The sequence below is a fragment of the Giraffa tippelskirchi genome, chromosome 2 (genome assembly GCF_054371585.1).
Source record: "Giraffa tippelskirchi isolate mGirTip1 chromosome 2, T2T-mGirTip1v1.2.pri, whole genome shotgun sequence".
NCBI lineage: Eukaryota > Metazoa > Chordata > Mammalia > Artiodactyla > Giraffidae > Giraffa > Giraffa tippelskirchi.
Window position 1 is genome coordinate 31411734 of NC_137276.1, and position 449533 is coordinate 31861266.

Below are 449533 nucleotides of genomic sequence, written 5' to 3' on the forward strand. Positions count from 1 at the left end.
GGCTGGATTTGTTCCAATACGTCCTGGGCAGGGAGGGGGCCCTGGGCCATTGTCTGGAGGCTCAGACAATGGGTCTCATCGACCTTTGGTTCTAATCTGGATCCATTCCTTCCCAGCCATGGCCCTCACCTAAGTAGCTTATCTTCGCAAAGCCTGATGTCCCCAGTAGGGCTAGCAGTACTGAACTGTCTCACAAGGGGGTGCCGAAAAGATCAATTCGTGTTAGCAAAGTGCTTTGGAAATATAACATGCTAAATATTAATGGGTATCTCTGAGTGTCGGGAAATGTGCAATCTGAACTCTGCTCAGGGCAACTGAAGGTGGGGAGAGCAATTCTGGGCAGCCCGATTGCCACATCCTCGGTCTAATCGGGAGGTGGTGCTGATGAAGGAGTGAGTGCAGCGAGCATCTGGGGGCTGGGCACGGCGCGGAGTGACCGCTCTGGGAGGAAGGATGTTCTGAGGAAGCACCTAATCCACAAATAGACAGAAACCCAGGGTAGGTTTGGGGCAAACCCAGAAATGTCCTCAGGCTCTCTTTACAAAGAGCAGACACAGGCTCACTGCTTGCTGTTCTGACTCTCCTGACTCAGTTCTGGAAAGGACAGCACTGTGAGGGGGTCAGCCATCTGAGTTCTTGCCCCGCTTTCAACCTCCCAAACCCCACGAGCAGAGCGATAAGCAGCACTTTTGTTCATCTTAGCCAGACCTCTCAGTGCAAAATCTTTAGTGTGACCAGACAGCAAGGACTTGCCCCAGACACTGCTGAATAGCTCTGGAGTAAGGCTTCTTTAGGGCACTGCTCAACTGTCACCTCTTCCAGGAAGGCTTCTTATATCTCACCAGATTGAGCTGGAAGCTCCTCCTTGGGGCATCTGTGGGATTCTGTGCTGGTTCCTATACATGCCTGCAGCAGACACTGTCAGTGCTCTGCCCACATAGACTTGGCACCATCATTTCTACACACACACGGCTTTCTGCCTATAGCCATGCGTGTACCTAATCAGAGGTCAGGGCAGACGAGAGGGTGGGAGTCAATGGGCCGATACCTCAGATCCTCACCCTCAGAGGGGACAACACTGAGACAGTTTCTGCACTAGCTCTGAGACATCCCGACTGGGCCTGAGCCCCTGTTACCCACAGCAGAAACCCGTTCATTAACATACCTGATATTGGTTTCCTTTTCTTCCCTGTTTCAGCTTCAACTCCTCTACAGGTATGTCCTGGGATTGCTGCCTGGGATGGCTTGGGTGGCACCTGACCTAACACACTGCACTCACCCTGCGGTAGGGGTATTATCTATTCGTGCTTCTCTTTCTCACTAGACAAACAACCCGAAGGAAGAGACTGTGTCTACTTCATTTTTTACCCTCAATGCTTTGCATCGTGCCTGGTACATAAGTACTCGGTAAATATTTGGTGAATGAGTGAATGAGTCGAGCGCTGGGCCAAAGGATGATGTTAATAATAATATCTGGCCCCTATGAGTTTCCTTTGTTATTCTCAGGACCAGCCCAGGACCAAGGAATCCTGTCTCAGGGCTTGGAAGGGAAGAAATACCTATAATAACTGAGGACGAGATGGTGGGATGGCATCACTGACTCAAGGGACATGAGTTTGAGCAAACTCCAGGAATTAGTGAAGGACAGGGAAGCCTGACACACTGCAGTCCATGGGATCACAAAGAGTCTAAAGCGACTCAGCGACTGAACAACAGTAATAACTGAACTTTCCAGATGTGGTCAAAACTTGCTTACATGCCTGGTAGGAGTGCCCCCAAGAGCTTTGCATGATCCTGCGGCTCTGGCCTCAAGGGATTCATCACATGCCAAACAGCACCTTCTGTGTATGCAGCAGCAAATGGTTCTTTCTCCTCATGCCAGCTCCTCAGGCTACTCTCTTTTCTGTTCTTCACATTAAAAACAAAAACAAAAATGGAAAACCAAAAAAAAAAAAAGACAGGCTGGCTATCTTTAATGAATTTTCTGCAGTGGTGCCTTTCTTTCTAATTTTTTTACTTTCTCAATGCTAAAAGAAAGGGAGGCACATGAATCTGTGAGAATAATGTCCAAAAGCTGAAGCTAGAGAAGGATCTCAGCGCTCTAGGAAAAGCTAAAAGCAGCCAAAGGGACTCGATAGCCATGCTGGCAAGAGAACATTAAGAGAATTAAGGCTACTATTGGCAGAAAGTGTGGGAATATTCAGGTGACAGAGACAAGGAGGTCAAACTAGTCCACGTTTGTTTTTTCTCACCTTCTCCGGTCTTTACAAAGGTGTTCAAACTAGAATGGTATGATGATCAATCTAAGAAAATAGAATTCCAGCAGAAGGAAAGTGCCTAAGCAATTTACAGCAAGGTCACATCATAGAAATTCAATTATTGGCATTTGGGGAAAGAGAGAAAGAGAGACAAAGAAAGTGAGAGAGAACTAGCAAGAGTACAATTTAAATAGTCTAGCACATTCTGCTTGCCTTTCCACCCACTGAGCATATGCCCCGGTATGAACATGAGATGGGAGATAATAAAATAATCACTAACATTAATTGTAATACTATGTGCCAGGTGCTCGTGTAAAGACCTCATATGCATTAACGTGTCTGGTCGTCAATGTAACCCTATGAGGCAGGTATGCCCTGTTATTACCCTCACTTTACAGATGAAGAAACTGGTGCATAGACAGGTTGAGTAACTTGTCTGTGGTCACATAGCAAGTGGTGGGGCCAGGATTCAAAATTAGACAGTCTGGCTCCAACACTCACTAGACTCAGTTACCAAATACCTCTTATAGGCAAAGCATCCAAGGGGCTGAGAGAGATTCAGGTAGTCAGAGATCCATATTTTTCATACTACTGGGCCCTTAATGCAAACAAACCAATTCCTTGGGTGCACAGCTACAGAATCAGTGATTTGTTGCAGTGCTAAGGATATTCAAGGAAAATTCCAATATGTCACTTTTCACTCTCTATGCTGACTTGAGAATGTAACCTTCATGCTAGATGTGCATTCTTTGGGCATGCAATTTGTCTAGGTCCCTAAGCCTGGGAGGAAAACCTCCCAGACAGCTGAAAGAATTTGCAAATCTTAGAACCACCATCGAAATCTTTGAGAAATCTTAAAAATTAGGAAATGCCACAGAATTTCAAGTGAGAAACCGTTTGGGCCCCTTTCAAAAATATGGGACTTGTTTTGAGAAACTATAGGCAAGAACATTGGATGTTACTAAGAATGACTGCTAAAATAGGTTTTCAAGATTAACTCATTTGCTCACTTCACAAATATTTATTTGGTACCTGTTGTGTGCCAGGCCCTATTCTTGGCACTGAGAATATAATAGGAACAAAACAGATAAAATCCATTCCTTTGTAGAGTTTATGTTCTACTGGGAGACTGTCGGTAATCAATATAAAGATAATTTCAGGTAGTTATAAATGTTATTAAGTAAAGAAGGCAAGATAGAAGGATGGAAAGTTCTTATTGCACAAGTGACAATGGGGCTGAGACTGTGTAAATGAGGGATCAAGCCATGGGGAGACCCATGAGAGGGAACACCCAGTGTTGAAGCCCTAAGATAGCAACTAGCAGGTTCAAGTACAGCAAGATGGTCTGTGTGACCAAAGTGGAAAAGTACGCGTTTATGCGGGCGAAGAGAGGTGGCCAGTGCCAGGCCACACACAATCCTATAGGCCCCTGTGAGGACCTTAGGTCCATTTCTAAGTGTGTTGGGAAAAGTGGAGGATTTTGAGCAGGTTTTGACCACATTACCTAATGTGATCTGATTTTGTTCTAAAGAGAGAAATGGCTGCCATATAGACACAAGAATAATCTCTATTCTCCTCATTCCTCTGTATTTGCATACCATTTAGCCCATGTCCCAATGATAGTATTTGTTTTACTCTTTGGTGTGTTTCCCCACCAGACTATAATTTCCCAGGAGACAAAAATCTGAGGTTATTTGTCCTTGTCCTTCCACCTCAATTACCCCTGTGGAGTGCTCATGTTCCCCAGCACACATGTGGCCATGCACACACAATGCCTAGGACTGTGCTGGGCAAATGAAATGCTCAATAACCCTGAAAAATTACTAGCATTACAATCAGGAAGGTTTCAACTGAAAAGGAGGAAATTTTGAACAGGGAAATCATAAAACTGAAAGTTCTGCCTTCAAAAATAAAATTCCCCATTAGAGAAGATGCTCAAGACCTCCTGTCTTTTGCAGGGAATGTGGTAGCCTGGTGATTTCATCAACAGATGGGTGATTGGACTTTTAAGGATTTGTGGAGCTCTGAGATTTTGTAATTCTAACAATAATGGTTAAGTAATGAAAAATGAAGGATTTGGTCCATACAAGAGTTTGCATGATCTACCCCAAATAAGTCATGGTCACACTTTCACAGGGGTTCTTGCCTTGATGGGACCCCTTTTCACCCATCCATATTGGCTTGTGCTCTGATTTAGTTAGGTAACAAATGAAGTACTATGTGTATTCTGGACACCATAATTTAAAAGGAATATAGGCAAATTGGAGCATGACCATGGGAGGCTAACCAGAGAGTGAGGGATCTGAAAAACCAAATACTATTAGAAATGACTAGAAGCACTTAGAAGATTTCCTCTAGTAAAAAGAAAGACTAAGGTGGATGGGGGTGGTAGGATGGAAGTCAGGACAGCCTCTTCAAATAGTGAAAGGAATGTCATAGGATGTGGGGAAAGCCTTACTGGGGTTGTCCAGAAGGCAGGTATAGGACCAAAGGGATGAAATTAAAGTGAGGCAGACTTCTGTCCTTCTTAACACTCTCCCAGTACCCAGCCCCAGGCCTTTCCTATAGTAGCAACACAATGTGTTTTAATTGGGTTGGAGTTCAACAACTAAACAGGCTGAAAGGCCTCTAGAGCAGCCATGGAAAGGAGTCCTACTGGAATGATGTTAGATTGGATTAGATCGGAAAAGGCAAAAAACATTCACATCAAGTCCCAGCCATGAACTGTTGGCAGTAGCTGCCTGAAACACTGGTGAGAACATTTTGAGGTTGCATCTCTGCCTGGCAAACAAGTGTGTGGATGCCAATGGCAATGTCTGTTGTGGGTAGAAGAGTAGGGAACAGAGCAAGAATGCCAGCCCCAGTGTTGAAGGATGCTTTCAACCCATCAATTGTGTGTTCCTCTGTTGCTGTCACTTTATATATTGGGCTTTCGGTGACCTGGGATACAATCACAGGTATGAAATTCAATATAGTGTCGTTCAGTCTCCCAAACGGGTAGACGCTGTCATAGTCTGCAAGATCAGCATGGAGCCTCCATCCGTGGGCCCTGTGGCTTTCAGATCTGCTCAGAGGCCTGGGGCAGCCAGCATTGATCCTGTTTGTTTCCTTAGAAGGAACAGTATTGATCTATTGCCCTGTGAAACCAGCACCTAGTTCCAACAAGCCATTCCCTTGTCTTCAGTGGCCATTTCAAAGTCCCCTGGACACTCTACTTTTATTTGGTTCAATCTCCAGCTAACAGTCCACTGATGTCGGGCATCACTGAGCAGACTCCATTTAATCAGTGTGACTACTTTTTCACCTTCGAACAAAGCCATATTGAACACCTACTTCTTAGGTACCAGGAACAGAACTGGGCACTCGGTACAAAGCTGGCTTCAAATCTCAGTCTGGTATAGACAGCTGAAACATGGACTAATTACCATGTTTGATATAGGCAATCCTGGCAAAGAAAAGTGAAGTTGGGGCTAGGTGATGGCAGAGGAGGGGAGCTGAACTTTTCTAGGGGGCTGCTGATAGCTGCTGGGGGTGTCTTGAGAGAAGGCTCAGTGAAGGAGAGAAGTGAGTCTTGAAGAATGAATAAAGACCACTCCTAAAGCAATTTGTACAATGTTGTAGTTTGTAAGTCACCTCCAGTGACCTAATAAGAGTTCCAAAAATTGATCAACAAAGTGTACAATCAGGGCCTGGGCTGGACAAAGTATGAGGAAGATAAAGTCTGGCATTTCTCTTCCTTCTGGACCCTCTCTTTCAAACATGGACACATCACCTCAGGCCCAAGAGACTGTCCCTTCCTCTCACCCCAGCCCACCCTAGAAGAGGGCACTCTAAATGCTCACACTGCCCCTTCAAACACAGTGCTCATCCATGTAGGGTTCTTGGGCCCTACCTTTGCTAAGCTCCAGAACACTTGGGCTCCTGCCATCAAAACTGATCTTCCCCACCATTTCTGTAGCTGCATTATTTACAAAAGGTGGAAGCACCACCGTGTTCATCGATGGATGAAGGGATGAACAAAATGTGGTGTAGACGTACAACCTAGCATTACTCAGCCGTAAAAAGCGATAAAAATCGGACACGTGATACAGCATGGGTGAACCTTGAAGACATAGTGTTAAGTGAAATAAGCCAGTCACAAAAGGACAAAAGCTGTATGATTCCATTTTATGAGGTACTTAGAGTGGTTAGGGTTTCCCTGATAGCTCAGTTGGTAAAGAATCTGCCTGCAATGCAGGAGACCCCGGTTCAATTCCTGGGCTGGGAAGATCTGCTGGAGAAGGGATAGGCTGCCCACTCCAGTATTGCTGGGCTTCCCTTGTGGCTCAGCTGGTAAAGAATCCGCCTGCAATGTGGGAGGCCTGGGTTCTATCCCTGGGTTGGGAAGATCTCCTGGAGAAGGGAACAGCTACCCACTCCAGTATTCTGGCCTGGAGACCAGTACTCTTGCCTGGAAAATTCCATGGACAGAGGAGCCTGGTAGGCTACAGTCCATGGGGTCGCAAAGAGTCGAACACGACTGAGTCACTTCACTTTTCACTCACTTAGAGTGGTTAAATTCACAAAGACAAAGTAGAATGGTAGCTGCCTAGGGCTGGGGGAGCGGACAATGCTGAGTTGTTGTTTAATGAGTACAGGGTTTCAGTTTTGCAAGAAAAAAGTTCTGGATATTGGTTTCACAAGAATATGTGTGCTTATAGATGAAAGTGAAAGTGTAAGTCTCTCAGTTGTGTCTGATTCTTTGCGACCCCATGGACTATAGTCCATGGAATTCTCCAGGCCAGAATACTGGAGTGGGTAGCCTTTCCCTTCTCTAGGAGATCTTCCCAACCCAGGGATCAAACCTAGGTCTCCTGGACTGCGGGTAGATTCTTTATTAGCTGAGCCACAAGGGAAGCCCAAGAATACTGGAGTGGGTAACCTATCCCTTCTAGCTGAAATTTATACTTAAAAATAGTTATGATGATAAAGTTTATGCTTATATATTTTGTATGGGCAAGCATGCTCGCTCAAGTCCGACTCTGCGACCCTATGGACTGTAGCCCACCAGGTTCCTCTGTCCAAGGGATTTCCCAGGCAAGAATACTGGAGTGGGTTGCCATTTCCTCCTCCAGGGGATCTTCCTGACTCAGGGATCAAACCCGTGTCTCTCATAGCTCTTGCACTGGCAGGCAGATTCTTTACCACTGAGCCACTGGGGAAGCTTATATATTTTACCATAATTAAAACACTTTTTATTACAAAAACAGGGCCTTCCCTGGTGGTCCAGTGGTTAAGAATCTGTGCTCCCAATGCAGGTTTAATCCTTGGTCAGAGAAGTAAGATTCCACATGCCTCACAGTGCAGCTAAAAAAATAAATAAAAACAAAAACAAACTGTATAGTACAAAAACAAACAGAAAGAAAACAAACAAAAAAGCCTGCTCTTCAGAACTGAGTACACGTTCTTTCATCCTTCCTAGAGCCTCTCATTCCATGACCTCTGCCAAGAGACGCCAGTCCAGCCAGCAAACTGACTGTGCTAAGAGGGTGATAATGGGATAAAGCGATTCCCCTCCCAGTTAAACCACTGTAACCCGATTCTTCTGAAAATCAGAACTGGAACCCAAGGGTCACTGTTAGCAGAGAGCCTTGAGGAACTGTGACAGTCTGCTCAGGGAGAGGTTCAAAGCGCCATCCAAAGAAACCCACGTTTGTCTTCATCCCTGCTTTACCTCTACCCTTGGCACTGAGCCTGGGGATTAGGACGCTCTCAAAATGATTATATTTTCCCCAATAACAGTGAATGAATAAATTAATGAGTAAATGAAGCCGTGTCCTTTAAATGACACAAAGTAGGCGGTCTTGAGCATAGGGCATCTTATGGGAAAATGGTGTCTTTTCTACTTGTGTGGTGAACGAGTTGGGCTTGTCTGCTGACAGCCCCTCTTTTGGAGGCATTACCTCTCCCTCATTCCTGTGGTCCGAGGGACTGTCAATCACTGTGTCCTTCCCCATGGACCACAAGGGTTGGCATGTGACCCAGGCTGAGCCAACAATTATCCTGAAGCTTTGAACTCACTGACTGGTCCAGATGTGGAAATAGGACCTAACCAGAGTGAGTGAGAATCCTTCCATGAGATTTGTAAGCTACACGCAGATAAAAAGGGCCTCTCTCCCTTTCAGCTTTGCAAGCCAGTGTCATCCTTCCCACCAACTGCAGAGATCCTGCCTGAGAATGAAGCCATCGAAGCAGGGTCCAAAGCTGGAGAAAAAGACAGAATCCCGACTTCAGTATTTTAAACCCCTGGGTGCAGCTATGCTTAAAGTTAGATGCCCTTCGGAACTTCCTAATTATGGGAGTCAATAAAAAAAATTTTTTTTCCTTAAGATTGTTTGAGTTGGGCTTACAGACCTCGCAACAAAAAATCTTGACAATACAGTCTGCTCATTTCTAGTTTGAGTGCTTTCCATATGTATTTCACCTTATGACATTGGCTATTTTTAAGAGTCCACAAAATTTATTCTGCACATCTTTGTATGTAGCACACCAAGACACAGAATACAAACCCAGAGAGAAAGAATTAGAAAAGCCAATGTTTGTACTAAGAGACATTCTAATAGACGTAAAGGGTTGGGGGAAGGGAAGAAATTCATTTAACTAGCATTTTAAAATTATCTGCTATGTGTCATGATTGTGGCACATACTTATTTCACAAGTAATTGCAGTTCATCATCACCAACCCTGAATATAAGGTATTATTCTACTTTACAGATAAAATCAGGGTTCAGGAGGTTAAACAATTGCCTAAGACTACCCAACTATTAAACAATAGAACGAGGTTTCAGCCTCAAGCTTCTTACTCCAAGGTCAATGACCTTGTCACTGTGCAAACCTGCCTCTTGGACAGGAGATAAGACAAGCTCAAGAAAAGGGTAAGGAAAGTAGAGGCATTTGTTCATTTGTCCATTCAGTAAATATCCATTCAAGGTCTGCCATTGGTTAGTGTCTGTGCAAATACTTATTAAACTAATGTACACTACATAAATGTAAAGTATCATCAACATGTGCAAGGCACCAGGCTGGGCGTAGTAGAAGGGGCAGCGTGTGTAAAAAAGCCTTTTCCCTCAGGGACATACAATAGAGTACACCTAGAAATATTGCATGGCAAAACATGATTAATGGCTTAAGATTGGTTCAAAGTGCTGTGAAGTTCTGAGCAGGAAGTGCTCATACCTGATTGACGGAGCCGGAAAGACTTCATCACAAAAAGGATATTGGTTAAGTGCAAATAAATGTACTGCTAATGATGTGTTTACCCAGGTGCTGATGGGATTTTGGAAGAAATGGAAAAGAAAAGGAAAGAAGAGGGAAGAAAGGGAGGGAAGATAGAGGAGCAAGAAGAGAGGAGGAAAGAGAAGAAAGAAAAGAATGAAAAAGAAGACAAGAAAAGGAGAGAGGGAGGGAGGGATAAGAAAGGAGGCAGGTGGGCAGACGGGCATCAGCTGCAGTGTATTCCTGGGGCTGTGGCCTGGCTGGCATGTCACAGAATAGGGGTTTTCTAAGCTTTCTTTCACAGACACTGTGAGGGCAAGATGCCTTCTTGATTATTCACTCGGCCATTCTACTGATCTCTGAAAAATAACTCAGATTATTACTTAATTCAGTAACCCCCACATTCTATTTTCTATTTTTTTTAACTTTTTTTTTTTTTATGTGGATCATTTTTAAAGCTTTTATTGAGTTTGGTACAATATTGCTTTTGTTTTATGTTTTGGTTTTTTGACCACAAGGCATGCAGGATCTTAGTTCCTAGACTGGGGATCGAACCCATACCCCCTGCATTGGAAGATGAAGTCTTAACCACTGGACAACCAGGGAAGTCCCATTCCCACATTTTAGAACAGGAGGAACCTTGTAATTCCAAAATTCTGGAGATGCTTAACTTGAGTTGAATGAGAATCACCTGGGAGCTTGCTCCAATGCAGACCCCTAGGCCCTGACCCCAAAGACTTAGTTTCAACACACTGGTTTGAGTCCAGGGATTTGCATTTTTAAAAACCACTCACTTGGGTGAACCTGATGAAAGTGTTCTGAGGGCCACACTTTGAGAAACTTTGCAGCTTAACCCTATTGTTTCACAGGTAAAGAAGTCTTAAAGTCCCAGAGAGGTTTAGAAGACTGGTGCAAGATCACACAGCTAATTAGCGAAAGATCCAGCCCCAGATCAGGTCTGTGGACTCTTGGTCCATTGTTTTTTCCCCATTAGCCTTAATAGCTCTCCAGCTCAGAATTTGCCCTAACTATTGATATTGTAGGAGGATTTATCAGCCCTCAGTTGCCAGCAATATCCTTATGGACTATACTCTGAGAAACACAGCTGAGTCATCCCAGGGTACAAGATTTCAAAGCTAGCTTCTCTCAGATTCCAGGGTTAACTTGAGCATAGTTAGCACTAAATGAGTATTTGTTGACTTGATAAATCCCTAGCTGGAATATAAAAAAGGAAAAAGAGGTTCTAGTGCAGGTAAAGACTCCTTCTTAATCACCCTATTGTGGCTTCTTGTTCTCATAGGGATGCCCTTGATTCAAGTTAATTTAACGAGTATTTATTGAGCACCTACTATTTTTAAGGCCTCATGCCTAGGGGGAAAAAAATAAAAGTCAGTTTTTCTATTCTGATGTGTGGCGCAAAAGAGACGGGGTAGAGGGGTTCAAAAAAGGAGATACTTACCTATTCAGGAAAATCAGAGTATACTTTGTCGAGATTTCTTTCAAGAGGAATCTTAAAGGATGAGTAGGATTTCGATAGATGAAATATGAAGGGAAGATGGTCCTGGTGGGATTCATCTCACTGGCAGCAAGATATGGAGAAAATCGAAAACAGCCGATTTTAGCTGTAGCTTGGGCACCAGTGAGACAGTAAAGAGATTATACGACTGAAAAGATAATGGAAAGATCCTGAAGCGGGTGAATTAGATTTTGGTCAAAAAAATCTGGACTAAACCTGAAACATATTGGGAAATCATTGAAAATATTTGATTGCTTTGAAGTTTAAGATGTTTTTTATAAAGGTATGTAGGGTGATCAGAAGCTGGGGTATGCAGCAAGTAAGGAAACCAACTGGGAAGAGAGTCAATTTGAGAGTGAAGTAATGAATATCAGGAAGCAGCCAGAGCCAAAAGTGCAAAGTCATGGCAGCTGACTGGCTATTATGGGGTATCAAGGAGAGAACTATATGGATGACACTAAAGCTTTAAGCTTATCCAATTGAATAATCAGATATAGGGAAGTGAGTTTGGGTGATGATTTTGGTGTTAACATGTTAAGATTAAAGCTTCATAGACCACATACAGCCACCTAGCAAAAAGCTGGTGCTGGAGTCAGAGGTGAGGAGACAAGTGTTAGGTAGGGGTGTAGAGGAATCATCCACATAGATGTGATCATAGAAGGTACTGGAATGGATGAGAAAAATGAGATATAAAGTATAAAGGGAGAATAGTGAAAACAGATATAATGGCTGTATCTTTCAATTAACAGAAAGCCCTGCACTTTATGATATAAATAATACAAGGCATTTACTGACTTATGTAACTGAAAAATCCAGTGGAGTGGGATTCAGACATGGTTCAATCAGGGATCTGGATCTGTTATACTTTAGTTTTCTACACCCTGCTCTATTCTGTGTTTTGGCTTCACCTTTATACTAGATTTTCTCAAGGTTGTAAGCTGGTGGCCAACAGCAATTAGGCTTAATGCTTTTATCATTTATACCCAAGAGGAGAGAAAGAACTGGCTCTTCTCAACTGTGAAACTAAAGTCTTGGGCTTTGTTCTAGTTGAATCCACCATAGGTCACATGTAAATGTCACATGTTGGTTGCTCTGGTTTTCTTTCCCCTGAACTGTCACTGTGGAAAGAGGAACAGGGGCTTCCCTGGTGGCTCAGTGGTAAAGAATCTACCTGCCAATGCAGGAGACACAGGTTCTATCCCTGATTCAGGAAGACCCCACAAGCTGCAAAGCAACTAAGCCTGTGGGCCGCGACTACTGGGCCTCTGCTCTAGAGCCCATGCTCCACAACAAGAGAAACCACTGCAGTGAGAAGCCCGTGCGAGGCAACTAGATAGTCACTCCCACTCACTGCAACTACAGCAAAGCTCATGCAGCAATGAAGACATAGCACAGCCATAAATAAATAAATAAAATTATTTTTAAAAGTTTAAAAGTTAACAAACAAAAAACCTTAAAAAAATAAAGAGGAATGGGTTTATACTAAAAGTCTTAGATCAGTCATAGCTCACCACAAGAGCTGGGAATGAAAGCAATTCTACCCAATTCTCCTGGCAATGATACAATGGGAGGTAGGAATAAAATAATTTAAAGTTCACTAAAAGGTCCCAGAACAGATCCTTCTAGAGTTATAACATTGGTAGGATCCAAGGAGCACTAAGGAAATTGCTCTGCCATGCAACCCCAGACAGGAGAAAGTCTCAGTGAGGAGGCAATAGCCAACAAGGTAGTGGGGATGACTGATAAAAGGTCATCTGTTCGGGTGATTAAGAAAATGACTGATGGCCTTGAGATGGCTGCTTTGGTTGAGGGTTGGGCATCAGTTCAAAAGAACAAGAGGCTGAGAAGTAACTGGAAGATGAGAAGGTGACACGCAGACTATTCTTTCAGCCAGATGGATGGGGATGGGAGAAGAGAGTAGCTCAGGGGGAGAAGGGAAATGCTTATTGCTTTTAGGAAAAGGGAGACTTGAGAACACATACAGGTTGTGGGGAAGGAGCATGAGAAGGAGGAGAGATGGATGACGTGAGAAGAGCAGAGGAATGAATGAGACATGGTTTTTAAGAGACAAGAGGTGATGGCGGTGGTTTAGTTGCTAAGTCGTGTCCAACTCTTGCCACCCCACGGACTAGAAAGGAGGGAATGAGGTCAAATATGTAGGCAGGGAGGTTTATTTGGAAAGGAAATTGGACACCTCTTTCTCAGAGATCAGCCCAGGCGAGGAAGCCAGTGTAAAAATAGAAATGTTGCTATGCAGGGAAGTTGAGGAAACTTGGAGACACATGCCTGTAACTTTCTCAGTACTAACCACCTCTGGAGGGTGAGGGTAGCTGAATGCCCCAGGCAAGCCCTGAAGATTTGAAACAACTCTTGGACGAATATAGTAGGAGGCTACAAAATAAGAATAAAAAGACTGGAGAATTGCAAATTAGTAGAGTCTTTCTGGAGAATAGTCTGACCCCTTGGAGCAAAAGTCATTTAAGTATTCCCAGCCTTTGACCCCATAATCCCTCTTCTGGGAATATACACCAGGAAAACAACTGAAAAGGAAATGGACGCTATTTGCAAAAAGATGTTTATTGCTGCCCTTTTCATCATTGGAAAACACCCAAATGCTCCACAACTGGGGAATGGTTAAGCAAACTATGAAACATTAATATGATGGAATATTATATAACCATTTCAAATGATAAATATGAGTTCTCTGTCAATACGTGAGAAAGCATATACAGAAAAACGTTAGGTGAATAAGGCAGAGTACGAAACAGGATGGATAAGTTGATTTCCACCCTGGAAAATGATGCTTATACAATGATGGTTCATAAAAGGTCACTGAATTATGTAAACAGTTGGTGTGTGGAGGCGAAGAGTTTTTTTCTCCCCTTTAGAAAATCGTTTAAATTCACATTTTTTAAAGAGTTGCCAAGCAGCTGAAGCTAGTCAGCATGCCTTTGCAGTGATGCTGATCTGCAGGGCTCGCCGGCAATCTCCCTTCAAAGGGAAAGAAAGTTAGCATGGGGGACATTGAGAGCGTTTGGAGGGGAGGTCCTCAGGGCTGAGTGCCTGCCCTGGAGCAGCCAGAGACCTGCTGCCCTAGGAGGTGGGCACAGTAGAGAGGGGGTCAGATCTGGAGAGGAGAGGAGACACCATCTGTTCTAGAACCAGAAGGAGAGACGAGAAGATTGATGCAGGGATAGGCTATTTTACGATGAAGATTATATTCATGGGATGTTCTTGGTGTTTTCTGTGGAGTCATTCACTCACTGTTTGCTGGGCTTCACCTGGTTGCACAGCCTTGGACTATGGATGGTGGCACCTGCAGAGATGAAAACAACTTAGCTGCTATTCTCAGAAAGCTTGTGTGTGTGTGTGTGTGTGCGTGTGTGCGTGCGCGCTTAGTGGTGTCCAACTCTCTGCAGCCCCGTGGATTGTGACCTACCGGGCTTGTCTGTCCATGGGATTTCCAAGGCAACAATACTGGAGTGGGTTGCCATTTCCTCCTTCAAGAGATCTTCCCAACCCAGTGATCGAACTCGAGTCTCCTGCATTGGCAGGTGGATTCTTTACCACTAACGCCACTTGGGAAGCTCAGAGAGCTTTGTTGTCATTCAGCAGCTCAGTCGTGTCCGACTCTTTGCAACCCCATGGACTGTAGCACGCCAGGCTTCCCTGTCCTTCACCCTCTCCCAGAGTTTGTTCAAACTCATGTCCACTGAGTCACTGATGCCATCCAACCATCTCATCCTCTGTTGCCCCCTTCTCCTCCTGCCCTCAGTCTTTCAAGCATCAGGGTCTTTTCCAATGAGTCGGCTTTGCATCAGGTAGCCAAAGTACTGGAGCTTCAACTTCAGCCTCAGTCCTTCCAATGAATATTCAGGGTTGATTTCCTTTAGGATTGACTGGTTTGATCTCCTTGCTGTCCAAGGGACTCTCAATGAGCTTACAAATTGTAAAATCAGAGTTTGTCATGAAAACTGAGGCCAAAGAAGAGAGGCACTCCTCCTGAATCCCCCAGTGAAGGAATAAGCTATGAGATGGCTGAGCTCTATCCCCTCCACAAGTACCTGAAATCTGGGGCAGAAACAAGAACACCAGCCTGGGCAGGTTTTCCAGGGCTTAGCCTGAGGTCAGAGGAGCACTGGGGACTGGGATACAGGAAAGAGAAGCTGAAATACTGACTGAGGAGCTGGGGATGGGGAGAGTGAGAGTGGTGGGGTGATGGGGGCTTCTTCTGGGGAGATGACAGAATTTTCTCTAGAGCCTTACCCTGTCCAGGGGAAAATGGATAGAAGACTTCAGAGCAAGTGGTAGGATGCCCTGGAGGCAGAGAAAGCCTGAGCTCACAGAGATAAGGAAGTGGATGGATGGGTGGGCTCTGGCTTGGGACCTGGACACACCACAGGTCCCTCTATCAGTTTACCTAAGGGGCTGCTGGTACCAGAGGTGGCGAGTGGGAAGGAGGGGTCATTCAGTCAGTCAACAAACATTTGTTTAGCTCAGGCAGTCCTGGTTTCTAATCCCTGTTCTGCCACAAGCTAGTCATGTGTCCTTGGACAGGTCTCTTTACATCTCTAAGCCTCAGTTTCCTCATCTGTGAAATGGGTTTAATAATCCATGAAGGACCTTCAGAGTGCTGAATAAGCCATTAGTACATGCCAGCTAATGCATGTTTTTGTTAAGAATTACAGCTTGTTCCGCGGGAGGGACAAAGAGAGGCAAGATACAGTCAGTCCTCTTCCCCTTGCTTGGAGAACTCTCTGTAAGGAGAGGTAGATACAAACAAGGGATTACAACCAATTAGAATACAGTGGGATCATTGTTAAAACAATAGCCTGCCTGCTGTGGGAATCTGGAGGAGGAAATCATTAGTTCTGACTGGAGAGGTCAGGGAGGACTTCCCAGAGGAGGAGACATTTGAGCTGGGTGATTAAATGGATCACCTAGTAGAGAAGAAGGAGAAAGGCATTACAGGCAAAGCAACTGCCTTGAGCAAAAGCTGGGAAGCAGCAAAAGCAGCGTGGGATGGGGGAAGAGCCTGCGGTCCAGCAGCGGAGATGGGTAGAGGGCTGGAGGGTCATTTGAGGCCAGTCTGGAAAGAGCCTTCTGGAGCTCAGGATCTGGGCTACAGGGCGTGGATGAGTTCCTGCCGCAGTGGGCTACTGCTGAGCATTTGTCAACAAGGCAGTGACTGCTCAGGAGAGATGCCCCCAGGGGAATGGAGGACTAGAGGAGGGAGGTGAGAGCAGGGGCAGGGACTCTAGCCAGGAGGCTTCGGCTCAGATCCCGCCCTGCCCCCCAGGCCAGGCAGCAGAGTGCCTCCCAAACCATTTCCTGTTTAGGGATCCAGGGCCCCTCTGTCATCATCCTTGGCGCCATAGCCTCCAGGTGCTGCAGCCACTGCCACCCACCCATTCCCTGCAGCAGGGGAGCCGTCCCTCTCGTGAACACAGAGGTCCCGAGTCCCTCTCCTGCCATACTGGGAATGCACTGTGAGCCCTCACACCAGTTCTGAGGCTGCCAGGAGGCAGCCTTGGACTCTTTTGCAGGAGGAGTGAAAGGACAGTCCCCACCTGTTAAGTTGATTTTCCTTTACAAAAAGAGAGCGTGTTGCTGATGAAGAGCGATAAGTGTCTTTCACTGGGGAGGAAAGGATTTTAATAATGGCGGCTGATGACTCCTGCCCTGCTCTGCTGAGATAGAGAGGCTCATTCTTCTTCCCTTTAATAACCCAGCACGACTGCACCGGGGAGGGAGCCAGAGCTGGCCGCTTCTTGCGGTGGAGGGTGCCTGCCTTCCGCCCCCAACCCAGGTATCTCCTTCAGTCTCCCCTCTTCCCTGCTCCCTTCTTCTCCCTTGCCTCTCACTTTTCTCAGGGGGTCATGAAGCAGGGAAGGGCATTATGAACAAGACCCTCACTCCAGTGAGATGGATGGGCTGGCCGGTGGGGAAGTGGCCCCGTCCCCTTGGTGTCGGTCACAGAGGCCAGAGATCTTGCCAAGGAGATTCACCATAGTAGATAATATGTGGTTCTCAGACTTCAGTTATGTTATTAAAAACATAGCTCCTGCCCTGTCCCGGAGCTTCAGCTTTCCAGATCTGCAAAGGGCCAGGGAATTGCTCTTTCCCTTAACCTCTTGGGAGACCCAGGCAGGAGGTGGTCAGTCACTCTTGAAGAAACTCGGGGGTGAGCTTCGACAGCTTGCCGCCTCGGATTCTCCTGCTAACCCCAGCCAATAATTTTTTTTTCCCAATTCCACTTTTTTCTCATAATCTCCATATTTAAGCCCTGAGCCATTTTGTGGTTTGGGAATTGAACCGTATGACATGTCAAAGTTGGTGGCTCACATATATTGAGCAAGTGCGGAAGGGATCAGGCAAGCACTTGGTAAGCCTGTCATGCATCCCCAGCCTAATGTCTGCCGTGAAAGTGTTAATCGATCAGTTGTGTCCGACTCTTTGCAACCCCACGAACCAACCAGGTTCCTCTGTTCATGGAATTCTCCAGGCAAGAATACTGGAGTGGGTAGCTATTCCCTTCTCCAGGGGATCTTCCAGACCCAAGGATCAAACCTGGGTCTCCTGCATCGCAGGTGGATTCTTTACCATCTGAGCCACCAGGGAAGCCCACCTACTCTTTGAGGTGGATCTTATGCCTTCACTGCTGTTATGTAACTGGTCCAGGGCTCCAGGCCAGTCAAAGCAGAGCAGGGGCCAGGCCTAAACTGACAGTCTCCCTATCTCAGGCCCCAAACTCAGCTCCACAAGTTCCACTTGGGAAATTTCTTTTATGGAAGCTTCTTTTCCCATAAGCAGTTCAAAGGCCCATTTTCCCAATTGTTTCCCTTCCCCTAGGTCTTCCTGCATTTGGCCCAATAGCCCTCATCCCAAATAACTCTCTCCTTTCTCCACCCTACACCCCTGAACTCAATTCCCAAACTACCTAGCTTGCCACCATCCTCCAGGCCTGTACACAAATTCCAGTTGATGCCCTCCTTCCTTCTGCTCTCACACCAAACCCTGGTGTCCCCTTCACCCAGCCTCTCTGGCCTTCACCCCTTAATTATTATCTGGCCTCCACACCAGCCCCCGTTCCCACCACCACTCCATGTCTGGAAGATTGCCTTTGTTTCTTCCTCTCTAGAATTCAGTCCTCCAGACTTCCAATATTCCTGGATGGCTGGCATCATATCTTCCTAAACCCGTTGCTGTCATCTTGCATTATACCTTGCTTAACCATCTACCTTGGCTCCACATTGCTTTCCACACTGAGACTAAAATCCCCTGCCACTCCAGTTCACATCTCTCGACTTCAACAGTATGACTCCTGTTTCCTATAGGTCCAACATATTACACCACGTTCTTTCCACCCACCAGGCCTTTGCCTCCATGGTTTCTGCCATCAATTGAGACCTCCCTCTTGTTTTCTCTAATCCCAAACATTCCTTCCTTTAACAACCCAGTTCCAAGCTCCTCACCTCTACAAAGCCTTCTCTTTTACTTTTAATTCCCTGATGCTTGGTGTGCACAGTCAGCATCGCGCACTCTCACATTTATTTGTCGTTTTAGAACTGGTCTAAGGTTGTTTCGGGTCTGCGTGTTTTTCTCTCCCCAGGCAGATGTGATTGCTGTTGAAGAACAATATCCAGATCCCTTGCTCTGAGCATCTCCTCCCCCAGAATGCAGTGAGGGGCTTTAGGAACTTTGCCTTGAATGGAAACAATTCCTAAATGACCATCCCTTTAATTACAATGAATGACTCTGAAGTCCAAAGCCAGTGGAGTGTGTGCTTTATGGACAGAAATGATCAGATGATATAATGGGGACAAAGAACACAGAACTAAAGAGTGGGACACCTGCTTTGTAATTGCACATTTTCTGTTGAGCAGCTGTGTGAATCAGGGTAAGTCACTTGCTTTCTCTGTCCTGAGGGGTCGGTCCAGATGTTCTGTGGGACCCTTTTCAGCTGTCACATCCTAGGATCTGTGCTGATCCACCCACTTCCTGCCCAGCAGATGATCAAGGGCACGTGTGTCTCTCTGGACCTTACTTTACTTACATATGGAATGGAAACTACAGCGATAGTAGCTAATTTATAGAGTTGTTGTAAGGATTAAATGCAACAATTCAGAAAGCTCTTAGCCTAGAGCTTTGGCCCATAGAAAGTGATCAATAAATGGTAGCTATTATTAAGTCACTTGGCCAGGGCGAAGAGAGTGGGGTATGCCCATTGGAGAGAAGAAGGTCGTCTGATCCAAGTGGGAAGTCCCAGAGTCCAGGAAGCCATCTGAGCCCTGAAGAGGTCAGGCCGGGGCCCTGGTTCTGGGCCTTGCCCAGCAGCCTTGCAGTGGCTGGAGCACCAACTATCCCATTAATGACAGCACTGCTGGCAGTTGGGGTGACCCTGTTGTATAGTCCCATCGATTTTCCCATTACCCTTTAATGCTGTGTATTAAAGGCTTTGCAGATCCACTCTGTTACCTTCTTTCTTTATTATCTCCAGGGCCTGCCCAGCTGCTTTGGAGGATTAAATTGCCTGAATGCAGTAAACCTCTCCTCCAGTTAAGACACCTCTTCCTGGGCAGAGCGTGGAAGCCATGAGCCTTGGAGTCCCTCCTGGCCCTCCCCTCATGTCACACACACACTGACAAGGACCGCGCAGAGAACACTGGCTGTGCCCCTGGAGCCAACACACAACCCACTGTCAGCTGGAGGAAGAGATGCCAGCAGAGCCAGATCCTCAGTCCTCTGCTGGGTGTCTCCCTTGCTCTTACCTGGCCTCAGCCTGCTTCTGATGAGTCACTGCCATTGCTTGATCTTCCCCTCCCATATCCATCATCCTGCTTTTTGTTGGCCCCACCTGTCCCTGCTCAGATCCCAAGATTCATCTTCTGGCCCTGCCTCATGGAGATTCCATTTAGTGTTCTGAATACTAATACATACATGGTTTCACCTCATTCTGAACTAAAGTTTGCCTTCCTTTTCTTATGTGTGAATGGGACTATAAGTCCTCTCATCAGGACCAGGGCGAGATGGAGACCATATGGTTCTCTGACGAGGGAGGTCAGGGAAACAAGCACTGTTCTTATTTTGAGGTTTGACCAAAGATAATGAGGTTGATATTTCCGACAGCAATCCATGTATACAAATTAATTTTCTTTCATTCACCTTGAAAAGCAAGACACCAATTCAAAGATGTACTTTCAACTCATTTTCAGCTGGCATCCTAGTCAACAAGTCTCCATCATCTGAGGGTAGATTTGAGTTTTTGGATACCATCAATCAGAATTAAGTTTGGTGAACAAGCTAAGTGATCAAACAGACAACTCTTCTCCTCTCTCACAATGATATAAAGTTAGATGACATTATTGTCATATTGATACAAGGATTGTCTCAATGAGAAGTTCTAAAAGCTACTTTGGAATAAGTGTTGCTTCTCAAGGTGACAGCTTTGAAAGGAAATTCACTTAACATAATTAAGCTTTGATCTGCTTGTATATTAAGCAGGACTTTCTGGTGGCAAGTGAAAGACATCCTTGAGGGGGAAGAAATAATTTATTGTCTCAGTGATTGAAAGATCTACGGTTAGGTCTTGTTTCAGGCATAGCTGGATCCAGGGGCTGAAATAATATCTTCAGAATCTGATCTTTCTTGATCTCTCAGGCCTTTTCCTGTGCTATCTCTTCACTCTCAAGAAGGTCTTCCAAATGCAGTGGCCCCCAGCCACTCAGTCTTCAAATCCAGTGGAAAAGGAAGCTTTACTTTCCCATCAGTTTCAACAAAAGGCCCAAGATGGACTGTCACTGGCCTATTTGTGTGATACCCTTCCCTAAACCATCACCATGGTCAAAGGGCTGGAACTCCTGAGTGACCAGTTCTGGGTGATATGTGCATTCTTGAACTCAGATTTATCCTACAAAAACCATGAATGGGAAAGAAATGGTTCCACCAAGGAAAAAATGAGGTTCTGGTACCAGAAGAGGAGTAAATGCTTTCCTGTCAGACAAAAACAACAGATACTCACTGTTTTCTTAAATGAATTTCATAGCTGCTGTATTAAAGTGATAGCATCATAAAGGCTTTTCTTTTAAAATTTGATGCTTATATCACAGCTCATAAAATAAATAGGTATGTAGATATCCCTTGAAAGCAATTTATTCTTGAGAAAAATAAAAATTAAACTGCTTTATTCATTTCTGGGGCCATCTTTTGGTGTCCTTGCACTGAGGTGTAGTACATTTGTCTGGACAGGTTTTCGGGAAGGTCTAACCAATTAGCATGGCTATGTTCCCATTTGTTCTCCCATTTATACAACTTCTGGCTGGCACGATGGGCAGTGCTCTGGGTTATAGAAGAAGATAGTTGTTTTCAAATCTTTTTTAGAAGCAGAACATAGTTTGCAAATGATATCCCCCAACTTACCAAACTGTTGAGGGCAGAGCTGCTCTGATTGACTTGGGGTAGAAAACCCCAACCCCATCTGCTAAGCTTCCTCCCTCCCCTGTTCTCCTCCTCCTTTCCCTCAGCTTCTGATTCATGACCGCAGAGTTCTGAGCATCCAAGAAATGCAATTTGAAAACCACTAGAATATAGCAAAGTACCCCGCTCTCTGTAACAGTCTGAACAGGCTTCTGAGCAGGCTTCGGAACCACAGCTGAGAGGAGCACAAAATGGACCTTAATTAGGCACTTACTGTTCAGGTTCTACACCTTCTCTACCTCAGTTAATGACTATGACAACTCTGTGAGGAAGCAACTATTATCCCCTTTGACAGATGGAAAAACTGGGGCTCAGAATGTCACAAAGCTGGCAAGGTATGGAGCTGGTTTCCAAGCCAAGTCTTTCTGATTCTAACCGTCTCATCTCCTTGGATATTCATGGAGTCCCTGATATCTCAGTTGGTAAAGAATCTGCCTGCAATGCAGGAGACCCCAGTTTGATTCCTGCATCAGGAAGATCTGCTAGAGAAGGGATAGGCTACCCACTCTAGTTTTCTTGGGCTTCCCTTGTGGCTCAGCTGATAAAGAATCTGCCTGCAGTGCAGGAGACCTGGGTTCGATCCCTGGGTTGGGAAGAGCCCCTGGAGAAGGGGAAGGTTATCCACTCCAGTATTCTGGCCTGGAGAATTCTAGGTCACAAAGAGTTGGACAAGTCTGAGCAATTTCCACTTTCACTTTTCATAAGATGCCAGGTATCGTCCTAGGCACTTAGATATGGACTGTTTCATTTGATTCTTACAAGATGCTTTCCACAAGGGAAAGAATCTAGACACCAAAGAGCACATGTTGTATGATTTTATGCAAATTTTAAAAATACATCTACCTAACCTATGATGGAACTCCCGTGGTGGCTCAGCAGTAAAGAATCCACCTGCAGTGCTGGAGATTCATGAGATGCGGGTTCGATCCCTAGGTTGGGAAGATCTCCTGGATGAGGGTGTGGCAACCCACTCCAGTATTCTTGCCTGAAGAATCCCATGGACAGAGGAGCCTGGCAGGCTACAGCCCATAGGGTCCCAAAGAGTTGGACACGACTAAAGTGACTTAAGCAAGCAAGCAAGCAACCTATGATGACAGAAATCAGAAATAGTGGTTCCCCTTGGTGGAGCAGAGGTGCCTGGGTGAGTGGCAACAACTGGGAAGGAGCTGGAGGGAGCCCTGTGGAGTGCTGGCAATGTTCCGTGTCTTAATCTAGGTGATAGTTACATGAGTGTATGCATATATAAAAACTCGTCAATTGTACACTTAAGATTTGTGTGATTTATTATATGTGAGTTACACCTCAGTTGCTTTTTTTTTTTAATCAAAACCCTACTATTTAAAAAATTATAATTGGACACATGAGGAAACTATGGTTCAGGAAGACAACTTGTCTAGAATCATGTCGTAGAACTTCTCAAGAAGTCATAGAACTTCTCAACAGAAACTTCTCAATAGAACTCAAGGCCTTTGTGGTTCATCCCTTCTGGTCCATGGGCCTATCTACGGCATTTTCAGTGAACTTTGGTGGAAGCAGTGATGTCCTTGGATTGTCATCCAGAAAGAGCTGTGTGTTGCTTAAGACAGTGGTCAGTCAAACTTCAGATACCCAGGGCCGTGTCTTCATCCCACCCTCCTCTGCCCACCCCATCCTCTCGTCCCCTGCTTGGCTTGCATTTGGTGGCTCCATAGCTCTGCCTGATGTCCCTGTGTTGGTTTGATGGCTGTGCGAGCCCTCCCTGGGGATGAGAACAGAGCCCTGGGCAAGGCCTGGGCTCAGAGCCAGGAGAGGCGAAGGGAGGGGGTTATGAGCAGGTGAGGGAAAGGAAGCCAGGCCTGCCCACATGCCGCCAGGGACACTGCATCTCCTGCCAGAAGGCCTGGCCTCTGCTCCCTCTTCCACTCAGCGCCTCCGGGGCCACATCCCCATGCTCCCCAGAGAGCCCTGGAGGTGTCACGTCTATCTATTCTTGTTCTCTCTGGGTCCTTTGCCTCTTCCCTTATGCTATAGAAGCAGCTTCTATTTTTAGGTTCCATTGTAAAGGAGACCCTGGGATTCAAGCCAGGGATCCAGGGAGCTGGGAAACCACAGTTCCAGGGGCTGGATCAGCAGTATAACTGAGTGGATAGAATGGTAGCAGCCTTGGCGTCAACTGAGTATAAATCTAAGTCTGGTAATGAATCACAGTAAGGCCCTAAGCAGGCCCCTGGCTCCCTGGATCTGAGGTGCTGGGCTAGGGTCAGGATCAGAGTGAAAGGCTTGCCTCCCTTCGGTCCCCTCTGCCTAGATCCATGCCCTGTGAAGCTTTTGGAACAATCAACCCCAAACCCAGATCTGCCCACATCGCTCTTCCACTTAAACTCTTCGATTCCTCCCCTCCCATCCAGTAGCAAAGGGAAGGTTTTAAGCAAAGAAACAAGTGCCAAACTAGTGTTGGCATCTGAGCCAAGTCATGAAGGATGAGTGTATTTCAGGAAGTGAACAGAGAGCCCACTGAGAGGACTCATGAGATGGGAAGCTGGAATGACCGAGGAGGACAGGTTGCTGCCATCAGGGCCAGGCTGGGATATTTGGACGTCACACACAGGCGCTGGCGATGAGTGAGAATTCCTGAACAGAAAAATCTGGCCATGATGCTCACATACAAAAAATTATTCTATTTAGGATGATCCAGAGAGGAAATAGGCTAGAGGCAGGAATATCATTTATTCATTCAACAAGCTTTTACTGAAGTGCCGCCTATGTGCCATGAACTAGACTACATCCTGAGGAAATGGTGGCAAACAGAGAAAATATGAATCTTGGTCTCATGAACTTGATCACCAACCGAAAAGAAACATATTGAACAAGTTTCCAATGTCACAGGTGACATGAAGGAGATGTGCCAGGGATGTAGGTAGGGGTGCTCATCGGGGACCTCTTATCCAGGCTGAGGCAGGGGTGATATTTCAGCAGGGACCTAAAGGATGGGAGAGGAGGTGCAGGGGTGGGGAGGAAAGAGCATTCCAGCCAGAGGGCACCCTTGGAAAAGGTCTGAGGTTACAAAGAAGAACACGCCACCCTTGGACATTTTTTACAAGATGAATCTAGTGTGAGCTCAGAGAGGAAAGAGTCCTGGTAGACGAGGTTGGAGAGGCTGGGGGTGGAGGGGGATGTGTTGAAGCCAAGGGCCTGTGGGAAGCCCACCCATCGTGTTAAAGATGGCTCTAGCTACAGGAGAATGGATGGAGGCAGGGGGCAAGGGAATGGAGGGCAGCCATTGAGGAGGTCACTGTGATGCCAGGAGAAAGATGGCAGAGCCCTGACTGAGGCTGTAATGGGGGAAGGAGGGGAGCAGATGGGTTCCAGGGCCCACTGGGGAGGAAGAGGGAGCCAGATACTTGTGGAGGACTCCAGGGTTCCTGGCTTGGAGATGATCGCCACAGAACTCTTTCCCCTGAATTCAGTCCCTCCTGAACACCAAATTATGTTCTGTGCTTTGCGCTTTAACCCGATTATAACCTCCTTGAAGCCAAATACCAGGTCTTGCTTCGCCCTGGACAACACCTGCCCAGGACCGTTCGGGTAACAAATATTCAGTACATTGCTGGTAAATGAATAATAGCCATTGCGGAAATGCTTGACTTGATCCCATCCGTGGCCAGTCATGGCCAGACCTGGCCTTCCCTCCCCTCCTGGCCCTCTCCCCTGCCTCCTCCACTCCCTACTAGTGACAGGTAGAACCCAGGGGCAAGGGGCAGAAGTGGCTTGTGGGCCTGGTGCCACCTGGAATACTTAAAACATGAATTGCGAGTCAAGTGGCCCCTCTCAAAGTTAATCGATGGCAGCATATCCTGATCGCTTTCATTATTATTATTTTCTTATGCATGTGTGATCGGGAGATTTATTGTTGAGGCTACAGAAGCAAAATCAATTATTCATGTTATAAATTAGAAAATGATTTATGTCTACAGGAGACGGGGCCTCAGCGAGCCGAGCCCATTACAGATAAGCTTTGCTGAAAGGACCAAGATTTATCTGTAAACTTCACAAATTGCAGCTCACCAATTCAGCCCTGTTCCCAGCCCCTCCCCAGGGCACCCATCCCTCTTCCTGAGTCATTCTGTCTCTCTCTGTTGTCCACCACCTCCTTGACTCCAGTTTCCTCTTCCTGCTTCCCACTGACTTCTCCTTGTTCTTCTCTCCTTTTTTCACCTTTGACAAATGCCCCATTGCTTGCTCCTATCTCTTTTAGGGGCAGACACTCTTAAGATTCTAAATAAACTTTCTGGTCTCTGGGTACAGCCTGCCCTGTACAGGAAGAGATAGGTAACAGCTAGGCAAAGATCCTCCTCATTCGGTTCATCTGCAAATCTGTCGAGAGGGTGAAGGACCAAATCACATCTCTCAGAGCAGCTGACTCCTGCCTCTGGTAAAAGACCACTGGCACCCAACATCTGCACCCCATCTTTTTTGGAGATGCAAAGTGAGGATGTGGAAAGCCCATGGGCTTTGGAGTCCAACGGACAGGGAACTGAATCCTAGCTGTGCTATGGATGGTGTGACTTTGGACAAGTGGCTTACTGTCTCTGATCCTCAATTTTCTCCTTTGCAAAATGGTTTTCCAGCATTTCCCCTACCTCGTGGGATTGTTGAAGGAGGAACAAAATGGCAGACAGGAAGAAATACAAGGATGGCAGCAGCAGCATTGAGCCTGGCACACAGGGAACACCCCCAAGATGTTAGTTTCATTTGGGTGGACAAAAAAAATGCAAATAGAATATCCCTCTCCTGTCTCTCTTCTGTCAAACAACAGCTGCTCTGGATTCAAAGAGGAATTGAGCTGGGATCCCAAGGACAGGGAGAGTATGTCCCGATAACGACTACCTCCAACGAAAGCATCATGGGCTCTGTCCCAGGAGTCAGAAGACCAAGGTTCCAGCCATGCTTTCTGATATGAACCTGTGACCAGGGCAAGTCACATCACTATCTGAGTCTCATTTTTCCCTCCTGTCAAATGGGGATGAAATACTTGCCCTTCCAACCTCATAGGTCTTTGCATCAAATAAAAGAAAGGCTCTAGAGTTTCTTAGAAAACTCTGAACTTCTCAATAATTTTGATAATAATCACAGGAGCATCTTAAAGCATTCTTATTGGATGATGTTATAGGAAAAAATTGGCAAAAAAGAGATTTTGGTTGATTGGAGAGCAACTGTGGCAGAAATGTGTTTAAAAAGAATTAGTCTCTTAAGTGATTGAGTAACTGCACCTAGAATGCTCTGAACTGGCCCCAGAGCCCTTCTGAGGGATCTTCACACTTCATTAGGGGCTGTGGCAGCCTGGCTGACCCACTGATGCCTGAGCCCCTGGCCCCATCAGACTCCCAGGTCCAAGGCTAGTAAATATGATGACACAGTGCAGCCTTGTAGCTGACTTAGTGCAATGGCAGGAAGGGCTGACCCCAGAGAGCATCACACTTCTGAGTGCCCATATGTGCCAGGCACAGAGGATAGTAGTGAGCACACCAGGCACAGCGGTTGCCCTCAGGAAGCCTGTAGTCCAGCAGAGGAGAGAGGCATGATATAAAACCACACACACATCACTTATATAAGCCTATAAATTGCAGACTGTGAGAAGGCGCTGTAATACGGACGTACAAAGTGCTATGAGATCTAGGCAGGGAGCCTAGCGCCAGTCTGGGGAGTCAAGCAATTCCCCATGAAAAAGCAGGTCTAAGCCAAGATCCAAAGCATCACAATCAAGTAGGAGTAATGAGAGGAAAGGGACAGGTTGAGGAGACTGTGTGAATCCCCCTGAAGGAAGGGGAACAGGAAGGAAAGCAGTGGGTGTGGCCAGAGGGAGTGAGTCAGGAGGCAGTGATTGTAGGTGGGGTGGGGAGAGGTATGGGGCAACTTTTAGAGAGAATCCAAAATTGCCTCCAGCTCCCCAGCCAGGAAGGTGCCTGCATTTGGGTGACTGTCTAACTGAAGCCCAGGAGCCTAAGCCCGGGCATGACATCCTGGCCTGAGAGACTAAGCCACATCCTCTTCCAAGGGGCTAGAACCCTGGGATCTGTTGAGAATTCTCCTACAAAGGATCTCATGGTGAACAGAGCTCCTCCTCTTGTTCTTCGGAAGATCACGGGAGACCAGGCCCTAGGCTGCCAGAGGAGGTTCCATAGAGTCCATTCAGCACTGCCCCAGAGCCTCAGACCATCCCCAAATCCATGGGTGCCTGCCCCATGGGACCTGATGCCTGAAAGTAATTTCTCTCACCCCTATGACTCTTTCTTGAAGTCCTGACACCTGGTCTTTCAGCTGATGGGAACCCAGCGAACCCATCCTCTTGCTTACCCCGTGAGACAGCCCCTAAGCTTCCTGCCCCCAGCCCAGGGAACAACCACATCCCCATTGACCAAGAAGCCTCAGACTGATCCTAGCTGCAATGATATTCTCATGGACAAAAGCACTAGATTCAACTGTAATTCTTTCATCTGATTCTCCAGGGACTGGTGCCAACTGTGTGTCCTTGGAGTGTCCGATATTTCCCCCAGAAATTCCATCTACCTGAAAGCCCAGATCAGATGATTCTACTCCCCACTTTCAAATTCCAGTGGCTCCCCATTGGCCATATCTGTAATGAGGCTCAAAGTCATTAACATGGTAGGAAAGACCCTCGCAGTGAGCCTCCCCATATCCCTAGCCCTGTCTGTCTTCCATGTGTGCTTGCCATGCACTGTCCCACCTTCATGCCTTTCACACACACAACTTCACCATCAAAATCCTTTTTGTGGCCCAGTTCAAATGTTACCCGTTAGTACCGTTAGTACAGAGCGCCCCAGGCTTGACTCTTGGCTTCTCTAATAGCTGTGTACCCTCACTCAAGACACAATCTCTTTAGGCCTAAGTTTCTCTGTATCTTAAACACAGGTCATACCATTTCCCTCCCACGTAATAGGATCTATGTATTTTGGGGCAGGAGCTACGGTGTGGGATTCAAACCTGGCTAAGGAGATAGAGGAAGACTTGAATCCTGGCAAAGAGATGGGGAACGGCATTTCAGAATGTAGCCTAGGACTTTCAGGCTCCCCTGTTAGCTCAGCTGGTAAAGAATCCAACTGCAATGCAGGAGACCCCTGTTTGGTTCATGGGTCAGGAAGATCCCCTGGAGAAGGGATAGGCTACCTATTCCAGTATTCTTGGAATATCTTGGTGTCTCAGATGGTAAAAAATCTGCCTGCAATGCGGGAGACCTGGGTTCGATCCCTGGGTTGGGAAGATCCTCTGGAGGAGGGCATGGCAACCCATTCCAGTACTCTTGCCTGGAGAATCCCCACGGACAGAGGAGCCTGGTGGGCTGCAGTCCATGGAGTCACAAAGAGTTGGACAGGACTGAGTGACTAAGCACACAAGCACAAGGCCTTTCAGGGGTCACAACGCACTCCTGGAATAGAGCCTTGTTACCAAGGTGGAGATGAGCTGATGCCTGTGAAAATGCATCCAGAGTGTTAGATGGCTGTACATATTGTAGTTATAATCATCTCCAATTATTAAAGAAGGAAATCGAGAGCTTTAGAGGGAGAGGAGGCCACAGCCTCAAGATAGGAGGCAGCAGCTGCCTCTGGGATGCCAACCAGCTTAGATCAGGATGGAAGCTTCAGCTCCTGCAGGAGAGGAAAGTGCAGGAGCTTGATGAACTAGCTTTGGCAACGCTTGGTTACCTTGTCCTGCCAATAAAGTCACCAGGATTGAAAAATGGAACTAACTCCCTCCCTTGCCCTTGTCCTCGGGTGTTCTATGTGTCTGAGCTCTGTCCTTTTGCTGCCAAATTACCTTTGTTCTCCTCGCTCTGAAAAACTAGTGGTGAAATGACCACTCCCCCCGCCCCCATTTAGATAATACAGATACACTGGATGCACTAGGGTGTGGACGGTGCTGGAACTAAAGATGCCTGACTCACAGGGCAGGGGAGCTGGGTCTTAAGGAAAGGGGCCAGGGATGCTCTCTCGTCCCAGGTGAGACACAAAGCCTATGAGGCTTTGTTTAAAGATTAAAGGGGTAGGCCTAAAGTGGGATTTCTTAGCATAGGTTCAGAATCAGGTAAACCTGAAATGGAATATGAACTCTATCACTGAGTAGCTGTGTGACCTTGGACAAGTTAACTTAACCTCTCTGAGCCTTGGTGTGCTCATCTGAAAAACGGGAGGAATAATATCTACCTTACCAACTTGCTGTAAAGATTAAATATAATTACTTGTTTAACTCAATGCCTGACTTTATTATAACTGTTATTATTATTAATAAGCCTCCCGGGTGAGCCCTCCAGCTTTCTCTGATAACTATGTGAGAAGGCCAGGAAGTAAAGAGCCTGGGAGAAAAAAGGTAAGATTGGCATTAGGGAGATAATTATGGCTGAGAAGATAATAAGTTTGTTTGGGGAGAAGACTTTCCCCAAGAACTTGAGAGCCCTACCTCAAATCCCCTCTGGCATGTTATCAACTGAGGGAGTGGGCAGAAGAATAGAGCAGCCAACAAGGTTTGCCCTGTCCAGCTACGCAGGGTGCAGGCAGGGTCTTGCAGAGACTCTGGGCTGGGAGCCAGGCTAGTGTAAGTATAACTGGGTCTGGGGGGTTCCTCTTTAAAAGGATCTCTAAGCCTCTATGCAGAAAAAAGCTTAGTGCAAATGTAATAAATGCTTAATAAATTTTTGTTGAAAGGAAGGGAGGTGATGGGGAGGATGAGAGGGAGGAAGAAGGGAAGAAGGGAGGAGAGAGAAGACAGGCTGTAAGGGAGGAAGCCAGGGGGAACCATATGGAGGCTGGGTTTACACCTGTTCCTTGTCTGCAATACCTGCCAGGTAAGCAGTCTGCATCTGGTCTGCCGCACTGCCTCAGAAGCTCAGCTGTGTGTCTACAGTCTGATCACTCCCCACGCTGCTTAGAGGCCTAGAGCTGGGCCACAGCCCCTCTATGCGGGTCCTGGCAAGCCTGCACCCCCTCACCTCCAGCCCCAGGCTCAGGCAGGGCAGAGTCAGTAAAAACTAAGATCCAGGCTGATGGCTGCCTCCCTCCTTTTCTGACCCCATGGATCTTTTCAGCTGCCATCCCAGCTTCTTTCCTTGCTTCACTGACCAAGCAGCTCATCAGCTCACTGTCCCTCTGGCTCTAGAGCCTTCCACGCCTTTGCGGCACTGGCCTGCTTCACCCTTCTGAAAGACAGTGTTGTCTAAAACCTCCCACATCCTCCTGCTGGCTTGTAACTGCCTCTTCCCTCACCTCCCCCATCACTGACTCTCCCCACCCCTCCCCACAGTAGCTTCTCCCATCCTCTGCCTGGAAACCCCACTTAGTTTTGAATTAAATCAATGTATCTGATTATGTTCCGTACAGGTTCATATACATCCTGAGTCCTCCTCCATCCCCCCTCACCCCTGAGCCACCTCCAAATTTACTACATCCTTGGTCTAGAACATTCTCCACTCCCCAATCCACCCTCAACCTTTCTCCTGCCAAAGGCTGCAGATGATGCCTCCATAAACCCCAACATTTAGCTCACTTCATCCAATGCAGGTTGTAAGTCAGGCCCAGCTCAAATACCACCTCCTCCATGAGGCCTTCCCAGAGCTGAGCCATCAGAATTCATCACCAGCACTTTGCTAACAACGGCGTTTTAAGCGCAAGTCACAGGCTGCCTGCAATAGGTTCAGTCATGTGTCTGCCTCCCTACTCACCTCTAATTTTTTAAACAGGAAGCTTCACTTATTCATTTCTGCATCCTTGGCACCTAGCTTGTTGCCTGGAACATGGAAGGTACTACAATAAGGCTTATTGAGTTGACTGAACAGTAGGCACTATGATTTGGCTGGTTTACCAAGCACTCAGCTCGCTCAGTAGATGAAAAAAAAAAAAGTGTGTTGTTTAGAAGGATGTAGCTTCAGTCTCACAATTCCCCAGGGATGGAGCAGTGGCCTGGTAATTTTCCTCTCCAGGCCTGTGGCCTACGGTGCACATAGAGAAAGACCCTTTTATGTTCAATTCCCATCTGTCACTGAGCCACCATATTGTGATTGCTTCCTTCAGCAGTACTGATTTCTGGTTTGGAGTCTGCTTATTTTCTACTAGGACCTCTGGATCTTTTTCATCCGTATGAATAAAGAGTCACTGGGTACTTCCCCCCCCCTCCCCCACACACCTTTTCATTCATATAGTTTATTCTTCCCTCCTTGGAGAAAAAAACAAAGTTTTGATTCATTTGCCTGTATAAATGAAAATACAGAAAATAGTCTAATTTGGGCCAGCAATCATCTTCATTCCTTTCCCAATTTCCATTTTCCTTGTGGATAACACCTTCAGGTTAAAAACCTCAGACATTTTTGCCCCTTCAGTTTTACTCCTTCCCCATAGCCAAAGAACCAATTCATTCTTAGGAATGTTTCTGGGTTCATCCGTCCCTTCCCATTTTTAGAGATTTCAGTCCTCAACATCTCAAACCCAAGGAACAGCCCTTAAGGGATGTTTAAGCAGGAAAGAACATGAGGAATCACAGCCTAGACTTCTTGTTTAGAGATGGGGAAATTGAGGCTCCAGTGTGAACAAACCATCCAGTGTCAACATGAAAAAGAGTAGAGACCCCCAGGAGGACAAGGTCTGGGTCTGCCACGTTCAAGTCAGTATTCCCAGCACCTGGCAGAGTGGCACACAGCCTCATACTCAATAAGCACAAGGCTTGACCAACAGAAGCAGATTCAGAACTGAGTCATCTGACTCTCAGTCCAGGGCTCTGTCCAACCTGCCATTGTTGTGGTGACCTGGGTCTCTCCCAGCTGCCAGCCTATCCCTTGCCATCTAAACTGTGCCTCAATGGATAAGGAAGTTGTGGTACACATACACAGTGGAATATTACTCAGCTATAAAAAGTAACACATTTGAGTCAGTTCTAATGAGGTAAGTGGACCTAGAGCCTGTTATACAGAGTGAAGTAAGTCAGAAAGATAAAAACAAATACTATATATTAACGCATATATATGGAATTTAGAAAGATGGTACCAACTATCCTGCATGCAGGGCAGCAAAGGAGACACAGACATAAAGAACAGACGTTTGGACTGAGTGGAAGAATGAGAGGGTGGGATGATTTGAGAGAATAGCATTGAAACATATACATTACCATATGTAAAACAGATGACCAGTGCAAGTTTGATACATGAAGAAGGGCACCCAAAGCTGGTGCTTTGGGACAACCTAGAGGGATGGGGGCGGGGATGGGAAGAGGGTTCAGGATGGGGGGCACACGAGTGTACCTATGGCCGATTCATGTTGATGTATGGCAAAAACCATCACAATATTGTAGAGTAACTATCCTTCAATTAAAATTAATTAATTAATTAAAAAAATAAAGCATGTCTCAACATCCAATCAAAGCTCCCTTTGACAGGCTATTCTCCTGCCTCAGAATATAACATGAGTCCTTATTCCCTTGTTAAACTTAACACGAGCCCTTATTTCCCTCCTTCCTCAAATTATAGGAGCAATAATATTTTTCTTTCTGAAAAAAAAGATGGAAATATATATTATTGAGGGTGATGCCTGCCTGCTGCCTGCTAAGTTACTTCAGTCATGTCCAACTCTTTGCAACCCTATGGACCACAGCCCACCAGGCTCCATTGTCCACAGGATTCTTCAGGCAAGAAAACTGGAGTGGGTTGCCATTTCCCTCTCCAGTTGAGGGTGGTAGAAAAAAGAGAATGTGCTTTGACATTCTAAATTTGTGAAACCCAGACCTAATCTCCCAGCAATAGGATCCCATGAAGAGCTGCTTGGACTGGTCTGATGTGGATGAGGAAAGGAGGGACAGAAGTGGGTGCAGGGCCAGGTAGGAGAAGGCAGAGGGATCAGAACCTCTGAGGTCAGCTGTTGTAAAGCCATAGGCTCTGATCAGGGGCTCATCGAGTCAGGTGGTCAGGACATGCAGCATCTTCAAAAAGAAAACCAGGAGGTAGTCTCACAAAGAATGGTATCTCCACTGAATGCTTCCCTGTCTTGGGTCCTGGAGCTACCACAGCACAGGGAGCACTGTCTCCCAGCATCCTGGTGTGTGTGCTCAGTCTCTCAGTAGTGTCTGATTCTTTACGACCCCATGGACTGTAGCCTGCCAGGCTCAGGAGTCCAGGGAATTTCCCAGGCAAGAATACTGAAGTGGATTGCATTTCCTACTCCTGGGGATCTTTCCTGACCCAGGGATCAAACCCTAATCTTGTGTCTCCTGCATTGGCAGGCAGGTTCTTTACCACTATTGCCACCTGGGAAGCCCCAAGCATCCTGGTATCTTTAGTCAAACATCCAAGACTGAATTTTTGTCTCCATATTAGTTTATTTGGACTGCCATGACAAACTGGATGGCTTAAACAATGGAAATCTGTATATTTTCTCAGTCTTGGAGCCAAAAGTCTAAGAACAAGGTGTTGGCAAGGTTGTTTTTTTCTGAGGCCTCTCTCTTTGGCCTGTAGATGGCTTTCTTCTCCCTATGCCCTCTTATGGTCTTTCCTCCATCTGGTATGTCTGTGTCTTAATCCCTTTTTACAAGGACCCAAGTCATTTTAGAGTAATGACCTCATTTTAACTTAGCCACTTGTTTAAAGGCTCCATCTCCAAATACAATCATATTGTGAGGTACTGGGGGTTAGGACTTCAACACGTGGATTTGAGAGCATCAGAATTCAGCCCATAACCTCCTCTCAGGGGACAGAGTCCAGGATGGGATGGGCACAGTGTTAAGGCTGCAGAGGACCTACCTGGCTTCTCCTTGACATGCATGGGTAAAGGAGCTTTGGAGGTAATAGCAGCTGATGAATATCCATCAACTGGGTTGAGGGGTTTAGGGGTTTCAAGTGAAAGAGTTTTTAGAGGATATTACTTCTGAGACTGGCAGCAGTAGGCAGATTCTGGCAGTGTCTCCATCACTATCCTAGGAAAGGCAAACAGCCTATATGGGAGACATCCCAAAGCCTACCTGGGCAGCAGAGAAGTCTCAGCCACGAGAATTGAGAGCCAGAGAAGCAGCTCACTTAGCAGGACCAAAATGGTGAGAAGTAAAATAAGGCAACAGAGCAAAGGCCCGAGAACGGAGGCTTGGTGGTAGGTTGATTGTGCTAACAGCTCCAGTTAATGGCCATGCTGAATTATACCCTCTACCCCTTAATTTTGCTGTCGTGCCCACTCTGACTCTGGACTTGGCCATGTAATTTGCATTGCCCAACAAAATGTTAGCAAATGTTTGCAAGCAGAAACTTGAAAATTGGCTGTGTGTTTCCATTCCTTGGGTGATCAGGCTTGTGGACGTGTCACGCTGCCATGCCATGAGACTGTGTCTGGACTTGGCACATTCTGTGTGGACACTTGACAGAGAGCTGAGTCACCTCATTCATCACAGTCATCCAAGCCATCCAGTTACAGCCATCCTAGATAAGCCAAAATAACAAGCCAACCACCCCACGAATGTGGAAGAATTCAAAATAAGAAAACCTTCCAGGGGCTTCCCTGGTGGTTCAGTGGTCAAGAATCTGCCCACCAATGCAGGAGACAAGGGTTTGATCCCTGGTCCGGGAAGATCCCACATGCCATGGAGCAACTAAGCCTGTGAGCCACAACTATTGTGCCTGTGTTCTAGAGTCTGGGAGCTGCAACAACTGAGCCCATGTGCCACAACTACTGAAGCCCATACACCCTAAAGCCCATGCTCTGCAACAAGAAAAGCCCTCACTCGCCACAACTAGAGAAAGGCCCATGTAGCAACAAGGATCTAGCACAGCCAAAAACAAATAAATTTAAAAATTTAAAATTATTAAGAAAACCTTCCAGCTGAGCCCAGTCTCAGTCATTAATCCATAAAGAACTAAATAAATGCTTACTGTTTTAAGCATCTGAATATTTGAGTAGTTTGTTAGCATTATTGTAGCCATAGAAAACTGATGCAAGAGACAAAGCAAAATAGTGAGCATCTAAGCACCAAACAGTCAGTGAGCCAGGGACCCTCCAGAAGACCGGGGGCCAGAGCAACAGCCAGACTTGAACTCTGATGTCAAGGCAGCTTCCTCCTTACCTTGTATCTCTGACTCCCCACCACCCCTCTGAGTCCTGTCTTTCACCTTCCTTCAATCAAGGTTACTTGTGCACTTGTCGAATTTTCATACTTGATTCTAAGTCTTGGTTTGTCTATCACTGTCCCTCCCCTGCTCTCCATATCCCAAGGGTGCTAGAAAATTCCAGTGAACCAAGAGCCAGAGTCTGGCTCTTCTAATACCAACTGGGTAACCTTGGGCAGACCACTCCCCAATCACTGATTTTCAGTTTTATTGTTTGTAAAGTGAGGAGTGGGACCAAATTTGAGCTTTGATGGTCTAAGTTGCTTGTCACTATGATCCCAGATCTTTGGATACACGTAGGCTCTTTCCCTTCAGTTTTTACTCCCCAATTGTTTTTTCTTAGCCTTCTAGTCTGTATGCAGTCTGTTGCAGCTACCCGAGGAATAAAGCATTAAAAACCTATGCATTTCTGGTGTCATCTATTATCAGCTTTCGCTCATCATCTATTAGGAAGAAACATTCTCCCTTATCTTCCTCTTGTTCCTAGAGTGTTTTAAAGAATGTTTTTCTATTTCCTTTTATGTGTTCTGCAGGTTCCATCTCATTCCTTTCTTTGATTTTTCTCTTCTCACACCTATAAATTCTGGCTATTTCTTTGTTCTTTTCTTGGGTGATCGGACTAAGCTTCCTGTCTTTGCCTTTCCAACCGGCAGATCTGTTCCCTCTGCTGCTTTTTTGCCTGGCCAATGAGATTTCTCCTCATCCCTTACCAATCTTGTTCATGGAGGTTTTTGGTTTTTTTTTTCCCAAAGGACTCTAATTAATTCTGTATGCTGGGGAGCTGGTTGACAGTCACAGCTCTGCAACTTAACTGAGTGACCTTGGACAGATTCACTTAGCATCTCAGAGTCTCAGTTTCCTTGCCTGTAAAATAGAGAAATAACACGTGTCCTTACTGCCTACCAGGGTTGCTATGAGGCTCTGAGGAGACTGTAAGACAGACTTGGGGTAAACTGCAGAGAATTGGATAAAGATTGCAGTTATTGTTTTTATGGATAGGCTTTATCTTCTGCCTTACAAAGGTGAGCTCTGCAAGGAAAAACAGGAACCAGAGTTGCTTTTTGTCCCAAAGAGCTCATTGAGTAGGGCTGCTCACCTTTCCTGAGCCTACTTTCCACAGCCTCCCCACATCCCACTCAGGAGATAAGATCCCCTGACCTAACTGCCTGGGGCCATGGGTTTCTACTTGACATTTTTATTGTCCAGTCTGATTCCCCATCATCCTTCTTCTGGTTCTTTAGGAAAGTCCTCCCTCACTTCAGATGACATCTTTTGAGCCATCGTTCTCTTGCCCTGTTTGCCCTCCTACTCCCAACATGTGAAGCCATGAGACTCAGGCTATCAACAACATTATGTGCACATGACCTAAGCAGAGCCGACCAGAATCTGCCCTGTGATTGACGCATGCAAACTGGGAGAGAGAAGGTACTTTACCGCTGGTGCTGCAAATCAAAGAGGGTGTGATTTTGGGCCTCCTGGCAGCCATCTTGTCATCAAATGAGAGCCTGTCTTCAAAATTAAGCAAAGTGGAGAAAGAGGGCTGGAGGAAGGGGCAGAGTCATGATGACATCATGCAATAAACATCCCTTCCTCTTCCTCTCCCCACCCGCTTACCACGGAGTCAGTGTATCTGAAGTTGGATCTATACCTATACCTAGACTTCTTCATCTTGTGAGTTAACTACCTACCTTTTTGATTAGGCTTATTTGAGTTGAGAAACTGTTATCCTATTGAAAGATTTCCATCCAATACACCTCACACATCTCAAATAATTCTGGGAACTCTCTGCTCCCTCTCACCACCAACTGGTGCTGTTCCAAGGTCAAGATGGCAAGGAGACCCTTAGAGGAGGAAGAGGAGCAGAGGAGCTGGCCTTTCCCTCATAAGCTCGAGTAAGCTGTGTGCATGAAGATTGGAATGTTCCTTCCTCCACAGTGGCCTAACAGAGGGAGTCATGAGAATTTAGAAAGACCTCACACTTTAGAGGAAAACAGGTATGGGTCTTGATCCTGCTCCTATTTAGAAGCCATGTGACTTGGGACCCATACCCTGTTTGGGCTCCTGTCTTACCAAAGTATTTCAAAAGAAAGTATGTATGGTTTATAGTAGGCACTCAATAAATGGTCTCTATTATGGAAAGTCTCCTAATCTTCTTGAATTCAACTTTCTAAACTGAAATTTTCTCTCTTTTGTGTTTTCTTTCCTCTTTTTCTTGGAAACCTATGTTGTAATAGTTCTCGTTGTTTCCCCCAAGGTTATCTTCAACTTTAAAATATTCAAAGATTTCTTCTTCCCTACTGTACCTAGATGCTGCCTGAACAAAATAGGCCTTCAGTGAATGTTTGTGGGGTGAATGAGTCAGTGAACCCTGAATTAGAAAGTGCATTCACCTCTTTATAGCCCTACCTTCAGCACCATGGAGCTGTCTGCAGTACCCTAGAAGTGGGGAGTAGAGTCAGACTAGAAGTTGAATGGATTGCCTAGCAGACTTTAACTATTTCAGGTGTATTACCTGGCCCCTCCAACCTAGTAGCAGGTTCCTTAGTAAGGGGGAATTTTTCATATGTTTTATTTTTTTCCTCATTCATTCATCCTTCATTCATCCAATAAAACTTTATGCAAGTTCCTAGAAAGATACCTGTTGTTCCCAAAGAGCCTATAGACCCCCCCACAAAGTAAACTTTAAAAAAAAAACACGTTTCCTCTACACATTTCTAGGCACATCGGCTCCATGGAGATAAAGCAGAATCACATGTTGTTAAAGGTGGAAAAACCATTAGAAATCATTAAATTCCACCTTCAGCACCCCAACCCATCTTTCCCATCACAGCTTATTTATTTATAAATGTAGAGACTGATGCCCCATGACTTTCCCAAGGCTACACTTACAGTTTGCTACTTGTTTTTCAACAAATTCCATGCACCTCTGTTAAAGTATGGAAAGGTTTCCATCTTTGGATTTCTAGAGAGCAGCCCAAAGTTCTTCATAATTTCCCTCCTGATTAGCAACTCTTTGGCACTCCTTGTCATGGGTCTACCTTGCTCCTTCCCCCTCCATTTTCTCCATGAGATTGCCTGTGCTTTGTGTTCAAGGCCACATCACTGCTCTTTCCCTTTTTCGTGTATTCCTTGCTCTCATACTAGTCTGGCTGCAGAACTGGCCCAAAATTTCAATCATCCACATCACATCATGTTCACCAACACCAGGAACCCCTCTGGGGGGGATGTGTTTTGCAGATTGCCTCTGGTAAGCCAGCATCTCTGTCTGAATATTCTGTCCTCCTCCCCGTCACCTTTGGGTGTAGAATGTATTCGCCTTCCTCCCCTCCCTGGCATAGAGCAGGAAAACTCCTCCATCCTCCTATAGTTCATGTCATTCAGTGAGGGATGTTATTCAGACATGAGACATTTATCTGACCCTCAAAAGTGGAGATAGGAAGTGCTTGATAGGGTCAGAAAAAATGGGAACCCAGGTAAGATTTTTAAGACCCTTCTAAACTGCCTCTTATACGTAGCAATCATTCATTATGCTCCCACTCTACCAGCACCAGGCTGGTACACTTAGAGTCCTTTTATGCAGATATATCACCCCCACTCTTCTCTACCCACTTCTGGAAAGAGGCTTCCAGGGGGAGGGCTGTGCATGGAGGAGAGAAGGGCAGAGGAGAAAAGAAGTATCTATGTGTTTGTTAGTTGCTGGTTGTCAGCCCCACCAGACTATAAGCTCCACAAGAACAAAAACCAAGTCAGTTTTGTTCACATTGTTTACCTAGGACTTGACACATAACAAGTATTCAATAAATACTTGTTGGATGAAGAAATAAACAAAAAACAAAGAAGAGAAACCAAAGAGGCAAGCAGAAGAAAGGCACTTCCCTGTGCACATGTCTCTGTCTTACAGCTAATGGAATGGGATGGATGAGAGGGCATCCCGTCCTCAGAGGCTTGTCTGAAGGGGCTTCTTTCTCCCTCCCCTCACCCAAAGGCCAGGGTTGCTTCCTGTGATTTCTGATCCAGGGCTGACATTTGTTCTCAGGGGAAGACACAATGGGCGGCTGACTCTCTCTCCTTATCCTTGTCCAATCATCTGTAACTGTGACAGATGGCAGCCTGGGAGGGCTGCATGTGAAAAGGGGCAGAGGCAGTGAAAAGACCAGGGCAGAGAGAAAGGAGCTGCCTCAGGGTTTCAGATTCAGGTCACTTCTGAGTTCTGAATAAGCAAAACAGACAAGCCTTTCTTTGGACTTCTAACACAGGCCGGGCTCTCTCTCCAGCCCACAGTGTAGGCTCTGGGGACATGGGTGTTCTGGCTAGTCTATGGCAGTCTATGTGCAAGGCTTGGCAGACAAGGTTCTTAGGGAAAGGACCAGGATGCCAAAAGTTAGCTCAGGGTCTTTAGAAATGCCCAGAAATGCTGTGGGCCCTGTATGTCTTGGCTTGACAATCTAAGCCTCCATTATTTGACCTTCAAACTACCTTACCAACCTCATGGCCCATTACACTCCCTCTATGCCTCTTGGCATTCCCTTCATGCCCCCTATGATTCCTCAGGAAATTTGTTTAGCAAGTTCTAAACAAGAATCCATACAGAGAAGTCATGGTGCAAGAATAGCCATAACTGTTTTGAAGAAGAAAAAAGACAGGGGTTTGTCCTACCAGATGTCAAGACATAACTAGTGTGCTACTGATTCAGGTATAGAGAAAAAGGACAATGAAATGGAACAGAATCCAGAATGAGCCCAAGAATTTAAGGGAATTTGTTATAAGAATAAGAGGTTATTTTGAATTATTGGAGAAAGAATTGGTGATTAATTAAATTGCCTTGGGGCAATTAACAAGTTATGTGGAGAAAAATCAAAGTCAGATCCGTACCTCACACCACACAAAGTATATTCTGTGTAGGTTACAACTTTTAAACAACCTTAATTCTACTTCTTACATTTCTTTAAACATGGATTTTTTTCAAAAACTGCATCCAACATCTCTCTGCCTTTGTTGTTCCCTTTGTCAAGAATACACAGAAGAACTGTACAAAAAAGATCTTCACGACACAGATAATCACGATGGTGTGATCACTCACCTAGAGCCAGACATCTTGGAATGTGAAGTCAAGTGGGCCTTAGAAAGCATCACTACGAACAAAGCTAGTGGAGGTGATGGAATTCCAGTTGAGCTATTTCAAATCCTCAAAGATGATGCTGTGAAAGTGCTGCACTCGATATGCCAGCAAATTTGGAAAACTCAGCAGTGGCCACAGGACTGGAAGAGGTCAGTCTTTGTTCCAATCCCAAAGAAAGGCAATGCCAAAGAATGCTCAAACTACCGCACAATTGTACTCATCTCACATGCTAGTAAAGTAATGCTCAAAATTCTTCAAGCCAGGCTTCAGCAATACGTGAACCGGGAACTTCCAGATGTTCAAGCTGGTTTTAGAAAAGGCAGAGGAACCAGAGATCAAATTGCCAATATCCGCTGGATCATCGAAAAAGCAAGAGAGTTCCAGAAAAACATCTATTTCTGCTTTATTGACTATGCCAAAGCCTTTGACTGTGTGGATCACAATAAACTGTGGAAAATTCTGAAAGAGATGGGAATACCAGACCATCTGACCTGTCTCTTGAGAAACCTGTATGCAGGTCAGGAAGCAACAGTCAGAACTGGACATGGAACAACAGACTGGTTCCAAATAGCAAAAGGAGTACGTCAAGGCTGTATATTGTCACCCTGCTTATTTAACTTATATGCAGAGTACATCATGAGAAACGCTGGGCTGGAAGAAACACAAGCTGGAATCAAGATTGCCGGGAGAAATATCAATAACCTCAGATATGTGGATGACACCACCCTTATGGCAGAAAGTGAAGAAGAACTAAAGAGCCTCTTGATGAAGGTGAAGGAGGAGAGTGAAAAAGTTGGCTTAAAGCTCAACGTTCAGAAAACTAAGATCATGGCATCTGGTCCCATCACTTCATGGGAAATAGATGGGAAAACAGTGGAAACAGTGTCAGACTTTACTTTTTTGGGCTCCAGAATCACTGTTGATGGTGACTGCAGCCATGAAATTAAAAGACGCTTACTACTTGGAAGGAAGGTTATGGCCAACCTAGATAGCATATTTAAAAGCAGAGACACTACTTTGCCAACAAAAGTCCATCTAGTCAAGACTATGGTTTTTCCAGTGGTCATGTATGGATGTGAGAGTTGGACGGTGAAGAAAGCTGAGCGCCGCAGAATTGATGCTTTTGAACTGTGGTGTTGGAGAAGACTCTTGAGAGTTTCTTGGACTGCAAGGAGATCCAATCAATCCATCCTAAAAGAGATCAATCCTGGGTGTTCATTGGAAGGTCTGATGTTGAAGCTGAAACTCCAATACTTTGGCCACCTCATGCGAAGGGTTGACTCATTGGAAAAGACCCTAATGCTGGGTAGGATTGGGGGCGGGAGGAGAAGGGGACGACAGAGGATGAGATGGTTGGATGGCATCACCGACTCGATGAACATGGGTTTGGGTAGACTCCGGGAGTTGGTGATGGACAGAGAGGCCTGGCGTGCTGCAATTCATGGGGTCGCAGAGAGTCGGACACGACTGAGCAACTGAACTGAACTGAACTGAACTTGTCTAGACTATTCCAAGTCCAAACTCTTCTCCTTCTTTCCTCTAAACTCTCTCCTGAAGGCCCAGGCTACATATACCTTCACACTGACGTTTTCCCTGATTTCCCCATTGGATTAGAAGCTCCTCAAGGATAGGACCTATATTATGCCTCTGTATATCTATCCCCAGAATATAGAAAAGTTTCTTGTAAGAATAATGAGCTCTGTTAATATACACTAGTGATAATGTTTATGGTGATATTAATGGCAGTGATGATGATAAAGATGAAACTTAGCTGAATGCCCTGGGAAATAGGACTGATGACTCATGGTTTGTAAACAAAATAATCTTCATCAAGCTCCCTAATTACATCAAGAGTCAGATATCTCTGTAGCTGATTTATGTTGATGTATGGCAAAAACCATCTCAATATTGTGAAGTAATTATCCTCCGATTAAAATAAATAAATTAATATTTTTGAAAAGTACTGAAAAAAAAGTCAGGTATCCAAATTCAGTTCATTCTCTGACATCTATCTATTAATTCTTGATTTGGAATCCAAAACTTGCAATGATACTTGGCTTTTACAATCAAAGCCATCCAAGATCTTCCTTCGATAGAGGTTAAAATGCCACTACTTGGAAAGAAGTAGTAAAATATAGCAAAGAAAAAAAATTTTTTAAACCCTCACCACCAATCAGTTAGTTATAAAGCATTTATTTAGCTTTCTCTATGTGCCAGCATCTACAGAAGATACAAAGAGCTAAACTCAAAGTAGCCAGTTATAAAGAATATAAACAGTATATGCCAAATTCTACTTCTGTGATTAAGCATGTGGATTTGAAATCAGAAACACGTGAATTTAAATCCTCACTCTGCCACTTGCTATCTGTGTGGGCTTATCTGTATAAGTGAATTATTTTACCTCTCTAAGTCTATGTTTCCTCATCTATAAAATTGAGACTATAAGTAACTATTTTATAAGGTTGTCATGAGAATGAAATGGAATATACGTAAAGCACTTAGCACTTAGCATAGTGACAGACATGTATGAACCACTCAGTATATGCTGTCAATCTTTTGTTATTGTTGTTCTAGAATAGCCATTTCCAATCTGCAGGCAATAGATCTTAGTAGGGCCCCGGAATTATTTTAAGGGGACCCCAAGTCCTGCATGACAACCAAGAAAAAGCCATAGAATGAATAAATACTATGCCTCTCACGTATGTCTATTTTTCAAATGCTGCTGTAGTGGAAATAAAAAACTGATCAAAGATAAGAAAGGAATACCATTGTTCACTTTATCTCTTGATATTTTCCCAACTTCTAAGCTACCCTACCCCCAAAATTAATCCAGACAGTAAGAAAGTTTTGCTTCCTTTTGTGTGTGTGGGGGGGAGGAAACTCAAAGGCATGTGGATGAGTGGTAAGCAAAGGATTCTAAAAGTCCACTCTCTGCATAAGAAATTTGAGAGAAAATCCCAAAGTTTGGGATATGAGCTAGAGGTTTTGCATTCCTCTCACTATCTTTCCTCCCATCTGTAATTGCTCACAGATGGGAACCAAATAACCAGGTTCCTTCCTGATAACCACGCTTAGTGCAGGGTGGTAGTACCATCACTTAATCCTCCGGTTTTCCCATAATTGTCATTACAGAGAAGAAGACAAGCCCCAAGCAGCAGTGGGTTGGGTTGACTTGGGGAGGGAGCTGGTGAAGAGAGATTCAAGGGGAGGTTAAAGGGCCACTTCTTAATAGAGCATAAGGGATTTGGAATTGTGAAAGGCAACATTAAGATTGATTTCCCAGCAAAGTGCCTTTTTCGTAAATGCTATCTTTGGGTGTTTAAGTGGATAATCTTTATTTTCAGGAACTTTTCTGAGGGAATTGGACTTGAATCTTTTAAATACTTAAGTTTCATTTATTGAAACCCCTATTGGTCTCTGGTGGCCCAATATTTTGATCTCTTCTAATGCTATTGCCAACTTTGGATTTCCCAACTAAAAACTCCAGGCGTCTACAGGAAGGTGTGGCTAAGAGGGTGCATATACAGAGCAGGGGTTAGAGCGGGGGTCAGCCCAAAGAGATGGAAGCAGCCCACAAGGCAAGACCCAGACACGGAGGCCAAGTGCTTAGCTTTCTTAGCTGAGAGAGAGAGATTGGCTTTATCAGTTTCCAGAATCATGGAATCAACAAGCCACTGAAGCTTAGAGAAAGAAGACTCTTTACCGAGGCCAAGGATTGAAGGTCTGAAAATGCTGTAATTAGAACCCAGGTCTCCGGGCTCATCAATGACACCCTCTGAATCTGTCACATAGCCTTTCCCTATGGTGGCACTATAGAGAGGGGGACCAAGGTGCCAGGAATCCCAAGAGTTGCAAGTAGGAAAGGAAGACTTTGCTGACATACCATGTGCTACACAGCTTCTGACTGGTGCCAGAGTAAGGATTTGGGGGAGTCATAGGACAGAGAAGGAAAGAGACTGAAAAGCCTTTCCTATGGAATATAGTTAAGACTTCTAAAGGGGACAGTCATGGACTGCTGCTCTCTGTTCTAGCAACACTAAAGGCTCAGACTTGCTCAGTGTCCAGCTTACCTCAACCACGGAGACACCTTCCCAGCCCCTGTTCTGGAGCACTGCATCCAGAGACGGAGATCTGAGAACAGGTTCAAGGAGTCTGACAATGAAAGAGTAAGCTGGCTCCTGGCTCAGCAGTGTTTGGGTATCCGGTGTCTGGCACTCCTTTGCAAGGTGACTCGGTCTCTTCTGGTTGGTGGATAAAAAAGGACAACTAGTTGGACTTACTTTGGAAGAGAGGGCGCCTGGACAGGGGCTGCTGTCTGGGGCTTTGTGTAATTATGAGATAACCCAAGATATGCCGGAGTGCTTCTAAAGCGCATACTAGCCTCTCCCTCCCTAATTAATTCATCTCTGTAAAAGGCAGAGTTGGAAGAGAGGCACCTACAATTTCTGTCACCAAATTGAAATATTTCTGAAGAAATGGGGAATGTTGTCTCTGTTACCTGCTCTGGGTCCAGCCTTCTAGGAAGGCACGTGGTGTTCTTGTAATAGGGGCAAGGCAAGCGCGGAACCGCTAGCGTCTGGGGTTAGAGGCCCAGCTCTGCCAACAGTTAGCCTAGCAGAGGTCTGGGAGCAGAGACTGTGGTGAGAGGAGATCACGGCCTTCTCCTCGGGGCTCTCCAGGCCCTCTGGCCTCAGCTGGTGGGTGAGCTGGGGGGCCGGGGACAGCCTGATGGCTATGTCCCACAGAGCTCCAGAGCCCTCACCATGGCCGCCCCCTGGTCGGGCCTAGGCCTTGAAGCAGCAAACCTCTCCCCCACCCCCATCTCAAGACCTAACGGTGGCAGAGGTCTCCATGAATGGTGGTCCAAGGGACCAGGCCCCTGTGTGGGCAGCCTGAGGAACCTGAGGGCCAGCTGGGTCCTGGGCGCCTGGCTCCCTCAGTGATGATGACTGGGCAGGGTGTGGGGACCTGGCCCTGAGGGGACCTGCTGCCAGCTGAGATCTGCCTCTTCAGCTGGGCCTGGGCACTGGTGAGAGGACCCAGACGGGGTGCTGGACAAATGCTCCCAAGCCTTTAGACCTGGCCCTTTCTTGTCAGAACAGAGAATTACATTTCTTTCAGTGGAGGTTTACAGAAACATGGTGATTGACTGTGACCTCACCTCAAGAAAAAAGGACGTGGTGTGACACCAGAAGAAGTTTGCAACAATTAACCATGCCCTTCCCTCACTTTTCCCAGAAAAGGGCTTTGTTGAAAGCTTTTGGAGAATTTGGGGGTTTTAAGGCATGAGCCTTGCCGGGCCCTGCAATAAGGCTTTCTCTGCTCCAAACTCCCACGTTCTGGTATTATTTGACTTCATTGTGCGTTAGGCAAATGGACTTGAGCTTGAAAGCAGCTTCATCCCTACCCGTTCCCCTTCGCCTGCTTTGAATGAAGCTGACCTCTATGTGTGCGTGTTTGTTGCTCAGTCATGTCCGACTCTGTGACCCCATGGACTGTAGCTCACCAGGGTCCTCTGTCCATGGAATTCTCCAGGCAAGAATATTGGAGTGGGTAGCCATTCTCTTCTCCAGGGGATCTTCTTGACTCATGGTTCAAACCCATATCTCCTGCATTGCAGGCAGATTCTTTACCATCTGAGTCATCAGGGAGGCCCCGCTACCTTCTCTATCAAAAGACAAACCATGGATATCGACTCTTGTCTCCAAAATTCATCTAGTCACCACCCCCTTATTTGCCAGCTTTGACTTCTGTGTGTGAATTTTTGCTTTTTCTGGCTTTCCAACCCCTTTTCAATTCCTCATTTCATCTCTGGATGGTAACGTTAGCACCCACCCACTCCTTGTTGACAATCATTGTGGATCTTTCTTGGATTAACTTCCATTCTCTTCTTCATATGTCATTTGTATGTTTTCCTCCAATCCCCTTGCACAACGACACATATCTTTGCAGAGAAGAGACACATGTCTTCAGCCGGTCTCACAGAATAGACCATCTTCTTGTTCAGGACCAGGTTGCTCAAAGTACACTATCTTGGCACCTTCTTCCTTTGTCTGCTACAGTTCAGTACTGAAGTTCTACTCTGCTAGACACTGAAGGTACAAAGATGAGTAAGACAACAATCCCTGCTTTGGGGGGAACTTACAGTCTGGTGGAAGAGAAAGAACAGCAAACAAGCAAAATATATCAGTAAAGATTCAGTTTGGGGTGACCAACTTAGGCAAAAAAGTAGGGGAGTTAGAGGCAATGAGTTTTTCAGTTTGTTGTATCGTATAACTTAAAAAGTTGAAGAGTAAACTGGCTTCAGGCATGATGTCATCCAGGACCTCAAATGGAGTCCTGAGGAACCTATCATTCTCTTCTCTCCATTCTACTTTCCTCTGTCTTTATTCTCAGACAGCCTCTCTCTATATTATGTCCTCCACTCCCATCCAGATGCTGCAATCCTATTACACCATTGAGGGTAGCTTATAACCCCCAAGAATATAATTCTGTCCCAATAGCTCTAGTACAAGTCTAGCATAGGCCTCCTATTGGCTTATTTCAAGTTACATGCCTATTTTTGAACCAATTACAGTGGTCAAGAGAGTGCAGTGCTCTGACTGGTTAAGCCTAGGTCACCCGCCCACTGAAATTCCATGGATAAAGATTAAAGGTGGGACCGTTTCCCAAATATTAATAAAAATCCAGATCTAGGAAAAAGACATTGGGCAGGCACAACCAAATTTACCTTCTTCTCACCTGTATTCTCCCAGCTTTTTCAGGTTATCAACTGGCTGGCTTGACATCTAAAATGACTGATGTGTTATTGTGCACCAGTGTGTTAATAAGTCATCGCTCTCTCATAACTTATTTATACACTTTGTCTTTATTGGGAGGCCCAGTGCCACACCCTCTATAAGTGACCAACGATGAAAAATCACAGCCGTCAAAGTAGGACAAGGTAGGGGAACTCTGAGAAAGAACAGCCTTTGAGGTACTTCTCAAACACCATATCCCATCATAGCAGTTTTTCCCCTGATTCTCAGAGCTGACCCTCACTATGGAACACTTTATGTACATGTAACACTGTTTTAATTGCCTCATTTACAAGCAAACACAGCTGTTTGTACAATAAAGTTTTTCATCAGAGTGTTTGTGTATTTGTGTGCATGCCTGAGTCTTATTTCAAGCACAAAACTGCCCAGCTTGAATTGTTAAAAAACTTTATCATTTGCAAATACGCAAACATACCCTCCTCTGTCTTCCAACTACCTCCTCCCACCCTTGAGATTTGGAAAGCACTCTGCCAGATTAAAGAACCGCCACCACTCTTTCTAGACTGCCTAGAAGAGGGTTAAACTCTGCGCTATGTTGAAAGAAAACCTATAGGTTAGCTAACCCAACCATTTGGCCCACATCAACTGTCCCAACTGCCACAACATTGGCAATGTCCTGCCAAGGAATGACTCAACATTGTCAAGAATTCAAAAGAAGCTAAAAAAATCTGAAGAGAGGTCTACCTGCCAGGCAAGGATGATTCATTCAACCTGGAAAATAATGTGTTGGCAATGAAACTCAATGGGTTACAGCACAATGTGCATGAGGCCACGTTGTCCCCCAGTACTGACACTTCTTATAAACAGGAATTCCCCGAGACTTCCTATAAACAGGGGGCTGGAGGAGTCCTGAGGCCATCATGAGTCTGTGCCTGCAACCTGGGCTCTTCCCCTGGGGATTATGTAAAAGAACCATCTTCTTCAGGCAGCACCGTAGAACTGAAAACTCTCAGGTTTGGAGATAACACATGCCTAGGTTTAAGTCTTGGCTCTACCACTTACTTGCTCTGTGACCATGGGCAAGCCTCAGTCTCCACATTTGTATAGTAGGGATGATAATAGTAACCATCCAGTTGGTGTGATCATTTACCAAATATTTACTGAGTACCTACTCAGTGCCAGACCTGGAGGGCACAGCAGGGAACAGATATGTGGTCCCTGTCATCAAACAGTTCTAATTAATTAAGTCATGTTATAGTGTATGCAAAGTAATTGCCTCATAGGAAAGAGTAGTTATTAGTATGATGAAGACCCAGGAATTCCCAAACTTTACCTCTATTTGGGGAGAGGGAGGTGACAGAGGGTGAGAGCATGGGAAACAGCCTCAAAGGGCTTGGGGAAGTGGGCTGACTTAAGTCCTTCCTCAAATGAAGAAATAGTTTGTTGACAAACCACTGGTGAGTGCTGACTTTTAAAAAGAAAAATCTTTTTCAAGCCCTGCTTGGATGTAATCAGAACCTTCTCAGCCTTAAAAACCATCCTAACAGTGGTAGGTCATGGTCCTCATTTCACCCAAGAAGCAGCTGCAGCTCAGAGAGGTTAAGTGCCTTGCTCAAGGTCACACAGCTAGTAGATGGTGGTGCTGGGACCAGTACCTGCGTTTGTCCAGTGCTCACCCCCATGCTCATCCCTGAAGCATAGTGCCTATCTTTCCAGCCTGGAAAGCGATGTGAAGACCCCAGGCTCTAAAGAGGACAGCCCTTTTCCTGTGTCCACCCAGCTGCTAGAGACACTGAGCCCAAAGTTTACTCTGAAGAGTAGCCATTCGTGTATTCATTCATTCATTCAAATATTTATTAAGTGCCAGGCACTGTTTTGATCTTAGGGCTACAACACTGAAAAAGATAGGCAAAAATCTCTGCCCCCATGAAACATTCTTGTAAGGGTGAGAGACAATAAACACAACAAAAGAGAAGAATGTATGGTAGGCTAGACATAGATAAAAGCTTGAGGGGAAAACGAAGCAGGGAAAGAGGCAAAGGGGTGTTGGATGGAAAGTTGCAGTTCCAGCTGGAATAGCCAGGGAGGGCCTTATGGAGAAGCCCTGTAGAGGAAGGAAGCCATGTGGATACCAGAGGAAGCCTAGAGAAAGAGTAAGAGTCCATTGAAGTGTAGAATCAGGCTGTGACTTGGCTCTAGGCAGGCCAAACTATACAGGGTCATGGGGCTGTGAGTATGTGCCCAACAGACCTCTAGCTGCAAAGGCAGGATTGACCAAGTCTCCCAGAGTCAGGCTCTGAAACCCATTGCCCAGTTCACACCAAGGCCTTGCTTTCCACAGCTGCTCCCAGTTGATGACAGAACATGGCACGGATGCCTTGGCAGGCTTCTCCTAGAGACATCGAACTCCTCCAACGGCCAACCCAAACTCGAGGATGTCCCCATAGCCTTGCTGAACCTTCCCTAGGTGGCAGAGCAGTCGAGCTTGCTTCTGCCCAGTCTTCCCCTCTGCACTCCAGGTCAGACTTGCATTGCTTCTTCCAACTTTTTTTTCATCTCCCTCCCCATGTTCTCTCCCACAGGTAATGCTCCCAATAGAACTGATGCCCCCCTTTAATCCCATCTTGACATCTGCTTCATGGAAGACCTGGACTAACACAGGGTGGAGATAAAAAAAAAAAAGAAGAAGAAGAAAGGACGGTAAGAAGGGGAAAAAGGAAGGGAGGGAAGGAGGAAGAAAAGAAAGAGAAGAGAAGACATAGTAAGGGAAGGGAAAAGAGGAGAGGACAAGAGAAAAGAGGAGAGAAAAGGAAAAGAAAAGAGGCCTGCATTTTCAACCCTGTGCTCACTGGGCTGCTCTAGAGTCACCTTGAGTTGAAAAGTCCCCGCTCTGCAGACTCATGCATTTTTACTTTCTTTCCCTTTGTACTTTCTTTTCCTGGTTTGTTTTGGTAATTTACTAGGAGTTCCTTTTAAGTAACCGGCAAGGATAACAATAAAAGCTCCAGCACTGTCTCAGCTGACCTAGGGTGGGAGGGTACTCACCCACATTTCGACCTACACACAGCAGAAGCCTTGATGACAGTGGCAAGAGGGGATCAGAGGTCAGCTGTGGTGTGGTAGCAGCCAGCCCAGCGGGACGCTGAGGAAGATGTTAACGCTGGAAGCCATTCAAGGATAAGAGTGGCGAGGACTGAGCAGGGGCGGTGGGGGGGTTCCAGTCCTTCATCTCTCATGCCAAGGTTTCCCATGATGTTCTGGTGCATTGATTGATGTGTGGGTATTTCTGGGAGGGAGGGGAGAAGGGCAGGGTTCAGTCAGGTCTGTCCCAGGCTCACTGACTTCAGTTTCCCTATTGGTTTTGAAGGCAAGTAAGTCATTTCCGGCTGTTCTGCAAACATCAGCTCCGATCGATAGCATCAGAACCGTTTCTTTGCCCCATTTGTTTTCAACAGCCCGCCACTGGCGGTCCCCCACGCTGACTTTCTCCAGCGGCAGCTGTGCTCTCTGCGCTCTCCCGGCTCCCTGTGGGTGAATGGCAGAGGTCCCCAGCCGAGTAGCAATCACAAGTTCAGGCCTTTAATCTCCTGCTCAGAGGGATAAGACCCCAGTTCTCCTCCCTGAGCAGATTATATAGGCACTTACTGTGCAAGCAACAGACAGTCTTCCTTTCCCTTGTTCTGTCTTTGCTCTTGAGAAGAGCATCTCAGGATAGGCAGGACCTACCCTTACCCACAGACACTCCCCAGGACTTTGTAAAACTCAACAGCTGCAGGGAAGGCTAACAGCTAGGTTTCCTAGGAGGAGAGACTCCACAAGAGGAAAAGGGCTCATGTTGCATCCGCCCGCATGAAGGATTAGGTCTGTTCTAGACCTGCTCACCAGACATCCTGCACCAAAGCAGATGCCTAGAGTACCTGGTCCCATCCTCACCCATTTGCCCATCTACCCACATTTTTCAGCAAAGCTTCCTGAGCCTTTAATGTATGTGCCCAGTACTGGGCTACCCTGGAGTGCATGAAGCCTGCTCCCACCAATTCTGCAGAACAAAGGAAGAGAGGGCTGTGTGGACAGCTCATTTAGCTGAACTGAAATGGTCTTCCAGATGTGGAAGACAGCATGGTAGGACTTGCGGAGGAGGTTACTTGCTTTGTTTCTTAGTCTGTTTCCCTTTTATTGTTGTTTCATAATCAAGTCTGACTCTACCAGGTAATGGATGGCAGTTGTGGTGGGCACTGTTCTTTATGGAAGATCACAGAGTCACAAGAAAAAATATCAGTCAAGGAAGAAAAGTGGTAAAAATAGAAACAAAATACACTGAGTGATTAGTGTGGGTGGAGGTGGACAATCACCCCTCTAGAAATAAGTTCTATATGAGCAGGGAATTTAAACTATTTTTTTCTCTGCTGTACCCCCAGCTCCTGGTACTGTGACTAGCACATAACGAAAGTGAAAAAAAATGTGAAAGTCGCTCAACTCTATCCAATTCTTTGCAACCCCACGGTCTATACCGTCCATGGAATTCTCCAGGCCAGAATACTGGAGTGGGTAGCTTTTCCCTTCTCCAAGGGATCGTCCCAACCCAGGGACTAAACTCAGGTCTCCCACATTGCAGGTGGATTCTTTATCAACTGAGTTATCAGGGACACCCAAAAGGAAAGATGTTTCCGCCCGGTTTTGAACCAGGGGCCTTTTGCATACGAGGTGAACGTGATAACCACTACACTATATGCTCAATAAATACTTACTGGATGAGCACTGAATTAAATTGACAAGGAGAGAGCTGTGACTCTAAAATCAAGAATAATTGATTCTTCATTTTAAGAAACAAAATCATTTAAAACAAAATAATGATGAATGTACTTCTTTTGATGGCTAAGTGCATACTAACTCGTTTCAGTCATGTCCAACTCTTTGAGACCCTATGGGATGTAACACACCAGGCTCCTCTGTCCAGGGGATTTTTCCCAGGCAATTATATTGAAATGAGCTGCATTTCCTACTCCAGGGGATCTTCCCGACCCAGGGATTGAACTCATATCTTCTACATCTCCTGCATTGGCAGGTGAGTTCTTTACCACTAGCGCCACCTGGGCAGCCCAATGGTTAAGTTAAGAGTCATCATCGAAGGAGATGCAAGAAAGAATATCATCAAAGTGGTGGCCAGAGAGAAGCAGCAAAAGGCAGGGGAGGAGGATAGCAGAACCAGTGAATGGGAAGGTCCACATTTCCCTGTTACATTTCTGACCCATCTGTATTCCTTGTTGCATCTGTTACCCAGATACTCACCAAAATTCAAAATGATCCAGATTATGAATACTTTAAGCCTCTGGACCCCTCAGATGTCAAGTTTGCCCAGCCTGGAAGTGTGTGCAGCAGAAAAGACAAGGATGGAACACCAGCTGGATGATCTCATTTAGGTCTCAAAACAGCCCTGCAAGGTTGACACTATCATCCCCACTTTACTGATGGGGAAAATTGAGGCTTGGAGGGTTAAGTAAGGTGTTCAAGGTCATACAATTAATAAGCATCAGAATTGGGAGTTACTTCCAGGTCAAACTTGAACCCCAGTTGCAGTTTTAGCTCTGCAATTATGCATGAGACCTTGGTCAAATCACTTCACCTATTTGGGTCTCAGTCTCCCCAGTTGTATAACAAGGAGCTCATGGACACCTGCATGGTACAGTCCCATTCCCAGAGCTGTCTTTGCATCAAGGCAGCCCCTCCCACCCCCACCAGTCCTCCTTGCACTGCCTGGATACCCCACATCTCTGCAGTTGGACCCATCCAGCAAACAGTGAGCCTAGCAATTCCACCCCTCACCTTCCGCCATCAGAAGCCTTCCCCCAGCCTGACTCCTAGAGCTACAGCCCCAACATCAGTTTCCTTTCTTCTGCACCCACACCTTCCCTGAAACTATTCCCTCTCTCCATCCTTTAAACCTCAACCAACCAGGAACCACTTCCCCCTCAAGAATTCTTCCAGCTCAGAATGAGTGAAAGGGAATATGGTAGGCCCTCTTCTTTCATGTTGCCATTAGAACTGTTGGCCAAACAGACAGATGCTCGATTGAAACTGTTGCTGTAAATAGTGGGAACTGGGCAGGAAGAGACCATAGAAACATGACATAGACCACCCCTCCTCCGTCCTTCTTTCTTTTTCACTCCTTTTCCCTGTACCCCATGTCCTGGGACCTGGAGTTTGGTCTTCTCAGAAGTGGAACGTGACACCTACTTATGACCCACATGGGTATTATGAGATAGGGTGCAAATGAGAACAAAGAGATTATAGCTGCAGCAAGTGGCTAGTGGAGGTTGGCAATGGTTCATTGCCAGCAGCATTGGTAGCTGGCCAGGGCACCTGGGAGAAAGCGTTGGCAAAACAGATCAGTGCCTTGACATGTGTTCTCCTCCTGGGATTTGGGTTGAGTTCTGAGCTAGAGGACAAAATGCCTCCTCTAATTTCCTCTGAGGGAAAACAGGATTATAGCGAGGGAGGAGACTGGGTCTTAGAGGATCAGGTGGAGAGGTCCAGCCACCAGCTCCAGCAGAGTCACAGGCTGCACGTCACTCCAGGCAGCTGGGACACTCAGAGCCACTCAACCAATAATGCTGATGGCGGTGTCTTTTATTGGGTAATGCTCAGTGTTTACAAAGCCTTTGCATGTACAAAGGCCAGGATCATATGATGCATAAAATAATTCTGTAAGAGAGTAGGGCATAAACAGGCCTCACTTCACAAGTGAGGAAACTGAGGCCAGATACAACATTCACATCAGGAATTCATAAATTCTGCCTAGGCCCAGGCACTCCTCCCTCACATGGATAGATGCACAAATGAGGCAGGGCCAGAGATGCTTTCCTCTTAGAGGGAGAATATGGTGCAGTGTTTAAGGGAATGGATTATGGAACCAGACTTACTAGAATTGAATCCTGGCACCACCACTTTGGCTTCCTTGATGGCTTAAGCGGTAAAGAATCTGCCTGCAAGTCAGGAGACCCAGGTTTGATCTCAAGGCCAGGAAGATCCTTTAGAGGAGGAAATGGCAACCCGCTCCAGTATTCTTGCCTGGAAAATCACATGGACAGAGGAGCCTGGTGGACTACATACAGTCCATGAGGTTGCAAAGAGTCAGACACAACTGAATGCATGATGGATCACCCACTTTACTAGCTATGTGACCTCAGACAGGTCTTTCACTTCCCCTCCTCATGCCTCAATTTCCTTGTCTCTTAGAAAAGGAGGAGGTGGCCAGGACCAGCTACATCATCCGACAAAGGGCTTAACCCCCACTGTGCTCTGTCTCTTCACCACTCTGTGCTCTGTAGTAGCCGAACAGAGACCTTGAATTAACTGTTCCATCAGTCACATAGAGGCAGAACTTGGTGTATAATTCATATCCTCTGACTCTTGTCCTGACTGCTCACAGTGCTGATTTCACTCTGCTCTGTTGGCCACTGTCCCGAGCATCCCTGAACCTTTTTCACCACTGACAACATGAGAGTCATGATTCTAAATGACCTCCTTGGCTTGTTTGGAATTACTCTGGGATCGGCATGAGAGACCTTTGCAAATAGGCAGGACTATTTAGACGGAATGAATAGCTAGCTCAGGCTCGTGGGGCAGTGCTTCTAGAAACAAGCAGGGTCGGACAGGTTAGGACCTTGGGTTCCTTGGGTGCTAGAGAGAGATACAAGGAAAGGGACCCACATCTGAAATTGTTCCAGATGTCCACCGTGCAGACTCAATTCTCTCTCCACACTCTAAGGATCTCTACACATCTAGAGTACACAACAATATTGAGAAACTATAGTTCTCCCAAAGTTTCATGATCCCAGGGCAGTATTTCTTAACCGTTTGGAGACTATGGACCCCTTTGAAAATACAATTAAAGCCAAGGGCTCTCTCCCCAGCAGGACACATTGTCTGAGGATGCTCACGTTTTGAAAACAGTTTTGAAGGTATCACAGTCCTCTCTGAAGACTGTCCCTGGATCCTTGACTCATGACACATCCTGGGTTTGTTGGGTATAAGCAAAAAGTCTTTCCTAAGCTATCTAAGCATCCTGTAAGTAATAAGAATTTTTACATTTATCAAATATATCACACATTTAAAAATAGTTTCCATTCCACATCCTCACAGTTCTTACAACTTTTATGTTCATGATGAAAATGAGGCTCAGAGGACTTAAGAGCATTTCTTTCACCCAGTGTCATAGTATTGATAACTGAAGTTTACTACAGGTTATCTGCCAGGCATTTTAGATATGCTAAATTTAACTTCCTAACAGTACCATACGATAGACATTATTATTATTCCCAGTTTGCAGGGTTGGAAACTGAGGCTTAGAGAAACCAAGTGGCTGAAGATCACACAGCTACAGGTGGCAGAGCTAGGATGTGAACCCAGGACTGCCTGAGTGTTTAAAAGGGAGCACTTGAGCAATGTATATATACTAGTGTTTCTCCAGTACAGAGCAGGAAAAAATGTGTATGTTGATACATTTAACTGTCATAGCAGCCTGCCCAGATCTGGATCTTTCAACCAGGCCAAAACATCCCAGACCCCATGCATCTGGCTCCAATCACAGTGAGCTCTGGGCTTACCAGGCCCATTTGCCATAAAAGCCCTGGACCCTCTCAGAGCATGCCCACTTTTTCTCTTTGCTTTTTCTAGCACTTACTTGGCATCTGCCCTCTTGGCTTGTCTCTCAAGCCAAGCTTCATCCTGCCCCTAAAACCTGATGACCAACTGAGCTTTACTTCTCCTGGAGCCCTGACCTCTCTCACAGATGCTGTTTGAGCTCTTCACCAGCCTTTGCCCTTGCACTCTCTGGGGTTCTCTGTCCCACTCCCACCTGCTAACACAAACACTTAATAAGCCTATTTGGTCAACATCCTCCAGCCATGCATGGACCGCTTCCCTCCAGGTGGGATCAGACAGTAGTTCACAGAGTAAAATAATATGCTGCATTCTGGTTTAACAATCAGCCTCTTGTCAAGTTACTTTGGTTGATATGAATCAGACATGCACTGATTAGTCTGTCACTCTGTCAGTCTGAATACCAGGAAGATATGAGATAGCTATTCAGGCAGGTATGCATCCATCCACACATTTATTGAGTACTCACTGAGTGTAAGGCCCTGAGCTATGTGCTGTGGACACACAAAAGGAACTCATATGTTTTGAGTGCCTACACTGGGTGGAGCTCTGGGCTGGGTGCTTTTCATACATTCTTGTTCAATGATGAAAACACGGACCCTGACTTAAGGCATGTACTTTTGAAAACATTTGGTAACAAGAGATATAAAAATGGCTTGAGCAAAAGGAAAAAAATTCAGAGGTTCATGGGGGAGATAAAAATACATGCAATTATTACCCTATATGATAGACTGTTATAACAAAGCAGCGTGAACATTTATAAGAGCAAGATGATACTTGCTAGTGGGAGAGGTGAATGTACTAACCCTTCAACTTTAAAAGGGCTTCCCCATATTTTCCACAGTGAATCCTCATATTCTCAGTCATTCATACACTTATTTTTCTTTTCCACCCCCCAGATCTTGTCCATCACATGTCAGCAGTAATTCCGCTTGTTCACAGAGCAGATCAAGGCGATGATATGAACCCAATGCATCTTGATTTCAGCGTGGCATTTGACAAATGCTTTACCTGGTGCCCTTGAGGATGTGATGGGGAAATGAGAATTGGGTCAGAGGACAGGAAGTGGAGTCATAGCTGGATGAGCAACCACAGTCAAGAATGTTGATTAGTTTTTCTGTGTCAACCCCACGGTGGTCTCTAGTGGCCTGCCATAGAGCTCTGTCCTTGGTGTTGACCTCACTGGCATTGTTACCTGTGACTCAGAAGACAATGTACAAGGTGTTCTAATCAAGTATGCAGCAGGCGCAAAGCTAGAAAGCATAGTTACCACTTAAGATGACAGAAGGGAAATAAGAAATGAACTCAACTAGTTACCACTACAGATGTCAAAATGGAAATAAGAAATGACCTCAACAGGAAGGAACACAGGGCTAAAACCAACATGATGGAATGAGAAGAGAGAAATGCAAAGTCCTGCATTTAGGTTAAAAATTAATTGCATGAGTACCGGAAGGGGTAGACCTGGTTTGGCAGCGGTCCATGAGAAAATGACCCATTTGTTTGTTATTCTGTAAATTGGCCACTAGCTCAGCCTGGTCCAACTGTATTATGCAGTTGATACATGAGCCACAAAGTATACACAATCTTGGCTACATCAAGGAAAGTACAGTGTCTCTGGTGTAAATCATAACATGACCTCGATGTGCTCAGAATTGGTCAGTCCTGTCTGGAGCACAATACTCAGCCCTGGGCGTTATAGGGTAAGAAGGACACTGAGAAACTGGAGCACTTCCTGAGAGTGGCAGCCAGATGGTGCAGGAGCTGAAAATCATGTCCATCAAGAAGGCTTGAGGGAGCTGAAAAGCCTGGGTCCAGGAGAAGGAGCAAACCAAGGGGCATGAGAGTGGTGTTTTCGACAAGTGACAGGTTGTCACGTGGAAGCTATGGACTTCCTCGGTGGACACCTCCGGACCCGCCATTCCCAACACTATTTGTCTGCTGGGACCTACGGGACAGATAAAGTTCACATGCCCAACACATTCCCCTGGCAGATCCTCATTTTCAGCTCCCCCAATTCTTGCAGGAAAGTAGAGAACTTAACAATACCCTGTCATTGTCACAACAAAGTCTGTTAGTTGTGGTGACTTGTCAACCTCCAGCTGGAGTCCAGTGGTCAAGAAAATGTCTCAGCTTCTCTTCCTGCTTCCTCATCCCCAAGAAAAGAATGTGTTTAACAGACCATCAGGTCGGAAGGTGCTGACTGGAGCATCCTGCTAGGGGTGAAGCCTGAGTAGGGCAGGGAATAAATAAATCTACCGTGTTCAAAGATGCTCTTGGTCTCTTGGACTCTCATCTACTTCTCACTGGCAAGTATGGCCTTTCCTTGAGTTGAAATGTTAAAAGCCAAGAATTGGGTAACAGTTTGGCATGCAAGTTGTCAGAGTGGGCCTTGCAGCTGGCTTTGGTTCCAGGCTATCCTCAGTGAGGGAAAAGCATTCTCGACAGGGTCCAGCATGGCTCAGTGACACCTCACAATGAGGGTTGGGGTCAGAGTCCCAGGTCCCAAGAGGAATAACCTATTCCTTCACTTTGCCTTGTTCCCTGTGTTCTACAATTCTGGGGATCACTCATGGAGAAGTGGCAGGATTCACTAACTTCGGTTCCTGGACAAGGATTATAGAGTCTCCTCGGCCCTCATGGGACAGTAGTCATGGGACAGTTAGAGGCTATGGAGATAGACAGACCTACCTACCTACCTGTTCAAGATCTTGTTCTGGTTTGTTCGTTTGTCAGCTGGGTGACCTCAAGCAAGTGACCTAACCTCTCTTCTCAGTTTCCTCATTGGTAAAATAAAGCCATTAATGGTTCTTAACTGTTCTAGGATTCATGTGAATGTTCATAACACCACATTCCTCTCCTCTAACCAAGAAAGTGTTCAGAAAGCCAGGATTAAAGGCGACACTATTATAGGAGTAATCTTGAATCTGCACAATTCAATTTAAGAAGTCAATAATTTGCAAAATTTCCCCCACTATATTTTTAGGAAAAATTACTGGCAGCATATGTCACAACAGGTAACACCCTTGGACACTGTGATAGCAAGGTGAGAGCCCCTGCTTGTGAGTCTGGTTCGTGCAGCACAGTGTGTGTATGGGTTTGTGTGTATAAGAGAAAGAAAGAGAGATAGAGAAGGGGAAGGGAGAGGAAGAGGAAGATGGACTAGAAATAGAGAGAGAGAGAAAAGGTGGAAAGGGAGAAAGTGACAGACAGACAGAGATGCAAATTCCTGAGTCCTACCCCTTGAAGATTTTGATTCAATGGGCCTTAGGGGGCACTGAGCTAGATGCCATATTTTCTGGAATACTGAGAAGTACAATTCCAGAACACAGAACCAGGAGCTATTTATGGAATTGAAACATCATGTAAAGGGAGGATCAATAAAAAGAAGAGTTTTCTGAAAAATAAAAGCTTCCACTGGTGGGCAGACAGGGGCCCTGGGTTCCCTGTCACTGGAGCCACACACATAAGGACTGGCCAGAAAACCCACAGGCATTAGGTCAGAGATGAGCCCAAGGAGAAGGGCACCAGCCGAGCCTGCCTTCTTCCGTCTCCCACCACTGGGGTCTCTAAGCAGCTGGTTGGGATGTTGTGGAACTAGGTGTGAGTCCCCACCCCACACCAGGAGAACTGAGAAGCAAAACTGGCCTTGGATAAGCTCTTTTCTTTCACTGCTCCCTCCAGTTTGGGCAGTAGGGAGGTGAGTAAAGACTCAAAATCAAAGATTCGGTCTGCTAGACTGCTCCTGGACTGGAGGGTGTCAGGGTGGGGGGGTGGGGGTGGTGGAGGACCCCTTCTCTCAGAGGTGCCCACACCTTAATAAAGGGACTCCTGATATTGACAAAATTCTATGAACCCGCACTGAGGAGCAGGTGGTGACTATTCTATTAGTCAGAATCTAGCACTTCAGTATTTCACATACTCACTGTTGGAGACATATGTTGAATATGAGTGGGGGTCTTAGGCCACACAGCCCCAGAGAAATACAATGTGAGCCACTATGGCATTTAAAATTGTCTAGTAATTATACTGAAAATAGGAAAAAGAATCCAGTAAAGTTAATTTTAATGACATATTTTATTTAACTCAATGTATATCTAAAATTCTACCATTTTAACATACAATCAATATAAAAATTATTAATGGACTATTTTACATTGTCTTTCTCTTGTCTTATTGTCTTTGAAATTGGGGTTATAATTTATAGTTAAAGTACATCTCAGTTCAGACTAGCCACATAGCAAGACCTCAAATAACCATATCTGGCAAATGGCAACATTATTTTTGGACAACACAGTTCTAGACCCTAAACACCTAAAAACTTCCAAGCTTTTTTACTTACTAGCACATGACCTCAGGTAAGTTACTTAGCTTTTCTTTACCTGACTTACCTCCTTCATAACTAAGAATAATAATAGTGTCTGGGTCATGGAGCTGTTGTGAGGAGTAAATGAATTAATATGTATAAAGCATTTATAGAATGGTGACTGGCACAGAGCAAATGCTCAGAAATTCAATCCTCCCTGTCCTGTCACATAAGCAGGGCAGGAATTTTCATCTCTTTTATACATAAGACATGAACATTTATTAAGCCCCTCGGTATGTCAGGCTCACAGCTAGAGGTCATGATCTCATTAAATTCACCAATAACTCAGTGAGGGGGAGACGATTGCCATGTTTTAACAATGAGGCTCAGAGAGGTCATGTAACTTGTCCAAGGCCGCACAGCAAGCACAAGGCAGAGCAGGGATACAAACCCAAGTCTGCTGACTCCAAAACTCTATTCTTTTCACTGACCTTTCTGTCCTGAGATGAAAAGAGGTGACTCAAGCCCTCAGAGCTGGTAGTGACAACTCTGAGTCCCCCAGTGCTCCTCACTTCACGCAGCGGCCTGCCCAAAAGTACAAGTGTGGCCCCATAACAGGATGGTGGAGATATTTCTGGTAGAGTGATCCTTCCAGGGATTCCTTCAGATTACATCTCTTTAGGTGACTCCCTCAGTGTGTCAAGAAACCAGGCCTTAGCACCTGAGCTGAAGTATAGAGAGAGTGGAGAGAATGAGAGTTTCTTAGCTTCACTAAACACACATCACAACATCAGAACCCAGCTCCTGCCCGGGCTCTCCCCAGTTTCTGTGTCCTTGAATCCTCAATGCTTTGAGAGAAGGAAGTGGGTGCTCTGACCAGAATGATACAGCAAAAGGATGTGTCCAGGTGCCTTTTCTGGGGGTGCCCCTGCCCCCAGGCACCCCAATCCTGCAGCCTGCAGGTGAAAGGCTCTTAGGAAAACGATTTTAAAATGACAGGAGACCCAGGAACCAGGATCCAGTTACAGAGAGAAACGGGAGGAAAGAGAGCTAGAGAGAGTGATGGAGAACAGCAATGCAGCAAAAGGAGCTTTTAGTGATAATTAATAATTAACATTTCTAATGATGTCCCGGCGACAGGAAGAGGCCAGCACAGGGCTCAGGGCACAACTCGGGGTGATGGCAACCTCCAGGAGAACCAGCAGCCTGACCCTCATTAACCTTCATGAGCCCCCCTCCCATTCAGCCCTTCATGCAGCTGGTGGGCTACCTACTGCTCAGATGGTTAGTGTCATGACAATCTCGAGAACCGGGAGGCTGGGAGGGTGTGTAAAGGGGGATAGGCTGCTGCTGTGAGATGATTCTAGGAAGTTCCTCGTCTGGGCTCACAGATCCAGCTCCTGTGAAAGCCAGATTTCCCTTGGCCAAGGCAAGCAGCCAAGGAAAAACATGTTCAAAGACACAGAGCGTTTTTCAGGAGCAGCAAAGGAAGGGGGTAACGGCAGGAGTGAGGAGCTGGTAACACCTGGAGTGAGGAGCTGTCCCAAGAGGGGGCAGGCATGGCCAAAGCCAAGAGTGGAAGGAACTGGCCTACGGAGTTATGGCTGTGAGGGTAATGGTCAGAATGGATGGTGGATGGTCTCCGCCAAAATGCCTGTGTTGAAGCACTAAACTCACTGTGACTGCATTTGGAGACAGAGCCTTTACAGAAGTAGTTAAGGTTACATGAGGTCATAAGAGTGGGACTCCAGCCTGACGGGTTTGGTGTCCTTATAAAAGGACATTCCAGAGAGCTCCCCTCCTTACCATACACTTACAGGAGAAAGGCCAGGTAAGAACACAGCTACAAGGTGGCCCTTGGCAAACCAGGAAAAGAGCTCTCACCAGAAACCAAGTCAGCCAGAACCTTGATCTTGGACTTCCTAGCCTCCAGAACTATTAGAAATAAATTTCTGTTGTTTAAGCCTCTCCGTCTGTGGAATTTCCTTAGTGCAGCCTGAGACAAACACGATGATGGTTAAAGGGACTGTGGCAATCAGGAAACTAGTAACAGACTCTCAGGTGAACAACCACCTTGGTTCGCCCAGAACTAAGGGGCTTCCTGGGATAGAGGGCTTTCAGTGCTTAAACTGGGACAGTCTCACCAGGGTGGATGGTCATACTAGCTAGCAGTCATCCTAGTAGCAGCAATAACAGCAGCAGTAAAAGTAGTAATAGTAGTAGCATCTCAGGTGGTCTAATAATTAGCCAACGCTTTATATTACATTTCTATCATATTTAGTTTTATTCACTTTTCAGCTGCCTCATTCCTAAAGGAGGTGGATGCTTTGAGCCCTCATACATATACAGAGATTTATGGATACAAGAATTTTTGCACATACATCGGCCCTGCCAACTTGAGCCAACTTTTTGCTTCCCAGATTCAAACACAGCTCGTTTTACCCGAAAGGCCACTGTGGCCTCAGCCAGCTGGGGGACGCTCTCCTGCCAAGGTCCTATGACCCTGAGGAGCCCTGGCCCCTTCACTAGGTGCCAGGCAGATGCAAAAAGCTACCCCTTGGAGTTCTGACCCCCTTCCAGCTGTGTAGAGCCTGGGATTGGGCAGGCTTAGTGAACCTCCTGGGGCTTCTGAGAAAGAGCAGTGCTCCCAGGACCCCCCAGTAGCTCTGATTACTGCTGTGTATGTTGAGTTTATTTGTTGTCACTTTTTAATTTGATATAATATCAAATTTATAGAACAATTTCAAGAACTACATAAAAAAACTGTCATATCTCCTTGACTCAGATTCACTAATTATTCATATTTTATCTACTTCTGTAATAATTTCTCCTATTTTTGAAATCTAAAAATAACACAGAAACTAAGCTTTTCTAGTGTGCATGATACAGATTAACAATAGGACATATATAATATATAAGTAAATACACTTGTACATTGGGAAACAAATATATTTTGGCAGCTCGGTACCCACTCACTGATAGAAATGTGCCATCATATTCTTTGGTGGTAAAGCTCACAGTGATCTGGGGCTGGGGGAGGGGGCTGACTAGGATGAGGGACAAGGAAGCCTTGGGGCTGATGGAGACACTGTATCCTGATCATGGTGGTAGACGCACAAGTATAGAAATTCATCTAAATGTACACTTATAACAGGTGTATTTATTATAGACAATTTATACTTCAATAAAGTTGATTTTTTAAATGTAACTTTTTTAAGTTTAGTGCCCTCTGTTTTGAAGGACCCAGCAGAGGAAAACTGATGCCCAAAGAAGTATAGATTTTGTGCCCTTAATGATCATACATTTACATGGTCCTTATTATAGGTCAGGCTCTGTTCTGAGCACTCTACAAAAACTAACTCATTTGAGTGTCACAACAAGCCTGTGGTATTAGGGCAATTGTGGTCTGCATTTTACAGATCAGAAATAGAAGTTAGCTAGTGGACAAGACAGCACAGATAAAGTAGCCAGACATGACTCTGCACCCAGGCAGGCTGGCACCAGAGCCCCTCTCTTCAACATTATGCGAAGCAGCTACTCTACATGATAGTGAGAAACCGGTTCCCATCAAAATGTGGATGGTCCACTCCACAGAGGTGCCCCCGAGTGCCTGGGATCAGCTGGTGGGTCAAGGGAAGCTGACTGTCCCTGGGGCTTCCGCTACCCACAGCACCAGACTTTCCTTCACACTCCTCCATCCTAGACACTCCCTGGGGCTGTCAGTCCCCTCTCTAAGGATTTCCAATTGCCAAATTTTAGGAAGCACCTACTGATGCATTTTAGTCTAGTGCTGGAGACAGAGTTGGCTATTTAAGCCACTCTGTCTGTTCCCAAGAGATATGAACAGAAAATAAATATGTGCATGTGTGTGATTTCCTGAGGGTCTGTGTTTTAGAGGCCGGAATTGGTTTCCTCACTCCCTGTGTGCTTCCTGTAAGTCAGGGCTCTATGGCAGAGGAAAGCTGGACAAGGTTTCAGGATACCTGGTTCAAGTACAGACTTTGCTACTGAATTTCTGGGTCACGTGGGGCAAGTTACTTCCCTTCTTTGGGTCTCAGTTTTCTCACCGAAAATGGCAGGAGATTAGATCAGATCGGAGGTCCTTGGTCTATGGATCCCTAGGAAGTCCATGGATGGGCTTCAAATGTTCTAGGAATTCTGCAAATTTTACATGCAGAGTGTTTTACACATGAGGTTAAAGGGGCCCATAGATTCTTCTGATTTTCAAAGGAGTCCACTATCACTTGAAAACTTCAGCATCACTCACTTGCCAAAATCCTTTCTAGTTCTAAAATTCTAAGGTTCTATGTGTTAATCTAAGACTCTGAATTGCACACCAGCCCGAAACCGTCATTTACACAGAGTGACAGTGAAGACCCAGAACATTCCTGGCAAAGTGCAGACGAGCACATGGGTCTCCTGATTGAATCCAGCCGTAGTCAATCATTCAACACACATCCATTATAATAATCATGTGTTACCCAAATGATAACTTTTGACATAAGCCCAGAGTCTCTACAATATCCCAGGGCCTAACACAGACCTAGCACATAGCAAATATTTGGTGAACGAAACAGTGAACAGGAAGTCTGACTAGGTGCCAGGAATGGAATATGGAAAGAAAAGGAGGAATCCCTAAACAGAAGACCTCTGAGTTTTAGCCTCAAATTGGCTCCACACAAAGCCTCTTCCACTCTGGGCTCTCTTTCTTCCATCTGTAAAAGGAGGGAACTAAACAGCTAAGCTCTGAGGTCCCTTCTGGATTTAAGATTCCAGGATGTCACAACTATCTCTGGCTACCCAGATGGGGTTCGGGGAAAGATCAATGCCTAAGAGCCCCCCTCCCAGGAAAGTCTCTATCTATTGTTGAGTACCAAATTAGCCTAAACTTCTGTAACAAATATTTATTATCTCACACAATTTTGAAGGGTCAGAAATCTGGGCAGTTGGCTCAGGCTCTCTCATAAGGCACAGTCAAGATGTAGGCCATACTCAGCCATAAAAAGGAATGCATTTGAGTACGTTCTAACGAGGTGGATGAACCTAGAACTTATTATACAGAATGAAGTAAGTCAGAAAGAAAACAGCAAATATTATATATTAACATATATATATATGGAATCTAGAAAGATGGTACTGATGAGACTTTCATGGGGCAGCAATGGAGATGAGGACATAGAGAACAGACTTATGGACCTGGGAAGGAGAGAAGAAGGAGAGGGTAAGATGAATGGAGAGAGTAGCAAGGAAGCATATACACTACCATATGTAAAATAGATAGCCAATGGGAATCTGCTGTATGAATCAGGGAACTCAAACCAGGGCTCTATAACCACCTAGATGGGTGAGAAAATGTAGGAGGTAGGAGGGATGTTCAAGAGGGAAGGGACATGTATCCTATGGCTAAGTCATGTTGTTGTATGGCAAAAACCAAAGCAATATTGCAAAGCAATTATCCTTCAATTAAAAAAAAAAAAGTTGTTGGCCAGGGCGGCAGTCCTCTCAAGGCTTGACTGCAGTTAAAGTCTCTGCTCCCAGGCTCACTCACATGGCTGTTGGCTGGAGGTCTCAGTTCATGGACCTCTCCCTAGTGATGCTCATGCCGTGGCATCTGGCTTTCTCCAGAGCAAGCAATTTGAGAAAGAGGGTCATCAAGATGAAAACTGCAATGCTTTTTTGTAACCCAACCAGGAAGTGACATGTTATCAATTATGCTATATTTTAGTGGTTATGCAGATCAATCCTGGTGTTATGTAGGAGGATGCTTCACAGGGCATGAATATCGAGAGGTGGGGATCATTGAGAGCCATTTGGGAGGCTGGTGACCAACCCAGGCTGGAGCCAAATCCCACAGGACTCCCATTTAGACAAGGCCACTACTCATACTTTTCCAGGAGTTACCAGTGGGGAGAGTTTGGGCATGAGCCAGGCAGTATTATCAATGGAATGTCCTGCTGCTCCTTTCCAAAGCAAGGATGGGAAGTCTGCGTGACTCCTCTCAGAAATCCTGCTGCCTGGCACAGCCCTGCAAGGGTGAGGACAGAATTGTGTAGGGGGATCAGCAGGAATCACCTTAAATAACATAGCAAAACCTCTATTATCCAGAGCAAAGTAAGCCAGGACACTTACCCAATCAGATTTTTTCTGATAAAGAAATCTAAATACTATGTTTAATGATATAGAGACAAATGACAGGCAAATATATTGCTAGTAAATATTTTTTAAAAATCCTCCAAGGATCTATATCTATAAGCCTGTATGCTGTCTACATCTAAAGCATTGTGAGATCCTGCAAGACCCAGGATTATCAGCGAATGATTTGCTGACTTTACTTGCTAAAACAGAAAAGTGAAACAAAAACTTTAGGAAATTTTCAAAAAGCAACATTTCTAATAATACAGCCTTTCTATTGAACTTCCATCTAATTAGGAAATGAAATTAGCCAGGCCATTTCACTTCCTCAGTAAATGAGACTGAATTTCTTGTTACTGAGACCCAGACTCCATTTTCCATCCCCCAATGTGGCCGGCACTTCCCAACCCGGCTTTCATTCCTCTCTCAGCCTGGAATGCTTGGCGAGCTTGGAGTTGGAATGACGATATGGGTTCCAGTCTCTGTTCCACCTCTTATATCTGGGGCATCTGGCCTCTCTGGGCTCCTTTTTCCTCTCATAAAATGAGAGGATTATAGTCCATAATTCTTTGGGTATCTTTCACGCCTAACTTCTAGGACTCCATACGTTGACCTTCTCTCCCTCTCACTTTCTGAAATCCCAGTGCTTTTCTGGGATGCAAGCAAAATGCTAACACCACCATGAAGCCTCCTTTGTATCTGTGGACAGAGTAATTTCTCCTTTCTCTATGACCCTGCAATTAACAGATGCTAACACGTTGTTTTCTTTATTAGGTATATATGCACATTTTGTCTCTCTGCACAGACTCTAAGCTCTTTGAGAACAAGGGCCTGGTCCTTCTCAGTTTTAAAAAAATATTTATTTATTTTGGCAGTGCTGGGTCTTCATTGCTGCACGTGGGCTTTCTCTAGTTGTGGCTAGCAGGGTCTATTCTCTAGTTGCCATGTGCAGGCTTCTCACTGTGGTGGCTTCTCTTGTTGCGAAGCATGGCTCTAGGGTGTGGGGGCTTCAGTAGTTGCAGCATGTGGGCTCAGAAGTTTCAGCTCAAGGGCTCTGGAATACAGCCTCAGTAGTTGTGGCGCACGGGCTTAGCTGCCCCATGGCATGTGGGACCTTCCCGGTCCAGGGATCAAACTGGTGTCCCTTGCGTTGCAAGGCGGATTCTTAATCAATCCTTGGACCACCAGGGAAGCCAGGGTGCTTCTCATCTTAATATCCCTCAGCGCTGCATGTAGCACACAGTAAATGTTCATATTATAGTTTGAAGGAAGTCCAAAAAATGTTGTGATTTTGCAGCATACTCGTGTACTGGCTGCCCTCAACCAGCAGGGGGAGAAAGCTTGCTCCTTAAAGGAAGCTGCCAATTCTGAAAACATTTCCTCTGGAGAACTGTCGGATGGATTTACCTCTGAGGATGAGAGACGCCCACGGGACTAGGATGAAGGCAGAAATGAGGGAGAGCCTGTTATTTCTGACTACGAAACCACCATTTATTTTGCGACTTGGTAAACAAAATAACATCTCAAGAACAGAGAGCAACCTTCATGATAAATTCAGAGCACTTCATATCTCTAAGGCCTGCACGGAGTTACAGTGGGGATACATTCTTGATTAAACACTGTGTAACGTGGGGCATTAAGTCTGTGATAAATTGAGAGATAGGGACCTGCAACCTCATTTCTTTTAAGGATATTTAATTATAAAATTCTGTAACGAAATTACATCCTTATTAAAATGGTTTCTCACTGTAGAAAGGGTCTCAAAAGGTGAGGCATGCCTATAATACAGGTGCTGTGCCTTTAGGGTTTTCCAAGCGCTCTCCCTGTGCCGATGCACGCTGTCTGAAATCAGAAAGAGGGGATAAAGCACCTATCTCCTCTCAGGAAATATCCCCTAGGGAGGGCGATCTCTCTCTCTACTAGCCTGCCCCTGGAGAACCTGTAGTGCCACACAGCTAGAATCTTGTCAGGAAGAGCCATCTGGTGAATAACCAGCTTCTCTTTAAAAGATGTTCACCAGCCAGTAATGGGCAGATTGGTAGTCACTCACAACTTAGTATAAATTACACCAATCTTCTTATTCCAGTTCCCTTCCTCCAATGATGGGGAAATGTTTAGGCTGAAAATGTTGGCTGTATGTTCGAAGCAGTCATAATTTTGGAGCATAAGGTATGTGGGGCAAGGAGGCCATAGTGATGAACCTGTGAGGGAGGCTTTGGGGCTGGAGAATGGTGCGGGGGACATGGAACAGAGGGGCCACTGAAAGGTAGGTGATTGTGCTGATACCAACTGCCCCTGGAGTTTTCAAAGAGCCTGCTCCATCACTAATCAGTACGTCAGAGCACGTGCCCCCCTGTTTCATTCAGAAAATACATATTCATGGCCTTCCCGGTGACTTAACACCTTCCACACCATCTAGAAACAGAAAGATAACAATTCTGATGGTCCAGGGTTGTGGTACTTGTTTTATTTCTCAGACATTGAGAACCGATCTCCTCAACCAGTAAAAAAGAGGAGACATCTTGGGACTTCCCTGGTGATCTAATGGTTAAGAACCTGTGCTTCCACTGCAAGGGCACAGGTTCCATCCTGCATGTCATGTAGTGTAGCCGAAAAGAAAAAAAATAAGAGTTCACTTACTCCTCTCATAGCAAATGTGCTGCTGAGTACATTACCTGCCTGTGCATCATGAGCCCTCCGCTGCTGCTGCTGCTGTTGTCGCTGTGGCTGTTGTTATTGTTGGTGGTGCTGTTTTTATTGTTGTTGCTGTGACCGTTGTTTTCAGACCCAACACACAAGAGACCCTTGGTAAATACTGGCTGGCATAATTACAGAATCACTCTGTCCTGCATCTGGGGTCGGCCTGTGACACCAGGTCTCCTGCTCATTACTTACCTCCACGTTAGCTTTTCACCCCTGAGCTGCCTAATTAAGAGCCAGAGAACAGTATTGAAATAAACCCAGAAAGCCAGCAATACCAGCTGCGCACTGCCTTTCCCCGGTCACCATGCAGACCAGAGCAGAGCTCCTTGGGAGGCAAGTGCTACTTCTAGGAATTAGATGTCCCAGAGGATTGGGTGGAGAAAGGTTGTAAGTGCCAGATGCCTTGTGGCAACGCCCCATCACCTTCCAGCTACATGACTTGGGGCATTTCACTCAACCTCTTCTTTTTTTCCTTTTCATCCACAAGATAGTTACCATCTTCATGGGGTTGCCAGTGTCACCATGCCCAGTTTGGTGCCCGATGTACAACAGGAGTTCAATCAACATCGGCTTCCTTTCCTCCAGTCCTTTCTTCTGCCCCACCCCCACCCCAGTAAGGACCTAGAACATCAGAGCTGCAGGATCTGAAAGCCAGGCCAGCTCTGTTTTATTTTTCCAGATGAAGGAAGGATGTACAGAGAGACATAGGCAGGCCCAGAAGAGGGTCAGGTTGCCCTCTCCTAGTCCATGCCCACCCCAAGTATCGCCCTGTCCCCAGTCACCATCGCAGGGCTGTCAACTCAAAGCTCAATCCTCCCGGTTTCATTTAATTGGAATTGTGGCTCTCCTCATTCTCTGAAATTATGTCAGTGAAGCTCTGATGTAATGTGAAGCTCTGATCCACCACAGTTTTTCCTTTCTGAGGTCCCTCATGCCTTTGGCCATAAGCTCATCTGTGTAAGCTCTTGTACTCCACTCATGTTTTCGATGGACCCTAAGAACTGGGCCTGCATCTGGGCCTCTCCTTACAGGTGCAGGACTCTAAATTCAAGTTCGCAAACTGGAGTCTGTTTTCTGGAGCACATCCAAGTGTGGGTGAGTGAGAGCCGGCAGTTTATAATCCCGAGATGCTAATCTACCTTCCCAAGTTGTGAATGTGGTGGAGGAAGTAATAAAGTTGGAAAACAGAATAGGTTCCAGGCCTGAATGACCAATTAAGCCTCTTTTTAAATGACCAAGAGCAATATCTATAAGGTGCAAGCTAATTAACAAGAATTAACAACAACTACTACCAAAAAAAAAAATACAGACACTTTAACTATATCAAATGCTGAGGACTAGAAATGCAAGCCATCTTACTTTTACAAATGGCAGCCTACTCCAGTATTCTTGCCTGGAGAATCCCAGGGACGGCAGAGCCTGGTGGGCTGCCATCTATGGGGTCACACAGAGTCGGACACGACTGAAGCGAATTAGCAGCAGCAGCAGCAGCAATATTTACCACCTATCTGTCGAATTAAACCAAGTCCTAGCTCCAGCCTCAGTTCACTTCTGGTTCTGGTTGCACAGGGCAGGGATTCAAAAAGAGAAGGGGCAAGGATGACAGAAAACCATAGGAGAGATAAGAAAACCTCTGTGTGAAATGCATAAAAGACCAGTCAAAAGGCCTTCTCTCCCCTGCTCCCTTCCAATCATCATCCAGTGAATATTTATGGAGCAATTACTTCCCAAGCACCACACTAGGCACTGGGGATGCAGTGGTTCCTGCCGCTGCAGAGCTGGCATTCTTCGTGGCAGATATAGATACAAACGGGCACTTGAACCGAAAAATAAGATAATCTCAGAGTGTGCGAAGCCCTAAGAAGGCAACACAGTAAGTTAATGAAACGTTGAAGAACTGGGCTTGAGTAGGGGCACCTCGGCTGAATGGCTGGAATAGCATCTTCGAAGAGGTGACTTCCATAAGCCCAGACCTGTATGATGAGTAGCCTACGATGGGTAACACTGAGACAGCATTTCAGGCAAACAGGCACAGCAAGTGCAAACGCCCTGTGTGAGGATGAGCTCAAAAAACAGACTAGGTCAGAGTAGCTGCAGCCCAAGGAGCCAGGGCTGTGGGTTGAGATAGGAGAGGTGGCAGTGGCCTGAGGGCATAGGCATGGGGAGGCAGGATAAGGAGTGGGTAAGTAGGCATGGCTCCTGGGGGCAGACAAACTGGATCTTGAATCTCAGCTTTACGATTTACCAGCAGTGTGACCTTAAGCAGATGACTTAACTAACCTCTGAGCCTCAGCTTCCTCATCTTTGAAATGGGGATGATAATAGGCCAACCTCACATGGTTAATGTGAGGAATAAACGAGAGGTGCCACTGAAAGTGCCTAGCAGAGCACCTGGTATCCATAGTGGTCAGTAAGTTTCAACTTCTTATCATGGATATCCAAGGTCATGGCTCAGAGGCCGTGGTCCCAGTTTCAGCCGCCACCACTGAGAAAGCCACCAGGTGGCAGTCTTTCAAGCCTTTCTAGCTGCACCAGTGTCTGGTCGAGACTTTCCTCCTTGTTTGCACCCAATACAAAAGAGCAAGACACAATCCTCCAAACACTTGTGGGGTACACAGTTACTGGAAATGCACAAGCAATATTTTCTGATTTCAGCAATAAAATGAAATGAAAAGAAAACCTGGTTAGGAGTTAGACTTCGATTCTAGTCTCTGCCTACAGACCAACCAAGATTGGCAATGCATTGATCCTTCCGGGCCTCAAATTTCCCCATCTACCTACAGCGTAGTATCATTGTGAGGCCTGAGGGAGGTACTGGGTGTGGAGTGACTAGAGGCTGTCTAAAGTGTGCTTGAGTGACAGTCCCAGTAAACTTGCTGTTTACTTATCCTCAGCTTTTCATCTATAAAATGGGTCTAGTAATAGAATCGCAGGCTTCTTGGGATGATTAAAACAGTCAGAACACATGAACAGTGCCCAGCACGTGTTAGCACATCCTCAGTGTGAACTGTTATCATTTGTAAAGCACTGTTTAGGCAGACCAGCTTATGAACGCACAGGCCGAAGTGGCTTTGGTTGTGGTAACTGCTGGGGACTGCAGAGAAAGAAGAGTATCTGTCAGAGAAAGATGAGTTCCCAGAGGACCGTGAGGAAGCAGAGAGAGGGGCGAACTCTACCTGGAAATGGGGAAGGAAAGTGCTCAGTGACCAAGCCAGGGAACTCTCTCCTGCCCACAGTTCCCAGGCAAAAGGCGGACCTTGGGATGCAGGAGGAGGGGCATGTCTCCCGGCGCGGTTCCTGTTTCCTGTCTCCTTCTGCACCAGTTGGGCAGCAGTCCCCTGTGTACTATAAGCTCCTTGAAGGCAGAGAAGGTCTTGTTCATCTTTGTTCCTCCCCTGGCCTAACCCAGAGCCCACACCTAACAAGCTCTGGATAAATGCTTGCTGGTGGCCCATCCATCCTGGGCCACGAGGGGAACTGATCACATCCCGGACCCCCCTGGGCTATGCACTGAGCCTGAACTCCTCCAACCCACCCTGGAAACTGTATGCTCTGCCTGTGACCTGGGGACACTGGTGACTCTGTGCTAATGTCCTCATCTGTAAATGTGTGCGCAATGTGTCAGACCCTTGCCTGCCTGGAAGGCTCTTAGGAGGGGGCACATGGTGGTGAGTGCTGTGCAACTGTTTAATGGCAGGGAATGGGTGTGAGGAGGAATGACAGAGTCCCAGGGAAGGCTCAGGCACACAGGACGGGCACGGCCGCCCCAAAGGAGCACCCACATTCCCAGCCCTGCTTTACTGAAGAATTGTTGGGAGGTAGGGAGGGATCATTCCATCTTTCCTGTTTCCTCAAGTCCACTACAAAGAAAATATAAACACCCACTTCTTTGTCATAAAGGGCATAATGCTTGGCCCCCAGAAAGAGCTTAAATGCTTGTTGAATATCCCAATGAGATAGTGTCTGAGACTCTGTAAATACTAGAGCAGCCCCGGTCAAACTCTTCTACTGAAGAACTGTAAAAGCAGAGGCCAGGGTTATCACACACCCTATCCCAGGGCTCAGGGATCTCACCCTACCAAAAGCCTGAAAGGTCTTTTGTATAAAATGTGCACATAGTTTTGAATTGGACTCCATGATATATCCAAATGTATCAAAAGGAAAAGTGTATTTTCAATTTCTTACCGGTGAAATTATCTACATTTCTTCCTCTTGCCCCTGCCTCTTAGTACATCTTCTAGCAAAAATGGATAGTCCAGGAAGATGAGGTGCTTTTATCTGGGGTAATTTGTGGTTCTGAAATACTCCCCAAACAGCCCTGTTTAAGAAGTACAGTAAAAGAGCACAGTTTTATTTGTATTTAATATTTCGGTGGGCCAGCTTCTGCACTCTGCTTTACTTAGATAGAACCCATGACCTTTGCCCCTGTGGGGGCCAGTGGGTCCCTCAGGGTCCAGGGCGAACCAGTTCCCTGCAGGCTGCCCTGCTCATCAGCCCCAGCCAACAGGCAGTAATTGGGCAGATCAGACAACAAACAGCCTGTGGGTTCTCCCTCAGATCTCTACCTCCTGTCACCGCAGTTCCTGCTGCCTGACCTTCTGACCTGGCCTCCACGGAGCCTGCCCTCCCCTCCCTGGCCCAGTGCTGGTCGTGCCTTTGAGCTCTTGCCTGCCTCCCAAGAGAGACGTCCTAAACCCTCCTCCGGCAGCCTGGGGCCTAGCCCTACCCTCGCAGCTGTCATATCCACCTCTCACTGGAAAGCAAATTGTGTTCCAGCTCTTAAAGACCTCCAGGGGAGCAGTTTCTACAACCTCTGCAGGAATCTCGTTCTAACATCTCACAACTCTCGCGGAGAAGAAGGCTTCTTTTCATGAAATCTCAATTCCTTCCTCTTGCAATGAGCCTGGAGTTGCTTTTATTCTCCACTGATCTGAGCTACACTTAAACAACCCTAATTCCTCCTGATTTTCTCATTGCTCGCCAGAGCGTGGAATGTGGGCTTTGCTCTGGTCAGCCCCCATCTGCCGTGCGGTCAGCCCTGGGTCAGGCCTGGGGCCCTGACTCTGAGATGGGAGCAGAGCGGCACCGAAGCAGTGTGCGCCCTGCTACCGATGAGGCAGGGCTGAGCCGAGGGTGGCCATGTACTGCTGTGGGGCCTTGGAGGAAAGAAATCAGCTGATTCTGGTTGAAAGCCTCTTGTGGGCCAGAACCTAGAGATGTTTATGGGAAATATAAAACCAGGTCTTTATTCTCAAGAATAACACCATGAAAGAAGCAATTACTTACTTGACTCTGTGGACAGTGGGTCATGCTCAAGAGATTTAAATTCACATCTGCCTTTCATTAGCTGTGCCACATCATTGGGCAACCACTTCACCTCTCCGAGCCTTTGCTTACGTGTCTACCTCAGAGGTAGATGTTGTGCATGTGCTCCGTCATGTCTGACTCTTTGCAACCCCATGGACTGTAGCCCACCAGGCTCCTCTGTCCATGGGGATTTTCCAAGCATGAATACTGGAGTGAGTTGCCATGCCCTCTTCCAGGGGATCTTCCTGACCCAGGGATCAAATCTGCATCTTTTGCATCTCCTGCATTAGCGGGAGGGTTCTTTTCCACTAGCACCACCTTTTTTGATTCTGTGACATGCTACACAAATGAAAGGCTTACTATAGCTTGGGTGAGAAGAAAATGAAGGTTAGGAAGACCTACAGATCTGCCATTATAGGAATACAAATGCAAGATGCTAAAGGTCTGGGAGTGAAGTGAGAGAGATGAAAGTGAGTGGCATTTCAAAGGAAGAACAGGCAGGTGGAAGTGACAGGTTGGGCACAGAGATTGGAGGAAAGAGAAAAGGATGACAGGAGCATCGTTTATGGAGCGCTAACTACGCACAGGCCCTCTGCTGAGTGCTGTGCATACATTATCTCCTGTGTTCCTTATAAAAGCCTATAATGAGTTTTATTATCCTTATTTTACCTTTGCATCTGGCAGGTCATAATAACAGCTCTGGACTCTGAAGCTGAACCTGTGAGAAGTCCATTCTATCTTTAATGGAATTTGGTGTCAAGATGAGGGTGGCGTTTTAGGACAAATTGGGGAAGAACCAAGAGGTGCAGAGATAGGGGGTGATGGAGGGGAGTTCTCAAGAAACCCTGGTTAATGAAATCAGGGTGGAGTAATCAGAAGTAATGGACCCTGGAGTTTCCAAACAGGGATTCTGTCTCCTAATGAGAAGAGTTACTAGCCTTGGTTTCCCTGTGACCCTCACGTATCCACTTGGCTGTCTTCTCACTCTCCAGAGGGCGAGGAAAGGCCAGGGAACCTCAGCTCTTAAAGATGCTCCTGTTCCAACAGATCTTATCTAAAGCCCTTGAAGCCATAGGTGCTTTAGAATTCAGAAAGTTACCAAATATGCTGAACATGGCCCGTGAGGTTGTGGGCAGCATCTTATAATTGGCCTCTTTGCTATTTCTGCAGTAAAATATATGAATGATCATACTAAGTGGGTGTGAAGATAAAATGGCTTCTCATCAGTTTGCCTGGTTTTGTTGCCAGATGAAATTCAGTATCAAACCTGTGGAAAACCAAAAACAAACCCCAAATCCACGCTTTGATTTTCAGAGATTTGGAAATTTGGAATTGCAGGTAGGGGATTATGGAATGGTATTTTAGGCTCAATTGCCCCCAAAGAAATGAATGTGTTGGGAGGGGGTGGGAAAGCAGCACCAGTAGCAGAAGAGAAACCATAAACTGGGAAAGAAGTGAGAAATTTAAGGGAGTGTGAGGAAATGACCCCTTCTCAAACCAAGCCATACTGGGTTGTGGTCCATTTTCTCTAAGGACTTCATGTTTATTGGTGGCTGGTGAGTTTCAGACAGACTTGTGCTAACAGAGACATATAAATGGCAGAAGTACAGAAGCAACATTTGAAGGGAAGCAAGTAGGGGTGAAGATGACAGAAGCTCTTGAAGAGAAATCACAAACCATGATGGACTTCCAGATGGCCAGAGAACTAGTTCAGAGCAGCTTAAAATGGCAGCACATGCTACAGGCAAACTTCTCCAGGTAGAGACAGCAGACCTGGGAAAGAGAGACTAGGTAACAGAGGGCATCATGAAATCCTAGAAAAGTTTAGTGGGAAAAGTCAGAGCCCCTTAGGATCATGGGGAGCCTGGGAGCGATGATGGAGACAGATGACCATTCATAATGTTAATCTGTACCCAGGCAGCCTGGGCACTTTGAGGCTTTGCCACACTGTAATGGAGTGGCTTTGTAGTCTGAGGGGCTGGCTTAGAGTATGATGCAGAGAGGAGGACAGTAAAGGGGAAGGCTGTGGTAGACCCCTGACTGCACAGCTCTCTAATTTATAACTTGTGTGACCCTCTGATCCTGAACCAGAGGAGAAAGTTGGTTCCTGACAGGCCCTGATCCAATGGTCTCTCAAGACAACTGAGAAGACACACCCCAGATGTCTTGAGCCTTCAGAAAACAAAGTGCTATGAAACTTTTCTAGCATTTTTTTTGAAATGCTATTGTTGTTCAGGCGCTCAGTCTTGTCTGACTCTTTGCCACCCAATGGACTGCAGCACGCCAGGCTTCCTTGTCCTTCACCGTCTCCTGGAGCTTGCTCAAACTCATGTCCATCAAGTTGGTGATGCCATCAAACCATCTCATCCTCTGCCGTCCCCTTCTCCTCCTGCCTTCAATCTTTCCCAGCATCAGGGTCTTTCCAATGAGTCAGTTCTTCACATCAGATTACTCAAGAATTGGAGCTTCAGCTTCAGCATCAGTCCTTCCAGTGAATATTCAGGACTGATTTCCTTAAGGATTGACTGTTTTGATCTCCTTGCATTCCAAAGGATTCTCAAGAATCTTCTCCAACACCACAGTTCAAAAGCATCAATTCTTCAGTGCTCAGACTTCTGTATGGTCCAACTCTCACATCCCTACATGACTACTGGAAAAACAGTAGCTTTGACTAGACGGACCTTTGTTGGCAAAGTAATGTCTCTGCTTTTTAATATGCTGTCTGTCTAGGTTTTTGAAATGTAAACATGTTTCATTAGAATAAATTAATAAACAAACCCTGTGTTCACTCTATGCCCAGTTTCACACTGGGTTCTATGTGGTAGCCAAGTACAAGGTACAAACTCTGGACTTAAAGAGGTTTCCATTCTGAGAGGAAGGCTAAGCTTTCCAGGTAAGAAGCAATTAGAGAGAACACAGGGCAATGTGTATAATAGAGTGCTAAGAGGTTGAAGACCTGCAGGAGGGCTGAAAAGACAAAGCTCTAGCATAGGCCAGAGCAGTTTTGGAAGGTGGTGTGGGAGGTGAGACTTAATTTGTGTGCCGAAAGATGAGAAAACATTTTAGGCACGTGTACCAGGTAAGAAAGGGAAAAATCTAAAGGGACAGTACAGAGAGAGTCAATGTGTTGGGAGGAGACTGAAAAAGCCGGATGGGAGTAAGGAGCATGTTGAAAACGTGTGTGTGTGTGTGTGTTAGTCTGCTCGGGCTGCCATAACAACATACCACAGATCAGGTGGCTTAAACAACTGAATTTCATTTTCTTACAGTAAGAGGCTGGAAGTCCCAGATTGAGGCACCAGCAGGTTTGGTTTCTTCGCAGGCCTCCCTCCTTAGCTTGCAAATAGCCACCTTGGTCTGTGTCCTAAAATGACCTTTCTTCTGTGCATGTCCCGAGGGGGAAGGGAGAGCTCCAGTGTCTTTCTTTTCTTTTAAGGCCACCAATCCTAAGGATTTGGGTCCCACCCTTTCGACCTCATTTAACCTTAACTATCTCTTTAGACGCCCTATCTCCAAACACAGTCACAGTGGAAGTTAAGTCTTCAACAGATGAATTTGGAGGGGACACAATTCAGTCCATAAACGTGCATGTGCCCTGAGAAAGCAAGATGTGTCTGGGAAATCTGTGAGGGCAAGATGTCTACAGCGAGTCAGGCAGGGCAGGGTTGAAGCTTCGAGTGGACAGAGACATGAAATGACTGAATAGACACGGAGGACATTAGCGGAATTAGAAATGAAAGGAGCAGAACAGCCCACTGGTTGAACCTTCACAGGTTTAAGTGCAGAAACCAAATGCATTGCCTAGAGAACTTCCTGGAGAGACTGTCTCTGTCATTTCCTGCATTTCTCTGTCCCTCCCCAGCACTTCTGGTCCACTGGACCCTTACTCGGCTAGCTGTAGGAAAGTGTGAGGTCATTGTAGAGCTGTTTTGTGCACAAAGCCTATTCACATCTGGATGGCTAATATCTGATAATTACTGCGCTGGTTACAAAATTTGGTGGGTTTGGGTGAGGGGAGGCTCCACAACTGGGGCTGCTGCTCACAGCTTCACCAGCAAAGAGAGAGGTAAGAACAAAACCCAGGAAACGTGTGCTCAGAAGTGTGGGGTTGAGTGAAACTGGTTAATTACCAGTCACTTGCTGTCTCCCAGAGTTGGAGTTTCTGGCTAAGGAAGGCTCACAGATCAGACAGAACATGACAACCTGCAACTTATTTCTACACTGAGAGGGTGGTGGGGACTGAGATGCAGAGACAAGTGTGGAGCTGGGGCCATCACCACGTGATTCAGACGCCCTCAAAACAGGGTGGTGGCATGAGGCAGCAGGGTACAGACTTCCCCAGACTCCTTGCAGAGAGGGCTGGGGATCACGGGTACCCACGGGGCAAAGTCTATTTGCTCTTTGGTGAAGGTTCCGAATCTGCTTTAAGGATCCATGAACGCCCTAACACTGCATGTCAACATGTATGGTATGTGATCGAGCATTTTTCTGAGACACAGACTCATTCCATTAATCAGATTCTTGAAAGACTCAAAAGAGTTCTGTGATTCCCCAAGAGGAAGGTGATTATAAACCACTATCCTAGACCCCAAGAGAAACAGGATGTTGACACTGGGCCCCAAGAGAGTCCCTAATGATCCTGAAATTATACTTAAGGTGTGTGTGTGTGTGTGTGTGTGTGTGTGTGTGTATGTGTGTGTGTGAATGTGTATGCTTTTCTAGAGAAAGGATTCAATGGTTTTCATCAGATTCTCAAAAGCATCCACCACCCTCAACAAGTTAAGAAATTGAGCTAGATCCAGGACCCCCAGAGCTAGAAAGATTGCCTATCCTTTCCCATTTCTTTCCACAGGAGGGTCACAGCCTCCTGAAAGCAGGGCCCAAAGTAGTCTCTGAAGGTTCTGCTCAAAATCTGGGGACACCTGGGTCTGGGGCTGAAGGGGCCTTCCAGGAAAGAAGACATTTGGAGTCAAGGGCCCAGAAGGAGGGTGATGGTCATAAAGACATCAATAGATGAGAAAACAGTCCTAACTCCCTCCTCCTCAGATGGCTTATTTCCAGGTCTTTCTCTTCCCAAGTCTGGCCCCCTAGCACTCAGAAACACAAAGTCTTAATTTGGTTCAAGGTTCATTCAGTAAATCCTTACTAGGTAAATCCTTCCTGGCACCTATTAGGTGTCAGGCTCTATTCTAGGTGCCTGACTTCAGATCTCTTTCCAGTCCTGCACGCAAGTACTTTGGGCACTGCCGATCAAGGGCATTCTTCCCAAGCTTAGCCCCCACTACATCCGGTCCTGAGAGGCTGAGACTATCCTGCCCACAGCAGTGGGCTGGGGTTTGAGGAGTGGGGAAGCAGTACCTGTGAGCAAAGCGGTGAGGGAAGCTGGAAGAACGCACTTGATCAGAGCAGGTGGGCCAGGCGCAGCCCTGGCCCGGGCGAGGCGGGGGCTAGGCGCGATGGGATGGGGACACCGCCAGCGGGGCCAGCGGGAAGGCGGAGGACTGGGGAGGAGGGGGGAAGATGCTCCCCACGGCCGCCTCCGCCGCGCCTGATCTCCGGGATGTGCTCTCCCGCTCCCCGCCCTCTGAGGCCGTCGCGAAGCTCTGCTCTCCATACTGAGCAGTCCCTGGGAGGCGCTGGGACACGTCCCCAGGCTGGATAAAGATCGGCTCCGCAGCGCGAAATCTCGCCATCAGCGCTGCTCGCGCGGCCGCTCCGGCCCGGCCCAGCGACGCCAGATCGCTATCTGGGGAATCGGGAGGGCACGCCACTGCCCCTGCCGCCACCCTCGACCCTGCGCACAGGGGTGGCCGCGGGGCCGTGGGGCTCGCTGCCCTCCCCTCCCCCCTGCCTTGCTTCCCGGCGCTTCCTCCCGGGGGACCCCTGCTTCCCGCCGGCCCTGGGCCCCCAGCGCCCCGCCAGACGCTCTCGCCCCCCTCGCCAGGCCCGGCTGCTTCCTGAAGGTTACGCGACGCAGCGGCGAGGCGCGGGGGGCACCCGCCCTGGCCGCCGCCTGCGCCGCCGCCCACCCCAGAGCCCGCCGCGCCGCGCCCGGCCAGCCCCGATGCCGGCGGCTGCCACCGCAATCCCCGCTCCTAAATCAGCGCGGAGAGGCGCCCCCTCCCCCTACCCGGCTCCCGGGGCTCTCCGGACCGCGATTGGCCGCGCCACCCCCGGCCCCCAGCTCCAGCTTCAGCGCCATTGGCTGCGGGTCTCCGCCAGCCTTTACATAAGCCCCGGCGCGCTCGAGTGGAGTTGTATAAAGCGAACGAGCGGCGTCTGGGCGGGAGGCTCGAGGCCAGCCCAGGACCGGGGCTCGGAGCTGGAAGGCGGCGGCGGCGTCGGCGGCAGAGGCTGCAGCGAGCTCCGGCTCTCCGAAGCCCCCAGGCGGCGGGGCTGAGAGAGCCCGAGGATGGCTGAGAGCGCGGACCCTGGGGTGAGTACCCGCTCCAGTGATCCCAACCCCTCAGGGAGAGAAAGTTTCTCCCGCCCTTTGCGCCCTCCCGATCCTCCCGCAGGGTTGGCGGGGATGCTGGCGGGGAAGACCGAGACCGCTAAGGCGGCGGCGGCGGCTTGGTTTCCAACTTGCCAAGAGGCGCAGGACTCGACTGGCGCGCAAAGCCTCCCGCGGGCTGGAGGGAGAGGCGGGCGCCGGGCCGGAGGTGGAGGAGAGGTGGGAGCGGAGGTGTGGGGGCGACAGCTCTCACAGCTGGCAGAGAAAGTGTTGGGGGCGCCCTGGAGGTCAGCTGTTTGGGGAGGGGGCGGAGCAGGTGAGGAGGGGTGTGCCGTGGGGTATTGGGGAGTCACCCAGCGAACCAGGCTCAGCTCCAGGCTGGGGAAGCCACTGGCCTCGGCCGGCTGCCTACGCTTCCAGGGTGGGGAAAAGCCCTGGGGGAGGCTAGCGCTTTTCCCCCAGGGAAACCGAGCTCCTGGGCACAGAGCTGGGTGGCAGAGAGCTCCGGGAGCCAGCTCCGCGCGGCTTAGATGTCAGCTGCCTTTGCTGGACCGAGGTGCGGTCTGCTTGCTTTCATCCAATCTTAGACAAACGAGCTTCAGGCATTCCGGGGGCACTGAGGGTCCTACTCGGCCCAGTGAGAGGGCGGGGGGAGGCCCATGGAGGCTTTGATGGGGCAGGAGGCCGAGCTTGGGGGCATGCCCAGCAATGCAGCGCGCTTTTTCGCAGCATAGTAATTGAGAGTCCTGGTTAGTCCCGTTTCTGCAGAAACCAACTCAAGAATCCAAAGTCATCCCAGCCCTGGATAGGAGCCTACCAGAGTGGCGGTGAAATGTGCCTGGGGTTGGGGTGGGGGGGAGTCTCTTTCCTCGGGGAATGACTAATGAATATTGCTGCTGGTGGTGCTATGGGGTACACCTCGTGTAGCTACTCTGTGTCCCAGGAGGTGCTTCAGCTCTCCAGGCAAGACATTTTCTTCAGTCACACTTGGAGTGTCTTCTGGGATGGGTGCATTACTTCCCAAGTGAAGCCAGGTGAAAAAGGAAAGGAAGCAGATTCCAGGGATAGGGGACAAGTCTGTAGTGCTATCTTGAACCAGGGGAGAACTCTCATGGGAAGAGAAACACTACAGGAGGGAGATTTTTTGACCCTGATGACTTGGGCTGCAGCTACCCAAGACTGAATTGGAGCAAATTCAGGGTCACCCTGTACCTCTCTCTCAGCCACAAGGAAGGGGAGATGGAGAATGGAAAAGTGGGAATATGGCGGTTGTTCCAATATGGCCCTTGAGGAAGCATTTGCTCTCCATCTGACTTAAGAACATGTTATTGGCAGCAGGTCCTAAAGTCCATTTAAGAGGCAACGAAGGGAGTTTAAGGTCTAGATGCTGGCACAGTGGACCACAAGTAGAATATTCCGGTTTACATTTGGTACTAATAGTCTCTGGAGAAGGTCAAAAGTAGGCTGCTCAGTTGGGGCTGTCTCCTGTACCTCATCCCCAAATGTGGATGAGGGTTTTGAACTCCTGGGGCAGCTGCGTCAGCCTGGAGATCTTTTAGCAGGGCTCTGGATTCATACTCCCAAACCTAGCTCCGTCCTCTGCCTACAGTCAACATTTTTCTGCTGCATTTCCCAAGACCTTCTCGCCACTGGGGATTTGTACAGCGAAATACCTGCTTGTTGCTCTTTCTTCTCTTTTCTCCATCTGGGCTGCACCTGCTATTCCAAACCTTAATGTTTATTACTCTGCACCGTGATGTTTGGTTAAGATGTCCTATTGCAGCACAGTAGTGCCCTGTGAATGTGTAGGCCAATGGTCTATGTAATTCTAGGAAGTGAAATATATTCTTAGGAGAGCAAGACCGCAGACCAGGAAGGCAGGCCTATTAAACAGCTTGTGACAGACAGTCCTGTTCTCAATCTTGTTGCCTGCTTAGGCAACAGAAGCTTCCCGGCAAGCTCCTTGGTGCCCAGTAGGGGGCGCCAAAGGCACCCAGCTCAGGACCACTGACTTTCTCCCTTCTTGCCCTTCACTGGCCATAGTAACTTAATGCTTTAAGCAAGCTCAGGCCTTTAACCCGTCACCTTCTTGATTGGAACCCTTCTACCACGTACTTCCTGGACTTCAGGTGGTCCTGTGATCTCAGGTGCAAAGAGATAGATACAAGTACAGCATTCCAAGGAAATAGAGCCAGTATCCAGCCCCACCTGCTTGCTGAAATTATCCTTTGTGCTTGGTGCTGGTGTGTTCTTTGAACTTGTTCAGTACTCATAGAGCCCCAGAATATTAGAGCTAGAAGAAAGGGACCTTGAAGAACACCTACTCCAATGCCATCCCACATGCACACAACTTACAGATGGGAAAACTGAAGCCCAGTCAAGGCAAGCATCTTGCCCAAGGTTACATGGCTGTTTGGTGGAAGAGATAGGACTAGGTCCTAGGATTTCCACTCTGCTACTGAGAACTCTCTCCACTCCCATGACCTGCTTCCTCTTTACTATGGAGATTGATGTGTGTTCTGCACAGTTGTTGATGTGTAGTCGCTAAGTTGTCTCCAGCTCTTTTTCAGCCTCGCAGACTGTATATAGCCTGCCAGCCTCTTCTGTCCATGGGATTTCCCAGGCAAAAATACTTGTTCATAATTGCTGACTGATCAGACATTGGTAAATTAATACATCTAGTAGCTTGGGGAAAATTTCCTCTGAATCTGTTATTCAGACTGAGGCAAGGAATAGATAAAGCTCTTGTAATGTACATGTACAGGTAATAGAAATTTCTAGTTATTCTTTCCCCTTCCTCCATTATCTTGTCTTGTTATTCCAAGTGGCCATGTAGGGAAAAACAATGCAACTCCAGGTTTCTCTCCATGCACATAGGAATCAGAAGTGCCCAGCCCCTCGAGATGATCTTGGAATCCAAGCCTAGGGCTCTTCCTTCCGCTCAGGCATGCTGGAGTAGGGTTTCTTTGTCCTGTAGTCACACCACTGCCTATGGGATCTCCAGTAGTTGGATCCTGGGTGAAGTGGAGCGTTTCCAACCAGTATTTGCCCATTTCCCCATCCTTGCTGCTCCCAGCTCAAGGTCAGAGTGCTGGGATGTTCTATTTTTGCAAAATCCTCATGTGAGGGTTTCTTGGATGACCTGGAAGATGCTACCATTTCCACTGCCCTTTTTCTGTTCTGTGAATCTGGCTGTCGACATCTGAGCTGGGCCCTGGGAAGGAGGTTTGCTGAGTGGCCTATGGGCTGCCCCCCTCCTCCGGTGTCCTCTCCCTACCCTGGTCCTTTGCACTGTGCATGGAGTTTCCCCCAGAGTGTCTGCAGACTTGGCGGTGACCCTCAGGAGGAACCAATGCTGCCGAGCCAGAATTCCGAGAGACGGATCCGCTTCTGTCCCTAAGGCTCACCCAAGGGATGCTTGTTGCCAGGGAAGGTGCTTGAGTTTTCTCATCTCCTCCAGGCTGTCAGACAAGTTGTGTCTTTGTCTTCAGGAGGGGGAGGCGGGTGGTAGGATAATGTGGACCACAGAGCCACAGTCCCTTCCTTGAAAGCAGGGTTCTGAGAGCCTGGACTAGGGATCGGTGCCTGCTCCCAGCTCTGTCTGAAGAGTTGTGCCTACATTCCCAAGGCTTGGATTTTTCCTGGATAAGGCCATAGGAATATAATTACATAAAACACAGTGATAGCACGAGATCTCTAGATTTTTGTTTGAATGTGGAAGCGGCATTAGACATTGAGGAAACAAGAAGTCGCCTCTTACATGAATCCCACTAGATGACTGACCCTTATAACCTGCTCTCGCTGGAAAAGCAGCTCAGTAGTGGGAAGGATGCAGTCTTAGAATGTGACTCCCTCCTTCCTGCTTAGGAACCTTGGACAAACTGCTTAACCTCTGCATGCCTCAGTTTCCTCCTCTGCAAAATGGTGAGGCTGGCAGCCTGTGATGAGGGTAAGATAGTGAGCATCAAGGAAGATAGTCTTTAACATGGCTCTGCCCTTGGTGAGACGTAAGGAAGAATAGATGAGAGAAGATAATATTATGGGGTCATTGGGGACTGCGCTGGGTCTTCCTTTTCCTTGTGAAAGAGAACAAATGTCCAAGTCTGCACATCAGCCTCTGCTCACAGCAACATCTGGGCTGTGGACAAGACCTCCTTGACAGAGCTGCTGTCTTACTTCCCCTACATTGGGGCTTTCATTTGGGTGTTCTGCCATGCTTGGGGAAAAGAAATTTTACAGGTCCCAGGATAATTCTGAATGTGATGGAAGGCCCTGAGCTATTGATTCCTAAGGAAGGATCTTTGTGCTAGGAGAAGGCTTCCTCGGCGCTCAGTGATTTAAGAGTGCTGACAAACCCGTGCTCACCGGGCCTCCTGAAGGCCAGAGTGCTGGGATGTGTTTCTAAAACACTTAGAAAATTCTAAAGAGGTTATTATTAATATTGCTATTATTAAGAATTGGGGAGTTTGCAGATATAGGCTTCTGGGCCAGCCAGGGTTCTGCGAGGGATTTCTAGGGAGCCTGACTGGTTGCTTAGGGGACGTAAACCTGTGAACTCTCCTTAGGAAAAAGCATGAAATCAATTGGTTCATTATCACACTAGACACCCCATGGACCATGGAGGGCATTTAAGAAATGAGAAGCTAGCAAAGGATGAGGAGGTTGTGTTTGAAAAGTCTATGGAAAGGTGTGAAGGGGTTGGAGGAAAAGACCTTTCTCCACTGAACCACATGATCTTGACCTTATTGAAGTCCTTGGGCAGTGAGCAGAGGGATTATTGTGCCCATGTGGCAATGTCTGTAGACATTTTTGATTGTGACAGCTGGATCAGGGGGTGCTGTTGGCATCTAGGGGGTAGAGGCCAGGGAGGATGTTAACCATCTTACAGTGCACAGGACAGCCCCCCGACAAAGAACTAGTCACTAGTTCAAAAAAAGTCACTAGTGCCAAGATGGAGAATCCCTGGACCAGAGCATCACAGCACGGACTCACAGCATGTTAGAGGTGGAGGGATTTTAGCAATATTCTCACCCAACCCTCCCACTTCACCGCTGAGGACCCTGAGGTCAAGAGATGAAGAGACCAACCAGAATCATGCAGCAAGTGAGTGGCAAAGCTCATCTGCACCTTAGATCTGCTGTCTCCTAAGAGTGTCTTACCCAGACTCCCCCTAGAGTTGTTGTGAAGATTCAGTGTGAGCTGTGAAAACACTTAGAAAATTCTAAAGAGGTTATTATTAATATTGCTATTATTAAGAATTGGGGAGTTTGGAAAGCTCTATTTCTGGCTATGCCACTGACTCATGGTACAAGTTTGGCGCATCATTCCCCTGCCCCCTAGGCCTCTTGTGTGAGGGCCTGCGGGGTTGGGGGGGCGGTGGTCTCAGCAGATGACAATTTTATCATCATCATTATCTTCAAAGAAAAGTCCAAAGATCTGCCCTTCAAAAAGCCTAGACACTTTAAAAGAAGATAAAGATTTTCCTTGAAAGAAATCATGTTGACTTCGTAAGAAGCAAAACGTTTTCTTCTTGGAAAAATTCCAGTCCCCGGGCCCTGTGATTTGGTTCCAGCCCAGGAAATCTGATCAACATCCGGAGGAGAAGCTGAGAGCTCCCCAACTGACAAGCGGGCTGGATTCGTCCCCACTCCCTCTGAGACTTCGCCACCCTTTCCTGCTCAGCCCTCTTGGCACAGGGAAGCTCTGCAAGGAACCTGAAGGAGGGGTGGGCAGGCATGTCATTAATTAGTAAAACCTCGTTTACTTAACAGACATATTCTTAAAGATCTCTTCCAAGGGACGTTTTGACATATTACTTTAATTAGCCATAGAAGAATCGAGAGTGCCCAGAGTGTAAAATGACCCTTCCTGTGATTTCCAGTTACTCTTATCTTTGTTTGCACCCAACAAGTACAGTGACAAGGTCATGGGAGTCATTGCAGAGCTAAGGGGTCCTGTTGACTGAGGAAGGGACCGCGGGGACTTCTTCCCTCCTTTACTGCCGCTCCATCTACCTGGAGAGCCTACCCCCTTTGTGGGGCTTGCATTGGCATCCCTGCTCTCCTTGGGGATAGGTAACATGCCCAGGAACCCAATTCCCTGCCTGGATGGACAGAGGAGCCTTGCAGGGTTCCTGGGAGCAGCCTCAGCTGGTGTTTCTCACAGAAGGCCTGGCCCTGCCCTTGCCTTCCTTGGACTCAGGATTGGAGGTAGGAAGTCCCTAGAGGCTCTCCTTAGAGTGCTGCTGCTGCTGCTGCTAAGTCTCTTCAGTCGCGTCCGACTCTGTGCGACCCCATAGACGGCAGCCCACCAGGCTCCCCTGTCCCTGGGATTCTCCAGGCAAGAACACTGGAGTGGGTTGCCATTTCCTTCTCCAATACATGAAAGTGAAAAGTGAAAGTGAAGTCGCTCAGTCGTGTCCGACTCTTCGCAACCCCATGGACCGCAGCCCACCAGGCTCCTCCGTCCATGGGATTTTCCAGGCAAGAGCACTGGAGTGGGTTGCCATTGCCTTCTCCGCTCCTTAGAGTAGGATTCTCCAAACACGGAGTCTGCGGCCTGTTAGGAACTGGGTTGCACAGCTGGAGATGAGTGGCAGGCATTCTAGTGAAGCTTCATCTGCTGCTCCCCATTGCTCCCATTACTGCTTGAACCTTCTCTCCCTCCACCACTTATCCATGGAAGAATTGTCTTCCACAAAACCTGCCCCTGGTGCCAAAAAGGTTGGGAACCTCTGCCTTAGAGGACCAAAGCTACACTGTTCCCTGCCCGAATTGGGAGGGTGGACACATACACAGACCTCACCCAGTTCCTGTCGTGAATGTGGTGAGCGTCCTGCAGGTCCAGGACAGGCCAGCCTCTGGAGGTCAGTCTGTGTAATGAGACTTGATGAGCACAAGGGCCCTTTCTCTCGCTTTGCCCCAGCGATGTCATGTTCCCTTGTGCCCTGGTCTCTAAGAACAGACTTTCTTGGAATGGCAATCATGCACCAATCATCTGAGAAGCTATGTATATCCAAAGAGCCTTTTGCAGGCAGGGAAAGAAGAGTCCCAGAGAAGGAGAAATGCTGCCTTGCAAGCAGCGGGGGCTGAGACACCATGTCTTTTGTTCTCAACTGCAAATCCAGTGCCTAGCATAGCATTTGGCAGGCGGAGGGGCTCCACAGGTGCTCGGTGGGTGAACAAATGAATGTGTGGGTGTAGGCGGCCAGTCTGGAGTAGAGTTGGCCCTTGGTATTAAAGTGGATCTCCAGTCTGGCTTTCTTTCTGGCTCTTTCTTCCCAGAGCTGGCACTTGGCCCCAGGGCTCTGTAAACCCCCAAGGGTCCCACTGATCAAACAGGGTCTGAAAGTGAAAGTTAAAGTCGCAACCCTATGGACTATAGCCTGCCAGGCTCCTCTAACCATGGAATTCTCCAGGCAAAAATGCTGGAGTGGGTTGCCATTTCCTCCTCCAGGGGATCTTCCCAACCCAGGGATGGAACCCAGGTGTTCTGCATTGCAGGCAGATTCTTCAATCTCTAAGCCACCAGGGAAGCCCCCTCAGGAGCCCACATAGGACCCACACATGACATGGTACCAACTCTGAGCCTGGACGGGCTGTTTCTCTTCTTCTTCATCTCCTCCAGGTGCTCACCTCTGCCCCCCATCCCCGCTCCCCACCCCAGCAACCAGGCTGCTCCAGGGAAGCCCAGTGTGGATCTATCTTGGTAGCTGTAAGCTGATAGAATAGATGATCATTTGGATTTCCACCAAAGACAGACTAGGGAGTGAATCATTGCTTCACGGCAACATTCCTAGGAGGAAGCTTTTAAATAGCAAGGTCCACTAATGCATTTTAAATGATTTAGAGAAAAAATCTGACCCATAGACACTTAGGCCCAGGAAAGGTCATCCAGGATGTCCAGTCCCCTCTGTGATACTCTCACTCACTGTTTGGAAACACGGCCAGCCTAGCGGTCCTGCACACTGCTACCCCAAATCTAAAATGCCGTTTCTAAACCTGTCTGATCATGACTTCAAACCTCCCGCTCCTCACTCTGAGACAGGTGGGCTCTACAGGCTCCAACTGCTGCCTCCACGTGAGCAAAGAATTATCTGGCCCAGCACATCAGTAATGCTGAGACTGAGAACCCTGGGACCAGTGCATCATTCCTGTCCTCCCTCCTTTCCCCACTCTCCCCTCCTAAGGGCTGGAGCAAGGACTCCTCAGATGGGTCAGTTTGGGAGAACTGGGCATGGAGAGCCCTTTCTGGACTTACCTCCCTGCACATGCTACTCTCTGCCATGTGCTGTGCTTAGCCAGGCAGGCTCAGGCCCGCCCCTACCCACAGGGAGGGCTGCAGGAGGGGGTACAAGTACATCAGCAAGCATCTTAGGACCCCACTCCAAAGCCTGGCCTTCCAAACAGCTGTATCTGTAATGATGGTGGCTTTTTAATCTCTATCTGTCTGAGCTCCACCTGTCTCCTCCCCATCCCCACCTTTCTTCCCCTCCACTAATCCTGAATATGAACAGGGAGGGAAGTGGGATGCTGTTCACTGGACCCTTTCAAACCCCAACACTCAATCTGGAAATCTGGCGTCATATTTGGTTCTTGCTTCCTCCTCATTTTTCACAGCTTCTGGATCACTGAGTCAATCTGCTTCACGAATCTCTCTCAAAGCTGCCCAATATTTCCATCCACACTGCTGAGGTTCTGTGCCCCTTATCCTTCAGCTGACCAGTGGTAATACTTATTAACTGCTCCCCGCTTCCTCTCATCTTGCCCTGCTTGTAAATCTTGGAGATGATCATCACTCTTCAGCCTAATTCATGGGACCCTGTACACAAGCAAACAGAGATTTTTTTTAATTGCAATTTCTTATAACAAGTACTATATGATGAATGAGTAGTATTAATAGTAACACTTACCTACCATTGACTAGGTACCAGGCACTACTCCAACCCCTTATGTGGATAATTTCCATTAATCCTCATAGTAACCTTAGAAGGTAGGTACCACTATTGTCACTCTTTTACAGATGAGGAAACAAAGGCACAGAGAAGTTAAGTAACTTGCCCAAGGTCACACAGCCAGAATGTGTCAGAGCCAGGATTTATGTCCAAGCCAACTGGCTCCAGAATTTATGTCCTTGGACACTACACTAAATAATCTCTTTCACGAACCGGTCTCTCTCGCTTGGTCTTAAACCAAGTGAGATGGGAACACAGCGGAAGGAGCAAGCATCTTCCTGGGGCTGCCAAGGAAGCCCTAAGAGAGAGGCGCTGATAGACTGGCCAGAGGGACAAGGTGAAGAAAGCATTCCAGGCTGAGGAGCCGGTGTGTGCATGGCAGCCGAGCAGGGTCATGCAGCCCTAGGAGGCTCAGCATGGCTGGTGTGGGACAGATACTGAGAAAGGGTACAGCTAGTAGGTTGGAAGAGGTTGTGGATGCCTTATATACAACAAAAGGGTTAGGGATGACCTTGCTGGAGAGACATGTTGGAAAGATGGCCTCAGTGGAGGGAAAGGCAGGGGCTGCCATTCAGCCACTCACTCAGTTATTCACTCCCTGGTCTTGTGCACCTCTGCCAGGCACTGTCTGGGCATTGAGAAAACAGCTGAGAACAAAGTAAAGTTCTTGCCCCAGTGGAGCATACATTCTAATGCCTTAGTCATTGGCATTTTTCCACGCTGTCCCCTGTCCCCTCTTCTGCCTTGCCAGCCTGGAAGACAAATGCCAGACCTTCTGCACCTCTATGTCCTATGCATCTTCCCCAGCACCATGAAAATATAAGGCTTCCTCTTCCTTCCCTCTACCTGGAGAGAGCTCCTGATGCTGCCTGTGGCTACACTTACAGGAAACAGACTTGGTCCTGCTCCAGAATGCTTCTCTGGCTCCAGAATGAGGCAGATGAAAACTCAGGGAACCCAGGCTGGGAGGCGCCAGAGAGACCAGCAGGCTAATGAAATGGTGTTTCTGTAAGTGAGAGGACGAATGGAGTCTCCCAGCCTCACATGCAAGGCGGCACAGGTCCTTAATGAGTATTATTAACTGCTCGGACTTCTGGGTCTCTAAAATGGGAAATGAAATGAGATAATGCATGCACAGTGCCTGGCAAACAGTCAGTACTTGGAAGGTAATGGTGACAGCAAAGATGCTATTGCTGCTGCATAAGTCTTTTTCGAATGAACAAATGCCTCTCAGGAGATGAAGTCCAGGCCCACCAGGTGCTCCCGTCCTGTGGTGGCTGCCAAATGTTCAATGAAACTCACAGGGCTGTCAGACTTTGAGGCATGGACTGGCTACTGTTTCTGATTTGTCTAGGGACCCTGATAGAGTTCTTTGACTTTTTAAACACTGCTTTCCAAATGCAAAACCTCTCAGTTTATAGTCATATACACATCCAATCTTCAAGCATTTTGTAGATGTTAAGGGCCAGGTTAGAAATTATGCCTGAGGCATGGCTTCTGACCTCAAGGAGCTTACGGTCCACTAGGGATGAGACATGATACAGGGGTAGGCATTCAGAGTAGCAACAGGTAGAAAAAGCAGAGAGCCCATAGGAGGGAGGGTATTGAGGTGGTGGGGAGTGAGAAGGGCAGGTAGGAAAGGCCCCCTGGAGAAGAGGCATGATGCACTGGTCCAGGGGTTTTCAATCTCAGCATTACTGACATGCTGGGCCAGATAATTCTTTGCTGTAGAGGGCTGTCCTATCCACTGCCAGCCGCATCCCTGGCCTCTACCCACTAGGTGCCAATAGCACCCTCATTCTCTGGTTGGGACAACCAAAAATGTGTCCAGGCATTGCCAGATACTGAGGGCAAGGGAGGCAAATCACCCCTGGTTGAGAACCGGTGCACTCGGCCAATGGAAGTTCCTCTGGATGGGAACTCGAGGAGGAAAAAAATGAGTGCTCCCTCTAACTCATGACCCAGAGTGTGGAACCTCTAAATAGGCAGTGCTGGAGGGCAGGTTGGGGTGACATCTGGTTCTCCAGACTTTGAGGAGTCTGATGTCTTCTTTCTTCACTCTTCCTGCCTCTCCTGATTCAGCTAACTTAGCATCGTTTACAGCTCAGCTACACCACCCTACCTGCATGGAAATGTTCTTCTCCTCCACCTGGCTAATCTAGATATCTTTGTTCCCCTTCCTCCACAGCACCCCTCACCCTGTACTGCAAATATTGACCAGTTTTCTCCCTGGAACCTAGGCACCGAGCACAGTCCCAAGCTCACAGAGTGGGGCAGCAGGGGTGGGGGTGGGGGGTGCACAGGAAGTGTCATTGTGAGTCAGTGAGCTCCCCAAGCTCTCCTCTGAGGATGCCTCGGTCCCAGGCACTCCCTAGTGAGTCTCTGTGGGTCCCTTGTGGCCCAGCCCGTGAAGGGTGGAGTGCTGCATGGCTGCTTCTCTTCCTCAAGCCTCTCCTCTCCTGCAGCTTCTGGAAACGGCCTGTGCTCCCTGCTGGTTCCCACATCTGAAGCATTCGGGGCTCTTGCTTTTGTGAGAGCTCAGGGCGGTGTCCTTGGTGCTTGCGATCATTGCTAAAGAACTGCTTGCCCTAAAAATTGCCCTGGAAGCCTCTCCCCACAGCTGCCTGACCCCACATCAGAGATCTAGGTTGCTTGGTTACCAGTTTTCAGACTCAATTCAGGAAAAGTCCCGAGGCCGCAGAAAACTGAGTTTGGCTGCATGTGACCTGCAGCCAATGTCTAAAGACTGCCTAACCTTAAAGCTATCTGTGTGAAAGGCAAGAAAAGAAGCAGTGAGCCTGGCCTCCGGGAGGCATTCCCTAGCTCACTTAACCCTTAAACCCACGGCCTGTCGTAGGATTCCCATGTTACAGACGAGGACACTTGAGATCAGAAAGATTAAGGAACATGCTCAAGGTCACCTGCCAGTTTCTGGTGGAGTTGAGGTCCAAATCCAGGTCCCTGACTCTGGTCTTCATTTATTTATTTACTTTTCTCTATCTCATTGAGGATTGTTCAAGACGTTTGCTTTTAGAACATTTTTAAGAGATTATTACAAAGCAATTCTTCCCACTGCCTGAAACACAAGTCCTACTGCCTCTCACCCTTGTTAAGACCCCTCTTTGCTCCCTTCTCCCGCCACCCCTGCAGGAACAGCCTGGGTGCTCTTGCCCTGTGCCCTCTGCCCAAACTCCACCCTTGGTACTTATCCTTGCCTTCCCTGGGCTATGTTGCCCCTGGATCCTCCCATTGCACTTACATCAGTTACTACTTAACACCACTCCTGCCTGTAAATACATAGTAGGTGCTTGATATACAGCATTTAAGAAAGCAAAAAACATTCAATTCAACCTACTTCTAAAAATTCTATTTTTAGCTTTTCTCCACATTCTTCTAGAAGATTGAGATGTTCACGGTGGTGTGACAGGAGGTTTCTGAGCCAGCCATGTAAAATGTAAGGTCACTCCGGCACCTGCTGGCCTTCTGCTCCAGGCAGTACCATCCTGCTCTGCTTTCTTCCCCAAACTCGATATCTGGCCTCCTCCTATGATACTCTCTGGCTAAACAGATTTTCTTGATAGACTTCACCAAGCTGGTGATGAATTCTGGTAGCAGAAACATTTTTCACTTCAAATCCAATTGCAGCTTACCTCCCATCTGGGGACCACGAGTCTGGGGCAGTGGTTCTCAGCCCAAGCTGAGAATCTGGGTGCAGAACCATTAACATCATCAGGGGAGCTTCTAAAAATACAGTATATGGCACTCAAGTCCTGCTCCAGACCAGTTATATCAGAAACTGGGGTGAAGGATCTGGACAGCAACCTATCTCTAAAAACTCCCCCACGTGATTTGACTGGGCAGCTGGGGTTTCAAATCATCAGTCTAGAGCCTTGCTTCTGAAAGTGGAGTCTTCAGACCAGCAGCCTCGGCATCACCTGAAGGCCTATTAGAACGCAGAATCTCAGGCCCCACCCCAGACCCACCAAATCAGAATCTGCATTTTATCATGATCCTCAGGTGATTTGTAAGCATGTTACAGTTTAAGAAGCACTGCTTTGGGGAAAGAACAGTTTCAAAATAACTGTATAACAAGTTGCAAGCAGTTTCTGCTGATCCACATTATCATTTGGACAGAGTCCTTCCTTCATCCGTTTAAAAAATGTTAAGTGCCTCCGAGTGCTAGACACCATGATGGTTTGGGTTTGGGGGAACACACTGGCATGCTTATTTATCTTGGCTTGCAAATTCCTGCCCATACCCAATTTTCTCTAGGCTCTGGCCATTAATAATAGCTGTCTATTGCCTGCTAGACCTGACGACATCCGCTGCCTCCGCCACCACTCCATTTCCAACCTTTTCCTTCTTCTCAATTCTTTGTCAAAATTAAAGTCAGAATCCCTCTTTGTCACTCCCTGTCAATTGTGGTAATTTGACTTTGAGCTGAAGACACCTAGTACTTCCAGTATCTAATGATCAATGAGCTTGCATCCCTGAGGATTGCACAGCCCTAGGATTGGTTTCAGCATCTTAGATCTAGAAGGAGAAAAGTTTCTTAAACTAATCACTGTAGTATATATGTATGACTTATGAACCATAAATGTGTAGCTTATGGACCAGAACTGTCAGAATCACGCGGGAGCTTATTCAAAATATAGACTCTTGGGCCCTCCTGCAGATCAATTGACTCAGAATCTGCATTTCAGCAAGACTTCCAGGTGATTCATATAATACATATTAAAAAGTTTGAGACCTCTTTCAAAAGGACTTGTGCCCACTGTATACTGTTGTATTCAGTGCCCTTGACCCCACAGCAGGCCACTGTTGACCCACACCTCCACCAGAGCCTCCTGGACACTGACAGGCAAGTCTGGCTCAGTCTCTTGTGGGGACACTGCTCCTTTCTCCTGGTCCTGGTGCACACAAGATTTTGTTTGTGTGCTCCAAGAGTCTGTTTCCCCAGTCCTGTGGAAGTCCTGTAATCAAATACCTCTGGCCTCCAAAGTCAAATTCCCTGAGGGTTCTCAGTCCCTTCACCAGATCCCCAGTTTGGGAAACCTGTTGTGGGTCCTAGAACTTTCTTAACAGTGCGAGAATTTCTTTGGTGTAATTGTTCTGCAGTTTGTGGGCCATCTGCTCGGCAGCTCTATGGTGGGGCTAATGGCGACTTCCTCCAAGAGTTTCCTCAGTGATCAATGCAAAGAAATAGAGGAAAACAATAGAATGGGAAAGACTAGAGATCTCTTCAAGAATATTACAGGGAACATTTCCTGCAAAGATGGGCACAATAAGGGACAGAAATGGTATGGACCTAACAGAAGCAGAAGATATTAAGAAGAGGTGGCAAGAATACACAGAAGAACTATACTAAAAAAGATCTTAATGACCCAGATAACCATGATGGTGTGATCACTCATCTAGAGCCAGACATCCTAGAATGTGAAGTCAAGTGGGCCTTAGGAAGCATCACTGTGAACAAAGCTAGTGGAGGTTATGGAATTCCAGCTGAGCTGTTTCAAATCCTAAAAGATGATGCTGTGAAAGTGCTGCACTCAATATACCAAAAAATTTGGAAAACTCAGCAGTGGCACAGGACTGGAAAAGGTCAGTTTTCGTTCCAATCCCAAAGAAAGGCAATGCCAAAAAATGTTCAAACTACTGCACAATTGCACTCATCTCACACACTAGCAAAATAATGCTCAAAATTCTCCAAGCAAGGCTTCAACAGTTCATGAACTGAGAACTTCCAGATCTTCAAGCTGGATTTAGAAAAGGCTGAGGAACCAGAGATCAAGTTGCCAACATCTGTTGAATCATCAAAAAAGCAAGAGAGTTCCAGAAAAACATCTACTTCTGCTTTATTGACTACACCAAAACCTTTGACTGTGTGGGTCACAACAATCTGTGGAAAATTCTTAAAGAGATGGGAATACCAGACCACCTTACCTGCCTCTTGAGAAATCTGGATGCAGGTCAAGAAGCAGCAGTTAGAACTGGACGTGGAACAACAGACTGGTTCCAAATAGGAAAAGGAGTATGTCAAGGCTGTATATTGTCACCCTGCTTATTTAAATTATATCTGGAGTACATGATGTGAAACACGGGCTGGATGAAGCACAAGCTGGAATCAAGATTGCCAGGAGAAATACCAATAACCTCAGATATGCAGATGACACCACTCTTATGGCAGAAAGCAAAGAGAAACTAAAGAGCCTCTTGATGAGAGTGAAAAAGCTGGCTTAAAACTCAACGTTCAAAAAACTAAGACCATGGCATCTGGTCCCATCATTTCATGGCAAATAGATGGGGAAACAATGGAAACAGTAAGAGACTTTATTTTCTGGGGCTCCAAAATCACTGCAGATGGTGACTGCGGCCATGAAATTAAAAGGTGTTTGCTCCTTGGAAGAAAAGCTATGACAAACCTAGACAGCATATTAAAAAGCAGAGACATTACTTTGCCAACAAAGGTCCGTCTAGTCAAAGCTATGTTTTTTCCAGTAGTCATGTACGGATGTGAGAGTTGAAGCATAAAGAAAGCCAAGTGCTGAAGAATGGATGCTTTTTTGAACTGTGGTGTTGGAAAAGACTCTTGAGAGTCCCTTGGATTGCAAGGAGATCAAGCCGGTCAATCCTAAAGGAAATCAGTCCTGAATATTTTGGCCACCTTATGCAAAGAACTGACTCCTTAGAAAAGACCCTGATGCTGGGAAAGATTGAAGGAAGGAGGAGAAGGGGATGACCAAGGACCAGATGGTTGGATGTCATCACTGACTCGATGGACATGAGTTTGAGCAAGCTCTGGGAGTTGGTGAAGGACAGGGAAGCCTGGCGTGCTGCAGTCCATGGGGTCACAAAGAGTCAGACACGACTGAGCGACTGAAATGAAAGTTTGAGAAGTACTAAAGCCCTGGTATAGGACTGTGTTTCTCAAATTTTGCATATTAGAATCATGTAGGGAGTGTCTAAAGTTCTGATGCCCCCGCTGCATCTTGTGCCAAGTAAGTGAGAATACCTTGGGATGAAGCCCAGGCATGAGTATTTTTTTATTATGGTAAAATATACATAACATAAAATTTACTGTTTTTGCCATTTGTAAGTATATGGTTCAGCAATATTAAATACATTCTCGTTGTCATGCAAACATCACTACCATCCATCTCCAGAACTTTTCATCTTCCTAAACTGAAACTCCATAACCATTAAACACTAACTTCCCATTCCCCTCTCCTCCCAGACCCTGGTAACCACCATCTACTTTCTGCCTCTATGAATTTGACTATTCCAGGTACTTCGTACAAGTGGAATCATACAGTGTTTGTCTTTTGTGACTGGCTGCTTTCACTCAGCATGATGTCTTCTAGGTTCATTCATGTTGTAGCATGTCAGAATTTCCTTCCTTTTTAAGGCATATCATATTCCATTGTAGGTATTTGCCACACTTTGGACATGTAGATTGATGGACACTTGGGCTCTTGTAACTTGGTTGTGGCTATGGTGAATAATAGTTACAAACTTGGGTATACAATTATCTGTTCGAGTCCCTTCTTTCAATTCGTTTGGGTATATACCCAGACATGGAATTGCTAGATCACATGGTAATTGTTTTTTGGACTTTTTTGAAGAACAGCTGCTGTACAGCAGTTTTCCACAGCAGCTGCACCATTTTACAGTCCCATCAGCAGTGCATACGGGTCCCGATTTCTCCACATCCTCACCAACAATTGTTATTTTCTGGTTTTTTGATTATAGCCATTCTAATGGGTGCAAAGTGTTATCTTATTGTGGGTTTGGGTTGTATTTCCCTAATGATCAGTGACATTGAGCATCTTCTTATATACTTATTGATCAGTTGTGTGTTTTCTTTGAAGAAATGTTTATTCAAGTCTTTTGAATTGGGTTCTTTTGTTGTTGTTGTTGTTGAGTTATAGGAGTTCTTTATATATTCTGGATATTAATCCTTTATCAGGTATATGATTTGCAAATATTTTCTCCCATTCCTTTTCACTCTATTGATAGGGTTGCCTCTTCACTCTATTGATAGCACCCTGTGATGCACAAAAGTTTTAAATTTAATGTAGTCCATTTAATCTATGTTTTCTTCTGTTTCCTGTGCTTTTGGTGTCATAGCCAAGAAATTATTTTCAGACATGGGTATTTTTTTAATGCTACTCAAGTGATTTCATTATACAGCTAAGGTTGAGCAGTGTGTCTCAAACTTTAATATGCATTTAGACCACCTGAAATCTTGTTAAAATGCACATTTTGATTTATTAAGTCTGGGGTAGGGCCCATAATTCAGCATATCTAAGAAACTCCTAGCTGATGCTTATGCTACTGGTCTGGGGACCACTGAGCTGCCGGGGTATAAAGAAGCATTTCAGTGATTTCCTTCATCTGAGGCCTGAGATAGAGGGTGGACATTTGCCAGGCCTTTTCCTAAGTTTCCCACCATACCTGCTCCCCAGCAGGCCCTCAGCTGACCCTCTAACTTTCAGCTGGTGATGTGCATCCCTGGTGGGTACACTGAGAGCCTCTGGCATAGCAGAAAAATGAAAAAGAAAGGACCTGTTCTCCCCACTCCACTCTCAGCCCAACCCTCAAGGGGAGACCATCCACTGGTCTGCCCCTGCCCAGTGCATTTACTTCCATGCTAATGATGGCCAGTTCCTGTCTGGCCTTGGCCCCTGTAAGGAAACTGCTGTAGAGCTCTGCTGAAAGCTGTTTGGCTCAAAATATATTTGTTAATAATATGCTCAGAAAGGAAAACCACACAGGTTGGTCTGAAGTTTATGGAAAAAGCTGGGGAGAAAAACTGCCGAAGGTCTGCTTCTAAAAAAAATTCATTAATCAATCATAGAATTTTAGAGCCAGAAAAGACCTTTAGAGATCTACTCCCAAACCCTCATTTTGGAGAAGAAAGCTGCCACCCAGTGAGGCTGTGACTTGCTCAAGGTCACCAAGCAAAATAGAGGTCAGCCCATAGGTGTGTTATTTCTTTTCAATCTAGCTTTATGTTGCGTGTGTGCTAAGGCACTTCAGTTGTGTCTGACTCTTTGCAATCCCATGGCCTGTAGCCCTCCAGGCTCCTCTGTCCATGGGGATTCTCCAGGCAAGAATACTGGAGTGGGTTGGCATTCCCTTCTGCAAGGCATCTTCCCGACCCAGGGATCGAACCTGGTTCTCTTATGTCTCCTGCATTGGCAGTTGGGTTCTTTACCCACTGAACCACCTGGGAAGCCCAGGTTTAGGTTATTTATATGGAAATGGATAACACAGAGTAGCTACTTCTTTCAGATGGCTCCTTTAATTCAAGCTTTTACTTTTCAAACAAAGATAAATCAAGAGGCTGGATTTTTGCCCTTCATGGCCTTCATTAGAAAAATCTCTACCTGATGTTTATATGACCCTAATAGGACCCTTATATGACCCACCACTCCCTGGTGGCAGTATCCCAAATTTCAGGTATAGTGCTGGGAGGAACTTAAGATCTTCTAGAAGGCATGCTCAGTACTGCTTTTCCTTCCATGTCCGTTGCAAATGTTGTAAGCTGTTCACAGTACTCTTTCAACCCACTGCCAATCAGTTTGGTTGTCAAGCTGAAACTCATTTGCCACCCCTACACTAGAGTTCATACCTTGAAAAGTCCTGTGACCTTCAGATCCACCCTACATTTCAACATGTTTATACTGGTTATTAAATACTCTTTAGCTTCTCATTCCCCCACCCCACCCCAGCTGCTCATTAATCCAATTATGAGTTCCCTTTATCCAACCAAACTTCTTGCCAAGATGCAGAACTCTCGGAGTGATGTGTTTGCCTTTGGTGATTAGACAGCCCAGTAGATGATGCTGTCATGTTCAGACATCTCTGTAATTGGGACTGACCTCACTCTGATAGTGCAACACCCAGCATGTGCCCTCTGAACACGGTGCAAGAACTTCCTTCCCAGGAAGGCTCGCCGAGGTTAGTTTCTACGCTGCAGTTGGAGCCCTGCCCCTGTGTCTCTCTCCAGCCTCTCTAGTGAGGCATTAGAGGGGCTTCTGAATCATGTTTAGCTCTGAAGACAGGGCCTGAGCCTTTCATTTTGATCTCTGGGCTCTGAACTAGAGAAAGCTCCTATGCTGGCAGGAGTGTCTGCTCCATCTGGGGAGTCAGTCTTCAGATCCTCTCTTCATTAAGACGTCAGCCTCACTCAGCCTTGCTCTTGGCTGCCAGACACACTGACAAGCCAGCAGGAACAGCTCCATCAGGAAGAGGTGTGCCACCCTCTGAAGGCACTGCTTTGCCTGTGGGACTGGACCTGTGCAGATTTCATAGGACTTGTCCCAGGGGAGCCTTTGGAACTCTGTGAGCTCTGATTCTAAGCCTGCAGGCAGCATCTCGGGGTGGTGCCATCTGTAGTGTTCTAAGTGTCTCCATTGCTCAGGCAAGGAGAGGGTGGAGTCCTTCCACTTCCTTGGCCATTCTCATTTGTCTCCTGGGTGGCTGCCACCAGCTCCAGCAGCCCCAGGCTGTTTGGCAACACCCTGAGTTATGTTAGAGATATAATAATGAATTATACAATGGATTATACATAATTAATTTATAATAAAACACACACAATGGTTTAATTTCTCTGAGTGAATGATGTGCCGCCCGCCAGTTCCTGCTGGGATACATTCCATAACTGACTGCGTCCTGGTCTGGAGGCGACGGCCAGTGGCCCTAGGGAGGGACCTTGGCAGGGGAACCTTCCCAGTCACAGATTCTGTCTGGGCTACCTCTGGGGTTGGTCCCACACAAGGATAACCCTTTACTTTCTCTGCTATTGTTCTAGATGTGGACCCTCATGGGGGTTTCACCTGCCCCTGGACCATCTGAGATCTGTTATTTTCTTCTTTCTCCCAGAGCATGAAAGATGCATGTGTATTTCTCCCTCCCTCCCTTCCTTCCCTCCCAAATATATGTTGAGTGTCTCTTACGTGCCAGACACTGTCCTTGGCTTGATGTGCATCCGTGAACAAAACAGACAATGATCCTTGCCCTGGTGGAGCTTATGTTCTAGCTGAGGGAGACAGACACTAAATAATAAAACATGATGAATGAGGAAATCATCTGGCATGTTATACAGTGATAGATGCTGTAGAAAACGAAAAGGCAGAGGAGCATAAGGGTGACCTCAGTGATGGGGGCAGGTCACAGTTTGAAAGCGCATGGCCAGGACGGATCTTGTGGAAAAGTGGCAGCCTAGGTGTTGCCAAGCCCTCCAGGAAGTGGGAAGAAAGGCACTTTCACGCCAACCTGGGATTCGATTTTCCTGGGCTGCTTTCGGTCAGTAACATTTGTAACTTCTGGTTTCAGATGTTCCAGGTGTTTCTATTCCTGCTGCTGCTGTGGTTTCTGCCCCTGACTGAAGGGTCCCAGCGGGCTGAACCCATGTTCACGGCAGTCACCAACTCAGTCCTGCCCCCTGACTATGACAGCAACCCCACCCAGCTCAACTATGGAGTGGCAGTGACTGATGTGGACCGTGACGGGGACTTTGAGATCGTTGTGGCTGGGTAAGTGCCTCCCACCCTGAGTTTGACAGATATATCAGTCAGCTTTTGCTGCAATAGGGCAGGATAACAAATAACTCCAAGAACCCAGTAGCTGGCAACAACACACATTCTCACTCACATGGGTCTTGGCTGGGCTCAGCTGCATCCTTGCCCTTTTGCTGTAGCAGTGAAATGGGATGGAGGGTAGACTGGAAGAAAGGGGTTTGATCCACAGGCTTTCCAGAGAGAAGATTTGAATGCTGTGTTTCAAGGTATTCTGTTCATATTTCAGCCGCCTTAGTTATGCCAGTGTTACTTCCTTACCAGTGAGACTCTAGAATCTCTATATAGGAGGGGCTTGAGGGTAACAGTTATGATAGAGAGGGATGCTCAAAGCTGCCTTTGCACTGCATTTTACACAAGACTAAGAAATCATTAATTGCCTGTTTCAGAGAAGGGGAGAATATGGGGAAGAAGAGGAATGGCTAAACTCCCCCTAAACCATGCCTTGGTACCCCTGCACCCTTCTCTCCTGAGAAGCAACACTGTGTAGCAATAAAAGATTTGGAGTCCACGTAGCTTGAGTTCATGCCCTAGATCTACAGCTTTCTAGTTGCATGACCTGAGTGAACCCCTTGTGCCCTGAGATTCAGATGTATCATCTGCAAAAATGGGGATAGCAATACACCTCCTTGTCCTGTTAAAAGCTTTAACAGGCTATTGCACCTGACAGTTCATTGTAAATTCTGCCAGTTGCCATTAATAATCATTATTTATGGAGCACAGATATGTGCCAGACACTGTGCTAAGCCTTTCACATGTACTGTCTTATCCTCCTGACAACACTATGAAGTAAATATACAAGAAGAGGAAATTACGGTTCAGAGATGGTGAGTGACTTGCCCTCCATCAAGTAAATAGTAAGAGGATGAGTCAGGATTTGAACCCCAAGGCTCCCTAACTATAGAGCTGCTAAAGTACATTGTACAAAGTTTAGTTATCACTTCAAAAATCAGCCAATCAATAAAAACACAATGGGGGCCTGTCATCCTCATTCTGGAAGGCTGGAGTTTTTATGGCTGCACTGAACAAAGTAAATGACAAGTAACATTATTTGTAGCCGTTGCATGTAACAGTAGAAAACGTTGACTTTGGAACCAGAAAACCTGGTTTTAATCCTGTCCCATCCAATAGTTGTGTTCCATGTGCAAAGTGCTTAAAGTGGGGAAAGCTCCACTTTCCTCATCTGTAAAATGGGTATGTTGAAATCTACCCCCGCCTGCCACACATGGTGAGGATCAGTGGTAATGATGTATAAACAAGATATTTTGTAAGTGCATTTCTTCCTTTTTTTATTCTACCCCCAAAAGAGTAGAAATTCCTAGATTCTAGGTTCTCCTGGAAGTCTAGATTAGTGGCTGACAAACAGAACTTTCTATGATAATGTAGAAGTTCTATGTTGGTTCTGTTCAATATAGTGTCCATGGGCATGAGACTGTTGAGCACTTGAAATGTGGCTACTGTGACCAAGGAACTGAACTTTATTTCATTGTAACAGCACAGCTCTGGAACATCAGAAGGAAAAACTAAAGAGCAGAAAGTGATAGAAAAAAGAAAAACAGAAATGGTTGTAATGATCCCCTTATTACCAGATCCCCTTATTACCTGTGCAGAGTTGGGGCCAGGTAGCTTGTCTGTGTTCAGGTCTGTGGCTGTCCAGTGACTGTCTGAATCTGAAAGAAGCCTTCTTGGCCAAATCCTGCCAACTGGAGCCTGTGCCAATGCACCAGGGTCTCCGAGTAAGGGGCTGTGATGCACTCCTGAGATGTTCTGGTTGATCCTACCTCCTGCCAGGTGACACCAGCCTCCCTCTGGTAGGCACTGGGAGCTGATGGAGGACAAAGAACAGTGAGGCAACTTCCCTGCTTCCCATCCTTCCCTCCTCTGGGGCCCCCACAAGTTACTGTGTTGAGCAGGCTCTCCTTTCATCTTGGACGATGGGCCACCAGCTCAGATTTCCATCCCATCCATCCTTTGAGGTGCAGGGGATGGTTACTGCATCTCCTGAGCATCCTGCTTTTTGCTTTCCCAGTGCTGGGAATTCACTTCATCTTCTTTTTCTTTTCTTTTTTTTTTTTAATAATTAAAAAAAAATTATGCGTTTGTTTTTTATTTTGCTGGGACTCCATAGCTGCGAGGGCTTCTCTGTAGTTGTGATGAGCAGGGCCTACTCTCTAGTTGCAGTGCATGGACTTCTCATTGCTGTGGCTTCTCTTTTGAAGACCATGGACTTTAGGGTGTGCAAGCTTCAGTAGTTGCAGAATGTGAGCTCAGTGGTTGCAGCTCCCAGACCCTAGAACAGAGGCTCAATAGTTGTGGCACACAGGTTTAGCTGCTTCGCAGTATGTGGTATCTTCCTGGACCAAGGATTGAACCCATGTCTCCTGCACTGGCAGGCGGTTTCTTTACCACTGAGCCACCAGGGAAGCCCTTCCCTTTCCCTTATATTTATTTGTCTGGTCTTAGTTGTGGCATGCGGGATCTTAATTGCGGCTCTTGGGCTTCTCTCCAGTTGTGACACGTGGGCTTTGTTGCCCTGCGGAATATGGGAATCTTAGTTCCCTGACCAGGGATTGAACCCACATCCCCTGCACTGGAAGAAGGATTCTTAACCACTGGACCACCAGGGAAGTACCTCATCTTCCTTTCCAATGAATCTTTTTTCACTTTCTGTTCCAAGGAACTCAATAAATTTACTTTTGTGTCTTCTATGGTAGAGAAGCTAGATCATCTTTCATAGGCAGTTTAGAGTAGATGTCTAAACCTTGTCCAGCTTGCTGCTTCCTGTGGGGCCTGCAGCACTTTGGAGTCATCCTCCAGAAAAGAGACCCAGACCATCCTGAATCAACCATAATTCAGGGAAAGACTGAGCCAGGCGGCCCCTGACTGAGAAAGTTTGGGCTTCTGGGTGTTCTAAAAGATGATGTTGCTCACCCCTAGCAAAGGGCTTCCCAGGTGGCATTAGTGGTAAAGAACCCCCCTGCCAATGAGAATCCACATAAGAAATGCAGATTCAATCCCTGGGTCTGGAAGATCCCTTAGAGTAGGTCATGGCAACCCACTCCAGTATTCTTACCTGGAGAATCCCATGAACAGAGGAGCCTGGAGGGCTACAATCCACAGGGTATCAAAGAGTCAGACAAGACTGAAGCAACTTAGCACACATGCATGCACCCCCTGCAAAGAAGAAGAGTTGCATGGAGAACAGGATGGCAAAATTGGGCAGTCTCCTAGCTCTAGGTCAGGCCTTCTCTGTGGCTGTTATGAAGCATTGATAATTCTCAGAATGTCAGAAAGACACGTTCTAATTTAAGTACCAAAATACATTCCAAAGGCAAATATAACTTTTTATTATCTTCAGCTCAAAATGATTTGTCACTGTCTTTCTTCTTTGGGCTGGATAACCAGGAGTTGACTATACAGACATTATTAAATCAGGACCTTGGGAGGTCATTCGGTGCATCCCTTGCCTTCCAGTGAGGTCACACCCATGGTTTTTGGAGGCTCCATTTATTTAAAGCCTTTCAAGGGAATGTGTGCAACCTTTTCATAATCCAGCTCAATTACTTATGTTAAAAAATCTTTCTGAGTAATCTAAATCCTTCATATTTGAGCTTAGTAAGCCATTTCTTTTAACTTTTGCTTTGCTATTATTACCTTTGAAGATATAAACCAAGTAAGTGGTCACTACCCTTTCAAATAATGACAGCTAGGATCATTGCTTTGCCTTTCACGCCATGTGGACTCCTTGGCAGTGTTTCTGATTTTGACTTTTATTCAGTTTCATCCACCTTACACCCATATTTGGGGGTTTCCCTGGTGGCTCAGGCAGTAAAGAATCTACCTGTAATGTGGGAAACCTGGGTTCATCTCTGGGTTGTTTGGGAAGATACCCTGGAGAATGGAATGGCTACCAACTCCAGTATTCTTGCCTGGAGAATTTCATGGACAGAGAAGCTTGGTGGGCTATAGTCCATAGGGTCACAAAGAGTCGGACATGACTGAGCGACTAACACACACCCATATTGAACTCTGTTTCCTTCTCTGTTTGATGGTAGAGGCTGTTTGGGAATCACATAGCAGGAATTGAAATTTTTAAAAATGGAATGTGAATGCCTTTACATGGGCACCTGGGGTCCAGCTCCTGAGAGGTCCACTTTCTATTATCTTATAGACCTTTCCATTAGCCGGCCCCTGAAGGCATCTGCGTTTCAACCCCAGGGATAATGGCCAGGTCTTCAGTTTATAAGATGCCCTGTACTTGAACTTGTCTTGGATTTGTTGACCTTGTAGCGTGTCTGATTCTAGCCCTGTCGCTTTGAGTATTTACTCTTTGAATAGGTTTGTTTTGTTTTGCTTTTTTGGTATCCTCATTCTGGGTATTGATGGCATTGATTTTGAACATGTTGCGGGTGAGTTTGTGTTGTGTTTCAGAGTCTTAAGTTAATTGTGATGGAAGGCGTGTGCGTGCATCCCACCCTGGGAGGAGCAGACAGTGACCGCCCTTTGTTCTGCGGGGATGGGGGAGGGAGAGGGACGGCTCTGCTCCTCCGCCACAGCTGGGCGAGTGCCTCCGCATGTGGAGGGCTTATCTGTTAAACGGCAGGTGCATGATTGCGGGTCTGCCAACAGTCTCTTCCCTGCGGGTTGAGGGGAGGATTTGATCACCCCCGGAGAGATTGGCACACGCACAGACTGTTGAAGATCTTCGAGATGAGTTCCCTGGGTAAATAAAAAACCTAGTGGCTCCTCCTTTTCTCAGTGGAACTAAACACCCAATCTACAGTCTCATGCAGTCTGGAACAGAATCCCTGTTGGTGTCAACCTTGCACGATTCCTTCAGAGGAGCTTTTGCTTCCTGGGATATCCCCAGAGGTCTGAGATAACTCCTCTACCCTGTCAGTTTCCAAGAAGTTTTCCCCAAATGGAAAGATTGCAGTGGTTGTAAAGTTTAAATTACGATTTAGATCAGTTTTTCTACACAAAGAGCATCCACTTGATAAAACCTTAGTGCATTCCTCACACTTGGAAGGGTTTCATTTAAAGGGATGCTACATATTGTAAACTAGCATTTCATTTTTTTTTAATTTTGTAACTATGTCAGAAGACTTTTAAAATTTACTAAAATTAATTGAATTACTTAAAAGGCAAACTGTATTCAATTACCAGATTAGTCATAATCATATGAGAGATATTTTTGCCATTATAAGTAATAAGAACAATGATAAAGAATGATATATTTATCTATCATTTAACCAAAGCAGCATTTATGGATTTTATTACAACCACCTATAGATATATGTGTTATTTATAGGTGGCATCATCGACTCAGTGGACATGAGTTTGGGCAAACTCGAGGAGTAAAGGACAGGGAAGCCTGCTGTTCTGCAGTCCATGGGATCACAAAGAGTTGGATACAACTTAGTGACTGAACAACAACAGCAACAGCAGATGTATATAGTATGTGTAGATAGATATAGTAGATAGATGTAGTATTCATATACATATATTAGATGTATGTAATAAGTATACATATATATTGTACATATATATACACATACTTTTAACAAAATAGGAAAAATACTTTTGAAATTTTAGCCTTAACTTTTATAAAATATAATGTTGTAATAGATTTGATCATCAGTTTTGACAACCTGAAGTGTTAGATTATTTCAGTTTCTTTTTAAGTTTAAGATACATTTTACATTTTGATAGCACGAATATGTTTTCTTGCAAAAAAATCCACGCAATATAGATGAAGAAAAATTCCATCTTTATCAACCTCCCATCCCTACTCCAAGCTCATCCCAGTTCTCTTCCAGAACAGCAATTGTTTCCAGTTTGGTGCTTATACTTACGGAAATTTCTATGTTACATATATATATTTTAAAAATATATAATTTTGAGGGGTATTAAACTTTTGTTCCAAAACTTGCTCTTCTTCAGTGTGTAACATATTCTTTGTTCGAACATGCAGATCTAACTTAATTTTTTTAACTTACTTTGTGTGGATGTACCGCATTTGTTTTGCCACTGCTCAAGTGATATTTAAGCTGTCTGTAATCTGTGACCATTGCAGACAATGCTGTACTGCACATCCTTACACACATATGCAGCTATTTCTCTGGGATAGATACCAAGAAGTGGAAACGCTGGGAATAATATGTACATTTTAAACCTTAATGAATATTGTTTCCAATCTCAGTCTTTTCCTGTGTATTCATAGCCTAGAAATAAAAGGTGATTTGGGGGATTGTGATATCCATAGCTATTCAAACACTTACTATGTGTACTGCCACATAGATTCCAGGGTCTGAATTTTATCAATTTAGATGTAATAAAGAAGGGGGGAAGTCCTATTCTACATCTTTAAAAAAAGCCACTGCTGTTAAAAATTGGATTGAGGAACTTCAATACTCTGATTCAAACTGCTAAAAAAGACTCCTCTAAAGCTTTCTCTGCAAAAATATATTTCTTAAATGGGTCACCCTTAACCCTAAGATTCATTGTCATCGGTATCATGGAAGAATGATTGCAGGGTGCCAGCTCTTCTGCTATGATTAAGCATGGACTGCCCTTGATTTTGAATACTAACAAGGCATGAGCTGGAGCAGGAGCCAGGGCTTTAAAACCCATTCTTAAAACTTCTATAAAAAGGTTACTCAACAGTGCATGGCAGGTTTTCCAGAGATGTCTCTGCTATAACTCAACTTCCTTCTCCTCAGTCCTGGGTGGCCAGAAGCAATGGGCAAAAATTCCACTCTCCACTCCAAGTCACAGACTCTCCTGACAGCTTAGAGGACTGAGGCCCTTACTGTGTTACACTGGCCACACACACACACACACACACACACAGAGTAAGGTGTCAGAAGGTGTAGTAGACAGAATAATGGCCTTCCAAAGATACCCATGTCTTAAACCCCAGAACCAATGAATATGTGACCTTGCACGGCAAAAGGGACTCTGCAGAGGTGATCAAGTTAAGGACCTTGAGAGAGGGACATTATTCTGGATTATCTGAGTGGGCCCAATGTAGTCACAGTCCTTAACATGAAAAAAGGAAGGCAGAAGAGGAGGTCCTAGTGATCTGTGAGAGAGACTCAACCCACCATTTCTGGCTTTGAGAGAGGGGCCTGGAGTCAAGGAATGTGAGTGGCCTCTAGAAGCTGGGAAAAGAAAGAGATTTACCCCTAGAGCTTCTTGAGGGGAATGCAGTTCTGCCAACACTCTCATTTCAGAACAGACCAGTGTTGGAACATACTCAAGTGTCAGATAATCAGTTTGTAGTGTTTTATGCCACTACATTTGTGGTGATTTGTTACAGCAACAATGGGAAACTAACTTTAATACATTTGGTAAAGGTCAGGTGCGTGTGTGTGCTCAGTCACATCTGACTCTTTGCAACCCCATGGACTGTAGCCTGCCAGGCTCCTCTGTCCATAGGATTCTCCAGGCAAGACTACTGGAGTGGATTGCAATTTCCGGCTCTGGGGGATCTTCCCAACTCAGGGATTGAACTTGAGTCTCTTGTGTCTCCTGCATTGGAAAGTGGATTCTTTACCACTGCTCCACCTGGGAAGTCAATGATCAGGTGCTTGGTGGTATTTCTCAGAGAGGTAACGGCCATTACCTATGAACATTTTAATAGTATTGTTTTACTAATTTCACAGCAATAAGAGAAGTATACCACCCACAAATATATTATTTAGAATAAGAGAACATATTTGAAAGAGATATATCACCAACAAAAGTATTATTTCTATTCAGTGACACTTCCCTAAGAACAGGTCCCTAAAATCACACTTGGTTCCTGGATAACCCTGCACCCACCACATTAACTCAACCTGCAGCTCACTCACCATTCGACTCCCAGTCCCATGGGTGGTTGGAAGTTGAGAGAGGGATTCAGAGTTTTTAAAGATCTCACCGTCCTTGGAGAGAGACACACTCACTTCAGTGAGTCATAGGTGACTTGTGCCCCCAGGGATATGCAAACGTTCCAGGAGGTTGGAGCAGGTGGAGAGTGCTTCCCAATGAGAATCACAGAGGTGGCATTTGGATGGTCTCAAGAAGGATAGGTTAGGTCTGTTTAACGAGGGGGCAAAGGCCTCTCTGGGTCTAAGAGAACCTCAGGCTTATTTGGGTTTTGTTATTTATTTGTTTTCAACTTAACTTTTTTTTTTTAAAAAAAAAAAGCATTCTGACAAAAAACTGATTTTCACAGAGTATTGAAGAGTATTTATAAAAAGCTGCTCCAAAATAGTAATATAATTAAGACACTAAAATTGCCTCTGCTGAAAACGGCAAAGCTACTTTTAGTCTGAATTTTTCATCCATTCAGAAAGTGGATATATGCCCTGTCTCCAGTCACTTTCCGTTAATTTCTCTTCCATTTTTTTTTTTAAGTGGTGGGCCGGTTGGAAGGTCTTCTTTGCCCCCCGGGTCCCACCCAAGACTCCCCAAGGTGCAGGCCCATAGCAGGCTAGAGCCCAGACCAACCCTCCTCCCCACACTTTCAGCCCTTAGGCCTTTTTCCCCGTCTCCCTATCCTCCTCCAGCCCCCTGCTCCCCAAAACTCAACTCACACCCGTCTCTGGAACAAGTGCCCTTTGCACTCCCAGAATCACTTCTGCTCATGGGGTCTGATCTGACCCCTGCCTCCCTCTCTTGTGTTTTTCCTCACACACCCCTTCTCATCAGTCCTACTGACCTGGTGAGTCACTTTCTCTCAAGAATGCTGTGGTTATGACTTCATTTTCCTTGTGAGGAATCAGTTGCTTTTCAAAACATGCAAGGATGTAAAGAAGCTAAAAGCAGACATTCCCTGCTTCCGATTTTTACATGCTCTTCCCCTGTTTGCAGACTAAAGTTGTGAAGGGGTGGAGGGCAGAAGCAACTTATGTCTTGTATTTTACTTACATCATCTCGTTTTAAACCATCACAGCAGTCCCTATGATATGTAGCATTTAATTGAGTCTAACTCACATATTTTTCTACATTTTTTATTGACGTATAGTTGATATACAATGTTATGTTAGTTTTGGGTCTACAACACAGTGATTCAAAATTTTTATAGATTATACTGTTTATAGTTATTGTAAAGAACTGGCTTCATTCCCTGTGCTATACAACATATCCTTGTAGCTTATTTATTTTACATATAATAGTCTTTGCCTCTTAATCCCCTACCCCTAGTGATTTTTACATCTCTAAAATTGGGATTTGACCTTCAGTTGGCACCTTGCATTTAATGGGCAGGTTTTTTTTTTTCCTAGAGATACATAAAAAAATAATGTCTGATCGTTGATATTTTAGATTTCATGAAAGCACTGTAGATAGTGTCATCCCCACTTTGCAGATGAGGAAACTGAGACCCAGAGGTCTGCTGAGAGTCACAGAGACAGTGAAAGGTGGAACTGTTATTCTATTGGCTTGGCCAAAAATTTCATTCAGGTTTTTCCATACAAATGAACTTTTTGGCCAACCCAATATATGTGCCCGTTAAATTGTTTGTTAATTGTGTTATTCAGATCATAATGGTAGTTTATTTCTTTCTGTAATTCTTTGTTGGTGTGTATATGTTAAGGCTACTTTACTAGATGCAGTTTTTTTTTTAATTGAGATATAATTGACATATATCATTATATTAGTTTCAGGTTTACAAATCAGATATAATGATTTGATATTCATATATATTGCAATGTCTTAAGAATTCTTATATTTTCCTGATGATAGAAGCCATTATCATTATGAAGACCTCACCCATCACTTCCCTGGTGGCTCAGTCGGTAAAGAATCTGCCTGCAATGGGAAAGACTTGGGTTTGATCCCTGGGTTGGGAAGATCCCCTGGAGGAGGGCATGAAAACCCACTCCAGTATTCTTGCCTGGAGAATCCCCAAGGACAGAGGAGCCTGGCCGGCTGCAGCCCATGGGGTTGCAAAGAGTCAGCCACAACCGAGCGACTGAGCACAGCACCCAGCAGCACCCATCACGAATTGTGCTTTTTGGCCTGATGTTATTGTAGCCTGATATTATATCTTTATATTGCTAGTATTTGCCAGGGATATCTTTTTTCATAGTTTTACTTTGAACTCTCCAAAGTGCTTATGTTTTATAGATTTCTTATATGCAACATAAGCGTAAGTTACGTTTTTTCCAACCATTTAACCATGTGTGACCTGTTGCTGATGAGATTAGTCCATTCCATTTAATGGCAACATTAATGTGTTTAAACTTGTTTTTATTTTTTTTTTAACTTCCAAGTTCTGAAGGCTTCTTTCTTTTCTTTTCCTTTGTTGCTTTTTAAAGATTGATTGATTCAGGGGCTTCTTTTTTTTTTTTTGGTTGTGAGGTAGAGATTCTCGTTGAAATCTGATTTTCTGCCTCTACTGATTTGAGGTTTATACCCTCTACTTCTGTCCTTCTAGTGGTTCCCTTTGAGATTTTATGGTACATTTTTAACTTAATGAACTCTAAAATTATCATTGCCTTTCTATAACAATACATGGATTTTAGTACACTTTAACTCTGAACTCCCTTTCCTAGTATACATATAGTACTTTAGTCTTGCCCTTTGCAAACACTATAAGTTATAATTATTGTTATTTTTTTATCTAAAGGCAATTTTTTTTATTCTTATCCAATTTTACTATTTTGCTTGCTTGTTTTTTTCTTGTATCTCTTTTTTGTCTTTAAGATTTTGAAGGTTCACTACTATGTGTATTGATACGGGTTTGTTTTTTTTTAATCTAGCATGTGCTTCCTGAATCTGAGAATTCATATCTCTCATCAGCTCTTAATGGTTCTCAGGCATCATCTTTTAAAAAGTCTATCCCTTCTCTCTACTCCCTCCTTGTAGGACTCCACTCAGACATGCCATGTTTTCTCATTTTAGCCTCTAAATCTTTTCACCTTTTTTGTATTATTCATCTCCTGTGTCTCTGTGATGCTGGTGGGTAACTTTTTGGATATAACTTCCAGTTCACTAATTCTTCCTTCAGTTGCATGTAAATTGTTGAGTTTTCATTTTTAAAACTGTTTTTCATACCTAGGGGTTTCATATCCTTTTTCAAATCTCCCTAGTCATTTCTGATAGTGCCTTGTTGCTTACTTATTTATTTCATCGCTTGTTCCATTAAACATTTCTTACACAGATGTATTCTGTTTTGACAATTCTGATATCTACTCCTTGGGAGTTTAATATGTTCTTATTTGTTTTTTTCATCTGATTATTTGGAGTGGCTTTCCTTCTCAGTATATTTGCTGTTAAGTCGCTTCAGTCGTGTCCGACTCTGTGCAACCCCATAGACGGCAGCCCACCAGGCTCCCCCGTCCCTGGGATTCTCCAGGCAAGAATACTGGAGTGGGTTGCCATTTCCTTCTCCAGTGCATGAAAGGGAAAAGTGAAAGTGAAGTCAGTATATTTACTTGATCTTAAAATGTGAGAGCTCTGTGGACCTAAAATGGAATTTTTGTTTTTTTACCAGAGAGGGTTTATAGTTACCTCTGCTGGGGGTTTGAGAGTCCAGTTGACCTAGGAACACTCTAGGTCTCTCCAACAGTTAATTCAGGATTTAGTGTAGGATTCTAGGGTTCAGCATCTTCACCATGCTGTCAGCTCAACCCATTTGTTTACCACTCACTGCTGACAGATCTAGTTTTTGGCTCACTTTTCTGTGGGATGGGGTAATTTTTGGAGATTTCTCATTAGTTTGTGCCCAGTAATACATTAAAAATATGTTTTATCTAGAACCTACATGTTCTGTAGTGATAAGGTCCTTCAGCAATCTATCATATGGATGGAAACAGAAGTCTGGAGTTGTCGATAGGTTTAGAATCTCCAGAGCTTATTTTTCTATTACCAAGAAGCTTTGGGAGGGTTTGTACTGTGGAAAGAAGTAGTATTTAAGAGGTTCTCTTCCTTAGCTCTTCAGAGATGCTTTAATTTACTTCTTGCAAAGTAGAAACTTCTCTGTAACATGGGATACTTTCGTATGAAATGGAGAAGTATAGGGATGTGTGCCTGTGGGCAGAGAAGCAAGTACAATAAGCCATATGCTCTCAAGTAGCCAGGCCAAACCCTTGGACTGTGCCTCAAAGGAGGAGCATGGGAGAGTTAAGATCAGAGTCCATTGCCAGTGTAAGTGATACCACGAAAGGTCACTGGTGTTTGGTTATGTCAACCAAGGAAATGTGTGACTGTACACATCAAAAAGGACCCATTCTCCCCCAGCAGCCATCTTTCCATGTTGTTTATAGAATTACAGCCATAAGAAGTCATGGGCAGGGCTTCCCTGGTGGTCCAGTGCTTAAGACCCAGCACAGCCAAACATAAATAAATTTTTTAAAAAAAGAAGTCATGGGCAACTACCCTGTGTCCTTTGACATGCCCTAGTGTTGTGGTCACTTTATATACTGGCCGCGAGTGGGCAGTGGAAAGGTGAGCAGGCTAATGAGGAGTCTACCTGGTGGGAGCTACCCTGAAGAGCAGCACTGGATTGGCAAGGTCATCAGAATAGAGTAGCAGAATCTTTTCTTTGAACCTCCACACTGTCTTTACTGCTTCTCTTGGGAAGAACATTCCTTCTCCTTTTGGAGAACTGTTCTAATCACAGGATCCTTTTGGGCTGCCAAGTACCTTTTCTATCACTAGGGATTAGTCTGGGTTCTCTGTAACCTAAGACGGTCCAATTAGCTTCTTTTTTAAAAATAATTGTATTTGTTTATGACTGTGCTAGGTTACTGTGCGAGCTTTTTTCAGGTCGCAGCACACAGGCTTCTCATTGTGGTGACTTCTCTTGTTGGGGAGCATGGGCTTTAGGGGGCATGGGCACAGTAGTTGCAGCTCCTGGGCTCTAGAGCACAGGCTTAATAGTTGTGGCACTTGGGCTGAGTTGCTCCACAGCCTGTGGGATCTTCCCAGATCAGGAATCTAACCTGTGTCTCCTACATTGGTAGGCAAATTCTTTACCGCTGAGCCACCAGGGAAGCACCAATCAGCTTCTTGATCTGAGATTTTCCATCCAGAGTCTAAGAAGGAAAGCTCTACCTTTGCTCTTGGATCATGACTTGTGAGACTGTATCCCAGAATTACCACGGATATATCCCCATCCCCCATACCATGGGAGAAACTAAGAAATAAAAGTTACAGCAAGAAAGAAGAAGAGAGAATTCCAGGGACATCAAGGTCATGAATCCTGTCCCTGAGGTCCCCAACCTATGGACCTCTTACACCTCCCCTGTTCTGGGAACACCTTGCATACCTTCAATAAATCCTCCTCCCCCCATTTTTTCTAGACCCACTTTTCTCATATAATACCAAAGCGTGATTTGTAAATTTAGACCAAGGCAGCCTCGTTGCCTGCTAGAGCAAGCATCCTCTCTGGTTCTGTGTTGCAGACCAGAGCATAACCATCCTAGCCCCAAAGGAGATCCTATGGTTGCCTAGTCAGAGGGAGGAGTCTCAAGAATATATAAGAACAGTTGATGATCTGTGATTAGTGTTAAGCTGTGTTTCTGAAGGATTTTTGCTGGCTTGATCATATTGAAGAGGAAACTCAAACCAAAGAAATATCATAATGGTATTTAATTAAACAGTAGACATTTTATATATACACTTTGATCAAGAATTCTTTTTAATATTTGCCCTCTCACATTAGATTGCAGACCCCTAAAGGCAAGAACTTTCTCTTTTTTATCGGTGCACCTATAGTACCTAATGGAGAAGGCAATGGCACCCCACTCCAGTACTCTTGCCTGGAAAATCCCATGGACAGAGGAGCCTGGCAGGCTGCAGCCCATGGGGTCGCTAAGAGTTGGACACGACTGAGTGACTTCACTTCCACTTTTCCCTTTCATGCACTGGAGAAGGAAATGGCAACCCACTCCAGTATCGTTGCCTGGAGAATCCCAGGGATGGCGGAGCCTGGTGGGCTGCCATCTATGGGGTCGCACAGAGTCGGACATGACTAAAGCAACTTAGCCTAGCCTAGCCTATAGTACCTAAATCATACTCAGTGTTCAGTTAATGAATGAAGTGGAATAGGCAGGGGTCTCAGGGATAGATGGAGGGTCTTAGGTAAGAGGGTTCAGTTCAGTTCAGTTCAGTTACTCAGTCTTGTCTGACTCTTTGTGACCCCATGGACTGCAGCCCGCCAGGCCTCCCTGTCCATCACCAACTCCTAGAGTTTACTCAAATTCATGTCCATTGAGTTGGTGATGCCATTCAACCATATCATCCTCTGTTGTCCCCTTCTCCTCCTGCATCCAATCTTTCCCAGCATCAGAGTTTTTCCAACGAGTCAGTTCTTTGCATCAGGTGGCCAAAGTATTGGAGTTTCAGCTTCAGTGTCAGTCCTTCCAGTGGATATTCAGGACTAATTTCCTTTAGGATGGACTGGTTGGATCTCCTTGCAGTCCAAGGGACTCTCAGGAGTCTTCTCCAACACCACAGTTCAAAAGTGTCAATTCTTTGGTGCTCAGCTTTCTTTATAGTCAAACTCTCACATCCATACATGACTACTGGAAAAACCATAGCTTTGACTAAGCTTGTTGGCAAAGTAATGTCTCTGCTTTTTAATATGCTGTCTAGGTTGGTCATAGCTTTTCTTCCAAGGAGCAAGCATCTTTTAATTTCATGGCTGCAGTCACCATCTGCAGTGATTTTGGAGCCCTAGAAAATAGTCTCTCACTGTTTCCATTTTTTCTCCATCTGTCTGCCATGAAGTGATGGGACCAGATGCCATGATCTTAGTTTTTTGAATCCTGAGTTTTAAGCCAGCTTTTTCACTCTCCTCTTTCACTTTCATCAAGAGCCTCTTTAGTTCCTCTTCGCTTTCTGCCATAAGGGTGGTATCATCTGCATATGACAGTTTATTGATGTTTCTCCTGGCAATCTTGATTCCAGCTTGTGCTTCATTTAGACCCACATTTCACATGATATATTCTGCATATAAGTTAAATAAGCAGGGTGGCAATATACAGCCTTGATGTACTCCTTTTTCAATTTGGAATCAGTCTATTGTTCCATGTCCAGTTCTAACTGTTGCTTCTTGACCTGCATACAGACTTCTCAGGAGGCAGATAAGGTGGTCTGGTATTCCCATCCCTTTCATTAAACCACAATAATTGTTTGTTGACTGAGAAGTCCCATGGAACTGACAAAATCGTTGAGCCTCCAGTCCTGGTTCTTCCTGGTTCCTATCTAACACCTCAAAGAAGCAGTGAAATGCACCACTAACTACAAGTGCTGGCAGCCTTATTTTGTTTTTGTTTTAACATGCACTTTTCCATCAATAATCTGTTGTCCATATTCTTCCCTCAAGCCAAAGCAAAGTATGGAAGGAGGCAGAAGGAAGCCAGCCATTTTCCTCCACTCCCTCCAAAAGAGAGAGACCTTAATTCTAGTTCTCCCAGTATCTTTTCCAGTTGTCTCCCTTTTCTGGGAAGCTGTGGGTACACCAGGCTGTGTGGTCAAGGCTGCATTCCTCTATCCCCCCATCATTCATTGTTCCACCTAGCTGGCCTTGGTTAAGCCATTTCAGCACCTGCTTCCTGGACAGCACCAGAGCCTTGGAACAGATCAGAAGCTGAATGCTGTCCTTCCCTCACTGCAATTCCCACCCACACACAAAGCATTTTGCCTCCACAAATTAGGAAAACTTTGAAACATACAGCAAATCTCATTGTAAAAGTTTCCTTTCCATATGATTCATTAATGTCAAAAGGGAAAAACTAGTGAAATAACATATCTCAAAGTATCTAGAAATCTAAGTCAATCTTTGGAATATATCATGGGGAAATAAATTTTTAATTTAAAACTAGGAAATAAAAAAAGGACAACTTCATTCTTGGCTCAGAGAGCTAGAAAGCTAAAGAAATTTTCAAGAGACACTGTTAACTTTCTGATGGCTTTCAGACAATAATACTTCCTAGGTTGTGAAGACAAATGAGATAAGACATAAAAATTGCTTATAACACCACCTGGCACATTCTAAATACTCAATTTTTAGTGTGTTGAGGGTGATTATGTTTATTTAATGCCTAATATAACAGAACCAACCTTCATCTTAGAAACCTCAGTGTTTCTCTCGATCCTTTCTTCCATCAATGAAAAAGGATAGTACTGTGGAACATTTTCTGTTTTTAAATTAGAACTATATATCTACTGTTGTTAATTTTTAAAACAGTCATTTAGACATTTTTATACTGTGCTGTCTGCAGACATGCTGTCTTAAAATAAGTTATCTTGTATTTTACTTAGTTTCCTATAAATCATTCCCCACCTATAAAAAAGTTTATTTACCTCTACTATATTCTCAGCTTTTATTCATTCATTTTACAATTTTTTTTTATTAAGCTACCACGTGCCAGACACCTTGCTGAGCCCTGGAAACTAGTAGTGAGCTAGAGCAACTCTTGCATTCACAGAGCTCAGAGAGAGTCAATATGCCTGATGAATTAAAGAAATTTGTACTTTGGGAAAGAATTTCAAATTCTTTCAGTGAAATCTTGCATCAGAATTCATAGTTTGAAACCAGAGACATTTCTCACTCCTACTGTCCATTCTTGCTAAAAGATGCTAATAAGAAATAGAATGATAAAACAAATGGTTATAGAAAAAAAGGCATGATTTGGGCAATCCATGAATTAATCAGTCCCGAATAATGAAGAGGTGATATATGAAATGTAAGTATCATAGTTCATGCCTTCTTAAATAATTAAACCTATTAAAGAAGGGACCAAAAGACCACATTTCAGAAGAAATTAGTAGCCTGAAGGCAGAGAGTGAGCAAAAAGGATCTCTATAGTAGCATGTATAAGCCTCTACTATATTATAATAAACCAAGCAGGTAGCCATAAGAGGGATGGTTACATGGATTCTTCCATATATTTTAAAGTAGTAGGTGCCAACCTGAAGGTCACAGAGTTATTACAAGGTATCTGAGAATCCATCTATGCATGGGAATTTTATCAATAGATGCTAAAGCACAGCAACTATTATACAGAGTTTTTTTTAACATTAAAAAGGTATCTTCATACTTGAAAAAGAGTTGAAAGCCACAGTCTTAAAATATGTGCTCACGTACTGTCAAAAGAATGGGATTAAAAGGAGCCAGAGAAGGGTCACTGATGGGAAGAAAAAAGAGTGAAAGACATCAGACAAGAGACGGAGAGAGGATGAGAGAAAGGAGCAGTGGGAGAGGGAGAAAAGAAGGTGAGAGAGGAAAAGTGCATAAGATATGGAAGGGAAACGCAGAGTTATGCAAACCTGCATTAATAGTCCAGCTCTTAATGAACATGTGGCTACCAAGGGGGAAGAGAGGCGGGAAGGGACGGAGTGAGAGTTTGGGGTTAGCAGAGGCAAACTTTTATATATAGAATGGATAAACAGCAAGACCCTGCTGTATAGCACAGGGAACTATATTCAATATCCAGTGATAAACCATAATGGAAATGAGTATTTAAAAAATAATATATATATGTATAACTTAATCACTTTGCTGTACAGCAGAAATTAACACAACATTGTAAGTCAGCTATATTTCCTTTTTTTAAGCTTTTTTTTGTTTTTGACTATGTAAGATCTTTGTTGTTGCACCTGGGCTTTCTCTAGTTGTGGCGGGCAGGGGCTATTCTCTAGTTGCGGTGCATGGGCTTCTCATTGCAGTGGCTTCTCTTGGGCAGGTAGGCTCAGTAGTTGTGGTACCTGGGCCCAGTTGCCCCATGGCATGTGTAATCTCCCTGGACCAGGGATTGAACCCATGTCCCCTGCATTGGCAGGTGGATACTCAACCCCTGGACCACCAGGGAAATTCTTAACTATATTTCAGTTTCTAAAAGTCTGGCTCTTTCTCTTTTAAGCTGTGGGAATTTAGAACAAGTTGACTAACCTTTCAGAAAATTGGGCCCCCTCATCTATAAAGCAGAGATGGGAATACCTAATAACCTACTTCATAGCACTTATAGTGACAGTGGACACAAAATTGTGGACACAAAATGTTGGGTCTCGTGTCTGACACAGGGAAAGCAGTATCACCACCACCGTCATCATCCTTTCTTACTGTCCCACCTTTTCTCTGCCCATGAGGTCTTTCAGAGTCTGACCTGTCAGCAAACACCTGAGTGTGCCTCCTGGTCAGTTCTTACCTTTAACAAACTGGATTAGTCAGAACTCTTTTGATTGCAATAACAAGTAACCCCGGCTAACTTATTCTTCCCCACTCCAAACAAAAGAGGATATATAGTGGAGGCACATGGAAAGGAAATCTGGCCATCTGAGCCTCAAGAAAGCGGACACAGGGGCAGGGGGGGATGTCAGGATTGACAGGAGCCAAAGTCCAAAGATGGCTAGGATCACTCTCCCTGGCTTTCTGCCTCTCATCCCTGCCTCTGCATCTTGGCCTGTCAGCCTAATTACTTCAGAGCAGCTTTCTTCCTGAGTCTGGAACCAAAACCACCAGCAGCTCCTGGCTAGATGTCTTCGTCTTCCCAGCTTGACCACCAGAGAGAAAGTTCCAGTTATAAGAAGGGGGTTCTGAGTAGCTGTGTGCTGGTCCCTGTGGCTCAGGAAAACCATCTGCTTCAAGTAGAAGGGGTTCTGTTCCCAGATTCCAGAGGGCAGAGTGCTGAGCACACAGACAACCATAATGGTCATTTACCGAGCAAACGTTCTTTAAACACCGACTGTGTGCCAGTGCCTGTGTTCAATACTATAGACACAGAGGGGGCTGAGACATTCATGGCCCTGTACTCAGAGAGCTGACATGCTCAATGCAGAGGCAGCAATAAACAAAGAGAGAGGAAATCTGAATTTCTATAGAGAAAGAAGGTGCACACATGTGTGCATGTGCATACACACGCACGCGCGCACACACACCTCTCGGGAGGATCCTACACAGCCGCATGCTGACACCCCTTCATCACTGCCCCTGGAGGCCTCGGGCACAGACCCCTTCCCCTTTCCAGGCTACCCTAGAATCCCTCAGTTAAATCATCCACTTCAGCACCCATTTATCTTCCCTTCTAACCCTCAATTTTAGTCCTTTTGAAACCTATTGAGATCCAGTGATGCAAAAAAGACACCAGCTAGATTTCCAAGAAAATTTGCATGCTCAGAATTATGAACTAAAGGTAGGGAGGTCTGGAGAAATGTTCCACGTGAACTCCAGTCAGGGAGAAAGAATAAAAGAACAGAGAGTAAAATGGGTGTCTGCTCGGAGTGTGTCATCCATGAGAACCATGGCTTAGGAAGGAATTAAGCAGGGCCTGTCACAGGGGCCCAGGGGCTGCAGCACCCCCACCTCATTCTCACACATGGTAGATGCATGGATTTGTATTGGGTGTGTTGGATATGTATCTGTGTGTGGATGTGTTCCAAATATTTTTTCTAATACAAGTATTTTTTAAGCTATGTGAATGATTTTGGCAACCCTGTCTTAGGGTACCTTCATTTTTAAAATATATTAAGACTTTCAAACACTGGAAGTGACCCAGTCTTCTTAAATTTGAAGAGGGTCCAGTATTAGCATGGTTTTAAAATATTTATTTGTTTGTTTATTTGGCTGCATTAGTGTCATAGTTGTGGCACTCAGGATCTTCATTGCATCATCTGAGGTCTTTCGTTGTGGCCCACAGACTCTCTAGTTGTGGCGCATAAGCTTAGTTTCTCTGTGGCATGTGGGATCTTAGTTCCCTGACAAGGGATTGAACCCATGTCCCCTGCATTGCAAGGTGGATTCTTACCATTGGACTACCAGGGAAGTCCCTGGTTATAAGCATTTAATAAGCACCTATTATGTACCATGTACCAAGGGGGCTTCCCAGATGGTGCTAGTGGTAAAGAACCCATCTGCCAATGCCAGAGACATAAGAGATGCAGGTTTGATCCCTGGGTCCAGAAGATCCCCCAGAGGAGGACATGGCAACCCACTCCAGTATTCTTGCCTGGAGAATCCCATGGACTGAGGAGCCTGGTGGGCTGAAATTCATGGGGTCAGAAGGAGTCAGATGCGACTGAGCATGCATATACACACTATGTATCAAACTCTCTGTTTTGCCCTTCACACGCATTCTCATTTAAGGAGGTGGTACTGTTTCCTGTTTGTAAAGGAGGAGAGTAAGACTCAGAGGCCGAGTCTCTTGCTAAAGGTCATGCAGTCGTGAAGCCGAGACCCATTTGGCTCCAGTGTTCAGGCTCTTTCCTCCCTACCACTGGTTCCAGAGCCAGGCAGGTCTGGAAGGAAGTTGTTTTCACTTGGTACCAAAAGTAACTAAATAAGGATGATGCAATTTTTTCATAAAGCCAAAAATATTTCATCTAAAGGACTGATGTTTTCAATTCAAAGATTCCATGCTTTCTGCTTTTTTTGGTATTAAAAATATTTTTATGGTTATGACATCATAGATGGTAGTTGTTTTTTCATTGTCCTTAGCTAGCAAAATAAAACATTGGCAATCCCACGTGAGTGCTGCAAAGTCTGTGTTTTGAAGTTTTACTGTGCCATGAAATCTCCAAGTCTGGAAAGGACTGCTCTATATAACATTGGCATCTCAGAAAGACAGAGCTGCTCTTCACTGAGTGCCTGCCGTGTGCAGGCACCAGGCTGGATGGTTTTCATACATTATCTCAGGTCAAAATATGAAAGGGAGGCCTTGCCTAGGGTTTATAGATTAGGAAACTGAGGCTTAGAGAGGTGAGGGTCCTCGCTAAAGCTTTCAGGCTCCAGCTGCACACACTCACTCTCCCAGGTAAGGATGCAGGCTGCTCATGAGCCCAGCATCTCCCTGCCCCCTGTGCATCTCACCCTACACACCCCGCCCCCACTCCTGGGGAGACACTAGTGCTCCCAGCTAACGTTACTGCCTCATCTTTCCGTCACACTTCCTCTCACGGAGCCCGCCTCTTCCCCCACACATTGATTGAAGCTTTGACAGTTTTCAGAACCTCCATAAACAGCATTCTGGAGGGCCGAGGCCAGCGTCTGCAATTCTGTTCTGGTGCTCTGTTCGGAAGAACCACTCAGAGAGACTCAGCAGTGAGGTGGTGAGCTGTGTGCTTCTGTCCCTCGTTGGCCAGGGCCACGGAGGTCCAGTGAGTTCCACAGAGTTCTTGGCAGTTTGCAAGGAGATCTCTTATTTCAGTCAGTGCAGGCCAGGCGGGGGTGGGCAGGCCAGTGGCTGCCGAGAGGGCCTCGGGACCTGCCTTGCTTGTTCATAATGGTCTGGGTGCGTGCACCCGGCCTTCCCTCTGTGAGCAGGGTGTGCACAGGCTGCGGCTGGTCATCTCGGCATCACGCACATTTGGTCTGCACAGGGGGACCAAGTGCACCTTTGAGCTGGGTCTCACTCATGCCCCAGCTGATCCACAGCCCCAGCCTCCTGGTGTGTCCTCACGTGAGTGCCAGCTGCAGTGGTGACAGCCATTCATGCAGACAGGAAGAGTGCCTGCTGTCTTCATCAGGAGAGCAGAAAATTGAGCTTGTTCCCTGGACTTGTGAATCTCTCGGGGAGAGAGGGTCTGGCTCTGCCTGGAGAAGATGAACCAGACTGGAGACCTAGGTATTTTTCAGGTGATGATAGATAAAGAGAAAAATTCTGTCAACTTATGGAGCTGGAGATGACCAATGAGGCAGATGTATTTAATTTACAAAGTGAGAAAAATGTTGGTGAGTATTATACATAACATTATGCAGGAGGAGTAATAATAATAGCAAAACTGAGCTGTGGTTCATTTTTTGTCATTTTTTTGGTGCCTCGTCTTTAGTCCTTCTTCCGAAACACACTCTCCCTTCCTTCCTCGTGGAAAACTGCTTCTCCTCTTTGGTGGGCAGTTTTGGGGAATGGTAACCAAGAAATACTGCCTGCACTCTGCAGAAGCCACAAACTCCCTGAAGATTCTTACATCAGATGCCAAGAGGAAGAGCCAAGAGGTGTGCACAAGCTCTAAGCACATCCAACTGGACTCTCCCCTGACACTGTCATGTGGGGGCAGAGCAATGTAAGGAGGGAATAAACATTTGAAATTGAGTTGTTTTCACTACAGCATCTGAGCTAGCCTGTCAGAGGGTTCTGGCTCTTCTGGAGTTGTCTGTTCTAAACCTGGTCCATCTGCCTTCCCCTTGAACCAACCAGCTCCTCCATAGCCTGCCAACCAATTTCCTTTCCACAGAAGTTAGATGGAGTCAGTTTCAGTCATTTTTAATCAAAGAATCCCCACCAAGCCTCACCCACCCAAATTAGTGAAGTCCTCTTCTCGGTGGCCCGCTGGAAGGTCCTACACCTGGTTCAGTGGTGATGCCATTGCTGAGACAGTGCTGCGCCCCCTCCTCTGAACTGGCCTTAGGGGGCTGTTTCCGTGCAGCACAAGAACACGTGACCTTATAACTATGCTTCAGTTTGGACCCCAAACAACATTACCACCTCAATCAGCTGGTTATTCACCAGACTTGGCTACAAATGCCAAAAACCCTTTTGGCTGTTTCCAAAAATAAAATTCAGCCTCACGGGATGAGGCTCTGCCACCATTGTGTTTATTCCAAATAATGTGGCATTGATCTTGAAGAAAATCCTCCAGGGAATCCCCAGAGTATCTGGAACAATGGCAGCAGCCTTGGGATAAATATCTGGAGTCTCTGGATGATGGCTCAGCAGGGGGAGGGAATACCAGTTTGGATGGATATATTCTGATATTTTTATTAAATAACTCATCTCATTATCTCATGAGCTCAAAGTCATACTGCATGGTGGAGGCATGTTTCTAAGCCTAAAAATTAGATTTTGTTTTAAAGATCCTTTGGAAAATCCCCCGCATACAACCTGAGAACACCAACAACCGCCGCCCCCACACCCCTCACCGCCGCCATGCCCCTAGCCAAACTCATTCTCCAGGCCTGGCCAGGTAAGGATTTTCCCCTTCACAGTGGAAGCATGCACGCATGCTAAGTTTCTTCAGTTATGTCCGACTCTTTGCAACCCTATTAACTGTAGCTCCCCAGGTTCCTCTGTCCATGGGATTCTCCAGGCAAGAATACTGGGATGGGTTGCCATGCACTCTTCCAGAGGGTCTTCCCGACCAAGACCTCGAATCTGCATCTCTTATGTCTCCTGCATGGCAAGCAGTTTCTTTACCACTAGCACCACCTGGGAAGCCCAAGTGGAACCAGTGGTTATTATCTGTTGTTCTTAAGAAGGATAAGGGTCCTCTGCTTAAGGATGGGCTGCAAATCTAAGACAAGAAAACATGTGACATCCATGAACTCCCTTAGATCCTCTTATGTAGGCATTATGCTTTCTAGCCTTTGAAGTTTCTCTTAGTTTGGGGAGACTTGCCCCTAAGTTTCTCAAAGTAAGAATGTGTGTGTTTGAGTTGTATGTGCATAATGTTTAGATGATGCTGTGGGCACCAAGTTGAAACAGTAGAGTGGACAGTACCCACCCTCCCTACGGTCACTCCCGCTTTGATGTGATCAACCTGGCTGTGTCCAGTCAAACAAGGAGAACAATACCTCCACCCTTATCCACTCCCATGTCACTGCCAGGTTCAGAGTTCTGGACCACCCGACAACTGAAGAATCCCACTTTCAGGCAACAGGCAGGAGAAATGCAGTCATTCTTGATGTTTCTTTTGATAGGGAAAAAAAAGGAAGAGTGAAGCTTTCAGAATTGACTTTTGGTGTCATGCAGTTTCCATCTCTTTGTGAACAAAAGATCACAGCCCAACAAGGGGAGGGAAAGAAGAATCTCTACTCTTGGCAGGCTCTAAGACAGTCTTGGATTATTTATTTGTTCTGTAACTCATTTCTGTCAAACATTCTTCTTCTATCACTTGTCATAAAAAATTGAAATGCTAGTTTCTCAGTGAATGTCTTGGCTTTAACTATCTGTCTGACCTTGGACAAATTATTTAACCTCTCCAAACCTGTTTTCTTGAGCATAAGCACAGTGCCGGACACAATGTAGATGTTCAATAAGTATGTGTGTGAGTAAATGAGATGATTTCTTAGGTCCTTTCAGCTCTAACACTCGGTGACTTTCCTGGTCATTGAGGGGAATCTTAACAGTGGGTTCCCTCCCAGTGGTGGGCACCTCCATTGTCCCTGGGCATGTTTCATATTCATCTGAGGGTGTTTATTCTCAAAAGCATTGTTCTGCTATTCTCCTGAGCATGCTCAGTACCATACTAGGCATATAAGTTTCGTCTTGGGAGTTGAGAATTCAAGGTCCACATCGTTTTTAACCAGAATTGACATTGACCACCATTGCTCAATGGGCCTGGCTTTTGCTTGTCAAAAGTTGTTTGCTCATTTACTCTGTGTTTTGAAAAAACTTTTTGTAGACAACACCTTCCCCACATCCTTCAAGTCTTATTAGTTGCCTTTGTCATGTCACCCATAACAGGCAAAGCCTGTTCAAATGTTGAGTCACTCTTTGCATTCTCCAGTTGACCAGTGCCTGGATTTGCACAGTTGAGGTGCTTGTAGGGTTAATGTTGCTCTTTTGTGGAGTTGGTTTACAAAAGGTGTCCCCTGGAGGCTCACCCCTAATCTGGATTGTCAACTGGGGACCTGCCAGAGATTGATGACAGGGATTATAATTGTCTTCGTGTTGTGCTTTCATCCAATTTTCTGATGTGTTTTGGTAATGATGTTGACAGTTGTGTGAAGATCTGTTACTGAAATTAAAGCAGCAGCAGCAGCATTTTTAAGCTTGATGATTAGATTTGATTAGACCAGAGTGGGTTTTACTTCTCCCTCAGAGTCAACGGAGATTTACTGTCCACCGACTGATTTAACTTTGTGCCAGAAGATGGTTAGTGACATAACTTACCATCAGAAAAAGAAATGTCAAGGAACACTGAAATGAACACCTAACCTTGTTTGACCTTTGTGATGACCTTGAAGGGGCTGGAAATGTACACATTATCAAAGATTTCTGCCCATAGAGCATCATGGAGAAAACAAATGTTGACACAATTTGGTGGACATTTGTACTGATGAGCTCCTTCGAATAGTAGTTATCATTTGAGTGAGTCAGAGGCTTTCATGAAATCAGATGAGGTAAAAAAAAAAGATAGGATTATAGTTTCTGATTTTTCTTGCCACTGGCAGGTGGTGAAAGTAACCATTTATGAGTCCGAGTCCACATGACTTACAGCCACAGTGAGAAGCTAGGACAAAGCTCATGAGTGGTCAAATGTGGGACTTTCCTATAAGGTAATTGTGGAATTTCACTCTGTATGTGAATTCTTAAAATAATCATAACCAATAATTCACAAAAGAAGAGATGCAAATGGATAATAGACAGGAAAATAATATATAACTTCACTAACAATTTTCAAGATGCAGTATAAAATCTGACAATAGTTTTCAGTAATAAAACTGGCAAAAATGTGGGCAGATTATACTACTCTGTGTTGGCAAAGATGTAGTGAGGTGGGTATTTTCATGAACTCCTAGTGGGAGTTCAGTACTCTGGAGAGAAATTTGTCAAAAGATACTGAGAGCCTTAAAAATATGCAGACCCGTTGACTCTGTAATTCTACCTTTATAACTCTGTCCTAGGGAAGTAATCAGAAATATATGGTCAAAAATTTATGTGCAAAGCTACTTATTGCACCTTTTTTATAACAGCAAAAAAACAGAAGCAACTTTATTATCCATTAGTACCAAAATGGTTAAGAAAATTATGGAACACCAACATGATGAAATATTATGTGATCATTAAAAATTCTTTTTAAAGAATATTTAAAGGTATGAGGGAAATATTCATGATATTATAACTAAGGGAAAGAGCAGAATGTTAAACTTGACACAGTATGGTCTTCACTTTGTAAAACATTTAAATATGAACAGAAAAAGACTAGAAGGAAATATACCATTATATTAATAGTTATTCTAGGTAGCTGATTTAAAGATTATTTAAATTTCCTTCTTTGTGACTTCATATCTTTTCCAATTTTTGTAAAATTGTCACAAAATATATTTTTGTAATCAGGAAAAACTTTTTAATCTGAACTTCTATTATTATTATTTTTATTTATTGGAGTATAGTTGCTTTGCAATGTTGTGTTAATTTCTGCTGTACAACAAAGTGAGTCAGCTATATATATACACATATATCCCCTCTTTCTTGGATCTTCCTGCTCCCCTGTCCCGCTCATCTAGGTCACCACAGAGCAAAAAAAAAACTTTTAGTGATCATAATCACAGCATCCATAGGGTCACCCAAGAATTTTTTTCAGCATTTCAGATCCCCACGAGAACAGGAAGAGCAATTTTGTGTTTCTTTCACCTAATTTGGAAAGTTTTAGCAGAAATTCCTTGGGCTCCAGATGTCTTGTTCTTACAGCCACTTGACGATTTTCTGCACCTTGTCAAGAATCAGAGGGATTCTGCAAGTTCTTTTGTCTGATATCACAGGATAGAGCTAAAAATGTGTTCCTCAATAATTGTCTTAACTGGGAAGGTCTCCGAAATGCTCTTTCCAGAGTTCACGTTCAGCTTCATTCTTATTTAACAACTCTCCATCCAGGAATAACAAGTAGGCTAGAGACTACTATTTGTGTGTGTGTGTGTGTGTGTGTGCGCGCGTGCGTGTGTGCATGTGGGCACACACATATGCATATGCACGCATAACACTTAAATACACACATGTTATAAAATGTTGGAGGAATGCTAGATACTTTCATGAGGGTTACTTTTCCATGTCTTCTTTGTGTCAAATTTCTTTGAGCCTCTGCCCTGGTTTATAGTTGCCTTGGTTTCTCTCCCTCTGAGTGGGCGTCAGTAGCTGGAAATGAAAAACCTCTACTTCCCAGCCATGGTGTGAGGAGGCTGGACTTCATGATCTCAGGTGTGGTTTAGAGTTGGTCACTCACTCTATCCCCTCACTCTTCTGAAGAACCCAATTGTGATGTTTTGTGGGAATGGATCCCAGAACTTCCACAGACATTACTAATGGTGAATTAAAACGCACCCTTCAGTCAGCAAGAATGGAAATCTTGGAGTATAGATATAGTATTGGAGGTTCAAGAGGCTTAGAAGCAAATGATAGACATGATCTCTGATTTAAAAGGGAGGCAAGACCCAGATATTTGCCCATAACTGAAACGGATTGCATTGAAATTAAGTGTATTGCTAGCTAGAGCTTCCCCAAACCCACCTTATTGGGGGGGTGGGGGTGGGGGGACAAGTAACATTCACTGGGCACCTACAGTGTGCCTGGCATTGTGCTGAGTACTTTGCATGAATCTTCTCCTGTACTCCTCAGCCATCCTCTGAAATAGATACTATTGTCCCCACCCCACCCCCATGATAAACACGAACACGAGGAAACACCGGAGGTTTAGGAAACCTTCCTGAGGTTAAGTTGCAAAGCTAGAAATCAGCCCTAGAGCTCACATAGGCCGAGTGACCAATGTGTTCCAAGCTTACTCAGAAGGATCACCCAGACAGTCTGTTAAAAAGACAGCACCCAGGCCCTCAGAGCTTCTCTAACAGGGTGGTCTGGGGAGGGACTTGGAAATTGGTAGTTTTAACAAGTGCCTCTGGTTCGATCCCTGGGTGGGGAAGCTCTCCTGGAGAAGGGAATGGCTACCCACTCCAGTATTCTTGCCTGGAGAATTCCATGGACAGAGGAGCCTGGCAAGCTACAGTCTGTAGGGTCACAAAGAGTTGGACATGACTGAGCGATAACACTTTCACTTTTTTCTGGTGATTTTTAGCATCAGGAAATCTTAGGAGCGCCCATGTTAACTATACTCTGTGATGGTTTTCAGGCCTGGCTGCGAGTTAGAGTCATCTGGGGAGCTTTCTTAAAAAATGCCAGTGCCCAGCTCCACCCCGAGACGTTGTGATTTAATCGGACTCAGGTGGGGCCCAGGCATTGGTATCTTAAGACACTCCAGGTGATTCTAAAGTGCAGTCAGAGCTGAGACTCCACCACGCTGCTGCCTCAGCTGATTAAAATTAAATCAGCCTGACTCACTCTAAAAAAACACTGATAAAAGAAGAATCACTCCGTGCCGACCAACTGTCTCCCACTTTCAGCCCTGCAGTCAAAGGAAGTCACGTAAAGGCTGAAGGAAGAAAAGCAAAATTCCCAGCAGGGTGTGACATGGTTTTTGTCCATTGGCTCCCCAGCTCCTAACTGAACACCAGGTCAGTCTGAAACCCCAGAGATGCTTCCTAGCCAGAGCTTTCACTTCTTTACTGCAGTGTTCCTCAAACTACAGCATGCAGCAGAATTCAGGGGAGAGGCGGGGCTCATTGAAACAGATGCAGAACCCTGTGTCCACAGTTTCTGATGCAGTTGATCAGGGGTGGGCCTGAGGCTTCTGGTCAGGAGACTACACTTTTCGGACCACTGCTCTAGCGTCTTGGCTGTCACGGAACTCACGTGCCATATGAACACAAGGATGGCCCAGCCCTGCTTCCTGACCGTTGAAAAACTGTGTTTTGGAAGAATTTCTCTGAGGGAGCTTTCAGTTGGGTCTTAGACCCTTTGCCTGTGACTTCTGCAGGAGTCACCACTGAGGCATCCGAATGGATGTCATGGACCAGTCCCATTCCCCCAGCACCCCATCCCTGCCCTCAGTCACAGGTGATCGATCACACACATACCTCCAGAAACAAATGTCCATTTGCCCAGTCATTCAATAAAATGTATGCAATGCCTCCTCGGTGCCAACCAGTGTTCTAATAAAAAGGTAGATGAGTCAGACCTGAGTCTTTCCTCATGGAGCTCTTATAGGAAACTAGCAAACGTATTTTTTTTTAAAAAAATGAGTGAGTGGTAAGTGATATGAAACAAGCAAATCTGAAGGGAGGACGATTGAGCTGCGACTTGAATGACAAAAGGAGCTAGTCTTTCCACGACCGGATTGAAGAGCCCCTGTATCAAGAATGTCACAAGTGGGTTTTTAAGAATGACGAGGGCACAGAGGAAGTGACCAGCTCCAAGTGTCACAGGCTGAAGGGACCGTTTGTACAAAGATTCCTGAGGCGGGAAGAACTTGGTGCCTGTGAAGAACAGAGAGCAGGAAAGCGAGCCAAGGTTGATGGGGTGTGTGACCACCATATGAGTTTCCTACATGTAGGAAGGTTCTTCACATCTGTTCTTACTGGGGGCCTCATGACAGCCCTGTGATGTAGAGGAAAGAGAGTGTATGTCCCCATTTTTTTGTACGAAAACACTGAGGTGGAGGGAGTTAAAAAGGGTCACTCCCAAGGTGTCAGGGTAGTAAGAAATGGAGCTGAAAGCAGAGCTTCTCAAACTTTCGTGGGTGGGACTTCCGTGGTCCGGTGGTTAAGAACCAACCTGCCAGTGCAGGGGACACGGGTTTGATCCCTGGTCTGGGAACTTAGATCCCACATGCCACAGGGTAGCTAAGCCCGTGAGCCACAACTACTGAGCATGTGCTGCAACTCCTGAAGCCCGCGCACTCTAGAGCCTGTGCTCCACAATGAAAGAAGCCACCACGATGAGACGCCGGCGCACGGTAACCAGAGAGTAGCCCCCACTCAGTGCAACTAGAGAAAGCCCACGCACCGCAATGAAGACCCAGCGCAATCATAAATAAATAAATAAAACTTTCATAGACAACAAGTCACTGGGAACCTTGTTAAAATGCAGATCCTCACTTTGTAGGTCTGGGGTGGGGCCTCAGAGTCTGCATTTCTGACAAGCTCCCAGATGAGGTCAACCTGAGGTCATTATTTCATCTTCTGGTTCTTTGATCAAGTGGACTACATCCTTGGAATTGACCTCCTCCCCACCTACCCAGGGGCCCAGTATCTGAGGTTGCAGTCTTCCCAGACGCTGATGTAACACACAGGAAGAGGCTGTGGGGACCACCCCATCGCCTCAGGGGCACCAGAAAGGCCGGTGGAGTCCCGGCTGGTGTGAGATCCTTCCTTTGTCTGGGGCGCAGCCTCAGGGTCAGGCCATCCATACTGATGACCCAGCATATCGGCTCCCTGCCACTCTGATTTACGCTCCTGAAGTGCTCATAAATTCCAATAGGCAACCTCTTGAGTTATTTTAGGTTTTCAGTTTTGATAGCAAAAACCAGCTCCACGAAGCCAACATATCTCTTCTTGGTTTTGTTTCCAGGGATGGCATAGCTGCCTCCCAGCTCTCTGGTTGCCTTGCTAACCACACCTTGCTTTTCTCAGGGCCTCAGAGCTAACATCCCTCCCCAAGCCTCTCCAGTCTCAAATTTGGATGGGGACCCTGGAGAGTCGCCATTAAGACTGTCCCAGGGGAAAATGAGCATGGACTGTAAGTAGCTGGCTTTCTTTTTAACAGCAGGACCATCATTGCACTCACCACCGTTACAGAGAGGGAAAAACTGGCAGCATGTAATTTGGGGGACCGTTCACTGTGCCTTGATCCCAGAAACCATGGCAGGGAAATCACAGCTCCCGCCTTGCTCAGGTGCCAGACAGTGTTCCTGGAACTCAGCTCTCTTCCCCAACCCTGGTATTTCAGACTTCACAATTCAGCCCCTGGCACAGTGAGCAGCCTGCCAAAGGACTTCTAGAACCTGCCACAGAAGATGCCGGTGCAGAGGCCCCTTTATCCATTATGTGGGCCCTCTTAGCTGTCAGGGGCACCCCTAGCCCAGCTGTTCAGAATGTAACCATAAATTCTAGGCAGACCCAATACTAATTTGGTGGTCAACTGCCAGCAACTACCAGCCGCATAGAAATGCTCAGTGAGTACTTTGCCTGTGACATCCTGAAAGTCCAGCAAAGATTCTTGACTTGCTCAGGGAATTATCTACTTCACACCTTTTGCCAAAATGATCCATGGACGTAAAATAACAAAAATGGCTGAGCTGACCTGTATTTGTCTACATTTTATTCAATTCAACAAATGCTTCTTTAGGTATGTGAAGGAAGCTTGCTAATGACTTGAGAAGAAACAGATGTAAAAGGTGCAGTCTCTTTTGTCAAGAAGATTGTCATCTGTTAGCACTGGGCCCATAGATACATCCACAAATATCTGGTACACAAAGTAGAATGTGACAAAGTCAGGATTCAAAGCAGGAACAGAGCATGGCCAGCAGCTGGTGGCAGAGGGATTTATGATAACTGAACAAGTCTGGAAAGATTTTGTGAAAGGGGTGGCAATGAATCTGGTTTGCCCATGGGATAGAATTTCAACTTGGGGATGAGTACTTTTAGTGAGATGAACAATATTTACCATGTATTAAGCTCTCACCATGTACCAGAGGCTGTTCAAAGTGCTTTACATGTTAGCCCATTTGATCAACTCATTAGCTGCATGAGATGGGTGCCTATGTTATCATGCCCATATTACAGGTGAGACAGGAAGCCCAGCCAGGTCAGGTAACTGCCCCAAGCCAAGTACTGGTCCAGGCAGAGCTGAGATTTGAATCTAGGTAGCCTGGAGTCAGTGGCCAGGCTGGTGACTACAAAACTCTATTGCCCCTATGTATAAGACATTTGGTTTTCTTTTTTCTTACCTTCATTTTCAAAATCACTAATCAACTCTGTTGAGGAGGCATGGTAGGCACTGAGGACCTCCTGAAAATGTTTGTTTACTCCCTCACAACAGGCTGGTGAGCCTCCTAATCAGCCAGGCCCCCGAGGAGAGCAGGCTGCTGCAGCCTGCCTGTCTGAGCTCTAGAAGCTGTGAGTGGGCTCTCCTGGCCGGCCGCTCCCCTACCCGGGAGAGTCTTTCCAGTCCTCAGAGGCCAGCTCAGCCTGTCTCTCTGCCTTTGGGGCTCTGAGCTTAGCGTCCATGGTCCCTTTAGGGCCCTGAGATGTAAGATGTGGTTGTGGGATGGGGAACACACCCCTAGGGAGGAGAAGATGCCTCTGTCTTCCATGGCTTCATGGCTTGGGGCTGCTCATGGCACCCAGGAGGCAGAGCCCAGGAACAAGCTCTGCCTGGTGGTCCTTCCCTCTCGTGGGAGAGGCTCCTGGTACAGAGGAGAAGGTGGCATTTAGGCAGGGCCTCTACAGGCGAGCTGAGGGCTTGGAAATCCCCCCAGCCCTCCCCTCAATGGGAGGCTGTGCTGGCCTGCAGGAAACGGCACCTTTGTGTCATCTTTGGCTCACTAGCACCCTGTGAAGGAGATGTGGCTGACGGGCCAAACAGAAATGGTGCCACCTGACAACAACCCTGTGTCCATAAGGAAGAAGGCTGGGTCCTGACCTGGGCCAAAGTACCGACAGGGTTAATCCTCTTTCTTATCTTTGATGCCAAGTGATGTTGAATCTTTCAGCTACTTCTCCTCTGAAGAAAAGGAAGAAAAGAGAGGTCTGCAGGACCCCACCCCACCCCCATCCTCTCCCCCTCTCCCAGTGACATCTCTACTCCGGAGCTGGGAGGTCTGAAGTCTTTTAAACCTTCCTGCCAGGAGGCAGGTGAGGAATAGGAGCTGCCTGCTTTCGCACCCAGGGATCTCTGAGAGGTGAGCGAGGGCCAGCCAAATCAGCCAGCCAGGCCCCAGATCCCTCTCTGCCCTGGGATTGGTCCAGGAGCGTTTTGTGTTAAATGCCGACATATAAATTTGTAGACGTTGCTTGTGAGCAAATTGGATTCCTTCACGGGGCTCTTAAGTACTGCCATTTAGCCAGATTTAACGGAGGCTCAGGCCACCGCCACTCCCCACCGCCCCCACTCCCCGTGCTGATCCCTCCAGAGTCACGCGGGAATCGATCCCCAGCCAGTCCAGAAACAGCCAGGGGCCTGAGCACACTCCAGCCCGTCTCTGCACGGCCCTGCATCCTCTTGGCTTCCTCCCACCTCTCCCGGTTCTCCCTCCATCCCCTCCCCAGGCTCCCGCTCCCTTCCTCTGAACAGCTCCCCCCGCCCGCCTTCCCCCCTTCCCTCCAGTCTCTCCCTCCTCCTGTCTGCGCCGTGGCAGCTGCTTCCAATGCAGTGAGATGCACCAATTCATTCAGCCTCACAGACTCTTTAAGGTCGTTACTAAATATATCAAGCAGAAGAAAGGGTCTTTTTTCCCATCTCTGAGCAGGGAGCATAAATGCTGGCCTTAGGATCCAAGCTGGTCTTCCCTGATCCTGAGCGGCAGGCAGTCCAGAGCCAGCCAGCCGGGTCACTGGAGTCCACCCTTCCCGGGCCCAGGCAGCAGCGGGGTGACCCCCGAGGGGAGGGGCCAAGGTGAAGCAGAGAGGGGTGCAGGGGATTCCAGGGAAACAGCGGGCATAAGAGATGCAATTCATTTTATATTTTCAAGAGTTAAACAGCCCTGGAGACCGTTTCTGCCAAAGCTACTTCTCCCCACTCTAGATTAAATTTTTTTTCTTTATTTTTAAAGAAATTGTGAAGCATTGAAGGAGGCTGACTCACCAGTCCTGGAGAAAGACTTCTATCTGAATGCCCTAAGCAGTGTTGTCTCTGGTATTTTTCTAAGTTAGAAGCTGATGACCTTGCTGCTCAAGCAGTAATGGGTAGTGAAGCTCCAGACTTCAGTGTTGTGATTAGATGAAATGTACAACAAAGTTAGTCTGCATGTTACACACCAGGGCAGGTGCCTGGCCGGCTCTCGCCTCTGGGATCATAGTTGCCCAGCAGCTCCTCACTGCATCCAATCTTCCCTGCTACACACAGACACAAGCCCTCCCTAGGAGTCTCTGAGTCTCCATCCCCTCCTCCGTGTGTGTGTGTGTGTGTGTGTGTGTATGTTTGTGTGTAGGCAGAGCAGGCTGAGTTGTGATTTCAGAGAAACGCCTCCTCCCCATGCAAAAATATCTCCTGCACACAGCACGCAGCACCCATCGTTCAGAAGTTCTTGGAGGGGAGGTAAAAATATAAGTGGTATTTTATCTTCAAATCAAAAGTAGATGAGGTCACTGGAGAATGTGTCGGGCAATCATTTGTAACCTTCTTTTCTTTTATGAGACAAAGAATACTGTGGCTGTGTCCCCAAGTGAGATAAGTATGCTGTCACATCACAGAATTCTGTACAACGGTGTAGGAGATGCCTGAGGCTCTAGGGCCTGTCCGCAGACTTGCTGGACCTCCAGGGAGGAGCCATGGGTGTAGAGGAGGGAGGCTGGGGACACTGGCATTTCAATGACAATCCAGTGGTCAGGGAGGAGAAGTTCAGTGGAGGAGAACATTCTAGAAAACTGAGATGTCACTGAAGCCCCTGGTGGTAATGGGTTCAGGTTGGAGGAAATGGTGCCCACCAGGTGCCTCAGCGGGCTCAGAGACCTGGGAGAGGAGTTCCAGTGGGGAAAGGGGGCTGAGTCAGCTTTTCCGAGTGTGGCCCCTGGGCAGGAGGGGAGGGGGGACAGTTAGTGTAGAGCCTTCTTCAAAATCTTGGCCCAGAGCAGGAAGAGGCAGCAAGTGCTTAGGAAACGTAGAGGAGGGAACTGATTTTTTTTCTGGGTGGGAAGTTAACAGGAGGACTTTGGAGGAGAGGAGTTTTGAGATGGGTCATTGAAAAATAAATAAGAATTCACCAAGCAGAAGAGGGGGGCCACGGAGGGTGTTTCGGGCGGGAAGAAGAGCACTTTCATGGAGGCAGAGGCATGAAAGACCACGCCGTGTTTAGAGATCCAGGAATAATGTGTCAGCGTGTGGAGTCTGTGAGGAGGAGTGGGAGGGAGGTATCACTGAAAGGCAGGCAGAAGCCGGAGGGCACAGGGGCTGAGGAGCTTGTGCTGTATCCTGTCAGGCAACCAGCAGTCATGGAAGAGATATTTTTAACATACTTTTCCCCCCTATGATTCTAAAAGCAATATGAGCTCATTATAAGATTTTTTAATGTGGAAAAGTTACAAAGAAACGTACACATAATTACTGTTAACATTTTGGCATGTTACTTTTAGTCTTCTCATCACTGGGAAGTACATCATTACTTTCTGTGCAGTTACACTTTCACAATGCTTCTTTGCAGGAGTGAGATGCATCCTTTTTCAGACGAGTTAAAATATTGGGGGGGGAAATCTGTGCCTTGACGTCGATGAAATAGGGGTTTTTTTCCCCAACTTAAGTTCTCGTTGTATTTCAAATTTGGTATCCTGTTTCTTGACTCAGAATTACAGCACAAGAATTTTTTCAGGTTATAAAAGTATTTATAAAAATCATTTTTAACAACTGCATAATATTCCACAACACAGATATTTCACCGTGTATATAGCTGTTTTCCTATCAGTAGGTATTTTGTTGATTTCTACAACTGTACCTAGTTTTTAAATTTTGTTTTATGTTTTTAGTATTTTTCTTAGAGATAAATGTATATACTCTAAGCTAAACATTGATACTGTATAATAAGACTTATCTTTAAAAACATGTTACACTTTCTATCTCTCTGAGGGATATAAATAAACTGTTAGTGAACTTAGCAATTTTTAGAAACTTAACTCAGTCCTCTTTTTTTAATTCAGTAATTAGAAAAATTCAGATTTTTTTCTAATCGCAGTAAAATGCATATAACACAAAGCTTACATCTTAATCATTTTTAAGTGTAAAATTCAGTGACATTAGGACATTCACACTGTTGAACCACCATCACCCCCAACCAACCATAGAACTTTTTTCTTCTTATCAAACTAAAACTCTACATCTGTTAGACAATAACTTCCCATTCCCATCTCCCCACCTCCTAGAAACCACTCATTCTGCTTTCTATTTTTTTTTTTTTTAATGTAACTGCTCTGGGTACTTCTTATAAGGGAAGCCATGCAATATTTATCCTTTCATGACTGGCTTCTTTCACTCAGCATGTCTTCAAGGTTCATCCATGTTATAGCATATGTCGGAATTTCCTTCCTTTTTAAGACAGAATAATATTCCTTAAAATACATGTTTTTAAGGTGTGTGTCTACACCCCATTTTGTTTACCCATTCATCCATCTGTGTGCATAAGCTTTTATCTGAATTTCGGACTCTCTCTACAATAGACTCTGTTATCAATCAAGAGATACTTTTTAAAAATTAATTTGATACATATGCAAAATTGCTTTCCAAAGCCTTTATATAAGTCTACATTCTATCAGTGTGTAAGTATGAATATCAGCATCGGATATTATTTTTTGGTTTATTTTTATTACTTTGATACTAGAAAAATAACATGTCATTTTTTAAATATGCATTTCTTTGATCATTCCTAATGAAGATGAACTTTTTCTTATATCTTCATTAGCCAGATGTATTCCCTCTTTGTAAATTATTTTTGTGTCCTCTGATCATTTTTCTGTTAAAGATATAGTGTTTTACTTATTACTTTACATGCTATGCCTACAGATTAAAGGTTTCCTCATACAATCACCCGCATCCTTGGAGTGCCTCCTATCACGAGTCAGGCCCTGTCTGGACACTGGAGATATTTCTGTGAACCATCAGACAAAATCCCTGCCCTCATGGAATTTACATCTTGTGAGAGAGATGTTAAATAAGATAATAAGCAAACCATGTAATATGTTAGATGGTGTAAGTGCTAAGGAGGAAGGATTAATTGGGAAAGAAAGGTAAAGTTTGGGGGCTGGGTGTCAAGGGAGCCTCACGCAGACTGAGACCAACCCCGTAGGAGGTAAGTGAAGGAACTCCATGGTCATCAGGCAACTGGTCCAGCCTGTGCAATGGCCTTGAGGCAGGAACACAGGGGTCATGGGATCTGGCACAGAGTTAGGAAGGGGAGAGGGGTGAGAAATTAGGTCTAGATGTGGCCAGAGCAGCAGACCATATTGGCCCTGAGGACTGCTTGCTCAGCCTTTGGCTTCTTTCTCTGAGTGAGACGACTATAAGGAGATGGATTTTGAACAGAGGGGTGACGTGCTGTGACCTGCTCTTTAAAGGACAGCTCTATTTCCACATTGAGAATAGACTGAAGGAAGGAAAGGAGGAAAGCTGAGACAAGTGTTGGGGAGTTCTTAGAGTAATTCATCTGAAAGGTGGTGGGGCTTGGGGTGGGCTTGGGGTCAGCAGAAGAAGTGTGAGAAATAACCCAGACACTGTATATATTGAAGGTGGAGGCAGCAGGATTTGCTAATGTCTTGGGTGTAGGGTGGTGAAAGAGGAGTCAAGTAAGACTGAGCTGTGAGCCAAGCACCTGGAAGTCAGCAGTAGAGAAACGAAAGACAGCAGGAATCTAAGGGGGCCGATCAGGAACTCCATTTTTGACAAGTTACATTTGAAATGTCTATTAAACATTCAAGAGCAATGTCGAGTAGGCAGTTGGATATATATGAGTCTGGAGTTCAGGGAAGAGGTCCAGGGTGGAGAGATAAATTTGGGAGTTGTCAGCGTAGAGATGGTATTTAAAGCCCTGATACTGTGTGAGGTCACCAAGGAGTAGGAAACGGATCGCGGAGAGGGGGAAAACCCCAGGACTGAGCCTGCTGCCTCCCACATCAGGAGAGATTTGCACCCTGCAGCTTGGTTTTGGCACCCTGAGGGTTAGCAGGCTGAGCGTGGGCAGGGGTGGGGGTGGAGACGTGATCGGATCTGTGTTTCAGATCAGTGGCTCTGCAGAGTCACCCGTGGTTTATCCCATCTTTCCTGATCGTGGAGGGAATTTGAGAGCTTCCCATTAGAAGTCCCCAGTAGGCAATGGTGAATGTCTCAGACTTCCATGGTTACTTTTGACCAAAGATGAGCTAACTCTTTAATCTCAAGAGCCATCATCAACAGGACAAAACACACTGACAGCCCTTTGATATTGATACTGGGAAATGCAGGCTTAGGAGAAAGGAGGAGGAAGAGAGGAGGAGCACAGGGTCCAAAGGGAGACTTAGGGCAAGAAAAGCAGCCCTGTCTTCATATCCTCCGGCTCCTTCCTTAAAGTGGTGATTCTTAAGGGGCTGGGGAAAGGGAGGAGCATCAAAACACTAGGGAGCTTTCTTAATCTATTTTCCCCTGGCCCCCATACTCTTGACAGCCACAACATGAATCTCTCCTCATCCCCAGTAGAGAGCCCTCACTCTCAAGGGCAAATACACTCTCACATCAGAGCTGGGGTGAAATAGCTTGGCCAAAAGGATGCCTTGCAAATTCACGAGTCTTTCCTGTGTGGCTCAGAAACGTATCAGTATTAAGAAGCATGAGCATATAATTTGTCACCCAAACCAGGGCACTTTTGATATAATGCTCAGATACCTAATATTAAAAATTTTCCAGAACAAGAAACAAACTGGGACTATCCTGGTGTTAAGACCACTAGCGTAGCTCCAAATATGGTTCAGAAATTCCAATATCAGCATCACCTAAAAGAGATTACTTTAAAAATAAATCTCTGAATCCATTTCCAGATGTACTGCTCAAAATATTTGGGAATGGGACTCACCCTTGGTAGAAGAAGTCTCTCTTTATCCTTTCATCTCTTTTCTTTCCTCCAGAGATGTTTTACAGTCTTTGGGGACAGGACATTAGCAGGAAGGAAGAACTTTTTCCTGCAGTGGAGTATCAGTTCTGTACCTGCTGCTGCTGCAGCTAAGTCGCTTCAGTCGTGTCCGACTCTGTGTGACCCCATAGACGGCAGCCCACCAGGCTCTCCTGTCCCTGGGATTCTCCAGGCAAGAACACTGGAGTGGGTTGCCATTTCCTTCTCCAATGCATGAAAGTGAAAAGTGAAAGTGAAGTTGCTCAGGCATGTCCGACTCTTTGCGACCCCATGGACTGCAGCCTACCAGGCTCCTCCATCCATGGGATTTTCCAGGCAGGAGTACTGGAATGGGTTGCCATTGCCTTCTCCAGTTCTGTACCTAACTTATGCTAAAACTGTGGCAGCAGCACCTTCCTGGGAAACCTATGTGTTCAGGATGGTCAGTTCCTCATCTCCTCTTGAACTCTGCTGCTGCATGTTCCCTGACCAGCCCCTGGTCTTCGGTACTAGAACAAAGAATTGACCCTCTGACTATGCACACTCAGGACTCTTAAAAGGGCAACAGAATTGACTCCTTGGATGTCAATCCCTTGGCATGTGTCCCACCCGCAGGCCAGCATCACTTCCATTTCATAATCATTCTGGCTCTGTCATCTGTGAATTTAAAACCTTTTGCGTTTCATTTATATTTTAAGCCTGTTTTCTCTTCTTTGACTTACAAATGCCATAAATTTCTTACCTGTTGCAGAGTGTTCCTTTATTTGTTCTAAATATTGGCTCTTTCTCCTTTCCCAGCTCCTGAAAGGTAGAAGACAATAAATGTTTAGAGGAAGCCATATAGACCCTTTCCTTATAAGGCACAACTGTTTCAACAATCATAGGGCTGGAAGGGACCTCAAACATAGTCAGGTTGAACTGACTTTTCCAATTCCACCCAACAGATCTCCCCTTTCCTTATAGTTGCCCTGTCTGCTGGAATATATTCAATGACAGAGTACTCACTACCTCCATTAGCAATCAGCTCCAACTTTGCAGAATGTCTTTTTAATGGTATTCCCTCCCTAGTTTATTGAGATATAATTGACATATAACATTGAATAACTTTGGTATACAATTAGGTGATTTTTTACACACATATATTGAAATGATTGCCATAATAGGGTTAGTTAACACATCCATCACCTCACAAAATGTTTTTGTTGTTGTTGCTGCTTAAAAATCAGCCTCCTCAGGGTTTTCTGCTGTCTCAGGGGTAAAGAATCCACCTGCCAATGCAGGAGACACGGGTTCAATCCCTAATCTGGGAAGATTCCACATGCTGCAGAGCAGCTAAGCCTGTGCACCACAACTATTGAGATGGTGCTCTAGAGTCCGGGAGCCACAATTACTGAGCCCCCATGCAGCAACTAGTGAAGCCCACACACCTAGAGTCTGTGTTCTGCAACAAGAGAAGCCACCATAATGAGAAGCCCAAGCACTGCAACTAGATAGTGGCCCCTACTCGCTGCAACTAGAAAAAAGCCCATGTAGCAACAAAGACCCAGCACAGCCAAAAAAAAAATTAATTTTTTAAAAAATCAGCCTCCCCTAGGATAGACTGATTCATGTGGCAATGAATTAGAGTTGAAAAAATCACTGTGACCTCATGTTTAGCTTAATATAGATACAGATGGTCATATATAGAAATATTTATAGATATGTACACGTAGACGCTTACTCCTTGGAAGGAAAGTTATGACCAACCTAGATAGCATATTTAAAAGCAGAGTATTTTGCCAACAAAGGTCTGTCTAGTCAAGGCTATGGTTTTTCCAGTAGTTGTGTATGGATGTGAGAGTTGGACTGAGCGCCGAAGAATTGATGCTTTTGAACTGTGGTGTTGGAGAAGACTCTTGAGAGTCCCTTGGACTGCAAGGAGATCCAACCAGTCCATCCTAAAGGAGATCAGTCCTGGGTGTTCATTGGAAGGACTGGTGTTGAAGCTGAAACTCCAATACTTTGGCCACCTCATGCGAAGAGTTGACTCATTAGAAAAGACCCTGATGCTGGGAAGGATTGAGGGCAGGAGGAGAAGGGGATGACAGAGGATGAGATGGCTGAATGGCATCACCAACTCGATGGACATGAGTTTGGGTAAACTCTGGGAGCTGGTGATGGACAGGGAGGCCTGGCATGCTGCAATTCATGAGGTCGCAAAGAGTCGGACACGACTGAGCGACTGAATTGAACTTAACTGAACACATACATGGATTAGTATCCTTCCTTGCTCTGTCATCTGACAGCCTAGATGCAATGGACTATGAAGTAGCAATGAGTGCACCGAGTCCCCAGATCTTTGTTTCTAAAAACATTCTTCAATAAAAGGAACCAGGGCTTCCTGGAGAAATGGCTGATCCTAGGACTAGGGCAGGAAATATACAAGATGAACCTGGAGCATCTGGTAGTGCTAGAATATAAGGAAATGGTAAAAAATCAGCACTGATGGGTATGTTAAAAGAGGCCAGGAACCAGTAGAAGGAGCTCCCAGTGACCAAATATATAAGTGAGAGAGAATAGACAAATCTCCCATGTAGAAGAATTCCAAATAAGTTACATAGATACTCCATCATCAGGGAGGTGAAGCATAGTTCCCTACTCCTTAAGTGTGGATCCTTCTTCCAAAGGGTGCAATATGTAAAGGAAGAGGAAGAGGGACAAACACAGGTAACCAAGGTCAGCGTCAACAGGAATAATCCTGTTGATAGGGTGTACCCTTGATATGAGGTGATGAAAATGGTTCTTTACCTGTGTGGTCTTTCTTTGAAAAATTCTTAACCCTGGTCTAACAGTGAGAAAAACATAAGGAAAATCCCAATTAATGTCCATTCAACAAAATACCTAACCAGTACCCCTGAAGCTGTCCAGGTCATCAAAACTAAGGAAAGGAAAAGGTCCCTTTTCTAGCCCAGATCCCATCCATACCACATGGCATTTAGTTGTCATGTCTCCTTAGGCTCCTCTTGGGTGAGACACCTTCTCACTTTTCTTAGTTTTGATGACCTGGACAGCTTCAGAGCCAAGGTGAGCAAGGAGGAATTATGGACTTTAATGCATCAATACTGATGCATTATCAACCTAGACAGCATATTAAAAAGCAGAGACATTACTTTGCTGACAAAGGTCCATATAGTCAAGGCTATGGTTTTTCCGGTAGTCATGTATGGATGTGAGAGTTAGACTATAAAGAAAGCTGAGCGCTGAAGAATTGATGTTTTTGAACTGTGGTGTAGTAGAAGACCTTGGACTGCAAGGAGATCCAACCAGTCCATCCTAAAGGAGATCAGTCCTGAGTGTTCATTGGAAGGACTGATGTTGAAGCTGAAACTTCAATACTTTGGCCACCTGATGCGAAGAACTGACTCATTGGAAAAGACCTGATGCTGGGAAAGATTGAGGGCAGGAGGAGAAGGGCACGACAGGATGAGATGGTTAGATGCCATCACCATCTCAATGGACATGAGTTTGAGTAAACTCCGGGAGTTGGTGATGGACAGGGAGGCCTGGCGTGCTGCAGTGCATGGGGTTGCAAAAGTCGAACACGAGTGAACAACTGAACTGAACTGAACTGAACTGATCAACTAAAGTCCATACAATGATAGAGGAAACTGGGTATGGTATATATGGGCACTCTGTACTATACATTCAGTTTTTCTATGAATCTGAAACTATCCCAAACTTAAACATCAATTTTAAACGGATTTTTAAACAATCAGTCTTCCTGCCTCCTTGCTCACTTTGGCCCTGTCCTTGGCCTGAATTCACTCTAGCACCGACATCAGACTCCCCTCTCCCCTCCCCCCATCTGCTTTCTCATCTCCAAACCACTGGTCTCTATCTCCATCATCACATCCTCTGAGTCCTGCTTTCAGTTTCTCTCACTGACCAGATCACCATCCTCCAGACTGCTCAGTTTAGCAACTGCCTCCCAAGTTCATTGACTTGCCCATAACTGAATATAGCCCTCTGAGTGTGGCTGCCCAGCCCAGGGAAGAGAGGACTCTGTCACCCCCTTCAATCTGTACACTCTGTCTCTGTTAGTACAACCCACAGTGACTTCAGCAACTTGTATTTGGCGGGCTGCCACCTCATATTCATATCTCAACTACCCACATTTTTTTCTGCAAATAGATTCACTACAATGAACATAAAGAATAACTTACTGCAAAGTTGAAGTTTACCCCAAAAATGCCTCTGGAGGAAGTGAATGCTCCATCAATGGGAGTGTTCAAATACACTTGACAACCTCAAAAAAAGGGGAGATTTGGTGGGTGAAACTGAAGAAGGAAGTCCAATATTGTTTGAAGTCCCCCGGACAAGTTACTTAACTGCTCCTGCCTCAGTTTCCACATTTTTAAACTGAGAATAACAGTAGAACGTACCTTGTAAGTGCATGAATATGTAAAAAGGCACTTAGAACAGTTTCTAGCACACAGTACTACATAAGCATTTGCTATTATTTTGTTTCTATTTAATATTTGTCTCAAAGATGGAGACAGTGCAAGACCTCCCTATAAATCACTCCCGACTCCCAGATCCTTGTTGAATCCTGGCTCCCCCGCCCCCAGCTTTATGTCATCTGTCCATTTGATCAACAGGCTATTAGTGTCCCCTTCCAGTCCATCTGTGTACATGTCAAATAGAAGGAGACAGAAGGCAGAGCCCAGTGGTGAGTGTGATGGGGTGATAAGGCCGGGTCCCCTACCAACCGGGCTGGGGTGACACCAGGAAGAATGAAATACCCTTCATCTCTGGGCGCCAGATTGGTCTTCCCACAAATCATGGCAAATGCTTTACACGTGCTAATGACTAGCTTCCTTTGGCTTTAAAGACCAGTCATTTCAGGAGCATCAGGGTGAATGATGGGCTCAGTAGCCACCGAGAAAGAAGTTAGAGGTGCTGGCATCCAAACTTGATTAGACTCCTGTGTTCTTAATAAGGCCTGATAAGGTCAGGCAAATACATTCAGCGTTAATAACATTATCAGCACCACGTGGTCGGCAAGCCCTGCCAGAGTCGATATGTCAAGTTTTTGTGGCTTGAAACATGTGTCTTCTATTCACACTCGGGCTTGTTTCTTCTGTGCCACAGCTGGTGCCACATCTGGATAGCTTGTCTCTGCTGAGGCTTCTTTTCTCCTGTGAGTGTTTTATGGGACAACCCACCCCATCTCAATCCTTGTAAGAGAAAAGAGCTCATTTGTTCATTCATTCACTGATGGCCTATCAAGGGGTACCCCCTGGGGCATTTGAGGGGTACCCCCCGGGGCATTTGTTACAGACTCGCCTGGACAAGACGAACTCAGGCCCCAGAGCAGTGGGCCTCGGACATCAGTGTGCAGAATAACCCCAGGGGAGGAGGTGCTCAGGAAAGAGGCATTTCCAGACCCCTCTCCAAGCCTACTGGATTAGAATTGTGGGGCAGGGAGAGGGGTGGGTCACAGCCTGGGGCTCTGCATTTCTCTTCTACTCCCCAGGTGACTCTGATGTAGGTGATCTGACGACCACACTTTAGGAAATGCTCACGGAAAGGTTTGGAGAAGGAAATGGCAACCCACTCCAGTGTTCCTGCCAGGAGAATCCCAGGGACTGTGGAGCCTGGTGGGCTACCGTCTGTGGGGTTGCACAGAGTTGGACACGACTGAAACGACTTAGCAGCAGCAGCAGCACAGAAGGGTTGTCAGTCACGGATAAGCCACCCACCAAAACATAAGTGTCATTAGCAGGTGGTTCATCCTCTGTTGAAAGAGGATCAAGTGAGGCTTCACAGAGGCTTATAGCACAAGCCAAAGCTTGAGAGCTCATGTCCGTGGAAAGAGAATAGAACGGTCATTGAGGTCTGATTTTGAAAGGAAATACATTTAAGGTGTGAGCCCTGGAAACAAACCTGGAATGAACTCCAGCTCTTCTCTTGGTTTCTGTAGATTCTTAGGCAAGTTATATCACCTCTTGGAGCCTCAACTTCTTCAGCTGTAAAGGACGCCTCTGCCCCTAAATGTTGACAGATTAAAAAGGGAAAAAAGGAACAAATAACATCATACAGGATATTTACCAAATTGTCAGTAGATTGCTCCACAAATAACTACCGATTAAAATAGTACTAATAAGAAATAACAGTCAGATATGATTCTACCTTGCTAAGAATTTCTAGGTTGTTTTGTACAGGCCATGAGTAGCCATATAGGGTTTAAAAGCAGAGGCTGTATTTCATTGTCAGCCAATAAAGATTTATTGTGCACCTACTATGTGCCAGGCTGTGATGAGCACTGGAGCTGATTGCTGCTGCTGCTGCTGCTAAGTCTCTTCAGTCGTGTCCGACTCTGTGTGACCCCATAGATGGCAGCCCACCAGGCTCCCCCGTCCCTGGGATTCTTCAGGCAAGAACACTGGAGTGGACTGCCATTTCCTTCTCCAATGCACAAAAGTGAAAAGTGAAAGTGAAGTCGCTCAGTTGTGTCCAACTTGTAGCGACCCCATGGACTGCATCCTACCAGGCTCCTCCATCCATGGGATTTTCTAGGCAAGAGTACTGGAGTGGAGTGCCATTGCCTGCTCTGTGGAGCTGATTAGTGTATGTTTAAGAAGGCAGCTCTGCTGGCCAGATTGAAGGATGGCTTGGAGGCAGGAGATCATTATAGACCATTGTGACGGTCCAAGCCAGTGATTCTCAAACTTGAATGGGCATCAGAATCACCCAGAGGCCTATTTAAAAACACATTTTCCTGAGTTTCATCCTCAGAGTTTCTGATGTAGAAAGTCTGGGTTTGGGAGGGGGCTGAGAAATTTGCATTTTTAACTACCTCCCAGGTGATCCTGAAGCTGCCAGTCAGGAGACCACTCTTGGAGAACCATTGGTCCAGGCAAAAGATAAGCACAGGAAAACATAAAGAAGATACAGGCACTAACCAGGGTGGGGGTTGGTTCTAAACAAGGTTTTAAGGGTGGAATGGACAGGAAATGGTGACGACGGGGCTCGAGGGACACTGGAGCTGGGCAGCCTCTGAGTTTGGCTTCTGGGTTTGCTTGTCCATGGATTCTGCATACCCTTGGGGTCCTGCAGGCCCACCAGCTTCAGGGGTGAGGAGGAGGTGCCAGCCAGCGTGGATTGGCCATACCTGTTGGAACCTTCAGTCCGGTTGTCCTGGCAGGGTTTCCCAATGTGGTCTCTCTCTTTATCTCTGTGTGTGTTCAAAAGAGAGCCTATTTTGTTTAATGCCTTTCTATTCCTCCCGGGATGCTGGCCGCTGAGATGCGCGGGTACTGTTCCACAAGAGTGCCCGAGGTGTGTATTGAATTTCGGTCCCGGATCATTTAATGTGCGGTGACAGAGGGAGCGGCTGTTGTTTGGATTCATGGGGAACTCTCCACCTTTTCTGTTTTCTGTACGGAAAGACCGCAGGGGCTTGCTCAGTATCCGGCCCCTGAGTTCCCCGCCTGTAAGATCCTTGTGGCATCAGGAGCCGCCGTCCCCACGGCATTGCCAAAGCTCTTGTGAAAGCCAGTGGAAAATTGGAACATTCGTGCAGGTCTTCAGAACATTCGTTTCATTTAAAGCTCTCCACAACTGGAGCTGTTACTGAATTAAACATTGAAACAAACATCAATAGCCTGATAATATTATGTTCTGAAATGTGTTTTTTAATAATGACCGTGAAGCTCTTTGAGGCTGGAATGAGTCTGTGTGCGCACGAAATGGTGATCTGCATTAATTCCTTTCCAGCTGCTAGTTTTGAAAAATGGTCCTGAGTGTTTCTTACTGATGCAGGGTGTCCTGTTTTCTGTGGATCAGAAACTTCTCCTGGCTGTGACCTGGCCCTCCTGATCTTGTTTGGGAAGGCTGCTTCTGATCCTCTCAGCCTCTCCTTTCTTTCACCAGGGTGGTCGACTAAGAAACTGGACAGGGAGACCCAGCCCTGTGACCTGAGGCCCAATTACAGATGGGCACTGCATGAAGGGGAGGAATAGGCACAGAGGCTGCACATCCAAGAATAGGGATCTGCTTGTTTTCTGAGCACAGTGAGGCTCCAGGGTTTTCTAAAGAGAGTTAAAGACTTGAAAACTGTCTTCTGGGATCTCGTGTTCTAAAATAGATATCACCGAAAAGGGTAGACACCAGCAATAAGTACATATGGAAATTAATCAGTTACCATTCAAATTAGATGCAAGCCTGGAGTAGGTGCTTATTGTAGGAAAAGGCATGAGACCAATGCATGTGAGCATCGGGGTGTTCATGCTTAAGTGGATTCAGAATTTTCTTCCTTAGCCACCACCACCCTAAGGGGTGGAAGTACGAGAAGAAAGTATATTTGGGCTTTTGGTTTAGGATTGGAAGGCTCTAGAGAAGTGAATAATTTCCCCCAAGACCCTATATCGACATATTCTACTCCATGAACACATTCCCTCCTCTCCTTTCCCTCTGACTCAAGATCCAGACTGATAATTTATGTTTCCTAATATCATTGAAATGATTTTCAGGGGTTTTTGAAAAAATTATACTGAAGAATTTAAAACATATACAAATATAGACAGAATAGTATAATGAATCTCCTATAATTGGGGTGGGTTTTTTTTTTTCATTAAAAAATTTTTTTTTAATCTTTTGGCCACACCCCACAGCATGTGGGATCTTAGTTTCCCTACCCGGGATCAAACTAGAGTCTCCTGAGTTGGAAGCACAGAGTCTTAACAACTTGACTGCCAGGGAAATCCCAGGATGGGTTTTTAATGACTGTTTTTCCCAATCATTGATGTCCTGGAGTGAAGTATTGGTATTTCTTGTTTGAAATAACAAAGATGAGAAAAAGAACAAGTTGTTGAGATATGGATGTGAGGAATACAGTGTTGCATGTGATAGAAAGAAAGTAGAAGTTGCAACTTCTGTTGACTTCCATCTTCTCCGTGAGTTGTCTTCAAACTTGGACTGGTGGAACCAATAATCTACTAAATGAATGAAGCCTAAGGCAGATGAGTTGTACAACTGAAATTAGATCACAAGACAAGGCACATCCCAGGGGCTGGGGAACCAGCTGTGCTCTTAAGGATGCATGCTAAGTCGCTTCAGTTGTGTCTAATTCTGTGCGACCCCACGGACTGTAGCCCGCCAGGCTCCTCTGTCCATTGGATTTTTCAGACAAGAATACTGGAGTGGGTTGCCATTTCCTTCTCCCGGGGATCTTCCCAACCCAGGGATCGAACCCTTGTCTCTTACATCTCCTGCTTTGGCAGGCGGGTTCTTTACCATTAGCATGGTGATGCATGATGATGCTGGAAAAATGGTGCAGTATGAGAAGAGGCAAATTGTTTCAAATGGCGGGGGGTGGGTAGAAAATATCTGTAAACTAACTGGGCTTCCATAGTGGCTCAGACAGTAAAGAATCCGCCTACCAATGCAGGAGACCCAGGTTCAATCCATGGGTCAGGAAGTATCCCCTGGAGAAGGGAATGGCTACCCACTGCAGTGTTCTTGCCTGGAAAATTCCATTGACAGAGGAGCCTGGCGGGCTATAGTGCGTGGGGTCGCAAAGAGTTGGACACGACTGAGCATGCACACATAAGCTAACTAACAGGAAGCTGGAACAAATAGCATATACATTTTCAGGACACAGGGTGTGATCACCAGGAGCTAGCACTGGCTGCTTAAGCATAATCCATACATAGCTAACCTCGTTTCCTTACAAGGAGGCATTTGGCTGGTGGATTAGCAGGATGCTATAGACATAGCTTAGTTTTATTTTGGTGAAATGGTTAACAGCCTCCCCACATATTATTATAACTAGTATGTTGACCCATGAGCCAGATAGATGATCATTCTCTTAGCAGAATCATGTCCTGAAAATTGATTCCAAAACCTGAAGGAAGGCTTTAAGTAGACTGCCTGGGGCTCTGTCCCGGGTCCTGCCTTGATGAACTCTTTTTTTTTTTTTTTTTTTAATCAAGGACTCAGCTGAAGAAATGAAAAGCATACTAATCAGAACTGTAAATGGCAACTAAGACCAGAGATGAAAGGATCATGATTCGACATTTGAAGAGGAAAAGGTTTTATATAAGCAGTTATTTTATCTTAGATACACACTTGCATGTGTAAATATGTGTGCACTTGTGTGCTCATGTGTTCTTTGTTTTCCAAGTGAGTACCTGATTTGACTTGAGGACACTTGTGATGGTACGGTGAGCTCTCCTTCCTGTAGAGAAAGGTACATAAACATGACATTGCTGGTACTAATAGCTGCAGTGTATTGAACATCCACTGTGTGCCAAACTTCAAAGCAGGCTGTGTGGAAAAGAGTTAACATAAGCCTGTTATCCTTAGAAAATGCTGCTTGCAAGGTTGGCCTTTGGTTAGCATATGGGAACTTGAATTTGGGAAGGGTTCCCACTTCCCCCCTGGAATAACAGTGCCTAGGCTGTGGTTTGTATTGTATACCTGCTTTCCTTCTGGGAGTTCGGATTTTTGGTATGTGCCAAGCAGAGGGTGCCTATGTGACTAGCTCCCAATACGAACCCCAAGTCTCTAATGAGCTTCCCTAGCAGACAACACTTCACACATATTGTCACAGCCTGTTGCTGGGGGAATTCGGCACGTTCTGTGTGAATCTGCTGGAAGAGGACTTTTGGATGCTTGTTCCTCCAGACATCACTCGGGCATCTCTTCCCTCTGCTTGTTTCGCTTTTTACCCCTTCACTCTAATTAATCTTAGCCATGAATACTGTACGCTCAGTTCTAAGAATCTTCCTGCAGAATCATTGAACTTGGTGTGGACTCGGGGACCCCTGAGCCACAGGCTTAATACTCATTACATCATAGAATTTTTATAGCAGTTCTACACTTATAGCTGATAACTCACAGATCCAGGACTTGAATTAACTCCAAAGATTCGCTTGTTCTTTGGAATCACAGAGTAGCATGATGCTCTGATAACAGGCCCAGAGACATTCACGGAGCGTCCTGCTGTTCTTGAATTTCCAGACAGTCTCCCAGGCTCATCGCACTGTCTTCTGGGGTGAGAATGAATCACTGAATGGCCCACCTTGAAGCATCAGGGATGAGGGGTGGTTCCTGTTTTTTTTCCAAGCCCATTGAATTTATTCCCATTAGTTTCATCTCTGTGGACTCTCTCCACCTCTCTTTCTTGTTATCTGCCCTCCAGGAAATGAGCTGATTGTATTTTCTGGCCAAGAAGGTATGGTATGTGGGTAACCAAGGGTTAGGGGCTGACATCAGATGAAGTGCCCCACCACGTGACCATGAGCCTGTCATACCTTCCTGTTCCTATCATATTAAAAAAAAGGGACATGCTCCAAACCCATAGAATGTACAACCAAGATGTAAGTTGTGGATTCTGGGTGATAACGACGTGTCTGTGTTGGTTCATCACTTGTAACAAGTGCACCTCTGCAGGGAAGGATGTTGATTATGGGGAATGTTACAGGCATGTGGGGTCAGGTGCACATGGGAGCTCTCTATGCCTTTCACTTAATTTTGCTGTGAATCTAAAACTGCTCTAAAAGATAAAACTTATTAACTAAAACACAAAAAAGAACATACTCTTGCTTTAGGGTATAGATTAGGGCAGCAAGTGAATGCTGCTTTCTTAAAAGCATGACTAACTTCTAACAATGAGCACTGGTGGCTCAGATGGTAAAGAGTCTGCCTGCAAAATGGGAAACTCAGGTTCGATCCTTGGGTTGGGAAGATCCCCTGGAGAAGGTAATGGCAACCTTCTCCAGTATTCCTGCCTGGAGAATCCCATGGACAGAGGCACCTGTACAGTCCATGGGGTCACAAAGAGCCGGACACAACTGAACGACTAGTACACAATGTCTAACACCCCTTGCTACTATCTCCATTAAATGCATTGAAATATCTTTGAAAGAGAAGAAACTGTCTCTTTTCTTTTGTCAACTGGGATGTGATGTGTCCATCCTCTCTCGCAGCAGAGAAGGCACAGAATGCCCAGTTCTCTGACTTTAAACTACATCCCTTCCCTGAGGTGCCCGGGACTGAGTGAGCCAGAGGTTTAGCATGGAATGACCCTTTTTCTTGAGTGTCCCATTTCCAGAAGGCAACCCCTCCTTGTCTGCTGCGGCTGCATTGGGACCCTCACAGGAGTTAAAGAAGGCAAAGAAGGAAGGGACTTCCCGTATGCGGCCCTGAAAATGATACAGGGATAGGAGGGAAGAGGGATCGTAGAACCTGCCCCAGTCCCCCCAAATTCAAACCCTACTTCTCTTGATTGACACAGGAAGTGATGAGAGATTACAATATGTGTTAACAAATGTCATAGCCACTTCTGGTTTCTAAGCCCCTCCCCAGCCCTCCCCATCACCACACTAATATGTCTTTGAATCCTTTAAACCGAACTTCAAAGGTGTGAACAGTCCATCACACTCTAGTACAATAGATACAACCAATGCAGGGAGACAACCCCCACTGTGTCATAAATGCACCATCTTCTAAGAGCGGGGGACCAGTCACATGAAAGACAAGAAGGTTATGTAAGAACACAAGTTCTGGGATCCCACGAGCCTGGGTTTGAATTGGCTTCTGCCACTTTCCAGCTGTGCAATTTCAGGCAAGTTGCTTAGCCTTGCTGAGCCTTAGTTGCCTCATCCGTAAAATATGGGTAATAATCATTCCTTCACTGTAGAGTTGTTGTGAAGGTTAAATGAGATCATTCGATAAAAGTGCACATCACTCACTGTAAGCATTCAACGAATATCAGCAGCTGCTTCTGCTGTTGACAGATACTGCTGATGCTGTTAGGAACAAGCCCACCTTCCGAGGGCCACAGTGAAAACGTACTCTTTTTGTTATCACTCACTCCCCATCTCCCCACCCCTCCATTCTGTTACCTCTCTCCTCATTCTCAAAATCCTACCATTGGCCCCTGTAAGGAGCCCGTCAATGCCAGACAAACCTTTGTGCCAATGCCTTTTTGGAGCGTCTCCTACTCTGCCCCAGAGCAATGCCTCTTCTCTTAAAATAAGTGTTCTGCTTCTCAGAGTGCACTTTCCAGAAAGTTCTCCCTGCCCTAGCACCTCCATCTGAGAGTATGTCTGTCACCCTGGCACACCAGCATGCTTTAAGAGAAACAGTCTAGATCTGTGTTCATGTTCATTCCTTTTGTGAACCAATAGTTGTAGATTTCTGGGATTTAGAGGAGAATCTGACCCAAAAGCAAAATTTTTGTTTGTTAGTGTGGGTTTTGTCGCTGGTAGCAGTTTGTTTTGTTTTGCTTAATTATCACTATTACTAAATGTGACATTTGACAATCAGGGTAAGATCCTGTCCAAAGTGAAGATGGGAAAGAGCAGGCAGTGTGAATTCTTTCTCTGGAGCGCTCTAGTTCTAGATCGCAGTCCTGGGTGGGATTGAAAGCACAGCCTCCAGAGGCTCCCATTGACCCAATCTGCACCGTGCACCCCCACTTCACAGCTAAGTGACCTTTGGGGAGCCACTTGACCTCCTGGGCCTCATCTATAAAAAGGGATAATTGGCTCATTGGGGGAACATGAGAACATGCAGATACACACATCTTTAGTCCAGAGCCTGGCAGGCAGTAAGCAGTCAATAAACGCTAAGTTCTCACTATGATACATTCTAAAATTCAATCAGTACCTGTGCTTAAAGCAGCTGTTTTTTGATACATTGAAGAGGTTGGTGTCAGTCAGCCTGCTACCTAGAACTCACATGTTTCATTCAAATGGAAGCAAATGCAACCATAAGCCCTTCACAGAGGCAGGTAAGCTGCCTGTTACCACTTACGTCTCACCTTCCAGGGAGTTGTGCTTGGCCATTGAGGCAACAGTTGCTTACTGCAAGGTCACCTGGAACCCCACAGACATCAGCAAATAAATCTTTTCGATTATCAAAGGTGTGGAGAAAGTCCCACCCCTCCCTCCAAGGCCCAGCATGCTTCGCCATCACAGCCTCTTCTGGGACTCCTGTCTGAGAAAATGGCTGTGCCTTGAATTCACCACCAAGACCGGAACTCAGACCCTTTGGACATATGTGTGGATGACAGGGTCCTCGTGCATGAGCCAAGAGGAATGACACTCCATGTCATTGTCCTGGCCTGAGGCCACCTCTCTTCTCTAGAAGCTCTAGTGAGGGAAAACAGCTGGACCCGCCAGTTCTAGAGAGTCATTTTCACTTTCAAGAGGTCCTAGATTGAATATCTAGGAAACTGATCAGTAGAGAAATGCACAAGTCAATGACAATAACAATGAAAACAACAGCTCTTCTTTACTGAGCACTTCTGAAGCATTATAGGTGCACTGTAAGCTCATCCAGTTCTCAGGCCAACTCTTTGAGGTAGACACTGTTATTATTTCCACTGCACAGATGAGAAACGTGGTGTTCAGACAGGTTAGGTAACTTGTCCAAAGACACAGAGCTCAGATGTGTCTGCCTCCAAAGGCGGGACTCCTGAACCTGGACCAATGCGCAAACAATACCAAGTCAGTGTAATGCAGAACTGTGTTCACAAACTTTATTTTCTCAGCCTAGACAGCATATTAAGAAGCAGAGACATTACTTTGCTGACAAAGGTCCATCTAGTCAAGGCTATGGTTTTTCCAGTAGTCATGTATGGATGTGAGAGTTGGACGGTGAAGAAAACTGAGCACCGAAGAACTGATGCTTTTGGACTGTGGTGTTGGAGAAGACTCTTGAGAGTCCCTTGGACTGGAAGGAGATCAAACCAGTCCATCCTAAAGGAAATCAGCCCTAAATATTCATTGGAAGGACTGATGCTGAAGCTGAAACTCCAATACTTTGTCCACCTGATGCAAATAACTCATTTGCTGTCACTCATTTGAAAAGACCCTAATGCTGGGAAAGACTGAAGGCAGGAGGAGAAGGGAACAACAGAGAATAAGATGGTTGGATGGCATCACCGACTTGATGGACATGAGTTTGAGCAAGCTCCGGGAGTTGGTGATGGACAGGGAAGCCTGGCATGCTGCAGTCCATGGGGTCGCAAAGAGCAGGACATGACTGAGCGACTGAACTGAACTGAGCCCTTTTGGAGCAAAGGAAATCTTCTGCAGCCTCCTAACATCTACATCAGATGCCGGGGGTGGGGGGGTGGGTGCTGCTGTGGTGGAAGAGGTTTCAGAGCCAGAGACCTTCTTGCCCCCTTTTCTTTTCCCCAGGATCCTTGAGGACTTTCTGGCCCCACCGGCCACAAACCACAATTACCTGGGGAAGCTAAAGGAGTATGGATGTTAGAGCATCTGTTCTTCCCCTGCATTGGGTAATACAAGTATCCACCTTCCAGAGTTGCTGAGAAGAATAACTGAGCTAACACATACGAAGCACCTAGTAAGCCCCCCTGACTACTATTAGTGTTATCCTAACTGGTATGTCTTATAGGAAGATAGTGTCAGTCACTCAGCCGTGTCTGACTTTGTGACCCCATGGACAGCAGACCACCAGGCTCCTCCATCCATGGGATTCTCCAGGCAAGAATGCTGGAGTGGGTAGCCATTCCCTTCTCCAAGGGTTCTTCCCAACCCAGGGATCAAACCTGGGTCTCTTTCATTGCAGGCAGATTCTTTACAGTCTGTGCCACCAGGGAAGCCTTGAAGATAAGAGTTAATTCACAAGACACTATAATGGGTCAAATGGTGATCACAAAAGAGACATCCATAGCCTAATGCCTGGATCTTGTGAGCATTGCCTTATAGGGCAAAATATGTGATTAAGTTAAAGATTTTGAGAAGAGCATGTCCTGATTATCCAGGTGGGACCTCAATGCAATCACACATTTCCTTCTAAGAAAGAGGCAAAGGGGGCTGTGAAAGAGGAGGCAGTAACATATCGCAAAGGCAGAGGTAGAAGGTGGCCACAAGCCAAACTTTGCCTGCACCACAGGAAGCTGGAAGATGCAAGGGACAGATTCTCTCCTGGAACTGGAAGGAGTGTTGCCCTGCTATACCTTGATTTTGGAATATCTGGTCTCCAGAACTGTGAGAGAATCCACTTCTGTTTTTTTGGGTTTTGGGGGGGATTTTTTTGCCTGGTTTGTTTTTTTGAGGGAGGTGCTATGCTGGGTCTTCACTGTACCGAGCAGGCTCTCTCTAGATGCTGCATGCACAGAGACTTAATTGCTGTGCAGCATGTGGGGTCTTAGTTCCCTGACCAGGGATCGAACCCTTGCTTCCTGCATTGGAAGGCAGGCTGTTCATCACTGGACCACCAGGGACGCCCATCCATTTCTGTTTTAAGCCACCCATGTGTTTGTTACAGCAGCCACAAGAAGTTAACATAGGGCTCATTGCCTCTACTGGGCCCCAGCGCACGCTCTATGGACGGGTGCAAAGGGCACGTGCTGGAATCCTTGGACTAAGGCATCACATTTGACTCCTGGACACAGGCAAGCAGGCTTCATCAGGAATTCCCTCAGCTCCAACAAGACCTTTCCGAGGGTGGATTCTCCTGGTCACTGCAGATTCCTGCTCAGGTATCCACTCTCCTCCTGAACCGCAGGCTCAACAATCACAGCATCGAGTCAAGTATTTGTAATACCCAGGTTGTCATTTCTGACACCAGGTCTGCATTTATCTGTTGAGGCCAGTGATTGTGGGGCAGGAGCCTTGCTTGTGCTGTCACGTACAAGCCTCATCTCCATCCACATCTGGGCCCAGAGAGGGCTCTCAGGACAAGTAACCCCTCTGGATGCCGCTCTCACTACAGCGTCTTCCCTCTCGTTTCACTCGATCGTCAGCCTTGAACATTGAACGTGGAGCCAAGCCAGGTCACATCAGTGCTGCCACGAGGGGTTTGTGTGGTCCAGGGTCCGGCTAGTTCATGCCACATTCCTCAGCTGCAGAGACATTCCTCCCCCAGTGGATCCTCGGCAACCAGGCCGTGGAAATTTCTCCACAAGAGCCATCTGGCATTGATTTTTCACCTCCACCTTTGAGAATTTGCCAGAGTCACAAAGGAAAGAAGCAAGAATTCTTCTTTGCCCTCCACACCCGCTGAGGGGCTGTCACGTGCTACATCTGCACTCACTGGTGTAACTTGGAGAGAGCTTTGCCAAAAGGAATCCCTGGTCTAGTTAAAATAATATGTTGGTTCAGGAACAGAAGAAAAATAAGGCCTTACAGTTGGGTACAAAGAAAGTCGAATTTGGAATCCGGGGAAGCAAATTCAAGACCCAGCCCGCCCACTTTCCAGCTGTGTAATGGGTCCATGATTAATCCCTGACCTTAGTTTCATATTTGAAGGGGGAGAGGAAATAACTAATGACCCCCACTGGATAGCTGAGAGGATTAGGTCATACGGGTGGGTAAACCAGAAAGCACTAGACAACCAGACACACACCCTGCAAGGCCATGAAAAGTGAAAGTGAAAGTTGCTCAGTCGTGTCAGACTCCTTGTGACACCATGGACTATAGCCTGCCAGGCTCCTCTGTTCATGGAATTCTCCAGGCAAGAATACTGGAGTGGGTAGCCATTCCCTTCCCAACCCAGTGATTGAACCCAGGTTTCCCGCATTGCAGGTGGATTCTTTACCGTCTGAGCCAAAGTTTGATTCCCAGGATCTGGGCCAGACACTGTTCCACTAAAGGATCGCTGTTGAGTGCCAGCCTTTTTGCCCACATTTATTGATGCTCAGAGTCAAGAAAGACCCCCACCTGGGCTCCCATCACACACTGCCCCTTTTCCACTTGTTGTACAATGAATTTCAAAAGAGGCTGGCTGGTTTTCTCTTATCTGTAAAAGAGAGTGTTATGGTTTGTGTCTTTCTCTTTCTGAAGGAACTGAAATGCAGACATCAAAAGGGAAAGAAGAAAGCTCATGCCATCCCCAAGGGCTGAGTGCTGGCAGATGCCTAGCCTTGATCTGACCCTCTCCTGACCTGTGTGAGGGAAGCCACGTAGGCAGAGCTGCAGAGTGCTGGGCCCTACTGACCCAGAGAAGGGGTGGTGGACGCAAGAAGGAGAGGGGAGGATTTATAGGAAAAAGGTAATGAAATGAATTGCCAGTTTCCTACCTCGGCTCAAGTAGCTGAGCCCTGGGCTGGTCTCTGCTTCGTAGCCCCAAAGAATGAATGGTCCCTGAGAGGAGGAGTCTATTCCGCTCCAGGAGAAGAGCTAGGAAGGATGAGGACCACGGGTCTGTTATCCTTCACCCTCAGGGAGGACATGTATCCACCAGTGTGGATGAGAGACTCAAATGCATTGTAAACTAGTCAGTAACAGAATCCTTCTAGGTATTTATGCCATAGCTTGCTCTCCACCTGCTCGGCTGTTAGAAGCCCTACATGGCAGAGATCACGTCCATCCAAATCCTTTCATACTGGACTCAGAGCACCTCCTGTCAACTGGTCCTTCCTGGATCATGAAAAGATCAGAAGGACTAGGGGTGGTCTCACAGTTTGCTGAACAGGAAAGTCATCAGGGAGTTTGTTTCAAATGCTGATCCCTAGGCTTAGGAATTTGCATTTTTAACAACCTCTCCAGGTGTCTCTGATGTATTTACATCTGGTCTACAGGCTACTCTTTGAGAAATACGAATTCAGACCAGCTCTTCTCAGACTTTAATGTGCACGTGAATCACCTTGGCATCTTATTAAAAGGCAGATTCTGACTCAGAGATCTGAGGCCTGAGATTTCATATTTTTAACACTCTCATGTTGCCAGTGCCACCTATCCCCACCCCCACTTAGAGTAGCAGGGACCTCTCTACCTGCAAGCTCCCTTCCTCCCCCCCTCCCCGCCCCCCTCAATCAGAAGGTATCAGCTCCAGCACGGTCTTTAATCTAGATGGATGGTGCGAACATAAAAAGCCTATGTTACCTAATATCTCAGGTAGTAGTCATGTACGTTTCGTTAGTAATTAATATAACTATTTATTTTGAGTTGCCAGTCAGGTAGGTCGTTTTTATACTGCAAACACTTTAAAGAATAAATATCTAGGTACATTTGAATACTTTCTCACCAATACTTAACACACAACATTTTCTATCCCTAAAACTTTAAAGCACATTTGCTCCAGCAGCCAGATTCTGATTAGTGTTAATGCATGGCTCAGGGGATTCAAGTCAGCTTGGCAACAAAGACCCCTCTGAATGAACGCCTTTCATAGTTGGCAGCTTTATATTTTTTTTAAAGCAAGCATCTCTTCTAGGACTATTTCCTTCAAATCAAAACGAAGAGTTTAATTCATCAGTTAACACTCCATAGCAACTGACAGGCTTTTGCTGCTTCCTCCAACCATTATTTCTCAAGGTACAACCAGGCATGCCCCCATTAGCTGCAGAGAGAGGGGAAACTGGCAGGAACTTGATTTTCCTGCTGGGCAGGGATAGCCAGGTGTGTAGGGAATGGAGGCCAGCAAGCGGAAGGACACATCCACGGGGTCCAGTGAGAGCAAGGGGAGGTCCCGAGGGCAGAGGGGTCCCAGAGGGCAAAGGGGGAACAATATATACGTCCCCTATATCCTAACCAGCACAGGTGGGGGCTCCACAGTGACTTGTACTCACAATTCCAAGCAGACAGTCGTCATGGGGGGAAGCTCACCACCGTGAAGAGGGGCCTGCACACAGCTAGAGTCTGGACTGAGATTCTGGTTGGACAGAGCCCTGGGCTAGAAGGACAGGCCTTTTCTAAGCTGAAGGTAGCCATTTTTGTTCCCCCTTGAGCTCCAACCACCAGGAGCCCACTGGTCCTTGTCTTCACATGACAGCCCTGCCTTTCACCAGCCAGGACCTACCTGTCCTCTGCCCTCACCAGGGTCTGTGACCTGTGTCTCCTTGCTTGTCCAACCCGGGCATCAGGCCAGGCTGACTGAGAGCAGCCGCCTGCCTAGCTCACGTCCAGTCCAGTGCCCAGCTCCGGACTTCCTCCCTGCTGGAGAAAACCGTAGCTGTCTCTGACCAGGCCCTCAGAAAATTCCTCCTGTCTCCATTTCACCAGGCATTCCTGCAGCTCAATGGGCATATCATTCAGCTCTTGTCGAAGAGAGTAAAAGAGTGAGGGCTCCCAGGGGGCTCAGGAAGCTGCCTCTGCTGCAGGCAACAGTCATATATCATGTGCATGTGTGGGTGTGTGCATGTGTGTGTGTGTATGTCCACATGCAAAACCTACAGCTGTATCATGGCTTACATGTGTCCTCTCCTCTGACCTCGAGGTAGAGCAAATATTAATAGCCCCACTTTATAGATGAGGAAACTGAATTCTCAGGAATACACGTAGGCAGGTTGCTTTATCAAACACGGTGATGGCGGCTAGAAGGATAAAATACAGTCTGGAACTCCTTGGAGCTCCCAGTCATCTGTGCTCAAGGCTACACAGGTTATAATCATAATAATTCATTCTTTCAGAAATATTTATTGAGTTCCCATTATGTGTGAGGCACTGAGTGTAGATGGAGAAGACAGACTTTCTAACTAGTGTTTATTGAGCATTTGCTCTGCGCTCAGCACTGCACTGACAGCTTTACAAGCTTTATCTTCATCCTCGGCACCACCCATGGCAGAGGAGCCCATATCAGGAAGCTGAGGCCTGGACTGGCTGGGTGACTGGCTCAAGGTCGCCCACACAACTGGAGAGTTGCAAATAGGGACCTGCCCTTGGGCAGTCTGGCTTGTGGTCCACACTCCTCACCACGGAGCAGTGCTGCCTCTCAGCCTTTCTGTTCTCACTTCAAGTCCTCTGTGCTTTCTGCTGCCTCCTGTAGCCCCCATAGAACCCTCCTCACTCCCAAGAGAAGATATTCCCAGCCACTTCAAAGGGTCAGAGGCAGGCAGCTCCTATTCTGGATCCAAAACCTGAAACACGTGTTCTCACCTGTCCCCACCCTGAGCCAGCCCCACCTGCACTCCACCTCTGCCTGTGCCTCTCCCTAGACTGGCTCTCAGCCCCCTGTCCCAGCGTCACTGCTGTGCTTGCTCTACTGCTGGTGTTGTGTCTGTGTCTTCTTCGCAACCTCAGAGACAGATCCTGTCCTGCCCCTGCCCTCTGCCTCTCACCACCCCTCAAGTTGTCCAACTTCACCCTCTGAGGCGTTGCACCCTGCCTGCCCCATTTACTGTGGAAAATGGCAGTGTACTGGCTCCTCAGCTAAGGACCTCATCTTTTATTTATCCATGAGCAGATCGAGTCTCTGGGCATCAGCTCTTTAGTCTTCCACCCATCCTATCTTCTTACCCTTCCACATTCCCTCTGTCTTCTCTGAATTCCAATACCTACTGGTGCTTAGACTCTTCCTCTCAACCTACTATGCTTCTTGCTCATGTCCCTTCTTCTTGCCCACAAACATGCACAGGTCTCAGAGCTTGGTGATCCCATCCCATCACTCATCTCTCTGTGTTCTGACCAGTATCCCAGGCCTCCCTGAGCCTTTCCATCCTCAGTGAGTTATCTACATGGCTACTCCTCCTCTCTTCTATGCCCTGGATCTAGCTTCTCTCTCTTCTGTAATGAAACAGCTTCCTTGACAGTTACAAGGAGCTTCCAAACTGTCAAATCCACTCTCCACTTCCAACCTTTGGTCTTTTGGACCTCATGGGAGCACTTAGTACTATTGGCCATGCCTCTCTTTTTAACCCTTACTTTCCCCATTTCTGTGCCTTCTTGACCATGCTCTGTCTTAGGAGTCATTTGTGGGCAAGGAACAGGAAGAAGTTTTTGGAATAATCCAGGGGAATTTCCATCTTCTGCAGTATTGTTACAGTTCTCTCCTCTGACCCATCCTTCACTCACACAGCCACCAGACAACACTGTAAATCGGCACTTTGATGTAATGGTACCCCTTGTTCAGAATTCTTCAGCGGTTCCCCATTTCCTGCCAGATAAAACCTAAACTCTTGATTTACATGTCCCAGTCCCATCTTCCACTGTCTTTGCTGCCAGGTACTCTCCAGCTTGCTTCTACTCTTTTCCATGATTGTCCAATACACACCTTTGTGTTATTCAGTTAGTCTACCTTCTATTCCCTAACCATATTTTTTTCTTCTCTGATCTGCTTCATAATTCACACTATTTCTTTTGTAAATGCCTAAATTGTATGCGGCTCCCCTGGTAGCTCACAGGTAAAGAATCTGCCTGCCAATGCAAGAGACACAGGAAATGCAGGTTCAATCCCTGGGTCAGGAAGATCCCCTGGAGGAGGGCATGGCAACTCACTCCAGCATTCTTGCCTGAGGAACCTCATAGATAGAGGAGCCTGGTGGGCTATAGTCCATAGGGTCGCAAAGAGTGGACACGACTGAGGTGACTGAGCACACAAATCCTATATCGTCTGTTAAAATTCTATATATCCTTCCAGTTCTAGATCAAATGAACCTTCTTTATGAAGACTATCCCAGTGGAAGTGACCTGTCCTCCTCTGAAAGCTTGGGCTTGGGATGACTCCTTATTTGGCATATTAAGTTGGAGGCTGTCTGAGCAGAGAATTCCTCATGTGCCATGCAATATGGCCAGTCTGAAAATAGGATCCCAGAAGGGGGAATGAACTCATTGAGAATGATTGGTTTATCTTTTTTTTACTCTTAGAAAAGAGTGAAGCATCTGTAAGCAACTTGCCTCACCATTCTGCCACTAAATTGACCCATCTTAATCAAACAAGAGACAAAGACCAATAGCTTTTTAGCTAAATCTTCTAGGTAGTTATAGCAGGAAGGAGAGAAAGTTTGAGCAGACATTTAAAATATTTCGTAACCCAGCAGTTAAACATGCTCTGTCCTAGTCCACGAGTTAATCAGAAAGTTGGGCCAGGGCTTCCCTGTGTCCCTCCACGCCCCACACTGGGCTGTCACTGCCAACTCTCAGTGCCCTCCCGCCTCCCACCGCCAGCATGCTGCCTGGAACAGAGGCCTGAGGAGGAAGCCAAGAACTGGACCTGTTTCTAGAACCTAGTGAGTCAATTGTTCCACTTTCTCTGTTTACCTCTTTCTGGGGCTCCTGAAGGGGAGTGGGGGGACCTTGAAATGTATCTGAAGGACACAGGGACTCAGTGGTGCCAGGGAACTGCTGCCTTCCATCAGTGGGCCTGGCAAGTCTGTCTCCAGTAGTACAGGCCCAGATGAGCCACCGTCTCTATAGAGACACACGGCTCATCCTCCCCGGCCCTTCCCTTCCTATAGAGACGTGGCTCCTGAGCTGCTGCTTTCATGAGCACTGATCCCAGCTGAAGGCTGTCAACCGTAGACTCCAGATCCTGGCTCAGAATGGACGTGTGACACAGTCTGGGCTGATCAGGATGCTTCCCTGGGATCTTTCACATCAGAGCTGAGGAAAGCAAGCCTCTACTCTATGCTGAAGGTGTGAATCTGAGCGTGTACACAGGTCAGGCCTTGCAAGGAAGGATGGTGTGAGGGGATGAAGCTGACAGCAAACAGGGGAGAGACCAGGGTAGAAGAAGTCCTGGCACCCTCCTGGCCAGAACCCTGGTTCTAAGCACCCCAAGGCCTCGCTGTGCCATTGCTCTTGGCAGGTTGGACGCCTGAGCCAGTCCTTTTTCAGTTAGTCCAGGTGGAATGTTTGCTACTTGCAAAAGAATCCTGATTAACCTAGCCTCCATCTGTACCTCGAATACCTCCTTTGATAGTTTATAGAATTCCTGCCTCCCCATCTTCCTCTTTTCTTGAGAAATAAACCTGCCTTGAGGGATGGAGTCATAATCTTCACCATCACCAACATCATCATCATCACAGCAGCAACATCACCATCAGCATCAACACCATGACCTGTCTCTTCCTGGCACCATCATAGGTATGGAGGGCATGGAGCTTCAGACAGTAGTCTCTGCTTTCTGGGTGCCTCCATGCTCATCAAAATATAAGAAATTCCAAGGGCACAGAACACATGCTGAACACAGATCTTTTTTAGAACAAGGCATAAATCAATCAGTCTGTGTGGAGCTTTCACAGAACACAGACACTCATCAGTGCAGATTATTCTGACCTTTCAGTGCCAAACATCCCTTTCTGGAAAAACCATCCACCCCTTAGGACAAAAGGTTTTTATCCTCATCTTAAAGTTACCCTCTTATTCTTTGCCCTGTATTTGTGGGGTCTTCTCCACCCTGGTTAGCTCCTAGTTCAGGATCAAATTTGTTTGTTTGTTTCTGGGATGCCCTTTCCAGGCTCACTCAATTTACCCCTGTGTAAAATCCCCAGCTCCAGATTTCTCATCACGGTTCGAAACCTCCCGTTAACAAAGTCTCCATTCCTTTAAACTGATACCTGGCCTCTGGATATGTCCTTTTCTGGGATACAATCTGTGAATCTCCTGTTGGAATGCCTTCCCAGATGTTTTCTGGTCCTATTTAACTTCAATGGCTTTCAAAGACTTCAGCTTGTAAAAAGGAAAAAAAGTGCACTATACCCAATTCCAAAGAAATGATCCATGTTCAGGGTTGTGCTTTCCAAATGGGAAACAGATGTAGCTAGAAATGAAAGAAGAATTCAGAGGAGGAAGAAAAAAATTGGGGTTTCTGGACTCCTTGTATTTCTCTTAATGCCTCCACCCTCAGGCTCTGCACAGACCCTCAGATATTCTGAGATCTAAGTATCAACTCAACAGATCCAGGCCTCCCTTAGGGAGACCTGCCTACTGTGAATTCAAATGGCTATCTTAGAGAATTCTACTGATTAATGAGTAATGTTTATTCCTACTTTCCAGGGGAAATGCCTCTTCCCCTTGGGTCCAAAATGATTGGCCATTATTATCTACTTTCTTGTCTGAAAATGTAGTTAGTTAAAAACAAGTTATCCTTTCTCACAAAGCTGTGGGTGGGGAATTAGGGCAAGTTCAGCTGGGATGGGGATGGGCGGGGGGTTGGGGGGCGGCCCTTCTGCTCCATGTGACATCAGCTGGTATCACCTGCTCAGCTGCACTCAACTGTCGGTGGTGCCAGCCTGGGCTGGAAGGCCCACAGAGTCTTTGCTCGTTTAGCTGGTGCCTCATGCTCTTCCATGTGGCCTCTCGCTGGGGCTAGATTGCCCTTCCCCAGAACACGGAGGTCTCGAGGAAATCAGACGTCTCAACTGGTGACTGGCTTCTCCCAGAGACAACATGGAAGCTGGTGGGCCTCTTTAAGGCTAGACCCAGAACTGGCCCACATTCTGCCAATGGAGTCAGGTCACAAAGCCTGAGTCAGGGGAGGCAAAACAGATTCCACCTCCTGATGGGTGGATTAACATGTGCATACAAAGAGGAAGGAAATGATGACAGCCGTCTCTGGAGATCAGCGGCCACATCTCTTTAACCACTTCACTCACTCAGAGGTCGCATGCTTATTTCTCAACCTTAGATAAACCCCACGTACAGAATACTCTTCTCTCTTTTCCCCTACAGATTGTTTTGCCTCACAATCTCCATTCTAAAACCTAGTATCTTCCTTCCATTCAACGAACGCTCTCCCTGAATACTTGTTTCAGAAAACTGTATTCCCAAGCACACAGCTCAAATTAATTTTTATTAAAGCTTATTTTAATTTTATGTTCTGTTATGATAATGATCGCTAGAACTTGTAATATACTCATAATATAAGTTGACAACTCTTTAAAATCTCTTCTGCAAAGTGCCAGATGGCAAATATTCTCTACTTTTGGGCCATATAGTCTGTTACAACTACTCAGCTCTGTCACATAGGAAAATCAGCCATGGAAAACATGTACATGAATGAGCAGGTTTGTGTTCCAGTAAAACCTTATTTACAAATACAGGCAGCAGGCCAGACTCGACACAAAGGCTTGGTTTTGTTGATACCTGCTTTAGACTAAGGGATCCATTTGTCTGTCAGTATATTTTGTCCAATGACTAGCTGTTTGACTTTCAGAAAGTCTGAAATTCACTTTCTTCCTCTGTGAAATAAAGATATTGAAGTAACTTTCAAGAAGCAACAGTTAAAATCAGATGTAAAACAACTGACTGTTTCAAAATTGGGAAAGGAGTATGACAAGGCTATACATTGTCACTCTGCTTATTTAACTTCTATGCAGAGTACATCATGCAAAATGCTGGGCTGGATGAATCCCAAGCTGGAATCAAGATTGCCAGGAGAAATATCAACAACCTCAGATATGCAGATGATACCACTCTAATGGCAGTAAGTTAAGAGGAGCTAAAGAGCCTCTTGATGAGGGTGAAAGAGGAGAATGAAAAAGCTGGCTTAAAGCTCAACATTCAAAACTAAGATCATGGCATCCAGACCCATCAGTTTATAGCAAATTGAAGGGGAAAAAGTGGAAGCAGTGACAGATTTTCTTTTCTTGGGCTTCAAAATCACTGCAGATGGTGACTGCAGTCATGAAATTAAAGGACACTTGCTCCTTGGAAGGAGAGCTATGACAAACCTAGACAGAGTATTACAAAGCAGAGACATCATTTTGCTGACATAGGTCGGTATAGTCAAAACTATGGTTTTTCCAGTGGTCATGTACAGATGTGAGAGTTGGACCACAAAGAAGGCTGAGCACCAAAGAATTGATGCTTTCAAATTGTGGTGTTGGAGAAGACTCTTGAGAGTCCCTTGGACTGCAAGGAGATCAAACCAGTCAATCCTAAAGGAAATCAATCCTGAAAATTCATTGAAAGAACTGATGCTGAAGCTGAAGCTCCAATACTTTGGCCACCTGATGCGAAGAGCCAACTCACTGGAAAAGACTCTGATGCTGGAAAAGATAGAAGGCAAGAGGAGAAGGGGATGGCAGAGATTGAGATGGTTAGATAGCATCACTGACTCAATGGACATGAATTTGAGCAAACTCCAGGAGATAGTGGAAGACAGAGGAGCCTGGTGTGCTGCAGTCCACAGGGTACCAAAGAGTCAGACATGATTTAGTGACTGAACAACAACATTGAAGTAATCAACGTTACTCTGAAATGTTGTTCTGAAAACACCACACATCATTAAAAAACCTTTGAAGGAAATTCCCAGAAAGGCCACAAGATGAGTTGTTTCCCTATGACAATGTCTCAGAGCCCTGCTGATATTTCCACAACTTTGCATCTTTCCAGGGATCTCTCTGTCTCCATAGGTCTGCGTACCCTCCCTTCTGTGGGTCTCTCTTTAACAGTGAGTCTCTTTAGCTGTGTTTACAGTGTTTTTCTCTCTGTTCTCAAGGTTTTCAGTTCAGTTCAGTTTAGTCGCTCAGTAGTGTCCACTCTTTGCGACCCCATGAACTGCAGCATGCCAGGCCTCCCTGTCCATCACCAGCTCCTGGAGTTTACCCAAACCCATGTCCATTGTGTCGGTGATGCCATCTAACCATCTCATCCTCCATCATCACCTTCTCCTCTTGCCCTCAATCTTTCCCAGCATCAGGGTCTTTTCAAATGAGTCAGTTCTTCGCATCAGGTGGCCAAAGTATTGGAGTTTCAGCTTCAACATCAGCCCTTCCAATGAACACCCAGGACTGATCTCCTTTAGGATGGACTGGTTAGATCTCCTTGCAGTCCAAGGGACTCTCAAGAGTCTTCTCCAATACCACAGTTCAAAAGCATCAATTCTTCAGCGCTCAGCTTTCTTTATAGTCCAACTCTCACATCCATACATGACCACTGGAAAAACCATAGCCTTGACTAGACGGACCTTTGTTGACAAAGTAATGTCTCTGCTTTTTAACATGCTGTCTAGGTTGGTCATAACTTTCCTTCCAAGGAATAAGCATCTTTTAATTTCATGCCTGCGATCTCAGGGTTTTACTGCCCCTCGATTTCAACTTTGTATATTCTTGTGTGTCTCTCTTGCTTTCAGATTTTTCTGTACATCTATCTCATTTCTCTGTATCTCTTCTTGATTATGATGTTGGATAGCTCTATATTTTTTCATTATTTCCTTTTTAATGAAAAAAGTTCCCTATTCTTAATTTTCAAAATAGTATAATTTTCAAATTTTAGAAAATTTTCTATTTATGTACAATGAGATACGGGTAAACTATTTAGCATGGTATCCAGCATATAGCAGGTACCCAATAAGCGTTACATCCTTTTATCTGGCTTCCCCTTTATGTAGCTGCCTAAGTTTTTTTTTTTTTTTTTCACATGGGTCAACAATTTTCAACAGGAAAAAGGGTTGGTCCTCTGTCTTTATCTAGAAGACCTTGCTACTCTCTCACCCTTACCCAGGACACCCACTCTCGACCTATTCCATGTCATTACCATGCTTGTACATATTCTGGGAACTAATGAAGGTAGCAGGTCGAAGTCCAGGCAACAGACTGGAGGCTCAGTTGGCTTTGCTCAGCCACCCAGTGATGATCTGGTACTTCCCGCAGGCTCCTTCTCTTTCATTCTCTTTGTAAGTATTTTCTGAGCACTCATTATGCCCTAGGTGATGGGGAGACTGAAGTGAACACAACTCACAGTTCCTTCCCTCCTGAAGCTCATGGTTCACAGGGAGAACTGGACGATAAGTAAGTAACCAAACCAGAGTAGGACAGAGGATGCAGCGACTGGAATATAGACGAGGGGAGGGTCTCTCGGAGATGCCTTTTAAGGTGAGACCTAAAGAATGAGAAGAAGCCAGCCCAGGAGGGAGATGGAGGGAGAATATTCTGGTCAGAGGGATAAGACCGTGTCTGCTGGACCGTTAGGAACTGAAAGGAAGCTGGTGTGTCTGAAGGAGGTCAGCGAGGCAGGTGGCAGACCGAGTTGGCTCCCAGGCCAGGCATGATAAAGGGTCTGGTTTTCATTCCAACATAATGGGAAACCACCACAGGGTTTTAGGCTGGAGAATGGCTGATCTGATTTATGTGTTAAAATGATGAGTCTGGCTAGGGTGTGGGGGAATTCGATTGGTGGGGGAAGTGGGGAAGCAGAGAAAGGAGGCTCTCCAGAGATGGTGGCCATGGAGGAGGAAAGAAGAGAAAGGATTTGAAATATTTTAAGAGGCAGAAATTACGGGATTGACTAATGAATCCAATGTGGAGACAAGAGGGTGGGAGAACCAAGGCTGACACCAGGCTTCTGGCTTTGGTACGTGGAGGCCCATTGCAGGGAGGAGGGAGAAGGCGCGATCAATAGTTCCATTTTGGACGCATTCCATCGGAGATGACTGTGATGCGTGCAGGGGAAGATGTCACATAGGCAGTCGGATATATGAGTCTGAGCTTGGACTGGGGATTTGGGTTGGAGATATAAATTTGGGAGTTGTCAGTCATGGGAATGGATATTAAGCCCTGGTAAAGGCGACAGAGAGAGGAGAAAGGAGCCCTGGACTAGACCTGGGGACTCCGACATTAAGAGGCAGAGAAAGGAAGAAGCACCTATAAAGAGGAAAAGGGGGAGAAACCAGAGAGAAAGAAGGAAAGCTGGAGGAAGGTGGCATCCTCAGAGCCAAGAGAGCAGAGTGTTTTTAAAAGGCAAGTGGCCGAGAGCGCAGGCCACTGTGCTAGGTACTGCTGAGAGTCCCCAGGAGAAGGGAGTGAAAAGGCATCCTGTTTGTGGCCTCGTGAAAGCCACCAACGGTCATAACAAGTTGAGATATAAATTTGACTGGAGTTGGATGAGTCGTATAAACATGACTGGAGTTGAGGGGGGAATGTGGACAGCGCATGTGCTAAGTTGCTTCAGTTGTGTCCGACTCTGTGTGGCCCTATGGACTGTAGCCTGCCAGGGTCCTCTGTCGATGGGATTTTCTAGGCAAGAATACTGGAGTTGGTTGCCATGCCCTCCTCCAGGGGATCTTCCCAACACAGGGATCGAACTCCTCTCTCAGGCATCTCCTGCATTGGCAGGTGGGTTCTTTACCACCAGCACCACCTGGGAAGGCTGGATGTAGATTGGGGTGAGGTAAATGGGCGGCGAGAAAGTGGAGACCGCTTGTGAAGACAACTATTTGAGTTTAGTGACAAAGGAGAATAAAGAAATGTCTCGGCATGTGAAAGATCACAGGTGGGATGTTTGGGGATGAGAAACATTATTGTGTGTTTGGAAACTCAAAGTGATCACTCTGGAGGGTGAGAAATGGTGCCTTGGCTTTTTTTTTTTTTAATAATGATGAGAACTTACAACTGTGTAACTCTTCACAGTTTACCGAGTGTTACCACACACACTGTCTTATCTTCACAGACTTGTAGATGAGGAAGCTGAAGCTTAGAGGAACTGAGTGACAAGCTCAAGATCAGAGCCAGGAAGTGGCAGGCCCAGGATCCCACGCCCAGGCTGCTCTTCTTGGCCTGACCCCCAGGCCCCGCCCTGTCCACAGTAGTGGACTGGCACGAAACTTGGCCAGCACACACACAAGAATGGGTTGTGCCCCGCTGGTGCCTCGCAAAGCAGATTTTTAAATTTCCACCAAGCCAATCGCTTGTGCTTACTGGCCTAGCCTTTGATATTATAAAGTCACAGCTGCTTTTCAAGAACAGGAGACCCTGTCCCACTTCCTAAGCCTGTTCAATTGAGCTTCAAAGCCTCCTGAATTTCTAGAAGTGTCCAACAAGCTCAGGCAAATGTTAGAGGAAACGTGAAACCCCATGTGCCTCACATCCATCTCCTCAACCCTGTTGTGGGAACTGACACCCCAGAGGGACCGTGACTAACCTCTCACACCCCAGTCTCCAGATCTGTAAAATCCTAGGACTGTCATGAGGATGATATGCTGCTAAGTTGCTTCAGTCGTGTCCGACTCTGTGCGACCCCATAGACGGCAGCCCACCAGGCTCCGCCGTCCCTGGGATTCTCCAGGCAAGAATACTGGAGTGGGTTGCCATTTCCTTCTCCAGTGAGGATGATATGAGGTAGGGGTTATAGAGTACTTGGAAGGATGCTTGGCACACGGAGACTGCCCTATGAGTGCCAGTCTTGATGCTTTTCCTGTATTCGCTCACTCCCTCATTCAGATACTTGCTGGGCACCTTCTCTCTCTGCCAAGCATGGCTCTAGGCACAGCAAACGCAGAGATGCATACGCATTCTTCCTGGGCTCAAGAAACATATGTTTTAATGAGGGGAAGCGATGTTGGAACACAAACAATTCTGCCTCGAGGGAATAAGCGAGGTGCAAAATGCTGTGGGTGTCCAAACGAGAAGATCACATCTAGGCCAGGCAGCTGGGGCAGGCTTCCTGGGAGGAGGGGAAGGCGGGGAGAACAACCCCCACCTGAAAGGCTGGTAAGGAACCAACTAGAGCGTCAGCTCCATGGAGCAGAGCGGGAGGGGATAAGGCTGGCTGTCCTGGGAGGAGACTATATGAGGCTCTGGTGTCAGGGCGCCAGAGCCAGCCAAGGGAAGCCCTGGTGGAAGGAAGGAGTGGCAACTCCGTGCCCCGCCCTCAGCCTTCTCCCCGGTTGCTGGGACCCCCTGTAGGAGCCATTGGTTTGGCTTTGTATCTGTAGCCCCTAGGGGTGGTGGTGGACACAGGGGCCAGAGTGTCAGGTTTCATCCCAGGCTGCCTTGTGGGTTTTGGGAAGACTCTGTGGCACCCTGAGCCAGCCTGGCACCTCCACCCCTCTACCCTTTAGAGAGTACTGGGACTAGCACCCCCAAGGGGTTCAAAGAAGAGATGATCCAGGGTCATCTGCTACCCCAGGGCCAACACCATGGGAGCTTGTGTGACCACCCACCACCCCACATTCAGGATGAAAGGACTGACCTCCAACAGCTGTGGAGGCTGTGACCTCTCCCCCACTGGGAAGTGGCTCCTGGGGGTGCTAGAGACCTTCCAGGAGACCAAAGGGACAGGGGATGCAAAGGAGGGGTGTCAGGGCTGGACTTTCTATGGTAGCTCCTCAACCATAGCCTGGAGGGTGGGGCCCAGCCCATTCTGTCTATCCCCTGAGGTGAGTTAGACTCAAGGCCCAATTTTAAGAGCAACAGAGCAAGAAGGACTCTCACACAGCTTTTAGTCCAGTGCCTTTTAAATGCTGGCTCTGGAATCCCTTGTTTAAACAGCATTTTATGGAATGTGATGCATAAAATAAAATGCATGCATGTGTGTTTAGTGACTCAGTCATGTTCAACTCTTTGTGACTCCATGGACTGGGATGTTTTCCGAGCAAGAATACTGAAGTGGGTTGCCATTTCCTCCTCCAGGGGATCTTCCTGACCCAGGGATTGAGCTAGTGTCTCCTGCATCTCCTGCTGCATGGCAGGCAGATTCTTTACTGCTGAGCTATTGGGGAAGCCCCCAAAACAAAATGCATCTGCATAGATATGGCTCTGGATGAAACTGAGCAAAGAGGGCCCGAGGCCCACCCCCATGTGTGTCCACACATTTTGTGACCCAGTGAGTTAGTCCAACTCTCGTTTTGCAGAAGAGAAACTCTCAACCTAGAGAGGGGAACTGACCAGCCTAAGGGGAACTGACCAGCCTAAGGTCCCAAAACAAACCTCTGAAAGAGTCAGGACCTGCAGAGAAGCAAATGAAATCAAGGATGAGAAAGTGTTTTATAAACTGTAAAGTGTAGGTTTATTATCTCCACTTTATGGCAAGTTCTTGGGCATTTTCCCATGTCGCTACTTTGGGAGAGGTCACCAGAAAAAAAAAGGACAAAGAGTGTTGACATCACAGGCAGTGTGGAAAAAGCACAGGATTGGACCTGAAGACAGTTATTTTAGAAGCCTTATGCTGCCATGTACAAGCTGTGCAGCCTTGGACAGTTTACTTTGCCTCTCTGACCCTCCATTTCCTTTCTAGAAAAATGCCTTCTTTACTATCTTTCTGGGATTACCGGGGTTCAGGTGAAGCAATGCCTGGGAAAGTGCTTGTAGCCAGGCCTAGGGCCCCAGAACTATACCGTCTCATGAGGAGCAGTAATGGTGGTAAACAGAAGACCTGAAGGCTTTGAGGACTAGCATTTAGCACCCAGAAGGCCCTTGCTGTCCCTGAGGGCTCGAGCCAGCTGCTGACAGGGAGGGAACCCAAGTGTTCCGTCTCTGCTGCCTAGACACGTCCCATAGGTCATACAACACCCCAACATGCAGCCCTCAGACACTTTTTGTCAAGGCGTCTAAGGCACAACCTTCCATCACCGGGTGCTGACTCAGCCCCCAATGAGCTCAGCTCCCCTTTTGCACACTGTGGATGCCAGGAGGTGCCTGGCCAGTCACTCAGCACCCCCTAAACCTCACTGGCTCTGTGTCTTGGTGACGAAGGAGAGGCCCAAATTGGATGTGTTTCAGAAAAGCAAGAAGTGATTTCTCTAAAGACCTTGGAGAGTTCTTTCCTCCCTCCCTGTGGTGTGCTCCGCAGGAGACGTCCAGCGGCTGGCAGCTGAACTCTGCTCAGGATGCACACGCTTGGGCTAAAACAAAGGCAGGAGCCGGGTACTGATGGATGGAGGTTGGAGAGCCTGGCAGGTGTTCCAGGAGGAGGAGGAGTCCTCAGACATTCCTGGCAGTGCTGCCTGGGGGTGACCTTGGGCACACCGCTTTCTCCAGGTGGAAAGGCGATGGGAAGAAATCAACCACGGGATACCTAAGCCTTTCTGACTCGGCTATTGGGCTCTGAGGATCCACTCAGTCAACAAGGATTTATTGAGAACCTACTGTGTACCAGGCACAGTGCTAGGCCTTGCAGAACAAAGGAGACAAAAAGTTCTGCCCTCGTGGAGCTGACATTCTAGCGGGAACAGAGAAAGAAGAGATAAGGAGGAAAATAGAAAATGATCAGCTAGTGGTAAAAGCCATGGGGAGGAGAAGGGGCGTGAGGGGTAGGGGATCCTGGGTGATGGTGATTGCAAGTTTCAGGAATGTGGGAAGGAAGGCCTCATCAAGAAGAGACAACTGAGTGAAAGTCTGAAGGATATGAAGGAGGGAGACAGCCATGTGGATCTCAAGGAAAAGCATCCTGGGCAGAGGGAACAGCAAGTGCAAAGTCCTTGAGGCAGGAGCATACAGCAGGGAGGCCAACGTGGCTACAGGAGAGTCATACAAGAGAGAGACGAGGACTGAGGAGCAATTTAATCTTTTGCTTTGTTCCTCAGAAAAAAAAAGGTCCACCTGATGGCTTTAGATGCATTCATAATGCTACTATTTAAGAGATTCATTCCAAACCTCAAGGACAAAGCCTTCTGCATTTCTAGGGCTCATTTACCCTAGGGCCCTTGGGACAGCAGACAGAGCCTGGGTTCAAGTCCCAGTACCTGACACTAGCTATGTTACCTTGGGAAGGGCCTTCAACCTCTCTGAACCTCAGTTAACTGTTAAAGTTCATCAGTTGCCACATCTGCAAAATAGGTTAATAATGCAGCCACCCATGCCTACCTCACTTGATTATTGTTAAACTTAAAGTGAAAGAAAAGGTCTCTCAGTTGTGTCTGACTCTTTGTGACCCCCATGGACTATACAGTCCATGGAATTCTCCAATCCAGAATGCTGGAGTGGGTAGCCTTTCCTTCTCCAAGGGATCTTTCCAACCCAGGGATCAAACCCAGGTCTCCAGCACTGCAGCCAGATTCTTTACCAGCTGAGCCACAAGGGAAGCCCAAGAATACTGGAGTGGATAGCCTATCCCTTCTCCAGGGGATCTTCCCAATCCAGGAATCAAACCAGGATCTCCTGTATTGCAGGCGGATTATTTACCAACTGAGCTATGAGGAAAGCCCATTTGTTGTTAAACTTAATGAGATCATAAATATGAAAGTGACTTTTATGTTGAAATGGGTAAGATAAATGTCGCATTGCTTTTTGTTTTCTTCAACAAAGCCTATGATAAGGGCTTATCACTGGCTACCCACTCCCCTCCACCACCCTGCTCCCTATATTGCATCCCACATGGGCCCTCTTGACTCTCACTTTGCTTAAGTCCACCTCTGATTCAGGGACACTCGTCAGATGCCTGGAGACCCCAAAACAAGGCTGCCAAAAGTTCCCCAGGAATGTTCTGGGACTGATATGTCCCCACACTGGCCTGTCCAGGAGGGCTTTGAGCCCACTGCTCTGATTGGGTGGAACCAGGTGAGCCCAGCCGCTCCTCCCCAACATTTCCCTCCGCCTTCCTCCAGATACAACGGCCCCAATCTGGTTCTGAAGTACGACCGGGCCCAGAAGCGGCTGGTGAACATCGCGGTGGACGAGCGCAGCTCCCCGTACTACGCGCTGCGTGACCGGCAGGGCAACGCCATCGGGGTCACAGCCTGTGACATTGACGGGGACGGCCGCGAGGAGATCTACTTCCTCAACACCAATAACGCCTTCTCAGGTAAGGGCTGTGGGCTGCGGACCTTCCCTACTCCCACCTTCCTCCTCCCATCACCAGCTTACAGTCACCGGCTTCCCCAGGCCCAGGCCCTGCCACCTCCAGGACCTCGGTTTGTCCCGGCAATGACCCAACAGTGACACTCCCAGGAGGCCCTTTCTTCTTGTATGCATGAAGCTTTCTCTCACCTCCCAGCCCCTGGGCCTGGCGACATAGACGCCTTGAGCAGGAGACCAGTCCCACTCCCTCAGACCTTATGTCCTCTTCGCCCTCCAGTCGCAGCAGCCCCCCATCCTCCTAAGTAACCCGTCCTCCCTTCTCCCCCAGCTCCTGTGCAGCTCAGTCATTCAGGACTTCTCACACCCATCACCCGCAGATGACCCCCATCCCCTGGCGTAGCCCTCCATGGTACTTTCAGGGGGCCTTTCTAAAATGCTCTGAAATCCTACAGGAGCCCCCACAGTGTTCAGTTGAGCTCATTCTTTCACCCCACATTCCTGCCGAGCACCTGCTCCCTGCCAGACAGGAGGCCCTCGGGGCTGGGGACACAACTTGGAGGAAGACAGACCTGGGACCCATCCGAGCCCAGAACACCATCCTGTGTCACTTGGGCTCTTGTGTAAATGCAGATTCTGCCTCAGCAGGGCTGGCTGGGGCCTGAGAGCCTGCTTTGCTATCAAACTCTCAGGCGATACTGCTGCTGCTGGTCCAGGGACCACACTTTGAGTAGTGAGGTCCTACATCCCAAGGAATGACTGAGGGAAATTGATGCCCAGAAGGCTACATAATAGTAACAATGATGATAATAACTAATATTTTAGTAGCACCTACTCGATGCCAGGGTGGGGGTCTAAGTGCTTTGTCTTATTCTTGTTCAGTTGCTCAGTCATGTCTGACTCTTTGAAACCCCATGGACTGCAGCATGCCAGGCTTCCATGTCCTTCACTATCTCCGAGTCATCTCATTTAAGTCTTACAACAGCTCAAGTATGTAGGTCCTGGTATAGCCCACTTTATAGTTGAGGAAACTAAGGCACAAAGAGGTCACATGACTTGCCCAAGGCACACAACTTGTGCACCCCAGGATTCAAACCCAAGTGTTTGACTCCAGATCCATCCTTTTATTCAGCACACTCTATGGCCTTACTCAATCTGAGGCCCTCAGGACCTAGTAGAGAGCCACGCTCACAGTTGGCGCTCAGTATTCCATGAGTTGGGAGGCTGTATTCTTGGGGCTGCAGACAGAAGTCTGCTCCCATGGGGCCATAACATCTGCAGGGAAGTTCCAGGCCACAGCTTCCTCCTGAAGTATGCAGGGTCTCATGTCCCTGTGGGGCCATGTTGGGCGTGCCTTGGACTCTTCCAGATAGTGGCAGCCTCTTGGGTTGGTCTGGACCATACTGTGCAGTACAGACTTGTGCATTCACTGTCCTGCACCCTCCCAACCTCCTGGAGTCAGGTGATCATCTGGCTTTGGGGACCACCTTCCCTGTCTACACACACACACACACACACACAGTGGCTTTACCCTGGCCTATACTGTTGCCCCTACTGGTGTCTGAGCCCAAGCCAGGATCCAGCCCCAGACTGCCCTTGCTGTTGAGCCCTGGCAGTTGCCTGAATGGGAAGGGATGGGGTTGGGGCTGGTGCCAGGGGGAGGGGCAGGGGCAGGCAGAGCTGACTGGCTAACAGCCAGCCTTGTGCAGCCAAGAAACAATGAGCCACAGCCCTGAGTGGTGTTTTATGGGTTTTCATCTCATCTTGCCACCAAGTGAGGCCTGAGAGATAGTAATTATCCCTACACAAATATCAAGGCATGATTACCCAGCTGGATTTACTGCCCTCTCTCCAACCAAGCCAAGATTGGATTAGGACACAATTAATTGATGGGCTGATCATCTCTTTAATATGGGGCAAGGTCAGGAGGGGAGCAGCGGCAAGGGACTCTGTGGAAGGGGTGAGTCCCCGGCTGGAGGGAAGCCGAAGTGGGGAGGACTGTGGAAGAGGGTGTTTAACACTGGCTGGGCGGGCGTGATGCCAGAGGAAGGGGACAGACTCTTCCCAGTCACTGAACACAGAGCACCTGGGCTGGGACCTGTCAGGTGTCTCTGAAGCGACAGCCCTCCCACGCTCTTAGAGTGTTTTGTAGTGAATCCAAGAGCCACGGTGCTCAGCCCAGGCTGCACGTGAGACTTTCCTGAGGAGCTTTAACGCTCCCAGTTCCCAGGGAGCATCCTGGTCAGTCCAATCGGAAGATCAGAAAGCTCTCCGGGCGATTCCCTTGTGCAGTCAAGGTTGACAGCAATACCCTAGAGTCATGTTGGTTCCATGCTCAGCCTAATCATCACCTCATTCACTCACTCACATATTCATTCACTGTATACATATTTATTGAGCACCTACCATATGCCAAGCACTGTTCTAGGCACTGACGATGCCCCAGTGAATGAACTGACAAAAATCCTTCCCTCTCTCCCCAGTGCAACCTTTTATTTCTCTAGGAACCTGACCCCCCTCTCCTGGCCCTGTGGACTCTTAAGTTCCTCGGGGGCAAAGTCCCTGTGTTGGCCATTTTGTGCCCCGTTCTGGCCCATCCAGAACTTGAACATCCTAAGAGTACAATTAAAACTTGATAAATAAATCCAGGAAGCACAGACAAGGCACATGCCATTAGGCCTGTGAGAAGGTTCGCCAACAGAGGAAATATGAGGAGAGGCAGACATATGGAGCCCCCAGAAGGTTCGCCTGGGAGAGGTTGGAGCTTGTCCCCCAGAGCTGGGGTGAGGGTGACAGTGCCCTGCAGCCTTAGTCCCAGGCATGTACCTCCCAGTGGCCTTCTGTGGGTTTGAGTTAATTTTTCAGTTGAGTGATTCAGTTGATTCATTGACAGTGGGCGGGTTGTGGAGCCAGAACCTTTGTGCCAGGTCAGCACTTCCCTGGGTCCAGCTGGCATAAGGCTCAGCCACTGCCACCCTGTCCACCATGCGGAATCTGAGATCCTCTCCAGGAGCCCCAGCCAACCCACACCTGCTCATGGCTCATGACTGGGGCTCTCTCAGCCTGTGCCCAAGCATTGGAGGGACCTGGGGAACGGGGACCCCTCCCTCTCCCTCAGCCAGCCTTTGGGAGTCAGCACTGGAGTCCCTGGAAGACGGCTGGGACTCTGCCTCCTGGCAGTGTCCTGTAGGAGTCAGCCTGTACAAACCTGGGATCTACCCCTCACTTCCTGGGTCACCTTGAGCACCCAGGGTGCTCGACACCTCTCTGTCTCAACCCCTTCACCTGTAGAACAGGTAAAATTGTATCAACTTCATGAGTTTAACTCCTTCTCCATAGACTGTATCCAAAGTCTTACCATCACCTACCACACCCCTCCAGATGTGAGCCAGCTTGCCTTTCTGACTCCTTTTCCTCCCCTCTTCCTCTTGCTCACCTCATTCCCACCTGAGGCCTTTGCACTTGCTGTTCCCTCCACCTGAAATGCTTTTCCCACCATTGTTCTAAGGACTCAGTCCTTCCTTTCATTCAGGCCCCTTCTCAGATGTGTCTTCCCTGTCACTCCCTATGCTCTTAACTTGCTTTATTTCTCTTTGGAGCACTTACTACTGTCTGAGAGTATGCTGTATATTTGTTGTTCATCTCTTCTACTCTTCTGCTAAATGCCATGGGGACAGAGACTTTGTCTTGTTTTCTGCTGTATCTCCATCTCTTTGTATGACCAAAGAAATACTTATACCACTTAGTAAACATTAATACATATATCTGACTGAACAGCTGAACTAATGAATGAAAATCAGTTATTATGGTGTCTAGGACTTAATCCCGGAGAGAGCAATGGCACCCCACTCCAGTACTCTTGCCTGGAAAATCCCATGGACAGAGGAGCCTGGCAGGCTGCAGCCCATGGGGTCGCTAAGAGTTGGACATGACTGAGTGACTTCACTTTCACTTTTCACTTTCATGCGTTGGAGAAGGAAATGGCAACCCACTCCATTATTCTTGCCTGGAGAATCCCAGGGACGGGGGAGCCTGGTGGGCTGCCGTCTATGGGGCCGCACAGAGTCAGACACGACTGAAGCAACTTAGCAGCAGCAGCAGCAGGACTTAATCCATGCTCTCTAAGCAACTGCTGTTATAATTCTGTGGCCTGAAGAAAGGCAGAGACTAAAAATGTCCTGGACAAAGGAGCCATGGGCCTCCCTCCCAGCTGCTTGAAGGAAGAAACTCTAGGAGCAGAAAGAAAAAAGGATCATCATGTAAATAAGACACCACACGAAAGAGGGTGTCAAGTGCACACAGCTCGAGGGTTAATAATTGGAAAGTAGGTAAGAAGGAGGGAGCAGAGGAGGACTGACCACAATCCCAAGAGGCCTGAGCAAGGAAAGCAGCCGATAGCTTAACTGACCTGGAAAAGTACTACAGTTTCAAGTAACACTGAAGCCAGTGTTTCAAGCAACACCACTCTGGAAAAATCAGGTAGGAGCCAGTGCAGGACAAAGGGGGATAAGAGCCCACTCCAGCACCCCATCCACAACCCAGGAACCCAGGACCCCCTGCAGCTCCTGTTCGGAGCCCATCCCCCCAGGGTCCTGCACTGACTAGCCAAGCTGTTGTTCAGTTTGGCCCTGAGCTCTCCTGCCCATGTGAGCTGCCTTGGGTAACAGGAGTGTGGTAGTAGATGGGCCAATGCGGACTGTGAGCCCCACAATTTATTTCATTCATTCAATTCAGCAGAATGGTCACTGACCATCTGCCATCTTCAGTCTACATACACCTCCCTCCTCTTCTACACAAATAGTACTACTCACAGTACTGCCCCTTACTTTTTTATTTAACAACTGATTTTGGACATTATGTCACAGCCACACACAGACAGCTTTCTCATTCTTTTTATGGCTGTATAGTACTCTATTATATAGATTTGCCATTCCCTGAATTGGCCCTCTATTGAGGAATATTTAAATTGCTTGCAAACCACCGAATGAATAAGCTTGTACTGCATGCCATTCTCCACAGCTGCAGGTGTGTCTGTAAGGTTAAGTTCATAGAAATGCAATTGCTGCATCGAAGGAGTATACAGGGGCAGTTTTGATAGGCACAGCCAAATTGTCCTTCAAGGGGACAGTCCTAATTACACTCCCATCAGCCTGCATGCCAGTGAGCATCTCCCATACCAATACTCTCACCAACTCATGTCATCATTTTAAAAAATATTTGCTAATCTGATAGGGGGAAAAATTGGCATCTAAATGTAGTTTTAATTTTCATTTTTCTTAAAATGAGTGAGGCTGAACATATTTTTATATATTTGGGTCTCTTGTCTGCTCAGAGCCTTTGCCCATTTTTTTCTATTGATTATTGGCCTTCTCCATATTGATTTGTAACACCTCCTTATAAATTAGGGAAACCAAGCCTCTGTCTGTAATACAAGTTGCATATAGTTTCTTCTTGTTTGTCATTTTTCTTTTGTTTTTGTTCATGGTGGGTTTTGCAATGCGGAACGTTTTTATTTTTATAAGCTTGGATTTATCACTCTTTTCTCTGATGGCTTCTGAGCTCCGTATTATATTTAGGCCTTCAGTGGGGCTTTTGTAACCTCAGAGAGGAGGCATCAGTCACTGTGCCAGAGAGAAGAAAGGGAGTCAGGGGCGCCTTGCACTTTCAGCCTCTTTTGCCTCCACAGCAGATGAGCTGTCTGCATGGGGAGCACACCCATTGTCCACAGCTCTTCACCCAGGCCCTGTTCCCACAGTATCTGAGGATGCTCTGCACCTTGCTTCTCAAAGTATGTTTTGCAACTGAGCAGCACTGGCAACAGCTGGAAGCTCATGAATTTGCAGGATCTCAGGGTCCATCCCAGACCTACTAGACCAGAATCTGCATTTTACCAGGATGGCCAGGACTTCTTATGCCTGGGAAAGCCTGAGATACACTGCCCTGAGGCTCCACTCTCTTTTCCTAGGATCCTCTGAAAAAGTGAAAGCATTAATTGCTCAGTCATGTCTGACTCTTTGCAACCCTATGGACTGTAACCTGCCAGGCTCCTCTGTCCATGGAATTCTGTAGACAAGAATACTGAGTGGGTTGCCATTCCCTTCTCCAGGGGATCTTTCTGACCTAGGGATTGAACCCAGGTCTCCTGTATTGCAGGCAGATTCTTTCCGGCTGAACCATCAGTTACTCCCAGGGAACTCTACTCAATGCTCTATGGTGACCTAAATGAGATGAAAATTCAAAAAGGGTGAATATATGTATATGTACAACTGATGCACTTTACTGTACAACAGAAACTAAAAATAAATAATAGTTTATAGGTCCTAAAATGGATCCTAGGGTCTCCTGATTCCCAGCCGAATTTCCCTTGGACATAAGCTCCAGATTTTCAGCTCACCCAGCATGACCCCATTTGGGGAAATGAGCTCATGAACTGCTCAGGCTCCCTGCCCTCCACCACCATATGCCTCATTCCTACGTGGCCCCAGAAGAAGCAAGGATGGAATAAGGCTGTCAAAGCAGCACCATAATGACTATGAGCCCTAGGACTTTTCTGGTAGTCCAGTGGCCAAGACTCCACACCCCCAATGCAGGGGGCCCTGGTTTGATCCCTGGTCAGGGAACTAGGTCCCACATGACACAACAAAAAAATCCATAAAGCTGAACCTAAGACCTCCCGCAGCCAGATAAATAAATATATAAATAATTTTTTTAAAAAAGTAGTGTATAGAGCCCTGAAGTCTATTTCCTCAGTCCTAACACAAAAAGAGTTTCCTCAGGGACTAGGACGGCCCTGCACTGGCTCCTACCCAGCTGTTTATTTACTTTTAGTTTCTGCTGTACAGCAAAGTGCATCAGTTACATATATATCCACTCCTTTTAAATTTCCTTCCCATTTAGGCCACTACAGAGCATTGAGTAGAGTCCCCTGGGCTATACAACAGGTTCTCATTAGTCATCTATTTTATATATAGTAGTGTATATATGTCAATCTCAATCTCCCAATTCATCCCAACAATCTCCCATTCCACCCCTTCTTCCCCTCTTGGCAACAGTAAGTTTTTTTTCTATATCTGTGACTCTGTTCTCCTTTGCAAATAAGTTCATCTGTACCATTTTTATAGATTCCACGTATAGTTGATACTACATGACATTTGTCTTTCTCTTTCTGACTTACTTCACTCTGACAATCTCTAGGTTCATTCAAAGCCACTGCAAATGGCTTTATTTCATTTCTCTTTATGACTGAGTAATATTCCACTGTATATATGTACTATATCTTCTTTACCCATTCCTCTGTCGATGGACATTCAGATTGCTTCCAAGTTCTGTCTACTGCAAATAGTGCTGCAATGAACATCAGAGTGCAGGCATCCTTTCAAATTATGATTTTCTATGGATATATGCCCAGGAGTAGGATTGATGTAGGTTGCTCTATTTTTAGTTTTTTAAGGAATCTCCATACTTTTTTACATAGTCCGCCCAGCTCTTTAATATGTGGGGTGGGGAGGGTGCTTTGCAGTCAGACTACAATTTGAGGCTCAATGTTGCCACTTAACAATCTTAGGTAAATGGCTTAAGCCTCTGAGCCCCAATTTCTCTCTCAAAGAGTCTATCTTCCTTACATGACTATGGAAAGGACCAACTGAGCTAACGTGAGTGAAGCACTTGGCAGAAGTTAGGTGATGGCACCCCACTCTAGTACTCTTGCCTGGAAAATCCCATGAACGGAGGAGCCTGGTAGGCTGCAGCCCATGGGGTCGCTAAGAGTCGGACACGACTGAGCGACTTCACTTTCACTTTTCACTTTCATGCATTGGAGAAGGAGATGGCAACCCACTCCAGTGTTCTTGCCTAGAGAATCCCAGCCACGGCGGAGCCTGGTGGGGTCGCACAGAGTCGGACACGACTGAAGCGACTTAGCAGCAGTAGCAGCTTCTCCCTGGAAAGGAGGAAGGAAGACTGAGGTCTGAAATTATATTGGGGGAGGGGCATGTGGGTGGGACACAGGGAAGCCTGGGTTCTTTTTTAAAATGTCCTTTGCCAAAGCCAGTTCTTTTTTCCCCCTAGGGCCATCACTTCTTTGCTGGTTTTCCACTAAGTCTTATAAAGCATTTTATACTTAATGTCACAGTTGTCTTCTGGGGTGTGGCTTATTAAGGATTTTCAGTGGTCATGCTCTGTAATTACCTGGATGATGATGGTGGTAAGGAAGAGGAAGAAGATAGTGGTGGTGATGGTGGTGATGGTGATGGCAGGGTTTTTATTGTTTATTGAATTTATTATGAGCCAGGTATTGTTCTAAGTACTTTATTTACATTATCTAGTTTAATCCTCACAACAACCTGATAAATAGGCAGTCGTTCTCATTATCCCATTTTATACACAAGAAAAAGACAAATTCATGATTGCCCAAGTTCAACCCAGGCCCGAGATGTTGCTGGCTAGCTCCTGACCCTGCGGCTTGGCAGTAATCTCTTTGCCTTAAGAATGTAGCTGGAGGCTGAGCCCCCAGCCCTACCATATGCACTGGCCCACCCTTCTCTTTGCCGCTATTACCAGACTCAAGTCAACTCATCTCCCAGGGGTGGGGGCAGCTCCTGAGGGAGGAGGCACTCAAGCTAACAATCCTTAGGAAGAGCCCTCTATAGCCCAAACTCACCCTCCCAGTGGTTCTAAGATGACTTCTGGGGTAGAATTGGGTGTGCAGATGACAGGATGGTGAATTAAAGACCATTTGCTTGATTGACACCAGTTCCCTCGATGCAGAACCCCTCTGTTTTTTATTTGTCTGGTGATTCCTCCACTTCTGCCCCTTTTTCTCCCTCCCACACCCAAATGTGCCCCCTTCCTGGGACTGAGTCTGTGGCCCTGGGCTTTCCCTTTAACTCCAGCTCCAGCCTCCCTTCTCTGCAAACTGCCATCCGTCACGTCCAGCAAGCTCTTGGGCATGCCTTCTTGGCCACCTTATGATCCCCGAAAATGCCAAGCTCCTGCTCCCACCCCAGCTGGCCCAATGCTCCACTTCTCTCACTCCCCCACACCACGGACTTGCTCTGACCCGCTGCACCTCCCGCCCTGGCCTCTGGAACCCAGCACTTCTCCCTACTTCCCCTGTTACCTCTCATGCCTGAGCTACTACAGAAGCAGCCTCCCCACTTCACCATCTCCCCTGTGAGCCCACACCTCACTCCACTGCCAGCTGAATCTTCCAGAAACATTGTCTTCCCCAGATCAGAAACCACCCGTGCCGCCTTCAGCCTCAGTGCTGGATTAGCGGCTCTCTCCTGGCCTGCCTTGCTTCTCCTCCTGCCCCTGCACAAACCCTCCCCTCTTGGCATATTCAGTGTCCCCTCTATATCTTTGTCTATGTTTCCCTTCCTGCTCTTAGCACCCTCCTTCCTCTTCTCTACCTGACGAGCCGTGGGTGCAGTGCTCAGAAGTGAAGGCTTCGGAGTCAGAAAGACCTGGGTTTGAATCTGTCTGCACCACACACTAGAGAAGGCAATGGCACCCCACTCCAGTACTCTTGCCTGGAAAATCCCATGGACGGAGGAGCCTGGCAGGCTACAGTCCATGGGGTCGCTGGGAGTCAGACACGACTAAGTGAGTTCACTTTCACTTTTCACTTTCATGCGTTGGAGAAGGAAATGGCAACCCACTCCAGTATTTTTGCCTGGAGAATCCCAGGGATGGGGGAGCCTGGTGGGCTGCCGTCTATGGGGTCGCACAGAGTCGGACACGACTGAGAGACTTAGCAGCAGCAGCAGCACCACCACCACACACTAGCTCTTGGGGAATTAACCTCTCTGCCCCTCAATTTTTCCATCTGTAAAATGGGGCTACACCACCTCTCAAGGCAGTGTGAGATTCAGGCAAGATGATGATTGTAAAAAAAAAAAAATAAGTGCTTCATGCAGAGCCTGGCTCTACTTGGTGCTCTGCACACTGGAGTTGTGCTATTTTTCCTCGGATGCTTCACGTCCCGGTTCAGGTGCCTCCTCTGTCATGAAGCCCTCCCCGATCACTGTGACTGACTTTACAGCATCTCTGGGATGTACTATCCTATCATCTCTGTGGGGCTCTGCTAGTTGTGGGATCATAGGCAAGTCCCCTTGCCTTTGGTGCCTCAGGGCCTTCATTGTAAATTGTAAATTGGTCTTGAAAATAGTACTTGCCTTGTAGGCTTGTGGCAAGTGTTAGTGAGTAACTGTATGTGAAGCTCATGGCATATAGAAATTACCATAGAAATGTTAAGTAGTTTTATTTTTACTACAGTCCCATGGCATCTCCTTTTTGTAACCTTCCTGTCCGCTAATGAACTATAAGCGCCCCGAGTCAGGGACAGAGACTCCTACTTCCCTGGGGCCTCCCCAGCACGGGCAGGGAGTGGTGGGCCCCTGAGCCTCCTCCCCTGGGCCTTCCCAGTATCTTGCCACCTGGAAGCAACTACCCTGTCCATTGGGCTGGCTTCCCAGGTGATGCTAGTGTTAAGGAAGCCGCCTTCCAGTGTAAGAGACATGAGACCGGGTTCAATACCTGGGTTGGGAAGACCCCCAGTCCACTCCAGTATTCTTGCCTGGAGAATCCCCATGGACGGAGGAGCCTGGCAGGCTACAGTCCATGGGGTCCCAAAGAATCAGACACAACTGAAGTGACTTAGCATGCACACACTGAGACCTTCAAAGCTTCCTTAGTGCCAACATGCCAGATTCTGGATAGGATTGTACCTCACAGGGGATGTGACCTCCAGAGCCCCCTACCCTGCCCTTGAACGCCCTCTGTTTCTCCCAGGACTCTGCTTTCTAAGAATCTCCCCCCAGGACCCAGGAGAGGCCCTCTGCCCTCTCCTTCCCAAGCTGCTGTCCCTGACTCAGTGAGGGACCCTAGGGCAGAGTGCAGCTACAAGGAGCCGGAAGGTGGGATTACGGGCTGACATGGGCCAGGGGCTAGTGCTGGGTGTTTATTGCCAGTGCCATCGACCCGCACAGCTCGCTGTTTATCTGTCTTCCTGACACACCTAATTACCCAGGTTGCAGCTGCCAGAGCGTTTGCTCTTCCTAAATCACAGGCTCCCATCCCTCCTGTCGCCCAGGCCTCCAGGCCTCTGCCTGCAGAAGGCCTGCCATTGATTTTGCCGTTCCCATTTATGATCTACAAGGCTCTGCATCACTATTGCACATTTTACCTTAATTAGTTTATTCTTCGGGGCATCCCTGGTCAGCTCAGAAGCCAGGAGACTGGAAGGAGGGAAGAGGCTAACAGTACGTGTCACCCTAATGCCTCTGGCCACAAAGCCCAGCATCTGGCCCGATGTCAACACCCCAGGGCAGCAATTTGCACAGAACGGTGCTAGTTCTACAGGATGCTAAGAGGTGAGCTGCAAAAAGGGGTGCCATGGCTGAGTATGTTTGGGAAAGGCTGGCTTACGTGAAATTAAGCCTGTAATATACTGCTGCTGCTGCTAAGTCGCTTCAGTCGTGTCCAACTCTGTGCGACCCCATAGCCGGCAGCCCACCAGGCTCCCCCATCCCTGGTATTCTCCAGGCAAGAACACTGGAGTGGGTTGCCATTTCCTTCTCCGATGCATGAAAGTGAAAAGTGAAAGTGAAGCCGCTCAGTCATGTCCGACTCTGTGCGACCCCATAGACGGCAGCCCACCAGGCTCCCCCATCCCTGGGATTCTCCAGGCAAGAACACTGGAGTGGGTTGCCATTTCCTTCTCCAATGCATGAAAGTGAAAAGTGAAAGTGAAGCCGCTCAGTCGTGTCCGACTCTTCGCAACCCCATGGACTGCAGCTTACCAGGCTCCTCCGTCCATGGGATTTTCCAGGCAAGAGTACTGGAGTGGGTTGCCATTGCCTTCTCTGGTAATATATTGCAAGACTTTTCAAAGTTTTGATAGACTGATGTCCACTGAGAATCTCCAAGTTGGGGATGGAAGGTGCAGTCTTTCCTGAGCTCAGATAATCATGAAATCTTTTCTCCAGGCAGCTCACAGAGACCAGGTTCCACTAAGCACACTTTGGGAAATGTGGGCAGGAAGAATCAGGGGTAATTAGGCCAATAGAGGGGGATCGAGTCACCCTGGGCTCGTTTTTTTCCTCTTGCCTAGCTAAGGCAAGGACTCAGAGGTTTGAGAAAATTTTCCCACTGTATGCAGAGGTGCCCATCAGAGGTCTGCAGAGCCCCCACTGCTGAAGCTGCTTTCTCACCCATCCCAAGCTTTGGTTGAGTTTAATCTTGGTCAAATTTCAGGGGGAACTAGACAAGCTGAGGTGTAGTCTAAAGAGGCCCTGGTTTGACAGAGAAGGGCAAGGGTTGCTCGCTATTGTGAAGGCTGGGCATCCAGAAGCTGCAGAACCATCCTTGGAGGCCCCCCAGGCATTAGAAGGCGATGACAAGGCTGCCACTTGCCTGGGGAACAGCCGTGAGGATGGCAGTCCACAGTTCCTCTCCCACAGTCCTGAAACCCAGAATGCTCTGAAAGCCTCAAGTGCTTTTTTTAAGTTTGTGGGAAAGTGAATTGATAGCAAAACCTGTCCTGAGCTGATGTGAGCTATTTATGAGCTTTATTTATCCCACTTGGTGTGATATTCATATATTTCACTGCAGAAATATTAATGTGTTTAATTACAGGGTGCTGCCCTGGTTCCTGCTGGGGGTGTTATATAATAAACAGGGTGTGCATTGTGTTACCTTTCTGAAATGTGAAAGGGAAAATAATCTAAGTTTCTAAACATATCTGTTCCCCAGGGATTGCGACAAGGGCCTAGAGACCCAGGTGGTGCAGAGCAGCCAGGGGCCGCAGAGTTTTCCCCTGCAGTTCCTGCAGCCATGCTGGGAGTGTGGAGGCCAGCTGTTACCCCCAACTCTCAGATGAGGAAACCAAGGCCCTAAGAGAATAAAGAACTGGCTAGGACAAATGGGAATCAGAGCTGGACGTGGGCTTGGGCAGAGTCCACACCTGCGCTTCTGTCCTGATCGGGCTCCTCAGGAGCCCCAGTGAGCACCCACCCCCAGCCACGGCAGCTCTGGCAGACCCCCAGGAACCCCATTGGGCCTCCAGCAGCCACAGCAGCTCTGGCAAACCCTGGCTTCAGCTCCTCAGCCCAGGTCTCCCCCACCACCCACAGACACCTACAGGACTCCTGGACCTGCCTCCCGTTCCACTCGGGAAGGGCCTTCCCCTTCATGGGGACCAGTTTCTGCACGCCCGGGAGGGTCAGGCCAGGTGGCATGGCTCTGTCCCTGGGCCAGCTCCCCAGAGTCTGGCAAGTGTCCCTGAGGTCAAGTCCAGGCCCTACAGAGAATGCACCTTCCCCTGTGGGTCCTCATGGTCTTAGGAGGGCCCCATGTGAGGCCACTCAGAGGGCAGCCTCTGTCCCCGCCAGTCAGAGCCCCCTAAGGACCCTTCCATAAACAGCCCTCACTGGAACACGCTCACACTCATGCACTCACCCCCTTGCTGTCATGCTCATTCTCACACTCAATCTAACACTTACACTCACTCATTTATACTCACACTCTTATTCTCATACACCCACTTACTCCTGCTTATTCCTACACACTTTCACACACTCTCACACATTCTCACACTCTCAGCGCACCCCTGCAGTGCTGGGCTGAAGTCCCTGAAGCACCTCAGAGGGTCTCCCGTCTATGAAACCAGAATAGTCATTTCTATCGAGGACCACCCCCAACTCTGGGGGTGTGCTGTGCTCAGCCTCTAACCGGAGTTATCTCATTTATCCCTCTAATTAAAGTGGAATGTAGTTATTATTGTTAACCCATTTCCAAATAAGGAAACTGAAGCTCAAATTGCCCACAGTCAACAACTAAAACCTGGAAGAGTCTCTGTAAAACCAAGCCTGAGACTCAGGCCAGTTTACTCAAAACCCCAAGTTTTAGCTGCTGCATCACCTGCTCCCCTCAGTCTGAGCCCGTTGCCTCTCCACTAACCCTCGCCCCATGAGTGCTGACCCCACTGCCATCCAGGTTTCTCGGGCTGTTGGTGATACCCCTGTCAGAGCTCAACTTCCAGCCCTGCCCTCCATCTGGACTTCGAGACCCACCCACTGACCAGGACCATTTCTTCTGAGACCCACATCAGGCCCTATGATTCAGCAGAGCATGCAGGGAGCAGCTCCTGGAGAAAGACATTCTTGGTTGAGTCTGGATGTGAAATACTGGCGATCCGAGGATGTCCCTCCTGGTGCCGCAGAAGTGCGGTGCAGACCATGAGACACTACTATTGAGGCTCAGCTCTGACACACAGTAGCGGTCACACTTCTTCCAAAGTTCCTGAGGCCTGGGCTGGCCATCTTCATAAGCTTCAGCATCTTCTCTCAGTTGAGATTAACTGGGTGTCCCCAGGAGAGGGGTCACCACTGCCTGAGGGCTGTGAGGAGCATTCACCGTGCAGCAGGTGACCCATCCACCTGGGGCAGGCACCCCACCAACCACCAGCCCTCTCTTCCCTCCTCTCTCCAGGGGTGGCCACATACACAGACAAGTTGTTCAAGTTCCGCAATAACCGCTGGGAAGACATCCTGAGTGACGAGGTCAATGTGGCCCGCGGTGTGGCCAGCCTCTTTGCCGGGCGCTCTGTGGCCTGCGTGGACAGAAAGGTGAGTCCAGGGGTACATGGGGGCCTGGGGAGAAGGGAGGACACAGCAGCGTGATGGCCGGGAGGGGACCCCCAGCAGACATCCCCAGACAGAGCACAGCTCCCAAGGGCAGAGCTCAAGGCCCCTCCCATGGGGCCTTGCACATAGTAGGTGCTAACATACTTTCACATCCTTTCTCCCCTGAGGCCCTCACGGCAACCAGGGGCTGTCATCATTGTGTCTACTGCACAGAGCAGGGCACTGAGCCCCAGCGTGGACCTGCCTGAGGACCCAAAATGGGTCGGTGGTGTGGCTCAGACACGAATCAGAATCTGTCAGCTCTTAACCTTGTGTTCGTTCATTCAACTCAACTCATTTATGAAGTGCCAACTATGTGCCAGGCGTTGAGCCATCAGGCCCCCTCCCCCATAAATATTTATGGAACAAATGACGGCACAGCAGAGGGGCTCATGAGTGGGTGAGTGGAGGGTTGCCTGAATGTACAAGTACCTTAGTTAATCCAAAGCACCATCGAAACTTTCCTGCCCTGCTGGTCCACCCGGCACACAGGTGCTCAACTCAAAGTGTAGAGGAGAAAGGCCGAGCGAGGAGGGAAGAAGCAGCTGCAACCATCCATCCTGTGAGGGGGCCCCGCCCAGGAATCCCAGCCAACCCAGCCAGAGCCAGAGCGTGGCGTGGCGGTGATTTATCCCTCCTGTCACCTGCTCCCCTGCCGCCCCTCCTTGGCTTTTACAAAACATCATCACTAAATCAGGGACCCAGCTGCTGCCCAGCTTCCAGGGGAGCGTCTCTGGCCCCCATTCTGGGAGCAGGGGCGAGGGGGCCAACTCGTTCAGGATTTGAGATGGCACCAAGGGGATGGGGATTCAGAGTGAATCTTCACAGCAGGGGCCTCCAGGCCTTGGGAAAAGGCAGGTGCCAGGTATAAATATTTATTTCTTAACAAGCTGGTGCTGGGAAGAGCAGCCAAGCTGGGCTGTGAAGCCACATTTAGCCCTGACCTGAATCTGTGCCACCTGGACTCCCGCCTGAAGGGAGGAAACGGGGAGGAGGCTCCATGAGAGCCCCAGGGAGTGGGGAGGATCTGGAGGACGGGGGGCGCCAGGCCTGGCCTCTGAGAGGCCTGTTCCATCTCCTCCTGGCTTCCAGTCTCCTTAGCCCCTTCAGGACCAGGGCGCCCCACACCCAGCTAAGGTGGGAACCTTCTTAGCACCGGTAGGAGGGTCTGAAGGTTAATCACAGAGAGACGCCCTCTGTCCTAACAAGGTCACCTACACATCCACGCACTTAACCACAGGACAGAGGCGCCATGTGAAGTGCAAAAAGAAAAAAGGGGAAAAAAAAGACACTTTGGCATGAAGCACAGTAGGCAGGCACTTAGCGGTTCGCTCACTCCCTACTCAGACCCAGCCTCAGGGAACTAGAAAGTGCCCCCACGGTCTGTCTGCCATCAGAAGAGGGGCTACTGTCTGTGTTCAGCCACCACCTTGGCAACCCCCGAGGCCAGAGAACTGTGGAGAGGTCAAGGCCAGTGTGGAAGCTGAGAGACAGCGATGCAGTGTGGTGCGGGAAAACACAAGAGCAATCGTAAAAATAGGAATATAATATAAACATAACAAAACACTAATAATAATAGCTATTATGCTTATTAAACTAGCCCGTGCCAAGCTCTGTGCTAAGTGATTTCCATTCACCATCTTACAGAATTTTCAAATAAGCCAATGAGGTAAATGCTGTCATTATCCCCACTTTATAGATAAGGAAACTAAGGCTTCTAGCACTTAAGCAACTTGACCTTGTCACCATATATCAAGTGACAGGCAAAGCTAGAAATTGAGTCCTGCCTAGCTGAAAATAATCAGACACCTTTTTACCTCCCTGCTACCCTGCCTTTGAGTAAACCTGTACCAAATACACATTTCTAACCTCAGGTTCTATTACAGCCTTTGACCTACTCCTCCCTCAGCCCCACAGCCCCTAGCTGGGGCCTGTTAGTGTACCTGATTGGTGGTCTCTGGACCAGCAGCATTATTAGCGTTGTTAGAAATGCAGATTCTTAGGCCCCACCCTCCAGACCTACCCATCAGAACCACTGGGGGTGGGGCCCAGCAGCCTGGGTTTCAACTAGGCCCAAAGGTGACTCTGATGTATGTATGCTAAGCTTGGGAGCTTTGCACCAGGTAAAAGCCTCAACCTCTACAGTGTGCTGTCCTCGCCCTCTCCCCTCGCAGCCCTCATCCGCTCTCTGCCCCTAACCTGGAACACCACTGCCCTTCGTCTTCAGCTGCCTCATCACTCATCCACCTTTCTGGATCCAGCCCAAAGCCGATCTCTTACAAGAAGCGTTCCCTGATCGATAATGATTATGCCTCATGTTTATATAGCATTTTTATCTTTTCAAAGTCCTTTCACATGCGTTGTCTCATTTCATCTTCTCAACGACCCTGCCAGCAAGCAGGGGGGCTATGATTCCCATGTAAGAGAGGTGCAGCCAAAGTGGGTGAGGAACCTGCCCAAGGACGTAGAGCCAGTTAGGAGCAGAGCTTGAACTAGGATCCAGACTGACAGCCCTAGACCAGTGGTTCCTGAAACAGCTGCACCAGCTTTACCTGGGAACTTGTTAGAAATGCAGATTTGAGGGCGCCCTCCAGACCCCCTGAACCAGAAATTCTGGGGATAGGACCCAGCATCCAGGTTGTTTTCACAACCACTCCCCCCACCACCGCCCCCCGCCTGCTGCCAGTTGATTCTGAGGTAGACTAAAGGATGGGTCCCACTGCCCTGGACCCAAAGCTGCAGAAACATCTTCCTTCCCCTGGAATCGGCTCCCCCACCCACAATTACTGTGGTCAACTTCACATGTGAATTTCTGCAGTCTTCTATAACTGTAACACATCTACAATTTTTCTGTTTTGTCAACACAATACACTGATGTAAGGAACTAGGTATAACCGCATTTTATAAATATCCTGATTTCTAGCAGAGTGCATTTCAGTTCATTTGGGCTTAATTGCCCATTTGTCGATGAGATTGCTAACAGCTGGTAGGGTCAGGCAGTGTCACGGTAAAGGTGCACTTTCCCCTTTGGCCCCATCCATTCACTCTTCATCCAGTCATTCCACACACATACACCAAGCTCCTGGGGTGGGCAAGAATCTTCCAAAGTTCTCCCTAACCACAAATGATGTTGTAAAGCAGTGCAACTCAGACTTCAGTTTTGCATAGGGATCATGTGGGGATCTTGAGAAAATGCAGATTCTGATTCGGCAGGTCTGGGCTGGAGCCTGAGAGTCCGTATTTCTAACATGCTTCCAGGTGACACTGATGCTGTTGGCCCAGGGACCGTTTTGAGTAACAAGACTTGTAAGGCACAGATTCCCAGGTAGCAGGCTAGAGACCCAGAGAACCAGAAATGAAGAGGCATAAGAGTCTTTCTGGAACAGCTTTGCCACCTCCTCCAGTTTCCTCCCCCGACATACCACACCTTGCATTTTATATTCTGGGAACATTGAACAGACTGTTTGTGGCTTCCCAACATACGATATACATCACTCTTTGTCTCATCTCTGCCTGGAAGGTTCTTTCCCCTCCACTTCACCTGGCCGAGACTCCTCTTAGAAAACCTTTTCTGAACTTTCTATGGCCAGGTGCCCTTCCTCTGTGTACCCGGGAAACCCTGTACCCACTCTTAATCAGACCTGCAATTGCTGACACGTCTGATTCCCCCAGGAGAACCTGAGCACCTTCCTTGCTTCACCCACCTGTTAGCCCCAGGTGGCTCTTAATCAACTTCCCCGAATAAAATGGTTCCAAAGGGATAAAGTGACCAGTTAGGTGAGAGAGGGCTCTCATGGGACCACTGGGGAAGGAATAAAATAAGCAAAGAAGGCTGAAAAGAGGGCAGTGACAGAGCACGCTGTGCTGTCTTAAATTCAGCTGTTTCTCCCAGGTTGTTTTGTGCTCATGGCTTCCTTTGTTGTTGTTGTTTTTAATTTTATTTTTTATTTAAGTATAGTTGATTTACAATGTTTTGTTAGTTTCAGGATACAGCAAAGTGATTCATCTATACATACATATATATATATTCGATTCTTTTCTCTTACAGGTTGTTACAAAATATTGAGTATAGTCCCCAGTGCTATACAGTAGCTTGTCAGCTTCCTTAAAGCCAGACTATAAGCAACCTAAGGACAAAGACTTTGTCTGAAGTACATTTATAACCCAGGACCTTGCACATCGTTGGAGCTCAAGAAATATGTACTGTCTGATTAATTGGAGGGAAATGCTGCAAGGGATAAGAGGAAAGCTAGAAAACTGATTGAGAAATTGTGTGGCTCTCTTGGGGGAAAGAAAGCATCCATTGAAGAAATAACACCATTATAATAACAGGCAGGAAAGAATCTTTCATCAGCCATGTTTTGGACTAGAGAGGAGAATGACTACAGTAACAAGGAACTGATGCCCAGGGCTTCTCCTGGATGCAAAGGGGAAATATATGTATATATTTGAGACACTGTTATAAAGGCAGAAGCAATATACAATTTCTTTCTGGTACAGGAAAAGCAAGGGGGTAGAAGTGGGAAGGAGGAGCCTGGCGTGGCTGAACCTCTTGTACCATCCAAATTAAGGAGTGAAGAAGTATGGGGTGGGGATGGGGGAGGGAGATGGCTCAGGAATTTGCTTGTCATCTTGGCTGGAGCAAGCTTGAATGGGAGAGAGAGAGACTGAGAATAATGGGAATTGGTAGATCAATCAATCAGCAAATATTTATTGAGCAGCTACCCTGGCTGGCAGCTGGAGAGAGCTCAGCTGGAGGGAGGCACATTAGAAAATTGTCTATAAAAAGGTGGTTGTGGGGGAGAGGGAGGGATGTTCTTCTGGAACGGGAGAGAAGGGGGAGCGCTGTACTGTAGGACTCTGGGGGCATCCCACACTTCGTAACCTCTGTGAAAAAGCACCTCTGGAGCTGTGTCGTGCAAAGTCACGCATGCCAGACCCCAGGAGCAGAGCCCGAACCCCAAGAAAGAGCTATGGTCCTGTGAGTGGAGGGGGGATCTGCTTCCAGGCCCCCAGATGGTCCTGCTCACTGACCCTCCTTCCCTTCCTGCTCAGGGCTCCGGACGCTACTCCATCTACATCGCCAACTATGCCTACGGTAATGTGGGCCCTGATGCCCTCATCGAAATGGACCCCGAGGCCAGTGACCTCTCCCGGGGCATTCTGGCTCTCAGAGACGTGGCAGCTGAGGCTGGAGTCAGCAAATACACAGGTAGGCAGAGTGGAACGGTGAGGGGGGGGGCGGGCTGTGAGCTGGAGGGGCTGGGGGCTGGGGCTAGGCTTCAGGCCCTGCAAGGCTGAGTCTAATTCATCAGAGACCACAGGACAGGGTGGGTCCATGTCCCTGGGGAGGGAGGGTGAAGGTTTTATCCTATCCCACCACCCAGAGACAGCTTCCTCCAAGGCCGCCTCTCCAGATGATGGGACATCTGGTGGGGTGGGCTTTGGCGGGCACAGTGGGTGACGTCGGACATAACCCAGAAGATCACCGCATCTTTCTCTCCTTGGAACCCCTTATCCTATTCCCTACTGTAACCCAAGCAATGGGTGAACAGGTTCTGTAGGAGAAAACTGACAAATCACAGAGGCCAAGATTTAAAGCATTTTTTATTGCCAAACAGCAGACGAAATTATTTACTTACACATAAGCAGCCAGGAATTGAGTGCTAAATCCCTAAGCTTCAGCTGGGTCCCGTCTCAGCTAACTGAGCTCAAAGAATTGTGTTCTTATTCCCAAACCTCTCCAGCACTTTTTTTGTTTTTTAAGGCACGCTCCCCCCACATCTTTCAGGATGAGGGACCTATTGTCAGAGTCTCTGACAGGGAGATCTTTCTAGGGAAGGCTGTTTTTCTAATTCCAGCACGGCTGCTGACTAAACTCTGATAATCTGCCAATAGACTGCTGATGGCAAAGCAATCTAGTTCCTGTTTAGGATGCCAAAAATCAGGAAGCCAGGGCTGTACACAACTTCTCACGTGTACTCTGGCCTCATTGACACCCTACCTGCACCTTGAATGTAGAAATTCTCTGAGCGGTTGACCTTCCTGATACGTCCGTCCCAAGTGGCACTACAGAATTCCAAGTGGCAGCCTACCTGGTTCCAAATGTGGGGGGCTGGAAGGATCCTTGAAGGGTCATTTGGGCCACTACCCTGCCTTCAGCCACCTGGGTGGTGGCAAAATCTCAAAGTCCTCCCCAGAAAGGGTTGTCACAACCTCCCCTGAGTTTACGATGCCTTTCTCTAGCCAGCCCTCCACCTCAGTCAAAGGGGGAGATTGATGTTAACCTGTCTGACAAAGTTTGTGGGAACAAATGACTAGACAATAAAATAGTTTACACAGCTCAAGCCCCATGAAAGTGTGCGAGAGCTCTGCATGGGAGCGAGCAGCAAAGAGGCTGTGTCAGTAATAAACCATGTTTTCCTGGGAAAAGGAATAAACATGCAGGAGCTTCAGCCTCAACTTGTACAGTCAATTTTTCTGAATAGTCCCCAGTTCTGTGCACTGGGCTGGCTTGGCAATTAAGCGCCTTGATCTGCAGGAGAAGGAGGGTGGGCTGGGGAGATGAAGCACTTGAAAATGATGAGCTGGAAAGGAGGCAAGGTCTGGGAGTGAGGGCTGTACACAGAATCAAAGAATTCAGAAGGTTGCAGCAGGGTATGAGCATGAGGGGACATTGTTCACGCTGGGGGGCTGGCAGGGGGGTTGGCAGAACCAGGGGTGGGGAAGGAGGGCTGGCAGAACCAGGGATGTCTCCAAGATGAGACAGCTAAGGAGCACGGGTGGGGATGGGGGCACCGAGCAGCTGTGCCAGGCTGTGCTGGAAGGACCGGACAGCTCAAGGAAGGGACAGCAGTTTCTGTGGAGCGTGCAGGCAGGCCGGGGCAGCTGGCATGCCCAGAGGACACGTTAGAGCAGCTCTGCAGATTTCCAAGAGCCATTTGGCTGACAAGAACCTATTTGGCCCACCAAGTTACTATTCTGTCTGCCCGCCTTCCCCAGCCCACCCTTTCCCGGCTCGCCAAGCCCCCCAACACTACCCTGCAGCCCCCATAGTCACTCAGTTCACGACACATGGACATCTCGCTGGAAAACTAGCCCAGATGCCCCCTCAGGAATGGACCCCAAAGGTAAGGGCCACCACCAGAGCCCGGCCTGATTGCCAAGGCTCTGGCATATGGCCAAGGCTCAGCTCCAGGAGGGTGCCCTGGGGCCTGGGAGAGATGTAGACAGTGAGGAGCAGGCCCTGAACAGGCTGGGAGGGAAGCAAGCCTCGGCCAGCTAAGCAGTCAGAGAGCTGCAAGTCCCTGGAGCCAAGGCACACAACACCCATCTGCCGGAAGGACCACAGAGAACCGCCCTTTTGCAAAAGAACAAATCGAGGTCCAGAGAGGAGAAAGGACTTGCCCAAGGTCACACAGGAGGTTTGCAGAAACACTAGCGCTTAGAGCCCCAGCCGCTGATGCCTAAAGTACCAGAATCAGCTGACCTTTCAAACGACCTCCTGCTTGAGAATCCTGCTCCAGCCTGCAAGTGGAGGGGCTGGTGAAGAAGGAAGAGGCTCACCCACCAAAAACGCAGCCCTGGGGATTGGCCCTGCGGACTTTAATTGCGGTTCCCGGTTTTTCTGACTGAAACAGCTGCCTGGCCTGGGCTGCTTAGGGAAGCAGGGAGGTTGGCCCGGGCATCCCGGGATGCAGGGCGGGCAATGGCGAAGCCCACACCGGGCTGTCGGGCTCCGCGGGAGGGGGAGGGGAGACGTCCTCTCCAGACTCCGGATTCCGCCGCCGGCCGCCGCTCTGCTGGGTCACAGTGCCATCTAGCGGCCAGCGCGCCCACTCTCGGGGGACTCGAGGGTCCCTAGAGGGTGGTGCAGCCTGAGCTTCCCGTGCAGAGTTGAGCAGTGGGAAGACCACTCCCTGGTGGTTCCTGGTTCTCCTAGCCCCGGCTTCCCCAGCTGCCCGCAGCCTCTTGTAGCCTGAACTGCCCTGCATGGGAATCCTAAGAACTAGTTCTCCCCATGGCCGAGGGCCTGTCAGGAACTCGAGGGGAGCAAGAGTTTTGCAACCACGTCTATGGCCCCCACAATGATCTCAGACACGTCCCCAGGCCTCTCTGGGCACCTTAAATTAGCCCTCTAGCAGAGCTGCTAAGTAACCAGGGTCTGGAGCCAGAGTGCTGGGTGCAGATCTTGTTTCCACCATGTCCTCCTGCCCAGGCAATAGAGAGCAACTTATTAACCTCTCTGGGAGTCAGTTTTCTTGCCTGCAAAATGGGAATATTAAAAGAGGTAAACATAGGGCATGCCTGGCACAGGGCCTGGCACACAGACAGTACCTGCGAGTGTGGCGGACATCTACACCCTCCTCTGAGGTTCTGACAGAGGGATGCTGGTCATTTCCTGGGTGTAGGGAGCACAGCCATGTGCTTATTTGCTTAGCTGTGTCCAACTCTTTGGGACCCCATGGGCTGTAACCTGCCAGGCTCCTCTGTCCAGGGGATTCTCCAGGCAAGAATACTGGAGTGGGTTGCCATGCCCTCCTCCAGGGATCTTCCCAACCCATGGATCGAACCCAGGTCTCCCGCATTGCAGGTGAATTCTTTACTATCTGAACACAGGGGGAAGAACGAAGCAAGCAGGACCAGCCTCTGCCCTGGAGATACTCTCCACGTGTCCCCCGGCGTGTCCTCCAAGGCACAGGGGTGGACATCTTTAGCCCTATTCCCACTGGAATCCATTTATTTCCCTTTTTCTCTCTGGACCCTGCCTCTCCCTAGCCGCTACTTCCTCCCAGGATCTCTGCAATTTGGCCTCACCCTTCTAGGGAGCATCTGTCCAGGCTGCAAGCCTTAAAGAAGCCTTAAAAGAAATTTGGAAAGAAAATGAAGGTGGATTTACGATGTTGGGTGGAGCGTTGTGCTGTTGGCTGGGAGCAGTGTAGAACAAAGCAGCAGGCAGATCTGATTTATAGAAAGTCATTATTGGAGGAGACAGAGATGCCTAAAGCCCAGCTGAGGCCTTCTGGCAGATCCCCACCAGCCAGCTCCAGAGAAGGGGCAGTAGCCTGGGGACCTCGGAGCCTCCCAAGTTCCCAGGCGAGTGCTAACCTTTCAGTGGGAGTGCAGCCAAATGTGTCAGCTGGGGACAGGCAAGGCTAGAGTGACAGACTCTTCAGCCAGGGCCTGGGACCCCCAGGGAGAGCAACCACAGGCCTGCCAGGGGTACCCAAAGCCCCAGCCAACACAGAGTGTCAGATGCATTAGATGATTGACAAAAAAGGACATCGTTTTTCATTTAAAGCAAGCACAAATGTATTACAGAATACAAATGCAATCTTGCTATGCATTTTCTTCAGCTAAAACAACTGAGTTTTTTTTTTTAATGTCAAGCTTATTATGGCTGGCCATTCTGGGGCCTTATCAGGAGTACAGACCCCTCTTCTACAGAGAGGGAACTCGAGTAGAAATGTTTGAGAGCGCCCTGTGGGGAGAGAGTGGCTCTGGAGTCACCCAGGCATGGGTTTCAGCTATGACCCATTGCCCCCTAGCTGAGATTACACCTCTGTGAGCTTTGGTTTCCTCACCTAGAAAATGGTGAGGTGAGGTGAATCGTACACAAAACCTAGGACCCAGGACTGAACCACAGAGCATCTCTTCCTGCCCCTCCTTTTCCTGCCCTCTCTTCTGAAATAGCTTCTTCCAGCCCCTTCCCTGCCTGGGGACAGGGCAGGGGGACACACAGAAAAGAAGGACTTCCCTCCTGCACCCACCAGGCGCCCGAGGTTTGAACATCCCCACCCAGCCGCCAAGTGATGGAGGCTGTCCTGCTGCCCCTCCCCACCCCCTCAATCTTCTGCAGGGACAGGCTGGAGGGATTAGGGACGAGTGGGAATATCCTTGTCTAACACCCTCCATACTGGCACACTCGGAACCCTGCCCAGCGCCCGGACAGCTCTCACAGGGTCGGGGGGAGCAACACCAGCACCAACACAGTATTATTGTGTTAGAAGCTTCAGGAAATTTGGGCTGTTACCATCCTGCCCTTCTCACACTCCCTTCTCCAACACACACACACTGTTCATCCCTCCACCCCTTCATGTTTCACTGCTTTGCTACTCTTTTAATATCTTGGACGTTCTTGGCAGCCTGCAGGGCTTAGCATCCACTGGAATCATTAATCAGCAGAATAATCCCACAGGTCCAAGTGCCCTGTCTGACAGCCTCACTGCAGAGCCTCCGTGGTGCGGACTGTGAATGGGCCCAGGAATCCACTCCCAGCCACATTTATCCTGGGGTCCAGCTTGGAGGATGCCCTGAAAAGTAGAGCTGGAAGGAGCCTTGGAGACCTTCTCACCCCACCCCCACACCATTTCACAGTGAGGGAGACCAAGGCCTGGAGGGCACACTCCCCAAGTTCCTGCCACTCCAGGCAGTCCCTGGAGGCTCTTGCTTAGCACAGCGAATCCCCTGCCTCTTCATCCTGGCCCCTCTGCTGTACTGTTTGGGGTGGTACAGCAGCATGCCCCCAACTTCCTACAACCCCTCTTTCCCTTCCCTACCCTCAACCATGAGGGCTGCCCTCATGTGGTTTGAGAGATGGATTGTTGTTGTTCAGTCGCCCAGTCTTGTCCGACTCTTTGCAACCCCGTGGACTGCAGCATGCCAGGCCTCCCTGTACCTCACCATCTCCTAGAGTTTGCCCAAGTTCACGTCCATTGAGGCGGTGATGCCATCCAGCCATCTCATCCTCTAACGCCCTCTGCACCTAAATTGGAGTTGGGTCTGCAATCTCCCAAGTGTACGGTTCAGAGGTTTAGGGGTGCAGTTCTTAAGGGTGAGCAAGGCTTGCCCCGTGGGCTCAGACCCACTGAGCTGATCATCAGGGGGGTGCCAGAAACCGACCAGAGAAAGAAGGGGCCATAGGGAAGCATTTTCCCCTCTGACCCTCTCTCCCACCCAGTCTGATGGGCAGAGTGAGAAGCCTTCAGGGAGGGGTGGGGAGGGAGCAGCATTCATACTCAGCAGCAGAACAAGGAGGTCTTTGAAGCTTGAGAGTGTTGGCAAAATAAAGGGATATTATTCTCCCAGCAAGTGGGAAATAGTGGCACTAATGAGTCTGTGGCACTTGACGTTTTCCAAGGTACCTTCCAAATACCAGCTCACTTAATACTTATGACAGCCCAAGAAGGGGTTATTATTATCAGTCTCGAGTTATAGATGAGAAGCCAGATGCCTGGAAAGGTTCAGTGACATGCCCAAGGTCACACAACTCGAACTTCCTGACCACCCTACCCCCATCTTTCCCGCCACCAATGCGCCTCTCTAGCCCCAACTGCGGAGCTGCGTGCCCCCAAGAGAATATTCTGGCCTCAAGTATAAAAGAATTAATTGATGTGAAGTGGAGTTTAACTCCCTATTGGGACATCATTTTCCAAGGCTGAATAAAGATGTTCCTAACTGCCCTGGGGTAGTCCCATAGGGTATATGCTAAACCTCAGGGCCACGAAACAGGGTGGGTGTGACAGAGAAGACGGGAAAAGTCAGGGAAAGAGTTACAGGAGAGGGCAAGGTCTAGGCAAAAGATACTTGCTGAACAACGGGCCTCTGTCATTGACCGGGCATGGAGTGGGAGAGTCAGGCTACACTTAAGATGCATGGATTTTATTGGTCTGAAGAGCCCTTACACGATTGACCTGGGGGTAGAGTTCCCCTTTCAGCCTCAGAGAGGGGTGCAGGTACCTGGCTGCCCCTGCTTCAGATCCCCTTTGACCCTCCACCCTATGTCTGCTACAGCTGGTGCCCAAGAGCCCTGCTCCCCGACTGTCAACTCACCTGCTCACCAACTGTGTGGTGAACTTGCCAAGAAGGAGTTGTGGGTAACATCTCTGTTATGGTCCAGTTGCCATGGCAATAAATTGTCACTAATTAGTAGTGTGGTTACCATGGCAATTTTCTAGTAATTACAGGTTACAAATGGTGCAAGGCTTCAACCCAACCCAATTAGTTAATTAGAAAGATTTAGAAATTTGTCCAAGAGGGAAATAACCTGCTTTGGAGAAAATGAAGGGAATGTGTCACAGCTTGGGTGTCAGAGGCAGAAATTGGAGGATGCTGGAGCAGGGGAAGAAGGATGGAGTTGCAGGGCAGCAAGTCCTGGAGCCCCACCTGGAATTGTTGGGGGTCCAGACAAGATGGAGGATTTCTCACCGAAGCCTGCTCCTGGGCTGGAGTCTGGCAAGACAAGGGCAGGACCAGCAACCACTTAGTGGCAACTCCTTGAATGGGCAGAAGATGTGCCCAAGTGGTAGCCCAGCACTCTCCTTGCTGACTTAGGAAAAGAAAAGCATCTGAAAGCCCCATGCATTGCTCTCCTAATGAAAATGCCTGGCCTGTGCAACTTGGATGACTCTCCCCGGAAGCATTGTGGATTCAGGGGCTCTGTTTTCATGAGGCTTGGGCTCTCCTTGAGAGTTAATTAGATTACCTGGGAGGAATCCGGAGGCACAAGGCCCAGAATGTGTTAACAAGGAGCCCTACAATGACCATAGCAATGCCATTTGCCCCAGTCTGTTCCCCTGCCCCCAAAGCTGGTCCCTGGTGGTCAGGCTGCACAGGTAAGAAAGGTCCCATGGTTTCCCCCAAGGACAGATCTCAGAGAAGAGAAGGGCCTGGGGACCAAGAGAATCTCCATCCCAAATTCAGTTCAGTTCAGTCACTCAGTCGTGTCTGACTCTTTGCGGCCCCATGGACTGCAGCACGCCAGCCTTCCCTGGCCATCACCAACTCCTGGAGCTTACTCAAACTCATGTCCATCAAGTCGGTGATGCATCCAACCATCTCATCCTCTGTCGTCCCTTTCTCCTCCCGCCTTCCATCTTTCCTAGCATCAGGGTCTTTTCAAATGAGTCAGTTCTAAACATCATCCATAGTGGAAACCTCTGCCTTGTCTGGAGGTGGGCTAATGAGGGGGCTCGGCTCAGTATCACTCAAGTCCACTGAGCTTTCATTTATTTTTTTTAAAAAATCACATTCTTCTGAGTGCCCTACCAAACTGCTGTTATTGTACTGAACAGCCCTTCAGAGCGGCACTTTCCAAACTTTCCCATGCACATAAACCACCTGGGGATCCTGTTAGAATGCAGGTCCTGATTGGGTGAGTAGGCACCTGAGATTTGGCATCTCTGACAAGCTCACAGGTGACACACCTACAACTGGTCCATGGACCTGACTCTGAGCAGCAAGGTTGTAGTGTTCACAGAGATCTTCCACATCATTTGATCCTCTTAGTTTTCTCACCTCATTTGATCCTCTCAAAAGGCCTGAAAGAGAAAAGGCAGGTCACACTATCTGCATTTTATAGATGAGAATACTGAGGCTAACCAGGTAACATGAATTGCCCAAGGTCAAAAAAGCCAAGCTGGGACTAGAACCCACGTCCTGGACGTGGTCTAGCTATTTCCTGCCCTGAACTCGGGGTGGGAGTGGGACAGAGGGAAGGCTTTCAGGGCTTTATTTGAAACTCATTGGTTGGAGGTGGTTTGTTCAAGACATCTTAAGATTGGACTTGGTGACATGTCCACATTGATCTTGGGCACTTCAAACCCTAACACAGAGCTGGTTTTCTTTCTTTTTTTCCTTAAAAAATATACACCTTATTGGATTTTTTCCTTTCAAACTGCAGAAGCAATTCTTGTTGCAATAAGCCAAACAATACAGACATTCCCCAAAAAAGGCAGCCAGTGTGAATAGCTCAGGGTGTGGCCTTCCCCACTTTTCCCAAAACTCAAGAACAAGTTTGCACAAACATATATTCAGGAATATCATTTGTTTTCCTTTTAAAAAATAAAAATAGGATCATATGATACCATTACTTGGCAAATTGCTTTTTCATTTAACAATATGTCATGGGCATTCCTCGAAGTCAATATTATGGATCTACGCAGTCTTTTTAGCAGCTGCAGACTAGGCCGTCATATGGATGCACTGTAATCCATTCAGCATCCCTGTTAATGGACAGACAGGCGGGTGCTCGCATTTGTTTCCTACATCAGTCAAAGCAAAGGAGGCATCCTTGTACCTGTGCCTGGAACCTGTTCCTCTAGGTCCTTAGAATGGGAACACACCCAGTATCGTGACCAGCATACGTGCAATCAGGGTAAGGCAGGGGGCTGTCAGGGAATCTGTGACTTAATCAAAATGTTGTTGGCAGAGGTGAGTTTAGGATTAGAACTCAGTCACCGAAGGGAAGGGAAAGCTTTGCATGTTGGCCTGTGTTCCTCAACTCATGGACTCATTCCGTGGGCACTAAGTGACTCTGTCTTGCTCCTCACTTGCCTCACCAGCAGTGTGGCCACCCACCACTTTCATTTATGGAACTGTGAGCCCAGATCTGGGCTCCAGGAAGCATCAGAAATATCAGAATCCCCCTTCCCCAGGCCCCTTGTGGCATCACCATCACAGCTTCTCTAGGGCCCCCCGCCTGCCTCCAAGGCCTTCCCCATCCTCTACGTGGGCCTGAGGCTTTGATTCTTCCATTTAGTGAAGGTCAATGTCCTTTCCAGGGGGCCGGGGCGTCAGCGTGGGCCCCATCCTCAGCAGCAGTGCCTCGGATATCTTTTGTGACAACGAGAACGGGCCCAACTTCCTCTTCCACAACCGGGGTGACGGCACTTTCGTGGATGCTGCTGCCAGCGCTGGTGAGTGAAGCCTCTGCCATGTGCCCCCCACCCCACAGGGGACTCTGGGCTGCCCTGCTCCCTCCAGGCCCCACAGGCCCCAGGGAGAGAGGGACACATCACCGTCTGCACAGCTAATGTTGCGTGTCACCTCTAATCCCACATCCATCTTAAACATTCAGCTCAATCCAGTGACCATTAATTGAGCCCCTGCTAAGTGCCAGGCTGGTGCTAAGAGCTGGGGACCCTGACTTGAATAAGATCACCCTACCCTACTCTCACCCCCATATACAAGGCACTGATGATCTAGAGGGGAAACAGACAAATAAATGAGTAGCTATAATAAGAAGCAGAGTAAAATCCACCCAAAATCATATTCCAGGCTCCCAGCTCTGCTCCCCTTCCTCCTTTGTGCTCATCTGTCCTCTGCCTCAGGGCCTTTGCGCCTGCCAGTTCTCTCTACCTGAAAGGCCCTCTCCCCTTTCTCTACCTGCAGCACTTCTATTGGTCCCTCAATACTCATTCAGATATTGTCTGTGAAGCCTTTCCAGCCTCCCTATGTGCTGCCTGGCTGAGACTGGCACCCCTCTCCTCTGTGTTCCCACTGCCCTTGCGGGTACCACTCACTCAGGCTCCTACACCACTATAACCATCTGTCTGTGTCTACAAGGACTGGGACACATAATAAACACTTGTGGACGTAATCAGTCTGCCCTTCAACTACTCCTCCCCACCTGGTACCTCCCCCCACTCACCTTGCCCAGGAATGGGAAGTTTGATTTCTCCTCCTCTTGGCAGTGTAGAGACAAGCTCCAGTCTCCAGGAGAAGAGGTGAGCCGGAATATAGACACATAGATCAAAGGTCCTACAAGCTCCAGCTAGTGCTGACAGCTAACATCCAATCCCTGAGCAGGTACCAATCCATTCTCTGTGACTTAACTGCCCTTCCAGCGCTCTGCTCCAGAGTTCCCATTTTGAACACTCCACCAATGCATCCTTGCAGCCGATCAGCTCCCCTTGTCTCCTTCTCCGGGCAAACCTAAAGGTGGAGGCGGCTCCCTGGCCTGTCTTCCCACCCAGCTCACCTGCTGTACACTCCGGCAGCAAATTTTCTCATTGCTGAGAAATCATAAAATGAAGGGGAGGTGGTGGTGGAGAAAACCGAGAAGACTTGATAAGGTGTTAAAGAGATGGAAGCAGAGGTGAGCGAACAAGTTGGAGTGGGGGAAGGTATCAGGCAGGAAGAGAGAGGAAAGGTGCTAGGCCCATAATTGAAAGTCAGAGTGATTGCAGGGGTTTAACAAGACATGTCAAGAGGGCATTCATCACCCAAACAGATGCTGCTGTGAAGTGCAGCCTGGCACCGATTATTCCCGTGAAAGGGAACCAGCTCCTTGTCAAGGTGCCTTGTAGATAGGAGAGAAATGGGCCAACGCAGAAGGCCACCAACATTAGGGCTGGGGCTTTTTGTGGAGAATTAATAGGGTATTAATCCTAGAGGTTGGGGGTTGCCCCCATTCTTTTGCAAGCCCTCTTTCTCAAGCCTGGGTCTCCCTGCCTCTTCTGCCCAACCCCCACCCATTCTCCAAATCCTTCCCTCCCCTAAGAGAATGATCAGCCTCTAAGGCTCCCAGGGTGGATCCCACCTTCCCTTCTCCTGGCCCCCATCTCAGGATCTCCATGTTCACAGCTGGCAAGAGCTACCTGTGTCCTGGGTCCGTGATCCCCACCCCCCATCATACTATCATTTCACCTGCCACCTCTGAGGGCCAATGGCAGTTTGTCCTCCAAAAGACTCAGCGTGGGTGTTTAGAGCCGGCCTCCACTGCTTCTCAGCGGTGCACTTGGCCTGAGGGATCATGTCTGCCAGGGGCAGCCAGGAGGTCAGGCCACCCCTCTGGGCAAAGCCACCCTTTGTCCTCCCCGAGGATTAGCTCAGTCCCCACTGGCCGCTGGCAGATGCAGGCACAGCACAAACAGGTAACACTGGACACACAAGCTTCCCCCACAGATCTCACAAGGCAAACTGTGGTTTTCTCAGTCATGGAGCAGTTATTTCCTCTGCTGTCACCGAAGTCCCCGGTTGCCTTCTGTCAAATTATTTATGTCTCTTCATTCAGTAAGTATTTACAGAAAACTGCCAGGTCACCACAGACACTGAGACAGATGCTGTGGGAACACAGATGAACAAAAAGACAGACCCTGACCTCATGGAGCAGAAGGTCTAGTAGAAAAACTGGACCCTGTGCACCTGTGATCCGTACAATGGAGGAGAATGGGAGGCTGTTGGGATGAATAGCAGGGTGAGTGGGAGGGGCTGTTTTTATGGGAGTGATCAGGGAAGGCTTCCCTGAGGAGGTGACATTATAGCTGAGAGCAGAAGAGAAACAAGGAGCCAGGTAACCATGAGCTGGGGAAAGAGCATTCTAGGAGAAGAGACCAGCTTGAGCAAAGGCCCAGAAGCTGAAAAGAGCTTGATTCGTTTGAAGAATGAAAGGAACCCTGTATGGCTGGTGCTTATGAGGAAGGTGAGATAAAGACAGATAAGGTGGGCAGGAATTTGAACTTGACTCAAGAGCACTGGGGAATCACTGAGATTTAAGCAAAAGAGTGATGATCAACTCAAAGTATCCCCGTGTCAGGGGTGGCTGGGGAAGTCCTCCAGGATCTCCATGAGTCTCCTTCCCCAAAGTCATGCTACCCCAACACCAAGTAAAAAATAGTACTTTCTGGGCAAAGGCATCCTGAAAACAAGTCTCTGGTTCTCTCTGCAAACAGACGGCTTCCCCACTTCTACCCCTATGGAGGAGTCAGGACACAAGGAGGTTCATCCTCCCTGGTTGTCCTCCACGCCCCCCCACCCCCGACCCCCAACAAGGCGAGTGTCTGTGGAGCCTGCAGGGCTGCCCTGAGGGCTCCTGCCTTTCCTCCTAGGTGTGGACGACCCCCACCAGCACGGGCGTGGAGTCGCCCTGGCGGACTTCAACCGTGATGGCAAAGTGGACATTGTCTATGGCAACTGGAACGGTCCCCACCGCCTCTACCTGCAGATGAGTGCCCACGGGAAGGTCCGCTTTCGGGTAAGAAGGGGCCTCTCCCCCACTTCCTCTCCCTCTGTCCGCCCGTGACTCCCATCAGGATGAGCAGGCTCTGCAGAGCCTGGGGACAGGGTGGCCACAGCGAAGGTGACATCCGGCCAGCCCAGGCTGCTGTGCTATCCGTAGTGTCCAGAGCATAGTCATTAGCAGAGGAGAGAGAGCAGCCCCCAAGGTGGGAGTCAGGGCAAAGGCCCCATGAGAGGGGTTTCATTGTCTGAATTGGGAGCACTTCTCCCGTAATCCAGGCCTGAGCATTTCAAATTGAGGCTCACGCCAAGGGTACAGTGGGAGTGGGGGTTGGGGTAGGTTGAGGTCACAGAACTCCCAACAGCCGCCCCCTCTGGCCAAACAGCAGGCGGTGAGCAAGGTGACGTCAGACCCCTCTCTGAGCTATCAATAGTCTGTGATGCCGAGAATTCCTCAGAAAGACTGTTCGGTGGCGAGAAGGGAGGTGCCACCAGGCTAATGAGCTTGAGACTGGTCCTTTCTCAGGGAAGGTGATGCAGAGCATGGGGCGGTTAGAGCTGCTTTCCAGGAGTCAGGATGGTTCTGGAGGTATGTAGTCTTGCCACAAGCCCCCAAAGGAGCAAGAAACTTGATGGTCCCAGAGAAGTCTCCAGGGACCTTCTCTCTGAGGGACCACCACAAGCCCCCTCTCTGAAGGCAGCCACCTTGGTCTGCTCAGGCCCAGCCGCTCTCTCCCTGAAGAGGCGTGAGACCCAGGCTGTCTGGGTGGGGAGGAGGGACACCCTGAACTCGGGACAGCTGATCCTAGGATCCTGGGTGATTTTCATCTCTGTTCAGCTTTTTGTTCTAACCCAGGTTCTCAACCAAGGGTGATTTTGTCCCCACCCCAGGACATTTGATGATGTCCGGAGACATTATCAGTTGTCACAGGTGGGATGGGGTGCTATTGGTATCTCATGTGCAGAGGACTGGGTGCTGCTAAATATCCTATGAGGCACCGGAGAGTCCGCAACAAAGAATGATCCAGCCCCAAATGTCAACCAACCCTCTCGACAGCCCAGCCCAGGGCTCATAGGAGCAATAACAATAATAATAATAGAGGCCCCATTTATCAAATGCCTTCCGTGTGCCAGGAGCTGTGCTAAGCATCTTACATACATTATCTTGGAAGCCCAGGAATCCAGTTGGGGCAACCCCAAGGGGCCTATGTAGGTTCCCATTTTTACAGAATCAATAGAATAATAACGACTTCAAGGTCCTGAGGTCTCTTTGTTACCAGTTCTCGTGGCCCTGTTCAGCCCACCCTCGACAGCTGGTCAGGCTCTCAATCAGCCTCGTGACTGCATTGATGGGGACAGCCTCCCTCCTTGGGCAACCCAGAGCAGGCAGCTCATTCCTGCCACCAGGGGAGAGGGCCTGAAGTAGGAGGCCTGGGGCCAAGGGGCAGGGGGCCACCCCCAGAAGCCCCCATGTGCCCTTCCCAGTTCTCCCCACATGGGCCCTGGGATTTAGACAGGTTTAGTGGCACCCTACTCCAGTACTCTAGCCTGGAAAATCCCATGGACGGAGGAGCCTGGTAGGCCACAGTCCATGGGGTCGCTAAGAGTCGGACACGACTGAGCGACTTCACTTTCACTTTTCCCTTTCATGCACTGGAGAAGGCAATGGCAACCCACTCCAGTGTTCTTGCCTGGAGAATCCCAGGGATGGGGGAGCCTGGTGGGCTGCCGTCTATGGGGCCGCACAGAGTCAGACACGACTGAAGCGACTTAGCAGCAGCAGCAGCTAAGTCTTTAAGGGACAAACCCACCTGCAATGGATATTCTGCTCAGAAAAAAAAAAGGTCTCCCTACACAGCTCTTCTTCTGTTTAAAAGTCAAGGCCCATACATGGGACCCTTTGCCAGGTCCACCAAGGCCCTGTCAGCACTTTGAGGTCCCTGCTGGGCTTTCCTGGGTCTGAGGTCTCCTCATGAGCCCTAGGCAGAGTTATCTGATACTGCAAGTCCCAAAGTGGATGTCTCAAGGGAAAAAAAAAATCAAAAGACTCCAAGAAAAGAGGTAATAGAGGCAGCAATACCCAGCTGAAGGCCACCTCTGCCACTTTCCATGAGGCTGACAGCTGGGGCGAGGCCAGGACAGACCCCTCGGGATTCATCTTGAGCCCACTCTGCCAAGCTCTTTACATCCAGTCCTCACAGCCTGAGCAGCTATTACTTATCCCCGTGTTACTAAGGAGGAAGGTGTGATCTGAGGGGTTAAGTAACTTGCCTGAGATCACACAGAGAGTCAGCAGAGAGGCCTGGATTCAATGCACAGCACTTCCCAGGTTCCACCCAGCCTGTACCTCTGGCTGTGGAGGAGGAAGGGCACATACTAGAAAGGGCCTAGCATCTGGTGTCAGAGCCAGGTGGTGGCCCGGCTCATTAGCTACAACAATGGGCAATTTCCTTCCTCTTTAGGACTCAGTTACCTCACCTGTGAAATGGGAATGCTTATGTCAGCCCTGCCTCAAGTGACCGATGGAAGGGCCACATGTCATCCTGACCAGGGAACAGCAAGGCCCTTCCCTGGTGTGAATTTGGACTGTTCCTCTTACTTCCTTGTTCTCCTACAAGCAGCCTGGGGTTCATGTGGTCCTAAACACAGCACCCTGGGGCCCTTACGGGAAAGATGATAAAGGACGTGCTAGCTTGGGTTTTTATCTTTGCACACAAACAGGCACGCACACACATGCACATACAGGGGTGGTGGGAGTCGGCCTCTGACCACTCTGTCCACTGACCTGCAGCCCTCTCTCCCCCAGGACATCGCCTCGCCCACGTTCTCCATGCCCTCCCCTGTCCGCACAGTCATCGCCGCTGACTTTGACAATGACCAGGAGCTGGAGGTCTTCTTCAACAACTTCGCCCATCGCAGCTCCTCAGCCAACCGCCTCTTCCGGTAGATGCTTCAGCCTGGCTCGTGGCTACTCACCCTTCACAGTGGGGCCAGGGAGGAAGGTTTAGGACTCAGAAGAGGAGCTCCAAGGGGAGAGAGGAGGCAGGTCCCCTGATGAAGGAGCAGAGAAGAGGGAAGGACAGGAATTGAGTGAGAAGTTGAGATTGGATGGAGAATCCCAGGCAGGAAGCTGGCCTCCTGCTGTTAGCAGAGGGTGGAAGTGGGTGGGGGCGGGGGGAATCTGGGCAAAGTGTACACAGAAGCCAGGTTCCACTCTACCATCCAAAGGGGTCCCAGAGCCAAATCTGTTTGGGTGCACCTGGGTGAAGCCAAGACAGGTGTATTGACTACAGGACTTCTCAGAACCTTAACATGACCATGAGTATCTTACGCTCTGAGAAGTGGATAGAGTATTCCAAATAGATTTGACCACAAGGCACTGCTTTCAGAGATTCTGCTTTTGGGATTGGTGCTCTGCAAAATATCCTTTGGGAAATGCTGGATGAGACAATTAGTGGTGGACAAGAGTGGAAGCATCTGAGCGTTGCGTGTAAGGAGGAGGGGGTTCGATTTTCCAAGGCAGCACTTCTCTAATCGGGGCCCAGAGACCACTGATGTCAGAACCACCTGGAGTGCTTATTTAAAATACAGAATCCCTAGGCCCAGCCCAGACCTCCTGGATCCGAATCTCCAGGGTTGAGGCCCAGACATCTGTCTTTTTAACACATATGCTAGGCGTGAGGTGATTCTTAGCACATTGAGGTTGGAGAGTTGCTGTTGGGAAACAAACCTCAGGACCCATGTGGCCTGAGATGGCCCTGTTCCTGGCCTGAAACATGCTAATGGGCCTCAGGACCAGGTGGGGAGAAGAGGGTGGCCCAGGACCTTGGATGCAAGAAATGGGCCACATCATCTGCTCGGTTCCCCAAGACCCCACCTCCTCCCCCAGCAGGGCCGCCGACTATTAATAAAAGGCGAGGGCTGTGACTAAACGTGTTTTAAAATATAATTATTAACAAAGCATCAGTCCTGACCGGCTGTAATCACCCCCTGAAGGCCCCAGATTTACTAATTAGGTGCCTCGCAAAAAGCTTATTCACAACTTCCAGATTAATTGTGGAAGATCAATTGCTCATTAACAGAGACACTGCTTTCCTTCTCTGGCTAATAAAGTGTCCCTCACCAGGTCCCCTGAGCACCAGAGAGTCTCTGTGGCCTGAGAACCCAGGCATCTCCCCTGCCCGCATGGCCTCCATCAAATCCCCAGGCTCCTTCTGGCCATCCTGAGGGCAGGCTGGCCCCGGCTGTCCACAGACATGGTCACCACATGGTCACCCCCCCACATGGTCACCCCGTGGGTCAGTGTGTCTACCTCCACGCAGCAGCAGGAAAGCCACTTCCCAGATACGTGGTTGTGCCCCAAGTCCCTGTGGCAGGTGGCTAGGGCCACCACTCAGCTGGCAACTCTGGAAGTTGAGCCCCCACCTACCCCACACCAAGCGGGCTTGTCACCTATTGCTGAAATGAACGTGGTGGGCTCCTTGTAAGAGTCACTGGAGACACAAAACCTCGCTGTGCTTGAGTCCGCGAGTCCTTTAGTGATGCCTGGGAAACCAGGGAACTCATCGCCCGCACCAGGTGCTAAACAAGCATGCAGGGACCCTGTTAATAATGGCAGGACCGCGGGCAGGAGCGAGGACTCTCCCCAGCCAGGCGGGATGTGTGTAGTGGCACCACCTACACACCCAGTGTGCTGATCTGTTCCCATGGCTCCACCGCCGCACATTCCCGCTCTTTAGCTGCCATTCTACGCCCAGTTCCACAGAGCAAGCTGTTGAAAATGCGATTCTGGCCACACCCCTCTTCCACTTAAATCCCTTAGAAGCCCCCACCGCCACCACTGTCTCTTTGACACATCCCATAGGCTGGCTTTGTCCCCAGCCTTGTCACTCTCCATTTCCCAGTTTACACCTTAGGGCCAGACCCCCTGAGCTTCCTTCAGTTCTGAGCTGGGCCAGGCCTGGACTCTCAGGCTTCCCACACTCTCTGCCCCTCTGTCTCTTCTGAGTGACATGGACATCGTTCTGGTTTCAGCTTTGTTGACCCTTTCTCCGAGAAGCCTGCCCTGGTTGCCCACATCTGGGTGAGTTTGCCCAGCTCTGCACTGGAACTTCTGGGCTTTCTCCCCCAGGAATCCTTAACTGCATTGTCACCTGCACCCCAGGGTGTCTCTGCCTAGTGGTGACAGAGGTTGCAGGACATGAATGGCCAAAGGGGCCGTGGGGGCTAGCAGGCTGAGGCATATACACTGGCAGCAGGCGTGCACACCCCCAAGCGCACTGCCAGGCACGCTGCTCACTGGCCAGGCTACACACGAGGGTGTGCTCGGTGTGGTTGCCATGTGTGGACAGTGGACACGTCCCAGGGTACGTGCTCTAGCCTACACCCACCCGGCAATTCTGCCAGCCCCCTCTGCCATCCAGGCCCCAAGAAGCTCCAGCTCAGGGGACCCTGGCCCCCCTCTAAAAGAAAGCACCGGCCACAGCACAGCCCTCTGGTGACCCTGTGATTTGAGCAACAAGCCCCACCTGCAATGTGGGGGGAGAGCGATATAGATCCCTCCTGGTCTTTCCCTGACTCTGACCCCAAAACTGCTCCACACAGCCAGGGCAGAGCACCCAAGGCTGCAAGAACCTATCGAGGGAGAAAAACTGGAGAGGAAGCTCAAGGCCGTCATCAGCATTCAGCTCCAAGTGCAGGAAGAGAAGCACTTTCATGGTGGACTTGTCTACAGCAAATATCACCACGATTCAGAGCGCAAAATAGAACCCCGGTAACCCAAAGGGACCCTTCCTTCCCTTTTGCCTCTGAAATTCCTCCATGCAGGCCACAGACATGCTACTTGGAGCTTCCTGAGAACCAAGCACTTTGTTAGATGATGCAGGAGATGCATAGAAGAAGAATACATGGGCCCAGCCTACAAAGGACTCACAGTCTAACTGATGAGATAAGATGCATTCATACAGAGCTTCAACCTGAGGCAGAAAGCGATAAAGGCCAGGAAAGTGACAGAGGCAGAGCAGGAAGGCATTCCTTTTACCAGGACAATCAGGGAGAGCATGGAGGAGGTGGCATTGGAGTGGGGTGGGACCCTGCCTAGGATCCAGAATTCAAAAATCTAGGGCCATGCGAAGGAAAGTGAAGGTCAGTTGAAGGTAGCTGCGTCCCCTGCCCCTTCTCCATCCATCACCTGCCCTTCTCCAGGCTGTCTATAATTCATCCATTAGAGAAGGAAAAATCAATATTTACCAACATAAATTAAAACCCGAGAAAGGCATGGCCAGGGTGTAGACAGGGTGTGTAAGCAGAGTGGCTCTGTCAATGTGCAGGTGGTGGGGTCTCTGGGTGCTCAGAGCATGGAGAATGGAGTTAGTGGACTCCCAGGTCCAGAGAGCCGACTGGGGCTTTGCCACGTGTGGTCATTCATGAACCACCTGTCTCCTCTCCTCTCCTGCAGCGTCATCCGCAGGGAACACGGCGACCCCCTCATTGAGGAGCTCAACCCTGGCGATGCCTTGGAGCCTGAGGGCCGGGGCACAGGTGAGGAGACCTGAGGGCTCCAGCCTGCTCTCCCCCAGCTCGACGCTGCCCTTAACCTGGGGCGAGGTCAGCAGGAATGCTGCAGGCAGCCCCACAGCCCGGCTTGTCCTGTCCCCGCCCACCTGGAAGGCTGAGATCCTGGGGCGGAGTGTGGGGGAGGGGTGTGGGAGTGTCAGGCTGGAAGCAGAGGAGGGAAAGGTCCATTCTCCCAGCCCCAGGGCTGTGGAGTCACGGGAGTGGGGAGCCACGGGCAGTAGTGTCTCTGCTGATGCTGTGCTGAGAGGGGAGGGAAAGGAGAGGCTGGGGGTCCTGCCGTCTGACCCCTCCTGGCATTCAGCCTGGTGGCAGAGAAAGAGCACTGGATCAGGAGGTCTAAGACCCGGCCCTGCCATTGCCATTGTCTTGGAGAGGGTGCTCCATCTTCTGGGTCTTGTTCTCCACAGCCATGAAATGGGGATAACTGCATGTGCCTTCTTCATGTCTCTGGGTTGTAGTGAGGACAAAAAAGAGACCAGTATATGCAAACACACGATAGATTGACAAAAACTGTGCACATGTTTATATTATGTATAATAGACCAGACAGAAGCCCTCATCGTCTGAGTTGTTTGCACCCACACTCTCCTTGCAAAAGTCCAGGGGAAGGAAAGGGACCCCCGCCTGACTTCCACAAATTCCTATCACAGGTAGCTGTTAGAAAGAGAGGAGTTTCATGGTCCAGCCTTCATGCCCCATTGCCGTGCTCTTTCCTTCACACTCAGGGCGTGGACTGGCCCAGGTCAGGAGCCCTCCCCCTGTTGGTGTCCTGGCCGATGGCCAGACTGAAATCTGTGCTGTTGCAGGGGGCGTGGTGACCGACTTCAATGGAGATGGTATGCTGGACCTCATCTTGTCCCACGGAGAGTCCATGGCTCAGCCGCTGTCTGTCTTCCGGGGAAATCAGGTGTGCCTGGACCTTGGGACCCACAGAGCCCTTCCTGGCATGCTCCCCTGGGCCTGGGATAAATGAGAACAGAGGAGCCCGGGGTGCTTGTTTGACCAGAGTGGCAGGAAATGGACATCCCAGGGAGGAATCAGATGAGTTCCCAGACACTCAGTAAGCCCCCAAGAAGGGCTGCTTCTCAGAGAAGTCTTCTGCCCCTCTCCTTCCACTGGCACGTCTCCAAAAACTGTTTTCTCTGAGCCTATTTTTGGGAAGATCCCCTGGAGAAGGAAACGGCAACCCACTCCAGTATTCTTGCCTGGGAAATCCCATGGACGGAGGAGCCTGGCAGGCTACAGTCCACAGAGTCGCAAAGAGACAGACACGACTGAGCGACTAAACAATAAGACACAAAATTGGCTTTCCCTGCTCTTTTCCAGAGCTGCTCCTGGCAAACTTCAATCAATCAGTCTGCCTTGTTCACCCTCCCTGCCTGTCTCTCTCCTTCTCTCTTTCCTCTGCCCCTTCTCTTCTCCCCCTCTTCCTCCTCTCTGATCCTTCCATCCACCCGGCTGATGCCCAGACCTGTCTTCCTCCCCCACTACAGGGCTTCAGCAACAACTGGCTGAGGGTGGTGCCACGAACCCGGTTTGGCGCCTTCGCCAGGGGTGCCAAGGTCGTGCTCTACACCAAGAAGAGCGGGGCACACCTGAGGATCATCGACGGGGGCTCAGGCTACCTGTGCGAGATGGAGCCCGTGGCTCACTTTGGCTTGGGTGAGTCAACACTCAGGGGTGGGGGGGTTATGGGTGCTGTGGGCTCTTGTCAGGGCAGTGGGATGCAAGGCTCTGCAGAGCCCGCTGAAATGCAGGGCTCATAGCCTGAGCATCTTTCAGGTACCACCAGCTACTGGAGACAACCCTGCTTTGAGATGAACCTGAACTCAGAAGGGAGTTTCTTTATGCTCCACTTCTTGCTGGGCTCCCCGTCCCAGTGCCTCTGATGAAGCAGTTCACCTTGGGGTCAAAGTATTTAATGCTCCATTTGTTCAAGGCTATGGTCTTGTTCTTCAAACTATGGCTACACCAAACCTGTCCACACCAACTGCTTCCCCGGATGCCTGGGTGTTGGTTCAGTAATTTAAGTGTCTTAGTAAACCCTGAGTGCCTTCTCTTAGGTAGGAAGCTTGGGAGAAGCATGGCCATGATGCCATCCCCAAGAAGGTAAAAACAGTTTCTTGACTGGGAGAGGATTGAAAAAACTTCTCTTCTCTTATGTATGTATAGATATGTATGTATGGGATCCCCAGGTGGCTCAGTGGTAAGGAATCTGCCTGCCAGTGCAAGAGACACAGGAGACATGGGCTCAATCCCTGGGTCAAGAAGATCCCCTGGAGAAGGAATTGGCAACCCGCTCCAGTATTCTTGCCTGGAGAATCCCATGGACAGAAGAGCCTGGCAGGCTACGGTCCATGAAGTCACAAAGAGTCAGAAACAACTGAGCAACTGAGCACTCACACATATATGTATATATAAATATGTATAGTATATCTGTGTGTGTGTATGTATATATATATATATATATATATATATCTAACATAAACAGATACACAGTATACCTGTGGTATTAATAAAATATCACTATACATCTATTAGTATAGCTAAAGTAACAAAAGTGACAAGGCCAAATTCTGGCAAGGGTGTGGAAAAACTGGATCTCTCATTCATTGCTGGTACATCTACTCTGGAAAATAGTTTGACAGTTTCTTTTAAGACAAAAAAACCCAAAACTATACTGTACAACTACTATGAAAGTCACTCAGTCTATAAGACCCAGCCATTACATTGCTGGGCATTTATCCCAGGTAAATGAAAACTTACGTCTACATAAAAATCTCTGTATGATTCCTCATAGTAACTTTGCCTCTAATAGCCCAAACTGGAAACAGCCTCAGTGTCCATCAGTGGGTTAATGGGTCAAGTTGCCATCCATTCACACCATGGAATATTGAAAAGTGAAAGTCACTCAATCATGTCCCCATGGACTTTACAGTCCATGGAATTCTCCAGGCCAGAATACTGGAGTGGGTAGCCACTCCCTTCTCCAGGGGATCTTCCCAACCCAGGGATCGAACCCAGATCTCCCATATTGCAGGTGGATTCTTTACCAGCTAAGCCACTAGGGAAACTTACTCAGCAATAAAAAGGAATGAACCACTGATACATGCAGCAGTTTGGATAGCTCTCATGTGTATTATGATGTGTGGGGGGGTGGGGGGGTGAAGTCAGTCTCAGAAAGTCACATACTGTTGATTCCATGTATATAATATTCTCAAAATGACAAAATTATAGAGATGGAAAATAGATCAGTAGTTGCTGGGAGTAAGAAATGGTGAAAAGGGGAGTGGTGGGTATGACTTTAAAGGGAGAACCCCAAGGAGGCCTTCATGGTGATGGAGCAGTTCTGTGTTTTGATCATGGTAGGAACTGCACAATTCAACAGGTGATAAAAAACAAAGAACTTATACACACACATTGTGCCAATGTCAACTTCCTGATTTTGATGTTGTATTGTAGTTACATAAGGTATATGTAACATAAGATATATGGGGGAAACTAGATGAAAGGCATACAGAACCACTCTGTACTATCTTTTACAACTTCATGTGAATCAATAATTCTTTCAAAATAAAGCATTTTTAAAGAAACGCACTAAGGAAGGGAATTAGGAGGGAAAAGTCATAAAAGGGGAGGAAGCACGATAATGGAAAAAGTGTCGAGAAACACTACGGGCGGTGGGGGATGGGGGCAACAGTGTCTTTACTGAAACATGATTAAGAAAACGTTTAAAGAACTTCCCTTGGCAGTCAAGAGTTAAGAGTCTGTGCTTCCCCTGCAGGAGGCGCAGGTTCAATCCCCGGCCGAGGAACTAAGATCCCACATGCCATGCAGCACGGACAAAAATGGAAAATAAAATAAGTATTAAAAAAAAAAAGAAAGGAAACCATTTGAGTCAAATATACCTAGCTTCAAAATCAGATACCCTCCCCCTTATGTTAGTACCTCATGATATTAACATAAAAAAATAGGCAATACGGTCTCAAATTAACAAATATATATGTGTATGTTAATATTATATACACATCATATGGACATAGAAAAAAACTAAAAGAAAATGCAAAAAGTGTGAACAGTGATTCTCCTTGAGTGGCTGGATCCATATGGTAATTCTTTCTTGTTCTAGGTGTGGTGACATTTTACTCTTATTATTTCACTTCATCCTCATGATTACCCTTTGATATGTGCATGATTTATCCCCATTTTACAAATGAGAAACCTGAGGATCAGAACCGTTAAACAGTCCCCAGTCACATAAATGGCAGAGCTGAGATTCAAATCCAGATCTAACTGGGCAGGTGATTTTTGTTTTCTTCCGTATTTTGTCTTCAGTATTTTGGGCTTCCCTGGTGGCTCAGATGGTAAGGAATCTGCCTGCAATACAGGAGATTCAGATTTGGTTTCTGGGTCAGGAAGATCCCCTGGAGAAGGGAATGGCTACCCACTCCATATTGTTGCATGGAGAATTCCATGGACAGAGGAGCCTGGCAGGCTGCAACCCATGGGGTTGTAAAGAGTTGGACACGACTGAGTAACTAACACTTCACTTCACTTTCATATTTTGTGTATGTGTTTTCCAATTTTTATAGGCAACACATAATATTTATGTCATCTGAAAAAGAAGCATAAATATTTAGGGGACCCAGGGCCTGGTTATATGAGCATTTTCTCAGGCTATTTCACCCTGGGTGGGTCAACCCGGAGTTGGAAGTCTATCACTTTTAAGGCAGCCATTTGCTATGCTGGCCCTAATGGCACAAGATGACTTTTATTTTGTTTTTAAATATGTATCTATTTATTTATTTGGCTGCATCAGGTCTTAGTTGCTACATGCAGGATCTCATTCCCCAACCAGGGATCGAACCTGGTCTCCCTACACCGAACACAGAGTTTCAGCCACTGGACCACCAGGGAAGTCCTGAGATGACTTTTAAATACATAGTCCTCTCTTACAAAATAGTAGTAGTCAACATTAATCAAGTGCTTAGTGTATGCCTGACACTGGTCTAAATGCTTTACGTAAGATACCTTATTCCAGTCTCACCACAACAGGATGAACTAAGAATCATAACCCATTTTACAGGTCAGGAAACTGAGACTGAGGTTAAGTCATACCTCCAGAAGGTAGGGAGGACTGGATCTGGACCCCATCTCCTTGAACACCACAGTCTGGGGTCTTAACCACTGCAACTTGACTGCCGGACTCCCATAGCTGTTCTGTGCGCAGCCAGCCAGGGTCCTGCTCTGCCCCTTTCTCACTGGACATCCACGACCCTCAGTTACCAAATGACCCAAGTGAGCCCATCCATACCACGGTGACGGCTATGGTCTCACAGGTGGGATGTTTATCCAGATATCTGGCTTGGCTATCAACCCACACCCCGTTGTACAGGTAAAGAAATTGAGGCTCACAAAGCAAATCAACGTTGAGGCCAGGACTGGGGCTGGGTTCTCCTTCCCCTCACCCCTTGAGCTGCCTCTGCTATTTTGAGATATGTCTTATGGGTCTTATTGGGCCTCTTCTCTGGCCAGTGTCTGTCCCTGCCAAGAGAATGGACCTGCTTCTTCAGCTGGGAAGCCTTGGCAGGATCATTTGATGGTATCACAGGAGCCCAAGAGCCTCCATGCCTCTTCCCAACTGTCTGCCTACACAGCTCAGGGTTATGGAGGCTGCTCCTGCTTGGGACTCCCTGACAGCCCGGACTGCCAATCCTTGCTCTTCTGCATGGCCACGGGATTTGTTCTGGGTCTGAACTCTGGTTCAGACTGCTCCACGTGTCCCCTGCAGCCTCCCTTGCCAATGGATCCACTCCCAGAGAGGCACAGAAGGAAGACTACACTTGGAGACGGGCCCCAGTGGGTCAGCCGTGGGCCTGGCAGTGAGACTCTCTAAGGCCACTCAGCAGGCAGCAGGGCCAACAGCCGGGGACACAGGGAGGGGCAGGAGGCTCCACCCTGCAGCTTCCAGGCCCCTACATGCAGAAGGATCTTCACGGATCCAGCACAGCGCAGGCCCTCCTGACTGATGGAGGGGCCAGGGGTGGGGCAGGAGGAGAAGGAACCAATGGGAAAGCCAGATGGGAAGGAAGGATTGCAGGAAGAGAGAACAATGGGGAGACAGAAATGGGGCACAAGGGAGACCAAGAGATGTGGCCAAGAGACAGATGAAACAAGGAAATGCTCCCTGCCCTCCACGGTCGCAGTCCCGTGAGAGAGGTTGGTGGACAGGAGCTCTGGTCGCAAGCAGATTTGGGTGCTCCATCACACTGGCCCAAGGCTGTAAGAGCCCTGAGACAGGAGAAACCCACTCTGCTCTGAGCAAGGAAGTGGGCCTTGAACTAGGTCTAGAAGGATGGTAGGAATTTGTAAGGCGTGGATGGGGGCCAAGGGGGGCAGCCAGGGGCTGGCCTGGCTTGAACAAAGGCCAGAGGTGAGAGTGTTCACGATGTCCACAGGACAGGAAGGGTCTGGTGGGAGCAGAGTCTGAAAAGGGAGGCCAGGGCCAACCTGTCAGGGGCTCCCAGAGCCCCGCGGAGAGGGTGGGCAGAATGGAGGGGGTTGCAGAGCCACAGCCAGGCTCAGCTTTCAGTGGGAGGGACGTTGTTGGGGAGGGAGGACCGTGGAGGAGCCCAGGAGCTTCTCCAGGGGCACAAGACTGGCACCTAGAGCCCTGCAGCGAGAGCAGCGTTTGCAAATTTTTTAGAAAGCTCTAGTTTTGTTTTGTTTTTTTCTGACTGTAGGAATAATGCATATTGATTATAGGAAAACTAGAAAATGTAACACCATAAAAAAAGAAAGTAAAAATAACCTACAATCTCACCACTACGTGTGGAATATTAAGCAAAAAGGAAACGTTCTCTCTTCACCCTCCCCCAGGGTCAAGTGATTCATTTAGTTGGTGCCAAACACTAACTGAAGGAAGATCCTTGCCATGGGTGACCTTACATTCTAGTGGAAGGAGGAGTCACATATGATACCTAATAAACATAACAACTAGGTAAATATATAAAAGGTTAGAAGACATTAAGTGCTATGAAAAAAGAAAATGCAGAACAGGATAAAGGAATTAGGAATGCAGAAGGGAACAGGCAGGGAGCAGTTTCAGTAGGTAGTCTGGGGCAGCCTCTTCCCAATTCCACACTTTTTGATAAGATTTTATTGCATGCAAGATACACAGGAGCACATTTATAAATAAATATGCCTCGGAAGCTTTTTTAACGGAAATTATTATACTCTCCCTATTATTCCCAAACTTGCTTTTTCCCCCCTCTCTCTTAACAGTATATCCTGGACATTATTCCAAGTCTGTGCATATCTCCTTTGTTTTCCTTTAGTGCTGCACAGTATTTTATTGTGTGGCTGCATTCATAATTTATTTAGCAAGTCCCCTGCTGATGAACAGTAGGACAGTTTCCAGTCCAGAGTAGTTTGTTTTGTGGTATTTGCAGTGAGCAGGAGCAGGTCAAGAACAGGAATGCAGAAAGGGCTGTCCTGATGTCAGTAGGACTAGGAAGAAGATGTGGGCCCCCCCTCCAAGGCTGTGCAGGAGGGCAGAGGGCTGCAGGAAGCCTCCTCCACCACCCACAATGCTCCTGCTCACCCCCTCTGACCCTGTTCCTTCCTGCCTCCAAAACCACCCCTGCCTCCTCGTGATTTTGCAGCAAAGTGTGGTGATCAGCTTGTCCATGGACACATGTGGGTGCACACGTGTGCCCCTCAGCAGTCAGCCCCCTCCCTGGGGCACTTCTTTCCCCCACATACCTGGCCAGCTCCTCTTAGCTCCTGGGCCACTGGCTGGGGAACCTTCCCATGCTGTGGGCCTTTGCTTGGTCAGCACTGAGCTGTGCTTAGAGGACTCAGCTTCTCAGACCCTCATGTGCACGCCTAAGGGTCCAGACTGCATCACATCACACAGTAAAACTCAGGGACCTTGCTGCGTTTCATGCTTCAGGGAGCAGAGGCTTCTCAGCAGGCCACTCAGTTGTGCAGAGTGCTCTCAGCTTCATCCTGTAAAACCATCCCACGCACCCCTGCTCAGGGAGCCCCCCGGCCTCGTTCCACCAGCCCCCACACTGTCCTGCCCTGCCCTTCCCCTGCTCCTCCCAGTGCAGACGGCCAGCCAACCTCATAAACAAGCATTTCTGCTCACAGCCCTTGTTGAGTGCCCTGCTGGACTCGGGTTGCTCTGAACCCCAACATCTCAACCCCCGCATATCCACCCCATGTAGCCCACACCCAGGCTCTCTGGTTCCGAGCTAGCAGAGAGCTAAGGCAGCTCTACCAAAGCCAATACATGAAAACAAATGCCAATAAACTCCTTTCTCCGCCAGCCTCCCACTAGGGCTCACCCCCTGGGCCAGCCCACCCCAAGCTTTGGTGGCACCCCCATCCCTACACATACACCCCACCTTCCTTTCAGCTGATTGTTCGCAAGTGACTCAGAGCTGCCTCCCAGACGGCTGGTGCTCTTTTAGGAAAGGAAAATTCAGTGGCCCACATAAAAATCGCTTTAATAAAGTGCAAAAATATTCCACCAACTGTATTCCCACCATCTGTTTTGCTTGTGATTCTTCTGAAAAGCGCAATTCTCTGTGCCTCTTTGGCCTTTGTCCTTTAAAAGCTGCCAGAGGCAACTCCCTGCTGCTCTTAATGGGGCCTCCTCTGCTCCCAGACACACAGGCCCAGCAGTCTGGCCAATTTAAAGGCTGCCTTGTGCAGTGTCTGGTGGCCGGGCCCCCTGGCTTGTGCAGCTGCGGGAAGACTTGAAATTTCTGGGGCAGAGGGAACGGCCGGGCCTGGCAGCAGGAGCCTGGGTTCCAGTCTGAACTCAGACACCTGCAGTTCCCTGAACCTTGCCAAGCCTTAGTATCTGCATCGGGGGAGTGGGTGTAAATTCTCCCTTGTGGACTAATTGAGAGGCTTCAATCAGTCACACCTTCAAGAGCTCCAAGTCCCTCCCCATCTCCTCTCCCACTCACCCTGCATAATGCACAGCTCACACCCTGCTTCACCCACTTTGAACTTCTCCCTGATCTTCAACACGCATGTCCTTTTCATATCGCTATACCTGTGCTGTACCCTCTGCCTGGAACATCCTTCCTTTTCCTTCTGTGCCTCCCAAGCTCGTATTCCTCCTGCATCCTCCAACGAAATGACTTTTAACACCCGCCTCTCTCACCAAGTGGTACCGATACTATATGTGCACTTTCCCAGTTTATTTTAACATAATCACTGTGTTCATTGCCCCCATAGGGCTCAGCTCCTCCAGGATGGGTCCTAGGTCTGTCTCCTTCCTGCTGAATCCCAGCTCCCTGCATGATGCTTGGTCCGTGGTGGTTTGGTCATGGGGGTGGGGAGGACAATAGAACAAGGGTTTAGCAGGTGTGGGCTTCAGGATCAGACATTCCCTCTCTGGGTAGCTGTGAGCAATTCCCTTCACCTCTCTAAGTCTCATCCCCTTCGATTCTAAGATGGAAATTATAAAACTAGTATTTTCTCAGGGGGCTGCCATGAGGATCCAGTGCCCTGACACTGAGAATCACTGTGTGCAGTTTGGAATGCATACTCTGTAGTATTACTGGCAACAAGGGGAAGCCCTTTGGGAACTGCAGGGTGCCCCCCATGTCTAAGAGATGATGGGGATGCTGAGGGGCAAAATTGGCTGGGGCAGCTCTCACATCCAAGGAAAGACTGTCCTTCCTGGATAGGCTAGAGCTCCCATCTTACAGATGAGGAAACTGAGGCCCCCAAATGATCAGTAACAAAAGAGGGAGTCCTACTGAGATGTGCCCTCCCCGTGGCTGACTTCTATCCTAGTCCTGCCGCTCCCTGGGTCTGGAGGAAGAGAGGAAGCAGGATTCAGATGCAGGATGTAAATTTGTGATTGTCTATGAATATTCGGCAGCTCTTGAGTTATTTGCGGCACTTCTGTCAGGCTGGAAAATGTATTCGTGTAGCTGCTCTGTTGGCATTTGTTCTTCTTTGTCTCCTTTTTTTTTTAATAGAAAAATGTTTACTTTTTACATCTGCCACTTAGTTTGGGCGCTGAACACCCTAAACATGCCAAATCTCTTGAACCTCAAGAGACTACTTCCAAACAGAAAAAGAGTGGGCGGTTGACACCCCCAATCCTATTTTCACCCCCTTCCCCAAAATAAACTATCGTGGTAGGAGGGAGCAGAGAAGGAGGGGGTTATGAGAAGTGTTTTCTGGCTTAATAGAGCCAATCCCAGAACCAGTAAACCCCCAGCCTGGAAGGAAAGAGTCTCTGGGGGGACAGAAGCTGCGCCCTGTCTGGGGGTCTCCGTGTCATGTGGGGGTCTCTGCTCAGGAGGCCTCTCTCTGGTGCTGCTGCCCCATCGCAGGCACAGGGGCAGGGGCTGCTCACCTTTGACACTTCCGGAGGGTGGTGGCTGGTCCCTGCCCTCATTCATTCATGATGGCCAGAGGCTGGAATGCTACAGTGAGACTTCCCTGGAGGTCTTGGGTTGGAGGGAGCAGAAGAGAAGCAAGCCCAGAAAGTGGACAGTGTGACTCTCAAGATGCACCTTTCTCCGGAAGCTCCGGACTGACGCACTGGGACTTGGGGAGAAAGCTGCAGTGGGGTCCTTCCACGCCATGCTGTCTTAGCTCCAACCCCAGAGGGGACCTCTACATAGAGGTAGAGGTAGATTCCAGTACAGGAATCTGTATATTGATTCTCCCAAAGTCTAGGCGTGCAGCTTCTCTCCCCAAGGAGACTCTCCCCTTCCAGGCCCAGGGCTTACTGGTTCTGAGGTCGGCTCTATTAAGCCAGAAAACATTTCTCATAACCCCCTCCTCCCCCTGCTCCCTTTTCTAAAATACAGGAACCCCGTTCATACTCAAAAATGTTTCACAGACCACCCTCCACCCCCATCGCAGCAATCATTGTAAAAATCCATTGGTGGACAGTAATGACCAAAAGCTGCTATAAATTCGGCAGCACTTTTCAGTTTTACTTGTTTTGTGACAGTCTCTATACGCATTGAGGAGAAAGCACACACATGTGGGTGACTTTTTTTCAACCCTCAATTGATGCTTGGGGGAGTGTGCAAATTTGTGGAGCTCCGAGCACCAAGCCCACGTCTGGTCAGCCCTGGTGGGTGACAACGAGGGGTCTGCAGCCTCCCTCCCACCTGTACTGAGCACTGCCCTCTTTCCCAGGTGACTGACTGGAGAAAGGCTTCTCCCAGCAGGTGAGACCCAGCTCCCACTCTTCTCCACCCCAATCCATCACCATTAGCCTGACCTTGTCTCAGTGACAAGCCTGTTGCTTTAAGCAGGAAGCCGGGGCCAGCTTTGATGACGCCTAAACACCTGATAAATCTTTCCAACCTGCTTTCTGCCAGTAATGTAACACGTTGCTTTAAGGATGTGTGCAGATGGATTCACAATGAATATTCCCTGAGTTTCACCACCATTATTTTCTGTAAACATTTCAGCTTTGTTGTTGTTGTTCAGTTGCTAAGTTGTGTCCGATTCTTTGTGACCCCATGGACTGCAGCACAAGACGGCTCCTCTGTCCTTCACTATCTCCTGGAGTTGGCTCAAATTCATGTCCATTGAATCAATGATGCTATCTAACCATCTCAATCTCTGCCATCCCCTTCTCCTCCTGCCTTCTGTCTTTTCCAGCATCAGGGTCTTTTCCAGTGAGTCGGATCTTCACATCAGGTGGCCAAAATATTGAAGCTTCAGCTTCAGCATCAGTCCTTCCAATGAATTTTCAGGGCTGATTTCCTTTAGGATTGACTGCTTTGATCTCCTTGCAGTCCAAGGGACTCGCAAGAGTCTTCTCCAACACCACAATTCAAAAGCATCAATTCTTCAGTGCTCGGCATTCTTTATGGTCCAGCTGTCACATCCAGACATGACTACTAGAAAAACCATAGCTTTGACTATACAGACCTTTGTCAGCAAAGTGCTGTCCCTGCTTTTTAATACACTTTCTAGGTTTGTCGTAGCTTTTCCAAGGAGCAAGTGTCTTTTAATTTCATGGCTGCAGTCACTGTCCACAGTGATTTTGGAGTCCAAAAAGAGAAAATCTGTCACTGCTTCCACTTCTTCCCCTGCTATTTGCCATGAAGTAATGGGTCTGGATGGCGTGATCTTAGTTTTCTGAACATTGGGTTTTAAGCCAGTTTTTTCACTCTCCTCTTTTACCCTCATCAAGAGACTCTTTAGTTCGTCTTCACTTTCTGCCATTATAGTGACATCATCTGCATATTTGAGGTTATTGATATTTCTGCCAGCAATCTTGATTCCAGCTTGTGATTCACCCAGCCCAGCATTTCATATGAGGTACTCTGCATATAAGTTAGATAAGCAGGGTGACAATATACAGCCTTGCCATATTCCTTTCCCAATTTTTAACCAGTCAGTTGTTCCATGTCCAGTTCTCACTGTTGCTTCTCAGATTGGTCTTTCTCCTGTGCTCTTTGTCACCTCAGCTTTTATATTTTATATGGCACTCCACTCAAATACTTTATCCCCAAGAACCTGTCCCTCATCACCTTGACTAGAAAAGGCCCCCAGTAACTCTTACTTCCTCTTTATCTCATCACCCTATTTTTGTTTTCTTCACAGAGCTTGTCAATATCTGGCATTGTTTATTTGTTCATCTGTGCGCCTGTCTATCCCCACTAGAGTGGAAGCTTCCTGAAAACAGGGACTTTCCCAGTGGCATCCCCTTGCAGACTTTAACTATCAGTATGAATATAAATACAAATCAATGGAATACACCCAATATTAAAAAGCAAATCAGCTGTAAAGCTGAGCATTGTCCCCAGGTCTCCCAGATGCCCCACCCCCACTCTTTCTTTCCCAACATGCTAGGTAAATGGTACAGCCAAGATTTGAACCCAGGACTCCAAAATCAACCTGTTTACCACCAGGTTTAACCCTCTTCCCCAAAACAGCCTCCTGCCCATTGGCCTAGCCACTAGAATGTAAGTTCTAGAACTGTGCTATCTGATATGGTAGCCACTAGGTTAGTGGCTAAATAATTCTATTTTAAATAGAATTTAAAATCCAGTCCCTTATCACGCCAGTGCCACACCAGTGCTCAGCATCCACCTATGGCTAGCCACTACCGTAGCTGACAGATAGAAAACATCACCGTTACCGCGCAAGTTCTCTTGGACGGTGTTGTCCTAAAGGAGCAGGATCTCGTTGGCCTCGTTTGCTATTTCCCCAGCACTTGGAACAGTGTTCGGTTCATGTTTTTTATCAGGTGAACGAATGAATGATGACACTCTTGCAGAGAATCCCTCCCCACCCCTCACTCTCCTCTGCGGCTGGTCATTTCTCCTTTCTTCCCGCAGGGAAGGATGAAGCCAGCAGCGTGGAGGTGACATGGCCAGATGGCAAGATGGCCAGCAGGAACGTGGCCAGTTCGGAGATGAACTCGGTGCTGGAGATTCCCTATCCCCGGGATGATGACAGACCTCAGGACCCAGCCACCCTGGAGGTGAGCAGAGGCATCTGGACCTCAGAGCCAAACAAGCAGGCCCTTCCCACAACCCTATGGGCTGAAGCTGGATTCCCAGGAATTGCAGATTTTGTTTCTAGAATGATGGAAATCTTCTTAGCAAAGGGCAGGCTTCATAGTGACCCCTCCATTTGTAGTTTCCACACCACTATCACACCCACAGCTCTTCTGCTCCTCAAAGAAATCTTAGCGTGTTAGAAGGACAAGCATTTTTCACCCATTTTACAGAGAAGGTAAACTGAGACCAAGAAAGAGAACGCACCAAAACTACACAGCCATTTGTGAGCAGAGTTAAGGACTGGCCCCAGGTCTCCTGCTTCATCTCTGATTCTTTCCAAGGCTCTGACACAGCCTCCTGTTGCCTCTGCAGACTCCTAGGAAGAGCTCTGGGCCCCTGTCCAGAGAGGATCACACCATTGCAGATAATAGGAGCCACTTAAACTCACGCAGACAAGGGGACTTACAGGGAGGTTCCAGGGGAGCTCACGAAACGCAAGGGACACTCGGGATGAGCTAGAGCCATGGCAGTTTGGTGGCCCCAGGAGCTCATGGACCTCTGTCTTTAGTGCACTGGCTCTGGGGGGGAGCATTTTCCTTCCCCAGTAATCCTCACCAGCACCCCATCATTCATCAGTCCCAACAGTCGGCATTTTCTGTCTTGTGTAAAGTGTTCTGAGTCCAACCACCGCTCCCAACCACCAGGCTGCTGAGACCTCCACAGAGACCTAGCAAAGCCCCCACAGCCTGGAGTGACCAGGCTCCCCAATCTCTGTCTCTGCCTCACTTAGATCAAATTCCAGCTGCACAGCCTTTGAGTCACTCCTCCAGATGAGATGTCCACCTCTTATCCAGCTAGCCCTGCCCCAAGTTGGGGTGATGGCCTGGCTCACAGGCACCCAGGCCCCAGGAGTGGGGAAGGTTCTCAGAGAAAGGGGTGTGGGGAGTGAGCTTGATCAGCCTTCTTTACACTTTGCCTTCCTGAGACCCAGCTTGTCTCAGGTGCTGCCATAGGAGGGACAGACTCTGTTGGGGGTCACGGGGCAGGCCTGTGGTTCCCACATGAGGGAAATGAGCAGGAGTTTGTACAGGCTCTGTTCTTGGCCTTCCTCCTGAGTCTCCTCTCATCAGTGCAAAGGAATCCTGGCAGGAGGAGCTCTCCCTGATTCAGAGCTGTGAGCAGTCCTTTATTGTGGGGTCAGGGTGACAGCTGCTCTGTGGCTGTGACTGGGAGGGGACCTGAGATGGGATCTTCTCAACTCACTAGTGTCTCTGCTTCTGCCCATCTTGCAGTGCGGCCAAGGATTCTCCCCGCAGGAAAATGGCCATTGTGCAGGTGAGTTGCCTGCAGGTACCAGAGGACAAGGCAGAGGCAGGAATCTTCCTGGGGAGGGTCAGCCTGGGCCCTGGAAGACTCAGGTTGCAGACAAGGGGTGGTGGGAGCGGTGAGAAGGGGAATGTGTTGTTTGTCCCTGGGGCTTCAGATGTCAAGACAACCACCAGGTGACTTGGGAAGGTGGGAATGATGGTAGCAACCTGCAGGCTGAATCACTACAGCTCTGGGAATTGGCAGCGCTTCCCTGCCGTGAATACAGAGAGAACAATCACAGGGAGGAGACACAACTGCCTAGACAGAGCACACAGGGAGGCCTGGCTCCTAGGAGCCATGGTGGGTGGGCATGCATCCTCCATCCAGCACAGCAGCCAGCAAAGGGGCTGGCAGGCGAGAGTGGGCATGGCTAGCCAGGGGGCATCGGAGCAAACCAGGATGTGGCATGTGATCCCAGCTCAGAAGGGAGATTGCAGCCTTTTGCAGTATTAGGGGGCAGGTAACTGCAGCACAGCCAGGCTCTGTGAGGATCCAGGGACCTCCTAAAATCTCTCAAAGGCCTGGAATGGGCAAGGGTGGCCTAGAGGCTCAGCACCGAGACTTTCAACCCCCTGTCTTCCATCCTAAGGACCAGCAGTGAGGGGTTAGGCCAAGGACTCCACCTGCCCTTAGATGTTCAGGCAGCATTCTTCCCAAGTCCCTTCTACAGCCACTCATTAGCCCCAGATGAATGGTTTGCTATTGAGATGCCAGAGTGAATGAGACAATCCCTGCCCTCTTGGAGCTTACAGCCAGTGGGAGGGGCGCACAGAGAAACAGATTGACCACACAGCCTGGGCAGGGCTTGTGGGGAGGGGATACTATGGGAGCACAAAGGTAGGGTGCTAAACCAGTCTAGTGAGGGTCCAAGAAAGTGCCCCAGAGATAGTTTAAGTCTGAGCTGACACCTGAGGGGTGATGAGGAGTTTGCCAGACAGTGCTGAGAAAGTGTTCCAATGGAGGGTACTGCCTGGCAAAGGACCACAGGGGAGAAGTGGAGAGGATGGCTGGAAGGGTGGCTTGAGGAAGAAATTAGTTCCCTCCACTCCTCATGTCCCCACCGTGGCCACTCTAAACAGACGGTGCACATACCCAGAAATTCCAGCATTTTCCCCATGTGCTGGGAAGACCCTGTGACCTCTGCAGTGCAGCTTCCTCTTCATTTCATCACCCAGAAGACATTTGGGTGCCTCCTGCACAGCACCCCATGTGGGGAGCTGGGGGTGCAGGTCAGGCACCTGCCCTGGAGGGGTGTTCATTCTAGTTGGGCAGACTGACCACAAACCATGTTACCCAAGAACTGGATGAGATGAGTCAAGAACCCTTTAAGCAAGGTGCTCTCTGAAGACTCCTTTAGAAGATGTGGGCAGGGAGAGGACATTTGAGCTGAGACCTGAAGGATAGAAAGGGTCCAGCCATAGAAAGAGAGGAGGGAGGAGCTTGTCCAGCAGAGGGGAGAGCGGGAGCAAAGACCATGTGCCAGGAGAAAGGCTTAGTGTGTCAAATGGACAGGAAGGAGGCCAGAGAGCTAGGAGAGGATGAACGAGCCAGATGCCACATCAGGGAGGATCTTGGGCCCCAGAAGGGAGTCTGGACTTTGTTCTCAGGGCCCTTTGCAGTTAAGCAAGAGCATGGCATGGTATGGTTCATATTTTCAACAATCACCTGGCTGCTGAATTGCAGATAGGATTGGAGGAAGTGGGGAAGCCAGGAGGCCTGGGGAGTGGGTGGGCGTGTGGTGGGGGGGAGGGGAAAGGGGAGAATGCAGCTGCAGAAATCCAGGCAAGAGCTGCTGGTGACTGGGGACAGGCTGGTGGCAGAGGAATGAGAGGGAGGTGGTCAGACAGGAGAGATACAATGGGGCAGAATTGACAGGATCTGTTGTTAAATTGCCTGCAAATTAAGGAAACTGGAAGAATCAGGAATCTCTCCAATGTCTGCTTGAGCAGCCAAGAGGCTGATGATGGCCTTGATTGAGCTGGCGAGGATGGGAACAGGGGACAAAAGAGGCTCGAAGGCTGGGGGATCTAGAGTTCCATTTCAACCTAGTAAGTCTGAGATGTGTGGTAGACATTCATGAATCTGGAGCCCCAAGGAGAGGTCATGGCTCAAGATAGGAGGCCTGGAATCATCCGTACGTGAAGGGACCACTTAGAGAAACTGTGGGAGATAGAAAAGAAGACCCAAGACAACATGAGTGCCCCCAAGGTGTAGAGATCAAGTATAGGAGGAGCCAGCCAAGAAAACTGAAGCGAGCAAGTTGAGGCCCAGGGAGAAGAAGGGACATGCCCAAGGCCATGGCGGGACTGGGGATGCAGAGCCTGAGTAAGGACCCACTGACCCCAGCCCCCAGTGAGCGGCTCCCCTCGCCTTTCAGACACCAACGAATGCATCCAGTTCCCATTCGTGTGCCCTCGAGACAAACCCGTGTGTGTCAACACGTACGGAAGCTACAGGTGCCGGACCAATAAGAGATGCAGTCGGGGCTATGAGCCGAACGAGGACGGCACAGCCTGTGTGGGTGAGTGGGGCCCTGGCCACCGTCCAGTAGCAAAGGGAACTTGCCACCCACTGGGGAGCTCTGGGAGGCCCCAAATTGAGGTTCTCAGCCCCTGCCTTCCCCTGGCTGGAGGGCATCTCCCTAGACCTTTGTGGGGTCTCCAAGGAAAACCATGACAGGCTTGGAGAAGCCCCACCACTACTGCCACCATCTGAAGGGCCCCTGGGGTACTGTGTCCTGGCCAGAAGCTATTGCTCTTCCTGTTTCTCCCTTTCTCACGTTTCCTGAAACTAATGTTCCTACCTTAGGGTCAGCCCACGTTTTCTTACCTGGGATATAGACTAGCTCCTACTGCTCACCTTTGTCTGAATTTCTGAACTGGTATTTGTCTTCTTCCTCCCAAATGCTTTCCCCCACCCCCACCCCACCCTCATTCCCCTTCTCTTTTCCCCATTTTCTGCCTCCCCACTCCATCCTTTTTGCAGCTCAAGTGGCCTTTTTAGGTGGGTATCCTTCTGCCGCCTTTAGAATCTCTGAGCCTCTCTCTTGGGCCTCATCTCTTTCTCTAGGCCTTGGACTTTGCCTTCAGTTATATGCACTTTAAATTCCATCAATAAAGGAAAAAAAAAAAACAAAAACCTAACAATCTTTGTGGAAAACTAAATCTCTCCCGCTGCCTGTCTTTCTCCATGCCCAGTAGATTCTGCTGCGTGCTCCCTCTGAATGGACTGCAGGGTTGGCCATCTTTGAAAAGGGAAGTTTGGGAGATACTCATATTTGTGTCACCTTTAGTTGTTTGTGAAGTCTTTCTTTGCATGTCTTCTGAGAACATGTTTTTCACCCCATCCAGCCTCCCTCACTCCTTCAGAAGAATCAAGATAGTCCTGTCTTTTCTGTATCCTCCAGTGTCATGAGCGGCTTATTTTGCCCTTAACAAAGATGGCTCCCAGGCGGTTGCTTGCTCAGTTGATTTGACATTGTGTCCTGTGCCTGCTGGTTTGGCCTGTGCTGTTTCTGCTCTGCAGGCCCTGAGTGCCTGTGGTAGAGAAAGCCATATTGGGGTTGGTGGTGATGATGGGGGGGCGGGGGAAAGGGTGGCCATTTGGGACTCTTGATAAAAAATGTTAAAGTTTGAACTTGCTAAGCCTTCCAGTCTCTTTCTGAAGAAATTATACCAATAAACTCTCTGCTGGATATTAGTGTCTAGCTGGTGGGAAAAAAAAAAAAGTGTCTAAGGCAAGCAGAGCTGGTTGGAATGCTGAGTTAGCAGCAGCCCTTCCGTCACGTGGCCCTTGGAAAGCAACTCACGATACAGAGAAAGTGTCTGCCCCAGGCATGAGCAGTGGTTGAGTTTGTGCACAAATGTTCATTTTGGGGACACTGGGGTTTGGACCAGATGAGGCATGTGGGATGAGCAAGGGACAGACATGGAGGGAATGCTCTGGGGCAGTCACTTCTCCTGTCTGGGCCTCAGTATCCCACATCTAAACGGCAGCAGAGTTGGGCTGGTGTATCCCTAAGGGCCTGTTCCTTTCTAAGACCCCTGAAAATGTGGCTGGACATAGGCATGCCTAGTGTCAGATTACCCTAATTTCTAGAAAGAACCTTGCAGTTTGGTCTCTCCTGCAATATGCTTGGAAACCTGGAAGTTCCTGAAAGCCTCAATTTTAGTAATGATGTAACACCTTAGAATACTTTCATGACCAGCTTCAGTAGTGCAGGAGCCTTATAAATCACAGATCTATTCTTTATGTGATTGGGAAAAAAAGGCACACCCCCAGATATAATAAAATTACTCTTAAGAAAGCCACCAACCCTTTAAAAAAATATATTTAACAAAAAAACTACCATATTCTGATATAATAATAATATGCCCCATAAATCACAAAATATTAATTCCTCATTGCTAGTGTTGTTTTTACACTTGGAACAGGAGCTAAAATGAAAAGTTTTAAAATAAAAACAGCTACAGTTTCACAGAAAAGCATACATCCACTTAAAAATCGTTCCACTCCTGGGAAGCCCACTCCTGTGTGTTGACACAGAATTAAAGATCTGAACAGGCCCTAGAAATGAGACTCAGGGAGATGAAAAGATCAGCCCAAGGTCATGAGCCAGCTGGTCCCCGAGCCAGGGCTGGAGCCCTCTGCCACCACCCTATCTTGTTGGGGGGGGTAACAGACAGCGCTGTCACCGTTCAGACGATTCCCTCACCATTCTGGAAGACGCTGCCTTTTTAGAGACGAACAAGTGGATCTATGATAGTGAGATAAGTAAAACCCAAAACCCACAGAGACTATGGTTCCAAATGCAATGGTAAATAACAAGATAACGGTGTTCATTGACTTCCTGCACACACAGCACGAGAAATAAGGGATAAGACAGCCAGTGTGGCAGCCTGACAAGGACATCAGGAGAGCTGAGGTGACAGCAGACTTCGAGGATGACTTATAAGTAATAACCACGAATTCCTACACATTGAGTTTCTTATAACCAAGTTTATTAGTGTGGTTTTTACCCTACTAGGTGGGCGGGGCCAGATGAGTTACAAAGAGGAGTTCAAAATCCCTCCAGCTACTAAGAGCACAACTGTAATATCCTGACTCTGGGGTATTAGATTCATACCCTGAATTAGATTCATTCTTTCATTCATTCAGTCTTTCAACGCATATTAGTTGAGAACCTATTATGTGCCAGGTACTGAGCTAGGCTCTGGGAGCGCATTGGTGAGTGAAGGTGACATGGTTGCTGTCCCCATATTGTCTTCCACCAGCCAGATGGAGGAGCCCAGTGCACAGGATGGCAATGGGACTCAAACTCAGAGGGGCTTTCTAGAATGTCTAGCTAAATTCTTGGATCGCTGTACCAGAAAGCTAACTCTCTGCATTCACTCCTATAGTTACTGAACAATCTCTTATTGAAGGAGAAGGAAATGGCAAACCACTCCAGGATCCTTGCCTGGAAAATCCCATGGACCGAGGAGCCTGGTGGGCTGCAGTCCATGGGGTCACAAAGAGTTTGGCATGACTGAGCGACTAACAGAATCATTTATTGAAAACCTCCTGTGTGACGAGCACTGGGTCCCTCCCGTGAGTACTGTGACAAGGTCCCTCCTCTGAGGGTGTCAAGTTCCCTGCCTCAAGATGCTTGGGTTGGAAGAAACAGGAGACAAAAAGATACAGAGGACAGGCAGACCTCACCTGCCTCCAAATAACAACACCTCCCCAGTGGGCCAGGAAGGCACCTGCCAAGCCCAGGGCCTCAGTGTAGGGCTTTTTGATCTGCGCTGAACCAGCCAGGCTCAGAGTCCCTCTTCCTTCTAATTCCTCTTGCTCCGAGGCCTTTGGGCACCCAAATCCTTCTGAAAGTGTTAGTCACTTATGGACCGTGGCCCACCAGGCTCCTTTGTCCATGGGATTCTCCAGGCAAGAATACTGGGGTGGGTAGCCATTCCCTTCCGCAGAGGATCTTCCCGACCCAGGGATCAAACCTGCATCTCCCGCATTGCAGGCAGATTCTTTACCATCTGAGCCACCAGGGAAGCCGTTTGCCTTCTGAGCATGAAGTGTGCAGTCTCTCTCTCTTTTTTTTTTGGATGATAGCCCCACCCAGACTCCTGACGTTTTTGTTGGCTTCTCCTGGGCCTGAGTTTATAACAAAAATAGCAGATGCTTTCAGGGGCGGACAAATAATGGCAGGGGCTAGAAAGGATTATGCAAATCGAGAGCTGAAGCACTGAAGGGGCTCATCCAGCAGAGCAGGAAGAGGGGCCAGCTCAGCCAGAACTTCCCCTTTTTCAAGAAAAACCAAATAATGATAACAATACCATTTTTACTCTGCCCAAGGATGTTCCTTTTCCCAGGAAGAATCTCTCTCTCTTAGTCACTCAGTCATGTCCAACTCTTTGCAACCCGCTGGACTGTAGCCCTTCAGGCCCCTCTGTCCGTGGGATTTCCCAGGCAAGAATACTGGAGTGGGTTGTCATTTCCTTCTCCAGGGGATCTTCCCCATCTAGGGACTGAACCCCTGTCTCCTGTGTCTCCTGCATTGCAGGCAGATTCTCTACCTGCTGAGCCATCAGGGAAGCTGATCTTCCCAGGAATGTACCACTTAAAATGACGATACTAGCCTCATTTAGTGAGTGCTTGGTATTTCTCGGTCAGATCTGAACTCTTTACAAGAATCAACTTGTTGAATCTGCATACAGTCCCAGAGGAAGGTGCTGTAGTCATCCCAGTGTTGCAGAGACGCTGAGTGCTGTGTCCAGGGCCGAGCGGTTGGGGCGGGCAGAGGCAGGACTCCGTCAGGGTGGTCTGGCCTCAGCTGGCATTCTTCCTTCTCCATTTGAGCTGGCCGACTGGTTACACAAAAGCACGACCTCTCCTGCTGCCCAGGGTCAAGGGAGGGTTTGGAAGGAAGGTACGGAGTCCCTAGGGGTGGCCCAGGATCTGAGGCAGTGTCCCTACAGTCTCGTTCAACCTGCAAGAAGAGATGGCAGTCCCTGTGTGGAGTCCGCTCACCGGGCACACAATCAGCCATGTGACCTCTTCAAGCATCTGCTCAGCCACCAGCCCTGCTCTGGGGAGGTGCCATTCTGAGGGCCAGGAGTTTGATTATGTATCACTCTGGCTGCTATGGCCCCCTCCCAGGGTCTGGGCATCGCACCCTGACCAGCACTGGACAGCAGCTTAAGCAGGGGTTCCACTCCCGCCTGCAAACAGGGCCCTTGGTCATCATTCCAGAGTCACATGAGACAGGAGAACAAGCACTTCTCTTTCTCAGGGAGCCAGCTGGTTTTTTTCCAGCAGATTCCAGAATGACACCCCCACCCAGACTCTCAGCCCTTGAGGCAAGCCATGTTCCTCCCTTGCCCTCCCTCCCCGGGGTCAGCCATAGTCTCACTCCTTCATTGTGGACCAGACCCCAGCCACGTCCTGTCAGGGGCTGATGTTGCATCTCCTTAGCAACGAGCACATCCTAGAAGGAGGAGGGAGGAGGGTGAGAGAACAGGGGCTGGTTAACTCCATAGGTAATGCCAACCCCTCCTTCAGCACTTGTCCTCTGAAGAAACCACTGTTGAACAGCCGAGTGGTCAAAGGGTAGGCCATCAGAGAACAATGAGAAGCAAGAAGAAATAACCCTCCCCGGGGAAGGGAGCTAACATTTACAGAATGCCTGCTCTGTGCTGAGAACTGTACATCTGCGTCTCCGTTCATCCCCACACCCATCCTATGGGATAGATGATATTTTTCTATTTTACAACCGAAGGAACTGAGGATCAGAAACAAGATATCCAAGGTCATATGGCTAGTTAAGTAACTTACACCTGGGCAAATTATTTAACCAGTTGTCACTGGGCATATACTGATTGGAGACCTACTATGTGCCAGGTGGTGGTTCTAGTGGCTGGGGACGTACATCAGTGAACATCACCGGGCAAGATTCCTGAAAGCCCTGGTGACATACGGCAGGCACTGAACAATATAATAAGGTATATAATATGTTAGAAGTTAGGGGGAACAAGGAAGCAGCATTAAGGCAAGTTGAGAGTGCTGAGATAGGCAGACTGCCATTCTAAATAGGGTGGGTCAGTTAGGCCTCACTGAGAAAAAGGCGTTTGAGGTCAGTGAACTGTTTTTTGAGCCTAAGTTTTCTCATCTGTAAAATGAGGATAATGCATACCACACAAAGTTATTACATTAAACAAGAGGATATAAAATATTTAACATAGGGCTTGGCATCTATTAATAGTAAGCCCCCAGTAAATTAGAAGTGTTATCAATATTACTAAGTAGCAAAGCTCAGGATGCAGCCTGGATCTATTCAATGCCAAATCTCACGTGGCTCCAGGCATAGCCTGCCGTGGTCCAGGTCCCTGGGAGCCTGCAGTATGGGAGATTTGAAGGACATCTCCCCAGGGACCTGACAGCTTAGCAGGGAAGAGATTTCAAGGACTGGAAATGGCTGTGAGGGAGCAAGCAGAGTAAACCTTCCTGGGGCCTGGGCTGTGCTGAGAAGTTCAACTTAGTTCTCACACGGTGCCATTCCCCAAGAGAATGGTCATAACTATGGTAAACTAAGCAGTGTCCAACTCTGCGACCCTGTGGACTGTAGACCACCAGGCTCCTCTGTTCATGGGATTCTCCAGGGAAGAATACTGAAGCAGGTTGCCATTTCCTCCCCCAGGGGATCTTCCTGACCCAGGAATCATTTCCTGCTTCTCCTGCATTGCAGGCGGATTCTTTACCGCTGAGCCACCTGGGAAGGTTGGGATGTTCAGGTGTGGAAATGGAGGTCCAAAAAGCGTGCCTTTCCCGAGGACCACAGCCTAGCCAGGAATCTGACTCCTGCCTGGGGCTCCTCTACCTCTCTCTGCCTCCTTCTCCAGAAAACGCGAACTATTTCAGAAGCAAAACTGTATCAAGCATTTTCAGAAATATAGGTGCCAGTGCTGGTCCATCCTTGATGCTGACACAGAATCAGAGTTGGGGGAAGCGCCCACCAAGTGAACACAGGCACTGTGATTGGGCGGTGGAACACAGCTGGGATGCAGGAACTGAGGGATTTCAGCTGAGACAAGAGAAGCTGGAGACAGCATCAGGAGCATAAGAGATGAGGGTGGGGACAGAAGTCCTGCCAGCACTTCTGCCCAGAATCTCATGACCCCTGCCTGCCTGCCTGCCTTCCAGAAGGGGCCCAGAATAATTCCTATAAAGGTAGCTCATTATCCTTCTTCCTGGCCAGACCCAGAGCAGCCATGAAGGATCTCTCCCCTAGAATCATTCAGTGCATCCCCTCAAAAGACCCAAGGGCTTACTCTCCTTCCCCAGCCCAGACCTGAGTGCTGAGCTCCCAGGGAGGGAGAAAAGTACAGCCAATGTTTCCCAACTGCTCCTGGGGACAAGCAGAGGGACACACTTAGGCTGAAGGCAGGAAGGCAAGTCCTGCATATACCTCCTCTGCCTGTCCGTTCCCCGGCTCAAGATGTACAGGCCTTGAAGGCAGACACAGGGAGAATGGAGGGAGAAGGAAGCCGGGAGGTCTCAAAGCCTCACCCAATGCAAAAGGTGTCCTGTTTGCAAAGACCATTCTTTCCTACAGAGCTCATTCCAAACTCCTGCAGCCCTCCATCCCTCCCTCCTTCTTTCCATCTATCCTTTTTCTAACATAGTATTTTTTAAAATTTATTATGGAAGTATAGCTGATTTGGGCTTCCCTGGTGGCTCAGACAGTAAAGAATCTGCCTGGGTTCGATTCCTGGGTTGGGAAGATCTCCTGGAGGAGAGCATGGCAATCCACTCTAGTATTCTTGCCTGGAGAATCCCCATGGACAGAGGAGCCTGGCAGGCTACAATTCGTGGGGTCGCAAAGACTTGGACACGACAGCAACTAAGCACAACACAGCACATAGCTGATTTACAGTGCTTCAGGTGTGCAGCAAATTGATTCCATTATACACGTATTTCAGATGCTTTTCAATTATTGGTTATTACAAGATATTGAATATAGTTCCTTGTCTCAGCCCACTTTTTTAAAATTTCTTTTTAATTTACTTATTTTTAATTGAAGGATAATTGTTTTACAATATGGCAATGGTTTCTGTCATTACATCAACATGAATCAGTCATAGGTACATATATGTCCCCTCCCTCTTGAACCTCCTTCCCACCTCCCACCCTTTCCCACCCCTCTAGGTTGTCACAGAGCCCTGATTTGAGTTCCCTGAGTCATACAGCAAATTCCCACTGGCTATCTGTTTTACATATGGTAATGTATATGTTTCAATGCTTCTATCTCCATTCGTCCCACTCTCTCCTTCCTCTCCCCTTCCTGGGTCCATAAGTCTGTTCTCTATGTCTGCATCTTCATGGCTGCCCTGCAGGTTCATCAGTACCATCTTTCTAGATTCCATATATATCCATTAATATACAGTATTTGTTTTTCTCTTACTGACTTACTTCACTCATCTATCCTTAAAATTCTCTCTTCACCCTGAGACTCTGGGATCAGATGGACTCAGGTTTGAATCTGAAACTCAGTTTCTTCATCTGCTGAAAATGGAGATATAACAACCTCATAAAGCTTTTGTGAGGCTTCATCAAGATGGAGCATGTAAGGCGCACACCGTCCAAATTGATAAAATGCAGATATTATTATGAAATCTGTTCCAGGTCCTTTAACCTCCTGCCTTCACTCCTAGCAGTGCCTGATTTTACAACAATCCATAAGTCATTAACTGGGATGATGTTAGACCCATAAGACTCCTTCCCAACTAGACACAACCATCACTCATAGTTACAAATGCAGAGTTCATTTGGGGACCAGGTTACACAGCATCTTTCCTTCGAAGAGCTCTTGTCCTGTATTTAGATCTGCACTGGGGAGCACAGGGCCGATCAGTACCCATCCATTCTACCTGCCTCCCCACAGTCTGCGAGCATCCATCTCAAGCCAGGCAGTCATCTCCCTGTACATATCTTCTTTGTTTCCTTCCACTTATCCATCCATCTATCCATCTACCCATGGTACTTCACCCTCTAGGGCCCCAGGGCCAGACTTTCCAGGCAGAGCAGTCAGCCCCACAAGGATTTGTCCACCTCAAAATAACAGAGCAGGAGCTCTGAGTAGGGGCTGAGTGGGAACGGGATGTATGCTTCTTCCCCTCCCCCTTTCCCTCCCCTTTCCCTCCCCCTCCCCCTCCCCTCTCCTCCCCTCCCCCCAGGTGGAGTTCATGAGCAGAGCCACAAGATCACCAGCAGAGCCACAAGAGGCAACATTACTGAAAGCTGCCCAGTGCAGGGGATGGCCTAGGGTCACCCTTTAACCGAGTGACCCTGTACCTGCCTTTGTCTACATTGGCCTAAGCTGCTTCTCAGTGGCATGTTGCCCCAGGAGCCCGAGGATTTCAAGTCTTCATATTCTTATCTCTTCCTGCAGCCCATGATGGGCAGCACTTCTCATTCACCTGCCAAGGGTGAGGCATGCACCAGGCTCTTGGGGTGCGGGGAGAAAGTGGTGGAAATGAGTAAGACAAGATCCCCACCTACCAAGAGTTGGCTTAGGAACTGGGGCAGGAGGAAGGCCATCACCACACACACAAGGTCTTGTAAGCTGTGTATAACATTTCCCCTTCCGGGGCCTCGCTTGGCGTGGCTCTCAGGTGGTAGCCGGTCTCCAATCACTTTTCCATTACAAAAATCGATAACTTGAATTACTCCAAAATAACTAGCCCCTTTGCGCCCCTGCAAATCTAATTTTTCTGTGTCTGCATTTGCCTACGTGCTGCTCTCTGAGTCTGGAATCTGTCTTCATGAGTCAATCCGGACAGAACGAAGCCTTTAGCCTGACTGTGACACATGGTGTCAGAAGGAGAGCCGGATTTGGGGTCAGAGACTCAGGTTCAAGCCTTCACTCTGATACTGTGGGTGCTGGTGAAGCTACTTAACCATCTAATTTCCTCATCTATAAAATGAGAATTCAAATATAACCACCCACCAAGAGTGTTAGAGAGCAAAATAGAATAGTAATATACAGGAGTTCCTGGCATACACTAGGAAATCAATGAACCCTTGCCTTTTGTTTGTTCTATGCAAGAATCTGAAACCTGGCTATAAATCTACAGCATGAGGCCACGGTATATTGAGATCCTAGTGCAACTTCAACAATAACAATATCTTACATTGGAGAAACAGATTATCATTTACCAAAATTCCTTCTCACAATGCTCACAGTTTACAAAGGACAAGAGAGATTGGGTGTGGCAAAGTGATTGACAGGGGTATGCCAACCGCTGCAGCCCTCTGACTCCCTCTGCACACTTCCACCTCCTCAATCATCCCCATGGTAACCGCAAGTCCCCGTGCAGCTCAGGGACACTAAGTCCTGCTGTCCAGCAGCTGCTGAAATGACAGGTCTCTTAGGGAAGAGGTGTGAACACAGCACAGTCTGCCCTCAGCGCCACCAGGAGAATAAATCCTCCCAAAGTCTCCTGAGAAGGGTCCTGTGGAAACCTCGGAAGGCTGAACTCTGAAAGGAGGGAAGTGAAGTGAAGTGAAAAGTCGCTCAGTCACGTCCGACTCTTTGCAACCCCATAAACTCTACAGTCCATGGAATTCTCCGGGCCAGAATACTGGAGTGAGTAGCCTATCCCTTCTCCAGGGGATCTTCCCAACCCAGGGATCGAACCCAGGTCTCCCACATAGCAGGAGGATTCTTTACCAGCTGAGCCACAAGGGAAGCCAAAGAATACTAGAGTGGGTAGCCTATCTCTTCTCCAGCAGATCTTTCCAACCCAGGAACCGAACTGGGGTCTCCTGCGTTGCAGGCGGATTCTTTACCAACTGAGCTATCAGGGAAAGGACATCTATTTCATTCCAGGCACATCCATGGCCAGTTTCTCACCGGCTCCTCAAAACCAGGTGTTCTTAGCATTTGGGGGATGGTTACATACCCACTTTGAGAATTTGCTAAAATCTGTGGGCTCTCTTCCCCAGTTAAATGTATGTCATTCTGCACACAGGGACTCGGGGTCAAGCTTAAGAGCTCCTGGCATAAACCTAGTCTGTTTTAAGATTTTCTTAGGTACCAAGGACTTTCTCTTTTAAAGGTCCCACACCTCATCGTATCAAACATTTTCATGTACATCCACAACCCACACTTAATGAAACATACACACACAACACACACACATACACACACACATGAGTTAAGTTAAATTGCAATTGACTGTCTGACATAATGTTACATTTTGTAGCTATGTAATAAAACATTAATTTCAGTTTTGTGCTTTCTTTTCCTATTTTGGAACCAATGAACTTCCTTCATAAATTTCATTCAACTATTTCATTTGTTGTTTAGCAGCTAAGTCATATACAACCCTTTGCATCCCCATGGACAGCAGTATGCCAGGCTCCCCTGACCATCACCATAGAAAATATGCAGTTCTTAAGTATATAATTCATTGAACTCTCAAAGTGAGCACAACTGTGTAACTGCTGGAGAAACAGCTCATCAGGATTCCCCAGAAGCCCCCACTTCCACTCACTGCCCCCCCCCCAGGGCAGCCTCTCTGCTGACTGCTAACACTATAGACCAGTTTTGCCTGTATTAGAATGTGTTATAAGTACTATCATAGAGTTCATACTCATTTTGTGTCTGGCTGCATTCATGGAACCAACAAACTTTTTCATTCAGGTCTCAGACATTTTCAGAGGCTTGTGAAAAGTTCATAGGCTCTAAGTACTATCCAGAGATTCTCAACCTTCACACTAGAAACCCCAGGGGAACTTTTAAAACCCCTGATGCCCAGGCTGCACCCCAGAACAATAAAATCAGAATCCTGGGGCATAGGACCAAGAATCAGCAGTTTTTATTGCTTCCCAGGTGATTTCAATTACAATCAAGGATGGGATGCACTGGTCTAGGCAATCCCATAAAATGTTATTCCGATTTTACAACTGGAGAAACCGAGGTTCCATGGATCTCCCCCAGAGGGAATTGTCAGGAAGCCAGAGCTCCGATTCAGGTCTCACTTGGGGTGGTCTGTGCATTGCATTCCTCCATGGTGAGCAATAAAGCCACAACCATGTGTGGGTGCCTCCTGCCAGACACCTCCTCACTGTAAGTCCTTCCAGATCTGGGAGGTGCGGTTTCCCAGGCTGCTGGACCCCCAGGAGAAAGGCAGCACCCCAGGGGTTGGCCATAGGGAGAAAGAGTCACCACCAACTGGACTCCATCTTTGCCCTGCACCTCTCTGGAAGTCACAGAAAAGTCCTTGCAGGTGGGAGCAGCTGCTGATTTGGGGGTCATGAGACGTCTCCCAGCCGCTGAGATGCTCTGACCCAGGCAGCTTTGATTTGGGGGTGCAATGCAAGATGCCACCGCTCGGTGGCACCAGGAGCTTCTGTAAACCCTGCGGTTTTACACACCCTCTGCCTTTGGCTAAAAGAAGCCAGAAAACAGGCTTAGGAGGCAGTGATGGGGGTGGGGGGGAAGGGGGGAAGGGGGAGCAGCAGCCCTGAGCTGCCTGGGGGTTCCTCTGCTCTCTGGCACCAGATGGGGCCTGTCTCTGGCTGGCAAGGGTTGCAGAGGAGATGTAGCTACCACCGAACCCAGGAAAGAGGCCACTTCCTCCATAACTGAGGCAGCAGAGACAAGTCAGTCTGAGAAGCCACACCTCAACCAACTTCTCCCCCCAACTACCCTTCACCAAGCTGCCCCTGTGAGCCTGCAGGTCCGTGAGAAGCCCAACCACCCACACTCCCATGATACCCTGGGCTTGGAGGTACCAGCCCTCTCTCAGAGCCTAGGATGGCCAAGGGGGTCTCCGAAGCTGATATCGTCTACCCCACAGTTTATGGAGTCAGACTGTCGGGATTCAAAGCCAGGCTCAGCCACATTCTAGTTGTGTGATTTGGGGCAAGTTACTTAACTTCTGTGAGCCTCAGTCTCTTTATCTGTAAAGTGGGAATAATAGTGCACACCACAGAGGGTTGTTGTGAGGACTGAATGATGAATTATGTAGTCTTACATAGTCAGTGCTAAATAAATGTTAGCTACTATTGTTTATATTACCACCGCTAATAAAGTTGCAAACAGGGCAAAATGAACCTACCCGCATATTAAAGAACAGACTCCATGGTGACAACCTGCACACACCCCAGATCTGAGTAGAGGCAGCAAGTCCAGCTGCCTCTTAGGAGCATAAAATGTAAGTGGGGAAGCCACACAGGGCGCTCCCCAGTCTCCCACCCAGAGGTGGAACCGCTGTCCCCACAATCTGGTGGGATCCTCTCTTAGCCCACAGACCTGAATGCATGACCCCAGCCACCTTGCAGCTTCAGACAACTTCCATTTGGGTGTCATCCCCACGGGGTTGGAGTGAGCACTGGGTCAGACCTCAGTTCTAAACCTGGCGTTATTCGCTATCGTCAACCAGCTGTGTGACCAGAGACAACTCACTCACCCTCTCTGGGCCTCCATTCTGCCTCATTCAGATGATCGTTAAATCCCCTCCCACACCTTTGCCCTATGGGTTTAGCAAAGTATCTGGCACACACTGAGTGCTCATTACATGTTATTTAGTTTTATAAGAGCCAAGACACACCTCTGCTAGATTCCAACACCCACGTACTTTTCTTTAGAACAGAGTGACCTGTATGATCCAACCCCTAACAGATATGAGCTCAAGACATGGGTATCTATCTAATTAATTCATGACTTGATTTTGACCTGGTTTCAGTTCAACCTGTTCTGCCCACTTAAGGATCCAAGGGCCAAATAAAAGCTTCAGATGAGGAGTGTCCCCACTAGACTACAAACTCAAAGAAGACATTGTCCATTCTTCCATGTCCAGGTGCTGCCTCTTCAGAAACACACTTGGCCCTTCCTCCTCAGCAGGAGGTGGGTGGGCCACTGAGCATCCCCTCTCCATGATCCTGGGGCATAGATCTGGCCCCCCATCGCCGAGGGGGAGAGAAGCAGCAGAGAGCCTCAAGCTGGGCAAGTCCTTTTATTGGAAAAAGAAATAATAAAATGAAAGGCCACCGCATGGCCAGTGCCCAGCCATCCCACGGGAGATGTATCAGTCACCCCATAGGTCGGCCCCAGCCACGCAGTGGGCCAGAGTGGGCACAGGCCGGGTTCAGGGGGATGGGGACTGTGGTGGAGATCAGTGGGCTGCAGCTCACCTGGGGGATACTTGGACCAGGACCCACTGAGGCTCAGGGGCTGGGCTGCCCTCTCCAGCTCTCTGGACCCTTCCTATATACTCCTCCTGCATCCAAAAGAAAGTCAGGCCCCTATTTGGTTCCAGAAAGCTACCTGCAGTGATTGGTCTCTCATATCCCCTCTAGCACCTCCTGCCGGCCAAGACAGGCAGCCTGCTTCTGTTCATCTCTAGACACCAGGGAGGGGCTGCTGGGCCTCGGCAGTCAAGGCCTCACTGGCTGGACACCCCTCTTTCAGGAAAGAAATTTGCCTTTTCCCCTGTAGATTGGCAGCTCCTTTGACCTTCCAAGGACGTCTCAGCCTTGGAGACCTCCTGAGTACTCAGTGCCCATGGCCCTGTTGCCTTGTTGTGGGGGACTTGAAGTGGGGCACAGAAGGCCCCGGAAGGTTGGCTCGACTCTCCTAGAACCCCAATTTTTTTGGTAGAATGTACACAGTACAGTCAGAAGGTGGGGAGAAACTTGCCAGTGGGGGAGAGTCCAAGAAGAAGAGCCAAGCTGGCAGCCAAGCAAGGGACAAGGGATGTTAGGACATTTATTTACAAGAGGACAGGCTGGACCCACCCAGGGAAGCAGCCAGACCATGGCGCACAAAGATAAGACAGGAGGCAGAGAGGGGCAGACAGCGGCCCAGTAGCCAAGGGCAACATACAAGTGCACTCACACACCTGTTTGCACATGTGTGTACACACACACAAATGCACTCACACACATGCACTCACAGTGCACTCATGCACACACTTGCCCTCACACATTCCTACACTCAGGTGCATTCGTGCACATAGGGCACGTATGTATGTGCATGTACACACGTGCCTGCATGCACACACACTCATTCTCACACTCAGGCACGTTCCAGTCTCAGGAAGCTGGCTCCCATTTTGGAGGTTCAAGCTTCCCAAGGCTACATCTCTCCATAAAGCATTTCTCCAGACCCCCATACAGCCTTCCAGAGGCCAGGCCATGTGCCCCACCTCCACCAGCACCTGGTGGCCTGCAAAGTCGCAGTAGCTGGACACTTCTGAGCAAGTCCAAGATGACCTCCAGGCTCTGGGTGGAAGACAGGGATGCCAGGAGTCTAGAAGAGGTCAGGAGGGGGCTGACCACTCCCATCTCCCCAGACCTTGAATCAGTGGAGGCAGGATCCCAGACAGGCAGAGGCCCTGTGGTGGCATCAAAAAGCACACACGTTGGGAGACAGCCTTGGGGAGTGGGACCCCGAGGAAGGGAGTCCTGGTGGATGTGGGGTTTTGAGTAAAGTACCATGCAGGATGGGAATTCTCTATTTGACAGTCTTGGATCCTTTTCAGGGGGTGTCGGGGAGGGGAGCTGCAGAAGAAAGGGGTATGTCCAATTAGTGTTGTCCCCACACCCATCCCCTGTGGAAGACCTGCCTCCGTGTAACCCAGACCAGCCCCGTCAGCTAAAAGCTAAGTCAGGAAGTGGACCGTCCTGCCAGTGGGCAAGGGGCAGGGGGCGCCGGCTGATGGCCCGCGGGCGACACTGGGCGGGTCACCCTCCTTCCCGCCCTGGGCAGCAGGGTGGGCCCAAAGAATGACTCAGAAGCGGGTGCTCTGGTAGCGCAGCCGCCGCAGGTCTGCGAGGCCCTCAGTCCACCCGTACACCTCCCTGCAGGGACTCTCGGCCAGTCACCGGCCCCCCGCCCCCCCGCCCCCACCGCTGCTGCTGCCGCTGCCGCTGCTGCTGCCGCTGCTCGAGCTGCCGCTGCTGCACCGATCCTCGTAGATGGAGATCTCGATCTGGGCGGGCGTTAAGGAGGGGTGCAAGCCGAAGGGAACCAGCTGATGGAGGGCAGCAGGGAAGTGCGAGGCAGAGCTGGTGCTGCTTCCCAGACAGGCAGGACACGGACGCCTGAGAACCACACCCAAACCCCTGCTCTCACCTGCGCTCGCTCAACTGAGAGGCGCCTGCGCACAGCCAGGACCCTGCGCTTACATTCTAGCGTGTCTAATCTTTGTATCCCAGCACGCGATGTACCCAGTGTGCCCCGGAGCGGGTGTAATTCAACAGGAAAGTGTGAGGACTTGGCTGTCCTGAGTTCAAATCTCCCCATACCCAATCTCAGCTATGTGACCTTTGACCAATCACCTCACTTGTTACCATGGTTATCTGATCTGTAAAATGGGGATAATAATAGAATCTTGGAATTATTGCAAGAATTAAATGAAATAAAGCATGTAAAGGACTAAACACAATACCTGGCACATAGTAAAGTTTCAATGACAAGAAGCGCCTCTTCTTGGGCTTTGTAAGCATGAGATTCTGGGATTTGTCTTTTCTTTACCAGTCAGTAAATGTTATTTTTAAGAATTCTACTCTCTGCTGCTGACTGGGGGTGGGGTGGGGGGGATGTATGTATACTTTGATCAGGAGGAGTGGGCAGACCTATAACCCACTTGAGGGCCAGTCTCCCACTGAGACCCTGATTTTCTCATCTGTGAAAGGGGTACAAGGGGACCTACCACATAGGCTTCAATGAGGGTTAAATGCAAGAGCAATGAAGAGTGGGCCTGGGCTCAGAACGTGCCTCTGGTGGTCGCTGGCTGGGTGGCTCTGAGTCAGGGTCCTCCACAAAGGCAGTAAGAAGAGTTACCCACTTTACAGGGGTCTTATGAGAAGTACAGGAATTCATATTTTTAAAGCACTTACTGTGACATCTGGCATGCATTGATATTAACCACTGATTAAATGCAGGCTTCCCAAGTGGCACTAGTGGTAAAGACCCCGCCTGCCAATGCAGGAGATGTAAGAGATGCAGGTTCAATCCCTGGGTCAGGAAGAACCCCTAGAGGAGGATATGGCAACCCACTCCAGCATTCTTGCCTGGAGAATCCCATGGACAGAGGAGCCTGACGGTCTACAGTACATAGGGTTGCAAAGAGTCGGACATGACTGAAGGGACTTAGCACGTACACATGCACTAATTAAATGCAACTCAATAAAAGCAAAGCCTAAAATTTACGAATAGCACTAACTTATGGTGGGAGAGGGAGGTCGATGACCAGGGATATAGGGCACCCTAAGAAATCCCTGAACAGAGTCCCCTAGGTTGGTCCAGCTTCCTGGCTGCCTCCCCGGGGCTCCCACTGGCTACAGCTGGGTGCCTTCAAATGGAACAGCCAGAAAGGATACAACTCTCATCCCACGCTCCACAGGGTCTGTGAGCAGGAGTCCTCGGGGGGCAAAGACCTTCTCGTTCTGCTCCTGGATGTAGCGGGAGATCTTCTTGAGAACCTGCAAGGAGAGGGGCCCGTTGAGGCTGAGGCTGAAGCACCAGAGCCCCATGGGGGAGGGAATGTGGGGCCATGGGGGAGGAGCCACCTTCTCATAGTGGGTCTCCATGCAGAGGAAGATGAAGTAGGCCGTGGCACAGGCCAGGCAGCCCTCGAGGTAAGAGCTGCCCCCAATCTTCTCGGCCTCCGCATAGAAGCTGTTGAGGGTCTTCACAGTCTCCTCAAAGAGCTGCCGCTCAATCTGGAGGGAGAAAGAGACAGGGAGCCGGAGCCAGGTCAGCCTCTCTGGAGTGTGGTTTCCGTGGTGGGGCCTCACCAATGTAGGGGTTGGGGGCACACAGGCAAGACCAGAGAGGTAGGTGCCCATGAAGCACTTGACAGGAAGTCAGGAGACTGGGGGTCGAGTCCAGACTTGGCTATCAACTAACTGCGTGACCTTGAGCTAATGATTTAACTACTCTAGCCTCAGTTTCCACATCTATAAAATGGAAATGAAAGTGACGATTTGTCCTCCCTTGAAAACAGAAAACTCTCATGAAATCCAAGAGGTGAACATTTTCTGCAGTGGATCAGGTCTCTATGCTCTCCCTGCCAGGACTCTGATCAACAGTTCTGTCTATATCCACTATGGATGCAACTGTGTCCATAAGGAAACAAGAGTCCTGTGAAAAAGCAGAGTCAGACGTCAAGGCCCTTCTGGCACTCAGTCAGTTTGGTACATCACTTCCTCTTCCTGGCCCTGAGCTTCCTCTCTTAAAGGAGAGGATGAACTAGCGCAATGCTTCTCCAACTTTAATGCATGTATGAATAACCTCGGGATCTTAAAATGCAGATTATGAGTCAGCAGATCCAGGGTGGAGCCTGAGATGCTGTTTCCAGGAGACAGGATGTTGCCTGTGCAGAGGCCACAGTTTTGGTTCAAGGGCTTAGTGGTTCTCAATTCTGTTGCACACTAAAATCACCTGAGGAGCTTTTAAAATGTAGGCACACCCAGGTCTTGCCTCCAAGAGATTCTGATTCAAACGATCTGGGAAGGGGGAGGGTGGGTCAGAGCAGGAAAGACCACCACTGTCCTAGTCTACCCAAGTTGACACCCGGAATTATTTTCAAAAGCTCCCAGGTGGTTCTAACGGGTAGCCAATCATAAGAAGCACTACACTAGGAGATCAGAGATTCTCAAAGTGGGATCCATAAATCACCCGAAGCCATATCGCCTGGGGCTTTCTCATTAAAAATTAAGATCCTCAGCCCAGCTGCACACTGGAACCATCTGGGGAAATTTAAAGCAATGCTGATGCCTGGGCGCCAGCCCCAGACACTCTGATTTGATTGATCTTGGGTGTGGTCTGAGCATCAGTATTCTCTTAAGCTCCCCAGGAAATTCTAGTGCACAGCTGGAGTTGAGAAGTGCTTCTAAAAAGAGATTCCTGAACCTAATCCTGCAGCTGAGTCAGCATCTCTGATGACACCTGATATTATTCAATAAGACTCAGGAATTCGCATTTGTTTGACAAGCTCCCTAGGCGATTCTCTGAAATTTGAGAACCACCGAACTAGAAAATCTCTGACTTTTTTTTTCTTCAGCTCTAACTTTCTAGGAGGTGACAATGAGGCAAAATGCTTTAGTTCTTCCACATGAAGTGGCTGAGCAAGTTGTTTCCTATACTATTTTTATCCTAGAAAAAAATATTCTAATAAGCCCCTCAGTTCCATCATGGTCTGTGTCCTAAGTTTAGGGAAAGACATCCTTACCCGACTGTCCAACTCTGGGGGGAACTTGGTCTGGAACTGGCAGATGGTCCCATCACTGTAGTCTCTCTGGATAAAGACCTTGGTGGCCAGCGAGGCACTTCGCCGGAGCTCCTGCAGATTGTGGACCTTGGAAATCGATCAGGAGACATGAGCTCAAGGTGGTCTTCCTTCTAGGTTTGTCCAAGGCTGAGTGGTTTATTAGAGTGTGGGCCTTTCATAGCTAAAATCAGGAAAGTTTTCAGGAAACCCGGACAAGTTGTCCACCCTACAAGTGTTCAAGGAAGGCCATGGGAAGCAGGCCTGTCAAGATTACCCCAGAGGATGCCTCCAGCTATCCCAGAAACATCCTGAAAAAGCCTGAAGCAGGGCCAAAGTTGAGCCAAAAGGAGAGGTTCTGAAGAAGGAATTCAAAGGGCCTGGACTCCATCTTAGGCCTGTTCGTGCTGATTATGCTTGGCCACCTCTCTAATGGACTCTGAACTCTGTGCTTAGTGCCTGTGGAAATGACAATAGAAGGATAAGACCCCCTCTGGACAGGTCATAAATTCTTATCTGTAACCTCAGGCTTATTGATTATTGACTGTTTGAACACACAACACATGAATGATGGAGTTATTGTGATTGTATTTACCTTTCCTTTGTTTATGTAAGTCACAAGGAAGTTGGGTGGTGGGTTCAGACACTTACACATGGGGTATAAAAGATTTTCACAAATGCTGGTCGGGGTCCTTGGCTAAGAGGATACTCTGCCTTGGGCCCGCCGGTGTAATAAACTGCACTTCACTATCTGCATCGTCCTTCTGAGTGAGCTTGTTTCCCGGAACGCGTGGCTATAACAGTTCTGTAACCACCAACAGAGCCAGGAACAAATTGTAATGAAAGGAAAACATTTCCTGGTGGCTCGCCCAGATCCTCTTCTCTCTTGGTCACTCTCTTTCATACACACATACACATGCATGCACACATGACCATGGTAGGGCCTTTCACTCTTTCACTCATTCAGCAAGTTTCAAACATTCACAATTTGTCAGGCCTTGGCTTGGAGACCCCAGCGCTGAATAAGACTGATGCCTCAAGTGGGGCTGACAGCACTTTACTGGGGAAGGGGACCACATGGGACAGAGGAAGACAGGATGTGCCCAGGAACTCAGAGGGAGATTGGGGTTCAGGTCAAGTTATGACCCAGGTCAGAGACACCACAGATCATTTCCATGTCCAGCACTTCTCATCACAGGAATGAACGGGGCCCACAAACACCAAAATTCCCTCAGAGAAATCGGTGGATAAAGTGGGCCAAGGCCAGAAACTGAAGAAATCTCTTGCCCAGGTAGGAAGGAGTAGAGTGACTTTGGTCCCTTGTCCACACCTGAGGACTTGTCATTGACACAGACTGTAGAGTCTGGGGGGAGTGGGCTCAGTTCCACAGAATAAAGCCTCTATTTTGCACTTCTAGCCTCCATCACCCACATTTGAGACAAGCAACCCAGTGGGTGAAATATGTCAGACATTAGAACTACGTGGAGCCCAAGCCCCAAAGGCAGACTGAACACAGCCAGTTCATCCTGTGTAATTAAGGTGAATCCATTCAGTCACTCGGCTTTCATTTATTGAGTCCCTACTATTGCCAGGCTCTGGGGATGCTGAGCAAAAGACAGTCGTGAGCTCCAGGGAGGAAGACAAGTAAATATATAATGAATCAGACTGTGACAAATGCTACAGAGAAGTAGCATCTTACCCAGAAATGCTTGCTCAGAAAAGGCTTCCTGAGGTCTGTGTGGAGTCATAAAGGAGCTACCAGTAGTAATGGGTGGGGAGGGGGGTGGAGGAGGGAAGAAAAGGCAACCCAGAGGGAGAAGCCCATGCAAAGTGAGACAGCAGAGAACAAGTTCTGCTGCAATGACTGGAGGCAGATTTCAGCAAGAATGGACTGGTTTGCAGATTAGATAAAAGCAGTAGATAAAGAGAGTATAGAGGAGGCAAGGGGTAGATCACAAAGGGCTTGACAAGTTTCTACTGGAGGGGATGATTTCTGATAGAAGATACTCACACTTGCTTAAGAACTGGGGGAAGGATAAGTAACAAGAAAAAGGTTGTCTGTGGTAGTAGGAGCAGATCCAGGGCCTGGGATGGTGCAAAAGCTGAGACTGCAAATGAGATTTTCCTAAATCCAAGTGAATTTTGCTCTATTTAAGAGTGTGATCCCAAAGTATTGTGATCAGATGAAATAATGTACAAGTGTTCCTACAGTCTTAATAGTCCTTGATTCCCCTAATTGAGGTTTCAATTGAGAGAGTCCCTTGACTTTTACCAGGATCCTATGATAACTTTGAAAAATAAAGAATGCTTTGGTAAGATAAATAAGTTCATGAGTACATCTTCTCTGTTCAGTTAAGATTTCACATGGTTGTGTTTTCAAAAGAAAAGGAGGGCCTGTGACTTTCCTCCACCCTTCTAAACCAACTACATGAGCCTGTCAACCTTGAAGATGGAGTCCCCTGGCCCCAGGAGGGTCATTCTGGCAGCTTTGTGAGTGGTGCACTGAAGCAGGCATGACTGGGGTAGGGGGCCAGTTAGAGGGATGGCTGTCTTTGTAGTAGTTCAGGGGAAAACTAAAGTGGGTCTAATTTAAGAAAAATGATGGTGAGAATAGAAAGAAAGGGAAAGAACAGTGCTTCAGTCATTCTGAAATGGGCTCAGCTTCCTCCCTTCCAAAATCCCCCTTTGTCTGTGCCCAAATGCACCGTGTGCTACCATGAAGGTGTGTATGTCTCTAGTGACTGGTGAGCTGTTGACTCTAGACACTCCTTCCTCTTAGGCACACAGCTAGATTAGTTCCCAGCCTCTTTTTCAGTTAAGTGTGGCCATATGACTGAATAGAATGTGAGTGGGAATGATGAATGTCATGTATAGGCTTGGCTTATAAAGACAACCGCTCCTCAGTGATCTTTCCCTGTCCACAGCAACCAAGGGAGCCATGTGTTGGAGATAGCGGACCCATAAGCTGAAGAGAACCTGGGTCCCTGAATCACTGCTTGGAAGAGAACCACCAACTGATCAGGAACACAGACCTGAGCAAGAAACAAACCTCTTTTATTACAGCGTTTAAGATTTTAGGGCACTACCTGGCATAATACAGTCCCATTTCTTTTTGGCATTTATCCATAGGTGCTCAAGTAGCCAGAGCAGGAGAGGTCAATACCCTTTCCAAACCCAACGATATCCTGAGCCTGAGAACACTATTCTGGCTCTGGGTGACTAGGGATCTTCTTCCCTACCTGGAGAGTGCTTGTGGAGTCTTGAGGAGTTACTAGAAGATGGTATCAGACACACCTTATATGCCAGAGCCCTAGTTTCCCAGATCTACTTAGAGCACACATATCACAAAATCATTTGCATCTAGTGAAGAGTAGGATCTAAGGTAAGGCAGGGTCTCCTGTCTTTCCATCCATGGTGGCTTGGTTGTGAAGTGCCATAAAGCCCTGGTGGGTAGATAACCCACTGACCAAGGATCAGGAAACTGGCCTGCCTGTCCTGGCCACACGATTCTGGGAAAGTCTTCCCTTCTCTGGGCTTCCGTTTCTTCAACTTGAAACTAAGAAGTTGGTACTACATAATCACTAAAGCCCCTGCCAGCTCTGACATTCTAAAGGCCTTATCAGGGATTATGAGCACAAATGTTTTCAGGGACTAAGCACGTAAGTGAGTCAGGTAGTTGTTCAGTTGCTCAGTCTTGTCCGACTCTTTGTGACCCCATGGACTGCAGCATGCCAGGCTTCCCTGTCCTTCACCATCTCCTGGAGCTTGCTCAAACTCATGTCCATTGAGTCAGTGATGCCATTCAACCATCCCGTCCTGTGTCATCCCCTTCTCCTCCTGCTTTCAATCTTTCCCAGCATCAGGGTTTTCTAATGAGTCGGCTCTTCACATCAGGTAGCCAAAGTATTGGGGACTGTGACTAATTAGAGAACTCATGTGCTGTCTCAAGAAAGCAGCTGATCATTGCCATGTGAGAATATGTGCCCAGGTTGCCACAATTCTGATTTTTTAAGAGAACCCATAAATTCAGATTTCCTTAATATCAGATATCCAGATTTTTAAATGTTTCCAATGAATTTTTTAAATTTATAAGCACTGAGCAGACCAAATAAGGCACATCTGTAAACTAGATTCATTCCTAAAACTGCCAGCCTAGGACCTCTGAACTAAAATCCCAGGGAAGGGCCTCTTGGACCAGAGCTAGAGCCAGAGCCCAAGCCACTTGCCAGCTACTTAGCTTTCAGAAAGCTGACAGGAGTTTTCAGTCAAGATCCATACATCCACGATGCTCTCCACCCCGGGCAGCACTCCTGGGGTTTCCTAAATGATGTAGAAATGCGGCCTTCTCATGTGCCTTTCACCTTCCTGAACTCTCCCCTCTCTCTCATCACCATCCCCCAGCTGCTGGCACCTGAGTAAAGACAGGACCAAGAGGCATGAAGAAGAAAGAAAATCAGCAGCAAGATCTTCGGGCGCCAATTTTCGAACTATAGTGTGACAGGAAGAGGAGGCTTCCAGGAGAGTAGGTACCCCCGGTCTCACATTTAGGGTCTGTACTCCTGATGGAGTCGACTTGGAGGACTCCAGGGAGCAAAGGAGCAAGCACTGCAGTGCAGGCGAGCACTCCCAGGCGGAAGCCCCATCTGGCCCGCATCTTCATCCTCATTAAAAACCAGCTAATTCCCGAGGACACATTGAGACTCAGCTCAAGAATCAGAAGACTCAGATGATGAGCCAACACCATGCTCCCTGGCTGGGGTGTGGAGGAGGAGTGAGGATGGTGAATCACAGGCAGCAGTTTGGGCCTCAGGATGGAAACCTGGGCACAGGGCCTCCTTCCTTCTCAGACTGCACCAGGGCCCCAGCCGATTGTCTGCTGCTTGTTAATTCCATACCTCAGAGATCAAACCTCCAATGCCCTTCTCGGATAATGCTACTTTGTTGTTATTGGTTAGTCTCTAAGTTGTGTCCAACTCTTAGCAACCCCATGGACTGTAGCCCACCAGATTGCTCTGTTCATGGGGATTTCCCAAGCAAGAATACTGGAGTGGGTCGCCATTTCCTTCTTCAGGGGGTCTTCCCAACCCAGGGATCAAACCCATATCTCCTGCATTGGCAGGTGGATTCTTTACCACTGAGCCACCAGGGAAGCCCCTAATGCTACTTGGGTGCATTTTAAAATCTCTTAGGGGCCAAACTCCACCACTTGGAGAAGTTCCTCCAAGCCAGGCATTTCCCAGTTGTCCTTGGCCATCTGGACTGGTTTCCAGGGCAGACCCTGCTCCCATGACACACATTCACAGAGGTTTGTCACGAAGGATATGGGTTCATTACAGTTTTCTAAATGAGGTCAGTGTACAGCTCAGGAGGCTTTATCCCTCCTCTGGGGTTCTCACACACACCCCTCCCCTAATGTTCACTCCTAAACAGAAATTAGGGAGTAGAAAACACCCACTCTCCATGCCTTCCATCCAGGGATCCAAGGATATCCAATCTTTCTCAATTCTCTCCTTTTGTTTCTTCTTTCCTCTTCATCCCTCTCCCCCTTCCTCCTCCTCCCTTCCTCCCTCCCTTTCTCTCCCTTCTCTTCTCAAAACATCCTCCACTAGAACTGAGGACTTCCCATTCAGAATCCTAAGGGAATGGCCCTAGGAGCTTGGCATGAGGTTCTTTTTCTCCCAACAGGTTTTTCCTGGTAATCTTAACTCAGTTCTAACAGTAAAAACAGCCTGGGGAAAATGACTCACTCTGCAGCCCAGATAATGTGAACGTCCTGTGCCTTGGCAGAACTAAGGCTTCCTCCCTCAGTGCTGCCATCAGAGTATACCCAAGGCCCAACTGGGAAATGGGCAATGTTTGTCCTCAGCCCCTCTCCCTTCTGGACATTCCTCCATCCCTCTGCCCTCAAGCTAAACCAGCCAGGCCATTCAGGGTACCTGAGTCCCCACACTCCAGCCCTTCCTGAACTCCTTTGCATCCTTCACCATCAAAAGACCCCTAGTCCTCTTCTGTCTACTGGGCAACACAGCTGACTAATTGAATACACTGGATGCAACAAACAAATCACTAGCCATGGACACAGAAGGCTCAAGTTCTTCTCCTGGCTCTGCCACTTTTTAAGCCATATTTTGTTGGATAAGTCTCAGCACTCCAGTTGCATCATCTGTAAAATGGGATAATGATGCTTTCCTTGGCTCCTTCACAGGGATTAGGCAAGCTTCTGAGCCTCAATTGTCTCATCTGTTAATTGGGGATAATGACACCACCCTCGCCCACTTCACAGCGTTGCTCTAAAGCTCAAAGGAGATCATGAATGTGATAGCACTTTCTACACAAGAAAATGCTATGTTCACAGAAGCGTTATGAGCAGAGCCTCTCCCAGGCTAACAGCAGCCACCTGAAAACACTGCCTCCACTGAGAGATGTAAGCCTGCTGGTTGGAATCTGTGAACCATAGCAGACCGGAGAGGGAGATTTGCTGGGACAAATGGGCCTCTTGGAATCTGTCAGATCTCATCACAGATGTGGACACCTTCTCTGCCCACACTGCTGGCCCAACTGTGCCTGAGTGGCTGAACTCTCCCCTTTCTGCCCAACAGCAGCAGCCACTCTACTGCAGTCTGGCAGCCTTGTCTGGAAGGTGACCAGCTCCTTGGCCATCTCTCCTTTGTTCCCTCCCCCCCTTCTCAGTATCTTTGACATTCTCTGAGCACTCTGCATACCTCCACCCTAGAAACTAAGCTCCATGGGTCTGCTCAGGGCTTGCCCCTCACTGGGTCCTGGGTGACGAGCTCTCCTACTTAACCCTGTGCCTTGTCAGAAAGCTGAGTGATGTCAAGCAACTGCACCTAATTCCGTGGTGGCGACAACAGAAGAATAACAACAGCAACACTTGGCACTGATGTCACAATGATCAGCAGGATGCCCAGAGGCACTGCCTATCATCATTCAAAAGCCTTTGTTGTCCCCCGGGCTTGTGTTCCAGCTGGGCTGGAAATGGGGAAACACCACCAAAAAAGTCAACGTCAGAACGGGGGAAATCCGGTATCCTGGGTTCCACTCCCAAATTCAAAGAGGAAACTTCCAGCTCTGGTGCTGACATGCTGTGACTATTAAATAGATCCTCTTCTTCATGTATTAGCTCTACTACTTGTAAAGTGGGAATATAAAGAGCTCCATTTCCCTTGCAAAATGAGGGGGTAGAGAAGGTAATTCCTAATCTCTTAAGCACTAGACACAGATCCTGCCCTCAGTCAATAGGTCCTTGGTTCAGCTTTCAAGCCCCTTGAAGGTGACACACCTATAGGCACACCCTGAAGAAGGCAGCTCCTCCCACCAGACACAAGAGAAATGTGGTCTTCCGGTACAGGGAACTCAAAAGGGGTGAAGAAGCGAGAAAAGTGTCATATGCAAAATTGAACTAGTGCAGGCAGATCATTAAAACCAACTATTTGGGGGTTTGACCTGAGGATTCTTTGTCCCCTCCTGTCCCCCACGCCCCGCCTCCGTGGAGGAAATGCGGATGTGAAGGTAGGTCTGTCATCTCTCTGCCAGACTTTTGGGATCAGAAGCTAGATGGCTGCATCGCATAGCAACAGCAGGCAGCCGCCTTCCCTCCCCTAAAACAGGCTCAGGCTCCTCTCCAACCCTCTAGGGAAGTGGTTTCAGGACTTGCAATCCGTGAGAAGGGGAAACCCCAGCTGAAGCCCCGGAGCAACCCTGGCACTAGTGCCAACAAGTGGTGCAGACAGCTTCGGGACTCAGATGAGGAAGATTGACATGCCAGGGGTCAAATGAGCTCCAATGAGGAGCCCCTTTTTTCGACCCTGCCACTCCACTTCCCCACTACGCCCTCCCTCCGGACCTGATCGGGGAAACCACCCCATCCCATCCTACCCCAGCCCCCTCATCCAACCCCACTCCACCCTTTCCCACCCCTAGAAGCGATCTCTTCCCACAGCAGTCAGGCACAGCCTGCGGGCCGGTGCTCGCCCCCTACCTCAGTGGCCATGTTCCGGGGGCGCTGATCGCTCCGAGCCCGCTGCGGGGCCCGTCGAGGAGGGATGTTGGCGCTGCTAACTCCGGGAGCAGGTGGGCTGGCGGCGACGAGACCGGGGCCCGGGCGCTGTCCGCGGTGCTGATGCGGACGCCGCGGACCCGAGAGCCTGTGGGCTGGTGGGCCGGCGGGCGCCTGGGTCCTGAAGACGGTCACTGTGCTGTCCGCGGTACTGATAAGGGCGCCGGGCCGGAGAGGCGAGGCCGCACCCGAGGCTCTTCAGGCCCCGATCGCCAGTTGCCGTTGCTCCTGCAGGCAACGGCCGGGTTATCTTTGACAGCGGCGGCGGGCGTGGGGGCGGCGGGGAGGGGGGAGGAGGGGCCAGGCGCCTCCGCAGATCGGTAAGGGGAAGCGGAGGCCCCCAGACTCCGGCGCCCGCCCGCCGGAGAGGAGCCCCGCCCGCGGCCAGAGGCTCCGCTCCCGCCCGGCCCGGAGGCCCCGCCTCTCCTGCCTGTCCTTCCCCCTAATAAGAGCGCCAGGATCTCTGCGCTCGCTACCGAGGCCTCCCGGGGCTTCCAGACTCGGAGGAAAGAGAGGTAGGACCGTTCTGGGGCAAGACATTCCAGCCTGCCAAGGCTGACGGTCCTCGACTCGCTCGCGGGCCCCCAGGTGCGGGTGTCTTTACTGTTCCCACACCCCTCTTCCCAACCCCTCCCCCACCATGGCCCAGGCTGCCTCTTTTGTTTTTGTTTTTCTCTTTTTTCTCTTATGTTTCTTCTCTGTGGCCCCCTCTCGAGGCTTGCATGTACATTCCTCCCTCTCCCCTCTGTCCTTTTCACTGCCATGAACCCTATCAACTAGAGGAGGATGCTGCAGACCACAGATAATCGTTTCCTTTCTTTAAATATGTGCCTTTGTTTTATCCCCAGAAATACCTTGGGGTCCCTTCTTTCAAGGAGCTCCAGACTGAAGCCAGTCTCTCCTTGCTGCTTTTCCTGGCCCTGACCCCAACCCTTAGTCTTCCCTCTCTCCTCTGAAATCCCAGAGTTTACACACACGCACCATCACCACCACTTAAAAACCACAAGCAGATGGTGCCAAACTGGTATGCCCACTCTTTAAGGATGGCAGGTCTGGCTCTGGCGCCTCTTTCACATTTTTCAACATCACACCTTCCAACCAGATGACCTATCTATTTGCATAATAAACAAAAAGGAAGCACCAACACAGGTGCCCTTTTATACACCCATATACCCTCCTTGGTCTCTGAGAGGAAGCTGGGAATATTCCTCTGCAGCTCACAGTTGCCTGAGGGTTAACACACACAATTAGCCAGGAGACCTGGGCCCTGGCTCAGGCAATATGACCTTAAGCAAAGACTTCACATCTGGTCTGCTTTCTGTAAAATGAGTATTGAACGTCCCTAGACTATTTCGAGGGTTCTTTCTTTTTCCCCAACCTTTTATTTTAAAATTTTCAAACATACAGAAACTTTGAAAGGTTAGTACAATAAACTGTACTATCCACCTAGCTTCACCAATTGTTAGCATTTTGTCACATTTGCTTGATAGATACAGAAACATAGAGATATAATTGGCTAGATTATTAGAAATAAGTGAGGGTTTATTCTTAAGTACTTCACCATGTATCTCCTAAAAATAAGGGCATTCTCCTACCTAATCACAATATTATTATCACACTTTAAAAAGTTCCATATCATCTAATAGTCTAGGATAGCTTATTGCCCCTAAAAGACATTAATAGCAATAACCCCCCAGAGCATCTCATGTTTAATAGCTAACATTTGTTGAGCACTTATGATGTGCCAGACCATATTCTACATATTCTATATTCTACATTATCTTATATAATCCTCATAATTATTCTTTGAATTAAATGCCTTTTATTATTTCCACTTTACAAATGAAGAAACTGAGTAAGTTACTGCAGGTCACATGGCCTGTGAGGAACAGAGGCAAGATTCAAACACAGGCAGTCAAGCTCCAGGGCTCATATGGTTGAACCCCCTAGCTGTCTCCTTCCAGCATCCTGTAGCCTATAAATTAGCAAAACAGTGACCACATCTCCAACTGCCTGTTTCACAGATAAACACACTGAGTCCCCAAGGATAAGGACATGCCAAAGAAATTAAAGGCAGATGTTTCATTTCACCTATAGCTTTGCAAGTGATTTGGCGTCGAACAACAACCTGAAAATATCTGTGAATCCCATGGTGGTCTCTGGTAATAAACAAATGCACATCTGATGATCTCCATGTATACCTCTCCCAGTTCCTCACACTTGGTTTTGATCATATGAATTAGACAACCATCTGAAAACCACTCTCTTCACTTGAAGATAACACACCTGGATGAGTGCATTCTATGTATATTTTTTGAACATCTACTATGTACCAGGCATTTTTCTAGGAGACTGGGAAACAGGGATGACTAAATGCACAAAGATTTTGTTCTTATTGAACTTATATTAATAGGAAAATGATTGATAATGGATTAGCAAAGAGTATGAAATATCTCAAGTTGTAATCACCAATAGGAAGAAAAGTAACGCATGGTAATGAAGGAGAGATGGGGGTAGAGGGTATTTTAGAAAAAATTGGGGAAGTTTTTTGTTAAGGTGAAGTTTGGGCAGAGGCCTGAAGGAAGTGAGAGAATTTAGCATGCAGTTAACTGAGAAAATTGACAAAGCTTAGAGGACAGAGGACGAGGGCTCCGAGGCAGGAGTGGGCTTGGCAGGTTCAAATAGCAGGGAGACCAGTGTAGCTAGACTGGAGGGGGCAAGGGAAAGAGAGACAGAAGCTGAAACCAGAAAGGGAGCAGGAGCCAGGTTTTACATGACTTATCGGCCCTCATGAGGATTTTGGATTCCATTCAGAAAGTGGGATGGCAATCCTTAAAGATTTAGAGTAGAGGCGTGGTATTATCTAATTGCAGTTTTTAATAGATTGCTCTAGATGTTAGGGTTGGCAGAGATGCAAGAACAGAAGCAATGAGGCCAATTAGGAGGCTGTTAGAGTTATCCAGGCAAAATATGGTGGTGGCTGAGATTAGGGAAGTAACAGTGGAGGTGGTGAGAAGTGGCCAGACTCTAGATATTTATAACTTGGAGGTAATGCTGAAAGGACCTGTGGATAGATTGAGGTTGCAACATGAAAGAAGTTAAAGATGATTCCAAGTTTTGAAGTCTCAGCCACTGAAACAAAGGACTTGTTACTTACTAAGGGAGGAAGACTAAGGGTTGAGCAAGGATGGGGAATACAGAGTTTGGATGTGTTTAGTTGATTCAGGGTATTTTTAATATTTATTATTTGGCTGCATTAGGTCTTAGCTGCAGCTTGAGGGATCTTCACTGTGTAACCTGAGACCTTTCGTTGTGGTGCATGGATTGCCTAGTTGTGGCACACTGGCTTAGATGCTCTGTAGCATGTCGGATCCCAGTTCCCTGACCAGGGACTGAACTCACCTCTCCTGCCTTGCAAGGTGGACTCTTAACCACTGGACCCAACAGGGAAGTCCCCTTGGTTTAGGTTTGAAGTTTGATATGCATGTTATACATCTTAGTAAAGTACGCAATTGGCATTCAGGGAAGAGGTAGAGGGTTGGAAATAAAAACTTCAGGAGTCATCAGTATGTGAATGGTATTTAAAACCATGGGTCTAGATGAAATTATCTAGGAAAAGGGTAAAACTAGAAAAAAATTAAGAACCAGTCCTGGTACTTTATTACTCACAGGTTGGGAGGACAAAAGGATTCTGAGAAGAGTGGCCAGTGAAATAGAAGGAGACCTGAGAGAGAGTGGTATCCTGGAGCCAAGCAAGAAACCTGGTAACAGAGTCTTACCAGCTGCGTTGAGTGGTGCTCACATATAGAATAACATTAGAATAACATGAAGACTGAGAAATAACCATTGGACCTGGCAGCAAGAAGATCACTGGTAATCTTGATAAGGGCTGTTTTAGTGGAGCATGGAGATGAGATTCTGATTTAAAATGGATTTGAGAGTCAGAATGGAGGAAAGGAAGTAGAGATACTGGGAGTGTAGACAACTCCTTTAGTCATTTTGCTATAAAGGAGAGTGACAAGTAGCATGGTGGCTTGAGGGAGAAGAAGGAGCAAAGAAGGTTCTTCTAAGATGGGAGACATTAGAGTCTGGGGTTTGCTGACAGGAATAATCTACCAGAGAGGAAACACTGATGGCTCTGAAAGAAGAGGGTTCATAGCAGAAGCAAGCCCTTAAGAGGTCAGCAGAGAATGGGCAAACATGGAGGGGGTGGCTTTGGAAAGGAGCACAGACAATTTCCCACCACAAATACAATGGAAGCAGCACAGGGCCACCAGTATAAGTAGACTAGGAGGTTTTGTGGTGCGAGTTAAGACCTGAGCTCTACACCTGATTCCTCTTCAACTAGCCGAGACCCGCGTGCACCACATTTCTAAACAAGTACATTCAACCATTATGTATGAAGAGTTTGCTGTGTGTCAAGCACAGTGCTGGCACTTTCCTGTAGAGCCCAAGGAGAGTTCTCCTTACCAGTGAAATTACAGGACTAGGACTCTGTACAGAACTTTGAACTCATCCACGCAAGGATGAATGATCCCTTCTAATATCCAGCTCCTCTGACTAGAAAAAGACAGTAACAGCCTCAGCCTTTTATTACTACATTGCCTCCAGGGTTGTTATCACAGTCTTGACAGACCTCAGGCTTAGAGGCATCAAAGTGGAAGCTATGGAGAGAGATCCACTTTCAGAGTGAGGAGAGCTTCCTATAGTACTGACTCGAGGCTGCAATGGAATTCTACAGAATGGGATCTTCCCACACTCCAGTCACTTGGACTTTAACTCTGGGGGACGGAGAAGACGCCGAGATTTAATCTGACTGATCATTATTACCCAGCTGCCTTGGGACAAACCAGCCCCTATGCAAGAGCCTAGCTCTTTGATGTTTTTTGTCATAAATTAATGAGTTTGCCCACAAAATAACATCAAAGGAGATCCACTAACTAATTCAGTGTTATCAGCCTCTAATCTTCGGCTTCATTGGAAAGTCTCCCCCAAAAGGACCACAGCCAGAAAAAGAAACCAGCGGAAAAATTTGGAAATCATGCTACCTGGAAAGAGATGAGAGGGAGACGAAGTCCTGCAGATTGCATTAGAGACAGAGAAAGAGGAAGCTAATCTCAGGGCAAGGAAGAAAAAGCAGGGGGGGAGATAGAGATTCTCAGCACTTGGGTCTGGAAAGAAGACAACTGCATGCAGTTTTGAGGGGAAATTGTGGTCTGTAAAGTCTTAAATGGTGTCATCTCAGAGCACACTGTGGAGACTACAAGGAAGTGTGTGGTAGGAAACCATGTCCCTGGAGTCAGATGACATGGGTTTCAACCTCCGGCTTCTGCTGTTCACTGTATGATCACCAGCAAGTCTCAGTCTCTCTGAGCCTCTGTTCTCTGATGTGTAAATAGGTGGCAACAATTTTCTTCCCCAGACAAAATTCCTCCAAGTATAGGAGGCTATCTCTTGATGCCACCTACTCTTTCAAATCTGGTCTTTCAAGAAGACAACAGGAAAAGATTTATGGAGATGCTTGCTAAAGATCCTCCCACAGTAACGTTTCTTCCAGGCCAAGCAAGTTTTCCTAAAGCATGGAAAAGAATAGCCAGCATGCTTTATTTAATCACTGAACAGATGCTAAAAAAAAAAAAAACTCACTGTATACCAGACATAAAGATGACCATGGGATGTTTTCAACCCCGCAAGGACACCAAACTCTAATCAAGTGATGGCCAGTCTCCATGATAAGTATTAAGGCAGAGACAGTTTCTTTAGAAACTGAGGTCCAGAAAAAGTTTTACCAACTACATGGCATTTGGACTTGGACTTCAAGGATTACCATCATATCCCTGGACAGTGGATGAAGGAACACTGTGTGAAAAGGCATGAAGACATGAAAGATTCCTAGAAACACAGAACCTCTGGAACTTCAAGCTCAGGAAAGCAGCTGCCAGGCAGCATCAGGGATGATTGCAAAGGCCCTGGAAACGTGAATGAAAGGGACTTGCTCTAAAAATAGTACCAGAGCAGGCAGACCGTGACACATGTCTGGAAGTGGAGTCACTAGGAGGTGACTAAGTGAATGGGAGGTTGCCACTTTTTCTTCATTCATAGTCTCTCTCCATGTCTCTCTCTGTCTTTTTCTCTCTTCCTTTTTCTTTTACAGGAAGTGGAATGGGAGGCAAGTTTCCATAAGAATTCACAGCTACCCTAAGAGAAACTGCCAATACTGGGATTCTTAGCTACAGTACATTCCTGTTGTGATGACAGCCACCATGCTAGAAGCCCGGCAGAATTCCCAAAGAACCCCCGTCCTGAGAATGGTTCCAGAAGCACTCTGGAGAAGGACTGACTGCAGGGCCTCACCTCCAAACTGGCAACAAATTCACCAATTACTTCCAACCATAGCCAACTGGGGGGAAGACTGCAAGGCTTCTAAGTGATGGAAGTTCTTTAAAGAAGTAAACAGGCATGAGCATAAAGGGTAATGGGTGCTTATAAAGCATCATCAATCATGAGAGCCAAAAGGAGTTCAATCCAATTTCACTGGCAGAAACCTTTGTTCAAAAGAAACCTTGAATAAAAGTCAGAGACATAAAACAAATAAAAGAAAGTGCATTTGCATGAATGGGGGTAAAACTTACCTACTTTCCCACCCTCTCACTCCCTACAAAAGCCCCCAACACACCCCTCTGCAGACTCAGTAGAATATGAGGTTTTTTTTAATCATAAAAGTAACACATGCCTATGATTTTAAAAATCCAAACATACAGAGAGGAGTATAATAAAAGGCAAGAGTCCCGTACCTACTGTATCCTACACGTTCCTACCTTCAAGTCATTTCTCCCCTTCCATCACTTACAAGAAATGACTTTTCACTCTTTAGCTGTTTCTGCTTTAAATTCTGATTTTTAAGAAGTTTTCTTTACATTGCTAAATGATATGCCTGTAGTTCTATTTCTTGTTTTATTAACTTTAGAAACCTTTTTCCTGTTTTCCACTGTGGCAACAGAGAACTTAACTCACCCTGCCACCCTCACATACCAATATAATTACAGCACTATTTGAATTTAACTTTTATTTTTATCAAAGTAATACACGTGTAGTTAGTTTAAAATTCCAGCCAGGGACAAGGGTTTATCATGAAAAACAGAAGCCTTGTCCTGCAGCCACTATGTAAAGCTGTATGGAGATTCTACAAAAGACTAAAAATAGAACTACTGTATAATTCAGCAATCCCACTCCTGGGTATACACCTGAAGAAAACAAAACGTTAATTTGAAAGTATACATGCACCTCAATGTTCATAGCAGCATTATTTATAAGAGCCAAGATATGGAAGCAACCTAAGTGCCTATCAACAGATGAATGGATAAAGAAGATGTGGCTTATATACACAATGGAAAAGGAATACTGCTCAGCCATAAAAAAGAATGAAGTTTTGCCATGGCTAGAACTAGAGGGTACTATGCTTAGTGAAATAAGTCAGACAGAGAAAGACAAATATTGTGTGTTATCATCTATAGGCAGAACCTAAAAACTAAAATGACTGAATATACCAAACAGAAATCAACTTACAGATATGGAGAACAAAGCAGTGATTACCAATGGGGAGAGGAAAGGGGTAAGGGCATAATTAATAAACAGGATTAAGAGTTTTTCTATACAAACTACTATGTATAAAATAAGAAAGCTGCAAGGATATATTGTACAGCACAAGGAAGGAATATAGGCAATATTTTATAATAAATATAAGTGGAATGTAATCTATACAAATTTTGAATCACTATGTTGTTCACCTGAAACTATATTATTAATCAACTAGACTGCAATAAAAAAAATTGTCTTCTTGTAAAAAAATAAAATAAGCTACAAAGATATATTGTACAGCACAAGGAATTAGCCAGTATTTCATAAAAATTTTAAATGGGGTATAATCTAAAATTTTTTGACTCACTCACTATGTTATATGCCTGAAATTAGTATATTATAAATCACTATCCCTCAAAATAAAAAAAGAATACCTACAAAAAATAAAATTGATCCATATTTTTTAAAAACAAGAAAAAAAACAGAAGCCCTTCTCCTTTTCTCCCTTCCTTCTCATTCTATCTATCCTCTTGCCCACTAAGTTAAATAACTCCTGAGAATAAAAAACTTCTCTGTTTGGGTCCCCTTCTTGTTCTTTTTCTGTAGCGTTCATCACCTTTGCTAGCAAACAATGTAACTTACTCATTATGTCTTCTGTTTGTCTTGTCTGCTAAATTGTAAGCTTGGGCAGGGTCTTTACCCTGGCTCCTGTTTCACTGATGTATCCCAAATATATGTGATAATGTCTGACAACAAATTTGAATTAATTAAACAAAATTCTCTGTAAGGGGAAGAGAAAGAAGCAGAGTTTCTGTGAGATAGTATTAGAACCAATCATTTTACATCTGATTTCTTCTTTGGGAAGGAATAAATATAAATGAAAATTTATTTTGTAGATGATAACAAAATTATTCTGGATAGTGGGGGAGGTGCTACAGTAGACAAAGACCTCAATTCAGACCCACTTATTGGCTACGCATGTTTGGACAAGTTGATCCAACTGCATTGGAGAGAAAGTAGCTATTTGCTGAGGTTGGTAGAGCCTAGGTAGGAAATAAACGTCGAGGAAGTGGTCTTTGCCCTCCCAGTTTTCCCAAGGAGAGCTCCTGCTATAGAAAGAGTGCTTCCTTCAGAAATAACAGTCACCATGGGCCCCAGAGCCAGAGGCCATTAGATCACAGGTTAAGCAGTGAACGCTAACAGGAAAGAGAGAATACTGTCCTGAGCCAACCCACTCAGCACTAGGAGTCCCGTCCCAAAGCCCATCAGACCCAGGAAGCCTTTCTTGAACCACCTTGCTCCAACACAGGGCTTTATACACACCTCTCTCATGGCGTTTATCACGTCATGCTTGGCCTGGTAGACTCTACAGAGCTTTCGGAATTCCTAACCACTGGCTAGGTCACAGGGCAGGTTCCAGTGACTGGAACAATTCCATGGTCTTCCGAGTTCTGCCAGCCAGTTCACCATTCCCTGCCTGCTTGTCTTCTAGTCCTCCTTCCGTGCCCCCTGACATGGCCCCCTGTATCTATAGCTTCCTCCCCTAACAAGTCTTACCCTCTCTTCACCAAGGCCACAACATCCTAGCTCCTGTTTTCTCCGGGGTCCAACCCACGTGGCCCTGCTTATCCCTCCCAGCCCTTCCCCCGACCTGTCTCCTTCACACTCTCCATGTCAACCAGAGCCATGTGTGACTTTTATTTTCAAATAAAAGTCCCTCAAATGTGCTACAGTCTGTGTCACTTCTGAGCCTTCATATGTGCTCTGCCTGGAATGTTCTTTCCCTCCTCTTCACCTGGATAAATCTCTTCAGGCCCCAATCTAAAATTTACTTCCTTAGGTAGTACAGTTTTTTATTTTCTTTTCCCCTACATTTTATTTGTTCTGATTATATTTATTGAAATGTAAGTTTTTGTTGATTCTAGGATTCTTTACCAACTACACCACCTGGGAAACCCCCAATAATAAAAATTTGAGACTTGTAAAAACTAAAATAAAAAATAAAATTTACTCTCTCAGGGAAGCCTTCCCTGGCATTTTAGCCACAGTTGTGGTGGTGGTGGTTTAGTTGCTAAGTCATCTCTGACTCTTTTGTGACTTTATGGACTGTAGTCTGCCAGCTCCTCTGTTCATGGGATTTCCCAGCCAAGACTACTAGAATGGGGTGCCATTTCCTTCTCCAGGGGATCTTCGTGACCCAAGGATCAAACCAATGTCTCCTGCATTGGCAGGTGGATTCTTTACCACTTGAGCCACCTGGGAAACCCTTATTCAAGGTAAGGTGCCCCTATTATGAGCACCTTATACTTGCCCTACAAAACGCTCATACTTTCTAAAATGTATTTATCTGTTTTCTTATTAGACCATAAGTTCCTTGAGGGCAAGAACTTGTCTCCTCAGATGCACTCTCAGTGTTCAGAATAGTACCTAGAACATAGTAGATGCTCAATTAATGTTTGTGCAGGCGATGGACTGACTTACAAGAAAGGGCATGGCTCCATTCAGTTCCCCAACCTGGAGCCTCAGCAAGGAGAAGCATGGTTCCAGTCACAAAGGACATTACTGTCTTGATTTTGGGAAACCCAGCTTAGGCACCATGACACAGTGAGCAACCGTCAGGTGCCCTGGGACATAGTCAGACAATGAGTGTTTTGGGAAATCTCAAAAGAGGGAGGGAGAGATCCTAGGGTCTGATGACTGAAGTCTTACCCTGGCCCAAGGGACAGAGGTGATTTCAGAAAGATGCGGCATTTGACACTTAGAAGGGGAGATCAGGCAGGGTTGGACAAATGGGCTGCTGGAAGTTAAGGAAGGGGAAAGTATATCTGAAAGAGCAGACCACTCTGGCTGATTTGAACTACTCTTCAGAGAAACAAGACTGGAGCCAGACAATGAAGAGCCATGAAAGCGAGGCAGTGGGGGTTCAACGAGGGATCCAGAACAGTGAGGGACACAAGGAAAGCAATGTACCAGAACGGGTCATCTGGGAGCATCCTGGGGACAGATGAGAAGGGAGGGGCTGAAGCAGGAAGAGCAGGGAGGAAACTATTGTGCTAGACCAGGTGGGCATGGGTCACTGCCCAGGAATGAGGGCAAAGGGACAGATTCAAGAAACATTTTAAATGAAGTCATTATTGGCTGCTGCTTCTGGCTGAATACATGAGATGAGGAAGGGAGGAGGAGACAAAGAGGATGCAAGACATCCATCCATCTCCGTGGCTGGGATACGCCATGGTCGGAAATTCACAAAGGCAGATTAGGTAACTCTATACATGCCAGATGTAAAGGATAGGAGAAGCTTCAGTGATTTTTTAGGACAAAGGAGATAGTACAAGCCTATAGGACTACAGTCACTCAACCATGTCGACTCTGTGCAACCCCATGGACTGTAGCCAACAAGGATCTTCTGTCCATGGAACTCTCCAGGCAAGAGTACTGGAGTGGCTTGCTGTTCCCTTCTCCAGGGGATCTTCTTGACCCAGGGATCAAACCTGGGTCTGCCACATTGCAGCAGATTCTTTACCATCTGAGCCACCAAGGAAGAGGTCTCTATAAAAGTATAGTTGATGCCATAAGAATGGATCACTTTACCTTGGGAGAGGAGATACAGAGAGCTATGAAAAAGGGACTGTCTGTCTAGCCTTGGGCAAGATGGTACAATTAAAATAGAAGATAATGTCATCTACTAACTGGATAGCCTTGTGCTTAGTCGTTCAGTCGTGTCCGACTCTTTGCAACCCCATGGATTTTGGCCCTCCAGGCATCTCAGTCCATGTGGATCTGCAGGCAAGAATGCTGGAGTGGGTTGCCATGCCCTCCTCCAGATCTTACCAACCCAAGGATCGAACCTAGGTCTCTTTCATCGCAGGTGGATTCTTTACTGTCTGAGCCACCAGGGAAGCCCAAAAATACTGGAGTGAGTAGCCTATCCCTTCAGGAATCGAACCAGGGTCTCCTGCATTGCAGGTGGATTCTTTACCAGCTGAACTACCCTGGATAGCCTTGGGCAAGTTAATTAACCTCTCAAAGCCTAGGTTCCATATATGTGAAGTGGGGATAATAACAACTAAGCAATAAATAAAATGACCACTGGAAAGAGCCAAGTTTGGCTCCTAATATGTAGCAGGTGTTCAGCAAGGGCAGTTCATGGTGAGGAATCAGTGCAAGAAGAAGAGAAGGAAGGCAGGAATCCCCCAGTGGGGCCTCCAACAAAAAAAGAAAGAGAGGAAGGCAGACGGAGACCCCAGACTCTGAAGCATCACAGAAGCCCAAGGAGGTAAAGTTCTCCAGAGGATAGAAGAACATTGTCAAGTATTATAGGAAGTTCAAGAGCAACTGGAATGTCAGGAATTAGACTCCTGAATCTTCAGAGTGTAATCTGGAGGGGCACAAAAGAAGTTAGTCAACAAAATAGAAAAAGGAAAGCAAGAGAAGAAATCCATACAAAGGCAACCCTGTCAGTCAGAATGTTTGGGCTGCAAAAAGATGATTTTACTAACATAATTTGCTCAAAAAAAATTAACATAACAAGAAGTTTGGAGGGTGGGAGCACCAGGATTAGCTCAGAGGTTCAGCAAAGTCCCTAAGAACCCAGGCTTTGTCCATCCTGTCTCAACAACATCCTAAGCACACTGGTTTCTCATCCTCAGACTTATTGCCTTCTAGTTGCAAGATGGCTGCCTCAGCCCCAAACATCATGTTCTTATATATAAACATCCATGGCAAGAAAGAAGGGAGAGAGCCTACTTCCTTTTCCCAGAGAAATAAATGTTCAAAAAATATTTCCTATAAGTCTCCTACCAGAAGTCCCCTTATGTCTCACTGGCCAGACTGAGTCACATAGCCATTTCTAGCTGCAAGGGAAGCCAGGAAAGTTTCTGGCATTTTCAGACTCTATAGGACAAGGGAGGCTGGAAGAAGAGGTAGAAAATCATGAGGAACTTGGGTCTGTGACCAACACGTCTGCCACACCACTAATTTTTAAAATCTGGAAATCATAAATAGAGGGATGCTGAAGATAAGAGGAAAGCCAGAAGGAGTGGGATCATAAAGGAGAGAGAAAAGGACCAGGTTCGAGAGAGGAGAAAGCTCATGTCCTCTGCTATAGGCAAGAAGAATACAGGTGGGCATAGAAACAGATTCTGAAGAGGAAAGCCAACATAGCTGCATTGGTAAAGACACCAGAAAATGAAGAAGGAACACAAAGAGATCCTACACTCTAGATGAGCGAAAATTACAACGATTATGAAGCAGGCAGAATAGCTGTGGAGTAACGAGAACATTTCTATATTATGTTCTATCTAATTGGAAAATAATTTAGCGTGATCCCATATAATTCCAGCAAACCCACTCCTAGATTTATACCTTGTGGGTGTGTATTCAGTTATGAACAGGAGCATTTATAACAGCCCTGGTTATGAAATTAAAAAAAAAAAAGCACCTGAAAACAACCCAACTATCTTTAGGCCAGAAAATGAATAATCAAGTCATGATGTGTTCCTACAATGGAATACTATCTAGTAGTAACAGCATGCACGAATTTTAGAAAAATAGTGTGGAATTAAAAAGGCACATGGCAGAAGAATACACACAGTGTCGTTCCATTTATATAAAGTTTCAAAACATGCAAAAACTAAAACATTACTTAGGTTTATAAACATAAGCTGAAAACTATTAAGAAGAGAAAAGAAAAAATATATATACACAAAATTCCAGAAGGCGGGTTAGCTCCAGGGAAAAGAAGGGAGCTGCACACAGATTCCATATGGGAAGGCAGCATTCTTCTTCTTAAAGCAAGTGGCATTCACTGTGCTCTCATTCTTTATGCGTGCATGCTAACTCACCTCAGTCGTGCCTGACTCTTTGCGACCCTATGGACCGTAACCCGCCAGGCTCCTCTGTCCATGGGATTCTCCAGGCAAGAATACTGGAGGGGGTTGTCATTTCCTTCTCCAGGGGAATCTTCTCCAACCAGGGGTCGAACACGCATCTCTTATGTCTCCTGCACTGGCAGGCGAGTTCTTTACCCCTCACACCTCCTGGGAAGCCCCTTATTCTTTATACTTTACACATACTCCAGAAATATTCTTTTTGTACCTGCTGACTAATTAAAACAATCTAAAGATGAGAAAGAAGAGAGAATGAGGGGGAAATGAAGGCATTCATGCCAGCCCACAGTGAGGGCAGAAGTCCTTCCCACCACATTACCGTTTAGAACACGCAGAGCTCAGACAACTGTGTTTGTTACCACTCAAGTCTGACTGGTTGTGTCTGAGTGTCAGCTGGAATGGGGAAAGCCCCACATTTCAGAAGAGAAGGAATTGAGGACAGGGGTTGAATGGGAAAAGAGTCAAGGGGTTGAAATGTTTTTCCTTGAGGAACTAGGGGAGAAAATAGGAATAAGAATTGCTCCCCATGTGGAGGGCCGGCCCTGTGCTAGGCCCTGGGGTTTTCCGTGGACCTCACTGAAGCCTCCGAGAGGCTTGTACAGGGGAGTTACTAGATCCATCCCAACCAAGAGGAACAGAGGTTTAACTAAGATAAGTTACATGCTCAGGACACACAGGGAATCCGTGAGAAAGCCAGACACTTGCGATAATGAACAAACCCCTCCAGATCTGGGCCACCTCCAACCTTAGCGCACACTACACGGACCATTCATCCATCCCTCCTCTCAGCTAGGTCTTTCTTTATGGAGCTTTGCACATCCTGTCCCCTCTCCCAGAAACACCTTCTCACATCTTTCCCTAGGAGGGTCCTTCCCACCTTTGGGTCTCAGCTTTAATGACACTGCTCAGAGGCCCTCCTAGGCCACCCACTCCAGATGGCCCCTCGTACTCTCCTCCCCTGGACTCTGTGCTTGGCCTCCTTGCACTTCACCTGTTCACATCTGTATTGCTTTGCTTGTTTACTATTACTCCTGAGCCCTAGAAAATGGGTTCCCCGAGGGTAGGGACGATGTGCTTCTTATTTACCATACTATTCTCAGTGCCTAGCCCTAGGCCTGGTATGTGGCAGGGACTTAATAAATGCTTATTGAATGAATAAAAAGCTGGACCAGGGTGATGAAAGGAGGCCATGAGAGAAGACATGGAGACAGATTCACGTGGATGGCTCTGTCTGTCCTCTGTGCCCAGGAGGGCATTTGGGGAATCCCCTCTGCCTTCAGACTGGTACCTGGGCAGCCCTGAGTTTCCAGGAAGGAAGGAGGGAGGACCTTCCAGATGGCTGGGTTACTGGCAGCCTGGGCACAATTCTGCCCCGTGGGGACCCTCCCTTCCTCTATCTGTTTCTAATGAAATCTTTCCCAATTGTGGCCTTGGGTTCTTGGCATCCACCATTCCGGAAAGATATGCTGAAACTGGAAGACGTTCAGAGATGAAATATCTGAAACACTGCAGGAACAGAGGAAATGGACTAATTACAACATGAAAAGACCCACTTTCCGGGCTTCACCAAACTAAGCGGAACAGGATCACTGCATGTGAGACTCTAAGGGTGTGAAGCCCTAGGAGGGAGAGAAGAAGGGATGCTGGTAACATGAGAGAGTGTGGTTATGTGAAATGGAATCAAAGGAATCCCTGGGGATTTTAGGCTCAGTGGTAGGAACCCTTTCCTCCCAGTGAAAGCTCTGCAGTTGGGCAGTATTTTCTCAATGAAAGGCATGGGGTGCCATCCGAACAGCCTAAGTCCATCTTAAGCCAAGCCCAGGAGCCTCTGCAAGCATGACAGCCTCATCATAGAAGGCTGGGGCCAGGTGTCAGAGGGGAAGAGGCCATCTGATGGCAGTGTGGAGTTGTGGTTACTTGCGCAGGCTCTGTGGTCGGAGACTGGATTCCAGCCCCAGTGTCCTGGCTGGTGGGGTCCAGTGGAGAGAGCATTGGATGAGGAGTCAGGAAGCCCAGCTTTGAGTCCCAGCTCCATGTCTTACCACTGCTTGACTTCTGACAGCTCAGAGTCTTTCTCTGGACCTCAGGCTCTTCATCATTTAAAAGAGAAGGGTGGGCCTCATGACCCTAAGGGCTCGCCTAGGCCTGACACCTGAGATATGTAAATTCTCCTGAATATGCCTAGATTTTTCTCCCTCATTAGAGTCATTTTACATACAACCCAGCAGGAAATTGGAATCCTTCAGACATTTCTGTGAAATTGAAGTCACTGTCAGAAGAATCTTCCCAATACTTAGAGCAGGGATTCCCTCAGGGGTACCTCCTCAGGGGCCCTGTGGTTGGGCAGAAAGAGAAAGCTGGAAGGACCAGGCAGAAGTGTTCCCCTCCGCCCTCATGACCCCAGTTCTGCATCCAGATCCATAGCAGGATAGAATTCAGGTCCCAGGGGGATGGGGAGGGGGGGAGCCCTCACCTTGGGGAAGCCCTCACCTCATGCCCAGGACAGGTTCCAGGGGACCAACTGGCTCCCACAGTGCTTCAGACAGGCCCAGGATGGCTGGGCACTGCCGGAGGCTCAGCACTCTGCAGGAGAAACACGGAGCCAGCATCCTGTAGCAGCAGCAGCCTCCCATTGTTGAGGCCTCATTCAGCCCTCTGTACATCAACTGGCTCAGTCCTCACAGCTGCCCGACGAGAAGGTGGTACCTCTACTGCAGCCATTTTCCTGATTGGCCAGAAACTTGCCCAAGGTGACACAGCTAATGAACAGTCCAGATTCCAACCCGTCTGTCCTCTTTCCAGAGTCTCCACTCCCCTAGTGGGAATTCAGAGACTAAAAGCCAGCCTATTCCAGGATCCCGCCCCTGCCAGCCTGCGATTCCATTAGCCACACTGGGAATTAAAGCGTCATATCTCCCCAAAGTCTCAGAGGAGACATGATAATATGATAAAACGGAAATGTCAGCCGTTCCAACAGGCCATGAGCAAATGGGACATAGGCCGTAGGAAGGGGAGGGGTCCTAGAGACCCACGGGGTGGCTCCAGCCGGTGTTCCTGAAGGAAAGGAGCCGAGCCCAGTGGAGTGACAGAGTGACCACGGTACCTTCCTCCCAGGCTTGGACTCAGTCCAGCAGTCTAGAAGAAAGGGAAATGCACAAGGGCGGAAGGTTTGCAGAAGCCTCCAAATGTGGTTCCAGCTGAATGGGAGGGCTGCAGCTGGAGCCCTGCTCTCAGGATCTAAATCAGGCCACACAGGCTCCTGGGCTCCCAGGCACTAGGCTGCTTGGGGAACCAGGGAAATTCCTCTGAAATGAGCCATCTACCCACCCCCAAGCTCACTGAGTTTCCTGGCAGAGAGGGAGCCCCAGAGCAAGTGGAGGGGGCTGTGTTTTAAAATAAGCAGGAAAGCCTGCAGAGAGAATGAGCCTGTCAGTTAGAAGCCTGCAGTTCCATGGCTCCTGTTGAAGAGACAGGAAGGCCTGGAGGAAACATCTTTCCAAAGAAGCAAGGTGAGCTTGCAAGTTCCAGTCTGGGGCTAGCCGCACCCAGCAGGGGGAGGTTGCCCCAACCCACTCTCCATGCTCCAGAGATGATACTATAAAAATAACACGTATTAACAAGTACCATTTCCAGCCTAGACACTGGGTACAAAACAGACAAAAAGCCCTGCCCTCTTGGGCCATATTTTCTAAGTGAAGTGAAAGTGAAGCTATTAGCCACTCAGTTGTATCCAACTCTTTGCAACTCCATGGGCTGTAGCCTGCCAGGCCCCTCTGTCCATGGGGTTTTCCAGGCAAGAATACTGAAGTAGGTAGCCATTCCCTTCTCCAGGGGATCTTCCCAACCCAGGGATTGAACCCAGGTCTCCTGCATTGCAGGCAGATTCTTTACCATCTAAGCCACCAGGGAAGCCCATATAGTCTAATGAGAGTGACAAACAATCAACAATACAAATGCACAGTATGTTAGAAAGTGATAAATACAGAGAAGGGATATAAAGGAGGGAAGGGAGATGAGGAATGCCAACGTGGGTGAGGGGAGGCAGTTTGTGATTTCAGACAGCTTAGCCAAAGACCTCACTAAGGAGGTGACACTTGAGCACAGACCTGAAGGAGGCAAGGGAGTGAGCCCTGTGGGGACCTGCGGAGGAGCATTCTAGTGAAAAAGAAGCAGCAAGCGCAAAGGCCCTGGGACAGGAGTAACCCGGCATGTTCAAGGCATATCAAAGAGGCCAGTGTGATTCAAACAGAGTGATGGACATGTGGAGAGACAGGTTAGGGGAAGGTTAGATCATATAGAGGCTGGAAGACCAGTACAAGGACTGTGGCTTTGAAGGAGCCCCTGAGTCTTGTGAGCAGAGGGACAAGATCTGCCACATTTTAACAGAATTACTCTTGCCGCTGTGTTAAGAAGAGACAAAAGGGGAACTAGTAAACCCAGCTGTTATTATTATTACCAGCAGCAGCAACAACACCAACCACAATAGTAACACCACTTATTGAACCTGTGTCTGGCCCAGTACCACCATTTTATTTTCATTCTGTAGATGACACCACCCTTATGGCAGAAAGTGAAGAAGAATTAAAGAGCCTCTTGATGAAAGTGAAAGAGGAGAGTGAAAAAGTTGGCTTAAAGCTCAACGTTCAGAAAACTAAGATCATGGCATCCGGTCCCATCACTTCATGGCAGATAGATGGGGAAACAGTGGAAACAGTGGCTGACTTTATTTTTCTGGGCTCCAAAATCACTGCTGATGGTGATTGCAGCCATGAAATTAAAAGACACTTACTCCTTGGAAGGAAAGTTATGACCAACCTAGACAGCATATTAAAAAGCAGAGACATTACTTTGCCAACAAAGGTCCGTCTAGTCAAGGCTATGGTTTCTCCAGTGGTCATGTATGGATGTGAGAGTTGGACTATAAAGAAAGCTGAGCGCCGAAGAATTGATGCTTTTGAACTGTGGTGTTGGAGAAGACTCTTGAGAGTCCCTTGGACTGCAAGGAGATCCAACCAGTCCATCCTAAAGGAGATCAGTCCTGGGTGTTCATTGGAAGGACTGATGTTGAAGCTGACACTCCAATACTTTGGCCACCTCATGCGAAGAGTTGATTCACTGGAAAAGACCCTGATGCTGGGAAAGATTGAGGGCAGGAGGAGAAGGGGATGACAGAGGATGAGATGGCTGGATGGCATCACCGACTCGATGGACATGGGTTTGGGTAGACTCAGGGAATTGGTGATGGACAGGGAGGCCTGGCATGCTGTGGTTCATGGGGTCGCAAAGAGTGGACACGACTGAGTGACGGAACTGAACTGAACTGACTCTTTGCGAACCCATGGACTATACAGTCCACGGAATTCTCCAGGCCAGAATACTGGAGTGGGTAGCCCTTCCCTTCTCCAGGGGATCTTCCCAACCCAGGGATCGAACCCAGGTCTCCCATATTGCAGGTAGATTCTTTACCAGCTGAGCCACAAGGGAAGCCCTTATTTTCATTATCCAGCTTAAATCTCACGACAGCCCTGTACAAAGAGAAGGCCTTAGTTTTCCCATTTTATCTGAGGAGACTGGTTCAGCCAAAGTCAGAAAGTCAGACATATGCCCTCCCCAGACTGGCCCTGCTCACCTGTCCAACCCTGTCTCTCATACCCTTCACTTCTTAACCTACCCCCATCTCCAACCCCACAGAGCTGTTCCCAGTTTCCCAATTTCAGACACCCTTCCAGGCCTCTGAGCGTCTTTCACATGTTCTTTCAGCTGCCTAGAACTCTCTTCTCCCACTTCTGACTGCACAAATTCCAGCTCCTCCTCTGAGAGACGACTCCAGCACTGCCTCCCTGATTACCTGCAGCACAGCCGTTATACCCTCCTCCCCAGAAATGCAGGTGTTGTAGCAGCCTTGCAGCTGGCCTCCCAGGCAACACGTGAGCTCAAGGCCAGGGGCCAGAGCTCCTTTGCCTCCACAACCCCGACAATCAGTCCTGCAACCAGGTAGGCCTCAACTTCAAAAGTTGCAGACACTGTATTGGGTGATCCTAGAATATTTTGGATTTCTCCAGGGTAATTTTATTCTAACTCACATTTCCTTCATAGCTGCTCACTTGCATGTACCACCGACCTTGGGGAGATACAGGCATGATCTTGGGCTTTAGGAGAACAACACTCCTTACAGAGGAGGAGGTACACAAGGTAGAGGGAGCCCTGTGTGCTTTAGAATCAGCCAGACCTGAGTTCAAAGCCTGCTCTGCCTCTCACCAGCTGTGTATCTGAGAGCACATCTAACCTGGGCCTTGCTATTGTACCTGTAAGCCATGGCAAATGATACTTTCTCAGATGGGTTATGTGAGAGCTGGAAACAGTGTGATGCAATGCCAGGTGTGCCCTCTGGTGGTGAATGAATGCCCCCTTGCCACCCCATCCCTAACTCAGATCTGTCTTCAGAAGCCTCCTGTACATTAATACTTGGTCACTATATTCTTGGAAGGTCTCAAACTCTTTGGGACTTTCATAGTAATTAATTAGGAATCCCCCTTCTGGCTGAAACTTGAGCTCTGAGGTGGAGTGTATGGCTTCCTGGTGGCTTCCCTAGCCCTGATCCCTCATCTCAGAGCCCCTATCAGGCTGGGTCCCCAAGTTGGTCCTCACTGCCTGAGCACACCTATCTGTTCACCCCTTCCCTCCCCATCAACTTTCCTGACTCTGTTCCTGCAAGGCCTTCCTACCTGGTCAGCCAAGCCAGCCACACTTCCAGCAGACCCTGGGAAATTAACAAGGAGAGGGCAGGAATCATTTGGGAAGTCAGAAGGAGGGATTCCACAGCAACAAAACTGGTCATAACAATGCTTAATACTGGAAACTCAACAAATAGCCAGCTCCTAGTCTTTGGAGGTATTACAACACATCAAGTCGGGGAGAACTTGAAAGTCCAAGCCCCTCACTTTACAAATGAGAGGCCCAGAGCAGATAACGTACAAGCTCAAAGTCACACAGCAAGTGAGGAGTAGTAAGGAGTCTGATCAGGGCTGTGGACTTGCCTGTAGCCACGTTCTCCCTGATGCACCAGGCTTTGTCTGGTCAGGGACTGGGCTTAAACTGAAGCAGCTGACAGTACAGAGTGTCCTGTTGAAGGCCCTCTGTTCTGTTTCTCTCAAAAGGCTCCAAAACCCCTTTTGGCACTTTAATCCCCCAAAGCATGATTTTTGACATTTGTTTCTTCAAAGCCATTTGTGCAGGTTCTGCAGTGGTGGCCAAGTCCATTGATTAAGATCACATTCATGGTCTCCTGAGATTGTTCTTGATCTTCACCTACTGTCACTATGTCAGTGGTTGTACAGTGCTCAAAACCTATGTGGCATGATACATTTAGGGTAGGGGGCTGGGATATATTTAGCCCCAACCTTCTGAGGTCAGCACCATAGCATCACAGAAAGGTAGGGCAGACACAGGGACCACGTGGCTGAGACCCCTGGGAGTCCCACTCAGTGTGGGGGGTGGGGTGGGGTGGAGTCCGGGGAAATGTGTTACTAACAGACTCCTCATGCATCCAGCTTCCTGGCCACATGGGGAACTACTGAACTACAACCCTTCACTCCATATGGAATCCCTTCCTCCACATCCTTACAGAATAGCCTTCCTTCATTCAGGGACAGGAAGCTCACCAACTCACAAGTCAGAAAGGTTCTAGCATGAAGAGCACAGGCTACTTCAAGCTGAAATCAGCCTTCCAGGTCCTAGTCAGCCTTCTGTGGTGACACAAGTCAAATGTCACTTCTCCCTCAGGGACAATAATCAGGCTCTATCTGAACACACCTTTCAGATCTTGCTCCCTTGCCCAGTGTCTAGAGCCCAGAGGCTCCCAGGGTCCACCCACCCAGACTGGTGAGAGTCTCCTTGTCCAGCACACGGGGCTCCAGGTGGGGTCACTGCCACTCCTCCTGTCTCCCAGTTCCCCACACACGCATCTTGTGCTACAGGAATGTCTAACTACCTATTCATACCTACAGCATGTCAGACATGGAATCAAAAGTGTAACTGCTGCCATAGAGAACAGACTTGTGGACACAGCTTGGGAAGGAGAGACTGCGACAATCGAGAGAGTAGCACTGAAACATGTACGTTACCGTAATGTGTAAAATAGATCGCCAGTGGGAATTTGCTGTATGACTCAGGGAGCTCAACTTGGTGCTCCGTGACAGCCTAGAGAAGTGGGATGGGGTGGGGGGTGGGAAGGAGGTTCAAGAGGGAGGGGTCATATGTATACTTATGGCTGATTCACATTGTCGTATGGCAGAAACCACCACAACATTGTAAAGCAGTTATCTTCCAATTTAAAAAAAAATTTTTTTAATGCAACTGCTGGACAGGACCTTAGCACTCATCTAGCTCAACCCTCTCATTTACCAGAGGGTTCTGAGACTCAGGAAGGGGAGTGACCGGTCCTGGCTCTCCCAGCGAGTTTATCCCATACTAGCTCCGTTTGCCCAGCCAGAACTTCCCCCAACACACCTCACAGAAGGCAGGAGTGCTAACATCATGGCTGAGCGGAAAGCCCTCTGAGGCCCCAGAATCGCTGCAAGGCCCATCTTCAGACATTGACAACCCCCTCCTCCAGCACCCCTGACCCTGGCTTCCCACTACAGTGGGGGCTCCTCTACCCGGACATGTAGGAAGCCTGGGCCGTCGGTGCCTGCCACCTGCTCACAGAGTGTGGGGGGCATGGGGGTGGATGCCCACCTCCCTCCTCCCCTCCCGGTTATTTATAAAGTGTTTGGGGATGAGTCAGGCACAGAGCTGCCCAGCACCGGCAGAGACCGCTCCCCCGGAAATGTTACAAACATCCTGGGCTCTGGAATCCCACCCAGAATCTTAACAACTCCTCACGAGAAGGCTGGGGCCAGCAGGGATCTGTCATGACGCCCCTGCTTGTGGTCTGAGCCCCCAGCAGGAACACGAACCCTGGTAGGCAAGTCTTATGGGGACAGAAAGGGAACCCCAGGTGGGGGGAGGAGGGCCTCGGCCAGGGACCCTCCTGGCACAGACCACATGCCCCTGTCCAGCCAGTGAGACGCCCTCTGCCCCTTCCCAAACCAGACTAACCGACAGACAAGCCCAAGAAGACAGCTCCCACCCCCGCGCCCCCAGGCGCTAGCTGTCCCACCTCCATTCCTGTGTATAAGTCTCTCCACCTCCACCAAGCCAACAGACCGGCTATTTATAACTCTGGAAAGGGAGCCTGAGCCGCCAGCCCTCTCCCTGCTTCCTGCTCCTGGCAGCACTCTAATTACTTCCTCAGCTGGGTGCTGCCTGCCATGGGTACCCTGGCTGGGGCTGCCATAAATAACTGCCCCTGCCTTACACCCAGCTTCCCGCCAGGCTGGCCCAGGTACCCCAGCAGAGAGTGTGATCAGCCAGGGCCTGACCCCCGAGAAGATGCATGACCTTTATGAGCCTGCGCTGAGGACACAGGGGGGCTTTGGAACTCACCCTCTTCTCTGCGGCCTCAGCTACAACCCTGGAGGGGCCACTTGTGTACCTGGCACACTCTGAGGGAAAGGGGATGGCAACAGATGAATAAGCGCTGTCCGCCCTCAAGGGAGGCGAACACATAAACAACTCATTATGCAAGAGAGAGGAATGAAATAAGTGCTAAATTAAGATACAAGCTGTGCCCAGGGCCTTCAGGCCCTCCATCCTTCTTCCCTACTTTATTTTTCTTATTATAAAAGCAATTCATATTCCTTTAAAAAAAATTGTAAATGGAGTTAGCAAAAGGAAATGTATAATACATTCATTATCCACCCGCCCAAGGACAGCTTTGCACACCTGAGGCCCAGACTTTTTTTAAACAGGACAAGGTGTCTCAGGGACCCTCAGCCTGGCACCAAGACAGTCACTGGAGCAATCAAAATTTACAAGAAACTAATAGAAAGATTTCAAAGCAAGAGCATTACAGACAGTATGACATGTTTATATAAAAAAGAAAATTCAAAGTCTATATAAATGCCTTGAAAACATTTGGAAGGATACAAATCAAAGGGTTAACAGTGGTCAGCCACAGGGAAAAGAGTAAGATGGGGGTGAACAGAAAAAACTATTTTTTTCTTCTGGAAATTATTTGAATTGTTATAATAAGTATATATTTTTCTTAAAAGTTTTTTTAATAATTTGAATTACTTAAAAACTTATTTAAATTGCTCAATAAATAAATTCCAAATTCTCTATAGTGTATCATTTCTGATACTTAGAATAACATAATCTTAAAGCCAGAGAGACGTGCAGCTGCTATGAAAAGTTTGGCAGTTTCTCAAAAGTTAAACACAGAGTTAACATAAAACCCAGTGATTCCACACTTAGGTATGTGGTCAAAATAATTTAAAACAGGTATTCAAGAAAATACTTGCTCACAGATGTTCATAACAGTACTATCCACAACAGCCAAAAGGTGGAAACAATGCAAACATGTCATCAACGGACAAACTGTTCCATCCGTACAATGGACTACTGTTGTTCAGTTGCCAAGTTGTATCCAGCTCTTTGTGACCTCATGGACTGCAGCACATCAGGCTTCCCTGTCCTTCACTATCTCAAAAAGTTTTCTCAAATTCATGTCCATTGAGTCAGTGATGCTATCTAACTGTCTCATCCTCTGTCATCCCCTTCTCCTCCTGCCTTCTATCTTTACCAGCATCAGGGTCTTTTCCCAATGAGTCGGCTCTTCGTATCAGGTGGCCAAAGTACTGGAGCTTCAGCTTCAGCACCAGTCCTTCCAATGAATATTCAGAGTTGATTTCCATTAGGATTGACTGGTATGATCTCCTTGCAGTCCAAAGGACTCTCAAGAGTCTTCTCCAGCACCACAATTCAAAAGCAACAATGGGATATTATTCAGCCATAAAAAGGGAATAAGTACTGATTCACTCCACAACTTTATGTTGTCATGTTAAAATGTTATGTTGGACTTGCCTGGTGGAGCAGTAGATGATAATCCACCTGCCAATGCAGGAGACACAGGTTTGATCCCTGGTCTGGGGTTTCCACATGCCTCAGAGCAACTAAGCCCATGCACCACAACTATTGAGCCCAAGCTCTAGGGCCCGAGAACTGCAACTTCTGAGCCCAAATGCTACACCTATTGAAGGCCGAACACCTAGAGCCAGTGCTCTGCAACAAGAGAAACCACTGAAATGAGAAGTCCATGCACCGCAATGAAGAGTAGCCTTCACTTACCACAACTAGAGAAAGCCCATGCAAAGCAATGAAGACCCAGCAGAGCCAAAAAAATGACTGTTATGTTAAGTGAATGGAGCCAGACACTAAGGAATGAAATAACTGCTGCTGCTGCTGCTGCTAAGTTGCTTCAGTCATGTCCAACTCTGTGCGACCCCACTGACGGCAGCCCACCAGGCTCCCCCGTCCCTGGGATTCTCCAGGCAAGAACACTGGAGTGGGTTGCCATTTCCTTCACCAATGCACGAAAGTGGAAAGTGAAAGTGAAATCACTCAGTCGTGTCCAACTCATAGTGACCCCTTGGACTGCAGTCTACCAGGCTCCTCCGTCCATGGGATTCTCCAGGCAAGAGTACCGGAGTGGGGTGCCATTGCCTTCTCCATGAAATAACTAGAGCAGGCAAATCCAAAGAAACAGATTTGTGGTTGACACAGGATGTGGGGAGGGAGGAGATGGGAGGTGACTACTTAAGGTACAAGAGTGCTTCCAGGGTGAGGAAAAAGTTCTGAAACTAGAGAAAGATGGTGGCTGCACAACTCTGTGAATGCACTAAATGCCCCTGAACTGTATGCTTTAAATTGGTTGTGTTATGAATTTCCCCTCAATTAAAAAAAACAAAGACCAATGAAACACTAAAAATACTCAGTCTCACTCAGCACTCATGTCTTCCCCACCCTAGTCACTGCCCCTCACTACCAGCACCACCTTTGAAGATCTGAAGGAGAATCCTTCTTCCTGCCCCACGGTGGGGCAGAGCCACAGGCTCTAAGGCCAGGAAGAGACGGAGGAGGGTCTAAGGGGAGAACAGGTATCGCTGAGTGAAAGAGGGGAGAGCAGGGTCTGGGTGGCATGGCCGGTGGAGAGAAGAGACAAGGCTGCAGCTCTGTGTCTCAGGGCAGCACCTTCCTCAGAGCTGCCTCACTCTCACAGAGCCTCCTGACAATCACGGTGTCAGTACTTTTATCCCATTCTTCAGATAAGGAGACCAAGAGTCTGTGTGACTTGGGAGCAGGGATGAAACCCCTTGAGTTCAAAGACTGGGCACTGAGGAGGCAGTTAGGGAAACCTGGAGTACCTCCCCAGGGGGCCCCTCACCACTGCTGCCCAGAGCTGCTCCCTCCTGCTGGCTGGTTCCCACTGCCCATTGCTGGCCCAGGTGAGGAGAATGGGAAGGCGGAAGAGAGAGGATGCCCTGCCTGGAGTGGAAGGTGGAGAGGCTTGTCCTACCTCTATACCCTCCTTCTCTTCCTCAAAGTCTAGAAGTAGCCTTCTGGCCGACCTTGGCCTTCGGCTAGGGTCATGTTTAAGACTTGGGCTCTGGTCTAATCTGCATGGGTCCAAACTTTGACCCATGGTTTAACAGCCCTGTGACATTGTGCTTCCACTTCCTTAAATGTTAAATGGAGATGATGATATCAGGGTCAACCAAATAAGACTCATAAATGAGAAAAGGCTCAGAAAGGATTTAGCACAGTAACTGCTCAACATCTTACTTTTCTTTTTAGCCAAGCATCTGCTGGTGTTACCAAAGCTTCTGGGGTTGGTGGGACTCAGGCTCAGTCTGGGTCTGTCCCTCCTGCAGCTGAAGAAAGTCTCTTGTTACCACAGGTTCCAGTAGCTACCATAGACTCAGGTCTAAGAAGTGCTGGTCCAGGCACCACTGCACTGATGTTTCTGCCCCCAGCTGCTCCTGCCTGCCCTGCACTGCCCCCTTCAGAGCAGCTGTGTGGTATTTCCTTTTTCCCCTTGAGAACCAAATAGTTTCAGCATAGCTGCTGTGCTCTTTATAAGGATTCAAATAGTCCAATTTCTAATAATTAAGATCCAGTGATACCTGCATGTTTTACTGTGTACGATGCATTTTCCCAGATCTCACCCCACTTGGTTCTTACCAAAAACCAGTGAGGCAAGCATCACAGTTTCCTGTATTATCAATGTAGATTTTTGTTTGTTTAGTCGTTAAAAAATACAGATCACCCAGGTAATATTCTTTGTTCTGAAATCTACTTTGATATTAACATAGCCATTCCCACTTTCTCTCCACTAGTGTCAGCATGGTACATCTTTCTCCATCCTTTTCCATTAAACATATTTATGTCTTTATATTTAAAGTGTGTTTCTTGGAAATAATCAGCAAAATGAAAATGCAACCCATGGATTAGGAGAAGATATTTGCAAATCATGTATCTGATAAGAGATTAATATCCAAAATAAACAACAATCTCTAAACGATGTTTAGATCATTTGCATTTAATGTGATTATTGATACGCTTAGGCTTGAGTCTACCATCTTGCTATTTGTTTTCTATTTGTTTCATCTATTTTTCACTCCCTTTTTCCATCTTCTTTCAGATTGGATATTTTTGATGATTCTATTTTAACTCCTCTGCTAGCTTACCAACTCTAAGCCCTTGCTATTTGAGTGGTTGCTTTATCGTTTATAGGATACATCTTGACCTTATCACAGTCTACCTTCAAGTGATATCGTACCACTGCACAAGGAGTTAGAATAGCATATTTCCATCTCTCCCCTCCTGGCATCCTTCCCCTACCCTGGGCTGTGACACAGAAACTCTCACAAGGCAGTAAACTGAGAATCATTGAGCTCACTGGGGTCACTGAACTTTGTGGCCTAATGTCCAGTGTCTTGAAAACCATCATTTCATGTATTGGGTCTGTTTGCTTTTTGTTTCAGACGAAAGGGCAAATTCAATCCCTGTTACTCCATCTCAGAGGGAGGAAAGTCCTCAGTGTGTCTATGAAGACACTAGGACTCAGGGGCTAAGCCCCTGCCCAAGGTGAAGCAGCCACTGAGGGGCCCGGGGGGAGTCCAGTCAGATCTCTGGCCACCGGGCCTGGCATTCTCCACACTGCTTCACTGCTCCTGAGAAAGCAGGAAGAGCTGGCAGCAGAGGAGAGCAGAGGACAGCAGACTTTGCCACCACTGCAGAAAAGCTGCTCACAGCACTGCCACCAGCTTTAAAAACCAATGTGATGATTATTTTGCATAAAGTTACCCGTTAAATAGCAACTTTCAGCATCTTCCAAGCTTCACCTTAAATGCTCCCTCTGCATCTTCAGAGGCCTCTGGGCCCTGTTCCTGTGTGTTTACCATCTGTCTGCCAAGGATGCTGGGACCAGCTCCCCACAGTCACTCAGTGATCCACAATACGATCTGACTGGTTGAACAGTCTCCTCCATTATCCTTCCATATTTTCTGTTGAACCCAAAGACCTAACTGGTGGAATTACAGCAACTCTGATATGTGTGTATGTGTTAATGCGTGTGTGTGTGTATGTTGATCTGGAGACAAGAAAGGAGGGGGGGGTCCCTCTTTTTATCACACTATTTGACTTTAGCTCCAGGGATCTCTTTAGCTTAAAGAAGAGGGACTGAGAGAGAGGAAACTTCCGTTAAAATCACATGGGATACCTGGCTCTGACCGGACTCTGCACAGACTCTGATGGGGGAGAAGAAACCAGAAAAGCCAGCACTCTTCTGGTCTGTGACAAAGAAGAGCTGGGGAATCAGGCCTTTCCCAAGCCCCCTCCTCACCCCACCTCAAGCCAACCCCAGAAATGCTTTGAGAAACGAGTCTGAAAGCAGCAGCACTGCCTTCCCTTCCTGCCAGCCGCCTGTCACATATCCATTTCATTCACAGCGCTGCCAGCCCACAGCAGTGGGACCCGGGCGAGAGGTTAACACGGCCAAGACTCGGGTTCCTCATCTGTAAACTAAGCCTGAGAATATCGACCTCCCAGGGTTGATCGTTAAATGAAAACATGATGTCTCTGGCATGGACTGGAAACTGGGTTTTCTTTCCAGTCTCCTCATATTCCATCCCCTTTGTTCTAAGTGTTCTTGTATTACCCTTAGAGGTCTGTGTCAAAACTGGTGGTCTGTTGCTCACAGTGCAAACCCATGAAAGGAAAACCAGTAAACAGCACCCACCCTGTACCGTCTAGATCAGAGCTTCTAGCACTTCAGTGCACACGAGTTTCCCCTGGGGAGACTTCAAAAACCCTAAGAGCAGGCTGCACCCCAAATCAATTAAATCAGAATCTCTGAGGACCAGACATCAGGATTCTGTAAAGCTAGCAGGGATTTGCAACGTACAGTCAGCGTTGAGAATGGGTGACCTTGTATGAAAGACAAGAATGCTCTTGATGCTCTACTCTCCCTCCCTTGCCCATGATTCAGGCACTTCTCAGGGGCTTCCTGGGGTGCAGTGAGCAGGACTCTAGGACAGGGACCAGGGGAAGGTGAGCGAGACAACATTTAAGAATCTCCCATTCTCAGGTTCCTGCAAGAGCAGGGTGGCCACTTCTCACATTTTGTTCCCTAGATACCTCACTCTTAGGGAGGCACTCACTCTTGAGGGCACCACCCTCCACTTGTGAGACCCAAGAACAAGGCCTCCTGACTCACTCCCTGCAGGCTAGCCCTGCCCTGGCCACCCCAGCGTATACCTCCCCACCCCCACAGCTAAAGGCTCCAAAGGAAAAGGTAGTCCAGGGGCCCCTCCTACCCTCCCCCAACCCAGAGAACCATCTCTCTTTAAACAAATTGCCAAATCCTCCTCCTTCCCCGCACAGAGCTATGGTTCCAGCCCCCTGGCCAGAGCCCAGCACCTGGCAGGCCACCTGGCTGAGAAGATGAAGGGGAAGCAAGGTGTCCCTTACCTGCCAACCAGCCACTGTCCCTCTCCCTAGAGTTGGCCCCCTGCCCGGGTGACAGTTCAAAGAGTCAGGGAAATGACAAGGCTCAGCAAAAGCCAGCGTGACCTTTCTTCCAGGTGTAAGGGCAGAGGCAGGAAAGCTGGAGATGTTCCTCATGCCTTTAGCCTGGTGGGGGCCTCCGCTGTGCCAAGAAGGGGTGAGGGTGTTCAGAATAAACTCCATCGGAGCTGGGAGGTAAAGTGGGGTCCCCAGCTGTGCCCTAGAAAACACAATTTGTCTGACCCTACTACTCTCTAACCCACAGCCTCCTCTTCCTTGTAGTTCTCAAATTTGAGCAACCTCAACAATTACCTGGGGGGGTTCCCAGGTGGCACTAGTGGTAAAGAACTCTCCTTCCAATGCAGGGGACGTAAGATACATGGGTTCAATCCCTGGGTCGAGAAGATCCCCTGGAGAAGGGCACAGCAACCCACTCCAGTATTCTCGCCTGGAGAATGCCATGGACAGAGGAACCTGGCGGGCTACAGTCCATACAGCCGCAAAGAGTCGGACATGACTGAAGCGACTGAGCACGCACAACAATTACCTGGAGAATTTTCCTCCAGCTTCTGCTCGGTAGGTCTGTGTTTTGAAGCAGCACCCCTTGGTAATTCTGGTCCAGATGGTCCGTCCTTCAGAACCACTTACATGGGTCTTAGTGCCAACATCTCAGCATCTCATCTCCCTCTCACGTCCCCACCCCCTAGCACATGCTACACATCCTTTCCCAGAAAGTATCTGATGAACTCACTCACTCTGAGGAGTAGGATACAAAGAAGACTTAGAGGGGGACACACTCTAACAGGAGATCAAGACCCACTGCCTCCTCCAGGAGGCCTGCACTAATTCTTCCCATTGAAACCAGCCTGAATGTATACGGGGCCAGGCAGGGAAGTACTGAGCAGAGGACCAGGCACAGTGCTGTAGGGAGTGGTGGGGATTACAGGAAACGGGCACGAGTGTGCCACCTGGAAGGGTGCACGGGGAGCAGCCACTTAGCACACTAGCTGCAGGAAGGCAAACCATGGTTTTCAGACCTTCCAACTTGTCAAAAGAAGCCAGAAATCCAATTGTTATGGGTAGTTTCCAATTTTTAAACCATAGGGGCCAAAGCAAGCACATCTGAGGGCCAAATTTGGATGCAAAGGGGCCATCTATTTGCAGCCTGGTCTGGACAGTGAGCTCCTTGGGTTGAGAAACTTTCTGTTCATCCTTATGCCCTTCGTGACAGCTCGCTGCATGGCACACCCAGGGTGTTCCCAGCAGATACTGTTACATGAGAAAATAAGTGAAGGCGTGATGGGGCCAGCAGGTGCAAGGGGACTTCCTGCCCTTCCACACCTAAGGCCAGGCTTGCCAACCAACAGTGGTGGGGCCTGTCTGAGAGCCCCATCCCCACTCCCTTGCAGAGGAGGCCAAGGCTGATGTCTAACTCACTCACTCCTGGTAGTGGCCACTTCCGGCATCCCTGGATGTCCCATGAGCATCCCCTGTAGTGTAGACCAGTCTTGGGTCTCCCCCTAAAGCCCCCCAGCCTTTCCTGCCTCCCGCCAATATGTGGACCCAGCCCTCCAGGCCCTATTTCATACAGCCCCCCAGCTTGTCCCCACTTTGGGCCATTGCTCAGAAATCTTTGCCCAGGGCTCACGCCCAGCTCCTCTGAGAGCAATGGCAAGAGTGGGTACAGCCTCACAGCTGCCCCTGGGGAGAAAGAAGAGGGAGGAAAGGTCCATCAGGAAGCCCCTGGAGGTATCCACGTGTCCTGGACAGCCCCTGACCAAGGAGGCACGTCTGAGGGCTCTCAAGAGATGAAACCACACTGTCACGGCTCTCAAGAGATGAAACCACACTGAGATGTGCCGAAAGGGAAGCACTCTGCCCATCAGGAAGAGTGGCTGACAGCTGCCTAAAACGGATCAGAAAAAAGAAAACAGAAGTGAAGTTATCGTAGGAACTATGTGGGGTTCAGGGTACACAACACCACTTCATAGGAAGTTAAAGAACAGTTACTCAGTGATGTGAGGATGAGCTGGGTTGCTGGAGCAGCAGGTGGGGAGCAGGTAGGGTGGATACTGATGGGGAGGGGATGAGGAAGCCTTCCAGAGCAATGGGAAATGTTCGGTATCTTGATCTGGATGGTACTGACACAGGGGCATGCATGCAGAAAAGCACATAAACTACACAGTACATTTAAAGGTTTGTGGACTTTGTATAAATTTTACTTCAACAACAAAGTTTAAAAATAGCAATGGAAGAAAAGAGGGGAAAGACCTCTCATAGATACCCATAAATCAAGAAGCTGGAGACCTGGCACTAGTTCTTTGGGAAAGCTTAAAAAGAGACAAGAAGGCCAATGAGGTGTAAGAACCTTGCTCCCAAATGAGCCATGGAACTGATTACTAACAAAGTTAGGCAGCCAGCAGGTGGCCAAGTTCAAGTGCAAATACATAATTGAAAATGTGCTCATAGAAGAAGCCTTGAAGGCAAGAACTACAGCTTTAGAGCATCACAGCCTTCTCCCTTTCAAGTCCTTTGGCTTCAATTGTCCCAGTTCATCCTCACCACCACCCTGGGGGTGGCTGTTAGGTCTACTTCGAGTGGAATAAACAAAGGCCCAGGGAAGTTCAAGGACTTGCCCAAGGTCACACTGGCCATGCCAAGACTCAAATCTCAGCAGGAATCATCAGGTCTGTGCCCTTGCTTCTGCACATGCCTCTCCTAGACCATCCAGCATTTGAAAGTAATGCCGACATGTGGATTTCTTGTCTATGTGCATGCGTGTTCAGTCACTCCAGTTGTGTCTGACTCTTTGCAACCCTGTACATTGTAGCCCTCCAGGATCCTCTGTTCTTGGGATTCTCCAGACAAGAATACTGGAGTGGGTTGCCATTCCCTCCTCCAAGGTATCTTCCCAACCCAGGGATCAAACCTGGGTCTCCTACATTACAGGCAGAATCTTTACTGCTGAGCCACTAGGGAAGCCCATCCTTTTTCTATAACAAGAGCCAATTAGAGACAGTCATTTTACCTAAATTTGGTTTGGGGAATAATTGCATGGGGGCATTAATTAACCGTCAGCCTTTCCTCTAGAAAAATCTCTATTCTCAAGAGCCAACTGTCTCAAGATGCATCAAGGTGAGAGCTGGCCCTGTCTTGCTCAGGCCTGGCAGAGCACAACTCTATAAGATTTGTTGAAAAGATGTCCCCACATCTTTTCCCTTTGACAGATTTTATAATAACCCCCAAAGAGGGTATCAACAGCTACACAGGAAGGTGTGACAATACAGGGGGTGTTCCATCTTTATCCAGAATCTAAGGACTCCTCAGGCAGGCAAGGTGAGTGGACCAGACAGCTCACTCCAGTCGTTGATGGTGACACAGGAAATTAGAAAGACTGCGGAGGCGGGGGGGATACTATTAGTGCTACCCTAAAGCCATCTCCCCCTCCTCCTCACCACAGACTTTGGTTTTGTTTTAGCTCCAGAAGATGAATCATGATTAGGCTAAAGCCAACACATAACTTCATTTGCTTTTCCTAAATTTTAAAATTAGTTTCCTTTGTAGTCAGGATACAGTTCTAACCAACGAGACATAAAGACAAGTTTGCTGAAAGGGCTTTTGCCTGACAAAAGAGATAGAAATTTCCCTTAATAGAAGAAACTACCCCTCTTCCTCCTTCCTGCCTTGAATGTGCTTGTGTGAGGAGATGATGGCTAGAGCTGTGGCAGCCACCTTGCCATCAAAATGTAATAAGCTTAAGAAAAGCTGGCACAGTAAATATGGCTGAGCAGAGATAGATCAATAGAGTCTGGTCCTTGTTGACATTTTTGAGCTGCTCATCAATTCAGGATCAAACTTCATATGGAGATAATTCAGTGTCATAATGGTTTAAGTCACAGTCTATTTGGGTTTTTTTGTTACATATATCCTATCTGACACAAAGGGCAGAGGCAGATAGACACCACCTGCAGAATTCAAGTCACAGGATGAAACCAGATAAGAAGCAGGAGCAGACCAGTTAAAGACACGGAGGGCAGCAAGAAGCAGAGCTCAGTGGCATCACCCGGCCAAGCAATGATTTCTCGGTATTTCCTGGGCAATCAGGCCTATCATCAAAAGAAGTCTGAGCCTGCTACACTGGCCCACAGCTTTGATGGTATTCCAGGTGTCTCTCATCAGTGATTACTCAAAGCTAGTGCACAAAGAACTGTTGCCTTTCACAGCCACAGAGTTACAGAGATCTGGGGGTTTGACATATTGTAACCTTGGACAGAGGAAAGGGGCTGACCTTCTCTCTTTTTAATTCAGTCCAATAACTAAAAAATAGCTAGACTCATTGCAACTGTAGTCTATGCATTAACTAATAGGGCTATGGACATTCTTTGTATTCTTTCCTGGTGGTAAGTTATTGTAAACTTTTTCTCCTATAATAACCTGTTAAAGTGAGCAAGTAAGTTGCAAAATCCACATGAATTAAAGATCAGACAGGAGGCTTCATATCCATTTCTCACTGTAGCAGCCTCAAACAGTGTTCACACGCCTCTGTTGTGCTCTGGGGGAGAAGTTGGAGGCTCATGGCAACCTGTGAGCCAGTTCATCAGCAGGGGGGCTTTATCCTCAGAGCAGTTGAATAGGGTGGGTCAGAAGGGGTACATCATGATCTGCCAGAAAAAGGAGTCCAAATTCATGGCCAGAAAAAAGCCACGGACCTGGAGACCAGTTCAGGATCTGTGTGAAGGGGGAAAATCCAGGCTCAGGGGTAGAGCTGAACCAGGATCTTGGAGAACAAAGCCATCGCATGAACAAAAAGAAACAGAAGCACCCCTGAAGAAAGAGCCACTTTGCCGGCAAGTTTCTTCTTTGTGCCCACCTGCAGCAGGGGAGTTAGACCCGTGGTTAAGGACTGGTGGCAGGAGTGTGGCTGCAACCAGGGTTCTGACTCATGCCTCGGGAACAGTCATCACAATGGCTTTCATTTGAGAGTGTGCCACACACCTTGCTAAGTGTCTTTTCAAATCCTCACAAAGCCCCATGATTTAGGCCCTAGAATCATCCCCCCTGAACAGGTGAGAAACTAAGGCCAAGAGAAGCCAAGTCTCTTTTGGTCTCTAAAGTCCCCCTGCTGGTGAGTGGTAAAGGCAAGTTTCAAAGCCCAAGTTCAGAATCACTTCTGTAGCCTCAAATCTACCCACTCACCACCTCCCGCCTCCTTCTGCCTGAACTCCTCTCAAACCTGATGACTCCCACTGATCCCACCCTGCCCTCCTACCTTGTAAGGCCTCTAACAGCCTGCTTGCTGCTGAGTTATGTATTGCTGCCATGTGGTGACCGAACGACCCCTGAGCGTGCTCCCTACTACCCCAGGAGCCCTGTAAGCTCTTTAGGGACCATAACAACTGGGAATGCTGCTAGCTACAAGTAACAGAATGTTCAACTAAATTAGCTCCCATAATAAGGTCGCTTATGATCTCATACAAAGTTAGCCTGGGAGCTTCCCTGGTAGTCCAGTGGTTAAGAATCTGCCTGCCAATGCAAGAGACTTGAGTTCAATCCCTCATCCAGGAAGATTCCACCTGTGTGCCACAACTACTGCAGTCTGTACTCTACAGCCCGTACACCATAACTACTGAAGCCCACATGTTCTAAGCACCCTTGCTCTGCAACAAGAGAAGCCACCATAGTGAGAAACCTGCATGCTGCAACTAAAGAATAGCCCCTGCTCGCCACAACTAAAGAAACCTGTGCACAGCTACGAAGAGCCAGCACAGCCAAAAAGAAATCATAATAATTAATTATTTTTTAAAGAAGAGTTAACCTGGGGACTTCTCTGGTGGTCCAGTGCTTAAGACTCGGAACTTCCATTCAGGGCACAGGTTCAATCCCTGGTCTGGGAACTAAGATCCTATATGCTATGTGGCCAAAAAAAAAAGAAAGAAAAAATTTCTTGACCTGAATAAAAATTAAAATACACCATATCAACTTTAAAAAATATTTTTAAAAAAGAGTTAGCCTAAAGGCAAGTGTCTTCCAGATCATGTTAATTTAGTAGCTCAACAAAATAAGGGCTTTGGGTCAGATTTCCTGGTATTCTCTTGACTTAACCCACATGGTCATAAGAGGCCTGCAACAGTGACAAACAGCCCATGCTCACACCAAACCAACCAAAGACAGGAAGGGATCCTTGTACCCTTGTCGGGAGAACCATTAAAATGTTCCCTGGTACTCCCCTGTGATACTGTGACTTACAGCAAGAAAGAGATATTTGGTCTTCACCCCTGTGCCTAGCACAGAGCTCATGATACCCTTGGAATTTCCTAAGTGATAAGAGCCATAAAGATGAAAGGAGACTCTTTCATTATTCATAACAAGGCCTTTTCAACCACACCTGAATTTATGTTAAAAATGTGATTTTTGGAAAGTCCCTGGACAACCAGACACAGGATGGGGGCTGATTGCCAAAGGGAAGCAATCACGTGATTAGAGAGGAGGAACTTTCAGCCCCTCAACTCAACTTCCTAGGAGGGGAAGGGCCTGGGGATCGAGTTCAAGCAGTGCCTGATGATGTAATCAATCATGTCTATGTGATGAAGCCTCCATAAAAAAAAAAAAAAGCCCTAATTCAAGAGGCTCAGAGAACTTCTAGGGGCTCAGTGAACATGTAGGGGTGCTGGGAGGGTGGCACACCCAGAGGGGGTCCCCTCCCCCACACCTCGCTCTTTCTCTTCCAGCTGACTGTCCCTGAGTTGTGTCCTTTTTATAATGAACTGGCGATATCATAAGTAAATTTTTCCTGAGTTCTGTGAGACATTCTGGGCAATTAATTGAAGGCAAGGAGAGGTCATGGGGACCTCCAATTGATAGCCAGTAGCTTACAAGTGTAACAGGAGGGAAAGGGGCAGGGGAAAACTTTTGAAAGAATGACATAGCCCAAGGACACAACATAAACTGACTAGAATCAAATGGGCCCAAGATGGCAAACAAGACTAGACCTTGATCCTGAATCAGCAAGTGAAATGACACAGCCAGAGCTGCCATGACAGTTCCAAGGCTCTGTTAAAAGACCAAGGAGTGGGCGGTGGCCCAAATCCTGGAAATCTCCACCCCTTCCCCAAAATAGTTGGAATAGTCCTCCCACTTATAAGCATATGAAATCACCCAGCTATAAGAACTAACCATGCCAGATTTCAGGGCAGCATTTTGCCCTCTGTGATGGCCCACACTCTATGGAGTGTGCTTCTCTCTGTATCTGAATAAATCCACTTCTTATCTATCACTTTGTCTCTCACTGAATTCTTTCTGCGATGAGACATCAAGAACCTGAGTTTCATTTGGTCCTGAAACCAGGTACTGTGGGTTTTGACCGGGTTTGAGTCCCAGCATGCGGGTTCAAGTCCCAATCTGAGGTAAACAATCTCAGAAGTACAGGCAACAACCTGGACTAGCAATTGGTGTCTGAAGTTGGGATATCAGGCGAGAGGGACAGTCTCATGGGACTGAGCCCTTAACCTGTGGAATGTGCCGCTCACTCCAGGTAGAGAGTATCAGAACTGGACTGAGCTGGACGACACCCAGCTGGTGTCACAGCATCACTTGTTGTAGGAGAAGCCCTCACTTGTTGAGTGACCAGAAGCATCAGAAGTGTTAAGCGAGTATCTCCCTTTACATTCCCTTACACGCACTTTCGGCTTCCCAGGTGGCACAGTGGTAAAGAATCCACCTGCCAACACAGCAGATGTAAGAGATGTGGGTTCGATCCCTGAGTCAGGAAGATATCCTGGAGGAGGGCATGGCAACCCACTCCAGTATTCTTGCCTGGAGAATCCCATGGACAGAAGAACCTGGCAGGCTACAGCCCATGGGGTGCAAAGACATGCCTAAAATGACTCAGCAAGGACACACACACACTTCTCCTGATGTCTTATTGGCCAGAATTGTATCCCATACCCACACCTAAGACAATCACTAGCATTATAATTATTGTGTTGGCCAGAAAGTTCATTCAGGTTTTTCATACGATGATACAGGAAAATCCAAATGAACTTTATGGCTACCCCAATATACTAACCAACATTTCTCTGGGCTGCTTCCTAGGTGCCCGGCATCCCATGTGTTCAGCACCAGAGGTTCTGATACAGGCATGATGAATACCTGGCAAGACAGTCCTCAGCATAATGAAGAATGCAGGCTCTAGGGTGATAGCCTGGCTCTACCACTTGCTGTTGTGTAAGTTAGGGAGATCCCTTGGTTTCCCCTTCTGTAAAAGGGGGATCATAATAGAGCTCTGGCTTTGCTGTTCTAGTTGTTCTTGGATTCAAGGCCAGGTTCTGCCACAAACTAGTCATGTAAACTTAGAAAAGTTTCTTGGCCTCTCTGGACTTATATTTGCCCTTCTGTGACATGGGATAAAAAAGGCAGCCTTATCAGGATATCAGGAAGAAAAAATGCAGATAAAATTCAGAGCACAGAGCCATCATTCAAGAGAGCATGCAGGAAAACAGAGCATTTAGAGACCACAGTAAAGACTGGCCCAAAACTCCAAGGATCTGGATATGATGGCAGCCCTCATATGTCTGAAAAGATGTGTCTAGGAGAAGCATCCTGCTTGATTGATGTGATCCAGAGGGTGGAAATCCCAGGGAAGGACACAAAGCTTTAACGGAGAAAACTTCACCCTCTCCACCAGGAACAGCAGCCTTGAGGGTAGTGACTTGAGCCTGGCAACACCAGGCAGAGGCCAGCTGAACCAAGGTCTCACTATCTCTGGGTGCTAAATGCATGAGATCCAATCAAGGAAATCTAGCCCCAGCTCCCCAAAATGTTACGGAGCTTTCCTCCAACACAGTAGTCCTCAAACTTTTACAAGCCTAAGAACCTGGAAGTCCAGTGGTTAAGATTCTGAGCTTCCACTGCAGGGGATGCAGGTTTGATCCCTGGTCCAGGAACTAAGATCCTACATGGTCTTAGTCAAAAGCATAGCATGGTCCCCCAAAAAACAAAAAATCATTTGGGGGGGCATGTAAAAAAAAACTGACCCCAGGCTCCACACGCAGATTCAAATTTAAATTTAGTAGATCTGAGGAGATTCCACATTTTCGGCAAACTGATGAGAGCTCCAAGGACCAGACTTGAGGACACCTGGTCTAAACTCCCGCTGCTGCTGTCTCAGAGCCCCAAGGTTGGGGCTGAGCCTGCAGGTAAAATCACTGTACATAAGAACCACTTTGTGCTGAGAAAGACGTGCACAGGGAATCTGGCACCTTGATGGTGCTCAGAGAGAAAACAAAACAGGTGCTAATGAATTCTGGTCCTAATTCAGGAGGTGTGGCACGCCGGCACCTCAGAGGAGAGAAGTTATTCAATGTGATCACTAGAAAGGTAGGGAATGAGACGGTGTGTCAGGGTGCTCTCCAAAAGGCACCCACCCAGCCAGCCCTTGGCTGGAAACTTGAGGGAGACCACGACCAAGGAACAGCTTCCTAGATGTCTCAGTGGTAAAGAATCCACCTGCCAACGCAGGGGACACAGGTCTGATCCCTGGGTTGGGGAAGACCCCCTGGAGACGGAAATGGAAACCTGCTGCAGTATTCTTGACTGGAAAACCCATGGACAGAGGAGGCTGGTGGGCTACAGTCCATGGGGTCACCAAGAGTCAGACATGACTGAGCATGCACACGGGCACCATGAGCAAGGAGGGGTGGCACCAAGAGTGCCAGGACCCAGCTTTAGGGGGCACCACTCATCTTCAAGTCTTTATGAATGGCTCCCCTAGAGTTGCTCGCTGGGGCGGGGGGGGGCCTGAAAACAAGGCTACAAATGCACAGTCCAAACCATTTGGCACAGTGTTCAAAGTCCTTCAGTTGCCCCAACCCAACCTACAGGTGCCTTTTCCTCTGAGTGACTTCTTCTGGAATTGCTTTATTTGAAAAAAAAAAAAGCAAAAACAAACTGGGAATTCTATTCCCTAGTCCTGCCCCTGTGTGCTCTGGCAAATCCCACTCAGTATTCAAGACCCCAGCCAGTATCTTTTCTCATGTGAAACCTTTCCCAGAGCCCCAGACACAGCAGTCTCTCTTCCCACATCTGGGCCCCCCTGCACACACTGTATTCTACAGCAGAACTGAACACATGCCCATGTAGCCTCACAAGGGCAAGGGCTCTGTCTGTTTTGCTCCCTGGTCCTTCCCAAACGCCTAGGACAGTGGTCGGCCTATACGAGATGCAGTGTAAATATTTGTTGAATGAATGAATGAACTTTGCAAGACAGAAGCTGCCAACAACTTCCACCACATAAACCAGCCAATGGCCCCTGCACCAGTGTTCTCAGTGGAGGCCGCAGAGTCCCAGGAGCCCTTCTGGGTTATGCAAAGGTGAGGCATGTAGACATGCATTGCCCAGAACTTCCCACAGCCAGACAAAGACCACTGCTCCCAGTCTCCCTTGGAATGCAGAGTGAGTATTGAGGAGCAGGGGGCTACATTTGCAAAGGGCCCCAAAAGTCTCCTGCCAAAGCCCTGCACCCTCAAAGGTGGCTGTTTGAGAAATTCTCCAGTGAAGAGGTTTGATAGTAGCCAAAAGCAACTTATTGGAAATCACACCACAGTCTCCAAAGGGTGGGGGCCTGTCCAAGCCCTGTATCTGGTTCCAATCCTGGCCTCTGAAGTCAAAAAAGGGGACATAGCCTGGGGCTGAAGCTGACCCCCTCTTAGCACCAAGCCCCTCGGGCACTGAGTGAACATGAACTGAAAGAATCAGAACTTTGGGAGCTCAGAACCTCCCTGGTGGTCCAGTGGCTAAGACTCTGAGCTCCCAATGCACAGGACCCAGGTTCAAGCCCTGGTCAAGGAACTAAACCCCACATACTGCAACTAAGGATTCACACACCACAACTAAAGATCCCGCATGCTGCAATGAAGACAAATAAATAATTTTTTAAAAAAAGAAAAAGAAATTTGGGAGGTCAAGAATGAGCCGCCCCAATCTGCCTGATAAGCAGGTCACAGCGTCCCTGAGCAATCAGGTGAGGACTCACAGGACCATCTGGAACTGGAGCCAACAGTTAAAACCCTTAAAGCTGGGGCCTGTGAGTGGATGGTTCACCCTCTCCAGCGGTCTTCTGTGAAGCACTTCAAGGCACGATGGAGCCCACTGGACTGAGCAGCACCATGGAATCTTGGATACTTTAGAAGGCCTCACTAGGGACATGCCAGAAAATGGAATCTTTTTCCGTGATTAATTGAAAAAATAAGAGCTGTGATTGAATCTTGTGAAGCTGATAATTTAGCACCCATTCAAACCATTGTTTTGAATTATTTAGGTACACAACATGTATTTAGTTAAAATGAGGAGAAACTGACTCTCTCTTATAAAACTTGAATACCTTTCTTTAGGTTCAAAATAATGGATTTATTACATGCATTTATTAGAGGCAATTTTCTAAACCAGGCAGCTTCCTGGGAAGCATAGAAGCCATTTAAAATTTAGATGCTAAAATAAATCACTTGTTCATGATAAACAGCATTGTGCTGACATTAATCAGCTTCAGGGTCACAACTGATGGGGGCTGGTTACTCCAGTGACCTGCAGAGGGCAGGACTCAGGGTAGTGGGGTGACTTGCAGGGAGTACAACTGGCACAAACTTTTGGGGGTAAAAAATGCAGAAGTAGGTCGGCAGGGGTGAGGGGGGATTTGATTTTGTTTCATTTTTTACTTCCACTGAGCGCATCTCTTCAGTCTGAACCAAACCAGTTAATTCAGGCCAGGGGTCGGCAAACTTTTTCTGGAAAGGGCCAGACAGTAAATATTTTAGGCTTGTGTGAGCCAGAAAGCAAAATTGAACAACTGTCAGCTAAAGGGCTACGTGGTCTTTTTTCACATTTACATTTAAAACTGTGAAGTCTATTCTTAGCTCTCGGATTGTATAAGACCAGGTGGTGGGCTAGATTTGGTCTGTGGGCCACCGTCTGCCAAGTCCCAATTTAAATCAGGCAGTTACTGAAGTATGGTAACCGGAATTCCCAGGCCCTAGATGTATGACTTACAAAAGTGATGTTTTGGTGCCTTTAGTGACAATTTCATAGCTAACTCCCTAGAACAATTCTAAATAAAATAATGATACTACCCAATGTTTGCGGAGCACTTTACGACTTCCCCATCTATATAAACGCCACCATCACCTGGAATCATCCTGAATTCTATCCCTGCCTTTCCTTCCTATGATCAGCAAGTTCTGATGATTCCAAAACATACGGCAAAACCAACCACTAGACTCCAACAGATGCTTACACACCATGTTCATAGAAGCATCCTTCACAATGGACAAAATGTGTAAATAACCTAAATACCTATCAATAGATGAATGAATGAACAAAACACATAATATCTGTAGAATGGAGCATTATTTAACTGCAAAAAGGAATGACATTCTAATACAAGCTACAATGTGGGTGAACCTTGAAGGCATTCAAACTGAAATAAGCCAGAAGCAATATGACAAATATTGTATGATTCTACTTCAATGAATTATCCCAGGATAGTCACATACATAGATAGAGACAGAAAGTAGAATAGAGATTACCAGAGACTGAGTGGGGGAGGAATGAGGAGTTAGTATTTAATGGGTACAGAGTTTCTGTTTGGGATGATTAGAACGTTATGGAAATGGATGGTGATGATGGCTGCACAACATTGGGAATGAATATAATGCCACTGAATTGTACACTTGAAAATGATTAAAATAATAAAAATTTGTTAAGAATATTTTACCGCAATTTTCTAAATTAAAAAAAAAAATAAACAGTGTAAACACCCACCAGTGTCATAGCCTCTACCACCACCTTACCCAAATGACCATGATTTTTGGCTTCTCGACTAGCCTCCCAATGTCCCCTCTTGTCCCCTACACTGCCTTCTCCACAGAACCACAGAAATCCGGTAACCACTCTCTTACTTAAAACTCTTCAGTGATGTCTATTCATGCTCCTGGAAGCGTGGGCGACAGACCAACCACATCAGCATCTCTAGAGAGCTCACGTGAGACACCAAATCTCAGGCCCAGCCCAGACCATGCTATGCCAGTGTGTGACGGTGCATGATGCAGAAGCACTGGGGCAGCCAGCCACGCCCCACCTCAAGCCCCAGCTCTCCTTCCTGCCTCCTCTCTCCAGCCAGAGAAACTCCTTCCTACACCTGACTCCCTTGTTTAGCCTCCCTTGCAGCTAGCGCCGTTCTGATTCATCCGAGGGGGCAGAAGCTGCCTCGTATAGATGTGTTTGCCTGGAGTGGCTGCTGATGCCTACACCCAGTGGGGGCAGTTTCAAGAGTGGCAGAACATCAGCCCAGCACCATCAGGCCATTGAACTAGTGTTAACAGCCAACCAGGTTCCCATTACCTTGACAGCAAAACTCAGGCTCCCTGCCAGTGCCCACAGGCCTCCCCTAGCGGCCCCTGCCTGACCCCCAGCTCCATCTCATACCTCTCTCCCCTCTGCTTATGGTGGTCCAGCCACCAGCCAGACCTCCCTGGTGACCCCTCATGGGGAGTGTTCTTTACATGGTTGGCTCTTTACATCAACAGGCTCCAGCTGCTCAGATGGTCCCTCTCTACCAACCCATCTGAGGTCAAGTGAGTCCCATCATCTGTCTTATTTTATTCATGGCACTGCACACTATGAGATTCACCATACATGTTCATTCATTGACAGGTTTATTGGATATTTCCTTACCCACTCCCACCCTCCCATGGGTGGGACCGAGGAAGGACCTCAACTGTTCTTACTGGTTCCTAGAAGATCTCTGGTCCCTAGAAGAGTGATCAGCTCCAGATAGGGGCTTGATAAATCATTGCTGATTAAATAATGGATGAGCATACACATACTGGTCACGTGCCTTATTCAATTAGTTCTGACCACTCACTACCCTATGACATAATCAGGATAAAAGTACCTAAAAAAAATCCATCTTGCTGGTGAGCAAAAGGAAATCCCAAGAGGCAAAGTGGTTCCCAGCCAATAAGCAGCATCTACATCCAGTGTGTAACCCACGGAGTGGACAGAGCGGGATCCAGTCCCAGCCTCTGCTTCACCTGCTGTGTGACCTTGAACTAACCACACTGAGGCCCTCACCGTGCCGGTTCCTCTTTGAAAACAAAACTGACAGCACTTTCCTCCTAAGACTAGAGGATTAAAGGAGACAGTTCAGAGATAGCACCTGGCCTGGTGCCTGGCACACAGGAAGCACTAAAAACACTAAAGCACTAAAAACAGTTATACTCCTTGCTAGTTCATATTCATTATTCATGGCCATCTATAACGATAGTGCCGGAATTATTATGTTAGCTCACGGATACTGAATGCCACAACCAGGACCGCGCTGGCTCCGGTCCTGACCTCATACCCCGCTCATTGGTCTCAAGCCCCCATGGCCCCTAGCACAATCCTCACCCCCACTCCACACCCCAAGAGCAGGAGCTTTGGAGGGGTGAGAGGTGCCTGAGCCGTGGCTCTGTTGGCCTCCCCCGTGTGCCTTCAGGACCCAACCTGGACTGCCCGGTCCCTTCATCCCCACACCTTCCCCCGAAACAAGCAACTGGGGCCCTGAGTTGCTGGCAATTCACGGGAGTCCTTCATGAGCCCTTCCCTGCCAGTGGCCTGGGTGGCTCCAACTCCCAGCACAGGTTCTGAGATGAGGCTGCTGGTGACACCCTAAGGCTGCATACAGGCCTGCATCTGTGTCTCTGTCTGCCCAGGGGCAGGTGGCTCTCTGAGCTCCAGACCTGCAGTGGGCACAGCTGGGGGCAGCTGCGGCCTCTGCCTGCTGTGTGGCCTCAGCTGGTCCACTCCCTCCAGGGAGCGTCTCTCTTTACCATGGGGTGATGGAGCACATGAGGTTTGGCTGACTCTGGAACCTCAGACAAGCTGCATAAAATCCAGAAGCCGTATTGTGTGTACCAGAATCTCCTGTGAGGAACAAAGAGAGAGGCAGGGCTCCAACCAGAAGAGCAAGGGCCACCACTTACTGAGTGCCCAATGTATGCCAGGCATGCTTCTCCATGTTCTATCCACACTGTCTCATTTAAGCCTGAGAGCAACCTTGTGAGGCATAAACTATTATTATTTCCATTGCGCAGATGAGGAACAAACAAGACAAAGAGGTCTCAGGCATAGTCACACAGTTAAGTAAGTGTGGGAATCTGGTTTGAATCCAGGCAGTGTGACTCTGGAGCCCACAGTTCCTCCCCCAGGCTCCATCAGAACCCACTGGGCTGAGTACCCCATGACCCACTAGACTGCCACCCCTGGAGGGACCCCAGGCAGGCAAGGACAGAAAGCCCAAGGAAGAGGAAGTAGCACTCCTGGGCTTGATCAGGCCTGCCAGATGTAGCATCTGCTGCCCCAAAGGTCAGACAGGCCCCCCTTATGAGGTCCTGCCAATGGACACGGGAGCCACTAATGAGGCCATCATGACAGATGGAGGCCAGCATGCCAGCTTCTCCAGAGATGGCTCTCCTTCCAGAGGCACGGTGAAGGGCCTTGGAAGGGGCAGTGGGCCCCTTTTGGGACCAGGTGTTCTGGGTTCCTGCCATGCCTTGGAAGGTTCTGTCCTGGCTCCTTCCTTCCTCTGTCATTTCTCCTCCTCTGACCACCTGGAAGCCAGTGACCTTGGCTCTAGCTGCATGAGGATTCTTTCTCCCAACACTGGGAGAAAGAAAGGAGCAGCTATTTTCATTCCTATCCTCTCCTTTCCATTTGCCCATGTGACACATGAAGTTACTGAGGCCCAAGCATCATAGAATCACCGGCTCTCACAGATGTCATTCTCTTAGAATCATCTTGTCCAAGGGTTTTCAACAGGGAGTAGCACTGATCCCAATGAGTAGTTAGAAAAGAGCGGGGTTGTTTTGGTCATCACAATGCCTGGAGCTACTACTAGCACTTAACATGCATGGCCCAGAGAGGTTCAATGTCCTGCATCGCATTAGAACAGTTCTGCACAGTGAAGAATCATGCCACCCAAAAAGCCAACAGTGCCCAGACCACCACCACCACTTTCTATAGAAGAGGACACCAAAGTTTAACAAGTAAAAGTGATTCATTCACGGTCACTGTGGAAGAAACTGCCCGTTGCCTACCAATTTTGCTTTTCCCTATTTCCTTAGTAAAAGAAACTTACAAGTAGCCAAGTGCCACCCAGCTCAGAGATTCCATGTGCCCACTTCCCCAGCAGCTCTGTGTGAGCCACATGCAAGGTTTGGTCCAGAAGATTAAGCAGGTGTGTTGTGCAGGACCTCCAAGAAGTCCCTTTGAATATGTGCCCTTTCCTGCCCTTCCTTCTCCTGCCGCCTGAGATGCAGATGGAGCCTCAGCAGCATCCTTGCCCCACAGGGGGATGCAGTAAGGATCAAGGAGCAATAGGATGAATGATGTCTGAGGCCTGGACAAACGTGGAGTCGCCACCCTGGCCCTGAACCACCTGCCTTCAGATGTGTGATACATGAGAGAGAGAGAGAAATTCTTTTTAAAGCTATTGTTATTTGGGAGATTTTTCTAGTAGTTGCCACTAAATCGATAGTCATGTAACTGGTTCAGATTAACATTCATCAAACATTTTTCGAGCATCTACATGTGTCAAGCAGCAAGTTGGGCATCTTCACAGACATTATCTCCCAAAATAATCTTAGGGGATCTGATTCTTAATCCCAGCTTGCAGATAAGCATTAAAAAAAAAAAAAATGCAAAGACCTAAAAAAGGAAGTAACTTCCTTATCCATGGCAAGGAATGAGCAAGTGGCAAAGCCAGGACTAAAACCAAATCTCCTGACTCCTCAACTATTGCTACTTCTGCTTGTGATGAGAGAAAAACTGGGGCCAAGAGAGTAACTTCATGGCAATGGCATCACTCATCCTTCATGACTAGGACAGCTGTGTGCCTGGCCAGTGTGGGGCTCTCTGGGAGGAAAATAAGCCCAGGAAGGCTGTAAAGTCTCCTGCCGTGAATAAGGCAGGTGTTGCTCTTTCTCACATAGCAAGATCATGGTCACTCATTCTTCATGTGAACTCCTGGTCAGGGTGGACAAGGTAATTCAGGCCAGTTCTGTACTGAGGATAGTGAAAAGAAGGTGAGCCAAAAAAACTGGAAAAACATCTTCTTGAAAACAACAAAGATGACAAAGTATTGAGGAATTGCTGGGCTAAGATCTGGGAGAAGACAAGAATCCAGAGAGAAGCCCAGCCCACAAAGCTGCTCAAATGTCCACAGAACATTTGCTTACTCATGAGAAACGGGTCCTGGAATGGGAGCTGGGGTCTGAGTGTCCACTCAGGGCTGGAGGAAAAGAAGTGAAAACCCCGAGCTTGTCACAGGTGGGAACGCTGAGACTCACATCCTCCCAGCAGTGGAACTACACACCCTGGATGGGGTGCAGAGAAGACATAAACCAGCCCTCGCACAGACTTGTGCCCTGGTTTTTTACCAAAAATATCAAGCCTTGAAACTGATTTATGGTGATCCCAGTATAGTAGCACCCCCAAGCATTCATCCAAACCAAACAAAAATACTTTCTACATTTTGAATCCAAGGTTTCTAGACAGTATTCAAACATCCATGAGAAAAACTGAGGAAACAACAGACAGTAGAAACGAACACTTCAAGGATGTTTTCCTGTATTAGTTGGTCTGTTTCAGAGAAGGCTGGACTCTTCTGTGTTCCAGATTACACCTGTCAGCCACTTGTGGTAATTCGATTGCCAGGGGCTGCCTTAGAAAGGAGCACGTGACACAAGAGGATAGATAAATGGTGGTGCACATTCATACAATGGAATATTATTAAGTGAGAAAAAGAAATGAGCTGTCAAACCACAAAAAGACACAGTGGAAACAAATGCATCATCACTAAGTGAAAGAAGTCAATCTGAAAATGCTGTATAACTCCAACTCCATGACTCTGGAAAAGCAAAACTATGAATAAAAAGATCAGTGGTGGCCAGGGATTACAAAGGAGGGAAGGATAAACAGGAAAAGGATTTTAGGTCAAATTCTTCACCTGAATGGTGGATACATGTTGTTATACATTTGACCAAACCCAGAGAACCACAACTCCAATGGTGAACTCTAATGTAAACTATGGACTTTTGAGTAACCATGATGTGTCAATGCAGGTTCATCGACTATAAAAAAAAAAAAGTACCACTGTGCTGTGGATTGTCCGTAGTTGAGGAGACTGTGTGTGTGTAGGGCAGGGGTATACAGGAATTTTCTACTCTGCTCAAATTTGCTGTAAACCTAAAACTGCTCTAAAAAATAAACCCTATCGAAAATTAAATGTTTTAAAAAGATATGCGAGAAGAAAGAGTTCCTTTCTCTTCTCAACAAGACCTTGTGAGATGTGAGGCAGCATTCAGTGACATGCTGTGCAGAGATGGAAAACACTTGGCTTGTTGCAGTGGTGGGCCAAGGGTGGGGCAGGCGTGGTCCACCCCAGTGCAGGCAAAATGTGGGTGCAATGGCAGAGACTCTTAAAACCAGTGAAACAAACCAAAAGTCATTCTCTACTTTGTTATCATTAAGGAGCAGTCTTAAACTGTATCAGTGATAAAATATCCTTCCCTCAAAAAATCACTTGTTGGTCTAATTTCTAAACTAGTGTTATGGTTACTGTTGGTCTTTAATACATGTTAACTTCCAATTAGCACATTTTCATTCCTTATCCTTTAATAAACATTGTATTCTATGTGGCAGTTAATTAAAAGATCCAATTATCTGGGCAGCTTTTGATACACACAGACTTATCTACACATGTGGTATTTTTTTTAATTAATAGAGTTTATTTTTCAGAGTGGTTTTAGACTTACAGAAAAATTGACTGCACAGAGTTACCCCTAGTATTAACATCTTGCATAAGTGTTGTACATTTGTTATAACTGACAAACCAGTACTGATAGACTATTAGTAACTAAAATCCACCATTTACATTAGGGCTCACTCTTTGCATTGTACTTTCTATGGATTTTGACAAAAATACAATGTATCCACCATTCCACATTATATAAAATGGATTCACTGTCCTAAAAAATCCGCTGTGCTCTGTCTATTCATCCCTCCCTGAAGTCTTGAAAACTCCTGATCTTTTTTCTGCCTCCATAGTTTTCCTTTTCCAGAATGTCATAATGATGGAATCATACAGTAGGCAGCCTTCTCAAATCAGCTCCTTTCCCTTATCAATATGCATTTAAAGTTCCTCCATGTCTTTTCACGGCTTGATAGCTCATTTCTTTTTCTTATTGAATAATATTCCATTGAGACATCACTTTGCCAGCAAAGGTCTGTATAATCAAAACTAGGGCTTTTCCAGGAGTCATGTATGGAATGGTGAGAGTTGGACCATATTAAGAAGGCTGAGAGTCGAAGAATTGATGCTTTTGAACTGTGGTGCTAAAGAAGACTCTTGAGAGTCCCTTGGACTGCAAGCAGATCAAACCAGTCAATCCTAAAGGAAATCAACCCTGAATATTCATTGGAAAGACTGAGGCGGAAGCTGAAAGTCTAATACTCTGGCCACCTGAAGAGCTGTCTCATTGGAAAAGACCCTGATGGTAGGAAAGATTGAAGGCAAAAGGAGAAGGGGGTAGCAGAGTATGAGATGGTTAGATAACATCACTCAATGCACATGAATTTGAGCAAACTGCAGGGGATAGTGGAGGACAGAGAAGCCTGGCGTGCTGCAGTCCACGGGGTTATATAGAGTTGGACACAACTGAGCAAATGAACAACAACAAATATTCCATTGCATGGATGTACCACCATTTATCCAATCACCTTACTTGCTTCCTGCTTGTGTGTTTCTGGGGTAGGTTCCTAACTGTTCCAATTCATTCAAGCACACTTCAGGTGCAATTTGTGTCCCCAACCCCATGATACAACACATTCCTACATTTAAACAGTAAATTCAAGATAAAAAATGATAGCCCACTGGGTGTGAAAACAAAAAAAATGCAGGACTTGAGTTCCTTCAGTTCTTTCATTCTATGAGACCACTTGGAGGCTTATTTTGTGTTTAAAATCAAAAACTGTGCTGCAGTGTGAAGTAACAAGTAGAAAGCTTTTGTTTGGTGAGCAATTTTTATTTATATGTGAAATATTTTACTGAATTTGAATATCCTCAAAACTGAAATTTCTTCTCTGTTTGCTTGTTTCAAAAACTAAAGGATTAAGAAATAATCATTACTGATCATTGCATGCTTACTAATCAAAATAATTTCATCATATTAATAATTCTAAAGATGGCCTTAGAAGTCTAAGATTCCTACCACCTAGTTCATATGGCCTGAATAGTACCCTCACCTTGAATGTGGGTGGAACCAGTGAATATAATGGAATATTATAGTCAGTTGACTTTGAGTTAATCAAAAGTGATATTATCTTGCGTGGGTGTGACCTAATCAGGTGAGTCCCTTTAAAGAAGGTGATACAGCAGAAAGGTCTCTCCTACTGGCCTTGAAGATGTGGCCTCGATGAATTCCATAGCTACAAGAAAATTAGTTTTGCCAAAAGCCACATGTGTTTGGAAGAGGACCCCAAGCTTCAGCAGACTCCCAGCAGACACTGAGTGTAGCTTTGTGAAACCCTGAGCAGAGGATCCCACTAATCCATGCCTGGACTCCTGACTCATAGAAACTGAGATGATGAATGTCTGTAGGTTGTTTTAAGCAGCTAAGTTTGTGGACATTTATTACCACAGCAACAGAAAACTAATACACGTGTCTAAGGCCCCCAGCTGGCCAGAGACAGAGTTGGATGGACACAGCCCAGTCCACATGCTACGTAGGAATCCCTGTCAGTCCTTGGAGATGCCAAAACAGAGAAGTTAGGTGTCTCAGTCAAGGTCACACAGTCGGGAAGTGACCAAGTCAGGCGGGAAGCCAGGCCTGACCGACTCCAGGGCCTCTAAGGACCGGCTCCGTGGATGAGCCTGCGGGTGGTCAGCTCCCATGGTGACATGTGGTGCTTTCTGGTGACGATGGGACCCTGAAGCTAGAAAGCACCTGTAGAAGAAGCAGTTCCCACTCCCAGCCTGGCTCTACCGCAACCCCGCCTGGTCACCTGGCTGAGTCATGGAGCCAGGCCCCAGGCACGGCGTCTCCCGTGCTCAGTCTCTCAGGCATGTCCGACTCTTTGCGACCCACCAGGCTCCTCTGTCCATGGAATTCCCCAGCAAGAATACTGGAGTGGGTAGCCATTCCCTTCTCCAGGGGATCTTCCTGACCCAGGGATCCAACCCCGTTCTCCTGCCTTGCAGACAGATTCTTTACCATCGGAGTCACCAGCCCTCTGTTTATGTCCTTTATATCACATTTGCAGTTTCTCCACTTGCACGTCTGCCTGCCCCAGCCTCCCTACTCGAACGTCAGCCCAGTGAGGATCCCCATGTGACAAGGGCTCCCAGTGCACAGAGTAGGCACTGAACCACATTCACCGAACAGATTACAGAGTGAGAGATGATGGCTTCTGTTCCTCCTCCAGATACCTCTCTCTTCCTTTCACATGGCCCCACCCAGAGCCCTAGGTCTTCACAGAAGGCTCCCTTCAGAAGGGATGAAGCCCCCACCCTTGCCAGTTCCACTCCAAGTCACCCACTCCACCCCATGAGGAGCTTCCGGGACAGAAGACCCCCTGGCAGGCAGCCTGGAGCCTCCCAGTTTCCCAGACACAGCACTTGCTCCCTCTGCTGGCAAAAGTGGGCAAGTGCATGACGGTCCCTCCACACTGGAGATGCTGGAAGGCAGCAGTAAGAGGCTCAGGTGAGCTCCCAGCCAGGAAGGGTAAGGGGGGGGGGGGGTTGAGGGGAATCAGTAGCCTGGCCTGAGTCTTGCCACAGTGAGAGGGCACTGCCCTGAGGCTTGGAGCTCTGGAGCACACTATGGCCTCAGCCCTACCCACAGGGATGGCAAAGCATCAAATGCCTCGGATGCTCTGTCTCCGCCAAGCAAGGCCTGGATAGGGACCCCAGACCATGAAGCAGGACAGGGCTTCCACCAGGAGAGCACATTACCTAGAGGGAAGGCAGCCCTCTAGCAGACCAGCCCCAAGAGCTACCTGGTCCTACCCCATGACAATAACAGCTAGCAAGGCACACCTACATCACACACCTCATCTATCCTTGCAGGGTGGGTACTCACCATATAGACTAGAGGCATAGAGAAGGTGGTGTAGTCAAAATCCAAACCAGGTCAGTGTGACTCTAACATGCCCTGTCTAGGTGTACCTCATGTTGTGGTTCAGTTGCTCAGTCGCATCCGACTCTTTGTGACCCCATGGACTGCGGGACACCAGGCTTCCCTGTCCATCACCAACTCCGGGAACTCGCTCAAACTCTTGTCCATTGAATCAATCCATTGATGGTTCGATGCCACCCAACCATCTTGTCCTCTGCCGTCCCCTTCTCCTCCTGCCTTCAATTTTTCCCAGCATCAGGGTCTTTTCCAATGAGTCAGCTATTCGCACCAGGTGGCCAAAGTACTGGAGCTTCAGCTTCAGTATCAAGTCCTTCCAATGAATATTCAAGGTTGATTTCCTTTAGGATGGACTGCTTGGATCTTCTTGCAGTCCAAGGGACTCTCAAGAGTCTTCTCCAACACCACAGTTCAAAAGCATCAATTCTACATCCAAGGAGGCCTTCTTACCTAAGATGGGTCACATGTGGCTTCAAAGCCAAGGCTGGCTTGGGTGTGGCTGAAGCTGGGAGGTGCCTGGGATAGGAAATGTCCTCCCAGGACCAGATAGCACAATGGACACCTCCTTACTGGGTGACCTTAGACAAATCACTTAACCTCTCAGAACCACTGTATTCTCATCCATGAAAGAAGCAGAATTCCTGTGGTTGTGGAGATTAGAGACCGTGTGTGTCAAGTTCCCAGCACAGAGCACCCAAGAATAAAAGAGCTGTTATTTCTTATGTCTCTCTCTGATATTCCTCCCTTCCCTTGAGTTGGGCTGGCCTTTGTGACTTGCCTCTAACAAACAGAATAAAGGGGGAATGATGATGCAACTGCAGAGAGCAGGTGATGAAAAGCACTCCGTTTCCTCCATGTTTGCTTCTGGATCTCTCAATCCAGAGAACCCAGATGCCACATCATAAGGACACTCAAGCCGCCCATGTAGCCTCCAGCCAGCTGCCACACGAGTGTACGTGGAAGCAAGTCCTCCAGCCCCAGTCAAGCCTTCAGATAACGGCAGGCAGACCTGGTCAACATCTTGACTGCAACCTCATGAGACATCCTGAATCAGAGCTACCCAACTACGTGGCTGAATTTCCCACCCACAGAAACTGTGGAGATAATGTTTGCTGTTTTAAGTTTGATGTTTATTAGAATAAAAACACAACTAAGACACTCTGTAATCAGCATCCTTGGACCAGCATTTGCTTTGGGGTTGAGTTGCCCCAGTCTCCTCCCCATCGCCATAGTCACAGACAGTCTGAATTGAGGAGGGTCCAGACTCTGCGGAACTGGCCATGGAAGAAAGAATAATAACTAATATTTACTGAGCATTTGCCATCTGCCAGGCATTGAGCTAATAAGCACCTCACATTTATCTTCCTAACAAAAGCCCCAAGAGGGAAACACCATCATCCTTGTCTTACAGATGGGAAAACCAAGGTGCCAAAAGGTTGAGTACCCACCCAAGATTACACAGACAGTAGCACAGCTGGGGTGCGAATCCAGTGCCATGATTCCAGCCCCCAGAAGTAGTGCTTGGCCACCTAAAGGGTGCGGTGGCTCTAAGGCCCATTTCCCTCTCCTGTCTCACCCCCAGCCCCCACCACTGCCACCGCCCACGTGCTCTCCTGTGAGCATGACTAACATGGCTTCTGGACAAATCCACCCAAATCCCGCCAGCGTTCTGGGACAAACCCCCACCCAGCCTGTTGCCCCTTCGCCAAGGCAGTGCCTCTTCCCGCTCCCACCCTTGAGCTACCCCAGCGCAGGTCACCCAGCACATTCATGGTGAAAGGTCCCTCCCTCCAGGTCATCCAGTCCAGCCCCCTTGCATTTGTTCAGATGCAGAGACAGTCCCAGAGAGATGTGATGGCTTATCTAAAGACAGACGCAGCCGAGGGAGCACAGAGGACGGAACCCAATCTCCTGGCTCCTCTCAACCCAGGTGCACTCTGGGGCTGGCTTTCCAGGGTCACCGCCCCCCACCCCCCACCCAGGTACCCAATGTAGGCTCCACCCTCCCACCCACCCAGATACTGGGGATTGAAACTCGATGCCAAACTTCCCAGCATCCTCCACTAGCCCCAGCCCCAGAGGGAGATAGGAGGAGGGGGCTTATCTCCACCTGTGAGGTGGTGTTGTTCACCCCACCCCCATCCTCCCTGCCAGGCAGCCTTGATTAATGGGCTGGTGCTATCTTATCTCCCAGCTGCAGAAGTTAGGGATTAATGGGTGGTGGCAGGGCCCTGAGAGGACACATCCTGCCCCCAGATCAACCCAAGAGTTCTGCAGGAGGGCAGGGAGCGGAAGGAAAGGGGACCTCCATCTTGCTCGCCCACCCGAAGTGGCTGGGTCCTGGGAAATGTGCAAAGCACCCAGGACAGGGCCTGGCAATCAATAGGGACTTAATCAATGGTAGCCCCTGTTACATCCTGCTGTTGTAAACTCTTGGGGGCCATGCCTGCCCTGGGGTTGAGCTGCCAAAGTCTCCACCAATGCACAGCCTATGGGTTAATGAGAAATTCACCTCCCCACTCTAGCCTCGGGTATCTCATCTATAAAATGGGAACAAGTTTGGGGTTTGGAAACCAGGTTGTAGGTCCGACATTATTTAGAGTGACTGGGAGTGGGTTGAGGGATTTATTTATCCATCTGTGAGGCTTCAGAAAACCCCTTCAAACCCAGCCTCAATTTTCTCATCTGTAAAAGGGGTATGATAATATCTGCATTGTCCACCATGCGGTGTTGTTAGCATGTAACAACTTCTGGAAAACCCTGCCGGGACTGTTCCATGTCACAATGAGTGCAGGTTCCCAGAAAGAGTCAGACACCAAACTCTGACCAAGGGGTTCATGTTTCAAGTTGCTACTGACAGACTCAACCCCAAATCCACGTTCAGCTTTGGGAGAGAAAGGTTGTTGGAGTCACAGGCCCTCCAGCTAGGACTAAGGAAGGTGGACCAGATGTTCTGCTAGCCCAGGTCAGTTTCAGGTTACTTACTGCATTGCCCAAGTGTGACTGTTAGCAGCACCCCCTTTCACTCTCCAAGTGTCCCCCCTTGGAGAATCAGTCATGTGGTCCCTAGGCTGAAGGAAGGAGATTCTATCCTCCCTCAAGGAAAGAGAGACCCCATCTAACACTCAGCTGTGGCCAGCACAACTCCACTAGTTACGCTGAAGTCAGGCAGCTAACTCCACCAGGGCCACGCAGGGGCAGACTCAGAAGTCCATGGCTCCAAGGACTCCCCCAACCTCCTCCCTAGATTTCTCAAGAAACACATGGTCACTTCCTAGGGAGAAGGAAGTATATGAAGATGAGTGAGGGATGGGGGGTGGGAAGAGGGGACTTTCAGATAAATAGAAGAAGGGAAGAATGGATGAATGAAATGAGAGAAAGGAAAGAAAAACGGATAGATATACGGGGACAGTGGATGAATAGAAGAAAGGAAGGATGGAAGGATATTGAAAAAGAGGGATAAAAAAATGGATGGACGGACAAGGAGAGAGATGGAAAGAGATGAATATCAGAGCCCTTTGATGGCCCCCAGAACTTTGACAGAGCACAGCAAACGGGGAGTCCAGCAGAAGGTTTTCTTTCCAGAAGGACATAGAGATTGACCCTTTGGGGTTCCAAGAAGACAGTCTTCCCTCCCCGACTCCAAAGACATTCCTAGGACAATTCCTTCCAATTCACTCCCTGCCTCTTCCCACTGCCCCTGCCACAAAGGGCAAAGGGCAGCACACCCAGAAAGCTATCTGCTATCAGCCCCATTTACCCCAAGCCTGTTTACTCTGGGTGTGCAATTAACAGAGTCACCTTCCCAGATCAATTAATAGTGGGGGGGGGGGCTCAAAAAGGGCCCTGGGAGCCCTGACAGGTCTGGTTACCCATTGATAAACAATGGGGAGCTGATGGCGGCTACTCCTCCTTAACCCTCTTCTGAGGTGTCCCATCGGCCACCCTGTCCTGACTCCCACACCCAGGTCCCAGGCAGCTTTTAGCTCAGGAAGGCTGACGTGAGATGGCACTGAAAGCCCTGCCTCAAGGTACGCAGGGGCAGCTGGGGTCCTGGATCTGCCTTCACCTGGGCAGCCCTCAGGATCAGGGTCAAAACACTGTAGTCTAGCGGTGAAGGTCATGGGCACTGGGAAGGGACCAGACCCAAATTTATAGACCCATCTCTTCTCACTTACCAGCTGTGTGACCTTGGGCAGGTGACTTAATCCCTCTGAGTCCCAGTCTTGCCCTCTATAAAACAGGGATGATGGCAAGTCAGACCCATGTCAAATGATGCGAGGATGGAACAAGTTAACTTACAAAACACACCAAGCATGTCAGGCATCAGCCACAGTTTTGGGCTCCTTTAGGGAACCTGGGGCACCCTTCTCAGCCTCTTCATCCTCCAGGCTCCTTTCCATCTCCCCTGGGGTCCCCTTAGGTACCAGCAGACAATAGGAGGTTCTGTTTCTTCACTGGCCCAGAGAGGGTCCAGAGGTTCCTGGATGTCCATTACAGTAGCCACCAGCCACACAGGGACATTTACATTTAAATTAACTAAAATTAATAATATTCAGCCAATGGTGGCTCAGTGGTAAAGAATCCATTTGCCAGTGCAGGAGACGTGCGTTTGATCCGTGAGTCAGGAGGATCCCCTGGAGAAGGAAATGGCAACCCACTCCAATATTCTTGCCTGGAGAATCCCATGGACAGAGGAACCTGGTGGACTACAATCCATGGGGTCACAAAAGAGTCAGACACAACTGAGCAACTAAACAACAATAGAAAGAACTACAGTACTGAGTCATGCTACAACATGGATAAACCTCAAAAACATTCTGCTAAGTGAAAGAAGCCAGGCAAGAAAGTTCATACACTGGATGACCAGATTCCTATGAGATGTCCAGAACAGGCAAATCCATAGAGATAGAAGCAGCTTGATGATTTCCAGGAGCTGTGGGCAGGCAGAATGGGGAGAAACTGCTAATGTGGACCTAAGAGTTGAGCCTTTTGAGGTGACAAAAAGTTTTAGAACTAGATAGAAATGGTGGTGTCTAGCATCATAAATGTACTCAATGCCACTGAAGTATTCACTTTAAAATGGTTAATTTCATGTTACGTGAATTTCATTTCACTAAAAATAACAATAATGATTTAGAATTCAGTCCCTTAGTAGCAGGAGCCGCATTTTAAGTGCCCAGTAACCACATGTGGATTGTTGTCCAGTCGCTAAGTCATGTCCAACTCCTTGGACTGCAGTACACCAGGCCTCCCTGTCCTTCACCATCTCCCAGAGTTTGCTCAAACTCATGTCCATTGAGTCAGTGATGCCACGGCTCCCAAATTAGAGGACCCAGATACAGAACGTGTCCATAACCGCAGAGAGTTTTTGAAACAAACTTGACCTTCAGGTAATCAAATAATACTAGTGGTAAAACCTCTTCACATACATTTTCTCATCTGACTCTCACCAGGATGGCATTTTCTTTTACAACATGGGGAAGCTGGGACCCAGAAAAGGGGGAACTTGCATAGGAAGAGGCGGGCCAAGGACCTGTGCAGGGGTCTGTTGGCCTCTGAGGTCCTTTCCGCCCTCCAGAGTCGGCCCCAGGAAGTAACAATCAGACTGCCTGGCCGTCTGGCTGTCCTGTTAACCTTCTTGCTTTCTGCTGAAGGGCCTTGGCACCCGTTTAAAGAAGGCAAGGGTGTGAAAGTGTACAGTCTGGAAGCTGAAGGGTGTCTGGTTCCTGCTTGCAAAAACTGTGGAGAAGAGGACTTATTGCCAAGCGATTTGGAATTCTAACAAAAATTCCAGGAAGCCAGAGGCTGGGTAATGAGTGGAGGGGAAAGAATGCACCTTCCAATGACCCCAAGTTGCCTGGCCACGTAACCAGGTGCAGAGGGCACTGACCACTTTGTCTCTAGTGGACCTTCAGCTGTCTTCAGAGCACTTCAGGGTGGGCTGAGAAAAGCCTGAAAGTTTTCCTGCCTTAATCTGGCATAATCCAGATTGGGGCAGTGGAAAAGCATGGAAGGTTGGAGAGTCAGAACTTTGTTCAATTCTAGCTCTATCGCTTACTGCCTGGATGACCTTGAGTAAGATGCTTAACCTCTCTGAGCCTCAGTTTCTTTATGTGCAAAATGACTGACTGTTCTGAAGATGTGATGTTATCCCAAGATAACAAATGTGACTCCCAAACACCCTCTAAAGATGAATTATCTTCACCAGGACCCAAGCGGTTCTCAACCACTATCCTTTTAAGGATCTCACCTGAAGTATGAAGCTCAGGGAAGTCTTAAGATTAAAATCCTCATCAGTAATATTACTAATAATAGCAATGGTGCTGGCATGAGCCAGACTCACTGAAGGGTGATTATGAAATCGCAGACAGAGGGATGGGCTGGCTGCCCTGCCTGTACTCAAAATATGTGCAGTAGAGTCAGATCATCTGGAATCACCCCAGCTGTGTGACCCTGGGCAAGTTCCTCAGTCATCTCTGACTTCTCACCTGTAAACAGAAATGATAATAACATCTATCTCTCAGCCTTAGTGAGAGGTTTAAATGAGATGAGAAAGCACTTAGCACCATTCCTGGACATATAAAAGTCTGCAAACACCATTTATTAATCAGAGCTGGGTGCTGCAGAAGGTAAGAAGGTGTGCGTACTTGCGTTCTCAGTCGCCTCTGACTCTTTATGACTCTATGGATTGTGGCCCACCAGGCTCCTTTGTTCATGGGACTGCCATGCCCTCCTGCAGAGGATCTTCCTGACCCAGGGATCAAACCCATGTCTCCTGCATCTCCTTCACTGCAGGTGAATTCCTCACCACTGAGCGACCAGGGAAGCCCAAGAAGAACATGAACCCAACTAATTACATCCCCAGGCAGAGGAGGCAGGTTGTGTGGAGCTTCCAGAAGGGACGAGTTCTCATTTTAGCCTCAAGGAGGCCCATGAGCCTTGGAAAGTGGCTACTCCATGAACAGGAGGAGGAGTGGAAGTGAGGAGCCAGCATGACCCCCTCCACGGCCAGTATTTCCCATCTGGGTCCCCACATCACTGCATCAGAACCATGTGGGAGTGACACGTGCTGAACTAGAGTCTGCAGGTGGCCCAGCAATCTGAATAGGTATTTTAACCAGTTTCACACTGCAAATTTGGGAACCTCTCTCCCCTCCTGGCTGTGAGGTGTGCCCTGTGACAGCCCATGTCAGCCAGCCTAGTCAAGGTAGATCCAGGGGGCAGCAACAATTCACAGGCATGGGAAGTTAACCCCAGACCTCAACTGCTCATCATAATACTTCTAACAACTAAACAGAAACAAAAACCATGGGACAAATGTAGGGGTGAGGAGTAACGTGTGGCACAGTGCAGACACTGACCGATGTCAGGAGATGACCAATGGATCAGGGTAGTGAAAGTGTTAGTCACTCAGTCGTGTCTGACTCTTGGCAACCCCATGGACAGAAGCCCACCAGGCTCCTCTGCCCATGGAATTCTCTAGGCAAGAATACTGGAGTGCATTGCCATTTCCTTCTCCAGGGGATCTTCCTGACCCTGGGTTTGAACCTGGGTCTCCTGCATTGCAGGCAGATTCTTTACCATCTGAGCCACCGGAGATTCATTTTTGACCAATGATTCAGGATAACCACCAACCAATCAGAACAGAGGTCTGAGCAATCAGAACATTTAGAACAGCCAAATAGGGCCCAGTTGGCTGCACACAGCCCTGGAGAGAGTCCACGCAGGTCAGGGGCCACTGTGGGGGACAGGAATGCTTGGGGGCAGGGCTCTGGGCCCCACCACAGCCCTCACCTTCTCACCTGTCTTATCTGCTGAGTTTCCACAAGCCACATCATTTGAAAACAGGATCGCCTTACTTTAAAAACACCACTGGTGAAAAGCATTGATCTATGAGTGCTTCTTCACAGGGGCCCTGTCGGCCTTTGGGGCAGAACAAGTCCTGGTCCCGCAGGGCTGGACTGGATGAGGCAGTGATTTAGCATCCTTGGTCCCTGCCCAGTAAATGCTAGCAGCAGCCCCCAGTGGTCCTGATGACCAAACGAGGCAGGGGGGTGGGGAGGTGCGGCCTAGCCATCCAGCTGGGAAGCACTTCTCCAACAACTGAGAGTCAAGGCGTGGAGTGACCGGCCTAAAGCCACGGCACAGCGGGTGAGACCAAGCCCAAATCTCAGACAAACCTCATCGGGGCCTCAGTTTCCCAGTAGTGGGCAGGAGGAAAGTAGGGGCACCTTTCAGAGAGCCTTGTGTGCGGCACCCATGCCTTGAACCCCCGACAGCTGGAAGAACAAGCACCAGGTAGCCCCACTGTGGCCTGAACCCTCAGCGTTCGAGCACAGAAGACCCATTCTGGGGCCAGGCAAAGAAGCTGCGACCACCTCGGTGGCCCTCAGGGCAAGTGCCCAGCAGTTCCCAAGCCAGGGCCCCAGCTCCCTCCCAGCCAAGGACAATCACTCCATTGGCTAGGGTGAGGGAGAGGAGATTCACTGGCCCTGCCCAGCTTCTCCCCACCCGCACCATCTCCTTAATGAGGCCATTGTCTGCCCAGGGTTCCCCCAACAGCTGGCCCCCATCCCTACCACTCCTGCCCTGGGTTTCCCCTCCACGGCCTGCCCTCCAGGACCTCCTAGGGGCTTCCTGACTTCCTCCCCTGCACCAGGAGCACAAAGGTCCCTGGGGACTCTCTGACCTATAGTTCCCCTTACAGGGCCACGCACTTCCCTCTCCCAGCCTCTGTTTTTAAATAATCAAAGATGCATGGGCTGCCAATTTTTCTGTTTGGTGTGAGAGAGGGAGTTCCATCCTGCAAGCGTGTGATTCCAGCTGAAAGCAAAGAAATCTGCTTTTATATTTACAGGCAAATGAACCATCCTATGTTGATTTGTGGAAACATGGAGAATAACTTATGGAGATTTAATAGCGCCTTCCCAGACCCTGGGTGGTCAGGAGCCAGCAGAGTAGAGAATAGCTATCAGCTGAAACATTTTGTAAATCTGGGGTTCCCAGGGCCCCCTGCAGCCACAGCCGGGGCTGAGAGAGTGGGGGCCCTGCACTGACTGCCTCCTGTGATTGCACAAAACTCTTTCAGCACTTACACTAGAGCACTTTTAAGAATCTTCAGGTACTTCTCGTTTAATCTTACCAACAAATCTGCAAAAGGAAAGTCCCCATTTTGCAGATGGGGAAACTGAGGCACAAGGAGTTGTGTCTTACCCAAGTTCCCACATAAGCAGTAGAGGCAAAAGCCTAATTGTAAGTGCCTTTGACTCTGTGTCCACTGCTCATTTTCTCCTCCACAGAGCAGCTTCGGGGTACCTCTCCACCCTGAAACCACGAACTCACTCTAGTTGTGATTAGAGGTTATCAGCTGGCTGTCCCTCTAGACCTCACACTCCCTGAGGGCAGTGGCCCAGCCAACGGGGGCCAAATTGCTGCAGCCCCATTACTTGAGTCCCACCAAAGTAACTGCTCCAGCTCCAGGGACCCCCTCCCCTGCAAAGCTGTTTGGGTAAGGGCTGGACAGGGTAGACCTGCTCCCAGCCTTTCTCAGATGCAAGTCACAAGTCACAGAGGGAAATCCTGGGTTCAAGTCCAGGCCCTGCTCTTTGGCTATGTGACTCTGGGCAAGTTGCTAAACTTCTCTAGGTCTCAATTTTCTCATATTATATGGGGAAGATAATGCCTCCCTCACAGTGCTGGTGGAATAATTAAATAAGGCAATGGATGGGAAAGCACAGAGTATAATGTCAGGACCTAGGATGCACTAAACAAGTGTTCAAGAGAGTAGGGGGAAGGGGGAGATCTGCACAAGCTTAGAGGGCCTGTCCATCACCCCCAGTCCCTCAGCAAGCATCTCAGCTTACTCACTCAGTCCTCAATGGCTCTCCTGACAGTCATCCTACAGCCATCCTGACCTTCCTGGGCCTCCCAAGAATTCCAAAAGAGCCCAAGAAAGGTTATAGGAAGGTAGCTCCCACCTGAACCCACTTGGCTCCAAAGACTCCTTTCTTCTACTTCCTTCCACCAAGTATTCATCCATCTAGTCATTCATTCATGCAACATGTATTGAGCATCTCCTACGTGACTGCCAGCGTGCTAGGAGCCAGAGAAACGGAGATGGACAAGACAAGTCTTGCCCTTGTGGAACCCTCAGCCTACTGGGAGGCCAGAAACTGAAAAAAAACCAACCTAGAGAGATAATGGCCAGGAGATGAGGATCACATAAGGAGGTCTGGGGTTCTATGAGTTCTCTCAACCAAGAGGCCTTGGGAGGAACCCTATAAGGCACTAGAGTTATTATCCTCATTTTATAGATGAGGAAACTAAAGCACAGACAGGTTAAATAACTTGCCCAAGGTCAAGGAGCATTGCTGAAATTAGAATCCAGTCCTGCTCCAGAGTTCATCGTCTTTTTTTATTATTATTTAATATTTGGCTGTGCCTCCCAGCATGCAGGATCTTAGTTCCCTGATCAGGGACCTAACCTGTGCCCCTTGGAGTGGAAGTATAGAGTCTTACCATTGGACCACCAGGGACGTCCCCAGAGTTTGTGGTCTTAATCCAAACATGTGGGTGCCTCTCTGAGATGCTTCTAGCTGAGTTGCCCACTAGCCACAGCCTCAGGGCTCCCAGGTGTGCTGGGGGCCCAGGGTGAAGTGGGGACTGTTACTTGTCCTTCTCTCCATCCTAGTCCTGTTCAGAGAATACCAGCCATGCCCACTCTCTACCCTACTTCCTGCTGCACCTCTGACAGACATTCTTAGAGCTAGACCAAGACCCAGGCCCAGGACAAGTCTGGCCTCTCCTTTTTTTGCAGAACCACATGAGATCCAAGACAAATGGAAAACCTGCCGGTGTCCAAGCTCCTGGAAGGGAAGACTAGGTCACCTCCCTGGCCACTTAACTCAGTGGCAGTAAGCCCAGGCCCTCCAGGACAAGGCCCCCACTGCCCCAAGATCCTGAGCAGGCCTTCCTGAACTGCTGCCCAGAGACAGGTTGTGCAGCAGGAAGGGGGGACAGCTACGGGCCTGTGGGATACATGTTGACTTTGCAGTTGACAAAAGTACAATGCTGGAAAGAAAAACAGTGCTGTCAGTGTGGTAGGAAGAGCACTGGACTGGGAGTCAGGAAAGTCAAGTTCTAGTTTCCTCTTATAGAAAGTGGTGGGGGTTGGGAGGATGCTGTGGGACAATAGTCATGGGTCCCCACTGGCACTAATAGTTCTCTTCATTTCACAGACCACTCACCCTGGGCTTTTTGCTGAGCACTCAGCAGCAGTTGCTGTGAAGACAGGTGTCCCAGAAGGGGAACACTGAGACTGCAAAAGGCAGATAATTCCAGGAGGCTCTGGAATGAAGATGAGATTCAGTCTCATGTCCTCAGGCATCCCATTCCCCCGGGAGGCAGGCACGCTTGTGCTGGCAAGACCTCCACACAACCAGGGACAGGGGTTTCCCTGGTGGTCTAGCAGCTAAGACGCTGAACTCCCAATACAGGGGGCCCAGGTTCCATCCCAGGTCAGGGAACTAGAGGCCATATGCCCCAACTAAGACCCAAGCAGCCAAATAAATAAATAAAAATAAATATTAAAAAAAAGTGCTGGGAACAGAAGAGGTCCCACCTTGGGCCAAGGACAAAGTCAGCCTCATCTCCATCATCATCCCAAAGCCCTTCCTTTTCATTATTCTCAAAACAGCCCCATGGAGAATGCAGGACAGAGACTGAATTCCTCACTTCACAGATGAGGAAACTGAGACTCAGGGTGTGGAGGGACTTTCTATTAAGTTGAAAACACACAACTGAGATCTTCCAACTCCAAGCATGGTGCACTCCCCCACTGGGACTCGCTGCCTCCCCCAGAGGCCTTAGAGGGGCACAAACGTGGCAGATCTCTTGCTACGGCCCTGTTCTAGCACTCATCACAGAACTACTATACGCCGGGCACTCTGCCACGTGCTTCTCTCATCCTGTATCCAGTAAACCTTCACCACCACCCAGTAAATAAATGTTACTAACCGCATTTTGCAAATAAACAAATTCAGGTCCAAAGTCCAATAGACATATGTTCAAAGACACACAGCTAGGATGCAGTTGGAATTCACCACCAGTCAGTCTGACTCAAAGCCCTGACTCCTCCCACCATGCTTCACTTCTTTCATGTGTCTGCGTTCTCCACATGGGCCGGTATAGACACTCTTTCCCATGGACGCCGGGCCCGTAGCAGGTGCTAGCTAAATGTTAGTCCATGAAATCATTTTTCCCATGACTAAAGATTAAAAGGAACAAAGGAGGCTATTTCAAACAGATAAAAATTACAGTCCAACCAGAACACATAATAATCACAAAACTTTATGCTGCTAACAATGCAGCTTCAAAGTACAAAAAGCAAAACTGAATCAAAAGAGAAAAAAAAAAGAAAAATTAACAAACCCACAAAGTAGATTTTATACACCTCTATCAGAAATGAACAGAGGAAATAAGCCAGTGGGTCTTAAACTTTTTGATCTCAGGACCTCTTTACACCCTTAAAAATTGAAATTTTAAATTAAAGAACTTTTGTTTATATGGATTTATACCTATTAGTATCTACCATGGTTAAAATGAAAACTGAAAAAAAATTTTAATTCATTTCAAACAACCATAATACACCCATTATGTTAACATAAATAACAAATTATGTGAAAAATAATTATATTTTACAAAACAAAAAAAATAGTGAAAAGAGTGGCACCGTTTCACACTTTCACAGTCTCACTCATGTCTAGGTTAACAGAAGACAGTCAGATATGACCTGCATTCAATCTGTTGTTACATGTTGTTTTGGTTGACATATACGGAGAAAATTTGGCTCTACATAGGAATGTAAAAAGGAGAGTATTTTAATAGCCTTTTCAGATATTATGCCTATCAAATTGATACCGCCAAAATATTGACATGTGGCAATTCCTTCAAAGTTGATTGTAATGTAGAATCTGAATCTACATCAATAAACTTTTCTTACTCAACAAAATAAAATCCTTACAATTCATTGGTCTATCTTGCACTTTGAGTAGATCTTCAAATTACGTACAATTCTGACCTTGTAGACTGCCTAAAAGGCACTTGGGAACCCTCAAGGGAACCCTGACCCCAAGGAGAACCACGGGAAGTAGGCACTGAAAAAGCAGGAAAACAGGGACTTCCCTGGTGGTCCAGTGGTTAAGAATCTATGATCCCGATCGTAGGGATCCTGGGCCCAGGGAATAAGCTCTCACATGCTGCAACTAAGACCCCATGCACGGAACAATTTTATGGACTCTGAGGGAGAAGGTGAGGGTGGGACGTTCTGGGAGAATAGCATTGAAACATGTATATTATCGTATGTGAAACAGAACACCATTCCATGTTTGATGCATGAGACAAGGGCTCAGGGCCGGGGCAATGGGATGACCCAGAGGGATGGGATGGGGAGGGAGGTGGGTGGGGGGTCCAGGAAGGGGAACACATGTAAACCCATGGCTGATTCATGTCAATGTATGGCAAAAACTATTACAATATTGTAAAGTAATTAGCCCCCAACTAAAATAAATAAATTAATAAAAAAAAAAAAAAAAAGACCCCATGCAGCCAAAAAGAAAAGAAGAAAACAAGGAGTCCTAACCACTGGACCTCCAGAGAATTCCCCATAATTAGCAAGTCCAATCAAAGAGTTATCTGTGTAGAACTTTGCTCACAACAAGCCATGAGTACACATTGTTTTGAACAAGCAGGTTCCTCCATCAGCTGGGGGAAACGTGTGCCTCGACAGACAGCAGACGCTCCGTGATGGACAGATGTCCAGCATGCCAAGTGATTCGCCCAGCTGCCCTGGCCCTGGAGCAGACTCATCAAGAAGGGAGACAACATCAGAGCACAATCTCCTCCTTTCTCTGGCACCAGGGCCAGGGTAATCAGCCGGCCTGGCTGCAGGGGGAGAGCTTCCCTGAATGGCTGCCCCAGGGTCAGCCCCCACCCGGGTTTGGTTCTTATGAAGGGCTTCCCACCTCAGTTTCATCAGGGCCCCATATCCAGGAGCCTCAGGGGCCCCCAAGGCAGAATTGTCAGGTAAAGCCTACCCATCTTCCTCTTTCAGGAGGTTTCCAGCCTCGCCCCTCTGCCCTTCAGAGGCCCTGGAGCTGCCAGGTACAGACGCCCCCAGCTCTCAGACCATGTGCAGTTCTTACATAAGCAGCCCAGAAACAATGCCTCACTCTGTCCAGGCCAGGCACTGGGACGCCAGAAAAACAGCACAGGAGACCAGCTGCCCAGGAAGCCAGCACCTTGTTCAACCACCTGGGAGCTCCAACACTCTTGCCAGTACCCAAAACCACACTTTCCCCAGAATAGAGAAGCTCTGCCAAGCCCAGAGCAGGAGGTGAGGGGTAAGCTGGAGTGCAGGGAGCAGAACTGCTGCTCAGAGTCCCAAGCCGGAGCCAAGGCCAAGGTGTCCAAGGGAGCTTTCAGAGCACACACCACATTTATATCCTAAAGTCACACATCCCTTGGCGACCTAACATTCCTGGATGCCTATTATGTGCTGGCATTGTGCAGGAGGCTTTCTTTCCATGCACCATTTTGTTTGCCCCTCACAATATCTGCTGAAGAGGTTCTATTTCACAAACAAGGAAATGAAAGGTCAGAATAGCTAAGTATTTGCCCAAGGTCATCACTTATAGAGTATACACTCAAATGTGAACCTGGCTCTTTCTGTCTTTAGAGTCCAAGATCTTGCACCACTACTACACCACACTGTCTGACCCTGCAGGGAACGGTCCTTCACCTTCTGAGTGGTCATCCCAGAACCTCTCACACTGGAGTTGGGAGAGGGAGAAACGGGATGAAAGTGTGTTCCAATTAGGTCATCCTGGACATCAAAAGAACAGAGGGCTGTTCCATCCAAGGGCTCTGTCTGCCTAATTTTCTTCTGCCTCCCTGGCCATGTCTTGTGTCTTTTTCTCACAACTAGATCAGATGAGGCAGGCCCGATGTCTTTTGTATTTCTGTATCCCCATCTGTGGGATACACATCTCAAGCCTTGCACACAATGTTTTGTGTGTGTCCTTTGACTATTAAGAGAAGTGGTCTTTCACTGCTCTCCACTACCACTGCAAGGATAGATCTGTGGGAAGATGGGAACCTTGGAGACATTCAGGAGAATTGGGTGGGGAGGATTTTAGGGCAAGAGTGTAGGGGGCAAGTGCCCCAGAACTTCTTCCCCTAGCTCAGAGCACCCCAAACTCTGCTACAAGACTCCTCCCCAGGGTACCCTCCCCAACAAAGGCTGGGGAGTCAGGTCTCCAGTCAGATTCTCAGGAAGGAGCCCCCCATCCCACCCCACCTCTAAGCCTCTTGGCCAAAGCTCCTCCCACAGGAAAGCCAATGGAAGGCAGGATCCAGATGGACCCCAAACTTGGGTTCCCTGAAACCCTGCCCCCTCTCTGATGCCTCCCTGGATATCCTCCTCAATTCCTTCCTTCTCTAGGCTCCCAGAGGAGGTACACTCGCCTCCCTCAGCATTTCCTACTCTAGGCTGAAATTTATCTTAGGGCTGAATAGTTTCCTGGTCTTTGGAACCAAACATCTGGATTCAAATCATGGCTCCTTCATCCGTTAGCAACGTGACCAAGGGCCAGTTACTTCACTTCTCTGAGTCTCCCTCCCCACCCCACTCCCACCCCTCTACAGACACACAGAGTCACTAAGCCTGCAGACTCAGAATCCAGAACCCCTGGTCATGACTGGGCTCTGATTCTTGGAATCAGATCTGGATTCAGGTCTTGGCTCCAATCCCTACTTAATCTTTTTGGGTCAGTGCCTTTATCTATAAAGTGCAGATAGTAGTAGAACCTACCCACCTTATACCATTATTGTGAGAATTAAATGAGGTAGTTTATGCGATGTGGTCAGAAAAACTTGACACATAGGAAGCACCCAGTAAGTATTAGCCATCATTGGAAATAGCTGATAAGGTTATGAAGTGCTGTGCAGTGTCTGAGGCACTAAGTAAGTGCTCACTAAACAGCAGGTATGATTATCTTGGCCCCCACAAAGCTGGGATGTCCGGGAGGTGGGCTCTGGATCACATCCATCTCTGATTCCCCAGCAGTCAGCACAGCTGCCCGGAACCAGGCAGGAACTCCATAAATGCGTGAGCACTGGGGGTGAAGCACTTGCCCGGCTGGACCAGGAGGGTGTGAGCAGCCAGAAGCCTCCTGCCGGGAAAGGGGAGAACCGAGGTGTCAGGAAAGAGAAAACAGAGCAGAGGGGTAAAGGCCGAGACGGAGAGATAACCAAGCGAAGTGAGTGAGAAAAGGAACAGGAGAAGCTGTGTCGGAGAGAGATAAGGAGGAAGGATGGAAAAGGGTAGAGACGAGGAAAAAAGCCTAGGGAGGTGAAGGAGTCCTGGCGAGAGGGGCAAGGCGAGGCTGGAGCACTGGCGGGGAAGCAGGCGAGCAGGAGAGGGGCGCACGAGCGGGCGGGACGCTGGGCGGGACGCGCGGGCCCCAGGGCAGGAGGGGCCGAGGGGGCGCCACCCTGCCTCCCCGCGTTGGGGCGGGGGCCGGGCGGCCGGAGATTGGCTGGGGCGCGCGGCGAGGCCGGGGCTGGAGCCCCAAGGTGGGAGGCGCCAGGATCACTCGGTGCTCCCGGGAGCGGAACGAGGCTGCCATCCACTTGGGCGACCTCAGCGGCAGCGGAGTGTCGGGGGCGTGCGCAGCCATGCGGGCGGCGGCGGGGGGCGCGCGGGCGGCCGCGCTGGCGCTGCTGCTGGGGGCGCTGCACAGGGCGCCGGCGCGGGGCGAGGAGTACGACTACTACGGCTGGCAGACCGAGCCGCTGCACGGGCGCTCGTACTCCAAGCCGCCCCAGTGCCTCGACATCCCCGCCGACCTGCCGCTCTGCCACACGGTGGGCTACAAGCGCATGCGGCTGCCCAACCTGCTGGAGCACGAGAGCCTGGCCGAGGTGAAGCAGCAGGCGAGCAGCTGGCTGCCGCTGCTGGCCAAGCGCTGCCACTCGGACACGCAGGTCTTCCTCTGCTCACTCTTCGCGCCCGTCTGCCTCGACCGGCCCATCTACCCTTGCCGCTCGCTGTGCGAGGCTGTGCGCGCCGGTTGCGCGCCCCTCATGGAGGCCTATGGCTTCCCCTGGCCCGAGATGCTGTACTGTCACAAGTTCCCCCTGGACAACGACCTCTGCATCGCTGTGCAGTTCGGGCACCTGCCCGCCACCGCGCCTCCAGGTAGCGCTCCCGCCCCCGCCCCCTGCGCTCCGACTGCCCTTGGGTACCCGTGAGCCGGACCCCAATGGATGCCACAGCCCCCTAGAGGTGCCACCTCCTCTAGACACACACACACACACACAGAGTCTTTGCTCAGCCCTGCATGTCCCCCGAAGCCTCCAGCCTTCCCATCCCCCCCGTGGCCTGCCAGAGCAGTGCCTCCTTGCGGCTCTGGACGTTCAAACTGGTTCTCTCCATTCCAACTGTTTCTGAAACCTCTCCTGCCTTTCCCTCGCAGCTTCCACCCTCCTAAGCTTCTGGAATCCCGGGGGGTGAGGGGCGCAGTGCTGTCACCCCATCCTGAGGCCTCCAATAAATGCCTTATCACCTCTCTCAGCCCACAGGTGCCCAGGGTTGCTAAAGATGCCTTTGGCCTCAGCAGCCCTGGACCCCGGGGCACCAAGACTACCATCACCCCTACCCGTGTTGGGATTTGAGGAGGGGCGGAAGCTGGGATAAAAGATGTAGCCGAAGACTGGGGGCTACATGCAAGTCTGGGCTATGCTTTCCACCCTGCCCCTATTTTCTGCACCTGGGAACCCTAAATTCTCCCACTCTTTCCCCAGTGCCCCAGGCTGGGAGACCCCTGAGTAAGGCTCATAGCAGAATGGTGAGCAGGGTGCCGGGCTCTGCCCCTAACAAGGAGTCCTTGGGCGAGTTGAGCCTCTGTCTCCTCATTGTAAAATAGGGAGCAATCTCAGGTTCCCAAAACTTCTGCGACTCTTAGGTGCCACCTTCCACCCCACCCCCATCCCATTACCCCTCATTCCTCTCTGGTCTCAGCCTCCCCTTCACTGTGCACCCCCTCATTCTTCTCCCCACTGTCTGCCAACCTCCTTTCAGACAGAGTAAGCCCCTGCTGGACACCAGACAGGAGAATAAACAGTGGCACCAGGCAAGGAAGCTTCGCCTGGGGGGCTAATATGAGAATCTGGGAAGCCCCTGGCTCTGGGACTCTCCCAAGGGGCAGCACTGCCCCTGTTTTCTATCTGACCAGGCCCCCCAAAAGCAACTGAACCCCACACCACACCCACCCCTCAAAGCTAACGTCACCCATGCTATCCCCAGTCCTACGCACCCACATGGGACCTGAGAGTCAAGGTTGGGTGGGGGTCTTGTGACCAGAGAGTGTTGAGAGAAGGGAAACTCCTTATTCTCGGGTTAGAAATGGGACCAGGAAGGGAGAGACACCCGCTCAAGCAGAAACAGCATGGTCCCCAGCGGGGATCCTAGCAGGGCTCTTTTATTCTGGTTTTCTTGGAGCCCAAACTTGGAAGGCAGGGAAATCCCATTCTTGGAGTCCCACCTGGCTCTGCCCTCCCACTCCCACCCTCTTTGAGCCCCTCGCCCTGCCATGATAGGGCGGCCCTCCAGGAGTCAGAGACACAGAGACAGGTCAGGTGCTATAGAAGAAGACAGTGCACATCATGGGTGCAGCTGCCAGGGTCATGGGGCAGTCGTGCCCACCTGGTCAGTTTCATCCCTTTACAACCTTGTCTCTGGAATCTCACAACCACTCAGTGAGCATGATCATTACCATCATCCCGATTCCTGACGGAGAAGTGGAGGCTTGGGAGGCGGAGGTGGCTGGGTCAGTGGGGGAGCCTGAACCCTAAGTTTGGCTCTTTGGCCTCTGATCCCCTCACCGCACCCCTACTTCTCTCTTCAGTGACCAAGATCTGTGCCCAGTGTGAGATGGAGCACAGCGCTGACGGACTCATGGAGCAGATGTGTTCCAGTGACTTCGGTGAGTGTAGAGCCCACGTGGCCACTGCCCTCTCCCCAGAGAAATGCACTTTTTTTTTCCTTTGGCATCCCAAGGACTTCAGAAGCCCCTCAAGGCCATGGTCCATCCCTGGCCAGGGCTCCTGCAGCCTTTCCTTGACACTGTCTACAGAGGGGCCTCCAGGGCTGGATTCTCTTTGTGGGAGGCAGGCTTGGTCCAGAGATGGATAGGGGCAACAGAGGGGAGAGATGGGCTCCAGGACGGAAGTGTAGCCCCCTGACCCCCAGGCACCTCTGCCTAGTACCTAATGCACTTCTGGCGGGGGGTGCTGTGGTCTCCAGCACCACAGCTTCATCCTGGAGCCTCCTTATTCCTGGGGCAGTCAGGACCTGGCTCCCATGCAGACCACACGGCCCAGCCTTGCAGTCCTTGCCCAGTCAGTTCCAGTTTTGTGCCTTAGCCTCATTGTCTCTAAAAAACAGAAAGCAATGAAACCCTTCCTGCAGCACATCTTTTATGTTGTTAATCTGTTTGGGAAGAGAACATTACTACTGCAAGGTGTGTGTATGTTCAAGAGAGAAAAAGAGGGGGTGGGAGAGAAAGAAGATTTTTATAACAATGTCTCTCCCTGGGTGACCGAAGTTACTCTCTGGGTTCTCCCTGCCTGCTCCCAGACATGGGGACCCAGAGGCCCAAAGAAGGAGGATGCTACCCTAAGTGACCATGCCCTGCTCTATTAGGCTCTTTAACCACCTCGCCCACTAGCCACACACTCCACAAACATCCTACAAACTCCTACACATACCACAGAGATCCTCTTATACACAAAAACATGCAGCACCACACTATACAGTCACACACACATTATAGAGGTGACTGCAGCGCTTCCTGACCCTGCGCGTCACGGTGGGGGTGCTAACCCATGAAAATAGCACGTGCTACAGAGCAGTCCCTCCCCAGAGCTGGCGGTCTAGCACTTACCAGCCCACCACTGCTCCAAACACCCTCCACACACATGCACACACACAGCCAGAAATCCTATTTGGAAGCATCCATCCCCAGAGATCACGAAGTCCAGCCTCCCTTCATCACAAGGACCCCTTCCACCAAACGCTCCCTCCAAGTGGTTAGCTCCACCCCCAATATTTTCCCTTCCCTGGGGAGCCCACACCCAACTTCACTCCCCAAGGAGAGCTCTCCACCCTGCACCTGGTATCATGGAAAGGCACAGCCCTGATCTCAGTTCAAGCCAGGCTCTAGAATTCAGGCCCATCACCACCTCTCCTAACCTCATTTCCCCCACCACACCCATTCATGTCAGGATGAAAGCCAATAATGTCTGTGCAAGTCCAGCACCTGGTGGGAGCTTCATAAATATTCGAGTATACATGTGGAAGCTCCATGTCTTCAAGCCCCAGGCCTGGAGCTGCAGGCAGAGCACCAAGCATGGGGTCACCAGCATGCTAAGCAAGCCAGACGGTTCTCATGGCTGACCCCCTGTCCACCCCCCACACACAGTGGTCAAAATGCGCATCAAGGAGATCAAGATAGAGAATGGGGACCGGAAGCTGATTGGAGCCCAGAAAAAGAAGAAGCTGTTCAAGCCGGGCCCCTTGAAGCGCAAGGACACCAAGAGACTTGTGCTGCACATGAAGAATGGTGCTGGCTGCCCCTGCCCACAGCTGGACAGCCTGGCTGGCAGCTTCCTCGTCATGGGCCGCAAAGTAGATGGACAGCTACTGCTCATGGCCGTCTACCGCTGGGACAAGAAGAACAAGGAGATGAAGTTCGCAGTCAAGTTCATGTTCTCCTACCCCTGCTCCCTCTACTACCCCTTCTTCTATGGGGCGGCAGAGCCCCACTGAAGGGCTCTCCTCCCTGCCCCACCCAGCCATGCCCTGTCCTCTGTCCCCATCCCCGAGGCACTCTGTCCTCCTGCCCACCTGGCCTCCCCCTCCCCCAGGCTGAGCCAGCCCCTGCTGCAGGGTGGTTCATGCAGAGCTGTAGGAGCACAGGCACTAAGGGATGGACACGGAGCCAGGCTGTCCTTGACCAAGGGGTCCTGGGGTCCTTGGAGGTTTGCTCCCAGAGAACCAGGCCTTTCTCAGTTCGGGGGAAGCCCCCAGGGTCTCAGAAAGTAAGCAGAGAGGAGAGAGCAAGGGAACGGTGCAGGGGCTCGGAGCAGCCTGAGGAGGTGGCTTCCAGGGGAGCCGGTGGTGTCAGCCCCACTCTGTTGGCAGCGGGGCCTTGCCCGGGAGAGGGAAGTCTTGGCATTAGGCTGAGCTACTTGGGGGACAGTTCCCAGCCCCCATGCCCCTTCATGTGTCCTCATCATAGCCCCCAGAGGAAAAGGACATGGTGCCCTCCAGCCACACTTTCCCACCTTCCCCATCTCTGCCTATCTCCTTCCCCACTGGACTGGCGAGAAGCCCAGCCCAGCCCCCTCCCAGAAGCTCACTCCTCAGCCTCCGCGTGTCCTTATATCCTGATGACCATAAATTATTGCTTCTCCTGCGAGGCCATAGGTACTAGACTGATGCAGGTAGGACTTGGTTTTCTACTTTTTTTTTTTTTAAGTTGTTAATTAAATCAAAGAAAACAACAGTTGATTTTGACCAGGTGATTTCTTTGTCAGCTAGTTTCAGGGGGGAGGGGGATGGGCCATTCAGAAGGGACCCACGGTCTGCCCACACAGACATACTTGGAATGCCTAAAAAGAGCAATTCCCATGTTTTTGCAGGATCCACTGAGAACACACAGCAAGGGTCTCCCTTCTTATCCCCACAATGAGACTAGTGAGCGATGGGGATGACTATCCTTTTGTCTCAGCGGAAGGACAGAGATGCCAAGTTCCCCAGCCTTCTCCCACGCTCAGAAGGTGCCCGTGGTCCTGCAGCATCTCCCTGACATGGGCAGTGCCCTCTCTGAGGAGCCTTCAAGAGGCTAGGCCACAGGGAACTACTCTGAAGGGCCAGAGGCCTAAACATGTCATTTCTACCCCTTCAGAGCTCAGACACCCGACACTGGACCTGTAGGAGATGGCGGCGTGAACAGGTGCTACTCCAAGCTGGTCCCTGGACCAGAGCATTGCCTGAGCTGGTGAGAACCTCAGAAGCTCAGACCTTTAACACTTTGAATCATCTGGGGAGCTTTTACACAATACTAGACCCTACGCTAAAGCAATTAAACCTGAACCTCTGGAGGTTGCTCCGAAATCAGCATTCCAAATTCCCCCTGGGTGGTGTGCAGCTAGGGCTGAGAACTTCCATCCAGATAAGCCAAAGGCTGAGGCTGGAGGAGGGCAAGGGGCTGAGCTTCTTCAGGCTGGAGGAGTCCTGGTCCTGCTTGCAGGGAGGGGACCAGCTCTAATGCTTCTGGGGGCTTCTTTGGTGAGCTCAGAGCAAAGGGAGGCTGCTACCTTGAGCTGGATGAGGCAGCAAGGGGAAAAGCCTTGAAACGGAGATGACAGGCTACTGTCACTAAAATGTCCAGAGTATGGGAGGGATGATGCCAGGAAAGTGTCCTGGGGTACCATCGGCAGATGCTGAGGGACAGGGCAGATGTAGGGGGGGGACAGGTGACAGATGTAGATGAGGGACAGGCCAGAGCAGGGGGCCGCAGACACCCCTTGATGGCTTTCTTCACCAAGGGGTTCAGCTGGGATGCCAAGTCCAATCAAGACCTGCTGCTCCTCCGAAACAATGGACCCACGTTCTCTCTGGAGATGAGGAAAAACCCTGGCTTGTTCCCGCAGCTCTCAGAGAAGTGAGAAACGAAGAGGCCAGTGCCAGCTAACAGGTGGTCTGAGCGCCAGCCATAAATCACCTCCCTGGCAGTCAGGTGGCCCCACCACAGGTCAGGAGCGGCAGAGGCCCGCTTGTTTCTCCTCCCTCTGAGGATGCCGCTGCCACCCACCCTCGCCCAAAGCCTGCCCAGCCCACCTGGCTCCCTGAATCTACCCCTTGTCTCCCAGCCTCCTACCCCGACCAAATATTTATGGACACTTCCATGGTCAACCAGGACCAGGAATTATTTTTCCCCTGAATACACAGGGCTTGGGCTGCCTCTGGCCGGAGCACAATACTGACCTCTGTCAGGTGCTGGCAGCCCGTGAGAGGGAGCGGGCAGGGAGGGGCTCCCTGAGCCCATCCCGGGAGGCCCTAGCGAGGCGCTCCTCACCCACCCCTACAAAGGGAGCAGGCCCCGCTCTGCACCTCACCTCTGTCCCCAACACCTGCTGTCAGAGCCCCCAAGACTCTTCCCTGAGACCAGACACCCAAGAGGCCCAGCAAGGCCTGAGCCCTTGCTTATTCTGTCCAGCCACAGAACACTCCCTCCTGGCCAGCCTGGGACAGGCGGCGGGGGCTGCCCAGCGAGTGTCTGCACTGCGTGTTGGTGACTGTGGGGAGCAGAAACCCCCAGAGACGGCGGGGCTTCCCCACGCAAGGGGGTCTGGAGCTGGGAGGTCCACGTCCCAGGTTCATTCCCTCTTCCTGCTCTGCCTCGGGGTGGTGCCTCCTCCCAACTTCTCAGCCACATTCCAGGGAGCAAGGCAGGGAAGGGCTAAGAGCAAAAGCTGCCCGTCAGCTGCCTCTGGCCCTTTTGATCAGGAAAACAGTAATTTCCCAACAAGTCCCACCTGGTAGATTTCCACTTCTGGCTCACCAGCCAACACTCAAGTCACATGGCCAGCCCCAGTTGCAAGGGAGCAAGGAAGTCAAGTGTTTCAGTTGAGGACAAAATGAGCGTTCTGATAGAGAACAGAAGGGATGTGGGGAAGGCCTCCAACACTCAGGATCGGGCGAGAAAGGCAGCAGAGCCAAGCTCTGGGTTCCAATGCAGTAACCTAACGACCATGTGACACTGGGACCACCGCCCAGCCAGAAAATGGAGTAATCATGTCTACTTCACAGGGTGGCTGAGCGTTAAGTGGAGAAATGCATGAAAAAATACCTGGAAACAAGGCCCAGCATTTAGAAAATGTTCATTAACTAGTCATTAGTATTTTTATTAACCAAAGGCCTTGACCTAGCACAGTGCTTGCACAAAATAAGTGCTTATTAAATTCCTAATTGATTTGTTAACCAACTAAGAAATGCTTCTGGCAGGAAGGCAGGAAGGGCAGGAACATCTAAAGGCCACAATTGTTACTTCTAGAAGGGGGAGAGAGTCTACATTTGGGGTTTTATATCAGAAAATACATACCCGGGTATGTAGGACAGTAGAGGTGAGAAGACATATAATACTACACTAGCACTCAATATATCAAGCCCATTAATATATAAATAACCAAGTACCTTGGCACTCTTACTTAAACCTCCCAGTGTAGGTACTATTATTATCCTCACTTATTATTTTTTAATTAATTGTCTAATTTGACTGCACTGAGTGGCATGCAGAATCTTTAGTTCCTTGACCAGGCACTGAACTTGTGCCCTCTGTGGTGGAAGCGCAGATCCTAACCACTGGACTGCCAGGGAATTCCCCGTTCCCGCATTAATGATGAGATGGCTCGGTGGTAAAGGACCCACTTGCAACGCAGGAGACCTGGGTTCGATCTCTGGGTCAGGAAGATCCCCTGGAGGAAGAAACGGCAACCCACTCCAGTATTCTTGTCTGGGACAGAGAAGCCTGGTGGGCTACAGTCCACGAGGTCACAAAAGAGTCGGACGCGACTTAGCAACTAAACAACAACAACAATTTTAATGATGAGGAGGCTGAGGTTCAGAGAAGTTAATGTACTTGTTGAAGGACACACAGCTGTACTTAGCAGTGTGGTGAGGATTTGACCTCCATGCTCTTAACCCCAGGGACTACTGCCTACAGGGGGCAAAGCCAAAGACAGGTGGGCAGGATCGGTGTGCAGCCATGCTTCTGCTACCCTGCCTCACAGGAAGATTTTGGAGTCTCCTGCTCCGATCCCACTCCAAGGGCCCTGAGAGCAGCAGAGAAGCCAGTCTTGAACACCCCCCTCACCCCTCCTCCCCTCTCAGCCCCGTCAGCATCCAGCCTCTTGGGTCCCACAAAGGAAGCTCACATCCCACAAGTGTTCAGTTGGCTGTAATCCTGGCTAAAGTTCACTCCTTGGGAAATCCAATGTGGGGGGTGGTTGTTGCTGGAATGTGTGTGGCTGGGACCCAGTGTCCCAGCCCAGACAGCAGGCTCTGCTGGGGCCAGGGGGACCCGGAATCCCCAGCCCCCAGCTGTGCCGGAGAATGGAATGTGCTGCTCTGGGTGTTGAAAAAGACTCAGCCAGGGAGGTGGGGCAGTGCTGGGAGCTGGGGGAGCTCCTGCCACAAGACTGCCTCTGTTCCCCTGGAGGCTGAGCCCACTTCACTAGGGCTGGTGGTGGGCAGGCCCCTTCCATTAGCTCAGCGTCTCAGAAACTCCTGGAGTTTGTGGGGGCAAGGCAGAACGAAGGGTAGGTAACAGCAGGACTGCTATGGTGACCCAGTTTTTCTCCGGTGCCCAGAAGCACCTCTAACACAGTTCGCACCAGGGCCCCATGGTTTACTAGCTGTGTGACCTTGGGCAGGTAACTTAACTCCACTTACTCATTGGTTAAGTTAATAACAGAACCTAGCTTTGGGGACTCTCCTGAGGTTTAAATGAGATGACACACTCAGCACACTGCCCACTATGAGTGCTCAATAAACACGGGTACTATGATCTTAAAGCCACCAGCTAGCTGCAGGAGAGATGCTGGAGCCAAGGCCCCTTGATGCCTTGAAGGTTCCATGGAGACAAAGGGATGACACTGGTGCTTCTGTTGGCTTCAGCTCTGAGGGCCAAGTGACCAATGACCACAAATCCGGAAGACCCCAGAAACCAGGGCCAGTTCAAGGCCTGCCAAGGATCACTGGAGACTGCTCCCCACCATGAGCAGCCCACAAAAAATGATGGACGGAACCCTCAACCCAAGTCAGGCTGTGGGAGCTGGCCATCCATCCAGCTCTGCCCAGCAGGCCCCAGGGCCGTCCTAGACCTGGCTCCCGTGCCCTCACTGGGTCCCCGAGAACAAACCGGAAGGCATCTGTAAAACCAAGCATCCAATTCTACAATGGAATCTGCCTTCTAGGCTATCCCACCTTCAGTGGCCTCTATGCTGTAGACCCCCGAGAGCTGGAAGGCACCATCCACTCCTCGTAAACCCCTCCATGGCTCCATTCTCCATTTCCCAGTGGTACCTGCACACTAAAGATGTCCATCACTGGCCTGCTCTGAGGTCCTCACATGCACCTCAAGGGGACAAGAAGGTACCCTTCCTTCTTCACTGACCCCAGATGATGAAAACCTTGTTTCTCACGCCCCTGAATCCTACGTCCTGAAAGCTCCTCAAGCTATAGTCTGTATTCCACCAACATTAGACATTGTTTTCATTTTCCCCAACATAAAATATTGACTCTGCTTTTTCAAACTACAGTCTGGCCTCATTCTTTCCTGAATAATAATCTATAATTATTCTCTGGTTTTAAAAAAAATCGCTGTTCTAAGCCATGCGGGGCAGAGTTGTTTTGCTATTCCTAAAGACTGCCAGGAAGAGAGAAATAAGTTAGCGTTTATTGAGCATTTACTATGTGCCAGGCACCTAACTTCCCACCTAAAGTGGACTGTCTTATTTAATCCTCACAGCAACCATGAGATAAGAGACCACTCTCCACCCACTTTACAGATGAGGAAAGCAGCACAGAAAGGCTTAGGGGCAAGCCCCTCCCTGTAGCAACTCACTCCAGCATGGCTGCAGTCAATGTAGAACAGGGTCAAGTGCGGAGCTGGCCCATCATAGCACCTGCCTCTACCACCACTGGGATGCTGCCCGGCTAGTGCACACCACGCCGGCTCTGAGGAAAGCCCCTCTGGCTTCATCCTCCAATGTGGTGGGGAACCGCACCTTCACGTGGATGTAGTGTGGCTCCCGCGGTGAGGGGCTGGACTGGATTAACTCGGAGCATCCCTCCAAGTGACCAACCGGGACACACGCCCTCCACGAGAAGAACCTCCTTCCTGGGCCTGCGCTACCACTCTGTGCTCTTTTGCTCAAAGACCCTATTTTCCACTCCTCCAGCATTTCCTCTGGACTACCAAGCTGCTGAAGCCACTTTGGTACTAAGTACTGTGAACATGCTCTTCTGTAAAAGCTGCCAGAGCAAGGTTCCAGCTGCTTCCCTGCCTCCTGGGGCTCCTCGGGAGCTGCCGGGGCTCTCCCATACAAGGGGGAGGTCCCAGACCAAGGCCTCAGTGCAAGGACTCCCCAGTCATCGCAGTCCAAGGTGCACGTGCATGGGGTCATGAGGATGTGGCTGCAACCTGACCTCGACCCCAAGGCAGAGTCCCTCTGCCTCCCCTATACTGCCTCAGGCCTACAGTCTGGAAGACACCACTCTGCAAGATTCCACGCCAAACGTTTTGCAGCCACTACTTAAACTACCCTGGGCCTCAATTTCTTCCCCTGTAAAATGGGAAGAAAAACAGAACCTACCTCATAGGGCCGTCTTGAGGATTAAATGAAATAATGTGTATGAAGCGCCTCTCGTGGTGCCTGGTGCCCAGCAAACAAACACTCCCCCCCCACCCCCTACCCCCAGAGCACTGCTCCCACTTCCCATCTCACAGCCAATCCTCTTTCTGGCTGGTTCTCAGACTCCCCTGGAGCTGATCCTTTCCTGCTTTCTCAGAGGGATTAGCTAAAATCTTTCCATTCTAAAGCCTGTGTGGCTTAGCATTTACCGAGTTCTGGTCCTAACCCCAAGCCCTGGCCCTCACAATGTGGTCACAAGACGGCGCCTCAAGTCAATCCGACAGGCATCTTGCTGAGCGCCTCCTGCGCAAGGCACAGCTTGCCTCCAACCCCAGCTCACACACGACCTCAGCCTCTGTGGCCCCTCCACCCCGTCCTGAAGACACAGCCCAGGCCTGCAAACCCGGCCAGCACTGGGGGGCACCGGGCTCTCCAGCCTCAGGGAGAGGGGGCAGGCAAGGATCAGAACGAAAACATAGGAAGCTTGAGGCCTTTTTATTGACAATTCTCCATATACAAAGACATCCTTGTAGTTCCTCTCCAGTGTAAATAAAGCATGACCACTTAACTCATATCTCAACAGGACCAAGGAGCTTGAGGAAGGAGGTCTACCAAGGCCTGCCTGGCTCCCCAGGGACTTGCCCCCCGGGCCTGGGGCAGGCCCCTGGCTCCTAGACTGGCTGGCCGGGAAAGAAAGCTGCCCTAGGATGAGCCCTGACTCCCCGCCTGCCTCCTCATCTCCCAGCTGAGAGTAGAGAAACATCTCCACCTCCCAGGCTCTGAGTCCCAGGCAGTCCATGAGCCCAGGGGAGCACTTTAGGGCAGGAGAGGGCCCCCATCCTCCTGGTCCCGTTCCCTGTGCCCCATGTTCCCGGGAATCATGCAATAAATAAATAAATACTTCAAAAAGGCAGGGAAGCTCCTGGGGAAGGAAGGGGTACTGAGCCTGCTCATGGCTTAGGGAGAGACACTGAGCCCTTAAGAGTCCAGGGTGAACACAAAACTGTTGCAGATGGGAGGGGCACCCCAGGTGGCCTTATCCCGTAACTGGGGCTGTCCTGCTGGAGATCAGCCCTGGAATCTGAGACCAGCCTAGCGAGACCCCACACTTCCCAGGCCCCCAGAGGTCAAGGGCTTCAGGACCTCTGCTGAGCTCACCTGGCCTCACACTCATTCCATGGGACGAGGGGCCAGTGAGGGAAGCTGTAGCTCTAGGCCAGAGGAGGGTGGCCAAGGCTCTGAACATGGGGAGCAGGAGTGACTGAGTGCCTAGCATCTACCCGGCAGAGCTGAAAACACTAGGATAACATGTGGGTTGAGAGTCCGTAAGTCAAGTTCTCTGCGAGGTGGGGCTGAGGCCCTCTGAGCTGCTGTGGCTCCCCATGTTTTGCTCTGCTTAATACTGAAGGATTCTGCCAGGCTCTCCTCTGAGAGAATCTGGGAACTTCGACCCTGTTTGTAGAAGTACTTTTGGTCTTGATAGCCCTCGCCATGCCCTCTGGCGGGGAAATGATGAGCTCCTGATGCCTGCAGGAACACTCAAACAGTAGAAATGGGACACGGTACAAGCCCTTCTGCAGGTTCTGGGAGGGCAAGGGCCTGGCCCAGTACCCAGCGGGGGAGGAATCGCTTTTCCCAATCTCTGACCTCCGGCCTCAGAGAACTCCCAGGCATGCAGGGATGCCCAGAAAACCAGTCCAGGCCAGGCCTGGCTCACTGCTGCCCTCTAACTTCTATTTCCCACCCAGCCCTGAGTTCCCGAACACCCAGAACAGAGCAGGGCAAACATGCCAGTCCTGGTGGGGGAGCAACCACCACTGGCCATCTGCAGGAGCGGAGGACTGCTCCAGAACCCGGGTGCAGACAGCGGGGGCAGGGAGGGGAAGCCTACCTAGCATTCAGACCACATCTGCCCAAGGCTAAGGGTGGGGAGAGCGGGGTCTACTGCCGGCCCCGGGGACAGGCGGCCTCTTGGACCCTGGCCCCTCTTCTCACTTGCTCAAGGTCTGGTTACACGAGGCACACACAAACACAGTCTCTCTCTGGGCTTCGGGGGCTGAAAAGGAGGAAGAACTTGGTGAGATGCTTCCTCATGCCCTCTGGCTCATGGCCCCTCCTACTGGAACCACCTCCCCACCCCACCCCGCCCCCACCCCACACCCCACCCCACACAGACCACCCTCCCCCAGCCTACAAGCTCACTGTCCCAGCTCACGCGCTTGCCCTCAAAGACTTCTCTTTCCACGGGACCTGGGGGTTCTGGGAGTGACCATGCCAATAGCAAGCCTCTCCCAGATGTTCTATGCGTTAGACATTATTTTGGCACCAAAAGAATAACTTTTAAAATGCTTTTTAAAATAAAGTACCAGGAGAAAATTTTCCAAAATGTTTTAACAGTGGTTATTATCTCTGGGTGGTAAGATTACAAGATTATTTTTCTCTTCCTTCTTCTTCTGTATAGTAATTTCCAAATCTTCTAGAATAAGCATATGTTACTAGCATGACCAGAAGAATGAAAAAATAAAGACACTCAATTTAACATTGTAACATATTACAAAGCAGTCTGTAATACATGCTCTCTTTTTTTTTTTAAGCACATGCATATAAATTTATCCCATGTGTGATGGCATTAATGACCCAGACAGGTCCACACCTAACAATTCTTTCTGAGAGAGATTAGGAATGTCTTCCTTTCTTTGGCTTTTTGTTTTGTTTACAATGAGTATGTATGGCTTTTATAGAAGGAAAAGAAATTATGCTTCTTATTTTATTAAAAACATTACCAAGGCAATGAAAAAGACACTGAGACTGAGGACGGTGGTCTCCCTGGGGAAGGCAGGAGTGGAGCTGGGGAGCCAGGTGAGGCTGCTCACGCTCTATCTTCTAACTGCGGTGAAGTGGTCACTGGTATTCACTATTGTACTTCATAATTCAGACACATTATATACATATATGCTCTTGTCCATGCAGCAAATATTTCCATTTTTCCTTCCTTAATGGGAGATGGAGGAGACCCCGAGTTCCCTGGACCTCTCACTGACCCTGGCTCCTTCCCACATGCAGCACCCCTCTCAGAAGAGGGAGGCAGACCCCGACCCCCAGCCTGCACCACTCACCTGTGGCCCCCATAGAGGACCTGGGCACCCTGAAGGAGCAGCACCGAGAGCAGAAGCTGTTTCCACAGTTACTGCAGTTCCGCTGCGGGTGAGAGCCAAGGTCAGTCTCCGATCCCCACCCCCGGGCACTGGGGACAACTGTACGAGTGGGGCAGTGCCTGAGCAGGGCAGGACTGAGACCAGAAGGGACACCCCACAGGAAGGCTGGTGAAGGCGTGGACACAAGGGAGGGGAGACCTGCTCCTTCGAGGAACCGCCCGACCAGACCCCAGGCCTAACGTGGCCCAAGGAGTCAGACTGCATCTGTGACGTGGCACTACACCCCTACATCTCGTCCCAAGTCCCCAGCAAACGTACCCTCGAGGAGACTTACCCTCTTCTTCAGCACTGAGAAGGTGGCCGAGCAGCCTGTACAGCTCCCTGAGAAACAGAGGTAGCAGCTCAGCTCTGACCCAGCCCAGACGACTCAACTCTCACCTGCTCCTGAGCCCGGCCCAGCTCCTTGGCTGGCAGCAGAGAGCAAAGTCCACAGCCAGAAGGAGGGGTTCAAACCACGAAGGAAAAACCAATGTCCCAGACTACACACAGCTGCCACCCCTGCTCCCACCCGGGGTTTAGAGACCTCCACCCCCACCTGCAGGTCCAGCCCAAATAGAAGAGCATCGAGCAGAACCTCCCCCTGAAATGACACCAAGCTGGGAGGGACCTAACAATAGGCATCGCTCCGATGATCTCAGAGGAAACCTGCCTGACACGACCCCTTCCAAAGTATCTTCTTACAAACACTCTGCCCACAGCTAGAGGGAGAAACACCTCCTAAACACCAAGACTCCTGCTTCCATCATCTGAAGATTCCAGGACAGAAGTTCAGAACCAAGTGCCAACCAAGAAGACTTCCAGGGCAAGAGGTGAAGTTCAGAACCAGGTGCCAACCAAGAAGACTCACAGGGCAAGAGGTGCAGGCACGTGTGTGGTGGAAGGGCCGGGGTGGATACCGCCGGGGGAAGAGATCCTGCCTAAGCTACTAGATACAACAGGACCACAAGGTTTCAGACCAGGTTTTAAGCAGAAGAAACAACAGCAGCTTAGAAAACAGCTGGGAGAAGGCAACAGGGGGTGCAAGAAGAGATGAAGATGGGGAAGAGAGGACTGATCATTCTTTTTTCTTTTCCCCTTTCTTGGCCACATCACATGGCATGCAGGATCCTAGATCCCTGTTCAGGAATTGAACCCGTGTCCCTGCAGTGGAAGTGTGGAGCCCTAACCACTGGACCATCAGGGAATTCCCCTGATCATTCTTTCAGACACCACATCAAGGCAAAGGGACTTACCAGAAGCTGTGCTTGCTACCCGCCCATGCTTGCAGGAAAATTAAAGAAGGGAAAGGTAGGCTGTGACAATGACACAGTCTGATGAAGGGAGTACATGCACCTGAAAGAAAAAACCCAAAAGGATGGAGGAGAGGAAAGGCCACGCTGGGCCCTTATGACTTCCAACAAACTGAAGCAGAAGCTGATGGGAACAAGGAAGTACCAAGGGCTGCCGCCAGAAATACTGACCACAATTCAGCGCAGAAATCTCCATGCAGATGGGGGTCACTGAGCCAGGGGAGAAAAGGCCGGGGTCCACAAGAGGCAGGAGGGTGCTCACAACAGGGGACCAGAGAGCCCAGCCAAAGGCGGTGGGAGGAAAGGGAGCTGGGCTGGGTCCTGGAAAAACCCGGGAGGGGACAAGACTACTGAAGGACATTTCTACAACTTGGGGCCTGAAGGCCTCCGATGATCCCATCAGAGCAATTACTAGGTTCAGGGCACACGGCCAGGCCTCCAGGACCACCTGTCTGGCCAGGTACAGAGCACCAGGCCTCATCTTCACACAAAGGCCCAAAGAGATGTGGTCCCTCCCTCTGTCCAGAGTCCCCCATAGCTCTCACTAAAGGGGGACACACTGCCTGCACTGGAGGACAGGGGACCCAGCTAGAGCAGGGAGGAACCTGACACCAGTGGGTGTAAGGTAGACGCTGTTGCTGTCAGTCAGCTCACGACCCGGCGGGTGGTGCCACCCCAGGAAACAGGCTGCTCTGGGACTCTGCCCCCAACACTAAAAATCAGGGCAAGGCAGCCCACCTCTGCCTCTCCTCAGCAAGCAGCATGGGCCGGGGGGAAAGAGCCGGGTCAGAGACTGACACTCTGGCCCCTCTCAACTGTAAGGATTACCAGGGCCAAGCATCCCAAGGCATTCACGTGGGCTAACAAAGCAGCCACGCCCCACGCAGGGCTGGGGCCAGGGCCGGTTCTGCATGCTGACACTGGCTCAGGCAGGCATGTAGAGGAGAGCACCCCTATTCCTTGCCAAGACCTACCAACTCTTCCTGCCTATTTTCAGCAGAGGTCCTGATTCATCATGTGAGGATGCCCCCGGGGGCAGGGAGAGCAGAGAGGAGCCTGACACCACTGCCAGGGTGACGGTCACAGGGCCTCCAGGACAGAGGGGGGTCTTCCCAGTAGGACTCCCCCACTTGGAGGCCATGGAGAGGCTCATGAGCAGCCTTCCCTCACTCCTCCTGTGGACCCCCTCCATTCACGGGCAGCCGAAACAGAACAGCCCCCAGAGCAGCTCACTCACCCAGCCCTTCAGGACGCAGACCCCAGAACAGAGCTGCTATGCCTGCCCTCACAGCCAAGAGCCCAACAATATCTCAAGGGAGGGACAGCACGCAGTCCTGAGAGCGGAGGGCTAAGCGGGGCTTAGGAGAACAGTTGTCTTCTGTCTTCTCCATCCTCGTGGGAACCTGACAAGCCTTCACCCATCTCGGTAGGGATTATCTGAACCAAAAGCCAAATACAGAAATGGGGTAGGCATAACACTGGGGCACTTCAGACACCAGGGCAAAGGGAAGATGGTGAGCTAGAAAGAATGAAGGAGTGAGATCAGATAAGGTGGATCTGAGTTACAACTCAACCGTGTACTGGCTGAAGACTCTGGCCAAATCACTCTTTCCAACCTCAGGTTCCTCACCTATAAAATGGGAACATCTAAGGGGCTTTATTTAAAACTCATAGATAGAAAAGTATCGTTTGCCAGAACAAGAGTATTAAGTCTGGGGTAATGACATCTAGGACTTCTGGAACCTGGCTGCTTCTAAGGACTAAGTGAGATGGCGTATGTGAAACTGCACTGGACACAGAGCACTCGGCAGCAGTCAGCAACCATCACAGATAAAAGGAAGAAATCCTGAATGCCTGGGGGCATTCGCAGAGCAGAAAGAAACAGGGTGTCCCAGGATGTCTAACACTCAGGAAACAACTGCCCTGGTCGCTGCAGGAGCAGGAAGGCAGGCCCTGGAGCGCCCAGGTCAAATACCTCACGATAAACCCCCGGGGCTTCCTCGGAACTCTCTGCCACCAGATCTCATAGCACAGCCAGCCCATCCTCCTCTCTAGCTGCTGACAACAGGCAGAAGCAAGGCTCTGCTTCAGGACCAGGGAGACCCCTGAGTCTCCGGTTCTCCAGGCTCCAGCTATAACTTCATCTGGCTTGGCTCCCGCACTCCTGATCAGAGCCAGGCCTCCAAGCTTGTTAGTCAGCTCAGTCGTGTCTGACTCTTTGCAACTTCATGGACCAGAGCCCTCCAGGCTCCTCTGTCCACAGGATTTCCCAGGCAAGAATCTTGGAGTGGATTGCCACTTCCTTCTCCAGGGAATTCTCCTGACCCAGGGATCAAACCTGGGTCTCCTGCATTGCAGGCAGATTCTTTACCATCTGAGCCACCAGAGAAGTCCCTCCAAGTTGTGAGGACAGTCAAGTCCACCTTTCTCCAAGGTCACCTTCTTGGACCCACCCCACAGTCAGTATAATGAGGACTGGCCAATCTATGGACTTGGCTGAGGAGAACGGAAGCTGGGGCTCTATCATCCCCAGAAGACAGTGTTTCCTTCCATTTGCTTCCAACTGGACTGGAAAGATCCAGACAAGTGCCTAGGCACCTGAGGGAAAGACCAGGGCCTCCCGTGAAAATAGCGCCCCTTATGAAGCACTTACTATGAACCAGCCAGCAATGTGCCAGCACTTAATATGCATTATCTCTTTTGAGACCTACAGCAACCCTGTGATATAAGAACTTGTACCATTCCCTTTTATCGTTGTTTAGTCACTCAGTCGTGTCCGACTCTTTGCAACCCCATGGACTACAGCATGCCAGACTTCCCCGTCCTTCAACATTCCCAGAGTTTGCTAACATTCATGTCCATTGAGTCGGTGATGCCATCCAACCATCTCATTCTCTGTCGCCCCCTTCTTATGCCTTCAACCTTTTCCAGCATCAGGGTCTTTTCTAATAAGTTGGCTCTTTGCATCAGGTAGCCAAAGTATTGGAGCTTCAGCATCAGTCCCCTTTTACAGAAGGAAAACTGAAGCAAAGGGAAGTTAAATAATTTGCTTAAGGTCACCATGCAGCACTGGGGTTTACCTAGACACTCAGACTCCTTACTCAGCCAGTTGTTCCCCAGCCTGCCATGGCTCTACCTACCTCAGGACCACACTGCCCCACGGTCCCAGAGGAGCGCTTCCAGAACTGAACTCATCTTCCCACAAGAAGTAATGAGGACAGAGACACGAGAAGGAACCCACACTCCCTCCCTTGCAGCCCTGCTGTGCCTGTGCTGCCTCCCTAGGGTGCCATGGACACAGCTCTACTCCTCAGAACGCAGCACCTCCGCCCCGTGACCAAGACACCTCCAACCCGCCCTCCCCCGGCCATACCAAAGTTGTTGGTCGGGTACCGCTTGCGGAGCCGCTCAGTAAGCCGCGACACCTTGCTGCGCAGCACCTCGTTCTTGCTCAGGAAGCCGTTGTCTTGCAGGACCAGCTCGTCCTCTGCCGGGCACGGGGCCCCCTCATCATCCTCCTGCAGGAACAGCTCCTTCCAGTCCTGTCCCCTCATGACAGGGCTCTGGCACCTGCATGCATGGCGAACCCCGCAAGGCGTGGCAACCTCGGCTCAGCCACCCTTCCCCAACCCCCTCAGCCCTTGCCCACCTCACCAAGGCTCCTACTTACCAGCACCACCAAGTGGGTCTCCTGCCTCCCAAGGTGCGGGGGAGAAGAAAAGAAAACAGAGAGAAGATAGCAAGAAGGAAGCTGCCAGGAGGGGTTCCCCAAGCGAAAGGAAGCACAGGAATGCTACTATACTGACTCTGAGCACGTATTGAAGGGCGATTTAACAGAGACTCCGTTAAGGATCCCAACATCAATCAGTTGGGGAGAAGTTGTGTACTCAAGAGTCAAGACTTCAGAGTCCACAGTCGTACATTCAGGTTTTGGAGAAATCTCAGCAGTAGAAAACGGGAACGCCCACGCAGATGAGGCTATAGTAACACTAGAGCCAGCTGAGTGAAAACCATAGGCCTGGAGGAAACTCCCAAGATCTCCATTTCCTGTATCCCCCACTTTACAAGAGTCATAAAAAGAAGTGAATTCCTACTATTTAAAAAAAAGCCATAGAGCAAACATGACAATAAATGGCAAATGCCACCAGGACTCAGTGACCGGGGATGACAGGAACCAGTGGGGATTATGTGACTTCTCTGAAGGAGACAGTCTCTCCTCAGCTACACTGACCGCTGCAGACTCAGGGCTCCCGGAGCTGCTGAGTTTTTAGAAAAACTGAAAAATCCAGAGTTTTTACTATAGTCTCTCCAATTTTTAAATATCGACTAAAAAATTAAAGCTTTGTGTGCCAAATAAAACACTTCTGCAAACTACCAGTGTGAACCATTGTCCTAAAACCAGGCAGACTGTTGAACTTTCTCCAACCCAGCACTTGGCCATGCAACTGCTTTCTCCAACCTCCCATTCTCACCCCTCAAAGAGACATCTGACAGACCTCATCCTTCAGAAGAGCAGGCAGAGACCGGGGCAATGCCCTCCTCCAACTCTGCCTGCCTCACATCAAAGGCGCCAGGCTCACAGTCTCCAGCCAAGGCAGTAAACGACCCACCTCCCCCAGCAGGGCGTTTCCCAGAGGCCTCCAGAGCCACCCCCACCATGGGCACCCAGGACAGACGCCAAGGTCAGCAAGAGGACAGGCAGAGGTTTGGTGGCATCCTTTCAACCAGTGAGTCTGAGCGCAGGGCACATTTTACCTTCTCACTTGGATATAAGAGAACTCTAAAAACCCAGACTTGGAATGTGAGAGGCCACACGGCTCCAGGACCACCCAACTTCTGACCTGGTCAGCTGAAGGTGCCGGGGAAGGCCACCCACCTCAATCGCATCTTTAAACTCCTCGTCAGGCTCGGCCTCCTCTGCCTCCTCCACACTGCCTGGCGTGAGGTCCTGGGAAGAGAGATCCTTCAACAGTCAGACCAATGATAGCCCTGCCCCCAAGGGAGAGGCCACCTCCCCAGAGCCAGCATCCAGGTTTCTCAAAACAGTGGTTCATGCCTCAGAGGAAATGGCACAACTCCCAGAAAGAAGGAAGTCAGGGGAAAGGGAGTGGTCTCCAACCGAGCAGGAGAGAGAGAGGGACTAAGGCCACGAAAGGACCGACAGTGGCTGGAGAACATGGTAGTTGAGAGCAGGAGCTCTGGAACCACGGGGCGGGGTCTGAGTCCCGACCCCACCGACTGCAGACAACCACTCTGCCTCAGTCTTCTCTTCTACAAGGAGAATAATCTCATTTTCAGAAATATCCTACACCTCATGGGTCTATAAAGTACTTGAACAGCAGAGTAAACACTCAATAAAGCACAGCATAGCTCTTGTCACCACAGTCACAGTCATTACATTAAGCACTTCAGAGGAGGTGGGCCTGGGAAGGAGGAGGCCAGCCCAGGAGCTATACAGTATGAACAGGCTGGTAACAGGGAGGCCAGGCAGCCTGCCCACAGCAGACTCATCCCGTGCGGTTAGGGGCGCTCACCTCTGTGGGCGTGGGTGCGGGAGTGCAGTCCACCAGAGAGCCCTTCCCCCCAGCATCTGACGGTGGTGGGCTCTCGAAGGCACTCTCTTCCTGCTTGGGGTTCATCCGCCGCTGCAGAGATGCCCTATACTCAGACACCACTGCCCAGGGTAAGGAGAATGGGGCGGGAGGTAGAAACAGGATGGAATGAGTGGTGTTCTGGGGGTACCCACCACCGCACCCGGCTGCCTCCTCCAGCACCCACTCTCTGCTGCAGCAAACAGTCACCCTCCTAAGTCTGAACAAGTTACCTAACCTAAGCCTCATAAACAAGACAGGTATACCAACACCTACCCCAGGAGATTGTTAAAGAGAGATTAAATGCAGTAAGTGCCCAATAAATCATGGCTTCTATAATTAATTTCCAACCTCAGGGAAGAAAACAAGCATAGCAATCACCCAAACATATGTACAGGCCCAGGCATCTGTGACTCAAGGCCTCTCCAGACTGCCTTACTGCTTCAGAAACCAGACGGCAGTCAGGTACTCTGGGATCACACAGAGACGAGGCAGTGACTCCTGGGGGACTGCTCCCTGGAGGTGGGTGGCAACACAGGGAAAACATCCCTCCCTTGTCCCCCAGAAGCCACCATATCAAGTGGGCAGCGATTCATCTGTCTGGGGAAGGGAAAGGGACCCCTATTAGCAGCCTCCCCTGGATCCCACCTCCCTCTCCAAGGGAGGACCCTGGTATGGTGCTGCCTCCTGGTGGCAGGCACAGCAAACACATGATCAGCCCGGACCCCATCTCTGCCCGGTTCTCCTGGATTCTCCTGGGCTTACCTCGGAAGAACTCCACATTCCCCAGAAAGAGTGTGCTGTTTAAAAGGGCAAGGACCCAGCACAGAGGCAGCAGATACAGCATGCAAACCGTGCCCAAAAGAGCCCCATAGAACCTGGATCAACAGAGAGGAACCACAGGATCAGAAATTCATAAGAAAATTCATAAGGAAATTGGTTTAGGGCATACCCACAGGGGAGTCTGGGCAAGAAGTAGCTCTGGGAACAGTTAATATGCTGACAAGATGTGCTAATCAAACAAGGGGAACATAAAGTGAGGAGAAAGGATTTACAACCACCAACAGGTCACAACTGACATGTAGAGGCCACAGTGGTGGCTGAGGATAGGGCCACCTAAGCGGGTTTAACACACATCACTCTTCAGGATCTAGACTCTGAAGTCTGGAATAAGACAGATTTGGATCTGAATCTGGCTCTGCCACTTGTTGTGTGGTCTTGTGCAAATCCCTTGGTTCTCTTCCTTCTCGTGTTAAATGAGGACTAAAATAGAGCCTTCCTCTTAGAGCTGCTACCAAGAGTGAGCCGGGACGGTAGAAAGCACTGAGCGCAGTGTCTGGCACCAGGCACAGGCCAGCAAGCACTAGCTGTCCTGAGTATTCACACACCAAGAGCCTCAAAAACATTCATTCCACTTGATCCAATAGTTCCATCCTAGAATTTATTTGAAGATAAAAAGTTTCAAAAGACTAAAGTTAAACCCATAAAATGTGCATTACAGGGTTAGTAATTAAAAGTAGAAACTGACTAAATACACAACAGGATGTATAATATATAATTTCATAAATTACAGTATAATCACTATCTATATTGGTGTGGTATTACAAGTAATTCCAAAAGCTATGTAGCAACATGGAAAACCAATTATATACTACAATAAGTGCGAAAAAAAAAATAGGAGTCTCACATACACTCTGAGCTATAGACAGCACGTGCCTATGACAAACGTTAGCAGGCAATCCAAACATGAGATCGGCTGCTATACCAGGGTGGGAGATTACATGGTGAGTTATTTTTCTATTATTAAAATATTTTGAGCATACTGTACAAAGAAGGTGTTAAACCAAAGCAGGGCATTAAAGCCCACAAGCCTACGTGCTGGTCTGCACACAAGAGCCTAGAGGGCTTTTTTCCCCTGAGCTAGGATGACAGGGGGCCTCTTAAGGCAGCTGTCTTTGCCTGGGGTCCTCAGGGCAGGGGCGGTGGGAGCAGAGGGGCACTCACTGTGAGGACACGGTGGGGTTCTCCCAGTGCAGCACACGGTAGGCAGCTTCGCAAGTGCAGCACAGGCGGCTCAAGAGGGCCTCCAGCTGGATCAAGCTGCAGACACAACACAGGGAGCTTGTGCAAGCTGTGTACCCTGCCTCACCTGCTTGTGCAGCCTAACAGAGCTCCAGGTCAGCAGAGCCCAGGACTTTGCAGGCACAGCTACCTAGGTTCGGCCAGTCCCTTCAAACCCCTTGGAGGGGTCAGGGAGTTCGGGGAAACTTCATACATCTCAGGCCCCTTCTTGGAATACTTGCTGAGGTTCCTGCTTTGGTCTCTTCTTAGCTGTTGATGTTGGGCCGGTTACTTAACTTTTTCAAGGATGCAGTTTTCCTCTATACTATCAGGAGCAGAGTACCTGAGGAGCAGGGTACCACCTCCCAGGTGCACTGGAGCTGTGAAGATGGATGGCAGGATGTACAGCAATGTGTCTCCACCTAGGGTTTCAGGTAGACTGACCTGGAGTTTTTTAAAATGGGTCCCCCCACCCCCATCAAAAGCAAAGAGAGCATGCTTGTGCTATGAGCACCCAGATCTTGGTTTCTGAAGGGCTTCTTGGAGAAATGGCTGATTCTAGAGCAAGGCAGGGAATGTGGAAGATGAATTTGAACATTCTACTGTATCATAGGGCTTCCCTCATAGCTCAGTTGGTAAAGAATCTGCCTGTAACGTAGGAAACCCAGGTTCGATCCCTAGGTTGGGAAGATCTCCTATAGAAGGAAATGGCAACCCACTCCAGTATTCTTACCTGGAGTATCCCAGGGACAGAGGAGCCTGGCAGGCTACAGTTCATGGCGTCACAAGAGTCGGACATGACTTAGCAACTAAACCACCACCACCACCGTATCATAAAATGAAAAAAGTGAAAGTTGCTCAGTCATGTCCAACCCTTTTTGTCCCCATGGACTATACAGTCCATGGAATTCTCCTGGCTAGAATACTGGAGTGGGTAGCCTTTCCCTTCTCCAGGGGATCTTCCCAACCCAGGGATCGAAATTGCAGGCAGGTTCTTTACCAGCTGAGCCACAAGGGAAGCCCAAGAATACTAGAGTGGGTAGCCTATCCCTTCTCCAACAGATATTCCCAACCCAGGAATCGAACCAGGGTCTCCTGCACAGCAGGTGGATTCCTTACCAACTGAGCTATCAGGGAAGCCCAAACTGAGGACAAAATCAGATCAAAATTAATAATCATAGTAATGAATTATAACCCATTTAATAAACTTTTAAAATCATGCGTTCATATAGATAATAAGAAGGAAAAGCTCTTTCTTACAGAATGTCAGATAATAATGACACTTGGGAAATCATCTATGCAACCATCACAGTAGTAAATTGATGAAAACAAGACCCAACAGTGGATTTCAATGTAGTGGGTGAATGTTTGATGAGGAACAAGATACTTAACAAAGTCTCAAAGTACCCCCACTCAGATTACTAACTCTAGAGGGTAAAATTACAGTCACTTTACAGTGGAAAAACTTTCACCAAGGTAATCAAAGTTAGTATCTCCCATAACAGACAGTGACATCATGTACCTCTTGATATGATACAATGACAACGTCACATTTCTGCCAAAGATGCAAAACCTGAATCCAATCATGAAGAACCAAATTACCGAAAGAGAAGGGAAGTTCTACAACATAATAAACTTGTTCTATTTTAGAATGTCAAGGTCATGAGAAACAAAGACTAAGGAACTATTCCAGGTCACAGGGGACTAAAAACTAAATGTCACGTAATAGTCTGGACTGGAGCCCAGATTAGGAAAAATTTATATAAAAGACCTTATTAATACAACTGGCAAAATTTGATCATGAACAATTATTAGATAATAGCACTAATGCTAATGTTATCAATGTTAAATTCCCAAAATCTGATTACAGGACTATGGATATAGAAGGGAATGTCCTTGTTTTTAGAAAATATAAACTGAAGTGTTTGGGGTAAATAGACAAGATGTCTGTAATTTACTTTCAAATGGTTAAGGAAGAAAAAAATTATGTCTTAGTGTAGGGAAGATAGATGAAGCCAATGTGGCAAAACATTAATAACTGTTCTATCTGGGTAAAGGGCAGATGCGAGTTCTTTGCACCGTTCCTAGAACTCTTCCGTAAGTTTAAAATCATTTCAAAGGAAAAAGGTTTTTTGAAAAACTGCAGATACGCAGCACCCCCGCCCTTGCAAATAACTGACTCAGAATTTCTTCGGAGGAACCCAGCCCTCCACTCGTTTATAATTTTTATTTTTGGAGCTCCACACATGTCTCTGCTGCCCAGGAAGAGATGAGGACCCCTGCTGTATATCATGGGAGCCACTGAAGCTGTTATAGTTGTTGTTTTCCAACAGTCTGAAGGTGCTTCCTCAGAAGCTCCAGCTCTGTCACATTTAGGAAGTTCCTCCACGGTGTAGTGACGATGACTAATATTTACCTGAATACTTGCTGGGTACCAGACACCCAATTAGTCTTCACAAGCATCTAGGAGGTAGGCCTATACTTATCTCATTTAACAGATGACAAACCTGAGTAACTTGCCCAGAGTCACACTGGAAGAGCTGGGATTTGAACCCAGGCAGTGGCTCATGCGTGTATGTACTCAGTCAAGACCCTAAACTGTGAAATCAGCTAGATCTGGATTCCCATCCCAGCTTGGTCACTTGCCTTTTCCTCCTTCATCAATGGAGGTCAATCATAGTAGCCCTCTCCCAGAACTCTGACAAAGTCCAAAGGGAATAACATCCACGTTTTGCCCTGAACAATGTCTGGTGCCCAGCAAGCACTCAGTGTGGTGGCAGCTGGTAATGTCACCATCCCTTACCTCCCCGGCCCCTTCCATACTCACAAGCTCTTCACCTCAGCTACAGCCTCGGGGCGAGACAGGCGAACTCTCTGCAGGTCCTCCTGCCTCACGCTGTGGTACTTCCTCCTCATCAGCTCAGACTCGGGCAGCCGTGCCCGGCAAACCTCCTGAAGGTAGCCCAGTAGGGCAGGCACTGAAATCATCAGGGCGCCCACTGAGTACCAGGCACCTGTGGGAGCAACAACACTGCAGATAAGCAAGCAGCAGTACCAGGAGCCGCCACCCACCCAGACGGCCACGTGCTCGCTCCCTCACCTCCCCCAGGCCTCTGCCCAAAAGACCCCGCCCCAGATCACCTGGTATGAAACAGCATCTCCCCACTCACCCTCCAGTCTCTTAACTCAGCTTTAGTTTTCCTCACAGAACTTATCACCACAAGGCAGACTATAGGCATGGCTGTTGGCCTCTCCATGAATGTAGGCCCCTGAGGGCTAAGACTTTCCCCATCTGGTCATTGCCATAGCCCCAGACCCTTTTAAAAATATTAAAAACCCCTCTACTAGTACACAGCACACAGCAGGTAGCTCGTGCCTGGGGTCTGGCCACGGGGAGCTCCCGATGTCTGACATTCTGACCTTTGGGTCACGGGGGCTGACTGGAAGCCTTCCATTGGCATTTAGGACACCAATGACCACTTTGGATAGAGAAATGGTGAGGCTGAAATAAAATCCAAGGAAGGAACTTCTTCCATGTTAACATGGAAGCAAGCTAACAGAGCACTGGGTACAAAGTAATTAAATATCTGTCACCTGAACTAATTTACTGTGGAAATATATTCAGAAAAATCTAACAGCTTAGGAAGGATATCTGAGTTTCAGTGAGGCAGAGAGGAGTTCTACTAAGACACAGAAGATGAGGTCTTATGTGAAATGGGTTTATTTTTCAACTCACTGAAACCACAGGAAGCAAAGGAGACACTTGAGAAATGGGAATTCAATAGAACAAAGGCATGAAGCTAGGACCCAGCTCCTCAGAACATTCTATCCCAGGCCCTTCACTCATTTCCCTTGAGGGTTTGGCTTTTTCTGCCGCCATCTGCCAGTTCTGACCAAAAGAGCTGGGTCACAGCATGCCTTTTCATAAAAGGTCCCCAGGAAACATCACTACCCAGGACCTCTCCAGCTACCTACCTGTCCACACACCGACCTCAAAGGCTGCATACAACAAACCCCTCACTGCTGTTGACTGCCTGATCGACCCTACCAGGCTCACCTGCTGAGCCAGAGAAAATCAACAGGCAAAAATGCCTCATCAGTTCACCTTCTAGTACCTTCACCCCAGGTCATGTCCTCAGCTGACCCCAGAAACCAAACTGGGAAAAGGTCAATGCATTTAGTCCAGAGGAAACAATAATAATAGCTATAATGTACTGGCTGCTTATTTTAACTGTGTTAAATGTTACACATAGATTATCTCATTTTTCACACTACCCTCTGAGGAAAGCACTTCTATTATCCCCCCTTCAGAGAAAATGAAATTTAGTCACTCAGTCATATCCGACTCTTTGTGACCCCATGGACTGTAGCCTGCCAGGCTCCTCTGTTCACAAAATTCACCAGGCAAGAATACTAGAGTGGGTTGCCATTTCCTTCTCCAGGGATCTTCCCAACCCAGGGACTGAACCCAGGTCTCCTGCATTGCAGGCAGATTCTTTACTATTTGAACCACAGGGAAGCTCCCTTCAGAGATGAGGATGATTAGGCCTCAAGAGACAGGTTAAAGAACTTCTGATGTCACACTAGTGGCCCAGTCGGAATTCTAGCCCCAGGTGGGTCTCTCAGGAGCCTGTGTCCTGACATTGAGCAGACACGGAGGCAGGATGACCCCACAGCAGGACAGGCAGCTCCCTCATACAGGGCCGATTCTCAGAATTCCTCTCCACCTTCATTCACAAAAAGCCCTGGAAGCAGTTCTTACCCTCGTTCAAGGTGAGGAACAAGATGTTGAGGCCCAGGCAGGTCAGCAAGGAACACAATGGCGTCTGCCACCTGCAACACAAGGCTGTATATTGTCAAGGCTGTATATTGTCACCCTGTTTATTTAACTTATATGCAGAGTACATCATGCAAAATGCCGGGCTGGATGAAGCACAAGCTGGAATCCAGATTGCTGGGAGAAATATCAATAACCTCAGATACACAGATGACACCACCCTTATGGTAGAAAGCGAAGAAGAACTAAAGAGCCTCTTGATGAAAGTGAAAGAATAGAGTGAAAAAGCTGGCTTAAAACTCAACATTCAAAAAACTAAGTTCAGGGCATCTGGTCCCATCACTTCACATCAAATAGCTGGGGAAACAATGAAAACTGTGACAGACTTAATTTTCTTGGGCTCCAAAATCACTGCAGATGGTGACTGTAGCCATGAAATTAAAAGACACTTGCTCCTTGGAAGAAAAGCTATGACCAACCTAAACAGCATATTAAAAAGCAAAGACATTACTTGGCTGACAAAAGACAGTCTACTTAAACCTATGGTTCTTCCAGTAGCTATGTATGGATGTGAGAGTTGGAAAGATGGCTAAGCACTGAAGAATGATGCTTTTGAACCATGGTGTTGGAGAAGATTCTTGAGAGTCCCTTGGACTGAGAGGAGATCAAACCAGTCCATTCTAAAGGAAATCAGTCATGAATATTCATTGGAAGGACTGATGCTGAAGCTGAAGCTCCAATCCTTTGGCCACCTGATGTGAACAACTGACTCCTTGGAAAAGACCCTGATGCTGGGAAAGATTGAAGGCAGGAGGAGAAGGGGATGACAGAGGATGAGATGGTTGGATGGCATCACCGACTCGATGGACATGAGTTTGAGCAAGCTCCAGAAGTTGGCGATGGACAGGGAAGCCTGGTGTGCTACAGTCCATGGGGTCGCAAAGAGTCAGACATGACTGAACGACTGAACTGAAATGAACCTGCAACACAGGGAGTCCTGGTCACTGAAGGCAGCTGCCCCTCCAGCCAGGTCTTCCAAACCAGGAGCAAGAGGAGGCCCCGGAGCTCAGAGGTAACTCAGATAGTCAGGAAGAAATGAAAAGTGGGCCTCTCACTTGGACAGGTGACCAGAAGAGAGACCTGAGGTCACATCCCAAGCCCCAGGGTGAGAAAAGGCAGCCTCTGGAAACCACAGGAGGAGGGAGGAGGAGGAATAATTTATAAAATTATCTCTTAATGTTATAACCCTGTTTAACCTGTGTTGTGTAAGGTTTTATTCTCTTTAAGAGGTGTCGATGACATTCTTCTTTAAAGGTTTCCTTTATTCTTTGTATTTACTGAGATAGAGTTGGTATGCAATATGTTCTTTTTTTTTCAGTTTCAAAGGAACATACACCTACTGCACAAGATTCATCTAATATGAAAATTGAGTGAACAAATGTGAAGGATTTCTTTGACCTTATCTGTGATTTTCTCTTCTTTCTGTGATTTTGAGAGTTTTAAACATACATTAATTCCAAAGGAATGAAAATTATAAAGATTTCAACATATAAAAAATGAAGACAAGCCAGGGTTGGTATTCTCTCAGGAAACATGCCCGAAGCGAACTGGAACTTTCAGAACCAAACACAGACCCGGCTTCCACCACCACCAAACGGCAACGCAGAAGCCCCCAAAGACAGAGGAAAGAAAATCAGAGACAGGGTACTGAGTTCAAGCAAACGCTGCTGGCTTAGTCCTTGATAAAGAACACTTATAGGATAAAGGGAGCACAGATGTAATAACAAAGCCACTGACACCTACATTCTAAAGAGCATGGTCAGTGTATATTAGGTGAGCCCTCAGAGGAGAAAGTCAAATATAAAAATCAACAGCTAAGTTGCAATGTATTCAGAACTTCAATGCATTTTCTTTTGCTCTAATTGGAGTATTTCACAGTTACAAAATGAGGTTAACTAATTTATGAGCTGCTTTTATTTTTTAATGAGAGTTATGAGTAAGGGAGTGAAATAACCTCTCTCTGCCTTTGTCTTAAAATTGCAAACACTCCAACTTACACCACTCTAATTAGACCTCGGATGCATCTATTGGCTCTACCAGAGCAAAAGCAAATTAAAAGTCAGGTCTAAGGCCAATCCCATCTCAGAAATAAAAACATCACACAGCCACTGAGGTCACTTTCATTTAAAGCCTTTTTTTTTTTCATTAAAAAATAAAAAAGATGTTTATTTTTCTTTTGGCTACGCCAAGCAGCATGTGGGATCTTAATTTCTTCACCCCCAGGGACTGAACCCATGCCTTCTGCAGCAGAAGTACAGAGTCTTAACCACTGGGCCACCAGGGAATTCCCCACTTTTTCCATTCTATCTGATGTCTTTATTGACACTCTGTTCATGGAGACCCACTTACTGGAGTAGCCAATCCCAGAAGAGAGAAGTCTGAAAAATCAACTGCGGCTCCAGGCTTCAGACTTCAAAGAAGCTCAAGATTAGGTCCTTCTTCAAAGTCAAATTCTCTTTACTGAGAAAGAACCACCAAACACAAAAACAAACCTGACAGCCACTTTCACAGGCCAGTGCTCCATCTCCAAGCAGCTCGGAGACCACAAGCTCTTGGGGGCTTTTTAGGCCCAGTGCTTCTCCCCCATTGAACTTTTTCAATCCCACCACATTCTCAGATTTCTAATTTCATAAAATGGAAAAATTCTAGCACATTAGTGCCAAGAAGTGTTAACAGACCTGTGCTGGAAAAGGAAAAGGGCAGGATATATATATATATATATATATATATATATATATTTTTTTTTTTTAAGGATATATTTAACTTTTGCACTTTGCCACAAAAAGGCAAAACACATATACATACATACACAGGTATATACATACACATGCTTGCGTGCACAGGTGCACGCACATACACACAGTAGAAAACACCAGAGAGCACAGCCCTGTGAAGCCCACACACTCCCCTGAGGTAGACCACAGTTCACCTCAGCTAGCTGGTCAAGATGGAATTACAAAGCCAGCCCCTTCTGGCTCCACCTCCCTACCCCTTATGTGGACAGCACAGTCATCTAAAAGTAGAGAACCTTGCTCTGGAACCCTGACAGCTCATCTCTAGGGATAATGCCATAAATTAAAGGAGTTCTGCGGCAAACAAGAAAAATTGGGGGCCTTGGACAGAGTTAAAAATAAAGCTCCAATTATTTCCAGACTGAGGTTAAGAATGAATACTCAGTAGCACCTTGAGAAATTAACCCAACTCTACTCGCCCTGTCTCCAACCTGTCTCTCCCAGGCATCTGAGCAGGTCAAAGGTCTTTATGAGAATCTGATGAACTTCTCCCTAGAAATACACACATGTGCCTGCACAACTTTACAGGCAGGTTCAAGAGAGTCACTGACCCCTACAGCGCCATGCACTGGCTCTTGAAGAAGAACGACTGCTCTTTAGGACAAGCTGGTTTTATGTGACTCCCATTACCATGCAATATTAAGAACACATGACCTTTGCAAAAAAAAAAAAATCTTTTTTTTCTTTTTTTAACTTGAATCTAATCCAGCTTTTAAATTTAACCTGCAGTCTGCACCAGGAAGAAACAGCAACCAGACAAATCTAGGTAGGAAACTCTCCAGCACACTCAGCTGAGCCTCCAGCACATCAGTGTCATGAAGACCATTTACAAGAAAGATCTAAGGGACATAATAACCACACAGAATGCATGGCCATGCATTGGAGCCTGATTGGGCCAAAACAATGGTAAACGACATTCTTGGGGCAACTGAGGAAATCTGAATATGAACTGGGTATAGGGTGATATCAAGGAATCACATTGTTAATTTTGTTCCGTATGATGTTATTTTTTTTAAGTCATTATTATTTAGAGATAAACCAAAGTGTTTTGGGAGCAGAATTGTATGTATCCGTACTTTTAAATACTTTAACAGAAGAAATACAGTGAGCTGAAAGGAGAAAAAACTTACCAAGGATGAAAATCAAAGCAGACTAGAACAAAAAATTTTAAGAGCCATAATCCTAAAGGATTAGTGAAAAGAGTACCTGTTTATTCATAGATATTTGCATCTTAATTTTAATATAAATTATGCTAATATTGGGAGAGAAGGAAAAAGAAAAAAGCATGCTTCAGATAGAAGGCCCAATGGTCAAGGCTAGGTACCAGTCCTGAGATACGAGCTTATTCAGCCACAAAGAAGAAATTCTGGTGAAACACGAGATGGTTCCCAGTGCCTGCCTCTCCTGGGTTGGGTCTGAGATAGGGGGTGGACCAATAATAAGCGCAGAGGGCCAATGGACCTCTCAGAACTGCTCCTCACCAGGGCAGAAAGGACAGCCCAGCCACTGCCTAAGTGGCCAGTGCAACTAAAAGCAGGAAGGCAAAAGGCCCAGCAGGTTAGAGTAACTCCAAATAAAATCTGTACCTGAGCAAATACCGGACCCCATCACCGGCGTCCTTCAGGGGTTCCAGGTATACCTCAAGCCTCTTGTAGGACAGAACCAAGTTGAACAGATCAAATGCCGGCGACTTGGTAGGAACAGGTAGCGACTCCAGGGTAGCCTCCGGAACCGTGCTGGGGCTCACCTCCGGTCCACAGCTCTCTCGCTCTGAGGTGTGCATCCTGTAATCATAAGAATTCCTGACATTTGCACTGCACTTCCAATGCTCAACACATTTCTACCTGCATTATTTCATGTGGTGCCATAATAAACCTATAAGGTAGGCAGGGCTACAGGTGGAAAGCCCATTTCACAGAGAAAGACATTCAGCAAGGCGAAGTGAATTACCTAGATAGAGCTGACCCCTGAAAAGCATAGGTTTGGACTGCACAGATCCACTTATATACAGATTTTTTTTTTTTAATAGTAAATACTACAGTTCTAAATAATCTGCAGTTGGCTGAATGGTGGATATGGAGGAACGGCAGGAGGGCCTACTGTAAGTCATACTCTGTTTTTTGACTTTGCAGTCAGCACCCAACCCCTGCATTGTTCAAGGGTCAACTGTATAAAATCCTGCTCTTCTGACTCTCCATCTACTGTTCTTTTCCCCCACAGACCAATCAAGAGTATAAGCCATAAAGAGCAAGCACACATGGCTACTGGTAGGAGGCAGCCTGGGGTCTCAAGAGAAACAATGTCCTGAAATAATTTTCTTCCACTCTTTACCTAATTAACTCCTGTTCATTATTCAGGTATCAGCTTAAGCATCACTCTCTTGCTCTGAGATGTCTTTGCCAACACCCCCAGTATGGACTGGGAGACTCTCCCATGCTCACAAAAGATCATGTACTCACCCCTAACAGCACTTATCACACCAAAGCAAAACTCCCTGCTTTCTTGCCAGTCATCCCTCTTAACCTTGAGTTCCACCAGGTCAGAGACTGTCTTCCATTCATCACTGTTTCTGCACACAGTGGGCATGCAATAAATACTCGGGGAATAAAGGAATCAACTGCTCGTCCTCCAGGAACCCAGAGCTTTCTTCCGCCCTGCTCCAACCTCTAACCTTTCCCCCGCTCCCTTTAGTTACCAACAACTTCCTGAACCAACCCTGCCCGATACCCTCCTCCCCTTTTCCCCTCTTGAACCCCAAGCGGCGGTCATCAGCTTCCACAACACTCCATTCCCTTCTCCCTTCTTGGATACGGAGAGCCACAGGCGCTCTCATTCTCTTTCCTAATTTCAAGTCCTACCCAAACGCTAAGGAGGCAGAACCTTGGCGCACAGCAACAATAGGGAGTCCAAGGGTAGGGGCTTCGATCTGGGACGGCGGGGGGAAGAAGGTGTTTGAAGGGGAGGGTGACAAAGGGGCCATCAGGAACCTGAAGTCCCTGCAGGCGGAGCTAGGACGAAAGGACCCAGGGCGGACGCGAGGTAGGAGCACAGGAGGAGGTGAAGCAAGTCTGCCCCGGCAGGGGCCGGGCCATCATCTCTGCAGGCCAGGAAGCCTGATGCGGCCCAGAGGACCAAACCAGGGAAGGCCACACCCAAGGTCCCTGGGCCAGCAGGTGGTGGCCCCCGTGGCGTTCTGCCGCCCAACTCCGCACAGCTGGCAGACGCACCAGGGTGGGGAGGGGGTGGCACCTCACCTACCCGGTCGCTGCGTTGGTGGGGAAGGGGCGGAGACGGCCAGGAGGCACTTGATACGGCCACTGGACCCCGGAGCGTTTCCTCAGGCCCGCACCACCCCGACGACGAACCTCTTCCCAAGGCCGCTGTGAAGGCGTAGGACTGAGAACCTCCTCCGCCTCCCCCGCCGCCACCACTTCCGGGACGCGATTGCTCTGCGGCGCCGATCCCTGACGTCATCGCGCCCGCCCCGCCTCCGGCTCCGCTCCCGGTTTAGCTCCACCCACCCTGGGACAGGTGAGCCCCGGCATCCGCACTGCGCCTGCGTCCCCTTTTTCTTCCTTTCAGGGGGTCCTTGCTTAACTGTAGTCTTACCTGCGGTTCGCTAAACCCTGGGAGCTTGCGCGAGGAGATTCTGCCCCTCGTGGCCCCCGCGTCGCTTTGGATTCTGGCAGGGAACAGTTATAGAGTGAAGATAATCTGAAGAATTTATGTCTGCATCCTCTCCCCACTAATTTTGGCACTTACCTGACTCCTTGTGGACCATGAGCTTACAAACGGCAAAAACCATACCCCTGCATGCCCGATGCCTAGCAGAGAATGCAATTTTGTTCAGTGTTTCCTGAACAGCTACTGTGTACAAGGTCCTGGGCAAGCCCTTCCCAATTCAACCTACTTCTCACTGCGTTGCCCAGTTAATCGCCCTTAAAGCTGCCTTTGCGTTAATAATAACATTAGCCTTTATTTACAGAGGACTAACTAGGCGCAGGGTACTGGACTAAGCTCTTTATGTGCATGCTTGCTAAGTCACTTCAGTCGTGTCGGACTCTATGCTGCCCTATGGTCTTTAGCACGCTAGACTCCTCTGTTTATGGGATTCTCCAGGCAAGAATACTGGAGTGCCCTGCTGTTTCCTTCTGCAGGGAATCTTCCCAACCCAGGGACTTAACCTGCATTTCCTGCATTACTGCTGCTGCTGCTGCTAAGTCGCTTCAGTCGTGTCTGACTCTGTGAGACCCCATAGATGGCAGCCCACCAGGCTCCTCTGTCCCTGGGATTCTCCAGGCAAGAATATTGGAGTGGGTTGCCATTTCCTTCTCCAATGCATGCATACATGCTAAGTCACTGCAGTCATGTCCAACTCTGTGTGACCCTATGGTCAGCAGCCCACCAGGCTCCTCCGTCCACAGAATTCTCTAGGCAAGAATACTGGAGTGGGTTGCCATTTCCTTCTCCACTCCTGCATTACAGGCGGATTCTTTACTGCTGAGGCATCAGGGAAGGCCCAATCTTATCTAGTTCTTTTCCAACAACCCAATTATTAGGGTTATTGCCATTTCATAGATGAGGGATCTGAGATTTGTCAAGGAATTTCAGTGTCTCTCAGCTAGTATGCAACTGTGAGCTGGAATTTTAACCTCATGGATCATCTGATCCTGCCCACCCCCCAACTATACCATCACCTCCTTAGTCTGTATTCACTGGCCTCATCCCCTGCTACTCCCCTTCCCGGGCCTCTTCACTTCAGCAGACTGAACTCCTCCACTGTTACCTTCAAGGACCCCTTGCACTCTGATCTTACATTGCTTGTGCTGTGAGCTCAGGGAGGAATGCCTTCTCCCACTTGTGCTTGGGTCCAAATCCAACCCATTCATCTAAGTGAAAAGTAAAAGCGTTTGTCACTCAATCAATGTCCAACTCTTCCTCATCCTGTGCATGGTGCCCACTAGGCTCCTCTGTCCATGGAATTCTCCAGGCAAGAATACTGGAGTGGGTAGCCATTCATTTCTCCAGGGGGATCTTCCAGACCAAGGGACAGAACTTTTGTCTCCTGCATTGGCAGATGGATTCTTTACTATCTGAGTCATCAGAGAAGCCCATTCATCTAAGCAGGAGTCAGATGCTGCACTCCTTCCCTGATTGCCCCAGTTGGAAGTAATCACTTCCCCCTCCAAACAGCCAGAAGGCAGACAGATCCAAATCCCCCATTGACCACTGAACCGTATTTAGAAATCTCTCTGCTGCTGCTTCTTAGAGGAATGGACCAGGCTTTGTGGCATGGGCCAGGCTTTTCTGCTGGACTCTGCTTGTCCTTCTTTAGAATGAGGCTAGGAAAAGCAGAGAAAGAATATTTTTTGTTCAGTAACTTTACCTGAAATTCAACCATCAGTAATTTACTCCAAAGGTAGATTTCAGTTTCTTCACAATCCCTCCTCCTTGGGTCTGCCTGGACCACTGGCCTGAAGCTGATTGTAGCTAGTAGTTTTATTGGTTTTCTCTCTTGGCAGCTATGAAATTGAGGGGTATAATTCCAAAACTGCTAGACATTATTTGAGGAAAACATTGGAGGATACAAAAAGGATCTAAAAATCAAAAAGGGAAAATAGCCACAGCCAACGTCAGTGATCAAAGACTTTCCCTGGTCAACTGGATTCTGCTTTGGGAGCCTGATTCTCATTTTTCATAATCATTTCTCCAGGTTCCTTCTTTCCCTCTCCAGCATTCTGAGTCTTCACTTTTTGCCTCAAATCCTGGTGCCATTGATGTTTTCCCCTGGATAGCTGATAGGTGGAAGAGACTAAAGGAGAAAATAAGATAGAAAAAGAGGTTAATTAATACCTTGTGTGTGTGTGCTAAGTTGCCTCAGTCATGTCCTACTCTTTGCAACCCCATGGACCATAGCCTGCCAGGCTCCTCTGTCCATGGGATTTCCCAGGCAAGCATACTGGAGTGGGTTGCCATGTACTTCTCCAGGGGATCTTACTGACCCAGGGATTGAACCCATGTCTCTTACATCTCCTACATTGGCAGGTGGGTTCTTTACCACTAGCGCCACTTGGGAAGCCCAATTAATACTTAACATGACATTTTTCAAAGGTTAGTCTTTGCATCTATAAGCAAAAGTGTATGTGACCCACATAATTGAACTTCACTGTAGCTCTTGGGCTTCCCTGGTAACTCAGCTGGTAAAGAATTCGCCTGCAATGCAGGAGGCCCCAGTTTGATTCCTAGGTAGGGAAGATCCCCTGGAGAAGGGATAGGCTACCCACTCCAGTATTCTTGGGCTTCCCTGGTGGCTCAGATGGTAAAGAATCCACCTGCAATGCAGGAGACCTGGATTCAACCCCTGGGTTGGGAAGATCCCCTGGAGGAGGGCATGGCAACCCACTCTAGTATTCTTGCCTGGAGAATCCCCATGGATAGAGGAGCCTGGCAGGCTGCAGTCCATGGGGTCACAAAGAGTGGGACACAGCTGAGCGACTAAGCACACACACCCATGGCCCTTGGAGAAATGTTAGGTAAAACTATTAATAGCTAGAAAACTAAAAGCTGAGAAAGGAATGGCTAAGCACAGCTTTCTCCACCAGATGGCGCTCTCACCCATTCTTACACAGACGTTTCAGAAGCCTTTCTAAAATTGGGGTTTCTGGCGGTGGTCTCTTATGCCACCGTTTCTATACCTGATCTTCTCATACTCTTAGCTGCGTTCGTTATCTCTTGTTGTGTCACAAATTATTTCAAAACTTAGTGGCTTAAAGCAATAATAAATATATATTATTTGGCTTTGAGGTGGTTTTGGTCTGGAAATTACCAGCATGTTGGTGAGTGGTTTTGGCTGAGGGGCTTTGTGAAGTTGTAGTCAGATGTTGGCCAGGGCTGCTGCTATCTGATGGCACTGCAGGATTGACTTCCTCACGTGGTGCTGGCAGGCTTATGCTGACAGGCTGGCAGGGGATTTCAGTCCCTCTTCACCTGGGACTCTATAGAAGGCATCTTGAGCATCCTCACGACATGAGAGCTGACTTCCCCCAGAGCAGCAGATCGAAGAGGGAGCAAGTCTGGAAGCTACAAGGTCTCCTATGCCATATCCTCAGAAGTCACACACTGTCACTTTCACAGCATCACATTGGCTTTGCGGGTCAGAACTAGCCCATGTCCAATGCCTAATGGGAGGAGTATATGAAAGCATAACCACCAGGAAGGGAGAATAATTGGGGCCATCCTCGCTGCCATCTTGGAGGCTGTCTACTATGTGCTGCTCCGTTGGCTTCAATTACACTCCCTTCCACATGGACTCCTCAGGCTCACCTTTTAACATACAGCTTGAATAACAGGTTCTTTGTAAAGACTTGCCCGTATCATTTCTCACTTCCTTCTCTGTGTTTGCACAGACTCGTTCATCTCTATAGAGCCCTATCATCTTACATTTCTTTTTTCTTTCCTTCTTTTTTTTTGGGCCACACGGCTTGTGGAAACTTCTTTCCCCAACCAGGGATCAAACTCAAGCCCCTGCAGTGGAAAGGCAGAGTCTTAACCACAGCCTGTGGGAAGTCCTTCAGCTTGCATTTCAATATTCCTCTTGAACATGACTATCTTCCTCATTGTGTCCTGAGATCCTAAGAGCAAGGGAGACTATGACTTAACATCTTGCCAGTCCCAGTTTCTACCAAGTATCGAGCAGAGCCTTGGCATAATAGGTACTCAACAAATGCTTGTTTTAAAATAAATGAGTAAAACAGAAAACAGCAAGTGTTCATGAGGATGTGGAGAAAGCAGAACCCTTGTGTGCTGTTGGCAGGAATGTAAATGGTGCAGACTGTATGGAAAACAATTTATGGTAGTTCCTAAGAAATTAAGCATAGAATCACCATATGATCCAACAATGCCACTTTTGTGTATACACACAGGAGAGATGGAAGCAGGGTCTCAAAGAGGTACATGTATACCCATATTCATAACAGTTTTAATCACAAAAGCTAAAATGTGGAAGCAACCTGTATGTCCATTAAGGGATGAATAGATAAAACGCAGTATATATGTATACAATGGACTATTTTTCTTTAAAAAGTTAGGAAATTCTGACACATGCTACAATGAATGAACCTTAAAGATATTAATCCTGAGTGAAATAAGCCAGTCACAAAAAGACAAATACTGTGTGATTATGTTACACTTACACGAGGTACCTAGAGCAGTCAAATTTATAGAGACAGAAGGTATTAAATAGTGGTTTTCAGAGGCTGGAGGAAGGAGGAATAAGAATTTATTATTTAATGAGCATGGACTTCCAGTTTTGCAAGATAAGAGTTCTGGAGATGGTTGCCCAATACTGTGAACACATTTAAAACTGGTGAACTGTATATTTAAAAAGTGGTTAAGATGGTATGTGTATTTCGCCACAATTTAAAAAAATTAAATGAAAGAATGATCAAGTGTGACATACCCATTCAGTGGACTATTATTTATATTTATCATAAAAAATAACAAAATACTGATACATGCTACAACATAGATGAACCTTGAAAACATTATGCTATGTACACACAAAAGATCACATATTCTTTAATTCCATTTATAGGAAATGTCTAGAATAGGAGAATCCATAGAGACAGGAAGTAGATTGATTAGAGGTTGCCAGTGACTGGGTGGAAGAAGGAGTTGGGTGGAAGGAATTGGTGGAGGAAGGAATTGGTACAGTGTTTCTTTTGGGGGTGATGGTGATGGAAATGTTTTGAAACTAGATAGTGGTGACAGTTGTACAACTTAGTGAGTATACCAAAACCACTGAATTGTACACTCTAATATGGACAATTTCTTTGTGAAATTTTATCTTAAAGGAACTGTTTCAATGTTTTAAATAAACAAAGGAAAGAAATATTTGACTGGTATGTATTTTTAGATTCTCTTTACTATTTGGATTTTCTCTAGTATTTAAACTTGTTATTTGGGTATATTTTTGGATTAATACCTCACTGCCATTACTCTGAAAAGTGTTCAATAAATATATCTTTATGTTCTTGTACCTGGGAAAGAAGTCCTCATGAGTAATGAGTTTTCCAGCTGTGACACAGTGAGTTGTCAGACAAACACAGCAAGGAAATGAATGTCTGCTGTTACACTCTTACTCAACAGCTCTTGGCAGCCATGAAAACAACCATTCATCAAACATGGGCACAAAAAAAGTCTCACAGAGCAAGGCAGTGAAACCCTCAGCAATAAAACCTGTGGACTGTCCACCCAAAAGTCCGTTTCCCTCTTCCAGGGTATAGAGTTGGAGCTGAGGAGCTGATGCCCCATGAGGGACTACATTTCCAACCCCCTTACATATAGATTAGGTCATGTGACTCCCCAAAAGAAGAGTGTAGCGATAAATGTCACTTCTAGTAAATTCAGAAATCTCCCAAATGCCAGCTCAATGCAGAAGTGATGGCTGGGCCACAAAGTGGGAGGAGCTTTAGTCCCTGAATCATCGGCATGGTAGAAACCTCCCACTGGCCTGGAATATCCACAATGGACAGCTAGGTGAGGAAGAAATAGAATTATATGTTAACAATAAATAGGCTTTTATTATAGTTTAGACACTGAAATGTTGAGGTGTGTTTGTTACAGCAACTTAAAACCAATATTCATTCATTCCACCAAGTGACCACTTATTATGTGCCTTTCATGGGAATATAGAGAAGAATAGACTAGGATTCTTCCCTCAAAAAGTTCTTATTCTATCAGTAAATTGGAGAATTAGATGAGAGAATTAGTGGGAGAGATATCTTAAATTAAAATGGAAGAGCAGTAGATAACCCACAAAAAAACCTGCAAAGACCAGCTACCATTAAGACATTGAGAAAATTAACCGAGAACTTCCTCAAAGGGATTTCTCTGGTTTCCTAATGATTAGAATTCCAGGCTTTCAGTCCCCGGTTGGGGAACTGAGATCCTGCAAGCCATGCAGCTCAGTCAAAAATAAACAACAAAAAAACCCCAAAGTTTTCTAAAAGGCATCAGGCCCAGGTTAATTTGTAGATAATTTTATTAAACCCATCAGTAAAATTATATAAACTATTCTGGAAAACAACAAGACAGAAAACTTTCCGATTTACTCTGAGTCCAGAATGACCATCCCTGATACAAATGTCAGGCAAGAGCACATACACACAAATAGAAAAATTACACCTGGAACATGGCCAATAAACATAACAACAACAACAAAAATACACCTACCACACAGCTGAGCCATTCCACTGCTAGGTATCTACCAAAGACAAATGAAAGCATATGTCCACACAAATATTTGTGCATGAATGTTCACAGTAGCTTTATCTGCAATAACCAAAAACTTGAAACAACGTAAATATCCATCAAATGGATAAGCAAATTATAGTATATCCATACAATGGAATAATACTCAGTGGTAGCTAATAAATGAACTATTATTACAACATGGAGTATAAGAGGTCAGACTGCCCCCTCCACCGGGAAAGAAAAAGCGCATGTTGTACATTCCACTTATATAAACTAATCTACCGTCACAGGACACAGATCAGTAGTTGCCTGGGGTGGGGAGATGGGAAAGGGAAAAAGATATTACAAGGGGACACAAAAAAGCTTTGGGGCACTATGGATATGTCCATAGCCTTAACTGTGAAGGCTTCACAAGAATACACATGTTGAAACTCACCAATGTACAAGTATACCCTAATAAATCTGTGTGCATATGTGTATATATATATACATATATAAATGTGTGTGTGTGTGCGCGCTTCAGTCATGTCCCACTCTTTTGCGACTACATGGATTGTAGCCTGCCAGGCTCCTCTGTCCATGGAATTCTCCAGGTAAGAATACTGGAGTGCGTTGCCATGCCCTTCTCCCGGGGATCTTTTCCACACAGGGATCAAACTCACATCTCTTATGTCTCCCACACTGGCAGGTGGGTTCTTTACCACTAGCACCACCTGGGAAGCCATATATATATATACATATAGGCAACCACTTTACCTCTCTGAGCCTCATCTACAAAATGTGGTTATTACCTATGCTATCTTTTCATATGAAGATGAGATATAAATTATGTAAAAACATCCTTGCAAACTATGAATACAAGAGATTGGGACATGTGTCATCTTTATTACTATTAATGCCATTATCAGTGACAATATCATCATTTTTATTATCACTATCACAGTCACTACAAAAAAAGACCTCATCACCTCAGTCTTCTGGCACACTATCTTAAGATCATTGATGGAGTTCATCAATTTAACTTAAAAGGAAAAACAAACTCAGCAAGTTCACTAGTTCCTAGAGATGGCTGGGAGGAGATAGAAACAAGCTGAAAAATACAACAGAGTTTACCAGGATGTGAGGAAATGTTGTGAAACACCCAGATACACAACCGCTAGGGAAGTCAAGCAAGTAACTGTTGCTGGAAACACCCCGTGTTCCTGGGCTAATTTTGACTTGAATGCAACCATCGAAGATCCTGCAGACACATAACAAGGAGAGTCTGTGAATGTCCCACTACTGACATCTGAAAACTCATGGTCAGTTTGTCTCTCCAGATAGACTGGAACCCCAGAAAACAGATGAAAACAGTGAGTCCTTTCAGGCTGAGGAGTCAGAACTGCTTGCAGCACAGGGGCTCAGCCAGGAGATTGCCAAAAGGAATCAAAAGGAGAGCAAGAAGGATCTCAGATTCCATAGGAAAGAAGGCAGTTCTGACCTTCAGGAAAGTAGCAATAATTTTTTAACACTTCAGTGCCATCTTTTCAAGAAAACTTAAATCTGGACACAAGAAAAAACAGGTAGAGGATTCGATCTATGGCTGGTGAGATTGTGAATTCCAACCCAGAATACAGGACAAGATTGTAAAAGACGGAGTTCAGTATCCAAAAGTTCAGGGTCGGGTCAGATGATCAGACCTATGGCACAAGGTTTTGAGAGGGAGAAGGGCTGGGTGGAGGAGCAGTTTTACAAGTGCTTCTGACGTCTGTCTAGCAGACAGAGGGACTGTCTCCAGGGCCTTAGGAGAGTGACCTCAGCCCAGTGAGCTAATCAAACCTGAAGGCCATTATCCAACTTCATTTTAAAGCAGGAAGAGAAAAGCTGAGATAATTCAGGTCTGTAATAATATAGCTTTCCTTCCTGCCTTAGCTTAAGACAGAACAATTACAAAACCTAGTGCCACTCTGGGTGAAGTCTTTGGATGGCCAGGAGAAACAGTCTGCTGGGAAATCCTCTGAAACAGCAGAGCGTGGTACCTTAGACCTGAGTTTGCATCTTGTTTCTGTTACTTAGTCAAGTGTCCTGGGGGAATCAGTTTACCCTTTTGAGCTTGTCTCCATGTCTGTTAAATGGGAGCTTTTAATATTGCACGGGCTAGTGAGAATGGTAAGGATGTTACATGAGGCATCCAACATGTTCTTGAAAAGTGAAAGTGAAAGGCACTCAGTCGTGTCCGACTCTTTATGACCCCATGGATCATTCCATGGAATTCTCCAGGTCAGAATACTGGAGTGGGTAGCCTTTCCCTTCTCAAGGGGATCTTCCCAACCCAGGGATCAAACCCAGGTCACCCACATCACCCACATTGCATACAGATTCTTTACCAGCTGAGCCACAAGGGCAGCCCAAGAACACTGGGGTGGGAAGCCTGTCCCTTCTCCAGCATGTTCGTGGCTCATTGCGAACATTGGTAAAGTTAATTCACTTTCTTCCCCCTTCTCATCTTTCTCAGAAGCACTGTACCTGGGGCATCAGAGAGCCCCCTTCTGGACTCCTGGAGATGGTAGCGAGAACAGCCTGCACACCCATCCCTCCCTGCTGCCCCACCATGCTGGCATCAAGCTGCAGAGGGACTGCCTCTGGGAGCTGGCCCTCACAGCAGTGCTGGGGAAGGAGCATCACGGCCTTGGTGCCTACAAGATCCCCAATAGCCCCCCAGTTCAAAAAGAATTGGGGTCATGGAACAGGGAGGGCAAAAGGGCTTACTGGAATTTCCACAGGCGGATGAGGTTGGTGTGGAGGCCCACACCCTCCTGCGGGCTGTTCCCAGAGTGCTCCCCTGAGGCTCTGGCCATCTCCCCAGCATACCTCCCCTTTGCCATGTAGGGTCCAGAGAGGGTCAGGCCCTGCTCGCCTCTCTTCAGCTGCCTCTACTCACCCTAGTCCCTGGCGCTCCTCTCCCCAAGTCTGGCCGCGAAGTGGACACAGCCACCCCTCTGACCCTCCCCTCCTTGCTACTCTTGGCTCTCTGGGCACCAAGAACACAGAGCTGGGCAGGTCACGTCCCTCCCAAGTTTCTAATTTTTCATCAGTTTGAAAAGCAAAAAAGGACCAGTTTTTCCTATAATATCCATGGAAAGCAGCCTAGGCAGTAACAGAGTTAGCCGATATTAGATGCTACGCTTGATCTTAGACAAAAGGCTGAGAAGCAATAGCCAATAGCCATTATTAGAATGTGACAAAGGATCCTGAAAGCCCCCAAAATTCTTGCAGCTTCTATTTATATAGACATTTAAAAAGGGCTAGGACTTCTCAGGCAGCACTAGTGGTAAAGAACCCGCCTGCCAATGGAGTTGTAAGAGACGCAGCTTCAATCCCTGGGTTGGGAAGATCCCCTGAAGGAGGGCAGGGCAACCCACTCCTGTATTCTTGCCTGGAGAATCCCATGGACAGAGGAGCCTGGCGGGATACAGTCCATGGGGTCACAAAGAGTCAGACATGACTGAAGCGACTTAGCACATGCACAGAGCCATATTATTATATTTATAGAATGTGTAGAAAGTGTTAGAACTTTATTATTGTTTAATTTTTAAAGCAAGCTGTAGAAGAGTCTGAATGTATGTGTGTATGTGGGTAAGCATCCATATGTATAATTAGTTATAAAAATTAAGGGAGAAGGTTTAATAGTGAACAATAGCTTCTCTCTCAGATATGAGATTAGGATGACTGAATGACTTCATTTATTTTGTATACTTAAAAAAAAATTAATGGGTATATATTGCTATTTTATTCTACAAATAGCAATTGTTACAAACAAAAACAATAAAAATACAAATACTGCTAACAAGACTTTTCTCTCATATCCCTGCTCTTTCATGTCTGGAAAGAAATTTTTTTTTTTTTGGAAAGAAATTCTTAATTCTTCCTCACCATTGGCCATCCCACTCCCTATCCCTAGAAAAGCAGGGAAAATAATAGAAATGAAAAAATCCTTCAGATTCCCCAGACCCAAATAGGCTCAATTGAGTCCCCAGGGAGCAGTGTCTTATTTAAAAGTGCCCCTGGCATTAAACAGGAAATATCAGATTAGACCATTCCTGCACTCCTGGTCTCCACAAGCGAAAACCAAACTCGCCCTCAACCTCAGAACCTGCCAGAGGCCTACGGGGCTTAGCAACTGGCTGCCTGCAGAGGGTAGTAAAACAACATCTACCTTCCAGGCTCAGTCTTGCCATTTGCCAGCTGTGTGGCCATAGATAAGGCCCTTCTCTCTGGGACTCTATTACTTCAATTGAACAGGCAGTGCCAACCTCTAGACTGGTGACAAGATCAAGTAAGGCAATGCAAGTAAAAGCACATTTTCAATTGCAAATGTTCCACCGAGCTAAGGTAGAGCAGGGGCTTACCTGCCTTTGCATAAAGGCCACTTTTTATTTTCGTGATATTCATGAATTGACACAGAGGGAACAGGGGAGAAAAGGAAGATCCTGAGCAACCAGTGGCGTTTTCCTCCACCTGGAAATCCAAACCATGGAGAGGAGGGGGAAAGAGAGAATCAGAGAGAGTCAGACTGTGCTGTATATTGAGGTGGGTGCTTTGGAAGAGAGTGGGTGTGGAGCACACACAGTATCCAATCTCTGCCTGGAGCTGTTCTAGGTGGTTCTGCCAATAGAACTCTATGTCCAGGCTACAGACTTCAAGCCCAGGTCACAGGAGGAAGGCGCCAACAAGGAAGTCTGTTAACTACCCTCCAGTCCTTTCCAGGGCACTTCAGTCGGCAGGCTGTGGCTGGGAGGCAGAGACAGGGGACCAGATTGGGTGTGTCCAGGAGGCAACACCAGACCAGGCACAGTGGCCTGCAGGAAACACCCAGAGCCTGGCCTCTAGGAGACCCCACTGTGGCCCCAGTCAGCTCTGTGATGTTAGGCAAGTTGCCACTCCACCTGGAGTTCATTTCCCCTTCTGTAAAATGATGGGTTTGCACCAGGACAGGGGCCTCTGGCTCTGTCACCATACTCATTCCATGCCTGTACATCAGGCAGTGGAGCCTCCCAAACAGAGGACCCATTGAGAGCCAGGGCAGGAGCTTCTGGAATTCCCTCCAGCCTCAATCAGGGACAGACATAGACAGTTTTATTCCTCTGATTCCTGTGTCCTGCCTTAACCGGAAACTTATGACCTCATTTTTCTTTCCCTCCCAGAAAGAAGGGGAAGCCAGGAAAGCAGAAAGGAGGCAGACAGGTGTGGCAAAATGTGATGATGGAGGGAGAGTGGGGGACCTGGCACACAGTGGGCAGGAGAGAAGACACATGAACTCAGATCAGACAAACCAAAGTTTATTCAGAAAAGCGTATCCGTCATCACCACTAAGCTACTGAATGAGGCACTTCGGGCCCCTCTCCCTACCCTTCCTCACCCACTCTCTCTTTTGGCCTTCACAGAACACCGGAGAAATCCTCTCCTGGGCCAGCATGTGGTCCCAGACTTTTGGGCTAGGGGCAGCCCACAGCAATCTCAGGCTGGATAGAGTCCTGGAGTCCGAAGAGGGAGGCCAAGGAGGCTGCCTCCAGAACTCAAAGTTCCAGGCCAACTTCAGATGGCCTTGCCCATGGCCCGGGTCCTGGAAGGGAGCAGAAGATGGTGTGGGGCCGTCTTCAGGTCCTTCCCACATCTGGAGAAGCAGTGGGAGGCCAAGCAGGAAGGCACAGCTAGCAGAGCCAGTGAGCTCTGGAATGTTTCAGGCACGTGTGGCTGGATAAGGTACCATGAAGGCCAGGGAGACGTCTGCTCCTGAGTAAGGTCACCTGATCACAGACAGAGCACCATGGGCTTGAGGCTAAGAAGAGGTCCTCAGCAGGCCGGATCTGAGCTGCAGATGCAGCTTCTGTGATGATCTAAAACAGAGAAAAGGAGCACGTGCTTGAGCTTAAAAGCCATTGTTTAGGGTTCAGGGGTGCATGGCTCAGTTCCAGGTGTCTGAAAGTTTGTGCCCAAGTCATAGACACAAGCAGAAGAGGGATTTCTCTCTGTCAAGGCAAAATGAACCTTCACCATCTTGGCTCTTCCACTGAACACATCATACCCCAGGAAAGGGAGCTGCTGAGCAAAGACTGTTCCCTCTTCCCTCCTCCCTCCACGGCCAGTGAAGACACTGGAACTTTCTGCTGGCCCAGGGAAGCTGGCCCTAGGAGACATCGGCACGACTGGCTCTGGGAGTCTCCACGGCCTCAGCAACATGGAAACTTGCAACAGAAGAAACAAAGTCGCTGGGCTTCCAGACACCCCTAGCACTCCAGCCGAGCCCACCGCCAGGCCCTGGCTGGCACCAGCGGTGGGAGCTGAGGAAATGGGGGCGCGTATATTGCCTGGAGCCTGGCAGCAGGACTCCAGCCTAACTGAGACGCTGAAGGTCTCAGAGGACAGAAAACAACAGCAACAACAATAACACGAACAACCACAATTGTAATGGGTATCGAGTTTTAGTTTTGCAAGATGAAAAAGTTCTGGAGATGGATGGTGCTGATGGTCGTACAACAATGTGGATGTATTTAACGCCATTGAACTGTACGCTTCAAAGATGGTTTCAACGATCAATTGCATGTTAGAAATATTTTACCACAATTACAAAAACTTTTTTTCTCAAGATAACCATGGGGAATTCCTTGGCAGTCCATGGCTAGGACTCAGCGCTTTCACTGCCAAGGGCACAGCACAGGTTTGACCCCTGTTCAGGGAACAAAGACCCTGAAAGCCATGTGGCTTGGTCAAAAATTTTAAAAATAAGTAAATAAAAAATCAAGACAACCATGTTAATGGTATCTAACATGTATTGACACCCTACTGTAATACAGTACAGCCTGGTTCTGAAAAGGTCAGGCTGCCAGGGTTCAAATCTGAGCTGCACCACTCACCAGCTGGGAGACTCTAGGTAAGTTAACCTCTCTGAGACTCATATTCCTCATACAGAATATGGAAATAAGAATAGAATGTAGCTCAAGAGGGTTATTGAGAGAATGAAATAAATACACTGAGTCCTTTGAGTAGTGCCAGGCACACAGTAGGGCTGAATAGATGCAAAGTGGTGACTCTGTAAAACTTACAAAAGCACTCCACATCCCCACTTAGATTTTCATCACTATGACAGAGAAACCTAAGACATCTCCACCTAAGCTTTACAAACATGCTCACAAAAACATATTCTGACCTCCTCTATTCTAGTTTCTAATCCAGAGAGGGTCAAAACTTTTCCAAAGAGCCGACTTCTGAGGACTTAGCAAAAAAGTTAAATTGTCACAACTCTGGACATTGTGGTTATTACTGACACCCCTTCAACTTGCTCTATGAATAAAAACCCTTTAGCTTTTAGAAAAGGAAGGGTCTCGGAGCTTTTTTATTCAAAGGTCTATGATCTCTCCAGAAAGCCAAGAAGCATCTTACCTTACAGCTGGCCAGCTGTTCATCCCAGATCCAGAGTGCTCTCTGTTTGGTGTGACGCACTGCTGTCACTTGCTCATGGTCAGTGTCAGCATCTCTTATGGGTGATATTTCTTTTGACTGGGAAACCAGGAAACCATCTGGATAACCTTGGCTTCATTTCCCCCAAAAAATGTAAAGTGAAAGTGAAAGTCACTCAGTAGTGTCCAACTCTTTGTGACCCCACGGACTATGGAATTCTCTAGGCCAGAATACTGGAGTGGGTAGCGTTTCCCTTCGGTAAAGGAATGTTCAGATCCACTGTCCCCCAGGCTACCGCTGGCCTGGCAGGGGCGGCTATCTTATCTTTTACACAGGGAGTGGCGGGTTCTCTCTGCTATAGAAATTCCCTGGGAAAGAGAGGGAGTGCCCCACCTCTTCAAACAGACCACAGCCAATAGGCTAGGCCCCTTGCTGATAAATGAGAGTCAGGACTACTTGGAATCTACGGTGGGAAAAACTGATCCCAGTCCAGAGGCACTTAACACTGTAAATTCCATTACTCACGGGCATCTTTCAGTGCTGGACTTCTCAGAGCCTTTGATATGCTAACGAGCATTGTGAATCTTCAAAAAAAAGGAGAAAGCACCTTTGACAAACCCCCTTGGCCTTGAAACCATCCATTAACTAGCTCCAGAGCCGGGATTCCTGGGAACATCCAAGGCTTTAAAGTAAACACTGCTAGACAACGCTTGACTTGGGGTGGGAAGATGGGTTTCTAATCTTTTTCTGGCTGTTCCCAAGGGCAAGATCTGAGTCTCCATCTGCAAAAAAGGGTAGGGCTCGCCAAACATTCCTTAACGGTGACGTGGGACTCTTAACGCAAAAAGATACTGGGAGGTGGGGATGGAACAGAAGCCGGTGAGAGGAAGGCTGGGAAGGTGAGGCCAGGAAAGCTAGTGGGCGGTAAGGCCTGATCTCCTTGAAACCCGACGACAAAGGCGGAACAGGCAGAGGAGAAGCACACAACCCACAGGCACTTCCTCTCCATCCTCACAGTTGCAGATGGGCCCCACCCCAAGACATCAAAGCACCGAGGGATGGCCCAAAGGGCTGCGCAGGGTACTCGCGCAATCCCAGACTAAAACCACACCCGTCGCTCAAGTTGAGACCAGCGGAGGCCGGTCCCCGGCTCCGCCCGCGGCGGCGTGTCTGCCTTTTTCAGCACTCGGGGCTGTAAGAAGGGCCAGGGCAAGGGGGCGCTCTGACCAAAGCGGGGCTAGAGGGAGGAGGCAGCGGCGCTGCCAGTCTACAGATTCCACTTTGGGAGCCTCGCCCGGATCTACGCGGCGCCTGTCCACGTCTTGCTCTCGGTCGGGAAGGGGAAGAGGAACCGCGAGGCTTCGCCTCAGGGCGGCTAGTCAGCGAGTGTGCGTCCGCCCCCTCGGATGTAGCCCATGGGGTCCCAGGAGACCGCGCAGCTGTCCCGGCTCTGGGCCGCGGCGATGCCTTGGGGGCGGGAACTGCGATCGGGGCTCCGGGGTGCGGGAGGCGGCGGGAACGCTAGGCGAAGAGAGGGTGCCAGGGCGCCCGGGAGCGGGGCGGCGGCAGCTGGAAGGACGGGTGCCCAGCCCCGCGGCGCAGCGGCCTCACGCCACCTCCCGCTCGCCTTGGCAGTGGCGGCAGCCTCCGTAGAGCGCCGAGAGCAGGTAGAGGCCGAGGCAGAGGCCGCCGCAGACCGCTGCCGCCAGGAAGGCGTGGTAGGCGCAGGACATCTGGTAATCCTTGAGGTTGCAGTAGCTGTGGCTCTGCGTCTGCCCGATCATGATGCCCATCGCTGCGCCGTAGAGCGCGGCCGCCAGCAGGTCGTGCGCCACGTTGACCACCAGCCAGCGCGAGCCCAGCACCGGCACCAGCTCTTGCTTGCCCAGCAGAGTGAGGAAATAGAGGGCCAGGGTCAGCAGCCAGAAGAGCACTGACACGAAGAGCGCGAAGTGCACGGGGCCCTGGTACCGGCTGGTGGCGATGGTGATCCAGAAGGCGGCGCCCGCCAGCAGCTGCAGCAGCCGCAGCACGCCCAGCGGGCCGCGCAGAAAGGCCCGCTGCAGGCTCACCGCGCCGCGGGCCGCGCGCGCCTGGGGCGGTGGCTGGCGCGGGGGCGGCGGGAGCATGGCCCCCGGGCGCGGCGGCGGCGGCGGCGGCGGTGGGGCCCCGAGCAGCGGAATGGCGACGTCTGGCTCGCGGGGATGGCCCGGCGGACGTGCCCCTGAGCTCGCTGCGGCCTCCTCGCTCCTCTCCGAGTCCTCCTCTCTTCCTCTCCCCTTCTCCCCACCCTTCCTCCCCGCTCTCCTCCCCGCAGCCCTCCTCTCTTTCGCCCCTTCTCCCCCTCTCTCCACCCCTCCTGCCCGCCCTCTCTCTCCCCTCCACCCTTCGTCTCCACCCCCACGCCCTCCTCCCAGCTTCCTGCCTTCTCTCTTTTTGGGCCTCGTCCACCAGTCGCCAAACTCCCAACTCGGATTCCTTTCTCCTCGGGGCAGGGCGGAGCGCACCCGCAGCCCCAGCAGGACGCAAGTCTTCCTTTCCGTCTAACTGGGAAAAGTTTATACCACATCTGCCCGCCCTGCTTCCCTGCCTCCCTGGCTCGGTCCAGCCTCGGAGCAGAGAGCTGTCTTCTGGAGCTGGAGCGTGCTGAGCCCTTTTCTTTCTCCTCTCTCCTGTCCTGCAGCCCCCTGGGGCCTCCCGGCCCTTCCTTGGCGAGGGAGCAGAGCAGTGCTGGTCTTAAGCTGCCACCTATTCTCACCTGGACATCCGGAGTATCATACCCTGCCAGTGTCCACCTCAAACTTATTCTTTCTAAAGCTGGGCTCAGACTTGGACTCAGCCATCCGACTTCTGTCATTGAAAGGGACCATCACCCACTCCAGGCCTCCACTTTGCTTCCCACTCCACAAAGCAAAGTCCAGTTAGTCCAGTCTCTTTTCCAGCCTTCTTTGCCATCAAGCGTATTAAAAGTAGACTTCCCAGCACGACCAAGACACAAACCTAGCTCTAAAAGATAGCAAAGCCCAACAGTTCTTTACATTATTGCTATTATGGTGCTTTGCAGGAATTCTCATTTATGAAGTCTCATTTGACAACCTCCAGTATACATACAGGGGTTTCCCAGGTGGCGCTGGTGGTAAAGAACCCACCTGCCAATGCAGGAGACAAAAGAGACGAGGGTTCCATCCCTAAGTCAGGAAGATCCTCTGGAAGAGGGCATGGCAACCCACTCCAGTATGCTTGCCTGGAGAATCCCATGGACAGAGCAGCCTGGTGGGTTATAGTCCATAGGGTCAGGTCACAAAGAGTCAGACACGACTGAAGCAACTTAGCACTCGTGCACATAAGATATATACAATTATTTTTCTCATCTTGCTGAGGAGAAAAAGAAGCCTAGAGCAGTTAAGACTACGAAGCTGGTAATTATTGCTGGTCTTTCTTCCCTTCTCTTCTGAACTAACCTTCATGCACTGTGGCATCCTTCTAAAATACAGACCTGGTTATATATACACTGCTTCCCCCTGACCACACGATATAGGGTTCTGTCTCTTCTATGGGCATGTTTCACAATCTGGCCCCAAAAGACTCCCAATCTCCTGGTTTCCCTCTTCCTTTTCTTACCCATGCTCACATCCAGTATGCCAACTCCACCAAACCTCTTAAGTTTCCCGAATAGGCTCAGAATGCCCTTCAATCCCAGGCTTCCCTGGTAGCTCAGCTGGTAAAGAATCCACCTGCAATGCAGGAGACCTAGGTTGGGAAGAGCCCCTGGAGGAAGGCATGGCAACCCACTCTAGTATTCTTGCCTGGAGAATCCCCATGGATAGAGGAGCCTGGCGGGCTGCAGTCCATGGAGTCGCAAAGAGTGGGACATGGCTGAGCGACTAAGCAGCAGCAGCAACCCTTCAATCCCAGACCCCGTTTGGCTGGCAAACTCCTACTTAACCTTCAATGCTCAGTTTAAATGTTCTTCCTTTGGTTTGTTGGTTCTTCTAGGCACCCCCTTGGAGGGTCCCTCTGCATAGTTCTGAGTCAGCTACATCTTATCCATCTTTGCCTGTGCCTGGCACATAGGAGATTCAGTAAATATCCGTGGAGTGGTTGACTGGGTGGCTGCAAACACAGCAGTGCAAGTGAGAAGACACCTGCTGTCCTGGGAAGTGTGCATGGATAAGACCTCCAGCTTATCCTACCCTGCAGAGCTTGTCCCTCATCTCAGTCATGGGATGAGATTGCTGGTCCCTGGCTCCCCTTGAGGGAGAAAAACTAGATGGTTTTCAGGGAGCTAATGCCTCCCACTGCCAAATCAGCCCCACCTACAGGTACCTGAGAAAACTCCAAATGTATATTTTAAGTTAAAAAATGGTGGTGTATACCACTCACATTTTTGTAAGACAGCATGGCATAGACCCTCAGGGTGCAAGCCTGAGAGGCAGACTACCTGGCTACTTCTCACTGCCTCACCACTCCCTAGTGCTGGGACGTGGTGTGTGTGTGTATGTGTGTGATTTAACCTCTTTGTGCCTCAGTTTCCTCATCTTTTATTCAGCAGATGGGTATTAGCACTTAGTAATGCTCAGCACTATTTGAGGTGTTAGGGATACATAATATATAAGTGATTGTTATAAATTGCATGCTTACTATACACTAAGCATTATTGTGAGCACTTCATATTTATTGTGCTACCTAATCCTGATACCAACTCTTTAAATAACTGGTATTGGGACTTCCCTGCTGGTCCAGGGGTTAAACCTCCTAGCACCCAATGCAGGGGGCCCAGGTTCAATTCCCGGTCAGAGAATTAGATCCTTCACATCACAACTGAGAGTTAGCATGCCTCAACCACAGCTCCTACCTGCTGCAACAAAGATCGAAGATCCCACATGCCACATCTAGGACCCAATGCAGCCAAATAAACATATTTTGTAAAATAAATAAAATAACTGGTATTAACTCTGATTCACTGATGGGGCAACCAAGGCTTAGAGAGATAAGGAAGAGGACCATGGTCACAGAACTAATGGGTGACAGTTTAAACAGCAGCCCAGGTGTGGCTGACCCCAGGTCCACATTCAGTATGCTTTTATATAGTTTCTCATATTTAATTCTCAGCTACTCTCACAGGGACCCAGAAAGGTTACAGGACTTGCCCAAAGAAACACAGCTACTGCATGTCAGTATGAGGACTCAAACCTAGGTCTTCTGGTCCCAATTTCAGGTCTTTTCCCTCAACATCCCTGAGCAACCCTTAGAGAGATCCTTCAGTGTCTTCAGGGTGCCAGTCTTGAGTGGGGCTGGGACGAGAATGCGCAGCTGAATGCTGAATCTTTGTGCTGGAATGATGACAGGGAATTACGCCACACAAACTATCTCTGTAAGTTGGGGAACTAAGCCAACATTTAGATGCAGAGGAGAGAATCCCTTCCCGCCTCTAAAAAAGGCATCTGGAGAGTTGGGGATGGGGCGCCACCTGGTGGACATAAACTTTGGGCTTCACAAGGCAAATCCTACTCCTTACAAGGAAACACCCTTGACAGCTTTGAGGAGGTATTTTTAGCCTCTGGAAAGTTGAAAATATTCCAAAAGGCAGTCCATCAGACTTTGAAGAAGCATAACCATGCGCAAAGATCTTGATACCTCCAAGTCAACAAATACGGTCTATGCACCCAATGGATGCAAACAAGCTGGGTGTGGAATACAGGAATGAAGAGGACCAATGCCTGCCCTCCAAGTGTTTGCACTCTGTTGCTAGGAGAGGGACAATTGTGGACACAAAAAAGAGGCATAGACAAGAATTATAAGGAAAATACAAAAGGGAAAGTGTTGGTGATGGGAGGGCTGGAGAAAGATTCAAAAACAAAGGGTCATTTGAGGATGGATTGTATTTTGACAAGCAGAGGTGGAGGGTAGGTGTCTTGGACGAGGCAGTTCCCCATCAGGAAGGTCCTGAGCCTCCCTGAGTGTTATCACTGAGTGTGTACGCCGAGAATGCAAGGCCATGACCTTGCATCTCTAGGCTCTTTCCCTCACCATTGCTCAGTGTGTGTTTGCAGTCAGGAACTTCGAGGGATGAAGGAACATCTCCCAGAAAAAGAGCAGACTTGCTTACTGCTTATTATAAAAGTGGTGAGGTAGGAGGGGACAGTGGTGGGTTTTCCAAGCTCAGTGCTTCTCAGCTATGACACAAACCTGTTGCATGTGTTACATCCAGCTGGGCCCCTCCATGGTGCCCCCGTGAAACTTGAAAACCAGAGAAAGATGTGTAACAACAATGCTAATGTTGCTCGCTGTGCCAACAGTGGCCAATCCAGCAGGTTAGTTTATTAGCTTATAAATTGGGTATGTAAGTCCTGACAGGTGTCCCAGGCAGAAGGAGCACTGTGAGCCAAAGTAAGGCTAGATTGTTTATGGAACAAGTAGTGACACTTGACAGTTGCTCTGAGCCCCGATGAGATGAGGCAACCTATAACAAGAAGGACCACATAGCCCACCCTGACTTCCTAGGACCAGCTCTTACTGCTCACAGTCAGATTCTGTTTTGTCTTCAGTCTCTGGGCTACTGTAAACATACCGCATATATAGAATCAACTCACACTTATTGTGTCCCAAGTGCCCTAAGCTGGCACTTGACCCAAACCAGCTAACAGCAGACGCAAAAAGCATAATAAGAAAGTAAATGGGTGCAGGGACCTAGAGAATCCTGTCTTAAATCTAGTTAAATTACTAGATAAACATTTCCTGAACACGTACTGTGTACTGACATTATGCTACAAGAGCATGCCTGAGCTGGAAGAGACCTTAAAGAATATTTGCTACAGGCTTCTCATTTTTTGGAGCGGGTAATTGAGACTCAGAGAGAGTGAGTGACTTGCCTTAGGTCACACAATTGGTTGATGATGTGAATACCAAATTTAGAACTTAGGCCTCCTGATTCCCAATCCAGCCTGTCATACCATTGGAATGGCACCTAAACAGGAAGTCCCCTACAGCTGCAGGACAGGGGCTCTGCTGGAGCTCTGTGAGCCAGGCCAGAACCCACATTCTCACCTGTGGGTCTCTAGGCTTGTTCTCCACGTGGCTCCCACCAGCCTGCGGGAACAAGGGCTATGGGGGTGATGGGTGGGGGTCTCCTTTGAATGGAGTTAGGTGGGATTCTGGAGGTTCTTGAACTTGTTAATCTAGCTTTCAAGGAGTGCCTAGGCCTTTGCAGGAGACATGAGGCATCTTTGGGCAGAAGCAAGGGGCCACAGACTAGGCCTGGGCCAGCAGTGAAGGCGTTTGACTCTGGCAAAGCTCAGCTCTCCTCTCCAGGGGAGGCTGGCCAGGACATATCCCCTGAGGCCCGTCTTTGTGTGAAGCTGCCCAGGACACTGGCTGACAAGGCTGCTTCCCCAGGGCTAAGTGACTTCGGGCTGCCAAGGTGGGTGGCCCTGAGACCACAGCCTCGAGGGGCTGCCCCCTCCTGCTGGGATCTGTGATGCAATGTGCAGACCCCAGGGAACCCTGTTTCTGGGGGAAAAGAGAGGCCTCACCTGTGAGGATGGACCCCTGAGCCAGGATGGCCCAATTCAATCCCACCACTGCCCTTGAGTCTTGGATAAAACTGGAAATGGTCCAACAGGAATCAACAGCTGCAGAGCGCTGTCTGGTGGCCACACACCACCTGTCTCAATACTTCCCCCAGCAACCCTGTGAGGCAGGGGCTTAAGCCACTTCTGCTTGAAAATGAGGAAATGGAGGTCCAGGGAAGTTATGTGACTTATCCAATATCATGCAGCTTTGAAAGAACCAGCATCAGGGGAAATCTCCATGATTCACCATAACCTTAAGAGGCCCCAGTGGTAATGGGAGGTTGGAGACCCAAACAGTAGTGGAGGAGAGACCAGATTTGCTTTTTTTTTTTTTTTTGGCTGTGTGGTTTGAGTGGGTCATGTCTTATAAAGAGTCTTTTGTAAGACTGGGGAAAGTTCACAGTTGAAGTAGATTCAGGGACTTTAAGATAGCTGTAGCATTTCTAGTGGTCTGGAAATCTAAATTTAGTTCCTAGCTTAGTCAGTCTGTCATTTTCCTCAGCTGTCAAGTGGAGATAACGAATGACCTATCTCTCAAGGTTGTGGGAGATGCAAGAGACATGGGTTTGGGAAGATCCCCTGGAGGAGGGAATGGCAACCCACTTCAGTATTCTTGCCTGGAGAAATCTCCATGGACAGGGGAGGCTGGCAGACTACAGTCCATGGGGTCGCAGGGAGTCAAACATAACTGAGGCAACTTAGCATGCACAAGGGAATGGCAGAAATGACATGTGACTTCTTCAGTTCAGTTCAGTCGCTCAGTTGTGTCCGACTCTGCGACCCCATGGACTGAAACACGCCAGGCTTCCCTGTCCATCACCAACTCCTGGAGTTTACTCAAACTCATGTCCATTGAGTTGGTGATGCCATCCAACCATCTCATCTTCTGCCGTCCCCTTCTCCTCCTGCCTTCAATCTTTCCCAGCATCAGGGTTTTCTAATTTATGTCAAATCTCTCGTAGCTTAGTCAGTAAAGAATCTGGCTGCAATGCAGGAGACCCAGTTTCGATTTCTGGGTCAGGAAGATCCCCTGGAGAAGGAAATGGCAATCCACTCCACCACTCTTGCCTGGGAAATCCCATGGACAGAGGAGCCTGGTGGACTACAGTCCACGGGGTCACAAGAGTCAGATATGACTGAGAGACTAAACCACCAAACCACCACCAATTTATGTCAACAAAAACAAGGCAGTTTCTTCCTTGCTTACCAAAACTCAGGTAGCCCTGAGCCATCAGGAAAGAAGGAAGACTTCCAGCCCTCAGCTGTCTGGTCAACCTCTGCATTCAGTACTTCCAGATGAAGTCCTGACATTGTGGAATACAGACAAGCCACTCTCACTGGACTCTGAATTCCTGTGTATCTATCATGTTTTATTATTTGCTATATTGTTTCTGTGATGTTTTGACATTTGGGACCTTGCAAACCTAGGGAGGGTTGCCCACCTCACCCACACCACCCAGGGTTAGCTAATTTCTAGAGATAGCAGGCATCTTGTCTGTGAATACATCTTTAATATGCAAACCAATCCATCCTGGTAGAACCTGCTGGAAATCCGCCACCTGTGGTACTGGGGGAAGTTCTTCACAAGGAGCTGCTGCAACTCAAAACTTACTGCAGAGCCTCTCAACTGGGGGCCAAGGGAAGCTGCTAGCCACTGTTCACTGCTGGCTGCCATGTGCTGTGGGATACAAGTGATGAAGACGCCTCCCATGCTGCAGGAGCCCCTGAGCAGGACCTGGCCCTGAAGAGTCCACATGTGCTCCACCTGTGCGGCACTGGAGAAGCCTCAACCTGAAGGAGCCGGTTGTGAAGAGCACTCCAGAACCAAGGAGAGAAACCCTTCCTCCTGGAGTGTCTTGCCAGCTCCCTCTACCAGGAAAGCTGAGCACTACAGCAGCTGGAAAAGGAGAAATATCTAATGGACTCACTTATCGCAGAGATAACTAGCGCAATACATAGGCAGATCCATATGTATATTTAGGGACTCAACTTCCATATGCAACCTTCTGTCTACATCAGGACTTCCATACAGTGATAAAACAGTTCCATATGTCCCACCTAATGAATTACAGCTATCTTTCTTACAAGTGAGCAATTCTCATCTCTCTCCAAAACCAGGAGATACAGTCTCAACTAAATACTTTTCAGATTTTGTAGTAGTGCGGAAAATAGAGTGTTACATAAGGACTAAATTGTAACATTAACTTCCAACAACTTACTTATAAAATGAAAACAGAAAGAGGAAGAAAATATGTCAGTATATACAAAGATACCATGTATATAAGAGGGAAAATATGCAAAACTACTACAGTCCTTCTTTTTGTAATTGGCCACATGGCTGTTTTAGAAAGCATTAGTGATTTCCCAACTGCATTGCTCCTTCTACCTTCATTAGCTGGCATCCTACTATAAGAAAGAGCTTTCTCTTCTCCTCTGTTTATTTATTTAATAGTTATATTACTATTAACATATATTCTTATTTTGCTTATTGGGTTACAATCTGTTACTGTCCTATTTTATTTTGATGTTCCACATTTGGCTAATGGGAGCCCTTACAATCTGACTCCTAGTCCTTTTGACACATCTCCATCATTCTGTGATACTTCCTTATTTTCTTGCACAAGATGTTCTAGGGTCATCCTGAACTTTCTCAATCTCAGAGGTAGAATTAATCATTTATCCAAGGAACCCTTTGTGGAGAATGGTATTGAGAAATCAATAACTGGTGCTAAGTGTGCTTATTTCTCTTTGAGTGTCATTGCTTCTAGGCCCTTTCAGCAGACAGATGGGAAATGTGTATGTTTGTGTATGTTCATGGTTACATATGTGTACACATATACACATGCATACGTGTACACATTTAAACGCACTTATATTTATTCTGTATCTACTTATCTATATATTTATTTATTTATTATTATTTCTTTATGTGACTGTTCTGGGTCTTAATTGTGGCACATAGGATCTCTGATCTTAAGTTGTGGCATGCGGGATCTAGTTCCCTGACCCTGGGCCCCCTACATGGGAGTGTGAAGTCTCAGCCACTGAACCACCAGGGAAGTCCTGGATGACATGAGTTTGAGCAAGCTCTGGATGCTGGTGATGGACAGGGAGACCTGATGTACTGCAGTTGATGGGGTCACAAAGAGTCGGACACGTCTGAGTGACTGAACTGAACTGATGGACTGAATTGTGTCCAAAATTCATATGCTGAAGCTCTAACCTGTGACTGTGTTTAGAGTAATGAATTCATTAAGGTTAAATGGGAGCATCCATAAGAGTGGAGTCGGATCTGATAAGATTAGTGTCCCTATAAGAAGAAATACCAGAGAGCCATCTTTCTCCTTCTCACCACCATGTGAGGACACAGTGAGCAAGCACTGTCTGCAAGTCAGGAAGAGAGCTCTCACCAGCAACTGAGTCAGCCAGAACCTTGATCCTGGACTTCTCAGCCTCCAGAATTGTGAGAAAATAAACTTCTGTTGTTAAGTCACCCAGAGACTGTGGTATTTTGTTTTGGCCTCCCAAGCAGACTAATACAATACTGACACTGAATGTTAGATTAATATGAGTGGTGTATTTTTAAAAGATGTTTCTATAATGCACCATTTGCCTGTAGGACTTTGTTATTTTCAGTCTGTTCAGATTGTTAGTTCAGAGAAGAAAGTTGTAGTAAGTTGCTTCGTGTAATGCCCCAAGCAAAAGGGCATTTTTTTAAAAGTTTAAAATGACCAGATCATTTATCAAGAAAAATGGAGTTGACTCAAGAGTCACAATGTTGCTTGTCAGCTGAGTGTGGAAATTCTCTCTGCTTTCCCCAGAACAGAACATTCAGCAACAACAAACCCATGGGAATAAACCTCAACTCCACTGGGGGCCATTTGTGACTGTACAGCTGCTGGAACAATTCCTGCAGGATAGAGAGGGTAGATGTTGAATGCTGCTTTAGTACCTGTAGCAAGGTTTATATTAAGCACTGTGCCTACAGCATTCACCTCATCCTCACAGCAATGCTCAGAGGTGGGTATTAATATAATGATTCCCTTTTTATAGATGAGAAAATAGAGAAGCAGAGAGGTTAAGTCATTTGCCTAAGGCTGAGCAGCTAGAATCCCTTTCCTAGACTCTACTCCCCTAAAACTGAGCACCTTGCTGAGCCATATTGGAGCTCAGGGCAAAAGGAAAAATGTGCACCCCTGGATGCAATTATCAAAACATCTTTCCATATTTTGAACCAAATGAAAAAAGTGGATTAAAGTTCTATGATTAAAAAACACAAGCATATATAAATCTCCGTGTTGCCAATCTATTCCTACACTATTGTCAACACTCATATATCCAATTGGCAGGGGACACAGCGGTGACCTGCCTGGGAACCGTGGGCTGATTGGAAATGACTGTTCTCGATGGAAAATGAGGCAGGGTCATAAAACAAACAACAACCTGTCTTTAGGTTGTGCTGTGCTAAGTAGCTTCAGTCGTGTCCGACTCTTTGTGACCGCATGGACTGTGGCCCGCCAGGCTCCTCTGTCCATGGGATTCTCCAGGCAAAAGTACTGGTGTGGGTTGCCATCAAATGTCGATATTTTATTCATCATAGATATTTTGCATTAATTTTTAAAGATATTGCATTAAAATATTTATCTCAATTATGGCGTTTCTTGGTGCCCCTCAAATATTTCTCCCAAGGAGATTCTTTCTACACAATTAAGATTGTCTCACCTTAATCTGATCCCTGGTAAAACCAGGTGTTGGTCTGAATTACCCAGCACTCTATTCCCCAGAGTAGTAGTCCTTCTTTCCTTCTTTAAACAGAGCCCTGTTGGGGAGTGGATACCAGAGGCATTCTGCGGATCCCAGATGCCCCACTCTTGCATGCCCACACAATTATGGAAGTGCCTCATCTTCTCATCAGAAATACTGAATCATAAAGCTGCAATAATGGAAACTGTTCCATTGTACGGTAAGCACACAATGGTCACATGACTGCAAAGATGTTTGGAGACACCAGATATTCTCCACCCAGCCTTAGTCACATCTGACCCAGAAACCACAAGCTCCTAATTCCTATCCTGGTACGCTCATTAGAGCTCATGGCATCAGAGTTCCTAGGCTCTCCAAGCACCAATATGCCAAGAGTTTGGCCTTTCTATTGCTGGGAATGGGGTAGAAGGAGCTCCTGGTTCAGAAGCCCAGCCTCTTGATTTAAATGTCTGCACAGTACCCTCCTTAGCCAAGCAGTTGACTGAAAGGTTTTGCAATACTTTCTATTGAAGATGAACATTGCTGATTTCTTTGTTCTTTTCAATATTTCCATGGGGCTTCAGTAACAACAAAGAGAAACCACTGTTAAAACCCTTTAAACTACAACAAAGCAATTGCCAGTGTTTTGTGCAGGACAATTCCTATTGGAGACCACGGGATGAGGAAGAACAGCTCCCAAATATACCCTCCACCTAGCCAAAGGGGACCCAACAGTCCCATGTGCTGGCTCTTATCCTTCCCCCCCTTGCAACTCTTACAGAAGAGAACTCAAGTGACTACAAAGGTCAGCTCTGAAGTGAAAAAGAAGTCAGGGAGACCCAGCTGCCTACTCCCAGGCTCCCTTTGTGACCATTTTTGAACCAGTGCACAAACAACTTGTCTTCCAATGAAGCAAACAAGTACTTATCAAGGGCCTTCTGGACTCCCTACATCCACTCCTGCCCTTCCAACCCAAGTTTCAAGCTGTAGTCAAAGTTAATTTCTATAAACACAAATTTGTCATGAGGATGAAATGAGTTAATATTTGTAAAGTCTGATTGGCATTACTGGCACATTGTAAGTGCTATAAAGTGTCTATTAAATAAACACATACAATGCTATTCCCCAACTCTCTCTCTTGCTGACCTTACCCCGGGCCTCAATTCAAGACTTCCTCAATCAAGTTACCTTCTGGCCTTAGCCTTAGCATGTGCCCTCCTCTTTTCCCAGATCCAAGCCTCTTCATCTGTTCAACCTCAACGCCTCCTTCACAGAAAAATATTACTCTGCCTTCTAGGACCTCCCCAAGGGAACTTAGGTTCCTTCGTAATGTTCATCACAACTGTAATTCACAATTAAATGTTTTTAGTTTTTAAATATTTTGCTAAGCTATAAATTCCCCGATTTCAAGATTAGAACCCACGACATTCTGGCTTTGAAACCAAAGGTCTGACTACCGCACTGACTGCCCCTTCCTCTCCCTCAAAGCTGGAGCCAGAAGACAAGTGGTCTTGGAGTAGAGCTCAAGGAGCTGCAAGTCTGTTTGCAGAGAGCCACACGCAGCAGCAAGGAACGCGGCGCCGCGCGCACAGGCCTCGGGTCCAGAGCAGTGGGGCATCCGTCACGTGTACCCGGCAGGGCCAGCCGTCGCCGCACCCCGGGGCAGGAATGCGGCCCCGCCCCCACTCCGGAGCCAGCAAAACCGCGCTCTCCTGGAGGACTGACGTCAATGAAGGGGGCACCTCCGGGCGCCGCGCGAGGGTGGCCGTGGGAGGAGGGAGACGGCTGGGAGGGCACGCCCCTCGCTGCTGCTCCGCCGCTAATTGGACCTGGGGCCCTTTCGTACTCTGATTTCGAGGCCAGTGGAGAGAAGGGGGCGGAGCCGGGACACGCCCCTCGCCTCTTTACGGCCGTCGATTGGCTCACTGTGTCTCCGCGTTTGAGTTTGGAAGGCTCGCCGGGAGCTCTCACCTAGGCTCGGCTGAGGATTGGCTGTTCCGGGGCTGGTGAGCGCTTTCTCCGGGGAGCCGCGGCTGCGACCGCGGTGGCCCGCCTCGGGAGGCCAGGTACGTAGGTCGGCAGCCAAGAGTTTGCTGCGGTGGAGACGGGAGGGGGAGGGCTGTCAGAGCAGAGGTGTCGCTGAGACCCGAACTCCCAGGTCCAGTTAGGGCCCGTCATGCGAAGCCCCCACGTCTAAGACTCAGGGACAGACCCGTTCTGGTGGTGTCGTCGTGTGACCTCGGCCAGGATACCCCCTCCCAAGGTCTTGTCCTGTTGATGAACGCCGTCTGGTCCTTGTGAGCACCATCGCGGCAGGAACCCCAGAGCTGCGCCCGCCCTTTCGAAAGCGTTGGAAGGGGTTGAGTGGGCGCATCATAGCTGACCCCATCCCGATTTGAGGTGTATCGGCTCTGCGCTCCTGCGTGGTGAGTAATCGCCCTAACTCCCCACGGGACCATGGAGTGCTGGGGGCACAGACACACAGTCTTGGGAGACCTGCCTTTCGATCCCTGCACCTTCCAAAACCTGCAGAAGCAGATAGCAGGTTTCAAAGCCCCCTGGGTCCTCCCTCCCCATGAAGACTTCCTCAGCCATCTGGCAGGAACAAAAATAGCAGTGGTTGAGAGTGTGGGCGCTGGGATCAGACTAGGGTTCCTATCCCAGTCTCATCCCCTACCCATCTGTCTGAGTTTGGGAAGTTACCAAACCTTTCTGAGCTCAGCTTTCTCATCTGTAAAATGGGTGTAACAACGATAGTGCCTCCTCATAGGGGTGTTGTGAGGATTAAAGATATTACTTCCCAGGAAGTGCTGTTCTGCACTTGACAGGGAGCTTCTACTGCAGGTATGATTTAAAAGTCCACAGATGTACCTATCTCCCTTTACTCTCTTCTCCCAAGAGTGAAGACCCTTTCTGAGGGAGTTTCATGACAGTAGTGAGGATGAAAATGGCAGTGATTCTGTAGTCTCTGGTGGCTAAGTAGCCTGTCTCCCTCCCATCAGCTTCCCTGGTAGCTCAGTGGTAAAAGAATCTGCCTGCCAATGCAGGAGACGCAGTTTCCGTCCCTGGGTCAGGGAGATCCCCTGGAGAAGGAAATGGCAACCCACTCCACTATTCTTGCCTGGGAAATCCCATGGACAAACAAGCCTGGTGGACTACAGTACATGGGGTCACAAAAGAGTTGGACACGACTTAGCGACTAAACAACAGCAATAACAACTCCCTCCCATCTTTCATTCATGATGTAATGTGCTGGGATAGATTCTTCACATACTAAAGTATTCATCTCCCTATCCCCTAAGGGTTATCTATTCTCACCATTTTGATGATAAACAAATTGAGGCAGGGGAAAACCAAGGCCTACCAATGTACCCAGTTATCAATGGTAGAGCCAGAATTCAGGGTTCTTGGACTCTGCTGCTGCTGCTAAGTCGCTTCAGTCGTGTCCGACTCTGTGCAACCCCATAGACGGCAGCCCACCAGGCTCCCCCATCCCTGGGATTCTCCAGGCAAGAATACTGGAGTGGGTTGCCATTTCCTTCTCCAATGCATGAAAGTGAAAAGTGAAAGTGAAGTCGCTCAGTCTTGTCCGACTCTTTGACTCTAGGAAAGAGTTATTCCTAGATCTAGCAGGAGTTTATTTTCAGGTCATATCTGAGAATTGACCTGGGAAAAGGGTCCATTTCCTTTCTCTATCTTCTGGGACACAGAATTGTAGACCAACCTGTGTCTAGTTCTCTACTGGCTGAGCTAGGCCCTGTAGGAGGCAGGACCCACATAGCCATTTGGATTGAGCCTCCTGCTTGAAAGAGCCACTGATTTTGGCTGCTGTCCAGTGGGCAGGGAAATAGGCCAAGGCCACAGGTGTTGATATGGGCCTTGGGCCAGAGCCTTCAGGTTTTTTTTCTTTTTCTAAGAGGCCCTTGGCCTCCAGTTACAGATTATCGTCATCACCAGTGCTATCTGAAGGGGGTGAGCTGAGTGAGTGAGGGCTCATTTGCCGCCCAGGTCACACGAGTGTGTTGGGCCTGTCATAGTTCCCTGCACCTCCCCGAGACCACAGTGTGAAAAGCTGTCTGAACTGAGCTTCATACATTATAAAGAGCACTCAGTTGGACACCATATTTGTATACTGCAAATTCAGTGCATGGTGAGTCACTTTTTAAATATATTTCTTTGTTAGAGCTCAGCAGTTCCTTTATTGCCTGTTTCAAAACAAGTTGAACTTCAATTTCAACATTTGATATTACTTTGGGAGTTCATTTTTAAGCTAGTTTGGATCAAATTGAAGGATTTTGCAATTAGTCTTTACTCATTAGCTCACAGATCCATGCCTATCTTTTATGTCAGCTCTGAAATGAAAGATCCATTTATAATCTTTTAATAGCCCCATGGTTTCATTTCTCAGTTTAAACAAGTGCCATTGTTCAAGTACACACTGACTTCCCTGGATTCAGATCTTGTCCCGGAAATCAGTGGGAAAGTAACACATTGAATGAAACAGGAAATTTTCTCCCAATAGTAAATTTTCTCCTGAATCTTCTGATTTATCTTTCTAAAAGTTTACCATCTAATCCTACTTGAAATCCACTGATTTTTATTCCCAGCCTCACTCTGCTGTCTGAATTCCAGGGTGAGAGGCCAAGCCAGGAGTGAGGGACCTCAAAATCTGGAGTTGCCAAGGCCTCCCTGAGGTTCATGAGGATATGGTTGAGGCTTGGGGGCTCAGACTCGCCCACATGGTTCCTTGTTGGTTGGTTTGTAACTCTGTAACTGACTGCTGGAGGCAGGGCCTTGCAGCCCTGGCAGAGGTGGGTGGCTGGACCATCTGGAAAGTCAGGCTCTGAGCCATTTCCTCCCTGAGGCAGCTGCTGCTATTTGATCCTATGGCCCATCTCTCTGAAGGGCGGGTGAGACTGCCTGAGTCTCAGAACAGGACTATCAGCCCTTCTCCCACCACCCAGGTCAGCCTAGGAGTCTGCTCTGGGCTTGGCCATGGCCAGCCTAGGTCACTAGAATGCTTTCGAGCAGTGAGTTCTCTTTCTTCTACCAGACCCTAACCCCACAGCAGCACAACAGTGTCTGGCCTCCAAGGAAGACTAAGGAGGGCAGAAAAGGGGAGTTCCCTGGCACCTAACTATACAGACCTGTCCACACATGTTGCTCCTGGGCCCTGGCAGACAAGCTAACTCATTTCCACTTCCGGGTGGACCTAGCCTCGTCATGGAATCATTGACTCTCAACACCAGCACACGCCCCGGAGACTATAAGAATAAACCCTTCCTTTCAACTGTTAAGAGGAGGACAGGCGCACAGAGGCCGTGTGAAGTGCCTGAGGTCTCTCAGCCAGTGAGTGGCAGCACTAGGGCTCAAAGCTAGTCCTCTCAGAAGCCAGAGCTCTGTGCACTGGGCTGCATTGCAGTTCCAGGTTTCTTCTGTGGAGGCTGGGACTCTTCCCCTTCAGAGTGCCATGGGTTCACGGCTTCAAGGCTGGGGCAGCCTGTCACCCTGTAAACAGCTTTGGTGCTCGTGAAGATTAAAACAAATTCCACGCCCGACTCTTGCCTGGGGTGTGGGACATTCATCCTTCTTCCCTTTCTACTGGCGAGTTTCCCCCTACATGAATTAGAAAAGAATAGTGAAACAGTCTTCACAGAAATAATGGGAAGAAATGTGCTTTGAGCTGCCTGGCTGTGAGGGCAACTTGGGTGATTCAAAAGCTCGGGGCCGCAGTCACTTAGACTAGGCCTCACCTGAGCCTAGGCCTCAGGGCTATGTATTTCAGCTTCTCTTTAGTCCCCTATGAATGGCAATGAGGTTAACAGTGCCTGATTCCTAACAATGGTTTTGAGGATGAAATGATGTCATGCACGTTGCTGATTCAGAATAAACACCCCCAGCATGCATGCTTAGTCGCTTCAGTCATGTCCGACTCTTTGCCACCCTTTGGACTTGTAGCCCACCAGGCTCCTTGGTCCATGGGATTCTCCAAGCAAGAATACCAGCATGGGTTTCCATGGCCTCCTCCAGGGGATCTCCCTGACCCAAGGATCGAACCTGTGTCTCTTATGTCTCCTGCACTGGCAGGCGGTTTCTTTACCACTAGTGCCACCTGGGAAGACAAACACCCCACAGTAGTTAGCTTTTATTTCTCTTTATCAGCCTGAAGGTGTGACTTGGTGACTGTTTTCTGGTCACAGTATATTTATATCATCCAGCTCTGGAGGTTTAATTACCACACATATTAGGTCTTAACTGGATTCCCATAATTGTGCCTACAGAGAGGCAGATTTTAAAATTCCCATTTTCCAGGTAAAAAGCACAATTTTTTTTTTGAAGTTAATTTATCTGAAAGTCTTCTGCAGGGAGGGACCTGCAGGGGGTCCCTTTATTTTAGCTACTAAATCTTTTCAAAAGAGAGAGCAGGTAGAAACTGGGACAGGGTGAGTGTAGAAATTATTAGAAGGAGGGTGGCTACTGAGGTGAGGAAGAGGGAAGGCCAGGGCAAGGGGGGATGGGGAACAGTCATATCTAAGGAGTCTGATTGGGAGGGAGAGATGGCTCAAATTCTCAAGAGCATCAAAGGCAGGTGAGAGTAAGGGTTACATCTGCATGTGGGTAGGTTGAGGATAGGAAGCTGGTGATGCTCTTATTTATATGATTCTGATCTTTTGTACTTTTTACAGTTGAGCATGTACATTTTTTATTTAAATTTATTTCAAATTTCATTTCTCCCTTTTTTAAGCTGGCCACTAGTTGACAGATTCTCTGTAATTAGCTGTATAGTGGGGTCTGACTTAGCCACCAGGCCTTCCTCGTTAGGCTCAGGACTGTGCAGGGAGAAGGGAGCACAGACAAGGCCTTCAGCTGGCTCAGGCCAGACTGCTCAGAGGAAAAGGAGGGTCCACAATACACCCCTGACCTAAGTGAAAAAGTCCCAAAAGGCCAAAAAGAGGGGCATTTACATTTATTTAGCTCCCGCCGGGGACCTGATACACATTAGACCCATTTAATCCTTACAATAATCCTAAGAAGTGGTTATTAGCCCCATTTTCTAGTTGAGCAAACAGGCCCAGAGAGATTGAGTAACTTGCCTAAGGTCACAGCCAGGAAGAGCATGGGTGTGTTAGTTGCTCAGTCGTGTCCAACTCTTTGCAACCCATGGACTGTAGCCCGCCAGGCTCCTCTGTCCATGGAATTCTCCAGGCAAGAATACTGGAATGGGTTGCCGTTACCTTCTCCAGGGGATCTTCCCGACCCAGGGATTGAACCCTGGTCTTCCACACTGTGGGCAGATTCTTTACCATCTGAGCTAACTGGGAAGCCCAGCAGAGCTGGAACTCAAAGCCAGTTCTGTATAATGCCAAGTCTTTGGTCTTCCTGGTCTCCATCTATTTTCCAATCCCATAGCCATTTCAGGCTGTAGTGAAGACAAGGGTAAGGTGGGTAAGCCTCTTATCCCTTTACCATTCACTGAAAACTACGTAGAACTGAGATAATTCAGTTTTCATTTCTTGCATATGGGGTGGGGTGTGGCACTGACCAGAGCCTAACTTTTATTGAACTTATCATAGATTTCAGCCTCTGTGCTGAGAGGATATTTCAATCCTGTAGCCCCTTCTTCTGCCCCTACCTTTCTCTCTGTGGTTCTTCAGACTGTGGTTAGATCTGATTGGTCTATTTCATGCTGTTTAACTAAATCATATGGACTTGGTTCATCCCCCCCACCCAGGAGCTTAAAAATATAAGACAGGATGCTCTTCTCAGTATTACAGATAGAAAAGCAGACTGGTGGGACATCTTGTATGGTCTTAACACTTTCTGTGTCTTCACTCAGTCCTCACAGCAACTCTAAGAAGTAGGTACTTGTATGGCTGATTAAGTTTACACAGGAAGCAGTGGAGGCGAGGAGGGTCACCTAGCCAGTGAGTGGTAGAGGCGGCTGGAAGCTGGATTCCTGCCTGTGGAGCCCAAGGCTACAGCCCCTCTCTTGCCTCTGTGGCACAGAGCTTGGGTCTCAGCATCCGAGTATTGTTCTTCAGTTTCCTCATTTGTGACATGAGGAGGTTAAAAAGTATCTACCTCCTAGGACAGTTGTGCTCGTCCATGATTCAACGATGTTATGTGAGTACAGCTGTTATGGGGGTACCTGCAACCTGAGTGCTTAAGACATTTCATCTCTAAAGTGGAGATACACAATCCTCACCTTCTGTGACCCTTAAGTTAATACATAGGTCAGGCACGTAAACACTGTAAAGTCTGACTATCGTTATTGTCTCCCCAAAGTGCCCTGGGAAGTCAGTGATTTTAAGTCAAGACTTACTCCATTTCAGCTACTGGAGAACAGAAACACCAGAAGCCCTTGTGTTGGTCAAGACCTCCAGGCTTGGGAAGGGCCCACTGAGCTGCTGACGTCCCTCCCTGCTCCTTCCTCAGCACCCAGGATGGGCACCCCTGCCTCTGTGGTCAGCGAGCCACCCCCCTGGCGGGCCCCCCTGGAGGCCCGGGGCCGCAAGCAGGCCACGGCCAACATCTTCCAGGATGCCGAGCTGCTGCAGATCCAGGGCCTGTTTCAGCGCAGCGGGGACCAGCTGGCTGAGGAACGGGCACAGATCGTCTGGGAGTGTGCAGGGGACCACCGTGTGGCCGAGGCCTTGAAGAGGCTGCGCAGGAAGAGGCCCCCTCGGCAGAAGCCCCTGGGCTCCTCGGTACACCACTGCAGCCGGCTCAGGTAGGCCACAGAGCATGACAGGCCCTCTCCTCCATTTCCTGGCTGGTGTGGCCTGGAGCCACTAACCTGGCCTCCCTGTGAAGTACCTGCCATTGGGGTTGTTGCTGGGTCTACATAGTGCCTACCAGGTGGTTGGCACTTAAGAGACTGTTACTGCTAGAGTCACCTATGACCCTGTGAACTCCCATGGGAAGGGGTGCCTGGGTCCACTCAGTGCCACCTCATTTCACAGTGATTCTGAACCAGGAACGAGGGAGGGACTGTGGTTTGGAAGGAAAAAAAAAAAATCCTGTTTACCTGTTGTTGAACAGGTAACATTCAAAAGTAAGCTGGGTGATCATCTGAGCTGTGGGACTACTGAGAAATAGCATAGGAGAGTACCGAAGAGGCATCAAGGGTTAAAAACTGTTGAGAAACTTCACCTGAAATTTCCCCCAGTCCTTCACCTCTTTGCTTAGGTCGCTGCCCACTCAGGAACAGCAAGCCCCCCAGAGACCAAGCTGAACCACATAGGTGGCCTAAGCAGTCACTCTAGGTTACGCTCTGGGCCCACAGTCAGAACACTAGATCTGAACCGGCTTTCAGAGGTCATCAGGGCAGGGGCAGCAGATCAGCTTTGTTGCTCCTGTGAATTTCAGTTGGTCAGTAATCCCTGCTGGAATCATCTTAAGAAGGCTACTTGCCCTCTGGTCTTGTATCAGGACAGGATGAGGAAGGTGGAGAAACACAGAGTGTCACACCCCCTGATCTAGTCCAACTCCTCTTACAGAAAAGCAGTCTGAAAGCTTTGCCTTGTCATGCAACTCTCTTGGGGGCAGAGATGAGACCAGAGCCCTGGTCTCATGTGGCTCTCAACAGTGTGCTTTAATAGTTAGTTCATCATGACCAAAATCTCTTCAGTCCCTGTTCTATCTTTCCAATTGATGTTGGCTTAACATGACTGTTCCCTGCAGAATTGCAGAGCCCTGTGCTCCGCCGGCTGAACCACAGAGCAGTGCCACGGAGATGGCTTCCAGTGAGCAGTATGTGAACTCTAGGAGGACCAGTGCCCGGATCCGCCGGAACTGGAGGAAGCCAGGACCCACAAGCTACCTCCATCAGATCAGACACTGAGCCAGGGAAGGGGCTGAGGCCAGCTGTATCTTCCCCAGGATTCAGAGACTTTTGCCAGAGGGCTGCGGAAGGCAAAGAAGAAAGAGACAGCCTCACAACAGCCTCACTGATGCCACTGGCCTGCTCGGGCAGAACAGGCCCAGAGGCTTCCACTGAGCTGTTATAGGGAACCCATTCCTCAACAGACTGAGGGAAAACAGTGCCCGTTTCTGCCTCAGCCCTTCTCAGTTTAACACTATGCCTGGGCTGCAGGACAGTTTCCTGGGGGTCAAGGGACAGGCACTCTGACACAGCATCCCACTACTCCTGCTACAACTGTGGCCCATGGTCCTGCAGCTCATCCCACACCCCTACCCCTTCAGGCCAGCACAGGGAAAACGTAGTTCAAGTGGCAAAATAAAACCATGTGCATTGATAGCTTTGTGAGTCTGTCACGCAAGGGGAAGATCTGGAAAGGGACAGTCTGGAGCCGGGGAGTGAGGCTTGGGCTCACTGCAGGGAGGGGGCAGTTCCCAGGAAGGAGAAAATAGGGCTGGCCTCCTGGTCCAAGGAGAGGAGAAGGGTCTTTCGCCCCTCACCAGCTCCTATTACAGTTGGAGCTGCGTAGTGGGCAGCGGGCCCTGGGTGGGATGAGTCTGCAGTCAACGCAGTGGGTACTAGCTCCTCAGCTGCCCTCTTCACCCCTGTGGGCCAACCATTCTGAGGCGGCTCAACAGCTGCACCAATCATGCCTTTTGCGTTACTGAAGTTTCCTGAAAACCTGTGAAGTGAGGATTTCTGACTGCTGTTCTGGCTTTGGCTCAAAAGAAGCCATTAGCATTTAGCTTCCCTCGCACCCCTCCTATCTGCTTGATTATCCTCACTTAGGAGCCAGGGTTCAAATCGCTCCAGGTGGACAGGTATGCACACACAGAGCAGGGCTGCCCTCTTGTGGCCAAGAAGAAAAGCCAGTCCACATTCCTTATCCCAACCCCTTGGGGAAAGATGATTTTGGAATTTAGAATTATTTCAGCTTTTAGAAAGTAGACATTGCAAAAACTGTAAAATCCCTATCGGAGGAACATCTCAAAACAAAACACTAATATTTCTGCAAGAATATTCACAGTAAGAAAGATACATGATGATTATAAACAGCTTTGCATCAATCAATGTAGGTTCAGGTCAGGTGTTGGTGTCAAATGGGTTAAAAACAATATTTTGGGAAATGAGAACCTGTACCTTCCTCTACTAGAGGAAAATAGATTCAAGAGCCATATCTCAGCAACTCCATGGCAACACAGGGTTCTCTGCCCTTAAAAAGGCATCCTACCTTGTCTTCTTTCCACCAAAGAAAGCTAGACAAAAAAGGTCGGAATTGGACTTGTTATTCATACATTTGCATTGATTTAAATACATCACATGTACAATTTCTACAGTGCATTAGAAGAACAATACAGAGGCAGCAGCACTCTCACAGCCCAGCCTCCACTCCCTGACACTGGGAGATGGGCCGATGGCTGGCAGAGGGCTGGGCCGGGCAGCTCCGTGAGGGCCACCCAAAAGCCTGCCCTGGCACTCAGGGCCCAGGCTCTCCTAAAGTCCACATTCAAGGCAACCTGAGTACAGGCTTCAAGGAGAACAGATGTGGGCCAGGAAAGGATGCCCCGCACTTTGACCTGCCAGGACTGGGACCAGCTCCTTCTTACATTGGACCCAATTTCCTTTGCATCCCAGAGCTGGTCTGGCTGAGGGCAACGTGCAGATCTGCTTGGTGGGGGAAGCAACCAGCCCTTTAGACCGCTCAGGCCCTCTCCACCCCAGGTGGGGCAATTCAACAACACTTAGAAATAGATGTCTGTGGAGAGCTAAACATACCCTGGTCCCCTCTGGCCTCTGGGAGCCCTGCTGCTCCCAAGTTCTCACAAACATGGTCCCCAAGGCCAGAGTCCACGTCAGCTCAATGGGATTGTCAGGGCTGGGGCCGGCGGGAAGCGGTGCCTCTGTCCACAGGGCATGTGCACCCAGCTCCAGAGACTCTTCTGTCGGCGGGGTGGAAGCCCAGGATAAGCTGGCTCCTGGGGGCTGTACTGGAAGGGGACCAGCCTGGCCCAGCTGACGAGAGGGCTGCACACCTCCACTTCGATTCCTGCAATAGCGGGAGCTAGGCAAGCAGAGGGCACACGGCAACAGTCCCCACTCCTTTTCTTTGGTTGGTTTTCAAACCTTCAAGATAGTTTCTTTCCAAGGCTGATTGACCAATTGCAGGGTGCCAGAAACTTGAACCGTCCAGGGCTGCACCACAGCCATGGGTGGCACCCTCTGTACTCCCCACTGAGGCCATTCTTTGCTTTGGTGTAGAAAGGGCTTGGACAGCTGGTAAGGGGGAGAGCCGAGGGGAGAGAGACGTGGAAGCAAGAAGATGCACATTGGGCTGGGCAGGCACTGGGGGCAGCGGGAACGCCTCTCTCCTTAGGGCCCCACCTTTCTCGAGAAGCCATAGAAAAATTGGCCTGGAACAAGAAGTCAGGGAGCAAAGGGAAGCTGATAGTTAGGAGGCAGAATACAAGTCTCATTGCCTCCACCCAGCAGCAGTGGTACCACAAAAAGAAACCCAAAGATTTAATATCCTGTCCTCTCATGAGCTAGACTCACCCTAGAACCCTCACCGAGAGCCACTCCAGAACCCAGAACTGAACCTGTCAAGTCGAAAGAGTTGAGAAAAACCATCAAAAACAACAGGAACAAATCAGCAGACTGGGAAAGTCTGTCATCTCTGGCCAGGGCCAAGGACTAGGGGAGCAAGGCAGGGGTAAGCCCACCCACAGACCATCACAGCTCCCAGCATATACTTAGTGGTATGGATCATGTTCCCATGCTGGGGAGGTAACTTCCTCCCTCCTGCCTTTGCCTGAGTGATAAGCAACCTACAGTCCTGCCCTAGAGGGGCTGGGTCTCCAGCGGGGAAGGGAGCAGAGGTGATCTAGACAATCACTGTAAAACTGCTGGGAGTCCCAGAGCAGATGTTCCCCCACCGTGAATATCATGTCTGGAGTCAACCTATCGCACTGGTGGGAGGAAGACAGAAAGAAGACTTGGCAAGACACAAAAGGGAAGTGTGGCTTCTGTCTGTCCCGGCACTGCGAGTCACCCAGCTGCCTTGGTCCACACAGTAAGGAACTGTGAGACACCTGGATGTTTGGGTCCATGCACATTTAGGTCTGGATCAGAGGTTTTGCTATGAGAGGGTCTGGGATTCTACCTGGGTTTTGCTACTAGTACTGAGATTTGTATTTGTATTTTTTCTGATGCAGAATATAACAAGGAATAGCAACAGAGCAGGGTGTCCAGGAGGGAAGGGACTTTTCCAGCCTGCCCCCAGGAGATGCTCCTTTCCCGGCATCCGGACGGCTTGCATGGAGTGCCAGCCATCCCCAGCACTCAGGAGGGTCCACAGCACACACTGTCCCTCTGCTCATGCTTCTCCCTGGGCCTGGGAAAGCTCTGAGGGGGTGTTGAGCAGAGAGGGAGGGCTCCTAAGGGCACTGATCTCCACCGGCTTCTCTGGCTTTCTTGCAACCCGCTCCCCAGGCTTCCTCCCAGCCCAAGTCTCAGACAATATGCCTTTGTCTGCCTCTGGGGCTACCACCAGGAAAAGAAGGGCTTCCGACTCTGAAAGCTCTGTGTGTAGGACTCGCTAGAAGATCGCTGGTGGGAACGGGCCGTCTCAACAATCACAGGTGGCATCTGGACGAGGTGCAGGGGACACTTGTTGTCTTTCAGGGCCTGGGTCAGATTTAGGATCTGCAGAGGGGGAAATAAGATCAGTGAGAGCAGTGCCTAGGCATCCTAGTCTGCCTCTGAAGGGAGACCTGTAAGCAGAGTGCTCCTATAAATCAATACAAAAATAAACCATACACTAATGGAAAACTGTACCAATAGGCTATTTACTAAAATAAGAATATAAGAGGGCAATACACAGAAAATGGAAACCTCTCTACCTTTTTAAAAAATACAGATGAAAACAAATACCTCCTCTTTTTCGCCTGTCTAGTAAAGATACAGAAGAAGATAACGACTCAGAGTTGGGAGTGTTCAGATCATGGAACAGTTTTTCAGAAAGGCAAGTGGACCATAAAGGCTTAAAAGTGGACAAGTCCTCTGACTCAGCAACTTCATTTTTAAGGATTAAGGGAACAATCATTGACATGCACAAAACACTTAAGTTTCAATCAATAACATAGAGTATTGTTTATAACTGAAAACTATATAAATGCCCAAGAGTATGGGATCAGTTAATAATTTAAGGGATTAGAAACAAGCAATTAAAAAACATATTCTGCTGGCATGGAAAACTGATCACAATACTCTCAGGCATTTATATAGTTTTCAGTTTGTATTTTTTAAAAAGGTAGAGAGGTTTCCATTTTCTGTGTATTGCCCTCTTACCCAAGTTCTCCTAATTTGATCATCTTCTATAACCATGGTACCTTTACTAACACTAGTAAATCAACACTGGAACATTAGTATTAACCACACTCCAGACTTGATTCGGATTTCACTAGCTTTTCCAGTACTGTTCTTTTTCTGTTCCAAGATACCACAGTATGTTTGGCTCCTCACAAATTTTTGTCTGTATTTTACAGATATTTCAGACATGTGAACAAAGGAACACATTTCTTTCCCCTGTCACAATCAGAGTCACCACCATATATCTTCTCTGGTAGGAACAAAAGCTGAAGTGGTCCTACTACAGCCTTTAAACCACTGGATGCTGAAGATTTTCACAGCCAGGCCAGAGACACACGAGAAGGGTGGCTGGGTGGCTGCCCCCAATCACACAGACACACAGGCCTTGAGCCATAACGATCCTTGGCCTACAAATGCTACCCTCAAAGAGGCAGAGGTTCACCTGGAACAGAGGTCAGAAGTGGATCCTACCAGTAATGAGTTCCTTTTTAACTTCATTGTTTTGGTATTTGTCAGCACCCTACACTGCTTCAAAGAGCCTTGAGTACAAGATCAGGGCAGAGAACTAAGAGGAGGTTCAAATGGAATTAGAGTGGACCGTGCAGGAGACCATCCAGCTTATGACACAGGATTTTACTACCTCTCTGGCTGGGTCTTTGGGTTAGAAGCCACCTTTCAAGCACATTTAAGTCTTTGGGATAAAATGTCAAACTGGCTACAACTTACTTCCAAAAGATTTGGCCAAATGCAAACGAACAAAATCTATCTATCTAGAGAGAGAGACAAATTATAGAAGAGATAAAATTATACAGATGTATAGATAATATTCAGATAGATAATATTTAGAGATATGAGATAAAGCAAACATGGCTAATTAAATGTAACGACTGGTGAGTCTAGACGACGCCCCTCTTTCAATTTTACTGAGGTTTGAAATGTTCCTAATTTAAAAGTTGAAGAAAAATTTATAGCAGGTACATAATACCAAAAAAGAAATACTGTCTTTGAAGATGTTATCTAACCAAGCTTTCCCCCAGATCCTGCATTCTTTATCTAACATCTGGTTAGAAGCCTTTATGGTGAGTAACAACTCAATCACCCGAATCCATCTCTCCAGGGTTCCCCCTTCTTCCTCTTTAGCTCCAGGCCACTGTAGAGTCCACTCCATGATTGCCGCTCAGGTAGATAGAAGGTGGTTCACTCCTTTTACCCATGTGCTAGGAAGAGGAGCTGGACACTCATGGAACCTGGCAGTTTCAGAGGTAGGCACTCTAGGTTGTAAAATGCCACAGGCTATCAAAGGACATTAAGAGCACATGATGGAAAGAAAGCTAAAATGGCTCTCTCTCAACCCCCGCCCCTCTGCCTTTTGCCACTCTAGATAATGGCCTTAACTAAATATAATTAGAAGAAAGTTGCTATGATGTTCACAAGAGACTGGGAAGGGATTAAAGAAGACAGTACAATAGGGACAGAGGTAAAATCTACACAAACTAAAAGAAGAAGTTTGTTCCTTTATGCTGAGTTTCACAATACCCGAGTACGTCACATGGCTTTTAAGATTTCTAACAATTCTGCCAGCCTAACTGGGCCTTTACATTATTTGGGAAACGTAGGAAGACCACGTTTATGGTATTATGGTATTCAGGCAGCTCTAATAACTACAGCTATTAAATCCTCTGTCTGTCCCATTTCTAGAGGAAACGGGTTCGGTAAGCTCAAGAGTTGCCCTCACCAGAAGCCTTTTGCTAAATAGAAGAAAGAGGTTAACTGGATAATTACCACTGAGAAAAGCTTCCTGTCCTTCAAAGATGTGAGAAGCTGTATACAAAACCCTAATAAAATAGCTAACTCATATTGAGTACTTCAATATACCAGCACTGCTCCAACTGTTTTCAACCATTGATCTCATAATAACCTTATAAGATAGGTGCTGTTATTAATCCCATGTTACAGATGGAAAAACTAAAAGGAGAGATTAAGTAACTTGACTGAGACCTCATAGCTAATAAATGGCAGAGTCAGGCTTCAAATCACATACCCTGACCAATTTGTGCCCTAACTGCTAGGCTATTCCAGCTGTCTTTAAGACTTCAAAGTGATAAGCAGAATGTCAGTGTCCTCGAGCTTTCAGGCAATTTTCAAGTTGTTCTTTGCTCTGCTATGGAAGATCAACAATGCCTTGGTGGTTTCCTTGGTTCTCTTTGAAGATGAAGGGGAGAAAGAAGAAATAATGTGGCTTATAACTATAACAACAAAAATTATAACCATGACCAGCATCTGAGTGCTTACCATGTGCCAGGCATGGTTTTTACTAAACACTTGGTACACATAATCTTATGTGATTCTTTGACCAACTCTGCAAAGTATGGTAACTGTCCTACTTTATAAAAAGGAAGCAGAAGCTCCTGCCCAAGGCCACGGTGCTGGGGAGTGGTGAAGCAGCAGTCTGACTCCAGAGCCTAGCTCTTAACCACCAGGGCTTACAACTGCCTTGAGCAACTTGAGGACCCAGACCACCAGCTAAATCCACCAATGAACTATCAAGCAAGTGGCACAGAACCAAGCACATAGTAGGTGCTTCACCAAGTGCCCGATACCATGGAAGAGGTGGAAGATCTGGGACAGCTACCTTTCCTCTCAGGTGTTAAGACAGAGTCACAAGCATGGATGGCACAGACTAAAACGAGCGTAAGATACGACCTTTACACACTCACTCAACATGAGCATATGACCCTCTCAGAGAGACCTCGGGGATGACACCAGGAGGATGTCCCAGGCTTACCTGTCCTCGCATTACAGCAATCTGCTTATGGAACTGGCCCCTATCGAAACCAGGATCTTTCTGCAAAAGAAGGGCAGAAGGAGATACAACCTACATGAATGTCTCAGAAGAACCCATTTTCCTCCCCCAACTAAAAACTTTCTAACAAAGAAAACCCTCAGGAGGCTCAGGAGGCTTAGTGATGTTCACCCCCACCCCGATGACTCCCTGTTTCACAGACAGGAAAATAGAGAGCAAGTAACCATCTTGTCCTCAGTTTCATGATTAACTCTAAAGAACTTCAGGCTCTGGGGCTCCATCTGAGAATGACAGTAGACACACTGCAGCCACATGACACACAGGACACAAACCTGTGTGATTCAGCACAGCTGCCAGTTGTTTTCAAACCAACCCAAACTAGGTCTTGCTGTCCACAGGGAGGAAACATTGCTCTCCACTGGCTAACACAAGCCAAAGGGTGTTTCCATTCTATCTTGGCTTGTATCAGGACCAATTAGGAAAACTGCTGGAATTCTTTCTTCTATATGGTTTTAAGGCTAAGGTTTCCAGGGCTAACCTTGAAGAGTTCATACAGATCCTCCTCCAAGTCCTTGACGAAGTTAGGGTCTGATATCTTTGGAAGAATCAGATCTTTAATCTCCTGAGAGAACTGGACTTTTGCCTGGGGCAACCAGGCCCAGTAAAAAGGATCTGAAAAGAGGAAAAGTCAAAAGCAAAGCTGGTGTTGAAAAAGTGCCTGTCCATCTATGTCCTCCACCTATCAGAGCACAGGTAAAGTTGGATATCCCTCTTATTTGCAACACAAGAGAAAATTAAAGTTACAGGGGTTGCTAATCCTGAAGGTTAAACAGTTAACTGGAGAAATCAGGATTCAAACCCAGGTCTGTCTAATCCCTGAACCTGTGCTCTTTCCCAGACATTATACGACTTTTCAAGATGCAAGCCTATCTAGAAGCAATTATCAATACCTGCCACTGAAACATTGAGACGCTCCTTCTCAGAAGACAGACAAGTACTGCAAAGGGACTAGTAACCCTCTACTTGTATCTCTCTCTTTTTAAAGGTTTCTCAGTTATAATGGGGCCAGGGGTTGGTTTCCAGGATGTCAACAAGGAAGACAGAACAGGAACAGCAGCTTATATTTAGAAACACAAATAGAATAAATTACGATAAGACATTCTTCAGAAAGACTAAGAAAAATGCAACGTAGAGATGTGAAAACTCAGCTCTGTGCTTCTGATGGGAATAATGTATGGGAAAAAGGATACTAACAGCTTACACTGTGGAGTAGTTGCCATGTGCCAGCCATTGTGCTCAGGTGCTGAGCTGCATTATTGCATTAGTCCTTAGAACAATCCTGTGATAGAGGTATTATTCTCTTCATTGCACAGATAAGAACACTGAGAAAGAGCAAGAAAAGAGCCAGACCACAGTGGTCTTGAGACTTACATGCCCTCCAGGAGTCAGGATGCTTCAAAGGGAAAGCCAGCCCATTATCTATGGCGGCCACCTTGATAACAGGCTCCTTCACCACCACCCAGTCTGTGTCCTGAAGAGCAAGGGAAGACTAAATATTTAGGGAGTCCCACCTTTCTCCAGCACTCTAAAGTAGCAGCAAAGGCTCCCATCTCAACCTGCTCAGGCACCAGTCCTTACACAATCTCTGAAATGGTTTCCAAATTGTTACCTGGACTTAATATATTTATGGCACTTTGATTTGGCTAATTCAAGGTTCTCAGAGTCCCTTTCTCTTCTTAGAAAAGGCACACTTCCTCAAAAGTTGTCACAGTCCTTGGTAACACAGGAAATGACAATAACAAAAGAGAACTATAAGCCATTCCTCACAGGGAAAGGCAGTGAGAACCCTAAGAGTATAAAAAAGGACAAAAAGTTGTATCTGACTCTTTGCGACCCTATGGACTATAGTCCGCCAGGCTCCTCTGTCCATGGGATCCTCTAGGCAAGAATACTGGAGTGGGTTGTCATGCCCTTCTCCAGGGAATCTGCCCAACCCAGGGACTGAACCCAGGTCTTCCACATTGCAGGTGGATTCTTTACTGTCTGAGCCACCAAGGAAAACCAAAAATACTGGAGTGGGTAGACCATCCCTTCTCCAGGGGAACTTCCCAACCCAGGAATTGAAGTGGGGTCTCCTGCATTGCAGCTGGATTCTTTTTTTTTTTTTTGCAGCTGGATTCTTTACCAGCTGAGCTACCCAGGAAACCCATTAAAAAAAAGGAAGAAAAATCAGTTATAAGTCAGTCAAGTTCCTTTTATGTGGACCTTGATTCAGTGGCCACGTCACTGGTGGAGACATTTTTCCAGCAAGATACTAGAACGATGGATGACAACAGCTGGTTGCGCTTGCACACCAGAATCCGTTCCTCTGCTTCCCTGAGGCCTTAAGAGGACAAGGACGAGGGCTGAGTGCAGAGAGAGGGGAAGAGGCTGCCTGGGACAGTGCGTGTTAGACCCGCCCATGGCTGTGTACTTGGCTCTGTGCTCAGGTTAATTGGTGCCACCACAGAACAGGGCAGGTGGGCCCAGGATACCTGTACCAGAATCCTCTGGGATACCTTACTAAAAGTGTGAGATGCTCAGTGTTACCTGAGATCTAATGGAGGAAAGGCCTGTAGAATCTATACTGTTTTTAATAAGCTTGTTGATGATTCTGATGTACAGAATTTGAGAACCACTAACCTTACTGCGGGAAGCATTTTGCAGTATATACGTGCATCAAATCATCACAATGTACACCTTAAACTTGCACAGTATTATATATCAATTATATCTCAATAAAGGTGGAAGGGGGAAAAAAACACTAAAAAGAATAAAAGTCAATCTTACTCTCCTTCTCCAGGTAGCCTTCCTGCTAATTTTTTAAAATGCACAGTGGAAGTGTGGTGGAATAGAAAAGCAATGAGAGGGTAAAGAAAGTTGTAGGAAGCAGCTTTTTCTGAACTGATATTCTGTGGAATTGTAGTCTTTTGAGAAAAGTATTTCATGGTCAAAAGTTTAGAAATCACCAGGCCAAATGAAATCACACAGGTGCACTAATGCATTATTTCTCAGACCTTTACTACGCTCCCATACAATGTGAATCTTCAAAGAAGGCACAAAGTATGCAACAGATTCCAAATTTATTTGAACTTTTCTTCATTCTATCTCTATTAACATCAATTAGCAGGATATTCCTTAGAAAAACAAATTGAGGTGACAGAGGATGAGATGGTTGGATGGCATCATGGACTCAATGGACATGAGTTTGAGCAAACTCCAGGAGATAGTGAAGGGCAAGGAAGCCTGGTTGGCTACAGTCCACAGGGTCACAAAGAGTCAGATATGACTTAGCAACTGAACAACGACTACCAAATATTAACCTCAATTTTAAAGACGTGTGCTATCCTGATTCCTCTGAACTTATGTGACCTAAATATCACACTATTATGTGCTTCCATATTATGCATATACCCCACCTCATCCTCTCCTTCAAACAAGATACAGATTAACTCCTTACGCTTACCCGAGAGTTAGAACTATCCATTGGACAATCGTATTTGATCAGCCAGTTGTCATTGCCTCGATCTGTGAACAGAAATATGAAGTTAATAAACAAAACTGGGGTGATTTGCACATTCAGTAGTGGTGAATTAGACATTCTGACACGTGGAAACCAATCAGACTATTAAGAACAACTATAAAAAATGGACAAACTGTTTTAAAATTTCTTGAAGGCACCGGAGATTTTATAAGACTCTTAAGAATTAGACTATCATGATCTGGGAGAAAAAGACTCCAGAGAGGGGAGTCCACCCTTTGTGGCTTCTTTTTTCTTACAGCACCTGCTGCTGATTTGGGAAGAGGTGGTTACGAGGCTGAGAGGTAGAACAGTGTGCTAACAGCCCCAGGGAGCTAGGGAGACAAAACTGCGGCCTGGTGACTGACAAGGAGGAGGAAATCCTGGTAGATCATCCATGCTCTGGGTTGAAACCTAAAGGGCTACACCTTGGAAGTAAGCAGAATTTCTTCTCAATACCTAAAATTAATGTGATCCTAGGTTTATGATGACCCTAGCAGCTTGCCAGAAGCAAACATCTTCTTCCAGACAGGACTGATACCAACATCCTTGACCTCCAAATAATTCTACAGTTTTTGATGTACAATATCTGACACTTAAAAATAACAAGGTATATAAAGAGTCAAGATGACACGAAAACAAAGAAAACAACAGAAAATTCAAATAAATCTATAGGGGCCCCAAATAAAGATATAGGCTCTGAAATGTTCAAGATAAAATCCTTAATACATTTAAGAAATAAGAGTATCAGCAGAAAACAGCAATCTATAAAAAAGAATTAAATAGAAATTCAGGAAATGAAAAATAGTTACCATATGGACAACTTCCTTCTCCACAGAAGCCATGGGAGCAAGAAGATTAATGAAATGATTTTTAAATACTGCTGAAAGAAAATAATTGCCAATCTCAAATTCTATGTATAGTAAAACTATCCTTCAAAAATGAAGCTGAAATAAAGACAATTTTGGACAAACAAAACAGAAAATTTGTCACCACCAGACTAGTACCTCAAAATAATAAAAGTCATATGTGAAAAACCCAGAACAAACATCATATTCAACAGCAAAAGACTAAAAGTTCTTCCTCTAAGATCTAGAGCAAAGAAAAAATGCCCAATATTACCACTTCTATTCAACATAGTACTGAAAGAATAGAGCAATTATGCAAGAAAAGAAATAAAAGGCATCTGCATTGGAAATGAAAAGGTAAAATTATCTCTATAGATGATATGTTCTTATGCAGAAAACCCTAAAGATTCTACAAAAAACTGTTAGATCTAATAAATAGACTGAGCAAAAGTCAGGTTCAGGATACCAAGTCAACCACAGAAATCAGCTGCATTTCTATTCAATAACAATGAGCAATTCAAAATGGAAATTAAGAAACAAACTCATTTATAATATCATCAAAAAGAATAAAACACTTAGGAATTAGTTTACTAAGGAGGTAAAAGACTTGTATAATGAACACTATACAATATTGCTAAAAGAAATTAAAGAGACATAAATAAATGGAAAGACACCCCATGTTCACAGATTGGAAGATTTAATACTGTTAAGACAGCAATACTACTGAAGGTGAACTAATCTAGAGATTAAATGCAGTTGTATAAAAATCCCAATGATGTTTTTTGCAGAAACACAAAACTTATCCTAAAATTCATATGAAATCTCAAGGGACCGCTAAAGAGCCAAAACAATCCAGAAAAAGAGTAAAGCTGGAGGAATCACATTTCCTCCAAAACTTACAAACTTATCACAAAACTTACTACAAAACTATAGTAATCAAACAGTGTAGTACTGACACAGAGACAGACCAATGGACTAGATTACAGAGTTCAGAAATAAACCTTTGCATATATAACCAAACAAAGTTTGACAAGGATGGGAAGACCATTAGCAAGCTACAGTCCATACAACTGGAGCAACTTAGCACGCATGGAAAAAGCACATGAAAAGATGTTCAACATCACTAGTCATTAGGGAAATGCAAATCAAAACTACAATGAGATACTGCTGCTGCTGCTGCTAAGTCGTGTCCAACTCTGTGCGACCCCATAGACGGCAGCCCACCAGGCTCCGCCATCCCTGGGATTCTCCAGGCAAGAACACTGGAGTGGGTTGCCACTTCCTTCTCCAATGCATCAAAGTGAAAAGTGAAAGTGAAGTCACTCAGTCGTGACTGACTCTTTGCGACCCCATGGACTGCAGCCCACCAGGCTCCTCCGTCCATGGGATTTTCCAGGTAAGAGTACTGGAGTGGGTTGCCATTGCCTTCTCCGATGAGATACTACCTCATACCTATTAGTATTAGGATGGCTACTATATAATGTATATATATTTATATATAGACTCAGAAAATAACAAATGATGGTGAAAATGTGGAAAAACAGGAACTCTCGTGCACCGCTCTTGGGAATGTAAAATGATGCAGCTGTAAAATGTTTTCCATACTATGGAAAACAGTATAGTGGTTCCTCAAAAAATTCTAAACATAGAATTACCATATGATATAGCAATTCTACTTCTGGGTACACACTCAAAAGAACTGAAAGCAGGGTTTCAAAGATATTTGTACATCCATGTTCACAGCAGAATTATTCACAACAGCTAAAACGTGGAAGCAACCCAAGTGTCTGTCTACAGATGAATGGATGAGTGAAATGAGCCATATACATACAATAGACTATTATTCAACCTTAAAAAGGGAAGAAATTCTGACACATCCTACAATATGAAAGAACTTTGAGGATATTATGCTAAGTGACTAGGCCAGTCATAGGATGAAAATACTGTATGAGTCCACTTGAATGCATGCATGCTAAGTTGCTTCAGTCATGTTCGAGTCTTTGAGACCCCATGGACTGTAGCCTGACAGGCTTCTCTGTCCATGGGATTCTCCAGGCAAGAGTACTGGAGTGGGTTGCCATGCCTTCCTCCAGGGGATCTTCCTGACCCAGGGATCGAACTAGCACCTCTTGTATCTCCTACATTGGCAGGTAGGCTCTTTACCACTAGCACCACCTGGGAAGATATGAGTCCACTTAGATGTGGCATTTAAAGACAAAACTGTCCTGTACTAGGCCAGGCTACCACAAATGACTAGGGATCAAGGATGAGAACACTCTTTGTGCTGCTTTAGAAGAGCCAAAGTGTCTTCTGTATGAGATTGGGAGAGAGTGAAGATGAAACGTAAGTACTCACCACCTCTGATAACTACACATGATGTACCCAGACAAAACTGATCTAGAAAAAGTATTTTCAGCACCCTCTCCAATGTGTATAATCCTTCTGTCTTATTCAAAACTCATCCTGACAGGGTACTCTGATACCAAGCTCGGCAAGCAAGCCTCCATGTCTGCCCTGTGGCTTCTCACAGCCAGGCACAGGGCACAGGACCACCCATAGCTACTCACCAGTGTTGCGGATGATGTAGTCCAGGACCACCAACCGCTCAAACTGCAGGAGCAGTTGCCTGTTAGTGTTCTCAGGAAGGGGTTCCGCTTCAAAACGCCGTAGCCAGTAGTCTGCGTCTTTGTAGCTTTCAACAAAGAGCTGGAATGAACCAACCTGCAACCAAAAAGGAAGAATAGAAGAAGTATTTCCCTACAGCCCAAGTCCAAAGATCCCAGGAGTAAGCCAGGTACCCACTAAGGCCCTACAGAGTTTATATTAGAAAAGGGTTGTGACAGTAATTGCTCATCCAAATTCAAAAGGCACAGTTAAATGGTCCAGGGAAGTAAAGTAAGAAAGTTATAGTCTCTATTCTCTGAGAATTACTCCTCAAACCTTAAGCCCTTGACAGAAATGAATAAGACTGGTGCCTCAGGGCAGGCTATTCAAGTGGCCAAAGGTGAGTCTGTAGACACCTTATTGCACCATTTGGATGGTTATGCCATTATAATCACTACCTTTGATGAGCCACCTAGGTGCAGTCTATACCTTTGGTGGTAGCCCAATGCGGTTAAACCGCTGTCCAACTTTTGGCACTTTCTCCAACGCAAGCCGCTTGCCCCTGGACTTCACTCGGTCAATGGCACTATAGTTGAAGGTCTCACTGGCCAGGTACACTACCTACAATGGAAATAGAAGAGATACCAAGGTTAGAATGAAGTTCTAGGAACTATACCAGTATCGCAGAGAATAATAGCTAGAGGCTCACCAGTACTGTTCCTCTTCTGCATATGGAAAGGATGCATTTCTCAGCACTTCTAACTTGTAGGAGAGAGTATGTGACTAGTTCAGGCCAATGCAATGTTGACAAAGTGATATATGCATATTACTTTCAGGCCTGGCCCCTAAAATTTCCCATGATCCTTAGTTCATATTTCCCAATCTGTGCAGCTAGAAGAAATGAAGGGCTCTGAGATAGTAAAACCACATCACGGAAGGATCCAAGAACTCTTGTGGCTATATAAAGTGACGTGGATCTAGGAGAGCTGCCTAACTGGCATGGATCTTGATGTGAGCAAGAAATAAACTCCTATTGTGTTAACCACTGCAACCCCACTTCAGGGGTTGTTATAGCATCTAGAATGAATTACGCTGACACTACAGCTAGCTCCGGGGTTAGGAGAAGATGGTCCAGGGTCTATTTTCTCTCCAGATAAAAATAAATTGCACTTTATTCCATACCTTTTTATTTCCTGTTGAATTTTATACTGTGGGCAATAATTTACATTTAAAAATTAAACAAACATTAAAACTGGTTTTCATTTTTAGTGAGTTGCTATGTATTTATATAGACTATATCTGGAATACTAAGCAAGAAACTAGTAATAACACTTGCCTCTGAGGAAGGAAATCAAGTGGCTGGAAGACAGGGGTGGGAGAGAAGCTGGATTACTCTTCTTTGTTTAGGTATGTGGGTGTGCTCAGCCGTGTACAACTCTTTGTGATCCCATGGACAATAGCCCACCAGACTCTTCTGTCTACGGGATTTCCCAGGCAAGATTACTGGAGTGAGTTGCCATTTCCTTCTCCAGGGGACCTTCCTGACCCAGGGATCAAACCCAAGTCTCCTGCGTCTCCTGCACTGCAGGCAAATGCTTAACTGCTGAGCCATGAGAGTAGGGGGTTTGTTTAATCTATTGTGCCTTCTAATTTTTGCATTAGATGCATGCATTACCTTTTAAAAAATTTTTTTAATGGGCCACCAATATTACACTTGATTGTCAAACTGCAGTGATACCACTATAATCCATAATCCATTTGGACATCCATTATTACACTTAACCACACTGTCTCATGATTATCCATATCTAACTTGTTTTTTAAAACTAATGAAATGTGGGGTGGATGAGAACCTCTTATTTACATTAGCATCCCGAGTACAAAACAGTGCCTGGTATATGCCTATTTATTAAGTGAATGAATGAATGAGTTACAAGCTTCTTTCAGATAGCACTGAGTTTTAGTATATACATACCAAAAATAAAATTTATAAGAAAATTCCTTCTTTTCCTAAACCTTGTAAAATTCATTACAAGTAACTAATTATTTTGCCCTTGAACCTTAGAGATAGCATAAAGTAATTCCCTTCCTCCCATCCATCCATCCATCCATCCAGTTTTAACAGAGTACCTAAAACAGATGTGCCAAGATGTATTATAGGTTAGCACTTTCTACCTTATCAATCTGGAAACATAGGCACAAGAACAAAAGGGAAAAAAGGCTTTCTTAAGACTACCTTGCCAGCTTCTATGATGAAAACCCTGTTCTCAAGACATATACCACACTTTCCCTCATCAGATTTATTTTTGATCAGTGAACCACTCCTTCCCTATGACTAATGAAACTCTCATAACCTGAAACCTTGTAGGAACAGAGAGCAGAGATAGTGATCAAGTGAGAATTAGAGCCTTATTATTTGAAGCTCTAGCACAACGTAAGCACTGTTTCCATAGTGACAGATACTGTGATCAACTGGATAGAATCCTGTCACAAGGGTGGGGAGGCAGGAAAGAGAGAGATCTCCTCTTACTATTCTCCAGCAGCTGCTATGCTAAGCTTGCAAAGTTCTGTCTCATCTCAGTCTCGTGGAAGACAAGATTTTTTGTTGCTGACTTTTTGATGCAAAAGATCCTCAGGCCTCATTAAGGTTCTCTAATAGGGAAAGAGGAAGACTAGAGATGGGGAAGAACAGGATTGTGAGGTGTGGCATTAATGATTAGAATAGTCATAAAAATACCACAGGCTAAAATGTATGGAGTATTTACACTGTGCCAGGTGCTGGGCTATATATTCCACATGGATTATCTTGTGTAAATTAATGGCCACCCCCATCAAGTAGGAACTCTTTTTTTTTTTTAAACTGATTATTTTGGTTGCACTGAGTCTTTGCTGCTGCGCTTGGGCTTTCTCTAGCTGTAGTAAGGACGACTCTTCCTTGCAGTACTCGGGCTTCTTATTGAAGTGGTTTCTCTTGTTGCAAAGCACAGGCTCTAGGGTGCATGGGCGTCAGCAGTTGTGGCATACAGGTTCAGCAGTGGTAGCTTATGGGCTCTAGAATGCAGGCTCAGAAGTCGTGGCACACGGGCTTAATTGCTCCGCAGTAGGTGGAGTCTTCTCAGACCAAGGATTAAACTCATGTCCCCTGCACTGGCAGGTGGATTCCCATCCACTGTGCCACCAGGGAAGTCCAAGGAGGAACTCTTTATATCTCTATTTTTTTACAGTGAGGAAACTGAAAGGGAGAGAATGCGGGAGTGTCTTAACTCACCTGCCCAAGGATTACTCAATAAAGAGCTGCAGCACCACAATTTGAACTCGATCCCTGATTCTTAGGCACTGCACTGAGAAGCATAGGCAAAACAGACAGGCATGGGGCCTGGGTGGTCTGCTATTTACCCAGCAAAGAAAGGAGATTACAGAGTGATGAGCAAGGAGTACTTAGAAGGGTTTCTAGAGTCTAGGAGGGGCCTGGTGGGAGGATTTCAGGTTAGGCCGGAGATTTCAGGAGCATTCATCGTCATGTAAGATGCTCAGTGTGCTGCTTCACTCTATGCACACAGAGAGAATGAAAGCTCGAAGGGAAGGAATGTGCTGCACAAGGCCAGGCAGTGACTTAGATGTCAGATGGGAGCTATGAGCTGGGAACTACAATCAAATATATCAAACATTCACTCCATTGGCCTGAGGTTGGAGGATCTCTGTTACTGTTCTTTTTTCACGGTTTGATATCTATTCACTGATTCAGCCAGTATTTAAGGAATGCTTACTAGAAGTATAGTATTTTGCTAGGTGCTGAGAATGAGAGAAGGAAATTTCAAGAAGTTGTCCCTAATTTCTACTTCCCTACAAACTAGTTGGCTTATTTGAAGTTTTTTGGCAAAGGAGCAGACATATGGGCTTAAACATCCACAACTATCACATTTTCTTGTAACATACCCTAGGAAAACAGGAAAAAACAGATTTGAAGGGAAGCTCCTGTCTGCTGATTGGGCTCTTTGCCCACAGTCTGCTGTATAAACCTGCAAAGAAAACCTCAAACAGGGGTTTTTAATCTAGTTCCTGTGGGTCAAAGGGTAGATTTCAACTGGTCCATGAACCATCCTCTTGAAATTATATACAGTAATTGCAAATATGTATATTTTTTGTGGGAACAAAATTTATAGCTTTTATCCAATTTTCAAAGAACGTTAAGACCCAGACAGAGATACAAAGATGGCCCTGCAGCCATAGGGAATCAGACCACAGTTCCACCTTAAGCTGTTACTAAATCTCAGGGAGTTGTATACTAAATGGGTGATGATGTGTCCTTAGATGTTCATATGCTGACCAGAAGATTTCTTCCCCTCGGAACCCTTGGAAGGATTCATGAGACACCCTGTAGCACAGTGGTTCTTAACCCAGTATCAGTAAACTTTCTGAAACTGTATACAATCAATTCTATATTTAAACATGTTTCTGAAAGGGGGTGGGAGGTATGGTCCAGATCCTTCATTAGAACTTTAGCTAAGTCTGTAATACATATAAGGTATGTACAAATCCATTCTAAGTGTGGATTTGCCTGGATCTGAGAACCCAATTTTGTAATGTTCAGACAAGCACCAGAATCCCATAGCATAAAGATGGGTGAGGAGAATTCCTTGTCAGTTCCCTGTAAGTGTTCAGGCCAGACCTTTACACTAACCCTCAGCCAACCCTACAGTCCTACTTGCCAGACCTCACATTAGTGCTTAGCTGACAATCAGCTAGTCCATTGTAGACTGTGTCTAACTCCTGGAATGGCTCAGAAACCTCAGAGTGAGCTACAAAAATAGCTAGGTTTCTAACCAGCTTGGGGTTACCTGGGATCCAAAGGCCCAGGGAGCCCATACATGTGCATCAGAAGGGAACCTCCTGAAATTGTATGCAAAAAATTTATGTGTATCCTTCTCAGGACAGCTTTCATCAGATGATCAAACCATAAGCCTACACATACCACTCCCCACCAAGAAAAAAAAAAAAGGCTGAGAACCCTAGACTCAGGGCACAAAGAGCCCTTCACTGGATCTAGTAGTCCCACTAACATGTAGCCAGGGCTTAGGCCCAGGAAAACTCTGGCCAGGCAGAAAGGCATCCGGAAGATAGGTCACTGACCTTTGTGCGGGGTACGATGTTGAGTTCCAGTTTTTGGTCCACCAGGCTGGCCCCTGCCTCTGAGAGGTAGCCCTGGTTGAGGACAAGGCAGTCACGGCCAAAGCAGCAGGGGCAGCACAGCTTTTGCAGCCACTTGGTCCACTTAGGATTAAGTTGCCCATATGGCTCTTCATTCTTGGGTTTGAAAACAGCGATGATCTTCTACAGAGACAAAAGGAAAAGGGTGTTAAAGGTAAGTTCATGCCAGTGGCTCACAGACCAGGTCAGCAAGACTCTAGAAGGAAATGAGAGGGCATAGGCAGACAATCCCTATGTACAGTTAAGACACTTCTCTTGTAAGGGAAGACACCAGCTCACATGCGTAGCTGAGAATAAAGCTACCAGAAAGGGCTATGGCCAAAGAAGATGCCAATCTGGTATCAATGGTACAGCAGATTTTAACACCATCAAACCCCAACTTCTAAGGTACATTAATACTCACTGTTGCTCCACATCAATTAAGGAAAGTATCAACTGAAAGGAAGTCAATAAGGTATTATGGAATGAGTTTAAGAAAATTCTTTTATCAATGGCTGACTTCCTCTATCAGCCTTACTACCCCCACCCATCTTAAAATAACAAGTTTAGGAATGACAAATTAAGTAAGCAATGGAAAAGAAAAATCACAGCAGGAAAAAGAGTCTGCTACCTGGTTAGAATGGGTTCTTTTAAGTAATTCTGATAGCAAGAGACCAGGACATGAGAGACCACAAAGATTAAGATCCATCTTCTCTAGCAGACAATAACTTAATCCTCAAAGATCCTCAGATATATGGGATGCTACTGCAATCTAGAAACTAAGGCCTTCCCTCCGGAAGGCTTTCTTCCCCAAGCCAGCCCCCTTAGGTTGTTTTATATTTATCTCATTCCCTCCAGTCCCCAAATTGGTACTTTCAAAGGAAGAAAAGTAAAGTAAATATGCTATTCAAGTGATTCATCTTAATATCATATGACTCTCCCTCTCCCCTCAGCCCACAGTCAACTCAAGCTAGTCTGGGTCATAAGACATTTTCCTGTGGGTGTCATTTCCTCAATGGCCAGTCATAGCAAAAAAACATCCATCCATCGGCCTGCATTATGTAAGTACTCATATTAGGAACTGGCTAGGCATATGTCTGAAACAATAGCTGGTCAATCTTGAGGCCAGTCCCTTCAAGAAGCCTTGCAAGAAGGCAAGAGAAAAGAAGTACAAAAGAAATCAACTGATTCTTAAAGATAAACTTATTCACCGGAAAAAGTCAAATGCATATGTTCATTCAGAATTACATTATTATCCAAAGTGGCTAGGAAGAGGCCTATTTTGGCAATATTCCTCTTTGTCTCCACACCCCTGGAGCCCTGGGCTCTGAATCACATAGCAGCAGTAGTAACTGGCTCAGCTCACAGAGAATGACTTTTGACTCCACTGGAACTCTCTGGAACCTGGGCAGTGAAACCACAGGACAACCTGAGGCCCATCCCAGAACCCACCAGTCCGTTCACTGAAGTACAATGTGGAGTTCAGCAAGCTGGTCCCCAGTGAAAGGGAAACCAAGACTATTTGTGGGGCTGAAAAATACCAGGACTGAGGCTTAAATACTTCCACTTAAAGAAAGCAGAACTTGGGAATTCCCTGATGGTCCAGTGGTTAGGACTCCAAACTTCCACTGCAGGAAGCACAGGTTTGATTCCTGTTCCTAAGATCCCTCAAGCCGCATGATCCCTCAGCCAAAAAAAGAGCAGAACTTGAAGGCCAAGATTGCAGCCAAGCATCATTTATAGACCGACCTCTCAAACTTCTCAATTTCCTTCCACCATAAGGAGAATCAGAAAGCATTTCATCGACTCTAAAAGCATTAGTCATCATGATTCTCTCAGTGTAACAAGGGTTTCATTAAATAATAATGTCTGGCATGCACAAGTAGGGGAATAGTGGGGGGCGGGAAGGATGGAGGAACAGAAGGACATTCAGACAGAAGGGGGACAAGTCCCTTTCAGGACTAAGCGTTGCTTCAGTTCACCTAGTTGGCACAATACAGTGTATCGGCATTCTGTGGGTTTCCTAGAGAGACACATAAAGCAGCGTCTGGCCTCATTTCCAAAGCTAATGTTAACTTCACATAATCAACTGTGTTACTGAAGACTCAAGAATATTCTCCTAATTCATAGAAAACAAACTCTAAAACCACCCACCATTATTTGGTTGAGAAAGAAGAAAATACTGCCTAATTCATTTCACCATATTCTCTCTCTTCTTTAATAAACTTTCAATTTCTGTTTACATGTAGGAGAAAGCTTCAGTTTGATGTCAGTGTTTTAAAAAACACCCACCCTTAACATCCATTTACTAAAATCCCTTTTAACAAAGGGGTTAACATGCAGGTAGCTCGAGTAACAGTAATACATGAAGTTCAGGATAAAAACAGCAGTGCATAAGGAAGCAACGGGGGCTTGGCTAGGGCCAGACCCACAATTACTGAAACCTGAAACCCAAAGTGTTTTCCGGCTCTATCCAGCAGCTCCAAGGAGCAGTGTACTAGGCTATACTAAAATCTAAGACAGAAGACAGCTCAAGCACATCACTCATATTATACAGTGAAATATACAGAAATAACATAAAATAAAAGTTTGTTTTTTTTTTAAGTTTGGTGAATACAAAGTGGATGGTTCTCAAACTTTCTTTAAACTTTTAAAAACTATTAAAGACCTCCAAAGGTTTTGTTTACATGGGTAAAATGTATATTTGCTGTTATTAGAACTTAAAACTAAAATGTCAAAACTATTTAATTCACCTAATCATAAAAACAGGCCAATTACATGCTAATATATGTAACTAGTTTTTTGAAAAATAACTATATTTAAAAAAACAATTTTTAGTGAGAAGACTGGTATTGTTTTACATTTTTGCAAATCTCTAATGTTTAGCTCAATAGAAGAAAACTGTATTCTCACATCTTCTTTAACATTCAATCTGTTTCGATATCACACAACCTCTTGAAATCTCTACTATACACTTATAAGGAAATGAGAGTGAAAAAGGTAAGTCTGTATTCTGTAGAGGCTGGATGGAAACAGCACTTTTTGACTTAACTATTTAGGTAGAGAAGCTTGATTTACATGTTAACTCTTACAAAAGAAAAGGATGGACTACTCCAAATATGTGAGACCCTAAAAGAAGATGGGATCTAAATAGAATGCAATAAAAGAGATTCAGCCATATTTATTCTCCTGTTCACTGCTATCAACCCAATCTGCCTCATCGATTATAACTTGTGGCTTGGGACAGCTCCCTATAACAGATGGTGTGTTGATGATGCTTAAAAATCTCCAAACTACATCTATGTATGGTATATAAACATGACTGCATCTTAACATTTGAGTAATAAAAAAGTTACTCTGGGGGCTTCCCTGGTAGTTCAGTGGTAAAGAATCTGTCTGCCAATGCAGGAAACAATGGATTCAATCCCTGGTCTGGGAAGATTCCACATGCTTCAGAGCAACTAAGCCCACGCACTACAACTACTAAGCCTGTGCTCTAGAACCCACGTGCTACAACTACGGAAGCCCTAGCCCTAGAACCCGTACTCTGCAACAAGAGAAGCCATCACAATGAGAAGTCTGTGCACTGCAATGAAGAGCAGCCCCCACTCACCACAACTAGAGAAAAGCCTGTGAAGCAGCAAAGACCTAGCACAGCCAAATAAATAAATAAAATTATTTTTAAAAAAAAGTTACTCTGAGATCCTTATTCTTTATTTGGCTATTAGTGTCATTCTCAACCAAATGTAAGGACATCAAAATTTCCTGGAAGACACAGGTGGTTGGAAGAAACACATTCAATACTACAATATAAATTTATATTTGAAAAATGGAAAATAATACTGTATTATTTTCAAGACAAACTCTTGGTGAAGAAAGTATTTTTAAAAGGTTGAAAATTACTGATATAAGGCCAGGCTCCTAGAACATGTGAGAAGTATCTATAGAACTGTTTTGCAAATACCACTTAGAATTGTCTAATGAATTACTATCCTAAATAGGAATGGATCCTCTTAGAATTACACTACTTTTGCTTTATTCAATGCCATGTATCCAAGAAAGCCTAATCCAGGGGTCAGTTGGCATGTAACTTAAAAAAGAAGCAAAACTCTCTGAACTCCTGCTAAGCACCAGGAATTAGGCCAGGGGCTTTCATATGCGGTATCTCATTTATTTGTCCTAAGAAACTAGTCAGTCATATGCTGTTCTATGATTTGGCAATATGAATGCTTAGTATTACTAGCCACTCAAAACAGAAAATGCGCAAAAAATACTTTCATGAGCAGCCTGAGACCTGAAACACAAGGATGCAGGTGAGGAGGGTAACCTGAGCAATCTACCATGACTCCTGATCCAGCATTTTCCATCTTACTATTTCAGGTCCGTACTTGCTCATTCTGAAGAAGAAACCACTCTCAACCGGGAAATGAAATCAGGGCTGTTATCTTCAAGAACCTTTCAGATTGTCCAGCTCCAAAAGTTACCTGTGGCAGAAACTGCTGGTTCCCCCAATCTCTGTTCCCTCTTATGCCTTGGGCACAGGTCCCTGATTTTTAGCTGGACAAAATAAAGACTATAGTTCTAGTCACTACTGAAGCTCAGTTCTGGACAATGGGATGTAAGGAGAACAGTCTAGTGCAACTTCTAGGAAATGTCTTACAGGGAGAGGGTGTTCTCTTTCTCCTCCTCTCCTTCTTCCAACTGGCTGAAAAGCAGACAAGATGTCTGTAGTCTGAGCATCCATCTTGGCTCACGAAGTGGAAGCCATATGCTAGGGATGGCTGACCAGCTGGATGTATGGATGCATACTGTTCATACTGTCTCCCCGATAAAGGAAAATGCCATGCCAGCTCTAAGCAGTCTGTAGACTTCTTTCATGAGAGTCAAATGTACTTTTATTCAAGTTATTATTATTTAAAAATTTCTGTCACACACAGCCAAATTTAGTCCTAACCAATATGGTAGCTGAAAAGAGAAACCAGAGATTCAGATGACTAACTCTGAGGTAGCAGGACATGGTAGTTAGAAGCATGAACTCTGGCGCCAGTCTGCCTGGGTCTGAAACCTGCCTTCCATTTAATAGCTTTGAGACTCTGGGCAAATTAGCTGTACTGTGTGTCTCAGTGTTATCATCTGTGGGGACAATGATAGTACCTACCTCAGAAGGTGTTATGAGTATTAAGTGAATTATTATTTGTAAAGCACTTTATTTTTTTTTAATGTATTGTTTTTATCTATGTATGTGTACTCAGTCACTCAGTAGTGTCTGACTCTTTGCGACCACATGGACTGCTGCCTGCCAAGCTTCTCTACCCGTGGGACATTGCAGGCAAGAATACTGGAGTGGGTTGCCATTTCCTTCTCCAGGGGATCTTCCCCACCCAGGGATCAAACCCGAGTCTTCTGCGTTGCAGGCGGATTCTTTACCGCTGAGCCATCGGGGAAGCCCTGTAAAGCACATTAAGAGTATCTGGCATACAGTAAATACTATCTAAGTATTTCTAAATAAAATAAACAAACACATTTGGAGCAGGGCTAAAGATGATAAAACTTACAGTTAGTTTGTGGTCTAGTATAACCCACCACAGCATTTAGGAAGTGATCCTCTGCTCTGAACCACATTTTCCTCAGTGGGAACAGAATGGTTACACTAATAAGTTTTGCTTGGTCATATGTATTTTGACTTTCCCTCTAAGAAAGGACAGTGGCCAGGAAATTTGGGAGACTAAGATCCTGCAAATCACCAAGAAACATATCCATAGTCTGCTATTCTCCATGGCCTATGTACTAAGGTGGTAGTACTTTACCTGCCAGGTAGAACTGAGAGATCACATTACTCCCACCTGTCAGAGCATCAGATCACTTCTCTGCTGACCCAACACATTTCCAGTGTTACAGTGCAGCTGTAACACTGTCATGAAAGAAAAACAAAAATCTTCCTCCTGCTGTTGTACCTAACAAAGATAATCTTAGCCCCTTCAACCAACAAGCTAGCAACAAAATAAAAACCATTTATATCTTAGATTTCAGTCTGGTTCCTAAATAAAAAATTATGAACATCTCCCTAACATTTAAACCCAAGGACACCCTATCTTCCTTTTCTTCTAGAAGTGATGGTTCCTGTTTGAGCTTTTGATTTAACTCACTACTCCCTTATCTGAGAGATTTGGAAAAACTTAACTACTCTCAAAGCTTTTTCCCATCTCAGTTTATGTTAACTGAGTTGATGGTGGAAATGCTCTCTGGGTCTTGGTGATAATTCCAGGACAACATCTGGGAGAAGAACTGGATCCAACATGAACCTAACCAAGAGCTACAAGTCACAGTGCATCCTGGCCATTCAGCACTCCTGTCAAAAGAGCACACCACCAATCTCAAAGAGTTCACACAAGAGAGATGTAGGGAAAATGTGAGGGAACTCTGATCCCCATCATTTTAATAACAATAGTATATTTTTCCAGTAAGTCATTCTGGTCCACCTGAGAACATTAACATAGTAGACTTGAAAATTTTTTGACTCCCTGATATTTCAAAGACACCTCTAGTTTGATCTGTTGGTGGACTGTTTAGTCACTAACTTGTGTCTGACTCTTTTGCAACTCTATGGACTGTAGCCCATCAGGCTCCTCTGTCCACGAGACTCTCCAGGCAAGAAGACTGAAGTGGCTTGCCATTTCCTTCTCCAGGGGATCTTCCCAGGAGTCAGGGATGGAACCTGCGTCCCCTGCATTGGCAGGCAGATTCTCTACTACTGAGCCACCACGGAAACCCTAATCAAAAGAATAAATGTCACTTTTCAGCTACCCTCCTCACTCCATGTCCCATCTCATCCTCATCTGCCTTTAAACACATAAAAGGGACAAAATAAAGGTGAGATAAACACTAGTCCTGGATGAGAAATGAAAGTAAAAGGTAACTGACAGTCCCATGTTTCTCAAACTTTACACTCTAAACTGAGGTACAGTAAAAAAGGATTTGAACAATTTCTCAGAAGTGAGAAATAACCAGGACAGATGAAACTGATGAGTCTACTCAATCAGCAACGTCTGCCAATAGGAGACCTGGGTCGGCGGCAGAAGACATCCCCACAACAGAGAAGGCTGGAAGGGAACCATCAGAGCCCCTGATGGGTCACCGGTCCTCCTGGATGAACAGTGACAACACTGATTCTGTCCAAAAAGAAAGGACGGGCTCAAAGCTCAAATCAGTAAGTAAGTAGCTGAACAAATGTCTGTAGTTTAAAGCTAAGGAACCTACTAGAAAGCAGCATCTCCCAGGCTCTGTCCAAAGGCCAACTGCCCCACCACACCGCAGGGCCCCTCACCTCTATCTGGTCCATTTCCTCTTTTCATTTTCCGCTTACTCCTCCCCTACCAAATAAGTTCTGATTTATTTCTTCATTCCGCAGAGCTTCTCCATCTCCAGTTCTCAGTGGCATTCCAAAATCCTGCCCACGAAGCTCTGCACTGTAGTTTTTCCCTTTCGCAGGCTTTCAAAACCCCTTCTCCCTCTGACTGTGCGAAGCCTCAAACTCCCCCGGACAGGTTCACCCTCCCCGAAGCCGGCGGCCGCAGTCCCCAGCCCGCTCTCACCCCCTGAGGGTCCTTGACGAAGTAGCTTCCGCTGGAGCCCTGATAGATGCGCTCGGGGAAGATGCCACGCTCGATGGCCAACTCGGCCTGCCGCACCACCGCCTCGAACTCCGGGTCCTCCGGAAACTCGTTCCGCTCGCGGTGGGCCTGCGCGGCGTGCGCCGCCACCGCGGCCTGGGCCGCCAGGGCTTGGGCCTGCGCCGCCACGGTTTGGGTTTGACCCTGGGCCGCCGCGCCCCGGGCCCGATCCAGCAGTGGCTGCCGCTCCCGGTCGTGGCCTGGCGAGCCCGGCGGAGAGGGGACCGGGCCGGCCGCCGCCGCCACGCGGACCGCGCCCCCCGGCACCTGCGGAAAGTGAGCGCTCGAGCCGGACGGGAAGGTATAGTCCGGAGGTTGCGCCCGCTCGGGGGACACGAGTGGGCTCGTCTCGTCCATCCCTCAGGCCGCGGGCTCCGGGACCCGGTGCGCTCCACACAGCTGAGCTCCTGCCCCGGACCAATCCGCGAAACCCTCAACCCTCTCGCCGCCAACCAGGTCCCGGTGCCTCCTTGGCCCCGCCCCTACCTTCCCTGTTTACTTGGCGACGAGTAGGCACGACCCCTCGCGCGCAGACTGTATCCAATCAGAAACAACGCCTACGCAATCCCGTCCTCCGCATTTTATGCCCGTCACCTTCTCTGAAGACTGCGCATGCTCCAAGAGCAAGCTCCCGGGTCAGACACGCCCCCTTTCCCTTCCAGCCCAGCCCCGCCCTTAGCTTCCCACTGCTGGATCTTATTTGGCAGTGAACAAATAAAGCAGCCTACCTCAACAGTCCTTAGGGATTTGATTTAGGTCATACCTGAATGGTCTAGTGGTTTTCCCTACTTTCTTCCATTTCAGTCTGAATTGGCAATAAGGAGTTCATGATCTGAGCCACAGTCAGCTCCTGGTCTTTTTTTTTTGCTGACTGTATATATAGAGCTTCTCCATCTTTGGCTGCAAAGAATATAATCAATCTGATTTTGGTGTTGACCATCTATCTGGTGATGTCCACGTGTAGAGTCTTCTCTTGTGTAGTTGGAAGAGGGTGTTTGCTATGACCAGTGCGTTCTCTTGGCAAAACTCCAATAGCCTTTGCCCTGCTTCATTCTGTACTCCAAGGCCAAATTTGCCTGTGACTCCAAGTGTTTCTTGACTTCCTACTTTTGCATTTCAGTCCCCTATAATGAAAAGGACATCTTTTTTGGATGTTAGTTCTAAAAGGTCTTGTAGGTCTTCATAGAACTGTTCAACTTCAGCTTCTTCAGCGTTACTGGTCGAGGCACAGACTTGGATTACCGTGATATTGAATGATTTGCCTTGGAAATGAACAGAGATCATTCTGTCGTTTTTGAGATTGCATCCAAGTACTGCATTTTGGACTCTTTTGTTTACTATGATGGCTACTTCATTTCTTCTAAGAGATTCTTGCCCACAGTAGTAAATATAATGGTCATCTGAGTTAAATTCACCCATTCCAGTCCATTTTTAGTTTGCTAATTCCTAAAATGTCAACGTTCACTCTTGCCATCTCCTGTTTGACCACTTCCAATTTGCCTTGATTCATGGACCTACTATTCCAGGTTCCTGTGCAATATTGCTCTTTACAGCATCGGACCTTGCTTCCATCACCAGTCACATCCACAACTGGGTGTTGTTTTTGCAACACCCTAAATCAAATCCCTAACGATTATACAATGGAAGTGGGAAATAGATTTAAGGGACTAGATCTGATAGACAGAGTGCTTGATGAACTATGGACGGAGGTTCGTGACATTGTACAGGAGACAGGGAGCAAGACCATCCCCAAGAAAAAGAAATGCAAAAAAGCAAAATGCCTGTCTGAGGAGGCCTTACAAATAGCTGTAAAAAGAAGAGAAGCAAAAAGCAAAGGAGAAAAGGAAAGATATACCCATTTGAATGCAGAGTTCCAAAGAATAGCAAGGAGAGATAAGAAAGCCTTCCTCAGCGATCAATGCAAAGAAATAAAGGAAAACAATAGAATGGGAAAGACTAGAGATCTCTTCAAGAAAATTAGAGATACCAAGGGAACATTTCATGCAAAGATGGGCTCAATAAAGGACAGAAATGGTATGGACCTAACAGAAGCAGAAGATATTAAGAAGAGGTGGCAAGAATACCCAGAAGAACTGTACAAAAAAGATCTTCACGACCCAGACAATCACGATGGTGTAATCACTCACCTAGAGCCAGACATCCTGGAATGTGAAGTCAAGTGGGACTTAGATTGCATCACTACAAACAAAGCTAGTGGAGGTGATGGAATTCCAGTTCAGCTATTTCAAATCCTAAAAGATGATCTTGTGAAAGTGCTGCACTCAACATACCAGCAAATTTGGAAAACTCAGCAGTGGCCACAGGACTGGAAAAGGTCAGTTTTCATTCCAGTCCCTAAGAAAGGCAATGCCAAAGAATGCTCAAACTACCGCACAATTGCACTCATCTCACACGCTAGTAATGTAATGCTTAAAATTCTCCAAGCCAGGCTTCAGCAATACGTGAACCGTGAACTTCCAGATGTTCAAGCTGGTTTTAGAAAAGGCAGAGGAACCAGAGATCAAATTGCCAACATTTGCTGGATCATCAAAAAAGCAAGAGAGTTCCAGAAAAACATCTATTTCTGCTTTATTGACTATGCCAAAGCCTTTGACTGTGTGGATCACAATAAACTGTGGAAAATTCTGAAGGAGATGGGAATATATCAGACCACCTGACCTGCCTCTTGAGAAACCTGTATGCAGGTCAGGAAGCAAGTTAGAACTGGACATGGAACAACAGACTGGTTCCAAATAGGAAAAGGAGTACGTCAAGGTTGTATATTGTCACTCTGCTTATTTAACTTATATGCAGAGTACATCATGAGAAACGCTGGGCTGGAGGAAGCACCAGCTGGAATCAAGATTGCGAGGAGAAATATCAATAACCTCAGATATGCAGATGACACCACCCTTATGGTAGAAAGTGAAGAAGACCTAAAGAGCCTCTTGATGAAAGTGAAAAAGGAGAGTGAAAAAGTTGGCTTAAAGCTCAACATTCAGAAAACTAAGATCATGGCATTCGGTCCCATCACTTCATGGCAGATAGATGGGGAAACAGTGGAAACAGTGGCTGACTTTATTTTTCTGGGCTCCAGAATCACTGCAGATGGTGATTGCAGCCATGAAATTAAAAGATGCTTACTCCTTAAAAGGAAAGTTATGACCAACCTAGACAGCATATTAAAAAGCAGAGACATTACTTTGCCAACAAAGGTCCATATAGTCAAGGCTATGGTTTTTCCAGTGGTCAAGTATGGATGTGAGAGTTGGACTATAAGGAAAGCTGAGCACCGAAGAATTGATGCTTTTGAACTGTGGTGTTGGAGAAGACTCTTGAGAGTCCCTGGGACTGCAAGGAGATCCAACCAGTCCATCCTAAAGGAGATCAGTCCTGAATATTCATTGGAAGGACTGAGGTTGAAGCCAAAACTCCAATACTTTGGCCACCTGATGCGAAGAGCTGACTCATTTGAAAAGACCCTTATGCTGGGAAAGATTGAAGGCAGGAGGAGAAGGGGGATGAGATGGTTGGATGGCATTACCAACTCAATGGACATGAGTTTGAGTAAACTCTGGGAGTTGGTAATGGACAGTGAGGCCTGGCATGTTGCAGTCCATGGGATCACAAAGAGTTGGACATGACTGAGCGACTGAACTGAACTGAACTGACCTCATCAGTCAGTCACTCATTTCTTGAGTACCTGCTATGAGCCAGCTGTGAGATCAGGGAACTGTGGTCTTTGTGTCTGAGTCATTCCATCGTGTGCTCATTCATTAAATATTTATTGAGCACCTACTGTTTTTGAGAGAGCCAGGAGTGAAGCAAAGGAACAAAATCCCTGCTCTAAGTAAAAAAGTTCTCAAAAATTCCAGTCCTCATGCAGTTTACACAATGCGTGACTCAAATCTCAGTGCTTGTTAATTGAAGAAAAATATGGTACCATTAGCCTAAAAAATTCTGAGATCCAAGAAGTAAGAGTCCATGACTTCTTTTGTTCATCACTATGAAACCTCAGTGTCTAAACTTTGTAGGTGCTCAGTACATTTTTATTAGTGGAAAAGAGAAGGACAATATAGCCCCTGCCCACAAGCTGAAGACCACAGCTCTCTGAGGCAGTAGGAGGAAAAGAGCCAATAATGAGAGCTGGAAACTCCATAATAGGAATTCAGCAATTTGGGGATTGACTGGAGAGTCAGCAAAGGCTTTAAGTTCAGCATGTGCTATGAGCTAAGTCTTAAAGGAAGAATGGAATTATATCACTGGGAGGAGGGAGGGCACTGTGGGATTACTCAGTAGTCAATTTACAAAAGAAATGGAAACTTTTATTTGATCCAGCATGAAGATTATAACCTTGGAGAGGGTCTCTCAGACAACTATGAACACAGTTCTGAAGAGGGGAGGGGAGGGGAGACATGATTTTGAGGAATAGGTACTGCAGTTAAGCACACATCTTGGTAGAAGTTTACTGCTATTCACAAGGAACAGATATCTTACTTAATGATTGATGAGGGTGAAAGAGGAGAGTGAAAAATCTGGCTTAAAACTCAACATTCAAAAAACTAAAATCATGGCATCCAGTCCCATCACATCATGGCAAATATTGTAGGTCGGTGACTGCCGTGCCTAATGACTTGATTCTTGTAGAACTGAATGGTGGGTAACGTTCTTTATTTTACAGTCCCTTCTCTTTCGGTCTTAATTTCAGCCAGGGCTTGGGAGGCATTTTGTGACCAATTTGTCCCATGGTGTGCTGATTCCCAGGTCAGGTGAGAATTTCATTCATAGGCTATTCCATGTGCTATTACTGGACTAGGCTCTGTTAACAGTAGCCCAGAGCCTCTTGACCACCTATCCTACTTGTCTGTTATGGTCCAGGAAATAGTTTCCTTTTGTTGTTTCTTCCCATATCTAGAGTTACACTATTACATCATTGATCTTATAGGACTATGTATCTGGTCAGTCATTTCAAATCAATTAATCATCATTAATTTTACTGGAGACTCAGTTTCACATTTGGTAACGCAAGAAACAATAATTCCATAAAATAGGCAGAATACAAGTAACATAGCTAGTAACATTAGTAAAGTCATAAGTAAGTACTTAAGCTAAGAACTTCTATTACTTGGAGCCTAGTATCTCCCCAGGTGGTCGAATCAGTCTGTTCTTCACTAATTGCTATCTTTAATGGAAATGATATACTGGAATTGTACATATGTTAATAGTTCACCAAATATGTCTGTACACACAAGGACTGAGAAATGAACATTATTTTCTAAGGAGCTGTATGGCTGGAGCCAGAAGAAGAATATTGGATCTTTATAGTTGAGAAGGTATTTCTGCCATTGAGGAGGTCTGATTAATGGATAAGGCAGATGCACAATCCACACTAGAGAGGAAGAAGGAAGTCCAAACTGGCAGACAAAATGTTTAAGTTCTTCTCTTGTCTTAAAATGTGAATATTTATTTCATCATTGGGAAAAGAATGAGTCAGAGACATCTGAGTTTCAACTCCAGCTCCACACATTATTTTGTACGTTACTAAACTAAGCCTCGGTGTCCTCCTCTGTAAAATGTGAGTAATAATCCCTTCCTCAATTGGTTAAATAGGAATCAAGATAAGTACATAAAATACTAAGCAGAGTGCTTAGCACACGAAAAAGCATTCAACAAATGGTAACTTTTAATTTTGTTAACATTGTTGATGTTGTTTTTGTTTTTATGTTTAAACCAACAGACTAAAAGCATAGGTTTTCACAAAAGATGACCAGCCATATAGTAACCGATATTTAAAAATCATTCTTTCTTGAATCAAATTATTGCCACAACTAACTAGAAGTAGGGAACTAAAAGAACTAAAAGAACTTTGTTTAGTTGTACTATTGTTTGTATGTATGGTATTACAGAACAAAATTCAACTGGATAAATTTTAAAGAACTTACTGGCTTTCTTAAATGATTCATGAATTGTGCAGCATCCCATCTAGCAGATAGAAAGGAGATCTGAGGAGCTGCACAAAATGAAAGACCTGTATAGGCAGAGGGCAAAGAGCTAAGGAAGTTACAGCAAAAGCAGATTGGTTGTGGCAAGATTCCCCTTCCTTTAAGGGCCAGGCTGACAGGGTCTATTAGAAAGATTACCTCACTAGTGCTGACCAGGTAATTCCAGATTGCCTGGTTTAAGATTCCATGTCTGGGAGAGGCTGAAACAGTAATTAAGAAAGGTATTAGGTTTAGGTTTGGTGACATAGAGCTTAGCCTAAGTGATTCTATTTGGGGCCTGTGTCTTATTTTTAACAATAGGAATGTCTTAAACACTTTTTTTTTGCCAAGTAAACCTGGGCAAAGGTCCATACAGATGGTTCAGTTTTCCTTTTCAGTTATAAGACATGTATTTCCTTTTCCTAACTAGACATCAAATAATTAAGTGATACTTGCCTCTTATGTCCCAGGAGCCAAAGCCACAGAGATGACCTCTTAGTATGATTCATCTCATTTAGCCCTTAAGCTTCAAATTATGGTCAAGAAGAGCTCCAAGATTCAGAGTTCTCCTTTGAATTCTGAGTTTTGTCTATGGAAAACCCTCAGAAATTATTTCTGTATTTACCTCTTAGAGCTTGATTTTCCTTTTACTGACAAATGTCAGTACATTCCCTAGACATTTTAAGAGCTCGTGCTGAATCCATGCTTAGTTGCCCAGTCGTGTCCAACTCTTGCGACCCCATGGACTGTAGCCCACCAGGCTTCTCTGTCCATGGGAATTTTTAGGCAAGAACACAGGAGTGCGTTGTCATTTCCCTCCCCAGGGGATTTTCCCAGGGCAAAGATCAAACCCCTGTCTTCTGTGGCTCCAGCATTGTTTCGCGGATTCTTTACCCACTGAGCCATCTACGACTTACCAAATGCTAAGCGTGTGGCAAGTATTGTTTTACATGCATTACTGGGATTAAGCCATGTAACTGGCATTACAGCCTTATGATGTTGGAAACCAAGGAAACTAACCTGCTGACGGTCATGCAACTGATAAATGGCAGAGCTGGACCCAAATCCAGTCAGACTACCTCCATGCTTTCAACACTACATTGCTTCTTATTAATTATTTCTATGAAATGTGTTTCATAGTTACCCCTTTCTGTCCATCCTCACTGATCACTCGTTAGTTTTGGTACTTTCGGGATGTCTTAGTTACATTATTGCAATAGTTTCTTTCTTTCTTTCTTTTTAAAATAAAGTGTCAGCTCAGTTCAGTTCAGTCCTCAGTCCTGCCCAACTCTTTGAGCCCCATGGACTGCAGCATGCCAGGCTTCCTTGTCCATCACCAACCCCTGGAGCTTGTTCAAACTCATGTCCGTCAAGTCAGTGATGCCATCCAACCATCTCATCCTCTGTCATCCCCTTCTCCTCCTGCCTTCAATCTTTCCAGCATCAGGGTCTTTTCCAATGAGTCAGTTCTTCACATCAGGTGGCCAAAGTACTGGAGCTTCACTTCAGCATCAGTCCTTCCACTGAATATTCAGGGCGGATTTCCTTTAGGATGGACTGGTTTGATCTCCTTGCTGTCCAAGGGACTCTCAAAAGTCTTCTCCAACACCACAGTTCAAAAGCATCAATTATTAGGCACTCAGCTTTCTTTATGGCCCAACTCTCACATCCATACATGACTACTGGAAAAATCATAGCTTTGACTAGACAGACCTTTGTTGGCAAAGTAATGTCTCTGCTTTTTAATATGCTGTCTAGGTTGGTCATAGCTTTTCTTCCAAGGAGCAAACATCTTTTAATTTCATGGCTGCAGTCACCATCTGCAGTGATTTTAGAGCCCCCCAAAATAAAGTCTGTCACTGTTTTCATTGTTTCCCTATCTATTTGCCATGAAGTGATAAGACCAGATGCCATGATCTTAATTTTTTTAATGTTGAGTTTTAAGCTAACTTTTTCACTTTCCTCTTTAACTTTCATCAAGAGGCTCTTTAGCTCCTCTTATCCTTCTGCCATAAGGTTGGTGTCATCTACATATCTGAGGTTACTGATATTTCTCCCTGCAATCTTGATTCCAGCTGTGCTTCATCCAGTCTGGCATTTCACATGATGTACTCTGCATATAAGCTAAATAAGCAAAGTGACAATATAAAGTATAATTAAAACAAAAAAAAGGAGGAGAACTGGGAGAGAATATGCACAAAACAACTGTTTTCAGCAATACCATGGCGGTAATATTAGCATTGTCAATTGTGTATAATTTACCAATTGTGTGGAAGGTACCAGTTAAGTAACTATGAGATATTTTAACGTCATTTGTACCCTTGAGAATCAGGGTGGAAGAAAAGTAGAGACAGAGAATGGAAGAAATTAAGTAAAAGCCTTGCAGTCCCATATTTGAATTGGGCTTACCAGTATGAACTCATTAGATATTTTAATCTTTATATATGTATTTTAACTTAGTTTTAATTGAAGGATAATTGCTTTACAGAGTTTTGTTGTTTTCTGTCAAACTTCAACATGAATCAGCCATAGGTATACATATATCCTTTCCCTCTTGAACCTCCTTCCCATCTCCCTCCCCATTTCACCCCGTCTAGGTTGATACGGAGCCCCTGTTTGAGTTTCCTGAGACATGCATCAAATTCCCATTGGCTATCTATTTTACATATAGTGAACACAGGAGGTGGGGGAGGAAAGGAAAGGACAAATCAAGAGAACAGCACTGATGCATACACACCATCATGTGCAAAACAGATCAGTTCAGTTCAGTCACTCAGTCGTGTCTGACTCTTTGCAACCCCATGGACTGCAGCAAAACAGATAGCCAGCAGTTAACTGCTGTATTGCACTGGACGCTCAGTCTGGCACCCTGCAACTGCCAGAGCTTCTGAGTGTGTTTCTCTGCTTTCACTCTCTCTCTGATCATCTCTGGTGTCAGTGCCAGATTAATTTTCTTAAAACACTGGTTTGATTGTGTCACCACTCTGATCAAGAAACCATATTTTTTTTCCTGTGGTAAAATATATGTAATATTTATCATTTTAACCATTCCGTTCAGTTCAGTTGCTCAGTCGTGTCCGCCTCCTTGTGACCCCATGAATTGCAGCACGCCAGGCCTCCCTGTCCCTCACCAACCCCCAGAGTCTACCCAAACCCATGTCCATCGAGTCAGTGATGCCATCCAACCATCTCATCCTCTGTCTTCCCCTTCTCCTCCTGCCCCCAATCCTACCCAGCATTAGGGTCTTTTCCAATGAGTCAACTCTTCGCATGAGGTGGCCAAAGTTTTGGAGTTTCAGCTTCAGCATCAGTCCTTCCAATGAACACCCAGGATTGATCTCCTTTAGGATGGATTGACTGGATCTCCTTGCAGTCCAAGGGACTCTCAAGAGTCTTCTCCAACACCACAGTTCAAAAGCATCAATTCTTCAGCGCTCAGCTTTCTTCACTGTCCAACTGTCACATCTATACATGACCACTGGAAAAACCATAGCCTTGACTAGACGGACTTTTGTTGGCAAAATAATGTCTCTGCTTTTAAATATGCTATCTAGGTTGGCCATAACCTTCCTTCCAAGGAGTAAGCGTCTTTTAATTTCATGGCTGCAATCACCATCATCAGTGATTTTGGAGCCCAAAAAAATAAAGTCTGACACTGTTTCCACTGTTTCCCCATCTATCTGCCATGAAGTGATGGGACCAGATGCCATGATCTTAGTTTTCTGAACGTTGAGCTTTAAGCCAACTTTTTCACTCTCCTCTTTCACTTTCATCAAGAGGCTCTTTAACCATTCAGAAGTGTCTAATTCAGTGACAGTAAATACATTCACAATGTTGTGTAACTATCATCACTATCTATACCCAAAGCTTTTTTTTCATCCCAACAAAAACTCTGTACCTGTTAAACAATAATTTCCTCTTCCCCTGGCTCTTGGTAACCTCTATTTTACTTTCTGTGTCTACAAATTTGCAGATTTGAGAAACCACATTTTGCAAAACATATCTTCTAATTTTTCAAGTCTTTCCATAATTTGACCAGTCTATTTAACTTTATTTATTCATATTTTCTAAATACACATTCTCCAATCTAATATGTTTTATTAACACTATATTCTCTCAACTATTGTACTTATATCCATAGCTAACACCACATAGTTCAGCTCCTTGAACCAGTGAGTTGGAGCTGGACCAAATCTTACAGGTTTGCTAGTGCAAACTCATTTCACAGGCTAGAGAGCTTACCAACTTGCTTGAAGTCACATACATTTGGTAGCAAAGACGGGATCTGAAGACAGAATGTCAATCATTTAAATCTACAGTTTACTGAATACTTAAAGTGTCAGACTCCTACAAGGTCAGACACAGTACTGAGAATTTTATGTTGTATTTTTGTACAAGTTCTGGGAAGACTTTATCATTATTACTATTACCATCCTATTCTACAGATTAGGAAGTCCAAATTCAGAGGAGAGATCTACTTACTCTGTTCACGTGCTTGCCTTCTCTTAATAATTAAATATAGTCTTGGATTTTTCCACCTGCACGAATCTTTTCTTCTCCACATGGAGGCAGTAAATCTTATGAGAGCTGTGATCATGTCTATTCTAACCTGGCAGAACCTAGCTAGCATCATGCAGCTTTCACATTGTTCAGTAAATAAATATGGGTAAGTCGGTTGGTGTGCATGATATTTGGGAGGATTTATTCCAGTCTTGACACTGTATTTTAAATATAAATGGTATGAGTAATGACAACGACAACACAAATCCGTATAGTGAATGCAAAAGTGCCCTGATATCACAATGCTGGCACAGGAAGGATACTTATGAAACTGCAGTTGTCCTGTCTTGCTCTTTACAATTTACAAAGTCGCAACCTCAAAACTCAGTTTTGGGTTCTGTCCTTCAGCTCCTCATGGGTGCCTCTGACAACTGTGGAGATCTGAGCAGGATAGGAGACGCTGGTGTAGGTGGTCATTGCTGCTTCTGACTCGGGTTTGGTTTGGTTTGGTTTAGTTAGTCAGCTAGGCTACCCCTGATAGGTGAGTTCTGAGTTTTTCCGGTGGCTGAGACGTGACTGTAGTTCCGCCCCACCCCTCTTTCGGGTATTCAGCATAGGGAGCCTGAGACACTGCCCCGCACAAAGATGGCGCAGAGCCCGGGGCTGGCCCAATGGGGAGTGGCGTTGCTACCGGTTGCCTAGGTAACAGCCAATGGGCTGCGGGAATTGTTCCCAGTGTGGCTACCCGGGATGGCGGCGTCAAGTGGGGCAGGCACTGGAGGTAGCCGCGGAGAGGCAGGTGGCAAGGGCGAGCCGGGCGGAACGGAGGTCCGGGCAGCTGCAGCCCGGCGTCGGGGTGAGACGATCATCTTTGAAGCCCCGGCCCAGGTTGACTGGCAGCACGGCTGGGAGGGGGCCGGGAGAGTGTGATCGGGGAAAAGGGACTGGGGAGCCCCTTCCGAATGACAGGGGCTGGGGAGCGCGGGTCCATCCGCGGGGGTCCCAAAACCCGGGGGGGTTCTGAGGCCCGAGGGAGCCCACGGCGCCCAGGATAGCGAGCGGGGTGGGTGGGGGCTTTGTGAAGAGCGGATGGCAGACCTATGTGAACGGAAGACCCCGCCCGCGTGGAAGAGCTGACCCCGGTTGGTGGGAAGGAGCGGTGCTGAAAGGCCAGGACCGGTGGGAGAAGAAATGGGGAGGTCGACGAGAAGAGTTGCCTTCTTGCGGTCTAGGGCTTTGTTTGCTCAGGGTTCGCCTGTCACACTTTGGTAGAGAGGCGTCCCGCACACACTCAGTGAGGCTTGGGAAAGGGGATGCTTAAATTAGCTGATGGTGACATTCCTACGTCTAGCATCTCCAAACTGCTGAGGTACCAGCGGAAGTCACTTGGCTATATTAGAACCCAGCCCAGGCATTTTCCTTTCTCATGGACTAGAATAGTTTCCTAGCAGTCCCCATCGCCCCAAGGCCTCTGGGTTTTTTGTTTTGACCTTCTTTCTGGCGTCAGGATTTTCTTTCCACTTTCTGCAATCTTAAGTGTCTCACAGTTTTCCTAAATAACACCTTTATCTAATAGTGATACATTTGTTTACTTTTCCTGTGGAAGGGAGAATTGTTATAGTGAAAGAGACTTAGAGACTTAAAAGAGACAATTATTTTAAGCTCACTTAAAATACTTTAAAAAGAATATTTGACTTTTTGTTCTAGGTCCCTTACAAGCCTGATCTTTGTTCATCAAAGCCTTCATTTTCTTCTCTTTTGGAATTCTAAAAGCCTAAGAACTGCTTTCTTTATAGCTCAAAGAACTTTGACAAGACTTTCATACCCTGGGGAGGGTGGCTTTAGGGGAGCCATGTGATGCTTATTAATATATGTAGATAGTTAAAGTGGATGCCTTCAAAAAATATTCTTAAACTGAAAATCTACTTTCTTTTAGTTTTTTTTTTTAATCCTCTGGATTTGGATATATGTTAAATTACTGTGGATGCATAAATATTTTTGATCAGTTTGATTTCTGAAATTTTATAAAAAGACAAATGAAATGGAAACAAAAGTTTTCATCCCTGTCTTCTAGTTCTATTTGGAAATGTCTGGGGCAGGAGAAAATAAAGATAGTGAGGATATAGTGTATTGTGTAGACTAACAGTTGTTGTCTTATGGGGACAAAATAGTCATTTTCTTTTAGATAAATGTTTGGTTTGATCCTTTGCAACCTATCTATCAAGAGAGAAAGGGTGGGCATCTGTTAAGAAGGATGACTCATCTTGACTTTCTAGCTAGATTCCGCATAGGTATCTGAAGCCTAAACTCCTAAGCCATCTATTCTCTTTAAAAAGATTTTTTGAATAGCTGATACAAATACTGATTTGCATCCTTTATTAAAGTATTGGGGGGGTTTTCAGTCTATATAAGCACTGGCTATACTTCATTAAACTAGATTTGTCTCAATAACTATGATTACTGATAAAGTTCCTTTTTGGGTCAGTGGCTATACAGCTATTAATTAGCATGGCTAATTACAGAAGTCATAAATGAAAACCCTGACACTGTCTCAGGCAGTGACAATATCAATTATTTGAACACATGTAGAAGTTTCTATTCGAGTGTGTTCAACCATGGCCTGAGAGGAATGGAGTATACATCTGATTCCTTTAATTAGCACTTCTGATTGTGTTCTTGGGAACTGACATCATTTTGACAACTATTGAAGTTTGCTCTATCTCCCTAGAACAAAAAGGAATGGGAATTTGTAGTACCTGCAAACATACTACATTGAAAACAAATGGAAAAGGACAGTGGCAGGGTTAGGTTGAGAGATGATGTTTCAGTTACAGTTGCTGTATAACCAGTTACCCCAAAATTAGCTGCTTAAAACTTGCCATATGATGCTCACAGATCCTGTGAGTCAGGAATTCGGAGAGGGCATCACGGCAATGACCTCACTCTTCCATGATACTTCAGTTGAGATGCAGGTTCAATGGCTGGGAGCTGGAATAATTCTGAAAGCTCCTTTACTCACTCCTGGTGCCTAGGCTAGGGTGGTTCAGAGATGAGAACTGCTAACTGAAAGCACCAACGCATGAGACTTTATACGTGGCCCAGCCTCTGAGCATAGTAGCCTTAGGATAATCAAACTACTTATGTGGTGTCTCAGGTCTCCAAGCTCAAGTTTACCAGTGAGCAAGATGGAAACTGCATCACCTTTTATGATCTAACCTCAGAACACACCATCACTTCCGTCACCTTCTATTGGTTGAAGCAATCACAAGCCTGGCCAGATTCATAGGTGAGGTGTTAGACACAAGTTTTTGATGGGACAGTGGCAAGGTCAAATTGTAGAAGAACGTGTAAGACAGGAAATATGGTCACAAATATCTTCGGAAAATACAGTCCACTCTATTTGGTAATGAGAAGCTAATCTTTCATTTCTTTGGCTTCTTTGAAATGTTTAGGATATATTGCCCAAAAGCTAACAGCGTACCAAAAGAGTGGCTAGGTTTACAATTGGAGGGGCTGGCTAGTACTTGGTCCCTAGATAATCCTCAAATTTTAGAGAAGCATTATTCCCTTTCAGGTTCCTTCTACTGGTGGGATGCCACTGTTTAGAAATTTCATGCAAGAAAAAGTAAACATACAAGAGACTGAGCCCCTGTGTCGTCAGTCTGATTCTTCAACATGCACTGCAGTAACTCCTTCCAAAACTTCGAAGACAAATTAGCTGCTTCTGAACATTTAAAGGGAATGTCCTTAACATTATCTTCCTGGGGAAATAATGATTTTGTGTTTATGTATCAGAACAGTTGTTTAGTTTCAATATTTAGTAGAAGATGCAGGCATTCATATTCTAATTTGTTTTGAAGGAATGAAATAGTACCATACCATTTATACCATAGCTGACACTTTTAGTTCTCGGATGTAATTATTTCTGGGAAGAGCTAATGGTAGCCTCTAGCTGTCAACATGTCTGTCTGGACTGGAATGAGTTTTCCTCTTTAGTTTTGATGGCAAACTGCTCTTCCTCTCATTAATGTTGTATTTGCCATGGAGTCATGTTGACCTCTATCCCAGGCATACTCTGGTGCTGGGTTGATTATAAGAAGCTTGTGAGCCTGAAATTAGGTGCTGACCTTGTGGAACGTTGATGTGACAGAGATGGCATACCAGATGCCAGCATCACCTCACTGAGAAATAGCCCCCTAGAGGTGTTGAGGGGCATTAAGACAAGAAAATGATCCTTGTCTTGGGATATCTTCTATTTAAGGGACCTTGGATATGGAGCTCCTGAGTAACTGGAAAATTGAGAAAAATCCCTGGTGGACCTATGGGAACGACTCTGCAGTGAAGTGAAAGTCACTCAGTCATGTCCAGCTCTTTGCTACCCCATGGACTGTGGCCCACCAGGCTCCTCTGTCCATGGGATTCTCCAGGCAAGAATACTGGAGTGGGTTGCCATGCCCTCCTCCAGGGGATCTTCCCAACCCAGGGATCGAACCTGGGTCTCCTGCACGCAGGCAGATTCTTTATGGTCTGAGCCACCCGGGAAGCCTCTAAACATCACCTAAAGAACTTCCACAAAGTTGGCCTTCATTATAGAGGTAGAAATTAATATCCCTGTGTATTTGGGTGAGAGCACAGGGCTTCTGCTCTGTTCAGACCAGGCTGTGTTCACATCAGATCACTTATGAGCTTTTAACATCTGTATCAAAATTGTTATGACATAAGCCAAAATTAGAATATCCCATAAGGCACTGATAAAGAACAGATGAGTGGCTGTAATTTACTTTTCCTCTACTTAGTACTTACCTAATTAGTCAAAATTGTTGATTTTTTTTCCAAAATGTCATTTGAATTTGTAAGGAAACACAAAAGATCCTGAATAGCGAAAGTAATCTTAAGAAAGACAACAAAGCTGAAAGTATCATGCTTCCTGATTTCAAACTATACTACAAAGCTAGAGTGATCAAAATAGTATGTAGGGACACAAAAACAGGCACACAGATATAGAATAGAGAGCAGAGAAATGAACCCACACTTATATGGGCAACTAGTCTACCACAAAATAGGCAAGAGTATACAATGGAGAAAAGATCATCCCTTCAGTAAATTGTATTGGGAATACTGAGCAGCTACATGCAAAGGAATCAAACTGGACTACTCTGTCACACCGTGTACAAATGAACAAACCCTCAAAATGAAGTAAAGACTTAAATGTAAGTTATGACACCACAAAACTAGAAGAAAAGATAGGCAGCATGCTCTTTGACATCAGTCTTAGCAATATTTTTTGGATATGTTTCCTCAGGCAAGAGAAACAAAAGCAAAAATTAACAAATGGGACTTAAACTAAAAAGCTTTCGCACAGTGAAGGAACCTATCAACAAAATGAAAAGGCCACCTACTAAATAGGAGAAGATATTTGCAAACAATGTATTTGATAAGGGGTTAATATCCAAAATATACAAAGAACTCATAAAACTCAATATCAAAAAAGCAGACAACCTGATTAAAAAAATGAGCAGAGAACCTGAATAGATATTTTTCCAAAGAAGATGTACGGATGGCCAACATCACTAACCATCAGTTCAGTTCAGTTCAGTTGCTCAGTCATGTCCGACTCTTTGTGACCCCATGAATTGCAGCACGCCAGGCCTCTCTGTCCATCACCAACTCCCAGAGTCTACCCAAACCCATGTCCATCAAGTCGGTGATGCCATCCAACCATCTCATCCTCTGTCGTCTCCTTCTCCTCCCGCCCCCAATCCTACCCAGCATTAGGGTCTTTTCCAATGAGTCAACCCTTCGCATGAGGTGGCCAAAGTATTGGAGTTTCAACTTCAACATCAGACCTTGCAATGAACACCCAGGATTGATCTCTTTTAGGATGGATTGATTGGATCTCCTTGCTAACCATCAGGGAAATGCAAATCAAAACCACAATGAGAAGAGTTGCCTGGTGGTCCAGTGGTTAAGAATCTGCCTGCCAGTGCAGAGGACATGGGTTTGATCCCTGGTCCAGGAAGATTCCACATGTTGAGGGGCATCTAAGCCCATGGGCCACAACTGCTGAAGCCCACACACTCTAGAGCCTGTGCTCTGCAACAAGAGAAGCCACTGCAGTGAGAAGTCTGTGCACTGCAACCAGGGGATAGCCCCAGCTAGCTGCAACCAGAGAAAGCCTGTGCGCAGCAGTTAAGACCCAGCACTGCCATCAATAAATAAATAAAAATTTTTTAAATATTTTTAAAAACCCACAGTGAGCTATTACTTCACACCTGTTAGAATGACTGTTATCAAAAAGACAACAAATTATAGGTGTTGGCAAGGATGTGAGAAAAGGGAAACCTTGTGTACTATTGATGGGAGTGTAAATTGGTACAGCCACTATGGAAAACAGTATGGTAATTCCTCAAAAAATTAAAAACAGAGCTACCATATGATCCAGTACTACCACTCCTGGATATTTATCTGAAGAAAACGAAAACATTAATTAGAGAAGATATGCACCCCTATGTTCATTGCAGCATTGTTTACAATAGCCAAAATATGGACGCAATCTAAGTGCCCATCAATAGATAAATGGGTAAAGAAGATGTGGTATATATGAATGTATATGTATATATATGGTAGAATACTACTCAGCCATAATAAAGAATGAAATCTTGCCATTTGTAACAATATGGATGCACCTAGAGGGTATTATGCTAAAATGAAATAAGTCAGTTCAGTTCAGTTCAGTCGCTCAGTCGTGTCCGACTCTCTGCGACCCCATGAATTGCAGCACGCCAGGCCTCTCTGTCCATCACCAACTCCCGGAGTCTACCCAAACCCATGTTCATCGAGTTGGTGATGCCATCCAACCATCTCATCCTCTGTCGTCCCCTTCTCCTCCCGCCCCCAATCCTACCCAGCATTAGGGTCTTTTCCAATGAGTCAGCCCTTCGCATGAGGTGGCCAAAGTATTGGAGCTTCAGCTTCAACATCAGACCTTCCAATGAACACCCAGGATTGATCTCTTTTAGGATGGATTGATTGGATCTCCTTGCAGTCCAAGGGACTCTCAAGAGTCTTCTCCAACACCACAGTTCAAAAGCATCAATTCTTCGGCGCTCAGCTTTCTTCACCGTCCAACTCTCACATCCATACATGACCACTGGAAAAACCATAGCCTTGACTAGACGGACTTTTGTTGGCAAAGTAATGTCTCTGCTTTTAAACATGCTATCTAGGTTGGCCATAACCTTCCTTCCAAGGAGTAAGTGTCTTTTAATTTCATGGCTGAAGTCACCATCAGCAGTGATTCTGGAGCCCAAAAAAGTAAAGTCTGGCACTGTTTCCACTGTTTCCCCATCTATTTCCCATGGAGTGATGGGACCAGATGCCATAATCTTAGTTTTCTGAACGTTGAGCTTTAAGCCAACTTTTTCACTCTCCTCCTTCACCTTAGACAAATGCCATATGATTTCATTTATACATGGAATTTATGAAACAAAAATAGATGAATGAACATAACAAAACAGAAACAGTTACAGAGAACAAACAGATAGTTGCCAAAGGAGAGGGCATAAGAAGAAGAGAAAGAGAAAGAAAGAGAAATAGGAGTATCTTAACCCCTTCTTATAGAATATCCTTGAAAATAAACATTCTTTTACCACTCATATGAAGCTATACCTAGCCAGTCTCCAAATGTTATTGGTTGTTTTCATTTATCCTGTGACATATCTAATAATCATTCCTGCTCCCATTACGCTTGTGGCTTCCCTTGTGGCTCAGCTGGCAAAGAATCCGCCTGCAATGCAGGAGACCTGGGTTTGATACCTAGGTTGGAAAGAACCCCTGAAGAAGGGAACGGCTACCCACTCCAGTATTCTGGCCTGGAGAATTCCATGGACTGTATAGTCTATAGCGTCGCAAAGAGTCAGACACGACTGAGCAACTTTCACTCTCACTTTACCCTATTATCTCCCTAGTTCAGGCCTTAGGAGCTCAAACCTGGGCATATCAGTTAGCTTTGGCTAGGTGTGTTATTACACACCATCCCCAAATTATAGTGGCTAAAACAACAACCATTTCTTTAGTCTGTGGTTCTGTGGGTGAGTAATTCGGGGCTGAGCTCAGGAGGGCAGCTCTTCCAGTCCTGCCTGAGCTCACCCAGGCATCTGCAGTCTGCAAGTCAGATAACCCATCCAGATCCAATGAGCAGAGAAATATATAACCTGCCTCTTAGTGGAGGATCTGCCATGGCATGTTGCAAAGGCATAGATGGAGTGAGAATATGTCATGCACATTTTTACAGTTGACTAAACATCACATCTCTTGTAGCTTTCCTGGCTGTAGGCTTTTGCTTTTCCAACCCATCCTGCTTCCTTCTGCCACATTCATTTTCCTTAGACTCTGCTTTCATAGTTTGTGTTGTAACCCCCAGAGGTTTCTTCTTTTCCCCCACCTTATCAGCCATCAATCCTTCTGCCTAGCTTCCAAAGATCTCCTTAAGCTAGCTTGACCCTAAAAGCAGAGAACATGGTACAGGGGAAAAGAACTAGTGGCAGTCAGGGCGGCATGGGCACCATCATCGTCATTGCTCACTAAACTAGTGCTTAACCTCTTTGGGCTTCTGTTTTCTCCAAATAGTTCTCCCTCCAAAATGAGGGGATTTGGATTCTTTTCAGATTTAAGATTTAGGCTGGGTGTACATAAATGAATTTACTTCCCATTACTCTGTAAATAAACCTTCAAGACCCGGCTTCTTCTTTCCCACCGCACGTGTCATGTTTATGTTGGTGCTTTCATCCCCCGTGTTTTTTCAATCTGGAATTGCCTTTTGCCTTCTTCACCGCTTGTTTTAAATTCTGCCCATCCTTTCTCTTTGTAATCTCTGCCATCCAGTTTGACATTTAATTATATTATCTCTCATATTATTCAGTGTTTCAGTTGTTCCTTTTATCAACTAGACTACAAACTCATCAAGGGACAAGACTATATTTTATGCATTGACTAAGCATATAGTAGGTATCAAGCAAATGCTTAAAAATTAATCCTAAATTTCCATCACAGGTCTTAGAAAATTAGAATTGGCTGAAACTTTTGAGACAAGTAAGAGGATAAGACTTTGGCCAGAGGTGGTGATGATGGTGGTGTTGGTGGTGGTTGGGAGTGGGGATTTTTGTTAAATGTACTCAAGGTAGTTCATGCTTACCAGGCTGGTAGGCCTTTAGAAGGTATCTATAAAATTGCTCTCCAGGCCTTTCCTCCAGCTATTCTATGACACTGGTTCTCCTCTATTGTTTCTTGCAGATTTCATCCTCCTGTGAGCTGTCACCATGACCCTGACAAAAGGTTCCTTCACTTACTCCAGTGGAGAGGAGTATCGTGGCGAGTGGAAGGAGGGTGAGAGGACCCGTGGGGGACATCCAGTGATGAACCCTTCATTGGGCTGAAGGAGAAATACATCAGGACATACAAGCAAGCTTTATGAGACTTAATTTCTATATCCACAATTTAATCCAAATAGTACCTTTCCTTTATTCAATTTTAGGATTATAAATAAAGGAATTGGAAAATGCTACTATTATGCCAACCTACAAAAATAAGTTAAATGTTCCCACTTCTAAATTTAAAGTGTTTTAGCACTCGTTTATTTTTTATTTTTTGCTATGCCTCATGGATTGTGGAATCTTAATTCCCTGACCAGAGGTGGAACCTGGGCCCTCAGCAGTGAAAGTGCTGGATCCTAAGCACTGGACCACCAGGGAACTGCCCCCCCCACCCAGCACTCTTTTTCTCCTTTCATGGTATTATTTGGGAATTGTTTTTATAAACACTAATGTACTCAGCAGAGCGAAATGAATGATTTTTAGTGCCTATAAATTAGAAAGTATAAATTCATTGCAATGACTTGATTCTAGGAATCTTAAGGAGGAAATTAGGGCAGACACTCAAGAGAAGATGACATCCGTAGCCTTGAGTTTCCTGTGATAGCTTATTACACTTGGAAGTATCTATTCATAGACATGGCAGAATTCCTCAGAGCCTGAGACTATACAGGAAGCAGGTTAATGATGTTCAGCTTGGAAACAGTCTGGCCACTTAAAAGTCTCATGGGTCCAATCCTGGCAAGCCAGGAACTGCCCTGAGGAGACTAGACTCTTTATAGCTGTGCCAACGAAGAGCAGTTCACACCGTTTCCAGACGCCTCATTTTTTTCATGGTAGATCCCTGTAGCTGATGAATTCTTGAGATTTGAGAGGAGAAATTGTGCATGTGGGATGTGACCTTACCTCCGTACATCCCAGCCTTTTCTCCTGCCTCCCAAACTGCTCTCCTCTTCAACGTGACCTTTTCGAGGAGAGTCTTCTTGAGGCTCTGCTGGGCAGTCTTTATCCACCAAAAGAACCCCCTGGTACCCTGAAAGGCGTTGCTGATTCTCCAGTATCTTACTCTGTTCTCTGGTCAGTCCAGTGGGTAAGCACAGCCCTGTTGATGGAGCAAAACTCAAACCAGTCTTGCCAGTCAGGCTGTTAGGTCTGCCCCGCAGCTTCATAGTCTCAGAGAGTACTTTAATTTTTTCTTAGACTGGCAAAGTAGTCAAGTGTTGAGGGCTCCCGAGTCAAGGTACTGACTGCATTTGCTGTCTAGCTCTGCCTCTTAGCTGCTCCGTGATCTTGAGTACCTTTTTTTTTTTTTTAGCTTCTCCTTGCCTTGGTTTCTGCACCTGTTAATGGGAACAATAGGGGTTTTCCCTGGCAGTCCAGTAGTAGAGACTCTGCACTTCCATTGCAGGGGGCGTGGGTTTGATCCCTGGTCAGGGAGCTAAGATCCCATATGCCGCATGTTGTGGCAAAAAAAAATAATAATAGTATTGTGCCTACCTTCTGAGGTTGTTGTGAGGATCAAATTAGATGATAAATACAAAGTGTTTGAAAGAGTCCCTGGCACATAATGAAGGCCCTGTAAACATTAGCTATTGTGATTTTTATTTAAAAAAAAAATTTTTTTTTTTAGCTGTTGTGATTTTTAAGTGCTCTCTTACCTTCATATAACTTCCCTGGTAGCTCAGATGGTAAAGCATCTGCCTACAATGCGGGAGACCTGGGTTCGATCCCTGGGTTGGGAAGATCCTCTGGAGAAGGAAATGGCAACCCACTCCAGTACTCTTGCTTGGAAAATCCCATGGACGGAGGAGCGTGGTACCTTACATACAGTCCATGGGGTCGCAAAGAGTCAGACACGACTGAGTGACTTCACTTTCACTTACCTTCATACTTAGATCTGCTCCAAATCTGATGGCTGTTGCTGGCCAAAATCTTGGCTTTCTCTGCCTACCAAATCCAAATAAAAAAATGTGGAGACAGAGTTTAGAGGAAATAGAAAGGTGGCTTTAATTTTCAGCAAGCAGAGAGGGAAACACAGTAGGCTCATGCCTCAAGAACTGCGCCCCCTCTCCTTCATGAGGAGTCTATGGGCTTCTATAAGATGAGGGCTTGCAGTCAGGGGTCTGTGATGAGGAGCAAAGGTGTAAGAATCTTGTATTCTTCTTCCTCTTGCATTGTTTCAAAAACAGTCATAGGCTGGCATCAGTATCCCAGTAACTGAGTCTGGCAGTCCTATGGCCCTGCCCCTTCTTTGTGATATGTAAAAAGAGAAAAACTACAAGAGGTGGTTTGCAGAGAGTGCTATAAAGGTAAGCACCAGATACAGGATGTAAGTAGCACAGAGTCAAGGGCTTCCCAGGTGGTGCTAGTGATAAAGAACCTGCCTGCCAATGCAGGAGACATGAGAGATGTGGGTTCAATCCCCTGGAGGAGGGCATGGCAACCCACTCGAGTATTCTTGCCTGGAAACTCCCATGGACAGAGGAGCCTGGCGGGCTATGGTCCATAGGGTCACAAAGAGTCGGACACGACTGAGGTGACTTAGCCCACATGCATGCAAAGGATAATAGGTGCAAAATGTAGCTCATGCAGAGTTAGGGGGCAGACAAGCAATTTCAGTTACAGATTACAGATTAGGAAAAGTTAAAGTAAAAACTGGGAATGGTCAGGCCTGTTCACTGTTCTCTTTATCTTCTTTGATCTCAGGAAAAGGAAAGAAAAACTCACTGTTCTTTTTTCCTTTTCACTGCAACAATCCTTGGAGCCAAGTTATTACTCTGGGCAACGGTTCTCTGCCTTGCTAATGTCACTGTTTCTCTTCTTTCCTTTGTGGATGGGGTGATGCAAGGCAAAGGATGTTAGACAGTGACAGAGGACCCTAAAGCTGCCCCATCCCAACCTGACACCCGTCTTCTCTTTGCTCAGGCCGCAGACATGGTTTTGGTCAACTGATGTTTGCAGATGGTGGCACCTACCTGGGCCATTTTGAGAATGGGCTCTTTAATGGCTTCGGGGTACTGACCTTCTCAGATGGCTCAAGGTGGGTACCCGGTCATTCTTTTCCCAACCTTAGACAAGGGAAGGGAAGCTCTGATCTAAAAATGATAGCAAGAAACACCTGGTCAAATCTGAGCTTGTCTCTGACTCTCTGAAAACAAGCAAGGAGTAGCATTCATTCTTTTATTGGTTACTTTATAAACACATCTAAAATTTGAGATGGCAAGGAGGTTAGTGACCTCTCAGCCCACCACTTTGCTCTTTGGTTGTTTCCTTGAGATTAGCGCCTCATATCATCTGGGCTCTCTGACTCCTCTCTGCTGGGTGAGGTGGGGTGAGTGGGGTGGGGGGAGCTCTAGAAGAGTGGAATCAGCTTTGCTCCTTAGCGTTAATAAACCTCATGTTTGGCGTTGGTAGCTGCCTGACTCAGTTATCCTGAAGGCTGACATCTCGCGTTTCCCCAGGTATGAGGGGGAGTTTGCCCAGGGCAAGTTTAATGGCGTCGGAGTCTTCATTCGACATGACAACATGACCTTTGAGGGAGAATTTAAAAACGGCAGAGTGGATGGTTTGGGTAAGTTGCCAACCAGCAGAACAGGTGACTAAGGCAAGTATAAATGGGTGGCAGGACACCTTTGCAGCTTTAATCCTTCTGTGGACACCCAGCAATACAGAGTGCTGGGTCCCTGGACTCAGCACCCAAGAGCTGCAACTTTTCTCTCCCTCGGCTTCAACGTAGCAAGCTGGCCTCCGAGCCACAAATGCCACCATCACACCCTTATTTTCTCTGTCCCCCTTAAAGGCCTGCTGACTTTCCCTGATGGTTCTCATGGAATACCCCGAAATGAAGGTCTGTTCGAGAACAACAAGCTTTTGCGGCGTGAGAAGTGCTCGGCGGTGGTCCAGCGAGCCCAGAGCGCCTCCAAGTCAGCTCGGAGCCTCACTGCCTGACGGGGGCTGTGCCCAGCTGACAGCAACGTCTGCCACCCGCTCAGGGTGGACAAATGAACCCAACGTGAGAGGAGACGAAAATGACCATGGAGCAGAAGCCCTGGGAGGGGCCTGTCACCTGCAAGGCAGGGCTTTGGTCACAGAAGGTCTGAGGCTTGGGCCACTGCAGCAGTGGTCACCCAGCATGTCCTTCCCTTCTCTTACTCATTGGTACTTCTGTCCCTAACACCGTAGATCACCTGGTGCAGACCGGCTGCTGCCTTTCTACTTCATTTTCTGCCAAGTGATGCAGAATCTCTTCCTTCTGCCTCTATTTGGTGCAGGTGATCCCAGCCCCAGATGTGGGCCAAGTGCTCAGTGCTCTGTGAGAAATGAGGAAAATAGGGGTGGCCTCGACAGTACAGCGGTCCCATGAAAGTCAAGACCAGAGCTTTTCTGTATGTTGTCCCGCATTCCTGGTTGGCATCATGGCCCCAGGCCTTCCACTTTGTCTGACCAGCCTGGTCCTGTGTCTGCTTGTTGCCCCTGTGAAGGGTTCAGTGAAGTGCTGTTTTCCTCTCCCTTGACCTTATAAGCTGTCTTCCTCCCCTGAGTTCCATCAGGTAACCTGTGCCCCTCTCTCCTTCCTTAGACATGGGAAAGGATCCCTTTAGTCAGAAAGAAACCAATGTAAACAGTCATCTTATAGCTTGTAATTATTACTTACTCTAGCCCAAGGGCAGACACCTCTGGGTCGCATCAGGCCTTGTTATGGAGTGAACTGAATCCTCAAGGATGGCTTGGGCTGACACAGCTCCTTCCCAGTGGACCAGCAGGTCAGACCCACCTCAACCCCTTGGGGTTCAGGTAGAATTTGACCCATCTGGGGAAGGCAATGAACTCAAAAGAGCATTTGGTTCACTGTAACTCTTCCACCATGAGCCTTGGCCATCATGCCTAGGGATCAGATCTGGTTCGATTGAACTCCTGGACAGTTCATCACAGAGGCCTCCAGTTACCCTGGGACCCCAAAATGCCCTGCCCCACCCCCAGCCCCTCATCCTCACACTGAATGTCTCCTCAGCAGCAGATTGTGGTGGAAGTGATAGTCGTGTGCCTCTATTTATTCTCTGCATTATACTGTGGAAACAAGTGCTTATGAGGAATAAATCAATCACCAGAACTGCCTATACTTGGTTTTCCTGACTCTCTTGCTCTACATCTGTATGGATATTGATCCATTTGCTGTTTCTAAAAGTTAGTCACAGATGAGGCTTGGAAACTGAGGGTTGCACACTTTACTATGAAATATCATCTAATTCTGCAAGGTAGGAACATTAAAAAAAAACATAAACAACAACAGCAAACAGGCTGAGGTTGCCCTAACTAGTGAGTGGCAGAGCTGGGTAGGATTTGTATCTGGGACTTTTTGGCTCCAAAGCTGTTTCTAAAAGTTAGTCACAGATGAGGCTTGGAAACTGAGGGTTGCACACTTTACTATGAAATATCATCTAATTCTGCAAGGTAGGAACATTAAAAAAAAACATAA

General features: G+C 47.4%; 8 protein-coding genes across 49 annotated transcripts; 4 read left to right on the plus strand and 4 right to left on the minus strand.

The window, feature by feature from the left end:
* The first annotated feature begins 80204 nt into the window (after nt 1–80204).
* CRTAC1 (cartilage acidic protein 1) lies at nt 80205–247374 on the plus strand. Of its 4 annotated transcripts, none has more exons than XM_081549493.1 (15): nt 80205–81045; nt 101357–101556; nt 174865–175061; nt 189545–189681; nt 194794–194950; nt 204300–204434; nt 207348–207493; nt 210284–210420; nt 213935–214017; nt 214859–214959; nt 215546–215714; nt 227399–227544; nt 228856–228898; nt 231309–231452; nt 246794–247374. In XM_081549493.1, exons 1-15 carry the CDS (start codon nt 81022–81024, stop codon nt 246931–246933), a joined length of 1959 nt encoding a protein of 652 aa, XP_081405619.1. In that variant the 5' UTR covers nt 80205–81021; the 3' UTR covers nt 246934–247374. The 4 variants fall into 4 exon arrangements, with proteins under 4 accessions (XP_081405619.1, XP_081405635.1, XP_081405627.1 ...); XM_081549509.1 differs by lacking the exon at nt 246794–247374 and adding an exon at nt 232282–232625; XM_081549501.1 differs by lacking the exon at nt 246794–247374 and adding an exon at nt 231917–232069.
* Nucleotides 247375–248269: 895 nt separating this feature from the next.
* On the minus strand, nt 248270–258211 carry GOLGA7B (golgin A7 family member B). Its single transcript, XM_081573618.1, has 4 exons — nt 258200–258211; nt 250165–250290; nt 248501–248653; nt 248270–248413 (listed from the first exon to the last, which is right to left on the minus strand). Exons 1-4 carry the CDS (start codon nt 258209–258211, stop codon nt 248270–248272), a joined length of 435 nt encoding a protein of 144 aa, XP_081429744.1.
* ZFYVE27 (zinc finger FYVE-type containing 27) lies at nt 258211–360668 on the minus strand. Of its 18 annotated transcripts, none has more exons than XM_081549545.1 (13): nt 360501–360668; nt 358829–359026; nt 354376–354446; nt 352441–352627; nt 349557–349652; nt 348318–348430; nt 347496–347635; nt 346838–346909; nt 345632–345652; nt 345335–345479; nt 340947–340993; nt 340574–340655; nt 337934–339513 (listed from the first exon to the last, which is right to left on the minus strand). In XM_081549545.1, exons 2-13 carry the CDS (start codon nt 359023–359025, stop codon nt 339449–339451), a joined length of 1236 nt encoding a protein of 411 aa, XP_081405671.1. In that variant the 5' UTR covers nt 359026; nt 360501–360668; the 3' UTR covers nt 337934–339448. The 18 variants fall into 18 exon arrangements, 17 of the variants coding, with proteins under 17 accessions (XP_081405651.1, XP_081405671.1, XP_081405761.1 ...); XM_081549552.1 differs by lacking the exon at nt 337934–339513 and adding an exon at nt 339834–339952; XM_081549536.1 differs by lacking the exon at nt 337934–339513 and adding an exon at nt 340004–340449.
* On the plus strand, nt 326495–331543 carry SFRP5 (secreted frizzled related protein 5). Of its 2 annotated transcripts, none has more exons than XM_081549693.1 (3): nt 326495–327174; nt 328883–328960; nt 330458–331543. In XM_081549693.1, the coding sequence occupies exons 1-3, from the start codon at nt 326652–326654 to the stop codon at nt 330802–330804; spliced, it is 948 nt and encodes a 315-aa protein (XP_081405819.1). In that variant the 5' UTR covers nt 326495–326651; the 3' UTR covers nt 330805–331543. The 2 variants fall into 2 exon arrangements, with proteins under 2 accessions (XP_081405819.1, XP_081405814.1); XM_081549688.1 differs by having other exon boundaries at nt 326521–327209; nt 328891–328960.
* Nucleotides 360669–372798: 12130 nt separating the features above from the next.
* On the minus strand, nt 372799–377200 carry MARVELD1 (MARVEL domain containing 1). Of its 2 annotated transcripts, XM_081549702.1 has the most exons (3): nt 375459–377200; nt 374916–375066; nt 372799–373372 (listed from the first exon to the last, which is right to left on the minus strand). In XM_081549702.1, the coding sequence occupies exon 1, from the start codon at nt 377060–377062 to the stop codon at nt 376541–376543; it is 522 nt and encodes a 173-aa protein (XP_081405828.1). In that variant the 5' UTR covers nt 377063–377200; the 3' UTR covers nt 372799–373372; nt 374916–375066; nt 375459–376540. The 2 variants fall into 2 exon arrangements, with proteins under 2 accessions (XP_081405828.1, XP_081405826.1); XM_081549700.1 differs by having other exon boundaries at nt 374916–377200.
* Nucleotides 377201–389220: 12020 nt separating this feature from the next.
* Nucleotides 389221–397506, plus strand: AVPI1 (arginine vasopressin induced 1). 7 transcript variants are annotated; one of them, XM_081549862.1, is made up of 4 exons: nt 389221–389313; nt 389406–389673; nt 395581–395978; nt 396932–397506. In XM_081549862.1, the coding sequence occupies exons 3-4, from the start codon at nt 395692–395694 to the stop codon at nt 397089–397091; spliced, it is 447 nt and encodes a 148-aa protein (XP_081405988.1). In that variant the 5' UTR covers nt 389221–389313; nt 389406–389673; nt 395581–395691; the 3' UTR covers nt 397092–397506. The 7 variants fall into 7 exon arrangements, with proteins under 7 accessions (XP_081405988.1, XP_081406017.1, XP_081405985.1 ...); XM_081549891.1 differs by having other exon boundaries at nt 395684–395978; XM_081549859.1 differs by having other exon boundaries at nt 389495–389673.
* A 933-nt stretch (nt 397507–398439) lies between these two features.
* On the minus strand, nt 398440–424584 carry PI4K2A (phosphatidylinositol 4-kinase type 2 alpha). Of its 8 annotated transcripts, none has more exons than XR_014071195.1 (10): nt 424131–424584; nt 416482–416682; nt 411841–411972; nt 411315–411468; nt 407846–407907; nt 405772–405871; nt 404879–405012; nt 404323–404382; nt 399723–400871; nt 398440–399580 (listed from the first exon to the last, which is right to left on the minus strand). XR_014071195.1 is itself a non-coding variant. In XM_081549738.1 (9 exons), exons 1-9 carry the CDS (start codon nt 424563–424565, stop codon nt 400710–400712), a joined length of 1440 nt encoding a protein of 479 aa, XP_081405864.1. In that variant the 5' UTR covers nt 424566–424584; the 3' UTR covers nt 398440–400709. The 8 variants fall into 8 exon arrangements, 5 of the variants coding, with proteins under 5 accessions (XP_081405864.1, XP_081405842.1, XP_081405877.1 ...); XR_014071190.1 differs by having other exon boundaries at nt 407840–407907; XR_014071196.1 differs by having other exon boundaries at nt 411841–411968; nt 416478–416682.
* MORN4 (MORN repeat containing 4) lies at nt 424265–449172 on the plus strand. 7 transcript variants are annotated; one of them, XM_081549926.1, is made up of 6 exons: nt 435433–435577; nt 437844–437975; nt 443981–444073; nt 446983–447097; nt 447519–447628; nt 447857–449172. In XM_081549926.1, the coding sequence occupies exons 3-6, from the start codon at nt 444007–444009 to the stop codon at nt 448003–448005; spliced, it is 441 nt and encodes a 146-aa protein (XP_081406052.1). In that variant the 5' UTR covers nt 435433–435577; nt 437844–437975; nt 443981–444006; the 3' UTR covers nt 448006–449172. The 7 variants fall into 7 exon arrangements, with proteins under 7 accessions (XP_081406078.1, XP_081406052.1, XP_081406044.1 ...); XM_081549918.1 differs by having other exon boundaries at nt 435433–435545; XM_081549934.1 differs by lacking the exon at nt 435433–435577 and adding an exon at nt 435702–435831.
* Nucleotides 449173–449533: the final 361 nt, after the last annotated feature.

Coding starts and splice junctions, on each gene's coding strand:
- CRTAC1 (XM_081549493.1), top strand. CDS start 81,022: ATGGCTGAGAGCGCGGACCCTGGG. Junction 194,951..204,299: donor TGGAGTCAGCAAATACACAG/GTAGGCAGAGTG, acceptor TGTCCTTTCCAG/GGGGCCGGGGCGTCAGCGTG. Junction 227,545..228,855: donor AGGACCCAGCCACCCTGGAG/GTGAGCAGAGGC, acceptor CCCATCTTGCAG/TGCGGCCAAGGATTCTCCCC.
- GOLGA7B (XM_081573618.1), bottom strand. Junction 248,654..250,164: donor CCCCAGAGTTGGACAGTCGG/GTAAGGATGTCT, acceptor TTCTCCCTCCAG/ATTGAGCGGCAGCTCTTTGA. Junction 248,414..248,500: donor TGGAGACCCACTATGAGAAG/GTGGCTCCTCCC, acceptor CTCTCCTTGCAG/GTTCTCAAGAAGATCTCCCG.
- SFRP5 (XM_081549688.1), top strand. CDS start 326,652: ATGCGGGCGGCGGCGGGGGGCGCGCGGGCGGCCGCGCTGGCGCTGCTG. Junction 327,210..328,890: donor CCGCCCCCTGCGCTCCGACT/GCCCTTGGGTAC, acceptor TCAGTGACCAAG/ATCTGTGCCCAGTGTGAGAT. Junction 328,961..330,457: donor GATGTGTTCCAGTGACTTCG/GTGAGTGTAGAG, acceptor CCCCACACACAG/TGGTCAAAATGCGCATCAAG.
- ZFYVE27 (XM_081549525.1), bottom strand. CDS start 359,025: ATGCACACCTCAGAGCGAGAGAGCTGTGGACCGGAGGTGAGCCCCAGC. Junction 348,431..349,556: donor AACCCCACCGTGTCCTCACA/GTGAGTGCCCCT, acceptor CTGTTGATCCAG/GTTCTATGGGGCTCTTTTGG. Junction 340,994..345,334: donor GTACCCGACCAACAACTTTG/GTATGGCCGGGG, acceptor TCTGTTTCTCAG/GGAGCTGTACAGGCTGCTCG.
- MARVELD1 (XM_081549702.1), bottom strand. CDS start 377,062: ATGCTCCCGCCGCCCCCGCGCCAGCCACCGCCCCAGGCGCGCGCGGCC.
- AVPI1 (XM_081549862.1), top strand. CDS start 395,692: ATGGGCACCCCTGCCTCTGTGGTCAGCGAGCCACCCCCCTGGCGGGCC. Junction 395,979..396,931: donor CACCACTGCAGCCGGCTCAG/GTAGGCCACAGA, acceptor TGTTCCCTGCAG/AATTGCAGAGCCCTGTGCTC.
- PI4K2A (XM_081549716.1), bottom strand. CDS start 424,565: ATGGACGAGACGAGCCCACTCGTGTCCCCCGAGCGGGCGCAACCTCCG. Junction 411,973..416,481: donor ACATCGTACCCCGCACAAAG/GTCAGTGACCTA, acceptor TTTCCATTGTAG/GTAGTGTACCTGGCCAGTGA. Junction 411,469..411,840: donor GCATTGGGCTACCACCAAAG/GTATAGACTGCA, acceptor TTTTGGTTGCAG/GTTGGTTCATTCCAGCTCTT.
- MORN4 (XM_081549952.1), top strand. CDS start 444,007: ATGACCCTGACAAAAGGTTCCTTCACTTACTCCAGTGGAGAGGAGTAT. Junction 447,098..447,518: donor ACCTTCTCAGATGGCTCAAG/GTGGGTACCCGG, acceptor GCGTTTCCCCAG/GTATGAGGGGGAGTTTGCCC. Junction 447,629..447,856: donor CGGCAGAGTGGATGGTTTGG/GTAAGTTGCCAA, acceptor TCCCCCTTAAAG/GCCTGCTGACTTTCCCTGAT.